Source organism: Cydia amplana, chromosome 12, assembly GCF_948474715.1.
Source record: "Cydia amplana chromosome 12, ilCydAmpl1.1, whole genome shotgun sequence".
NCBI lineage: Eukaryota > Metazoa > Arthropoda > Insecta > Lepidoptera > Tortricidae > Cydia > Cydia amplana.
In genome coordinates, this window is record NC_086080.1 from 15,127,408 (window position 1) to 15,544,750 (window position 417,343).

A 417,343-nucleotide genomic window follows, 5' to 3' on the forward strand; every position below is an offset into this window, starting at 1 on the left:
TATTACAAGAACGACAACCTTCGTTTTACAACTCACGTGCTTCTCATAATTGTTTTAGACGGAGCTGTTATTACAATCTTTTAAAATATAACTTAGACTACTTAGCGTAAATGTAGGTATATTGTTTGTTTTTTTAACCAAAAAAAAACAATATACATTTATATTGATATTTGAGTGATACTTATACAAAATTCGACACTCTTGGTTGTCATACTAGCTAGCTACATATTCTACATCTAATTTAATCTATGTCGATGGTTTCATATTTGCATATAACCCTAGACCTTACACAATACCTATATTTTGAAAATTAATATAATGTAGTCGGTTGCCGAACATAAATATCCACTTTTCTATACAATTAGTATGGCGACGTGTGTCTGTACTTAAGTTGGGGCACGCAATGGGCACCCATCGATGCCATTAAAATCGATTTTCTTGAACTCCTAAAGTTGATTTGTTCCGATTCACGCTGCCCCCAGCGTCTTTTCCCAACATTGGCGTCTCAGCAGCTGACCGTAGCTCAGCTCCCAAGATCTATATTCTGACACCCCTAACGGCTCCGCATTCCCGTTTAAGCCGCTGTCAGCATCTTTTCCTAACATTGGACCTGTAGCTGACCGTGGCTCCCAAGACCGATTTTCAACCACTGATAATATCGGGTCTGGCATCTGGTTTAACCTTTTGGACGCCAATGACCGATATATCCGCACCGTAGGTTCAACGCCAAAGACCGTTTAATCGGTCGCATATCACAGAGCAACATAGACCTACGTACATATGTATAAAGTTCAATTTCAGTTTTGACACTTCGGTGACGTGGCGTCAGCGTGACAGCTTTTGTGTTTGATACGTCGTCGAAAAGGTTAAACAGTCATGTTGCTGTATTCTTGATGGGTCGTCATCGCTACGCATTCAATTTCTGGATTAATTATCTGGCTTCGACTGCCGCTTTGTACTCTTGGCAGTTGACCATTATTTTCCGAGTTGCATATATACATTTTGCAAACGCAGTAGACCAGCACTACTAGTACCTGGAAAGATAAGAAAATAATGTAATAAAAACCGGACAAGTGCGAGTCGGACTCGCCCACCGAAGGTTCCGTAGGCTTTTTAGTACGAGTATTTGTTGTTATAGCGGCAACAGAAATACAGGGTGGAACGTCACGAAAGACCTTCTCGGAAATATAGCGTCGTTTAAGTGATATAGAATAGATTAGTAACGGCCAGAATCATGAATTAAATAAAAATTAAAAATAACAACTTCACTACTTTTTAACTGTGGTGATAACCCTGTACCATAGTGTGGTTAGATTAAAGGAATCGCTGTCGGGATAACTCGGCGATTATCAACGTTTATTTCCGAGCGTTGACGTAATCAACGAATGCATTAAATAAAGGCATTTTGATATGATTTTGATCGAATATGACATTAGATAAGGTTAATGACAATTACATTCTAAATAGTGTTGATTTTCAAACACGCAAAGAGGTTCGTTAAATGAAATGGAATATTTCATATTTCTCATGCACGTTTTAAACCAAAATAATAATCAAACACAATTATTAGGTACATGAAAAACCGGCCAAGTGCGAGTCGGACTCGCGCACGGAGGGTTCCGCACCATCAACAAAAAATAGAGCAAAACAAGCAAAAAAATGGTGACCCATCCAAGTACTGACCCCGCCCGACATTGTACCTATAACTTCGGTCAAAAATCACGTTTGTTGTATGGGAGCCCCACTTAAATCTTTATTTTATTCTGTTTTTAGTATTTTGTTGTTATAGCGGCAACAGAAATAGATCATCTGTGAAAATTTCAACTGTCTAGCTATAGTAACTATCACGGTTCGTGAGATACAGCCTGGTGACAGACGGACGGACGGACGGACGAACAGCGGAGTCTTAGTAATAGGGTCCCGTTTTTACCCTTTGGGTACGGAACCCTAAAAATTGATAAAGCATTAGTTAAAACGTTAAAACAAATTATACGAGCTCTAAGAGGGATTTATCTATTAATTAGTTGCTAGTTAAGAGTTTCCCCATCCACTTTCTGAATCCATGATCGATCAACTTGATGGTAGGTACAGTCACCTGCAATAATATGTTAGGGTGACAGTTCAGTATACTTAGTATAAAAAAATTAGTTCCAGTGAAATTTTTTGTTGAAATTTGTTGGCATTTTGGGTGTTGTTATTGGGTGCCTATTTCGCCTATAGGAAGCGTGTATGAACTATAGGGGGCAGCTAGGGTTGCCAGATCGAAAGGCGCTATTATCGGGAAAAAATATCAAAATTTCGGGATTTTGGGCCTTAATTCGGGAAAAAACCCATTCAAATTAAATTAATTGTATTAAAAACAACGATATTTTACATTATTGGCACTACGTCATCGTCAGCTGCTCTGCCCAATCTCGCCACGCGTCCCCTTCGCGCGCGCTGACGGGTTCGATGCAGGTCGCTCGACGACAGTTCGGAACTTGAAATTATTGTTTTATAACGTGATGCTGTTTTTCGGGACGATTTTCACTTTGTCGGGAATCGGGAACATATGCTAAAAATCGGGAGAATCCCGCCGAATCCCGACCATCTGGCAACCCTAGGGGCAGCATAGGACGGAGGCGTAAATGTGAAGTTTATGCCTCCGATGTAGCCCGCAAGATAGCAGAACCTACTAAGCACAAGAGAACGTACCTTCAGAATCTTCATAAGTAGGTTCTACTATAATTTGTGGATGTTAAACTTGACTTTCTTCCACGGTAACCATTGGAGCGGCAGCCGGCTCGTTGTTAGGTTGATTCACTTGGTTCTCGTCTTCGCTGCTCGCGAGTTTCGCAGCGCAGCAACATAACAGAAGTAATGCCTGTTGGTAGAAATAATACATTAAAGAAAGCCTTTTGGTAGAATCCAAGATGTCAAGGAGGTGCGGACGCAAAAATGCCAATAATCGCTTGCGCTCCGTAGCGATCGAAACGCAACTCTGTCAAAGAGCGAGAGACACAAAACAAAGCGTTTCGCCGTCGAAGCGATAGCGATTGTCAGCTTGGCTAGGCAGCTCGTTTACAAGTCCGTTCAGCAGGAGCGAAAATTGACATTTTTGCGTCCGCACCTTTTGATTTAACCGGTCACAGATGGTAAAAGAAAGACAATGTCAATGTTGCGTCCTCCTTTTGGCAGCCGGACCTAAATAGTCCGTAAAGACGCTAACTCACACGCCAAATAAATAAACAATTGATTAAAAGTTTAGGGATTGCAAATAGTGATATCGATATTCACAATGGGGTTGGCAACTGTCGAAGGTTTGCATAGATGGCGCCATCATAGCTTCCCCCTTTTTTGGGTTCCGTACCTCAAAAGGAAAAAACGGAACCCTTATAGGATCACTCGTGCGTCTTTCTGTCCGTCTGTCACAGCCTATTTTCTCCGAAACTACTGGATCAATTTAGTGTAAATTTAGTACACATATGTAAGTTTGTGACCCAAAGACGGACGTGTAACGTAAACAAATTAATTTTAAATATGGAGGCCACTTTTGGGGGGTAAATGAGCAAATTAAAAAGTAAAGTTTTTCAAACTATATCGTGTTACATATCAAATCAAAGAGCTCATTGTAAGAATCTCAAATATATTTTTTTATACTTTTAAGATAAATAGTTTAGTATAGTTATTCAAGAAAATAAAATAGGCAAAAAAATGACCATTTCCCCCCTTTATCTCCGAAACTACTGGGTCTAAAATTTTGAAGAAAATACGCAAAATAGTTCTTTATCTATAGATGACAGGAAAACCTATTAGAAATGTGCAGTCAAGCGTGAGTCGGACTTAGTTTTTGATCCGACCCCTACAGGTTTTTAATAGACATTTCTCACGTTTCACATAACAAACACATTGTTAAAAATTGTGTAATGTACGGAACCCTTGGAACGCGAGTCCGACTCGCACCTGTTTATAAGATGCCAGCCCTTTATTATATCTCATAAGATTTGGCTTAAAGAGCTGGCATCCAGGGCATTAAAAAAACACAATTCTAGAGTTTGACAGGACATTAAGCTATGATGGCGCCATCTGCTAAATACTTCGACCGCGGCCAACCCCATTTATATGGTAAATATTGTTGGTAAACATTGTCACTTACGATCACCATAATGATTATTGATGGAGCGACCCCCATGTCCGTCATTAGTCTCCCCAAGCCCACACCGGTGCCCCTCCCCACTCCTCTCACCACTGCTCTCACTACAGATCTTCCTCCTTTGCCCATGTCCAAAGAAAGTTGACACACTTCATATAAGTAGGTACTTGAAGTTTTTTTTCTAAACTAGGCCACTGTTTAACATTTAAAACTTTCGCGTTTTGAACACCAATAAGTCAAAATTTGTATCGCGAATTTATTTTGTTTACTTTCATTTTCGACCTTTCGGCGAAGGTCAGATACCTACTGGATGATTGGTAAACGGGAAATCAAGGCGAATAAAATGAATTTGCGTATTTTGCATTACAAATATATCACTGTTTACCGTTGGACTATATCACTTAACTTTAATTTTCTGGTGTAGAAGGTCGGTTTAAAATAGTGTCTCCTTGAGGCAATAAGACGATATTTTTGATTGAAAACTGCACAAATGTTTACTTATATATGTATATTTTTATTAAACAACTGGAACTGCAAGACCGTGTACACTTATGAGAAAAAAAACACATTCTACCAATGCAAACAGATAATTTACGCTTTATCGTAGATTGTCTACTTTGTTTTTAACTTTTAAGCGAGACGACGCCTCAAGGCCAGACCGACTTCCGAATGCATGCAGAGCGCCTACCGCGAACCACGTTCGACGTGTTGCCTATCTGTCGCACTTGTAAATTCGTACGTAAGTGTGACAGGGAGGTAACACGTCGAACGTGGTTCGCGGTAGGCCCTCAGGGCTATACCGCGAAGATCGAAGTTCGCAAATGCGGGCATCTTTCTCTGTCACTCTAATTACTTACGCCTTCATTGGACTGGAGTAAAAGAAAAAGTTCCCCACTATTTGCGAATTTCGGTTTTCGCGGTAGGCCCCCAGGCGCACGCGCAAACAGGTATAGATAGGTACTATAGGTTATTCCATATGGACTTTAAAAAGCAGTTTAGACTCTCGCGCGAGCCACGAGACGAGCCGCGAGCCGCGCCACGAGACGCGAGTCCACCGCTTACACTCGCGTTCGGCTTGTCATTCGGTTATAAACCTTATGCCGTGCCGTTAGTGTTTAAATTATATTAGCTCGACGAGCTTGCGAGCCACGAGACGAGCCGCGAGCCCACCGCTTACACTCGCGTCTCGTGGCGCGGCTCGCGGCTCGTCTCGTGGCTCGCGCGAGAGTCTAATCCGCCTATAAAGAATGGAAACAAAAATATGTGAGCCGCTCGGCCGGGCAGTGACCTAAATCATTTTACATCTATGGAATTACGTCACGAACTGAATCACTAAGTCTCGTTGTTCTTTTTTTGTTTAGATTAGTAATTTTTAAGATCCATATGGGCGGCGCACAGAGAACATCGAAGCTCGCAAATTTCTGGTGCAGCTTTTGCTTTTAGTTAAATAAAGGCGTAATAAGAGTAACAGAGACAGTTGCTCGAAATTTTGGAACTTCGATTTTTGCAGTTATAGCCAAGAGAGTTTGGGAAATGTACTTTGTAGGTCACACGAGGCCAATGACTGACTGAGGCTCGTGTAGTGATGCGTGTGCAGTTGTGTGCAATTCTGGATCAGCAACAAGTAGGTATTTGTATGTATAGATATGCATCTATACATACAAATACCTACTTGTTGTCATGCGAACCTGTAGAGGGCAGCACAGGAGCCTCCTTTTATTGGCGCGAAGTATAAATGTAAAGTATAATCTTTCAATAATAGCCTACAAGATGGCAGAACCTACAATGCACAAGAAAACGTAAGTGAACTGTAGAGGGCAGCCCTTGCTTTGGCGTGAAGTGTCAATGTACAGTTTATTCGCTAGGTGCACGACTGGTGCTGCCCTCATCTTGTCGGATTTTCTACGGGAGTAAAATTAGTTCAAGCGGCTAGTACTAATGTCAACATTCCATAAGATTCTTCTTCTTGTTAGGGGCTATATAAGGCTCCAAAGCCTATGTATCACTGCGACCATCGCTGATCTATTGTGATCTTCCATAAGATTACCTGTGTTTGTGACGATCAGCGCCACTTCCCCCTCCACCGACTTCGCACCTTGCCAATTACCGATTCATGCATTCATTCACCCTCCAACGCGCACCGCCCCTAAGGCTTTCGTCTCATATTTATTTGTCACTTGGGGTTTGACGCAGAAGCGTTCACCAAGCACGGTTGCCAGCCAACCATAGTGCGTGATTATTTTATAAGTGCGCTTCGATTGATTCAAAACAGATCGGCTTTTTTCGAACCAATGACAAGCGAGATCTTATGTAATAAAGCTTCATTCAGTTTTGACCGGGCACCTTTAGTTACATCAGATAATACTCTTCGAAGTAACCTGTTTTTTTTGTAGCAAAAAATAAGTACCACCATACCACCACCACCACCACCACCACCACCATACTTTTAGCATATAAATATACTTTCAGGAAATATTTTGGGAATATATTAAAAATGCAGTTTCAAATACATTGATTTAATAACGTCACATATTATAAAACATGAATAAACATTACAAAAGGTAACAAAATATACATCATAGCTTACACTACTTATACTTATGTATATGCAAATATGGTTTACAGTGAGGTAGCATTTTAATTAATAAACTGTGATCGCGAAACGATCCACGTTTAGGTACCCTAAGGTCCGTCTGTGGATAATGAATGTACCACTCACGCCTAGCCAAGTGACAATTGTTTATAGAACACTTCAATTAAAAGTTAAATAGTTTATGGGTGACTTCGCATCCGTCAAACCATTTTACTTTATGATTTTTTTAGCCAAAACTCCACTCTCAAAGTGTGCTCCGCGGAGCCCCCATAGAGGCCCTAGGGCTCCGAGAATACTAGAAAAGAGTTCCGTCACCAAAAAAGTTTGAAAATCGCTGATCTATAGTGTTCCGTGGGTCCCACTCAGTAACTACTTAGGCCCAACTTTTCGATTGTAAAAATGTCAACATTGTCATATTGGCTATGGCCTCCGGTTCTAATGGACAATTCAACAGTTGAAGGGATGTTTACAAAAACAGCATAACTGCTTAGAGCGGTTGACACTCTTTTAAGAACATTGTTAATCGTTCAAGGGGTCAACCAGTGTAGTCGATTATGTTGTTTTTGTAAACATCCCATTCAGTTATATTAGGGCTCATTTAGACGGTGCGAGAACTCGCATGCGAGTTTCATTACATTGCGTTATTTGATCGGTCAGCTGAATTGTTGTAACTTGTATAGTTTGTAGCTTTCTAATAGAGCCCGAAGGCTAATCCTATTGTCTATTGTTAAGTAAAACCGCTCGTGCCACGTGCCACAACCACCTGCATAAAAAATCGGTACTTCGGTTACTGAGTGCCGGCGAGTCGAACGCTACAGAACCAGTCTAAAATGTGTCATCGAGATGCGTAACAAAGGCGTGTTATCGGAGAGCGCACCTACACTGGTTTTTTGAGCGTTGGACTAGCCCGCGCTCAGGTGCCAAATAGAATAATTAGGACCCTTTTTTGCAGGTAAGTAGCATGTGCGGTTTTACTGAACAATAGACAATAGGATAAGCCTTCGGGCTACAAACTATAACCTCAATGGTCCGCAATGTAACTAAAATCGCATGCGAGTTCGCGCGCCGTCTAAATGAGCCCTTACAGTCCTTACACGATCATTTCACAATACAGGTCGACCCCGTGTAGAATGGTTAACGTCCCATTTTGCTCTTGGCCAGTGCTTTTATTCTTCAGGACAAACTGTGGAGATATTTTAGTAGGTATGTCTATTACTCGGTATTGTCCAATAGCGAGGCGGCGAATATCTGCTGCATGATATGTGGTAACGACGCGACGTCCATACACACGTGGGCGTGACCTACTGGCAGCTTGCGTAAAAGGCTGAAACATGGATAGGTTTATTTAATAAACAAAAAAAAAGTCATTGTTTTACAGTCTTATGTATGTATGTTTGTAAGCATGATCGATACTTAGGTACTTTATAAGTTGTGTATCCAATTGTTACTTTTGTGTATTTTCCTATTAATAGGCATAACCGAACTTGCCCTGTTTCTACTTATTACCAATATCATTATTTTATACTTAATGGAACTATAGGTCTTATTGTATATCTACAAGTTTAAACATATTTGTATGTGACTGTTTGTTTCCTAAATAAAAAAAAATATATTTTACATAATTGAAGTCAAGTCAAAAATCTTGTGTTTTTTAGAAAGTGTGTTACTTACGAGTTAGCCTCGTCGCCGAGACTGCCGATAAATATAACGTGCGCCTGCACTTTGGGTTCCGACATCAAGATGGCGCCCAGGTGCTCGGGCGGAATGCCGTACCTGCAACACCAGAAATCAAACCAAATGTAAATAGGTTCAAACCAGCCAAGTGCGAGTCGGACTCGCGCACGAAGGGTTTCGTACCATTACGCAAAAAAAAATCACGTTTGTTGTATGGGCACTTAAATATTAATTTTATTCTATTTTTAGTATTTGTAGCGGTAACAGAAATAAATCATCTGTGTACATTTCAACTGTTCTAGCACGGTTGACAGACAGACAGACAATGGAGTCTTAGAAATAGGGTCCCGTTTTTACCCTTTGGGTACGGAACCCTAAAAACCTGCACAATATCGTTCCAACTGTCAGGAACCCAAAAAAGTTGGTCTGCGCGTAATGTTTTTTTTTTTAAGTACTTAGGTACGTATTTTAATTTTAATTTTTAAACTGGGTCAATAGCGGCTCACAAAATACACGTACGAGTATGTTTCAAATAATGTCTATAACATAAAGAAACAGAAGGACGGATGTCCGTCCGGACATGGCAAAATTATAAAGCTTCCGTTTTGCCGTTGTGGGTTCCTAAAAACCTGGAATAAAATCCCACCTCCTCAGATTAGCGTCCGAAAGTATGAGCACGACGGAGTCCTCCTCATTATTTTCAGCCGCAAGTGTAGTTATGGCGTGCTGCGCTCCGGGCAGGGTATTGTCGCCCGACCAGCAGAACTGCGCGTGCGCGTGCATCGTCCTTATGATCTGTGGAATAAGGTTTATTTTAGAATGCTTTTTAGACAAAGGTTTTGTTGCTTTTGAGATTTGCGGTTTACTAGGTAAAACCACGAAAACATACCTGCAATTACTGCAACTCGTTCTCAGGCCAGCGGCAACTCTAAAAATATCAGCACAGAGAATAAAAAACCATATGCCTGCAAGCAATGTTCCTCCTTCTCAGGTGGGCGGTAAACTCTCGCAAACCATATACCTGCAATACTGTTTGTCGTTAACAAACATCTTTTTATAACAGGTGTCACAGACAGTCCCCTATGCCGTGGATGCATGGAGAAGGAAGAAACAGCCTCTCACGTGGTGCTGGAATGCAGCGGAGTGGCCCCATACATGTCTATCTTTGTCTTTTGTTTGTATTATATTAATTTTGTTGTTATATTCATGTTACCTGTCGTGATTGTTTCACCGGATGGTCTCAACGGAAGATCAGCGCTGGAAGTCGCCAGTAACATGCTGAGGTGAGACCATTTCGTGGCACCTTCTCCTTTTTTATGTTTCTCTGCTTGTGTAATTTTCTTTTTTGTGTTTGTTTCACGAATAAAAATATTTCTATTCTATTCTATTCTATTGTATACAGGGCAAAACATCTCGCATCCCCGAGAGACCTCCCCGAGGTCCTACTCAACATCACAGATTTGATAGGATTCCCCGAGGAGCTGGGCTGGCAGGACTAGCCCACCCCCCATCACGCAAAATAGGCGCAAGACGTCGAGTTGCGAAAAATCGCCCGAACTACAATACAATACTGTTTGTCGTTCTCAGCACGAAGACTAAAAACCATATACCTGCAAACGCTGTTTCTTGTTCTCAGGTGGACGGTCCACTCTAACTAGTTCCAGCGCTTTTTCTTCACCAGAGTGCGCGTATACCTATCTGATCGCGTATCTGATGCGCGTCTCGTAGCCCTTCATGGCCTCGATTAGGAGTACTACGGAATCCATGAAAAAAACCATATACCTGCAGGCGCTGTTTCTCGTTCTCAGGCGGACGGTCCACTGACTAGTTCCAGTGCTTTTTCTTCACCAGAGTGCGCGTATATATCTCATCGGATGCGCGTCTCGTAGCCCATCATGGCTTCAGTTAGGAGTACTACGGCCTCCATGAAAAAAAAAAACCATATACCTGCAAGCGCTGTTTCTCGTTCTCGGGTGAACGGTCCGCTCTGACTAGTTCCAGAGCTTTTTCTTCACCAGAGTGCGCGTATAAATCGTATCGGATGCGCGTCTCGTAGACCTTCATGGCCCCAGTTAAGAGCACTACGGTCTCCATAGAAAAAAACCATGTACCTGCAAGCGCTGTTTCTCGTTCTCAGGCGGACGGTCCACTCTGACTAGTTCCAGTGCTTTTTCTTCACTAGAGTGCGCATATATATCGTATCGGATGCGCGACTCGTAGCCCTTCATGGCTTCAGTTAGGAGTACTACGGCCTCCATAGAAAAAAACCATATACCTGCAACGCTGTTTCTCGTTCTCAGGCGGACGGTCCACTCTGACTAGTTCCAGAGCTTTTTCTTCACCAGAGTGCGCGTATATATCGTATCGGATGCGCGTCTCGTAGACCTTCATGGCCCCAGTTAAGAGCACTACGGCCTCCATGAAAAAAACATATACCTGCAAGCGCTGTTTCTCGTTCTCGGGCGGACGGTCCACTCTGACTAGTTCCAGAGCTTTTTCTTCACCAGAGTGCGCATATATATCGTATCGGATGCGCGTCTCGTAGCCTTTCATGGCCTCGGTTAGGAGTACTACGGCCTCCATGGAACGTTCTAGACGCCCGTCGTACGAGTTGAACCTGGAAAAAATACGATAAAATGAGATGAAATCCACCTACACTATCCCAAATAGCCCAATGGTTTTTAAAATAGCTCTAGGTTAGGTCAATGTGGCTAATTCCGTCATAGGGACTATTCCGTCCACGAGCGTATATTTCTTTGATTTTCAATTGTAGGAAAAGAGCAATGCTTTGTCGATGAAATTATCAATTTTGTTCGTTATTCGAGAAAAACGCTAGTAGACGGAATAGCATGCAATGCATGGAATGGTTTTTAAGGCAATTAAAATCAAGCTTTACCACGCACAGCCTGTTATTCTTAATGGCATGACTCTAGCATATGTGGACAAGTTTAAATATCTTGGTCATATTATCACCAATGATCTCAAGGATGACCAGGATATTGAACGAGAACGCAGGGCATTGGCAGTTCGGGGAAATATGTTGGCCCGCAGGTTTGCTCGATGCTCCAGTAATGTCAAGGTAACGCTCTTTAGAGCCTATTGCCAATCCTTTTACTCGAGCGGCCTGTGGGTTAACTATACGAAACGAGCCTACAATGCATTAAAAGTGCAGAACAACAATGCATTCAGAATGCTGTTGGGCTTACCTAGTAGATGTAGTGCATCTGGCATGTTTTGCGAAGCTAGAACAGATGGTTTTCCGGCAATCATGCGCAAGAAAATAGTATCTCTGCTAGGTCGAGTGAGAAGCAGTCCCAACAGTATTCTGAATGTTATTGCTGACAAATATGATAGCCCAATTCTCGCCTATTGGATTGGGCAAATTAAAGGGGTAGCAACTAGCCCTTATTAAATATTAAATGTGTATGTACCTACTTATAACTAATACTAACCCTTAGCTTTAAGTTTAATTTATTTGTTTTAATTTTACTGTTTGTTACTAACAACTATGAAGTCTGTTCTTCGAAATAAAGATATTTTATTTATTTATTTATAGCCCCTATGGCGGAATTAGCCACATTGATCTTACTCGTAATTTTAGTACCTATTGTGTCAAAAACATCACTTTTAGGTTTAAAATGCATTGAACTTATGAACACTGACAGCAATGGGCAAGAATAATGGGCAGGTAAGATTATTTTATACAGACTTGAATTTCTAGAGTTATCTCTATTCCACAGCTATCTATAACAATTAATCTTGTGAACGACACGTCTATTAACTATAACGCGCCATAATAAACCTTATGCATGGAATGCATAAAGTCTATTTTACTGTAACATTGCGCGTCAGTTGACGCCTTTGGCGGTCAAAGGGTTAAAACCTGTTAGTTTACCTATACATGCTTCCAGAGACATCTAGAACCAATCGCAGACGCTTTGGCTGATCCGGCGGGGCGCCCGGCGGGGGGTCTTGTTCCGTGCGCCGCCGATAGATGGCGCGCTCGCCTGTTAGGCCTGCAAAATCATTGTATAATTATAGCTCCTATCCTATCTCCTATCCTAGTTCTTGTGGCCCGAGGTTAAATCGTGAGGAAAACGGAGTAATTGCGATAAGATCTATTTTCCCCCTTGGATTGGCAGGTCAGAAATAGCAGCCGCTTCCGTAAGTACTAGTGCTTGCGCTTATTTGACATTAAGATGATACTTCACACACACAACAACAATTTAATTTGTTATTTGGTAGGTATAGGGTTCATCTACACTCACGTTGTATAAAAAAACACATTTAACTGGATTTGCAAGACCGAAGTGTTCCAATACGTGTTCCGTGAACAAAGTTTTGTCCCAGCACCAGGGGGGTGTCACTCCGCAGTTTAGGTACATTTGGCCGGCGCGCCCATCAGACAGGCGTATGGCAGTGGGCTGCCGCTCGGCGCGCACGATAGTCGTGTCTCGCGGCGCTCACGCAAAATTGAAAATACACAATGGCTTCGAAACTTACTTCCGTGAGAATCAGACATACTATCTCCGGATAAAAAATGTATGTTTACATAATCAACGTTTGTAATTCCTACATATTTATCTTAAAAATAATAAATCAGTGGGTATAAAGTCTATTTTTTTATTCGGTAGACTAATGACATTTCATAGTATGAAATCATGAAATGACACATGATGTTCATACTATGAAATGTAATTTTAGTCTACCGAATATAGACTAGGTATAAAAACTTGTCAAGTGATAACCCCGTGCCGACACTTACAGCTCGGTCATAACACTGCGGCGCGCAAAGGAGATTCACGGTTCGTGCGCGGTTATAAGTTTCAATTTTGCTTGCAGGCGGCGATATAGGTGTAATTTTATACCTAAACCTGACTTTTGTGAAGGAGTGAATTTTCTGTACGGTAGTACTATTAGTTATTCTGTGCCAGCGCTTGTTTCTAAAGTCCTACCCTCTATGATTTTCCCATCGTCCAGTTCCCCGCTGGTCTGGTGCCGGCTCCACTGCCGTTCCTTCTTCTTCGCCTGCAACTCGGCCAACACTCCGCGGAGAGCGCCAATCTGTAAGAGCAGACCAGCTTGTTAGGACTTAAACTAAATTGCTAAGGGACGGAGTTATGCGATTTATGTAGCTCCGTCCTGTTTAGGTCCTAAACAGAATCGCAATAAGACATCATGGTAAGGCCCCTGATATAAAATGACATTTTCACCACACCAACTGGTAAAGGCACTCTTGATTGTTCAAAAACGGATAGCAAGGTTGCATTCTATTCACATGTGAGACAAAGTAGTCAAATGCAAATTTTGAGTTGTTTGCTTATGTTTGCTGGTAGAATTGACTTTTAAATGATCATTTTTGAAACATAAATATTTAATAACATTTATTGGGATTTGATTTTGTTTGATATCTTACAGTTAATATTTTCTTCTGGTCGGAGTGGTGAACATTTTGTGTTTCACTCGGGGGAAACTTTGTTTAACCCTCATGCTTTGAATCTAATTTTCGAGATTAAAATTTTCGAATTTTGGATTCTTTTGCTTGCTCGGGTATCAATATTAGCACGAGCGGTTAAACAACAATTTTGCCCACTTGTAAAACAAATAACAATAACTATTGTCTGGCAACGCGCGGCAACCCCGGCCGCCAATAAGGTGCATGAACGAAGGTTTTATACTTGCTCACAGCAATAAAGTAAAAATTATATAAAGAAGCAAAATCGGGGGTTATCGAGAACCAGGGGAGGCTTTGGCCATCCCCCAAAATCGCTAAACAAAAAATTGGCTGTTCCATTTTCTATGGGAGGGTAATTTTTTTTGCGACATCGGTGTTGGTCCCATAGTAAAAGTTGCTCAGTATAATTCCAAAACCTCCCTGGCAGCGGGAATGCAGTTATTTTTTAGCCACCGTGTATAATTTTACCTGAGGTTGCACAGCTTTGTAGAACTGCTCGTACAGTTTAGCATCATATTCGCTGATGTTAATCTCCTTCAGACGTTCCTCGAAAGCTTTCCTGTTCATTTCGCGGGCCGCCTGCTTCACGTGCTCCGGCACGTCGTCTTTCTCCGCGTCTGATAGCTGGAAATGTACATTACATAGATAATAGGGAGTATTACTGCAATGTCTTGCCGCTAGAGTGCAGCACTAGCGACTTAAGTATACCATAGAGTAACTTATATATACTGTACCTTAAACTGTTTTTTGATAAGTTTTCACAGACAATCAAATATCACATTGATACATCAAGGCGGTTTGATTACAAAGGGCCTACCGCGAAACCCGAAATCGAAACTCTGCTATCTGCTTCTTTATCGCTCGAATATTCAAGAGTGATGGAGAGGTTAGATAACAAAATTTCGACTCTCTCGTCTGCGGTAGACCCTTAGATTGTGACTTATTGTGGAAGTGGCTCCCCCTACGCAGACATTCGCGTAATATTCCCTATTAGCAAATAAAAATAAAAGGAAAAAAATAACGGGTTTTTTCAGAAAACCATTAAGTATAACGGCAAAACAATGAAAAGCCCAGCCCGCCCGAGCCGCCCGCCCAAGTGTTCCCGCCCACGTGGGGCTTGTTGTCCGGTTCCTCTTTGCCGTGCTTCGGCGATGGTGTGTCTTTGTTGCCACTGGTCTAGAATGTTGTAGTATACCTGGTGTACATCATGTCCCTTGTCGAGTCGGTACGGGCCGCCCTTGCCGCCCAGGCCGGCCGTGTCGCGCCCGCCCGAGCCGCCCGCCCAAGTGTTCCCGCCCACGTGGGGCTTGTTGTCTGGATCCTCTTTGCCGTGCTTCGGCGATGATGTGTCTTTGTTGCCACTGGTCTAGAATCTATGTTGTAGTATACCTGGTGTACATCATGTCCCTTGTCGAGTCGGTACGGGCCGCCCTTGCCGCCCAGGCCGGCCGTGTCGCGCCCGCCCGAGCCGCCCGCCCAAGTGTTCCCGCCCACGTGGGGCTTGTTGTCCGGATCCTCTTTGCCGTGCTTCGGCGATGATGTGTCTTTGCTGAAATACATAATTCATATAGTCTATCAAACGAAATCGTCCGTAAAAGTCGCAATATTCCAAATTTTAAGATCGACCCTACGCACCAGCATTTTTAAATTTGTCGTTTTTATGGTTCCGTGCCCAAAGGGTTCTTGTTAGAAGAGTAGTTTTCCACGGGATGTTCCCCGTTAGAGGGAAGTCCACTAGCATGTTGTAGTCCTTGTAGTATCAAAAGAAAACCACACAAATATTTTTTAAAGAATTATCGCCATTTTTATACACAATGGACTTACTTACACACTCTTCCTCTCTATAGTCATCTGAATCTTCTTTAGCGCCTCTTTAGAACACCCTTCCAGCCTTGGAGGATATAATCAAACGGAGACGCCATGTCTGTAATTTTCTGTACAAAACAGTCTGCCGATTTTTGCGGGGGAGGGGAACGTCAAATGTATGCGTAACGTAAAAATAGCCATGTCAGATAAACGTCAGTCCATACATTGTGTATGACCGTTGGCCGCCTATTTTCGACAGAGGGGGAAGCCTGTTAATGGCTACTCCGTTTAGTTGTATCCTCCAAGCTTCCAGCACCCCTTCGGTGGGGAGACCGCTGGCGTGAAGAACTTCGAGACGGGTCTCCACTATTTACTTCACTTTACTAAAGGGAGTTCGCTAATTCTAGTTACAAGTAACTTACCCACTCGTCCTCTCTATGGTCATCTGTATCTTCTTTAGGGCTTCTTTAGAGCGCCCTTCCAGCACCCCTTCGGTGGGGAGACCGCTGGCGTGAAGGACTTCGAGACGGGTCTCCACTATTTACTTCACTTTACTAAAGGGAGTTCGCTAATTCTAGTTACGAGTAACTTACCCACTCGTCCTCTCTATGGTCATCTGTATCTTCTTTAGGGCTTCTTTAGAGCGCCCTTCCAGCACCCCTTCGGTGGGGAGACCGCTGGCGTGAAGGACTTCGAGACGGGTCTCCACTATTTACTTCACTTTACTAAAGGGGGTTCGCTAATTCTAGTTACAAGTAACTTACCCACTCGTCCTCTCTATGGTCATCTGTATCTTCTTTAAGCGCCTCTTTAGAACGCCCTTCCAGCACCCCTTCGGTGGGAAGACCGCTGGCGTGAAGAACTTCGAGACGGGTCTCCACTATTTACTTCACTTTACTAAAGGGAGTTCGCTAATTCTAGTTACAAGTAACTTACCCACTCGTCCTCTCTATGGTCATCTGTATCTTCTTTAGGGCTTCTTTAGAGCGCCCTTCCAGCACCCCTTCGGTGGGGAGTCCGCTGGCGTGAAGAACATCGAGAAAGGTGTCCGCCATTTCTATTTACTTCACTTTACTAAAGGGAGTTCGCTAATTCTAGTTACAAATAACTTACCCACTCGTCCTCTCTATGGTCATCTGTATCTTCTTTAGGGCTTCTTTAGAGCGCCCTTCCAGCACCCCTTCGGTGGGGAGACCGCTGGCGTGAAGAACATCGAGAAAGGTGTCCGCCATTTCTATTTAATTCACTTTACTAAAGGGGGTTCGCGAATTATAGTTCCAAATAACTTACCCACTCGTCCTCTCTATTGTCATCTGTATCTTCTTTAGCGCCTCTTTAGAACACCCTTCCAGCACCCCTTCGGTGGGGAGACCGCTGGCGTGAAGGACTTCGAGACGGGTCTCCACTATTTACTTCACTTTACTAAAGGGAGAGTTCGCTAATTCTAGTTACAAGTAACTTACCCACTCGTCCTCTCTATGGTCATCTGTATCTTCTTTAGGGCTTCTTTAGAACGCCCTTCCAGCACCCCTTCGGTGGGAAGACCGCTGGCGTGAAGGACTTCGAGACGGGTCTCCACTATTTACTTCACTTTACTAAAGGGAGTTCGCTAATTCTAGTTACAAGTAACTTACCCACTCGTCCTCTCTACGGTCATCTGTATCTTCTTTAGCGCCTCTTTAGAACGCCCTTCCAGCACCCCTTCGGTGGGAAGACCGCTGGCGTGAAGGACTTCGAGACGGGTCTCCACTATTTACTTCACTTTACTAAAGGGAGTTCGCTAATTCTAGTTACAAGTAACTTACCCACTCGTCCTCTCTATGGTCATCTGTATCTTCTTTAGGGCTTCTTTAGAACGCCCTTCCAGCACCCCTTCGGTGGGAAGACCGCTGGCGTGAAGGACTTCGAGACGGGTCTCCACTATTTACTTCACTTTACTAAAGGGAGTTCGCTAATTCTAGTTACAAGTAACTTACCCACTCGTCCTCTCTATGGTCATCTGTATCTTCTTTAGGGCTTCTTTAGAGCGCCCTTCCAGCACCCCTTCGGTGGGGAGACCGCTGGCGTGAAGGACTTCTAGAAGGGTGTCCGCCATTTCTTTGCTGTAGCGATCGAAGTCGAACACATTGCTTATGGCGCTTGCCAGGTCTTCTGATGGATATTTCTGAATAAAAATTGTACATGTCAAATTATCAATCATATTGTTATTCTTGTTGTTGTTGTTATTGCATGAAGGTAAGCTTTAAAGCAGCGGTCGGCAACCTTTTAGCAGCCAAGGGCCGCATAGTAGTTTACGAAGTTGACGCGGGCCGTACTTTGTTAATATTTATGACTTTATCAGACATTGTCGTTTGTCAATATTACATACAAAATAGCCAGGGAGGCTCGCGGGCCGCAAGTGACAGGTTCACGGGCCGCATGCGGCCCGCGGGCCGCGGGTTGCCGACCGCTGCTTTAAAGGATCGTTCGTTAGTAAATATGGACAATTGGACATAGTTTAGCCAACGGCAACCGACCCTACAAACAAACATTTTGAAAATCGAACCTTAGTGTTAACACACGAGGTAAAAATTTTAATGGAGATTTCGTGTTGGGTTGATGCCTGTTTGCAGAATTTCATCCATTTATTAAGATGGATACAAAGGAACCAGATGACAGTCTGATCACTGATATGGTGTAAATCTACATGAGAGCAGAGCTTGGGTATGCTGACTGTGAGCTTCGACTCCTTGCAAAGTCATCGTTGCTTGCCCATTTCGGTGCGGCTAGTGCAGGGTTAGCCTCAAACATACCTCTAGTCTAAAGCACGGACCTTTATGATTTAATAATATTTCACTGGTGCTGTAACCGTCCCAAAATCACGACAGATGATTCTTGAAAAATGTACCTGCAGATGCTTGACAATGTTGACAAGCTCTCTGGTCGAATAAGGATAAGTCAGCTGCCCTTGGTCCGCCATGTTCCTCAGAACAGCGAAGGCTTGCACCAGCTTGTTCATCACGTCGTGGGGAACGTCAGGGCCGTAGGAGCGGAGAAGTTCCAGCTCGGATTCCACTGAGGCGTTGTCCTAGACCCTTACCTGCAGATGCTTGACAATGTTGACAAGCTCTCTGGTCGAATAAGGATAAGTCAGCTGTCCTTGGTCCGCCATGTTCCTCAGAACAGCGAAGGCTTGCACCAGCTTGTTCATCACGTCGTGGGGAACGTCAGGGCCGTAGGAGCGGAGCAGTTCCAGCTCGGACTCCACCGAGGGGTTGCCCTAGACCCTTACCTGCAGATGCTTGACAATGTTGACAAGCTCTCTGGTCGAATAAGGATAAGTCAGTTGCCCTTGGTCCGCCATGTTCCTCAGAACAGCGAAGGCTTGCACCAGCTTGTTCTTCACGTAGTGAGGAACGAGGAGTTCCAGCTCGGATTCCATTGAGGAGTTGTCCTAAACCTTTACCTGCAGATGCTTGATAATGTTGACAAGCTCTCTGGTCGAATAAGGATAAGTCAGCTGTCCTTGGTCCGCCATGTTCCTCAGAACAGCGAAGGCTTGCACCAGCTTGTTCATCACGTCGTGAGGAACGTCAGGGCCGTAGGAGCGGAGAAGTTCCAGCTCGGACTCCACTGAGGGGTTGCCCTATACCCTTACCTGCAGGTGCTTGATAATGTTGACAAGCTCTCTAGTCGAATAAGGATAAGTCAGCTGTCCCTGGTCAGCCATGTTCCTCAGAACAGCGAAGGCTTGCACCAGCTTGTTCTTCACGTCGTGAGGAACGAGGAGTTCCAGCTCGGACTCCACTGAGGGGTTGTCCTAGACCCTTACCTGCAGATGCTTGATAATGTTGACAAGCTCTCTAGTCGAATAAGGATAAGTCAGCTGCCCTTGGTCCGCCATGTTCCTCAGAACAGCGAAGGCTTGCACCAGCTTGTTCATCACGTCGTGAGGAACGTCAGGGCCGTAGGAGCGGAGCAGTTCCAGCTCGGATTCCACTGAGGGGTTGTCCTAGACCCTTACCTGCAGATGCTTGACAATGTTGACAAGCTCTCTGGTCGAATAAGGATAAGTCAGCTGCCCTTGGTCCGCCATGTTCCTCAGAACAGCGAAGGCTTGCACCAGCTTGTTCATCACGTCGTGGGGAACGAGGAGTTCCTGCTCGGATTCCACTGAGGAATTGTCCTAGACCCTTACCTGCAGATGCTTGACAATGTTGACAAGCTCTCTGGTCGAATAAGGATAAGTCAGCTGTCCTTGGTCCGCCATGTTCCTCAGAACAGCGAAGGCTTGCACCAGCTTGTTCATCACGTCGTGGGGAACGTCAGGGCCGTAGGAGCGGAGCAGTTCCAGCTCGGACTCCACTGAGGGGTTGTCCTATACCCTTACCTGCAGATGCTTGACAATGTTGACAAGCTCTCTGGTCGAATAAGGATAAGTCAGCTGTCCTTGGTCCGCCATGTTCCTCAGAACAGCGAAGGCTTGCACCAGCTTGTTCATCACGTCGTGGGGAACGTCAGGGCCGTAGGAGCGGAGCAGTTCCAGCTCGGACTCCACTGAGGGGTTGTCCTAGACCCTTACCTGCAGATGCTTGACAATGTTGACAAGCTCTCTAGTCGAATAAGGATAAGTCAGCTGCCCTTGGTCCGCCATGTTCCTCAGAACAGCGAAGGCTTGCACCAGCTTGTTCTTCACGTCGTGAGGAACGAGGAGTTCCAGCTCGGATTCCACTGAGGGGTTGTCCTAGACCCTTACCTGCAGATGCTTGATAATGTTGACAAGCTCTCTGGTCGAATAAGGATAAGTCAGCTGTCCTTGGTCCGCCATGTTCCTCAGAACAGCGAAGGCTTGCACCAGCTTGTTCATCACGTCGTGAGGAACGTCAGGGCCGTAGGAGCGGAGCAGTTCCAGCTCGGACTCCACTGAGGGGTTATCCACGGCGTGACAGGAGAACAGGTCGCCTGGGTAGACAATAGTTGTGTTACAAGTAGAATTGTTGAAAGTAAGTAAGTAAAATCAATGTGGCGAAGAACGTCTATCAGGTAATACCGTCTACAAGCGCTTTCGTCGGTTCTATCTTTTGTGTTTGTACATATACTCCACTTACAAAAGTCGGAGCAGAAGGAGCAAAGTTATTTCTCTCTGACTGTGTCTGAGCGAAGTACGTACAAATACGGTAGTTCTTGCCTTACCAACCAAAAATTTTATATTCCGGTCTTCTCCAGATTTACCTTAAATTTTATTGTGCACCAATAAGTAAAATAAAAAGTTACAATGGGATTAAGCATTAAAACTAGAATTGTGTAGTAAAGGACAGTCTTATCGCTTAGAAGCGTATATTATTTATGGTTATAGGGAAAAATAAGACGACTTATTAAAGGTTAAAATAAGGAAACATCAAACTCACCTAATGCAGCAAAGAAGTCGTTCCCCAAGAATGGGAAACCAGGTCGATTGGCCAACACTATCATTCTAAAATCATCGTGCACCGGAATGAAACTCGCCGCATCCCCTCCAGAACTTTCCATCATATCCTTCGGCACTATCCTCCTCCCATCACTCAGTATCATCTCGCCATTTTCAACTAGAGTTTTAAGAATACACGTCACATGTGTGGGCGCTTTATCCGCCTCGTCGACAACTAAAACGTGCCCATGTTTGACAGCCTTTACTAACGGCGAATCCTCGTACACAACGACGCCATCTTGAACCGTCGGTTGAACTGTCAAAGATTGCACTGTCGTATCTCTATGTAACTGTATGTACTCTCTAGGCCTGTTTAACAACTGTAGCAGCCTATCGGCGATTTTATTTTTACCAACGCCTTGATTGCCCACTAATAACAAATGGTTTCCGAGTAGAAAATCTTGTAGGAGCCATTCGAGTAGTCTCACATGTTGGGGTACGTCGTAAAAAAGTATATCAGGTACTTTGGTTAGCGCGTTCGTTTTGAAGACTTCTGTGCTAGTGTTTCCAATAGTTACGACGCCATTTTTGACGGAGCAGCGGACTTTTTTCTCTGTGCCGCCGAATAACCCAAACTTTCTTGGTGGATCGATACCGATTTTTGTGCAAGCGCCATCTAGCGCTCGTCTAGCTAAGTTAGGTAGGAATTTCGCTAAGAATGTTCTTTGCACAGTTTCGTAAGCGGAGTCAGTAGGGTATGAAGCCATGCGGCTGGCGATGCGTAGCAACTGCCGGGTAGAGAGGGATGAAGAAAGGTTTTTGAGGGTAGCGTCATTAGAAGATCGGAGTTCGTCGGCGAGGTTGATGATGGAATGTAGAGGTTGGGAGATGTCGCCATACTGAAACAATAAGATTGAGTTAAGTACCTAGTAAATTCTAATATGAATTATTAGTCAGTCAATTCATATTTTTTATTACATACCGATTTCATTATATTATTAAATTCTCTCATTCTTATTCTACAATGATCACTAATTATATTATATTTAGGAACTCGCAATAGTATCATAAGAGCAATTTCATCGAAAAACACCAGAAAATCAGAACACGAAAATATATTAGATTGAGACAACTACTCGATTGCACTGTTGCAACGTATTCAGTGATTAATGTACAAATACCTTAGATATAAGAATACTAACGTAGAGAATAAGTTAGAGAGCTATTTATTATGTTACTAACTATGTATTATGAATCTTTGTTATATGAAATAAATGATTATTGATTGATTGATTAAGTTTTGTTCTAAAAAAAATAAAGTTTGTAGTGTACATTTCATCTTATCAAAGCCGCAATGAAATACATTGACATTATATCCGCGGATCCGGATCCAGATCCGGATAATTTCATACATTTCGGATCCGGATTGCAAACCCTAATTCATACTTTTAATGCAATATAATTTACTCACCAATGAGTTTATAATGAAAATCTCTTCATTTTTGCTCAAGTTTCTCATCTCGTGGAAAATGAACAAGCTCAGTATCTCAGGGGAGAGCCAGTGCGGTCCGCGGCCGAGCGTCGGTGGTTCTGCTAACGCTACTATTCTGGAAATTAGATAATTATAAGTTCTTAGTCAGAATCAGAACTACACATGATCATAGACATGATGGAGTACCAAGACTTAAATAATTGACTATTCGGACAGTCGCCCACTTAACTAGATGTCGATAGTCGATACTGCAAAAACAATCTAAAGTTTCATTATGGTTCGCCAATACACATTTGACACCCTCGATAGAGTTTCACGAAATTAAGGCCTTGCACCATTCCACTAACGCGGGGTTAACCGGTTAAACCTGACATTGACACTAGGTTAACGATTTAACCGCTTAACCCCGGGTTAGTGGGATGGTGCAGTGCAAGTGGGCCTAAAGTGCCGCAATAACGATAAAATCTGCAGAAAGCTCACCTAAAAGCAGGGTGTATCCTTAAAACCCCACTCTCCTCTAACTCTTGCTGCGTTATCCCTGAAGCGATGAGATCATCGTATCGGTCGTGACGCAGTAATCGTTTACCGTCGTGCAGTTGAAGTTCCCTGTCGTGTACCAGTCTGAAACGAACAATTTTATTTTATTTAGCGCCATTTGCACCATCCCACTAACCCGGGGTTAACCGGTTAAACCGTTAACTCAGTGTCAAAATGTACTGGTAACCATGGTAACTCCTGGTTTAACTGGTTAACCCCGGGTTAGTGGGATCGTGCAAGTGGCCCTTATACATTTTTAATTTTGTTTTCGTCCGCATTCGTGTTTAAACTGTTCCTCTTAGTACTCCTGTACTCTCATTCATCCTCCCTTTTTAGGGTTCCGTACCTCAAAAGGAAAAAACGGAACCCTTATAGGATCACTCGTGCGTCTGTCTGTGTCCCCCCCCCCCCGCTCCGAGAAACAAAACTACGAGGTCTAAACTTTTGAAAAAAAAAAACATAAAATAGTTACACTAAATCTCGTGATGTCATGTACTATTAGAATAGACTCTATTGTGACGACTTTATAGGCGACTATTGCTTGAGGATATCTTACCTGTGTAAAACAGCTAGTTGCATGTATCCTATGCAGACCATCCAACACAGCTAGATGTCCCTTTAGGGCCGCATCAACCAACGCCGAGTTTCTCCATACAGTGTCCCCGCTGTCTAATGTAGTACGCTGTTGTATCTCGTGATGTCATGTACTATTAGAATAGACTCTATTGTGAGGAATATAAAGGCGACTATTGCTTAAGGATATCTTACCTGTGTAGTACAGCTAGAGTACTTGCATGTATCCTATGCAGACCATCTAACACAGCTAGATGTCCCTTCAGGGCTGCATCAACCAACGCCGAGTTTCTCCATACAGTGTCCCCGCTGTCTAATGTAGTGCGCTGTTGCACTAAATCTCGTGCTGTCATGTCTTGGTATAGGACTATGGGCTCTATTGTGTACCCCAGTAGGGAGGATAGTTGCGTGACGAGAAGGCTCTTGCCGCAGCCTTTTGGTCCTGGAAGTATGTCAAGTGTCATGTAAGAATGTTTCTAGAAAAAAGTGAAGGAGTGAAACTATTGCACATAATCCGCGATTTGTTTACATCTTGGTTAGTTTTTAGATATCTGTGTCTAAAAACTGAAATTTTACACGAATTGAAGTAAGTGAGAGTTAGTTTTTAGTATACAAAAATATCAAAGTTATATATACGAATACGCTAGTCTGCATAAGACGAGAGGTATGTTATTATTTAAATAGGGTATTTGACGGTATTTAAAATAAATTCGACGGTTCTAAAAAACAAACTGATTTGACCAGTAGGACCCTATTGGACATTTTGACCCAGACTCAAATATTTATTTGAAATTTTGATGAAATTATATAAAGAAAATTAAATAAATAGTAAAAGTTGAAAATATAAACTCTTTGATACATACCTACTATACAAAAATCTCCAACACTATGGCTCAAAAGCAGCTCATTCAGCAGCTCACTCTGAAAAGCAGTCTTCACCACCCCCTTCTCTTCTCTCCCCTTCTTCCCCTCCCCGCACGGCACGGCAAACTGACTCGTCTCCCCATTGATCTCCATAGCCAACAAGGCGTTTCCCTTGTACTGTATATCTTTGAGGGATACGCTCCATCGGGGTGCGGTGTCTATTTTGAGGTTGAGTAGTACTGCCTCGGCGTTTTTTATGTGTTCTTTAGTTAGGAAGGTTTTGTAGGGGTAGAGTAGGTAGATTAACTTGTGGATCGGAATGCTGGGGTTTTTCTCCTGAAAACACAAACAGTAGTCAGCGTTATCATTCTACTAAGACTCTAGTGCCGTTAAGATAGAACATTCTTACTGTAGAGTTCTCCCTAAGGCGTATAAACAAAATGAAGGAATGGAAAAAATCGCACGCTTCTGGTATGCATCGGTAGCTGGTTTGGTTAAGAGCAATTGGACCGGTGTAGCAGTTCAGAACGCATCCTATGTAACGTCACGGACGGCCGATTGCGTCCGAAATTCGAAGATCGGCAACGATCGGATGCGTATATAACGTCCGCCGACAGTAGCCAATGGCAATCTTCCAAAATACATTGAACGACAAACTCTAGTTGTACTGTATTAATTTAATTTACAAAATAAATCTTTGTACACAAGTTTAATTAACAAGTCTTCATTGCATTCCTGCACTACCTAGAAAGGAGCCTAGGCCCCAACAGTAACAAAGGTAAAGTTTATGAAATGTATAATTCGTAAATTTGTCTATAAGGTATCTGTAATATGGGCAGTGTTGTCTGATTAATTTTTTCTACCAAAACAAATTAAATAGGTAACACGCGCAAGCCAAGAAAGTTTAATGCAAACTGATTAAGGCCAAAACCTAGCCAATTTTCTTCCAACCCTGAACATTGCCCATTGTTTGACAATGGACTTGAAACCAAGTTCAGATCTGATGACAGAATCGCGTGAAGACATGACGTCACAGGGATTTTGTTCTCAGAACAAAAAGAGTTCATTTAAACTGACGAATATATGTTGAATCTTGTGGAAGCAGTTACAGGGTTGATAATACCTCTTAACTATGATTGCAGTCAAAAGTTTCTGTTTCGTTAGTCAATGTCTAGTTTCAAGGATAATTTGTTAACCAACATAAACTGGTCGTTAATAATTTTACGTGCATGTTAAAGTAGCTGCTCCAATTTAGCCTGGTCTACTTTTGGGGCTTCGGAATAATACCCTTACCAGTATAAGAGCAGCAGCATGCAGGCTATCCACGGAGAAGTCAGGCAGACTGACTTGCTGGAGCTCCGGACTGATGAGGGCGTACGCGGCTGACAGTAGCTGCTCCAATTTAGCCCGGTCTACTTTTGGGGCTTCAGAATAATAGCCTTACCAGTATAAGAGCAGCAGCATGCAGGCTATCCACGGGGAAGTCAGGCAGACTGACTTGCTGGAGCTCTGGACTGATGAGGGCGTACGCGGCTGACAGTAGCTGCTCCAATTTAGTCTGGTCTACTTTTGGGGCCTCGTCTTTCAATGTGTTGAGGTGCTCCTGGAAAGAAGACATATTTTTAATTAAAACCATTTGATACGTCAAATGTAAAAGTCGCAGTTACAATTATGGTCGGTGGTGAGACTGGTGAGCGTCCAGCAAAGCGTTCTTCACGGCTTGAGAGAGTTATTAGCACCAAGTGTCGTGTTTTTTTAACAGGGTGCAATGAGGCCGCTTGTATTTGTTTAACATGGACGCCTCACCGGACGCCGATCGTAGAAACCACCATATCATGAAATTCCTAGACATACTTACCTATATATCATGAAACGCTGCACGCTCCTACCGTGAGGCTACCAGCGCTTACAAAGAATAAGCTATTAAGTTGAACTAAATATGTCAAGTTATTAAGTTAAGGAAGCACAGTTTGTCCATATAACAGATTGTTTATTACAAGCCAATTAAATAAGCTCCTGAATGACAGAAAAGATAATTAAATGCCTTCAAACTTAAATTAACAAATCAAACAAAACGTAATATTATCAACCGAAAACCTGAAGATTAACGCTGTAAACTTTGGCAATTAAAACTTGGATAACAGGGAATTGGCACAGCACGCAATTTGGTATTTAAACAAATGACTGTCGTCCTCAATGTTTTTTGTAAGTTTGTAACTTAACATTTTTTATTGTTTATTTCGTGTGAGTACCGTACTATTAATAACACAGCATACCGAATTTTAACTCCTTTTCTGTGTTACAATAATAAATATTAAAGGTTCTAACGAAATAAGAACCTCCTCCTTTTTTTAAGTTGATCAGTAAAATAATTATAAATCCAAGTTTCTTTGCGCTAAGTGACTTAGGTCTCAAACAGTGAGGTGGTCATAAGTGGTTGGCCCTACGTAACTCGATACGCTCTAATAAGAAGAAATCTTGCTAATTGTAAGTCGATTTTAATGAAATACCAACGTTCCACTGACTCTACGACACAAAAAAATACGAAAAATAGTGTGTGTTTCGCCAGTTAATTTCCCTGTGTCATTTTTTCGACGTTTATCGCGTGTTCAAAACCCGGCAACCGGCAACCCATAAATTCCCACAGGCCAGGAACCTGTCGACAGAGCTGTGATTAACCCGGTACGCCATTATTTTTGTCAAATATAAAATTTGACTTGCCTGAGAATAGTATAGAGTAGAACGATTTATGACTTACTAGCGACCCGCCCCGGCTTCGCACGGGTTAACAAATTATACATAAACCTTCCTTATGAATCACTATCTATTTAAAAAAAAACCGCATTAAAATCCGTTGCGCAGTTTTAAAGATCTAAGCATACATAGGGACAGACAGCGGGAAGCGGCTTTGTTTTATACTACGAGGGGCGTTCAAAATATTCTCGGTATTGATATCTTACGACCTCTTCTAAAATTTCTTTCGTTACTGGCCGCTAAGGTTTATTCATTGACATTAAAAAAAAGTATAATTCGAACCGAGATAGTCTTTTGTTTTTCTGCAATTGCTGAACAAACATGAACATCCTGTGCGAATTGACAATGTTAACTAAATTAGAACATCGATGCGTGATAAAATTCTTGACAAAACAGGGTAAAAATCAAAAAACCATAAAAGAGGAAATGGATTGTGTTTACCGTGAGTCTGCTCCTTCTTTATCTACCATTCAAAAGTGGTCAAGCGAGTTTAAACGCGGAAGGGAGAGTATTGAAGATGACCCTAGACCTGGCCGGCCTGTAGTAGCTACTTCACAAGAAAATATTGATAAAGTGGAAAAACTTATATTGGAAGATGGTCGAGTGAAGGTAAAATCTATAGCACAAGTAACCAATCTCTCTATTGGTACCGTACATGATATTATACATGACCATCTTAATATGTCAAAAGTAAGTGCAAGATGGGTTCCGCGAATGCTGACTCGGCTTCAAAAAGACATGCGTGTAGCTTGTTGTTCCGATTTTATTGACCTGTGCGGTGAAAATCCTGATGAGGTGCTGCAAAGAATAGTTACTGGAGATGAAACCTGGGTTCATCATTATGACCCAGAGAGTAAACAAGAGTCCATGCAGTGGCACATTAAGGGTTCAGCTCATCCCAAGAAGTTGAAGGTCATCCCTTCAGCTGGCAAGGTCATGGCCACGATATTTTGGGATTGTGAAGGAGTATTACTAATCGATTATAAAGAAAAAGGTGTAAATATCACAGGACAGTACTACGCTAACATTCTACGTCAATTAAAGGATGTAATTAAAGAAAAGAGGCGAGGAAAGTTAACCAAAGGTATTCTGCTTCTGCATGACAACGCCCCCGTCCATACTGCTCATATTGCCAAGGCAGCTATTGTTGAACGTGGGTTTAAAACTGTTACTCACCCACCGTATAGTCCGGACTTAGCCCCCAGCGACTTCTTTTTGCTCCCCAATCTTAAAAAGGATCTGCGTGGAAATAAATTTTCTGACGATGAAGCATTGAAGGCGGCAGTGGAGGAGCATTTTTACACGAAAGATAAAAAATATTTTTACGAGGGATTAAAAAAAATAATTGATCGATCTTTTAAGTGTATGAACATAGGGGGGGAGTATATTGAAAAATAAAAATATCAAACTTTTCGTACTTGTTTGTTTTCATTCTCATACCGAGAATATTTTGAATACCCCTCGTATGTAGTAATGACTAAATGTTGTTTATTTATACTTTGCTTTATTGACTAAAACTCATAAAACAGTTGTTCCACATTCACCCCCTCATTAGCATGTCATGCCACGGAACCATTAGCGCCACACGTAAACAATTTGCGATTAATTCTGACAATGGCGCCCTCTGACAACTTATTAGTGGTAATCGTTGGACAAATAACACACCTACTTATACATGGTTTAATAAAGTCTATACACGATGATTTTTAATCGGTGATCAGGAACATTTTTTTGTAACTCAGTAATTGATGTAGATCACGTTGAAGTGGTAATTACATGGAAACAAACTTATTTTTTTTTATCATAATTTTAATTTTGAGATAAATTTTATCCTAAAATCCTTGTCACTCTAGTAATCGGTATCTATGAGTTGTATATAGCCTCTTTACAAATTTAATGGCAATTGATAATTTATGAGTAATAACTTGTCATGTCATTGTCATATGCATAAACAAAGTCATAGATCCCGCCATATCGATGGCACTTGACGTATCGTAGTTACTTCATGTAGGATAACATGTATTTAGTGGTTATTAGTTTTAATTATGTTTTAACGTTTAATTAATTAAACAATGAGATAATTGCGTGAGACCTAGCCTAATAAGTTTAATTTGGGCTAGATATTAATATTTTTACACTCCTGATCACCGATTAAAAATCATCGTGTATATGGCGTTATTAATAAACGGCTGCTAACTTAATCAGTTGATGATCGTCGTTTGTCCCTATCTGTCGTTATGCCATAGGGACAAACGATGATCATCAGCTGATTAACTTTAGCAGACGTTTATGAATAACGCCATATAGATATATTATGGAATACAGTACGTGTATAGGTATTTCTATTCTTTCTCTAAGTTTGCACTGACTTGGCAGTGACAATGTATAAACAGCAACACTCTTAACTGTCCTTATTACAAACGGCATAAAGTCCACCTATGGACAGTTAAGTATAGCATTAAGAAAACAATTTTTGTGCAACACTTGTGAACATATAGTCAAAGAATTTAATTTCCGACTTATTTTGTACCCTGCTTGTCACAGTGACAATAGAATAGAATAGTACGAGGTCTCTAGCGACTTTCATGTTGATTGTCACTGTGAAAAGGTACGAAATGGGTCAGAAATTAAATTCTTTGGCTGTATGTTCACCAGTGTTGCGCAAAAATTGTTTACTTAATTCTTTGTTACATAAAAGATTTTTTTAATTAAGTGGGATTTTTTTTAAACTGTAAACGCAAACTCACGTACACGAGCAAATTAAATTCTTTGCCTGTACATAAAACACTGCAACACATAGTTTCATAGTTTTAGTTTCAACCACGTTAGCACTAAATCTCTGTCCGTGGTAATAAAGCATGGCGTGCAAACAATTCCACCGTAATTACACAGGCAGCTTGCATTAGTAATTGCAGGTTGTTTAGACTAAATTGATTCATATTGGTTTAACCCTTCCCATTTGATATTTCACTTTTAACTTGCATTTAGCTCAGCCTTCTAAGCTCTTCCTCGCGACCAGATAAAGAAAGAAGCGTGCTAAACAGACTTCTGAAGAGTAGATACACGATTAAATAATAGGTTTAGGCAATATCCATAATCAAACGTATTGCCTTGCCACGTGTAGATATATCCAAGGGATTGATTCTTGATATCAAAGAACGGAAATGCAGGTATTGAAGACTTTAAAAAAATGCTTTTCCCAAAGCTGAGGTCTGTAGATCTTAAGTTACCAAAAGGGGTCATGTCATGTTCAAGTTTACGGCAGGCCTATTCGTGGGGCGGGGTATAAAACGCAGCGGCATATACATTTCCGTTGCTGACACATAAAATAGGAGACTTAAGGCGACATGGCGGCTTATTCTGATGTAAGGTATAGGTAAAGATCGGTTTTCCTAGGATAGCGGTGCCGTCATATAGCGGCCATCTCCATACTAAATAATACGGCTAAATATGGATGTCTTAGTATTTGTATGGAGACGGCTGCTATATGACGGCACCGCTTTCGGAGGAAACCAAAGCATAACTGTAGAATAACGAAAGGAGAACTTTTAAACAGAATTTCTGATACCAGTAAGTATAGCCTATATCTATTGGCGCCACGATCACATTTGAATATCGCCGCAACTATTCAGGATTTCACAATTCACTGTCACCCTCCATTTTAATTCTTGCGGTGAAGTTTCACATAATACAGATTTAGACTTCCGGTTCGAGCGCCATCTTGATAGTTAGCCTCATGATTTATTCCTTTGTGTTTTGCTCATTAATATTATTATATTTAAAGTGTAATACCGATAGCTTATTATACAGTAAACTAATGTGGTGGTGTGCAGTGAATGGAGGATTAATCTTGAAGCGCGTTTAACCACCATTTTGGAGTCAACGGCCGGTAGTCAACGTGCTTCTTGTAAAGGCCAGCTATTGCTTTACAAGAGCGAATAAAATCACCGTACGCTATCTTGTACTAACCGTAAAATTTTAGTCGTATTACGTTGCTCCTAATACCTTGATACTGGCGAAATGGTCTCACTGGACTGAAGCCATAATTTTAAAAGAATGAATGAATAAAGTTTCGTTTCTCGAATAGGCAGTAACCCAGTGAGTGCCGGCGGCGCCGCTATCACATTTGAATATCGCCGCAACTATTCTGGGCTTCACAGTTCACTGTCACTATACATTTTACTTTTTGAAGTGAACTTTTATCACACAGTGCGGTCTTGATAGAAATTAGTTACGAGTACCTACTGAGTAACATTGTGGACTAAAATTATTGCAATACTTTAGTTAACTATGCTGTTATATACTATGGCGTTATTCATAAACGTCTGCTAAGTTAATCAGCTGATGATCTTCGTTTGTCCCTCTCTATGGCATAACGACAAATAGGGACAAACGACGATCATCAACTGATTAAGTTAGCAGCCGTTTATTAATAACGCCATTATTAGTTAAACCTCCTTAGTCATGATATACATCTATGAAGTAGATCATCTAGACATAGAGATAGACATCTTTACAACGTAGGTATATTGAATTTGAGACTGTTTCACTAAAATATACGTAGATGTTCCTACAATGGCATTATTTTAGACGAATTTTCAAACAAGTACCTGTACCAACAATTCAGAAGTCCCTAAATAGCCATGTTTTGTTTTCAAAGCTGTAGCTCTAATCACCATAAAAAAAACAATTACCTCCTAAGCTAACAAAGTGTGAACCGACAGCGAACTTGCAAACACAATTGTGCATCCGATCCGATATAACTTTCCTGAAACTTCACCCGGTTCTATTTCCACTCTAATTTAGGCAAAGTTTCTAAATATACAGCGAGATACCATCAGTCCATTAACGGTCCAAGTTACTTCGGAAACTACTTATTTGCACCAACTTACCCGTACCCCAAACAACGACGCCACACGTAATACTAAAGTAGACGTAACTATAATACAGTATGCATTGGAGGTCTTACTGTAATAAACTTAAGGACTATTATCGTTTGTATTTCAATTTGTATTGTATATAGGTAATGCTATTTCAAGATATGACCGCAGAAATAACTTTGTGTTAGTATTAGTAAAGGATAACCTTTCGTGCTAAATAACAGTTTACATTCGATGCTTTGATTATACAAAATGACTGCCGAATTTATAATTTGCAGTATATTTGGGGATTTGAAATTTTGCATAGTAATTTATAGGTTTGTATTTAGGTTATATTCTAGACTATTGCGATTACACGAACAGGGTTAAACCGTATGCTTGTTATAACGTATAGCAATAACGTGGTAAAAGGCATTTTTAATATCAAGCAACTATTAAAATTCTCTGGCATCTTATATCCCGATTAAATTCTTTGAATTTGTAAGAAAATCATTTTATAAAACTGTTTTGATAAAAATGAAATAGGTTAAACAGTATCACTACTTATACAACGTTATTAATAATTTTTAAGAAAAAAAAACCGACTTCTATGCGGCCCGGTGAAAGATTATTGTAGATGGTGTGCTATGTAGAAAAGGAAGCATTTCGTTTCTGTAAGGCTCGCAGTTCTAACCTAACCTAACCCACTTTTGTTCGGTTCTGTGAGGATAGCAGTTCAAACCTAACCTAACCCACTTAACGGCGCATGCGGTGCGGTGTACGGGGGTTTGAGCGGGAGGGGTTTGGCCTCATCATACTTTATACCTACATTTTATGGTAGGTAATCATAGTGGTTTATTTAGTTTAGGTATCATAGTGGTTTTCCGGGTCAAGGTCCGGGTCTGTGTCCGAGTCCGGGTCCGAGTCCGGGTCTAGTCCAGGTCCGAGTCCGAATCCGAGTCCAGGTCCGGGTCCGGGTCCGAACCGGATCCGGGTACGAGTCCGGATCTGGATCCGAGTCCGGGTCCCAGTCCAAGTCAAAGTCGAAATTCGAAATCACCAAACATGTAACTATGCGTCGTTGAAGAGTTCTGTTCTGATCATCATCAGCAGTTCCAGTTCATCAAATGCGACAGTTTTTAATGTTAATGTATTATTTTATGATGAAAATACAGAAAATTCTATACGTGTGCCTTTAAGATTTGAGGAGTTCCCTCGATTTCTCATGGATCCCATGTTCAGAACTTGAGCTTGACATAAATATGGCTTAAAAACCTAACTTGCTTAACAAACATAACGAAAAGAAAAAATCGCCAAACGCGAGCTATGCGTCGTTAAAGAGTTTCGTTCTGGTCATCATCAGCAGTTACACTTCCTCAAATGTTACTTTTTAAATGTATATACTTGATTTGTTGATTCAATTCAATTCAATTCAATATTTTTATTTCGAATAAAAAAATCCATATTATTGATTAAAACACAACAATCACTATATGTATGCCTTTAAGATTTGAGGAGTTCCCTCGATTCCTTATGGATCTCATCATCAGAACTCGAGCTTGACAGAAATGTGGCTTAAAAACTAAACTTGCTTAACATACATAACGAAGAGGACAAATCGCCAAACGTGAACTATGGGTCCTTGAAGAGTTCTGTTCTGATATCATCAGCAGTTCCACTTCATCAAATGCGACAGTTTTTAATAAAAATGCTTGATTTTCTGATGAAAATACAAAAATCTCTATACGCACACCTTTAAGATTTGAGGAGTTCCCTCGATTCCTCATGGATCCCATCATCAGAACTCGAGCTTGACAAAAATGTGACTTAAAAACTTAACTTGCTTAACAAACATAACGAAGAGGACAAATCGCCAAACGTGAACTATGCGTCGTTGAAGAGTTCTGTTCTGATCATCATCAGCAGTTCCACTTCATCAAATGTCACGTTTCTGAATGTATATGCTTGATTTGTTGATAAAAACACAAAAATCACTATATGTATGCCTTTAAGATTTGAGGAGTTCCCTCGATTCCTCATGGATCCCATCATCAGAACTGGGTTTTGACAAAAACGGGACCAATCTGTATGCATATACATACAATCAAAAAAAGAATTTTCAAAATCGGTCCAGTAATGACGGAGATATGGAGTAACAAACATAAAAAAAAATAAAAAAAATAAAAAAAAAATAAAAAAAAACATACAACCGAATTGATAACCTCCTCCTTTTAGATTTGGAAGTCGGTTAAAAAAGTGCATCGTAAGGTGCAATGGAATAAGAATATAATCTGTAGATATTTCGCTAGTATTTAACCAGACCGTGGCCATATTTATGACATTCACATCATCCGAAATAAAATTGCAGCAAAGTTTATATTGAACTAATTACTTCATCAATTTATAATTTTCTACAAAAAACTAAAAATTCAGCAGCAGTAAAAAGGCAGGTTGACAAATTAGAGAAAGCCCGAGCCGCGGATAATGTACCAACTTGGCACGCCAACCATCGAGCACCATTTTGTGCCTAAGGGCGCGTATACATGGTGTCAGAATCACTTCGGATACTACTCGTTATTATATTAAAAAAAAAACAGTAAGCATAAAAACCTTTCTGTGAGGGCATCTATTTACATTGTTTCTTCTTTTGCGTTGGCTAAAACAGTTATGAATGAAAGAATGAATGATTTATTCACTTGAATACATGTACAGCGCATGCACTTATATACTATATTATTGTTATTTTTGCAATGCTCCGTGAATCGACGAATACAGTCATGTAAACTTGTTAACTACTATGTACTTAATAGTTTGTGTTAGGACGCAAGACTTGGCCGAACATTAATATGTCAATGCTCCAATCATTTTATAGACCGCCATGGTATAGTGAAACGAATTATTTTCTACTCGTCGACTGCAATGCTTGAATTAAGACTTCGTATACCAAAGTGAAATCGCATACTTTTTCCACTATGGGACCCTAACTCAACTATAGTATTTATTTCGATACAGTTTAGTCAACTATAACATTCATTTCGATACAGTTTAGTCAACTATAATATTCATTTCGATACAGTTTAGTCAACTATAATGAAATTGACCAATCGAAAGCGCGGATCAAGTGCCAGGGCCTCATGAGTTACGAGAAGGTGTCGTTGACCAACCGGCCGGGGGCGCGGGGCGCGGGGGCCGGGTCGCGTACGAGTATGAAGGTATCGCGGCTGCTCGCGCATCTTAGCTGTTTACTTTTGGTTTTTTTACCTACATATATGATTCTTCTACTAGTTTTAAGTATTTTTTTGTTGACTTGTAGAAAAGTCAGTCGGCAGTCGAGACTCGAATTGCACCAGCCACTTCTACGTAGAGGGGATGATTATCGTAACTCGGATAACTTTTGAAGTGACTCCGATATTACGGTGACGGTGTGATGGAACTGGAACTTAATTCGCAAAAGGACAACACTAGCGTGACCGAGCCCTAGCCCGGGGGTAAAACCTCCGATCGGTCGCCCCACGGCAGTCACACACAACTGTGAATTCGCGAGGTCGTCACGTCACGACATCCACCGAACCACAATAATACCGCAACGAAAACAAAACACCAAAAAAGGAAAACAAACGTGAAACTTCAGTATCCAACTTTAAAAAAAATACAATCATATTTTTGGTTGCTAGGATGGATACACGAGATCATTGACTCAATAAAAACAAAAGGCGACAGAAACAAGTGAAAACTAGGTCTAGAAAAATATATAGGGAAAAGGCGATTGTTTTAGCTACGGCTGAAGTGAGACTAAATGATCGATGTTTGTGGTGAATGGATGAAATACTACGAGCGTATAGATCTACGGGCTAATACGACGTAGGCGACGCAGCACTGAGTGATGGGATTTATATATTTGAAAAAGGTAGGTGGTTTTCAGTACCTAAATACACGTTGTTTTATTGTGTTGAATTTTATAATAAAATATAAGACAAGAAATTCTCGAAAATGTTGCAAAGTTGTTAATATAAAACAAATGGATAAAGCTACAATCAATTGTCCCTATTCACTTTTGCCCGCGACTTAGTCTGCGTGGAATTAGTTCCAGCAGTTAGAGTACCTAAGTATAGCGCTTGGATAAAATCGAATGGCAATAATTTTGAGCGTAATAAATTTAACAGGCAATTCATTAATTTTCCCATTTCCACACCCCTTTTCACCCTTTTTAGGGATGCCTTCTGACATAAAAACTATCGTATGTCCTTCCCCAGGACTCAAACCATCTTAATGCTTAATTTAAACGAAATCCGTTCAGCTGTTTAAGCGTGAAGAGGTAACAGACCGACAGACACACTTTCGCATTGAGAATATTAGTATGGATGTAAAATACTGAACGTTGTTATTTACTGAACCAATGGACCAAGCTGAAATATTCTGACGTATCAGCTCAGCTGTGGCTTAGTATAAATTAATCACTAACATAAAGTAATAGATGCCACATAGCTTGTTTTCAATTCGCAAATGCGTCGACGTTGAATGGGCTCGTTACCCTCTTGCCTTATTACTTCACAATGCTAGGGTACGTGCTACAGTACGTGTACTTGCAGACTTTACACTTCATACAAGCGCGGAAGATTGTCGGAAGTCGGAAGACCGGGATAAGAGAGGGATATAAAAATAACACCTACTTACACTTCAATTGACTAGAAATAAGACACTTCTAGTAGCGCTGTTACACTTCATCATATCATCATCATATCAGCCTTTTATCGCCCACTACCATAGGCCTCTCTTCGAGTACGCCACATATCCCGGTCCTGAGCCAACCTCATCCAGAAGTGACCCGCAATCTTCCGAATGCTGTCCGCCCAACGAGCCAACGGACGCCAGGCAATCCTCTCGTGTAGCTTAGATAGACTATAGCTAAAAGTAATTAGAATTTGTAGCCCTTTGGAGACATATAATTTTCAAGTGTCACAATATCTTACTGACAATAAGTTCGAAAGTAGGTTTTTTTCCTTTCCTTTTTAAATTTCCTTTCCCCGACCTTAAACTATCCCCATTCCAAAATCTAAATAAGTTCAACGGCTTAAGCCTGAAGAGGTAACAGACAGATAGAATTACTTTTGTATTTATAATAGCTCCGTGTTTAAGCTGAAGCACTGTAGGTTACAAGCTACACTATGTGAAACGTAGAAATGATTAATCGTTTAGCGAAAGAGCGGTGCGTGACACAACGTTTTTATATAACTTCGGCCCTTTCAATTGTCCTATTCGGTTTTTCGTAAAAAATCTGCCATTCATGATTCTACAATACTTTCATAACTTAAGTGACTTGTTACCGAGTCGGTTCCTCGACATACAGTTTAATACACAAACATATATAGAATATTATAATGGAATTTCAGTCAAGGTATTACTTTTGTTATAAAACGATTACAACAATACGAATACACCAATATAATAGAAAGTTTGATTTTTAGTTTTGGCATCGTTTGTCTTTATGTTGATCGCCATAATCGATGGCAATCATTAGACATTGGTAAGATACGCAAAACAATAATTTACCAAAACGACTTTATACGTTAGCTTTCCTGTCGTGTATTCCATTTGCTCAACGTGCACAGGTGAGTCGACTGCTCGATTCAACCAGTGGGATTGTGGCCTCCACGTCAATAACGATTATGATTGATCTTATGTATGCGCTTAAACTGGTCTTCTGACCGCTCGAGTCGTCTGTGTAATATAGGCATTTGGAATAAGACCCTGCACCAAATAGATTTCACGGCGGCTTATTCCCCCCTTTCGCGGGAACACGAACGTTTTTATTGACTCAGCCATTTCAGTTTCAGGAGCATCGATAATCAATTATGGGCCCAAGTTCAAACACGCACATCCCGTGTGTGTAACCGGGAGCGTGACATGCCCCGCTGGCAGTCTTCGCAGCGGCCTATGTACGTCCGCACGGTCTGGGTCGACGGTTTCCGACACGCGATTCTCACCCCTGACGACCCTTACTACACCAAAGTCAAGAGGCGACCACACTCATCCGCCAGCACGAAATACTCAAGGAATTCTAGACTGACTGTCAGAGACGAAGGAGAGAGGAAACTGAGCCTTGTCATCAGAAGCGATAAGTCGAAAATCGTAAGCAAGCAACGCCCGAAAAGCCACGAACCGATAGAGCTGCTGAACTTGGAAGCTTTAGAACTAGAATCGGAAGACGAATTTTTGATAAAAGCGAATCCGCAACCGATCTACGAGTACGACACCGGCCGCTCCAACTACGATTTGTCTGCAAACATGAGGGCTTTTAAAAGCAATAGAACAGCTAGAAACGAGTGCAAGGAAAACACAGATCTATCCGACAGAGTCTTACAATGGCTAGATCTAGCCGGCAAGATAGATTTGCTGGCTCCAAACGCGGAACGCATGGCGCAACCGCGACACAGCTGGCCAGAAATACAGAAGCGCAACTGTTTAACCAAATCCAAAACAACCGTAGACATAAGGATTAAAGAAGAGGTTAAAACGCCGAAGGATTCGGCGAGGACTCAAGGTATCGATCGCGATTACCAAGTCCCGCCGTCGGCGGCCACCATCGAAACGTACGCGCGACTGTCACGGCACAAAAACACGCCACGCGATGCAAAAAAGGACAAAACGAAAAGAGACATACGGGCCAATGTCCTGGAGACACGGCAGAAGGTAGTGACGGAGAGGAACGCGGTGGAAAAACAGTACGCGGAGTTAGTTAGCAAGAAATTGATACCGGATTTGGGTAAAGGGAAAAAGCAGGTGCATATTTTTATGCCGGAAATGATTAAGAAGAATTGTAATAGTAGGACGGAGAGTCTTCTGTCTCAGGTGTCGTGATTTGAATAAATTATAAAATTGAGGTGTCGGTTTTGTTTTAAATCATGTCTTTATACGAAAGGCCTAAGTTCTATACTTCTATCTTGACGTGTCTTTTTATTGAAAAACACTTTTGAGAAATAAGCAGAGATCGGACAGATGGGCGTCATTGCTCGCAGTAATGTGGACAAGACTCCGACATTGATTAAATAATTAAGCATTTAATTATTTTAATTATTTTTTTACTTGAGATTTAATTTTGTTCCCTCGTCAATAAATAGCACTTAAATATATTATTGATATAAAAAAACGAGTACCTACAGAAAATTTGGAAAACATACTGATTAATTTCTTTAATAAATTTACATTATAAGAAATCTTTGTGTTTTTTATTGATTAGGAATCAAAATTAAACCCCAGGTAAGAAATTAATTAAATGATTAATTATTTAATCAATTTTGGAGTCATGTCCACATTATTGCGAGCAATGTCGCAAATTTGTCCGATCTCTGGAAATAAGTCATAGAAACAATTATAAATCATATACGATCATTTACATTCTTTTGCATTCATAAGTAGGTATAAAATATAAAATATAGTGTATCAAAGGACTGTCTCATTTCAAACATAGACAGAGAGAATCATACTATTTTTATCTTACACTAGTACTAGAACCCAAAAGAAAGGGACGAAAGAAAGGGTATTACTCAAGGACAAAGGCCTATATTGTTCCCGCGGGAGTTATGGATTCTGAAAAAAAAAGCTATAACTCACGAGTGAGTTATAGTTTTTTTTTTAAATTATGTTACTAAATCATACGAACCAAGTAGTTTTAAATGGGTTTTACATTGAAAATACTGACGTTTATAAATTATATTTTATGTGTATGTTTAAAAATATTTATTTTGATTAATTTAATAGCCGTTTAAATTATTTTTTACACAATTTTCAATTATGGCTGAATCCGGATGGGTCTGTGCCTCCGAATCCTAACCTGCCAAAACAAGACAATATGGCGGACGAATGTTTGAAATGTCACCGTATTTAAGAATTATTTCGCTTAAAATTTAGTTTATTCTTCGCAAGTGTGATGAAAAACATTGTGTGTAACTCCGGGGGTAAAAATATATTATTACTCGAGTCTTTAATTCACTCCAGCCTGCGGCTGTCGTGAATATATACAGGGTGCTTCCTGTAACAGGAGCAATAAATTAAACTAAATGCTGTACTCCTCAAACTGACCAACATTTGTTCAGCAACTTTTAAAAATTATGAGTCCTTTAGACTTCCTCTTTTTCATACAAAATAAATATTGCCTTCAATGTACGCTGACATCAGTGTGTTTGACGTTGCTTGTCACGCTTTAAACATAACAAAATTTGCGATACATTGCGTCTTAGAATAAACTTAAAAGTGTAATGAAAATCAAAACATGAGTTATTTTCGAAAGTTGCTGAACAGATGTTGGTCAGTTTGAAGAGTACAGCCTTTAGTTTAATTTATTGCTCCTGTTACAGGAAGCACCCTGTATATAGACTCTCGTACAATATTTCACTTGCCCCCCACGTCGCACAATGTACTATATCTTTGTCTTACACTAATAATACCCAACAGAAAAGGATGGGTATAGTTTTCCTGGTTCTTACTGACTGAAAAATTGGTTTGACCAACTATATGTTGTTCTTTCTTATAGCATTTACCAAAGAGTAATCAAATGGCCTTGCTAGGCCTTGCTAGGAAATTCTGAAACTACGTATTTTCAAATCGACTTCAAGATTTTGAAGGAATTTATTAATTAGTCGGGATCAGCTGGGCTGATTCGTTTTTTTGTTGTTGTTTAAAAGCATCAAAGTCAACCGGGTTAAATGCCACTATGGGGTCACTACGTCTATATGATAATAAATTGCCCCATAGTTGCAGTTGTCCCGATTGACCTGCTAATGCTAACCTACACTAGAGATGCGCAAAACGCTTCACTGAGTTGAAAAGATTAATTCATATCTTTCGCTCGCGGTGATATTCATTTCGCTCACTTCGCTCAGTGGATCTGTAGACTATATTGTTCAAGAGTGAGTAGCGGGAAATGTCAATCAGATACATATTACATACAGCCATAAGTGCGACCAAGATGGCGATAATCACGCGATACGATCCCGCCATGTTTTCCCGACACCCTCCGAATTCTTCCGAACCGCTCCGAAACCTATGAATTCGCGTTGTTTCACACGCTCGTCACGCTCGGCCGGCTCATTCGAAACATGAGTGGAAAGGGCGCGCAAGGAGCACTGAGATAGATGAGCGACTGAGCGAGTTGAAGAGTAAGCGAGTTCAATCAAAAGATAGGTACCTATAGGTAGTTCATTTAAATCACTCACTCGTGAACGACACATGTAGAAAGAACCGAAAGAACTGGTCACTCTACAATCTAAATAGTAGTACGATGCGGCTAAACGTAGGCCGCCTTATTGAAGAACATATCGCAATGACAATCCGGCTAACCAATGTAATACGGCGGATTATACGATCTGACTACGACATCTATAACCTACAGTAGGTCTCATTTTCACTAAATCAGACTCTGATAATGACATCCTGGCGAATTATTACACGAGCAGGCAGACCTATATTTTGATTGACTGATTTTGGTAGGATTTTGTATAGTAACTGGTGCTTTGCACCATATGCTACAGCGTTTTATTCTAGTAAGTTATAATTAATATTGTCTTATGGGAAAGATAAGAGGTATCAACACTAACAATTTTACAACAAAGGAGGAAGCAAATGTTAACGTCATCAATAAAGTTCTTGATGAAGAATATAAGAAATTACTTCTATTCATTTTTTCTGCTGAACTAAAATAAATGTTTTCTAAAGTAAAAAAAAATATTTAAAAAAAAACTAATTTGCGTGGCAACATTGCAGTGTCGTCCCGTTTTCTTAGATTGATTTGAAAGAGACGACACCACAATGTTGCCACTTTTTAATTTCTACAATTCCTTGTCGGACTGTAATTTTCATTTGCACACATGAATTGATTTTTCTGTTGGTTATGTACCTACTTGTTTTGAGCAATACAGTAATTTATTATTCTTTATGTGTTTTAATTGTTGCGATTTAATTTATAAAATTAATATAAATTAAGTTATTAGGTACCATATATTTAAAACTGTAATTTAACACCAAACGCTTAAATGAGCCGCATAATACTATGTTAACTGTGCAAAGGTCGATGTATGTAACATCGGCTTGATTCGAACTTGAGATTTAATAAAATACGCTTCCCTCACCGTGGAATCGAACGGCTAAAATAAAAAATAAACAACATCCTATATACTTTTATGGCAATGGCACCAACCATTTAGGTTACTTATGCACACGCAGTTATATCGCATCTAATAAAGAGTCTACATTACAAAAACTACATAGTTAGGATATTTATAATTTCCTTATCTAAATACCTAGTTCTTGAATTACGACAAAGATAATTCATTGTGAAATATTAACAAGTAATCCGATTGATCCTTGAGTAAAATTGCATTATCTTGTTTTTCAAGCTTATCCTGTTATTTAATTTACCATGTTTATAAGAGTGATTCGATCCTTATGATTGTCTTATTGATTTGTGCTATAAAAGTACAGAATTTTTTTATCCGATTCGATTTCTGGTGAGGTAAGCGTTTTTTTTTTTAAATCTTTGAATGCAGTTTTGTTTCTTTTCCAAAATAAAGGAATGTTTCTTTTGAGTGAAATTTGCTATCTCTATTATTTAGAGTACTTTCCCTCCAGGTGGTATTAGAAAATTCCACCCTGTGTAATATATCACCCGTGGCGATAATGACAACTTTCGTGGACAAACTTTCATACTTGACCTATGTGAACTGTCAAATAATGTGTCACGAATAAAAATAACGAGTGTAACGACCCGAAAAGCAATTTGCGTATGGTATGCACATACAAACGTTTACTATATACGTACCTATGTGAGCGTAAATTATAAATACAATTGAATAAGTAGGTAACTCACAGGCCAATTCGAACGTACATTGGCATCAGAATTATATTTAAATCATATCATTTAGTTATCGCGCGTCTTCCTCGCACCAATATACATATTATATAGACAAGTATGAGCGAAATGCATGATAAGTTGATAACTGAATGGTATCAGTTAGATTAGCTGGATAGAAATGGCCGCTGAGTCTCAGATTAGACGATCTTGAGTACGAGTCGGTCGTGTCTGTTTCCGGCTAAATATAGTGAATCTTTCTTCACAAATGGATGTGCGGAAATGTAACTGGATTGTATTAGTGACAGTTTTCGTTGTTGTTTTTATTCCGATAAGGTGAGTATCTATATGATAATCTGTGTTTATAGAACGCTTTTGCTATTTTCGTAATTTTGATTTCTTGACTAGTGTGTAACAATTTTGTTTTCTTTGAAACTAAGTACATTGTATGTTTTGGAGTTACATTTTTTTATTTACAGGACAGTAAAAAGATAATCTATTTATCTATAAATTATCAATTCTTGTTTATTTATTTATACAGTGTGGAAAAATAAGTCGGGCCCTGGAGGGAAACTACCTTAAATCTTTAAGTTGGCTCATTTTACTTAAAGGAGACATTCCTTTATTTTTAAAAAGAAACAAAACTGCATTCAAAGATTTTCTAAAACTCGCTTGCCCGGCCCGGGACTCCAACTAAAATAAAAAAAAAACAAACACTCGCTATTTTATTATACTAATCGATAGGATTATTATTCAGGATAAAATTTCTCTAACAAACATTTGGTCTTACTCTCGTCTGTCGTACAAGATATCCATGAAGAATACCTATTTGGTACACAAGTTCTTTAATGAACATTACCTAGTACTTACTGTTCACTTTCAACAAGTAAAAAACACGTAACAAATTGATAATAAAATAAAGTTAATGTTAGATTTTACGATCAATTTTATTTTTAAGACCAAATGTTTGTTAGAGATTTTTTTATTACCTCCAGGGCCCGACTTATTTTTCCACACTGTATATATATTTCGGGGATCTCGGAAACGGCTCTAACGATTTCTATGAAATAAAATTATCACTGTTTAAACTTTGATTATATTTAAATCAGACTCTAGCAATATTAAAGTTACTTTATTTGCATTTTGTTTACATATTATGTTGTTAACCAGAATAACTTCTTAACATAAACATACACTTGACCTAAGTAAGTACCTATACCTATAGAGGTTATCCTTTTACAATGCTCCCACAGTAGGAGACGTATTCTGATTGTAATTACAGGTTATGAATTTGATCTGTTACCGATACTGTATGTTACCGATATCATATGTCAGTGTTAAATACGCCATTTCTCCAACAACGTCACTTTTAAAACTGGCATATCATATCCACAACACATCCAGAAAAATCAGAATACGCATCCTTGTATGTAGCGTCATGTATCAAAATTCCTTTGTACGATATTCCTAAAAATACGCACTATGACTTTCGAAATCTTCATAATAATGTTGACACGTGTTTTGAAATTGTATATTTTGTGTTGCTAAATTAGAAAAGATATAATTGTCTTTAGGGGTCATCCATTAATTACGTCACACGAATTTCTAGGTTTTTTGATCCCTCCCCCCTCCTTGTCACACTTGTTCACATTTGGCAAACCCCTCCCCCCTAGTGTGACGTCCCATTTTTTCTACGAAATCGCCAAATCGAATTAAGTAAGTACCTAAGTATTATTAATATTATATCAAAATATTTTTGACAATATAAATATTAGTAATTTTATAACCCAAAACTGCTTAGGAAAGAAAATTAAACAAATAAAACGATTATCGTTTAAAAAACTTGTTATTTAAATGTACAGCGAATAAAATAATTTTAATAAATTTTTGGTTACTGATGAAGTTAAAGTGACGTCACAAAGTTTGTGACTCCTCCCTCCCCCATGTCACAATATGTCACATTTTCTTGACCCCCTCCCTCCCCCTAAACGTGTGATGTATTAAAGGATGACCCCTTAGTACCTACTACACTACACTTCCGTACAGGGATGTTGCGAACATCCGCATCCGCAACCGCGGAACTTCCGCATTGTTTTCAACATCCGCATCTGCATCCGCATCCGCATAAAATCGATGCGGAGCTTATGCGGATGCGAATGTCTAACAAGTCGGTACAGGAACGTCTTAGCGCTAGGTAATTTCGTCATTACCTATAACGAAAACGTCTAGCTAGATCCAGAAAAGTCGGCCAAGTTACTGTTTATTAAATATAAGTAATATAACGCACCTATATTCTTGCTCAAATACTAAACGTGTCGTTTTTTTAAATAAAAAATACTAAAAATGTAATATTTGACGTTTTCTAAGTACCTAATCTTGACATCCGCATCCGCATCCGCATCCGCGGATGTGAGCCTTTAAATATCCGCATCCGCATCCGCATCCGCGGATGTGAGCCTTTAAATATCCGCATCCGCATCCGCATCCGCGGATGTCAAAAAATCTGCATCCGCAACATCCCTGCTTCCGTATTACATGTTAATTTGAATTTTCTAAAACGAAGTATATAGTCGTCCGATTTGTGTTGTGAACGGCTTATCCTTTGTCTATTGTTTATTTCAGGGTGTTTCATTTGTCCGAATTTTCGATTTTCATCTGACTTTGCTCGAATTCTGGTTCTTCCTGATTAAAAAATATTATCTACCAAAAAAAATTTAAAATCGGTGCATATTTAGAGGTTGCACAACATCAACAAAGTTTTCTCAAATAACCAACGACTCTACATCGGAGGGTAGAAAATGGTTTAAGCGGCTACCATTAAAGCGGTGAGTAGTGTGATACTGAACCTTCTACATATAAATCCATTTTAAAATTAGTAGTTAACATGGATTTTGGTTACTCGATAAATGTTCTAATTAAGATTTTTTTAGTTTTTCCACATGTTTCCAAAGGAAAAGTTTTATCGTGTTTTAGACGCAAAAATCAGTTTTTTCATTAGATTTTAGTATCAGTTCATTATATTTTGTTATTAAAAAAAATAGTTAATTTTCACGCAATGTATGGGGTTCTCCCTCTACATTTTTAATTTGTCAAACCTTTAAACGTTACCGATTATTATGAAAATTGAAATAGATAGTTTTTAGAGTGGGGAGACCCGATTAGTGAGCAAAGTCAGGAAAAATATCACAACGTTTTATTTCTCCATACAAAAGTGAAACATCCTACGTATACGAGTTTTTGGTGTGATAACTAGTGATAATGATATTGCTTCTTATCAAATGACAGATGGGAATCAAGAACCAGAGTAGTTTTGCTAATACTTAAAAATAGATAATATAATACAAGACTAATACCTACACTTATCTTATCTTTTGCTTACATAAGATAAATGTCATCGTTACCGAGGCTAAAACGATAATCGTTGTTGCTACCGATCAAGAGCTGGCATCTAACTACACCTATTAGAACGTGTTACATAATAAAATATTATCTAGTTATGATCCCTTCACACGATAAGAAGAATAAAATACTTATAAAAAAACAGTAGTTTCGTTCAGGGAATCCCCGTTCATTCATACACTTTATGGTGTCATACAAATTAAACACAGATACATATATGTACTTAGAACATACAATGTTGCTAGTTTAATAGTTTTCTGCTAATACATATATGTAGTGTGTATGCCGTGTTAACGTCAACTTTCTTTAATAATGTACTTTTTTAGACGTATGATGCAAATTATTTGTGTCTAAGGGCGTCCGCTAGCGTGGGTGGGTGCACGGAGCTGGCGCATGCATGGCATAATATGTTATAATACGAGTAATAAGTAGTACTATAGGTACAGAAGATTCACTCTCTAACAAAACGCGTCTATTACGACAGATACTCGCTAGGTGGCGCAAGCGCGAGCAGGCGTCCGTTCCGTAGCGGTGCGCGGTGCGCGGCAACTACTATGGCTAGACACCAAAATTGGTGTGGGCTGCATGTAGGTACTTGTAGCCACGCCTGACGCGGAAGCCATTTTAGGTAAAATCCGTCCAAAAGCGTCGCCAGTTGAAGGGGGGGTAGTATGGGGGGAGTTGATATGGTCATTTCAGTTATGTTAATTTAGTACAGTGTTTATTATTTCAGCACTAGTAATGACGACAGCAATGATAATGGTCCTACAAGCAAACTAATAATAGACCACGACGGGGGCGCAGACGACGCTATGGCTATATTTATGGCTCTTCTTTATGAAAAATACTTTGATGGGTAAGTCTTTCCTTAAAGAGGAAAGTGGACAACTGCTTCTCCTTACAAACGTAGTCCCCATTTTCCTCCCTGGACATTGACATTATGGAAATTATAAATATTTGCGAGGAATTTATTTTCGCTCCTAACTCTAATGTATATAAATTAATGATTTCCATTGTTCCCCTAACAATCAATACTCATTAAGTAAGTAGGTACATACCATTTGTTATCTAAACAGGGATACTGTCGAATAGGGAAACAGCACGAGGGGCAAGAAAAGGGGTAGCCCCTTAAATCTTATTGGAAATAATACATAGTACATACATAAAATTATGTAGAATAGAACACTTAGGCCCACTTGCACCATTTCACTAACCCGGGGTTAACCGGTTAAACCTGGAGTTACAATGGTTACCAGTACAATTTGATACTAGGTTAACGGTTTAACCGCTTAACCCCGGGTTAGTGGGATGGTGCAAGTGGGCCTTAGCCACAGAATAAGTAATAGTATTATCATACCTTAGCCGCGTAAAAAGGTATTACATAATATCTTTATACGCGTTTTTAGGGTTCCGTAGCCAAATGGCAAAAAACGGAACCCTTATGGATTCGTCATGTCTGTCTGTCCGTCTGTCCGTCTGTCCGTCTGTCTGTCCGTCCGTATGTCACAGCCACTTTTCTCCGAAACTATAAGAACTATACTATTGAAACTTGGTAAGTAGATGTATTCTGTGAACCGCATTAAGATTTTCACACAAAAATAGAAAAAAAACAATAAATTTTTGGGGTTCCCCATACTGAAACTCAAAAATTTTTTTTTCATCAAACCCATACGTGTGGGGTATCTATGGATAGGTCTTCAAAAATGATATTGAGGTTTCTAATATCATTTTTTTCTAAACTGAATAGTTTGCGCGAGAGACACTTCCAAAGTGGTAAAATGTGTGTCCCCCCCCCCTGTAACTTCTAAAATAAGAGAATGATAATACTAAAAAAAATATATGATGTACATTACCATGTAAACTTCCACCGAAAATTGGTTTGAACGAGATCTAGTAAGTAGTTTTTTTTTTATACGTCTTAAATCGCCTAAATACGGAACCCTTCATGGGCGAGTCCGACTCGCACTTGGCCGCTTTTTTATTATTTCAGGCCAACACTCATAGCACTAACAAGTACTCATGGGAACGTGAATGAAAGCCAGGCTTTCCTCAACACACAAAGGATATTAGACATAGCGGGGAGGCGTGATGTAACTATTTTTTATGTTTTACTGTCCGAAAGAAAGCGAAGATTCCATTTCAGTCGAGGCAAAAATGCTTGTATGTCCGGCTCTCCGGTTGTTCTCATCTACAGGAGCTCGTTTCTCAAAAGCTTGTAACTTGTAATACAAGCGGATGTCACTTACAGAGCTGGTTTCTACACTAGGGGCTTGACTTTATGACAGCTTTTGTTAGAAAGGGACTTCCACTTGTGTTACAAGTTACAAGCTTTTGAGAAACGGGCCCCAGGTCGCATTTTAAAACCGATTCTCATAAAATTTGGTGAGGGTTAGATAATTATGTAGATTTTTTTGGCGGTTCAGTTTTTCGTGACTTTTAAAAATGGCGGAGCCATGGCGGTTTGCCAGGTAGTCTAAATCTATTATATCTAAATTAATGAACTAAATTTAATGTTAAAAGGAAAGTACAATCAGCTATAAAAAAGGGTTGTATATTTTTTTTTGTCAAAAAACTAAACAGTTGAAATGTCTCAGGTCCCAATATACCGTGGCAGCACCACCTCCCTAGTGATCTCAATACCTGCCGAAGACTGGTTCGGCGTAGACGGTCTGGGCGACAACGAAAACCAGCCGATTCAGCCCATTGAAGCCGAATCGATTCATGCGGCTTTGGGGATCATTGAGCTGGTTAATAAGCACCCAGGTAATTTTTAGTACATAAGGCGTTGACATAATTTCGTTAGGGTCAAACCTAAATACAGTATACCTATTTGTATAAATCCCCCTATTAACATTCTCATTAGAAACTATAAGAAATGATAAACAAGACCAAGTGTGAGTACTTAGTTCGAAAAACTCGCGCGGCTAGAAGATGATGTCAACTTTAGCCAGTCTTCTCCGAGACCACGGCGACAACGCCGTCCTAGAAACGGAGGTAAATCTTAAAACTTGGATACGCGATTAAGTCCCGTTGTGCAATTTAATAACTAAGAAATGGCTGTTAACAATATATGTAGAGACATTCACCCATACAACAACATATAAGTTAGCCGCGTAAGCTGAACACGCCGGTTCGTAAGAGGCTTTCGCCAATTTTTCGCTTAGGCACTTTTCATCAATTTCGCTTTATAACATAGAGCCTGTTTTATTTATTTGTTCAGGTGAAGTAACACTAGCTGCGATCGGATCACTAACGAATATTGCGTTGGCGATGCGACTAGAGCCACAATTGGTTAGTAGGCTCTCGCATCTGTATGTGGGCGCGGGGCACGTTTACAGTAAGTATACAATGCCACCAAAATCATCTCATGTAAAATTAGTGTGTCTGTTACTTTATTACCTTCTTCTCAATGCGGAATATTACGCGAAACTCTGCGTAGGGGCACAGAATAAATAATAGTACTAGGTACAGAAGACTCACTCTCTAACAAAACGCGTCTGTTACGATCAGGACAGATATGGCCGCTAGGTGGCGACAGCGCCACGCGCGGCTTATGGCTAGCCACCAAAATTGGTGTGGAACGGATGTTCTTGTGCAAAGCGCAAAGCGTTGCAAAGCGGAGAAATCGCGGAGTGAGCCACGCCTGGTAGGGGGCGCTACTTCCACAATTCGTCACAATCTAAGGATCTACCGCAAACGAGAGAGTCGAAATTTTCTATCTTTACTATTAATTTCAGGTGAATCTGAACCAACTCCAGAGTTTAACGCAGAACAAGATGCAGAAGCATATCATGTAATCATGCGAAACGCTAACCCGGATAAAGTGACAATTCTACCCTTCTCGCAAGTTGGAACTAAAAATATAACCCGAGTAAGCTCTGAACAAAATGTTTATACGTTCACAAACCTGTTTTATCAAATAGCAAGAAACCACGCTAATAATCTTTGTCAGCGAACAGGTTCTCGATATCGCTATTTAAATGACAATCGCTATAGGTAATTAGGTAGGTATACCCGCAGTTATATCTACAACCAACACAATTTAAGGTCACATTCCGACTGTGACTACAGCAGCGTTGCTGTTGCACCGTTGCTGCAGCAACGAAAATAGCAGCCTGTTTCCGGCGGGGCGTCCCTTCACTACATTTACATCTTATTATTCTAGTTCGTTGAGCGAACGACTCTGCCAGTACCAACGACTAAGGGGCAGATTTTTTTAATTTCGATCGCTCGACTTCGTCACTCGAAAATCTGGAAATGGAAAACGGCGAAATGCTATTTTTGAAATACGGGCAATAGAAATTGAGAATGTAGTGGTATTGACCACGCGTTTACAATTATTTTAGTTGTATTTAAATGCCTAGTAGTTAATTAAAGGGATACCGAGTGCTCGAAATTCAAAAATCGGCCCCCAAGTCCGACAGACGTTTTGTGGCCCTTCGGCAAAAGTAACTAAATGTATATACGAGTAAGTATATTGTGTTTTATTACAGCAATGGCGCGAGCAAGTACTAGGAGCCATACCAACTAAAATAATAACATCTCTAAACAGCTTTGAAAGGATTTCTATAACGTATTCAGATTATTGGTCCCTATTGGACCCAATTGTTTTGGGCGTGGTACTAAATGATACTATAGTAGGAGATGTCAAGTATTCCCAAAATGACATTATTTTATGCGGTAAGTTGACACACAATTTTCAAATAAAATATTTCGGTAAGAATTATAAAAATAGGAAAGTTGTATACAAACGTTACTAGTAGACATTAGTAGTACCTAGCAGTAGTAAGTACATAGTAGTTTGTTTTTTGTTTCTCTTTTTATCTGTTTTTTTGCCACGAATAAACAATTTCTATTTCTAAAAACTTGTCAGATTCGTAATAGAAACATACATGATGTATCTAAAGTGGTCACCGTAGACATAATTTACGAATCAATCGAATCAAATTGTGTCAAATGCTCGAGTTGCATATGCGTATGTAGACGAATTAAAGTGTGTCACGTGAAACATGATATCATCATATCAGTATAAAAACCGGCCAAGTGCGAGTCGGACTCGCGCACGGAGGGTTCCGCACCATCAACAAAAAATAGTGCAAAACAAGCAAAAAGACGGTCACCCATCCAAGTACTGACCCCGCCCGACGTTGCTTAACTTCGGTCAAAAATCACGTTTGTTGTATGAGAGCCCCACTTAAATCTTTATTTTATTCTGTTTTTAGTATTTGTTGTTATAGCGGCAACTGAAATACATCATCTGTGAAAATTTCAACTGTCTAGCTATCACGGTTCGTGAGATACAGCCTGGTGACAGACGGACGGACGGACGGACGGACGGACAGCGGAGTCTTAGTAATAGGGTGTTTACCCTTTGGGTACGGAACCCTAAAAACGACAATATACAATTACAAGGAAGTGAATTGAACTGAGCACGTAGTTAGTGACGTCACCGAGTCTTTTTTTGAAAAATTCATTGTTGCGAAATTCTTTTCACGTTTGTTAACCTTTTGAACGCCAAGAACAAAATCGTCGCCACTAGTCGTGCCCACACTCCCATGGCGCCAGAGACAACTATTAAGGCCCACTTGCACCATTCCACTACCCCGGGGTTAACCGGTTAAACCTGGAGTTACCATGGTTACCAATACAATTTGACACTGGGTTAACGGTTTAACTAAAACGTAGTGATTATATTCTCTTTGGGTTTAACCGCTTAACGCCGGGTTAGTGGGATGGTGCAAGTGTGCCTAAGTATTATGGCGGACGCTGTCAAAGTAACCTTCACACTTTCAATTAAGGTTTACATTAGCTCGCTTGCGCCCGGAACTTAGGCGTGTCTGTGAGGTTTTTTTTATGACATACAGCGTTCAATTCAAAATTTTAAAAACACTATTTTGAATTGCTTAAACATGACTTATATTTTCAGGTGAACAAAGAGGTATTAACACTAATAATTTTACAACAATAGAGGAAGCGAACGTGAAAATCATCAACCAAATTATCCAGGAAGAACTGAAGGAATTACTTCTAACCATTTTTTCTGCTGAACTATAGAATAAACATGCGTAGTTGTAGTAAGGATTTTAGACTGTGATTATAAATTATAACAACATGAACAAAATGTGTGTTTTTTCTATATCGTCCTAAGGCTAGGTTCACACGGCGTTATATTTTTCCATATACCGTTACCGTATACGAGATTTTATCGAATATGGTAGTGACAGCTAAATCTGTAAGTATGGTAAGTAATTTTAAAAATCGTTCACGGTTTTCTCTCGAACACTAAATTTTCCCGCCTAGGCGCCGTGCTTAGAACATTTAGTAATAGGAGACGCCTTGCCTGTCATTTTCTGTACAAAACCGTCTGCCGATAACGTACAAATATTAGTCATTTCAGATAAGGGGAAAGCTCTTAAAGGCGATTCCAAGGGACCTTATTGTCGATGGCGCTTACGCCGCACAGCGTAGCGCGGCATTGTATTTATATCGGAGTATCGTTAATAATGGCGTAAGCGCCATCGACAATAAGGTCCCTTTTCATAGATAACGTTACATTTGTGCAACAAGAGAGCAAACAAAATTTTCTGTAATAGAATCAGGAGCGTAGCAAGTGATTCTAATTCAGATTTCCAAGAGCCCAAGAAACTCACCCCAAAACCGATGGTGACGACGTCCCTCGCTTGGAACCGCGAGCGTAGCGGAGGGTCCAAAGGCTGCCCGCTGTACCGCGGCACTGGCAAGCCTAGTGCTATCACGCGGAAGTTCTCATCGACACGTACTAGGCGCCATTTTGATAGTTCTTCTTCACCGTGCTCCTAGTACGCAAAAAAACAATCATTATTAATACATGGCTAATTTGGTATAACCTCGTAATGCCCACCATACAACATTTTATTATTATTAATTTGAACCTTGTTGCATAAGTACCTAAATTGGGATGAATTTTATTTGTTTGAAAAAAACAAGAAAAGTTCAAATTAAATTGCAACAAATACGTACATTGTAATGTACAGTCCGCTAAACTATTAGATTAGCACCCCTGCATATAAAAATTACGCAGAGGGGTGCTAAGCTAATATGTACTTTTGCTCTCACCCAAGACAGTAATGTTTCCACTTTAATATGTATAAAATTGTAAATATATAAGTATGCAAGACCTCAAATTTCAAAATTTAAGTATTTTTCCTTTACTTCCAAAATAAAAAAAACTCCATACTAATATTATAAATGCGAAAGTGTGTCTGTATGTTGCCTCTTAACGCTTAAATCGCTGAACAGGCTTAGTTTAAATTTGGCATAGAGACAGTTTGAGTACCGGGGAAGGACATAGGATAGTTTTTATGTCGGAAGTCATCCCTAAAGACATCTTTAGACAATAAATACTCTTTAAACCGAAAGAAGGGTGAAAAGAAGGATGGAAATGAGAAAAATAATGAGTTCCCAGTTAATTGGTGTAAGCAATTAAGCATATTATGCTCAAAATTATTGCCATTAGATTTAATTCAGGCGCCTATACTTATGCTAACTGCTGGAATTCCATGCAGAGAAAGTCGCAGGAAACGCATATAATAATTCGTAAGACTCTATGTATCGTTCTTTCTGAATTTTGTATTGTTTTAATGCAATGTGTCCCATATAGACATATGATCCTCAAAACAAACCGGATCGACTAATATCATTAAAAAATTGACAACTAGTCTATTGAATGAGTTTTCAAATGGCTGTTACGACGCTGTTTCTTGTGGTAGCGCAGAATTATTGTTCGGAGGTATCCAATGATGGCACCCATTGATGCAATGATCGTAGCAATCGTTTCTCGGTTCTCGGTGCCATGTTGTCACCATAATTAAGCGATTCACATGCCGTATTAAATCGTTTACAACTTCATACACTTAAACGAAAGCTGCAACGAGTTCATGGCAAAGTAGCGAAATGAAACTGCCTGATGTCGGCAGACCTGTGAAGATAGATTCAGGACGTACTAACAGCTAATGATTTAACGTTTCGATAGATGGCGCTAGCTCCGTGCGAGCCGCGCGGCTAGCTCGCGCCGTTAGCATTTTTCCTGCGATATAGGGGTCGGAACGATGCTACAATATATTTGGAGCAGCCCCGTCGTTGAAGTAGTACCGATGAACTTATTTTTGTCACCCTAAGCACTTTTTGCACATGGGTTGTATTTCAAAGAAATTAATATTTTGTTAAAGCATTTGACGTAAGGTCAATGTGACTAATTCCGTCTTAGGGACTATTCCGTCTAGCGTTTCTAATCGCCGAACAAAATTCAAAAATTCAATTTTCATCGACAAACAGTGTTGTGAATAACGCTTATTTTTAGGCTTAAAGACTCGAGCCCTCAAGACTCGTAAGTCTTGAAGACTCGACTATATTTGAAAATTTTATTTATTTATTTTACGCGTATGGATGTAAGAAATCGCCTTTGCCGCCTTTGAGGCGTTAAGCCTTGAGAGTCTTAAGGGTTCGAGTCTTTAAGCCTCGAAATGAGCGTTATTCACAACACTATCGACAAAGCAGCGATTGCTTTTAGTTTCAGCAATGAAAATTAGATGGTTTGTTTTTCCTACGATTGAACATCAAAGAAATGAGCAACATATGAACTTACCTTTAATAACTTGTCATATCTGGCTGCGGGCACCAAAAATCTGCCATCTTCAAGGTGCATCTCCCTGTTCTCCAGCAAGTTATTTAGCACAGGCAACACATTGCGCTCTGCTTTCTCTATGCCTTCGAGTACTAGCACGCGACCTTCGACTGCTGCTCGGACGGCACTCTAAAAAAAACAACGGGTTGCACTCCGGGAGTGCCGACAGAAGTGAAAACTCAATGACTAGTCCAAAATGTCTGCAGCACTATGTATAATTGACCCATCCTCCTTTCTATTAAAAAACTTTAGTTCCGAAATTGCTGGTCATTGAGCTTGTTTAAAATTAGAAATTCAAATAGCGTTAATTGTTTAAAATTCGAATAGAAATTGTAAAGTTACCTTGCAGACCTCGCATCTAAATATATTTGGTCATGATATTTTGAGTTTTATTCACCAGTACTAGAGTTCACTTTTATTAGCGATTTCATCAAGATGTAGCTTTATTGAATTATATTTGAGTGATATAAAGTTAGTATGTAACTGTGAGATCCTCGTATTTCAGCCCGTACAAGATTAGAACCTTTTTCATGTAATGTCATTGAGTTTTTTTTTATTGATTTCAATGCCATCTAAATGAGTGGCCATCTAAACCTTACGGTCACGTGATCGCCTTACGCTGTCTCGAGTTTATCATTTTTTCCCCACCTCAAAAAGTGCCCAGCGCCGCTAAAGAAGTTTTCACTTCAAAAACAGAGTCAAGCCCCTCTTGAATGTGTGTCTTGAAACCGGTTTTCACATTGCCAAGGCATTGGGGTTGGCCGGTTGAAGTATTTAACAGACGGCGCCATCATAGCTTGCCCTCTCAATCCCTAGAATTGTGTCAATCAATTGTACTATGTCTATAAAGGAATGTCGAAATGAGCAGAAATTGGTGTGTCGAAATAATAGTATATTCATGGAATTTTCATAAAATTATAAACAGGATTAGATGGCGACTGGACAATTGAACCCATAATGCGCGATGCCACTGCGACACAAGTACACAACCAGCCCTCATAGGGGATTTATTATTAAACAGTGTGTGGGACAGGGAACCTGCAAGGAAAGCGTTCTTTGACATTCGCATAGTAAATGCTGACGCTTCCTGTTACAGCAACCTCACCTGGCAATAAACTACACAGAAACACAGCCGAGAGAAACATCTACAACACGACAGAGCAACAGAGGACCTAAGAAAGGGTGACCATATCCAAATTTGGAATTTCCTGACAAAATTCCTGACTCGTATCGGCGGGCGACGGGGGGGTCTAGCCGTATGCGATATCTATGTATGCTTCATAAGTAAATTTGAATAATGTACCTACCTTTTTAGGCACATATAGTTAATTCACTAAAATTCCTGACATTTTCGTATTCCGGCCGCATTCCTGACAAACGGCCAAAATTCCTGACATGTCAGGAAAATTCCTGACGTCTGGTAACCCAAACCTAAGAGCCTCCTTTACACCACTAGCACAGAATAAATAATGGTACTAGGTACAGAAGACTCACTCTCTAATAAAACGCGTCTGTTACGATCAGGACAGATATGGCCGCTAGGTGGCGACAGCGCCACGCGCGGCTTATGGCTAGCCACCAAAATTGGTGTGGAACGGATGTACTTTTAGCTACCTGTAGCAAAGCGACGAAATCGCGGAGTGAGCCACGTCTGCCACTAGTCATTTCATGCGACATCTTAGAAAAACTAGCCGTCTTTGACCAACTTTAAGGGCGAACAGTACATACGCGCTTGCGCCTCCTATACGAATCCCTTATGGTTAAAGCTAATGGTAAATTTAACAAAATTTAGTATAAAACAATACCTGATCAAAGTATTTAGCAGTTGACTGTTGTATTTCTCTTCTCTGCTTTAAGTCTGCCTCAGTTGTATCTCGAGACAGTGCCACATACTCAAGCTCTCTCTGAGTCAGCTCCAAATATTGAAGGGCTACTTTTCTCCTATAAAATAATAATAATAATATCTTGAGAGACTCTCGCTAGGTGGTTGGATCAAGGGTCTGATGCAGAAGGCGGTGACCTTGGACACGGCGCGGATAGTCCGCCGGTTCCTCTCTCTGCAGCCCTGACCACCGGTAGCTTGGGCCTTGCCGCTGCCGGTGGCATCCTAGGTTAGGTTTTTTATAATGTGTTTATATGTATTTTTTATTGTTTTGTAAGTGTTTTTATATTTTACTTTTATATTCATATTATAAATAACCTAATCTATGAAATTAAATGAATAAAGAATAATAATATAAAAATAACAATAAAAAAATAAAAATAGTTGCCAAGCGGACCCCAGGCTCCCATGAGCCGTGGCAAAATGCCGGGACAACGCGAGGAAGATGATGATGAATAAAAAAATAATAAATTATTTAATTTGTCAGAGTAATAAATAACAAATTCGACAATATAATAATTTTCGCAACCTATAACACAGTTTTTTATCTCTCACGGTTTTTGCGTGAATGCTAATAAAACAAAGTTATAAAGATAATGTTTATTAATATTTTACACAACAGATAAGTTTGTCTGCACTTCAGAGAGATATTAAATATTGTAAACAATATTCATAGGTTTTCAATAAAAAAAATATGCTTATAACTATTGAATATTGATTAATTCTATTTTTACTACAAACTGTAGAAATAAACTACTGTCACAATGATCTGCAGGTTTAAAAAGCCAGCTTATTTATTAACACATTCATTAAATTGCCACCCAGCCAAACAAGACATCCGCGCCAGGCCACAAAAATGTCGTCATATAACGCTGTAGTACCACGATCCCGACTATGTGGTTGTCCGGCCTAGGTCCGAAATCTTAAAATAGGTAGACGGGTATTCGGCACTGAATGTGTTAACTCAGTCAAAGCGACTAATGACAAAAAGTCTACAGTTAATTGGGGCTTATGTACTACATGTAGGATGCCAGTTGTCAGGAGTTTATAATCATTGTGAAGCAGTCATATTTAAGACATATTTAATACTTACCGACTAGGTCCAGGCCTGCCTAACAAAAACATGTCCTGCCCAAGTGAATCTTTCTGCATCATCCATCTTAAATTTCTTAAGCTACTCTGAGACAAATACTTGAATTCAGAGTTCTCCACTGCCACTGAAATGGTAATAACACCAATAACATATAGTTTGTCAAAGGACTGTCTCATTTCAAATATACACAGAAAGAATCATACTATCTTTGTCTTACAGTAGTACTAGTACCCAAAAGAAAAGGATGAGTATAGTTTTCCTGGTTCTTACTGACTGACAAATTGGTTTGACCAACTATATCATACTTCTTGCAATTCTTGCATCATACTCTTATTAATATTGAAGTGAAGCCATATCGTTATCTGCCTATACGATTTAAAAAAATGAGGCGTATTAAATTAATGCTTAACGCCCGAGGGATACCAATTTGAAAGAGTTAAAGGAACTTTACAAAACTTTTATAGGTTATAACAACACGGAAATGAACTATCAACTTACAATATTTCCTTGGCACATATTCGATCTTCTTAGGAGTTTTAATCTCCTTACTAACATCTCCAATTGTTACTTTTCCTTCACTAGAATAGGCTCGGACAGGATTTGCTCTTAAAATCGCATTGCGACCGCTCAAAATACGAATCAAAACATCGATTCGCCTAACAGTTACTGCAGGATTGTACATGGTTATTTTGAAAAGAGGCCAACACAATTAAATAGACTGATATTTATATGTATTACGCTACGCCATGGCAGCAGAGAATGGACTTTGTTTAATATAAATATTAAATATAATTCGCCATAAAATCTGCGAGTCCAAAGTCTCTAAGTAGGTCACGTCACTTCAAATCAAAGTGACATTGTTGACATTTCACAGCTGATTGGAAAACTGTTCCGTACATTGTTTTTCACACCGGAAAGTTTATAAAAATATTCAATTTTAAATTCGTGTTGCATTGCATATATATAGCTGGTCAACCAAATCTTGTCAGTAAATAGGAACCAAAAAAACTATACTCATCCTTGTCTTTTGGGTGCTAGTACTAGTGTAAGATAAAGATAGTATGAATATCTCTATGTTTAAAATCGAACAGTCCTTTGACACACTATTTCTATATACTCTGGCACATCCACTTTTTCAGTATTTTTTTAAAAAGGCGGACAATTTAATATATGTAGGCGCGATGATTTAAATTAGAATTTCGCGCTGTTTCCTATTGGCAATGGGTGTTTTGAGTAGTAGTGATTATATTCTCATAAGTTATTTATTTGCGAAATATAGGGTATATGGTATACAATACATAGGGGATGTTACATTTCATAGTTAAGTGAGCCAAGCTACCTCTCTTTGGTACCTATAATATTTTGGGGACTGAAGGCCTAGCACATGATTGGTGCGACAGTATCTCGTGGCGAGATAGACTACCCGTCTTTTTCTAACTATAATAATAAAAGAGGGACTACCCCTATCTCGCCGCGAGATACTGTCGCGCCAGTTAGGTATGTGCTAGCCCAAGGAAGGAAGTTTTTTTCAGTATAACCGTTCGTCATGCAGACCATGGTCAAATATTGAAAAACACCCTGTATAAAAATACAGGGTGTTTTTCAATATTTGACCATGGTCTGCATGACGAACGGTTATACTGAAAAAGTTTCATTACCATTTTATTGGCTTTGCTGACGACCATGAAATTGTATCTCCGTATTCAGCCTTCCGCTATATAAGGTGATACATATAATATATATTATACTCTGTATATGTAAGATTTATGTATCAACGACATCTACGTCCTGAGGAACGACAGACAAGAGGGATGTACAGATGGGTGTGGTTAATTTTGTAGCTTTAATAAAACCAGTAATATTATAATATAAAGGAGGATATAATGTTGCTTCTTTATCTGTAATACTATCAATTAACCAGATAAACAAATCAAATAGGTACTGAGAAACATCAGATTAGAATAACACTAATTACACTTCTAACTATAATTTAAAAATGCATCTAACCAAATTTATAAACTATAACAAATATAAAATATAAAACTGTTTATAAAAGAACACTAGAAATAATTGAGATATAGGGTCATTGCGCTAGTTTTCGTCCACTTGACGAAAATGAATACTTATTAAAGTTATAAACTTACATTCGTGCACAAGTTTGGACTTATTACAATCCTTAATGTCTAAACAATATATCTATCTAGATAAAAATGATATTTTGCAAGAAGCAAATTCAAAATGAAATAATTTACTTATTTGCTAATCCGTCAAGTGGACGCAAAACTAGAGCATGGGCGGAAACTAGCGCAAAGACCATAATGCTTAAATAAATGTAATCCAAAATATACAGTACAACCTGCACAACAACAAGATACCAACAACATTTATTATACATACATAGATACTTAAGTCCTAAACTCATACCTTACCTACCTGACCTTCCCTCAACTCCTTCGTCCTTTAACCTCCTGGTTATAATATGTTCGAACATATACTTGGTCAACCAGATCTTGACAGTAGAAAAAGGCGGCAAATTTGAAAAATGTAGGCGCGACGGGAAATCGTCCCATAGAAAATTTGAATTTCGCGCCTTTTTTACTGACAAGATTTGGTTGACCAGCTATATATTATGTATAAGTATCTTTAACCTTGTTAAAGGCCCACCATACAACATTTTCCTATTTTTAATTTAACCTTGTAAAGTGTCATTCTGTGGAACTTGCTAACTTGTTGCTAACTATGTAAACAAAACTCACTAGTAAATTCATATTTTTTGACAGTTTCAACGTGTGACGGTTTAATAAGTTCCATAGAATGACACTTTATAAGTGGAATAAATTTCGTTTGTTTGAGAAAGAATTGAAACAAATAATGCAACTTTATTTGATTAATGAAAGTTTCTAAGTTCTAACTACATAGATTGAAACGAAGTGTACCTACAGTCGCCATCAGATATATCAGCGCGGCGGATATATCTCTATTGTCAAGGCGCTACAGTGCATGTTCAGATAATTTTGAGCACCTCGGCCGCTCCGATATATCTGATGGTGACTGTACCTTACGAGGATATTATTTTATTTTATTTATTCCGATGCTTCTTCGTCCATCGGCTCAATTTTAACGCTAACAAAATCAGTCGGCTCCAATTCATCTGGGTCTTTCTTTTCAGTTTTTATAATCACTGTACTTATTTCTTCCGGCACATTTTCATTCTCATTATCATCAGAATCTTTGCCATCATTATCATCTTCATCATTCGTATCATCATCATCATCATTATTTGTATTTTGATTACCAGTTAATTTATCAGTGAGTGTAACAAAATCGCCCATTAGTATATCGTTCATGGTTTTTTTAGGTGGTCCGAATATTTTGGTCATAGCCTCGTCGTCTAGACCTAGATTGCAGTCTCGGGGGTCTATGCGTTTGAAGTAGTCTTTGATGTTTATGTCTGTGCCCTTCAGGCCGTGGCGTTTTCTGAGGTGTTTGACGACTGAACGCTTCACGGCGTAGGATTTAGGGCAACATTTACACTGGAAGTAAAAATTAATGATATAAGAGTAGGTACGTTAAGTACGGTAAGGTAAGGAACAAATACTATAGCGAAACCATGATACACATCGACCTGGGGCCCGTTTCTCAAAAGCTTGTAACTTGTATTACAAGCTGATGTCACTTTTTGACAGCTTTTGTTAGAAAGGGACTTCCAATTGTATTACAAGTTACAAGCTTTTGAGAAACGGGCCCCTGGCTTCATGTTTTAAGTCTAATGAGGTAGACCATGACATAAAGTTTGCCAAAACTCTATACCACCAGACCAGACACCACCAGACACCAGACTACATCCTTAAAGTAATATGAACTAATCATCAATGGTGAATAACAATTTTACTGCAGTAGAGTAATAAATGTCTTTGCCTCGGCCGACAATTCCACGTGATCTGGGGCCCGTTTCTCAAAAGCTTGTAACTTGTGTACAAGCGGATTTCACAAGTTACAAGCTATTGAGAAACAGGTTACAAGTTGTGTTACAAGTTACAAGCTATTGAGAAACAGGCCCCAGAGGCTTTCTTATTTACTGGCCGAGTTGTATACTTTTCTGACGGAGCCGGAAAGCGGCAACTTCGCTTAGCGCTGCGTACAGAAAAATAAAACAACGGCCGCAGAATCGATATTCACACAGCGTACGTGAGCAGCCTGTAGCTTAATGTAAAGTATAGAGTTTACATAGGTAAAGGGTACAAGGACGAGATTAAATTATGCTTACCCGGAAAGTATTAAGGCCACCGTGAGTGACCACGTGGTGCCGCAAACCGGCCATGCTGGTCAAATTCTTGTCACACAGCGGACAAGGGAATGAAGTACTAGTGTGTGAAGTGCGACCATGAAGTAGCAATGATGTAAGTTAAAGTAAACTCATTGTAGAGGCAATAAGAGTCAGATTCGAGTATCCTTACCCGGAAAGTATTAAGGCCACCGTGTGTGACCGCGTGGTGCCGCAAACCGGCCTTGCTGGTCAAATTCTTGTCACACAGCGGACAAGGGAATGAAGTACTAGTGTGTGAAGTGCGACCATGAAGTAGCAATGATGTAAGTTAAAGTAAACTCATTGTAGAGGCAATAAGAGTCAGATTCGAGTATCCTTACCCGGAAAGTATTAAGGCCACCGTGAGTGACCACGTGGTGCCGCAAACCGGCCATGCTGGTCAAATTCGTGTCACACAGCGGACAAGGGAATGAAGTACTAGTGTGTGAAGTGCGACCACGAAGTAGCAATGATGTAAGTTAAGGTAAACTCATTGTAGAGGCAATAAGAGTCAGATTCGAGTATCCTTACCCGGAAAGTATTAAGGCCACCGTGAGTGACCACGTGGTGCCGCAAACCGGCCATGCTGGTCAAATTCGTGTCACACAGCGGACAAGGGAATGAAGTACTAGTGTGTGAAGTGCGACCATGAAGTAGCAATGATGTACGTTAAAGTAAACTCATTGTAGAGGCAATAAGAGTCAGATTCGAGTATCCTTACCCGGAAAGTATTAAGGCCACCGTGAGTGACCACGTGGTGCCGCAAACCGGCCATGCTGGTCAAATTCGTGTCACACAGCGGACAAGGGAATGAAGTACTAGTGTGTGAAGTGCGACCATGAAGTAGTAATGCGACCATGAAGATGTAAGTTAATGTAAACTCATTGTAGAGGCAATAAGAGTCAGATTCGAGTATCCTTACCCGGAAAGTATTGAGGCCACCGTGTGTGACCACGTGGTGCCGCAAACCGGCCATGCTGGTCAAATTCTTGTCACACAGCGGACAAGGGAATGAAGTACTAGTGTGTGAAGTGCGGAGGTGACGCAGCATGTAACGCTCATCTTGGTATTTCCTTTCTGTAATAAAAGAAGTGTCTTGTAATTCGAGATGTCAGAGACCTTGCCAAGACGACAATGGTTTGCGCTGCGAACTCGAAACGCTATCTGTCTCTCTATTGCACGAATATGGAAAATAGATAGAGAGACAGAAAGTGTTTCGTTGTCGTAGCGCAAACGATTATCATCTTGGCTAGCCTCCAGAACCCTTTAGACGCATAAAACCACAAACGCGAAATACCAATCCCAGGTTTTTTGGTATTTTGCGGACTTCTAAAAAATATTACGCAAAACGCCAACTACGCATAATACCACAAACGCGAAATACCAACCTGACGTGTTGTGGTGTTTGGCGATTTTATTTATTACGCAATATACCGAACACTTACAATACCACAAACGCGAAATACCAACTGGAACTTGTAAAATATAATATTTACAATCGAAGTATAATACCTTTTATCAACAACAGCCATTCGTTATCTAAAGAGGTTTCATTTTATAAGGACCTACTTGTCTAGATAATTAAAACTAATGTCAAAGCTATAACTATAAATAGTTTTAATACATAAGATTTCGAACCTATGGTTTCCAAAACGGCCGACTTATTTTGAAACTGTAGCCTACAGACGGCAAGGCGGACATGCATCTAGTTGGTATTTCGCGTATCGTGTTAGTTGGCATTTCCTGTGATAGGTGGTATTCCGCATACATGGTATTTAGCGTGATTTGTGTTTTGCGTAATTTCATGTTGGCGTTATGCGTAGTTGGTGTTTTGCGTAGTTGGTGTTTCGCTTAAGTGGTTTTTTGCGTAGAGTTGGTGATTCGCGTTTGTGGTTTTATGCGTCTAAAGGTCCAGAACAGTTGTAAGGCGACGAAAAAACGTTCCAAGTGATATCGCTCGTAACATGCCGGTAGAGTGAAAGTTAATTCTGCATACACTTTGCAATGACAAAGTGTGGATATGTCAGCATAAGAGTACGAAAATAAAACGTATGTTATGGCACTGCCACACTTCGTTGGGTCAAAAAAAATCATTAATTTCGGACGATTCAATCCATAGTTAAAGTCAGTGCAAAGTTAGCTTGGTCTGACTACATCTGTGAAAAACGAACGTGGTCGACTTCGCGCAATATCGCTCTGGGCGTTTTTTTCGTGCCCTTATAAGAAAACAATAGTTTTAGAATCAGCGAGAATAACGTAACATTCAGAAAAGTGAAATAAAAAATATATGGGGCATTATCTTTGAAAAGGGACCTTATTGTCGATGGCGCTTACGCCACACAGCGGCGTGCGGCGTTGTATTTATATCGGAGCATCGTTAATAATGGCGTAAGCGCCATCGACAATAAGGTCCCATATGTTAACCTTTAAATGCATAGTGATACATTTATACACACAACATAAACATCAAATGTTATGCATTATTAAACAAATTCTATTTGTTCTTGTATATTATTTCAATAGTAAAACTAATAAATTTTCCGAATTATTACATAAATTTACGCAGTATTTTAATTTATAAAAGTTACATTTGTTTATAGACGAAATGTCGGAAAACTTGGAAAAACCTGGAAGTTGATGATTTTTAGTATGTGATTTTGGGCAGATTTTTCGGGGTTTGTAATTATTTTATATTTACAAATTTTATCATAGGAACATCACAAATAGTGTACCTTTCTGTTGGCAGTTAAGATTTTTCCTATACCCCTTACTAATAGCTATATATTTCCAAAAATATGATTTAGACTATGCAACTTTTAACACTGATTTCTCAGTGAAAATCGATGATATAATTTTTTCTACTATTTTTCCTAGAAACGGCAAACAATTATGTGATATATATATTAATTTCGGGCAAAACGAAAAAATCATGTATTTAAGGGTTAAGAAACCTACGTACCACAGAGAGGGCACTGAACCGCTCCTTTCTTCTTGGCCTCGTGTATTTTCATGTGCTCGCGTAAGGAACAAGCGCTAGTGAACAGTTTCGAACAGATGGTACACGTCTCCAAGTCTGTAATAAATCATTTACACTTTACTTTTAAGGGCACCCCACACTAGCGTCTTTTGAGCGTCGGCGTCTAGTCAGCGCTGTGGAAAATGGCGTCGCTGCGCAGTTGCGCCAACGTTGCGTCGTGCAGCAGCGATAGAGTAGACTAGACGCCGACGCTCGGGGGACGCTAGTGTGGGGCCTGTATGTTTTTAAATTTAATTAATAATCAAATTTGAATATTCTTAATAAAATCATAAAATTGTTGGTGTATGTGATGTTACACATTACGATTTACGAGTATGGGCGAAAAAAACATTTTTTTATCTATATTTTAATTGATTCCATTGTGTTGTCAAAATTAGTCAACCTTTCCAATATAATTTTGGTAACACAATGGAATTAATAATATCCAACAAATTTGGTATTCACTCTAATATTATTAATTTATTATACCACTTACTTTCCCCAGTATGTTTTCTTATGTGATAGGTGAGCTTAGACTTCTGAACGAACGTCTGTCCGCAATAGATGCAAGCGTATGACGTATCCTTGGAATGTGTCCTGTAATAGACAAACGTTATAAACTTTTTTGTCTAAAAAATTACAGAAATTTCACCTATAAGACAACTTATAAATAGATAACTTAAAGTAATTACAAGTTACGCAATAAGCAATTACTTATGACAGTGTTTAACAATAAACAGTTGCATTTGGATTTAAAGTAATGATTAAAACACAAGAAGAACTAAGAATCGACCCTAATGGTCTTAGCATAAGGTTTGTATCTGAAATTCCAACAGGGCTTAGTAGTAAATAGGTACAGTCAGCAGCAGAAGTTGCTAAGCGGGCGAGGCGTTCATAATTACCGTGACGCGCTCTTATTCTCTTAACAGTAAAGTCGCGCTCGCGTCTGGATGATTTTGAACACTGCTGCTGCTGACTGTACCTAGTCTTACCTAGAGTGTGAGTTACAAGCCCCCTTATCCGAGAACGTTCTCGGGCAATGTTGGCACGCGTACGGTCTCTCCCCTGTGTGTCTCCGCTCGTGTCGGAGCATGTTCGAACGTTGCACGAAACGCATGGGGCAGTAGGAGCAGGCATGACGGGGGCCTTCGTGGATCTGCAGGTGCTCGCGGAAGGAGTCACGTTTCTAGATACAGTTTTATAAACGTAAGTTACCAATTTTATCTTTTTGTTAATGGGATCCGTAATAAAAAAAAAAGCCTATAAAATGATCCAGTTAAAATATTTCTTGGTATGGTATGGCCGAAGCACAAAGCCATTACAGAAAACTGCAACTAAGATCGGTCGATCAATTTTGGAAATCGAAACACCAATAAGCTAACAATATAAATGGTAAAAAGGAATGGTCCTAGAAATGACCCTTGGGGCACTCTGCACAGTAAGAATAGAACTGAAGACTGTTGTTATAACATTTCCGTCGCGTAGTTTGAATCATTGAGGGTGTCCAGTTAGGTAACTTCTAAACGAGGAATTCAGATATTGTATGTGACAGTCGTAAAATGCCAGTTTGGACTATAAAAGCATAGTGTTGATAGTATCAAAGGCTTTGGAGAAATCTAGGAGTACCAGCATTACGATGGTTGTCCGTATCATCGTCCACACTGTTAACTGTCCAAGTGTAAACCCTATTACTAAGAAATAAGGTTCGAAATTGTAGCTGTATATTTACCGCAAATACTTTAGAGCAGTAGGTGCAAGTAAAGCTCTGCTTGATGGGGGAATGTTCTTGCTTGTGCATGTATAGAGATGACTTGTATTGGAACGATTTGCCACATTCTGCGCATTCGAATGGATGGCGGCCGGGATGACGGATCAGGTAGTGCAGTTTTCTGAGGACAAATATTTTATTTGTTAATCACGGGCGTTAGAACGACTGATGTTTTCAGGTCAATCAGGTCTTTATTAAACTTTCTCTATTATCTTTTCGCATAAGATTACGAATATCGGTAGACAACGACTGAAAAAGGAGATACTGGCTTTCTCCATATCCTCCGTCAAAATAGCCGACGCAAAAATTCTTACAAGGTTTTCACTGGTTTAATATTTCGGATTCCTTTGATATTACTGAGACACCTTTACCAGTCAAGGCATCATGAAATTCTAAAGACACTTCGTCAAAAACGTGTCCAAAGAAGCTATGGGAAGCAAAACGTATTAAAGGTAAAAAAAGCGGCCAAGTGCGAGTCGGACTCGCCCATGAAGGGTTCCGTATTTAGGCGATTTATGACGTATATAAAAAAACTACTTACTAGATCTCGTTCAAACCAATTTTCGGTGGAAGTTTACATGGTAATGTACATCATATATTTTTTTTAGTTTTATCATTCTGTTATTTTAGAAGTTACGGGGGGGGGGACACACATTTTACCACTTTGGAAGTGTCTCTCGCGCAAACTATTCAGTTTAGAAAAAAATGATATTAGAAACCTCAATATCATTTTTGAAGACCTATCCATAGATACCCCACACGTATGGGTTTGATGAAAAAAAAAATTTTGAGTTTCAGTTCGAAGTATGGGGAACCCCAAAAATTTATTGTTTTTTTTCTATTTTTGTGTGAAAATCTTAATGCGGTTCACAGAATACATCTACTTACCAAGTTTCAACAGTATAGTTCTTATAGTTTCGGAGAAAAGTGGCTGTGACATACGGACGGACAGACAGACGGACAGACGGACAGACAGACAGACAGACATGACGAATCTATAAGGGTTCCGTTTTTTGCCATTTGGCTACGGAACCCTAAAAAGTGAAGATGTATGCGAAAAATGTTTTATTTTGTCCTTTTGGAAAATTATATTTTTCTGCAAATATACAATCGTATGTGTGCATAGAGTCGAGTTTAGCTCACCTCTCATCCAGCGTATGCATGACCAGTCAGTCAGTTTACTCTTGAACCTGCCTGGGTCATATTCAAGCGCCACCTATATCTATGTTATGAATTTAACTCGTCCAAGAACATGCCATCTTAAACCTGAGTCAAACCATTCTCGACCTTCTTTATAAGACATAGAGTTTGAGTTAAACAGCGTATGATTGCCCGGACGCAAGGATAATGTTGCGTCATATGACTATAGACTCTATCACTACGATATACAGTCTAGTTTAGTTTAGGCCTACCATTATAGGCCTTATTTATATTTTTAGAGTCGATATAAGCTCACCTCTCGTCCAGCGTGTGCATGACCTCCCTGCACAGTTTGCACTTGAACTTGCCCGGGCCATGGACTTGCGCCATATGACTATAGATAGAGTCTATCTCTACGGTATAGAGTCGAGTTTAGCTCACCTCTCATCCAGCGTGTGCATGACCTCCCTGCACAGTTTGCACTTGAACTTGCCCGGGCCATGGACCTGCGCCATATGGGCGCCGAGGGCGCGAGTGCTAACAAAGTCGCGCTCGCAAATAGTGCAGGTGGCGGGGCGCTGCGGCCGCGCTGTGGGGTCGTGGACCGACTGCGGATAGAAATAAGGGCGAGTTTCGTTTAAGCATGTAGTACGTATATTTGTATAAGTTCATTGACCATAGAAAAAAATACGTGACACAGTTACAGATAACACAGATACTATTATAGTTTTACAAGAAGAGCTAATTAGTATATCTCTATATGCAAAACATAAAACGATTAGACTGCCAGATACTTTTATAGTGTAGAAAACTAGTAGAGGGTGCCAGATTTTATTGGCGCTTTGTTTTATCATCGACTAATGGATCCTGACTACAAAAGAGACAGAACATTAAAATAAATTAAACGGCACAAACAATTCGTAATACATTTAATTGTATAAACTTACCCTCAAATGAAATTTGAACGACTTTCTGTGACTCAGCGGGCGGTACTGGCAAGAATCCAATGAACAGAAGACCTTCCTCGCGTCCGGATGTTTGTCCTCAAAGTGTGTCCTCATCTCCTCAATACTGGGACGGACGATGCAGCACACACTGCACTTTAGCATGTATGTGGGGGAGTCGGGGCTGTGGTGCTTTTCCATGTAGTGGTGGATGTAGAAAACCTGCAATATAAAGTTTTGTACAGGTGCCTTATCAGAACAAGCATGGTGCTCAAAAATATCTAATTCTAAACATCCACTTAAAATTTTTAATAATAGAGGTTTTGTTCAAATATTTGTGGACACCTTGGCTATTCCAAAATATCTGATGGTTACTGTAAAAGTGGACTTGAGATGTTTCGGAAAACAGAACTATGTGATAGTAACACAATCAAGATAAAGTGTGTACAAAAATCGAATGATTTTTGCAGTCGGGGTACATTTATGTTATGTTTATGTTATCATGGACCTTGTCCATGATAGTACTAAAACTGCTGATCTTTTTCTAATATAATACTTAAGGATAGAATAGAATCGAATATAATACATTTATTCGTAAGCACACAAACGAGACAATACATAATATAAAAGAAAACATAAAATAAGATTGAAGTGCCACGATATGGCCTCATCTCAGCATGTTGCTGGTGGCTTCCAGCGCTGATCTTCCGATGAGACGTACTTTAATTTGTCGCCCAGATAACTAGGCCACATTTTCAACCAACTTAAAGCTGGGATTCAAAATATATATATATTTTACTTGTCATACTCTAGTTTAGTTGATATTTTACACATATAGTAAAGCAAAAAGTATACAATGATTGAATTGATACGAAAAATAAAAAAAGAGTCATTTTATTTTTATTAAGCAGTGTCAGTATAAAATATTTACTAAATACCTTGTCACTGAATGTTTCCGAGCAATCCTCGCATTTGTAAAACTGATCCGTATACTGATTGAAATGTGTACGAACTTCATGCGTCTCTCTATCAGTCTCATTCCAGAACAGCGTTGAACAATACTTGCATTTGAAGCCCAAATGCGGACTAAAACAGTTGTCAAACTCCATTGACTCCCAGTGTTCATTTAGATGTTTCCTTGTGTCTTCTCTATTGTCAAATTCTTTGTCACAAAACTGACAGATCCACAGATCCTCAAAATCACCTAGCTCCTCAGTTACATGACTGTCCAACTCCATCTGGCTTTCAAATGTAGCTGTGCACACCCTGCATGAAAATATTGGTGCTACCTTCATAAAATGATTTTTAATCATGTGAGTCATAAAAGCCTGCATATTATCATACTTATTCTTACAAAGTGAGCAGATTATATCACTTGGAAGATCAGGTTTTGCTGTAGCATAGTCTATGTCAGAAACTTCAGGAACCAAATTGGAGTTTATGTCATTTAAAGTTCGGTTTACATATTCAAAGTAGCATTTTTGTAAGATTATTAGCTCTGTTAACGTAATATCAAAGTCTTCGTCACCTTTATAAACATTTCCAATGTCGTTCGCATCTCTGACTTTCTTTATCTTTCCTTTAGGCTTTTCTTCGCTAGGTGTTTCCGTTTCCTCCGTTTCACTAATGGCTTCCTGTTTTATTTCTGGTATGAGCACTTTAAATAGATCTGACTCATTGTCACTATGATCTTCATTGATATTTTCATCGGTATTTTTCTGTAGGTCTACGTAACCAACTCTACTTTGATCTTTAAGTTGGTCATCAATGAACTGCGGACTAACATCAGCTCCGCTTATAACAAAAGGTAGATCTCTACCGGAGAGTATGCTACTTAGACATTTGAGAGTGTAATGGTGGTAGCCCATGTAATGATTAAAGAACATTGTGCTTAGATTGTTTGATTTAGAGCACAGTAAGCAAAGGAATTTGTTACTGCCTTCATACTCAAATTCCCAAAGTGTGTCCTCATCTTTGCAAGACAAGTTGGAGACACTGTGCTTCTGTATCAAGTGTGTGTTGTACTGGTCATCATCAGGTACTCGGAAATGGCACAGTCGGCAGTGGACCAGGTTGTGCTCCGCACTGAAGTGCTGACGAAGCTCGACTTCGGTATCAAAGTTCTTTACACACTGTGAGCAGGGCCAGGGCACATGGAACTTGAGGTGGGCCTGCCAGGCTTCTCTGTCTGGTACAAAATATCTGTAAATTCAGATATAACTATTATTTTAAAAGTATCAAAACTATGGTAATTATGAAAAAACCTTATTAAATGTATATTTCTATTATTTCTGTTCACAGTTACAAACTATAAAACTTTTAGAGTATTATTAGATTCTGTTTACATTGGCTATGGGCACAGATTATATAATAGTTCTTACGAACAGATACTTATCTCTCAAAGAAAACGCAAATACCTACCGTTTTAATACCTACACTAAAATACAATGGAATGACCTTCAACGCGCCGCCGCGCACCGCGCAACGCTAGGGTTGCCGACGCTTAGAAATGATTTACTAATATAAGATACCTACCTACTTAGGTAGGTACAAATATAAGTTTTAATTGTCAAACTAACATTAGAACTGGTCATATAAAAGCATAGCGTAAAATAACCATGAGCAAGATAAGTTGCAATAAATATTCCGTTTATGTGTTTCATTCCGACGAGTGACTGTGAGACATTTTAAAAGGTCATATCTCCCTGCAGTAAACGCAGTGTTTACGCCGTTTTATAAACCGCGCAATGAATCAATAATCCAATACCACCTAAGTAGCTTGTAGCTTGCAACCACAATTGAAACTATCGTAAAAATAAAACCAAAAGTACTTGTATTGAGAATGTCTACCTACTTTTCCTATCTATCGGAAGGGCAAAAACGGTATTTTTTATTAGTTTTGTTGTTTCTGCATTCATCCACACTACAAGTAGTGTTATTTATTCATTGGTTCAAGACATTTCTTTCGCATACATTTAAGCATATTCGAGCGCGCGGCGACGCGACGTGCGTGCGTGAGCGCGCGTGGCAACCAACTGGCTTGCTTTTCTACCGTGGACGGGAACGAATTCGTAGGTATAAAAACGAACCGCGCGGAGAGCTCCATAGGCCTGCTATGGGCTTGTTGAGAAAATCTGAACAGATATGGGGGGGACACATCAATTGTCATATAACTTACCTGCATATGCCACAATAGTCTTTCTTATGATTCAATACATAGTGTAAAATCATTTTGCCTCTATTTATAAACCAATCCGGGCAAAGCAAACAACTGTATGGTCCGGTTGGATTAAGATCTTTTAAATATAGCCAGACATCCATAGGCCTTTCCACGACCGGTGGGGAGATCACAGCCTTCAGAGCACGGTTGATCTTAATCGTCATAGCATTCATTTTCTTTTGAGGAAAGGTTTTCTTCTTCTTTTTCTTGGCCGGTTCGTCTTTGCAGAGTTCAATTGTAACTTCGGAATATTTCTCCGGATTTAGCTTTTTAGCAGCCGCTATACTGGCGAGTGGCTCATCATCGGACTCGTCTGAAGCCATGGCTTAAGTTGATAAGTTAACTTGTGACGAAAACCGTGGGTAAACTACAATAAACATAAACAAGAACAGTATAATTTAGAATAGGATTTTCTGTGATTCGATTTCTGCAGTCAAATTGACGTGTTGACACTGTTGACATTTGTAGGGATGCATCTCAAAAAAAATATCGATAATTCCAAAGCCGGTCTACACTTTCATCAACAGATACAGAATTCAAAATGATTTTAAATTATTCGCACTAAATGAAATTAAAAAATGCGCAGTTTATTAACAATCAAGTTAGTTCATATTAATCATTAAAATCACAACTGAAATTGTTATTTTGCACTATAAACATGATAGTGTACTAAATGTATCTGTGCCTTATAAATAGACAAGAAATATCATTTTTTTTATTATCACATTCCGTTTCTCAGAATATTTTAATTAATTAAATTGTACAAGCTTAAAAAACCTGTAAGTTTCTAATTGTTCTATGATGATTATGAGAGATTAAATTGTTTTGTTGCGATTAAATAGATGGAAATATGGATACACAATACTTACATACATATGTTTCAATTGTTTACAATAAATATTGTGCGTGTAACGAAAAAATTTAAAGAAATCGGACCGTGGCAGCCATTTTATAGAAAAAACATTGTCTATGGACAAGAGCCAAAGAAAGGCGAAGCTAAACAAAAGGGTAGCATGTATATAGCGTTTACTAAATTATTAGTAAAATATGCAGTAATATTGACTTAAAAGACTTGTTTTTATCATACAATCAAGTGAACATTTCAGTTACGATGCCAGTGTATCATTTAAGCTCGTAAAATGAGGTTCAAAGCATCGTGTAATGGTGGCCATTAGGAGCAATAATTATGTATATTGGCATACTTACTGTTTTACGGACCATCAAATTTACGTTCAAAATGGAACTGTGAATCGTGTTGCAAAAGTTTTATCTGAACGGGATGTAATCGGACATTAATCAGTGAACTGTGAATGGGGTAAGAGCGAGGAGTGTAAATATTGTGTGCCGCGCGAATCATGGCCCAGAACCAGGGGGAGGTTCAAGTCGGTACAGCGAACCAACCCGTGAAGGATAAGGATATTTACGCGTGCTTGCCTGATATGCGAGTGCATGGCCCGCTGGGCCCAGACGAACCCTGTCCTGGCGGCGAAGAGCTTCGATGGCTGCCTGCGCAGTCCACTGATCGTGATCTGGTGATGTACTTGAGAGCTGCTCGGTCTATGGCAGCGTTCGCTGGTATGTGCGACGGCGGCTCTCCCGACGACGGCTGTGTGGCAGCCAGCAGAGACGATACCACTATTAATGCCCTCGACGTTCTCCACGACTCTGGTTATGATCCTAGTCGCGCGTTACAAGCCCTAGTGAAGTGCCCAGTGCCCAAGGGAATCGAAAAAAAGTGGTCGGAAGAAGAGACAAAGAGATTTGTGAAAGGTATTCGCCAATTTGGCAAAAACTTTTTCAAAATAAAGAAGGACCTTTTACCCCATAAAGACACTGCCGAGTTAGTTGAGTTTTACTATTTGTGGAAAAAGACTCCTGGTGCTAGTAGTAACAGGCCTCATAGGAGAAGAGTTCGCCAGTGTTCACTGCGGAGGGTGCGTAATACCAGAAATTCTCGTGCTGGGACTCCTAAAGAGCAAGCCCCTGAAGTGGCTCCTACAGTCCCAGATACTAACGGTTCTAGGCCATCTCCTAATACTAAAGAAGGAGGCGAGATGAGTTCAGTAACAGAAGATGAAAATTCAGAAGAGGACAGTGATTCCCGCGATGCTGGAGATTTGGCTAAAGCTGACAATGGCAGAACTGAGAATCCTGATGAATCACCCAGCAGAATGAGAACTAGGAATAAGTCCAAAGAACAGACAACACCAAATGGTAAGAAAGGACAAGATGAGAGTGACAATGACACTAAATCCAAGAAGGCCAAACCTAACACCCAAAGTACAAACAACAATGTTCCAGACAAAGTTCCTTCCTCTCCTGTTAGCAAAGAAACTAAAAAGAAACCTGTGGCTAATGGTAAAGTTGATGCATCTAAAGTCAAGAAGCGTCTTCCAGATGATTCATCAAAATTAGAAAGTATATTGGATGGTGATGTACAAATGAAAAAGAAAAAGGCTGCCGATCCACCTGAGAGTCCATCTGAGAGCCTCACTAATGACAGTTTCTCAGCCATGGATGAGACTGAAAATGTGGAACCAGAGCCTGAAGCTTGCGACTTTAGTTTCCATAAGACTGATAAGGAAAATACTGAACAAAATAAGGAAATTTTGCCTGAACAACCACCAAAGCCAGCTGACTCACAAGTTAAAACTGAAGTTAAAAGTGAGGAACATGCTATTAAAGCTGAAAAAGATCCTCTACCACCTGTGTTCAAACCTGCTGAAAAAGAAGCAATGAAAGAAGCTCTGGATCTTAAAACTGATACTAACATTCCAAAGGAACCAGACACAATGGAGATGAAACCTCTTCCTCTGCAAGGTGCAATGTTCCCTAAGACAGAGCTAATTATACCAAAAGTCACACCAATGACAACTGAAGCTATGGATAAAATTAAAATTAAGGAGGAAATTGATACAGAGGAACAACCTCATAACTTACAGAAGGAAGAATTCCAGAAGGATCCTCTTCCACATAACTTTCCTGGTCATCCTGTCAGCCAGCCAAACAAGCCTCTCAATTTGGAAAACACAAACTTCTTTGTCAAAGACAGCCATATTTACAATCCAAAGATTGCACATAACATCAAGATTGAAGGTGTGCCAAGCAATATATTTAATCCTATGAACATTACAAAAGACAGTTCTATTATAAGGAGTGCCAAGGACTTCTCCACAGGTATGCCACCCTTTTATCCTCCAGGTATCAACTATGCCAGTGATCCTAACAAGCATAATCCTCATCTTAATCCATTAAAGACTGTCATAAAGTTAGAACCGAGGGATGAAGCAAATGAACTGAAAAACCAGAACACCCCTGAAATATTTACAGCAACAATATCTAGTGGGAGTAAGGTGGACTCGCCTAATGCACCTAGGCTTGATTCTCTTCAACAAATAAGTCCATCCCCAACACATGCGCGCGGTTCGTCACCACCGCCTATGGAACATCCTACAACAACCAACACAGAGCCAATTTCTCCAGCAAATTCACAAGAAAACAAAGAATCTGATATTGATGACAAACAACCTACTGATTTGAAAACGCAACCAAAGCATGATAGTCAAATGGCTGGACTAAGACCTCCAATATTCCCACCACCAGCCCGTCCTGAGAATCTTGGAGTCAGGCCAACAGAACCACCAAGCACTCCAGTATCAGGGCAGAGTATGCCTCCACCACTGAGTCAACCATCAATAACTGGTTTGTTACCTCCTGGACCATTAATCTCAGTTGGAAGTGGATCAAATGTAGGCCCTTATGGCTTCATGCCTACCCCATTATATGGACACCCTGGACATCCAGGTCACCCAGGACACCCAGGCCACCTAGGTCTTCCTGGACACCCAGGACATCCTGGTTTAGACAAGCCAGGTTCCATGCCACCTTTGATACAACCTGTGCCATCACATGGAATCCCTGGAAGCATTATACCACCACCGACAAATAATCCTAATGATCCATCAATGCCACAGGACTTGAAAATTAAGCAGGAAGTTCCAGACAACATGCCAGCTAATTTGTCTACGCAGGGTGTTTCTGATCCTCTTCAGTCACTCAAAGACGTAAAGGTGCCAGGTTATCCAATTGGAAGTGCCATTGCACAGCATTTAAGCTCGGAGAGAGACAGAGAATCTATCTCAAGTGTAGAAAACAACAGTAGACCTCCCAGCCAGCCTGCAAATGAAAGCTCAAATCTTTCAAGTGGGTTCCTTGGACCCAGAATAGAAAGTATAAAGAAGGAACCAGATTTTTTACATCAACCACATCTGCCACCTGTGACTGCAAGCCAAAGCAGTGGTCCAGATTCAGCAAATGCTCTACCGCCAGTAAAAAGCCCGCATACTCCTACGCCCATCAAAAGCCAACCTGGTCACAATGGTACCCCAGGACATCCTCATCCATCTTCGACTACGTCGCCGTTCTCCAGGCACATGACGAGTCCATCGCAACCGAGACAGATTTCTGCTTCACCAGTGCAACCTCACACCCCAGTGTCACATTCGGCGTTGAACCTTATGAACCCAACGCCGTTGTCAATTCCGTCGACGATGCCCGGCCCGATTATGCACTCGGGTCACCAAGGGGGTCCACCGCATCCATTCGCTTCTCCCTTACATCATCCTCATCACCCCTTGCTACATACTTCTATTTTCCAGCTGTCTGCTGCGGCAGCGGCCCACGCTATGCATCCTTATTATCCTCACCCACATCCTGGCTACTCAATGCCATATCCATATCCTTATGGACCCTTGGCTCAACCTCACCCAATCCCGCCAATGCATCCTGCAGTCAGCGCCCCAGGCAGGCATGACCCAGTAAAACCTTCAACAATAGAATCTACGACAATGCTAAGTTCACATCATAGCACCAGTTCATCAGTTACAACAAGATCTCTGAGAGAAATATCAGAAAGTACGGAGGACCCTAGAAATCCAAATGCAACTACAGAGAGGCATCAATTGCACGAAACTACCATGACACAGCATCATTCTACAAGTCATCACAGTGCTGTGCACACGAGTACTGAAAAACAGCCGAATCACGCTGGAGGTGGCTTGAACCATACGTTATCTATATCACATTCTACATCAAGTAGCTCATCTCAGTCTATACAACACAAAATCAACACACAACAGAAACCGAGCTCACATTCAAGCTCTCCTCACCACCTCTCGGCCAGCGTTTCCCAATCTACCAGTTCGTCGTCAAGCTTGAATGTGTCAAATAATCACACCCATCACCATTCACATCACTTGGCGCAGCACCATCCCGAGCGGCTATCTCCGGCGGACTCTATGTTACTACGGCATCATCCAAAAATGCTTCCAGGTAATCCCAATCACCTTATGATTCAACCACCTTCCATGGGCCATCCCATGGGACTAGGATTACCTCCAGGACCGGGCCCTAGCTCCATCGAGAGCTTACGACTTCATGCCCAAGCTGCGGCCGGTCTGCAAGTGGGCCACGGCAGAGCGGGATCTCCGCATCAACTGCCACATGGCCACCCACATTTACGCGGCCCACCAAGGCCCATGCCTGATGAGAACCCAGAGCTGAAACTCGAAACACAATCCCAACCAGAAGACGAAGAAATACCGAGTCCTGCGCTTATACGTGAGGGCCCAACTCCCGACCCGAAGATTGAAGACACCGAGTGTCACAGGTCACAATCGGCCATATTCTTGAGACATTGGAACAGAGGAGATTACAACTCTTGCACAAGAACTGATTTAATATTTAAACCAGTGCCAGAATCGAAGTTGGCCAGGAAACGCGAAGAAAGGCTGAGAAAGCAAGCCGAGAGAGATCGAGAGGAAAGAGAAAAGATTGCTCAACAGGCGCATAGGAAGATAGCGACGCCGGAGAAACCCGATACGAAACCTCCTTCTAGAGGTGCCATTGAAACTATAACTTCCCCTTACGACCGCTTCCCGCGACCACCCGGATACCCGGACACGCCCGCGCTCAGGCAGCTGTCGGAGTACGCCCGTCCACACGCCGGTTTCAGCCCAGGGAACCCCCTGCCGCGACACTGCATGGATCCGATGCTGCAGTACCAGCTCAGCTCGATCTACAGTGCCGCCGGAGCGAGGGAGCGGCTAGAGTTAGAACACCTCGAAAGAGAAAAACGGGATCGAGAGATACGAGAGTTGAGGGAGCGCGAACTGAACGACAGACTGAAGGAGGAATTGCTCAAAAACAACGTCGGGCCGAGAGGACTCGACCCGCACTGGCTGGAGATGCACAGGCGATACGGGATGCCGCCGCCGCCGCCGCAGGGCGCGATACCGGTCCAGTTCGGGCTGTACCCGCCGGGGCACGGGCCGGGCGCGCTGTCGCAGCTGGAGCGCGAGCGGCTGGAGCGGCTCGGCATCCCGCCGGCCGGGGCGCCCGGCGCGCCGCAGGCCGTGCCCGTGTCCGGCGCGCCGCCGCACCACCCGCACCACCCGCATCCCGGCGTCGCGGCCGCGCAGCTGGAGGCGGCCGAGCGCCTGGCGCTGGCCGCCGACCCCATGGTGCGGCTGCAGATGGCCGGCATCAACCCCGAGTACCACGCGCACACGCACGCCCACACGCACGCGCACTCCCACACGCACCTGCACCTGCACCCGGGGCAGCAGGCAGCGCAGGCGCAGCAGGAGGCGATGGGGCTGGGGCCGTACCGGCCGCTGCCGCACCCGGACCTGCTGGGGCGGCCGTACGCGGAGCAGCTGGCGCAGCAGGCGGCGGCGCACGAGCAGCTGCAGCGGCAGCTGCTGATGGAGCGCGAGCGCGGCTTCCTGCACCCCGCGCACCACGAGGACTTCATGCGCCAGCAGCGCGAGCGCGAGCTGAAGGTGCGCGCGCTCGAGGAGGCGGCGAGAGCCTCGCGCCCGTAGGACGCCGCGCCGCGCCTCAGGCGCGACGACGCCGTAGTCTTGGTTGAGTGAAGTGCGGTGACCCTCGTTAAGTGCGCTAGTGGTGATTAAGTATAATGTAAATTACTATTGTTGCGAAGTGTTCACGTGGTAGTTTTATCGAGAACATAAATTAAATACGAGCGAGTTTTTCATGTAATGTGTGACGATACTTGTAATTGAACTAATAATAATTATGTAACTTAAGTATTTAAGTTTTTATAATATTTTTATAGATGCATGGTCATGTAGTACGCTTATTTTCCATGCTCAAATTATTTCTTAACTACTAGTCATAATTAAAATTTTATTCATGGAAGACTATCAATGAGTCAACACTTTTTTTACATAGATGACCTTATTTTCTAGTTTAAATTATTGTTTTATAATACATTTTAATAATGGTACAGATTCACCGAGGGTGCTGGCTAGCATTCATGTGTATGGTAATTACATTTGATGTAAATTACATTATTTTATAATTATGACGTTATACATTAATAATAAATGGTAATATTTAAATTATGACAGAGTAGGGACTGTGACTTGCCTTTCAAATCAACTTGCCTTTTTAAGTAATTGACCTGTAGAGAAGTTATCTTTCTTACTCTGTTAAATCCTAAGACTAAACGTAGTCTCTATCGCCCTTAAATTATTTACAATATTTTTATCCTATACATAAATTATTATTTCATGTAAGAATTGTAACTAGCTCTCAATAAAGATGTAAGTAATAAGTAAATGTAAGTCCGTAAAAAGCGCAATCTATCTGCACAAAAGGACAGTAAGCAGCATGCAGTCAGTATAAAACTTACTCACATCACATATCAATTATAAGGTTGAAATTCTCTTGAAAGAAATTGTAAATAATTGATATGAAGCCTTCAATTGTTGAAAATGTCCAAATCGATTGCAATATTTCTATAAATATGACTAATGAACAGTTGTTTAAAAGATATTTAGTGTTCATATTTGCAAATAATGTTTCTCTTACTTAATTGTGATAGATATATACTTCTATCATATTTTGATAGAGAAATCTATTGAGTGATTATTTCCTTTATTGGTATAATCGCTCAGCGCATAAATGCCCAATGTAATATTTTAATTATACAGTCGTATCATGTCTATAGTTCATACATCCTGTTTTGTTGATCCACACATATTTTTCTAACTTATTGATATAAAACATATTCTGTTTGCTAAAAGTTCATTAATTAAAAATAAACTGTTTGGTTCTTTAAATTTTAGTTCCAAAAAGAAGTACAAATATATTTTCTAAAAGTAATATTTATTGTAATTAGTGCATATAATTTGTACGAATTGCAAAGTCTCAACATTCACTTTAACCTTTTAACCGCCAGCAATTTTTGATCAAGCGTGCTCGTGTCGCCACCGACAGTAATTGTACCACGCAGAGTAAGGTTGGCATAGTTACGGGAGTTATAAATGTGCTGTAAAAACCAAATCAGATCTTTGTCTTATTTATCAGACTGTGGCGAAATGAGCTGGATATGTAATGTCTTATATATCAGACTCTGGCGGTTAAAGGGTTAATACGATGTAAACTATCATTAATTTTGCATGTAGTTGCTTTGGAATCAATAATGTTAAGAATTAAAAATCATACATTAAGAATCGTAAGTTTCACCCAATGTACACATTTAGTGACTATTGCACTAAAATTGTAAAATAAATTCCCTTTGTAATAAATAGACCCTGTTAGTGAGGTAAATTGAAATTAATGGCATATTCTAGAGTTTTCAATTCACGATGTCGCTTGGTAGCTATTATTTTGGTAATGCCATAGTAACATTCTGATGTTGAAAAGATGAAAAATGAGTATTATTTTTAGAGACAAATTATATCTTAATTAATTTAAGAGGTTGAGTGTCGGTTTAAAAACTTCATTTATTTAGACAATAAGGTTAAATGGATGTCTTAGTGCTTTTGTGTAAATTTTTTTGAATAATATATGTGAAAAAATTCAATTTCGTTTTTGATTTTTATGTAGCTGTATCCTCGGGCGTAACGATGAAAATACCTTCATACACGAAGTTAACTGGCCTTTAAAACTTATTGCAATGAATAAATGGTTAGTTAGTTAGTACCTTGTCTGTTAAGATAAGGAGCACTTTGGTAATTAAACTCTGAGATTAAGAGGCATAATTGGCAACTTCAACGTTATTTTAAAGCAGGAGTCGTGACTTTCGTTTACTTTCGTTCAAAAGGGTCTTTAGTACGTTTATAGCCAATAATTGGGTAGTTTACCCTACACGCGTGACCACCGGACCAACATGCTTTTATGGGACATTAGATTATACGAGGGGTATTCAAAATATTCTCGGTATGAGAATGAAAACAAACAAGTACGAAAAGTTTGATATTTTTATTTTTCAATGTACTCCCCCCCTATGTTCATACACTTAAAAGATCGATCAATTATTTTTTTTAATCCTGCATAAAAATATTTTTTATCTTTGGTGTAAAAATGCTCCTCCACTGCCGCCTTCAATGCTTCATCATCGGAAAATTTATTTCCACGCAGATCCTTTTTAAGATTGGGGAACAAAAAGAAGTCGCTGGGGGCTAAGTCCGGACTATACGGTGGGTGAGTAACAGTTTCAAACCCACATTCAACAATAGCTGCCTTGGCAATATGAGCAGTATGGACGGGGGCGTTGTCATGCAGAAGCATAACACCTTTGGTTAACTTTCCTCGCCTCTTTTCTTTGATTGCATCCTTTAATTGACGTAGAATGTTAGCGTAGTACTGTCCTGTGATATTTACACCTTTTTCTTTATAATCGATCAGTAATACTCCTTCACAATCCCAAAATATCGTGGCCATGACCTTGCCAGCTGAAGGGATGACCTTGAACTTCTTGGGATGAGCTGAACCCTTAATGTGCCACTGCATGGACTCTTGTTTACTCTCTGGGTCATAATGATGAACCCAGGTTTCATCTCCAGTAACTATTCTTTGCAGCACCTCATCAGGATTTTCACCGCACAGGTCAATAAAATCGGAACAACAAGCTACACGCATGTCTTTTTGAAGCCGAGTCAGCATTCGCGGAACCCATCTTGCACTTACTTTTGACATATTAAGATGGTCATGGATAATATCATGTACGGTACCAATAGAGAGATTGGTTACTTGTGCTATAGATTTTACCTTCACTCGACCATCTTCCAATATAAGTTTTTCCACTTTATCAATATTTTCTTGTGAAGTAGCTACTACAGGCCGGCCAGGTCTAGGGTCGTCTTCAACACTCTCCCTTCCACGTTTAAACTCGCTTGACCACTTTTGAATGGTAGATAAAGAAGGAGCAGACTCACGGTAAACACAATCCATTTCCTCTTTTATGGTTTTTTGATTTTTACCATGTTTTGTCAAGAATTTTATCACGCATCGATGTTCTAATTTAGTTAACATTGTCAATTCCCACATGATGTTCATGTTTGTTCAGCAATTGCAGAAAAACAAAAGAACATCTCGGTTCGAATTATACTTTTTTTTAATGTCAATGAATAAACCTTAGCGGCCAGTAACGAAAGAAATTTTAGAAGAGGTTGTAAGATATCAATACCGAGAATATTTTGAACGCCCCTCGTAGAAGCAGATGTTTTAAAATCTTAATAAGAATAATAACACTTACATAAAATATACCCTAAGCCCTAAGCTACAAGTTTATCTATATATATAAATGCAAGTGTCCTGACTGACTGACTGACTGACTGACTGACTGACTGACTGATTCATCAACGCAGAGCCGAAACTACAAAAGCTAGAAAGTTGAAATTTGCACACTAGGTTGAATTTATAAAGTGTACAAGAGATAAGAAGCGATTTTGAAAAATTCAACCCCTAAGGGGGTTAATAAGGGGATGAAAGGTTGTATGGGGTTCAAGTTTTAGTTTAAGCTAGGAATTGGAAACTTTGTGAAAATGTATTATATTAAAAAACAAGAAAACTAATTTCAGCGTTTTAGAAAATTCATCCCCCAAGGTGGTGAAAAAGGGGTTGAAAGTTTGTATGGAGATCAAATATTTCTGTGAGCGTGGAACTTGAAACTTTGTATATGGGTATATTATTATAAGACAGGAAAAGTAATTTCAGCGTTTTTGAAAATTCATCCCCTAACAGGGTTAAAAAGGGGCTGAAAGTTTGAATCCATTACAAATGCTTTGAAACTTTTTAGAAAGGCATAATAGCCGATTACAAAAAAAAGTAATTGCGACGTTTTAGGAAATTCAACCCCTAAGGGGGTAAAAAAGGGGATGAAACTTTGTCTTAGGGTGCAAATTTTATTTTAAGCTAGGACCTTGAAACTTTGCAAAAAGGTATTAAATTAAAAAATAAGAAAACTAATTTCAGCGTTTTTAAAAATTCATCCCCTGAGGTGGTGAAAAAGGGGTTGAAAGTTTATAGGGAGATCAAATATTATTGAGAGTGCGGGGCTTGAGTCTTTGTATAAAGCCATATTATTAAAACTTAAGAATAGTAATTTCAGCGTTTTTAAAAATTCATCCCTAAAAAGGGTTAAAAAGGGGATGAAAGGTTGTATGGGGTTCAAGATTTATTTTAAGCTAGGAATTTGAAACTTTGTGAAAATGTATTATATTAAAAAATAAGAAAACTTATTTCAGCGTTTTCGAAAATTCATCCTCCAAGGTGGTGAAAAAGGGGTTGAAAATTTGTATGGAGATCAAATATTTTTGTGAGTGTGTGACTTTAAACTTTGTATATGGGTATATTATTATAAGACAGGAAAAGTAATTTCAGCGTTTTTAAAAATTCATCCCCTAACAGGGTTAAAAAGGGGTTGAAAGTTTGAATCCATTACAAATGCTTTGAAACTTTTTAGAAAGGCATAATAGCCGATTGCAAAAAAAAGGAATTGGGACGTTTTAGGAAATTCAACCCCTAAGGGGGTAAAAAAGGGGATGAAACTATGTTTTGGACTGCAAATTTTATTTTAAGCTAGGACCTTGAAACTTCGCAAATAGGTATTAAATTAAAAAACAACAAAACAAATTTCAGTGTTTTTAAAAATTCATCCCCCGAGGTGGTGAAAAAGGGGTTGAAAGTTTGTACGGGGATCAAATATTTTTTAGAGTGCGGGACTTGAATCTTTGTATAAAGCCATATTATTAATTCTCAATGAAAGTAATTTCAGCGTTTTCAAAAATTCATCCCTTAAAAGGGTTAAAAAGGGGTTGAAAGATTGTATAGGGTTTAAATTTTATTTTAAGCTACGAATTTGTAACTTCGTAAAAAGTTATTACATTAAAAGAGAAGAAAACTAATGTTAGCGTTTTTCAAAATTCAACATTTAAGGTGGTGAAAAAGGGGTTGAAAATTTGTATGGAGGTCAATATTTTTTGTAAGTACGGGACTTGAATCTTTGTATAATGACATATTATTAGAATACGAGAAAAGTAATTCCAGCGTTTTTAAAAATTCATACCCTATAAGGGTCCAAAAGGGGTTGAAAGTTTGTATAGGGTTCAAATTTTATTTAAAGCTAGGAACTTAAAACTTCGTAAAAAGGTATTTTATTAAAAAACAAAAAACCTATTCAGCGTTTTTAAAAATTCATCCCCCGAGGAGGTGAAAAAGGGGTTGAAAGTTTGTATGGAGATCAAATATTTTTGAGAGTGCGAGACTTAAATCTTTGTATAAAGCCATAGTATTAGAACACAAGAAAACTTATTTCAGCGTTTTTAAAAATTCATCCCATAACAGGGTTAAAAAGGGGTTGAAAGATTGTATAGGTTATAATTTTATTTAAAGCTATGAACTTGAAGCTTCGTAAAAAGGTATTTTATTAAGAGAAAAGAAAACTAATTTCAGAGTCTTTGATAATTCATCCCCCAAGGTGGTGAAGGGGGTCGAAAATTTGTATGGAACCCAAATATTTATTGGAGTGCGGGACTTGAATCGTTGTATAAAGGCATATTATTACAATACAAGAAAAGTAATTTCAGCGTTTTTAAAAATTCATCCTCTAAAAGTTTAAACAGGGGTTGAGAGTTGGTAGAGGGTTCAAATTTTATTTAAAGCTAGGAACTTCAAACTTCGTAAATAGGTAGTTAGGTAGTAGGTTTTATTAAATAGTGGACTTGAAAATCTTCTGGGGGTTGAGAGAGATTATATCGAGATTATCGAGAACAATTTTATTCAGTTAGGGGCTTGAAACTTCGTAGCCAGGTTGTGAAAGACAAATCTCATGCGTTGTATAATAATTAACAAATGATTAACCGTCCCTACTGCTATCTTTTGCTGCATAATGTTCTAAGCTAATGTAACCACCAATATACAAATCCACGCGTACGAAGTCGCGGGCAACAGCTAGTAGAAAATAAAATTATATTCAATTGTTTCTCGTGCTCGTGGCAAAACCTTGGCTGAAGCTATTTATTGTGAACAAGAAAAATCGTGCGAATATTGCATCTTTTTCAACTCGGTAGTAATTAGATTTTATGGTTCAATCTCAAGTACTAGGCACTAAATACCTAGTCGGTAATCGTATCTGCTCATAAATGCACATGGTTTCACATTCACGATCGTCGTTAATCAAGTAGACCTGGATCATAAAATGCTGTGCATTTTGCCATCACCATAAATTTTATTTTAATGGCTGAAACTATCACGCCATCGGCCGATTGGTCTCTTATGCAATCAAAACTGAGCCTTATTACGTTGGCTATAGAACTCATATTGGAATAATGAACTTGGAACTATTTCTGTCAGTGTAAAATTATTTCAATGTTTTGACAAGCTACGTTTTTTTAGAAGATACTAAGAAGGTAGGTACTATAATTACAAATGCTTTTTCCTGTTTGTATTCAAGACTTTTCCCTAAGATTTCTTCATATAAAATAAATTATTCTGGCAGCTGTCTCATTAATTTTCGGATCACATCGGTCTTGCAAATCAGTTAAGTAATTGTGTTTTTTTTTTTAATTTATGATGTGTTTTTATTGGTCTATGTGGGCCCCCTTTTTCCCCCTTTTTAGGCCTTTTTATTCCCATAGGTAGAAGTTTAGATTCTTCAACCGATCAAGCAATAGTCTGTTCGGAAAGAGAAGAGTCGTAGAATGTATTGGGCCACATACATTCCACGACTCTTCTCTTTCCGCACAGACTCTTGCAAACTCAAGACCTGCAAACAAACTTCTGCATCCCATAACCAAAAACTGAACTGACCTAAAACGAATTAGAAAACTTTTACATAACGTAACTAAGTGATATTTACCTAGTGTTTGATCGATATATATGAAACTACAAATTTAGACAGGGCTCAGACGTGCATGGTTCATTGACATGAAGAAATGGGGCTGCTGAGCAACACTGGGTTACTGGCATCTGTGCCGCAGAAGTCTACAGAAGCTTCTAGAAATACACAGCAGGTTGGTATAGATAGATTTTGAGTGTTTAATGTGAAATTCAAACTGAAGTGAAGTGTTGTGCCTCGCTTGGCCCTAAAAAACCGGCCAAGTGCGAGTCGGACTCACGCACGGAGGGTTCCGCACCATCAACAAAAAATAGAGCAAAAATATCGTGTTTGTTGTATGGGAGCCCCCCTTAAATATTTATTTTATTTTTAGTATTTGTTGTTATAGCGGCAACAGAGATACATCATTTGTGAAAATTTCAACTGTCTAGCTATCGCGGTTCATGAGATACAGCCTGGTGACAGACGGACGGACGGACAGCGAAGGTCTTAGTAATAGGGTCCCGTTTTTTACCCTTTGGGTACGGAACCCTAAAAAGGTTTTAACGGCCTAAGAATATAAATGTTACTAAGTAAGTATAGGTAGTAGGTATTTACCTAAACTTGAATTAGTACAATTTAATATCGACCGACTAGTTAATATTTTAGTGCCTTGTCGGCCTTGTCGTTGCGTTTTGTTATGAAATCTTAGGTAAGTACCTAATACCTAAGTAGGTATAGATATTATATCCTGATCCTAACCTAATCCAACTTAATTTTCACAAAGTCGCTGCGACATACCTAGGATCGATTTCTTAAGTAAAATCATTGACGCAGCAGATGTGATTATATAGAAAGTTTCATAGTAAACCGCTGCGGCGCGCCGAGTGACGTTGATCAGTCTGTCAAGTGCGGATGATGCAACTCGCACTGTGTCCTCTAAATATCCAGCGTAGAGGACAACCGCTAATGTTCATATTATCGCCTTCCAGAGTCCAGTTGAGCTAAGATGCTCAGTGACGCCGGCGCCGTTCATGCTTCGGCCGTACGCGGGGCTTTACAACCCCTTCTCGCACGGCTGCTCCGTGCTGTGCAACCACCCGGCTGATACTGAAGCCAAAGAGTTTGTGAGGCGCGCTAAAGACTCCTGGGTAAGTGTAGATCTAGCTGGCTTTGTCTTTTACACCATATATCATGCTTCGACCGTACGCGGGGCTCTACAACCCCTTCTCGCACGGCTGCTCCGTGCTGTGCAACCACCCGGCTGATACCGAAGCCAAGGAGTTTGTGAGGCGCGCTAAAGACTCCTGGGTAAGTGTAGATCTAGCTGGCTTTGTCTTTTACACCATATATCATGCTTCGGCCGTACGCGGGGCTCTACAACCCCTTCTCGCACGGCTGCTCTGTGCTGTGCAACCACCCGGCTGATACTGAAGCCAAAGAGTTTGTGAGGCGCGCTAAAGACTCCTGGGTAAGTGGAGATCTAGCTGTCTTTGTCTTTTAGACCATATTATATCATGCTTCGGCCGTACGCGGGGCTCTACAACCCCTTCTCTCACGGCTGCTCTGTGCTGTGCAACCACCCGGCTGATACTGAAGCCAAAGAGTTTGTGAGGCGCGCTAAAGACTCCTGGGTAAGTCTAGCTGTCTTTTAGACAAAGACAGCTACAACATGACAACCCGGGGAAAAATAACGCGGGTACCTGGGAATTTTATGATTTTTATGGTCACCAAATGACAAAAGTCAAAGTCAAAAGGGTAGGTATACCTAGACATATTTCCACGCAGATTAGTACGTAGACCTAAAAAATTAAGCCACCACAACAAATGTTAGGTACATCTGTAGGTACCAATGCAAATAAAGATCTATATCTCTCTTCTCTAATACTTTAGGAGTTTTATTAATTTGATCGTCTGTTTACAGCTATTGGATGGTAAAACTCATTGCTTCGGTGAGGACCTGAGCAAGATACAAGATTTGAATGGCCCGGATAAAGATAAGATCCGAACTCCTCATGACATCGTTACAGAGGACATGTTTAGAAGGTAAGTCATAGAGCCTTAGATGTCTCTACCTTTAGTCTATAAATACTGGGTCTTTTTAGTCCTACTTCAAAACAGAGAAAGACTCCAAGTACCTAGTTTTTAATAGACATTTAACGAAAATGACAGTCTATCTGTGCTGTGTGTTCTCTGAAGTGTGCCGAATGTGATTCTGTTCCGCTCATTTTACATGAAAAAATATTGATTTCAGATATACTGAAACAGACTCGCGACCACTGACGCCCGCTCCGACCCTCGCCAGCGGCAAGTCCAGAGGTTCCCGAAGATGCCTCACCCCCGACCAGCCGCACCACAGAACCACCATCGTTCTAGACCTAAGAAGAAGTCACAGCCAGGTACTATTAAATCTTAAACCTTATTGCAATGGACGTAAGATCTACCTTTGCCGATTGAAGACGTGGTTGTACGTTGATTGCAGTCCGTTTGTCATATTTACTGCTTGGAATTAAAATATTGAAGGTGTCCAGACAGTGTCCAGTACTGGGACATTACGTTACTACTGAGCAGCGCGATAATCGTTGCACACAGAAAAAAAAATAGTTTATTATAAAACTTAGTATTACCTACTTTTAAGGTTAGGTGCCTATATTAGATTCATCTCCTCGAAATGAACTAAAGGAATCGAATATAAACTGTTGTGAGACATAGTTTAGACTCACTTGTTTGAACTAAAGGAGGCACCAGTGATTTTATCTTGCAACAGGCTAACATGCGACCAAACTTCCTTCTTCCTTCTAGGAAACGCTGTACTACCACGGCTACACAACCTCGGACATGACAGCAGGCCACGGAACGAGCGCCACCAACGACCGCTCGCTGCCATCCCTGATTCTCTCAGAAGGCGCTCACAGCCGCCTTATCAAAGGCCAGTGCGAGCAGCTGCCGCCGCTGGCGTCGCCACTTGTGCTGTCCAAGAGGGCGCCTGTCATTAAGGAGAGTGATACTAGTCGGGAAAATAAAAAGGTACAAATTCAAGACACGATTGGGCGCGCTCTATCCCCATCAAGGAAACCAGAGGTAGCTACACCAATTCAGATTATGACAGCAGGCGTCAAGAGTGCCACCATCGACCGCTCGCTGCCATCCCTGAGTCTTTCAGAGAGGGCGCTTACAGTCGCTTCATCAAGGGCCAGTGCCAGCAACTGCCACCGCTATAGCTTCGCCTCTTCTGCTGTCCAAGCGGACGCCTCGCGCTCTTAGGTGGCCTTACCTACGGGGTAAAAATTTTGGTAGTGCGACTAAGCGGCGCATTCTGTCACAACTCAGATTGGTAAAAAAGATTTCCGAAGCTGAGATTAACTATGAATGAACGTCGTTCAAGTGCTGAGAATAAACTACTTACTTCTAACAGAACCAGCCATTTGTTCTGTGCTTTATCCCAAGAAATAGGTAGTACGTATTTATATTTAATTTCCAAGATAATCATAGGGCCAGTTGGCATTAAATAGTACCTTAGTAAGAACAACACGGGAGCCAACTAAAAGGATTAAATAGATAAAAGTCAACAAGAATTATAGATAGTTCAGGCACTTTTATAAATGTCAATGCCACGTGTTATTAAACAAGGTGAATAGGTAGATATCGCGGTACTAAACATTGACGTAAATGTGTGGGTTATTTTCCATCCTCTTCAAAAATTACTAGAGCGTACATTTCGCTGATAAGAACGTATAATCAATACAGTCTCTTTTCCTATCACTTTGCTACAAACCACACGGTCAAACAGTCCTACTAACGCCTCTCTTTACGTTCATTATAATGCTGCCCTTTCTGATATCGAAAACGAAATTGCTACCTTTGAGAAAGGAAAAACCAAAGGAAAAAAATCAGAAGCCAAGTCTTGCAATCGCACAACCAAGTAAGAAGGAAAAGAGTTTCTTTATAACCGGTGATAATTTATACACAGCCATTACAGCCAAGCAGAGGCGCGTAAAACGAAGACCATTACTGCCTTCTTCGACCCCATCTTGTGACTGTAACCTATTGCATTTGACTAGGATAGTCATAAATTATGCTCCTAAAAGTAGGAAGAGAATCGCGTCCAATATAGTGCTGTCTATGACCGCTTGGGGCGCCACTGGGCAAAGGAAGAGGATGAAGCTACCGAGTGTGTTATTGCCTAGGAAGGTGAAGAAAGAGAAACCTTTGAATCATGATAGTGACGAGTTCTTTAAGAAACTTGAGGTAACGAAGATGGTTTAGCAGTTTTGTGTTCATAAAGTTGTGTCTTAGATAAGTTAGATAGTCTGTCTAGTCCAACAAATGCCCACGCGCCGCGTGTTTGCTTTAGATTGCGCGCCTAATTTGCGCAATTCACGCAAAGCTCATATGAAGCGCTCAATCTATAGCAAAATGCGTGGACACTTGCATCTGGACGTACCTTTAGAACCAGAGCTGACAAAGACAAAAGGGTACCTACCTACCTACACTCGTCACTTTCTAAGTTTTGCGAAGTTTTTTGCTAATCATTTTGTAAAATTCATGTACTTATGTCCTCCGGCTGCTTGTATCCTATTTTCAGGAAGCACCTCAAAGTCCTGAAGATCTCTAAAGATTCAATATCCATTTTCGCGTTTCCAGAATCAGCTGAAAGCCCTAAAGCTGGGAAAGGTGATCAAGACCAAGAATAAAGCTGACGCTGCCCCTGCGTCGCAGCGCTCCAAGTCGGAGAAGGATACTGATCGGAGCGAAACTCTTCGAGGCACTTTAGATGGCTCTGGAGGTAAATATTTCCTTTCATCTTAGTACTTTTCCTGGAGCCTATATTTGGCAACCAGGCCCAGTAGACAACATGCCAATCGCTGACGCTCCGTAGCGAACGAAACGCAACTGTCGATATGGAAGAGTGATACAGAGACACAAACAAAGCGATTCGATGGCGAAGCGCAAGCGATTGTCAATATGTCACCTTGGCTAGGCCGCCTGATCTCTTAAGATTAGGTTAGTTTTTGAATTTACGTAACTTAGAATTTTAGTGGAGATACGACAACGACATTTTCTTAAGTGATGAAAACCTGGAACGATGAACAACTGAAAATACAATCGCCATGTGTAAAATAAATATTACGCATCGGGCGTCTTGATGTTCGCGGTAAATGCCCTGAGCAATCGACGTATAGTAGAGTCCAGACGAGCTGGGCAAATCGACCGATTTGATCAGGAAAATAATTGGCGCCAATCTCATGTAGCGTCCACACGTACACAATTTAATCACCAAATTGCATTCCATAGATACTAAAAATGACAAGATTTTTGTGTCCGCACCTGCTGATTTGATCGGGGAATCAAATTGGCGTTTGCGTCCGCACGGCCTGATTCGATCGGACAATTTCATCAGATTGGCGAAAAATTGTCTCGTCTGGACTCCACTTATGGCGAGTGATGATGATGTTTGTTTGTCTTCAGACGGTGAAATCCGCAGGCGTGGCAAGAAGCACCGCAAGCGACCCACCGGCAGCGACCGCCTCACTTCCGCAGGTCTCGCCGCGCAATCGCAACAGGATCCGGAAACACAAGTGAATTACATTATACCTTGTTTAGCAACTAGTAGCGTATCAGTTTTGTTTTTACTTTCTTTCGGGTCACAGTTGCACCATCAATTCCAACAAACTGCATCGCGTGTTAACATCCATCATTTATATGCTTTTGGTGCCACCAGCCCTTATTTTCCTCTTGATCTCTTTCATACGAGTGAATTATTTGTTGACTAAGAACATGGGGTATGATCTAACTAGAAACAAAACTACGGGTCTACTCCGTAATAATGAGTCAACCAAATCCAGAATTCAAAAGGGAGAATAGCAACGTTTTCAACTAACATTAGTATGTACTTCGAACCGGATCAGGTATTGGTTTGGTCATGTATGGCGGCCAAAAGGTTAATTAAACTCGTCGTCGTCGCTCCTAGACATTTTCGGCCACAGTAAGAATAATTTATTGAAAAATAAATTATAATAATTGCTAATGCCTTATTGCTAATGTTACATTGACTGCTTCCTAACTGCTGAGAATGAAACTTTATTGCCCAAAGCAAAGGGCCAAACAGAAAAATTGTATGGTGGTAAGAACTGGTTAGGAACAGTCAGCAGCAGAAGTTGCTAAGCGGGCGAGGTGTTCAAAATGACCTTGACACGCTCTTATTCTCTTATCAATAAACGCGTCAAGATCATTTTGAACACCTCGCCCGCTTAGCAACTTCTACTTATTGTAGATCACTTAATTGTTACGTCTATTAGACAAATCTTTTTTTTAATTACCTAGATCGCTGGCATCGGCACAGACTCCCAAAACCCCAGTTCCCGCGGCTCCATAGCTCCGGTCGACGATGACGTCATAGTTCTACCTGTGATCAAACAGACTGCAACTAAGAAGACAGACTCCTTCTTAGATGATGAAATACTGAAGTATCTACACAGGGAGGTGGATGAAGAGGCCATTGAAACTGAATTTGATGCTAAGGTAATTATTATTTTTATATTACGACACCAGGTGCTATAATAAGCACATTACGTAACTACTTCGAAAATTTAAAGGGCCATATGTACTGTAAAACGTTGTATGATACACGTGCGAATAGGAAATTTCCTATTTTTCGCACTTGTAACATAAATAACTATTACAACCCCATGATCAAGCTACAGCTAAGAAAACAGACACCATCTTAGATATTGAACTATCTCCACTGGAAAGTAGGTAAATAAGTAGGCTATGAAACACATTTTTTTCTGTGACAGGTAGGCCTCAAGGGTTCTTTCACAAATCAATACAATAACTGAGTTTGATATCTATAGTAATTAATTAGGTACGATTTTTAACAATCCCATCCATCCCAGTTGTCCCAATTTTTTTAAATAAACAAAGTAAACAAACAACAGTAAGAAAACCGACTTGTATTTAATTGATAAAAGTTTTACTAAAACGCTTAATTTCCAGCGCCGTTACGTCCTAGAGGAAGCCCTACGCACCCGACCAGAGCGGCGGCCGGGGCAGGAGATGCAGACCCTGCTCCGAGAGCTGAAGGTCTCCGCCGTCAGCCTTGGCGACTGGCTGCACATTCCGAGGGTCTTCTCTCGGCAGAGTGCGCAGTTCTCGCTGCCCATCGACTCTAATGAGCTGGAGAGTAAGTGAAATAATCTGTTAGAGCAGGATAGCTGTATTGACCCGGTTCCGATGGCTGAAGGTCTCCGCTGTCAGCCTGGGCGACTGCTTACACATTCCGAGGGTCTTCTACCGGCAGAGCGCGCAGTTCTCGCTGCCCATCGACTCTAATGAGCTGGAGAGTGAGTGAAATAATCTGTTATAACAGGACAGCTGTGTAGACCCGGTTCCGATGGCTGAAGGTCTCCGCTGTCAGCCTGGGCGACTGCTTACACATTCCGAGGGTCTTCTACCGGCAGAGCGCGCAGTTCTCGCTGCCCATCGACTCTAATGAGCTGGAGAGTGAGTGAAATAATCTGTTAGAGCAGGACAGCTGTGTAGACCCGGTTCCGATGGCTGAAGGTCTCCGCTGTCAGCCTGGGCGACTGCTTACACATTCCGAGGGTCTTCTACCGGCAGAGCGCGCAGTTCTCGCTGCCCATCGACTCTAATGAGCTGGAGAGTGAGTGAAATAATCTGTTAGAGTAGGACAGCTGTATTGACCCGGTTCCGATGGCTGAAGGTCTCCGCCGTCAGCCTGGGAGACTGGTTGCACATTCCGAGGGTCTTCTCCCGGCAGAGTGCGCAGTTCTCGCTGCCCATCGACTCTAATGAGCTGGAGAGTGAGTGAGACAATCTGTTAAAGAGGGTAGTTGCAAACGCTATACTCCGAAACCTGAAAGTCCACGCCGTCAGCCTGGGCGACTGGTTACACATTCCGAGGGTCTTCACCCGCCGGCAGAGGCGCAACTCTCGCTGCCATCGACTCTAATGAGCTGGAGAATGAGTTAGATAATGTATCTTGTAGTCCAAGAGCTGACCGTGCTCTCCGTCAGTCAGCCTGGGCTGGGCGATTGGCTACACATGCCTAGGGTTTTCTCTCGTTAGATCTTTATATTATGTTCATTACCAAATTATGACTATATTGTTGCAGTTAACCTAGCGCCCCCTATTGCGTTTCAGACATAACTCCAATGCAGTACGCGGCGCGTTTCGTGACCCTGAAAAAGTCCAAGCAGTTGTTGTACCTGACGGTTCTGAGGAGGTTTAGACCCGATAGCTATAGGATGCCAATACAGGTAAAGTATGTTCATGCCTAGGCGCCTATTATGTGTCGTTAAAGGTCAAAACTTAAACGGAAGGTACAAATGATTTTTATTGACTTACCGATTAACCTAGCTTGACTAGCTTCGTAACTTTAAATACCTTAAAATAAAAATAAACAAGCAAGACCCCGGGGGTTCCAAAATAACTGCCGTCGGGCGAGATCGGGTCCGCGAGCTCTTCATTTTGGCTGCGATAAGGCAACAGGAGAACCAATTAACACCATACAATTAGGCTTGTGAAAACAAAGTCGAGGGTCCGAATAAGGCCTCTGATTGTGGCACTCGGGTCAAAAAGTTTGGAGAACCCTGTGAGCTAGACCAACTGTAAATCTAGTTTTTCTGACAAAATAACATGTTGTTACAGATGTAGTGCATACTTATGTAAGGGTATTTTTACTGTGCCATCAGCTTCCTTAAATTTCCAGGACATTGAAGCAGGCCTGACGCTCATGATGGGCGGCATCCTCAGCACGGCGCAGGTGGAACAGTTCCGCTCCATAATGCAGTGGCCAGGATACGAGGAGGAGGATATCCCAGACGAGATCAAACTCACTCTAGAGGGATATAGAGAACGAAGGGCCTCCAAGGATAGTGAAAAGGTTAGTACCTATTCACTACAAACTCTGACCCTCAGGCAAAGAGTAGTATAATATATTCAGGGGAACAATTACGCTATAGGTGCCTAGATAGAGGTGACAAGTGGTGAGAGCTTTGAGTATATAGCCTAAGGAGATGTGATAACGTAAACTCTTCGAACAAATTTTTTCACCACTTTTAGCGGGGGGCAAGGTAAACACCTACAGCACACCACCAAAATATAAGTAACTCAACAGACACATATTTTGCTGTTGCGACAAACGCACACTACAATAAAATTCAACACATCAAAAATTACACGCACAGACACATAGACAGAATATAATAGTGATGGGTCACATCTGAAGAATGAGTCAAATCAGTTTGATGAATGAACTGAATTGTCTTATACTATTTATTATAAAATTGTAAAAGTGAAAATTCTGTACATTGAAGATATTAGGTAGCCAATAAAATGATTGTTTGTATGTATGGTTGTCTGTATTTATGTGTCTTTGTGTCTTAGCCCGCACGCACAGCTAAACTGTGGAATGAACTGTCGCCCGCGGGTTTTCCGGGTTTATAGAAAACTAGCTTTTGCCCGCGGCTTCGCACGCGCAGGAGAGTTTTTTTAAATTTTGGACCCCCATTTCACGCCTTTAGGGGATGAATTTTGAAAAATCCTTTCTTAGTGGACCCCTAGACCTTATAAGGAACCTACTTGCCAAATTTGGACTTTCTAGTCCCAGCGGTTTGGGCTGGGCGTTGATTTAAGTCAGTCAGTCAGGTCTTTCACGTTTATATATATAGATTTGAATTTCGCGCCTTTTTTTTTACTGACATTATTTGCTTGATCAGCTATATTAGTTAGAAATATTATTAGTTAGAAATGTTATAGAAGTATTAGTTAGAAAGTGCAATTTAGAAAATTTTGAAAATGTATAAGAATGATAATAATTAGTAAGAAGTAATAATAAGCAAACTGTGATATTGTGAACTACCTAATTTTTGCTACACCCTTTCCAGGGTCCATGTATGTAACATCTAAAAATGGTATGCAAATAAAGATCTCTATCTCTCTATCTATCTCTATTAAACAAACTGCAGTGATTGAATGAATGAATGATTCATTCAATCATTCAAATGTTGAGTCGCTTTTTTGACTTTGTCACATCCCTTAAGACCGATTCGTCCCCGTACCACTGTATTCATGTTTACATTTTTCTGTCGTTTATGTATCGCAACGGTTTTTTCTATAAATGGAGATTGTACTTCAATATACATTTAATCGTTAGTATAAATACTTATTTATGATAGGAAACGCAATCTTGTTGCGAATTTGAGCTATCAGATCACCTTTTACACGATAATACTGAACAAGTCACCATTTTTTAAGAGAAACGTCTCGCGACACGGAACGATGCAAAATGGCGGTGAAGCGACTTCAAGTAGTTTTATATAACGTGTTTGAACAGTTGACCAATGTACTTTGCCGGAGGGGGTCGCCCGTGTATCACATCTCCTTAGGCTATATACTCAAAGGGTGAGAGGGAGATAACCGAACGAGATGGTTATATCTTATACCTTTAAACGAGCAATTCTTGTATATTTATTTATATCTATATATATTTCGGGGATCTCGGAAACGGCTCTAACGATTTCGATAAAATTTGGTATATGGGGGTTTTCGGGGGCGAAAAATCGATCTAGCTAGGTCTTATCTCTGGGAAAACGCGCATTTTCGAGTTTTTATATGTTTTCCGAGCGAAGCTCGGTCACCCAGATATTGGAACTTTAAGTGTTAGCAAAGAGAATAGAGTGTATAGAGAGTTACTGTCATTGTAAATTATGAGCCACAGTCAATTTACTGCCATCTTTGGACAGAAGATTAAAACTGTTAGAACGCCATTTGACTTTGATCCTTATTCTTTCACTGATGTGTCAATTTGTTAAATGTCCATAATTAACGCCATCTACTCGACAGTAGGCCAAAGGTATGGCGCCATCGCTCGAAAAGATTGCACCATACCTTTGGCCTAGCTAGTCTCGAGTAGAGGCGTTAGTTTTTGACATTTAACAAATTGACACATATCAGTGAAAGAACAAGGATCAAAGTCAAATGGCGTTCTAAGTTTTAATCTTCTGTCGAAAGATGGCAGTAACATATCTGTGGCTAAGTCATTTACTTTGACAATTCGCCTCTATTTCAAATTCTCTATGGTGGTAGTAACATAGCACAAGTCCACAGACTTATTATTATTATTGTGCGCTGTGACTTTAGCTGTGCTGTGAGCTTCGGCTATTGAGGGGCGCAGTTTAAACAGCTTATCACTACTTGTTTGTAAATGATGTTATTTCAACAGGCAGATATCAACACGCTGAAGTACCGCACGTGGTGCGGCCTGTGCGCTATTTGCGAGCGCATGTATGGCAGGTTCCCGCCGAGAGACAAGGACCCACCGGACGGGGTGAGGATTTCATAGGATATGATATAAGATAGATCTTATGCTATTGCAATAAGGTTCACGTGGATAGATCAACGGTTAGTTAAGAAAATAGCGGCCGACTTCTCTATACAAACGCGTTCCCAAAATAAAATATTTTACACAAAATGATTTGAGAAACGGTAGTCCGCTTTCATCTATTTTGTTGCTGTACCTATAGTTCGTTTTTTTTTTACCATTAGAAAGAACTTGCAAGAAGGTAAGCGATCTTGACATGTCTTTTAATTGAAAAACGCTTTTTAATAATCAAAAACTATTACTTATGAAAGCAGAAGAATATAAATGATCGTATTAGATTCATAATTGTTACATATTTGCCGTAACTTATTTTTAAAACGTGTTTTTCAATTAAAGACACATCAAGATTGTTTACCTTATTTATAATGCTAAAAAAACGAACTATAGTCATTTATTAACCCTATACCAGCAAAGAGAATAGAGTGTATAGAGAGTTACTGTCATGATAAAAAAATTATGTAGCCACACTGCCACAGTACATTTACTGCCATCTTTCGACAGAAGATTAAAACTATTAGAACGCCATTTGACTTTGATAATTCTTATTCTTTCACTGATGTGTTAATTTGGTTATATTGAAATTCACGCCATCTACCCGATAGTAGGCCAAAGGTTATGGCGCCATCGCTCGAAAAGATTGCACCATACCTTTGGCCTACCTAAATCGTTCAGTACTTAAAAATTAAAAAAAAAACCATGTTTATTATCACATTTTAAAGTATAATGTGTACTTCTTTTTACAGATGGAACTAAGCGATTTCACTATGGTGGAGACAAAGTTAGCCATGTTGAAAGTCAACGCTGGGTTGATAGAAGTTCTAAATACTATCAGGGTGCGATAAAGTGTTGTGTACATTTCTTACAAATAACAGCTTTGTAAATATATTATATTTTATAGGCTAACTTATCTATTTTTATACAAAAATAAATTTCTGAGTAATTCATGATTTTTTTTTAAATACCTAACAAAACTTCCGTGAAACTTTTTTTTTGTCTACATACCTACATCGGCCAAGGGGGCCCATTGTAAACGAACTCTATAAGCAACCACTATTTTCTAACGGGTATTTCCCAGTTATTAAATACCACTGTAATAACTATTGGTTTCATTCATGTTATAAGATCCATGAATACCCCTTTGTAGCAAACAGGATAAACTACTGAAATCAATTGAAATGAAACCAAAACTTGATTAAATTGAGTTTAATATCAATAAAATAAGAAAATTATTTACACAAATTTTATCAAAATACAAAAATAAAACACTGTCACATACATATTAGCTTTCACGACTTGAGGTTCTAATAATACACATTAGTCTTAAATAAATGTGTCGCAGCACAGCTGTCAGTGTTCAAAACACGTCGAGTTTGGGAAACCAAATCAATGTCAGATAACCTAACATTTAGTTTGATATAAACAGAGTTATTCGGTAGAGATCATTTCCCCGTAAATATGAGCAATGTATAGAAATAATAAGGGCCAATCCACACCGTATGCCACATCGCTTACTTTGCATGGCTTAAGATCGGTTTTCCTAGGATAGCGGTGCCGTCATATAGCGGCCGTCTCCATACTAAATAATACGGCTAAATATGGATGTCGTAGTATTTGTATGGAGACGGCCGCTATATGACGGCACCGCTTTCGGAGGAAACCAAAGCTTTACGCATTCGTTAAGAGTAGGTACGGTAGGTACGCAAGCCAAGAACTAAGTACAGTTAGACCACACCTCGGACACTGGCGATCAAATGTATGAAACAAACGCGTTCCTACGCACACAGCCTAAGCTCGTGTAGGTGAACGCGTACCATGCTTGTGTGAGTGAGATAAGACATTGTAGGGTAACTTTGAGGTATGGGCGGCACTTTCAACGGGAGGCAGGGAGTGTCCATACTGTACGCTAGTACTCTTTATTATACTGTGGTTAGACGGAGCTGTGCTGGATTATGCATGCGGTGTGTTTAGGCCTTAAGCCGCTGTGCGCCTAGACAAATTATATAAAGCTACATTCAGTTATGGTTTTACGAGTAAAACTCATATCCGGCAAGATCTGTCAAGGGCATAGACATAGGGCTACTAAGATTACTTTTGTTAATGCAATATTGTTAACTTATATAGTCTGCACTTGGAAACTTAGTAACCGAATAACGTACGTGGCCGTAATGGTTTTAAATCGTATAATTTAAGCTTTATAGAATCGGTGGTCATAAGAGTAGCTAGGTAAGGTACCTAGTTATAACTGCTAAAAAAACTTGTTTTTGTTATTAATTATATTTTTAAATATTTTTTCCACTCCCGTACTTTTATTTGTCATTTAAAGGGTCGTGTTGTCAAGACAAGTCTTTAGTCTATTCCCCAAAAAAGAATTTGTGCATACACGCAGTATCTTTTTGGCGATTTTACGATACTTCGTGTAATGACCACTTAAAAAATATTGAATGAAATACAGTGTTGCCAACCTTATTTTAAATGTCATCTCTGAGAAATAAGTGAACCATAACATATTTTTTTAAATTTCATTCATTCATTCATTCTTTTCCCGCCCGTACCCTCCATTTTTGCTAATTCTTGAATTGAAAATATTTGTTAAATTTACAATTTTATTTAAAAGTAAGTTCTTGGTCGTAGAAAAAGTATTGTATGCTGTTGTTTAACTGAGTCAAAAAATACTCGTGGCGTCTTTATGAACAATTTTCGGCTTTTTTTGACCTCTCTTAAACAACGGTTGCATAAAATACTATTAACCGCTCTTTATTACCTACTTAGCGAGGCACCCGACGGCTCATCTTTGCAACACTATTAGGGCCACTTGCGCGGTTCAGAGTTCGCTAACTCTCTGCGTTAACTATTTATACAGGGTTAAACTGTACTGTATAAACGGTTAACTCCGAGTTAGTTGCCTAACCCTGGAACTCGCAAGTCACCCTTAGACCCACCTTAGCACCATTCCACTAAACTGGGGTTAGCCGGTTAAACATGGAGTTACCATGGTTACCGGAACAATTTGACACAAGGTTAACGGTTTAACCGCTTAATCCCGGGTTAGTGGGATGGTGCAAGAGACATTCAACCATAACATTGAATAACTCTGTTCAAACAAACTAAAATGTAAATTAATACTTTACCTTCTTAAAAACAAAACACCATGTATTCCTTTACCACTCTAACTGCATTTGACTAACCTACCGTTTGGACTTTCTCGAGGTACTATTTATTCCCTTGGACATAAAAATCTTTTAAAACCCATTTGTAATAACTAATTTGTAACTATTATACAGTACGGTTTCAAACAATTCAATTACATATATAATTTAAGTACGCACCGTCAAAAATGCTAGCCAATATAAAATTTATTTTTACTCGATTTCGACCACCACAATCGGCCACTCAAGAGCAAGGAAAAAATTTTATTTTGTAAGAACATATTCATACAAGATGACCCGTATTCGATGCTCTTGAGTTTTACATTTTTGCGGTAAGGTCCGCCCAGCAAACCGTAAAATACAAAGCAATAGAAGATATACAAATACATCTGGGTTTCTTCAAAACAATAATTAGTTATTACTGTACCAGCAGCTACGAGTACAACTATGGCCCTGTCATCATATCCCACGGTATACGATAAGACCTAAATCAGTTAATAATCAATTTGAGAAAATCTATCTCTTTTTTTTATCTAACAACACAAGAACCCATTTCAATACTTTTCGTAAAAGCTTTTAGGAATCACGATTCGCTGAACAGAGTTAGTGACCTTGTGGTGGTCAGAGTTTACACAAGAATCCTATGTAGGTTCGGAAAACTGCATGTTTTGCTAGCTATACGAACACGAAATAGGTTTCTTCATCCATTTGTCAACCACAGGCCAAAATAATATGGCAGTGTAAGGCTCAATTCTATCTCTGACTCTTGAAAAACGACGTTCTCATAAAAAAGTTACTATTTTGTCAGTCAAAAAGGAAGGTTGCCACATAGTGGTACCTTTTGCTTGGACGCGCGAGACAACTGATAACAATAATGAAATCTACAAGAAAACACTCAATATGAGTTATGAGTTTACTCTGATGAGTTTCATATTTTACGAAATGGATGAAGGAATCCTATCAGTGAATGTGATATAAATAAATGAAAATCGGAATGTTGTCTCTATAATACAAAGTCTGTTAATATGAAATTAATGATCCTTTTCCAAGTATAGGCCGTTCACAATCTAAGCAATGCTTGGCAATAATTTACACACGCTACACACTAAAGGCAGCCGTATAGGAAACGTGATTTGTCATAATCATAAAATCACGTTGAGTATGCAGCGACCTTAACACATCTGATATGTTTAGGAAAAAAACAGGTTACTGGCACCGAATAAATAAGGAAGAAACAGTGATTATGATCAAACATAGTTATTCACAAATGCTATTACACATTCTATACAAAATTATTCTTAGTACTGTTTTACGTTGCAGGATATTTACATACTTAATCTTAATAAATTATAAGACATACGGTTTCTGTACAATATGTAGATACGCAAAAGTGACCCTAACGCATCAAATTCTTCTTACCAAAGTTGAGATAATACAATTAGAAGAGATATAAGGATTTCAAGCATTAAAGTCACTTTTCCTATAAAGTAACCACACACCAAGCAGTCCCAAATCAAGCTGTACTCAGTAATAATTTCCTAAAGAATTGTAGCAGTACTTTTTAGAGTGTCAGCCTATTTGAGTCTGCTCGAATTGTAGAAAGTTATTACATAAATATATGATATTATGTACACAAACAATAATCTCGGCCACCGATGTGACATTTTGATTACATTTACGTGTAGATATACAATTTACCTAGCTATAGCGCACGTGATATTAAGATACATATCGTAAGAAGAAAATATGTTTGTATATGAATTCTCTATTATAAAAATCTAAGTATTGCGTTATAAGGACGAAAAATTTGAAAATCGAGATCATTGAGAACATTTTATCCTTTCTTAGAAAACACGTATAACCTTTCATAGTTGGTTAAAAGGTTTACGGTGTTTAATTCTTAGTGTGACCTTTTTACATGAATATTTAGGTCTTATTTATTTAAATCATGTTTAGTCCTCAGAGCGATTTAAGTTGTATCGAACAAATACACATAAGAGGAGAGGTTTTGATAGGTGCCATCTTAATACAGTCTTATAAAACAATTGTAATCAGAACTTTCAGTATCAAACGATTAACACCTAAGTCGGTAGTTAAAATTTAATTTTAACGTCATCGCATAAAATAGTCAATATCTGTTGTTACACTAAGATTTTGACTTTAAGAATACTTTCTTTACAATAGCATGCTGTGTGTACTTATATATTTATATAAGCTCTGTCAATAATTAAAATGAAAAGGTGTAAAGCGTTGTTGGTTATGAAATATAAATTCAGTATAATTGTGGGATGCGCCAGCGCTGCTTTTGTTGACCTAAATAAATCATCTAACAAAAAACTAAATGACAATTTATATGCGATAATGGATCTATCTGTGGCAGTGTTTGCATTTAACAGACCACAAACTAAACTATGAATAATTTGTATACGTTGTTATCGCACAGTTGCGGACTCGAATACCGCTCTGATGTGTAAGGGAGACAGCGCTATGCACTGATATAGCGATGTCCCGCTCGCACACCGAAGCGGCGTGCAATGTGCAGACCGCCTTACAATTTGGTGCCGTGAACAGGATTTTTATTCAGTGAGGATATTCAATATTTAATTATATTAATGTGTTGGTCATTTAATATCTTTTAAAGCAAGTGTAATATAATACTACTAAGTGATATAGTCACGGGCCACACGATCATAACTGCCACAGATAATCTACGAAAAATGAAGTTTCCAGTAACAGATTGCGCGCTAAGCTATGTGTCTACGGAATATTTGGCACATACATTACCAGAGTCAATCTTTTACTTCTTTACGTGTATCATGTGTCAGTGCTATGTGATTGTGGATTCCTAGTGTTACGTATAAGTGCTACATCAATACTAAGTTTTGTAGTTTGTGTCAAACATTTGTACGGTCGCTGAGCCATAGAAGTAACAGATCGAGTCTGTACGAATTCTTAACTCGGTGCGCTCACACCGAGTTAGAAACTAAGAAAATTGAAGCAGTAACAAATCAGTCAATTCCGCAACCACGTGTCTCCTTGGCGTACTCGTACATTAAACCTTAAGGAAAAACATACAACAGCTCAACGAAATCTTATTTTTTATAAATATATTTTATACAGAGTAATCGAGACACACAAATTGTCGATACAATTTCTATATACTTCTATAATTGTCATCTCGGAATCACAACACTGGGGGGGACTATGTACACGCTCTGTCAACAAAGTTAAATATAATTCAACTATACAAATCGCTCACAAATATACATACATATAAAATTCTAATTACACCTCACGAGCAATAACCCGAGTCTTACGTTTAATCGCTATTGACTATATAGTAACGTTACACAATCACTCCTCACCGCGCACCTACTCTACGGAGGATACAAAATGCTGACCGGCGGCCTGATATTCTCCGATAAGTTCAAATTCGAATATCTAAATTTAAAAGTAGGTTTTCTATGTTTCCCATGGTCAATGTCAGTGATCATTGTGCGTTACAACATTAAACAAAAAAATAACAAACACGTTCTTTGGAATCACACGCGGGCCGCACTCGGGGCACTAGACGGACCGAACGCCCGATACCGCGGGGGTCGAGGACGTAAAACCGAGGCGAATCGTCCCACGCTAAGGTAACATCGGAACGTCGAACACGGAACGTCTCTCTAAAAGTTCGGGCACAAAATAGATACAGTACAGAAGTCAATCACATGTATGTACTTCACTTTTCATACCTACGCGCGGCGGTCGCTCTAGGGTTGTCAACTATGATTTATGCACAAAAAACTATCGTGGTAGTGGCACTCGTATCTAGTAGTGGCCGGGCGGGGTGCTTACCTACCTACCTAACTGTTCTGTTTAACGTTAAAACGAACCATCGAAATACAAGCAGATACCTACTTACCTCTCTGAAACCACTGGTAGCTTAAAAAACGACAATTCACCGTTTAATGTTGAATTTAAACAACCGTCCACTGAACAGTTATAATAACTTTTTTTTTTGTTTCTCCATAATTGCACAAAAAAGTTCACAGACGCGTGTCTCAAGCGGTTGACACTCGCGCTCGCACTGGTCCCAACCGGTCCGAGATATCGTGTCCGTGAGGAGTGTCTATGTGTGCGTTGCTCGAGCGCACTTTGTATGTAGATTGATTTCCATACCCCGGCCGGCGAGAGCAAAAATGCGTTGACAGCTTAATAGTGCGAGGACACACACTTTGGTCGATGTCGATAAAAACAACAGGATGTACTGGACCACCGTTATGATATGCAGAAGTATTAATTATTGTTGTAAACAAAATTAAAACCAAGTGTTTGTATTTATTCAGTTTAAAATTGTTTTAGGGTTATTCTTAGAAACGCGTGGAGGTATCAAGTTGAAATAAATAACAAATACTAATGGCTCAGTTTAAAAAAAAATGTGCTTAATTAAAAGTCGACTATTCTATCGACATCCAAATGTCGATAGAATAGTCGATATTTAATTAAGCACTAGGAGCAGACGCATTTTTGCTCTCGCCAGCCGGGGTATGTTGATTTCTGTACTGTATCTATTTTGTGGTCGAACACAGAACGTCTCTCTAAAAGTTCGGTATCATCTTGGGTGGTCCCATTAGTTTTTCGTCAAGTTCTTAAATTAGTCCTATTCTGCTTTCGTCACTCATTCTACATTGAAAGCCACCGACGATTGTGACGAATGTAGAATGAGTGACGAAAGCAGAATAGGACTAATTTAAGAACTTGACGAAAAACGAATGGGACGACCCAAGATGATACCAAAAGTTCGGGCGTCTCAAACGGATATCTCGTAGTTGCAGTCGTAGACGGATGCGCGGTCGGGGGGGTCGGCGGGGACGGCGCGCTCTTGGTGCAGCTGGTCCTGCACCTCGAGCGCGCGCACGAAGGACAGAGGGCGCTGCGGCGCGGGCGCGGCGCCCGGCGGCCTGCGGCGCGGCAGCGGGGACGGCGCGGCGCCCGGCGGGTACACGGCAACCCCGCCGCGCGGGGGCGCCCGCTCCGCCCACAGATAGTTCCCGCGCTGCGGGGACGCGGCCAGCTCGCGGATGTCGGCCGCGGGCCGGTCGCGCAGCAGCTCGCCCTCGGACAGGAAGCGCCGCTGCGGGGAGGCGGCGCGGCCGACGCCGATGAAGTCCGGCCGGCGCGGCGCGGTCGGCGTGCCCGGGTTGGACCTGTGCGCCGCAGCGTCAGGGGTTTAATCGCGCGAGCTCGTCGGAGCTATCGTTATCGTACGGCCTACGGACAGAGGAAAAGGGAGCTGCGGGACGAAGCGTTTGCACGTGCGAGCGCGCGACCCGCCCCGCCGCCGGACCCCGCCCGAGTTCAGAATTTACACAGTTTCGGTTCGACTGGTGTTTCCAATGTGGAGTTGCAATATTGTCATGTGATTCATTCGATCTGTATATTTTACAAAACTTCTGAAATGCTTTTGAAATATGATAATATACAAAACAGTTTTTTAGCTGGCATTTGAATCATTTGTAAACTAAATGTGATTAAGATTATCCTCAACTATGTACTTCTAAATAGATTTTTTCAAAGAAATGACAAAATATTACAATGCCTAGTCTTCATTATTTTATTCACTCTTGAGTTGTTTAAGATATTCATGACGGAATTTAAACACTCAAAAACTTTTTGCAACTCCAATGTGTAAACACCTTAAAATTATAGTTTTAAATCAAACTACATATCATGGTCTATCTCTAAACGGCATTAGTATATCTTGCAACGGTGTCCTGGCTCCGACATCACAGTATACACTAAGGCCCTTCCTCTTATAAATGTAAATGTAAACCGCGTCAAAAACATCTGAACAGTGGAACCGGTCCGTCGGCGGCGGCCGCTACTGCGGGGAGCATGCCAACGCCACATGCCTCAATGTACAGTTATACACTATCATACACTACACTACTGCAAGCTACGCGCCTTCCTGATGAAACGTTGAACAATCTATTTCTTATTTGTGATGTACCATGTCTTGTGGGATGGTTTTTATATCTTTTTAAATATCAATGATCGGTAAATATATAGCACTTTAAACTCTCGCGTTTTGTACACATATTTAATTACACAAACGGGTCTACCGCGATATAGAAAACTATATCGAAACTTTTAGTTATGAAACTATATTGCGGTAGACCCGTTTGTGTAATTAAATATCGGTAAATATAGTCACCGCGAGAATGGAAATTCGAAATTGCGTTAGCTGCGTGACTTTTCTTTCTATCGCTCTTTAATAATCGAGCGATAGACAAGCAAATAGACGAACGAACGAAGTGGTTCGCAGTAGGCTTGTGTATTTTAAAGGTTGAACTAAGATAAATTATTATGGAATTACTTCGGGCTTGCAAATCGATTAAATGCGTTTTTTACTACACATGTAATGAAAATTAACAATTCATTTTTATTATATCTTGCTGATTCGACATCCTTTTTCCGTGCGTAGGTATGCAAAATGAGAGCAGTAATATTAACTTCTATTTCCCAATAGGTAACTCTTCTGGAAAAAACTTTATAATTTTAACTACTTCTTATATTTACATAGGTATAATTATGCTTAAGAAATAAACTGTCAAGAATTAAAAAATAAAAATTATCATGTATACAACCCCTTAGAATACTGTTATGTAGTAAAAAAATATTATTGTCATGTATACAACCCCTAAAAAATAGTTTCATCAGAAAAGCACGACCCGCGAACGGCAGTACAACGACCATAAAATGGCTGAAATGTTCGTAAGATCCACATTCACCTAGAAATAGATCCAAATATGTACAAGATCCGAGCTGAACATACCAAGCATATCTGTACAATCACAAAGTAGATTTATTTTAAATTACAAAATGAAAAGATAGATCGTGAATAGCACTGTGCTTTAAATGAAACTTGCATGAAAATATTGAGCGTTAAAAATGGATGAAAAACATGAACGACAATAACTTTAGGACAATAAGAATGACAAACACTGAATACCCATTACCATAGATTCATGTGGTCTATCATAATTCGACCATCGACAAGAGATGGTAGCCGTTATCAGCCATAGTATAGTGCGTCACACGCCTGCGGTCCTTTTTGTCACAACAGCTTGCAAATAAAAACGAAATTTTACTTTTAGTATACTTAAGGTACATTTTAAGTTCTGCCATAGAAAAAAAATACATAGATTGCTCACTCCATACATCAGTTTTAGTACCAAAAAGACTATTAGCATCTAGCATCGAGTAGCGGAACTATCAGTACTGCTACTTGAAAATAGATGTAGCACCGACCGGAAAGTCTTATGCTGTTAAGATAAGACTTTCCGGTCGGTGCTACATCTATTGTCAAGTAGCAGTACTGATAGTTCCGCTACTCGATGCTCGATGTAGACACTGAAATTAATAGTCTAACTGATGTATGGAGTGAGCACTCTTGTCTTACTATATTTCTCTATGGTTCTGCCTAAAAATACTAAGACTTAGAAATAAAATAAAAAGAATTTGAAAATGTAAGCAGAAACGACAGAACTCAAAAAGTTCCTAATTGAAATAAAAATTAGTGTAAAAAAATTGCACACACTCGTCACACAACATGCTATAAAAATTACAAAACAAAATAAGGATGCAATGCTGTTTGTACTTAAACCAAATGGAATATACAAAGGGGATAAGTGCAATATACAAAAGGCACAAAAAGCATTGGATTCCCTGTATCGAGTTTTTATTTTTATAGTAGGTAATTTTTTATAAATACATACCTATAAATAGCCAATTGAATTTTTAAACTAATTACCAACCTGTCATATAGGTTTTTTAAATCTATATCGATTAGCGAATACCCAAAATAAGAAGTGCACTCGCGAATATATATTTACAATTCAGAAGGAATTCTTATAAGTATAAGACAAGCACTAGTTGGTAGGAATAAACTTAAAAAATACCAGTTAAGGAAAATGAGGTTATGTCTCTTATCAGAATTCCACCTTAGCCTTGCTTCACTAGAGTACAAGAATGTTTTTACTAATATGAACTGTACGGTTACCATCAGTTTGTCACTGACATAAACGCCGTCGAGAACGTAATTTACTTTCTATACATTCCGTTTGCACGAATATGCGAGTGCGAGCGAGATGTATAGAAAGTAAATTACGTTCTCGACGGCGTTTATGTCAGTGACAAACTGATGGTAACCGTACTGGTAATATTTTCCACTAAACTTAGAGTAACCGTTAACAATATTTGAGACCAAATGACAGCAATAAGCATTTACAACGTTTGTGCCATTGTCTTATATGATGAAACAAGTGTATAAAGTAATTTGAACCCTAGTAAATTAAGACAAGGTTGGCAATTGAGTGTCCTTTGTGCGGCTAAAACACATCTTCATAGGCTATACTCCAAATCTTACTAACGGTAGTAACAGTAACTCATCAACACACTGATATCGCCAGTTTATAACTAAAAAAACATCATTTGTACAGCAAATCAAGGCTAACTTCATAGAAACCATCTAACTGACCAAAAAGGACCTTACACCATTACAATAAGGTCCACTAATGGCCAGTCAGCGTCAACATAATAAGATCATCAACACACAAAACACAAGAACGAGTTACCGTCGACACGTCGGCGATATGCGTTAGGTCCACCTGCCGCGCGTAAGCGGTAAACGTACAGATTTCATTACGTTTGCGACATTGCTTTCTTAGTCGGCGCTGTTCGAAATTGAACTTTAAATTAAGGGTTATTAAGTTGCGTAATGTTTGGAACCGACAGTGAAAGCAATGTTAACAAACTATATAGTTCAGATAGGGGGTTAAGTTACAGGTTGGGAGGCAACAGTTAATTTAATTTGGAAGAGCGGGGTCAGAATGGAAATTTGGCTATCAAAAACTGAGCTTAACATGAATTTTTAAAAGATAACCTCTACGAATCCACAATACGAGATTTTTTTGTTGGAATTTGAATCAATGGTGTTAGAAAATAGAGTTGAATTTTTTTTTTATCGAGCGGAATAAGCCTAATGGAACTCTATTATATTAATTTATGATTTAAATTTCATTGTTGGTAATTAGTACTTAGTACTAGTATTAGGACCGTAGGACGCTATAGAAGTTAAGACTCAGGAATTAACCAGAACCAACGGCTACTAAAAAACACAGTTATGTCAATTTAAATTTTATAAGTTTTGTTTAAATACTACTTGATATAATAGCAAATATCTAAGGAATTTGTTAAAATATCGAAAGCACTATAGCAAAAATGCGTAGCAAATACATTTATATTCTCTAGGGTAGGCTATTTATAAACTCTATTATATTTACACATAAATACAATTTTTACATGTTTTGCTCAGTTTTTAAATATATTTTAGAACAGTTCATATTCATATAACATATATTACATTATACACATATATTAATAGATTTAAATATCATTCTAAATGTAACATGACATCAAGGTTTGCTCAAATTTGGCCCTTAAATTAATTAATTTACATTTCAAAATTTTTCGTCTTACGCCTTAGCTGTCAATGAGGAACGATTTCTAAAGACCTTACTATGCCTATAGCTCCTTATTGACAGCCATTAAAAGTTCCTTTTGTCTGAATCGTACAAATTTTTCCAAACACGGCTAAAATGGAGCCAACCCTTCAAACATAAACGAAGCAATGTACACCAGTGACACATTAATAAAAAAGTGTACCCAAATATTATTCACTGCTAAACATGTGAGAATGCAAACCAATTTGTACATGCAAATTATAACATCTAATCCATTTAAATGAAAAACAAAGCGATGCAGTTCAAAGTCGACTGGGGGATTTAGTATCAAAGACATTTTAGTATAGTCATGGACGAATAAAGGGTCCCACTGATTATCAGTCCGCCGGACGATATCAGTCTGTCAGTTGTTCGGAACTGTCAACTTTTTGTTCAAACTGACAGGCAGTGGGCCACTTAAAACAAGAAAGGTAACATTCGGATGTATTACTGTTGCGATATTACTAATTCCTTGTTAAAATGAGTGACAGATATAGTGGCGGGATCAATAACATCGATAAATGTAGACATCCGAATATCGTCCGAAGACGTCTAAACAAAATATTGTCCCTCCAAAACTGACGTTAGATGTCGTCACTGCAGCAGCACCCCTAGCACATGATTGGCGCGACAGTATCTCGCGGCGAGATAGACTACCCGTCTTTTTCTAACTATATTAATTAAAGAGGGACGGGTAGTCTATCTCGCCGCGAGATACTGTCGCGCCAATCATGTGTTAGCCCGGCTGGTCTCAGTTCTATCCATTGTGTTTAGCGCTTGGGCCTGCGGTCATAATTCGACTTCTTTTCAATAGATGGCTCTGAATTGGAGGAATACTACTTTGTACGGACAGACAGTATTGTTTTATTCGCCCATGGTAACAAAGACAAGTGAATAACGCTATCCCATACAAAGCTGCGTTTGTCATAAGTATAACTGAACATCGGTGGACATGAAGTTAGCGCGATTTAGTACGTTATTAGTACCGTCTACTTATTACGCCATCTAGTGAAAATACTGGGAAACTTTTATACTTGCAGGGGATTTTCAATATTATTCACTTGGTCTTTTATATGGTTAACGTTTATGGGAAAAGGCCATGATATAATGAGAACTCATAATAAATACCTATTTATTTTTAACAATTCTTCAATAATATATTGAGTAATTCTCATTTTAGTGCATTTTAATGCACCGGGAATAATTTGGATCACAATAATAGTCACGGAAGCACATTAGGAGTATGTAGAATTTCTTAATAACATTTGAGCCGAAATTTAAAGAAACGCCCATGTAAACTAAACATTCTAAACATGTTATTTGGTAAAGTGACGTATAAAAAATTTAAAATATTCAGTTTAAGATATTTAGTAAAATCAAAAAGAAAAAACCCAGTTCTTTAAGAGAGTAACTGAGTTGTCAAATTTGAGGCAATAATTATTCTTAAGCTTTACAACTCTTGAAATATCTGTCTTTGGCAAAGAGTGCAATTTCTCTTTCTGTCTTTTAATTATCGCACTTATGTAAATTTATCTTCATAAACTTTAAATTCCAGCTCAAATATCTACATACCTCCGCACAGGACTGCTGACAACGAGCGGCGTTGCCATTCCGAGCGACTTGATGCGCTGTTGTATGGTGGCTGGCTCCATCTTAGCGGAGAGGCTGCATCACTACGCCTTTTAAACTCCAGTTCGACTGTCTACATACTTCCGTAAGCGACTGTTCACGGCGAGCGGCGTTGCCACTCCGAGCAACTTGATGCGCTGTTGCAAGGTGGCTGGCTCCATCGTAGCGGAGAGGCTCTATCGCTACGCAGAGGTTTAAACTCCAGCTCAACTATCTACATACCTCCGAACGGGACTGCTTACGGCGAGCGGCGTTGCCACTCCGAGCGACTTGATGCGCTGTTGCATGGTGGCTGGCTCCATCGTAGCGGAAAGGCTCTATCGGCACGCGGACTGTTAAACTCCAGCTCAACTATCTACATACCTCCGCACAGGACTGCTGACGGCGAGCGGCGTTGCCACTCCGAGCGACTTGATGCGCTGTTGCATGGCGGCTCGCTCCATCGTAGCGGAGATGCTCTATCGCCACGCAGACTCTTAAACTCCACCTCAACTATCTACATACCTCCGCACAGGACTGCTGACGGCGAGCGGCGTTGCCACTCCGAGCGACTTGATGCGCTGTTGCATGGTCGCTGGCTCCATCGTAGCGGACAGGCTCTATCGCCACGCGGACTGTTAAACTCCACCTCAACTATCTACATACCTCCGCACAGGACTGCTGACGGCGAGCGGCGTTGCCACTCCGAGCGACTTGATGCGCTGTTGCATGTTGGCTGGCTCCATCGTAGCGGAGAGGCTCTATCGCCACGCGGAACTTTAAACTCCAGCTCAACTATCTACATACCTCCGCACAGGACTGCTGACGGCGAGCGGCGTTGCCACTCCGAGCGACTTGATGCGCTGTTGCATGGTCGCTGGCTCCATCGTAGCGGACAGGCTCTATCGCCACGCGGACTGTTAAACCCACCTCAACTATCTACATACCTCCGCACAGGACTGCTGACGGCGAGCGGCGTTGCCACTCCGAGCGACTTGATGCGCTGTTGCATGGTCGCTGGCTCCATCGTAGCGGAGAGGCTCTATCGCCAAGCGGACTGTTAAACCCACCTCAACTATCTACATACCTCCGCACAGGACTGCTGACGGCGAGCGGCGTTGCCACTCCGAGCGACTTGATGCGCTGTTGCATGGTCGCTGGCTCCATCGTAGCGGACAGGCTCTATCGCCACGCGGACTGTTAAACTCCACCTCAACTATCTACATACCTCCGCACAGGACTGCTGACGGCGAGCGGCGTTGCCACTCCGAGCGACTTGATGCGCTGTTGCATGGTCGGCGAAGGCCGCGCGCCGTTCGCGCCGCCGTCGTATCGAAGAGGTTCCATTACTACGCGGTAGCCGGTGGTTGTGTTGCCATGGCTGAAATGGGATTTAGAATGTTATTGTCATCACAATAAAGTTACACAGCCCGGCTGAAGCCCCGAAACATCAGTTAACATGAGCATCGGGCATGAGTGTGAACCAGGGATGTTGCGAATATCCGCATCCGCATCCGCATAAAATCGATGCGGAGTTTAATGCGAATGCGGATGTGGAACAGGTCGGTACAGGAACGTCTTAGCATCAGCGTAAGTGCTAGACTGCTAGGTAATTTAGTCATTAGCCAAAAAAACCTATTAGAAATGCGTGAGTCGGACTTAATGTACGGAACCCTTGAAACGCGGGTCCGACTCGCACTTGGCCCGTTTTTTAAAATAAAAATTACTAAAATGTAATATTTGACGTTTTTTATGTACCTATCTTGACATCCGCATCAGCGGATGTGAGCCTTTAAAAATCCGCATCGCATCCGCGGATGTCAAAAAATCAACATCCGCAACATCCCTGGACTGTGAACACATGAATAAGAGGAACAAACTGGAAACTGGCCTGCATATATAAAAATGCCTACTACTCTCTCAACCTTACATTACGCCGCCGCCCTAAAATAAGTAAGTGGTCGGCGCCCTTGTCTTATAATAGAAATAGGTAGCTAAGCCTTGGCTATTCCAATGCTAACCCGATCGACGACATTCTTTGGATCTGTTTCCTCTCAGTTCCTCAGTTCACGCCGTGGCCACGGCGCTGCATCGGCGGCGGCGTGGCTCGCAGTCGGCGTGTCCGTCTCACACTCACCTAGTGTTCCTAGAGAGCGGGCTGAGCCGCGGGTAGTGATGTCGCGGCGGCAGGTGGTGGTCGGCGGGCGGGAACAGGTTCGCGCCGGAGCCGCGGCGCTGCATCGGCGGCGGCGTGGGCTCGCAGTCGGCGTGTCCGTCTCACACTCACCTAGTGTTCCTAGAGAGCGGGCTGAGCCGCGGGTAGTGATGTCGCGGCGGCAGGTGGTGGTCGGCGGGCGGGAACAGGTTCGCGCCGGAGCCGCGGCGCTGCATCGGCGGCGGCGTGGGCTCGCAGTCGGCGTGTCCGTCTCACACTCACCTAGTGTTCCTAGAGAGCGGGCTGAGCCGCGGGTAGTGATGTCGCGGCGGCAGGTGATGGTCGGCGGGCGGGAACAGATTCGCGCCGGAGCCGCGGCGCTGCATCGGCGGCGGCGTGGGCTCGCAGTCGGCGTGTCCGTCTCACACTCACCTAGTGTTCCTAGAGAGCGGGCTGAGCCGCGGGTAGTGATGTCGCGGCGGCAGGTGATGGTCGGCGGGCGGGAACAGATTCGCGCCGGAGCCGCGGCGCTGCATCGGCGGCGGCGTGGGCTCGCAGTCGGCGGACTGGGAGGCGCCCGGGCCTTCCATCTCGCAGGAGGGCTCCTCGCGGCCGGGGGACAGCTGGTAGGGCTTGGACGGTTAGTGACGGAGTTACGTGGCTAGCACGAATTGTTTATAAAAAAAAATTGAAGAGTGCTTAAGTAAAGGAAGAGGTGCCTTTTGTGTAACGATAAACGAGATCATCATTAATATGATTTGTATGGTAATTTTTATTTTATTTTACATTACCGAATTTTAGTCTGCCTTACAATGTCTTAACTTGTGTCTCTTATTTCAGTTCGTTTAGTTCAATAAAAGAATAGATTTAAACTAGTTAAAAAAGACTTACATCGACCGATATATGGACCGTGATTACCTTTTGTATTGTACAGCAACGAAATATCGGGAGCTCGAAAACAATACAAAAGGTAATCACAGTCTATATTCTAGTCGATACGTCTGGTGAAACTAACCGTGAATCATCCAAAACTGTTATAATTAAAAAAGAAGTGTTAATTAGTAGGTATGGAAATAAATTACATGTAACAGCCTGAAGTATTAATTGTATGAAAGCGAAGTTGACATGATCAACAAGTGGTAAATCACTTATTTACCATTTACCAAAACTAAAACGATCCCAATCTGTATTCTACAAATATAATATAACTTAAAATATAAATTCAGTAAAATATAACAAATCACCTGGTCCCAGAAGCATTAAAGAAATGTTAGACAGTAGAGAGCCAGACATACCCATGTCTTCAATTCACGAAAAACGTAAAAGTGCAAGTGCAAAAACGACCTTATATGGTGAATTGAAGGTATGTTATAGTTTGCTCTAAAAGCATGATAACTAAACAGTCTATTTAGCTCTAGGATGTAATAAAAGGAAAAGAAGATGAACTCTATACAGTGAAATAAAGAATGGAAATGTTCCAGAGTTTCAGAAGCAATGTTTTTTTTTTCTGTATTTGGGCGTTTTTTTTTGTTGTCCCCTACACTTTTTTTTTCAAATTTGGGATGTTTTATGTTACTTCTACTCAGAATCACGAGCTCTTTCTATCCTAATAGGAGAAAAAAAGTGTCCTAAGGTTTTTATGTCCATTCCGTCACCATTTTTCATAGACTTTGTATGGCGGTCGCGTAATGGAAAGATCGAAAAATGTATGGAAATTTTGGGACACTTTTTTTCTCCTATTAGGATAGAAAGAGCTCGTGATTCTGAGTAGAAATAACACAAAAAATCCCAAATTTGAAAAAAAAGTGTAGGGGACAACAAAAAAAACGCTCATTTACAATCTATTCCCATTTGCAAACTTAAAAGAATGTTAAACAAACCAACCCACGTGACTCAGTCATTTAGTCAATGAGATACAACTTTTTGTATCTGCGGCATGATATCATTGGCTGAGTAGTGCGTCATGGTATGGTTCATATACACAATACATTATACATTTTTTCCATTTAAATGTAGCTATTTATTTATTTTATTTCTTATTTATTTATAAGAACAACAATATCTAGAGTATCTACACATTGACTGTCGTATCTACTTACACACAACTTTATTTACATTCGTCGTATGAAGATTTTTCTATGAAGTCATCTTATTTTTCATTTTATATGGTACCTATGTTATCTATCATGGCATATGAGCGAAATTCCATGATGAGAACCTTAATGGCCTAATTGAAATGGTACTAAGATGAACATTTAGTGATTTTGTATGTAGTTTGATTAGTATTAGGAACGATACTAATGAAATAGTTAGAATACATGCAATATTTAACAAAAATAAAGTTACATAAGTATATTTAGACAATTTCTAGAGTATTAACCGTATTAATTGTAAGTATAGTAAAGGATACGCTATTCGATGAAATAGTTATAATCCATGCAATGTTTAACCAAAATTAAGTTATAAGAAAATGAATTTAAAATGAAGGATATAGATTAATTAAAGGAGTGAAACTTTATTTATTTAATTGAGTAGTATTTGTATTACTTGTATATTGCAGATGTTCCATGAGAACCAATTTCACTCTTGAACAAACGATTCTCTAGTAATAAGATCCACAAAACTTTATATTTCTGAACCTAATTCTCAAAAGTACTTATAATATACTCGTAAGTACCTATATTCTTTATTTAATATCGTGAGACCCAAAATCAAATGTTTTGTTTTTGAATCTGCGACCTTCCCTATTATTCAATCAAATTGTCAGTAAATTTTGTAATATGTACATAATTGTGTACATAGGGCCTCACAAGAGCCCGTACCATGAGTCACTGACAGTGGCAAAACTGACATGTACGTTATCGAGAATGTAATTTACTTTCTCATCTCGCTCGCACTAATATGTGAGTACGAGCGAGATGCATAATAGAAAGTAAATTTAATTACGTTCTCAAAGCCGAGCCGATAATGTATTATCATATGTATAAAGGCATATACTAAGAGATATGCATGCAAAAAGTGTTTAAAATCTTGATAAAGTTATTAAAAATTCTATAGATTTCGATTGTGAAAAATTCCCCATACGTTGAAAAAAAATCTGAGTGTTCCTCTTGGTATGTTTCGTAATTTTGTAAACTTTTTGTCGGCATATCAGTAGTTTAAATACATGAAAGCGCGCTCCAATATGGCGTGAATATTACCGTGAATTCCGCAGCGGTTTCGGATCATTCCAGGGAGTAAGTTCTAATACTCAATATTTGTCATTTTTCAAACTATGTTTTATAAAAAAGGAATGCGCTTTCGTGTAAGGTTTTAGACTTGGCCACACACACAGACGCACGACGTGACGAATCCGCTACGCAATAGGGAGTATTACTGCAATGTTTTGCCGCTAGAGTGCAGCACTAGCGCCTTTAGTAAACCACAGAGTAACTTATACATACTGTACCGTAAACAGTTTTTTGACAAGTTTTCACAGACAATAATTATGACATTGATAGATCGAAGCGGTTTGTTTACAAAGGGCCTACCGGGAAACGCGAAATCGAAACTCAGCTATCTGCCTCTTTATCGCTCGAATATGCAAGAGTAATATAGAGATTAGATAACAAAATTTGGACTTTCTCATTTGCGGTAGACCCTTAGATTGTGACTGATTGTAGGAGTGGCGCTGGCGCCCCCTACGCAGACTTTCGCGTAACATTCCCTATGAAATGCGTCGCGCTGCGTCCGTAGACACACGACCGAGTGCCTGATGCAAACGTGCTATATAACCGCACGCTCGCGAGCATCAATGCGTGGGTACATAAAGTGTGACCAAGCCTTAGGGCCAATTTAGACGATGCGAGAACTCGCATGCGAGTTTCATTACATTGCAGTATATGATCGGTCGGCTGAATTGTTGTAACCTCAATGGCCCGCAATGTAACTAGCATGCGAGTTCGCGCGCCGTCTAAATCAGCCCTTATTCTAGCTTATACCCTAGCAACAGCACCAAGCGTCTGGCTCTCACCTTGTTATAGTGCGCGTGCGCGCCGACCACGCGGTGCGCCGCCCCGTTGTCGGCCGTGTACGTCTTTACCTGGTGGTCGGTCGCGATCGTCGATATGCCCGAATCGGAGGGCGGCCGAAGCTCGCGGCGCTTCTTGCCCTTGTACACGTATTTCGATGGCCTGACCAGGCTGGAAGGAGGGAGAAGGGTTTAGTGTTTAAAAAACTCTAATGACGTTATTCATAAACGGCTGCTAAGTGCTGATGATCTTCGTTTGTTCCTCTCTATGACATAACGACAGATAGGGACAAACGAGGATCATCATCTGATTAACTTAGCAGACGTTTATGAATAAGGGGGTATTAACTATAACGGCGTTATTCATAAACGTCTGCTAAGTTAATCAGCTGATGATCAACGTTTGTTCCTCTCTATGACATAACGACAGTTAGGGACAAACGAGGATCATCAACTGATAAAGTTAGCAGCCGTTTATAAATAACGCCATAAGACATTAAATATACAGGTAGTTTTTCAATTTTCCGTCATACCCTACGGAGGTATTAACGACTAACTCCAAAATTGTGAAAAACCAAAATTGACTAATCCACGTAAAACTTTGAAACCAAAAGGATCAAAATGATTTTGGGATTGGTTCTTTAAATTAAATATTGACTTTGAAGATTATAGCTAAGCACCGATGGAAAATAAAAAAAAATTATATGCTGTCTCCGATATAACTCAAAAATACACTCAATAGTTACCACTCTTCGTTGGAAATTATACAATGTAATAACAATACTACCAACATTCATACATACATTTTTGACTCCTAAAACTAACAAAGAAAGGATTCTCCTTTTTGGTTGTACTATATTTTCGGTAATAAAATTTCTCTCACAATAAATATAGAAAGAATTACGCTCAGTAAGAACCTCTAAAGCAGTGGTTCCTAACCTTTTCAGTCCGGTCACCCCTATGACTAACTACGGAACCTGATTTTACCCCTCCTCCCAATGGTAATAAAAAATAAAACGTGTATGTTTGTTGTATTGTTAAATTAGGTTAGCTTATTACCCCCGTAAAATACCAGTTTAACCCCCACGGGGGTAATTACCCCCAGGTAGGGATTGCAATCCGGTCCGGCGGATCTGGTAATCCGGCCGGATCCGGTACATTTTTAAGCTACCGGATCCGGCAAATTTCACTGGATCCGGTCCCGGATCCGGTAAAAGAAATAAAAGCGCTAAAATATAAAATAACAGCTTAAAACACTGCTAAAATTTAAAAGTTCTCGCCAATATTCGAACGTGATTCTATTTTAATGCTCCCCTCCCCGCGTTCCCGCTCGCAAACAGCAACACAACAACTTGTTTGTTAGTTGAAGCCAGTCTTCTACCGACGAAATATGTGTCGTCGTAGAGTTGGTTGAGAATTGAGATTCCCGTGCACCGTAAGTAAGTACTGAATTGTTTTATATTTAATTACTTGTGTTGTTACATGATAATATAACGTACATGTTGTTTCGTTTAATTTAGTACAAACCATTATAGCCCAGTTATAATAAGTGTTAACTGCATTTAAAATAGAATGAAGAAATATTTATAAGACTTCATTCAGCAGTCAAGTTAAATGTTTTGTCGAATTTAAAGTAAATAGAATATGTTATTTTGTTATTATTATGCTGCTAAATAAAGCGAAGAATTGAAAGCACCTTTTTGTGGGAATTGTGGGGCTATAGATATTTTAAGAGAAAAAAAAGAAGATTTTAATTTGTGAGACTGATTATTGTAATAAGACTTAGTGGTTACGTAATAAAAACGTTGATTTTTGAAACCTCAAACTGTCGTTTTATTAATCTATTAGAAAAATATCCTTAAATGCGCATATAACGCTAAAAAACATAATAAAATACGTGACTGGACGAATTTTTCATCCGCAATACCAATCCGGCCGGATCCGGCCGGATCGAGGCCAAAATCCGGCCGGATCCGGCCGGATTCAAAACTAGACCGGATTGCAATCCCTACCCCCAGGTTAGGAACTACTGCTCTAAAGCTTAAGAGTCTAAGCCGTATTTTCTGCATTTTCCCCGTTTGTGGGTGCCGAACGGCGATTTAGTTTCCTGAAATTGAATCGAATCGGTGCGCGGAAATGAGTATTACCGTGAACTGTATCGAATAGTAATATTTCCTTTATTATTTCTTATAAATCTCTATCTTCAATTGGTTGAGGTCTATCTATTAAATAAGAACATAACACGAAGAATACAACAGACTCTCAAAATAAACTTAATTTTTCCGAGATAATGAATTCGATACTTGATCACGCATCATTATCAGGAAAGAATATTCAACTCAATCCCAATTGTAACTCCAGACGCATTCGTTAGTTGAACTAGAATTAAATTACGATACGAAGCCGCAGGGAACGTACTCGACGATAATAATTGAGAGACATAAACATGTTACTGAACTTACGACAGAACAGTACCGTGAGAAAAACTAATTTTCCACACGACGGAGTTTGCACTTATTTTGTTTCGTTTGTTATTTCTTTGGAGATACAGTGAAATGGTTTCTTTTCAAATATAGTTTAGAAATAGGATAACACAAATACCTACTATACAGGGTTATTTTTGGACCGTTAGCCATATTGTGCGAGGTGATTAAGTAGGCCATACTGAACAACTTTTTCTATGGGACCAACTCCGAATCACATAATTTTTTTGACCGTTTCATATATTTTGGTCGAGTGGATATCGACGTTTTCTATGGGAAGGCCAAATTTTTTTTGGGATTTCGGGGTTGGTCCCATAGAAAAAGTTGTTCAGTATGACCTACCTAATTAGTAATTACCTTGCACAATATGGCTAACGGTCAAAAAATGACCCTGTATATCCACTCGTGGTCAAAATAGTATCTTGAATGTATAAAACTCCAACAAGAGGCAATAGTAGTTACATGTATGGAGTGAATCAACTTCTAAACTAGGTACCTCACAAAATACACCTACGTTCCAAATTACATTAAAATATATCTTATAGTTTCCGAGCAAAATGATTGACATACGGACAGAGAGACGGACACGACGAAATTACAAGGGTTCCGTTTTTGACATTTTGGCTACAGATCCCTAAAAATTAGAAAAGCGGACTCTGAAACAGGAGATGACAGAAAATGATGAGAGATGAACGTGCCCTGAGGTTTTTATGACCACGTAAAGTGTGTGACACATCACTTATCTCACTGAAGAAATAATATGATTTTATGTTGTACAGAAATCAATAGGTACAGAAGTTCTATTGTAATCCCCGCCGACCTTTGCCTTCACTCAACCGAATCGTCTTGATAAATTGAAAACGACTGGAAGGCACATATGTGACGTTATCTATGAAAAGGGGCGCTTCCGCCATTATTAACGATGCTCCGATATAAATACAATGCCGCGCAACGCTGTGCGGCGTAAGCGCCATCGACAATAAGGTCCCTTTTCATAGAGAATGCCCCATATACCTTCTAAAAATGCCATTCTTTTCAAGTCAGTTTATTCTTCTTTTATTGAAGAAAGCATAATTGGGAAAATGCTATATTTGAAGACGTTACACAGGGGGCCGATTTTTTAATTTCGAGCGCTCGATTTCGTCACTCGCAAATCTGGTATAGGTAGACAACTCGTTTTCAATTCTATTAGTAGAATTTAAATGCCCAGTCGAAATATGTATAATTGAACGAAATACACGAAATCGAGCGGTCGAAATTCAAAAATAGGCCCCCAGATCGACCTACTAGAACGAAACAAAGCTTGTACTGGGTACTAGGCGATAAATTAATATTCAATTTTGTCTAGATTGCATTCATGATTGCCAGATAATTTTTCGCCGTTTCAAATATGTTTTACTATGTGTTCAAAACGCAAAAGTTTTAAATATTTATGTTTCATCGTTTTTATTGAAGCTATTTCACTTTATGAACGGAATTCATTCATAAAGTGAGTATGTACCTACTTTTGCTGCCTGCACATAAGCTGGCTGTGTGTTTCAAGGATAGTGATAATCAACACCATTTCACTGGTATGTCATTAGTATGTGTACGGTGGAAAATCGATTCCTTTAATATTATAGTAGCCACAACAAGGCTGTGGGTACTGACGAACATAAATAGTAGACGGTGCACAATGTGATTGAATAGTGCATTAACTTGATGCTATAAAAGCGTGATATGCGTAGGCAGACTTATGGTATTTTCGAAACGATTTTTGTAGAGCAAAGTTTATACTATACCTAATCAAAAAGAATTTGAAATAGAGGCGGATTGTAGGCCAAAGGTATGATGCAATCTTTTCGAGCGATGGCGCCATAACCCTTGGCCTACACTCGGGTAGATGGCGTTAATTTCAATATTTAACAAATTAACACATATCAGTGAAAGAATAAGGGTCAAACACGGTCATGACAGTAACTCTCTATTCACTCTATTCTCTTTGCTATAATGTAACGGTTTAGTTATGTAAAGAAAGGCCGTTTATTGTTGTTAGTTTTGGAATTCAAACAGTGGCATACCTTGGTGGTTTACTCGATTAACTCTAATAGGTAGGTACCTACTTACTAGGTATCCATCCGATAAATCCCATCCAAAGTGACGTTGTAAGTTACTCGTGTACTATGTCCTTCACTACTGAGAATTAATACATAACTACATAGGTACATAGTAATTGATAATATCATTCTGTATTATAATCATACTTCTGAGGAACGTAAATATGTAAGTATGTACCTATGTATAATATACCACTAGTGATGGTGTCTTTACCCTACCTATGTCTGTCACTGAACTATTAGTCACTAGTACATGAAAACAAAATACTATTACCATGAAGAAAAAAATGAAGAAACATTTAAGAAAATGATACGTAACGATAAAATGGGAACTTTAACTGTATGGTACCGACTAAGTGAAATAAGCATACTTCTCTTCAGTAAAGATGCGAAAAGAACGTGGAGGTAATTTTTATCGCCTGTCACTATGCCCGTGACTTTCGCACTTACTTGTTAGAACGTGACAGGCATGGTGACAAGCGATAATAATGCGACCGTGCTACCGCCGCAGATTTATAGGATACTGGTGGCTTTACCATGTCTGCCACTGAACTGTTTACATGAGAAATAGTGTCAACGAAAAACATAATACCCCGCACATTCGACGAGTGGCATGGGAAGTAGCGAGGAAAGTAGCAGAGGCATAGTGCGGGCACGTTACTGTCGTTACTCGTCATTCCCAGGTGGGACTATTTAGTCGGTTTATTGCATAGATGGTAGGATCCTACAGATGTGCTATACGTGTGCGTCCGTGAGGGACAAAACATACGCAATGCGGCACTATGATTGGTCGAATTTATTTGTTGCCCACCATAATCCATACTAAATATACGGTGGGGAATAAAAATAAAGTGAGACTGCGCTTTCGCTGCTACTCCTACTGAAAGATACATAAGATTATCCCGTTCGGTCATTTCCCCCACCCCTCATCCTGATCGAGTTATACTAGATTCATGGTTTTTTGGCACGAGTCAACCTGCAATATGAAGTGCGCAGCGACGCGATTAAATACGCGAGTGGAGCAGTGTATGGCCAGAGGGCCACATCGCGGCAGCGCGAGGAGTGTAGTGTGACGAGGTTATAATGCAATTTCTAATACGATAATTTCAACGTTTTATGTACTTCAACGCTAAAGATGGACACTTTATGGTACCGACTGACTAAATGAAATAAACATACATTTCATCAACTAAGGGTAATTTTACTTCCTTCTTATTGTAACGGCGGGCGATAAGTCGTTTTCTTTGGCGACAAAAAGCTTGCATGAACTTGGTTTGGGGTTCAACCAATTGGCTGAAACAAGTTATTAATGCGTGTTTAAAAAAATACAAAATAAAACGTGGATCTGATCGTTGATCCTACTGCCTGAGATTTTTTGACAAAAAGAAACTAAATAATATTTTTTGAAAAAAACTGACTTCACAAAAAGGTTTGAATTATTTACAACCATAGTGCATCTCACAACAAGTATAATTAGCTTCAAGCCTTAGCCTCTTGTCTTAGAAGAGTTCCATTCTGGTTTTGAGCAGTTCCGTTTCACCAAATATCACTATTTAAATGGCGGGTGGATTCAGAAGTTGCCGTTGACTGCTTCTAAGCCATGATCCATCTAAACCAGCGGTCGGCATCAGGCGGCCCGCGGGCCACATCGTGAACCTCCCTGGTTATTTTGTATGTAATATTGACAAATGACAATGTCTTAGCCCGTACCATGAGTCACTGACAGTGTCAAAACTGACATTTACGCTATCGAGAACGTATTTTACTTTCTATACATCTCGTTTGCACTAATATGCGAGTACGAGCGAGATGTAAAGAAAGTAAATTACGTTCTCGACGGCGTTTATGTCAGTGACAAACTGATGGTAGCCGTACTTATAGTCACAATGTGCAACTTTTTTAACTACTATGTGGCCCTTGGCTGCTAAAAGGTTGCCGACCGCTGATCTAAACTATTCAGCGATCCGTAAAACTGGACAATAAGCATTTTCCGCCCGTCACAAAAAAGATACGTCATCCCCACCCCACCAAGGATTAATTAACCTAATTGCCAAAGAAATCTCGGGTTGGCGTCTAATTGTGTTAAATTAAAAATAGAGCCAGCCATTTTGTTTTCTTCGTGAGAAAATTGTTCTAACCTTTATGAAAAGGGTCATTTAATATGAGAGATTAAATTTTCAGCGTTGCAGAGGCGGGAAATAATACAAAATGGAATCTGAGTTTCCATTAAAAACTATAAATAGACGGAAGCGGCGTTATTGTTTGAAGTGACGTGCTTATAGTTTTTGTTTGTCTTTTCTTTATTATGGACCTTTTAATCTTTTGTTTAAGTCGACCTCAAGTGTCAGAGTAACGGGGTCTAGTGCAGTCTCGTAAAAAATGAGTCGACTTCTGCAAATTTAGGGTCTCCCCACACCTATTATCGCCACGGAATTGGCAATAGCCGAGTGCTGAGACCTTTAGAATCGAGTGGAGTCGTGTAATCTACTAATATCGTCGCTGCGCTTGTAAATTTGCGATAAAAAAATCTACGCAAAGTTGTCAAAATTTGAAAGGTCACATGGCGGAATTTGTAAGCGCAACGACGATATATACATATCTTAGACGTCGATCTTATCTTATAAATATTTACTTTTTATACGCCACACGCGGTATTGGTGTCTCTTTCAGCGTGGTCTAGCATTTTTCTAAAGTATACATCTCAGACTTCCCAATGATAAGCACAAAATCTTTGTATCACATTACTTAATTCCTTATTTCCTTGTATTTATCTACTAACTCCGTTTTCTATCGTTATTATAATAGCATTATCACTCAGCTAGGATATTGCTGGCCAAGCTGCCCCAAGCAGTTATCTAGAAAGGGTTGGAACCGCCAGTGAATTTGCCCTTAACTAATTCATTTTGTACTTAAGTATCAGTACTCAACTTACCTTAATTGTACCGGGATTTCCTCAAGATTCGTCCTCTCTTTCCACCTCATCTCAAGGTCCACCGATGGACAGTAGAGTGTTACTGTTTGTACCGTCAGGTGTCATACCACAGAATAAATAATAGTACTAGGTACAGAAGATTCACTCTCTAACAAAACTTACAAAACGCGTCTATTACGACAGATATGCCCGCTGGCGCAAGCGCGAGCAGGCGTCCGTTCCGTAGCGCGGCAACTACTATGGCTATAGACACCGAAATTGGTGTGGGCCGTACTTGTAGCGACGGAGTGAGCCACGCCTGGTCTTACCTAGGATATTGCGGTCCGAACTGCGTATAGCAGCAGTTGCTAGGTGGCGCAAACGCGAGCAGGCGTCCGTTCCGTAGCGCGGGAACTACTATGGCTAGACACCGAAATTGGTGTACTTGTAACGATGCGACGAGTTCACGGAGTGAGCCACGCCTGGTCAGTGGTCTTACCTAGGATATTGCGGGCCGAACTGCGTATAGCAGCAGTTGTACCAGCAGCCCTTCGAGAAGGGGTTGTAGCCGCCGGTAAACTTGCCGGTGACCTGTTCGTTGGTGGTGCGGCCTCGCGAGACCAGCACCATGTGGAACCCCGTCAGCCCGAATATCGGGATGGCTAGGAGGGCTATTACGCCCATTATCACCATTCTGACCGTGCGTTAAGGTTTTAACTGGATCATTGATTTTTGTATTTTATTTTCTTGAGTAGGAGCATAACAGAAAAAGCAAGGGCAAACCGCCTAGCGTGGTACGGGCATGTGATGCGGAGGGATGAACGCCATGTGACGAGAAAGGTATTAGGTACGAATGAATGGGGAGGGAAGTACGAGAGGAAAACCGAGGAAAAGGATGGACTGTGTGGGAGATATGAAACGAACGTACGTACGTATGGAAGAAAAAGACACGCTGCGCCGACCCCAAGTGAATGGGACAAGGGCAAGAGAATGATGATGAGTAGGAAAGCGGACCCTGGCGCTAAACCGGGAAAACGCTAGGTTGAAGAAGATACTTATCATATTTGAGAAACAAGTGACCACTCAGAACAATTCAAAATGCCATTCAAATCATTAGGACGTCATCTACGAGGGGCGTTCAATATATAATGAGAATGAGATGCAAACTCTTTAAATATTAGGAAAGTAAATACTGGCCGGTAAAGCTAATCTACCTAGCTGATTGCCATGAAAAAAAAAACTAACTGTTTTTTGTTTAAAAAAAATGCGGCGATTTCTTTGCGATGCTGTTGAGTACGTTAGCGAAAATGGAGAAAATTGAACTGCGCGCCGTTATTAAATACTTGTGTTTGAAAAATTTTTCTACGGACCAAGTCAATTTAGATTTACGGGACACTTTAAGGTCTAATGCTCCTCCGTATTCGACAGTCGCACATTGGTGCGCCGAATTTAGACGTGGAAGAACATCGACCATGGATGACCCCCGCTCCGGACGCCCTACTACAGCAGTAACTGAAGAAATTGTGAAAAAAGTTGAACACTTAGTTTTGGCGGATCGTCGTGTCACGGTTCGTTTTATTGCTGAAAATGTAAAGATTTCAACGGGGAGCGTGCATAATATTTTACATGAACGCTTGGGTATGAAAAAGGTATCAGCGCGTTGGGTACCCAGAACGCTTACTGACACGCAAAAACAAACTAGAGTCGAGATTTGTCAAGAAGCTTTGGACCTGATACAGCAAGACCGGGAACTTTTTTTGGCGCGATTTATAACAATGGACGAAACAAGGCTCCATCATTACGACCCTGAAACGAAACTGCAGTCTATGACATGGAAAAGGCCATCATCTCCAACTCCGAAGAAATTCAACGTGGGCCCATCTGCCGGTAAGGTCATGGGCTCTGTTTTTTGGGATGGTAAAGGGGTCGTAATGATTGAGTATCTCGAGCATGGAGCCACTATTACGGGCTCTTTATATGCCAAACAAATAGCAACATTGCGCAATGATATCCGTGAAAAACGGCGAGGTAAACTCTCGAAAATTGTGTTGTTCCATCAGGACAATGCACCGGCACACAAGTCCGCCGTTGCAATGGCTGCAATACGTTATGCTGGGTTCAATATCCTTAAGCATCCTCCGTATTCACCAGACCTCGCCCCTAGTGATTTCTACCTATTTCCGAGATTGAAGGAATACCTAAGAGGCAAGAAATTTGAAGACGACGACGCGGTAGTCGCTGCAGTACAAGAATTTTTAAGTACTCAAGATGAAACCTTTTTTAGAAATGGAATATTAAGTTTAGAAAAAAGATATACTAAGTGTATTATGCTAAAAGGTGACTATGTCGAAAAATAAAATAACATTTAATAAAAGTTGTATATAACATACTCATTCTCACTTTTTATTGAACGCCCCTCGTAGCTAAAAATAAACATCCTTAAAAGTTTGTCATTGAAATAAATGAATATGTTTTTAAGGAAAGTTGAAATTTTATTGACAAATTAATGTGTAAAAATACCTAAACCAGTAAAGTGACTACATGAGAATAAGAATTGTTTATTTAAAAGAAAAAAACCTTATTAACATTTGTCAATGCCCTGTGTAACATTATTTTGAGTGTCTTTGATTTTTGACTTTGACCTAATGACAATGTAACATACTTTAGTCAAATAATGATTTTATATGTATTACAACTTTGTATAATATCATAATGTACCTACTATGACGTGTAAATAACTATTTACCAATAAATCATTATTCATTATTATTCATTATAATATTTCGGGAAATCAGGAACCATAGTGATTATAGTTGGTCAAACCAATTTGTCAGTAAATAAGAACCAAAAAAACTATACTCATCCTTTTCTTTTGGGTGCTAGTACTATAGTTCGTTTTTTTTTAGAATTAGAAAGAACTTGAAAGAAGGTAAGCGATTTTAACATGTCTTTTAATTGAAAAACACTTTTTAAAAATCAATAACTATTACTTATGAAAGCAGAAGACTATAAAAGATCGTATTATATTATATCTCATAGGTTTAGTTAGATATACGAACTTTCGTTTTTTTTTTTGGAAGGGTTTCCACGGAAGACCAGCGTCAAGGTATTCATAAGATACCTTGACATCAAGCTGAGTGGAAACCTTTTCAGTGACGTTTTAAACCGTTTTTGTGACATGTTTTTGTAAAATGTTGTTGTATAAGCGTCCTGAATAAATTTTATTCTATTCTATTCTATTCTTCTATTAGATTCATAATTGTTACATATTTACCGTAACTTATTTTTAAAATGTGTTTTTCAATTAAAAGACACATCCTACCTTATAGTTTACCTTATTTCTAATGCTCAAAAAAAACGAACTATAGTGCAAGTCAAATATAATATGATTATCTGTCTATGTTTGAAATGAGAAAGTCCTTTGACAAACTAATATACCTATGACATTTATGACACTCTTCTTGCTGCAAAATTTGATGTCTATTTATAGGTATATTTACCTTTTAAGCCATATACAGGCCATTTTATTTAAAGTTGTCCCCTACACAATTTTTTATATTGTCAATTTATGTTAATTCTACTCAGAATCACGAGCTCTTTCTATCCTAATAGGAGAAAAAAAAGTGTCCCAAGGTTTTTTTCCCATTCCGTTACCATTTTTTCATAGACTTTGTATGGCGGTTTCGGAATGGGAAGATCGAAAAATGTATGGAAATCTTGGGACACTTTTTTTCTCCTATTAGGATCAAAGGAGCTCATGATTCTGAGTAGAAATAACATACGAGGGGTATTCAAAATATTCTCGGTATGAGAATGAAAACAAACAAGTACGAAAAGTTTGATATTTTTATTTTTCAATATACTCCCCCCCTATGTTCATACACTTAAAAGATCGATCAATTATTTTTTTTAATCCCTCGTAAAAATATTTTTTATCTTTCGTGTAAAAATGCTCCTCCACTGCCGCCTTCAATGCTTCATCGTCAGAAAATTTATTTCCACGCAGATCCTTTTTAAGATTGGGGAGCAAAAAGAAGTCGCTGAGGGCTAAGTCCGGACTATACGGTGGGTGAGTAACAGTTTTAAACCCACATTCAACAATAGCTGCCTTGGCAATATGAGCAGTATGGACGGGGGCGTTGTCATGCAGAAGCAGAATACCTTTGGTTAACTTTCCTCGCCTCTTTTCTTTAATTACATCCTTTAATTGACGTAGAATGTTAGCGTAGTACTGTCCTGTGATATTTACACCTTTTTCTTTATAATCGATTAGTAATACTCCTTCACAATCCCAAAATATCGTGGCCATGACCTTGCCAGCTGAAGGGATGACCTTGAACTTCTTGGGATGAGCTGAACCCTTAATGTGCCACTGCATGGACTCTTGTTTACTCTCTGGGTCATAATGATGAACCCAGGTTTCATCTCCAGTAACTATTCTTTGCAGCACCTCATCAGGATTTTCACCGCACAGGTCAATAAAATCGGAACAACAAGCTACACGCATGTCTTTTTGAAGCCGAGTCAGCATTCGCGGAACCCATCTTGCACTTACTTTTGACATATTAAGATGGTCATGTATAATATCATGTACGGTACCAATAGAGAGATTGGTTACTTGTGCTATAGATTTTACCTTCACTCGACCATCTTCCAATATAAGTTTTTCCACTTTATCAATATTTTCTTGTGAAGTAGCTACTACAGGCCGGCCAGGTCTAGGGTCATCTTCAATACTCTCCCTTCCGCGTTTAAACTCGCTTGACCACTTTTGAATGGTAGATAAAGAAGGAGCAGACTCACGGTAAACACAATCCATTTCCTCTTTTATGGTTTTTTGATTTTTACCCTGTTTTGTCAAGAATTTTATCACGCATCGATGTTCTAATTTAGTTAACATTGTCAATTCGCACATGATGTTCATGTTTGTTCAGCAATTGCAGAAAAACAAAAGACCATCTCGGTTCGAATTATACTTTTTTTTAATGTCAATGAATAAACCTTAGCGGCAAGTAACGAAAGAAATTTTAGAAGAGGTCGTAAGATATCAATACCGAGAATATTTTGAACGCCCCTCGTAAAAAAATGCCAATTTTGAAAAAAAAGTGTAGGGGACAACTTTAAATAAAATGGCCCATATACACACCACACAACTTCAAAAAGGATACGACACAATAGGCTCGACTTCTGTCAAAGTCCGGCCGTTATTGTTCATGATAAAGTAGAGACTGAGTCCGAATATGCTCAGCATGTGTATGGAGAGCGATATTAGGAAGAAGAAGAAGAACCTATAGTTACGCCGCCCTATGCAGTTGTTCACCCAAGGGCAGTGGTGGTCAAATGTCTGTGGACAAAGAGAAAAATGTAATACTACTTTATATAACCTCCTAAGTGTAAGGCCTGAGTGGACGCTACAGTTGGGCGTGCGGCGTGCATGTTAAACAAATGCAAACGTATAGGAGCGGCCTTAGTGCACGCTGCTCAAATCACTTGTGAGCCCGACGCCACGCTGCACGCCCCGCCGAACGCTCCGCTTCGAGCGTCCACTCAGGCCTTACACTAAGACCCTGCGTACAAATGTTTGTACATATATTCCAAAAATTTTTGAACTTTCATTGAGTAACTAAGGGTTCTAATTCAAAAACAAAACAAATGCTTCTGGGTCTCAGGAGGACTAGACTAACTTAAGTAAATACTTGAGTGAAAATAGTTTATAGACAGTTATAGTTTGTCGTGGGAGGCACCAGAGCCCCAGGAAGCATCAAGTTATGAATATATTCCGGATTTGTTATGGATATGATCTCTAATATAACAAATCCAGATCAAATTCATAATAAATTTTCTATTACAATCAGAATATGCCTCCAGTTTCCAGTTTCATGTAAGTGTGGTTGTCTGGAAGAGATCGCTTCTTAGCGATAAGACCGCCTGTTGTACATAGCTGTAACTTTGAACTGTATTTCATTTTCTGTGTAATTTTAACTGTATGGTGCACAATAAAGAATATTTATTATTTTTAGTCATATGCAGTTTATGAAAGTTATAATAAAATTAAGCATAGGTTAAAAGTCAAAGTTTACCGTATAGTCTACATACGCGACACAAAACATTTACTCTACAAATATCATATACACTATAACATAGCTTAGAACAACAATTTACAACATAGTTTATTGAAAAATGAACTGTATATCAAGCATACAAAGTTGTTTTTACTACTATAAGAACACGCAAGCTCCAATGGACGTGACTTTTAGCTTAAAGCAACTCGAAGCTTATTGTAAAATAAACTCTATTCTTAAAGGGCAAGGTTGAGTTTGCAATGATACAATAGTAGTTCAATGTAACTACGAGTGGACGTAAGATATATGGCTTTTCTATTTTAACACGTCGTTTGTATTGGAGATGTATTGTGCAAGTTGGAATAAGTTCACGGAACAATGCTCACGTAATAATGAACTTGACGTTAACGCATTCACTGCCAGCAACCCGCCAGGCGGGTGCACTATCCGTAGTCGCTTTTCGCTACTTACGGTTTTCCCGTGTTATCGGCTACGCTCGTAGCGCGTAGCAACCGCTGGCACTGAAGTTGTTAAGGCTATAAATTAACACATTGAATGCCGAGAACCCGCTCGGCGGGACTCTGTTCGTAGTCTCTTTCTTCTACAAAGCGGGAAAACGCTAGAATCGGCTACGAGTGTAGCGCTACGAAAACGTTGGCAATGAATGCGTTAAGAGTAAAGTGTCATTCTATGGAACTTGCTAACTATGTAAACAAACCGCCATATTGAAATTGTCTCTGATTGATGAATTTACTAAAATCTATTTTTTTATTCGGTAGACTGACATGACAGTTCATAGTATCATATAGTATGAACATAAAATGTCATTTCATACTAAGAAATGTCATTTTAGTCTACCGAATTAAAAAATAAACTTTAGTGACTTTTGTTTACATAGTTAGCAAGTTCCATAGAATGACATTTTAACGCTAATGGGTAAAATGGGGCTTAGAAGCTTCTAGATATTTCTCGAAAACTACAGAAGAGTTGCTTGACGATATTTTCTTTTCATCAGGGGCCTTACCATGGTGTCCTTATTGCGATTCTGTTTAGAACCTAAACTGAATTGCTAAAGGACGGAGCTATGCGACTTATACATATGTGACATTCGACGAGAAAACGTACCTTACGACGGTCGGCGCTTACGCTGTTGCTTACGTCACTCCATTACTAATGCGCGACGTAGGTGCCAGCCGCCATTAGGGACCTTTTCCCGTGGGACGTCACATATAGCTCCGTCCTTTAGCGATTCAGTTTAGGTCCTAAACAGAATCGCAAGGATGTCATGGTAACAATGATATTATATAACCATAGATAGGTTATACTCATACTTGAGGAGCACAAAAAATACTTCCATATTTATTTCTGTGCCTACGAAGAAATCTGTTATTTTTGATTAATTTTCTCATTCCATCCATCTTTGTTACACTCGTTGTTAAACATAAGGTCGTCTCTTTATCTTTCGGTGTGTGGGAGCTCGTTAGAACGTGCACATTTCTCGCTTGTCCAGCCACGACTAAAGGCAACTTGTCCAATTTGTCACAAGGTAAGCGCTTCAATTTTGGAACGCCTATAACCTATCTTGAGTTATAAATCATTGCATGGTAAGGCCCCTGTTCATTAATTTCTTTCGATAGTAAAAATCGATTTAACCTTTCATTGCTCCGAGTAAAAACTTATTATTTTAACTCGATATTTTATTTCTCCACTGTGCCACGTCGAGAAAAAAATATTCTGAAAGCATTAATAATAAAAAGGCTTTTTATTTATGCTGCTAAGAAACGTCATAGGGCAGCAGCAGCTGATACGGCAGGTGCTTATGCGATTATGCATATGATATGGAACGAACCGACATCGAGTCATGACAAAATATAGTTTTATTGGTACAGCTAACCTAAGTGTAAGGCCTGAGTGGACGCTCGAAGCGGAGCGTTCGGCGGGGCGTGCAGCGTGGCGTCGGGCTCACAAGTAATTTGAGCAGCGTGCACTAGGGCCGCTCCTATAGCTCCAAGCGCATTTGTTTAACATGCACGCCGCACGCCCCGCCCCGCTGTACGCCCAACTCGAGCGTCCACTCAAGCCTTACACTAACACAAAATACACGGTGGCTAAAAAATAACTGCATTCCCGTTTCTAGGGAACTTTTGAGATTATACTGAGCAACTTTTAATATGGGGCCAACCCCGAAATCGCGAAAAAAACGAGAATGCAGTTAGTTTTTAGCCACCCTGTATACAAAATATACAAAAATGTATATCTATCTACAGTTCTACACTACAGATAGGCCGGTAAGTTTTTAAATGTGTGTTTGTAAAAACAACCGATTCCATTATAGAGATACATAGTCTCTAATGGAACGCCGACGCCACAAATTGTCTTTACGTTGAAAGGGGTAACCAAGTTTACAAAATTTTACCTACTACAAAATGATCAGTACAAAGATTTTACTTGATACTGAAAAAACTTCGTTTCTTCTATAATGCTACCGTATTTTATCCTTATTATCTATGGAATAAGGTCTGCTCTAATTCCAAGCTTTTTTATGAGAAAATCCCGAGAAACACGAAGACATCAACCGTGAATAATTTATTTAACTAACCTTTTCAGAGCAACCGACTACCAAGACCGCGACTCACTGTAAAACCGACTTTATCTTCATAACTTTAAGCTCTAAATTGCGTCGGAAATAGTAGTTATAGATATATAGTTATATATAGTTGTTAGGTAATCCCTTTTAGTGCTCTCATACTAATGACAAGCTGAAATCTGATTAGAGCTCACACATGACCTAACTAGCAACTTAGTTGACTGTAGCTGGAGCTGGTTAGTTAAAAGGCATATGGTTGAATCAACTTTTTCTTGTCACTCGTTGCCACTGAGGTCCGGGGTGCGATTTTATTATCGCAGTGCGCGCGGGGCCATACAACTCCGTATGCTGCAATTCACTTTGCGACAATCGCGTCGCGAGTAGTCGCGCAAAAATGTGACAAATCACAATTTTAAAATCGTTGCGATTATTTTGTCGCATATGCGCGCACTGGCATATAAACACATACGTTGAATTTCTGCGACAAAACAATCGCGCGACAAAAAATCGTGGTGCGCGCTTGGCCTTAGGGCTTCGTCACTCCAGAGGTATCTGGGACGCCCAGACGGACGTTTTCCGCCCGGGTGCCCCACATACGCTCTTCTCACAGCAGGATCCTCTCCCATCCTCTCCATGTGACCGAGCCAGCGGAGTCGTGTGGCTTTGATCTCGCCAATTATTAAGAGGCCGGTATTGATTTTAGGCAATGAAGTTGTACACCTTTTGTTACGTAATAGAAATAACAAGTACTCGTATCTATTAGCACGTCTTCTTATCTCCCACTTGTACAGATCAATTTTTTGAAAACAGACTCACTAAGTTAGTAATGATTGTTTTTCTGATGGACGTTTAGGTAAACGCGCGTTAAGCACAGATTTAGTCGATCTTATTTGTGAATTTCGTAAAGTTTGGACTGCTAAAAATGGTAATTTTGTATTACACATATCCTGTACTTCAACTGTCGTAGACTACATTTTTGTTTTTATGACTTTGAAATAGTGTAAATGAAGGTTAGACGAAATCAATTTTCTCCAGAAATTACCTCAAAACAAGTGGCAATTTCTCCGAAAATCTACTTATATTCGACGTAGTTTTCATACTCAAATAATCTGCAACGTTTACTTAAACTGTTGTGATACATAATTTTATATAAATTGCAACTTTTATTTTTTGACGAATTTTTAAAAACTGCTCTCTTTATTCGTATATAACCAGTGACGCGCGCTCGCGGACTCATTCGCTCGCCAGAGCTTATAGAGGCAGGACGTGTGCTGATCGGCTCCGCACGTTGCATCGACGATCGCGAAGTTATTTATCGTTGTGTGCGTGCGCGCCGTGTAAAATATTATATCTGTTTGCGTCTTTGGCTGTTATGGTATGCGTGTATACTACGACCAGGAACTTTAATCCTTGGTTGTAAGTACTTCTTTATTTTCTTGTATAGTTTATAGTATTATCATCTATTATTGGTTAGATCGTGTTTAGGCTTGATTGATTCGTCTCAAAAAGATATTCGACACAATGTGGTATTCAGGGTCTGATGATGAAGCCGACAGGTACTCAAGCGTACTCATCAAGCAGGTCGTGAAACCACGTCGTGTTTGGGCTTGTTTAATTCGTCTCAACAAGATCTTTGACACGAGATGGTATTCAGGGTCTGGTGATGAAGCCGACAGGTGCTCAAGAGTCCTCATCAACCAGGACGTGAAACCACTTCGCGTTGGGGCTCGTTTAATTCGCCTCAACAAGATCTTTGACAAGAGATGGTACTCAAGAGTCTGACGATGAAGCCGACAGGGGCTCAAGAGTACTCATCAACCAGGTCGTGAAACCACGTCGTGTTTGGGCTCGTTTGATTCGTCTCAACAAGATCTGAATGCCATCTAGTGAGTTTCGCTCTAACTGGTAGGTATTAATATAACTCAAGTACTAACAGTGAGGGGTTTCAAGTAATGCGACGAAATAACGCTAGATGGCGTTAACCTCAATTATACATAGTGCATTTTGCACTAGTCTTTGAGTTTTCACTTCTGCCGGCACTCCCTGAGTGCAACCCGTTGTTTTTTTTAAATAAAAGCGTGTTACACCTTTTTTATTCCTCTTGCTGCCAAAATGTAACACGATTTTATTTATAAACGGTTAGTAGTAGCTTATATATATATATATATATATATACAGGGTGGATTTTCTTTTTGGGTCAGTGAGGGCAGCTACCAGATCCCGTGGTGCTACGAGAAAATGGTCTTAGAAGACCTTCCCTCGATTTAAAATCAATGAAGATTGGCTTTTACAGATTTTGGACAAAACATATACAGGGTGCGAGAAAAAGGTAATTTTTGACAAACTTTTTATTTGATGCTAATCAATCCCATTTCTATTGAGAATCAAAACCTTGTATGGAAGCAAAAAAAAATTTCCGGCTAGAAAAGCCACAAATCGAGGAAAACATTTCCCATACAATTTGTATGAAAATGAAAACTTTTATTTTTCACATGATATTTTTATATGCCAATCGATCCCATTCCTATGCAGTATCAATAGTTTCCTAGGGGTCAACTTACGGTAATGTACTAAAATGCCACAAATTAATAAAAACTTTCTCCATAAGTAATCAATTTGATGCCAATCGATCCCATTTCTATTGAGGATCAAAACCTTGTATGGAAGCAAAAAAAAAATTCCGGCTAGAAAAGCCACATATCGAGGAAAACTTTTCCCATACAATTTGTATGAAAATGAAAACTTTTATTTTTCACATGATATTTTTATATGCCAATTGATCCCATTCCTATCCAGTATCAATAGTTTCCTAGGGGTCAACTTACGGTAATGTACTAAAAAGCCACAAATTAATAAAAACTTTCTCCATAAGTAATCATTTATTGTCAGATTGTGAATGTCAGTTTACAGATGTTACAAAATTATGTATCATACAACGTTTTACAGTAGGTACATATGGCCATTTTAATATTCGACATAGTTACGTAATGTGCTAATTATCGCACTAGTGCCGTAAAGTAGCACCATCTGTATTGTAAAATGTATTAATAAAATGGTAGGTATATTTTTTATCAAAATTTAATTATTTTAGCATTATTTTAAGCTTTTTAGTTTTTGTTAAGTATTAACAAATAAAAAATCTTATATTCATATATATTTTTTTGAACTTTTTAGCTTCATCAAATCATCATCAAACTCTTTAGGACCAAAGTACTCGCCAAGACGAATCAAACGAGCCCAAACTCGATGGGATTGAGTTGTTTTATTACGGAGTTCCTATGGCCACTGTCACGTTTTGGATCTAAACTACTTTCTAGAAGAGAGAAATGAGTAATCTAGATTCGTGCAAAAGAAAATTTAATCAATCTAAAAAAAAAACTAAATGGCCAAGTGGGTCGTAGGTTTGGTTTTATAAATCCACACAATATCCTCTCTACTCTGCGGTTAGGTACTCTCGCCTGGGTGTGCGCGGGCGCTGAAACTGTGGCCGACTGTACTCAGGGCAGCCCGGTGCTCGAGACGGGGTGGTCTTCCGACTGGCGAGAGTGGCGTTGGTGTAGGTGTGGCTGCGGCGGTGGATCCTCCACGCCAAGTTAACAGCCCGAACTTTGGACCCTGGAACGCGTCATCCAAACGCATGAGAATACAGTCCGGCTACGTAATTTGTGAGCATCCCCGGCAAGCGGCAGGAAAAGAAAGCACCTAAAATGTAGCAGTGATGCCGTGGATGTTCACAATCAGAGTCGGAGATTACAATTTGTAAAGATGATGCAATATTTTATATTTTCAAAATGAGGGTGGAAATAATTTCTGATGCAATATCGTAACAGCAGCATGATCGAGCAAAATCATTATACACTAAAGTATTTAATTGTGAAATGGTTTGATGAGGCAAAGTAAAAGCACTAAAATTATCTTAATATCTAATTAGCAAGTAAAATCTACATTTGCGTTAATAAGATTACCACTTACCCAATTTGGGGTTTACTTTCACTCGCGATACATTTTTAACGTATTACGACGTTAGTGAAAAACACATTCGAGGAACGTAAGGGACGACAACGAAAAATATATCGGTTACATTTTTATAAATTGATGTACGTATCAGAGACCGATGATCTATGTGACGTGCGTTCTATCTCGAATGAAGATCGGGAATGGTCGACGGGCGATCCGCTAATGCAACTGACCACAGGACAAACAAAAGAACTTGTTTCCGTGAGCTCTAAAATGTTGCATTCAATCGATCGGAGCGCTAAGACGGCGTCGATGAATACTTGTTGCACTTTTTTATGTTTTAATATAGTTTTAATTGTAAATATTAGCTCGTAAAATTAGTTTTAAGTGGTATTTTTATTTATTTTTGTATTTTATTTTAATAATAATAGTTCGTGTAACGTATAACGTTACACCACCTCCCAGCTCCATTATCAAACCCTGGAAACTATCGAGAGACCAAGTACTCGTCAAGACGAATCGTACTAGCCCAAACTCGATGGGGTTATAGCGTTTTATTACGGAGTTCCTATGGCAACTGTTCAGCACCATCATCAGACCCCGGATACCATCTAAAGACAAAGTACTCGTCAAGACGAATCAAACGAGCCCAAACTCGATAGAGTTGCGACGTTCCATTCCAGAGTTCCTATGGCTACCTTCCAACTTCATCATCAGATTAGCTCCATATCATCATAATATTGCATTGTCACCTAAAATTTTCATTTACTAAAAGGGTAACATATAATATATGTTACCGTAAAATTGCACTAAGGTTATATATATATATTATAACCTTATGCAATCATCATCACCATGCAATATAATTTTCACCTCAGCAGCTCGAACAAGGGTACTTTGCTACTTAAAAACAGTGAGCAATATCGCATTTTGCTCACTGAGTGAGACAAAATGAGCAAAATGCGATTTTGCTCACTGTTTTTAAGTAGCAAAGTACCCTTGTTCGAGCTGCTGAGGTGAAAACTTAATTGTTGGTATATCTTAAGAAAACATGAGTGAATAGGTAAGTGATGAAGAAGGAATACATTTTTCGGGTTCTCTAATATGTTCTCACTGCTGAGGTGAAAACTTTTGTGAACTACACGAGATCAAAGTTATTTACATCTCGTGCGCTTTTGAGTCCCTTACTACGCTCAAGATTCTAAATTAGATTCACTCGCTACGCTCGTGAATCTATTATAGAATCTTTCGCTTGCACGGGACTCAAAATAAGCACTCGAAGAAATATCAAACTTTGATCTCTTGTTGTACAAATAACTATTATATGAATACATGGTTGGTAAGTATAATAAACGAATATATCAAATTTACCGAAAGTTTTATTTTAACCCAACTAAAGTTCTAAAGTTACGCATATTTTGTTGCGAAAGTATCAATACTGTTTAAGACGGTCGCGTTGTTTCAAGCAGGGGCCGGCGTTCGGTTACTGTGTAAATGTCGTATCTTCGCGCGTTTTCAAATCGACTACGGCCTCTTAACACTCATAACGTACGTTAAAACACATTTATTATTTGAACAGTATTAGCAGCGCGGCGGCCTGTAGAACTTGCACGTGACGCACCATTTCATTCGTACAGTTATGCCATTTATTATTATTTACTATTTGAACTTACCTCTATGCAATGATTGCACACAGAACAGTGCGAGCAGCGCGGCGGCCTGTAGAACTTACACGTGACGCACCATTTCATTCGCATAGTTATGCCATTTATTATTATTTACTATTTGAACTTACCTCTATGCAATGATTGCACACAGAACAGTGCGAGCAGCGCGGCGGCCTGTAGAATTTGCACGTGACGCACCATTTCATTCGTACAGTTATGCCATTTATTATTATTTATTATTTGAACTTACCTCTATGCAATGATTGCACACAGAACAGTGCGACCAGCGCGGCGGCCTGTAGAACTTGCACGTGACGCACCATTTCATTCGTACAGTTATGCCATTTATTATTATATATTATTTGAACTTACCTCTATGCGGTGATTGCACACAAAACAGCGCGAGTGGCGCGGCGGCCTGTAGAACTTGCACGTGACGCACCACTTCATTCGTACAGTTATGTCATTTATTATTATTTATTATTTGAACTTACCTCTATGCAATGATTGCACACAGAACAGTGCGAGCAGCGCGGCGGCCTGTAGAACTTGCACGTGACTCGTGACGCACCATTTCATTCGTACAGTTATGCCATTTATTATTATTTACTAATTGAACTTACCTCTATGCAATGATTGCACACAGAACAGTATGAGCAGCGCGGCGGCCTGTAGAACTTGCACGTGACGCACCATTTAATTCGCATAGTTATGCCATTTATTATTATTTATTATTTGAACTTACCTCTATGCAATGATTGCACACAGAACAGTGCGAGCAGCGCGGCGGCCTGTAGAACTTGCACGTGACGCACCATTTCATTCGCACAGTTATGCCATTTATTATTATTTATTATTTGAACTTACCTCTATGCAATGATTGCACACAGAACAGTGCGAGCAGCGCGGCGGCCTGTAGAACTTGCACGTGACGCACCATTTCATTCGTACAGTTATGCCATTTATTATTATATATTATTTGAACTTACCTCTATGCAATGATTGCACACAGAACAGTGCGAGCAGCGCGGCGGCCTGTAGAACTTGCACGTGACGCACCATTTCATTCGCACAGTTATGCCATTTATTTCCACGCTGCGATATAGAGGAGCTCGGAAGTCGTCTTCGCGGTCCTCGTCAGGTGGAGCTGGTGGAGAGAGACAGACAGTTAATTATGAGAGAAAATAGGCTATTGAAAATCTATTAGTACCTAAAGTGTCATTCTATGGAACTTGCTAACTATGTAAACAAAGGTCACTAGTAAATTCATCATTCAGAGACAATTTCAATATGGCGGTTTGTTTGCATAGTTAGCAAGTTCCATAGGATGACAATTTAGCTAAAAGATCAGGTCCCTACGCCAATATGACAATAGTTGATAGAAAACGCTAATCAAAAATTAAATAATGTATGGAAATAGTCACGTGACATTTTGTAGCGTCTGTAGCATTTTGATAGTTAATAGCTATAAATGAATTGTCTGATAAACATATTTTCCAACGAATCATGCAAATGCACGCTCAGTACGCTCATTTGTTTTGCGCCCATTAAATTATCCCGCATAATAGCGTTATTCTTGTTAACAATTGTAAATTTGCTGGGCAGCGTACAACCTTATAATTATGATGAAATAATGTCAACATGCTCTGCTATAACAAAACATTACTTTGTCTCTCTATTTAACCTAATAAAATTGCTATTCAGTGACTCAAAATCTATGTATTTTATTCCGCAACTCTACAATTTTCGGTAAGCTTGCGGATACTGACGTTTCAGTTTCAACATAAAAATCATGGCTAGATAAAACCCAACCTTCGGTTTCGGTTAAATATTCAGTTTCGGCCGGAGACTATAATTTCCACATAATCTAGTAGCACTGTTGCACGTATCTCGTTAATTTTTGCGCGGCGTCGAATCTTTATAAATTTTTGCGGGTTACAGTTCATCTCTCGTGTACATAATACCAGCCTTTGTCTTATGAAAGGCGTCATCGTGTGGTGAATTAGGCTTGAGCGTGTGAAAGGCAAAGTGTCAACGGAGACCCAATTTAAAGTTTACTTCGTTAGGGAGTTACCAAATTGATTTACTAGTTTATTTGCCCTTTATCGGTGGCGCGAAAGTGAAGCGAAAGAGAATTGGAAAATTAAATTTCAGAAGTCATAAATGAATTCAATTATAAGTTTATAAGTTTGGTAATACAGTGAGCAGCAGAAGTTGCTAAGCGGGTGAGGTGTTCAAAATTACCTTGACGCGCTCTTATTCTCTTAAAAGTCGCGTCAAGATCATTTTGAACACCTCGCCCGCTTAGCTACTTCTGCTGCTGGCTGTACCTACAGTTGGCAAGAGGAATTGTCAAAAGTGACTTGCTTGACACTAGTTTTAGGAATGATTGTAAGCCGGCCAAATGCGTGTCGAACCACGTATAATGAATGTTACGTATAATGTGTGTTATGTGTGTCGTCCCCACTTTACGTTAAGGGGATGTACTACTACGTCCATCCCGTTAGCTGCCAATTCCTAGGTAAATAATTTATTGCAAAGACACGCCCCCAATGGTCAGTCAGGATTGTTTAAGCTCTTTTCAGACGATAGACGTATATAATTTTTTTTGGAATAATTGTGAGTCAATACTCTAAAATTATTATAAATGTCATTTACCTACTACTAACTATACAAATAATTATATTACAATTATTTAAATCACAATACTTTCTAACGCGGATATAAAACTAAACACCTCCTTAGTCATTCTTATCATTAGTTGGCAATGTTGCACAATATCTTGTTTACTAATTGTTACCGCCCTTACATAAACTAGGTAACTATGACACCTATGACGCTAGCGTCTACTATAATAACTTTGCCTCAAAATAAAACCTTGGCAATGAAGAAATAAAGATGATTTTGCAATGATTCGGTCAGATACTCTAGCAACATGAAGTTGGAACCAAATAGAACCTAAACAAATAATAAACAAGGTTGATTTTGCATTGAATCGACAAGTTAATTTACCGATAACTTCAGTTTTTAACTTAAACCGAATTTGAACTTAAACAATGATCAGATAAGGTTGGTTTTGCATTGATTAGGCTGGTGTATTAGAAATGCGACCTTTGGTAACGAAGTGACTGTATAATTTGTTGGTTAAACAGTGTTTACTTGTTTACGAACCGGTTCCCAATCAGTGTCAATTGGGTGCTGTAGTAATGACGGTCAAGTTAGGGATATGTAAATTGGTTAAGTGTAAAGTGCGAATAGTTAGGGCTTGGGATTCATCAAACGGCACTTTTTTGAATGCAAATGCTTGCTGTGATGTGTGCTTGCTTGGTACAGTCAGCAACATAAGTTGCTAAGCGGGTGAGGTGTTCAAAATTACCTTGGCACGCTCTTATTCTCTTAACAATAAAGTCGCGTCAAGATCTTTTTGAACACCTAGCCCGCTTAGCAACTTTTGCTGCTGACTGTGCAAAAACTAACCACTTCGCGCCCATTATCGAAATGATGTCATTCGGCACACCCTCTAGTGATCAGTCGGGTGTCAACAATAGCTAACAAGTGTAGAAGTTAGATTTTCAAATTACGCGCCTAAAAGGAACTACATAGATAGCGTTTAACCCATCGTATGTCTAAGCACTGATCAGTGCGCACGAATTTAAGTCCATTGTTTAATACAAAAGGTTTAAATTCGTTCGCAGCACTGATCAGTGCTAATACATACGAAGGGTTAAGGGATTTCGAGCCTTATATTTTCTGGATAAAGTCAAAGATAGAGAGGGCATGAGAGATTACAATAAAGATATTCAAGTCAAGTCTATTAGAGTTCATATTAGAGTCCATGTGTTGATATTTTTGAGCACTTTTGCCGCTCCGATATATCTGATGGCGCCTGTATTTAAATTTATGATTATGATTACACATACATAAATAAATGTGTATTTTAGCACTTCATTACTTAATATTAACTATGATAAGATAAGTTATGTTTAGATATTTATGATAACCCCATTAGTCATTCGTGACTGCCCGAAATAAGATAACTAGATAAAGCAATGTTTACATTAAATGAAGATGTAAGTTGCAGTGATTGTAGCTATTTATGTTATCTAGTAAACCCATATAAACATTCTCAACCAAAAGGGTACTTATTGTCGGTTGTTAATAAGGCGCTATTTCCATATAGCTTCAATTTGAAATCAACCTTATCGACAAGCGACAATATGGTGTCTTTTGGTTTAAAACGTCACTTATAGTGTAGATGAGGGTAGGGCTAACAGCCTGACATACAGTCACCACACGGGATTGTTACGCCATTTAGAGTCCTGGCTAAATTGGTTCAATTGGTTGTTCCATACTTACGCTATGGAATGTCCAATTTAGCTAGAACCCTAAATGGCGTAACAATCACGGAGCGTGACTGTACGTCAGGATTTCCCGTGACGTGTCAGGAATTTTCATCCTCTGCCAGGGTTGCTTCACGAGCGTGTCAAAGTTTTTAGTTTTACTAACCACTTTACATTTTAGGCATTACAAACTGAAGTAAGTTATAAAAGTTTTATACTACAGGCTCGCGTAATAGCGTAAGTAGCTAAGTAGTAAGAGTGTCAAGGTCACGAGGTCAATGCCAACATGGAAGTCGTATAAAATATAAACTGTTTGCTTCCGCTACTTTTATTTCATCAATTAAGGCAAGGTAAGGGTGGTATTCCACCTGTCCAATTCTTGAGCCAATGTACATTGAGTCTCACTCTCTGATTAAGCAAAATGCGAGACGCAAATACACATTGGACCAACATGTGGGATACCAAGGTCACCTGGGGCCCGTTTCTCAATTGCTTGTAACTTGTAATACAAGTGGACCCCTTTCTAAGAAAAGCTGTCAAAAAGTGACATCCACTTGTATTACGAGTTACAAGCTTTTGAGAAACGGGCCCCTGACCGTTGGGATCTTGGTCGCCAGTCATGTCGTACGGGCTTTACAAGCAAAGAACAAGACACAAACCTTTTGGTATAACTCCCGGGTCCATGAAAGTGGCCAGTGTAAAATTGGCCAAAACAAAAAACGTTATGACACCTTGATACGCCGGGACCCATGGGTGCCTTTGTAGGTAGTACTGGCATCTGTAAGAAAAAAAAGAGGTTTATAACTTAGCTTAGACCATGTTCGGAGAGGTGAAGAGATGTGAACATATTGTCATATAGAAAAAACTGTTAATACATGGCGAACCGCATACAACAGTGAAATTTTCAGGTCCTGTCTTGGTACAATATAAGTTATTTCTTATAAATTCTTATCAACTACCCCTTTTTTTTTTAACCCTTAAATGCATGGTGTACGATGCAGCGTACACAACATAAACATCAAATTTTATGCATAATTAGGCAAATTCTATTTGTTCCTGTATAATATTTCAATATTCTAATAAATTTTCTGAATTTTTACTTAAATGTACGCAATATTTTAATTTATAAAAATTACATTTGTGTTAAGACAAAATGTGGGAAAACTTGGAAAAACCGGAAGTTGATGATTTTTAGTGTGTGATTTAGGGCCGATTTTTCGGGGTTTGTAATTATTTTATATTTAAAAACTTTATCATAGGAATATCACAAATAGTGTACCTTTCTGATGGTAGTAAGATTTTTCCTATATATCTTACTAATAATTATATATTTACATAAATATGATTTAGCCTATGCAACTTCTAACACTGATTTCGCAGCGAAAATCAATGTTATATTTTTTTTACTATTTTTCCTAGAACCAGCAAAGAATTATATGATATATATATTAATTTCGGGCAAAAAGAAAAAATCATGCATTTAAGGGTTAACGTCCATAATATACCGCACCTGATGGCATTATAAACAGTTTTGACTGAGGTACAGTCACGCTCCGTGATTGTTGAGCCATTTGGGATTCTAGCCAAACTGGATATTCCATAGCGCAATTGACAACCAATTTAGCTAGGACCCGAAATGGCATAACAATCGCGGAGCGTGATAGTACTTCAATATCCACGATGGGTATGGGCTGTATGGGTTCTAAGCCAAAAAAAATATAGACTGTGCCAAAGAAAATGTCAACATCTGATCAAGTGATCAGCAATTTCAAAACATTTAATTGGAAATCAGAAAGGATCAATATAGGCATTGTAGTAGTAGTAGTAGTAGTAATCACTTTATTGTACACAACACAGGTTTACACTGTCAATTCCATACCTAGATAACATACATACAGTAAACAATTATAAGAAAGTTATTTATTTATAACAAATAGTGAAGGTAACATATTGTGGAGATGAGATAACTTACAGTGAATATTCATTATTCATTAGAATTTAAGATTAGAGAAATTTTTATTAGAATATTTCAATTATAAAACATAACAATAAGCTTTGCTTATACATCACAGTAATGATAATATTTTTTTTTCTGCCATAATATAACATGTTCCTTACAACAGTGAACGAAGCTGTTACCCAGTTTGTACCTCAAATCAAAGCAAAATCTGGTACCGTTGATAAGCCGTGGATTACCAGAGAGATGAAGGATTTGATAAGGCAAAAAGCAGCTCTCTGGGACAAGTATCAGCTAACTGGGTCAGAAAAATCTTACAAAGACTACCGAAAAATAAATAATAAAATAACCAATAGTACTAGAGCAAGTCGTATTAACTATGAAACTGAATTATTAACAACTGGGCCGAAAAAGTTTTATTCTTATATACGCCAGCAATTAACGTCAAAGGTCAGTATACCCACAGTTCTAAATAATGGACAAGGACACTCGGTAACGAGCGCGCCCGAAATAGCTGAAGCTTTTGCTGACCAGTTTGCAAGTGTCTTCCAAGTGGAGCCACAGGGTCAATTGCCGTGTCTGGAACCAGCCTGTAGAATTGATGACTGTATTTCGGATATAACATTCTCTGTAGACAAAATTCAACGGGCTATCAAAGAAATGAAACGCGATTCTTCACCGGGTCCGGACGGCATACCTGTCATACTTCTACAAAAATGTGACGCAGCTGCTGATCCATTATCCATAATGATGCAGCTATCGTACAATACTGGTATCTTACCGGAACAATGGAAAACGGCTAACGTGACCCCGATTTTTAAGAAAGGGAACAAATTGGAACCGTCAAATTATAGACCAATAAGCCTTACCAGTGTAGTCTGCAAGGTCATGGAAAAATTAATAGTGAAACATATTAGAAGCTTCCTTACCCAGCACACTATTATAGGTGACCAGCAACATGGATTTTGTCCGCACCGCTCGACTGTCTCCAATTTACTATCCTGCCTTTCCTCGTGGACAAATAGCTTTAATGTAAGAGAGCCTACCGATGTCATCTACTTAGATTATGAAAAAGCTTTCGACAAGGTTCCCATAACAAGGCTTCTTTTCAAACTGGAACACCTGGGCATTAGAGGAAAGCTATTAAATTGGATCGAGGCGTTTTTGCGTCATAGAACACTCAAAGTGAGAGTGGGTGATTCAATGTCAATGCAACGAGACATGCAGCGGAGTGCCACAGGGGTCAGTATTGGGCCCTATTCTGTACATCATATACACCTTTGACTTGCCTCACTGCTTAAACTGCAACATCAGTACCTTTGCAGATGACACTAAATTATTTGCCAACCCATTACTAAACTATAACATGCTACAAGACGACCTGAACAAAGTATGGAACTGGTCTAAAGAATGGCTCATAAACCTGAATTCTACAAAATGTACTGTTCTGCACATAGGTAAAAATAACCCTCATTACACATATAATTTGGACAACACTCCCGTAAACGCTGTCAAGGTACAGACCGATCTGGGCGTCAAAATCACTGAGGACCTAAAATGGGAAGAACATATAACTACAATCGTTAAGAAAGCAAAGAGCCTTATCTACCTCATAAGAAAAGCTTTTGGGATTCTGACGCCAGATATGATGCTAAAAATTCACAAAACCTATGTTAGGCCTATATTGGAGTACGCATTTCAAGTGTGGAGCCCTTATTTTATCAAGGATATTGACATGTTGGAGAAGGTTCAACGTAGTTTCACCAAAAAACCGAAGAAACTCAAAAACATGTCCTATGAAGAAAGACTACACTTCCTAAAGCTCACAACCTTGAAGGAGCGTAGAGAGCGTGGAGATCTGATCGAGACATATAAAATACTAACCCAACACTATGATCTCAAAGACTTCCATAAGATGCTAGAACGCAATAATAACAACCGTCTGAGAGGTCATCAGTATAAGCTGGTGTCTCGCAGGTCCTACAATAATCCTCATAGACACTTCTTTAGCAACAGAGTGGTCAAAGCTTGGAACAAACTCCCAGAAGACGTAGTATCAGCCCAAAGTGTCAATGAGTTCAAGAACAAATTAGATAAGCACAACGCAAATTCTACTCAGCACGGAAAACTCTGTTGATGACTCTGGATACAGGCATTATCAGTTATTTCAACTGCCTGCCTGCTTTATAAATAATAATAATAATAATAATAATTATAAGGCAACAAAGTGCGCGCGTTCAACGCCTGGGTAATGCCCCTACTCACATACTCCTTTGGCATACTAAGGTGGACTCAGACCGAGCTGGACGCCCTGGATCGGAGGGTCCGATCACTGCTCACCGCACATCGCATGCTACACCCACGCTCGTCGGTTATGAGATTGTACATCCCACGGAAATGTGGAGGCCGAGGCTTCCTAAACGCCAAGGATCTCCACAACCGCGAGGTGTACAATCTCAGGAATTATTTCCTTAACAACGAGTGTGGGATGCATCGTGATGTGGTGGCAGTAGACAGGAACCTCACGCCGCTCTCCTTGGCAAACGAGAACTGGCGCAAACCTTTGGTACTAAGTACTGCGGATCGCAAGGCGGCATGGGAGAGTAAGGTGCTACACGGGCGGTTCTACAAGGCCCTCACGGGACCCGATGTGGACCTGCTCGCGTCGGTGAACTGGTTACGATTCGGGGACCTCTTCGGAGAAACCGAGGGTTTTGCCTGTGCAATTGCGGACGAAGTAATGATGACGAACAACTATCGGAAATATATCCTGAGGGACGGTACGGTCGACATTTGTCGGGCATGCCGCCGTCCCGGAGAGTCACTCAGGCATATCATTTCCGGTTGTTCTCATCTTGCTAACGGCGAGTACTTGCACAGACATAATCTCGTAGCCAGGATTATTCACCAGCAGCTTGCTCTTCTATACGGTCTTGTGGACCGCGAAGTACCGTACTACAAGTATTCACCTGTGCCGGTTCTCGAGAATGGCCGTGCCACGCTCTATTGGGATCGATCTATTATCACTGACAGGACTATTGTAGCCAATAAGCCTGACATTGTGATAATAGATCGAGCGCAACGCCGGGCCGTGCTCGTTGACATCACCATCCCCCATGATGAGAATCTCGTGAAAGCCGAGAAGGACAAGTCCAGTAAGTACCTAGACTTGGCTCACGAGATAACCGCCATGTGGGATGTTGATTCGACGATCATTGTCCCGATAGTTGTATCAGCGAACGGTCTAATAGCGAAGAGTCTCGACCAACATCTTGAGAGACTCTCGCTAGGTGGTTGGATCAAGGGTCAGATGCAGAAGGCGGTGATCTTGGACACGGCGCGGATAGTCCGTCGGTTCCTCTCTCTGCAGCCCTGACCACCGGCAGCTTGGGCCTTGCCCCGCTGCTGGCGGCACCCTAGGTTAGGTTTTTTTATAATATGTTTATAAGTATTTTGTATTGTTTTTGTAAGTGTTTTTGTATTTTATTTTTATATCCATATTATAAATTAACCTAACTTAAGATGATAAATAAATAAAGAGAATAATAATAATAATGAGAATTTTATTCAATTCCAATAATGTACCTTTGATATATGGAATTGTACCTATGCAATCCATACTATAATATAAATGCGAATGTGTGTCTGTCTGTTAGCTATTCATGCTGAACTGATTGGGACAAAATTTGGTATGGAGATTATTTGGGTCCCGAGAAAGGACATAGGACATCATTCCAGACAAAGTTTCGGGCAGAATCTAGTTTTACAATAAATGGTTAGTGGTGGATATTGGTTCTATTTTACATATTAATGTTTCAGATTTATTTGTTTCAATTAGCATAATTTTTAATTCTCTATCAAGTTTTTAGAAGGGTGAAAAATAAACCTAAAGGCCTAAATCTTCTATCCATTGTCTAACAAAAAATTGTCATACAACTTAATTAGCATTTATTATAGAATACATTTACATACAAAAAATTGTTACCAAATTTGGGATAATACCGTGGTATAGTTTTTAAACAGTATGTCTATAAGAGAAAAAACAAAGTTACAAGACGCACTAACCCAAGCCCTCAAATTAAAATGGCGTTGGGCAGGACATATCGCACGGTATAAAGATAATAGATGGACAAGATTGGCAACGAAATGGAGAGGCCCTATTGGCAAAAGGAAAGTGGGAAAGCCATATAAACTATGGCTAGATGATATAAAAGAAACTGCAGGGAAAGACTGGCTAAATGAAGCGGAAGACAGGCAAAAATGGAGAGAGTTGGAGGAGGCCTACACTCTTAGAGGGGTCCAAATTAAATAAACAAATAGGAAATACATACATATATACATAAACTTAACACTAACTACTAGCTATAAGAAACTTACTAACCAATACGCAGAAACTTCTAATGAAAAATAGGGAAATTTGGAAATAAAGGCTTTTTTATTTTATTTATTTATTTATAGTTTTTAAATCTACTATGGTGTCAAGCTAAGAATTAAATATTTTCATACGTTATAACAAAATATTTGATGCATAAGTAAGATAAAAATAACTATAGCTACTAATGTGCATGAATGAATAACATTTTTAGTTATGTATTAGAGACTCCAAAAACTTTATAAACAACATGAAATGTCTAACTGTTTTTTTCTGGTTTTCTTAAGTGTTAAGTATGAATATTGTCAACTACACATCATGCACTGTTTAGTATGCTTTGCCAGTAATTTGTAACGAGATTATAGCATTTTAATTAATCAAATAATCTGATGTTATATATGAATGAATAGACTTTTAACTATAATAAAATATGAGACTTTATTCAAGATATTTTTATCGGACCGGGACATGAGAATAGCTACTAAGCAGTAGCTTTTTTTCTCGTAATTTAGACTTGTCATCACAGGAATCAAGTTGACTCATTTCTAAGTAACTCACTTTATTTAAGTTTACCAACTTTATAAATACACATTTATAATAGTAAGTAAAAAAGCGTCTTATAGGAACGTGGAGAGGTGCGTGCAGATAGAATTTAATTATATACAAATGACACTAATTACTCTGGCATGGCCTAGCTCAGAGTTCGAGGTTCGATACTCGTTATTGACAAACCCTATGCCCTTTCTGGTGAAACATATACAACAAGTTGACGCTACACATGGCAAAGATCGAATGCAAAGATATTAATAGCTCCAATTTCCACGATCCGTGTGAAAGTTGTCAAACCAAAAATGAGATTTGTACTAGATCGACATGAATGTATACTCACGGAAAATAAAAAAATAGTGACGTCGTGCCCAAAAGCAATGTCCAGGCGAAGGTCGCGGGGATGTATCTCGTTTTGAGGTCGCATTTGGGCATATTGTGTCAATTTTTATTCCCTAAAAGCAAAATAATTCTATTTTATTCGCTACAGATCAACATGGCCGCACCTATTAATCTGACAGCAGCGTTAATGGGTTGCTATAGAAAAGAACACTGTTCCCTACAAAAAGTTTAAAGGTCAAAATTATCGGAGAATCGTTTACAAAAATCATGTTTTATGAAGTATTTCTTAATTTTACAAATAATCCTTCTGTCCGAAAACTAGTATGTCATAAAATGGTTGCTCTTTTGGTTAACATTTATGTACTATTGGAATTATGTTGAAGACTATTGGGAAATTAAAATGAATTTCCCAAGTTGATTTCCCGTGGATGACTAATTTTTTTTTATAATGGCAACCATGGCAGTTTTGCTAGGGATTTCAAAAACCCATCTTAACCGATTTTGGTGTCAGTGTTATTCTATGGTTATTCTCCAATTTAAATATTGCTTGTTATGCAGCTATCTTATAATGTGCTTGGGGTTTTTTATCTATTAACAATGACGCAAAACGTAAATTAATAGCCATCAAAATTGTTATTACAACAATAATGTTCAAACCGTAACTGAATCGGAAATGCGGTGTAACATTTACTTTAAACACTATCGGCTCGTTAAATTGAAAAATGCTGTCATTGGTCCTTAATGTGAAAAAAAGAGATAAGCGAAATTTTCGGTTTTTCCCATTGGTCTATTCTGTACACTGACAGTTTTATCCATGTTTTATCACTCAGTTATTGGTCGAAAAGAAGAGTAACGTTCAGTCTCGCGGATAAAAATGGCCGTAGTGTTGTCTTCGGTGTGCTTTGCTTGAATAATTTCTCGTAAAACTTTGAAAGCATTTAATTAACAAACTTTTGTAAGCTATTGTGTATTTAAGGAAAGTGTTTTTTTGTTTAAGTGAGTGTCAATAGTTTTACGCGACTGTGAAAAATGTCTGACAGCACAAGCCCAAGTGTGCTAAGTTACTTGAGACAGTATAGGTTTCAGAAAAAACCGAATGGCGATGGCAGTAACAGCATTGTTACTATGTCTGCCCCCTCGGCGACTGCCCGTGAGTATATTTCTTAACTTTGTTGCAATGTAGAACACGTGTTTCGGTCATGCTATTGGGACTTGTGATGTGTCCAGTGACCCTCGTTTTCAAGGTCTTTTTTTGTAAGCCGGTAGATTTTATATCTCGGCAAAATCCAGAAGTTAGATTGATTGCTGTCATTGCTATAGTGCCATTGGCACAAGTCTACATTATGCAATTTGATGAAATGGTAAAAGCTTTTTGTACTCATTAGTATGTTAAAATTAACAGCTGATCGTTGAATATAATTATAATATAATACATAAGTGCAATTATACATATCATAACGTACTATCTATGATTGAAGTGGCTACTCTCCATTTCACAGTAACACATTCTGTTTCCTTTATATTTACATGACACAGCACTCAAATTACAATAGGTCATTAAAGTGTTTTATATTATGATTAGACAAAATAATAATTAAAAATAACAATACAATAATTTACAGCATGTTATTTTCCCATAATATGCCTCCAAATCAACAGAAGCATGAGAATTCTTCTGTTCTTGACAAGGATAGCATGCATTGTACTTATATTTTTTTCTTTGGTATAGGTATTGTGCCTTTTTTTTTATTGGGAATGTGATTTTTATCTAATAATTTAATGGACATAACTACTGTAAAATAGAGAAAATGTTGAATTTAGATGCAAGGATTCAATCAATACTTTTAGGTTATAATACTTTAACATTCTAATTTAAAGGATATTATAAATTTGTATCTGGATAATAATAATAAATCTTGAATTAGTGTAAAAAGACAATTTATGAAGGTTAAATATACAAGTATATTTTGATGTGATATCATTCCTTTGTTAGTTAGCATATTCTATTGCTATCAATTATCTGTTTAATCATCTTAAATACTGGAAAAACATGCACAAAAATATTGATCAGCTGTTTTTCTGCACACTTAACTTTGCTTCTGCTGAAATAATGTTAGTCTTATTTTCAACCTTATAGTCATAGACATAAGGCTACATGGTGAAGTTACAAAGTGAATGACTAACTTTGCTGGGTTGTGACTGGAGGGAATAAGAAAATGGAAACTGAAGGGAAGTTTAAGTAAATCAATATTTAAGTGTTTTTAAAACAAGAACTCTGAACAGTTAAATAGTATGAAATTAATTTACACGCTTAATAATTCCAAAAAAATATCTTCAATTTCAACATATAGCGGGCCACTCATACACCTGCCGCAGGGGCAAAATTGGAATTGGACCCTTAATTGCCTCCTTAATTGTGATGTGTGTAGAGAAGCAGCAGGGCAATTTTTAGATTGGGCGCTGCGCAAGACCTTCCTAGCTCCCTAGATTGTATCTACCCCCCTGCTAGGTTGTTACATGTGTAGTCAGTTCATTGGCGACTACCGAACCTTTGATAACACAGGAGCCATTCTCGTCAACGTGCGTTCAGCGGGACTATCACTTACACACTGAGTGGCAGGCTAGTGTGTAGAAAACAGCCTAAAATTGCTCCGACCGCCGACAAGTATTGCCCCTGCGGCAGGTGTGTGAGTGGCTCGCTTAAAATGTTAACTTGGGTTTTCATTAGACAGATCCAGAAGTCGGTATTTTTTTGCTACTCTAACCCAACTGTAAGTCTAACGGTCGGTTGCACCAAACCGCCTGTCACCGATGACACCGACGTTAAAGCGTTTGCTAAATTTTATTGTATTGTATTTTCATAGTTCTCTGCCGAGTGATGTTAATCAGTCTGTCATTTTTCATTGTGGCCCTAAATTTTTCATTTGAACATATAAAATGGTCTTACAGGCAGGTTCACATAGAACGAGCTTTCTCACAAAGTGACTCGTTCTGTGCAGATGATCAACCTATTTGATCTTAACATTCTTAACCTCGAGCCACCCAGAGACCCCTATAAAAAGGTCCTAATTCCTCCTGTTCCATTGTAATTTAAACCTTTGTTTTGCATTTTTACTGTCAAGTTTTGATGTCTGGGCAGCTACACGTCAAACTTGCTCTGATCTGAACACTACATATTTTATGTCTTATTCTAGAACCTCAAAGCAGAATGCCAGCCCCCAGCACCATAAACAGAAACGGGCCTGTGGTATACAAACGCATCAGGGTGCCCGACTCTGACTCCGATGATCCAGCAACACCAACCAAGAAAATCATCGTTACCAGCCCGGTGGTAGTGACGTCACAGCCAACCAGCCAGCAGGCTCAACAGCAGCCCTTAACTACGGCCATCAGAGAGAAACGGTTTAGGAACATGCTGGAAATGTTTCCGGAAGTTTCTCCTATGGTAAGTGAAGTGTTACAAATCATTGGTCTTAGCGTCTATTGCAGACGATTTATGGTGTAAGACATTACACCGCCTGGGGCGGAATTAAGGAAACGCAGGGATGCCCAGCACCTGCATTACCCTCTGGCTTCATTGTCTTACCCCACAGAAAAGGCGAGCCAATACGTGTGGAGATAGGTCGGCTGCAGGAATCTGCCGCTTATTTCAGATGTAGGTGGTGGCTTATTTTGTAGTGTTACAAATACGAGATTCGAAATCATATGTTTGAATAGGCGAGTCCACAGACAAGTTGTCTCGTGCAAGCAAGGCTATAATGGCTTTAAGTAATAGAAAAAGCCTTTTCAAGCTATGCAATTGAGCAAGGTTTACAGGTGCTCAAAAATTCACCATTTATAACATCCTACACCTAGAATATGAGTTATTTCTGGACTGTAATTGAGATCTATTCTGATTCTCGATAATAAGTATACTTGTAAACCACTATGGTAACTTGAATTACGAGTGTAGGGCGGTTTTATCAGTCCTGCAGCTGCACATTGACATCTTCCCCCAAATTCTAAGATTTTGTAAATTAGAATTTTTGTTTCAGTTCATAAAGAACACTCTCGTAAAACACGGCTGGAACGAAGAACGCTCAAGGGACGAGCTCCTCAAACACGACCCTGAAAGCAACGACCGCACGCCAGCATCCTCCTACCAGGGCTCCCGTCCCGGCTTCTCCGGACAGCGGCCGAACGGCTCCAACATGGGTGTCGTCCGCGTGACCAGTACACCCGCTGGTGGCGCTGGTACTGGTGCTACCACGGTGGTGGTTAGGAAACCACTGGCGGCGCAGGGCGGGCGGGCCAGGAGAGGCAGCAGCGGCAGTGAGGATGATGACTATGGGGTCAGGAAGGGGAAGGATGATCGGGTGTATGATAGGTAAGATATAATAGTACATTACTGCAGACGCCGGGAAAGAAGGGCTTGCCGGGTGAGTAGGTATAGACGGATAGTGATACGAAGTCGGCAAGACCTTTTCACGGCTAGGCATGTATAGTGCTTTTCTCAAACATATGCAATGAAATAAAAAAAATCACCACTCAAAAAAACAAATTATAATTAAATAGCTACACGACAAAAGTTTTTTAATTTTCCTTCCAATCCTGCCATAATGACTTTTTTTTTACGGAAGTCGTCCGTATTTCGCGTGTGTAGTGTTCGAATAGACCCTATTAGGGCCATTATACACAACCTGATAATAAGAATTTCAATAAATAAAATAAATGCAGAGGATTTTAAATATTGTCTATGGTCTCTGGTGACTTACGTATAGACAAGATTTTAAATTTATTCATCAACACATTGAATCATACAGATTGGTATTCTTAATATCAGTACGTTCGTGTATAACAGGCGTTAACACGGATATTTTGGTTCGATAACCATTCATTCACTAAAAATTAAAAATATAATTCGGCTGTTTAGCCTGTTCATGGACACAGACCCCATGTTTACATTAGAATTTAAAAAACAATTACTTCCCGGCCTAGGCCTTCAATTTCGTATGAAATTCCTTTACAGTTCTCTGGAGTTGCTCCGCCCTAAACGTGATACTTCGAAGCCTGATATAACGCCCGGAGCGACGACATTTCATTGCATGTTTGAGAAAATCATGTTACAACCTTACACTTAAATTATAATTTATTCATTAAGATAGGTACACCAAAATACATGTCAAACCTTAAAATCTAAAACAAAACGCAAGAATACTAGCGGCATTCCCGCGCTGGACACACACTGTTGCTGGCTGGCTGGATTACACTTAAAGTCGTAACTTCCTTGTTCACAGACAGAAGAATATTACTGATATTACATAACCCATAATTTTCCTGAACAACTGTGGTTCTAAGGTTTCATTTCTCACTGACTTTGTCTCCTTCATTGGATGCTGACTGCTACTGCAGTTTGCCAAGTGCTTTCTTGGAATAATTGGCGCAGATTTTTAAGCCATGATATTCTTACTCAGAAACCTTTCTCGCTTTTAACCTTTTCCACGCCGTGTCAAACACAAAAGCTGTCACTCAGACGCCACATCATTGAAATGTCAAAACTGAAGTTGAACTTTATGTATATGCACGTAGGTCGATGTTGCTCTGTGGTCTGTGACCGATTAATCGGTCTTTGGCGTTGAACCTACGGTGCGGATATATCGGTCATTGGCGTCCAAAAGGTTAATCTTCCTTCCTTTCCCTGTGCTCATTGACCTAACTGATTGCATGTAATTTGCCACAGTGACGATTCAGACAACGAAGTGACAGACGATCTGGTCGGTGACAAGCGGAAAGTGTTCGAGTTCCTCAACAAAAGCAGTCTCAGCGAGTTGTCGCTGCTCAGCGGGTGCTCACAGAAGAAGGCAGAGGCGATTATCGCGCAGAGACCGTTCAAAGGCTGGTTAGATATGGTAAGTGAGACCATGTAGATGTAGCACAGGGACGCAATTGTACAAAAGATCTATCTGTGGGTTGGAATGTATCCACAAGAGCCCCCCAACAACATAAGATAAAGATAAGATAAGCACAGGGACACCCGGCCGGAAACAGGCGGACATTCGAAAATCATCCATCACTGCAAACTTCCCACACATAAGGCATTTTGATGCCTGAGGCCACACACATGGACCCTAATTCTAGTATCACTTATATAAGCCATCAAGCTATAGTTCGTTTTTTTTAGCAGTAGAAAGAAGGTAAGCGATCTTGACATGTCTTTTTATTAAAAATCACCATTGAAAAATAAGTCACAGTTAATATGTTACAATGATAAATCACATACGATCTTTTACATTCTTTTGCTTTCTTAAGTAATATAAACTAATTTTTTTAAGCGTTGTTCATTCTTTCTTAATAAAAAGACACATCAAGATTGTTTACCTTCTTTCTAATGCTAAAAAAAACTATAGGCAAGCTAGCACTTAAACATCTTTCAACTTACAGTGTAACTCTCCGTACAATTTGTACCTACCAATATATAGATTAAGAAACTAGTATAAGTAACGAAGCTGGGTCCTGTAACACAGGGTTTCCTAGATCAGGACACAGGGACGTGATTTACTGTATGTATAAATCAGGGATGTTGCGGATGCCGATTTTTTGACATCCGCGGATGCGGATGCGGATGCGGATTTTTAAAGGCTCACATCCGCGGATGCGGATGCGGATGCGGATGTCAAGATAGTACCATAAAAAACGTCAAATATTACATTTTAGTAATTTTTATTTCAAAAAACCGGCCAAGTGCGAGTCGGACTCGCGTTCCAAGGGTTCCGTACATTAAGTCCTACTCACGCTTGACTGCTCATTTCTAATAGGTTTTTTGGGTAATGACTAAATTACCTAGCAGTCTAGCACTTACGCCGATGCTAAGACGTTCCTGTACCGACCTGTTCCACATCCGCATCCGCATTAAATCCGCATCGATTTTATGCGGATGCGGATGCGGATGTTGAAAATAATGCGGAAGATCCGCGGTTGCGGATGCGGATGCGGATATTCGCAACATCCCTGGTATAAATTTATACAATAAACTTACAGGTAGAAAAATTCAACAGCATCAAGATGCTGAGTACAGAGCTCCTCAACTCAACCCAAGTGCTGCTCACCACCAGGAACAACATTCAGAGGCTGATGAAGAAATGCGTGGGATTGGCGCAGCAGTTGGAAGCTGCCGTGGCGGCGGGAGCGGGCAGACTCCAACAACCCGCAATCATGGACTCCAGGTCATTTGTTTTCTTTATTCACATACATGATAAAGATAAGATAAAGATAAAAGATAGTTTATTCAAGTAGGCATAATTACAATGCGCTTATGAACGTCAAATAAAGCTAGGTAGACCGGCTCCAACCCTACACCTCTGCCCCGAGAAGATTTAAATCCCCCAATTGGAGGAGGGTATCCCATTATGGGACCGGCAACAAACTCGGCGGGACACATCTTTTCAAAAATAATTACATCTTATAATTAACATGCATTACGAGAAAATAAGGAAAAAAAATACAATTTAAATCACTATAGAATTCATGCAATTATACACATAAGGTGTAATAGAAATTTGATTTAGAAAATATACATATGTACATGGAATCATACAAATTCATAGCTCTTTCAGAAAACATATCAAATTCTTACAAAAGGAAAAGAAAATAAAGTTATTAAAAGAAATGGGAAAACATATTATATAAATCTGATTGATTATTATGAATTACCAACATATAATATTTGATGTGTTTTCCTGCTTACCTGAGCTGTGTCACCTATAACTCTATACAAAATACAATGTTTTTAATTGCTACTACTTTTTATTAGTTTCTGGTTTGTCACGTCATGGAAAACCATTTGTGACGTTCCACGGCAAAAGGTACCTTAAGGCACTTGGCACTTACGTCGCATAGCGCCGCAATAATAATAGCGCGCGGCGGCGGAGCGGCGTTAATAATAGCGTAAGCGCCAACGGCCATAAGGTACCTTTACCCGTGGGACGTCACATTTTCACATGTCTTATGGCAGAACATTTTAAGGGTCAAAAATGTAAATTTTATAACATTTCAGTTTATTTATTTTCCACATATAAGCTGACAGTATTTCACCAAAATGCTTACACATCTACTGTACTGTACCACATAATCATAATCATAATCATAATCATAATATTTTTATTCAAAATAGATTCTTACAGAACACTTTTTGAAGGTCAAAAATTGTAGAGAATAATTTACATAGAATATACATGTGTATTAAAATTATAACTTAATATATGCCACGCTTGATTGTAGATAAGGTATCCGACCATACGTGTGTGTCTATTAAATAATCGTCTACTCTATAATAGCCTTTCTTTATTTCATGTTCTTGTGAATAAACTTTTATTCATTTATTTTACCAATGTGAAAAACTACCAATGTCAGAAACTTTGGACTAGATAGACCAGACACGCTCATATAATTACGTTTGGTAACCTGTGTACAATTAAACAATTTAATACCAATTTTGTACTTTGTCACAGTGACAATAGTATGAGGTCTCTAGCAACTTTCATATTAATTGTTACTGTGTCACGAAATAAATAATAAAATTGATGGGTCGAATTAAATAATTCTTTGACTGTACAAGGCCTCAAATTTCTATTTTATTTTATTTTCTTTATTGGAGAAACAACAGAAGTAAGTACAGTAAAAGTTAATGATAAGATATACAGTTCAGAAGATGTGCACCTACCTCCTAAAACGCTCTCACTAAGAACTATGCATAATATAGGTAAGGTAATGCTACAGTAAACTTAACTAAACTTAACGCACACTAATAGCGACTAGATAGCAAGGAAAAAGCTATACAAAGAAATTAAGTTGTCTCAGCTAGACTTTCAAGGATTTGTTTTTGGAAACGTGCTCTGTTTGTGCTGAAAATGTCTACGGCCGTGAATAGCTTATTGTAAGTATTGCACAGTCGGCGCAAAGGTGCGCGGACTCGAGCGTTGGTTGAGCAAGTCGGGGACGGCGAATAAGGCATTAGAGCGGGCAGTACTTCGTGAGGGGACCCTAAAGCGGATGTTGTCAAGCAGCTCTTCTAGATTTTCTTTATGACATGGTTCTGTAAGCCCTGTCTTTTCAAGCCTATTTTTAGGCTAGGTAGGTTACAGACAAAGAAGGTGATGAAACTATAGCTATAACTTGATATAATTTGACATAACATTGACTTTGACTGGTAGAGAATGGTTTATAGCATTAATTTCGCCTAGGATGTGTTTTCGTTTGTGCAATAAAGATTAATAAATAAATTTTATTGTTTATTTTCTTCCAGTTTAACTTTAGCCCCATACCAGCTGGTCGGTCTCAACTGGCTAGCAGTGCTACACAAGCAAGGTGTCTCCGGAATCCTAGCCGATGAGATGGGACTTGGCAAGACTGTGCAAGTCATAGCGTTCCTGGCACATTTGAAGGAGACCGGACAAGCCAAGGGAACTCATCTGATTGTGGTGCCGGCTTCAACTCTTGGTAAGTTGAAGTCAATTAATTTTTACCCGATTATGACTAAATGAACAGGAAGTGAAAGGGTTGTGATATTATCAGTTTATGTTTGTTAGTAAGTACACTTGTGGAAAATTTAAGCATAAGAAAGTAATTTTCGTTTTAGTGTGTTTTCGCCTTTAGATTCTATAGTCAAACAGCGCATTTAAGCATAAGAAAGTAATGCGCTGACTATAGAATCTAAAGGCGAAAACACAATTATACCATGTACGCAACGTATGCAATGCATTATGACAATCTGAACCCTGAAAGTTGTATGCTTAGAACCATACTTTTCATGCGTTGCGTTGCGTATGACAAGTATGTTTCTAAGCATACAAATTTCAGGGTTCAGATGTCATATGTAATGGGGTTCTCAGTTTCATTTTAAGTTTTTTTTTGTGCTCACTAATTCAAGGGGCCAGGGGCCCGTTTCTCAAAAGCTTGTAACTTGTAATACAAGCGGATGTCAATTTTTGACAGCGTTTGTTAGACAGGGACTTAATATTAAGTTACTTGCTTTTGAGAGACCGGCCTCAGTTACGGGGTTGTCACCTTGATCCGCATTCCGCTCAGTACGGATATGATGGTGGTTCTTGTCTACGTGACAGCATGATAAAACGGTGTCCGTCACTTTCTATCCCACGGTGTTAAACAGTGACAGTTATTTTATCACGTGGATAAAGATGGATAAAGCTATCCATAATAGGCCGGCAGGTTTGTGAGCGAGATAGCAGGTAACAACGACAGCTCGTTCGCACACCGGATTATAGCCCTTGCTACACGGTCGCCGACAAGCCCCTCAGACTGCGTGGCCTTGGTTTGGACGGACCGTGTAGACAGTTGTTTCCAACAAAATTTGACCAAAACTGACCAAGGTCAGACGGTTAGAAGGCTTGTCGGCGACCGTGTAGCGAGGGCTTATGTAGGAGTTTCCTGACTTTTGGAATTGTAATACTTGTTACAGACAACTGGAGCGGCGAGCTATCCCGCTGGTGCCCCGCCATACGCGTGAGCAAGTACTACGGGCATCCCGAGGAGCGGCGTCAGCTGCGGATACAGTACGCGCGCGGCATGGAGGATATTGACGTCATACTTACCACGTAAGTACTTAACCAATAAACAATATCCCCATATACGATTATCCAATAGGGATTACTGCAATGTTCTGCCGTCAGAGTGCAGCACTAGCACCCATCGTAAACCATAGAGTAACTTATACATACTGTGCCTTAAACAGATTTTTTGACAAGTTTTGAGACAATAAAATATGACATTGATACGTAAAGGCCTTGTTTACAAAGGGCCTACCGGGAAACGCGAACATCGAAAGTCAGCTATCTGCCTCATTATCGCTCGAATATGCAAGAGTGATCGATAGGTTAGATAACAAAATGTCGACTCTCTCGTTTGCGGTAGACCCCCAGATTGTGAGTAATTGTTGTAGTGGCGCCCCCTACGCAGAGTTTCGCGTAATATTCCCTATTGGTCAAAAGATTATAACTCTAATTACGGTTATTTCATGTCACCATCTACATACCCAGTAATACCCACTGTATTCTGGCAAATATTCTGTATTCTGGTATGTGTATGTGTGTATTTTTATTCTTTGTCCAGGTACACAATGGTGAGCAGTTGCCCGGAAGAACGCAAGATGTTCCGCATAACGCCGCTGCATTACGTCATCTACGACGAAGCGCACATGTTGAAAAACATGTCTACCCAGCGATATGACAATTTGCTTAAAATTAAGGTTAGTACGCTTTGCTGACTAACAACCCATGTCTTTGTCCAAATTTGCTACAATTTGAGCACTGTTTGTTCTACGGCGGTGGGTACTGACTTCGATCAACACGGGCTTCCGACAGGTCGGAAGGGATAGGCCCAAGCGATATCTTGACATTCAAATCATTCTGCCATTTTTCGCGGGGGGGAACGTGCACACAGTCGCACTTCTCACACACTTACATACAAAATCCAATCTGTAATGACGACACAAATACATAGAAAATGACACCCTACACAGACAAATCTTGCACACCTCGATCTGTTTTTGTGTACGGACGAGTCACAAGTGTCACAACACGCACACTAACACATTTTCGTCAAGAGATGAGAAGTCGGATTTGTCGCTCGACCGATCCGCAATTTGTACTGGGCGAGAAAAATCGATAAATCTAACAATTACATGCAACTAAAATATAATAATTGTGTTTAAATGTAATTAAACGTATCATATGTAAAAAAAATATTGTACATGTGAAATGTAATACCTTTTTTTTGTAAATTTGATGTCGTCGACCTCTTTTTACAACAAACCGAGCAATTGGCATTTTTTCTGCTGCTGTGTTCACTAGCGCTGGACTCGGTCTAGTTTAAAATCCGAGCGCAACTAGTTTTATTACCCGCGCTAGATCAGTAGATCTTGTACCTAGGCAGAGGGGAAATAGTGCGAATGCCGCGTCCCTTCCGTGTTGGTCGAAGGGTACTGACAACAACATTTAACTGACCTGACCATAAGTAGTCCTTATCTCGTTGCAATAACGTCCAGGAATAATCAGTTAGCAGGGATGACCTTGATCAGGGGGGTGTCACTCCGCAGTTTAGGTACATTTGGCCGGCGCGCCCATCGGACAGGCGTACGGCAGTGGGCTGCCGCTCGGCGTGCACGATAGTCGTGTCACGTGGCGCTCGCGCAAAATTGAAAATACACAATGGCTTCGAAACTTACTTCCGTGAGAATCAGATGTACTATCTCCGGATAAAAAATGTATGTTTACATAATCAACGTTTGTAATTCCTACATATTTATCTTAAAAATAATAAATCAGTGGGTATAGGTATAAAAACTTGCAAGTGATAACCCCGTGCCGACACTCACAGCTCGGTCATAAAACTGCGGCGCGCAAAGGAGATTCACGGTTCGTGCGCGGTTATCAGTTTCAATTTTGTTTGCAGGCGGCGATATAGGTGTCATTTTATACCGTAAATCTGACTTTTGTGAAGGAGTGAATTTTCTGTACGGTAGTACTATTAGTTATTCTGTGCCTTGATACACAATGATAAGTGTGACCTGGAGGAGAGCAAGATGTTTTGCATAGCGCTGCTCGTCTTACGCCGTTTTACTGTCACGGTTTAAAATAATCAGATTATACTATACTGAACTTTAAAGGGGCCCACTGATTACCAGTCCGCCGGACGATATCGGCCTGTCAGTTGTTCGGAACTGTTAGTTAGTGCTTCTGGGCATTTTCCGCAAATCGACAACCATTGTGCCTATTTTGCGTGAATTGTTCAGAACTGTCAATTTTTTGTTCTAACTGACAGGCCGATATCGTCCGGCGGATTGTTAATGAGTGGGCCCCTTAAAGTTCCACGACGTAAAGTTAATTGACTCTGCTAACCCAGCTGTATAACTATATTCTAGAATCTAGAGCTTATATAACTTTTTAACCGACGAAAAACGGAGGAGGTTCTCAAGTCGACGCGTATATTTTTTTTTTATGTACACGCTTAAGTTTTTACAGAGTAGTTAGATTTTGACCTAGCATAACTAAAAATGGAAAAATAAAAACTTTTACAAAAAAAAGAAAACCGACTTCAAAAGGGATAAAATAAAATATTATCAGTTTTTCAGTATATGCGTTACCAATTGTTATGTTTGAAGTCGGTGCCAAGACAAATAGTAACAATACCGGTCATTATCGAATCGCCCTAAAATCATGGTTAGCTTCAAATTTGGCTTGGCACCGACTTAAACATATCAATTGGTTGAAGAACGGATAATATTTTATTTTATCCTTTTTGAAGTCGGTTTTCTTTTTTTTGTAATGTGTAAACAGATCCTAATGCCACACGAGTTAAAGTTGATTTTTCTCCGCAGTCGAAACACCGTCTCCTGTTAACGGGCACGCCGCTCCAGAACAACCTCCTCGAACTGATGTCGCTGCTCTGCTTCGTGATGCCGCACATGTTCTCCGGGAAAACGGATGACCTCAAGAGCTTGTTCCAGAAGAATGCTGTAAGCTACTCTCATACCTAATTAATTAATTATATCCTCCCAATGATTTATAACTCAAGATAGGTTATAGGCGTTCCAAAATTGAAGCGCTTACCTTGTGACAAATTGGACAAGTTGCCTTTAGTCGTGGCTGGACAAGCGAGAAATGTGCACGTGCTAATGAGCTCCCGCACACCGAAAGACAAAGAGACGACCTTATGTTTAACAATGAGTGTGACAAAGATGGATGGAATGAGAAAATTGATCAAAAATAACAGATTTCTTCGTAGGCACAGAAATAAATATGGAAGTATTTTTTGTGCTCCTCAAGTATGAGTATAACCTATCTATGTTTATATAATATCATTGTATCCTCCTACCTAATTAACAAATATAAGAGCCTCGGTAGAGAGTACTATTTTGTACCATTTGGAGTTGAAACTAGGTCCACGGGGTCCCAGCGCGCAAAAGTTGTTCGTAGAAATCGCGAAGCCTCTGGTTGACGTAACTGGTGACCGAAGAGCTGGCGGCTACCTCGCACAACGTATCAGCATTGCGATACAGCGAGGAAATGTCGCCAGCATCCTTGGTACAATGCCTCAATGGCCTATTTTAGATTTAAACTAGTTTTTAATTTCTTTTAGTAATACCATTATACCACTGTATATATCTTGTTTGTAAATAAATGATTTTACTCATTATATCCTCCAGTCATACAAATTCAAAACCCAAAATTTGCTACTGAAATTTTAACCTACAGTGCAGGGAATAGAGTTGATTTTTATTTGTTTGAAAATATAACGAAACAAAAGAAATGCAACTCTGTTCCAATTGAATATTGTTTAAATTTCATCGGACTGAAGAAGTACTACAAGATAGGACCTTGGGCCTTAGGAGGATATAAAAACAGATAATTAAACCATCCTAGCTGCATTAACATAGTAGAAGTTTTTCATCTTACTTTTCAGTAAAGCAGAGACGCTTTCCACATAGATTTTCGTACGTCGAACCGTCTGTTGATATCTCTATTGCACGCGCATAATAATATTGCTGTCCCGCTCATGATGCCGGTTGTCGATGTCCCTGTGCGAGCTTGATTGCAATCATAGATGGTAGGATCCTATAGATGTGCTATACGCGTGCGTCCGTGAGGGACAAAACAAAACATTTGTTGGCCAAATCCATACTACATTTACGGCGGGGAATAAAAAAAAATGTCAGACTGACAAGGACATTATTATTATTATTATTGGGGTGGTATCGGGCCTTTGAGTGTCACGTCGACCAAGTATTGATCTATTGTGACGGCCCTTTAAAGTTCATTACTAATGCCCGTTGCATCCAGAAAATTACAGATGCTTTGGGCCGTAACGTTCTGTACCTCATAGGCTTGCAATACATGCCGCCCTAAGTAGGTACTTCTTTTTGACATTAGTGGTCCACAGGAACAGAGAATGTGCATTGCAGTCTCCTCTGACTCCTGGCAGAACCTGCATGTCGCATCTTGTTTCTTCACATACAATAATAGCGCTTTTGCTGCTACTCCTACTGAAAGATACATAATACTATCCTGTTCGGTCATTTCCCCCCACTCCTCATGCCTGATCCAGTTAAAATACTAGATTCATGACAGCAATATAATTATGCGCGTGCAATAGAGATAGCAACATGGGTCAAGGTACGAATATCTATCTGGAAATCGTCTCTTTAGTAAGTAACTAGTTTATCCACAAATAAGTAGGATCCCATCAAAAACATTACATGTAAAAAGGTACAAGTCTCGCAACGCTTTTACTACAAAAAAGTTTTGAGATGTAATATGAAACCAAATCGGTTATTTTAGTCAGTGCCGTTAAAACCGTATCAATTAGATATCTTTAATTTGTAGTACAGTCAGCCCCAGAAGTTCCTAACCGGGCGAGGTGTTCAAAATTACCTTGACGCGCTCTTATTCTCTACGCAATAAAGTCGCGTCAAGATCATTTTGAACACCTGGCCCGCTTAGCAACTTCTGCTGCTGACTGTACATATAAAGACAGATATAATTGAAACTTTTTTTGTTAGAAATCTCTCAAAACTACAAAGAAGGGCGACGGCACTAAAGAAGACGACGCTCCCCCGTTCGAACAAAGCCAGATCACGCAAGCCAAACGCATCATGAAACCTTTCGTGCTGCGTCGGTTAAAGCGAGACGTACTACAAGACTTGCCTAAGAAGACCAATCACACGGAGTTGTGCGCCATGTCGGATCGACAGGAGAAGTTGTATAAACATCTGATTGCTGGGTTCGCCGCTAAAGATGGAACGGTAAGAAATATGTATATTTGAAAGTTTTGAAACATTAGACATTTAGGAACATTTGCTGCGCTTCAAACGCATCATGAAACCTTTCGTGCTGCGTCGGTTAAAGCGAGACGTACTCCAAGACTTGCCTAAGAAGACCAATCACAAGGAGTTGTGCGCCATGTTGGATCGACAGGAGAAGTTGTATAAACATCTGATTGCTGCGTTCGCGGCTAAAGATGGAATAGTAAGAATTTTTTTAATATTAGAGACGTGATTATATGTTTAGGACCATATGCTGGATTTTTCTAAACAATGTCAAGCTGATATCCTGATATCAGGAGCATAAAATAGTTTGTAGAAGGACACCATTTTTGGCAGAAATCCAAAATTCAATTTTATATCCTGTAAGCAAAGACTAACATCTATTGAAAAAAAAAATTGAAGAAAGCAAGGCAGTAAAAACTACTTTTAATTTTTTACATGATTGTCATTTTATCCCAAAACTTTTTAAATAGCTGGCTGTAAGTTTGTCTTCATTGGCATTGATATGGGCTTTAAATATATTTACTTACTCGTAAAATCCATTTATTCGCTATCCGTAAAAGCCAGTAATATTCTTAAACTTATGAATTTTAAATACCTTTTTCTCTGACCAGATCCACGCAACAATGGAGCAAAGCGGCATTTCCATGATGATGGACATGCGAAAACTTGCCAACCACCCCTGCCTCCTCCGTTACTTCTACGAGGCAGACACAGTTCGGACGATAGCGCAGCGCCTCGCCAAGGACCCCACATATAAGGAGAAGAATGAACAATACGCGTTCGAGGATCTCATGTGTCTGTCGGACTTTCAGATTCACCAGCTCACTCAAACCCATAATGTGAGTATTGTTACATACACTAGCCAACACCCCTGCCTCCTGCGTTACTTCTACGAGGCAGACACAGTTCGGACGATAGCGCAGCGCCTCGCCAAGGACCTCACATATAAGGAGAAGAATGAACAATACGCGTTCGAGGATATCATGTGTCTGTCCGACTTTCAGATACACCAGCTCACTCAAACCCATAATGTGAGTATTGTTACATACACTAGCCAACACCCCTGCCTCCTGCGTTACTTCTACGAGGCAGACACAGTTCGGACGATAGCGCAGCGCCTCGCCAAGGACCCCACATATAAGGAGAAGAATGAACAATACGCGTTCGAGGATATCATGTGTCTGTCGGACTTTCAGATACACCAGCTCACTCAAACCCATAATGTGAGTATTGTTACATACACTAGCCAACCACCCCTGCCTCCTCCGTTACTTCTACGAGGCAGACACAGTTCGGACGATAGCGCAGCGCCTCGCCAAGGACCCCACATATAAGGAGAAGAATGAACAATACGCGTTCGAGGATATCATGTGTCTGTCCGACTTTCAGATACACCAGCTCACTCAAACCCATAATGTGAGTATTGTTACATACACTAGCCAACACCCCTGCCTCCTCCGTTACTTCTACGAGGCAGACACAGTTCGGACGATAGCGCAGCGCCTCGCCAAGGACCCCACATATAAAGAGAAGAATGAACAATACGCGTTCGAGGATATCATGTGTCTGTCGGACTTTCAGATACACCAGCTCACTCAAACCCATAATGTGAGTATTGTTACATACACTAGCCAACACCCCTGCCTCCTGCGTTACTTCTACGAGGCAGACACAGTTCGGACGATAGCGCAGCGCCTCGCCAAGGACCCCACATATAAGGAGAAGAATGAACAATACGCGTTCGAGGATATCATGTGTCTGTCGGACTTTCAGATACACCAGCTCACTCAAACCCATAATGTGAGTACCCTTATGCTGCTGACTGTACTTAAGTAAATCTTAGGCTGCAGCCAATGACACTTGCCTTTTATGACTTATTTTAACTACTTACATCTATTGTATATGGTACTATTTTGTAATCCATCAAAAAACCTTCAGATTTCTTGAACTTATAAACTCAAAAAAAGTGACGAAGCCCTCTAGTGGTGAAGGCCGGATTCAAACCGGCGTCTTTAGCAACCCGAGCTAACGCCTTGAACCCCTTGGCCACCCCGCCACGGCGGAACCGGTCCCAATTTCTCGACTATATGCCATCTTACTAAGACTTAGTGATGGGTAGGACATCAATTTAAAATGAGTTTGTATGAGTAACTCATTTTCTAAAATGAGGTGTTACAATGTCTTACTTCAAATGAGGTGAGGTAAAGGATTACTGTTTCTAAGCAATATTCGTAAATGCCTGTCTGAGAGCGCGTACCGCGAACCAAGTTCGTCATGTGGCGTCCCTGTCACACTTACCTACGAGTTTACAAGTGCGACAGAGAAGCAACACATCGAACTTCCTTTTAGTGACTGATTTCTCGCGCCATTTTGACAAGTAAGTTAGGATCAAAAAGGCGTAGGATGTATGAAAGCTTGCAGCGCTTACGCTTGTTGTCTTTCGTGTTTAATTGTTAACGTATTTTCGGTAGTGACGCGAAGCGATATTGAAGTACGTCGCGTGTCTGTCTCACTCCCTCTTTGGGTATTTCTAATTCATTGTTTCATTTTGAAAGGATTTTTGAGGGGTTCATGTCACAGAGAGGCGGTGAGTGGTACAAACTCAAGGCATTTCTCGGTGAACCTTTTGTCGTTGCAATAAGGTTTGTAGTTCGGCAGTTGACAGTGTGGACCATTACTCGTTTCTTCATTTGAGACATTTGAGTTTTGAGTGTCGGCGAGCAGGCGAGCACCAAACGCCTCGCGCGATCCAGGGACTGGCAGGGACTCCCTTGCGAGTTTTGAGGACTGTATGAGTTTTGAGGGTCGCGAGACTCGCGAGTGAATTTGAACGGATAAGCGTTTTTTGAAATTTGAAGTGTGTTAATTATTTGTGTGACAAGAGGTGTTTGTGATGCGCGCGAGTAAATGAGTAAAATGAATAGAGGAGTGAAGTAAGACATTTTTGCGGTACGAAGTCCTGCGACAAATTAACAAAATGAGTGGTACAAATGAGGTGCCTCACGAGTGAGCGACTCAACACTACTAAGACTAGGCGTCTTTGACCAACTCTGTCTATTTCAGTTTATAATTTATATATGTGTGACTACTTAAAAAACACAAATCAAAATATTTAATAAAATAATTTGATTTGTTCCCAAAGTTGGCCATCAAAGAAAATTCAGCTGTCTATAACTTCCTCATTTCTCTTTCAGAGTATAAGCCAATTCGCGCTCCCAATAAGCCTCATCCTAGACTCCGGGAAGTTCCTCAAGCTGGACGAGATGCTGCCCAAGCTGAAGGAGGATGGGCACAGGGTGCTGGTGTTCAGCCAGTTCACCATGATGCTGGACGTCATAGAACCGTATCTCATTCACCGCCAGTACCGGTATCTGAGGCTGGACGGACAGACCGCCGTCACAGACAGGTCAGTTTACAAATATCGCTCACACCACACTTCTCCACAAGCAGTCAGATACATCGGAGCGGCCGAGGTGCTTAAAAATATCCGAGCATGTACTTTTACATCAATATAATATAATTAACCCTGATAGAGATAGCACTACTGCTCGCGCTCTAATCGCTAGCTTTGCTCAGATATTTGTGAACACTTTGGTCGCTCCGATATATCTGATGACGACTGTATCACGAGTATTTGTTCACTCACGCCACTCACACTTAAAAACGTAAAAACCATTGTCTGAACAGTGTCTAAAGTGACTTTATAGGGTTTAAAAAAAAGGAGTGTTCTAGTTTTATCTACACACATGTCATTAGTGCTCTACAGGTAATGCGTTCAGAAACCGTAGGAAATGACAAGCTTTATTACAACCAATTTTACTATGAGAACTTTCTTATCTGTGGTAGTAGGAAAATTTATACTTTAATGTACGAGTACATAGGTAACGTTATAGATTTTTGTAAGGTTATGAGTTTAAATTTGGAACAGCAGTCAAAACTCAAGTGGGTCTCTATTCTAGTATCCATAGATATTAAAACAGTTATCAATACGAAACGTCAATTTAGTATGTTTTTTTTTTAATATAAACCGCACGATATTTGATCTCGAGTGACATGAGAATAGGGACTTCATTCTTTTGTCTAGGAATTAAAAAAAACTGCGGATGTGTGACATGCGTGAAAAAAGTTTTCATTCACCGCCATTTGACGTACAGTTTATCTTGTAGTTACTTTTAAGTATGTGTTTAGATAAAGTAGTGTATGTAACTGTACATAATTAGGCATTATGTAGCAGTCACATAAACTACTATTCTGTTACCGATACCATGTTAGGATGGTATTCTATCGGTACAATTTCTTGGTCCAATGTGTATTAGCGTAGCACATTTTGCTTAATTATAGAATGAGACACAATACCACCCTACCACACACACACACACATTTTAAAAGGTCGCTAATCTTGTAATTGTATCCACAGACAAGATCTAATAGATCAATATAATGCTGAGGACATATTCGTGTTCCTACTGTCGACGCGCGCCGGCGGGCTTGGCATCAACCTCACCGCCGCCGACACGGTCATCATACACGACATCGACTTCAACCCGTACAACGACAAGCAGGCCGAGGACAGGTAACTAGCGGCGACGACACGCGTGCGTCACTGATGCGGGCTCGACAACCTCACCGCCGCCGACACGGTCATCATACACGACATCGACTTCAACCCGTACAACGACAAGCAGGCCGAGGACAGGTAACTAGCGGCGACGACACGTGTGCGTCACTGATGCGGGCTCGACAACCTCACCGCCGCAGACACGGTCATCATACACGACATCGACTTCAACCCGTACAACGACAAGCAGGCCGAGGACAGGTAACTAGCGGCGACGACACGTGTGCGTCACTGATGCGGGCTCGACAACCTCACCGCCGCCGACACCGTCATCATACACGACATCGACTTCAACCCGTACAACGACAAGCAGGCCGAGGACAGGTAACTAGCGGCGACGACACGTGTGCGTCACTGATGCGGGCTCGACAACCTCACCGCCGCAGACACGGTCATCATACACGACATCGACTTCAACCCGTACAACGACAAGCAGGCCGAGGACAGGTAACTAGCGGCGACGACACGTGTGCGTCACTGATGCGGGCTCGACATCGACCTTCATACACGACATGAACTTCAACGCCGCCCGTACAACGACAAGCAGGCCGAGGACAGGTAACTAGCGCCGACAACGACACGTGTGCGTCACTGATGCGGGCTCGACAACCTCACCGCCGCAGACACGGTCATCATACACGACATCGACTTCAACCCGTACAACGACAAGCAGGCCGAGGACAGGTAACTAGCGCCGACAACGACACGTGTGCGTCACTGATGCGGGCTCGACAACCTCACCGCCGCCGACACGGTCATCATACACGACATCGACTTCAACCCGTACAACGACAAGCAGGCCGAGGACAGGTAACTAGCGGCGACGACACGTGTGCGTCACTGATGCGGGCTCGACAACCTCACCGCCGCAGACACGGTCATCATACACGACATCGACTTCAACCCGTACAACGACAAGCAGGCCGAGGACAGGTAACTAGCGGCGACGACACGTGTGCGTCACTGATGCGGGCTCGACAACCTCACCGCCGCCGACACCGTCATCATACACGACATCGACTTCAACCCGTACAACGACAAGCAGGCCGAGGACAGGTAACTAGCGGCGACGACACGTGTGCGTCACTGATGCGGGCTCGACAACCTCACCGCCGCAGACACGGTCATCATACACGACATCGACTTCAACCCGTACAACGACAAGCAGGCCGAGGACAGGTAACTAGCGGCGACGACACGTGTGCGTCACTGATGCGGGCTCGACATCGACCTTCATACACGACATGAACTTCAACGCCGCCCGTACAACGACAAGCAGGCCGAGGACAGGTAACTAGCGCCGACAACGACACGTGTGCGTCACTGATGCGGGCTCGACAACCTCACCGCCGCCGACACGGTCATCATACACGACATCGACTTCAACCCGTACAACGACAAGCAGGCCGAGGACAGGTAACTAGCGGCGACGACACGTGTGCGTCACTGATGCGGGCTCGACAACCTCACCGCCGCCGACACCGTCATCATACACGACATCGACTTCAACCCGTACAACGACAAGCAGGCCGAGGACAGGTAACTAGCGGCGACGACACGTGTGCGTCACTGATGCGGGCTCGACAACCTCACCGCCGCCGACACGGTCATCATACACGACATCGACTTCAACCCGTACAACGACAAGCAGGTCGAGGACAGGTAACTAGCGGCGACGACACGTGTGCGTCACTGATGCGGGCTCGACAACCTCACCGCCGCCGACACGGTCATCATACACGACATCGACTTCAACCCGTACAACGACAAGCAGGCCGAGGACAGGTAACTAGCGGCGACGACACGTGTGCGTCACTGATGCGGGCTCGACAACCTCACCGCCGCCGACACGGTCATCATACACGACATCGACTTCAACCCGTACAACGACAAGCAGGCCGAGGACAGGTAACTAGCGGCGACGACACGTGTGCGTCACTGATGCGGGCTCGACAACCTCACCGCCGCCGACACGGTCATCATACACGACATCGACTTCAACCCGTACAACGACAAGCAGGCCGAGGACAGGTAACTAGCGGCGACGACACGTGTGCGTCACTGATGCGGGCTCGACATCGACCTTCATACACGACATGAACTTCAACGCCGCCCGTACAAATACAAGCAGGCCGAGGACAAGTAACTAACACCCACATCGACACGTGTGCGTGACTGACGCGCGCTGACACAGTAACAAACTCATTGTACACGATATCGATCTTCAACCTGTATAACGAGAAAGGGAATTCGCCCTCTTCAAGAAACAAGTTATTTTCACCAACATGACCAACATGTTTTATATTCCAGATGTCATCGAATGGGCCAAACGCGACCAGTGACCATCTACCGACTGCTGAGCTCGGGCACCATCGAGGAGGGCATCTACCAGGTCGCACAAGAGAAGCTCAATCTAGAGAAGGAGGTCACCGGCGCTGACGGTAACTATATATCTCTCTCTCTTATCTTAGCGTTTATTATCGAATGGGTCAAACGCGACCAGTGACCATCTACAGATTGCTGAGCTCGGGCACCATCGAGGAGGGCATCTACCAGGTCGCACAAGAGAAGCTCAATCTAGAGAAGGAGTTCACCGGCGCTGACGGTAACTATATATATATATCTCTCTCTCTCTCTCTCTTATCGTTTATCATCGAATGGGTCAAACGCGACCAGTGACCATCTACAGACTGCTGAGCTCGGGCACCATCGAGGAAGGCATCTACCAGGTCGCACAAGAGAAGCTCAATCTAGAGAAGGAGGTCACCGGCGCTGACGGTAACTCTCTCTCTTTCTTATCGTTTATCATCGAATGGGTCAAACGCGACCAGTGACCATCTACAGACTGCTGAGCTCCGGTACCATCGAGGAAGGCATCTACCAGGTCGCACAAGAGAAGCTCAATCTAGAGAAGGAGGTCACCGGCGCTGACGATAACTATATATATATATCTCTCTCTCTCTCTCTCTTATCGTTTATCATCGAATGGGTCAAACGCGACCAGTGACTATCTACAGACTGCTGAGCTCGGGTACTATCGAGGAGGGCATCTACCAGGTCGCACAAGAGAAGCTCAATCTAGAGAAGGAGGTCACCGGCGCTGACGGTAATTATCTCTCTCTCTCTCTCTCTCTCTCTCTCTCTCTCTCTCTCTTATCGTTTATCATCGAATGGGTCAAACGCGACCAGTGACCATCTACAGACTGCTGAGCTCGGGCACCATCGAGGAAGGCATCTACCAGGTCGCACAAGAGAAGCTCAATCTAGAGAAGGAGGTCACCGGCGCTGACGGTAACTCTCTCTCTTTCTTTCTTATCGTTTATCATCGAATGGGTCAAACGCGACCAGTGACCATCTACAGACTGCTGAGCTCCGGTACCATCGAGGAAGGCATCTACCAGGTCGCACAAGAGAAGCTCAATCTAGAGAAGGAGGTCACCGGCGCTGACGGTAACTATACCTCTCTCTCTTTCTTATCATTTATCATCGAATGGGCCAAACGCGACCAGTGACCATCTACTGACTGCTGAGCTCCGGCACCATCGAGGAGGGCATCTACCAGGTCGCACAAGAGAAGCTCAATCTAGAGAAGGAGGTGATCGGCGCTGACGGTAACTATACCTCTCTCTCTTTCTTATCATTTATCATCGAATGGGCCAAACGCGACCAGTGACCATCTACAGACTGCTGAGCTCGGGCACCATCGAGGAGGGCATCTACCAGGTCGCACAAGAGAAGCTCAATCTCGAGAAGGAGGTCACCGGCGCTGACGGTAACTATATATATCTCTCTCTCTCTCTCTCTCTCTGTCTCTCCCTCTCATCGTTTATCATCGAATGAGCCACGCCCAGTGACATTCTAATCTAACGTGCGGACTAGACGCACGCGGCGAGCGGTAGTTCACGCGACTCTGATCAAAATTTATAGACTTGAACACAGACTAAATAGAATGAATAAATAATAGGGAGAACCATTTTGGACGCCGTACCGAGTGGTCGTGCCCAGAGCGACCAAATAAGCCTCATAAACGCCCAGCGAAACAATAGCACCCATCGCCAGATGGTCGAACTCTTGCCGCGTTAACACCTAAGAGCCGTCTCGCGCTAACCATAGCTTTCGCGACGCTTGCTTACTCAATTCCAGCATTCCGTGAAAGTGTTTATAGTTTCGTTTATCAGTGCATCCCAATTATATAATATTTAAGTGAAGTGCGTTAATCTGTGTGCCGTCCGTGCCTACGCAAGCCAACCGCGACAATCGTACGATCGCTGCTGCATCAGCGGTCCAACGTCGCGACGCGGTGACTGTCGTCCCAGCCTACACCACGCCCAAATAACACTCTCTAAAAAACGCGTCTATTACGACAGATATGACCGCTACGTGGCGCAAGCGTGAGCAGGCGTCCGTTCCGTAGCTGTGCGCGGCAACTACTATGGCTAGACACCAAAATTGGTGTGGGCCGCATGTACTTGTAGCGACGCGACGAAACCGCGGAGTGAACCACGCCTGACTTGAATGAAATTGTTTTAGACGACGACTGCGGCCGCAGTCCACCGACCCCGCCACTGGTCGCGTGCGTCCAATTTGACTTAAATAATAATTAATAGCAGCAGGTCACAACTTTTGCTTAGAAGGACTCTATAAAAGAATCTGTTGTATATGCATGCATAGGTATTAAGTACGTACGGTGGCTGCGCCCACCGCGTTATAATCCCGGTAACGGGTTAAATAAACCAGTTCGCTAACAGCTACGTTGTGTGTCACTTGTGCGCCTTCCCGTCCCAATATCTATCAGTGGCGACGATTCGATAATTACCTCACGTGTTAATCGCCGTGTACCTATCATGGCAACTTCAAACTCGGTCGGCTTATTTTCAAGTTTTAACCATCAACAACAAGAGTGGCTTACGTATAAAAATAGGCTTGAACAGTGGTTCATCGCGAACAACATCGACGAGGCAAGCGACAAAGCGGGTGTAAGAAGGCGCGCCATCTTGCTAAGTGCACTTAACGAAAGCACCTATCAATTAGCAAGTAACCTTGCACTGCCCGGTGTTCTTGAAAACAAGAGTTACAGTGAAGTGGTAAAGTTATTGGATGCACATTTTACTCCAAAGCGCTGCGTTTTTGCGGAGCGGTATCACTTCCATTCTGCAATGCAGAAGGTAGGCGAAACTTCGGCGCAGTGGGCCGCGCGACTGCGCGGGCTTGCCGCGCATTGCCAGTTTAAGAACATCGAGGAGGCGCTTTTAGACAGATTTATCATGGGCATGCAGTCTGGTAAAGAGCGCGAAAAATTGTTTTCGAAGGAGCTTAGCGAACTCACCCTAGCGAAAGCAATAGAAATAGCTGAAAGCGTGCGGTGCGCTCGCGCCGCAGCCAGCGCGACCTTGGCTTCCACCGCGACGGCGGTGGTGCCCGGCGCTGAGAGCGTGTTGAAGATCGGCGAGACTACAGGGGGTCGCGGGAATAAGTGTTCTGTGTGCGGTCTAAGTAGTCATAAAACGGAGAACTGTCGTTACGTAAATTACAAGTGCAAAAAGTGTAAAAAGAAGGGTCACTTACGTAAGATGTGTAACCTTAAGTACGTTGAGTCAGAGGAGGTGAGCGAGGATGATGATGGTAAGTTTTTTAATATCCGTTCGGTTAAGGGTGAACCCATGATAGAAACAGTTATTATTAACGGGCTATCGGTAGAATGTGAGATAGATACGGGCTCCGCCATAACCGCCATATCACAAAAAACTTACGAATCTCTGTTTAAAGAAGTGCCGTTATTGCCTAGTAACAAGAGGTTTACCGGTTATAATGGTTTTCCGATCATAAGCACGGGTTTCGCCAAATTACCGGTCACGTATCTAGGCAAGACCATTATTCTCGATGTGCACGTCATTCCCCAAGGGGGTCCCGTGATCCTAGGGAGAAATTTCACGTCCAAATTCGAATTGGAGCTCGCGCCTATCCTCTATTGCTCGAAAACGGAATCCGAATCTGACGATGTGAGCTATTTGATGGCTCGGTATCCAGAATTATTTTCGGATAAACTAGGTCGGTTCAAAAAATATAGAATAAAATTAACGCTTAAGGCCGACGCCAAACCAGTTTTTTACAAACCCCGGCCCGTGGCATTTGCTCTGAAAGATAAGGTCGATAGTGAAATCAAACGTTTAGTACGGCTAGGTATTCTCGAACAGATCGAATATTCCAACTACGCGTCGCCCATTGTGCCAGTGCTTAAACGCGACGGGTCAGTTAGGATCTGTGCCGATTACTCTCAAACAATAAATAAACAATTATTGATTGAGAAATATCCGCTGCCAACTATCGAAGAACTTTTCTCGAAATTACACGGAGGGGTTGAGTTTACAAAGCTGGATATGTCCATGGCATATAATCAGTTTGAGATTGACGACCCCGATAATATTACTTGTATTAACACAAATCGGGGGTTGTTCAAATATCGGCGTTTAATTTTTGGGTTGTCAAGTGCCCCAGCGGTCTTCCAACGTGGTCTAAATAATATTCTTGCCGATTTAGAGGGAGTATTGTGCTTCCTGGATGACGTGCTCATCACGGGCCGGAATAGGGAGGAGCATGTCGCGCGCCTGCACCAGGTACTACAGCGTTTTAGAGACGCGGGGCTGACGCTTCAGAAGGAAAAGTGTTCTTTTTTCCAGAATGAAATAACGTACCTAGGCCACGTTATTAACAAAGATGGTATAAGCAAATCTAAATCTAAAGTCAAAGCAATAGTCGAGGCACCGGTTCCTAAAAACATAAATCAACTACAGTCATTCCTGGGGTTGATCAATTACTATAGGAACTTTGTGCCTAGGGCTTCTGCCATCTTAAGTCCACTGTACGATCTTTTAAAAAAAGATACAAGGTGGGAGTGGAAAACAGAGCACGAAAAAGCATTCACAGAGATAAAGACCAGGTTAGCATCAGACCAAGTCCTTGCGCATTATAATCCAGATGCTAAACTGATTTTGACTTGTGATGCGTCACCCCAAGGCCTCGGTGCAATTTTATCCCAAATTCAGCCAGACGGGTCCGAACGTCCCATTTCTTTTGCTTCCCGTACTCTAAATGCCGCAGAAAAGAAATATGCGCAAATACAAAAAGAAGCTACAAGTTTAATTTTCGGCGTAAAAAAATATCATCAATATTTATATGCACGTGCGGAACCATTCATTCTGCGCACCGATCACCAACCGCTGTTATCTATCTTCGGTCCGCACCGAGGAATACCGGAGATAACAGCGAACAGACTGCAACGGTATGCAATATTTTTATCGGCATATAATTATGTAATAGAATATGTACGTAGTGCGAATAACTGCGCCGATTTCTTATCTCGGGCATCATTACCGGACGAGCCGGTAACACGCGCGGGGGGTGCGGGAGCGGAGGACACCGCTGCATATGTACATTTTGTTTTAGAGGGCAGTTGTTTACCAATTACTATAGATCGGTTGCAGCAAGAGACGCATAATGATGCGACTCTAAAAAAGGTAATTAATTTCGTTCAAAATGGTTGGCCTCGCAAAACTAATGATAACGACATTAAGCCTTACCATCCATGTAGATTTCAGCTATCGGTTGAAAAGGGGGTTTTAATGAGAGGCCATAAGGTCGTTATTCCATTGGCGTTACAAAGTCAGGTTCTTTCAGAGCTACACGACTCACATTTAGGTATTGTGAAGAGTAAAGCTGAGGCGCGTTCGCGGGTTTGGTTCCCGGGCATTGATGCCGCCATTGAGAACCTGATCGGGGCCTGTGAGATTTGCACTCGGTTGCGACCGACACCTCCGCGCGTCCCGCTCGCACCATGGAAAATTCCAACACATGTGTTCCAAAGAATACATTTGGATTTTCTCGGGCCTATAAACGAACACTGGTACTTAGTCATTGTCGACGCCTATAGTAAATGGGTGGAATGCTATGATATGAAAACAAATTCGTCGTCGATTAACGTGGTTGATAAATTGTACGAGTTCATGTCTAGGTACGGTATTCCGTGTACGATAGTCAGCGATAATGGCACTTCTTTTGTCAGTCAGTACTTCGCAGACTTTTGCGCTTTAAATGGCATACAACATTTAACGTCACCGGTGTATCACCCGTCTAGTAATGGCATGGCGGAGTCGTATGTTAAAGTAATAAAAAAGGGCCTTAAGGCTGCGCTCTTGTCAAACTCCAAAAGTAAAAATATAAATAATCAATTACTGAAATATTTATTCCATTATCGAAATTCAAAACACACTACTACCGGGGAATCACCAGCACAGCTGGTATTCGGTAGACAATTAAGATCGCGATTAGATTTACTGCGTGTTACGTCACAAGGGTCATCAACCTCGCTCACCGCACTCGACTCTTTTGTTAAAAATAAACAGTGCTCGCAGATTAAACATTACCGTGGAGTAAACAGATGTCCTTTCATAACGGACGAGTTAGTTTTATATAAAAACTTTACAAATAAAAATCATTTCACTTGGACCCTGGGAACTATAATAAAAAACTTAGGTCGTGTGCTTTATCTTATAAAGGACAACAAAACAAACAAAACAGTGAAAAGACATATTAACCAAGTTGTTAAATATAAGGGCCAAGTCACACCGACAGCCGTGAGTCATCCTGAGCCAAACAAAACACTGGAAGCCTCCAGCGAGTCATCATCTCCTGACGCACCTCCCGTTTTTGATGTCGGCGGGCCACAGCCCACCGTACCAGCTACTACTGGGGTGCCTAACATATTACCTGGTGGACCGGAAGCAATGACTAGGCAATCCCCGTCACACGAGCCCGTAGGCCTGAATAACGAAGATGAACTGACGATGGGGGAGGAGGAAGATGCGAGGCCTCTTGACACAGCGTCTGTGGCCGCGCCGCCAAGCCCGGCTTCTGTGCCTGCGCCGGCAACTGCCGCCGGCCGCGCGCCGCCGCCGCCGCCGCCCGGCGCCGCAGCGCACGGCGCGCCTCCCGAGTCCGCGGACCCACCGGCCGCGTCCTCACGGCTCAAGCGGGATCGCCCGCGTTTTGATTATAAACAGTACTTCTAAGCGTCAGACTGTGCTAGTTTTAAGTTAGTGTAAGATACTATGGGAAAGGGATTGTTGTATATGCATGCATAGGTATTAAGTACGTACGGTGGCTGCGCCCACCGCGTTATAATCCAGATAACGGGTTAAATAAACCAGTTCGCTAACAGCTACGTTGTGTGTCACTTGTGCGCCTTCCCGTCCCAATATCTATCAGAATCCAAAAACGATCGGATCCATTTATTATTTATTTCTTACTTTTATTTTCAGAAAACGATACTCAAGAACAAAAGAACGTAGTGCGACTCCTGTCCGCCGCGCTCGGCCTCACCGCGAACAAATGATATTCGGCCGAGCCAGTGCTACCTGCAACACAGTGACTTTACACATATAGTGCGTCAAGCAAAGCTTGTCAGTAGCAATGTACTGCAAATTAAAGTAGGGTAACACCATGTAACACTCAAAGAGCAGAATTGCGCTAAGAAAAGCAGCAATGTACATCGAACCAAAACGTGTTTCTTTTTCCGCCCTTCATACGTCAGTTCGAGTGAATTATCATAACCTCCAATTTTAGTTATGTTTACCGTCAACGAGTATGATTGTACATTGTAGGCACCTTAGCTTTGCTTGAGGTCATGCATAATCTTGGTATTTAATGGTGATGCAGAAATTTCTCTTGAAATAGAAACGATTCAGAATGTAAACAAAATGATGGCTGTCATTCACGATCCTTATTCCACAGATAACACACATATGACACGCGATTTTGGAATTATTCGAACACAGTGTTGCTAACCCGCGATTTTTCAAATTTGCCGCCTTTTACTACTGACAAGATTTGGTTGATCCAGTATATATAGGTTAGTACCTAAACAATGGGGTGATTGCTGACTGTTGGTGAACCTTATTGCAATGTGTTAAGGACTATATATGGTTAGTTAAGTGTTGTACTGATCGGAACTTCTGACCGAGTTTTTAATATATAACAAGCTGAATTTAATTCTAAAAAAGACCATTAGACGAACTATATTCACAATTGCCCTTTATGTGAGAAAAACGGCAGTTAAAAAAAGCCCTGTGATATCAAATCCATTTTGCATTGACACTTTCTTTTGAATGACAAACAATAATTAAATGTTTAAAAACGCTTTTAACCTTTTCGATGCCAACGACGGATTAATTCGTCACAGACCACAGAGCAACATAGACCTACGTGCATATGCATAAAGCTCAATTTCAGGTTTGACACTTCGGTGACGTGGCGTCTGAGTGACAGCTTTTGTGTTTGACACAGCGTCGAAAAGGTTAAGCATCTTTGATCTTTATTTTAAGCACACGAAGGTCCAAATAAAACTGAGAGACATTTAGGTCAAATGTGTTGTATTAGACGCATAATGACCTATATTACGAACGCAAAATGTCTCAAACGTAAAAAGACCTAAACGAAAATTGCCCTAAACGTAAAATGCCCTAAACGCAAAATGTCCTATAACGCAAAATGCCCTAAACGCAAAACGCCCTAAACGCAAAATGTTTTAGAAACCGTGCAGACATAATGCATTCTATGATTCTATGAATTATGTGTACTATATAATGCTATCCTATGAAGTATTCACAGGTTATATTTTGGCCATTATGTAATAAAACACTGGGTTGTAGAAAAAGATAGTCTGTCAGAAATTCCGATCTGTGCCTCTTAGTAGTTCCATGGAACTGAAACTCATTGCCCGAATATGAACTCTATTACTTAAGTGTTAAGAGCCAGTTCCATGAAACAAATGGGAAATACCCAATTTTGTATTTGCATTTGAAATTATTTGATCAATTTGAATGGTTGCTGTGAATAACGATTGTAAATTGTATTTAATATTATTTCTATGTTATTGAATTTGTTATTAATCTTCCGGTATTGTAGACTTCGTTTTGTCTTTTTATTCGCATCTAAATTAAGACGACCAACATTTGTTTTATAAAGCTTGACCATAAATACAGATGTAGTGTATAATTATGTATTTTCCATCGTATTTTCACGGAAACGGACGAACGTGTCTTGCTATTTCAGTCAGTCTCGGTACAAAAACTACTGAGGTTGACTGAAGTAGCATGACAATACGAACGCTTCCGAGAAAATACGATGGAAAACAATTATTCACTACATCTGTTAATACTTACGACAAGTATGTTTTTTAATTATAAGTTGTTAAACGTACAGTACCGTGCAAAAGTGTCCCAACAGTATTGTTTCACCTTTGTTTTAAACCTCACCTAAATAGCATTTAGTATCCCAGAGTAAAACCACCAAAGTGATTATTTGCTACAATATGGGTTGTTTAAATGTATGGGTAAAGTATCAAATACTAAAGGCCTGTGCACACCGGCTTGCGTGTGCGTGACGTGCACGTGCGCGTGCGCTAAATTGTTGGAGCCGCACACGCACACGTCACGCAAGCGGTGTGCCGTCTCCCATAAGGATCTGTACACTACAACGCTGCACGCGCACGTGCACGTCACGCATACGCAGCCGGTGTACACAGGCCTTTACTGTATTCAAGCCGAGTGGATTTCGTACCTTGTCACAGTGACAATAGTATGAGGTTTCTTGCTACTTTCATATTGATTTTCACTGTGACAAGGTACGAAATCGGTCGGAAATTAAATTATTTGACTGTACATACAGACAGTAAAGTTGTTCTTAATACTTGAAGCCCAAAATTGTACAGTCAGCAGCAGAGGTGTTCAAAATAACCGCACACAAATTCCCTCAACAAAAAAGTTTTGTTCGGACACCTTGTTTGCTAAGCAACTTCTGTTGCTGAATGTGCGAGTAGTGTCGGGTACCTTCATATAGTTTGGCCCAGGACTGTTTCTTCAAACATAGGCAGAGAGAATCATACTGTCTTTGTCTTACGCTAGTACTAACACCCAAAAGAATGGGATGAGTAGAGTTTTCCTGGTTCTTACTGACAACGATTCAGTTCACAATCTTCATATTGTAGCAGAATATTCAAATTATTTTGTATTATTTATGTTAATTTTTTAGATTATTTTCGTTGTAAGTAGTTAATTTTCATTGTTCGTTTTAGACATTCCGTGGTAAATGTTATTTAGACAATCTCACTATTTTATTTTATCAATTTAAGTGTAATTATGTCATTGTTAATAAGTATGATTTTATCTATTGACTTGTTGCTTTTTGTCTTTGCGAAAACTCTAAATATTATTTACATTGGATAAATGTTAATATGCAGCAAGCAGGCAGAAAAGCATGTAAAAAAAATTCAAAACAGCATTGTCTTTAAACGACGCGTAAATTATGTACTTAGTCACAGGGCGGACACGCCATACATCAAAAATCATTTGCGTTTATGTGTGCGCGGCACGTCTGTACACGCGTCATTGTGTATGTATGGGTAAGTCACTTTACTGAGAGCACGCCAAAAGTCCGTCAGATTCATGTCGCGACAAGTCGCGGGGCGAGGTAATGCGAGTCGGGGCGGGGCGGTGCGTGGCCGTTCTGTATGATACATAATACTATTACTTATTCAGTGACTTACAAGGAAGGGTACCCAACTGTCCGACTCCGATTTGATTTATTTTGATATATGTTATAGAGTAGTCTAAAATAACGGACACGTATTTGGAGAACATGAAAAAATAATCCAACATATATTCAAACAAGTAATTAACTAGCAATTTTCTTGAACTTAACTCTCTATAGAAGTTAGTGCGTTTTGTCACTTTTCAGTACTTTGGAGGCCAATTTCTCCCAGAAAGTTGAGTATGGGCAGCTAAAAAAATTACGTGTCCGTTATTTTAGACTACTCTATAACATATATCAAAATAAATCAAATCGGAGTCGGACAGTTGGGTACCCTTCCTTGTTAGCCTCTTTTTCGGGCCGATACAGACTGGGATGGGAACTGTACATACAAATTGCAGTTGTGATGCTGTCCGTCTGTACCAGCCTTTATGGAACGACACCTATTTAATTCACCATATAAATTACTCGTTCTCTACCGTGCCTGCCTAAAAAAACCATAGATTAATAATAATTACCCCATAATTTTAATAATTAAAGGCATCTGATTAACAATGTACATTATTAGTTGTAAGTTATTATTGTAACAATTGCTGGCAAATTGAATTATTACTGAAAATATAATATATGCTGTATAATTTCAACGTTTAAAACTTTAAAATATATTACGGTGAAACAAAACATATTTGCATCAAAAAATGTTTTTTTTTTGCCCTATATATATCAATCAGTAGGGAAAACCATGTATAAAAATTAAACTGGAACTTAGTACTTTTTCGCAGATTTATATGAAGGAAAAATAGTTGCAAGAAACAGATTTTATTCTTTATTTCCGAAAAAAAATTATTTTTTTTCTTCGAATTTGTGACGTATGTATTCAGATTCACTTATAAATAAGAAAATTAAGAAAAGCATAAGTGGTTTGCTACATAACGAATTATAACTATGACTGTATCTCGTGAACCTATAAATTAAATAAAAAGTGAGATTATATTACTTCACACAAACGGAAAAGTGACGTAGTTGTAAAGTAGTGTAAAGTGTAGACGTAAGATGTCGCTGCTTGACACACGCAATCAAAAACGAACCTTAGGCATACGCTATAAGGTTCATTTTTAAAGTAACTGACGCGTCGCTGTATTAGCAACGAGAGAGAGCAATATTTTTGTCTCGCTCTATCGTAGCGCGGAGACCTCTGCGTCGGCAATGAATTATAAACCTTAATTTGGTGTATTTAAAGATTAATTTTGGATAGTTTGGTGTGTCAAGCAGCAGTAATGTATGACTTGGCTAGCTGTATAAGATACGATAAGTTTATTTTGTTATGTGGAAAAGAAATTGTTGAATAGGCGCAGTGGTTTTATTAGCTCCTCATTAATCCCATTTCTTCACCCTTGGAATATAGGTACAGTCACCACACGGGATTGTTACGCCATTTAGGGTCCTAGCTAAATTGGTTGTTCCATACTTACGCTATGGAAAGTCCAATTTAGCTAGAACCGTAACAATCACGGAGCGTGACTGTACCTTCATAAGGTTCATTTGTTCAAACCTTACTCTAAGTATAGAAAGAAAGAAATAAGATCTAAAATTTGTTTAGTCGTTAAAATATAATTGAGAGAGTATTTTATTTCTAATTTTATTAGGTTACCAAGCTCGAGAATTTATGACAGTAGGAAGGTTATCGATTTATCACATTGATGCAGATCCAACGCAAGAAGATCAGACGCAATTACTTTCTACATGTAATAGAAATTATTTGTTGAAATTACATTTTGTAATTGCAATCGTTAATTCATAATTTAATTACTTTTTGCCCAACACTGCTCCATATATGTACATCAGTTTTGGTACCTACCAAAAGGACTATTATTTTTATAGTCTACATCGAGTAGCGGAATTATCGGTACTGCTACTTGACAACAGATGTAGCGCCGACCGGAAAGTGTAATGCTCAACAACATCAAGACTTTCCGGTCGGTGCTACATCTATTGTTAAGTAGCAGCACTGATAATTCCGCAACTCGATGCTAGATGTCGACTATGAAAATAATAGTCTTTTTGGTACCAAAACTGATGTATGGAGTGAGCACTCTTGTCTTACTATATTTCTCTATGGTTGGAAGTGGAACAAAATAGCATTTTGGATAGTTGCCGGCTAATAAGGAATTCAATCGAGCGATCAAATGCCGCAGTGCCCGCAGTGTATTTAAATTCGCATGCTATTATTATCGTTTGTAAGGCTGGTTTTAGTGTCACGCGGACCGTCCGTGCGGATGGCCAAATTGTATGAGAAAGCTATCTGCGCGGACGGTCGTCCGCGCGGACCACTCTAAAATGCTCCCTGAACTTAATACATATCGGTCCGGTGCGGAGCGATCCGCACGAACGGTCCGCATGACACTAAAACCAGCCTTATGCTTTGGTTTCCTCCGATAGCGGTGCCGTCATATAGCGGCCGTCTCCATACAAATACTACGACACCCATATTTAGCCGTATTATTTAGTATGGAGACGGCCGCTATATGACGGCACCGCTATCGGAGGAAACCAAAGCTTTAAGTTCAGGGAGCGTTTTAGAATGGTCCGCGCGGACAGCTTTCTCATATAATTTAGCGGTACGGAGCGATCCGCACGGACGGTCCGCGTGACACTAAAACCAGCCTAAACTGCCTAAAGGTTAAATAGCGTGAGGTTTTATAACAGCGTAAAAGTAAAAAGTCCGCATCCGTATTATTCAGCAAATACCTACCTACTCCAAGACTAAAGTCAAGGTATCCATTTGCTATATTAACACTGCAAGAAGAACAAACGATGATTCATATGGCCACAATGTTTTCCTTCTAATAGGACACTGTGTCGAAAACTTTAGTTTTCGAATGCCACGACTATTTATTTTATTTAATGTACCTAGGTAATTATTTCAGTTAAAAATGCAAAACAAAACAATTTGTTGTCACGTTATCTACTTACGAATAAAAATTACATAAAATTTATCGATCTAAAGCGTGTTCAGACTTTTCCAACCTTTTCCCAGTTTCCAATTAACGGTGACTAAAACCAGTAACTACTGACCTGCGAATAAGTGTAGAAGTCACGTAATTCCCTGTACAAATAACTCTTTCTAAATTTTAGGAAAAATTAAATTGGTAATATAATTTTCTTGTGATAACGCTTTCAAAAGTTTCAAACTTTCCGAGACGATAGCGACAAAGCATTACGAACACAGCGCCAATAGAAATAGACACAGTGTTCGTTCGGTTGGCAGCACGCGCCCGCGCATCGCCAGTCGGCAATCCGCCCGGGCGGGCGCCACACACACGACCGGAGTCTGCGCGCGCGATCAGCGGTATCAAAATATATCAAAGTGCACCAATACGAATACCAACGACCGAAAGGATTTGCGAGCGCGATTCTGGTAAGTCCAGTGAGAAAATACGATACTTCACCGCAGTGATTGATCTGAATGATTCCGGTCGGGCTAAATTTAGTGCGTTATGTCGGAAGCTGCGGCGCGCTTTCAGCCGCGAAAATTCGTTTGAAACACGAGATTTTCTACAAATTACGAGCAAAGTTGCAAGCTAAGTGAAAACCAAAGCCGCGCAACGCTGCATTCTGAGCTAACGGATTTCTATAATCAGTAGCACGATGAAGAATAGATTTTCTTGTTCCCAATAGGCTGGCCGGACGGCCTGGCCCAAATAGCTGAAGATTAATTCGTACGCCACCTGTCTGTAATGTACTGCCGACTACGAACGACACGACAGTATGAATGGAAATCGTAACACGTAATAAAAAAACAAGTTTAATTGTTATCTTAAACTCCTACTCTATTAGTAAACAGCTAAAACACGTGTTGAACTATTTTAGTTCTAATCGGATGCATAAACTTGTGTCTAACGTGAAACTACTGAAAAGTTTCGTGCGTTAAAAATACTTACTAGTTCAAGTTTCATTGCATCCACGCGGAACAAACGGGCTTACCAAACTGTAAAGTGCATTTTTAGCGTTAGTTAGGTAACTGAGATACCTTACCTACCTAGTCAACGGACATAGGCTATTGAGTAGGGTCACTCACCCCTGAAAGTTACCTCTAGCAATCGCTTGGATTATATTTTTTGTTACCTAACTTATTAATACGTTGTGATTGAGGTGGTAAAGCGATGAACGGCAAAAAAGTTAATGTATTGGAAACAACAGAATACAAGATACTTTAGTACATTATATACCTACCTAGGGAGCAACTAGGGAGGTGAATTCGTGAATGCTGAGGATCGCAGGTGAATATGCGATCTGGGACTTTACGAATTACCGCCCGTGGGTTGTCTAAAGTTTTACGCGGTCTTGCCTTGGCCGGGAAGTGAGATTTTCTCCTCGTGTAGCGGGGAGAAAATCCCACTTACGGGCCTAGGGTGACGTAAAAGTATTTCTTTTATTGCACAGTTCTACAATGGTGTTATTGGTAATATATACTTATAATAAGTAAGTAAGAAACACAGGTCAATATAGGTAAAGCCTTGTTGGCCTATGTGGTCGGCGTTCCAGATTTTTTCAAAAAAGTTCTAAATTATCTAAAAACACATTACCTAAACAACAGTAATAACACTAATAACATGAGGCAACAATTAGTCCAGTATTAACACTTTCGTTGCTTAATTACCTCCAAGGATTCTTTTTAAATATGAATTAATTAAATCCGTTAACGTAGGCGAATGCACTTTCGATTTCAATGTGGACGACCTGCCGAATTAAGAATGAAGCTCGATTTCTTACGCTAATTAAGATTACCTACTTAATTGTCTTTTGTTTTAAAGATTTGTTGTATCATTGTTTAATATTTTAAATAACAAACAAGCAACAAATAATGATGTCTAATCTAATCCTGTTTTTTGTCTAACCAGATAGTCGCATCAAATTTCTATGAAAAAGAAAATAGTGGCATCATGCCACTTCAGCAGTTTTCACGGTGAACTTGCTTGGTGCAAACTTAACTTGTTCCAACTAGGTATACCTATTATGCATATACTAAAACAAGTATACATATATATATGGGCTCTGTGAGGACTGTGAGATGTAGACATGGCTTCGCCATTTTGATAAATTTCTGAAATTCGAAGAAAAAGTCTGTATAGTTATCGAATCCGCTCACATTTCACTAGAATCGGTCGAGACCTGTAAAGGGGAACATCCTAAATTTTTGCGCAAGCTGAAATGGAGGCCTTCGCTTCGCTCGGTCAATGACAGTTCAATTGGCCAGTCTACTGCTGACTAACTAACTACAGTAACTACCCATTCTGTCTGATTTTGCACTAAAATAGCAGTTGGATTGGGTAGTGAATTGACCCCTCGATCTATTTTTTCGTATAGAGCCTGCATTCGGATAGATTGTCTAGACCGCCTTTGATTATTATATAAAATCGATTCTCGAAAGTAAAATATGGATTGTGTCAGTTACGTACCTACTGCAGTCGTGGGCGGCTCCTGTGGGCGGCAAAAAAGGCGCGAAACGCGGCCCTGACGGCTCAATGCAGTCCACCTTTATTGTTGATATAGATTTATTAATTTCTACTGCATGCATGTGTGTCTGCAGAAGAAATATATAAATCAGTTTGAGTTTAACCTTTTCCACGCCGTGTCAAACACAAAAGCTGTCACTCAGACGCCACATCATTGAAGTGTCAAAACTGAAGTTGAACTTTATGTATATGCACGTAGGTCGATGTTGCTCTGTGGTCTGTGACCGATTAATCGGTCTTTGGCGTTGAACCTACGGTGTGGATGTATCGGTCATTGGCGTCCAAAAGGTTAAGTCATTAAGTGAACCAAGAGTCGCTTTTTGCTTTAGCTCACCCGCCTAGAGTGCTGCTGTGTGTCAAAAATTTCACGAGAAGGAAGGAAATAGGAAAGACAGAATAGTCAGTCATTCGGTCTTCGTTGTCTAAAGAAACGTTTTCAGCACTTACCTATAAACTTACTTACAAAAGGCGCAGCGACCCAAAATGAGTCGTGGCCGACACGAGTACACGCCAGTTGTCTCGATCTGGTGCCATCTCCAGCCAGTTATCGGCAGCATCTCCCCAGCAATACCTCGTCCAATCGGCCTCCGCCCTACCGAGCATCCTAGGTAATCTAAGGACCTAGATAGAGGATAGGAATTAGATCTTAGGAGGATCGCGGCGCTAAAATAGATCTAGGATCTAGATTTTACCTAGCTAGGACGATCTAGATTACTAAATCTATTTTAGCGCGCGATCCTCCTCCATTCTCAAAACGCGCTGCTAAAATCTACAGTTTCAACCATATGTTTGGCTCACTGGCGTTTGATATCGTGTCTATAAAGATGATTGACGGTGCATCTCGCCATGGCCAGCGGAGCGGACGGTGGCTGATGTGAATAACAATTGGATTACGGACCAATCTAACTGCAAATCGTTTACAGCTAATATACAGCGGACAACCTACTGATGTCAGTTTTTTTTTTTTTTTTTTTTTTTTTTTTTAATGGCGTTTATTACAGTAGCCAGTGTCATGTCGATATGTATATAAATCGAAAATTTAGGAATTATAATGAGATAATTAATAATAGTTGCTGATTTCAAAAATGGTATATATCAAAGTTTCAATTTATTAAGTTCACAGAAAGAAGCTAGAGCTAAAAATATAAATTTGTCTTTGGATTTAATCAATTGTATAATAGAAGTAGGTAAGGAAACTTTAAGGTGAAAAAGATCCGCATAAAGATAATCATGATTATATAAAGGGCATGCAAGAAAAATGTGATTTAAGTCACCTTCCTCCTGCCCACATTCGCACAGCGAGGAGTCTCGACTATGGATTTTTTTCAGATGGACAGGAGAACAGCAATGGCCCAGTCTCATTCGAATAATTATGGAACAGAACTGTTTTGGGATAAAAATCCTTGAGAACCAAGGTTTTCTTGGTACATCAGGTTGTACAAGGTAATAAGATTTGGTTCGGGATCGATTAGCGGCAGTCCACTTGGCCGACCAGGCTTGGAAAAGCCAACTAGAGGCCAGAGGGACTAAATCATAACAGTAGTTCCTGAAAGGCGTTTTGTCACCGCAAACCACGGCTTCCTTAGCTACCCGATCAGCTCGTTCATTCCCTGAGACCCCTGAGTGGCCCGGAACCCAGATCAAGGCAACCTCAAACCCCCTTTTTTTACAAATTAGAAGATTCTCCTTAATTTGGAGGATAATTGGGTTGTGGAATTTGGACGAAAACGGGTTAGATAGTAGTGCTTGTAGACAACTACGGGAATCTGAAAAGATGATAGCTTTCTTAAGTTTGAAAAGAATAATAAACTTCACACTCTCCAAAATGCCAATACATTCTCCAGTATATACAGACGTTTCAGGAGGGCATTTAATTTTTTGTACTATGTTATATTGAGAGTGGAAAACTCCTACTCCCACACAGCCAGTTGGTGATAATTTAGATGCATCACAGAATATAGTGTTCCAGTCATGCCATTCGCGCGTAAGGATCTGGCGGAGGTACTCATCTGCATGAGGATCATTATGACAAATGTCGAAGTTTAGAATAACGCGGGGCTGGTAAATGATAATCGCGTAGTTAAATTCATACAAAGGTAGTCGGCGGGTATGGTAAACTGGATCTTTGAGAGTTTGAAACTTTCTTAGGCTATTCACAAGACAGGGTAGGTCAAGACGATTAGGGGCAGACACTGCTTTAAGGTCATATAAACGGTGAATGATAGGATGATACGAGAATTGTAGCAATCGGAAAAAATAACTATCCGCTAAGAATTGACGGCGCAAAGCGAGGGGAGGCTCAACACACTCTACCTGCATAGCCTTGATTGGGCTAGACCTCATTGCACCCAAAATAATTCTTAGGGCTTTCGATTGGATTAGATCAAGTTTTTTCAATCCAGCTTTATTCCCTGGTACCAAGAGATGGGAGCCATAATCTAATATGCTTCGAACAGTAGCATTATAAATTAGTTTCAGGGAAGTAGGATGAGAACCCCACCAAACTCCCGCTAGGCATCTGAGAGTGTTAAGTCCACGTTCACATTTTTTAACTAAATATTCAAAGTGTAGGTCCCCGGTTAGTTTAGAATCTAAATTAATTCCTAAAAATTTGTAGGAGGGACGGAAGGGAATATTAGAATCGTTGATCGAAACATTCAAATTAGGCAGGGCTCTTTTACGAGAAAAAACGACTGCACAGCATTTAGAAGGAGACAGGGACAGACCATTAATAGAGAGCCAGTTATTTAAAGACTGAAGTGACATGTTGATAGACTCACTGGCAGAAACTAGGTTTTTATTTGAAGAGTAAATTAAAAGATCATCTGCATATTGGAGTACTTGGCAGTCAGAAATAGACCGCTCCAGGTCATGAGTGTAAAAATTGTACAGTAGAGGGCTCAGGACAGATCCCTGTGGTAATCCGCGCCAAACCAGTCTAGAAGGGTTGATGTGAGGGTCTTTGCCCCGGAATGTAACTTGCCTTTCGGAAAGTAGGTTACCCACAAGACAGGACAGTCTCGCAGGTATTCTCAAATTACGGAGCTTTTCTCGGAGAATGGAAAGTTGAACATTGTCGTAGGCAGCCTCGACGTCCAAGAATACCGCAAGAACCGAAGCTTGTTTTGAAAAAGCTAGTCTTATATCCGTTGTGAAAATAGCCAAGCTATCAATTGTACTTTTACCTTTTCTAAAGCCATATTGAGATTTTCCTAACAATTCGTGGTTTTCAAGAAACCATTCCAATCTGTTCTTGATAAGATGCTCTAAAATCTTAGTTAGAACGGACGATAAGGCTATAGGTCGGTATGATTGTGGGTCATTTGGGTCCTTACCTGGTTTAAGAATGGGCATTATCAGTTGAGATTTCCAGGACCGAGGGGGCCGGCCCGAAAGCAAAATAGAGTTAATTAGGCCAAGGAAGTAATTAAGGAATCGGTCACCAGCTTTAGCAATAAACGAATAGGGAATACCATCATGTCCTGGGGCAGAGTCTTTTACCGCTCCCAACACATTCCTGAGCTCCACAAGTGAGAACAACTGATCTAGGGGGTCAGATGAATGGTTATTCAGCAAACCTATAGTGGAGTCAAGAACCCCAGGAACATATGGAGGAGCTATTTTGGTTAGAAAAGATTCAGCCCATTGTAAAGAATTTGGGTAAGGGCATTTACAAGGGTTATATGATCTTCTAAATTTTCTGATATTATTCCAAACAATTGTATCCGGGGTAGAGGGACTTAAAGAGGAACAGAATGATTTCCACCCTTCAGACTTCTTATTCTTAAGCAAGATTTTGGTATCCGACATGGTTTTTTTCAGTGAATCAAAATTCTCATTTGACATATTTACAGCATACTCCCGCTCTGCTCTTTTTCTAGCCCTGATAGCCTTAGAGCAGTCACTGTCCCACCACGGGGGAGAAGCCAGTTTGCCAACAACTGTGTTTTTAAGGGGAAAGACCTTATCCGCAGACGACTTAATGGCTGCAATTAAGGCGTCGGAACAAAGCTCTATAGAGTGTGGAGTGATGGGAGGAAGATGTAACGTCTCATACTCTAGACGTTTTTTGTAACTATCCCAGTCGGCGTTGTTGATATTATATATTAGAAGGGGATAGGTTATTGAGGGTCTTTTAGAGGAACCAAAAGGAAGACACAGTAAAATAGGGAAATGATCGCTTCCATAAGTGCTGTCCAGGACTTCCCAGGAAATTCGAGATGCAAGAGAAGGAGAGCAAAGGGATAAGTCAACTGCACTAGCTGATTGATTAGGCAGAGAGCGTCGGGTGGGTGAACCCGAGTTTAGTAGGCATAAGTTGCATTTGTCCAATATATCTAGTAGAAACTGTTCTCCTAGAGCGTCATCTTTTTTCTCACAACCCCATAAAGCATGGTGGATATTAAAATCCCCAAGAACAATAATAGGTTGGGGGAGGGGTTCTATTAACTTCCTAAGAGACTTTAGGATGTTAGAAGAAGGATCAGGAATATAAAGGGATAAAAATGTAATGCCTTCCACACGAGCACAAGCTGCGTGGAAATTAGGACTATTATTAGGCAGTGAAATAGGTAAGTAGGAAATATGGTCTCTAATGAAAAGGGCACTTCCAGCACAGCCATCAGCCCGGCAATCCATTAGAGAACAGTAACTGGGGATTTTGAAATTGGAGTTTTGCTTTAGCCATATTTCTGATATGGCCAAGATAGCTGGATTGTATTTATTGATAAGGTAAAGTAACTCTTGTTTTTTATTGTTGATACTGCGACTGTTCCACTGAAGTATTACTTGATCCATTATGCTTTAACAGAGATGAAATAAAAGGCGCTACGTGGGAAATCAAAGAAGGGTTAGCCAAAGGGCTGGCGGGAGAAAAAAATTTTACGAAGGAAGAAATCAACTTTATAATTTCTGAAACTATGAATTGTTCCTTAGGGGGTGGTTGATTAGGGAAGACCGGTCTGGATTCGACAACCGGGGCCCTTGTCAAAGCATCATGAGCTCTTTTATCATACCCTTTTTCGAGGTGAGGAGGCGTGCGGGGTTGACGGAAAATAGTTTTTCTATAAGACTGCGGTTGGGGAGAAGAAGAGCAAGAGGCCGCAACATTGGCGTAAGATTTGTGAGAGACTTTAGCATGACGATTTGAGGCTTCAATGTAGGAGATATTCTCCTCCCCCATGGTTTTTTTAATGTTTGCTTGTCTAACAAATTCCGGGCAAGATTTGCTGTTGGCTGTGTGACCTGCCCCCAACCCCTGAGGGCAGATACAACAGAATGGTTGAGGTTCACCATCGCCGTTACAATTGTCCCCCTGATGAGCACCTCCGCAGCGGAAGCATCTAGGGAGAGACCTACATTTATCTTTCGAATGACCATACCGGCAGCATTTGTAGCATTGGATAGTAGGGAGTTGATATTGTTCGACCACTAGAGAGTTCAGACATAAAAATACCCTCTTAGGGAGAGTTTGGCCGTCAAAAGTGACAATAACAGTTTCGGATGGAAGCCACGAGTAAGTGCCGTCTTGTTTGGTTTTTTTAAAATTGAGGCGTCTAATTTTAATGGGGACGGGGCCTCCCGAGTTTAAGGGGACCTTAAGATTTTCGAGCACCTCCTCAGGGGACCAGTCAGCAGGAATTCCTCGCACCAGTCCCAGTCTTGAGACATTAAAAGATGGCACAAAAGCCTTGTAGTGACTGTGTGTTAAAGTGGAAGATTCTAGGAAGTGATTGGCATCTTCAGCGGAGTGGAAGCAGATTGATACCCGATTTCGCCCAATTCTTTTAACCGACCCCTCAACAATATTGGGAAATTCCCTTTTTCGCGTTTGCAGGAAACGCCCAAAGGTCACTGGGTGTAGAGTAGTTCCCGAATCTAAAGCCGCTTCTATTTTTTGAACGTATATCAAAAAAGGACCTTGATCATTGGTTGTGTATTTAGTGCGTCCAATTGGGGTAAGAGGGGAGGAAGGGGACTGAGAGGGAGTTTTATTTTCTTGCGAGTCTATTAAATGAGCCGGCGGAGTAAACACTGAAGACTGCGCCATCGATAGTTGTCCTGGCGGGATTTGACTCTCCTCTGAGCTGCAGTGGGGCTGATTAAAATCCATACTCGAAACATCCGACCATCTATCAGGGGGGCTGCCGGACCTGGAGCGGGCCCCTTTATCTTTATTTGACATTTTGTCGTTACGATCCCTTTCATGAAGCTCGTTACGCTTCTCCCTTTCGCGCCTATGAATTCGTTCCAAAACGGGAGTAGAAGACTCAGACAGATGTGAATTCTCGAAATTCTCATGATGAGCTAAGCTAAAAGATAAAGAACGATTGGGTTCTCCATCTCTCGGACGGTTTAAAGTAACGTCCTCGTTCATGAGGTGTTACTATGGTTGCCATGGGCAACCACCCTACAAGATAAAAAAGAAAATTATATCGCTTTTTATGCACTAACTAATACGTCTTACCACAAGAATTGGAATAGCAACATATAATTAGTTAAATTTAGCACTTATTTCACCAGCTGGGTATAAAGATAACGCCAGAGATTTAAAATATTTTAAAATTCAAATCAACCGCGATCGACACTCAACTGACAACCCCACCAGCTTTTTTTTCACCTCCAACCTGATGTCAGTTAACTACTTTAATATAATTATTATATTTGACTAATGTCAAACATGCGTATTCTGAGTTTAAAAACAATATCTGGGAGAAAACGTATAAAAACTAAAAAATGCGCGTTATTTCAGAGATAAGACCTAGCTAGAATAGCTAGCTCGATTTTTCGCCCCCGAAACCCCCATAGCCTGATAGTCAGAGAACATCTGAGGCGTACTTGTTGGCTTGCTGAAAAGTCGGTATACGAGTATATAGTCCGTCTATAGGTCTAAAGTTAACTTTGTACCGACTTGAACAGAACAAAGTGAGATAGTAACATTAGTAACTATAGTCATTATAAAAGTGAGATTTGGATTTTTTCATTGAAAACGCCATGCAGAGTTACTTGGTCTGACTCTACCAGATAGAGTACGACCAAGCTTGTCGGTCAGGATCTAACTAACGGAACCATTTTAATACCTAGGACCTAGGTATTCCGTTCGTTCCGTTATAGTTAGATCCATCAGCAAATAAACGCGTTATACTCAGTCAAGTTCGATGAGGACATAAAGTGCGCAGTTGGAGCCACCGTGACTCATCCTCGAGCAAAAACTGACTATAAAAACCTGTAGACACGATAGTTTTGCGGCAATTTTACTAAAGGCTCCTACAGATCTTGCAACAAATGGTATGCGATTTTAGATAATTGATTGATTTTGGAGTGGCCATTATGCCGTGATTAAAATGAAAAGTTTGACAACCTGCATGACTAGCATGGGACATCATGACTGTTTGTCGCGCGAGACAAAAATGATATGCTGTCTGTTTTGCACAGAGGGGGGTTTATATTCTTTGCTTGAGTCACTCAGTAAGAAAATCTATACAGTAGCGGGTAGGTTTATGTCAACGGCGTCCTTTTTGGGACTACAAATAAAAAGAGTTGAGGATGAGGACCACCTCCATTTTAATTTTCAAGACCGATAAAAACTGGCGGAATCTGTGTTTTTATTACTTAGTTTTTATTAATAATTAAAAACCTTGCTGCGTAGCTAAGATTATACTGCTAGAATCAATGCTCCCTATTATTTATCGATTAGTCTGTAATAAATCCCCTGGGGATCTTTTATTTTTACCGGGCATTACATTAGAAATAACGGTTCTTATTCTGCAATAGGTTACAAGTCTCAAGGACACTTTCTAGGAATTGAAGAGTTAATAGAGCGTTTTTGCAATAGGATACCACAAGTCGACAAAAACGTCGTGAAGGAACTTGATATAGGATGTACCTACGATCATAATAGCCGTTTATACTTTACAACAGCACTGTAATTCTAACCTGCTTACCGGATAAAGTCACTCCGAATGTCGTTTGGCCTTTTTTGTTACGATGGGAAAATGCCTTTACGCATCCCATCTCAAGGTAACCAAGATGCGAATGACGGACTATGGGACGAAAATATCTACTACCGTCTAAAACCCAATGAGTGCCACAGGATCTCACATACCCTCGAGGAACGAAAATATTATTTGTTTATTTAAACTTTATTGCCCACAGATATTATGATGATATAAATATTTCATATTTTCTATGGCCAGTTATAGCTCCGTTAGTTTTTCTGGGGTCCGTTAGGTCCGTAGCGTTCGCGTGTTCAGAGTAGCTACATGTATGTGCAATTGGCGGAATCAATGCCAAAAGGCATTCTCTACCAGTCAACCATAGGGCCAAAGAGAAACACTAAAAGATGGAAACGAACAATCCAGGAAAACAATCTCTATATGGATATTAAATAATTTTACGGTTTAGACTCACTTGTTTTAAGTCGCTCTTAAGATTATTCAATGTTAGTACGAGTATGTCTCACTACAGTCACAGAATAAATAATAGTACTAAGTACAGAAGACTCACTCCCTAACAAAACGCGTCTGTTACGATCAGGACAGATATGGCCGCTAGGTGGCGACAGCGCCATGCGCGGCTTATGGCTTTCCCCAAAATTGGGGCCGAACGGATACTGCACTTTTAGCTACCTGTAGCAAAGCGAAATCGCGCCTGCTACAGTTTAAATTGGGTCTATAGAGATATCTGTCTGCCTATTGTAGTGTTGTTTAACCTCTTCTTTTGTGTGTTATTTGTATTGTTTTCTGTAATGAGGTGTGCAATATAGAGTATTTGTATTGTATATTATATCTACTACCGTCTAACTAAAACGAGTGCCACCGCCGCTTATGAGGAGGCGCAGAATCACGGTGAGCATTCAACTGCGACAAAGCTCCAGTGGGTAGCACCGCGATGGGCTGCAGACTCTATCTGGCACACTAAATAATCTAAATATACCATCTTAAATCAGTCAGATCGCTAGCATTAGCATAGAACCGAGTCGAAGTCAACTGCAACTTTTCGATTAGTCGAATGAAGAAATAAAAACAAAAGAGAATCAGTCTGATCTTCTCGACTCTGGTTAAAGAGCGCGAGTGCAAATCTGGAAGCTGAATTCTTGTAATTCATTCTTGTTAACTCAATTCATGCGTGATTCAGAATTCGTCTTGAGTCACAGGTTAAAATTTACATTTCAAAAGATACACGTAACTTATCCACAAATCATCTGATATTTTTATGTTTTTGAAATGATGTAAGCTAATTGTTATAATAGATTTTTTTGCATTTAGCGATAAATAATACTATCATAAATATTTGATATCCGTTTTGAAAAACTTGGACGTAGCCGTACTCAATGAGACAGCATACTTATATGGAATATGGATATATTGCAAAGTTATTCAATGCATCTTGCTTACTGATGTAGCTACAGTAAAATGTTTCTAGTTTGGTACATATTTACTTACCGCGTATCTACCTTACTATTTTTACTTTAAGGGAAGATTTGGAAGGAATATAACAATGGCGATTCTCTCATTGCCCTAATTCCCAAAATATATTCCGCACCATCTACAAAACGTACGACGTACGTCGTATCTACAAAATAAACGAAGCAAGTAGGTGGTAGGTGGCTCCATGACATCATGTTTGCTCTGACACACCCGCTATACTGTCAACGTCAAATAAATGTAAACACTTTTCGCCTTATTGCAATGGCGTAAAGCGCAAATGTGTCTAGATATCTTTGACTTCTACGGTATAAATTGTTTAACTCGTCTTCTTTTAAATTTGCGCTCTATTACGATCATTTAAGATAGATAATAGATTGACGGGAGCTATATGTCTTAAGACATTGTGCTTAACATATGTGTTCATAATGCATGTATGGCTCTAGGCCACTGCGATTGTCTTTGGCACGTTACGCCGATTATATTGATTACTTGTGTATTGATATTCAAAATACCATATTATGTAATCATTACGAAATAATGTCGTAGCGATCGTAGCATATGTATGATATGTATATTCGCTTTTTTGAATTTGTGGTACAGCTACGCAGAAATCACAACAGATATAATTATAATGTATGTAAGACAAAACAATACTAACTCTACATTCTCCAAGAATAGGAAAAATAAAGACTAGATGTTGCCTAAAATTGCACAATCTTCAGAAAGACCTTTTCTTTCTTGGAACTTTTTTAATCTGAGAGTGAATAGAAACTTTTAGTTAAGCATGTACCATCCTAGACTGCATCGGCACTTACCATTCAGGTGAGATTGTGGTCAAATGCTTACCTGTTCTGTTTCCAATAAAAATACCATTTTAAAACAAACAAATTCAGATCACCATCAGGGAATAGAGTTTGCAAAATCGTACGTAACAAAAGTTACAAAACCATCAAATAGATACTTTTCTAAACATCGATCTATTCGGACCTTATTCGGACTATTGTACCTATAATTGACCAGCTTTTCGAGGTTGGTTAAAAAGGAACATGAATTAAGCTTCGATATGGATTTAAGCAGTAAAGATCAGAATTCACCTGCATTCAATAAAACTAAAACTTGTAATTTGCTAAAACTGCAATTCTGTTTATAGGCACTTGCTAAATATGGCCTCGCTTATCTGTTTGTTTAGTATTTTAGCAGCTGGATTCTAGGTTTTGTAAACATCGTTAGCATTGGCTGTGTGGCTGTAGAGACAGCCGTCTAAAGTGCAGTTATTTCGCAAAATAACTTAAGACAAAAGTTAGCCACGTTAGTCAGTACATGTAAATGTAAAACGTACATAACGCGTACATATGCATAGTCGTTAAAGTTATAAAAACGACCTGTTTATAATTTAGTAACTTTAGGTTTAGGTACACTCGGTGGGAACTATTAGAAAAGTTTAGTACATTTCGCACGTAGATCTTGTTGAAAGTTAAATGATTTCAATGATCTTCCTACACGCACAGAAATGGATACCTTCTCCAATTCTGTATATATATTTTTATGTATTTACTTATAATAAATTAGGCAAACAAGATTTTCCTATCACTCATCCCTGTTTTTAGGAACAACACCACTGAGAAGCGACTCTTGCCAAACTATATTAAATTATATAATTCAATGTACGAAATAATGATATTTAGTTTTAGTTGTTATTTTTAGGTTTTATGTAAATATTGTTTCATTTGTACCTTCATGTATTGCAGAGTTCAATGTACGAAAAAAAATACTAATTACTATCGTCACTCGTCGCTACAACACAATTAATGCTGACATAATTAACGCCTTTCTTTTTTGTTGCAGTGAATCAAATACGAGTAAAGTGAACGAGTCTCGAGTGCAGAGCAAACGACAGACGCCGCACCACGAGAGAGCGGTGAGTCACTGCATTAGTGCATTTTATCACCATTATCACTTCGAAACCCAACACTAGAGTATGTGCGGAAAGAGAAGAGCCGTGGATTGTATTGGGCCCCATACATCCCACGGCTCTTCTTTGTCCGCACAGATTCTAACGTCTTTTGAGCGTCGGTGTCTAGTCAGCGTTATAGAAAATGGTATTGATGCCCAGTTTCGCTAACGTTGCACCATGGCCGTTTGCGTTCGCAACTCCTTTATCGCTTATTGCCATAGCGTTCATGGCTGTCATGATATGACAAGTAAAAGTAACCAAGTCATAACCAAGTGCAAAAAGTGACACATGACAGGATAGACGATAAAAATTTAAGAGGGATGCAAGGCTAATATGGTCGTCTTTTTATCATCTGTCACCATGCAAGTATGAAAGTGCGAAAGTAACGCATGACATGGCAGGTGATAAAAATGCGACCATGATATCCGGCTGGAGGGTTTTTGGTTTTGCTGAGATTTCTAAAAAAACCCTGACACTCGCCAAGTTCTCCCGCAATCCTAACAAATAACCAAAGATACTGACATGTCAGGGGAGAACAAATGGAGAACACGAAATTACATGTGAGGGTAAAATTTATGGAATTGAATGAGCCTGTTTTGGACAACAGCGGCGGCGGCCCATCGCGGCGGAGTATAAAGAGATGATCATATTTTTCATTTTCAATTTATAGACCCGTTAGCTCCACGCCGGTGTGACACAATATATGACTTCATGATACATCGAACGAGGTGATGTTTCTAAACATCCAATCTAACAGTACAATACCGCTGTGTAATAGCCAACTTCCCACTGTCATTAAACACAACGTACCTACGTCTACTTGTACTACTCTCAATATTAAACATGACTGACGCTATAATATAACCAATCAAAATTTGATCTGAGATTATGTTTGACCGCTTGGGACTTACGGTTCAAAATATACTAGTCTTACTCGTCGAGTGTGATTCAGTAAGAATAGAGCTTCCACTTTAGTGTGGCATGTGGCCTACCGTACATACCAGAATAATTGGCGGTTTCCTTTTTTCGTTCCATGCAGTGATGTGTAATTTAGGTACCTAATGGAACTGGTTTGAGATGCGGCGTGCCCGAGACTCAAGTGCCTAGTAAATTGCATAAGTACAGTCGACATCAAAGATATGTTTAGTAAACGTTTTTTTACATTTTTCGCCTTATTAAAAAGGAGTAAAAGTGTAAACATATCTTTCACGTCGACTGTACATAGTACGTGTTTCTGTGATATAGATTTTCTCAAATTGATTGGAAGGCTAAACGTTATTAAATTGTACAACGGGACTTAATCGTGTATTTAAGTTTCTTCTCCGAGACCACGGGGACAACGCCGTCCTCGAAACGTCGGAGGTAAATGTTAAATACGCGATTAAGTCCCGTTGTACAATTTAATAATGTGTAAAAATCGTGAAAGTTTAAATCAGTGTTTAGGCTAAAGGTCAGTTATGGCTAGACCGATGACTGATAAATACGGTTTAGAAAGTTAACTAACTACTTAAAGGATATATATTAACTAATATAAGAAAATGAACTGAAGGAAAGTTGAGTAGCTAAATAATCAAAAGCAAAGAAGTGACTCATAGAGTTGGGTGTACGTTCGTACAGTCAGCAGCAGAAATGGCTAAAGAAACCAAAGCGAAACTCGACAACTTTTTTGTCCAAAGAATAAGCGTATCTATCTGGATTATTTTAATTAAATCGCGTGCTGTAGGTATTTAAGACAAGTGACTGAAGTGACTATTATTTATCACAGAGATAAAACCATCTTGTACACGGACGATATGTCTACTATTAACCGAGAATATGTAAACTTGATAAATCAACCAATTTCCCATTAATTACTTATTTGTTTTTTCTTTTGTTACAGATTATAGGGTTCAAAGAGCCCACGACGAAACGATTCGAGACGCAACCGTCGAAGCATTCGCGGTTACTCGAAATACTGAAAATCGCTCGGTGACGGGTCAGGCACCTCACGCTGCACTGCTCTTATCTTAGTCGTATCAAAACGAAAACTCGAATAACGCCTCTATCTGTGGCCACGATAGAGGTGTACTTGTTTATATATGCATATATAAAACGGAGAAAACTGATCTCTAACGTGACGTCACAAATTTGTGATCATTATTATTGTTAAAGCTTGTATTCGCATTTTCGACGTGTATAGTTAGTTTTTTGTACGTATTTATTGATGTTGTAAATAAAGAAAATTATATAACCAAAATAAGTGTGACATTGCGTTAATATAACTATAATACTAGTCATTCATCTAGTGTATCTATTTATTTAAATATTTTGAGTCTTGTCTGTAGAATAATAATAAAAACTTGAAAAATAAAAGTGAATACCAGAGCTTACATTAGCTACCAAAGAATTGGAAAACACGCGGCAAACCGACAAAAGTTTGATAACTAAATAGGCGGGAAATCACGACCACATAAGACACGTACCACAGAATAAATATATCCGGCCGACAACCTAACCATTCGTAACCACAGAATATAAAAAGAGAGGCAATAAGTCCGGCAAAAAGTCACAGATAAAAAAGTGGTGGTCATAAGACATATTTTTTTAAATCAGTCGAACACAGAGATAATCAAAATGAGCAACGAGATGCAAACACAGATAGGCAGTGGGCTGCAGAGGAGCTACAGGATGCAGGACTTTGCGTCGCCTGGCGTCATCATGAGGGAGCGCAGTTTCATTCGCCCTCAGTCGCACCATAATATGCATCATAATCAGGTACTTAAGCTAACCTAAGCTATTTTTTAACCAATATTGACAGTGTATGATCAGTATACCAACCAATAAATAAATCTATCCATCTATCTATTTATAAACCTGTTAAGTTAACTGGCAAGCAAGGTGGCAAGTGGCCATTCGTAAATCTTTCAAGCAAAATCGTATTTTGTAAAAATCTAAGAAAATCAGATTAATTTAAAATAAACATTGCATTATTTAAATAAATTTAAAGTAAGACCAAAATTTATATTTTTATTAAAAATACAAATTTTGAAAGATCCCATGTGAAATTATGGGAGGGGAAGGGGAAAGGGAGGGTTGTTTTTTGCCTCTATCGCTCGAATATGGCTCATCGCGGTAGGGCTTCGTGCCGGTGGTACTTGAGCCAAAAAGTTTGGAGACCATACGATACGACGGCAATTTATGGTAGAACTTGCGTTTTCACTTATATGTACTTCTACTTACCTGTACACTTTTAAATATTCATATCCAGATTCCTCAAGCCAAATAGTTAACTTTAGTGCTCATTAACACTCGAATGATTCATAATATCTATTATTCAATAACCATAAACTAATTATGCAGCGATTGTGAAGTCGATTACGTTGTATGCGTAGGCGCACGATCTAATCACCCACACGTATGCCACCTTGTCGGCCTTTAGGTTGTTGAAATTGCATTCCTCATTAGGATTTTAGGCTTTTTGTCCTGTCCTTAGTGTAAATGTCACCTTCTTATTTCATTAAAAGAGACACCTATAAACTATAGCCTAGCATTTCAATTTGTTACGGCAAATTAGAAAAATCTAAGCGCAAATTACACTTTTTTTTCTTATGTATAAAACCGAGCCAATCAGACTGTTGGACGTTGGTATCACTAGCGACATCTACCGTAAGAGTATGTATGTGTTACGAAAAATAATTTTCCTATTTTAAGACTTTGACAATCATTTTTACCACGCCACAAGTCCACACTATTAGGTTGCATTGCATCAGAGCCGCTAATAAAACATTAGGTCATTGGATGGCAGCCTAGGATATTGATAAATATTTGAACAGACACACTATATTTGCTCATGACTACATTGACTACATCGACATCAATTATTCAAGAATGCTTTCAAGTAATATCAACTAAAGTTTCCTCCTTCATCATCATCTTATCTTCTAGCCGATTTCGGCCACAGCGACTGCATTCTACTGCTGAGAGCGTCCCTGGTGCGCTCTCAGGTGACAACATAGCCAATTTTTGCAGTGAATATACAAATAATAAAAACTAGAATATAACTAGCTTCGATAATAATACCTTGTCAACAAAAACACCCAAATCCACACCACTAATAGTGCCAAAATTAATTTTCATGCCCCGGGCATCGAAATGTAATGTAATGCATAGCAATATTTTGCATATTTATGTAACTGTTTGCTATTTGAAATATTTACTTAGCTTAAGACTTTTAAAGAATAACATAATTTCAGATCGGTCGATAATGCAGAGCAGATATATTCCATCCGAAATCTAGTGCTAAAAATAAAACGTGACAATCCATTACTAATGAATAATTCTGGCATATTTTTCACAGTTTCCACATAACGGAAAGCGGCGGAGCATGATTCTGACCAACGCCAAGGGCAAACCCACGCTGGAGATATACAGACCCCCAGGTCCGTTCATGTTCATATAGACAAAATAATTTATAGTCTATTCCATTGGCACATTAAAAGAACGTAAACAAACCAAACAATGAGATACAACTTTTTGTATCTGTGGAATTATTATTATTATCCTTGGCTGAGTCACCCTACGACATGGTATTATTTGTTCGCATTTTTAAGTCCTAGTGGAATAGAGTATAGAGTTAAACCATGCTAACTATGCACAGTCTTTGCAGTCCGGTACCGTCACGATGAGAGTGACAAACATGTAACCATTACGTGAAACTACCATGATAATATAATTCATGGTAGGTACTTATGTAGTTTATTACATTTAAAGTCTCTTTGTCATTAAGCCTCTGGAGTTGCAGGCGTCCATAGGCTACGGTGACTGCTTACTATCAGGCGGGCCGTATGCTTGTTTGCCACCGATGTGGTATAAAAAAGTCTATGCAGAGTTAACTTAGACTTAATTATTAGTGCAAAATATTGTAGCTGCAATTTTTGATAATATCTGAGCACAATCAGCTTCAGTTGTCATCTTTGCAGTTCCAATATTTTGCAGTCTTCTACGTTTTGCAAGGTTCCTTTTGTCTGTGCTTCTGCCTTAAACAAGATTGTTCCAACAACTACAAAAGTCCAAAGTTCGATTATCTGTATCTAATCAGGCCTTATGTTTTAAACAAAACTGGTAAAGGGCGCTGGTAAAGTCGGTATGCTTTTTTGTAGATTATCTGTACAAAGATAAATGTCATTCGTTCATTTCAGTCATTTGGGCGGGAGTATTTATTGACGTGGTTATGTTATCAACGTGATATAATATAACCATGGTATAACAACATGTTAGAGCAAACATAACTTTTTGACACCGCTCGACAGAAAGAGACAGACGCTTATCCTCTCATCTCCACGTAAATAATCGGGCTCAACATAAGCCCACATCTTTGATGATTCGGTGTGTAGTTTTCAAAACAAATCGAGCGTGAGTCGTAAGTGCGTAACCATCAACAACTCGTTAGAATAGTTCGGCGCGATTTATTGAATAAGGTTGGTCAACTGTCAAAATACGATAGATAAGTACTTGGCTGGCTGACAAACGTCACCGGCCGAAATTGGCGCCAGAATTAAAAATAAACAAACAATCATATTTGGAACGTCTCGACAGTCTAATGTTTAGTGCGCTGTCAAACGCATGTGCGTTTCCTCGATGTTTTTAGTGAAATAAGATTATAATTGTGTGTAAGTGAATTGATGTCGAGGTGTATAATGAAGCAGTCGTTGGCTCAGCCGATGACGCCCGTCGCGCCGGTAGCAGAGCCGGTAGCCGTCCCGGTATCGGTGCCGGCCGTGCCCGTGACCGTGACCGCGCCTGTGCCGGAGCCGGCAGCCGTACCGGTATCAGTGGCGCCGGCGGTAGCCACGGTGACCGTCGCCGTGGCTTCTCCGACACCGACCGAACCTAAAACCACAGCCACCACAGGTTCGTTACGATATTAGTTGATAAATAAAGCAAATCTATTTGTAGTATGTTATAAATGGAAATCAGATTTGTGTTTCGTGCACAAATTTCACAACGGCAAACAGTGATCGATTTATGTCTTAGAAAATACAATTAGCACGCGACAGGGGCACGCTCGATTTGCCGTAATAATATATGTGTAGAATAGTAGATATGAATCTGTTAGCTAAACTGCGTGTTAATTACAAATTACAAATCTAGGATCAGTTAGTTAGAAAGTTAGTAGTTCATGCGTGGCGCCGCGCATGGCCAACCGGGTTACCCGATTACGTACAGATAATTTATTTGTATTGTTTATGGCATCACACTCAATCGATTCCTGCCAAGCATGTGGCGATCGAATATCGAGTCGAAATACCCCATCCGGATAAGCTAAGATTCTTGTTGATGTGTTCATGTTTAATTTGCTTTAGGTACCTATATTAAGCATTTAACTTCAAAACGCGTGTTCGCGATTTTACACCAATTTGAGGTTAAGAAATTTGTTTACAAAAGCTTATTGTTAATGTTACCACAACAAATTATAAAGTAAAGAAAAAATAGTGTTCCTCATGGGTCGTTTCGATACGAATAGATTTCATAGTGTAATTAATAGCTTAGACTTTAGTGTTATTCGTTTCATTTTCACGACTTTTCTGTCCTTTTCCAGCTTCCTTCTCATAATATCAGTAATGTGGCGAAAATTATAAATATTCTAACAATAAATTAGAATGTTATTTTATAACATCGACCTACCTAAAAATGATTTACATGTTATTTTTATGAATTTACGCCACATCACTTAGCCAGGGGTGGAATTGGCAATTAGACTAAAAGATAATAATTTTCAACCCCACTGACGCTCAACGATGGGTCTTAATGTTACCTACTTAAAATAGTCATATATGAGTGATGTTATGACTAACCTTTAACTAGCTTGTGAATACATTTTTCCTCAGCCACCCGTTGACCACGAACGCTGTAAAGGTTTCGAAATGCCGGGATGTATTTTAAATTCATTATACGCGATATAGTCCATCTAAACAGTTTTATTTAATCAATAACTATCGCGGTAACGGAAGACAACTTTAAAATACATTGCAAATATTAGTCAGTTGTGTCGCGACGACGGTGCGTCATTTGCGTTGAAAATAAATTTGAAACAGGATTTTAACCCTTTCGGTCCTGGTCTATGTTTACCTACTTGTTAAATTTTGATATAGTTCAAGTTCAAGTTCTTTATTTGGCCAAGTAACAAAAAAACGTTACATCTAGCGAGTCAAATACAGGTCATTGCTAAAACTAATCATGCAATGTCTTAAGTCGGTACCGTAATAGCTTGAGAAATGCCCTTCGTCTGTGTAGTTATATGAACGTTCAAATTTGAATCATCAGTTCAGTTCCTATTTGTATTCTAACCTAAGACACATTAGGCATTCTTACAAAGACCAGGGGCGCTTCTTAATTTATTGTACTTTAAATAGGGTTGCCAGGCCTCAAAACTTCTCACCCTGACTTAAGGTGCTAATATTTTGATCAAACGCTACATAACATTTTTGTGCACGTAAAAGTTTGACTAGCCTGGGCCTTAAAATGCCGGGTAATCTCTCTCACCCGGCAACCCTACAAATCCACCCCGTATCGCACTAACTATCCACCTCCCTAACTCTTTCTCCTGTCTCTTCTCTTGACGCCAACGTTGACCGCCAGGTGTCCGCACAGACGCACCAGCCTCCACCAACAAGCTTAATGTCCACGCCAAGGAGTTCACCATGGCCAAGCCCTCCGATCAGCAGAATCGGTGAGTTTATTGAACTTTACCATAGAGAAATAAAGACAAGAGTGCTGACTCCATACATCAGTTCAGACTATTAATTTCAGTGTCTACATCTAGCATCGAGTGGCGGAACTATCAGTACTGCAACTTATCTCAACAGCATAAGACTTTCCGGTCGGTGCTACATCTATTGTCAAGTAGCAGTACTGATAGTTCCGCTACTCGATGCTAGATGCTAATAGTCTTTTTGGTACTAAAACTGATGTATGGAGTGAGCACTCTGTATTTTTTTTTCTATGACTTTACATACCAGTAGACCTACCGTAAACGTCTGAAATTGCAATGGGGAAGGTAATTATCAAAGGTTATTAATAATATAAATGGCGACCCGCCCCGGCTTCGCACGGGTTAACAAATTATGCATAAACCTTCCTCTTGAATCACTCTATCTATTAAAAGGCGCATGAAAATCCGTTGCGTAGTTTTAAAGGTCTAAGCATACATAGGGACAGACAGACAGCGGGAAGCGGCTTTGTTTTATACTATGTAATGTAATGTACCTAGTGATAATTGGCGCGAGCTTAATGCTGTTTTCCCTATTTCTAGTTTTGTTATATGAGATTTTGTCGTCCCTCATTTCTTTTTTAATTTTATGTCTTATTTATTATTTCCATGATTTTTTTAGTTATTATTTTAACTCGTCTCTAGGTCTCTACATGTATTAGGCATATCCAGATATATGATATGACAGATGAATGACAAAACCCAGCCGGCTGTAACGTTATCCGCAGATTCAACCCGTTCCAATCCTGCGACCATAATATCGATTGGCATTGACAAAATTATTTATACCTTCGTGTTTAGGATGTAAGTGTATTAATTATCCTATCACGATAATAATATGATATAGGCCCAATTTACACATTGATTAGTGTTAAGTGCGAGTTCATATATTTGTTAGACTCATACCACACTAACTTTGCATAAGCTTGGCACTCTTGGCAGTAACAATACAGCTCCATACTTGACGTAGCACTTTGCATTAAAACATAGCGTGGCCGACTCTACTTGCGTTTACCACTAAACTTTGTTTGAATATTTCAATTTGTCTAACTGTAGATCTAACTGTCATTGTAGTCCACCAAAATTGGTACGAAAGCAGGATGATTCGGCAATAAATTGGCCAAACGAATCGTCATTATTAGCAGAGAGTAGATTAATTGAAATTGTATCAACCCTGCCTTATACCTAGGGCTTGCAATTCGAATATTCGAATATTCGAATTTGTCGAATATTCGACCTGTTTTGATATTCGAATATTCGGCCGCTCAGGTTTCGAATATTCGAATATTTTTTATTACTATAAAAAATCTATGTCATCCGCTGTAGTTACAGTTTCTGTGTGTTTTACGGGTATTTACAGTGAATGAGGAACGGTAGGTACCCAAATACGAAGGATATAATATTTTTACTGTATTCCTCTCGATAGACTTCGTGAATACAGTGAAACCTAACTCAATTTAAAAGAAAACGAAATCAAAAAGTATGTTATTTTTACGGTGCGTAAGTTTTAAGTTAAAGGGTCATTCTGTTTATTCAGTACAAGCGTACGTTAAGCGAATTTTTGAAGTCTAAACCTTGCCATTTATCGCAATTCTCAAAATTAATCATACCAAACCTGCCCAACTTGGTAATCTAACCATGCACCTTTAGCTGACGAATAATCCACCCAGTGCTCAACTAACTTTTTCCCTTAAATATTCCAATATTATATAATTAACCGACCATTAGGAATAATAACTTGCCAAAACAAATAAAGTCAATAAAGATTCAAAATACAATGAAATTAAAGGCCTTTTTACAGGCCTCTGAGTGATTACAAGTTAATTTAAATCGGAAAATAATTACCTACTAAAAAAAATATCTTACATACCTAGGTGTTTGGATGGTTAGTTATATTATTTCACGCAACGACGCATTTATAATAAGTTTTATCTAGAAATATTAAATACGTTTAATTTTGGCGTTTTACTTGTTTTTATACATAAATGTGGGCATCTTATAAATAGTAGGATGATAAAATCTAGTCAATTAAGTGGATTTCTGCCAAATATCCTTAGTTTTAGCAATATGTGAAAAAAGCTTTTGAATAAAACGATAATAAATCGATTTCTCGTTCCTTTTCTCATTTTTTATAATATTCGAATAATTATTCGAATATTCGAATACGTCGTCAGAAAAAGTCGAATATTCGAATATCTGAAAGTTTCGAATATTTGCAAGCCCTACTTATACCAATGTAGGAAGAAACTAAATATCGGACCCAGTCGACATTCAAACTGTGCCACAAACCACAATCCTCCTAAAACATATATCATACTTGATGAATATACTATGTCTCTCTGACACAGTGAGTAATTTCGTAATATGTCTTGTTCTGTATCAGGAATCTCATTACAACCCTTCTCTACCTACTTGGCAGATAACTCTACCAGAAACGTGTACACGATTAGAACAACGTCCCTTTGACGTATGCTGACGTAATGCCGTGCAATGAGTTATGTCACTCTCATCAACGACTCGACGTCAACATTGGCACGATTTGTGGCATATATCAGTCTTTCCATCTCGACTATTTAGCCCCGAGATTGTATGATAGGAAATGGCGAGTTAAGAGGTCGTTGGCTTAAGTTATTATTTCCTTTTTGTGTTAAATCTTAAATGGTAAGAAAGTCGACGCGTAATCGTATAGTTTTTGAGCAGTAAAAACAGTGAGAGAGTTTGATATAGTACCTATAGCTCAATGTGTACGGGGTGCAATTGGTGCTGCACTGGATTGTTTTACTGTAAGGGTCTCCCCAGACCAGATATATAGACGCGGAATTGGCATAAGCCGATAGGAAAAAGCTTTATGTCTACGCAAAAAGATGCGAGTCGATCCTAACGACGACTTTTTTGCTCTTATTGCGCAGACAAAGCTTTTTCCTATCGGCTTATGCCGATTCTGCGTCGATATATGTAGAAAGATCCTAAGAATCCTAATCTAATAGTACCAAATACGTTCCCATGAAAATTGTCCCAGGCATCAAAATTGCCTGAGCGCTAATTTACTGCGACCTTGCAGCGATAGTTTGTTTTTCGTCAAGCCAAAGCGGTAGTAATCCAGTTCGTTGGCGCCGCTCCAAAGCAGGCAAAACACCGCGCGTCTGCTTACCTATCAGTAGTAGTTTTTGTTATCACTTTGTTTCGCGCCGCGCTCACGACCGCGCGCGCCCGTGGCCGATCCGCGTCCGCGCCGCCCAGACCACGCACGCCCGCCTTCCCGACCGAACACGACCTACGAACGACCGAAACTTGAACTCTACGACCTTCATCTTTGGAGCTGGATTACCGAAACAAGCTCTCAGGGAAGCGTATAAGCTCTTTCCGTTTATTTAGACTAGATTCTAATAATAAAGTCGAAGTGTAGTGAAATGAAACGTAATTTCTGTGCGACAGATTGCCAAGTTTGCACAGGGATTGACGCTAATTCTGTGATAAATTTTATTGTGATTCGGGTAAACAAGTGAAGACTTTGACTTTGTTTTGTGACTGAAGAGTGAGTGGAAAAAATTGAAAATGGTGCGCGGGAGGTTTTCTACTTCGGATGTGTGAGTAATGTTTGTAATTTGAATGACTCTTGGTGGTGTATTATGAATTTTTAATGAGTAAGATACTTTTTCGTATACTCTAGTACATTGACCCGATTAATGTTTTTTTATTTAGGACTTATTTCAAAACATAACAAAGAAAAGTAACCACGAAACTTCTGAAAAGGGTTAATACTTCATAGGACGCAATTTTGCTGACTTTACGTGATCGTTTATGGGCTTCTCTGATCTGACAGATGCAAATTACCTTTTAATAATGTCAACCTATGACATTCATACAGAGTAATCTTCACCCATCATCAATTCATCACCTCCATTACTGATTATGATATGGATATTCATCACATCGTGGTTACATCTAGCAAGTGTGTTGTTAACCCATATACATGTGCACAAAAAGACTTTAAAAACAGTAGGATATAATTCTCGCTCAGAAGGAGCTCTCCCGCGAACTCAACCATAATTTCTCCTGTAAATAAACAGCTGGACACCACATTAGCATTTAGCCACATGCTGTTCTGAGAAGTTTTGCTGCGGTTTATAAAATTGTCTATAACGACATGCGATTTCATTTCCTATTATAAATTTTGTTCCAATTTCGATAATCTTAACACGTACCACACTTGAGAATGCGGTAGGCCTGAAACTTCACAAATCCCTAAGAATATTATAAATTCTAATGTAACTTTGTCTGTTACCTTTTCGCCCTAAGACCGTAAGAAACAATTTAGATGATATTTGGTATAGAGGCTAACTGGGTCCCGGGGATGGACATTGGACATAGGTTTTATCACGGAAATCAAGATTTTACGCAGAGTTGCAGACGGAGTCGCGGGTAGAACCTAGTAAATAAATTATTTACACTCGGCTGTTTCGTTATCGTTGTAATTTAAAGGTTTTAAGTACTAAGATTACTTACTTTGAACACTGTAATTGTCTCGTGTTTACCTACACTTAAACACAATGCCACAAAGTACTTGCCTTTGCAAAGTAAATTTCTACAGAGGTAACACGTTCAGTCTAGCAAGGTCTATAAATGTCGAATATACTTATGTATAATGCCTAACAACAATTTAATTGAAGTTGCTGGTCCTAAAGTGTTAATTACGTGGGTAGTTAAAAAATCACGACGTAAAATTTATTGCAGGAATTCATATTACTTAAAAAATGTTTCCATACCGTTTTCCGTCTTCGAGCGAGCGAGGCGAAAAATAGACGAACGAATGAACGAATTCGCTGTAGGCCTTCTGCTACTTTTCACTAGGTTTTACTGTTTAGTGACATTAGCTCACTCTATCGCTGCACTTGCAGTAGTTGCACTCTTGGCTGCCCACCAAAATATTGTCAACAACTGGACTTAACGAAACTCATTCAGAACCAAGCCCATTCATAGTTTGAGCCACCTGAACATAAACATACTGGTCTACAGCATACTTGTATATGTACATACTAATATTGTATAATTTGCTGGGACTAAGGTATACGGACATTTGAGTTCAGATTGCTAGGAAATTAGAAGCCACAAGAACAAAGTTGACGTTTTTGAAGTTAGAATCTGTTACAACAATCATTCTTATTTATACCATACTCCGTACCAGCTTTTGCCCGCGACTTCGCCTGCATACGATGGTGATGATGATTAATAAAATAATAAATATCTTAAGGTGACGGTAGAGGTGGGTAAATTTTCAGATTCTGTCAATTTACCCCATTTCACACACAAGCGCACTTCACGCACACTACCTCACTTTACTGGGACAGGTCATTGACCCATCAAGTTTTTTTAAGATAGCGTTTTGAGTTTAGTGTTAACCACTGACCTCTTTTGAGGAACAGAAACTGTAAAAACGTTCCATTGAAAGAAGAAAGAGAAACAATACATTAAATCTTGCTCTCCTTGTCTGTTCATGTCACACGTGACGTATTTAAATTCTAATTTAATTCATTTGATTGTTAACTATTTTCTGCATATTATGGCTTTGTCGAGATACGCGTTTTGTAAAGTTAAACCGAATAAACCCAGATGTCATTAAGTCAGATGTAAAATGTTATTTACTACTCTATACGGTTATTCATAAGGCGAAAAATCAATTCAATTAAAAATTTAAATAAATAAAGTTTCGGCAGGGTGGAAATTTAATTAAGGCCGACAAAATAAAATTTAATAATATATGTCGGCTGATGTACCCCTAAGATCTTTACAGATTTACTTGTACGAGTATCGTATATTCGCTATTTATTTTGCTATTAAATTTATAAAATTAAAATAAATAATTAAATATTATACTGGCATTCCACCGCTATTATTTCAGTGCTGAACTGATTATCTTCGATCGTAGCCTTGATGATGTAGTTGTACTTACACTTACGGTGGTAGGAGCGGCAATGAACCCCGCGCAGCGTAGAACGAGAGGTGCGTAGGGATAAGTGCATATACATATAATTCTTCGTGCGTCTGTCTGTCTGTCCGTCCGTCTGTCACAGTCTATTTTCTCCGAAACTACTGGACCAATTCAGTTGAAATTTGGCACACATATGTAAATTTGGCACACAAATGTAAATTTGTGACCCAAAGATGGACGTGTAACGTAAATAAAATGTATTTTAGAGAATTTGAAATACGGTAGCCATTTTTGGGGGGGGGGTAAATGAAAAAATTAAAAAATATGTTTTTTAAACTATATAGTGTTACATATCAAATAAAAGAGCTCATTGTAAGAATCTCAAAGATATATTTTTTTTATAATTTTAGGATTAATAGTTCAGCAGTTATTCATGAAAATAGGCAAAAAATGATCATTCTCCGCCCACTTTCTCCGAAACAACTGGATCTAAAATTTTGAAAAAAATACACAAAGTAGTTCTTTATAGTGATGGGTAGGACATCAATTTAAAATGAGTTTGTATGAGTACCTCATTTTCTAAAATGAGGTGTTACAATGTCTTACATCAAATGAGGTGAGGTACTAGCATATTTTCAGCGTCGACTATTCCATTAATTCCAACGGCGACAAAAATATTTAATGTATATACATATTTATGTATTCATCACTTCCTTTATTAATAAATAAATAGTAACATTTAATTTGGAGTGCAATTCTGGAGGTTAAGAATAGAACTTTTAGGAGAAAGATAATTTTAGAATCAAGTAAAATGAATAGAGGAGTGAAGTAAGACATTTTTGCGGTACGAAGTACTGCGACAAATTAACAAAATGAGTGGTACAAATGAGGTGCCTCACGAGTGAGCGACTCGACACTAGTTCTTTACCTATATATGTCAGGAAAATCTATAAGAAATGTGCAGTCAAGCGTGAGACGGACTTAATATACGGAACCCTTAGAATGCGAGTCCGACTCGCACTTGTTTTTGTTTAGCTCTTATTAGGTTTAAAGAGTTTTATGAGTGAAAAAAGAAGTTTTTTGTTTTATGTGCCCGCGTTATTGCCGATCAATTGTGTTTTAAACGATAATTAGACAAAAAAACTTGTTTTTCACCCAACGAATATAGATCCCCATGACACATCTTCCAAGTCGCCTTTGGATAGGCTTGATTTTAAAAATAATTGAAATAATGTTCTATATCATTCATACTTGCAAAAAAAGACTAAAAATAATTTACGTGACCAATGCTTATTATTAGTAAATATCTTACAATTTAATATCTGATATATCACACGATACAAAAAAATGGCCGCAAAGTTAAAAGTTTATTTATTTACGTTACTAGTCCATCTTTGGATCACCGACTCTTTGTCATATGTGAAAAATGTGTACCAAATTTCAATTGAATTAGTCTATTAGGGGCAGACACACGAGTGATCTTAAAAGGGATTTTTTTCTTGAATGATTTGTATGTACTTACCCCAACGCACCTCACGTTCCACGCGGCGCAGCGTAATCAGTAAGTACCTAATAATTAGTGTCCGACCGAAACACAAATTCCTGTATATATAAATATTGTTGTCCTACTTGCTCCCCAACTTTTGGTCTTTGTCACATAGTTTAGTTTCATAATACGAAGTACTATTTCGTATGTTTCGGCCAGGCCGAAAGATTCGGCCGTTTTTTGGCCGAAACCGAAACTACGGCCGAAACATGATTTTATGGCCGAAACTGGCCGAAACCGAAACCGAAACCGAATCTTCGGTCGGAAACTACGAATAATCACAATGGTCTTAAGTACCACAGACCCTACTGTCGCTTAAGTCCTTTATGACAATCTCTGCCTATTAGAACTTATAAAAAAAAAGAAACCGAGTAATTATATCCAACTACCGAACCTGCTTACAAATTTTCTCGAGATATTTGAGAAATGTGATATGCAAAGGAGAACATTCGAACAAACGAAAGTATTTTTGCCCAAGCTGAAACGGAGACCTTCGCCTACGCTCGGTCAGTGATGGTTTAGGTACAGTCAGCTGCAGGTCACCCCTGCATAGAAGATTGTATGCAGGGGTGGTACCTTTTCTCTGCAGCTGACTGTACACCTATAAAAATTGTTGTACCTGCTGCAATTTTATACCGGTACCGTACTTTATATTTCAACAGGTATAGTACCTTCAAAACGAAGCGGTATTGATAAATAATAACGGTACCGTACCGCCTATAAATAATAATAATAATTCAGCCTATATACAGGGTGGTCCAAACCTTGACGTCCAAAAATTTTTTTTTAGATTCCTCACGTCGTGGGCTATCAGAATATACCCCATGTATGTTAGCCGATTTTTCGTAGTTATCGAGTTATGATTTTTTTTTACTTTTAACTTTTCATATGAAATTCCGGGGTTCCCATACAGAGTGGCTAAAAAATAACTGCATTTCCGTTGCCAGGGAGGTTTTGGGATTATACTGAGCAACTTTTACAATGGGGCCAACCCCGAAACCGCGAAAAAAAATTACCCTTCCATAAAAAAAGGAATAGCCAAAATGTATAAAAAGCCAATTTTTTTTTCGCGATTTCGGGGTTGGTCCCATAATAAAAGTTGCTCAGTATAATCCCAACACCTCCCTGGCAACGGAATGCAGTTATTCTTCAGCCACTCTGTATGGGAACCCCGGAATTTCATAGGAATAAGAATAAGAATAGAATAAGAATAAGAATTGTTTATTGCCACATACATGAACATAAAATAGAGTTAGAATTACTTACATAATAAAATAAAACAGTTGTTATCATATACAAAACAAAAGTGAGAAGATCTTTGTATTAGGCAAAGGGTTCCAGTCTCAGCGTGTGCCGGGCCTAGGTGCCCGGCGCTGGTTTTCAGACCGGTCGGTCCCAGACTAAGGACGGTCGGAGAATATTACCTACATAGGAAAAGTTAAAAGCTTAAAAAATCATAACTTGAAAAGTACGAAAAATCGGCTAACATACATATGGGGTACATTATGATAGCCCACGATTTTTGGACGTCACGGTTTGGACCACCCTGTATAGACAATAATCTCAACGCTAGCCCAATGCGGATTGGGGACTTCACACACAGCTTTGAATTTCTTCGCAAATGTATGCACTACGAGTATGCAGGTTTCCTCACGATGTTTCCTCCTTCACCGAAAAGCTAGTGGTAAATATCAAATGATATTTCGTACATAAGTTCCGAAAAACTCATTGGTACGAGCCAGGATACCAATGAGTTTTTCCTTACCGCTTATACCGTAAAGAAATAATGCAGTCTCTGCTTTGCACGATTATTGTGTGGACATAATTCTTATAATCACCGAAACATACATACCTCTACGCACAGAATGTCATTGAAATAAAACATTGTTTTTTATAGTAAATTAATATAACATTCGATTTATACACATAACAATAAGCAGGCCAGGCCGCAGCGATATTGGCCTGTAAGCTTCATCTCGGTCTCCAAATCCGCAAAACTCGCTGGTACTAAATGCTGGTCTTGCCGTTATTAATTATCTTGATTCTTGAAGATTATCAGAACAGCACGTTACGTAATCGCATACATAGACGGAACGAACGTCAACAAAGTAGGTGTAGACACTGCAAGTCTTTAGGTATTAAACGAATTACGCTTCGTATTAATAGATGAGTAATATTTAAATGAACATATAATATTCTCTAACATAAATACAAGATTACAATTAATTGACATCAAAAGTCATTGACGTACAGAAGTCATATACATTTTTATAATGACGCAAAATTGATACCAGCATAATGAAAATCAATCCCAATCAGTAAAACGAGTCTTTAAACTTTTTTCATTTTAAGCGGGTTTTGAAGGAACAAGTTACTTAAATTCGATTGTAATCGTATTGTTTTAGGATAATTTACTGCTGTTTTCGACCGTTACGACCCGTAAATAACAACAACTCACATTTAAAATTTGACTGGAGCTCGACGTGATTATATTTATTTACCCTATTTTATGAAATACAATTTATCTACTGGTATACATTTTCGTATGCGTATATGATGAAATGTCTTTATTAATGTCAAAAACGAGCTATGACGACGTACAGGTCTGCTTCGATGCAAGGCCAACGGCCATCTGACTCGAAGAAGAGTTTTGAGTGATGTCGTCAATGTATGGAAATTATACGAAAGTTTACATTTGGGATTGAATTTCTGTGTTGTATTTGTGAGTAAAAATATAAGTAGATAATAATCTGGTAGTTTAGTTATCTAGCCTTCAAAATCCCACAACAACTCAATTACTGTCAAAGACAAAACTGTAATGCGTCTTGCTCAAACGGAACTCCATATTTTGATTTTTGGACACTTTTAGTGTCGATTTGTAGAGAATTACAGGAAATAAAAAAAAATATGGCGTGAAGAGCCGGTACACGGCTTCTTCGTGAACATATTTACGTATAATTTAATGCAGTTATTAATCATTCATTGAACAAATTGATTGCACAAAGTGAGGTCTAAATCGAAAACGTCATATACCGTCCCCTTAATGACCTTCCTCGGGTCTCAACCTATCTCGATACCAATTATCAAATCGGTTCAGCGGTTTGAGCCTGAAGAGGTTACTTTTGCATTTATTAGTTGGAATAATCTAAACCTATTGGTTCACCGTCACACAGCACCGTCCCCAAATCTCATGTAGCTTTTGCCACCTACATATATTCTATAGATAAGTAGTTACACTTAGGGCTACCATCACGGCACTGGGACCCATCTGTGGGGTTGCAGCCAAAAAATATACATGACTCTCCCCAAAACAGCTCATTAATATAGGAGACAGTTGTTGTAGCTCAATTCCGAAACATAAACCCGTTTTGGCAACTTTGCTACCGGACATTAGAAAACATATCTAAGTCAAACGGTCTCTGAGAAAAACACATTTACCGATTTGCATGGCAAGACCGGAGTGATCCCATAAGTGTTCCGCGAACAAAGTACAAAACACTAAAAAGCCTAATAGATATCAAAAGCAGCCCGCCTTCTCCTTGAAACGATTACCCAGTTATTTCAGTTCCACATTTGTCCATAGTTTTAAATTGGTACCAACAGTCATGCGTCATGTTCACTAATCACTCCTATGATGTTCGCTGTCGTTATCCTACACCAAGGCCGTTTCGCCAGACCGAAGTCAGCCGATTGTCTGTAACAATGACTTATTTATTTGCATGTGAAATTAATGATTTTGTTTACTTAATGAAACTACGTGCTACCTAAAAGTGTGAGCCGATCCATTGAATTCAGCAGATACATATTTTGAATCGGACATAGTAGGTATTGAACAGGTATTTTCGTCCGACGCTTTGCGTTTAGATGCGATATGATACCTATACACCGTGTTTTTATTGAATTCCGTTAACTTCGGGGTATTGTTAAGTACGTTTAAGAGAACTAAACGGCATAGTTGATTTAAAAAAAAATGTTTTTGCTTTTTTTACAAAAAAATAACAAGTTTAAAAAATAATTAAATGTAGCATATAGCGTTGTTGTAACACGGGCATTACATTTAACTCAACCAAACAATTGAAATCTGTGACATATCAATGTCATTTGGAACGTCGATCGACCGAGATTGTACTTAAGTTTAGTAGCAAATGTATGAACTCATTCTAAACACTAATCAATATGTAAACCAGCCCTAAGGCAAGTGTACACGCTTGTAGAGGCCTTATAGGAAAAAAATAAATTATTGATTATCTCCGAAATGGAGTTAATTAGAATATCGGTGTCTTTGCGAAAGTTACTTGATTTAAGCTCAGGAATGCACCCTTGAAATTAACGGAAATCAAAAAAACACGGTGTATATTATGGACGAAGCTATGCTATCAAAATATTTTCCTGTATAACAGGTTTTTAATGTAGGTACTTATTCGGATAGATGATCTGCAAGAATGTTACAGGCGGTTTCAGTATACTGAATTTCATGTTTTAGTTAATGACAAGCAGTCGGCAACAGCATCCTAATTTGTCTTCCGCGATGTCCAAAACGCAGTCATATTTAGTTGCATACAGTTCCTTAATGTATCTCGTCTATAAAACGAAATTAGCGAGACGATGCGATGTCGAAAAGTACCTAATCTTCAAAAACTGTGGAATGAACCTGCGGAAATGCCTGCGGTAGTTCCGGACTGATACGACCTTCAAGAAAAGAGAGAACTCCCATCTTAAAGGCCGGCAACGCAGTTACAACCCAGTGATCCGTCTGCTCGTTTGCCTCCTATATCATAAAAAAGGCATTTTCAGCAGAATTTGCACGTTAAAGTATCAAGGACTGTTTCGTACAGAGTACAGATATGCTTGGGTGCATGCGAGTATGAATTTTTATGCTTGAATACGTATCTTCTCTTTGCGAAGCCTTTATATCGGTTTATTGCATGTCGCTATGCGTTCACGAAATGAGCCAAATACGGGTTTCATGAACCCGCTTTTTTCAAGTTTGATAGGCAGGCAGATTTCACGTTTTACTGTTAGGTTTTAACATATTAACAGCGCCGATATAGCTTTGTGACATGTAACGCAACGCCAAACCACAAAAGCAATTGAGATAAGTGCGTAATGTTTAAATAAAAACACGACTTATTTTCCTCCTACATATTTTAATGTATATTTTACTACACCTCTACGTTCTTGTGTATCTTTATCGTCATGAAAATTCACACACACTACATGGGGCTTTAGTCCTAAAGGGCAGAAAACGATATTTCACCTTCTCTATCGCTCGAATATGCAAGAGCGATAGAGAAGCAGATAACGAAATTTTGATTTTCGATGTTCGCAGCAGGTATACTGCCTCTTGACTCAAAGTTCCTCAGTATATGTAAACCTAAAATAATTCACCGCCAACGAAAAGGATTCGTCCTTTGCATCCACTAGCACAGAATAAATAATAGTACCTACTAGCCACTAGGTTGCTATGACGTAGACTCAGTGGCGGATTTCCCATAAGGCACAGTAGGCTCGAGCCTAGGGCGGCGAGATATTAGGGGCGGCAAATTGTGGCAAAAAATCGCTGATGATAACAAGAAATAACACAAAATTATTCATATATAGGCAACGAATTCTCAAAAAAAGGTATAGAGAGAAATGCTTGGAACACAATTTTTGACTTCGTAACTTTGTTTGAACTACTTAGGAGGTGAACATATCAAAAGTCCCCGGCCGTAGCTAATGAGCCGGGGAAAGAGGGAGATTTGAAGGTCCCATTTTTCGCTTATACTTATCTCGGAAACTATGCGTTCTAACGACTGATCATTGTACAAAATGAAAGCTGATTAGATTTGCTACAAGTTTTATTTAGTACAGTTTTTCGATATCATAAGCATCAGCAATCATTGCCGTAGATAAATTACAGTTAAGTCGATCAGCTGATGCTTTTCAGACATCTTGGCGCGAACTAAACTGCGAAATTACCGAGAACTTTGCGAGTGTGGAGTCATACGTCAACGTCGCGATATATTCGCTCAGCGAAGTCGAGCCGCGATTCACGCGCAATAGTCTGAAGGGGGGCTTGTATAGGGCCCTCCACACTCGTGCACGAAGCCGCGAACGCGAGTGTGGAGTCAATTTCGCAGATCTGCTACACTGTTAAAATCTTTCGGGTTCCTTTCCTCGTGAGCACTGTGAATATTATTGATGGAAATTTAATGCAAAATTATAGACATTCAAGAGCGGCTTTCTCAAAAACTAAACAAGATACCTATCGAAAAACTCGACTGTATAAAACTTGTAGCAAATTTAATCAGCTTTCATTTTGTATAATGATCATGTCACAAGGACGCATAGTTTCTAAGATATTATAAGCGAAAAACCGAAAAATGGGACCTTTAAATCAAACCCCCCACCCCCGCTCAAGGGCTACGGCCGGCGACTTTTGATATTTTCACCTCCTAACGAGTCCAAACAAAGTTACTTAGTAAAAAATGTGTCCAAGCATTTCCCTCTATACCTTTTCGTTGCCTGACCTAAATGCAGTCAGTATGATGGGTGCTGATACTGAAAAAGGGGCGGCTACAGGGTCTGAGCCTAGGGCGGCAAAGACTGCAAATCCGCCACTGCGTAGACTGTAGCGCCACTTATCACTTATAGAATTATAGAGCTACAGTCACCTATATTGTTTGCTTTAGTCGTGTTTTGCGGACTAAGCATACTAAGAAATTCCATTTCTTGTTTCGCTGAGCTATGCTTCAAAAATAAAAGACTACGTACTAACAAAACGAACTGTACGTCTATATGAGACTGTTTATCACATTCATCACAAGAGCACGTCATAAAACATACCTATCTACTATATTTACCCATTAGCACAACGTCTTTTAATATAGGTAACTAGGTAACGTGTAATCTGCAGCCTCGTTTACTATTCTGTTTACCGAACGTCTGTTGCTACCTACTTGAGATTTTATTTCGATTCGTCTTTGAGTCGATTAGGCGGACATAAAATTGGAGGCGATTTGGTTTGGCAACCGATCGTAATATTAGTAATAAATATAAATAACATCCGATATAAGCCAGGGTGGTCTAAATTTGGGCGATATTTACTTGGGTTTAATTTTAACACCGATTACTTCATATACTCATGGGCTTTTTTTGTCCTTTTTGGTCGTTCCTTCGATAGCATCGTGTACATATCTGTTTGCCAAACCTGCGGTCGCTGCTCGTAGGAGCTAGATTTTGCCGCCTGGACCGCCTAGTAGAGTGCGCATCGGTTTTGAAGTTCTGGTCTGACGGTTGGAGACGAGCCTGAGGGGTAGGGTAGTACATCAAAGAGAAAAATAGGTTTTTGTACTACTTCGTGGATGTTATTGACATACTTGTTGGCCACGGAGTTTAAACGATCTCAAACAATATACAAACTCTTGTCGAACAACGCCAAGCAAGACGACCGCGAAGCTTGTATTACAAACAAGTACTTACTCAAATGCTACTTGAGTTGAGTGGTCATATTTCTTGTCATATAGCTAACTAAGAGGTTTAATCATACCTAACAAGGTAACGAGTGAGTGGCACAAAGCAGGCCCTCGGATACAGGCCCACAGACAGGACACGCCACTTGTGCCCATTTCACGCGGGACTCTATGCAGGGCTTTAGTTACCGCATGAAAGCATAAATAATATTTTTTGTGCCAAAAACGAAAATCAAAATTTCGTTACCTGTATGCCCCTCTATTGCTACGCTCACGCCTATTTCCCAATACCTGTCTATTTTCCAATCAATACCTCTACCGTCTAATTTCAGTTACTTTTAATTCCGTATTGCATTCGATTAACTAATTTAGTCATCATTTGCCTACCGCTATCACGTCCCCACACTCCATAACAGGTGCTATAACTTTTTAAAAGGCGTTGCAACATTAGATAACCGTTGGTTATACGTCCTTTCTGTTACCATCGCAGACATCGCAGTGTCCATTATTATTTATGAGGGCACCAAAAGACGAGCATTGTGACAATAGTCGTCATCGCACTGTTATTTGTTGCCCGGTTAAATTGAGCTGTTAGGTTCGGTTGATGAATAAAATGACGTGTCAATTTTGTCAGTAGAGTCGGGCCTAAGCTTACTCTGCACAGGCTGTAATAGTGTGGAAGAATCATTAGGACATTATGACATTTATAATAGCAGTTCTGTACTTTGACATGTCTAAGTCGGCGCAAAGTTAGCTGACGGGCCTTGTTTACATTGATGTTTTTCACGACGAAATTAAATTCGATTCAATTCAAATTATTTATATATTTATAAGTAGGAACTTCTTAGATACCTATCATTATCGTTCAGCTTTGGCTCACACTATTAGGCATTGCCTATCCCGTAGGTAACCAAAACAAAAGATAATTAATTACCGACAGCCTTCACTTATATGCATTTGTTTCACATCAAAATGCATTCCTGGGTATGGATATGATACTACATACAAGGAAAAGCTATAGGTATTTAAAATCAGTTTAAATCTTATAATTATTTGCGTAACAGAATAAAAATCTTATTAATTATAATATTAAACTACGTCGAGTCGCGGGAATTGTGTAGATACTTTCACTTTCCTTCGGTTAGGTCATCAGATAAGCCAAAAAAATTGATGACAAGAAATGCTTTTGTTTTAGTTGTAATGAGTTTAAATTATAAGTACATAGTAGTTGTTTTGTGTGTGTATAGGTAAAATGGAACTATTGCGATCTAGTTATCTTGTTGAGTACAGTCGACTTCAATATATGTTTACGTTTTTCGCCTTATTGCAAAGAAGTAAGGTGCAAAAGTGTAAACATATCTCTGACGTCAACTATACATTCTTCCCCGGACCCTCTTCCAGCCGGCTTTTCTGAATGTCTGTAGTGATTTATAAATTCAGATATACAATGTCCATGACCATAGAGGATTTTCCATACAAAAAGAAAGGTGCCATTGACAATACATACGGTTTTTGTGACGTACATAGGATTAGTTTAAAGTGAAATTGAAACCAAAAATTCTTCGGAGGAATTTCTTCTACCCACGGCCACGCAAGGATTTGTCTGTTTTTTATCGTAGGGTAAGTCAAACGTACAGTTTCTAAGCAAAATGTACCTACCTTACTTTTATTGGTTCAGTAAAGTTATACTATGAAGCGTCTATTAATTGCCACCCTTATATCTATCTACTAGCTGTTGCCCGCGACTTCGTACGCGTGGATTTGTATATTCATAATCATATTCATATTCATATTTTATTTATAACGTTAATTACATGTTAGGAGTAAGTACATAAAATAAAATTACATTTCACTAAATGTAAACATACTTAACAACAAATAAAAGCAGAACAGAAATACATATGTCGTGTCGATCATAATTATAAACTTAAAACTAAAATAATTCCATGTTTCGTTAAATAATTTTAAATAGTTACATTAAGGCTTTCTAATAATCCATATTAAAATATCTAAATTAAAAATAACATTTTACAGTGACAGTAATGTCCCATCATGGTCCCATCGAAACAGTGATTTAGACTTTCACATTGTGTGTATGGATCAATGACACCCTGTCGAAGAATTCGTCGATCGTGTACCTAGCAGGCCATCTCCAATAACATTTTTTTAATCTTTCTAGTAAATGTGACATCACTAAGGACATCTCTGATTTCAGCAGGTAACGTGTTGAACAGTCTGACGCCTAAAACACCAAGGGATTTCTTAGCTTTAGCGGTAGTATGGGCCGGTACCAGAATGAGACTTCCACCGCGCGTGCTTCTACCCGACTGCTGCTCACGGGTTTTATAAGAGCTTAGATTGCTTCTTACGTACTTACACGTACTTATTGTTACGTACTTATTGGTGGTTATAAATTCTACCTTAGCTTAGAACATTATGCAGCAAAAGATAGCAGTAGGGACGGTTAATCATTTGTTAATTATTATACAACGCATGAGATTTGTCTTTCACAACCTGGCTACGAAGTTTCAAGCCCCTAACTGAATAAAATTGTTCTCAATATAGTCCACTATTTAATAAAACCTACTACCTAACTACCTATTTACGAAGTTTGAAGTTCCTAGCTTTAAATAAAATTTGAACCCTCTACCAACTCTCAACCCCTGTTTAAACTTTTAGGGGATGAATTTTTAAAAACGCTGAAATTACTTTTCTTGTATTGTAATAATATGTCATTATACAAAGATTCAAGTCCCGTACTTACAAAAAATGTTGACCTTCATACAAATTTTCAACCCCTTTTTCACCTCCTCGGGGGATGAATTTTTAAAAACGCTGAATAGGTTTTTTTGTTTTTTTAATAAAATACCTTTTTACGAAGTTTCAAGTTCCTAGATTTAAATAAAATTTGAACCCTATACAAACTTTCAACCCCTTTTGGACCCTTATAGGGGATGAATTTTTAAAAACGCTGAAATTACTTTTCTCGTATTCTAATAATATGTCATTATACAAAGATTCAAGTCCCGTACTTACAAAAAATGTTGACCTCCATACAAATTTTCAACCCCTTTTTCACCACCTTAAATATTGAATTTTGAAAAACGCTGACAATAGTTTTCTTCTCTTTTAATGAAATAACTTTTTACGTAGTTACAAATTCGTAGCTTAAAATAAAGTTTAAACCCTATACAATCTTTTAACCCCTTTTTAACCATTTTAAGGGATGAATCTTTGAAAACGCTGAAATTACTTTTCTTGAGATCTAATAATATGGCTTTATACAAAGATTCAAGTCCCGCACTCTAAAAAATATTTGATCTTCGTACAAACTTTCAACCCCCTTTTCACCACCTTGGGGGATGAATTTTAAAAAACACTGAAATTAGTTTTGTTGTTGTTTAATTTAATACCTTTTTGCGAAGTTTCAAGGTCCTAGATTAAAATAAAATTTGCACCCCAAGACAAAGTTTCATCCCCTTTTTTACCCCCTTAGGGGTTGAATTTCCTAAAACGTCGCAATTCCTTTTTTTTGTAATCGGCTATTATGCCTATCTAAAAAGTTTCAAAGCATTTGTAATGGATTCAAACTTTCAACCCCTTTTTAACCCTGTTAGGGGATGAATTATTAAAAACACTGAAATTACTTTTCTTATCTTATAATAATATACCCATATACAAAGTTTCAAGTCCCACACTCACAAAAATATTTGATCTCCATACAAACTTTCAACCCCTTTTTCACCACCTTGGGGGATGAATTTTCGAAAACGCTGAAATTAGTTTTCTTATTTTTTTATATAATACATTTTTACAAAGTTTCAAATTCCTAGCTTAAAATAAATCTTGAACCCCATACAACCTTTCATCCCCTTTTTAACCCTTTTAAGGGATGAATTTTTAAAAACGCTGAAATTACTTTTCTTGAGTTCTAATAATATGGCTTTTTACAAAGACTCAAGTCCTGCACTCTCAATCATATTTGATCTCCGTACAAACTTTCAACCCCTTTTTCACCACCTCGGGGGATGAATTTTTAAAAACGCTGAAATAAGTTTTCTTGTTTTTTAATTTAATACTTTTGTGCAAATTTTCAAGGTCCTAGCTTAAAATAAAATTTGCACCCCAAGACAAAGTTTCATCCCCTTTTTTACCCCCTTAGGGGTTGAATTTCCTAAAACGTCGCAATTACTTTATTTTGTAATCGGCTATTATGCCTTTCTAAGAAGTTTCAAAGCATTTGTAATGGATTCAAACTTTCAACCCCTTTTTAACCCTGTTAGGGGATGAAGTTTCAAAAACGCTGAAATTACTTTTCCTGTCTTATAATAATATACCCATATGCAAAGTTTCAAGTCCCACACTCACAAAAATATTTGATCTCTATACAAACATTCAACCCCTTTTTCACCACCTTGGGGGATGAATTTTCGAAAACGCTGAAATTAGTTTTCTTATTTTTTTATATAATATATTTTCACAAAGGTACAAATTCCTAGCTTAAAATAAATCTTGAACCCCATACAACCTTTCATCCCCTTTTTAACCCTTTTAAGGGATGAATTTTTAAAAACGCTGAAATTACTTTTCTTGAGTTCTAATAATATGGCTTTATACAAAGACTCAAGTCCCGCACCCTCAATAATATTTGATCTCCGTACAAACTTTCAACCCCTTTTTCACCACCTCGGGGGATGAATTTTTAAAAACGCTGAAATTAGTTTTCTTGTTTTTTAATTTAATACCTTTTTGCAAAGTTTCAAGGTCCTAGCTTAAAACAAAATTTGCACCCCAAGACCAAGTTTCATCCCCTTTTTTACCCCCTTAGGGGTTGAATTTCCTAAAACGTCGCAATTACTTTGTTTTGTAATCGGCTATTATGCCTTTCTAAGAAGTTTCAACGCATTTGTAATGGATTCTAACTTTCAACCCCTTTTTAACCCTGTTAGGGGATGAATTTTCAAAAACACTGAAATTACTTTTCCTGTCTTATAATAATATACCCACATACAAAGTTTCAAGTCCCACACTCACAAAAATATTTGATCTCCATACAAACTTTCAACCCCTTTTTCACCACCTTGGGGGATGAATTTTCGAAAACGCTGAAATTAGTTTTCTTGTTTTTTAATATAATACATTTTCACAAAGTTTCAAATTCGTAGCTTAAACTAAAACTTGAACCCCATACAACCTTTCATCCCCTTTTTAACCCCCTTAGGGGTTGAATTTTTCAAAATCGCTTCTTATCTCTTGTACACTTTACAAATGCAACCTAGTGTGCAAATTTCAACTTTCTAGCTTTTGTAGTTTCGGCTCTGCGTTGATGAATCAGTCAGTCAGTCAGTCAGTCAGTCAGTCAGTCAGTCAGTCAGTCAGGACACTTGCATTTATATATATAGAAGATATATATAAATGCAAGTGTCCTGACTGACTGACTGACTGATTCATCAACGCAGAGCCGAAACTACAAAAGCTAGAAAGTTGAAATTTGCACACTAGGTTGCATTTATAAAGTGTACAAGAGATAAGAAGCGATTTTGAAAAATTCAACCCCTAAGGGGGTTAAAAAGGGGATGAAAGGTTGTATGGGGTACAAGTTTTATTTTAAGCTAGGAATTTGAAACTTTGTAAAAATTTATTATATTAAAAAACAAGAAAACTAATTTCAGCGTTTTTGAAAATTCATCCCCCAAGGTGGTGAAAAAGGGGTTGAAAATTTGTATGGAGATCAAATATTTTTGTGAGTATGGGACTTGAAACTTTGTATATGGGGATATTATTATAAGACAGGAAAAGTAATTTCAGCGTTTTTGAAAATTCATCCCCTAACAGGGTTAAAAAGGGGTTGAAAGTTTGAATCCATTACAAATGCCTTGAAACTTCTTAGAAAGGCATAGTAACCGATTACAAAATAAAGTAATTGCGACGTTTTTGGAAATTCAACCCCTAAGGGGGTTAAAAAGGGGATGAAAGTTCGTCTTGGGGTGCAAATTTCATTTTAAGCTAGGAACTTGAAACTTTGCAAATAGATATTAAATTTAAATACAAGAAAACTAATTTCAGCGTTTTTGAAAATTCATCCCCTAAGGTGATGAAAAAAGAGTTGAAAGTTTGTATGGATAACAAACATTTTTTCGAGCGCGGGACTTGAATCTTTGTATTTGGGGATATTATTAGAAGACAATACAAGTAATTTCAGCGTTTTGTAAAATTCATCCCCTAACAGGTTTAAAAAGGGGTTGAAAGTTTGTACGGGGTTCAAATTTTATTTTAAGCTAGGAACTTGAAAATTCATAAAAAGGTATTATTTTAAAACGGAAAAAAAATAATTTCAGCGTTTTTGAAAATTTATATCTCAAGGTGGTGGTTTGTATGGAGTTCAAACATTTTTGTGAGAACGGGGCTTGAATCTTTGTACAGAGGCATATTATTAGAATACAAGAAAAGCCATTTCAGCGTTTTTAAAAATTCATCCCCTAAAATGGTTAAAAAGTTCAAATTTTATTTACTTCAAACTTCGTAAATAGGTAGTAGGTTTTATTGAATAGAGGACATGAAAATCTTCTAAGGGGGTTGAGAGGGATTATGTCGAGAACAATTTTATTTAGTTAGGGGCTAGAAACTTCGTAGGTTGTGAAAGACAAGTCTCATGCGTTGTATAATATTAATAATTAACAAATGATTAACCGTCCTACTGCAATATTTTGCTGCATAATGTTCTAAGCTAATGTAGAATAACCACCAATATACAAATCCACGCGTACGAAGTCGCGGGCAACAGCTAGTTATTTTATACCTAAGTACTGCCTAAAACCTCCACACCTCCACCACTACCTCACAAACAGTCTAAAACTTTATTCTTTATAAATTAATAGGTATATACTCTATTTTGATATAAATGTTATAGTTAATGTACTACCTACTCACAAATTGTACCGATAATTCAATAAAAACTTCGGGAATGTTAAAAAACAATCCACGTGGTAATTACATAGCAGGAAGCAGGAATTTCATTATTTATGTTAAATAATTATTTATGTTTACACGTGGTTTACACTAATAGGCGGAAAATGTTATTATCAAGGAAGTTTTTCATGTATTAAACTTACTAGAAAATGTTTACTGGAAAAAATAGTACTGTTTCCAGTCATTGCCAAAAAAATGATTTAATTGATGTTACATATTATTTGATATACTATTATTGAGACGCAGAGTACCTATCAAAGTTTTAAATATAAGTAATTCCATTACTTCTTAGGTTCCCAACGATTCGTGCTTCAATTCGCCTTACGTTTTTTGCTAAACGTGCTACCTGCCCAGTGCCCACTCACGACTGTCCTACGCAAGTATCGCACGGCCAGCAATTTCCAACGTGTCATTCGTGCGTAGCTTCGCCGAAGACAGTATTAGATTCATACTCATAGTTTCATTTGAGGAGGGTAGAAAAAAATGAGGTTAGTGCACTCTACGTGTTTCTCAAACGGTTCTTATAGAACGTTTATGTGTGTTACAGGCCAGCAATGGGCGTGACCTTCGGAGGAGGGCTGCAGCACTCCCGCTCGGCCGTGCTGTCAGCGCAGGTGCCCCCGCACTACCGGCCCGTGATGCCCGTGCACGCGCTGCTCAACAGCGCGTCCAGCGGGCACGTGGCGCAGGTAGGTCCTATAATTAGTTGATGACCTTAAAACTAACATGCGTTTGAAGTCTTTCGTTAACAGCATCACTCTTTACACGGTGCGAGAACTCGCATACATAGCGTTATTTGATCGGTCGGCTGAGTTGTTGGAACCTCAATGGTCCGCAATGTAACTAAAATCACATGCGAGTTCGCGCGCCGTGTAAATGAGCCCTTTGCTGTTGTAGGTATTTGATTGAAAATAATTTCTCTTCTGGCTGCTAAACGACGTGCGTGGTTTGATCGAGGAAATGATAGTTGATTTGAAAGTACCTAGTCTTATTTATGAATCCAATGATTGGTGTAATTGGTGTTATGGAGTGTCGCTTCTAAATATGTAGCTGGTAATATTAGTTTAATTAAAACTTCATACATTTGCACGGATTTAATAATTGCGTGTTTAGTACATTTGTTAGCATTTAGTTGTCACGCATTTGTTATCAGCGAGATGCTAAAATGTAGGCCTAACGTTATTTGTATTTACTTAACGATTCATCACAAAGCCGGTTTCATCTTGATTTCTCGAGACGAAATGAGACTATTATTTTATTTGCCGTTTTCTGTTGTTCATGTGACCGATGTTTTTTATGGACTTGCGTTTGAAGAGTCTGATATAGTATCTGTTTACCTATTAAGTAGGTATGTTTGGCCCTATGGTGGTCTGGTCGATAATGCTATTTGTTATTAAGTCTTCCATTTTACATTGTTGTATTTTGTGCAATACGGGATCAATGCGAGTATAGTTAAATTGCAGAATATTGAGGTTACATACAATCCCGCCGATCGATCAAATACCGCAATGTAATGATACTCGCAAGCGAGTTTTCTAAATTATAGTCCTAATAAATAAGTATATAAGGCTCACGTATTGCTTGCACCATTCCAGGGTCCACGTGTCCAATTCAAACTGCAGCCACAGCAGAACTTCCCAGAGAAGAAGAAGTCCCCTCCCTCCTCCCTTACCAACGGGAATGGGAAGAGCATCCGTCCGCAGTTCATGCCGGGCCTGAAGCGCTCCAAGTCGCTCACGTCGGCTGATGCTCTAGCGAGTGGCATGGCTGCGTTAGGACTGGCTGCTGATGCAGGGGATCTGGGCAACTTCCCGCAGGAGATACAGGAGTGCATCGATAAGGCGCTCGAAGGTAAACGTCTACAGCTAGTTTCAGAGAAATATTCCCCTCCCTTTCCAACGGAAAGAGCATACGTCCGCAGTTTGTCCCCGGCCTGCAGCGCTCCAAGTCGCTCACGTCGGCTGATGCCCTAGCGAGTGGCATGGCGGCGTTAGGACTGGCTGCTGATGCAGGGGATCTGGGCAACTTCCCGCAGGAGATACAGGAGTGTATCGATAAGGCGCTCGAAGGTAAATGTCTACAGCTAGTTCTAGTAAAGAAGTCCCTTCTCTTCTCGCTTTCCAACGGGAACGGGAAGAGTATTCGTCCGCAGTTCATGCCGGGCCTGAAGCGCTCCAAGTCGCTCACGTCGGCTGATGCCCTAGCGAGTGGCATGGCGGCGTTAGGACTGGCTGCTGATGCAGGGGATCTGGGCAACTTCCCGCAGGAGATACAGGAGTGCATCGACAAGGCGCTCGAAGGTAAATGTCTACGGCTAGTTCCAGAGAAATATTCCCCTCCCTTTACAACGGATGTCTACAGCTAGTTCTAGTAAAGAAGTCCCTTCTCTCCCTCGCTTTCCATCGGGAACGGCAAGAGCATCCGTCCGCAGTTCGTCCCCGCCCCGGGCTAAAGCGCTCCAAGTCGTCATCGTCAAGTGCATCGCTCGTAATCATAAGGCGCTCGAAGGTTAAAATCTACAGCTGGTTCACTAGCCGGTGGCAGCTCAGCCCCATCAGTAGTAGTACTGACCTCGGCTGGTGCTTTGGCCAGTGCAAAGGCTGCGCTGGGGCTGCTGGCTGACGCTGGAGTATTGCATCGATAGGCACTCATCGCAGCTATCAGCTCACTCAGCCCACCACATTCTATGACGGAAACATGCAGGCGCTAGTTAGTTAGTGTTTCTGGGCATTTTCCGCAAATCGACAACTATTGTGCCTATTTTGCGTGAAACGAGGTGGCGCTACTCTAACCACCCCAGCTCCTCCATGAAACCTAGCAGTGTTTTCAGGTTGCTGACTGCCTCTTTTAGTGTGCTCGGAGTTCCTAGGTATTTGTTCCTGTATGTTTCTACCTGTTTGCAGTCTAGGAGTATGTGTTTTGTTGTTTCCTCTTCTTCCATGCATGCTCTGCACATAACTATGTTTAAATCTTGTAATGTTTGTTATCATTGTTGTACAGACCCTAACTCGGTATGCGCGCGAACCCTGATGGACGCGGTCGGTCACCTGGTGTCGCGCGCGGTGGAGTCCCCGCGCTACGCGCTGCCGGCCGCGCGCCGCTGCATCGCCGTGGTGGAGCGCGAGCAGACCGAGACCTTCCTCGAGTCGCTGCTCAACACCTGCCAGCAGTGGTACCAGGACCGGGAGAAGGTGAGGAGCTTTTAATATCGTGCCTGATGGGGAAATCTACTGGCGATTATCACGCTCGGGGTGATAAAATGTGAAGTGTTAACATTCATTGCCACCCAGCCAAACAAGACATCCGCGCCAGGCCACAAAAATTTCTTCATATGAAGGTGTAGTACCACGATCCCGACTATCGGATCGTCCGGCCTGGGAGCGGAATCATAAAATACCCAATAGTCGGGACGCTCACAATTTCATTATGCATTTGACATTTGCGAACTGTGTATAGGCCACATAGAACGACCGTCTTATGAGAGCATTGACATGCCTCGCTCGAGTCGAACGAACTCGGTCGTGGCACACGTATTGAACTGTTTTGCGCGGCAATTTCCGCGCGAGGCGGTTCATTCTGTGTGAATACTGTGAATCCGTCTAACTCGCTTGATCTGTGTTCAGTACGTCCCATAGCTGCCAGGCGGGCGCCAATATTACATTTACAAATGCAATGGTCTGGACGTACATTTCCTTTACGATGTAAAAACGTACGACTCTCCAATTAACGCATTCACTGCCAGGGGGTGTGGCCTAGGAACAAACTTGTATGACGGTGGACGCACATGTGCGTCGGGGGCAGTGAATGTGTTAGTCATTTAGTCATTTATTCAATATTGCATTGTCATGTACATAATAAGGTGTTACAATTTAAGAGGCCAGTTCATGACACCCTGTAAGGGCACACAATAGTAGGTACTTATATTTACAGTTATATAGGACTTTATACGATTCTATCAGGTTATATAATATAATCATTTAAAGTTACCAATTATTTAATAAAATAGCATCTACATAGCAATTAATTCAGGATTATAATGTCAATAAATAAATTGGAATATTAAATAGTTAATGGAATTATTTTGTCAAAATATAGTATAGTTTATTTTCCGGACGTCTTTTCTAATCGTATAGGTAATAGTAGATTTATTGTTGGTACTAGTAGGTCAAGCTATGATTGAAAAAAAAAATCCTAAATTAATTCAATGTCATACTTATTATCTAGCGTATTATCTTCGAGAAACGATTTGACTGTGTAATAACAATTTTCTATTAACAGGGTTTTTAGTCTAGTGTTAAACATTTTGTCATCTGGTTCGGCTTTGATAGCATTAGGGATATTATTAAAAATTCTTATACATTTGTACTGCGGTCCTTTTTTATACATAGCTAAGGTAGATCTTGGCACATAACTTTCGTGTAATTGGAGCATTATCTTTTTCCCTTCCGGCCACGTTACCAATCTTCTCCCAACAAGAGCAGTCGCTGGTCACAAGGTCGACCAAACTGCATACTAATTAAAAAAAAAAAAGCATTATCTTTTTGATTTTCAGTACAAAAGTTGAAATTTAAAGTTTTTTTTTTTTTCTAAAACTAAAAAATTTTTTTTAATGAAATAAATAAATTAACAGGTAAATGTACATTCATCAATAAATAAACTAACTTAACTAAATAAAACTAAATTAAAACTAAAAACTAATACTATATAAAATTAAAATAAATCTAAAAAGTTGGACCCCTTTGGCATGGTGCCGAAGACGCTGGCAGCATTTCCCCGCTGTATAGGGTAAAGTTAAATTCTGATATTTGCAATTACCAGCTGTTGGGCACAATCGTGGGCGGAGGCCGGCCGCGGCTGATGGCGTTCCTGTCGTTCCTGCTGGAGATGTACTGCCAGCTGCGCCGGAGGGCGGTACAGCGGCGCGGCGCGTCGGCGCAGCCCGGCCAGGTGCTGCTCACGCTCATCTGCAAGTGCTGCGAGGACTGTATCCGGCAGCCCGTGCCTTCCGCCGGAGACGTGAGTTTTGCTAAGATAAAATATTTTTATTCGTGACGACAAAATATGAATGAATGAATGAAATCGTTTATTTCAGGCAACTAGTGGCCCATACATAAATACCTTAAAACTAGCATACATATTATAAAAATATAACTAAACACTAAAAAACACATTATGATTGCGATGCATTACGCAACCCCGCAGTGTCAGGGAACCGGCCGCGGAACCGCCGAAACTTGACACCCTTCGGCCAAAACTCCTTCTTGGTGAAGGTCGCTAGATGTTCAGTCGGAACGGTACGGTCACCACAAACGAAATATATACGATGTACAGACGACAACAACAGCAAGAAAAGACGAAGAAGAAGAGGTTTATTGGTTTTAGTTGTCCATTTGCATAGTAGATGGCGCTGTTCTTAACCTTTTGGACGCCAATGACCGATATATCCGCACCGTAGGTTCAACGCCAAAGACCGATTAATCGGTCACAGACCACAGAGCAACATCGACCTACGTGCGTATACATAAAGTTCAACTTCAGTTTTGACACTTCAATGATGTGGCGTCTGAGTGACAGCTTTTGTGTTTGACACGGCGTGGAAAAGGTTAAGGCTAATGTTTTAAACCCAGTTCCACCAATCGAGAAACGACTCAAAATATGCATCAAACTATTTTCTCCGCTCTGTTGATAAAATGCAATTTTCTCATCAGTTTTTTGAAGAATAAAGAGAGCCTTTACGAGCTGGTATGATAAAAAAAACTGTGATAATTTTGAATGCTAAATATTTAATAACGTCCATTTGGATTTGACTCGTAATGTTTTACAGAAATTACTCGTAGTGATGTTGTAAAAAAATTGTTTGTCGCGGTATCGAAGTTTAACTCTCGTACATTGAAACCCTGTGCAACGCTGAAGATCCTTTTGAACCACTCGCTACGATCGTGTACCAATAACTATAGCTGGTCAATCTGATCTTGTCAGTAGAAAAAGGCGGCAAATTTGAAAAATGTAGGCGCGAAGGGTATTGTCCCATAGAAAATTTGAATTTCGCGCCTTTTTTTACTGACAAGATTTGCTTGACGAGCTATATTAATAATAGGCTACATGACTAAATTTTTTTATGGTATCAATCGATCGGGTTTGTTTTTAGGATCAAATGTTTATATGGGACCCATTGCATTAAAGTAACACAAAAGTCAGAAATTGTAGTCAAAGTCCGACAGTCGCACTTCACTCGCGAAACGCTCTATACAAAACGAATAGAGGCCGTGACGTCATCGCCCATCTGGACCGCATCGCCCGTATGGACAAAACAAGAAAATTGTGTTTTTGTCGGTGAAATATTGCGTTTATCTATATAGTTGGTATACAATGTGTAAGGAATTGAATGGTACCCTTACTTTTATCGTTTTTGGAAGTTAAAAAAAACTTAAATTTTGAAACTTTCTGGTCCTGTAATTTTGTAATTTTTCAATATTTTATTTTAATATCCACATTATTGTACAAATTGCTCGTTTGCTATTTTACTAGATTTTGTTATAAAATTCAACATGTGTCATCATCGAATTTAAACTGTTGCGAGACATGCTAACATTGAATAATTTTACGGTTTAGACTCACTTGTTTTAAGTCACTCGCGCGACACGTTTCGGAGAGCCTAGGTCTCCTTTCTCAAGCACTAACAGTGCGAGCAGCGTTCACGACGGCCGTGTATCGCGTAAAACAAGCGAGTCTAAACCGTAAAATTATTCAATGTGTCACCATCCCTATTCCAGACGGAGAACCTGTTCTTCGTGCTGAAAAAACTTAAATTTTGAAACTTTCTAAAGTCTATTTTTTTATTCGGTAGACTGAAATGACAGTTAATAGTATGAACATGAAATGTCATTCCATACTATTAACTGTCATTTCAGTCTACCGAATAAAAGAATAGACTTTAGTCCTGTAATTTTGTAATTTTTCAATATTTTATTTTAATATCCACATTATTGTGATAAATTGCTCGTTTGCTATCTATTTTACTAGATTTTGTTATAAAATTCAACATGTGTCATCATCCCTGTATACTATTATGAAATAAAGAATTTTGAATTTTTTTAATTTTGAATCCCTATTCCAGACGGAGAACCTGTTCTTCGTGCTGACGTACATCGGTCGCGACCTGGAGCAGGCGCTGCCTGGCGACCTGGAGCGGCTGCTGGCGGCCGTGCGCGACGCCTTCCTCAACACGCACGCCGCGCCCTCCACGCGCCGCACGCTGCTGCAGCTCATCGAGCTGCACGCCAGCCGCTGGCAGCTGCCGGGCTGCGCCGTGCTCTACTACTACCCCTCCTCCAAGTAGGGGGGGGCACGATCTGCGTGGATGACTGAGGTAGCGTCGGAAACTTTCAGTTCTCAGGCAACTGCCAAGTAGACATGGGCGAAATGTGTCAGTAGAGGGAAAAGATTGATATATATCTTTTTATCACTGGGATATGTATCATTCTTTTATATCCGTGTGTATCAGTTGCCCCGCTCACAACTGTATCGGCACTTGCTGACTTTGCGTCATCTTATGAATGAGAGAGAGACAGACTTCTCGTTCCCGCGGAATAGCGAAGCGAATGACGCGTCCGAAACTCCGAATCCGCCCGAACGACCGCTGTCGCTCGTTCATGTTACTTCGGTCGACGCGCGAATCGCTTATCGCTTTAGCTTTAGTAAATCGTTGCCGAGGGAGTGAGAGGTACGGATATACTGATACATTCGGATTCGTAAAGACAAGAAGAGTGATTCATGAAACGAGAAAGATATATATCTTTTTTATCTATCACTCCTGAGTTACCCATGTGTAGTTCTCAGGCAGTTGCCTGCGACTGCAACTGCAAGCGACTGCAAGTCGGCGGCGGGAGCGGGCGCGGGCGCGGCGGTCGCCTCCTTGCGGCTCAGCAGCGCCTTTCGTAGCCTGGCTCGACACCGCATCTACACAGACCATGTGGGCTTATCAACAATAGTCCCTGTCACAAGTTATACAATATATTCCACGCTGAAAACAAACCGTTCTTGCAGTGGTACACCTGAGGACGACATTTAAATCCCCTAGATTGGTTTGTACAACTGTACGGGAATCGAAATTTTCCATTACCAGAATTAGTTTCCTGTGAAATATTCCAGAAATTTTAAGGACTTCTTGGAAAGTTTCAGCGACTTGCACGTCTGCTTAGATACATTGGGAAGTAGATACGATGCCGCGCGCGTAAGTTTAGCTGCGTTACATTTACATCCTTGTGGTATTAAGATAAATTTTGACAGTCCGACGGTGCTCGCGAAATACCGCACAAGGTTTTCGGTCTCAGTTATGTTGTTACCGGACAAAAATACCACTTTAGCACGACTTTAGAAAGGTTTTCAGATACACATAATCTGATGCCTCTTGTTGTATGTACTGCAGGCATGAAACTGCTGCGAGCTCAGATCGAGTGCCTTTTAAATTTATTAAGCATTTTCAGCACTTTCAAGATATTAAACACAAGTTTCCAACGGAAACATGTATGAAATTTCTTTAAGTGCGGAAGTGAGCTGTATAATATTTTAAATTAGCTCTAGGTGGATTATTATGTAAAGGAGACGAAGATATATGCCTTAAAAGTATTAAAAAGTACGTTTAACATAGTTAGTTGACAAAACGGTGTACACTACTGTACGGTCCCCGCATAGTATTTGGTGCATTGCATCCTTTGTCGTTTGTTTATTTTCTAACTCTAGGTACCTATTGCCATCTCTGTAGTATGCCTCTCGCTTTTGTATACTTGTGCCGTATATAGCCTTTTTTAGTCAATACCTAATAATAGCTGTCTTGAAAATTTTACTAGGGCTACTAGACACCGGTTAAACAATTAATAACAGTTAGTATTTCAAGATAAGCGCGGATAATTTAATATACTGCGGATAACTAAATGATAAGTAGTTCAGCCAGCTTATAAAATAAGCAATCTTATTTTCTTTTAACCATTTTCTTTCAATTTACGTTTGACTGAGATTAGCGCGAGAAATTCAATGTAATGATGCTTGTGATATTATTTAAACTTAAGTTACTGTAGGGTCTGTTTATTTCTGTCCTAACCAAAGACTGTAATAGCGTTGATGTCTTAATTAACAAGGATTAATCAAAATAGTTGTTGAAGCTGGACCAAAATTTGTTTTATGTATTTTACCACACTCAGACTTGTTTAGAGATAAGTGATACCATAGTACTTTTAAGTTCACATTTACATTCAGTTAACAAGCACAATTTAAAGGCATTTATTTGATTGTAACATTGATATCATGTCAAATACAAAGCAAACTCAAAAGTGGATGTAACGATTATATAAGTTTTTGGCAAAAATTTCATTTTTGGTACACACTTTTATCGCTGACTGTACTTTTCTTACGACAGACAACTAATACTTATCGAGACAATTCTAAAAACCCCTAACACAATTGTTAATTAATTAGGTTAATAGGCCCTAATTAGGTTGTGTTGTTTCATCACAGAGTTCCTATCGCCACCTCCTGTCTCCATCATCAGATCAGCTCGATGGTACCATAATATTGCATTGTCACCCAACTTACATGTGTATGCAAAATTTCAGCTCAATCGGAAACCGGGAGGTGAATCAAATTTAACTTGCAAGATTCCATTACATAGTTACATACAGGTCGACCTAATAAAAGCGTGTTAAAAACAAAACAAACCCATCTAAAAAAATAAATGTTTGATAAGTGGGTGGTTCATTAAAAAAAGTTTTACTCCAAGAGGTTCACAACTGAATTTGTGTTGATACTTGATTTGTTATCAATGTTACTCTATTGTTGTGGTGATTCCACAATAAAAATCGGCCAGCATAATTATCTAGAAATGTATTCGATTGTTTAATATGTGTAAAATAATTTATAAACCTTGTGAAGCAGTGTCAACTTTTAAGTATTACTGTAACACTTTGTTATAATGTGTGGGACTTGTATAAGTCTTTAGTGAATGTTGTAAATTCATATTAGTTGATTCACAATGTATATTATATGTTAGATTAACATATAAAACACAAAAGACCATAACTGTTCATTACATATTATTATGCATTCTTACTATTCTTAGCAGGTTAAGGTAATGATTTATATAAAAAAAAATATATAAAATTGTAAAAAAATGGTGCTAACATATTGGTATAGTAGTTTGTTTCTGGGGTTCGGACAATAACCTGTTTCCGATATCTCTAATTTTGTACCTAGGTAAACCAATAAAAATATTTACATAAATTTGTATTACTTGTTTTATTTACTACATTGCATTCACTGCCCGCACCCGCCTGGCGGGTGCACTATCCATAGTTGCTTTTAGCTACATACGCTTTTTCCCATGTTATTGACTACGCTCATAGTGTGTAGCAGCGCTGGCACTGAATGTGTTAACCTTTTCCACGCCGTGTCAAACACAAAAGCTGTCTCAGACGCCACGTCACCGAAGTGTCAAAACTGAAATTGAACTTTAAGCATATGCACCTAGGTCTGTTGCTCTGTGGTCTATGACCGATTAATACGTCTTTGGCGTTGGACCTGCGGTGCGTGTATATTGGTCATTGGCGTCCAAAAGGTTAAGGGATGAACATAAGACCACAAAAAAAATATACTGTTATGGTAGGGTAAGCTACCAAATGATTAGCATTCATTGGTAGCAGTCATCTATTTCTAGGAAAGTCACGCCAAGAACAAGTTGCCTAAAGTCGTCATTACTAGTCTTGCCGACATGACAGCCCCAAGGACAATTATAGGTGATACGGTGGACGCTGTCAAAGTACTGCGCAAAGTAAAGCTTGCTTGCGCCCGGGACCTTGGCGTTTGAGCGGTTTGAGTGATGTTAGTGTTCATGATAAAGCGTTCAAAGGGTTAACCCCTCGTATGCTGCCTGTCAAATTTGATCATTGAAAAAGTGACCTTGACATTTACAACAATACAATAGATTAAAATTCCCACGCACGGATCCGTGTCTAAGCATACGAGGGGTTAAGGGAGCTATTAACAAAAGAGTAACTAAATAAGTGCAATTAGAGCTTCAGCAGTGGCAGATTATTTCATCGTGGTATAAAATGAACGATAAACTTACGATCTGCCACCTGCCTACTTGAATTTTTATACACAGTGCAGTGTTTTTTTTTTGTTTTGCTCCATGTTTGCTCCGGACCTCCGGTAGTAGTTGACATTGACAGTGTTGACACTGACAGTTTACAAATGGTGACAGAAGAAATGTTGCCACATTAAAAATATCGTCAGACGATATATTTAAAATCTAAAATAATCGATGAATTTAAGATAGACAATTTTTTTTAACAAATATAGTCTGTGCGGAAAGAGAAGAGTTGTGAAATGTATGGGATCCAATTCATTATACAACTCTTCTCTTTCCGCACAGACTGTAAAAAATACGATTTTCACATCACATACTCGGAAAAGGGCTTGTTCTTCTTTGCTAGAACGGATCAGAGTGGCACTTTTCTTCCTTGCTAGGAGGGCTCACGGTGGCACTTTTCTGTTCTAGGACACTATTTTTGTTTTATTTTGCATTTGTACTATTTTTTCATGTTAAATAATATTTTGAAACATAATAATTTCCTTATAGAGGATGTGAAAAGCAGTACTATTCCCCCTTGGGCATTAATTCTTGAATCCCTAATACGCTTGGGATTCTATTTTAGAATTTTAAAATTCTTCGCTTCATTCAGGATTCAATTTTCGCCCTCGCCGTACCTAAATAAATTATTTTGATCCCTTGTTACTCAATCTGCTACTAAATAGCTATGGTCAAAAGGTGGATTTTTCTGATCTTCTCTCTTTTTCTTTCGCCCCCCCCCCCCCCCCCGCCCCTACTACGCTACGCTACTGACCTACCTACACGTATTACAGGGCACAAAAGCTTAAATTAAAATATTTTTTACGTTTAAATTTACATTTATATTCCTCGCGGTGACTGACCAGCTGGTTTTTACATTTAAATTACTACTACATTATCGCATTGAGCAACTGTTATGATATACCTACTCAGGCACAGCCGCTTTGTCAGTAGAAAAAGGCGGCAAATTTAAAATATCTAGGCGTGAAGGGTTGATCTGCCATAGAAAATATCAATTTCGCGCCTTTTTCTGCACACAAGTTGGGTGTGTTTGAGTACTTTGAGTATAGCTTATAGGACATTCACTAGGGCTAATTTTTAGTTTTATCTTACTTGTAATCTATTGTTCCAAATATTTATAAAGAAAAAAAAATATTCTCATGCCTTTTTTTGGTGCTAGTACTAGCGTAAGACAACATCAGCATGATTATCTATATTTATGTTTCAAAAAGGCAGTATTTTTAACTCTTATTTTATTCCCTCTACTGCTTTGTTTTTATCGATTAGGAGATTTAGGAGTCGATAAAATTTAATCGAATTTAATATTTTTGTACACAGGCAATACAAGAAAAAGGATCGTTCATAAACCTAAAACTATTAGAATCCATTTTCATTACAATACAATGCACAATGAAAGAATATGTTTCATGTATATGAATAAAATCTGTGATATATAAAGAAATAAGAATTTTTGTTGTTAAATAAAAAATACGGTGAAGTTTACGTATAAATTATGTTTTCAAGAATTAAAGATATAAGGTATCTGAGCGTACTTTCATGTTTGTCGAATAACTGTCAATCCATTGTCAATGTTTTGCCGCTAACTTCATGGCATTGACTACAATCGCCGTGTCGTGCTCGCCTCGTCCCACGGTACAAGGAACTCTGCTTGGCTTTCGTTGCAGTTTGTTGAACAACGTCGGCTCGATCGCCGCTCGGTGTGATGTGACTTGTTGATTTATTAAATCAGTGTTTTAGTGCTGTTGTCTGTGATAAAAATGACCTGATGCATGGAATATGTGTTTAATGTTTTGCAAGTGTTCAGTGTAAAATGGGTTTGATTACATCGCGAGAGCAAACAATGTTGGACGGGCCGGCAGTAGGGCCGGCCAAGAGTCACCATGTGCGGCAGGCGTCGACTAGGAACCGCACCAAGCCGCCGATGCCAGACAGGGATGAGCTGGAGAACCGTTTCGTTAAAGTTCTGGTAAGTTTTAAACAGAAAAATGGCGATAATTCGCCGGTGGCTTGTTTACAAACAGTATTGTTTACTGTTAAGGATTACTTTGTTACGTGCGCGTTGCGCGGGGCTTCGTCGATAAACTTGATTCATTGCTATCGGTTATTTATAATGCATTCTCGTTGTAGCTTTAATTGAAGATATCAGTTAAACCTGTTTAGGTTTGCTGGCGACTAGTTTCTGCCGTAGTTATTCAAGCTAAACTCATTCGCTGAATCATTCAACGTTTACGATCGTAAAAACGGTAGATATTTTATTACATGTATCATGATTAAGTTGCTCATATACAAACTATTAGTAATACAAGATATATTTTGTAAACATTAAACAGCTGTGGGACTTATAAGAGGTCCTTGTACAAAAGAATATCATTGTTTAAATAGAATAACATCAATAACATTTAGGGACAAAATACATTGATATTACAACAACCATGTATGCTTGCTATATAAAACATATGTTGTTTCTACATTGGTAATAAAAACTTTTTTTTTAATTGGACTTATCAGAATACCATAACACTAAACATTTTACAAATAAACATATTTATGACATGTTATCGTTTAACTTGTCCGATCCCGCGACCCGAAAACTAATTTTGTCGTTGTCTCCCAGTATGGCTCACATTTGAGCCGTGGGAGTTGAAATTTTGAATATCGTGGGAAATCTGAAAAATTTATTTACGGCTCCTATTTGAGCCCTTGGGATATGACAGGTTAAAAGTTGCATAAGGTGTGGTTGAAATGAAAAATGATTGATATATGTAAAGGTTTGTTTTTATTATTAAAACACAAAATATAATGTTTTACAACAACAACAACAACATATACCTACATAACAAAACAAAACTGTATAATGTTAACTTGTTTTATGATTTAGATTAATTATAATTGATAATTAATTATAATTATGATTTATTTAATAATATGAATTAATGAACAATGTGGTACCAAATATCTATACATAACCCTTCTTGGCCTTCTTGAGCTTACTGTGGGACTTAGTCAATCTGTGTAAGAATGTCCTATAATATTTAATATCTGGGAGACCAAGCTTTGCTCGGAAAACATAAAAACTCAAAAATGCGCGTTTTACCAGAGATAACTAGATACCTAGCTAGATCGATTTTCGATTTTTCGCCCCACAAAACCCCCATATAGCAAATTTCATCGAAATCTTTAGAGCCGTTTCCGAGATCCCCGAAATATATATATAAATAAATAAATAAATATACAAGAATTGCTCGTTTAAAGGTATAAAATATTTATATTTTTCAACTTGAAGTTCTTGTCTTATGCTTCAATTATTTTGGACCATCCTGTGTAGCACAGATTGTAATAAACATATACAACAAATAGATAAAATGCAACATCCCACTGTTTCCCGTTTCAAAATCTCCTGTAACATTTATCTACTCGCTTGTCACTCTGTTTCGTAATTACTCTATTCCGTGTCAACACAAAATAACTCTTATTACATGAATAATAAAGTTCAATGTGTTCTGCAGTGTTCAGTCCGTTGCATGTGATAAGACACCAAATGTTTCATTTCCTGTTTTTATCTATTGTGTTTGCTGCAGTGCAGCATACATTTGTGTTTAAAACTTATTTATTGTACAACTTTAACACTGTCCTTGAGACAAAGTGCACTTCAAGTTTTTATTATGTTGTTCCATTGTTGCATTGTAGTCAGGAAAAAACTTATATGACCGCATAAATTTGTGGGTATAATAAAATGAAAATCCTGTTTATAATCATTAACAATTTATTTTTACACAACTTATCATGAACAGTTTTGAATGATTCACGGTTAGTACAAAAGGTATTCATGGTTCATATCCCGGTTGATGTAAGTCAACTTTTCATTAATTTGAATTAATCACTTCAGCCCCTGCTTTTTCAAGTTTACCAATTTATATAAAGCTGTTTATATTTGCTGATTGCCTGTAAGCCCAGTTTGTATCTGTAGTAACCCCGCTTTATGAAGGTGATAGTCCTAGGTTTGATTCCTGGTCAGGGCATTTATTTGTGTGTCAGGCACAACTTTTTGTTTCTTGATTTTTTGTACTATACAAATATTACTATCTCATTGATTTTATTGTGGAACATTGATAATACGAATATGTTTACATGGCTGCCATCTCAAAAAATCCTCTAAAACCCCTCACATAATTAATGAACGCTTATTACCTATCTAATCAAGTACGAAAAAACTATTCCTATGAAACTTGATTTAATCAAGCTCCATCTCATTTTAATTCATACCTAATTAAACTCCATTGGCAACTACTAACTTACCTTAAGGTAAATTAAACTCAAGGTCCCCACAACATGAATAAATCAATTGTCTCCTCTATTTGTTCCATTGTTTCAACATTTGGTGTGAATGGTATGGATGCCATGATGAACCATGGTATTGAATAACCTCCGAAATTCCAGAATCGTTTTTTGGAGTTTTGAATTTGGAACCTTCTTTTATTCCATTATACTTAGTTCAAAATTTGATTTAATATGGGCCTTTTAAAAGGACATCGGGACCTAGGAGGTAAAGTAAAACCACTTTAAAAAAATACTACTTCCTGATTTGGTAATTGGGTTTGTACATAAGGATAAATCAACTGTGAATATTATTAATGTGATTTTGTGTTTGTCCATAATTTTATTTAGTTAAAGGGTATTTATTTAAACAATACTTATAATAATCTTTATCAGGAGTTATGGAAACCCAGGGGAAAGGTCATTGACCAGCAGTGGGACACTCAAATGGGCTAAAGAAAAGAAATCTTCATAGAATATTATACGTATAATAGCAAAGTAGGCATAAAAATATCTATGAACCGCATCACTAAGGAATGCTTGGTATTCCACCAGGTGGTGCGCAGGATTAAAGTTGTCAGTAAATCTAAATAAACAACTGCCACTAGTTTTTACAAGAGTCTATTTATTTCTAGACCAGTTTGTTTATTCATTCAATGTAGTCTAGAACTTTTTTCTTACAATGCTACAATACCTACTCACCGTAAAACTCAGGCATTAAAAAGATCGTAACAGCATGAAAACATTTGAATTTTCAACCGTATTATATCGAATTAAAGGCAAAGTAAGAACTACTCGTATTTTACTGTAGATAGGTCGTAATGCCTCCAATATTTGCCTTCAATGCGGCTAAAGTGTAAATGTAAAATGACTTAGCAACAGTTTGGTAGTTCGTGAGAAATAATAAGCAACTTGTATTTAATTTGGACATACCCACATATTTATAAGAATATACTTATACAACTTCACTATAAGCATGTTCGTGTATCTATTTTTATATGTAATGTCTCGTAAATGACACGTTCTAGTTTTAATTAGTTATTTGTTATTAATTAATTTGTTAATAACCTGCATGCTCACTCATATTTTATGATTTATCTTGTATTTTCTCTATTTAAGTGAAATGTTAAATTTCTTTTTGAGAAAATAAAGTTTCTTTAACCACAATATTTTGGCTAGCCAAAATGGTCCTTACTTCCTTAGTATCAACGTTACGTGGTTACGTCGCAAAGCGTCCGCGGCAATTTAACTAAGTCCACTTTCTTATAACAAGTATAACATCTTACGCCCTTTCGTATCCATTGAGGGCAGGACGTGTAATGTGGCCATAAGGGCACAGAGGCCCATTGATGAGTTATTTTTACACTTATCTCTCAGCGCCAATAACAAGGGTTATTCAATGCCTAGTTGATGTTGATACTTGGACAGATTTGTTGTATGAACTAAAGGTTTATAATGTATAAATTTTTGTACAGTTCATTGGCGTTGTGGTAAAACTATATCCATCAGTTCGCCTTTAACACAAATAACCGTTCACCATGATCCTATCCGAACTCGAACCTCCTGTAGGTCGGTTCTGCTCACACCGGAGTCTACATAGATTTTTGACAGCTGTAATCACCCCAGCCCGCCATTCCTCACATATTTGCGCGTTTTTAAAACAATTTGGCGCCTAGAGCTGCCACTCCATCTCCACTCTTGGAGGATATAATCAAACGGAGACGCCATGTCTGTAATTTTCTGTACAAAACAGTCTGCCGATTTTTGCGGGGGAGGGGAACGTCAAATGTATGCGTAACGTAAAAATAGCCATGTCAGATAAACGTCAGTCCATACATTGTGTATGACCGTTGGCCGCCTATTTTCGACAGAGGGGAAATCCTGTTAATGGCTACTCCGTTTAGTTGTATCCTCCAAGTCTCCACTCGCTCTACTACCTCTACCCCGAGTTCTTGAAGGTACTAAAACAAATAAATGTAATTAGAGGCCTTGTTTGGGCCCACTTTGGGCCTGTGGTTATGATTTGTTTTGTTATGTTATGTTACTTGGTTGTTCTGTTTAAATTTGTGTCTAACTAATGTAGTCTATCAAAAAAGGGCAACTGATAAAAGGACCCCAATTCGTTTTGTTAAGCGTTCGTGTGGTTGGGTTATCAATAACATGTTTTGGCTGTGTTGTACGCTTATCGGAATAAATACATTTTTTCAATGCCAATAACATATATTAATTATGGAAGTAACACGGGAATCATATAATATAAATCAATATATATAATATGACATTCTTACACAGATTGACTAAGTCCCACAATAAGCTCAAGAAGGTTTGTGTTGTCGGTACTCAGACAACGATATATATAATATACAAATACATAAATACATAGAAAACACCCAACTCATGAACAAATATCTGTGCACATCACACAAATAGGTAAATGCCCTTACCGGGATTCGAACCCAGGACCGCGGCTTCACAGGCAGGGTCACTACCCACTAGGCCAGACCAGTCGTCATATAAAATACGGTAATACTGTAGTCGTCGTCATATTGTGTTGTTATTTGTATTTTTTTCCGGGAGTTGATACATTGGTCAATAATTTCCGTACTGTAGAAAAATACCTACTATAAATTCCTTATTCAAGCAAGTAAATTATTATTTTATACTTTGAATTCCGTGTTCTTAATACCCATAAAATTGATTTTTCATTTCTCGAAAGCACGAATAATTACTTTGAAATACAAATGAAAAAAAAACAAGCAACAACGGTTGCACTCCGGGAGTGCCGATAGAAGTGAAAACTCACCTCACTATGTTACCGACGCCCGGTAACACGATACATATACGTTTAGCGGAGGTATTCTATTTATTTATTATATATTATTATCATTCTCAAATAAGATCACACTTTTTCATTGACATGTTTATTTACATACTGCCATGACAACGTCAAATTATTTGAACATAGGTAAAGAGTCTTGAAAAGGAGTCCGCAACATAAATGTCAAATAACATTAACATTATGAGTGGCCATCTAAACCTTACGCCCCTTACGGTCACGTGATCGCCTTACGCTGTCTCGAGTTTATCATTTTTTCCCCACCTCAAAAAGTGCCCAGGGGGCCGATTTTTGAATCTCGACCATTCGATTTCGTCACTCGAAAATCAGTGAAAAACGATGAAATGCTATTTTTGAAATTCTACTGATAGAATTTGAGAATCGAGTGGTATTTGACCACTCGTATTCAATTCTATCAGTAGAAAGTAGGAATCCACAATTTTAGTCACATATTTGTATTATATGCCGCCAATAAAAAAATATCTTAAAGGAATTAATTTATTACATTTTATGTGTTTATTAGACTAGCTAGTTTTTGATTGAAATATAAATATTTTTTAAGTTCTTACCATCGAAAGTCAATCACTACACGGTCGAATGGTGACTTTCAAAAATAGGTATTATTAGGATCATGCGAAAAAAATCGTGACAAATTTTCGTATACGAGTATTTTCGACCACTCGCTTTTAAATTCGAACGTTCGAAATTCAAAAATCGGCCCCCTGCGCCGCTAAAGAAGTTTTCACTTCAAAAAAGAAATTAATAGCGTGCATTAACCCCGACCCGACGTAATCGATTTAATAATGTGGGACGGCTAATACCTAGGTACCAATTTACTATACCTATCCAAACGTATCTAGATTCGCGTGTACGATTTAAAAAATGCGATTTGTTATATTTACGAATTGCGCGAATTCATTCGCGATTCGCGTGAACTACGTTTGTTATATTTATAACAAATTGTAATCTATTGAAATCCTACACGCGAACCGAAACACGAAAGCGTAGACAGTGCAGCCAGACAGACAGTATTGACTCTTGAAACTTATATTAACAAATAAGACTTGCGTCAGTGAGGGTGGAATTTAAAGATACTTACTACATTGTTCGATTTTGCTATGATCACTATAAATTAAAATATATGATAATCAATAGCTCAGAACATATTTATTGTATTTTGTTAAAGTAGCATCTACTAATTATTAATAGATATAGCCGACATAGGTATCCAAAATACAGCCGAAACTATTGGATCATTTTATAGAGCTTCATTTTATCATTTACTGTTTCAGTTCCACAACATGGACAATCGTACCGTCATTTTAGTATATTGGGAATAAAAACAAGACTTAGACTTTAATCAAGCGCATTGGTGTTTGAATTGACAGTAAAAAAAAATAATCGCCTTTACTCCAATCATAAACTACTTTAAATTGCGTAATTTTCCAACCGTCGCGTATTTAGTTTGCGATTAATTCTATTCCTGGCTTCTAGTCACCACTAATAGGCTCCTGACAAAAGAAACACGCCAAGGACCTCTTTAACAGGCAAATTGCACGAAACATGAGTCGTGAGTCATCGGACCCGTGATGCGGGTCAAATGGGGGCCTTGACTGATCATGGTGATTGATGGTTGCGAATGCGACATAGCTTATCATTATCAATTGATGTAAATAAATAAACAGCTGTGAAGGCCGGTGGTAATATGTAAACATTGGAGTTCTCTGTAGTATCAGGCGTGTCACACAATGTTATATAGTTCAACAAGTTTCTATTTGCCTTAATTTCTATCTATAGCCCTTTTATCCTGAGTCAGAGACTAGAGCATATCTCTTAAGTCTTAACTTGGCGAAGGCCTCTTCTAGCTCTTTCCATTTGATTGTAGTATGTCATGGGATGGGCCACACTACTCTATTTAGAGTCTGTCGTTAAAGTTAATCCTCCCATTTACGCGAATAAAACGCATGCTTTATCCTCATTTCCATAGCAAGTGTAACACGAGTAATTAGGTCAGAGACCCCAGAGTTGAACTCTCATTGGTGATAATGAGGTATTTGCGCATCTCATCAAATTGGCGTTGGCGCGTTAACATCTAACTCCTAATACGTACCATTCAAATTGTTTGACAATTTGTATACCTTATTGCGGAGACATAAGGTCGAATGATGGTCAAGTGTTGCTGTTACGGGTATAACACCTACGGTTTCAATGTTACGAAAGAAACGTCTAACGGTTATGTTCCTGGTTATATTCCAAATATTAGGTAAATGGGTCTTATACACAAAACAGACATGGAAAATGTTTGAATATGCGTTAGTTAAATCACAACTTGTTTCATATTGCGTTTTCCTCTGCCTTTGTAGTGTACGGTACCTTTTTTACATAATTTTCTAGGTTTTCATTCGGATAATTCACAAATATACACATACACTAAGGGCTCATTTAGACGGCGCTCGAAAACGCAAGCAATTTTAGTTCTAGTTTAGCAAGCAACTAATTCAGCCTACCGATCAAATACCTACCGCAATGTAATGAAAACCGCATGCAAGGTTTCGCACCGTCTAAATGAGCCCTGACCGAGGTATTTTCCACGTAGCTACTAATAAGTAATTACGACCACAGAGTCAGAGACTGACTCTACAATAACACAGGTGGCACCTCCACACCGGTAAGTATGTGTGTAATTATCCTCTCCCTACTGAGATCTTAATATTGACTCATACTCATAATTTATTGGCAAGTAATTACATGTCAACATTGTCAACACAGTTTGCTCTTGTAGTCTTCAATTTTCTTCCGCTGTTCCGACATTAATGTTTTTTTTCCATAACAGTTTGTGTTGGTATCTTGGAAGGTGTCGTATATGGGAAGACCGTAATCCTAGTATCCCGCCACGCGTTACAGGTTTTCTATTAATCATTCGAGCGAGCGCGCAGCGCGCCCGGCTGCATTCCTCAACACCTATGGCATGGCGGTGCATCGCCGTGTTAATACCAAAACGCATTATGTAAGGATTTAATAAGAATTGCGATCTCAGCGTACAAAAAATTACTTGCATGCTCTGTTCTGAACTCTTTCAATTAAATCTATCTATATTTTTTTGAAGGTAAATAATAATAGGAATGACCTGTCTTCTCGCTTAGACACAGACCAACTGGGGCCCGTTTCTCAAAAGCTTGTAACTTGTAATACAATTGGAAGTCCCTTTCTAACAAAAGCTGTCAAAAAGTGACATCCGCTTGTATTACAAGTTACAAGCTTGAGGGAAACGGATAGATAGATAGATAAATCGTTTATTTGTCGGGCCCCTGGTCTGATTGTTGGTCTGGTTGGTAATTACTACTAATACGTGGGACGTTACTAAGGACGTTTAACCACGTTTGTAATTTATTTATTTAAATCAGATAACAAGGCCCATACTACAAATACCTGACAGACTAACATGTTCATATATGAATTTTATAAACTTAAAACTAAACACTATTTAGGCGACAAAACGGCGTGGCTCCGTTGAAACTTCTGGTCTGTGTCTCTGTGTCTACTAGAGGAAGTTTGTTATTAACTTATTACAAAAAGTCGCTTACAACCTTTAGTATCCTACAATATTATATTCCTTAACCCCACCGTAAGCACAAGAAAACGGTGTATGGTTTTTTAAACGCTCTGAAGGCCAGCAATGTGCAAATGGGATCCTAGTAGTTGAGAAAATTAGATTCTTGCGCGTTTTGCAGTTTAATTAAATTGGTAAATGCTGTCGCATATTGCTGGCGCGGGCGCGGGTACGGCATTTCGTGATAATCCAGCAGGATATTCATTTTATCATACATATACTTCTGTGTGTAATCAAATATTATTTATTCTCATATTACTAAGGCCCATGGATACATGCCTTACAGACTAAGATATGTACTTACATTATTTAAAAACTAAACATTATTTTGTATAACTACCTTAATAGATAGGAAACTTAGTCTGCACAACTTACTACGTTTAAGTAAGCTTTCGCGTAAGTAACTTAGTAAATTGAAAACTAAACAACTTCTACTACATACAGGGATATTTATCACACTTTTGATAGGTATATGCTGTTTGAAAGTTCCGTTTGTGTACGTGTAATACGTGAAGTGAAGCATATAAGTGTCATAGTGGCGACTAACTGGTTTTCACAATAACTTATGCACTACAAAAACAACTCTGACTGATCAGGTTTTTCAGCCAATAATTACTGTTTATACAACACTACTTCACTTGTTGGAAGAACAGAAGTATGAAGATTATGCATTAAGTAACTGTTTAAGTATTTATTTCTTTACACACACCTTAAGTTTATAGCACACATAACATTGTATTAACGTTCGAACGTGCATGACGAGCAAAAAGCAGAAGCGATATATTATTGTCACGTAGATACGTGCTCTATGATAGACGTAGCGGAACGTATGGGCAATTTACTATCATTAGCGATTTAAACTAATATGGACTATTGTCGACAAGTAGGTATGACGTGTGTATGTTAAATATTCTACGCAAGTATACCTATTTATTGTAAATGTAACTTCGCAGCAGCAGCCTTATAATTGTATAAACAGTTTTGGCTTCCTTTGAAATGATGCCTTTCACCCGAGTTAAACACTCTCCTTTCCATTTCGAATACGAGGAAAGTATATTCCAAGTATAATTTATTATAGTATTTCTTGAGGGTACTTTCAATAACTAAATTTAGGCAAAAGTCAACAAATCTATTTAATCCCAAATTTCAATTGTTAATCGTAAAAAAATTAAAAAAATCGTACTTGGACCGCAAAATGCTCTAGTGACGAAACGTATCATTTTCTGCACACCTTTTAGAACAACAATTACCCTCTTTCAGAGCAAGAGCAATTAAAAACTATCAGTGAAAACACCTTCCTTGATTGAATTGTGCTATTGGCAAATATTAACCAACTTTATATTTGTGTGCAAGTACCAAACCTGTTGATTCGCTTCAAATTGATTGCCAGCGGGCGGACAAGCCTCAGCCACCTAGAACCTGACCCGACTAGTAAAACTAAATAGTTAATTCGTAATTACAACTCCGGCGAAGATATGCCTTAGGCTGCTTTTCATTAGCGGAACACAATTTATCTTATAATCGCAACGTGTTTTTTTTTCATTCATAAAGGGGCCCACTGATTACCAGTCCGCCGGACAATATCGGCCTGTCAGTTAAACGCAAAAGATGACAGTTCCGAACAACTGACAGGCCGATATCGTTCGGCGTACTGGTAATCTGTGGGCCCCTTGAGGTAACAAGTAATTTATAGACATGGGTGGTATAAAGTAGTAAATTACTAAACAGTTTTATTTGTAAGCTGACTCAGATGAATACGAAAAAAAGTGACCTAGTTGTCTGTTGTCTGGAAGAGATCGCTCTTTAGCGATAAGGCCGCCTGTTGTTTACCTATGTCTTCATGTATTATTTGTGTTTCCATGTACATTGATTTGTATTGTATTTTATTGTGCCCAGGGCTGGAATCGAACCAGTGTCTTCAGCATTCACGTTAAAAGCCACGGCATAATTACTAGTGGGTTATACTCTTGTATAATATGCAACATTTTTGGAGAATGTGTCTTTATTAAAAGTGGTCAGCGAACGCCCCAGCTTTAGGGTATCGGATTACGAAATCGATATACATATTCCGTTTTACATTCCAGTCTCCCTTTTTGCGATGGTTTACACTGATAACTGCGTTTTTTACGACAGTAATCCCGAATACCTAACCTTGGTCTGGATTAAATTGACGTAAGGTCTTACAATATTTAAATTACGAGTAAATTAAGACCAGTACATAGGGATGTGTCAGTATAAAGAATTGAATAGATAATTTTGTTGTGGCTTTCACAAAAGTATGTAGAATTTGTACTTATTTTTACATACATTTAAGGTAGCTTCTTTAATGACAAGATGATCAGGCGTTCATGCAACCAAGCTGAAGTGGAAACCCGCTAACGCCCACGCTCGTGACAAACCACGCATAAGATGGAAACACTTCCAGCAACACAGAAAACCGCCTAGCGGTTGGTCTGTGTCCAGCAAGCAGCCGAAAATTGGATGCAGATGGCAATAATAGATCTCTAGGCGTAGAGGAATGGAAAGGCCTAATCGCTTATGTTCAAAGATGGGCACTTTAAAGACTACTATTTACTCATTATCTATATATGAGCAGTAGATAGCACAATATGATTAAAGCCTACATCCACAGACAATGGAGTGTAGCCAACTGTGTCGCCCGATTGATCGCAGGATCTACGCTAATGCCTCCATACTCAGTCACACTAACAGGACAATTGAATTATTGGCCGCTACACAATACATGTAACAAATGTGTTTAAATTAAGAGAACTGATATAAAACGAGCACATCTGGAGAAAATGTCTAGTGAAACTAAAATGGATACAAATATACTCAAATTGAACAGTTTAACCGATAACTTTACATATGTTGTTAGGGGTTATAACTGATGCAACAAAACGGTAGAAATACCCATAGAGTTCATGGGCTTTTGACCGCCTTTCATTATCTATGAGAGCTTTCCAGATGTTGCTACAAATAAAATGGTTCTGGCTTAATTTCCATAAAAACAGTGAAATATGATTTGCAGCAGACAGCATGTAAAGCTGGATGTGGTATTTCGTAACAGAGTAAAATAGTTATTAATTCTCAAGCTTCAATGCAAGAGATAGGATCAAACATTCGTATTGTAACATTTGTTTTGTAACCACAGACCTAGTTCAACCGAATCCAATCCAACTTATAAACATATTTCACACTAGCTTCAATACAATGTTGCTGTACATTGGTGGCAATAAATGTGATGTATTCAACTAAAAGGTAACACATTGTAGGTCGCCGATAAGGTTAATTTCAAATTGAAGCTTTATGGAAATAGCGCCTTGATAACCGACAAGAAGTACCCTTTTGGTTGAAAATTGCACAAATACAGTACTTATACATCCCAATCCCATACACTCCTTGCTCCGGAACTAGAGGTTATGCAATTAAAATAATGACATGAATGACGTTGTACTTTTTAACCGACTTCCAAATCTCAAAGAAGGAGGTTATCAATTCGGTTGTATGTTTTTTTTTATTTTTATTTTTTTTTATGTTTGTTACTCCATATCTCCGTCATTACTGGACCGATTTTGAAAATTCTTTTTTTAATTGTATGTATATGCATACAGATTGGTCCCGTTTTGGTCAAAACCCAGTTCTGATGATGGGATCCATCAGGAATCGAGGGAACTCCTCAAATCTTAAAGGCATACATATAGTGATTTTTGTGTTTTTATCAACAAATCAAGCATATACATTCAGAAACGTGACATTTGATGAAGTGGAACTGCTGATGATGATCAGAACAGAACTCTTCAACGACGCATAGTTCACGTTTGGCGATTTGTCCTCTTCGTTATGTTTGTTAAGCAAGTTAAGTTTTTAAGCCACATTTTTGTCAAGCTCGAGTTCTGATGATGGGATCCATGAGGAATCGAGGGAACTCCTCAAATCTTAAAGGCGTGCGTATAGAGATTTTTGTATTTTCATCAGAAAATCAAGCATTTTTATTAAAAACTGTCGCATTTGATGAAATGGAACTGCTGATGATGATCAGAACAGAACTCTTCAACGACCCATAGTTCACGTTTGGCGATTTGTCCTCTTCGTTATGTTTGTTAAGCAAGTTTAGTTTTTAAGCCACATTTCTGTCAAGCTCGAGTTCTGATGATGAGATCCATAAGGAATCGAGGGAACTCCTCAAATCTTAAAGGCATACATATAGTGATTGTTGTGTTTTAATCAACAAATTAAGCATATACATTTAAAAAGTAACATTTGAGGAAGTGTAACTGCTGATGATGACCAGAACGAAACTCTTTAACGACGCATAGCTCGCGTTTGGCGATTTTTCCTTTTCGTTATGTTTGTTAAGCAAGTTAGGTTTTTAAGCCATATTTATGTCAAGCTCAAGTTCTGAACATGGGATCCATGAGAAATCGAGGGAACTCCTCAAATCTTAAAGGCACACGTATAGAATTTTCTGTATTTTCATCATAAAATAAAGCATTAACATTAAAAACTGTCGCATTTGATGAACTGGAACTGCTGATGATGATCAGAACAGAACTCTTCAACGACGCATAGTACATGTTTGGTGATTTCGAATTTCGACTTTGACTTGGACTGGGACCCGGACTCGGATCCAGATCCGGCCTCGTACCCGGATCCGGTTCGGACCCGGAACTGGACTCGGACTCGGACCTGGACTAGACCCGGACTCGGACACAGACCTTGACCCGGAAAACCACTATGATACCTAAACTAAACAAACTACTATGATTACCTACCATAAAATGTAGGTATTTATTTATTTATTTATTTATTTAAACTTTATTGCACAAAAGAAAAACTTATCGTACAAAAGGCGGACTTAATGCCAAAAGCATTCTCTACCAGTCAACCTTAAGGCAAAGCAGAGAGATTGTGGGCGGTGCAACTGCTACTACTACTAACAAAATTTAATATAAACCGCAAAGCTAATTTAAAAAATTTTACACACATAATATACACGATACATATAATATAAATACATATACCTAACAATTTAAATATATACAATAAAATATATAAATTATATAACTAAAACTAGGAATCCTTCATTCTAGCAGCAAAGAAAGCACGTACCGATTTCTTAAAAGCGAACTTGTTTGGGGCATTTTTAATACTAAGGGGGAGTCGGTTCCAAAGGCGCGCTACCTGCACGCAGAACGAATCTGACATGAAGCCAGTACGATGTGGAGGGATGGATAAAGACATATTGCCAGAAGAGCGAAGCTGACGGTCGCGAGAAACGCCGTAGTATTGAAAGAGGGACTTGAGGTATACAGGAGAGAGTGGATCGTTTAGGACAGAGTATAGAGAGCAAAGCATGCGAACACTGCGTCGTTGACGGATGGGAAGCCAGCCAAGCTGGGAGCGGTACGCAGAGACATGATCGTACTTACGCAGGCAAAAAATGAAACGAATGCAGTTATTGAGAAGGCGATCCAACTTATTGAGAAGTTCTTCAGATAGGTCCGGATAACACACATCACCATAATCAATTATAGGTAGAATTAGAGTGTTTATAAGGAGAATTTTAGTCTTAATGGGCAAAAAGTGCTTTAGCTTGTTTAGTGAATGAAGAGAACCCATAACTTTTCGGCTGACCTCAGAAACCTGCGCTCTCCAATCCAACGAACTGTCGAGCATAATGCCTAGGTATAAAGTATGATGAGGCCAAACCCCTCCCGCTCAAACCCCCGTACATCGCACCGCATGCGCCGTTAAGTGGGTTAGGTTAGGTTTGAACTGCTATCCTCACAGAACCGAACAAAAGTGGGTTAGGTTAGGTTAGAACTGCGAGCCTTACAGAAACGAAATGCTACTAGAAAAGTGGGTGGTTTTACCTCCTTTTCTACATAGCGCACCATCTACAATAATCTTTCACCGGGCCGCATAGAAGTCGGTTTTTTTTTCTTAAAAATTATGTAAGTTCAAGAACGTGTCACCCTTGACATTATCTTCCGAATAATATTTTTATAATTATTGTCGGAAGTAGTAACCATGCATAGAAGGTACATGTGAAGTCATGCTAGCTACTAGCTTCAAAAAGAATATATTTATATAACATTCAAGGTGTCTTATGAATCTTATGACATACAGGTATTCGTCTTTTGCCGCTAAAAAAATCTTTGAACTGTTCACCGTAATCAATCAATCATCAATCATTCGTCTGTTCATTTCAAAAAGTACAAGCTTTCCACATTCACCCAATTACTTTACCAACAAAACTCTGCTAACTTACTATTTGTAACCAAGCTATCGAGGCCAGAAAATGACGTAACCGAATCGAATAAGGACATAATCGTAATAGCCTTAAATCCACCAGTACAAGGTTACCGTAATCATGTAGCTTGTACAGCTTGTATACAATCGTAGTGCGTGTATCGAATGTCAACACGTATGAATCACTGGCGAGTGCTTGTACACGTGTGTCACGGCGATTGCTTCTGAGGTAACAAACAACTGTCTAGTTTTTTTACTCGTCATTTTCGGTTTAAATGGTCGTGTATGGGTTTTGTAAAAGCCCCAGCCTGGAATAGAAAATGTTAAATACTTAAGTATCCAATTATCCTGATTGTTTTCGTAAAGGGCATTAAATTTACATTAATCATGAACCTTACTGAACTGCATATTATATACTTACTTATTGCAAAGATATAAGGTATATCTCTAGTCAAGCGTTTGTTAGTAGTGTGAGTGGGTACTGAACTAAGTGACGAAGTGTCGTCACGGTGTAATGAGCCGGCTCTAATACCCAGTTAGGGCAGTTAGCGCATGGATTCCGAGCTAATGCGTTAATACACATTACACAGAGAGCCTAGAGTTTTTCTATTCGCTCCGAGCATGACTGTGGCGCCGTCCTGCGGTTGTAGCATGGTCGCATTTTTATCGCCTGTCACCATCACCATGCCTGTCACTTTCTAACAAGTATGTAAGTGCGAAAGTGACAGGCATACTGACAAGTGATAATAATTCTACCATGCTAAAGCCGCTGGTAGCTTTAGTGGAAAGGCAGCTTTACATATGCTCTGGGAATTTACTTTTTTATAGATCGGGCGGCAAATCCTTGGCCTCTATTGTCACTGTAAGTAGGTAGATACATTTAAATTGGTTTACCTTACGAGTAAACTGACGTATACACCACGTCAGCAAACCGCAGTGACTACTCAGGTGTTTCCCGCACGCCGTATCACCGTATTTGATGTGTTCATTTCTCATAGCCATGTGGTGATGATAGTTAGCCGATTCAGCCGTGACGGCCTAAGCCTCCTAAGTCCCAGCCAAACAAGAAAAAAAATCCTTTGTTGTCACTAACTTAACCCAGACGTCGACAAACTGCAGCTTTTAAATAATAAATCACTGAAAGAGACTATATTTAGAGTATTTAGACCACAAAATACTGCAATTCTTAGACATTCCTAATAAAACTAACCATTTCTACAGCGGTTGGTCCTCTTTTCAAAAGTTTTCCGGCCCCTGACCTAACATATTGTCGTCAGCATCGTACGGATCGTACCTATTCGTTGTCACTGTCACGTCGTTTCTCACATTCATCAGGCGATGACTGGCGACAGTTAGCGGAGCGAGCCGTGACGGCCTAGGCCGCGCGAAGGTCGTGCATATGTCATTGTAACTTCAGCGGGCAATTTGTCTTACTCTAGGTCTTTCTCACACTATTCAATGTTTCTCTATTCATGCGTTTTTTTTTTTACAACCAACATACGTAATCTATCATAATCAGCTGTAGGCACCAAGCGATCAGTACCTACGACCCAGTCAATTCTAAATAAATACAAGATTAGCGTTGGTCGCTCTGAATCTAATAAGAATCATCATTCAGGCTATTTCTCACCCAGGAACTTAAACAAAACTAAGCACGTTCGATCTAAATTATTATAGACTTTACCAATTGATTGACCAATCAACCGTCAATAAAAAGAAAGCCGAACAGAATAAACGAACGCACAGAGGGCAGTTTCCACGGTTCTAATGTTACTAATCTTACGCATTTAGTTCTTATAGCCCCCCATGCGCGACCAACTGAGGTTTCACTGCGTAAACGTGTCATTTCCTTAACGATTCCAATAGCAAATCGACGTAAGTTCATAGGGACTACATGGCGGTTACGCCCTTTTAAAGTTATAAAGATAGTGTTGCATGGGTGTTGGTCGGAGCGTGAAGCAGTGAAATGACCACAGTGTTTTCTTTAGAACGATTTGATACGAAAGTTGTAATCTCATTGATGGCAAAAAGATTAATTTCATATTGCGATTGACAAGAAATGTGATGAAAGCGAAACGCTCTCGCTTCATTGTCAAAGATTATTATAATATAATTTTAATAAGACGATAGCAAGTAAGCCTGAAAATCAGAGCTTAAAAATCCCAACCCGCTTCCTCGCTATGAACATACGGGAACCACCGAATATGTTTTTGAAATTCGTCGATCTCCATCTGTCACTCAACTATTGCAACAGCAAAATTGATGAAGAAAACAGACGAGAAATGAGTTTGTGGTTTTAGTTTCATAACAAGGAATATAATCTAGACACAGAAACTACTTACAGTGTTGTGTTATCCCCGTTCCGGCTTCTGTATGTCTGTTGTGGCCAGTGTTGCATCTGTTAGGATGCTTCAGAGCAAGATAATATGCACTCTGCCTTAATACCAAAACAAAACAAGCTTGAAGATTATATCATGACAAAATGTGGCACAATCTTCAAGATATCAACTTCCCATTACAAAGGACCTTTGAAAGAAATCGCTGCGTCACGCCTCCTATTACCGAGGGGAAGCGTAATATCGCATAAAAGTATATTTTGCCATTTTTTATGGTTAAACGCACATTCGTGTCGATTGTCGCAAATGCCAAATGGAGTGTTTGCCTTTTCACGGAATAGGATATCGTTCGTAAATACGAGTGTAAGGGGATCAGAATTGGTTTTGAAGCATCTGGGTAAACATACATTATAATCTTCACGCAGAGTTGTACTGGGATTGGATAAAGAGGACTTTATTTTACATGAGTAGAGAATGTAGAGATTGAGATACATTCTTTACGTTTTGCTGCAAAATGTGTAGAATACATACTTTATTTTGTCTCTCTTTACCAAAGTCGGAGAACTTTAGAGATTTTTTCTAAATGACAAGACCTTCTCTTTCGTTGTATTAATTAATCATTCCAGTTAATAAAATGTGTAATTAGCAGAAATGAATTTGAATTTTGTTAATGAATTCTTATTGGCTACAAAATTTGGATGTCTTTCTGAGCTTAATAGCTTTTAGGCAATTGTAATATCCTTGTCATCATCGTTGTTTTTAATCAAAAATTCTTCCCTTTTTGTCACAAAGACAATATCTAAACAAAAACATTTCAACTACAAAGGAATTCATTGACTTTTTCCGTCGTCAGGCCTGCATATGAACAGGAAACAAAACGAAAAGGTCGCGGCCTGGCCACCACATGTGCCGCCTGACGTCAATGCCCAGTCAGCTGTGTACTGCATCTAGACACAGAGGGAACTCAATATTTCGTTATCTGCCTCTCCATCGCAGGAATATGCAAGAGCGATAGAGATGCAGATAAAGAAATTTCAATTTCCGATGTTCGCGGTAAGACATCAGTTGAATAGCTACTGCCGGTTATCAGATACCAATCTTATACTAGTTGTTGAGGCGATGCGCTTGGAATATAATTGAGCTCTTTCAATACATATTAGAATCATAGTGTTGTGATACTTGTGATCATAGTGCTGTTACCGCGTGCTTGTTGACGTTAACTCTTTGAAGTTTTGCAAGACAAGAATGCTAATATAGCTGGTCAACCAAATCTTGTCAGTAAAAAAAGGCGCGAAATTCAAATTTTCTGTGGGACGATATCCCTTCGCGCCTACATTTTTCAAATTTGCCGCCTTTTTCTACTGTCAAGATCTGGTTGACCAAGTATAAGTTAAGTAATAACACTAATAACATAACTATAGTCTAGTTGCTTCCCATGACAGCATAGGACCGCGAGTGCTGGGTGTTAAATGATGGACTACTAACGTAGTCTGTAACTGTTCTTAGTTAATAAGAAACTCAAAAATATCTTTATCAAGTTTAAATAGACCAATCAAACTTGTACTACGAACTACGAAGTTGAACTATTGGGGGTGCTTAGCTATTTCGGAAAATCTTGTTATTACACGTGACTGCACACCTATTAAATTCAAAAGCTTAATAGCAGTGCAACGTGTAAGGGTCTATGCACTGAGTGCAAGGGTAACATGAGTGGCTTGTCAAATGCACCGAGCGCAAAGCACTTTGCCATTTAATACCTAAAAGACAGTTTACGTTAAAGTATGGAGCAGGTTTAGGCTATTTTAGTTCTAGCGATGATAAGATAAGATAAGATAAAAGATAGTTTATTCAAGTAGGCATAATTACAATGCGCTTATGAACGTCAAATAAAGCTAGGTAGACCGGCTCCAACCCTACACCTCTGCCCCGAGAAGATTTAAATCCCCCCTCAATTGGAGGAGGGTATCCCAATATGGGACCGGCAACAAACTCGGCGGGACACATCTTTTCAAAAATAATTACATCTTATAATTAACATGCATTACGAGAAAATAAGGGAAAAAATACAATTTAAATTACTATAGAATTCATGCAATTATACACATAAGGTGTAATAGAAATTTGATTTAGAAAATATACATATGTACATGGAATCATACAAAATCGTAGCTCTTTCAGAAAACATATCAAATTCTTACAAAAGGAAAAGAAAATAAAGTTATTAAAAGAAATGGGAAAACATATTATATAAATCTGATTGATTATTATTAATTACCAACATATAATATTTGATGTGCTTTCCTGCTTACCTGAGCTGTGTCACCTATAACTCTATACATAATACAATGTTTTTAATTGCTACTACTTTTTATTAGTTAGTTTCTGGTTTGGACCATGCATGTTTGTCTGTCAAGTAGTCCTCGACTCTGTAATAAGCTTTTAACATCAATGACTTTTTTAAGTAATTCTTAAGAGCTGGAAAGGGTAATCTTAAAGCATTCTCAGGTAACTTGTTATAAAAATGAATGCATTGCCCAACGAATGACTTTTGTACTTTACGGACACGAAACTTTCTGATAGCAAGCTTATTTCTATTTCTAGTGTTAAAGTTATGGACATCAGAATTCTTAGTGAAGGAGTCTAGATTCTTAATAACATAAATAATACTATCATATATGTATTGGGAAGCTACAGTTAAAATATTAATTTCCCTGAAAAGTTCTCTTAATGATTCACGCGCTCTTAAGTTATATATAGAACGAATGGCTCTCTTTTGTAAGACAAATATAGTCTGTATGTCAGCTGCTTTGCCCCAAACCAGAATACCATATGACATTACACTATGAAAATAACTATAATAAACAAGGCGAGCTGTTTCAACATTAGTCAGTTGTCTAATTCTCCTCACGGCGTAAGCGGCCGAACTTAATTTGTTAGCTAGTGTTCCGATATGAGGACTCCATTGTAGATTTTTGTCCAATGTTAAACCAAGAAACAGAGCTTTATCTACCATCTCTAAGCATTCATTATTCAAAAGTATTTTAGTATCGACTGGTTTAACATTCGGCAAAGAAAATCTAATACATTTGGTTTTCTTAGCATTAAGAAGCAAATTGTTCATAGTAAACCAGTTAAGTACATTAACGAGTGTGCTGTTAATTACACTATAATCGGTAGATTTCCGATCAACCTTAAAAAGTAATGATGTGTCATCAGCAAAAAGAACTATTTCACAAAGATTTTCTACTATACATGGCAAATCATTTATATAAACCAAAAACAGGAATGGACCCAAAATAGAACCTTGCGGCACTCCTAATTGGACTACAGCTCCGCTAGACTGGGTTTTGTTTACAACAACTGTTTGTGTTCTATTGCTAAGGTAAGAAGACATAAAGTTTAGGGCATTTTCTGACAGACCATAGTGTTCTAATTTCAAAATGAGCGTTCCATGATCCACACAATCAAATGCTTTAGAAAGATCACAAAATATGCCAATTGCATCACAAGAATTTTCCCAAATATTATAATAGTAGTTTATGCAACAGTGATATAATAAGGGTTCTTAAAATTCAAGGGTCGAAGTTACAAAACGAGACGTAGTCGAGTTTTGTAAAAAAAGACCCGAGAATTTTAAGAACCAATTATGAGCTGTTGCATACATTACTTTTTCTATGACAGCTGCAGCAAAAAAAAAAAAAAAAAAGATTATTAAAAAAAAATTATTATTTAAAAAAAAATGAGTTATTATTAAAAAAAAAAGAGTTATTATTTAAAAAAAAAAGAGTTATTATTTAAAAAAAAAAGAGTTATTATTTAAAAAAAAAGAGTTATTATTGTAAATGAAAACATACCTCTTTCAATCAAGATGATCGGAACTTGTATCTTTAAAAAAAATAAAGCAGTTGTATTATACTCATAAGATGACTGCTAGCAGTCATCTTATGAGCCTATAGACAAAGCATTCAAATGACATTGCTTTAGATATCACTGTCAGTCATTTAATTGACACATTTAAGTGCTGGAGTAGAAAAATATGTTTAATGAGTACCGAAGCAGCATCGGTCGTGGAACGGCCCTTTGTGAAACCAAACTGATTGCTTGTAAGTAAAGTATGTCTGTTGAAGTGACCCAGTAGATCATTTAACATTAATTTTTCAAAAACTTTACTTAGTACAGGAAGTATTGATATTGGTCGGAAATTAGCCATATTACTCGAGTCACCAGATTTAAAAAGAGGAATGACTTTACTATATTTCATAAGATCTGGAAAGACGCCTTGTGAAATTGAAATATTATAAATTACGGCTAAGTAAGGCGCTATTACGTCTATGACATGACTAATGACTCGAACTGATGTTCCCCATAAATCTTCCGTTTTCTTTAAATTGAGTGACTTGAATGTTTTAACAATATTTGCTGAATCTACTTGACTAAACTCAAAGTTAATATTACATTTCTTAACATTAGCGCAAAGTAAGGAATGAGCTCGAGACGAAGATGAATGTAGACATTTCGTGGTATTAATAGCTATTTTAGAAAAATAATCTTCGAATGCCGAGGCAACATCGTTGTTTGACATGGTAAGTTGTTTATCCGAGACAATGTTGACTTGACAATCGCGTGATTTACATTTACCAGCTTCCCTATTGATGATTTGAAGAAGCTATTATAGGCGGATGGAAATACCCTTATCGACCCATTCACTACTTGTTTAGAGTATAAACATCGTACATACTTTTGAATAGCGTTCGAAGCGCATATGAGGAGCAATTTAGTTACCAAGAGTGCAAAATCCCAGGTTCGAAACCCGGTAAGGGCAATTATGCTTGCTATGAGTGCAAATATATCTTACTGAGAAATTTGTCGTTGCTATAGTAAAATTTAGTTCCAAATATTAGGTCCTTACATATGAAATTGGCGTTTGGCGAACTGGCAACTTTGGTTCAAAATATGTGGCGTTCGGCTAGGAATTCCAAATTCAAATTTATTTCAAATTTAAGACCATGTATTTCTGTGTTCGAATTACGAAATTTATTTGTTATCGCGTCATTTGTTTTTCTTTCACATCGTTCTGTTCACAATATGGAGAACTTAAAATATCGCTATATTTACGAATATGAGTTTCACCTCGGCACTAGTGCTGCAGAAACGGCTCGTAGGATTAACAATGCGTATGGGGAAGCTACTGCAAAAGAAAATACGGTACGTTATTGGTTCCAACGTTTCCGTTCTGGAAATTTTGACCTACAGAACAAGCCCCGTGGACGGCCGGAGACAGAAGTTGATAACGAAGAATTAAAAGCAATTGTGGAAGCAGATCCATCGCAAACCACGTCAGAGTTAGCGGCAGGCTTCGGTGTGAGTGATAAAACCATTTTGATTCACTTGAAACAAATTGGAAAAGTGAAAAAACTTGAAAAATGGGTACCGCATGAATTGAGCGACGCAAACAAAGAAACACGCGTCGAGTGTTGCGTTTCACTTCTCAACCGGCACAATAATGAAGGCATTTTGAATCGTATCGTTACTTGTGATGAAAAATGGATCCTGTACGATAACCGGAAACGTTCTTCACAATGGCTGAACCCAGGTGAACCAGCCAAATTCTGCCCGAAACGAAAGTTGACTCAGAAAAAGGTACTGGTAAGTGTCTGGTGGACTAGTGCCGGTGTCATCCATTACAGTTTCTTAAGATCTGGGCAAACAATCACGGCTGATGTGTATTGTCAACAATTGCAAACGATGATGGAAAAGCTAGCCATTAAATAACCCAGACTGGTCAATCGATCTAGCCCACTGCTGCTTCAGGACAATGCTCGACCACATACGGCACGTTTGACGGCCGCAAAACTAAGGGAGCTGCGACTGGAATGTCTTCGACACCCACCATACTCCCCGGACCTTGCTCCAACTGATTACCATTTTTTTCGGAAGTTGGACAACTTCATGCAAGGAAAAAAATTCAATTCTCACGAGGCTGTCCAAACGGCCTTCAAAGATTTTATTGATTCTCGCTCACACACTTTTTTTAGTAAAGGAATCAATGAACTACCTTCGAGATGGCAAAAGTGCATAGATAGCCATGGTACATACTTTGACTAAATAAAAAAATAGTTTCATAAAAAAAAATCGTTTTCATTTCTGCCATATGAAACGCCAATTTCATATGTAAGGACCTAATAGTTCCGATTGCCGGGTAAGAGTCTCCCCATACTTATCGACGCGGATTCGGCGAAAGCCGATAGTAAACAGCATAAACAGGTAAGGTAAGGTTCGGTTCGGCTCCGTTCGGCCGTCGACGGCCGACGCGTCGGCGTCTTTTTCGCTCTTATTGCGTGGACATAAAGTTTCATTTCTATTGGCATTGCCGATTCCGCGTCGATAAGTTTGGGGAGACCCTAATAGGGATGATGACACATGTTGAATTTTATAACAAAATCTAGTAAAATAGATAGCAAGCGAGCAATTTATCACAATAATGTGGATATTAAAATAAAATATTGAAAAGTTGCAAAATTACAGGAACTGAAAGTTTCAAAATTTAAGTTTTTTTTTTAACTTCCAAAAACGATAAAAGTAAGGGTACCATTCGATTCCTTACATTTCATCCAAAAAAATATATGTATAGCAACTATATACATAAACGCAATATTTCACCGACAAAAACGCAATTTTCTTGTTTTGTCCATACTACAAGATGGGCGATGATGTCACGGCCTCTGGTCGTTTTGTATAGGGCGTTTCGCGAGTGAAGTGCGACTGTCGGACTTTGACTACAATTTCTGACTTTTGTGTTACTTTAATGCAATGGGTCCCATATAGACATTTGATCCTAAAAACAAACCCGATCGATTGATACCATAAAAAAAAATTAGTCATGTAGCCTATTCCGAGAATGGAGTTTAATGTGATGAAATTATGTAATTATTCAAAATTGTCCGACATTTTGAAACTAAGCGAAATCCGAATACAACTTTACCCGGTTACCCGCATCAGCACAATCACAAGCCAAGACTAATGAGTCTCCTGTGGTCCTGGTCCAGTTTTATTACTTATTAGTGTAAACAATAACTAGTGTCCGACCGAAACATGTTTTTTTGCCGTAACCGAAACCGAATGTTCGGCTTTGGCTCTAGTTTCGGTTTAAACCGAAACTTTTGTAGACTTGTTAAAATCGTTGAAAAAATGTAATAAAACCGCTTTTACACACATATTATGGGGCCGTCAACACCCAATGTCCTTGAAATTGATGTTACTTAAGCAGTTTTTTATGAAAATTACTAGAGTTAGACCAAGATAATTCTGCAACGATTTTGATAAGTTGATAACACACGCAGTGCAAGTGTTATTTTAAACGTCAAAACTTCTATGAAATTATGACGTATAAATAACATTTGCACTAGTTGCACTGCGTATGCTATCAAAATCATTGCAGAATTTTCTTGGTCTAACTCTATTCATTCACCAGTCAAGCTAACATGTAGACACAGGGTCAACCAAAAACGCGAGCTCAGCGAGCGCGAAATTTTTTGTTAACAATATCGCAAGGCCGGGTACTGATCTTCACCTGGGCCGAAAAGTCCGAAGTGCCCCGTTGAGGCGAACTTTCATGCGAAGTCAAAGCCCTAGCCGTGCTTAAGACTTCAGGATAAGTAGTTGAGCACAGACTCCAACCAATGTCCATTGGATTCAAAAGCGAGACCGCAGGCCGAGCGTGGCGCAGCGAGGCCAAAGGCTAAGCTGAAGTAGAGGACATGTGGAACACAAACCAATGGTAAATTGAGGTAAAAAGTGAGGCTAGTTTTCTTATTATTATCTTGCCCAGGGCCCAGTAACATGCGACAGTGCTATCTCATTCACTTATGTATTGACAGCCTCTTAAGACTGCGTCAACCGTCCAGTGGCGCCCTCATTAGTGGAACTGTGTTTTATAATAAAACAATTAATGTCTGTACCTAATATACATGAATCAGTATATGTAGGTATTAATATTGTTGTCCTACTTATTCCCCAACTTTTGGTCTTTGTCCGAAGTACCATTTCGTAAGTTTCGGCCCGGCCGAAAGGTTCGGCCGTTTTTTGGCCGAAACCGAAACTACAGCCGAAACATGATTTTTTGGCCGAAACTGGCCGAAACCGAAACCGAACCTTCGGTCGGACACTAACAATAACTGCCGAATGATATATGTAGCTACAAATATAATCCAATATCCAACTGATATCTGTTCTCTGTACTCAGTTAAATTGAAATCTTGTCCACTGCGTCCCCTATCCCCAACCAATCTGTACGTCTTTTTGCTCAATTGTACAGCGGACTTGCTTCAAATTGGATTTTCCCTTGATATGTAGCAGATGTGTGCTGGTCGTTAAAATGTCTTTAGCTGTCGCTTTCAAACTTTCGAGTAATGACGTCTGATTGCTCTGTTAAACAGTGGCACTGGTTTTCTTTTAGCTGGAACGTTAAATAAGTCATTAAGTCATTATCTCTCAGTGACGACGCTTTAAACATATTTATAAACAAGTCAAGAGTTAATTTCGCTTTCCTTTTCGTCAGAAGTGCCCAACTATCTGAAAGATATGGAAACCAAACCAAATCGAAAGTGAATGGTCATTTCTTAGGTAAGCCAACCATCCTAGACTGCAATGCATTGGCACTTAGGTATATACCATCAGGTGAGATGGTGGTCAAATGCTTTCCTTTCTTCAATAAAAAAAACCCGGACGCTCCACCACTATTATCTCTGCATTTTCTATTATAGCTATTTAGAATTTTGGTTATTTTGTATATCCTAGAGTCGTCAGAAGACTATGTAAAACAGAGAACAGAATTTCAAAGCCGCGGGTTTGAACCTCGTCTGAGTCATTATATTAAGGAATACAAGGGTCTCAATAAATATGTTCTTTAAATTCAATGCTATTCGTTCGCACAAAAAAATCCTTCACAAAGGTAATTTTTCGAAATGAAGTAGACCACTACCCGGTTTACGTAAGTAGGTATCATTATTTGTGACAACAAAACGCTTGTTACCCATAATGCGTCAAACCGTCAGAATTTCCTCAAAAACTGCAATCATTACGACATACTATGATTTAACCGTATTATTACAATACAACACAATAGTAAACAATGGTCTACTCTATAGCGTGACGATTGCTGATGACATATGGCATCTGAATAGGCATTTTGCAATCTCTATTTAGTGCGCAGTGTCATACAGCCACAGAGCTGAGCCCTTTTAGTATCGTTCGATTTTTGACCTTAAAACTGAAACTGTTAAGTCGTTTTTCGCGTGTATATGCTTTAACAATTTGGTGTTTTTACACTAAACCGAATATGATTTTTGTAGTTATTTCGTTATGTTATTATGGTATGGCACTGGCACGCGAGTTTACCTTGCTGTTGTGAAATGGAGAGTGGATCTGATAGCGAAGTGATGATTCTTAGTTTCTAGAGCGTGTATAAGTATTATTGCTCTTCAGATTGTCTACTTTTGTAACAATTTGAGATTGACTTTAGGTTTACGATATTCATTTAATCGGCTTAAAAAACATCGGGTTCTAAGTTTGGTTTTGTTTTATGTAGGTTTTCCGATTTCTGAGGATCTGATGGATACTGGGAAAGAGATCGAAGGAACTCTTCGAATATTATAGGCACTTATATAATTATTTGGGTATTTTTTATACTAATTGACCGAATTGCTCACGAGACAATCAATATTAAATGATGTTGTTGGTATGGTAGACTGTTTTATGGAATCGGGTCTTTATTACTTAGAGGTTAATATAGGTATTACCATTATGTATACCATTTTAACGGACGTCTGATTAGCTTAATCTAAGTGCCTCCATTCTTGTAACAAAATTCTGCAGTAAATCAAGTACACTCAAGGCCAATAAAAACGGGAGCACAATTTCCACTGCCCCTAAGATTATACCCATATAAGCCATATAACGTTGCGTATACCGCAAGCTCTCGTATTGGCCCTAAGCAGGATGTTGTCGTAGGTCGCTGACAGCGACAAGGTCTTAACTAGCTCCCATATTTGGCCAGATGCAACTGTGTCGCAGTATGTTATTGAAATAGGTTACCGTTGTTTGCTCGTTGATTGACGTATCTGAGTATTCCAAAGCAATTAAAATGAGTATTTATATTATAGGTAAGTACCTACTTATTGCAAAATTGTGTTATATTAAAAAGTTTTTTGGACAAGTATGTATATTAGTAAAAAAAAACATAGTCTTGTAGTAGGTTTGAGTAATGACAATGGAAAACCCAAAGTTTCGCAATGATTGTCAATAAGTGTAACAAATGTCATTACCTATAGGCACAGTCAGCAGCAGAAGTTGCTAAGCGGGCTAGGTGTTCAAAATAAACTTGACACTCTCTTATTCTCTTAACAAAGTCGCGTCAAGATCATTTTGAACACCTGGCCCGCTTAGCAACTTCTGCTGCTGACTGTATAAGTCATAAACAAAACTAACACCAAAACTCCCTCTTATCATGTAGGTATTGTAGGTATCAAAATGTATGCAATATATCAGTCCAAACTCATGCTTCCGTCGATTAGTGATGAATTATGAAACCGATGACTTTCGAACTTGAATCACTGCCGGGGTCAATTCGTGCGAAATTCATCATTCATTTAATTGCTAATTGAGTCACAAATAGAGCTAATGAACGATTGGACATCGTACCGTTTACAGTCGCCATCAGATATATCGAAACGGCCAAAGAAATCAAATTCCTTGACCATAGGCACCTAAACATTATTATTTAGATTTTAGACGGTTCAATGAACTTGCATGCAATTTTCGTTACATTTCGGTATACTCTGTAGTTAACAATGTTGCATGCAAGTTTTTGAACCGTCTTAATAGATTTTTTTTATTTTACATAAAAAATCTTTTAGACCTATTTACTATTTACCTACTTACTAAAGTTTATTGTTTACATAGGAACTAGTTAGTTACTTTGTTCTCTAGTTATCACGACTCATTGCCGCGTAGGCGTAGAGCTGATTACAGGACTTATTTTGAAACCCCTATACAGACTGATTGACTATTTATATCGCTTTGATATAATCCTGTAAGCATAATTCATTTTATGTGTTCCCGGTAAAAATCGAGTGTTAGTAGAATCAGTACCGATTCATCGGCACTCGATGGCGTATGGCCACACGTGTCTCTTAATCGCTCACTTCCTAGATCTATGAGTCGGTCAGGAATAATATATAGATATCGATGGAGATCTATAGCACTCGATTATGGTGAGCCGAAAGGAGCGTAACGTTCTATTTTGATTTTACCATCACTACATAGTATAAAACAAAGTCGCTTCCCGCTGTCTGTCCCTATGTATGCTTAGATCTTTAAAAATACGCAACGGATTTGATGCGTTTTTTTTTAAGTAGAGTGATTCAAGTTGGAGGTTTATGTATAATTTGTTAACCCGTGCGAAGCCGGGGCGGGTCGCTAGTATTCAGTAAAGTCAATACGGGTTTCCTACTTGCGTTTAGTCGCAAATACATGAACTCGCACTTAACGCTAATCAATGTGTAAACTTACGCAAACAAATGTGGACCACCTGTGTTGTCTGAATAAAGAAATTATTTCCTGCTAAAGTTTTTACAATGATTAGGTACTCGTTTTACTCTAAATGGCCCCTACTATTTCTAGATTACGAATACAATAGATCTTTAATACTATTTACTTTGAAATAAATTACAAATAAAACACGGAAAAAAGGTGAATTCCTGTCAGGAAATCCCTGGTATGCACTTTGATTAAAAGTTCATTCTATTACGCCTCATGTAAAGAGTTAGTTGCATCCTATTTTAACTTTATTACCCTGCTAAGTTTCTCATTAAGCTATTTCGAGAGTTGACTCACATGTTTATACGTACTTACTTGTAGTTGTGTTGATAACTTTATGTCCTGTGCACAAGCTCACAAATAAGTCTGAGTCAGCTGTTGCAAAATGAACGTACTTGGTTGTTACCCCTTCTATTGTAATCCAATCGCATAAGGCTTCGTCACACAGGCGCGTTTTCCGGGCGGGACGTGAGCGGGGCGCGCCGCTTTTACATATTAAATGCTCACGCCCCGTAGTAAATTGGACGGATAACCGTTTTATCCGGATATCCGGATTACAAGCCCTATCTAGATTATCTCTGTTTTTAAACTCAACACAAAAGCGACAAAACAGCCCAAACTAAATGACAGATAAAAACAATTTTCAACTCAATTTCATCGTATTGATGGAATAAAATCTTCGAATAGCGGATTGTATTTTATCTCATCGAGATCGACACTAGAAATTGCTTGTTCAGGGTTCGAGGTTCGCAAGAATCGCGACAAATGAGGAATAAGATCGATTCGATATGTCGCGAACATGCTCATGTCAGATGTTTCCAATAAGGGACCTTATTCAGAAACAACTTTACGGGTTCTTGCCATTGAACTTTACTAAATATAATGTACCTTATGGCTAGAAATGAGGTTCTTATTTATCAACACAAAGAATAAAGAGCTAAAGAATAATAATTAATAATCATTCAATATATAGCACTTTCTCATTTCAAATTTTTGAAATGCATGAATGCCTCATACATACTAGAATTGGTTGAGTAAGACCGTAAAATTATAATGTTGATACCAATGCACCTAGTAGTAAGTGCATAGTCAACCATAATATGTAAATTAATTATTAAAACTGAATTAAGTGGTATTTGTTTATAGCTATACGTTTTGATTATAATTTAGATATGTGTAATGCATCCTCGTGAATAGCTTGTGGGTTTGGCTTCGCACCTGGGTAATATTAACATTCAATGAATACACCAAGTAGCTTAGCGCATTTGCTTCGTCTAGGCATTTTATCTCGTTGCATAATTTCAATCTTGCGCCGCGTAACGTGTGAAATAATATATAAGCATTTCTATCTTATATTTCCTTACAATGTATGTTAATCTGAATCGAAATAATTATAACATGGTGTATGTTATGCATTAGCATCTAAGCCATTAGGTACTAGATTTTATTGATTGAAAATGTGATACAATTATGCCTCCTGCAAAGTTTGAATACTGCCAGTGCTAGTAGTAAGCAATTGTTTATTGTAACCAGTTGTTTATTGTATCACTGAATCAACAATAACATTACATTTACTGGATCTGTCTTCTTACATCATCTTCATTCAACATAATCCAATACTATAGTCCACTCCTTACTATTATCTAACTGACAATGCACAAATTTATGCAATGATATAAGCAATGACATAAATTGTTGATGGATAGTATTAAACTGACGAACGGGGTAGTAAAACTTCTCATCCACACTTGCATTGGTAGTCGTAGCAGGAGCGAAAGAGATGATATTAAATGATCTCAATCTTCATTTTGGTTTACGGACAGTACAACAGTAGTATGTACCCTTTATATATTGGCCATCGATATGCCTTATGTCTTTGCAATAAGGTTTACAAAGTGTAATTTGAGAATGTTACTGTTAGTGGTGGGTACTCGGTAAGTATTTCGTTTTCTGCATCCGACCACCGGCGTGGTGACTATTATTCAAACGGCGGCGCCTCCCACACTTGGCTCTCGTGCTCGGGAACATGACTTGTTTTGATCTTAGATTATATTCTATGGAAGGTGTGACATAGGTAGTATGTTTAGTAAATATACAAACTAAACAATTCAAACCTTTGTCCCTTTTGTTCTGAAGATCGTAAATAGCTTGATCGCTTAATTTAATTTCTTGCTGTCAACTATTGTTGGTTCCATCCAACCTTACTCTTACTGCTTATACTAATATAGTGATAACCTAAAATACTACTCTACGCCAAACTAAGACTTGACTACCAATTATGCAAGGTCACTTTTTAACACCACGTGATTGGAAGGGATGGACTCTTTATCAAACTGTCACGTAGAATACGATCATGACAACCATAATCCGTACATCAATCGGTCTGGAGAATCCTAAGTTTAGACCAGTCGTTATCTACAAAAAGATACACACATCACTATCAGGTAAAAACAAATGACTATACTATGTATGCGTACTTGAGGAAAACTAATACTTGATATTACAAACGCATATTCATTGACGTTATCTATCACGGACATGACGGTGATATCTTTGTCAATGAAATTCGTAGTATTCCATTGTTTTTTAACACTTTCTACGTTATTCAATGTGTGATGTGTCAGATCAAATAACCTGACAATGTGTGGACTTCTGGATTCTTCATATGATATATTAAAAATTAAAATATATCTTTGGCAGCTTATTTTGGAAATATGGTAGGTTTGTTTGTTACACTTGTTACACACTACACATACATACATTATTTATACTATGTAAAAACACAAATCTTTTGATACAAAAAACGTCTCGTCTACGATTAGCCGTACGTCCAAATCGTATTTCGTCCATTCGTCTACCACGCAGTTCGTGCATAATATGATGCGTCCATTTTGCTGGACAAAGACTGACTATTTATCTAGCGATTCTATCGTGTCTGTCCATGACCACATTGTTCAGTCGAGCGAACGTTAAAATTAGTATTAAATTGGTATGACATTACATTAGTATTGATTTTTTGTGTCTGAATAAGACCCTTGAACTGTTTACGCTGAGATAATATCTTGTCTTGTTTACAAGCACTCATAAATGTATTTCAACGAGAATGACACTATTTTAAATTGATATAGATGCCATTTATTTTAATGGTCGTGATAAACTTGAAATGCAAATTATAGGTAACCTACATTAACTGGCTTTTAATCAGGAGTAATTGTTAGGCGCTGAATACGAATTGAAAACTCGTTTAGTAATTAATGTAATTATTGGTTATATATAACGAGCTCAACTACCAGTTTCGATTTTGTGATAATGTGTAAACGAAAGTGTGTCATTGTCAACATAAAATTTGCATTCGTCTCTTTCTGACACCCCTGGATAGAAAGACCAGTTTTTACAGAAAGGTCGTTCGTTAAAATTTGGTCTCCCTCTCCCTCTAATAAACCCAAAGTTTGACTGGAATGTCCTCCATTGCATTATTTTGCCATGCATAGCCAATAATACCATTCGAGTGAGCGTCCCGAGAGTCAAACTTAGAAGCAGGGATCGGAACCGGTTTTTTGCAAAAACTTAGAAGTAACCATATTTTTCGAATTATTTTATACTCGAAATGTAGGACTCGGTTGTGTTTTTAGGTTACGACTTCGTATTATTAGATTGCCCAATTAGAAATGAAGTAATTAGCAAAGAACGAAAAAATACCGTTTCCGTTCCCATACAAAAAATACCGGTATCCGATCCCTGCTTAGAAGTAGCGAAGTGAAACGGAACTCTTTCTAACTTTCTAAGGAATATTATATTAATGCAGTCTATACTTGCAAGTTTCAACTCTCTATCGTACACCGCATGTCCCTCGGGTATAAACAAAAGGGTTTCCAACAGTTTCGCCGGCGCGCGGGTTCGATTCCCAGAAGACTTTGTTGCTATTCGACCGTATACCTAAATGTCGTTATTAGTAGCCGAGTCGAATGTTCGAGCGAACCAATACAACTAGGGCTTGCAATTCGAATATTCGAATTTGTCGAATATTCGACCTGTTTTGATATTCGAATATTCGGCCGCTCAGGTTTCGAATATTCGAATATTTTTTATTACTATAAAAAAATCTATGTCATCCGCTGTAGTTACAGTTTCTGTGTGTTTTACGGGTATTTACAGTGAATGAGGAACGGTAGGTACCCAAATACGAAGGAAATAATATTTTTACTGTATTCCTCTCGATAGACTTCGTGAATATTCAGTGAAACCTAACTCAATTTAAAAGAAAACGAAATCAAAAAGTATGTTATTTTTACGGTGAGTAAGTTTTAAGTTAAAGGGTCATTCTGTTTATTCAGTACAAGCGTACGTTAAGCGAATTTTTGAAGTCTAAACCTTGCCACTTATCGCAATTCTCAAATTTAATTATACCAAACCTGCCCAACTTGGTAATCTAACCATGCACCTTTAGCTGACGAATAATCCACCCAGTACTCAACTAACTTTTTCCCTTAAATATTCCAATATTATATAATTAGCCGACCATTAGGAATAATAACTTGCCAAAACAAATAAAGTCAATAAAGATTCAAAATACAATGAAATTAAAGGCCTTTTTACAGGCCTCTGAGTGATTACAAGTTAATTTAAATCGGAAAATAATTACCTACTAAAAAAATATCTTACATACCTAGGTGTTTGGATGGTTAAAGTTATATTATTTCACGCAACGACGCATTTATAATAAGTTATATCTAGAAATATTAAATACGTCTAATTTTGGCGTTTTACTTGTTTTTATAACTGTGGGCATCTTATAAATAGTAGGATGATAAAATCTAGTAAATTAAGTGGATTTCTGCCAACTATCCTTAGTTTTAGCAATATGTGAAAAAAGCTTTTGAATAAAACGATAATAAACCGATTTCTCGTTCCTTTTCTTATTTTTTATAATATTCGAATAATTATTCGAATATTCGAATACGTCGTCAGAAAAAGTCGAATATTCGAATATCTAAAAGTTTCGAATATTTGCAAGCCCTAAATACAACTCAATGTGATCTTAATTTTGAGGGTATATTGCACATTTTGATGTACAGTCGACGTCAAAGATATATTTACAATTGAAAGTTACAAAAAAATCTTTACATTAAAATAAGTTGCCATGTAATGTGGCAAGTACTTGTTTACGTGATATATTACAGTTTTATATTTTCACACAATGTGCCCAAAATATGTTTACACTATTTAATCCATGTAGTTTGCCCCTTTTTCTGACGTATGTTCATTTACATGACAAGTTACAGAATAATATTTACACTCAATGTGTCAAACGTGATACACGTCAAGAGCAACATTTCTGTTTTTACGTTTCATGATGCATAAAAACTTTTACGCATTCTGCTACAAAAACATATTTACACAATTCACCTGTTTATTTACTAATTTCTTTATAATTCACCTATTTCATTCTGGCCTACTTTTTATTTATGAAACCTCCTTGCTATAATTTTCTTTACCTTCTTACTTATTTTTATTAATTCATATTAAGAATATTCATATTAGCTTTTGCGTTTGATATGGCGCCGAAAAGGGTTAACTTATAATTCTTCAGTATCTATGCATTTACAAAATAACCGGCCAAGGGCGAGTCGGATTCGTCCATTAAGGGTTCTGTACAATTGGCAAAAAATCAATGGGAGCTCCACTTAAATATTTATTTTATTCTGATTTCAGTATTTGTTATTAAACTTAACGGCACAGAAATACATCGTCTGAAAGTTTTAACTATTTGTGAGATAGATGCAGTCTGGTGACAGACAGACAGACGAACGGACAGTAGAGGTTTAGTAATTGGGTCGGTTTTAACCTTTGGGTACGAAACCCTGAAAATCAAAAATACTGAAAATGGTTTAAATGTAAACATCGGAATTACATACTCGACATAGCATTGACGTCATCTAAACGAACGAGACAAACAGACCATTTGACAGTATGGTACTCTTTTCGACGATTGTCATTATTTGAAATTAGAATGCAGCTTTCAAATGTTTGTAAAGATATTTATTTAGCAGGAGGTATAAAACTGTTTATGTATGGTTGATTGTATATATTACATTAGATCTTTACATGCAATTTAATTTGGTACATTAAGAGTAAATATTATTCTGTAACTTGTCATGTAAACGAACATACGTCATAAAAAGGGGCAAACTACACGGATTAAATAGTGTAAACATATTTTGGGCACATTGTGTGAAAATATAAAACTGTAATATGTTACGTAAACAAGTACTTGTCACATTACATGGCAACTTATTTTAATGTAAAGATTTTTTTGTAACTTTCAATTGTAAATATATCTTTGACGTCGACTGTACGTACGGTTTTTGGCGTAGAAACGACTTAGTTTTACGGGTTTTAGTCAATCGCGAAGCTCCTTTTAGACGTCGGAGTCATTTATTTATTTATTTATTGATCATATAAGTAACACAGCATTACAGTATAAAACCAAGGCACTGTGAAACTACAAAATATAAAGATACAAAGAAAAACAATATACATAAAAATGAAATTAACTAAATATTAGATTTGGGCGAATGCGTCATGAATCTTCTACACCTAAACATTTTTGTCAAGAATAAATTGCCTGATGTGGTCACAGGTTTTTTCTCTAATGGAGACTTATTCTTAAATGTCCTTATGGTCAGGGATCGGATACCGGTATTTTTTGTATGGGAACGGAAACGGTATTTTTTCGTTCTTTGCTAATTACTTCATTTCTAATTGGGCAATCTAATAATACGAAGTCGTAACCTAAAAACACAACTGAGTCCTACATTTCGAGTATAAAATTATTCGAAAAATATGGTTATTTCTATGTTTTTGCAAAAAACCGGTTCCGATCCCTGCTTATGGTCAAGTATGACTGTCATTGGTTGTCTTTACCGTCCGACGCTAAACGCCGCGACGTGGAGAACATAGGGCTGGAATGGAATGGAAGGAAAAGGATTATAATACTGGCTGAGTGAATCCCTAACTCTACGGTCCCCGGACGGTAAAGAGAATAAGTGTAAGAGCGTCCGACTCATCTTCAGTAGTGGGGAATACAATACTGGAAGGAAGTGGGCGGCGTGATGCGACTGCAGTGAGCTGCGTATGCGTACGCGCCATTGATATTCACAAGTGCACGCATGCGTTAAATTAAAACAGTTGGTCTGGTTTATTGGGCTTTTATTGGTATTTAGGGGTGATTAAAGGATTGATATATTGTTTTTGGATATTGTAAATCTTTACTTGTTTATGTTGCAACTGCTAGGAGTTTTAACTAACTGTTTACACTAAAGTGTTTACATTTACTGAGTAATACACACTTATATAATACTTGTAACATGCCCTAATAGACTAATAACAATAAGATATCATGGCCAATTTTCATTGCCGTTCTTTCTTAAATTATATTGACCTACGAATCTCTAAATCAGGAGTAGGTAACATGGACAATTGAGAGACATGACACATGACACATTCGCTATTGTAGAATAAGATGCCCTATTAAATAAGACTAGGTTATGTCATGTCATATGATCAATTTCTTGAGAAACATAATACAATCATTAAATAACAGAACCTTCCAAGCCTTAGAAGTATATACGGATCTTTACATAATCTTACTCCTGAGGACAAAGGCCTTGATTCCTCAGAACGTCTTTGCCCAACGTCATGTCTCCACCCTTGACTGCAGGGCTTTCATTCACAACGCTCGCAAACTACTACAGGACTAGCCACTATAAGCCTGACTCTTGACTCCACATACACTTTACTAATCATAGGACCTAGCTACACTGGAGACATGCTACAAACAATTTTAACTCACCATATTAGATCTTTTGTCTTTTCAATAAGGTTCATGAATCGTCAGTGACTGTGGTACGAGAACAGGTCGGCAAACAGCCTTGGGCCGAGAGCCCCGACGTGCTCAAGTAACTCAAGTTAACGCGTTGCGGCATAATGATACACTTGGGCTACCAGCGGTATCTGTCGATTAGAGATTTATCTGATTTACAAGTTTAAAAAGCGCGAAAGCCGTCAATATTAATATTGTTAAGAATCTGAAGATTTGGGAGGTGTAAAACAATGTTGCCAAGTTATAATTCTAAGGGGTAATGTCTTCACTAAATTTATTGTTACGTCAAAATCACTTAGCGAATTTATGCATCTTCTTTAAGTTAAATAACTTAGATTCGGATTAGCCTACCTTTTATTAGAAATAAGTAGGAAATAAAAATATAAAACTGTTTACTTTCTTTTCATCGTTCTTAAATTTTCAGAAGTTTTTATTAAGTACTTTTTATTAGTTAGTACCCATTTTATTTTATTTTATTTTAGTATCTAACACTATTGTTATATCGGTTAACATTAAACATTTTTCAAGATTATCGTAACGTGTAAATGTAGTTATATATTTTATTTATATGTACATAGCTACTGAAAGTCTAGACGTTTTTGAAATCGTCGGCGTTGATACGAAACTTAAACGAAAGAAAGCTCTTAAAGTCTGCTTCAAATTGAATGAAAAGTAAATAGTCGCTTTAAGAACTAAAGTACCATTATACTATTTTCCATTCGTTCCTATCGCTCCAAAACAATAAAAAAGTTCGTTATTCGGAAAAGCTTTTAATACGCTCGATATGGCTTGTTATTCCAACTTTAACTGCTCCATCAATTCTCCTAAAACAAACAATCTAAGAAAAACACTTTTATTATCACTCGATGTAATTCTTGTCTCAGATTACTTAGATATTTAACGAATGTCTCGACTCGCTCTGCATTGCCATTTGTGGGTGACCCGGTTTCCCAAATCGTTATCATTTACTTTTTATTTTGCTTTACATGTTTTATTTCGATCTTATCAGCGTCGGTATGACCAATTTACGGTCATTGGTTGTCAACGTGTTTGGTCGAACTTTTTGATTTCGAAATGATTGTAAATGTAAGTATTGTAATGCCGCCGGCTGGCAAAAAGGGTTTATTGATTGATGCAAATTTGGCGATACCCGTTATATTTTAGCACTCATAAAAGCATACAATGTGACACATTTACAGGTATGAGTGCTATGGATGTACGAATGGAATTTCTTAAGTTTTGGAAGGAGAAACTCAAAGTTCTTTATCCGCTTGATTTTCAGAAGACCTCTTGCTAAATTGAATGGAGAGGAAAGAGGCTGTTAAATATATTGATACTTATACATATAGAATAACTTTTGTAAATGTACTGTAGTAGCAAATAAAGTTAGCTATTTGATCAGTACACGGACAGCTTTGTTATATCTCTCTCTTAAGTTTTGCTTTATTTTATATTTTTTATGTGTATTTAAATTGGTTGCCCTGAAAACCAGCGCCATGGCTAAGGACATTAGTCATCGGCATATGCTGAGTGGCATCCATTTTGGTGTCTTGTACTAGCTAGAATAAGATGTATTATAAGTTAAGCATGTATTTCAACACCAAATAAACCATATCTATTCTATTCTATTCTATTCTATTTTTTGCAATGAAACTCGCAAGTATAAAATAAAGATCTACAAATAATAGAATCGAACTAGTCTTGTTCAAAGAAAGCCTGCAAGGCTAACCACAGCCATTGCTATTTTGATATATGCCCAGATTGCCATGGAGTCCCTTCCACATGATACTAAATCCAATTAATGATGCGGAAACTTGCTCACTAAACTGCTTGTTATGCGTAATGGGGGTTTTGCTGACTCCCCTTGTATCACATAGATATATCGCTCCTACTTAGCATGCTGACATTTTTATTCATAATCTTGTACTTGTCTTTGTCGAGGATGTTTTAATGAGATTGTTATACTTATTTATGGTGTTTATTTCATTTTGATTTTCGGGGTGATAAAAACCAACAAACTATAATAAATAAACTGCATTAATTACTTACCTTCGGATAATGTATACCTTACAAGATCAAGGTTGTGAGGCATCATGTTTCATTCGATCATATGATTTTATACGCTATTTATATGTAATATTGGATATTGGACATAGCACTGTCAGTTATGTTAGTACTCTCAAATAATGTCTAGAACTCAGACCCAACTATACTGTCAAGTTTTAAACATGTTTTTCGTGAAACAACGTAAAACAACAATATATGATATATCAATCGTAGTAAAGTAAATAATCATTGTCAAATTGTTATATAGTTTTTGTACCACTCGCAATTTATACTTATAAATATTGTTAATATGTCACTTAGGCACTCCTAAATGTTCTTCGACATACTTAATTTAATTTGATGCAAGCTTTCCGGGAAATTGATTCATATTTACAAAATACCACGCCTTGCTAACTGTATGGCATAGAAAGTTGAGTCCTGTCACTATTCAGCCGGGTTTTCAGCTGCCGTGCCCACTTCACAGGCCGTTAACCCCGCTAGGGTTGCCTTCACTGTCCGGCGCAGTTCTAAAGATAGGAGCGTTTATAATTGGCGCCCAACGTGGGACCTTCTCTTATAGCGTTTTTCTGGGGAATGTAAACAACACAGGGTGTTAAAGTAAGGTCAAGTCAGTATTCAGCCAGGTTTTCAGTTGCCGTGCCCACTTCACATGCCGTTAACCCGGCTAGGGTTGCCTTGACTGCCCGACGCAGTTGTAAAGATACGAGCGTTTACAGCTAGCGCCCAACGTGGGACTTTCTTTTCTAGCGTTTTCCTGCTAAGGCAATGCTAAGCTAATAAAGGTAATATTATTTGGTGGGTTCAGCAACTTGAGTTTCTGAAAAGTTGTGGCGCTTTTTTAGATCGCAAAACGGTTGCTAAAAATATGAATGATAACCTTGAGGCCTCACTCTAGTAACTAAGATACGAAACCTAATTAAACAACTATCGCTCGATAGAAAAAAATGATGATTTCAAACTACGCCAATGTGACATATGCATACATTGTACCAAGGTGACAACATGAAAATATTTAAAATAGACGTATTAATAGCGTTTACATTATAGCAATTATACCTAAACGTGAAATGATTAACGTAGGTGATAAAAATAATTAGTTTTTTAGTTTGTTACTCACTACATTGTTTTTAAATTGGCATCACAAACACATCTATTATACTTATTAGAATAATACTTTGAATTCGTCGGTAGATCGTGACTTTTGACGTTTAGGTATTTGGAGCTTTGAAAAAGTTAAAAAAACCGAGACCTCTTAAGTCATCAAAAATAGGTATTTATATCAAACACAAGTTTATCGCTCATATCTCAACCCTTGCCACGCTGGGGCAGCCCGTCGGACTTGACGAATCAATTGTTTCAGACATCTATACCTAGCTATTTCGATACCTGTGGGTGGTCTCAACGCTTTAAAACGATACGTACCTTCGTTCACACTGTTCACTGACAATTTGTAGATCTTATTGCAAAGAAATAAGGTTCACCGAAGGTCAGTTATTGAGTATTGCTATTACACCCATGGGAACTAAACAGTCTCATTTAATTGCTCGCGCCAGGGCTCTTGAAAATTTAACGCGCTCCTTTTCTTTAGGAGCGTATAATTGTGCTTTTGAAAGTAGTATTTCGTTCTTTGTTTCAGTTTTAAAATATTCGACAGGTTTTTAATGGGTTTGTCGTGTTTTATTAGGCTGTATAAAGCATTTTTTCATTAATTTTATTAGAAAGTGTCTGGCTCGTTTGCAAAATTGGCTTGTAGAATTCTTTCTTCTTTACTACTGCAATTAATTCTCTAAATGTGTTACGAGTACTCTCTTGCGTCTCCAAAAGATTAACAGTTTCTATCATTTTCTCCAGCTCAGGCATTTCATCCTCCGCTCTTAGCCACGTGAAATTCTCTCTGCACCTCTCATACTGTCCTTTTGTCGCAAGCCAGCTAGGAGATTCTGGCGAAGAATATGGAGCAAAGGGCCGTTAGCTGGTAGCTGATGAGGGATCCGGTGAAATGGACGAATAGGACGCTGAAGATCTGGGCAAGGACTGTAGATGTGAGGAACCCGCCGCGGTAGCGCGGGCTGGAGCACTCGCCGATGTACACGGAGCGGAGCGGCAAGAACATGCCGAACGACAAGCCTTGAATCATGAATTCATGATCCCCAGTAGGAGCACCTGAAAAGAATAACAACATGTTGAGTGTTGAGAGAATCTCAAGGCACGAGACGCAGTATAATTTGAATGGGGGCCTAGGCCTAGCCAAAACGACAATTCGTACATCGTCAAACGCCAAACGAAAATACGTTTGTAAACTGAGAGTTGGTAGTAGGTACATACAATTCCACTCAGGGTAAATTTGTTCAGGGTTCCCCCAGTCCCGCTACCAAGTTTTATGGAAATTGTTTTTACTATACCTAATCGTACCTATGCGCAATACAATATTATTAATTAAATATTTTATTTCTTGTTTTAAGCCGAAAAACATTGCAAAACGGTATGATAAAATATTAATTTTTCTACTTCATTAGCATTCATTTAATAGTCCTATTGGTATTTCTTAATAGATTCTATACCTACTATAATATTTGTCTATTATCATAAGCACACGTTTCAATAGGTATTTGTAAAGGGCCTTTCTAGTTTGACTAGACGTATTTACGATTGATCACGTTCTGTAGTTGTCTACAATAGGCTGTTTCAAAACAATAGGCCTATATCATCAGGTGTTTAGATTATTGAGTAATAGGTGTATACAATATTTCTAACCGACGAAGCGAAGGAAAATGGGACGTTGTCAAGTTTTCATAAATCTATTATTCTATATGACTTTTATTCAAAATGGAGGTTTTTCTATATTTGTATTGGAACTATTCTAGCTAAATTCTGTTTCAAAACAATAGGCCTACTTATATCGTCAGTTGTTCGGAATATTTGGTAATGGGTATATTACATATTTTTAACCAGCGAAAGAAAAATTAAGGAGATAATCAAGATTTTGTAAAAATGATTAAAAAATGATTTTATTATTGGAATGGTTATTTATTATACTCTCCTAATTAGCTCCCCATGGACTTGTAGGTTCATTGTTCGCAGTACAGGCATATTAACCTAATTAGTCGGATAAGGGTTAGGTTTTATGAAGCTTAATTGTTGCATGATCTACATAAATGTATATTATAGTTCGTTTTTTTTTGCATTAGAAATAAGGTGAACAATCTTGATGTGTCTTTTAATTGAAAAACACATTTTAAAAATAAGTAACAGCAAATATGTAACAATTATGAATCTAATACGATCATTTATATTCTTCTGCATTCATAAGTAATAGTTTTTCAATTAAAAGACATGTCAAGATCGCTTACCTTCTTTCAAGTTGTTTCTAATGCTAAAAAAAACGAACTATAGGATATTTAACATTTAAAAACCTAGTAAATTAGCATGCGCGCTGGAAGCAGTTTTGCGTTTTTTACAGAATACGAAAATAAAAGTAGGAAACTATCTTTTAGTTTTTAAAGCAGGTCATCGTCTTCGACATAAAGTATCCACCCGAACCGTTTTTGCCATTTTGACGACGGACCCCTGTCAAACTTGCAAAAGGTATTGGACTGTATCATTAAAATTAACAATACCTACCTAGTCACATAACATCTTTAAAAATGTCTAATTTGCAAGACAAGACTTTTCAAAATCTTAGTATCTTAATATTATTATAACAGGGAACAAAGTAAAAGCAACGTGTTAAATTATATTAAACCGGTTTAATATAATTTTCACGGCAACCTCAGCTGATATAGTTATAAAATTCCTACTTTATGTGACGTTAACTCAATTTTGCAAGTAACCGCCATGAATAGACGAGGGACCTTTTGGTCGGTTTCATATTCTATGTGTAGCAATATTCTAAGATTTTATATGAACATTAAAATAAAGGTTTACAAATAAGTAACTTCTAGGGGTTTATTTCTTGAGAGAAATTTCTTATTGTCATTATGGTTTGTATTCTTGTCGGCCGACACAGGGATTGCCTACCTCGTTTTATTAAACGATCTCTTTAACGCCCGTCTGTTTATATTACACTCAGCCGGCTCTTTATTACCTCTGTTAATTCCTAGCTTTTGTATTCTACTGTTTTGTCACTTATTCTAAGTATTGCCTTCTTTTGTTTCAGGTACGTTTCGATCGAGAGACAAAACGTCCGCATCAGGAAATAACCGAGTAACCTGGTTCTGTGGCGATCAATATTTTTTTAACCTTTCGGTTAACCGACAAAAGGCTCTTGCTACCGTTGCTTTTTTTGTCAAGTAGCGTTTTATCTGAACATTCACTGTTAGAGATACTAGAGATAGAGACGCTTAGTAAAATGTAGAGACATGAGTTGCAGGTACTTTGTTTATAACTTCGACTACGTTACAAACGTCAAATATAATCAGTATGTATGATATAATAATTGACAATATGTATAAATTCCAGTAGTTCCCGAGATCTTCACAAATAGTACACGTGGCCGGAAATTTTAACAACATTATAGGTAGGTACTGAAAATTTATCCTGTTTACTTCATTGTTAATATGAATCACATTTGCTATTCGATGTAGAGCATTCCCTATATATTGTACTTTTTACACCTAGGTACTAAATTTAAAAGTGGAAAAATTACTGTCTTGGGTGAGACTTGAACTCACGGCCTCTGGATCCGTCTCAGAGGCCGTGAGTTCAAGTCTCACCCAAGACAGTAATTTTTCCACTTTTAAATTTATTCTAAGCTTAATAGCATCGTTCGCAGACGTTTCTGCTTGTTAAAAATTAAAACCTAGGTACTATTTTTTATTTTTTTTTAACAAGCAGAAACGTCTGCGATCGATACTTATAACTAACCTAGGTACTAATAATGTCGTTCACGATATATCTGAGACGACCGAGGAGTAATTATTATAGTGTAGCAAAGTCAAAACCCCACGGCACGACCCCATACTTGAGAGGAGAACCTAATTTTCTTTTTACAAGACACGAGGATAGGCTCATCTGATGAATTTGCCACGAGCCTTAGTTAAGTTTTTGCGTGTTGAGATTACATTATTTCATATGCCTGCGCAGCCTGAAAGCTTTGCAAAGGCATTTCACAAGAATGCCACATACGAAATGCTTTTGACGTGTATGACATGTACCACATTCAAATGAGTAAAGCTCGAAAATATATAATATTGCAAACTAGTTTTTTTTATTTTATTATTCAGGTAATTACAACACAGTATCTAAACTTAATTACAAAAGTATCGGTAAACCTGTAAGGTTTGTCTCGATACTCCATCCGCGGTAGATTTTATACAACAATAGAATGTCTTTTAACAACAACTTAAGAAACTACTTACATTCATAACATGCTCAATTTAATCTATTATTTAAATTATAACAACCGACACCACTGCACTGAGATAAGTGATGAAGCCTAAATCGCTTTCTTAGCATTTTCAGAAGAATACTTAAGAATGCCATATTTTCTTTTTAATTACTTATTTTGGTATCCATACTCTACTACGAATCTGAAAATTTCTCCGCTCAATCACTGAGCCATTGACGTATCGAGGCAGTGGGCGTCTAACGGGTACACTGTACACTCGCCATTATGTCCATACTCGGGCCGGGCGTCGAACTCGCACCCACTGCGTTGACAACGCACACGAGATCTAGTCTGGATCAGAGCTTTCGCTAATTTGGTCACCCACTCGCTGCTACTGGTTAGAATGCAAATAGGAAGTGTAGCAGGCCAATTCGAACGTACTATACGTCTACGCCTGTAGTCTGCAGGTCTCGCCATTTAGAGAGCGGCGACGGCACTTACACAAATAGGCAATAAAAAGTATGAAGATGAGAATTTAAAATGACATGACATGACACTAACCGTGTCACGACCATATACGGGAAATTGTTATTTACTAGCAAACACTCTGTAAATGCCCACTTTTTCTTACAATACCTAAATTACGGGTCTTTTCAGATTAAACGCAAAATTTTCAGCATTGTGTATCAGTATAGCAGCAGGCCATGTTATTTGAGTTTTAAATGCTTGAAGGTTTTAAAGCGAATGCCATTTATGTACAGAATATCATATACCGTTTTATGTACAATTTTACACTTATGTTTGTAGTTATTTCTATTGTATAATTGCTTTATATCTTTCTAATTCTTTCCAATTTTTAGTGTATTTTCCCCATTCCTTTTTGTGTAATATATGTATGTTTATCCTATTCATTTTGTATGTATTTATATCCTTTATCTTTCTGGTACCTTGTTGTACATTTTGCTGCATTTGTCACCCGCTTTTCACTTTCTCCTCTCATCTACTCAAAGTTTAACTGGAAGAGTTCCGTCAAAGGGATAAGTTCGCCTTTGTACTTCTTACTAATTGTATTTTATTTTTAATATGTCTTTTTGTACAATAAAGAGTTTACTACTACTACTACTACTACATTGATTCGAAAGGATTATTTATTTATGTAGCTCCCGTGTCACTAGATCGTAGTTTTAATGCTTATTTGACATGCTCTCTCCGGGCGCCGAACTCACACCCACAATATTGACATTGCTTTGCTGCATACGAAATATAGTCTACAAACTCAAAAGCCAAACAAGTAACTTTATGTATAATTTCTATACAAACTGACCTGTTTTCATAGCTCATTTTAAGTCAGAACAAATGTAAGTGTTAGCCTTAGCGATCAAGTCCAGTTTCTTTAAGTTAAAATAATCTGCGAAAATCTTGAAATAGCTACACGTCGTAAACATCTGTAATTGGGAGAAACTATATTCCAAAGCATGCATCATCACTACCTATCAGCTGCGTCGACATAAGATCAAAGCGACTGACGTACTATTCTCTCATTCTCTCAACTCTCAATTGAATGAACACTAGTCCTACATTACTAATGTAGGACTGTAATGTAACATTAGTAATTTAATTGAGCGTAAGGTCACATATCATTAATTTGACACCACTTGAGACCCTCCTCGGAGCGTTGCGACACTGAAGATAAAGAAAAGTGAAGTTGCTTTCATGTCCCATATCTAATCAAGTAATCAGAAAGGTTATGCTTTATGTGTCATGTTTTATTGATTTCTGAACAAGCGCCTAGTATTATTTATATATAATTCACACTCAAGATTAAAACAGGACTGACGGCACATAACACACTTATCTATTAGTTGGGCAAGCCGGAGTTTTTTTGGCTTTCTTTTTCCTCGAGACTTGTGGAATAAGTTTCTCAGATACTCCGAAACAGACATGCCGGTGGGAAATCGAATTTTATGGAAATACCGTAATGACTACAAACCTTTCTTTGTTTTTTCAGATATTATGAAATGATCTGGTTGTCTTTGTCCTTCATGTTTAGAAAAACGGTGACAATGAAATGACTGTAATAGTTTATAGTAAGGTTAATAGGTTATAGTAGGGAGTGCTCCCAGTACTGGTTTTCTATACAAATACAATACCGGAACCGGTTCTCGCCATACAAATTCAGTAACGTAAGCATTCCCTAGTTTTCAGTGGCGAACTATGTATCATAGAAGTTGACTAAAGATCAGCTGGGTGCTGCATTAAGTAGCATGAACGCTTAATAACACTGGATTTGTTTGCCCCTATCACTAAACATTCTCGCCTCAAACTGGAACTGAAAGCAAAACATGACACAAGACTCGTGATGTCATCACAACTCCACCTTTTCATAAGAAAAAGGCTGAACAGCCTTAGCCTTTCAATCGTTCGTAAGTCCTTTTAGTCAGTAGTAATGCAGCTATGTCAAACAATCGAGCCATTACTGTGCATGCGGACATCGAACTTGTGAGACATATGCTGCGCTTCCGGCGCTACGCTACCCTTCTTTAAGAAGGTCCTATCTACAGATACTCGCCGTTTTACATACGCCCCCTTTGAAATGGGACGTGATGAAAACGATTCCCATAGTGCACGTTGTTAAAGTGCATCTTAGTTGTGATAAGAGATATCAAAATGTCTGCTGCTGCGCCTGGTCTCATTATAAATCAAAAATAATATGAACCTTACCTATGCGGAAGACTGTCGTTCTAATATTGAATTTGCTATTCATTTATAGTCGCTCTAATGCGAGGTGAGGATCTTGATTATATATTATTCTTATGTAACTACAGTTGATTGTAAATTGCTGAGTATGGAATTATTTATTGTTAATTCTGATTTTATATCTACCACTAGTTGTTTTGATACTTTAGTGTCAATAAAACTTTAGAATGTAAGTGAACAGAGTTAAATAATCAAATGATCTGACCTACTGAACCCCATAATTTCTTTTCACACCGCATAATTATATGTGCTAGGGCCTTCAAGGCAAATGAGCACAAATCCGGCGCGCAGGCAGCCAAGCGGACAAACCATGCCATGGCGATGGCAAATCAAACTAATTGCAATACAAAAACTTCTCTGCTTTGGAAAAGCAATCTAACCTAAAGGATTCTGCTTTATTCCCTGTCTTAGTTCCTATAAAAGATGCAAAGGAATGCAGAGGATCGTTTTGATGCCATAATCATCCGCCAGATTCCTGAGATTGTTCTGTTTCCTTAGATGCTCTCTTTAGTATTTGCAACTGCTTACTTTACTTATTTTTTTCTCTGTCTGTATAGAGGTATGATAGTCGATCTGTTTATTCACCATGCTATCATCATTTGCTTACCCTTTTCCCATCACTTGGGATCCGCAAAGCAAGTCCTTTTCCTCTATACCTCTCTGTTGTTCGTTGTCTTAATTAATTCACCTGCTCTCTTTTCATATTATCTCCCACACATCCATACATATTATGCTTTATACGACCCTGTAGGCGTCTTCTTTCTAAATTCAATGAATACCAGCCAGTCCCAGTGTTATCAACCCAATAACTAGGAATACCACAGTCAAGGAAGGAAACGAGTAACAACTTGGAATAACCCAAAATTACGAGAAATGAGATCGTTTACAGGCAACCTCGAATATGTTCAGTATTCATGCCGCATTTGTAATGATTTGGACATAAAATTGCGTAATTCATAAGCAAAGTACCCAATATACTCTATTGTTACAGTGTTATTATACTTGAAACATAAAATTATGCTTCCATTCCATCAATTTCCATCCATCATAGCAGTAGGAGGAAGTAAACAACTCTATTCAATAGGGATGATGACACATGTTGAATTTTATAACAAAATCTAGTAAAATAGATATCAAACGAGCAATTTATCACAATAATGTGGATATTAAAATAAAATATTGAAAAATTACAAAAATACAGGACCTGAAAGTTTCAAAATTTAAGTTTTTTTTAACTTCCAAAAACGATAAAAGTAAGGGTACCATTCGATTCTTTACATTTCATCCAAAAAAAATATTGTATAGCAACTATATACATAAACGCAATATTTCACCGACAAAAACGCAATTTTCTTGTTTTGTCCATACTACAAGATGGACTGCCAGAGACCTTGACGTCACGTTCCCTTACCGTTTTGTTTAGGTCGTTTCGCGAGTGAAGTGCGACTGTCGGCCTTTGACTACAATTTCTGACTTTTGTGTTACTTTAATGCAATGGGTCCCATATAGACATTTGATCCTTAAAACAAACCCGATCGATTGATACCATAAATGAAAATTAGTCATGTAGCCTATTAGCTGGATGGATGCATATGAATAACTCTGAATCCGTAATCACTAATATAAACATTGTTTTCAATGTTTTCATATTGATTAGTAGTAATCAGAACGTATTTGTATGTAATAATAACTTATTTATCATTAGTATAATGACGTTAGGTTATACCTTTTGGGTGGGGCTATTTGCGTTTCACACGTAGTTGGCCTATGGAAATTATAAAAATTTCATAGGATAAATTCCAGTAGGTAAACAAACTACTTTGGCAATCTGTCGTGATCTAATTGAAGGCTTGAATAAAGTAAAAGTTAGTTAAATAACTTGTAAAGAAATATATATTGTGTGACACACGCACATTCACACTGTCATTCAATTACTCGTTCCATTCATGCCAGCTTTGGTACATTCAGAGATAGCTGACCCTCTGCATAGAAGTTTATTAGCAGGGTCAATTATCTGCAGCTAATTGTACAATGTAAATACCTACCTGTATATCGATCTTTAACTTTCTTCTTCATACCTATCATATAATTTACGATTCTCACCAATTCATTACCAAATCGATTACTTAAACGTGATTAATGATAAAAGGTCAACGATACAAGCTTTTCGTTTCCACATTTATCAAATATCTATAATTAATGAATGTGGGAATGTGTGGTGCACTCGTTAGAGCGATAATGACTCTGTTTAATGTTCTATCCGGGGAAATAAATCTGTCGTTATATCATCGTTGTTGTATCTGTTGCAAGTTAAAGCAGGAACTGAAACCAAACATTCGACAAATGTACCTACAGATGTAGTGCCTAATTATTTTCCATCGTGTTTCCACGGAAACGTACGAACGTATAGATGGCTATTTTAGTCAGTCTCGGTACAAAATGTACTGAGGTTGACTGAAGTAACATGACCAATATGAACGTTTATGACAAAATACGATGGAAAACAATTATACACTACATCTGTATGTATGTACGTACGCTCTATACCTAATTACTCCAATAAATTGTAGAGGAGTGAGGGGGTCTCACTTGCTACCGTACCATTTTTATTCACGGAGCTCGTTAAAACTGTATAATTACTGACTAACTAGAGACTTGTACGCGAACTTAGAAATAGATTCTTATTTGATTGTCTTTATATACAACGACAACTAAGGAAGCTGACCGAGCACATGACTCTATATCCATATCTGGGCTTCTTCCCAGGAAACAAAAGAAGATGCTTGCTGTCTGCTGTTATGAAACAAAATTAGAAATAATTTAAAAATACTTTTTGTCTCCGTCTACGCTGCGCTAAACGAATAAAATATTACACACACACCTCGGCCAGTAAATAAGAAGCCTCAGATCACACGTTTGTCCACCTCAGCTTCGCCTCGGCCAACAATTATAACAACAAACTGCGCGGGAACTAGATTAGATCACGAGCGCGTGCCATGCTACTCTCATCTTAGGGGCTACCGCCAAAACCGAATTCGCAAATTAAGGGGATCTTTCTCTTTTACTCCAATGAAGGCGTACCTAATTTGAGTGACAGGGAAAAATGCCCGCAATTTGCGAACTTCGATTTTCGCGGTTATAGCAATATAGCCCTTGTCCTGCATTCCCTTCCATTTGCATACGTGCAAAATCTTTGCCTTTGATCTTGAGCAAACTTGAAGGTGAAACGTCCCCTTTTGTAATCCAACAATCTCACATGTTATTATCCACTTACTGCATGTATGCAGCGAGTGGTGTGTGTCTGGCATTTTATCTGTCTCGCCACCTGCTCATCCGTATTCAGTTGTAGTGGGTAAATCGGGCTGAAGTGGGTCACCTGCCAAACCCATTATTTCAAGGCTTTTTTTAATCAATGAACGTGCCTAACCCGTGGTCTACGTAATATTAAAACTACACGGCGCTATACGGGAAATATATGGTGTGAGACAAATGCACACTGCAAAACTGTAAATATAACAGTATGACAACTGTAAACTGCGACGCCAGTCATTAGCAATATTTGAAATATCAACAAAGTCTGATCCGATTCGCCTCGCCTATAAGAAAATTTACCTACTCTACATTTTCTAGGCTGCAGTCCTAAGTATGCCGTTCTTCGTTGCATACATACGCAAATTGTCCGAGCTCGGTCTTATCAAATAAAATCATCTGCCCAAGTTCACCTGTACGGATTTCATCCATATTCAATTGTACCGCGATAATTGGGTCTGTAGGTCACCCGCCAAACCCGGCCATTCTTTTCCACGCAGCCATTGTTTTTTTGTCAATTAATCAACGTGACTAATTTACATACGCTACCCTCAGTGGCGCAGTATGACGTCACTAATAGGGTTACCAGACATTATATTTGCCAAAAAAATACACAGAAAAGGAATGGTAAGAATTTTATTATGTGCTGATATATTTACGCTGAGTTGGCTGCATTCATATGGTGGCAAACACAAAACATTACCATCTTTTTCAGCCACTGGTCTGCGGGTTACGATTGCAGAGTTTGCAACTTTGCATCAGATTTGGCTTAAGTACGCATTTTATGACAAAATATTTGTATTGCTTATGCCACTGTCTTTAATCGGACTGTACTTTCTTACCCTATTTACGAAAATTAAAATCTGCTGTAAAAAAATTAGCAGTCATGCCAAATATATTACAATGTTATTATGAAAATTCACTTAATCAAAAAATTTGTTTTCTACTGTTAACCCTAATCAGTGGTCACTGTCGGAGCTGAGAATTGCCTTTTGTTGTCTGCTGCCAACGGCCATGATGTATATATAACCTTCAAGCACGTTGGGGCCCAAAGGCTCAAAATTGCTACCTATTTATTGCACTGCACATTACCCGCTTCCTGTAATTGCCATATTTTTGTACTGATATGCGTACTCGTAATGCGGATGTTTTACACAATAAGTTATTTTTATAACCGGTTTTACAAACACGTAAAGATCGTATCTGTATGATGGACAAGATTCCGCTCTTATATTATGCAAATTCTTGCAGTTGGTCTGTGGCTTTATGCAGTAAAGAAAATTAGCAATTTCAACATAATCATTGAACTTTTTGTGATAAACCTTCGTATTTTTGGCGAGATTTGATCGGTAATATAAAATTCTGCTACTATTCTGTGCGAAAGTCCAGTGGTTACTTCTGCGTATGGGATGCCCCTGATCTTACTTAAACATTCCTCTTTCCAGTCAATGATATGACTATGACAAACAATTGGCAATCTAAACTTGTTCCGCTTCCGGTTGCATATCAGAATTTATGCATTCTTCTTCTTCTTTCTTTCCCCTAGACCGGTAGTCCCATTTACTTGGGGTCGGCCCTCCTCGTCCGCATCCTCCACTGAGCACGATTCCGTGCGGCGTTGGTGTCGATTTGAGCTTCTTTGAGGTCTCTCTCGACCGTCGTCAGCCAGGTGGAGGGTGGTCTTCCACTGCCGCGTGACTGAGTTACAGGCAGGTTCAAGGCCAGCTTTACTGGGTGGTCTTCTTCGCGTCTTTGGACGTGGCCGTACCATCTAAGGCGTTTTTCTTTGGCTTTATCGATTATTGGTGCGACTCCGAAACTTCCCCTAATGTACTCGTTCCGGATCTTATCTAAGAGTGTGACACCAGCTGACCATCGTAGCATACGCATTTCGGTAGTGTGTAGCTTGTTAAGATGGCATTTGTTTGCAGCCCAGCACTCCGATCCGTACAAAACCGCGGGTCTTATTGCTGTTTTGTACAGTATTCCTTTGGTCTTGAGTGGCATTTTCTTATCGCACATGACTCCTGTGAGCTGTCTCCATTTCATCCAGCCCGTAGTGATCCGGTGAGTTACATCGCTATCAATTTTGCCGTTGTTGGACACTATCGAACCTAAATATTTAAATTCCGACACTCTGGGTATTGGCGTGTCTCCTATCGTGATGTTGATAGTTTTAGGATCTGTTAAACCGTCAAAGATACAGGATATATATTCGGTTTTCTTCCTACTTATCTTCATACCGTTGGCTTCGAGCGCTTCTACCCAGGTGTTTAAGTCTTGTTGTAGGTGGTCGACGTTGTCCGAGATTAAAACCACATCATCTGCATATAGTAAGTTCCACGGTAGTGGCTTTTGACAGTGTTTCGTCAAGTAGTCCATAGTAGTGTTAAAGAGTATTGGGCTCAGTGTAGAACCTTGATGAACTCCTACTTCTATTTCAAATCTGTCGCCTTTACCTGCTGGGCTAACAACTTGGGTGGTGATCGCGTCGTACATGTCCTGTACCAGGTAAATGTAGTATTCGGGTACTTTTTGCTGCCTGAGTGATTCCCATATGAGATCTCGGGGGACATGATCAAACGCTTTTTCCAAGTCTATGAATATCATATGCATGTTTCGCTTGTTTGTTTTTGCCTTTTCTAGCAGAATACGTACAGTTTGAATTGCATCTGATGTGCCTCTTCCGGAAACGAAGCCACATTGGTTTGGCATAAGATTTATGAGGTGTTGTAGTCTGTTATTAATTACCCGCTCCCAGATTTTTAACGTGTGCGGCATCAATTTTATAGTTACTACAATCTCTAATGTCTCCTTTGCCCTTGTAGAACGGTATCAGGTGACTGTTTCGCCACGCGATGGGCATTGGTTGTCCTTGAATGAGCTTATTTAATAATTGATGTAGCCAAGCCTGACCCTGAATGTCCAGATGCTTCCAGACTTCCGTTGGTATTTCGTCTGGCCCTGGTGACCTGTTGTTCTTCATTTGCCTTATGGCTTTTCTTATTTCTTCTAGGGTTACCTCAGGGATTGGGCCTCGCACTGGTTCAGGTTGTGTGTAATTTCTATGTCTGGGATGTGATATGTTTAATAAATCTTTATAGTACTCGGTCCATCTGCTGTTTATGTCTCTATCTTGTGTTAAAAGTTTTGAATTTTGGTCATTTATATATTTAATTGTTCGTATATCTTTAGTGTTATTGTGCCGAGTTTTAGCAATTTTGTGTATGTCTAATTCAGATTTCGCCGATTCTAAATCGTTATAAAATTTTTGGTTCGATTGTGCAATTGCGATGGCAACTAGTCTCTTGGTAACTTTTTTCTGCTGTTTATACTGCTCGAAGCCTGTTTGGTCTTTTGTACGTTGCCATGCTTTGAATAACTCTCTTTTACGTGATACTGCCTCTTTCACTTCGGCGTTCCACCAAACTGTTTCTTTATTCGGGCCCTTCTTACATCTTGTACGACCTAGGTGTTGCTCAGCCTTGGCTATACAGACTCCTTCAAAGTTCTCCCACATTTCATTTGGTGTCATGTTTGTGGCATCTGTGGAACTAAGATGATCTTTTAGTTCTTGTATAAAAGATTGACCGACCAGCTGACCTAGTGATTTCCATTTTATTTTTGGTGTCAGTTTTCTACTAATCTTAATAGGTCTAGGGAGTCTATAAACCGCGACCAGTAATCTGTGTTGAGTAGTGAGCTGTTCTCCTGGGATGACTTTGCAGTCTTTATAGTTGCCTAAATGCGTGCGTCTTGCCATGAAGTAATCTATTTGGGTGGAGTGGCCTCCGCTTTGGTATGTGATTTGATGCACCGCCCTCTTCTTGAAGAAAGTGTTGATTATTGCCATGTCGCTGCTGGAAGCGAATTGGACAATAGTGCCCCCATCACTGTTTTGCGTACCATAGCCGAAACCGCCGTGCCACCTTTCTGCGTTAATGTTACTTGCGCCTACATGGCCGTTTAGGTCTCCACCGATGTGTATGGTCTCTTCAGGTGGGATGCTCCGTACTAATGCATTTAGTTCATCCCAGAATGCTTCTTTTTCATTGTTTGTCGTACCGGTTTGTGGCGCATACGCTGATATGATGTTCAAACACGGCTGGTTATCTAGCGCAAGTTTTATTGTAATGAGTCTGTCGCTAGTCCTCTCGACGTTTATCAGCCTGTTGGTTAGTTTTTCGGAAAGCACAATCCCCACGCCGTTTTTACCGGATGTAATCCCGTTGTAAATAAGCTTGAACCCGTTGCCTATAACCCTGGATTTGGCACCCTTCCACTTAGTCTCCTGTAAACAGCATGCATCTATTTGTCTTTTATGCAGAGTGTCGGCAAGTTCTGCACATCTGCCCGTCAAGGAACCTAAGTTCCATGTCGCAAATCGCAAGTGAGTGCATGTGCTGCTTCGACCGTCGCTTAAGGGGTACGCCCTAGCCTTTTGTGTGCCTTGATCGTCGCTTAAGGGGGACGCCCTAGCTTTTATACTCTTCCTTTTTGTGCTCATTTTCATATTGTGGACGAGGAGAATTTAGTGGCTATGACTTTTTTTTACGGCCGGTTGCCACCTGACGCCAAGACACTAGTCCAGCTTACTAGGACCGTGAGCGCTGCCGTTGAACCTTAAAGGTTTCTTCCGCCACCTGCTCTTTTTGCACCACCGTGCCTGGTGTTGCAACTCCAAAATGACCCTTGCACCCTATTATTTAGAGTTGGCTCAATGTTGGGCTTTGCCACTTCCGCCTGTTCCGCCGTTCTGATGGATTCCATCTCCGCCTTTGCAGCCGTTGTGGTCTTCACCCGTAACCCTGGGCATGGGTTTCGCGTTATACCCCGCGACACTGGGTCCCTGTCTGAACTTCGCCACCTACCCCATCCGGCCTACTGGATTGGGAGGTGCCCACCCCCGCGACGTGGACGCGCCAGACCGGTGTTGCAACAGTGAGAGATAGAGAAGGTGACTCTTTCTCCCCTGAAGCCGAGTTAATGGTCTCGTATGTAACCAAGGCCAAGGGCTAATTTATGCATTCTACGCCAAAGATTATGTGTCTATACAAAAACTGCAGATATACCTAACAGTTCGCTTGCCACCAACACAGACACAGGACACTGTCACCTCTGAACCTCAGTCACGGCGATCTTTATGCGCGCCGCACGACGCCACCCGCGGTGTCATGCGATCCCGGCCTGGTATGCACCACCGTCCACACTGACAATATACAAACCTTATTGCAATAGACATAAGGTCTGACATTGGTCAGCCAAGAGTGTTGCTGTTAGTAAGAAGCTTAAGACCGAACAACATATTTGTCTTTGAAATTCTTATGGATATAGGACTTTGTGTCAGCATGACAGCGTTGCAATGGTGGTCCGGTTATGAATGTGGCTTTCATTATTTATTGTCGTTTGCTTGTAGCTTTTAAATATGGAAGTATACTAAGTAAATGGAGGTAGAGCGGGCAAAATGGGTGCAGGACTGCAGCAGTCGTGAATTAAGGAGTAACGAGCATCCAAAAACTTGATCCCAATACAATTCTAGAAAAGAAAAAGCAAGGAAAATATGATCTTGCTTTTACTGATATATATGCGCCTTTACTGAGAAACCTGGCATTTTTCATGATGATACCCTAAATTTGGTACAATCATTTCAAGATAGTGAGTTTAAACCTCAATGATCCTCAATAGTCCTTATAATGGTTCCAATTAGAAAAAAAATATAAAAGAAAGTCAAATGCTATATATGTTCATCAGGATGAAATAAACATTCCCAAATTAAGGATTAAAGTCATCCTCCTGATAAAAGAAAATGGTCCAACACCGAAAGACCAATATCAACACAAGACCTGAAGAAACAAGCTAATTAAATATCACTAGACATTGAAAGTTAGTTCCGCTGATGATTCGAAACCATAGCGTGATTTTTTACATCAACAACAATGTTTTAAAGTGTTAATATTTAAACAATGAAATGATTAACATTCCCAATCGACACTTAGCATTGCGTTTCTTTAGACAATCTGAAGCGAGCACGCGACATTGGATGCTTAAGTTGTTAAGAATACGTTTAGCATGTTTAGTGATGCGTAAAACCTTTAGTTAAATATTACACATTACCTGTGGTTTAAAGACTCGCTGGATGGCAATAGTTCACCGTTGTATGGACAATGTGCACTTTCAGAGAATCACGCCTGTTGTTGTGTTGTTTGCTGACGCCAGTTACTGACACGAAAAGGAATAAAGACTATTCCGTGCCAGTGACAGCTAAAATGTTCACTGTCACACCTCTAGTTACACATAGAATAGAACTATTATAATACGATACACAAACTCACTTCAGTATGGTCTCAATGAGCCTATCAGTCACAGCATCACCTGTCCCGTTAAAGTTCGCATTCAATACGGATACGATACGACATTATGATAGATTGAACAGATAATGAGGTACACATTTTTTTGTAGGTGGCAATAATGACAATGAAATTGTGAACGGTAAACGTATTGATGCACTAAATAAGTGATGTGACACCAACGCGCTATTTTAGGTAAGATGTTTTTAATTAAAGGTAGTTTAAAGGCAACTCTGCACCAACTTGGCAGCGACAAAGTGTGGTCGGGCCACTAAAAGCGTCGTATTTTTGATGATTTTTGCGTAATTTTGCGTATAGATGGAGTTAGCAGGCTATTCGGCGAAAGCTTATGATATGACGGTTCCTAATTCCTATGCTGGCTTGCCACCATCTTGTTACTATACCTTCATTAAGACATCTTTGTCGTTGTTCGGTATATCTGCAGTCTTTACGTGATATTACACTAGATGGAATACATCACTAGTGTCTGCAAAGTAAGCACGCAATGTCGAAACATAAATGAGTCGTGAAATAACTCGTTTGATTAATTCGCCGATTGTTCTGAAGATGCCTTAATTGGTGTAAAGGAAGGTATATAATTGTGAAACTAAATGCCAAGTTTGTTTAGACTACAGAGTGTTGCAGTGTTATGTATCGTAGGACAGCGAGTGTGAAAATTATACGCTTCCTTGGACAGAAAATGGAAACTCGGTTTGAATACTTTGAATGTCAACTTTTTAATGTCTTTTTTTATTAAAAATATGTTGTTAAACCTTTGGTAAGTTGGAGGTTTTTGTGTTGACTTAGCGAGAGCGAAGGTCTGCCTTTTTTGAAAATACCTATAAATCGTTGTAATTTTACCTTGACCAAAAATAATTTCGTATGTCTGTTTGACTGTCGAGATGTTATCCTCTTCCTCTACACTACAGGACAAATAATATTCGATTAATATTATTATAGATTTTTTTTTTTACGGAACTGTTATTATTTTATTTTAGAGCGATGGAGGTTCGCAAGGCCTGCAGCCTGCAGCTGACAGAACCACTACTTAATTATTTATTTTGTTAAATAACTGGCGAGTAGGTACGTAATTTAATACCTTGATGAAATCACTGACAATTCTCACAGAACTTATCGTAATCGTAGTTCGTAACTATGGTAAGACTAAAGCATCAATAAATACCTACATTACATAAATACCTTTCCCAGAAAACACCCGTAATAGTTCAAAATACACCGCCATTCATCCTGAACCAAAACGTGTATTGTTTATAGTTCCGTGAACTCACGTTTCGTTATGTTCGATCGTTGTAATTTGGTCTTGACTCCGGTTGAAGGTCACGTATGCGAGCCATGCTACGAATTTAACTTTTTATTCGGCTGACTCATTAAGATTGAGAATGTGCTTAGGAGTTAGGGCTGTGCGGTAAAAATATCGATATTTTATACCACTAATTTTTTATCAGTCAATTAGTACCTTACCTATAGGCGATAATTGCTTAGCGTGCATTTAACAACATTTTGTTTTTTAATAATCAACTAATTATTATCCAACTAAAAAAGTTCAGTACGGATATGGTCGTTCTTGTCTACGTGACAGCGTGATAAAACGGTATCCGTCGCTTTCAATCGCGCTCTGTTAAAAAGTGACGGATATTTTTTCACGTGGATAAAGCCATCCATAATAGGCAATGTGTATTGCGTGATTTTTATCGTATTTCGATTGAAACATAGTTCAATATATTTTCAACTAAAAGATAATATAAATATCGCGACGACGCCGACGTCTGCTGATACTAACGCAGTGAATTAAATTACTCGTACTCTTATAAACTGATTTAAATTACTCCCGAGTCTATATCACCCGAACCAGAGTCTATTCAGCAAACTCAAATTCAAATAAACAAATTTGAAATCCAGGACGAGACACATAAAGTGATTAAACAGATAGACTTGCTATCTGCCGACTAAAATAATTGCTTCCGTCTAATATCGATTTTCCCATCGCTGCAGATAGGATTAATGTCTGTTTGGTTCCATTTCTTAAAATAGAGAACTATTTACTTATTTAGCGTTCCCACGCTTAATGGATTCGCTAACGATGAACTATTAACGTTATAATGGCTTAATGATGTTAACGGCAGTTGCGTTTAGAAATGCAACGTAAAGCTAATCGCTTGGCAGTTCGGGATCGGGAATAGTAACAAACAAAAGTGTTTTTTGTCACTAAACTCTTTAGAGTTAGAGTTTGGATTGAAGTTGTCTGGAAAAGATGACTTTTTGGTGAGAATACCGTTTGTTGTCTGCCTGTGTCTCTATAATTAATCTATTGTTTGTTCCTTAAAGGCTTCTTTAATTGAAGAGCGCAATAAATATTCGCTAAGCGAATATGTCAGTGTCAAAGTGGTGATAGCTTGGTCCTTTAGGCCTGACATACACTTGTAAGTTTTACTTACGAAAGTAGGGACACAGCTATACTACAGAACGAGAGATGAATATCATTATCTCATTCTAACAAATAGGAAGGTAAAAAATCGACTTACGGTAGTCACAACCCTCAGAATGATGACTTAAATGAAATCCACACCGGGTGCGTGATGGACTCGATGTTTATTCTTATCACAATATCGATGTGACTGTGATATGTTTATATCGATTAGTGGTAAAAATAATACAATGAAACAATGACTCAATGGCCGCAGTGGCTTCAATGGACATTACGGATATTTCGCACGCCATGCCCCCGACATTGTTTGAGTACAAATAAACTTATGCTTATGTGATTCTGATTTCAATTAATATATATACACATTCACTTATGGTAGCGGATGTAGCGGCGTTATTGAACACTTTAAATGTTTACCTTTTATTTCGTCAATTGATAAAGTTATGCCCTTTGGCCTACGTAGTGGTGCATACTGCATGTAAAATGGATGATGATAGATAAAAAAAAAACAAGGCGCTCAAAATGCAATGTTAGTGTATTTTGTCACCAGGCGGACTGACGGTCTAAGTGCACCTTATATTGTGACAAAAATTGAAGAAAATCTAAATCCAAAAGGAGGCTGTTTCTTGAAATTTGTGGACATTGAATATTTTCCAAAACAAAGGTAATTTTTCAAGAAAACGTGAACAATGATCGTACCTATAGGTGCACAAAAAAAAGTTACTCCATTATACTTCTATTCGTTTGACACGAATGTATCATTTGTTTTAAAGCAGGATAAAGTATATGAAACGTACAGTTCCAATTGGAAGCACAGAAATAAACACAATCATTATTCTTGAGAACTGTTCAGTTAAATAAAGCAACTACAATGTAAGACATACTTACTTGTTATAAGCAAAAACACTGGTGGTTAAACTAATGTCTGACAAGGACAATCTATAAGCGATAAATGCGATAATACGTATTACGTATTCACGCTTGTACTTTGCAAACCCAACACAACTATCTTCAACAACACAATTAATTGACTTTTCGTAAACCTTATTCCACAGAAACAAGATCTTTTATTGAGTAGTTATATCTTCGTCTAAACTAATAGCATGATGCCAAAGATTATTAACTGTCCATTTGTAGATCTTATGTAGTTGAAATAAGGTTTAGGTATACCATTTCCAGTGTCGAAGGTAGGTACATAGTCAGTCAGTGGAGCAGTCCTCATTACCATTCGTTCCGCGGGCCGTTTCCTCATTGTTTTTTATGGGTGATTCATAAGACGATGTAAAATTGCAACAACTTGTCAGACTGTGTCTGCTTTATGACGAATGTTTTAAAATAAACATGTGTGTGTCTGGTCGAGTCGCAATATTCTTGCAATAACTTGTGAAGATACTTAACCTATATAAATACCTGCTTGCTAGCTATTGAGTCAGAAAAAATATCTCGTAGAAACCAGCCTACTCGTAATAATTATGCATTAGATTCACCCTTTGGGATGGAAGTGTAAATTGGATGACAGACATTTTTTAATTAATGCCCGTGTGAAAAAATTATATTCAGAAAAAAACCGTTATTAGAAAAGCAACTTTAGTATGATATCAGGATCCAAGATGTTTTTAGAAAACCACACCAAAGACACCTCCTCATTCATACATACATCCATTTAGGACTTGTGCTAAGTATTATAGTTGATACAAATCAATATTCTATGTATGCGGGTCGGCTATAAAACGCAGACATAATTGATTTTCATGCACATACAATATAGATACCATCGACGTATGAATTATCGATAAGATCGACAATCACGAAAAGGGAGCGGCACTAATGCGCTAAATATAGTTTTTTCTTGTTTACACAAGATGCATTCACAGTCAAGCCTAAAATAAAAACTCGGCCGTGACTCAGCTGGATAGCTTTTTTTCTAGATTCCATTGTTCCTGAACTAATCTTGGTGTTTAAGTGTTTTGCTTCAAATGTAATCATGTGTATTGTACGCGTGGGACGGTGTTGTTATTAACTGCTAATTTACAAAACATTAGCGTTTACTCTGAGCTTTCCAGTATAACTTGGCAGATACTTTAGTTAGGTACTGTTGTATGTTATCAGATATCACACTTGATCAGTTAAGCTGTTCGTCCTGAGACTCGTTAAGCATTGTGAATATCATCCCTGACGTAAATGCCTTATGGTATGCTGAGGTTTTCAAAATAAACGCATAACATGTCAATGATATCAATGTAGGTATTTTCTATCCAAAGCTTGGAGGCAGTATTGATGGTTCAGCCTAGTAAGTACTAGTAGGTTATTGCGGAAATGATAGTCAGTTTAGTCAAAGATATTGCCTGCGGTATTTCCGGACCGATACGACCTTCAAACCTTCAAGAAAAGAGACTCCCATCCCATCTTAAAGGCAATTCACTTACAAGTCTTACAACCCCTATGGTGTTGGTGGTGTCCATGTGGGCGGCGGTAATCGTAATCGCTTACCATCAGGCGATCCGTCTACTCGTTTTTCTCCTATACTTAATCATTAAAAAAAAAAGATTCTCGTTCGCTCCGTCGTTTGATGAGACTTGTCTGGCCAACCATAATTATACTGTACAAATTGATCGATCCCTCATCAGTCAACTGATTAGTTTGGTATTGTACACCCTTCTTACTAAATTCACTTTTAAGGCCTTCCAGCACATGTTAAATAATGTTTTGTAAATCTTTATTGATTACTTCTCTCAAATCCGATCGTTGTTCTTTGTCATCTCATCCCACATCATTAGATCATTACAAAAGTATCTTTATACTTCTAATACATAAGAATTATCGATTAGTTCGACCCGTAGTCAATCCCCTGATGTGATCCAATATAATAATGTTCCATCCAAGTGCCATCGTAAACTTTGTGGCGGCTCGTAAGATAGGTAACGACTGAGGCGCAGTTTTAAGTCCGAATGGTCGCCGTATCGATTCGAAATCAATCTTGTTTACTGCTAATGATGCGTGTTGGGTGTTTTGTCGGCGGTTAATGGGAATGATGGATCTTTTACAGCCCAATGTCCAATGTTGATGTCGATGTTTGATCAATGGGTACAACAAACTTTTGCGCCAGTAAATGCCAGTATCATTTACCGCTCATTATGCGGAAGTAAAACCTGAATCCAGACAGGGTAAAATTTTGTAGGTTACCACGCTGTCGACGATGATAAAGCTTTTTTTATTTTTTATACTAAATACGTCGGTCGCAATTGAGCATGCGCCCCATTTGAAGATAGACAATCTAGACTTGAGAAAACCGACGGAGGTCTTTTCACAGCTGTAACGTTGGTTGAAGGAAAATCCCCTGAAAGCCCAAAGAGCGCGTCACGTTGCTGAAGTGAGCTTCATCTCATAAAGAATCAAAGTCGGCGAGTCCTAAGGTACTAAGTAGGTATTACTATTGTCCTGTCGCGCATTCCTGGCATGGCCCTCGCGTTTTCCGCTCCGGAAGCTACCGCGTTATGTGGCATGTCATGCATGTCCCTCTTTTGCCTGGGGAGATACGAAAAAGTGGATCAAGGCCTGTGGGTTACGGATTTGGAATTTGGCTATATCTTTATCATTTTAGCAGAGGCGATATAGATTTGACAAACGGATTCAGTTCTATACCTTTTTTCAGCCATAATGATATACGCTGTTACGACGTCGCCTAAATACATAATCTGTATTTTTCGTGTGTTTGTATTTTTAATTTGTTTTGTAGTTCGCAGTGCCTTAGTAGTTATACTGTAATGCTGTGTTAGCTGTGTAACTATTTTGTATAACAAAAAAAAGTATAAATATATGAAGGTCATGGGAGGAGCTGGCTTAGATAAACTCTTGACAATACTCGTGTTGATGATAGTTTTCATTTATGATATGATATATGTAACTGATTTTGAATCATAACCACAACATCTAAAACAATAACATTACAACACCACTTTAACATTTCAATACATATATGTTGACCTTTAAGAGACCTATTAAAAACACGCCCTGTCGCACGTCTTGTCACGCGCACATGTCAAGTGTCAGATCTGTCGATGACACGTGTCGATTTTGTCACTTTGACACGCGACGAGCGCCGTGTCTTGACGATTTTTGAACATTTTTAACTACTCTACACATCTGTACAGGGGCCCGTTTCTCAAAAGCTTGTAACTTGTAATACAAGCGGATGTCACTTTTTGGCAGCTTTTGTTAGAAAAGGGGCCCGTTTCTCAAAAGCTTGTAACTTGTAATACATTTGGAAGTCCCTTTCTAACAAAAGCTGTCAAAAAGTGACATCCGCTTGTATTACAATTTACAAGCTTTTGAGTTGAGAAACGGGCCCCAGTGTGTTACCCTCAGATCATAGAAATAACTTCTTTTTCTACTCCAGCACTTAAATGTGTCAATTAAATGACTGACAGTGATATCTAAAGCAATGTCATTTGAATGCTTTGTCTATAGGCTCATAAGATGACTGCTAGCAGTCATCTTATGAGTATAATACAACTGCTTTATTTTTTTTAAAGATACAAGTTCCGATCATCTTGATTGAAAGAGGTATGTTTTCATTTACAATAATAACTCTTTTTTTTTTAAATAATAACTCAATTTTTTTTAAATAATAACTCAATTTTTTTTAAATAATAACTCTTTTTTTTAATAATAACTCTTTTTTTTTAATAATAACTCTTTTTTTTTTTTTTTGCTGCAGCTGTCATAGAAAAAGTAATGTATGCAACAGCTCATAATTGGTTCTTAAAATTCTCGGGTCTTTTTTTACAAAACTCGACTACGTCTCGTTTTGTAACTTCGACCCTTGAATTTTAAGAACCCTTATTATATCACTGTTGCATAAACTACTATTTTATGAGCTGAGGTGTTACCTTACCTACGAGTATATGCTACGCATGTCTACACTCGGGCCAATAAGATAACATAGCAAAGACTTTGCAGTGCCGTCAGAGCATGGAAGTAAAAATTCTTATAAAAATATGGAGTTTATAGGGTGGAGAACTTAGCTTTGATAGAATTTTATTGCTCTGCGCTATATCCTCCTAAGTCCCAGAAGCTTTAGTTTATGAATTTAATAATAGTTAAAAATAAATTGCGGAATAAGTCCTTTATAAGGGCCTCTAGGACTCAGAAGGAGCGCGGTGTCCGTGTGTGAATGGCCTATTAACAGTGCCTCTGATTCAGAGGGCGTGTCGCAACCTATCAGTCCTATCTAGAAATGCAAATGCCTGCGTGAATGGTCCGCCTTATGCCACAAAGATCACTTTATAATAAAGACTGGCACGTTTTATAAAAGTTTGCTTACTTCGTCATTGTTATAGATGGCGTTATTTTAGTGTGGTTCAGTTATCCGTCATTTTAGCAGGCTACATTGTGTTGAGTTGAGAGTGTATTGTATGTATGTATGTATGTATTTTTATTCATTTATATGAGCCTCTAAAGTGTCCCACTGCTGAGCAAAGGCCTCCCTCCTCCCTTTCCACGTATCCCGGGCTTGACCCGTCTCCCACCAGTGCCTATCAAAGGCGTCAAGGTCATCTCGCCAACGCCGTCGAGGTTTGCCGCGACCTCGGGTTTTATATGGGACCCAAAAGGTTGTTATGCAAGTCTTTATAATTTACTCGTCTGTGTAGGTTCAAACATTACCTACGCCGGCCCAGGGACGATCGATAAATATCTAATTAGAAAGTAGAATGTAATTATTCACGGTTAGAGGCTGGTTTATAATTAAACGTTTGACTTCACGCAGGTAACAGTTTTCACAAATGTGCGGAAATACTGATTGCTGGCCCCTAGGGTTAAACTCAAGTCGTATTTATATTTTTCTATCATCCGTGTGGAAAGTGTCACTGTCAACTTTCGGCACGCTGCACTAAATGAAGTAATCCCCATTTATATTAAGTGTACCCAAGGCGATAGCCATAAAAGATAATTTATAAGTATGTTACGATTCATAAGTGCTTGTTGCTAGGCCTACATGAATAAAGATATTTTTGACTTTGACTTTGACTTTGACTTTGAAAAAAAAAAGTGTACCCAAGCCCAAGGAGTCCAAGGACCCCAAGATTAAGAACACAGTTTAAAAGAAAAGCTGAAAAGTCATATGATTATTTCCGCTCCTCGAGTTTTCTTTCCCGGGGAGTAAGTAAATACTAATTACCTAATATATATTTTAATAAATATCAACAAGACTTATAATTCTGATAACTCGTTGACCGGTTACGAGCATCTTGCCGACTGTATCGCCAAGCTTAGCCAAAACACTTATCATTATGCAGGTCGTTCGCCCGAAGCGCAAACATAATTGAAATTAATAATTGATCTTGTCGAAGAGACTTGAGATAACCGATAAAAACTAAATGTAAGTGTTCAATATTCAGATGATTCATATCACACGGATACACTACATTCACAACGCAATTTTTAAATGGCACTAATGATATTTAACTTATTTAGTAAAATAGAATAGATGTGAATAAATGTAAAGTTAAATTATAAAGTATATAATGCACACCTTAAAAAATAGATGAGAATACTGATTCACAATATAATTTTCCACGGATTATTCTTTCGTCTTATTTCATAGTAGACTTACCAGCCTTAATAACGAGGGAGAATAATATTCTGACTTCATTATCTTATTAAGCCCTGCAATATTTCTCCACCCAAAACATTCTTAATTTACGTCTGCAGTAAAAAATACTCAAAAAGCTTATGATTAAAGCAGAATCATAAAAAGCGTAGGTGTTAGCACGCTCATAATTGGACAGCACTTTATGCTAATACCGGCTTTAAAACAAACTCCTATTTGCATACCAAATGAAGAAATGCAAATCAAAACAAACCTTGTTACTTAAGTTATAAGAGTAAACAGTGTTATCTACAGCATCAATAATAAGATGGTAGCAATAGATGCGTGCCATGAGTCACTGATGACTCCAATTTCGATTAGAAATGATACTTGCAAGTAAATTGTTGTTAATTGCGTTCGTAAGGTATGACTATTAAACACGTGGTTTAATGGGGTTAAAATGTCAGAATAAATCAAGATACGTTACCTCGTAGAAATAGTCAACTATACCTACTAGTAATTGAATAGGGTTCCATAGTTACCCGTCCCGTCCGACACAGTTAATATTAAATTTATCAAGAAATGGTCGTTGAAGACTCCTATTCGTTTTGGAAGACCTATCCAACGACACCCCACAAAATAGGGTTTAAACGAAAAAAATACGTGTTAATGATATTCTAGTTTTTATTTTACTACTTCCATACTTCCATGTCGTCATCCATTGATCAGAGTCGTCATCTCATCATTCACTTGCGTTCGTTTCATATTATCTGTCACAAAGTCCATCCGCCTTTTCCTCTAAGTATATACCTATCGAAAAAGGTGTGTTTGTAGTTTGAAGATTATGAACCCGCAGTAGTCTGTATTAAACTGATAGTTACTCTGAATTATTTGAGGCTGAAGTTGCCGGTAAAGTTCTGTTTAGTCCCAAAGAGCTTAAAACTCATAAAATACAGCTAAAGCGTGTTGTAGAAGTTACTCGATAGTACCAGGCACCACTGGCACCAGTTGACATTTGGTACATTTATAGACATCGTCAAGGTGTTGAAATTTAGTACCTAGTGATTGTATTTCATTGTACACTTATGGAGTACCTAAGAAAGTGACAATCTTTTCAGACCATTACAGATTCACATCTCGTTTCAGAGTTGTACAAAAAATACGGGAACAATTAAACATAATCAATAAGGTTTCGTTGTTTTATTACAGAGGTCATACGACGGAACTCAATAATTTCGTAAAGTAGCAGCTCGTAAGTGCCGTAAATTTTTGAGCGGACATAACTGACAAAAGTTCATTCATAATTTTTATTTATTTATTAAAAAAAAATACTCTAGTTATATATAAGAAATCCGCAACGCAGGCTTCGCCCGGTGGCCACAAATGCAAATCAGCAACATGCTTCGTCCCACACATACCAATGATGATATCCGCAACAGGCTTCGTAAATTTCGTAATTGAAGTTATCAGTCCGACCACAGAAGAAAATTACAACTCTTTCTATGTTTAGTCCATGTAATATTGCCCTTTGTTCTCAGATTAACTCCTTATTTACTTGGTCTGATGTCAATCAGGGATGTTGCGGATGCAGATTTTTCGACATCCGCGGATGCGGATGCGGATGCGGATGTCAAGATTAGGTACTTAAAAAACGTCAAATGTTACATTATTAGTATTTTTTTATTAAAAAAAAACGAGACGTTTAGTATTTGAGCAAGAATATAGGTGCGTTATATTTAATAAACGGTAACTTGGCCGACTTATTTAGATCTAGACGATTTCGTTATAGGTAATGACGAAATTACCTAGCACTTGCGCCGCCGCTAAGACGTTCCTGTACCGACTTGTCCGACATCCGCATCCGCATAAGCTCCGCATCGATTTTATGCGGATGCGGATGCAGATGCGGATGTTGAAAATAATGCGGAAGTTCCGCGGTTGCGGATGCGGATGCGGATGTTCGCAACATCCCTGATGTCAATACCTAAAACTGCTTAGTAATAATAGTACATTATTGCAGAGGCCGGGAAAGGGCAATTCGTGGATGAGTTTCGATTTTGTCGGACGACGCGAAGCGGAGTCCGACAAAGAAGACGAATCCACGAATTGCTATTCCTGCCGAGGCATATATAGTGCTTTTCTCCAAACATGCGAGGAAATAAGGTAAAATAATAATTATTTAAGCATCAAGCATGACTCAAATCGAACCTTCACATCAAAAATGTCAAAAACAATTTCCCTCTAAAATTAATTTTTAAAAGTTAAGGGCACAAAGTTATTCTGCCATTCAGTACCATTCAATATTCGTTCATTCAATATAATTGTGCAATATAGTTGGTCAAACCAATTTGTCAGTCAGTAAGAACCAGGAAAACTATACCCATCCTTTTCTTTTGGGTACTAGTACTAGTGTAAGACAAAGATAGTATGATTCTCTCTGTCTATGTTTGAAATGAGAAAGTCCTTTGACAAACTATATTAACTTTATGTACACGGATGAGATCCTTAAAAAAATATAAAAATAATCTTTGATTTTATAAGCAGTATTCGCACGATCATACACGAGCACAACGGTCTTGTAAGAACGAGACAAGTAAGGTCGTTTATCTTACTATCTCACTCTATCCTATAGCTTGAAATGATAGCTGATCGGGTCGTGTAGACGCGGCTCGCGGTTTTAATAATTGGCTGTTTGCGTTTTTAATTTTTAAAAAGTAAAAAACACTACAGTAATAAGTTATTACTGTAGTGTTTTTTTCATTCCCGTCCGCTAGAACAGGACAGCGATAGTTTGATTTTTTTAAATTAGAGTTTGACAATAACGTAGAACTTCCTGTACTATTTTTGCTACAATAAGGTGAACATTTCCGAGCATATTGGAGAAAACATATATTATATCATTGGGTGCAAATTCGCACAGAAACTCGTAAACCGTTACTAGACGGAAGGTAAGTTCCGTTCGAAACATTACCTTAAGTAGTGCTGTACAAGGTAAGCAAATTGCTAGCTTAAAAGCTTCTTTAGCTCTCGTAAATTTTAGAAGTTTATTTCATAATTATATCACGAGTACCTAACGAAGACATTATGATTTACATATGTAAAACAGTTCCGTTACTTAGGTAGTTACTGACAGATCTAGGAAGAGAAAGTAGGACTTTAAAATTTAAAACATATGTGCTCCAAACGTAGTGGAACTCAACTAATGAAGGATTATTTGAAATTAAAATTTATATTATTTTTCTATTAAATGCTTCTTCTATGATTTAGGTTAAATTGACGCATATGGAGCTACATTAATAACCTGTATTATATACCGTTCATTATATCCCAAATATCGGCTTTTGGCTATTAATAACGCTATTATTAGAAGAAGCAATTGTGAGTTAGGAGCAATTTGTTTGTGGTCTTCATGCAGGCGCTCAAGTGGGTTGTGTACTTTCATCACCTGGCACTACTTTTTCCCCAAATAAAACGCCTGGCATTGTTATATTTGAATTAAATACATAATTAGCTATAATATCACACCAAACACAGAGCTCTATAAATTGCACACCTTCAATTGATTTTACAACCCCTTTGTTGCCCATCCACTGTCACACCCACCGCTGAACAGCTGCCAGGCGCCTGGATTAATTAATAATGATAGTATGGCACACTAACTAGAGGAGTTTAGTTGCTCTATAAATTGCATACATATTTCCGTAACTAGCTCTCCGGTTATACCCAAAAGCATCCACCATAAAGATCCAGAAGCATCACAATTTTGATAGGCCAGTGGGCTCTCTGCAGCCTAGATGTGTTGGTAGTCGGTCTGTCTGTGTTGCCGCTGTTGCCCTACGGCAGCTTCCTGACTTGCCGGTGCACGGTGCTGTATCGGTGCGCTGATAATATCCGTGCAGATTATATGTTGCACTTATCTAAGCCGCATCAAACTCGTCACGATGTAGACAGCCTAGGGGGTATTTTATAAGAACATCAGCCTCTGTTCGTGATTTCGTTCGCATGAAAATAGTTAAATAGTATTTTAGACTTACAGAGACATTCCACAAAAAGGTCTTCATGTATCGCGTATGACAACCTTAACTACCTGTAGAAATGTATATTATAAATATATCGTTGAATTTTATGCCATGCCATATATCGGCATCTTAGCTTTATCAGAAGTGTTAAAAATAGCGCTACAAGTGCTGTCGTCTTCCATAAACGCTTCCTTTGGCTATAAAATCTAAACATTCCGAAGCCAACTTGCTCCTACTGGTTTTACGAACTTCCCAGTTCATTCCTCTCCTATTTGAGGAACAATGCCGCCAATTTGCCACCGCAACGGACCAATTAGATCCTTCGCGTGTAAGTGGCTTGTCCTTAGCCGAGCTAGGAGACAAATTTTGATCTGGCACGGGCACGTGAATTATATTATTGTATAGGGTTGGCTAAATACATAATATATGTGACGTTTTCAACCAGAAGGTACAACATTGTCGGTTGTTGATAAGGTTCATTTCAAATTTAAGGTACCTATATGAAAAGAGCGCCGTATTGAAAACCGACATTAAGTACGCTTTTGGTTGAAAAAACGTGCCTCGGAAATCAAGAAAAGGTCATTCGGATAGATGGCGCACACACCTTTGGCCTATGCTCGGCTAGATGGCGTTGACGACACCGTTTGATATTTAACAATTTTAACATATGGGTATCAGTGAGAAAGAACATGGGTCAAAATGATATAAAAATAATAAAATCATTTATTCATATTGTATACATTTTTTTGATAGTTTTATAAATTTTCGTTTTGAGATTTAATATCGTGTGTCGATATATGGCAGTAAATTTACGGTGACTACAACATTTATTATGACAGGACTCTATACTATCTATTCTCTTTGGTCTCTTTGGTCTCTAAACAATATAACTGATCATGATCAACGATGTATAATTTATTCTACAAAGTGCTTAATGTCATTAATTATGATTCATCATTTAAGTATGTTGACGTAGAGCAAACTATGTACAATAGAGCAGAGCTATCATAACACAATCATCAATACAGGTCCACCTTTCATTGCGCAGTATGTTATTGCTATTGCTTAATTTAATACATTTCTTACCAGTCTTTTCTCAGAATGCCTAGCACTAAAATATTACAACGTCACACCAGTTTTAATATGTATTTTCGAGGAGAAATACTTGACATATGTTTATTTACCTCTCCGTCATTTCGACAATTTCTCGTAAGTATAAATATTAAATCTGACAAAAAATATAAATAACTCTAAACCTATCTAGTATTATTAATCTAAGTATGTTGCGGATATCATCATTGGATGTTTGGGACGAAGCATGTTCCTGATTGCATTAATAACCACCGGACGAAGCCTGCGTTGCGGATTTCTTATGTATAAATTAGATAACTATATTTAAAGTTTTTTTTCGGTTATTGTAAAATAAATATTAATTTGCGTTATACCAAAGGAGATATTTGCAAATGTCTGGTACTCTGGTACAACCCTAGAAGCCCGAACCATACCGTTAGTGACAATATCTCGGAAACTGGTCCAATGCTACGATTCTCGTTTAGATACGCTGCGGGCTCGTGTTTGAACACCACACTGTCAATAATGAGCTATTGAGTAGCCAAACATCGCCAGTCAAGCGTTTTTAGTTTAGTAGAGTATTCTCAAGTAAACTATGCACATTATCAGCACTCATCCGGTCATGGGACCCTGGTACCTATGTCCGGACATTCTTGTGAGTCGCGCTATTTGAATTTTAGTTGTGATCTTATAATTGGAACCCTCGTCAATGCTCCGCTGTCACTTTATACCCTTTTGAGCATGATTCCATGTTTGACTTTGGTGGAACGGAATTGTACGAGGTACAAAAATAACACCACACTGTATAAAACCACCACTTTATTTACTATTTACAACTACTACACACTATATATAACACTCACTGCTTGATTTGAATTTTGAATTGACCTATTGTTCCTCGGACCCTATATTAAACCCAGAAAAATCTTAACACCGCGTTGTAGAAAGTACGCGTTGGGATTGGGAACAAAGTGCCATCTTTTGACGTATTTGGTAATTAATTTTCTTTAACAACAAATAGCTAAATTGTGACTTTAAATGCAAAATATTACATACACGTTATTCGAAATAATTTTACAAATATTTTAGTGTTAATTGCCATCAAAAATAACCATAATAAATTTCCAAAATCGCTACTACTAACGCCATCTATTGGTGAATTAAGTCAAACTGTGAAGTACTAGAGAAATTCATAAGATTAAAATATACGGTTTCAACAGGAATCGTTATTTTTAACGATCCAAAATCACTCCTGTTGATATTAGGAGAGATACGAGGTGGGATATTTCTTGGCTGACAATAACATAATATATATTTGTAGGTTGTAACCAACATATATATTGACGGAATGATCAACATAACTCGGCAGTGCAGTGAGTTCACATGCATCTTCCCACATATACTTTTTGACGATGACAGACGATTTGACGCAACCGACCCTAACTCTATAAAATAGGTCAATTGAATAAATGATTGAATATAAAACATATTGAAGATTATATTTATTTATACGAAAATGAATTCTGAAACCTAAAAGGCAACGCGGATAAAACAAAAAGGTACAAAAATAGTTCAAATATAAACAATGTAAAATGTCGACCCATATGTAATAAATTTTACGGCTCGCTGTCAATCATGGCTTATCTTTTTATGGACTGCAGGCGAACAGAAATACTCCACCCTTCCGAGTTAAAAATACACCTTCAGATCCTTGGGCCGAAAGTAGACTCGCTCATTCATAACGTTATTGCTTTGTTTCGTTAACTTCTTACAGCTAAAGTAAAACTTGTAATAATAACATAATCTTGTTAAATATCAGGACTTGCTGTATCCTCGAGATTTGTGAGGGAGGGTTTAGGTCGGGTTTTTACGCATTAAAATGCAGGAAATTGTTATTTTCTGTTTACTTCAATATTTACAAATAACAGATTTTATTTTGCTTAAACGTTACCTAACATACAAAACTAATAACCTCGTGCAGCATCGAAAAACAAAATGAGGTGTATCTCTATATGTAAAACAATTGATTGACTGTGATAGTGTCAGATAATTTTTAATGCGAACATAGATACTACGATTGATGCTAATCTACAACCTTTCTAAAGGCTATTAGTATTGGTGCCAACACGGCTTATAGGATCCAGTGCTAAAACAACTTTTTCTTGTTGCAGGCCTCAATGGACCTGCCACCCGACAAGGCGAAACTGCTCCGCAACTACGACTTGGAGAAGAAATGGGAGATCATCTGCGACCAGGACATGGTACAGGCCAAGGATTCGCCCACGCACTACCTCAACAAGCTCAGGACGTACCTCGACCCGAAGGCCTCCAGGAGTCACAGGGTATGTAGTCCCGGATAAAAACTATTTATTTGTTCAAACTGTCGAAAATCAAAGGCGAATCATGCCTACGCTGCTCGGATCTTTTAAAGAAGTAAGTAATTGGTCCATTTTTGGAAACATATAGGAATCTACTGTTAGGTAGGTGATAGCGAGAAAAAACAACACATTTAAGACGAGGAAAATCAGCATGGATGGATATAAATGTTTTAAACAATATAAAATTATATCTAACGTTTTATAGTTCGTTCTGGGGCCTGAAAACGCGATGAACAGAATTTATACATATATACAGAACGTAAGGGCTCATTACATCAATCCAGCTGACCGATCAAATAACGCAATGTAATGAAACTCGCATGCGAGTTCTCGCACCGTCTAATTGAGCCCTAATCCCTATGATATTTTCTCGTAGCCATACGTCGGGCGTGATACCAATACGCGCAATTGAGCATTACTGTTAAAATTTGTTACAGAAACAGTTAGGTACTCATAGTTGTATGTACGTAAAATTTAAGGAGCGACCAGCTTTCTGGCACGTATCGTTTTGCTCAATAAATCATAAAGGAATGCCATAACGCTACAAAGGATGCCGTTACTCAGACAATGAGGCATAAATCAGTAAGGTTGCCCGCAATCTACGGAGACAATCGGTAATAAGGTAGCGAAGGTAATTACGGTCCCGGTGCCTAGGGCTAGGCTTTCTTTCCGATGCTAGGGTTACCGGTTACCGGACACACAGTTCTAGTCCTGGATTAATTTCTGATTTTCTGCAGATATGAAATGTTTGTGTGTTTCTACCAGAGATGTGCGAGGGTGCGTAGCGAGGGATGTGTTTGTTAAGAACCGAAAGAAAATTGCTGACTAGAGCTGCGCTGAGCGAGGATTGGTAAATGAAGTGATTCTATTAGCTCATACAAACACATCCCTCGCATTCTCGCACATATCTGGTGGAAACGTAACCTAGACTTTTTCGTTAAAGATGGTTGAAACTGTTGAAAGCTACTCGAAGATTTTTAGCTGGCTCAATTTTATGTGGACTGATTAATTCTAATTTATTGAAAGTTCGTAAGATGCTGAACAGCTTTTTCCAGAACGACATTTTAGTTATCATAATCGTTAAGAGCCTATAGCTTTATTTTTTCTAATATTGTTTTAAGCTGCACCGCACCGTATCAGATACGGTGTTTCTAAAAGTTATCAATTACTCATTATTGACCCTAGGAGACCATGTGACTATGTGACCCTAGGAGATTTCGGTCGCTAGGCGATCTAGTACTCGCTGCCGTCTAAATTACCTTAGCAAGTTTTGATACTAAGTAATAAGGGCTATATTTCTAAGGACACAACTATACAGGGGACTTGGACGATAACGTTAGGTGTACATGTAACGGGGTGTAATCTTTGTAAAAATCTCTTCCCGTTTCATATGGAAGTCACGAAGTAATCTGTTTACGGATCTAAGAATTAGTACGAGCTGCTTTGAGGTTTTGGAATTCCTTCTCGTGTATTTAGCTTTTTTTGCTTGTAACGACAACGACACACAATGCTTTTTAGTTTTTATACATAAATTCTTATCTTGCGAAAAGTAATATCACAATATTATATAAATTACATTACAAGTATCAGTTGTATAAAATATTGACTCGTATGATTGTAGAAAACTAATGGATAAAAAAAATTAACTTTAAAAAACAAGAAAAACCGACTCCGAAATGGAAAAAAATAAAATATTATCCCTTTTATATGCGCTAGTCGAAAAAAAAAGAGTTGTCTACTTTCTTTTTTTTGAAGTCTGTTAAAAATTGATCTGTCAAGCAAAAACTTACTTTACAATAGCTTCAATAACATTTCATCGTTTAGGTACCTACTGATCAACATACATTGGGGTTTATGGTGCGGGAATGAGTTCGTGTATTTAGGTACATATAACTCGGCGCGGCGGCTAACGGCAGTTTTGTAATGCGCAAGTAAAGAGTAATTATTATGTGAAGATTTTTAGAAGCGCCAATCTACTCTTTAATATCTGATGTTGCTAGGCAGAGTGATGGCAGGTGGACTAAAATGTTAACAGAATGGTGGCCGCTTTCGAATGAAAGAAGCGCCTGGCGTCCGTTGGCTCGTTGGGTGGACGACATCCGGAAGATTACGGGTCACTTCTGGATGAGATTAGGCCAGGACCGGGACTAGTGGCGTACTAGAAGAGAGGCCTATGCTCAGCAGTGGGCGATATAGGGCTGATATGATGATGATGATGATGATTTATCATAGTGACTGGCTGGAGAGTCAATACCGATATGTCAAGATGAATACTGGGTACTATGGGTTACCTTCGCAAAATTGACACGACTCTGATATATATGATATATTGATATGGGCTATGGCTCATCTTCACTGCTCGCTCCCGTGCAAGCACATCATGGCCAAGCCCTTACTTGTTCGCCCAAGCGATCAAGGGCCCGTTTCTCACAAGCTTGTAACTTGTATTACAAGTGGAAATCCCTTTCTAACAATAGCTGTCAAAAAGTGACATCCGCTTGTATTACAAGTGACAAGCTTTTGAGAAACGGACCCCAAGTCGTCCGCGCTCGCCAAGCAATAGGAATGACACTCGTGTGTTTCCGAATGGTTGCCGATTAGATATTTATGAAAAATAACGCCGGTCAGAGGTCTCCGGGCATAAATACGCCATCAGCGTACTGTATGGGAAGTGGGACGAGTCTTGTTTAGCGTTTGTAAGATTAATTGAATCATTTGTTGAAGTAGTTGTTAACTGTTGTTTATAGATTGTTCTCGTATTGTTTATTTGTTGATAAATATAGAATTCTATAATATAACTTAGTTGACTAGGGCCCAATTATTCTATTATTAGTTATAAGTAGAGACACGACTATGTAAATTATGCAAAGTGACCAAGTTGACCAGCTCTGCCCTCTTCTGCTCTGGGCATTGGAAGTCTTGGTAATTTTTCACCTTCTGCCCAAAAAGGGGGGTGTTATAAATTTTACCGCTATGTGTGTGTCTGTCTGTCGTACCTCTTAAACGGGTGAACCGATTTGTATTCGGTTTTTTATTTAAAAGCAGATTTTCTAGCGGTGGTTCCTAGGTATACATGTCTTATCAAAATCGATTGTGTGTTGGTTTTTTTTATTTAATGTTTCTGTCGTAAAATATGTATATAGGTACCTATGGCTTATGGTATTTCTTATGCAGAAGTACAAATTGTATGTAAGAATCATATTCTTATGCAGAAGTACAATAAGAGTCATAATTTACTTGATTTTCGACACATGGCCATCACCTCACCTTACCAACTCTCTGGCCCAAAAACATATCTTTAACCCTTCGTATGTCTAAGCACTGTTCAGTGCGCATGAATTTAAAATCATTGTTTAATTACAATAGGTTTTTTATTCGCACTGATCAATGCTTAGACATACGAAGGGTTAAGGGAATTTAAAACATAAACATAACCGTACACTTAAACTACCATGTTAATTGTCTAACAATTTCCCCTTATTTAACTTTCCATAATTACCCCTCATTTAGTGAAATGGACCCATAAAATTGCGTAGTAATTATGGTAATTTGGTACCTGTTGAATAACCTGAGGTCATAAACAGCGTGGTTTAGGTCAACATTAACTTCCAGTAATAAGCATAATTATACTTATTGAGAGCCCAGAAGATACAACTCGTACAAGCTAATGGTTTTTAACAAAATGTATGCTTGTGACGCATACATTTTGCATGCATGTCAATACGATAATAGAACCGCAATCATCTTATCCTTACTCATTTGCGTTAAATAATCAGTTTTTCAATGTAGTTGGTGCAATCGGGCTTCAAAATTTCAATCTTAAATACCTATACATAAAAAAATTGTTCCGATTAAACCGGGGTACTAAGTCATCCTTTTTACTATTTGTGATATTTCGTGCTAATTACATATAGATATTTGCCACATTACAAGCGGCTTAAAAATCGAATACAGCCCCCGTTGACTTCTTACCTGGCGTCTTACCATAGGATAGGTCTTTAGAAATTCTTTTATCGCTTTTGTCACTCGCTGGCGCCACTACGGTTTATACTTTATACAATGCTTTTGAATGCTAATTTGTTTGTTTGTGTTCGTAATTTGTTTTGGTAAACAACCTTTTTTATATTATTTCTGTAGTACTGGTCATAAATACTTAGTAAGGGTTGAAAGCGACTCGTTGTAGCCGACGAGGTATTTCGGTGTTCGAACTAGGAGAGAACGTTAATAGTTTGAGGGTTATTTATTTAATCGTATGGCGTAACATTTTAGGCAGTATTATAACTACATTCTACAGAGGTCCTCCGGGTATATTTTTTTTTAGTTTATCATTTTCGTCCAGAGGAATACGTGAAAACTTGTCAAGATTTGGGCTATGCTTGGCCATCAATTTTTTTGCGCTATATATATTTGCTTCCAGTAAGCAACCACTTGACCGCAGCTTGTTATTCATTAAAGATAGTAACACTAGTAGCACATGGAATAGGTACTTTAAAAGCAGTTAGACGGCGCCTGTCTCTGAATCATTAACTGCAAGTGCCATTTAATGGGCACACTGTTCTAAACCATCGTATCGTATATGGATTTAAAGGGACCCAACCCAACACACAAAATGGTGGAGACAGTGTGTGCCTGGCGATATGTGAATGAAGAGTGACAGAAGAGCCTACAAAAGACAAATAGCTTTATCGCTATCCTATTTACTTGACATTTCTGCCAAGAATTTGGCAGTCAATTCTGCTCCTATTGAGCAGCCCAGTATGAACATGGAATTGGTTCCAGTCATAACCAATGATTTAAACTAGCTGTTAAGACAAAAGATTCTGTCTCTGGCAATTTAGTTTTAAATAAATATAATGAAAAATACTGCAAACATGGAAAGTATATCCACCTGCTGCATCAAAATATTCAATGTATTAGAGGTAAAGATTTACAGATTGAACTTTTTTTGAATGATTTTAATATTGATATTTTATGTATTACTGAACATTGGTTAAATAATAATGAATTAATGCCTCAATTTAATAATCACCAGGCGGGAAGTTCGTTCACCAGACTTAGTTCCATACATGGTGGGTCATTAATTATATTAAATAGTCAGTTAAAATTTAAGGAACGTAAGGACATTGTATCCATGTCTGTTGAACGGACTATAGAACTAAGTGCAGTAGAATTGGAGCAATTTATTGTTGTCTGTGTGTATAGGCCGCCATTAAGTAATTTTGAACTATTTGAAAGCATAATGGAATCTGCCCTACTTAAAATATCATCTTCTAGTAAGAAATTGCTTATATGCGGCGACTTTAATGTAAATATTTTGGAAAATTCAACAATGTCTTGTAGATTATTGAATCTTTTCAAATCTTGTAATCTCAACCACATGTTTATGGAGCCCACTAGAGTGACTGCCTCTAGTGCAACCTGTATTGATAATATTTTCACTGATATTTTTCCTATTACTAAAAAAGTTATCAGCAATTTAGAATCAGACCACTTAGGTCAATTAATGGTATTTGAGGCATTAAGGAAAAATACTATGAGAAAACAAATAACTTTTGTACCAGTAACCTCGGACCGCGTGGAAAGAATGAAGCAAAGTTTAGTTCAGGCGCTACCCTTTTTGTCTTCCGATATGAGTCCTAATAGTATGTATAATTCATTCTTTCACACTTTTATGGAACATTATAATGCGATATTCACCTCAAAATCGGTCGTAGTTAATGGTGCATCAGTTTTTAGTGAGTGGGCTACTGCGGACTTACATCAACGAAGACGTGAACTGTATGCCTTGTATGAGGAACGGCGGTTTAATCAGAGTGATGAATTTAAAGAACATGTCAAGGAATATTCGAAGAAGTTTAAAGTAGATTGTCATATAGCTAAGCGAAATTATCTAAGTCATAAAATAAAAAGTAGTTCCGACATTATTAAAGCAACCTGGAAAGTAATAAATGTGGAGACTGGTCGCTCGAAACACACAATTAAAGAACTTAAACTAAATATTGATAACAAAATTATAGATTCCAATTTAGAAGTAGCTACAGAATTTGAAAAATTTTTCACCGAGGTACCAGTATCCACAACTAAGGATTTAAATTCATCACCCTCATCTGCTGTTACATTATTAAAACATAACGCTCCAGAGTGTTGTGGAGACCTTCATTTTGAACATGTTTCTACCTCAGATGTAATAAAGGCGTTTAAATCAATTAATGTCAAAAAAACTAATGACCTCTGGGGAGTCTCTGTCCATGCTGTCAAATCCTTAGTAGAAATTGTAGCGCCTGACTTGGTAGTTATATTTAACAACAGTGTTGATTGCGGCGAGTTTCCTGATTTAATGAAACATAGTAAAGTAACTCCTTTATTTAAATCTGGTAGCAGCTCTGACCCCACTAACTTTAGACCGATATCTGTGCTACCAACATTTAGCAAGATTTTTGAAAAATTAGTTCTTTCTCAATTAGTACGACATTTTAACGTTAATAATTTAATGCATAATAAGCAGTTTGGTTTTACGCGGGGTCGCTCAACAACCGATGCTGGTGTTGAGCTAATTAAGCATATTTTCGATGCCTGGGAGGAGTCACGAGATGCTTTAGGTATCTTCTGTGATTTGTCTAAGGCCTTCGACTGCGTTTGTCATGAAACATTAATCAGGAAACTTCATTATTATGGAGTTAGAGGATCGGCACTGAATTTACTTAAGTCCTACTTAAATGGTAGAATACAAAGGGTCGATGTGAGTGGACAGCGATCACCGGGGTCATTGGTCTCTATGGGTGTACCGCAGGGGTCAATATTGGGGCCTTTCCTGTTCCTTATCTACATAAATGACTTGCCATTCCTTGTAAAGACCCACCATGATATAGTGTTGTTTGCAGACGACACCTCACTTATTTTCAAAGTCAAACGACAGCAACAAGCTTACAATGATGTAAACGATGCTATTTCAAAAGTAGTAAATTGGTTCAATGTTAATAATTTATTGTTAAATGAGAAAAAGACTAAATGTATTAAGTTTGTCACTAGTAGTAACGTTAGGCATGTGCAAACAAGTGTCATTGTGAAGGATGAGGAATTGGAATTAGTTGATAGTACAGTTTTTCTTGGTATAACTTTAGATTCTAAACTCCAGTGGGGTCCCCATATTGCTACTCTTTCGAATAGACTGAGTTCTGCAGCTTTTGCAGTGAGCAAAATCCGTCAGTTAACTGATGTGAAAACAGCTCGATTAGTATATTTTAGTTACTTCCATAGCATTATGGCATATGGTATTTTACTATGGGGTGGTGCTTCAGAGATAAATACCATTTTTGTTCTGCAGAAGAGGGCTATTCGAGCAATATACAAAATGAACCATAGAGACTCACTTAGAGATAAATTTAAGGAAATTGACATAATGACAGTGCACTGTCAATACATTTATGAGAATATTCTGTATGTACATAAAAATATTGTAAATTTTAGAAAAAATTGTGAAATTCATAATATTAATACTAGAAATAAACATAAGCTCGCAGTGCCCTTCACTCGGCTCCATAAAATTAAAAAATCATTCATGGGTAATTGTGTGAGATTTTATAATAAACTTCCAAACCATATTACTGAATTATCTATTAGTAAATTTAAGAATTATGTAAAGCGTAAACTTATATCTAAAGCGTATTATACCACACAAGACTACATGAATGATAAAACAACGTGGGATTAATTGTTATTCGAAATGATTATTTATATATTAGGTATATTTGATTAATGATGAGGAAATTGATATTCCGAATATTCCGATGTTTGTACTTCTTTTGTGTTTTTTATTTATTTATTTGACATTTAGATTTTATTCTAGAAACATTCTAGACTAGTATTTTTTATACAATTTTTTTTTCATGTTTGACGATCCTTTTGTGAAATTCTTAAATTTGTGTTAAATTTGATTTGTATAATAATCCAATATTATTATGGAATAATAACATCAATAAATTGCTCTGATAATTAGCTTAAGATAATTTATAAGTATGTTACGATTCATAAGTGCTTGTTGCTAGGCCTACATGAATAAAGATATTTTTTGACTTTGACTTTGACTTTGACTAAGGGCTAAGACATTGTTTAGCTTCCAGTTGTTAGGCCACCCGGCCGGTTCCGCAGTTTTCATTGGTTCCATGTTCCGCATGTATATAATATGTATATCAAAGACAATTCCTTATAGCGAAATTATTGGGATAAGATTTTGTCAAATTTGTACATGTGTAATTAGACTGACCCAATCCCAACTTGGATTTCAAAAATTGCATGAATTCTTCTGGTGCAAATTTCGCGGACGCATACAAAACGCGCTCCAATGCAAATGACGATGACGCTTCGCCCACTTATGCTGACGCGGCCGTATCGTTAATTCTTAAACACGCAGAGCCGGCAAAATATCTGTTCCACTGTAACAAATCATATTCACCTGCCAAATGTCATTGACCTTATATCATACTCGTAGGTACCACACCTCGATACAAAACAGGAACACAATCTGACCGAAAGCAAACCTTATGTCGACGCACTATGGTTTATTTACGATCAGTGAATGGTAGAAACGTGGTGAAAGACTACATATAAGGAGTTCTTATCCAACTTATTTGTATGGTATAGATACGTCGATGGCAGAACAATGAATTCCCATTGCCTCAGGTCACGAGTCTAATTTGCAAATGGAATCTGATGTTCGGATCTATTTGATGTTTCCTTGGTCCATTGACATTACAATACACGTGTAGTATTAAGTCTAATACCATTCGAGAAATGGGTTCACGGTTTCATTTGACTTTTACATATTGGTATCAGCTATCAGATAAAACTGAGTGGAATTGTTACCATTTTTTTAGTGAACCAAAATTTGTACAATTAGGGTGGTACAATAGATCTGGTTTTTCTTTTGTACAAGGTTTATGTAAGCTTACCAATATTAATCAGAGAAACATTCACTTACTTATTGTTAGTACTCGTAGTCTTATCGTGTTATCAAATATGAAAAGGAAAATAATTAAATGTAGTTTTATTTTTTACAGAAGCGAAAAATGGTCGGTGACTCCACATCCACACAAGTTCTTAGAGATTTGGAAATATCACTCCGAACCAATCACATAGAGTAAGTGCATTTTATTTTATTTTTAATATTTTTTCTAAACTATAACTTGTCAATATTATAAAAGCGTCCAGAACTCCAAATAGGGCCCGTTTCTCAAAAGCTTTGTAATTAGGGTTTGCACGACGGATCCGAAATGTATGGGAAGATCCGCGGATCCGGATCCAGATCCGGATAATTTCATACATTTCGGATCCGGATTGCAAACCCTATTTGTAATACAAGCGGATGTCACTTTTTGACAGCTTTTGTTAGAAAGAGACTTCCACTTGTATCACAAGTTACAAGCTTTTGAGAAACGGGCCCATGGTAGCATTCGCGAATCACTATTGAAACGATATTCGCCAGATCTGGACGCACCTGACTGTTACAGCAAACAAATATTTTTATTTATATTTGTCGTGTTCCAGATGGGTTCGGGAGTTCCTGAACGAACAGAACCAGGGTTTGGACGTGCTGATCGACTACCTCAGCTTCCGGCTCAGCATGATGCGGCACGAGCAGAGGATAGCTCTCGCTCGGAGCCAGTCCAGCGACGGGATCAACCAAGGTCAGTATCATAGGTACGAGTATATGATAAACTGGTGACCAGATGGGTTCGGGAGTTCCTGAACGAACAGAACCAGGGTCTGGATGTGCTGATCGACTACCTCAGCTTCCGGCTCAGCATGATGCGGCACGAGCAGAGGATAGCCCTCGCTCGGAGCCAGTCCAGCGACGGGATCAACCAAGGTCAGTATCATAGGTACGAGTATATGATAAATTAGTGACCCGCCCCGGCTTCGCAAGGGTTAACAAATTATACACAAACCTTCCTCTTGAATCACTCTATCTATTAAATCCGCATCAAAATCCGTTGCGTAGTTTTAAAGATCTAAGCATACATAGGGATAGGGACAGACAGACAGCGGGAAGCGTCTTTGTTTTATACTAGTGCAGTGATGATGAGCGGTCTGAATTAGCCAAATGTTCCAAGAAAGGTTACTGGTCTACAACATTTTCTGCTTTTACTGTGGTTTTACTGGTATCATTACAACAAATAAGACAGGTGAAAGTGCACAGTGCACCTCCACCAATGATAGACCGCTCGGTCTCAATCCTGAATATCAGACGCTGGTCTGACGAGGTTTCCAAAGAGTTAAATCTGACCTGCTAGCATGAGTTGCGTTCTCGCGCGTGACTCCACGTCTGGCGCGACTTCAAGTATGAACTCGCGCGCGAGGACGCAACTTATGCTAGCCGGTCTGATATCACTGGTTCTCCATCAAGCTGAAAGCAACAAGTGTAAAAGCCTGTAACGATGTTTTCCGTATTACCCTTCTTATTCTTATCAGACGTAGGTTCACTATCCAAGCCTTTATGTGTATTTCGCTTTGGCGTAATTCATCTCTGACATACGCTAGTAGCCTGGACCTACACCTTTCTATATCCGAATATCTTTTTAATATCTTACTCTCTTACTGCGTTGCTTATTTTTCCATGCACATTTTGTTAGATATTTCTTACATTATCTAATCCTCCTTTGCAAACCTTGTATAATGGATTGATCCCGGCTAACCTACTTTCCCGCATCTCCTTAATTTATCACGTCTTGGCCATAAATCAACTATATTATCGTCTGGGTAAGTACGTGAAGGGAATTTACAAACGCTCACTTTACAATTTAAGAGAATAGAACCGGCATACCTACAGAACACGACGTTTAAATGATAAGTGCTTTGCGAATTACTTGTATATTAAATAGTTATTTGTACAACAAGTGATCAAAGTTTGATATTTCTTCGAGTGCTTATTTTGAGTCCCGTGCAAGCGAAAGATTCTATAATAGATTCACGAGCGTAGCGAGTGAATCTAATTTAGAATCTTGAGCGTAGTAAGGGACTCAAAAGCGCACGAGATGTAAATAACTTTGATCTCGTGTAGTACACAACATTTTTCACCTCAGCGCAGTGAGAACATACCTATTAGACAACTTGAAAAATGTAATCCTTCTTCATCACTTAATACCTGCACTCATGTTTTCTTAAGATATACAAACAATTAAGTTTAATTACCGCAATGGAACACAAAAACAAAACGTAATAATAAATTCCAGTAAAATAATATAGAAATAACAAACATTAACTGACACTTCAATCGACCATTTTTTTTTGTAAAAAAAATCTTTGTAAGATACGGTCCGAATTGCGGATACGTACTATTTGTCAACTATGGTAGAAATTCTTAAAAGTAAAATAATTAATTTTGCGTGATGATCTGTGTATTTTTTGAGTTCGTTATTTTAATTGTACAATAAAATACCTAAAATATCGTATTTTATCAGTTTTTATCAAATCTTAAACTTTATTTTTATTTATTAATTATTAAGAATTCATACTCGTACGTGGTTTGGAACGATGCGGTCTGAAGTTTTTCGGGGGTCTATTATAAACCGTGAATATACTGTTGAATGTCGTTTTAACTTTTTTTGTCTGTTTCTTTTTGCTAACAGTGTGAAAGGGACAGAGATAATAGAACCCAAGTATTTCGATCTTTTATTAGACCCCGCATGTTGAAATGACATTTGACTATAGGTCACTTGAATGTCATTTTGTCTCACTCAGTGAGCAAAATCGCATTTTGCTCACTGTTTTTAAGAATCAAAGTACCCTTGTTCGAGCTGCTGAGGTGAAAATTGTATTGTCATATCTTTTTCTTTGAAACATTGAATTAGAAAATGGGGGTTTGACGCTACTGTTTTGTGGCTATCCATGGATCGGCAAACGCTTAAAGATAAGTGCCTACCGCAGTAGGAATCATCAGTTTTAAGACTAAACAGGAGCTGAGATTTAAATATTTTAGGTAAATATACCCGTCTCGCTAACGGAAGCGGCTCCTAAAACTAGTGCGATAAGGACAAGGCGAAAAACCCTGCGTAAAAATCTCAAAAATCGAGGTTTCGTACTCGACTGTTTCCTCCTCCAAAACTTAACCAATCGTAACCAAATTTGGAAATCTAAATGATTATGAAATTATCTGTGTCGGACCGTTTTGATTTTTTGACTAATTAATATCAGTTTTGAATACCACGCCTCTCAATGCGGCATAGTTAATTAGGCCATTTTGGCCATTTTTGAAGGGCTCTAGCGCCTTAAAAAACAAAAATATCAAAAAAAACAAAACGGTCCGACACAGATATTGACAATATTAATCTGTTTTGAAAAAATCATTGCTCTAGCTTCAAAACCCACGGAGGAAACAGTCGAGTACGTTTGTATGGAGAAATGACCACTCCTGTTGCCTCTTAAGAATCTCAAAGAGCCATAAAACTTGAGTGGTCTGCTTTGGGTGTCTTGGGGAGCCGTTATTGCAACTCCAAAAAGTCGCGTGCATCGTGGTTTGTCGACCCCAGGGCTAAACTACCGCAGGTTTAGCTGTCTTTAACGACTGACGAAAAATTAAACTTTTCTAGGTGCAAACACAACGACCTCCGACTGCAGCGCGCCGACCGACAACAGCTCCACGCTGAACGCGTCGTGGCGGCGGCGCGCGCGCTCCACCGACGCCGAGTGCGAGGGCGCCGCCAGCCCGGCCGTCGCGCGCCGCCGCACGAGGCATGCCGCGCGCCTCAACATGGGCGCCTCCACCGACGATATACACGTGTGCATCATGTGCATGCGGGCTATCATGAACAATAAGGTATGGAATCATCCAGAGAGGGTTTCTTTTTATTAAGGCCCACTGCAAAGGCCTCTCCCCTTGATCTCCACAACTCCCGTTGTTGATTTTTTTATTTAGAAATTTAATTCAGGCAACAAGGCCCATATTACAAATACCTTACAGACAAACATGTATTTTATAAATTTAAAACTAAACACTAGTTATTTAGTCGATAAAACGGCGTGGCTCCGTTGCATCGGCTGCTCCTGTGTCGGATTCGGCAGTTTGCCCCGGAACCTCCGAAACACGACACCCTTCGGCCAGAAGTCGGCGCACTCGATGGTCCCCTGCAGCGGTCGCGGCACGCGCACCACAAAAGAGTTGAAGTGCACGTAGTGGCGCGATCGAAGCCGGAACACCCTCAGCGTGTAACCGGTCTTCTGGTGTACATACTCCACCACTTCAGCAGCCGTGGCGGTGTAATGCAAGCGCGATACGTCTTTTTCCGGCTAGTTGCTGATGAAGGTGTCTAAGGCGTCCCGCCATCTCTGTCTGGGCCTGCCACGTCCGTGGAGATCAAGAGGCCTTTGCCCAGGAGTAGGACTAAAACGGGCTAATAAAAAAAAATAGGCCCACGATTCCCCTCGTCCCGCTCTTGAGCAATCTCTGGCAAGTTTTCGAGAGTGTTCAGGTCGTCTCACCATCATCCATCTATGCCTACCACCATTCCTTAGTTCATTTAGCCCTTTATGAGTGGATATGGTAGACGTACCCTGCCAATCCCATTTATAACTGAAAAGGGAAATGAACCAACTATCTGTTTGAATTAATCTTAGCCATCTATTTGCCACCAAGTGCTTTCAAGGGATGATGAAAGATAAGTCTTAACTTATCATTATTGTCACAATCACTACATGGCTTCGTAATAGTTAAATATACTGTAAACTATGAATTAAGTAGCTGAATAACCCGGAATCGACTTTACCTCAAAGGCCTGTAAATCGTCAGTCTAAATTAATTTCGGTTTCCCATTGAGATAAAACTAAAAACAACCTTATTTTTAATCCAAGAAGTCTCTTTTTCTAAACACTTCCTTTTCATTCCAGTACGGCTTCAACATGGTAATCCAGCACCGGGAAGCCATCAACAGCATAGCTCTCTCCCTGGTCCACCATTCGCTACGCACCAAAGCGCTAGTGCTGGAACTCCTGGCCGCCATATGCCTCGTGAAAGGTGGACACCAGATCATATTGTCGGCGTTCGACAACTTCAAAGAAATAGCCGGCGAGCCGAGGAGGTTCCACACTTTGATGGACTACTTTATGAACTACGAACACTTCCATATTGAATTTATGGTGAGTTTATATTCTTCCTGGTTTTTAGGGTTCTGTACCCAAAGGGTAAAAACGGGACCCTATTACTAAGACTCCGCTGTCCGTCCGTCCGTCCGTCCGTCCGTCCGTCCGTCCGTCTGTTTTTGGTTTCTACTTTTCACTGTATGGCAGTTGTCCATGTCCGACCGCCGAAGACAAAACGACTAGTGATCGACTATCTCCGATCTCCTAATTTTAAATAAAACATAATTGTAAAAAATATTTTTCACCTCAGCAGCTCGAACAAGGGTACTTTGCTACTTAAAAACAGTGAGCAATGCGATTTTGCTCACTGTTTTTAAGTAGCATAGTACCCTTGTTCGAGCTGCTGAGGTGAAAATTTAATTGTTGGTATATCTTAAGAAAACATGAGTGAATAGAGGTAAGTGATGAAGAAGGAATACATTTTTCGGGTTCTCTAATATGTTCTCACTGCTGAGGTGAAAAATGTTGTGTACTACACGAGATCAAAGTTATTTACATCTCGTGCGCTTTTGAGTCCCTTACTACGCTCAAGATTCTAAATTAGATTCACTCGCTACGCTCGTGAATTTATTATAGAATCTTTCGCTTGCACGGGACTCAAAATAAGCACTCGAAGAAATATCAAACTTTGATCTCTTGTTGTACAAATAACTATTTCACCTCAGCAGCTCGAACAAGGGTACTTTGCTACTTAAAAACAGTGAGCAAAATCGCATTTTGCTCACTGAGTGAGCAAAATCGGATTTTGCTCATTTTGTCTCACTCAGTGAGCAAAATGCGATTTTGCTCACTGTTTTTAAGTAGCAAAGTACCCTTGTTCGAGCTGCTGAGGTGAAAAATATTTTTTACAATTATGTTTTATTTAAAATTAGGAGATCGGAGATAGTCGATCACTAGTCGTTTTTGATCGTTGACAAATTGAGCAAAATGCGATTTTGCTCACTGTTTTTAAGTCTTAAAGTACCCTTGTTCGAGCTGCTGAGATGAAAATTTAATTGTTGGTATATCTTAAGAAAACATGAGTGAATAGAGGTAAGTGATGAAGAAGGAATACATTTTTCGGGTTCTCTAATATGTTCTCACTGCTGAGGTGAAAAGTTTTGTGAACTACACGAGATCAAAGTTATTTACATCTCGTGCGCTTTTGAGTCCCGTACTACGATCAAGAATCTTTCGCTTGCACGGGACTCAAAATAAGCACTCGAAGTAATATCAAACTTTGATCTCTTGTTGTACAAATAACTATAGAATGACTTTCGTTTCAGGTGGCGTGCATGCAGTTCGTGAACATCATAGTGCACTCGGTGGAGGACATGAACTTTAGAGTGCACTTACAATACGAGTTCACCTCGCTCAAGCTAGACGACTATTTGGAAAGGCTACGGATGTGCGAGAGCGAGGATCTGCAGGTATAATATACTATTACTACTTTATTACTCTGATTTTAAAGGCGATATTCGCATAATGCACCATTACAAAGTCAGCTGACCTTCGAAATATCGGCCAAGCTAAAGAACAATATCTCAATTAGGACGCAAGATTATCTAATTCTAAGACCTCAAAGACAAATTCTTGCTTCGAATTTGACAGCTAAAGTAGGTGGCACTGAATGTCTCATGCGATACCTAACTGTGGTTGTCAAAAGTTGCAGTTTTGATTCTCCTACACTTTTACTCCTAGATAACTTATTAAAAAAAATTATCGAGCGAGTATTCTTGACGTTTGTACAACCTGGCTCGTGGACTAATCTAACTGTCAATTTTTATTCGAAGGGAAACATTATTTGCGCTCTTAGCCTTTTTGCTTTGTATTTTTATCCCTGTCGATATAAGTCTAGTTTCTGAGAAGAGTATGTAAATTATTACTTTTAAACCTAACAAACTTTTCAGGTCCAAATATCGGCGTACCTCGACAACGTTTTTGACGTTGCGGCCCTTATGGAAGACAGCGAGACCAAAACGGCGGCGCTTGAAAAGGTCAACGAACTGGAGGATGAGTTGGGACACGTATGTATACTTATTTTTCTCTTAATTGTAAGTATTATAACATCTTGTAAAATCAGCAGAAAATTGAAAATAATTAAGAATTTTTTACCTTCTTTTATATGTACCTAAACATGGACCTCAGAATGCACGAACGTCACGTCGCTAAGTCAGGACTGTGATTTCTAAATACGACGTTTTCGTTCGTACGCACACATATTCACTTATCGGATCTGATCCAATCATCGATCAGCCTTCGACTCGCGAATGTGAGCCTATCGCATGTTAATGCGGAGTGTTAACTAATCATAGTTTGATATAAGGGACGTGACGTCCTTATTTTTTAGGTCCATGTATATATCTAATAATGTTTTCAGGCCCACGAGCGCCTGGCAGCGCTCGAGCGCGAGGCGATAGCGAAATTGGCCACGCTAGAATCGGAACTGGCCAGCGTACGCCAGGAGCGCGACCAGCTGGCCGAGGCGCGCCGGCAAGTAGTGGAAGAGGTCGGTATTTGTACTCGCTAGGTGCACGACTGGTGCTGCCCTCATTTTGGCGGACTTTCTACGTTAAATCTTATGGAGTAAAATTAGTTCAAGCGGCTGCCGCTAGTACTAATGGCGGACATTCCATAAGATTACCTGTGTTTGTGACGATCAGCGCCACTTCCCCCTCCACCGACTTCGCACCTTGCCAATAGTGAGCTGCATAATAGGGATGTTGACATGAATCGCGAATATATAATATGTTATGTTTTTACCATAGCAGGGAATATTAGAAGGCGGAAAAATCATATTTTGCAAGTGTAAATATGCATAATAAATTAATTAAAAATAATCAAAAGTATTTAAAATAATGCCCAGTATCACGTGACTGCAAACGCCAATCGGAGCGCGTGACGTAATCACAGTGGAATTACCAAAGACAAGTTATAAAACCTGCCTAAGTGTCCACAGATTATCGTACCGAAACGCGATCTTGGTGCGGTGCGGCGCACGAATCGATAGTGTGTAAGGTGGTGCGTTAAGGACGCAGCTATAAGTTAGAGCGAGAAAGATGATGCGGTAGTGTGTTAAGGCTTTAAAAAAAATTGTCAGTTGCCATATAAAGAATTAAAAAAATTACTGACAGCAGTTTGTTTAAAACGCCGTTACGTCATCAAGGTCACCTGACAGTTTGGAGCGTTTAGGCGCGAAATTTAAACACGAAACTTATTATACATGTTTTTTTATTCAAAATTAATGAATATATTTTTTTAATATTTTTTCTGTAATGATTACGTGTCTATCTACAAAATGAAACCAGTTCCAAAAAATTGTCAACATCCCTATTGCATGGAGAAATGACGAATTCATTGATGAAAGTCGCCATGCACTTTTGCGGCTGATGGTACCAGTCCTAAACATGTGAAGGCTTCAGAGTGTTCGTAGGTGTGCACGTGTGCGTGTACGTTGCAATATACGGGTGAATCAACTTTTTCATGTCACTCGTTGCCATGGTTACGTTCTCCTGGGTAACTCTTTAAAACCCGATTCTTAGGCATTTAAATTCACCAAACACGCTTTTTTGTGATACTTATAAACCCTTTCCATAGAGGGTCGTCTACCAAGCGTGTCAGAAGAAGGTGGTGTACAATGTCTTCTAACAAACTATGCTACTATTGTCTCTTGGCTGACCGGACAGAATAACAACAAGAAATAGTTGATCCACCCATACAGATACTCTTAGAGACGGTACAACGCTTGAGTGACGTGTGCGTGCACGGCTCCAGCATTTCAGCGCACGCGCGCGTCTAGGCACACGCACATTCAAAAATGGGGCATTATCTATGAAAAGGGACCTTATTGTCGATGTAGCTTACGCCGCACAGCGTCGCGCGGCATTGTATTTATATCGGAGCATCGTTAATAATGGCGTAAGCGCCATCGACAATAAGGTCCCTTTTTATTGATAACGTCACAAATATAGTTCTATACATGCTTACATCTTTAAATTGCAAAGCTTCTAACTGTATTGCGTTTTACAGGTGTCAACGCTAAGACGGGCGCAACAGGACTCTAGAAACAGGCAGTCCATGCTGGAGTCCAAGGTTCAGGAGCTGGAATCCTTGACCAAGTCACTGCCCAGAGGAGCGTCCAGTAAGTTCCAATTGTCTTACGTATAATATCATTGATAGGGTTTTCTATTTTTAAAATTCAAGATTTCGAAGGAAAGCATGGATGCTGGTGAAATCGAAGGAATCTTGAACATTTGGCACCTTCTGTGATTTAGGATAGTAACTCGTACATTTTCTCCCGGAAAAGCAATATTCGGTGAAGTGGAACTGCTGATAAAAAAAAAATCTTTAATTCAGAATATTAAAAATTCCATACAATATTGTTAGTACCATAATACATAATACAATAAAACTACTACTACTACTGATGAAGGCAATAAAATGATAACATACCTATTGTGTTGTGGAGTAGATTATTTCTAGTCGATTCTTTTATAGATTTTCTTTTGAATGTGACAATAAGCTTTATTTTCCAGTGGGCGCCATTTCTTCCCACGCCCTCTGCAACGGTACCAACGGCACCAGCGGAACCACAAACGGCACCCACACCCCCAACGGCCCCTCTTCCCCCCTCCCGAACGGCTTCACCAAGCCCGTCCCCCCTCCCCCCGCCCCTAAACCCCCTCCAGCCCCCGTAGCACCCCCCCCACCTCCGCCACCCCCCCTAGTACCGTTTGCTCCACCACCCCCACCTGCACCTGGGTTAATGATGCCCCCGCAACATACGGACGCCATGACGATAAAGAGGAAGGTGGACACCAAGTATAAGCTGCCTACGTTAAACTGGATAGCTTTGAAGCCTAACCAGGTAAGTGAGAAAAAGAACGTATGTTTTAGAGAGGGACAGCAGTGATTCTGCACATAGTAATGGCCTCCGCAGCATACAGATGCCATGACAATAAAAAGGAAGTTATACCAAATATAAGCCGTCTACGATGAATTAGATCGCTTTAAAGCTCAATCGGGTAAGTGAGAAAGAGCGTCTGGGACTATATGATTTGTGCAATCACAGTGACGAAGCACGTAGTACTATTTAATACATACTTTGGGCTCTGGGGAAGGTGGACACAAAGTATACAGATATACCTACTTACCATAGTCGTGAATAGTTCCCGATATTTTATTATAAATTTCACTATACATATATGTATAATAGCAGTTTTGTCTTGATTATTTCAGGTTCGAGGCACAATATTCAACGAGCTAGACGAAGAGCGGCCTAGAAACAGGATAAACTTCGCAGAGTTCGAGGAGAAATTCCGCATCGGCGGCCCCTGCGGCCTCGGAGTGGACTCCTGCGACAACGACACGCTGGCGTCCTTCCCGAGCAAGAGGTTCAGGAGGCCTGACACTGTGTCGCTGCTGGAACACACGCGGTTAAGGAACATAGGTAAATTCCTTTTTTCTCCTTGCACCAATTTTACATGTCTCTGTTTGGCCCGATGGTTGACTGGTAGAGAATGCCATTAGGCATTAAGTCCCCCATTTGTACATTATTTTTGTGTTTTGTGCAATAAAGTTTAAATAAATAAATAGGTTAGTTAAATATAACATATACTTACAATTTGGTGGCCCATGAGGGGAACTGTATTCGCTAGCCTCTTACTTGACTCACAATCAGGCATATGATTAAACTTAACCCTATATTTGAGCTAGAGATTTTTTTAATTGTTTTGTATGTGTCTGCTCTAACATCATTAATGGTAATATGAAACAATGAAGAATCTCTGCGACCACAACCAAGGCTTTTTTGCGACTCACCCGTTATCCCTTGTACTGTAATCAAGCTGCTGGCCTATAAGGTGTTTTTTTATATTATATAATCTTTTAACTAAGTACGTAGACAATGTTAACTAATTACATATTACTTTGTTACAGCAATATCCCGAAGAAAACTCGACATACCCGTCGAGAAAGTAATCCTAGCGGTCAACAACCTCGACCTCAAACAACTCCCCCTAGAAAGCGTCGAAATCCTCCAACGGATGGTGCCTACCGAAGCCGAACAGAAGGCCTACAAAGAATACTTAGCTGAGAAGAAAAATATCAGTTTATTAACCGAGGAAGATAAATTCCTAATGCAACTAGCGAAAGTAGAAAGGATTTCCGCTAAATTGTCCATAATGAGTTACATGGGAAATTTCTTCGATAACATCCATCTAATAACGCCTCAAATCCATGCGATAATCTCAGGGTCATCCTCAGTCAAATCCTCACAGAAACTAAGAAATGTCCTGGAGATTATCCTCGCTTTTGGTAACTACTTGAACAGTAGCAAGCGAGGCCCGGCCTACGGGTTCAAGTTGCAGTCTTTGGACACGCTCATGGATACGAAGTCTACGGATAAGAGGGTATCGTTGCTGCATTATATTGTGGGGACCATTAGGCAGAACTTCCCGGAGCTGATGAGCTTTGATTCAGAGTTGATGTATATTGACAAGGCTGCTCAAGGTAATAACATTTTTAAATGATTTACTTATAAAATGCCGTTGGGTGATTTTTCAATGAAGTATTTATCGTTATGTGAGGTTGGTATTCCACCTGTCCAATTTCTTGGTCCAATGTGCATTGCGTCTCACTCTTTCATTAAGCAAAATGTGAGACGAAAATACACATTAGACAAAGATATTAGACGGATGGAATACCACCCTAGCGTAAATATTTTTATTTTAACGTTTGATGTAAGATTGTCTTGAGTTACGGCGATAGTTATTCTGGAATGGAACGATTTAAACGGATTATATCGTGTATAGTAAATTTAGCTATTTTTCTTTTAGTATTTGTTAATACTGATGCTTGTTTTTGCCGGTCGCTATGCTTGTAGAGATAAAGTTTAAGTTTTCAAAAATTACGACGTTTGACGGTTATTAGTTTTTAATTTTAAGGCTCTAGCTCAGCGCTACTCAACCTTTTTTAGGGTTCCGTACCCAAAGGGTAAAAACGGGACCCTATTACTAAGACTCCGCTGTCCGTCCGTCCGTCCGTCCGTCTGTCACCAGGCTGTATCTTACAAACCGTGATAGCTAGATAGTTGAAATTTTCACAGATGATGTATTTCTGTTGCCGCTATAACAACAAATACTAAAAACAGAATAAAATAAAGATTTAAGTGGGGCTCCCATACAACAAACGTGATTTTTGACCGAAGTTAAGCAACGTCGGGCGGGGTCAGTACTTTGATGGGTGACCGTTTTTTTGCTTGTTTTGCTCTATTTTTTGTTGATGGTGCGGAACCCTCCGTGCGCGAGTCCGACTCGCACTTGGCCGGTTTTTTATGAGGGCCACGAAGACGGTTAATCCCGCTGTAGCTCGGGCCTAAAGATGAATTTGCTTAAAGGTGACGTTCGGGTAAAAAGGCCAGCGGGCTGCCCTAGCTTGAATGGTTTGTGTTTGTCTTAACGAATGTGTGTGTGTTCAGTGTCCCTGGAGAACGTGGTGTCGGACGTGTCGGAGCTGGAGCGCGGCATGGAGGCCGTGCGGCGCGAGTGCGAGGCGCGCGAGGCGCACCGCGCCGCCGCGCCGCACGTGCGCGACTTCCTCAACAACGCGCACGACAAGCTGCGCCGCACGCGCACAGAGGCCAAGCTGGCGCAGGTACACTACCAGGGGGGTGTCACTCCGCAGTTTAGGTACATTTGGCCGGCGCGCCCATCGGACAGGCGTATAGCAGTGGGCTGCCACTTGGCGCGCACGATAGTCGTGTCACGTGGCGCTCGCGCAAAATTGAAAATACACAATGGCTTCGAAACTTACTTCCGCGAGAATCAGAGGGCCTACCGCGAACCACGTTCGACGTGTTGCCTCTCTGTCGCACTTGTAAATTCGAACGTAAGTGTGACAGGGAGGCAACACGTTGAACGTGGTTCGCGGTAGGCCCTCAGACATGCTATCTTCGGATAAAAAAAAATATGTTTACATAATCAACGTTTGTAATTCCTACATATTTATCTTAAAAACAATAAATCAGTGGGTATAGGTATAAAAACTTGTCAAGTGATAACCCCGTGCCGACACTCACAGCTCGGTCATAAAACTGCGGCGCGCAAAGGAGATTCACGGTTCGTGCGCGGTTATAAGTTTAAATTTTGCTTGCAGGCGGCGATATAGGTGTAATTTTTATACCTAAACCTGACTTTTGTGAAGGAGTAAATTTTCTGTACGGTAGTACTATTAGTTATTCTGTGACACTACACCAGACCCTTTAGTACACATTTCCTTATGTGATGTTCGTGTTCGGCGTATATTAACGAAACTGCAGCAAGGAGTCGCATAGAGGCTGTACTGTCTCTACCCGAGTGGGGTCTCCGCCTCCATTGCAGTCGGCTGCAAAACGAGCCGTATATTATACAACATAGATTATCATTGTCGTGCCGCAAACGCTGGCGTTTACACAATCCGATAATCTCGAGATTAAAAACTTCGAACCTAAAACTGGATATTTAGTACAATGCTTTAACCTCCTAAGGCCCAAGATCCTACCCATAGTACTTACTAACTTTGTTATTCAGACCCAGCTCCTTCAACAATTGTGTAGTCATAGCGAACCACGGTCCTACCAGTAGGACTTAATAGAAAACCCACCATTTTGTTTTTAAATTACGCGCTTTTAAATTACGAACTTCTAAAGGACTGTTTTGTTTTGTCTGTGAGCCCTTTAACAACATCGCAAAAAAAAACAAAGTGCTGTAGTAGGTGCTGTATAAAATACAATAACATTAAAAAAAGTCTTCTAAGTACTTGGGTCTGAATGAGTATAAAACAATAGTACTACTGGTAGGACTACGGGCCGTACTGACTACATACTCAATTTTTCGTTGGGCCTTAGGAGGCTAAAGCTAGCCAGGAACCATAATTAATCAAATCAACTTTAGGATTACACTTACCTATGTTTCTAAGGGCCACTTGCACCATTAATACTAACTCGGAGTGAACCGGTTAAAACTGAAGTTACCATGGTTACCAGTACAATTTGACACTGTGTTAACGGTTTAACCGGTTAACCCCGGGTTAATGGGTTCGTGCAAGTGGCGATAAGCATCCAACTGTGTGCAATGTTCCACATAAGAATTTCAAACATATTGTTTCATGTTGTCAGGACGCGTTTGCGGCGTGCGTGGAGTACTTCGGCGAGGCGCCGCGCGGCGTCGACGCGAACGCTTTCTTCTCGCTGCTCGTGCGATTCACGAGGGCGTTCAAGGTAAAATACCATAGATCGCAAACATTTTCTAAAAAAAAACTACGGGTTCCACTCAGGAAATGCCGGCAGAAGTGAAAACTCAATCACTATCGCAAAATGTCTGCAGCACTATGTATAATTGAGGTTAACGCTATCTAGCGTTATTTCGTCGCATTACTTGAAACCCCTAAGCACATCACTGTTCACATCAGCGAAACTCACTACATGGCATTTACTTAAATCAATAAAGAAAAACTCAATGACATTACATGTAACAGTTTTCCGATCAGGTCACGTGTTCGTCACAACAAGTGATCGTCTTACGCTCACGTGATCGTCTTACGCTATCTCGAGTTTAACATTTTTTCCCCACCTCGAAAAGTGCACAGCGCCGCTAAAGAAGTTTTCACTTCAAAAACTGCGAATTTAACTTATATTTCCACCATTTTTGTGAAAACTATATACTATGTTATACTTGGAGGATACAACTAAACGGAGTAGCCATTAACAAGCTTTCCCCTCTGTCGAAAATAGGCGGCCAACGGTCATACACAATGTATGGACTGACGTTTATCTGACATGGCTATTTTGACGTTACGAATACATTTGACGTTCCCCTCCCCCGCAAAAATCGGCAGACTGTTTTGTACAGAAAATTACAGACATGGCGTCTCCGTTTGATTATATCCTCTAAGATGTTATAACGTCGTTTTCAGCAAGCGGACACAGAGAACGAACAACGCCGGCGGCTAGAACAAGCCGCCCAACAAGCCGACTACGTGGACCCTGCCAAGACCAGGCAGGCGCAGAAGAAACAACAGGTAACTTTACTGACCTGTGTTGGACCTTATATCCTTGCAATAAGGTTTACTACCGGCAGTTCACTGTGGCGCACCATGTATACTTTATAGGCTTTATAAAATCATATGAACATGAGGTGTAGCGTCATATTGTGGTCTTTATCGCTTGATGGGAACTAAATAAAACATCCGTTAGGTGCATTGGGGTAACTTCGAAAGCGGGATTGTTTTGAATATGGCAAATATCTACTAAACAAGGACTTTCTAATGTGCAACAACTATACGCAAGATGCCTAGATAAGCGTTGCAATAGCGTAAGTGTTGCTAAAGCGTGATATGCTTCTGATTTTATATATATTTACCATTTTCAAATTTTGTAAAATTGCACATACCGTTCAGTGATTCACATAATTTGAAATTATGAAATTATAGTCAGTTGATAAATAAAGTTGAGAGGGTGAATCAACTTTTTCTTGTCAGTCGTTGCCATGGTTACGTTCTCCTGGGTCACTCTTTTAAACCTGATTTTTAGGCATTTAAATTCACCAAACACGCTTTTTTGTGATACTTATAAACCCTTTCCATTGAGAGTCGTCTACCAAGCGTGTGAGAAGAACGTGGTGTACAATGTCTTCTAACAAACTATGCTAATATTTTCTCTTGGCTGACCGGACAGAATAACAACAAGAAATAGTTGATCCACCCGAGAAATAAATAATCGTAATTAAATATTATGTACCAAAATGAACACTTAAAACATTTAAAATTCTTTTGTTTATCCATTAAACTCTAAAATTTTATATGATGACTTAACAGAGTACGTTAAGTAATCTACATAATGTCAAAGAACAGCACTAAATAATAAGAGTTTTATATCCAACTAAAAGTACAGTTCTATTTTTTTTAAAGTAGGATGGCGTTCGAATACTTTTTCGTGTGTAATTTATTAGCAGCCAATAATGTTATATTTAACTTGCTTTGTGAATAGCAGAAATGTTTAAATGTCAAATACACACTTTACTCAGCTTTTTGCCGCAAGCCGCGGCAGAATGCTGAATAAGGGCTCATTTAGACGGCGGGCGAACTCGTATACGATTTTAGTTACATTGCGCACCATTGAGGTTACATCAATTCGGCCGACCAAACAAACGCCGCAATGTAATCAAACTCGCATGCGAGTTCTCGCCCTGTCTAAGGGCTCATTTAAACGGAGCGAGAACTCGCATGCGAGTTTCATTACATTGCGGGTTTTGGTCGGTCGGTTGAATTGGACGTAACCAACAGTCCGCAATGTAACTAAAATCGCATGCGAGTTCGCCCGCCGTCTAAATCAGCCCTAAGTTTACAATATAAACTAATCTCTTGTAAATACTCGATGTTGCATTGACCGTGGTAGTTTGTGCGCTTGAATTCTGTGCATTGCTTCGACGGAATGAAGATTGCGCAGTTTTACTTTTGCATTACTTTTATTTTAATGTTTAATCAGTAGAAAACATGACTCGATTGTTTTTTTTCTATACTTACATTTCTACTAATGTACCGATTTTTTTAGCGATTTTCTACGAGTGTTTCGCTCGTTTAACTTAGTGGAAATTCTTGTTATAAATATTTTATTATTTTATTTCTAATAGTTCGTTTTTTTAGCATTAGAAAGAACTTGAAAGAAGGTAAGCGATCTTGACATGTCTTTTAATTGAAAAACGCTTTTTAAAAATCAGTAACTATTACTTATGAAAGCAGAAGAATATAAATGATCGTATGTATTAGATTCATAATTGTTACATATTTGCCGTATTAAAATGTGTTTTTCAATTAAAAGATACATCAAGATTGTTTACCTTATTTCTAATGCTAAAAAAACGAACTATAGTTTAAGGTGGTGGGGTAGAAAACAAAAATGAAATAGAAAACCATTTCGTTTTTGGTGAAGGAATTTCACTCCTTTCGTTTTTACGCTTTTATGAATTTTAAATATGGCAACTTTAGAATCAATAAAAATACTCAGATAGATGCCGGCTAGCTGTTTAGATATTTTTGTTTACTTAAGTGTAACATAATATGAATATATAATAACGATAATTATGTTTCTCCAGATGATTCTTGTGTCTATCAATAACCATAAAAAATCTTTTTATTCTACATATCTTTTTTTCTTAAACTAAAAGTAAACAAATCTTGCTAGGACTAGGGATTTCATTGTTTTGGGTCCAATTCTTTCCGTTACACGAAACTTAAACAATTATGAAAACAATACCATAAATAAAAACAATTATTTTTTAGTATTTTTTTTTTTGTCACAGCCATGTAGTATTCCGACCAACGATTGCAATCACGGAAAAGGCGGAAATGATTTATTTATTTATATGTAACGAAAAGAATTAGACTTAAAAGTGTTGCCATATTTAAAATACCGGCACACAAGCGGTGATGGTAACACCATGCAATTTCTACAGCGGTTTAACTACGCGGCCGTCAGCGCAGGCCTTTTGCAGCAGCACTTGTCTGAGATGAGGCACAGCCTAGACCCCTAGGCGGCCTAGGGCTTAGGCCGGCGATAGTAAGTCGGACACGGGGCGTTTGTGTGTGTTCAGTACTAACATTGTGTGTGAGTTGGTGTATAATTAGTTGGATGGGTGGGGTATAGAAAAATACTACATATTTTATGAAAATTATTGCTGATTTCATAGTTTATGGTCTAAATTAGGGAAGTAAATTTTACTCTAGGCCTAGCACATGATTGGCGCGACAGTATCTCGCAGCCAGATAAACTACTCGTCTTTTTCTAACTATGTTAATTAAAGAGGGACGGATAACCTGTCTCGCCGCGAGATACTGTCGCGACAATCATGTGCTAGCCCGGCTGCTATTGACTACAGGTTAGAAAAAATCATTTCATCTGGGACGAAATAATCAGCGTCTTAATTTTTAGGGGGGATTTTCTTTAACGATAGTCTCCTTTGAATAATAAAACAATTTTTCCTACATAATTACTTCCAGTTGAATGGGCACAGCATTGATGAATATTAATCGGCACTCAGCAAAATTAACATGTTATTGTCAATCAATTCTTATTAGAAACGCAAAATGCAAATTACTATGTCACTTGCAATTTTGAAAATAATATTTAAAAATACAATCTTGTAACTTTTCTAATTATACACCAATGGGGTATCGGGGAACTGGAATAGAGCATGAGTTTTGGACCTTACGGGGATTCGAATAAGGGTTAAATTCCCCGGTTTGAGGCTGAATAGAAATAACCTCACGGCTTCGAGAAGCATGCGGTGCACTTCACAAGTTCACAGTCACGGTTCATTTCAAAATTTCCTAATATGCCCTGTTAAAATGGACCTTGAGATCTTTAGCGATTCTCTTAGCATTGTACCTACGTCCTACGCATATAAATAAATTCCAATGCACTTGCCAATACAAAATCGTAATTATTTTGACCTTATTAATAAGTAATTAGTATAGCTTTATTGACAAAGATTTATCTTCTAGTTCAAAAAGCGACTTTGAATTGACAATGTTGTTTAGGTCATCTTTTTTTTTAATTTTAATGTTACTTTGTTTAATTTTGATATGCGTCTGGACTGGACAGGAGTGTAGGAACAATGCTAAAAATAGATGATGGAATAAATAAAATAAAAAATCATCCATGACATCAGAAACAAAGAATTTGACAACTAAGCATGAACCCCGAGTGAGTAGATTATAGTCGAGGTCCCAGATAGTTAAAGTATAAAATAAACTGTATATTTCATCTCACGGCATAATCCTCCTATAGATAGATAGCAGCGGCGGTAGCACGGTCGCATTTTTATCGCTTGTCACCATGCCTGTCACGTTCTAATAACAAGTATGTAAGTGCAAAAGTGACAGTGATAAAAATGGGGTATCAGCGTAATTCGTCCCATTCGTTTTTCGTTCATTTCTTATGTCCGTCTCATTCTGTGTTCACTCGATCGCTATATGTCCCTATCGTCTTAAGTACAATTATGTAACCTGTCTCTTTCTTAACAAGTCTTTTTCGTTTTTCGTCACGGTCTTCCTAGGACTATGTCTTTGTTTGTGTCTCTCTTTTTTGGTATCATTCGCACTTTATCTTTAGTCACTTTCGTTATTCGTCTCACTCTTTTTTTGTCTTTAATGGTAACTCGTTCCGTTCTTTTTTGGGCACGTTCGCTAATCGTCCCGTACTAGTAGGTCTTAGTTGCTATTTAAACGAATTACTACGAAATTACATGAAATTATGACGATCACTCGGTCAATAAGATATAATTTAAAAAAAATAAGATTGACGGAAAAAGATAGTTACAAATAGTGACCGAGACGCAAAACGAATGTAACGAACTTAGAATTAGACTGAAAATGAATGAGACTAATCACGAATGTGACTAATAACGAATGCATGAAAAAAAATGAGACGAATAAGTGAATGAGACAAAAATCGAAAGGGAATAAGAAAGAATGAGTCCTAGGAAGACCGTGACGAAAAACGAAAAAGACTTGTTAAGAAAGAGACAGGTTACATAATTGTACTTAAGACGATAGGGACATATAGCGATCGAGACGAATAAAGAATGAGTGACGAACACAGAATGAGACGGACATAAGAAATGAACGAAAAACGAATGGGACGAATTACGCTGATACCAAAAATGGAACCATGATGCTTGAACAGGACACGAAAATATATAAGTACCTACCCTAAAGTTTATCACGCAAGATATGATCATGACATATAAGACACATACATAACTTAGTGATATGGACGTGTCTATAGGTATTTTTTATTATGGTTTATATAAAGTATGTTATAAAAATAAAAATATCATTAAGTATGTAATTTATTTATCAAAAGCGATGAAAACGGGTGACCTCTGTATGTTAATTTACTCCTTAGAAAGTGCCCGATTTCATTGCAAATCATCTATCAAGTTGGGTTGCTGGATGGTATTATGCACACCTTCATTATTTTACATTATTACATTAATTATAAGTTATATATTGTTTTATTTTTTCAATCTGTAGCTAAGATATAGTATATAAGGTGTTATACTTATGTATTGTATGTATATAATAGGGTCCGTTTTCTCCCTACGCTGCACTTGCATGGAATCCTAACAGGGAATGTCTTCTTTACTTACAACATTAATTTTGCGGTAATCTATGGCTTTTTAAACCTTTTGTGTCGAGTAATCTATCACCTATTATAATTAAGTTAAGCTATAAAAGTAGGTATTTATAATTAAGTTTCTGTAGAAATTCATTAGGTCTTGTCAACATAGGTAAATCATTAAATAAGGAACGAACCTATTGCGGTATCCATTTTTAGTAACGCAACCGTTTTCCTGGCCACTTACAAGTTTTATCAGTAGGTAGCCTTATCACTATCAGTGTCAAACGTCTGCCGCGTTTGTGTAAGTTACTTTCTATACATCTCCCTCGCACTAATATGCAAGTACGAGCGGGCATATAAAGTAAGTTACTCACACGCTAGCGAATATGTTAGTGTCAAGCTTGTAAGGCTACAGGTGCCGTTGCAATTGAACGTTTTGTTTTCAAAAGAAAAAACCTACTTAAATTGTAATAAAGTGTACAATAGAACAATATTGCAAGCACCTCGTATACATTGCTAGTGTAGAAAATTTGACTGTAACAAACAGCGCTTTTATAATAGGTACTTTTTTAAAATTTTAGGTGTTGTATCAATAAAATTTTTCATATGCCTTATATTATTTGCTAATTATATACATTATCACAATCAACGAGACTGTGTGATCAAACTATGTTTAATTATATCCAATCCTAAAAAAATTATGTTGGAAATACAAATATGCAAAACTAAAAACAGAACAAACCTAGCCTAAATAATTGGCTACACATATGTGAAATACGGTACAAGGGTATCGTCTTGGGTCGTCCCATTCGTTTTTCGTCAAGTTCTTAAATTTGTCCTATTCTGCTTTCGTCACGCATTCTACATTGAAAGCCGCCGACGATTGTAACGAATGTAGAATGGGTGACGAAAGCTGAATAGGACTAATTTAAGAACTTGACGAAAAACGAATGGGACGACCCAAGACGATACCGGTACAAGTACCTATTCAACATTCTCGCTGGTTGGTCTAACGCTAAAATTGTATCTTGCATGACATTGTATTGTCTGTGCTAATGTACTGTATTGTTGTATTGTGCATGTAGTCATGTCCCCATAATTATTATCTACGAAACATTTTGGCTGTGTTACATTTGGTTAGAAGTTGTGTAATACCTGAATGAATATCAATCTTAGCATGGTATTGCAATGTAGGAAAGTACAGTCGCGATCAGATTTATAGAAACGTCCAAGGTGTTCATAAGTTTGTATATGTATAACTTATACATACTTATTTAATATTGACCCTTCCTACAAATCTGATCCACCATTTAACGTAGTAACTCAGTAGTATATACAACATCGCTTACTCCACCACAATGATCTAGAAAAAAACCCAGATGCTAAGACTCTAAATTTTCCCAGGAGGCTGTAATCAACGAACTGAAAACGAAATCGCAAGCCGTCGGGGAGAAGAAACTTCTACACCAAGACGAAGTATACAACGGGGCGTTAGAAGACATTCTACACGGGCTTCGAAGCGAGCCCTACAGGCGGGCAGACGCCGTGCGAAGGTCGCACCGGCGGCGCATCAACTCGCACAGACTCTCTAAAGGACTAGAGGAACTAGACGTATGATACGAACCAACCTCCAGTCAACAACTGGAAAACGCCTCTGTCCTAGACGCTGTCAGATCTATAAACGCGCGCTGCGACGATAAGTTCAAGAAAAAGAGAAAAGATTTAGAAATGGTGCATAAGAAACAAACAATAGCCATCTATAATATAGACGATGACTTCTCCGATTTTACCACCAACACAGTTCGGAAACACAAATCGTCCCCGTACAGAGTCGCCCCGGCCGAGTGCGAGGTCGAGGAGCGGTGCGATCTTATCAAATCGACGTATGACGCCATCTCGAAATATACGCGAGCGATGTTCGACAAGCAAAACGAAACGGTCGTCTAAACGTGCCTAATAGTTAATAAAGTTCGTCTAAACTCTTTGCACTTGGCATAGAACAGAGTGTGGATACGCCAGCATAAAAATCAAATTCTTAAGTACGATTCCTACCTAGCGGGCGGCTGCTCGCGGATGCGACCGGCTCCGGACGGACGCTATCGCTTCTGCCATACACAGTGTTGGCCGAAAGTTAATGCAAATTGAAAATGCTGGCCATTAACCATTATAAATTGAATCGTAAACTATAATCGTCCGATACGGTTTAAGGTTCAATTTATAATGGTTAATGGCCAACATTTTCAATTCGCATTAACTTTCGGCCAACACTGGCCATACATAATGTTTACTGTATATGCACATTGAAAATGCGCTCCGGCGCGGCCCGACTCCAGCCGGTCGCTGGGAATCATTAACCCTTTGAATGCTACGCTTATCGTTCGCGGCGCGTCATTGTGAACCTTGTCAGCATGCACGAAGGTTGATATTGGGCTGTAGTTGCGCGCGTCATTTGACGTCTTTGGCGGTCAAAAAGTTAATGAATGACGCTTATAACGCGTGCCACATTTTGTTACTGCCAACTTAGCTTATACGGACTATACCCCCGCTTGCACTCGCGACAGTGTTACAAGCCTTAAAAAAATAACCCTATTTATTTTATCGTTGGTAAAACCACTTTTTAATAATAGTTAGCGGAGCTAACGAAAATCTATCGCGAGTGCAATTAGGGTTCATTTGATACGCCTGAATTTCATTCCATTGCTACTAAGTATTTTGCTACGGACAATTTACAGTTTATTTTGATACACACGCTTAGCTTTAGACATTTTTCTAGCGCCCGGCTCTAGTGCTATTTCTCGCACGCACAATACAAAAAAGAGAGACGGCATCATAGACCAAATGGGCACCTTAGTACCGCTAGTTAAAGGCCTTCAAAAATTTTACTCACATTTTTGTAAGCGTATTTTGAAAGGATGTAATTTCTACTATTTATAATCGTATAAGTAATATTACAGTGTCCTTAATATGTATTAACAATATATAAATAATACATATATATTTAACGCAAGGTATCCTTCGTATAAACGAATTAGTATACATTTTACTATATATTCATAGCATTTGTACGTAACAATATTGTGATAGTTCAAAATATGTAGCATTTACTCATTGAATTTTCATAACATCAACTGGTTTGAGTGTAGAAAATACATTTTAATTTAATTGTTTAGTTTAGGTGTACTTCTTATATTTTTATAATGGTAGTCCACAACAGATATGGATCTTAGCTAAAAACCCTAAATAAGATACAGTCAGCTGCATACTCTTTGAACGAAACACCTGTTAAATACAACGCGCCATTGTAAACCTTATCGGAATGCATGAAAGTTGATATTACACTGTAATCGAGCGCGTCAGCTGACGTCTTTGGCAGACAAAGGCTTACATTTGAGCAATGTATAGGATTTTCATGTTAAGTATTGCGTATTTATGAGACATGACATAGATTGTAATTATTTATAGGTTTCGATTCCAATTAGATTAAGTTTAATATAAAAATGAGAATTATGTTCAATATGCCTCTAATTTTGAATGATTATAATTTGGTATATCCGAAAGTAAATTTTAATTCGACGTTACGATCTGAATTGCATCTCGAATAAGTTAATTTTAATTAATTTATATATTTTGTGTAAATATTTGTTTTATTATTGCAATAGTACCAAGTTTTATAACATTTTATTGTAAATATAGTATTTTCGTATAAATATTGGTTGAAACCGAAATAGATTTGAGTTTACGCACTTTAATATAAGTATAAATTATATGTTATTAAGAATAAACAAGTTGGTACTTTTGCAAAGTAATTATAATTCTTATTGATATTTTATGAATATAATTTAATATATCACGCACTAAATTTTACGCTGGGTACCTACACAATAGTTGCAAGTTGATTGCTATCAGCAGTAGGTAAACATGTTGGCTAGTCATATAATAAACTATGACATTATGTAATCATAGACATATCTATGGGAAACAAATTCAAAACTACTCTATTCGTAATTGTTAACAGACTAAGAAAATCTTTTCCAATAGAACCACTCTAAATGTGCTCCTGGATTGACATTTAGTTTGGATGGAACCAGTGGCGTAGCTAGGCCTCACATTTAGGGGGGCCTCGCAAAAGGGGGCCTTAGGGGGCCTTGGGGAAACACATTGAAAAGGGCCTCGCAGATGTGGTTGCCGTCCACGGCTAGATTGGTTCACTCACGCTACGCCACAGGATGGAACTATTACTATAGTATTACTGTTTAATGTTTCTCCTTTTTATCTCAAATAGGTATGTTCAATCTTTAAACGTTACAAATGTTTTGGTAGCAATCAACATGCACTGAACGGTATAAAAGGTGCTTTACGCACAACTATTCTGTCTTACATTCAAAACTTAACGGCTTAGTCAAAATGTTAAAACAAAGACGCAAACACACACATTCACTACCGGCGCGAGCTACGCGCTAATATACGGGTAAAACTGTATGTAGCAAAAAGCGCCTACGCACAGAGAACCCGCTTAGCGGGTCGGTGGCAGTGAATGGGTTAAAAATATAAATTGAATACAGGGTTAGTATCGGATGACGCACATATATGTTGACGGTTTAAGGATATCAGAAACCACCTATTTGAGTAATTATTAATTACTATTAAGTAATCATTAATTAATTACGATTTTGTGTCAAGTTATGTTTATAGCGGCCCTTTTTATTGCAGATGTGGTAAATACTTCTGTTTTCATTTCACTTTGAAATTTTAAAGTTAAATAACGTTGCTACTCTTTTGGACGTCAACATAAAATAGGTACATAGGTACAACATTTTGTTCTATTCTTTTATCAATATTATGAAACCAGCCAATTTAAAATATAATAATGTAAACTGTGTCCATCGTCAAGGCAACAGTTTTCTGTTTACCAAATTTTTATCAAAATCCCTTTAGTAGTTGGTCTTGGGAAGTTTATCCACACCTGCAGTAAAAAGTGAGCAGTTTTGGTAGAAGTTTATAATAATGTTTTCTGTATAGTTATATTCGTATGTGATGTATACCTGAGAGTTTTAATCGGTTCTTCATAGTTTGTATCGCATGTACGCTAGTGTTAGAAACAGTATTCAGTGATGCAATAAAACATACATTTACAGTAACTTTTGTTTTATTTTGTGAATTTTTAAAATAAATAAACGTGTTAGGTATCATAAGCATAAATAAAATCTATAGGTTCATATTATACAGATAGTAAACAATAGGCATCAAATTTAATTTTGGGTGACGTAAATGGGACTAGTTGTTTTTGTTACATTTTATAATAAAAGTATGCCACTTTTATTCATAAATCTTATGTAACTCAAACATTAGTGTTGGGAAAAATTTACATCACCAAATAAGTAAGATCTGAAGAGACAACAGGAACAGGTCGGACAAAAGGTGGCCAAAATATGAATGGGTCCAAATTATCTTGAGAGCATGACACTGTCCCATTAGAAGTCGCAAATAAACTTAAAACATATTGATATTGGTCTGTCAAACACTTGAATGTTCATTTTGATTCATTGAGAAATTCATAAATATTCCAAAAAGCTAAGAGTGACGGCAGGTGGGCCAAAATAGTAACGGAGTGGTGGCTGCTTTCAGACGAAAGGAGTGCTTGGTGTCCGTTGGCTCGTTGGGTGGACGATATTCGGAAGATTGCAGGTCACTTCTGGATGAGATTGGCTCAGAACAGTACTCGAAGAGAGGCCTATTCTCAGCAGTGCACGATAAAAGGCTGATATGATGATGACGATGATTCCAAAAAGATAGCCTTGCGTTAACAATTCTCAAAGTTGAAAATTAAACTACCAATAGTAATTATTTTCTAGTAATCACCTTAAAACTAGTCAACAATTACAACAAATAAATTAAATATAACAATGTTTAAAATACTTCATTTAGAGAAACTTTTACAAGCTATCTTTCTAATCTCCTCAACAATAGTCTGCACCTCAGCCATCGCACCAATCCCTGTATCTCCACACATCATTGTTTTACTGATCGGGTGTATCTGTATATGGCCCCACTCACTCAGTACCTGGACTTGTTTGGCCGTGATAGGATGCTCCCACATTCGCGTGTTCATTGCAGGACAGAAGAGGAGGGGCTTGGACATGTCCCATGCTCGAGTTGTACATGTGAGTAAGTTGTCACAGATACCCTAGAAAAAATAATGAAGTCATATAAGAAAAAGTTATTGATTGAGTATAATGCCATTATGCAGCATATAACAATGGAATTATGTTATTAATTTCATTTGCCTGGGATTTATGTAGCTGCTTTTGTTACAACTAATTTGAGTAACTTAAACCATAGCATAATAAAGACTACAACAAGACATTTCACAAAAACAGTCAAACAATTTTGTACCTGTGCCATTTTTGCTAATGTATTAGCATCCAAAGGAGCTATGACCATCATGTCGGCCCACTTGCCAAGTTCTATGTGCAGCACCGGGTCCCCCCTCTGCTTCCAGGCCTGCCATTCACAGTTGTCGTCAAATAATAACACTTCAGGAGGCAACTCAGAGGTTGCAAAGAAGTGTTTCGCGTGTTCTGTCACTATTAAACGTATCTGCAAGTAAATAACGTAAATCTTATTATAGATTTTTGGTGCTCTGCATTATTATTTACAAACACAGTGTGTGTCATTATGATTGATTGTAATGTTTTTGTTTACTGATAAGAACATAACCTCAAATTTATAGCGGCTCTCGTTTTCGTTTAATTCCAATAAGGTTCTCACTAGAATGGGTATTTTCAGTGCAGCGACACTTCCAGTTGCAGCGACCAGCACTTTATAAACATTTTTCTCCATTATAAAATTAAATAAACTGATAAACCAATTATTTACGAACGAATACAAAAATATGACTTTTTTTTAAATAGTTTGGCCTGGATGCGAGTTCTTTAATCCAAAAGAAAAGAAAAGATGACGATTTTTTTTTTAAACAGTTATGGCGAAAAGATGACGTTTTTGAGACGTTTTTAATGTCGGCAACCAACAGCACCATTGGTACCAATACAACAAGTCGTGTAAATCACGTATTTCTAGAAAGTGAACCTTTATATTTATTTCCAATGGCAACAGCGAAATCCTACTGTCAAAATTAATTATCACAATCAAAATAACAAAAATAAACGTCAGTCAGTTGATTACGCTGCGCGTGTGGGGTAGGTTCGTTGCTCGTGCGGATTAAAGTACACTTTTTATTTACGTTTACAAAATCGTGTTAGTGTGTCAAACTGATTAGGATGTTAGTTTTTCTGTATCGTACGTTGTTAATATAGTGTAGTAAGCGTAATGTGTTGATCGTGAAGTGTCGAAATTTTAAATTTAGTGGTTTACGATGGATGCGAACTCGAAGTATTACGAGGGCTGTGGGCAGGAAGGGCCTATACGTTGCATATTTCTGTGTGAATTCCACCCGACGGCCGGCCCCAAGATAACCTGCCAAGTGCCAGAGAATTATATTTCGAAAGACATTTTTGATACGGTCAGCCACTACATCATTCCAAAAGTTCAATTGCAGCGCTGCACTTTGACTGTGTAAGTTTGGACCTTTCTTAAAGTAAATAAGAATCACGTGTATTAGTTATAGCGGCGTTATCTTGTTCGTTGTATTGAAGTAGATATTCCAGTTCCAATACGACTTTATTATGGTCAATTAGTTCACTTTCAAGTTTCGAATTAGTCACCCCACTTGACTGGAATCGAAATTACCATTCCGTTTCAAATGCGATATGTGATTTGATTAAGATAAAAAATGACCTGTGTTTGATTATATGATGTTATTTATTATACCTACTTTCTTTAGTTCACAGTTTTATTAGTAGAAAATAACAATAAACTTAGTTTATATTATAAGTGAAACCCCTGAAACACTTTTGAAGCAATTATATTCTCATTAATATAATTAAGAATTACTTAGGTAAAAACATTTTGCATATAATTGTGTGAGCTAATTAAGTTATATTAACAAAGTTATAACATTATCCTGAAAGCTTAGAAAGGTTTATTGATAATTATCTATTAATTACTTATACTGTTATCAGTTATACATTTTAATCAAGGTTCACTACTGCCATGAGCTTGATAACATGATAAGAGGCATGTTAGACACACATGCTCTATTGCTGTGGACTTAATATATATCTATTGTATGTACATTACATATACTTTCTCCTATCAATCTCTGATAATTTTATATTCTCTTTTTAAACTAACCACATGAATATGACTACAAAAATGTATCACACCACTACTCAGTTTCATAAGGTTTTTCTGTAGGTACAAAAATAAACTAAAATGGTATTCAACAGTGTAACACACCCTGAATAGGCTGAATATTAAAATAATTGCAATAAAAAATATTATCCCTTTTCTCAACATTGTATTAAAGTTGTTTCCAATGTTTTAAGCTGAGCTTGTGCAGTAGTACCTAATGGAACAAAATTATGATTTTATTAGAATATAAGAGTAGGGTTTTAAAATGTATATATTTTTCAGCACTCTCCTCGGATCAAAAATCCTGGGCTTCCCAGTGAGGATAGACAATAAGAAATATGCCCGCAACGCTTTCTACTTCAACCTGTGCTTTGTTTGCGACGCCTGGGCCCGGACAGTGCACCTGGAGCCCCTAGTCAAGAAGCTGACGGAATATCTTGTAAGTAGTTATAAACACTGATTTAAACTTTCACGATTTTTGCACATTATTAAATTGTACAACGGGACTTAATCGCGTATCTAAGTTTTAAGATTTAGCTCAGACGTTTCGAGGACGGCGTTGTCTTAAAACTTAGATACGCGATTAAGTCCCGTTGTACAATTTAGTACATAGTTATAAAGACTGTTCGGAAAGAGAAGAGTCAATGTATGGGATCCAATACATTCTGCGACTATTCTCTTTCCGCACAGACCAGTGTACGATCATTGGTATTAATACCTAAATAACAACTTGTAGATATAAAAAAACCGGCCAAGTGCGAGTCGGACTCGCGCACGGAGGGTTCCGCACCATCAACAAAAAATAGAGCAAAACAAGCAAAAAAACGGTCACCCATCCAAGTACTGACCCCGCCCGACGTTGCTTAACTTCGGTCAAAAATCACGTTTGTTGTATGGGAGCCCCACTTAAATCTTTATTTTATTCTGTTTTTAGTGTTTGTTGTTATAGCGGCAACAGAAATACATCATCTGTGAAAATTTCAACTGTCTATCACGGTTCGTGAGATACAGCCTGGTGACAGACGGACGGACGGACGGACGGATAGCGGAGTCTTAATAGGGTCCCGTTTTTACCCTTTGGGTACGGAACCCTAAAAACTACCTCTACTACAACTTATAGAAACATTTTTATTTACCTACTATAATTAACGTCCGAGATAGTCAATATTGCGTTGTATCCTAGATACCATAGTAAAGACGGCTTTCAAAACTTATTTTTTAAGGAATTGATTTCAATTTCAATGAGTATTTAAAAAAAACACTACAATACCAGATAGGTACCTACCTCTCTGTATACAAAGGTACCTACTCCTTATAGGTTTCAACTTAGCAATTAAGATCGCTATTACTCGAACATCCGGTACAGTTTCCAATTTAAAAGATAATACGGCGATTTATATTTAAATGTGTTTTAGTTTAGCTAGTTTGGCCGGTACAGGCCTACCTGCCTATAAACAGAATCATGTTTTCCTTAAATTTGGAATAGGTATATACGTTATGTTATGTACGAACGAAATAAATACCCGCCGAACATAACAACAACAACTAATTGGCAACGATGTTATTTGAAAACTTATGTTGTTAACGGCGTAAACTTTACGCCACCTACTTAAAATTAAATACGCGATACGCGGTATAGGTACATATATACATATACCGGATCCTAACATTCCCAACCCAGTATTTAGTGACCTGTTGTACAAATTATAGAGTGAACCTTCTTTCCCTTTTGCTGTTTAGGGGTTAAGGGCCCGTTTTTTGGAACGCTATTTGGCATATGAGAATACGGAATAATAAGTCTAGAACTGGCCCTGGACCGAGACGGGTACAAGACACAAGATATTTATTTATTCATAAAAAATGTAAATTTTATTTGAATATAGTTGATATTGTTACTACTGGATTACGGGATGAAGGCGGCCCCAAAAGCCCCTACTAGCTAGGGTTACCAGATGACAGGAATTTTCCTGACATGTCAGGAATTTTGGTCTTTTGTCAGGAATGGGGACGGAACACGAAAATGTCAGGAATTTTTTGAATTGATAGACTTTATTATAAAGTACCTTTTTATTTACTTAAATTAATCAATTAATCAAAAACATTGTAAAAAAATATAGTGAAAAATATGAACGTCAGGAAAAATATTCGGAAATCAGGAATTTTGTCAGGAAATTCTAAATTTGTATCTGGTAATCCTACTACTAGCACAATTATATCAGAGGGGTGCTATACCTGCAGCAAGTGTGACCGCTTATTCGCTGCATAAATTGGTTACGTCAGTCACCTGAGAGCGCACCAGCGACGCTCTCTGATATATCTGATGGCCACTGTACTTACCTACATCCTAGACAATAACCGTCCGTTTAACAGATATTTTACGTGACGTTAATTATTATAAATGTCTCTATTTTAAGGCTCATACAACTATAAAGTCACAGTAAATTAACATTACTTAATAGCGCGCACGCCATTTGACGTGGCGCCAAAATAATAAGATAAACTATCAAGAAAACCGCTTCGTGTTTAACACCTCGAAATAGCCCTATTATTACGTAATTATTATCGTGCAAAGACTCTTGCATTCAGTACGAGTATGATGCCTCATTGACATAAATATTACGTGATAAAACAGTCACGAATCGCAAAGCTTGTTTGTAACTGCATTCATGGTTTTGTTTATTGATTAAACGATTAGCTAAAGTCGTGCGCGATTTTGTTGTATGTAAATATGAACGTACTTTGTATGCGAGAATTTTAAATAAAGAAATGAGTGTTGCCGTCCTACGGTACCCCATTGGTACAGAGGGCATTCGTGAGACTTCACGTGGACGTCACCGTCACCATCCGTACCCGTCCTGTGCCTCACGCGTCCCTCCTAATCAGTCCGGCTGCCCGCAGCTCGTATTAACCTTTTGGAAGCCAGTCGCCAATGACCGATATACATATACGCACCGCAGGTCCAACGCCAAAGACGTATTAATCGGTCATAGACCACAGAGCAACATAAACCTAGGTGCATATGCATAAAGTTCAATTTCAGTTTTGACACTTCGGTGACGCTATGACGTGGCGCCTGAGAGACAGCTTTTGTGTTTGACACGGCGTCGAAAAGGTTAAAGAAATAGCGACTTCTTTTATGAATTTACTATTCCGTCACACTTGGCAGAACCTTAGTACCTAGGTAGTGTCGTATTACATATTAAAAGTACTAAAATAAAATCCCCTTTTCTTGCCTTAATTTAATTATAATTATGTCCTCTTCATTATCATTAGTAGCTTAGATAAATAACAATTGCTAGGTATCGATATGTACAATGTAACATTTCATATATATTTAATTCCTAGTTCCTACGCATAGTCATATAGTAAAACCCGGTATATGACTTTTCGCTTTGTTATCGACGAATCACTTTATTTTATAAAATACGTTAATTATTCATCATTATTTTCAACATAAACCCAGTTAAAAAAACCTTGTTAGTAGGAAGGTACCTAAATATACCTATACATAGTTACAAGTTAAAATCTATTAAGTATTTGGCTAGACATCGCTCTGTTTCTTATAATATCTGTGTTATAATGTCTCTGTTTCTATAACGAATAAATAATATGTAAGTTAACTGATATCTATTAGGTACCTACAGTGTACAGTATAATACATATTATTTAACATGCTAAACTAGTTTTAGTATAACCAATGAAGTCAATCGCACGTACTTTGCCCACGCGCAGGCGCCGATCATCAAAAATGAAGATCGAGCCACGACCGGCATTCGATAATTAAATAGTCTGTCATGGTCACTAGGGCGCCGAATCGGCGTGGCCTTATACCCAAGGACACGATCACGAGCACGGCACTAAAGGGAAGGGCTCGTCCCTTCGCGTGACGTAACTAAAATTGTGCCGTTCTCGAGAACGTTGTCCATATATGGGAAATTTTCTCGAACGAGAACGTTTCTCATATAAAACGGAAAACGTTCTCGAGAATGGCACAACTCTATGTGTAACTAACAACTAGAGTCAAGCGAACTCTGCATGGCTTTTGCAATGCCAGTGTGGCAATCTCAACATTATTATCAAATTTCTATGGAAATATGACGTTTATAATGACACTGCTTTACTTTGTTCTATTCAAGTCGGTGCAAAATTCACTTAGACGGTCTCTCTACTGTGCTTTATAAAAAAATGGTTATAAATTCTGTTGTAGTCTACCTACAGGTGTTTAACAATTCAAGATTATATTCTGGGTGAAATATGTTGTATTCATAACGGTTGAAAGTTTATTTTAGCTTATTTAGACTAACAGGTGTATCAATATTTGGTGTGAAAATTTGAGGTCGCGAGTTGTAGAGGTATCATTCGCATACATGTGTAAATAGCGTGAACTGTTGCTATGTAGGTATTCTGAAAATCTACAAAAAATCTTGTAAGTATAAATGTCGATATTAAACTTTCGTGAGACATATTTTAAACTGTTTATTCGCTCCGTGCAAAGCGGGTGGTAGGGGAAGCCGAAACGATCGCAGCGCTTGATGTGGCCAATACTGACAAGTTTGGTAACTTTGTTTCTGTCAATTCTCATACTTCTCAGTTATTTTAGCTTTATAATCACACTTACGATAAAAATGGGTCGCGATAGCTATTGTGTGGTAAACTGCAATAATACTGGACGAAACAGTAATATTAAATTTTATATATTTTCAACGCCGAGCTAGATATTAGCCTTTTATATCATATAGTACTATTCCAGGCTTAACAACGTAATGGCTAAACATTTTATCTAGTCTATGTCAACACAGAGTTTTTCTTGTATGTTAATAAAATAGTATGGCTAATACAGTGTACCAACATTAAGTGAATGTAATATTAGTTATTGAAAGCCCGTCAAAAGCACACTTTTGGCACGTAGGGTTATCTGTCGTCTGTCATAAGTGTCACAACAGACATTGTGCCGAAAGCGGGAGAACTTACATTTTTAACACAAAATATGTTGATTAAAACCTGTGAAAAAGGTCAAAGTTTTTATAATTGCAAGCATCGTACATATCCCCAGGAAGAGGATCACTAAGTAAGTCATCAAAACATAGTGAAACATACATTTTTTCATTGAATTTGTAACGAAACAACAACGAAGAAAATTGACCGAATAATATAAAATACACAGATAATTCTTACTGTTTTCACTAAAGAAAAAACCAAGTGTATTTAACATGAAATAGGAATAGATTCCGCACATTGTTAAGTACATTATAGTAAATATTTTTAAGGAATAATCTTTATTTTTTTGCGCTCGTTATTTGACAGCGCCGACCACGTTGCGAACGCTAGGCGGCGCTGCCATCGTGCACGGTCCCAATACGACAACGGTTTCACTCACTTGAATTTTTAGTCGCTATTGGCGACATGTTTCGGGCCCTTCGGGGGTCCATCTTCAGGCTCGAGTGCTCGCGGCGACTGCAACTCGTGCACTGATGAGCGCGCACTCGAGCCTGAAGATGGACCCCCGAAGGGCCCGAACATGTCGCCAATAGCGACTAAAAATTCAAGTGAGTGAAACCGTTGTCGTATAAACAGTTTAAGTATAAATGTGTTTGGCTAAACTAAAATCGTATTTTAAGATGTTAAGTTCCGAAATAACATTACCTACTTTATTTTTTTCAAATTTACTTCTTTATTCTTTGGCTAAAAAGAACATTCGACAAATCCACTCTCCGACATAATATATTTCTAGCAGTACAAATCATCCTAAACCCGAACAAATGTAACGAGAAATTAGAGTAAAATCTCGATTGTTTCGGTGGCGTGCTAGTCGATCTTGTGCCGCAGTTACTTTATTTAGGATTCTTTCCCGATTATCTAGTTATCTACCCCAACTGACATTAACATATTTTTGTTTGAAAATGATCATAATTTAACGAAAGGTTTGTTCCCCAGTTGTCGATGGAGCTAGAAACCGAATGGCTGTCAAAGCAGTCAGTGTCGGGCGAGGCGGGCGCACTAGCGGCGCTGATGCGGCAAGTTATGCAGGACATCAATAGCAAACGAATGTGCACACTCACTGGTAAGTAACATATTTTTAGGGTTCCGTACCTCAAAAGGAAAAAACGGAACCCTTATTTATAGGATCACTCGTGCGTCTGTCTGTCCGACCCCCCCCCCTCCCCCGCCTTTATCTAAACTACTAGGTAAAATTTTGGAAAAAATACACTAAATGGTTCTTTGAATTGCGAATGTCGATTCTTATTGGCACATTTCTAGTTTGCCTTTTGAACATTTTTAGTTGGCTAGATTTATTTGAACGATTACTCCACCGACAAGAGCATAGCTCTTAAATATTGATGATGAGATTTATTTGAAATTATTTTGTTTCGAATTTTGTAACGTATCGTGTTTTTAGCATCCCACATTCACCATTTTTAAATTGTCAGACACGCCCCTTTTAAATCGGTCAAGGACAAGCTACAGAGGGTACGAATAAATAAATACGAAGAGTGAAAAATTCAGGGACCGCAAATGTCGGCGTTGGGACCCTGCCTTTGGCCTCGACCTAGTTAGGCACCGAATTTGCGCCCCTTCCGGGTCTAAATGTCTTCTGTTCAGCGGCCATACCTATATGCTCGTACGTACGTACGTAGTTCTATTTCACGTAGCCAAGCATTTTGCCGTATTTGCGTCAAATATTTTGCCAATATAATATTTTATTATAATGAATAGTATATAATACGCATACTTCTTTTAACCTGCTATTAGATGAGCTTCTTATTTATTTTACAAAATTACTTCATATTCCAAATTTCTTTCTCGAATATTTGAATAGATTTCGTCTGATCTTAAGTCCTTGGCAACTCTAGATGTACACTGTACAGATACTTCGACTTCGTAATTTCTTTTCATAATTTTTGGAACAATACGCCTACGCTGCCTTCCAAACTTATTATGTGAAATAATTATGAATATTGGCGATATTGACAACTGTTAACGATGTTCAATTCAATGTTGATGAGCGATTTAAAATTCTAAATAGAAACTACACCCACGGATGATAAGTTTCACTGCTAATTAGTACCCAATCCGGTTGTGATAAAAACTATAATGGCTTAACTGGGTGCTAATTATTCAGCCAAGAATTCACAGTTGACTCTCAAACGCTTGTTACCAAGCGTACCAAAGCCAGTATAAGTGTACAATATTCACACAAAAATAATTCTTATGGGTATAATAGTAAGGGTTGGTTGAACTGCGTATGTAGCGTGGTAGTTGTGTGCAACAATAGGCGTATGAAACGGTAATTGTTGTGATGTTAATTGACTATGAAAGCAAACACAGCAAATACTCTTCACCACTGCCACTGCACAAAAGTACGTTTCCTTCCATTTTATATACCTATAGTATACAGGAACGGTAACTTCATTATCATTATCACTACCTACATATTTATAAGAATATGAATATTATCGCGTGACAAAATATACATAATATGTATACAGAATATCACTCTAGCAACTACGAGTTCAACTTACAATTAAATTAGAACCTCAAAAACAACTAACAAATGGTCCACTCAATTATGTAGGTACCTTAAATGTGTAATAAATAACCCGTTTAGAATAAAACTACGATAACAACAATCCGCTCATTGCTAACCTCGAAATTTACATACGAAACGACCATTAGTTGGCCTGCTGCCTTCATTAAATAATGCAAACAGGAAAAATCACTTTGTTCTATAAATAAATAGCATACTAGTAAGATAGTTTAGATATGAGAATTGTTCAATATGGCTGTTAATCTTAAAGTAATCGTACATTCGCCACATTATTTTTTGTTTTTGTAAATGATCCACGAACAACGTGCAATTAAAATAATACGCGCTATCAGCTCGTAATTTATTGCCAATTAAGTACCTGGAAATTTATTATCATTGGAGGTTCATTAACCTACGGCAAAACGGTAATTGAGATCTACCAGCTACCAGCCTGGCAATTACGAGTTTATGTTCAACTTGTCCCACCTAACTCCTCTCTTGTCTGTTGTGACACTTGTGACTTCTTTTCCAGTTTTTGTTTTTAATTCTGTTTTTGTTTTTAATTATGTATTTATATGTAGGTACTAACAGCTAGTTTCTAAGTTTCGATGTAAGTAGACTTATCACAATATGGATGTAAAAGTCTGAAATAAACAAATTTTATTTTATTCTATCTATTTAAATCAAATCTGTTTTCTGTTGTTATTGAAAATTTCTCGAGGTATCCTGCCATTGTTATTGTTTAAAAACCAATAAAACGATCAAATATCGTTTTATGAAAGGTTTAATATACTTTAAATAGGTACGAGTGTATATCAGGAATTATCCTCGGAAGATCCAATACGGACCTTACGTGGACAATATATATGCAGTTATCAGATTAATGATCATATTTGCGCCTCAACATCCTGTTTTTTTACTTCAACTTTACATGCCGGTAGTCAAGCAAAGCAAGATCTAAACAAAACTGAACAGCACGCGCTTTTAAATATCCAAACATGACAGACCTCTTATTTTAACAATCAAAAAAATCATTACACACGCCCCTGCTTAAATATTGTGTAAACAGTTTTTTGGTGATGGAGTTGGGTCTAAGTTTTAGGTAAATAGTTTCATCCTCACCTATTAAGGGGCCCACTGATTACCAGTCCGCCGAACGATATCGGCCTGCCAGTTGTTCGGAACTGTCTACTTTTTGCTCTAACTGACAGGCCGATATCGTCCGGCGGAGTGGTAATTAGTGGGCCCCATTAGAGTCTGCGCGGAAAGAGAAGAGTCGTAGAATGTATGGGACATACATTTCACGACTCTTCGTTTTCCGCACACTCTACTTACTGCATTTTATTCACGCTCACACTTCACACTGATACTTAAATAATATAGAAAAGTCATATACCACGTTTTACTTTTCGTCATGACTATGCTTATTCCGGCCCGGTCTAATAGACAGAAAGATTTTTTTTAATTAGTTATGGGACGGAATACACACAAATAATCTGTATTGACACAAAGAAAACGGGGCTCTATTAATATCAACATGTTAGACACTCGAGTGAACAAATGATAAGCGGTGATAATAGGCCAGACAGGCTAAATTACCTACTTACCTACGACTCCTACGAGATAGCTGAGTTGTGCCTAGCAACCGACATACTGACACTGATACACACACTACCCTATTATACATATATGTACATCAATCCCTACTACAGTCGAACCTAGATAACACGAATCTGAAGGCAAACGCTAAAGTTCGTATTAATGAGTTTTCGTCTTATTGAGTGTCAATGACCTAGCAGCTTAAATAAACACGTCGACGTAAATTTACTTAAGGTGTCCCACAGGTGCGTTTTCCGGGCGGGGCGTGAGCGGCGCGTGACTCGCGTGAGCGTTTTATATGTAAAAGCGACGCGCCCCGCTCACGCTCCGCTCGGAAAACGCGCCTGTGTGACGGAATCTTTACTGTATCGTGTCAAATCGGACACTAATGAGTTTTTAAATGCTAGTGATCACTTATAAATCACCAGTTAATCTGCACTTACTGTTATATAAAGTGGCTATCAGCTACTTTACGTGATATCTAAATCTAACGCACTTTTTATTTGTTTTATACCGATAAATGATAATAACATTAATCACTACCAAATAAATGGTTGCGGTTTTTGTAAAATGGAGTAGAAAGTTTCAGGCATTTTAGTAGCGCCAGAAATTTACTTTTGGAAGGAAACTTTTCTCATGGTTTTCTGATTTTGTTTTCCTTAATGTGAAATTGTATAGGTACGCTAGATGCGGAAAGTACGGAATAAACAACGATTCTTGTGAAAAAAACAAAGTTGTTCTAACAAGGCCCGAGGCGAGGGTGTCCACACCAGTCCAAATGGCAGATGAGAATTAAAACCAATATTATTTCTTTGTCATTCAGAGACATTAATCAAAATAATTCAATTAGGAAAATAGAAAACGAGATTTCTTCCTAATATCCAACAAATTGGCATTAATTAATTAATTTGAATAACAAATCTTCCTAGAGACGATTTTAAGTCGAAGATTGCTCGACATGTTTCGCTCCATAAGAAAGAAAGAAAGAAAATACATTTATTTACGTCTAACCAAACGAGGTTCTTCAACGGGAGCAGGGCTATACCGCGAAAATGGAAGTACGCAAATTGCGGGCATCTGTCTCTGTTTCTCTAATTACGCCTTCATTGGAGTAAAAGAGAAAGATCCTCGCAATTTGCGAATTTCTGTTTTCCCGGTAGTCCCTCAGGCATTCTCCCTAACCTACGGCGAATGCAAAATTTAATAAGCTTCAAGTGCAAATGTTTGCTTGTTATGTTTAAAATAAGTCACGCGAATCGCACTTTTGATACATTTTTTTTAAGTTACGCGTAGTATAACAGGCACGAGTGACCGTAGAATAATAAATTAGAATTTTTGATGGTCTTTAAACATGCTACATTAACTGTGTGTTCAATTGCAATTACACTGAGATTGACTTACATTACAGAGCGTTTTCCAAAAAAAATGTACATTTCATTCATGTCTTCAAAATATTGACTTCTTGTGCTCATTTTACTCAGAATCATTTGTACATTCACGCCTCATACATGAAAAAATGTGTTTTGTATGAAAAAATATTTTTCCAGTGCGTTACGTTCATACAAATGAAAAAATTATTCATAGAAAAATGTGACGATCTGGAAAGGAAATCTTGGGACACATTTTTTCATGTATGAGGCGTGAATGTACAGATTATTCTGAGTAAAATGAGCCCAAGAAGTCAATATTTTGAAGACATGAATGAAATGTACACTTTTTTGGAAAACGCTCTACAAGTGAATTATTACTTATTAGCGTATTCGAGTGACGGTATAATACCAATTAAATTTTTCGGAACTTATACGATTATATTACATGTGGCTTTCCATCGCAGGAGGTACCTTATGCTTCAAGGTATATTACATTACAATACACATATACGGCAATAAGATAAAGAATGTCTTAGATTACAGCTTTTGACGTAAGAGCCAATAAACGATCCGAGGCTATCTTTACATATTTATAAAGTAAGGGATATATGTTTTTTGAAGTTGAAAATAAACGCCCTGACCTATCGAGATACGGTCAAGTATTATGGGATAACCAAGGCAGTGCCTGAAAAACCACTTAGAAGTTATAAATAGTACAGTCAAGGTACCTATTAAATGTCGACACGGACAAAGTACCAAAAAAATATGTATATATACGACCTTATTGCTCACTCATAACGTTGTGGCGTACATATTTTTGGCACTTTATCCGTTATTTCATACATATTCATATAGTGTACCTATACATGGGATCATTTGAGAAATGAAAAGTATACTTTCCCGTTCCGTGCGTAAATTCAAACTGTATGTATATAATAACGTGGATTGTTGTTACAGTGGGCACAACAACGACACACCTCACCGTCGTGAGGGTAAACAGCGACCCGTCGCCCGTGAAGGACCATCAGGTGCCCGTGTTCCTGTACAGCAGGCAGAGCTTCGTGGCGGACCAGTGGGACCTCACCACCAATCAGGTCAGAATACTTTGTTACAGTACAACAACGACACACCTCACCGTCGTGAGGGGAGCTTCGTGGCGGACCAGTGGGACCTCACCACCAATTATATAAGACTTGAGAGGCTAATTTATTAGTTTTTCCGAATTTTAGAGCCTTTTTGTTTGTGAGCGACAAGTTTAAGGGCCGCACCAACCACTATTGACAGACTGATCAACGCCACTCAGCAGTGAACTATGAAACTTCCCGTACAAATATAGCGATCACTTTAACGGTGGCAGACGGTTTGGTGTGCAAACAACCCTTAATCTCACTCCAAAGCACCCTTGCGGCCATTTTAGTGTATAACTTCAGTTGCGGATTTGCGGAAATTTCTGCTTAAAGTGCAGTAGGTTCAGCCGGCAGAGTTTTTCAAAAATTGTAGCGTTTTTAGATCATGATACGATTGCCAAAAAAATATTAGCAACTTGAGGCCTTTCTCTAGTAACTTCATCGATTCGAAACCTGATTTCTTGACTTTCGCTCGATAGATGAAAAAATAAGAACCTAGGTCTAAAGCGCACCTTAACAATTTTTACACAAAGACTAAAAATATGAAAATTGCTTCTTAAAATGCGCAATTTTATTTTTGATGGAACTCTGGAAGTACTTTTTTTTGTTAAAAATTGCAAAAAATTTAAATTCTAAAACATGATATCTGGGATCCCGGGCACGCACAACGATCTCGCTCACGCTTACGCATTTACGCATTTTACCGTGACGCAGAAAGCGTTATAAATTTACTTTTACTCTTTTAATGGCACAAGTATTGTTTACTTAAATGAAGGTTCCTGTTTTGGTTCTAGTTAAGACCTATTGTGTAACCAATAAATCATTTTTCATTTTACTCGTCTTCGTGTTTATTAAACCAATGATTGTCGTTTGTCGCGTTTTGCGGAAGAATTATAACGATGCGTGGAAGACGCATAGATCTAACGCCGAGAAATACGTCAGAAGAACAAAAGAAAATAACGAGTGCCTCTCTGTGTAAGGAGTTGCTATGCTGGCAGCTATGTATTAATTTCAGAATTTAAGTTACTGGACTTTAAGTACACTGAAAAAAAAGCCGAACTCATTGAGTAATTAAAAAAATAAATGAACTTTAGTCATAAAAAAATAAATATTGGTCTATATCGTAAACCCGATTTTGTTGTAACAAACAAACCTGACTTACTAGACACGCTAGCCCTGTAAGTAGTACCGAGCTACAAACAATGGCGATGTATGCAGCTCGGGTGCGCGTTGCATACATCGCACAAAAAAACTGTTTTATTTATAATATATTAGTAGGATTTTTAGAGTCGTCCAATCCAACCAACGCAACGCGCCATAAAACTAATAAAAATGGACGTCTCAAAATACATTTTGTAGTCCAATTGGCCTCCGTGATTTTGTTTCGCTATTTAATAATAGGTAGTCGTCGTGCCAAGCTTCGGTTCATTGCACTGTGGCTGTTCCTGGAGCATGGGAATATATCTTTTATCATGTGTGTGGAATTTTAAAATATATGAAGCTAGGGACAGTTTCACGAATGCCAGTAATTTTTCATGCTACAAAGATTTATTCCTTAGGGGCCAAAGATTTATTCCTTAGGGGCCAGCTTAAAAGCTAACGACTATAATACCATTGATTAAAATTACTGCTTACTTTTCTTGTACTACCGATAGAGCAGGGGTCACCAATTAAGCAAGAAAATAAAATAGGTCGGCGGTCCGGATGCGGACCGCGGTCCGCCATTTGGTGACCCCTGCGCTAGAGGACCATGATATTAAAAAACCGGACAAGTGCGAGTCCGATTCGCCCACCGAGGGTTCCGTACTTCTTAGTATTTGTTGTTATAGCGGCAACAGAAATACAGAAATGCATCATCTGTGAAAATTTCAACTGTCTACAGCCTGGTGAGGTGACAGACAGACGGACAGAGGAGTCTCAGTAATAGGGTCCCGTTTTTACCCTTTGGTTAAGGAACCCTTTAAATAAGTAGATGTTCATTGTCCATATGTCGAGGTGAACATCTTGATTCTTGATTCCATAGTTTAACAAACTTTCAACCTCATCACGTACAAACGTTACAATGTAATTGAATGATATTAATCATTCAACAACACAACAAACAAACATTACGTAAGGAAACCTGACTCAAATTAGCTGTCACGTACGTCAGCTTAAGGTAGGTCCGTGCGTTTTTGTGCCAGTGTCACAAAAAACTGAGAAACGTTAGCTTTTTCGTGCATACGTAATGAATTAGTCATGTAAAGAGGTCTTCCCATGTGCATTATAATGCATTGCATGCGATTGTTTGTGGAACCGAGGAATTTACCCAAATTGTATTCGTTGCTTTTTGTTTATGACAATATAATTATGTATGTTACAAACTTCTCTAAATGCTATTAGTTATGATTATGCGCCTTTATGAGTCATACAGTAAATTGAAAAAAAAAACTAACTAAACTAGTTAACACATAAAATTTTCATTTCTCATACTCATACTCATACTCATTCTTTATTGGTAATAGGTGATTACATGTCAACTTACATAGCTAGTACAAATAACATAATAAAGTCAAAAAATATAAAGTATTCTAAATATTCAAGTTGATTCGCTACTTGCGTAGTTTTATATTTTCATTCATTTAAGTACATTAATATTTCGCAGTCAGAAATTCTTCTATATTATAGAACGACCGCTCAACAAGCCAAGTTTTAAGTTTGTTCTTAAAGAGTAACAAACTAGGTGCGTCTGTTATTGATGCTGGCAGGTTATTATACACGGAGGGGCCCATGACGTGTATAGTTTTTGCTCGTTTTCGTAGTAACTTTCCTCTATAAAGCGGGAAAACGCTGGGATCTGCTACGAGCGTAGCGCTACGAAAACGTAGGCAGTTAATGTGCTAGAAAAGGGAGAGATGGCAGAAGGTGCCCTGATTTAAACTATTAAATATATTTAAATGTTTCACTGACGTATTAAAAGTCGCAAATTGTTCGACATGTTTCGACGACACGCTCAATAACAAGAAACTTTACGGAGAAGCATTCTCGGGCCGACGCAGACTGTAAAAAATCATTCCTTAAAACTAATTGACTCAAACTACGAAACTAGGTCATATACATACATACATATATATAATCACACCTATTTCCCGGAGGGGTAGGCAGAGACCACGGATTTCCACTTGCTACGATCCTGACATAACACTTTCGCTTCAGTTACTTTCATAACATTCCTCATACACGCTCGCCGGTTTAGGGTGCTCTTGACCTGGCCTTTTTTTGAATTTTTAACTCTTTATCAACATGAGAATCAAATATAAGTCTAGCAATTTTTGAAACCCGGTCGTCAGGCTATAATAGTATTATATACTATCTACTATGTACTAACCTTAGTAATAAATAATGTAATTTAGTTTAAGGTACTAACGTTTAAAATGAACGCATCAATTCGCCGTTAAACGTAAGTTTGGCGAACCTAATATAAGTGTTAAATGTACCATACTTACTGAAAATAAATTAAAAAAAATATATTTGTGGGAAAGGTGTTAATTCCAACTTGATTAATAGCTTCTAACAGACCCACACGTGTGCTCATAACACATAATCCAGTACACGCGTTTCCACTCAAGCTTAATTCACAATTCACTCTATTTAGTAATCATCCCTTTGAGGAAGTTCCCAGCCGTATTGTCTGTTTAACCCGTAATAATTACGATGTATTAACTAGAAGTTGTCTATTGTCTGTTCGTAATATCGGGATTAAATAGATTAATTGGATTAGTCGCGGAATTTCATGTTATTTGGTCGCTCGCTAACTACGTTACTGAAAACGCTTGACCCGAACCGACACGCTCCAAGAAATATCTGATTAAGTAACAAAATATGGATCTCTCTGATATAAGCAATTTTTTTTAAATATTGTGACGGTTTTTCGTGTCTGAAGCAATCCTTAGGAACAACAGGTAATTGAAAAAATAATTTATAACCGGTAGGGTAGTAATTTTGTAGAAAAGTAAAGAAACTGAAAAATGACTAAAATAAAATCGCAAAATATGTAAAAAAAAAACGGGGTTCCTTTGTTTCCCATAAAGTTTTAAGTCATAATGTATTGTTTGTCATATTATCATTAGTCATACAATTGAAACCATTATCTTTTCAGGATTTTCATAAGGTTATCCTATAGATAGGTTAGGTTAATTAGGTTTGTTTTATGGCAATCCTGAAAAGTGACGCGTTTCTGAACCAAATTAATTATGACTAACGAGAATGCGCGTATCCGCGTTTGTATATTTTCGCGTCGTTCTGCGTCTAATGGAATCCATTTGCATTCTTACAACGATCTGGTATATGGGACGTGTCTTGTTTATATCATTCTATTTTAATAATACATTTATTTGTCTGTGAGATACTAACATATTTTTTTGTTAAAGTGGCCGTTTTATATTCCGGGTATTTTTAATCTTGCTGGACTATATTATAAAGTATAAACTGTGAAACGAATAGCCTTATTTTAAAATTGGGTTAAGTAGATGAAAATATCTGGGTGCCTAGCTAAGATGCCAATCGTTTGCGCCGTAGCGAACGATACGGTAATTTATTTCTGTCGCACTTATACGTATTTATGGAAGAGTGATACGCAAATGAAGGAAAGACATGAAAAGATTTTGTGATGTGTGATATGCCTATAACCGTTGACAATAAAATAAAAAAATTATTGTCTATCGACCCATTTTTTTCTCATCACTACAAAAGTCCACTTTTTGCAATCATCAGTAAGTAATTAAGATTATGATGTATGATTATGATCGTTGTTGTCTCGATGTTGAAGTGAGAGCCGACAACAGAAGTTTGCCACTTATACACATTTTATAGCTCAATTTAATCCCATCAATATCGTGATAAAAATACTGTGCAATAAATCGTAATTGAATAAGGTGATGGCGTAATAATCTTCTGTTTACATAGTCGTTCGTTAACCTCGCATGTAATAGCAACGAGCATGAAAAGTGCACGAAAATAAAATAAATTGTATTTACTACATTTTCCGGTAAAATAAATTTTATTTCGTCGTAATAAAGTTGAGATTCCAAAAGCTAGCGTAGGAAGAGCGCGCAAATAAAATATTGGTTGCGGCGGTCGCTACTGATAGAAATTGTTTCGAGATTGTTGAAATATTTGAAAGCCGAATTCCAGAAGAAATATGCGCCAGCCGTAACATAGGCAAACACAATTTTTTTTTGTCATTTACATATATTTAGTCTAGTAAACTACGCGTATGAGTGGGTGGATGAGGGTGACGCACAGAGAAACAAAACATCTCAATCTTTGGTTGTGATATATTAATAAACACTTTTTAACTTTCATTTAAGGAGCAGGAAAAATAGGCCTTAATCTGCGTACAGACAGATGTAGTACATAATTATTTTTCATCGTATTTTCACGGAAACGTACGAACGTGTCTTGCTATTTCAGTCAGTCTCGGTACAAAAAATACTGAGGTTGACTGAAGTAGCATGACAAATGCAAACGTTTCCGAAAAAACAAATAAAATCTCAGTTGATACGAAGTGACCATGACGTGAGATTATAGTTTGATCTAGTTTGTCAAATTAATCAGATTACAGATGCATCTAACGGACGGATTTAACAATCCGTGAACAAGATGCATGTTACTGCGTCGATATATCGGGAGCTCGAAAACATTACAAAAGGTACTTAATCACGGTTCATATCCCGGTCGATATAAGTCCAGATTAATATATGATATACGTTTAATTGGTTATGTAATGTAATAGTTTTCTAGCCTAGTCTGTAGGAACCCTACCTACAAAGTTGGAGGTCCTGGGTTCGATCCCGTTAAGGAGAACACGATCTAAGTATTAGTAGATGGGGTGATGAATGCTGCTGCTAAGACAACTAGTGTTGCCAGTTTACCCTTTAAATAGTTCAATTTTCGTTTTAACTTAGACAAAATTGCTTTCATATGTTCGGATCTTACCTCTGCAGATGGTATTATTCTATTATTCAACCGATTTTCGTGAAATTTTGTGAGCAGCTTCGGTAGTTAGATAGATTTTTCTATCGTTTCGTTTTTTGGAAAATATTCAAAAATTGTGGAAACTGGCATAAAGGACTTGGTGCCTTGTACATTATTTAGTTTGTTATTATTACGTTAAGCTTGATAAATACTGCTTAGTATTATTTATTATTATCCGGCCGCCTAATTTAATGATTAATTAATATAATATTTTATAGCATATTTATTGGGCCATCACAAAATGTCATATAATGCAAAAAAGTGACCAAATCCTCCAGTGGCAGACGCCGGATACACTTGAATATTCGTAGTAAATATGATAAAATAAAATATCATGATCTTTAGTTTAGTCTAGTCTTCGCCTATCGTGCAACTTAGCAGCTTTCCACCAACGAATTATTCACCGCGGTGGTGCACAGATTATTCAGCGGCATGAATAAACCAAAGTGTCTGGCGTCTACTTGACACGTGTCAGACGTGTCTGCTATTTGTTTATATTATTATCTATAGCTTTTGCCCGCGACTTCGTCTGCGTGGAATCATTAATTTGGGTATCTTAGTTATTAATTTAATCTGCTTTTTATTGAATCCTCATACAATAATTGCAAAAAAACTGCTAATTGGTCAAAAATGACAAAAAATGCGTGAGTAGCGTTTGCCATACGTTAGGATTTCCCCTGACATATCAGGATTTTAGGTGGTGAGGCTTGTCAATAATATAAGTTTTAAATGTCCTACCTATCCTACGCACAGCGAATTAGTATCGCTAATATACAGCGAGGAAATGCGGCCAGCCTTCTGGGCACCCTGCCCGTTGACGGCGATTTAGGCCAAATTTTTTACCTGTAGCATAAGTACAGTCAGCAGCAGAAGTTGCTAAGTCCAAAATGATCTTGACGCGACGTTATTGTTAAGAGAATAAGAGCGTGTCAAGGTCATTTTGAACACCTCGCCCGCTTAGCAACTTCTGCTTCTGTAAGTTAGTGTAGGTTTAGTAAGTTTTATTATGTTGTTTTTATGTTATTATTTACTGAACATATATTATTGCCTTGATACTCTATTATCGGCGGTGTCTCGACGAGGCCTGTTGACCTCTTTGCCAGCGATAAGGTGCAGTTTCGGATTGATTGCAGCCGCACATTGTGTCGCTATTGGAAAATTCCTGTTATTACATGTAGTTACGCCATTTTATTTAAAGTAGTATTACACTACCTAATTATTTTATTTTTTACAAGCGACTCGCCGCGGCCTCGCTCGGGTTAACAAATTATACATAAACCTTCCTCTTGAATCACTCTATCTATTAAAATAACCGCATCAAAATCCGTTGCGTAGTTTTAAAGATCTAAGCATACATACAGACAGACAGAGGGAAGCGACTTTGTTTTATACTATGTATAGTGATTTGTATGATATTTCTATTCTTTCACATGCTCTTTAGATCCTAACTGGAGAAAAAAAGTGTCCCAATATATTTCCATAATTTTTTTCGGTTCTTCCATTCCGTTACCGTGGATAAAATGCAACTTTCTCATCAGTTATTGAAGAATAATATTGAAGAGAGCCTTTATGAGCTTGTGTGGAAAAATAAATTAACGGGTATGACTTATAAATACCACTCATTTACATTAAAAATACTTTCAACTACAAAAGAAAATTTAACAACATGCTTAATATATTCATATCGTATTGTTGCCAATGTTGTTTAGCCAGTAGGTATAATACAAATATTATCGAGTTACGGGTTCAGTGACCTCTCCGCTTGAACGCACCTATCATTTAATTTTATCTGAAGATAACGAAAACAACGTAACGGCGATTCGTATGCTGTAATTAATTTGTGGATAAAGGTTAAGAGGAAAGGGGACGGCCGTTTCTCCATACAAACGTAGTCCCCATTTTCCTCTCAGGTCATTGATATAATGGAAAATATTTTTACATAATTGGATGTATGATCTATATTAACCATAGCTATGCCCCTAAGTTTGATTTCTTTTTTGTGTCATATAAATATATGTATTTTACAAGTTAGTCAAGTCAATAAAATCCATAGTTTACTAGCGAATTCAGATATAAATGTCATAATGAATGAGTGTAGGAGTGAATTAACATACCTATTACATATTTATATATTCCGCAAGCGTTAACGAAGTGACGGCGGAGCGAGCACCCGTCCAAAGACATTATAATATTAGTTTGCAAACCTATTTAAGCAGTTATACCTACCTACACCCTACACATAGTACTATTATTTATTATGTGGTTATACTTACTGATCAGAAGACATAAGTGTACCTATTGAAATAAGAGTGAATGAAAAAATAAGATATTTAATTTTGCTTATCTTAGTTTAGTAAGGTTTCAATGATTAATGATTAGAAGTTTAGACATTACACAATTACCTGCAATGATACTATTGTGATGGCCCCTTGTGGCCCCTCATATCTCGAGTCCAATTCCAATCCGAGGTCCCGTCAGGACAGGAATTTACTACCCAACATGTGTAGGTAGATACTTTTATTAAGACCAGTACCTACTTAATAAAAGTAGTACGCGTCGAATGATGTATCATGGTCCCTGTGACAGTTAATTTTTATATCGAGTAGCCGTCTACTCAAGTTTCATCATCATTGGCCACAGCATCTTTGCAGATGATAGTTGCAGCGACTAAAGAGGTATTTTGAGGAAGTAATCCAGAGCCTACATCGACTGCGATGACTATATATATCAATGGCTGATCGGCATTTCTTGCCGCTTACATACATTAATTTTGAATCCATTTAACTAATAAAAATACTGTCAAAACATATTTCTTCAATATTTTTTTAATAGTAAGCCTAACCAATGGGACTTGAAGAAACTGTCAAAGGGACCATCATGCATGCATGATAAGTAATAATAAATTAATAACCCATCCAAGAGCCTATTTCCCCGATGTTTTTCGAAAAATTATATACATTTGTCGAAATAAACGTTTACCTTAGCGGGCACATCCACATTTCATCGCCCCGTACGATCGCCTGCAGTTAACTATCCCACTTCACAGATCCCTAAATGGCAGTGTCACTTATGGTGGCAATTTAAGTTGCCATGCCACACGACTGGGGGCGAAATGTGCCAATCAAAATGACATATGAACACATCCTTCTTTAGTGAGTTAGGCCTTTTGGACTCGGAGCGGTCTCTGATGGCCCTATTATGCTGTTATGATTGGAATTCATATGGAAGGATCTGGTTCCAGATGTTTTAGGTCAAGGTCTACTGGATAAGAATCCAGAATGATTTTAGTAGACCTAGAGTAGTTTTGGGTACAGAAAACTCGCTTAAGACAATTCTGAAGTTGAAAACGCGTCTTGATGGACGTGAAAAAAAGCGTATTATAAAATAAAAGCGTAATTAATCGTGTTGTAATGCATGAAAACAAGTAGCAGGGACCAGTGCAAAATGGCGTATTATGCGTAGAATCGTAATAAACTGATTCTACTATTATGTTGGGCTTTATTGACATGATACAATCGAATAGAACTACGAGTACCAACTCGTCTCATCTCTAGTAGCACCCACTTATTATAAGGTCGGATTGGAGTACGTGCCACACCTTTGATTGATATATGTTTATTTATTATACCATATCGGTACATATTTATCTGCTAAATGCGTGGGATTATAATAGCGTTATAGTGATTCCTAATACATCACTTTGTGTTGCTTGCGACCTCCTTTTTCATGATCAAATTTATGCGGTGTCTCTCCACAAATGTTGGCGCGGTTTTCAAAATCAACCTTGAGACAGAACGCTTAAGGTTTAATTTCCAAGTAAACTGGTCAAATTACAAGTTCTGTAAGGTAACTGTGCCGAACAGATTTGGCGCGTCTCTATAATATATGGTAGGCTCGGGTTTAAGCGATAATTCGTATGATAAACGCACCGTTCGCCGCATTAACCAGTCTGACAACTAAATGGCTGAATGGCCTATTGTGTTACTTTTTTTTTATCGGATTATCATTTATTTTCAAATAAGATATATACAGTTGTATTACTAAAATAAATTAAAAACTAGCTTAAATCTAAAATAGGCCCTTGAGGCATTGTACCAAGGATGCTGGCGACATTAAATTTACGAAGTCTGTAACTAACCTCAATTGCTCAAAGGTTAACTGAAAGAGATCCCTTAAAGGGGCCCTCCCTTTAAGTGTAAGACTGTAAGTAGTGTTTTAAGTCGACATGAGTTGCGAATTACCTATTCGCACATGTATCGTACCATTGAATTTTCGACATATGTAGTTGCGTAATAAATGTGCTAATTTTCGCACTAGTGCTGTAAAGTAGCTCCATAATTCCATATGTACTGTAAAATATTTTCTATAATGTTACTATCCGGAGACTACAGAGAGTAAAATGGGGATTACGTTAGTAAGGAAAGCGGCAGTCCCCTTTCCTCTTAATATTGATTTTGGATTGAAACCATTGACATGAAATATTCGTAAAATGCTTTTTAAATTTCGCAGAAGCCGCTTTTGAATGTACTTTTCCGATATATTACAATTCATCTGGCAATAAAGGTATATTTAGTTACAGGTAGACAAAAGTAACATTGCTCGTTCCAAACATAACCTATTTGGATCGGAGTCCTTGAGTTTTGGCGCCACACTATACAAGCAAGCATACCTCATTGTATGCATAATCAGTATTAAGTATTAATCATCAGTTTGCCTTCCGACTGTACCAAATAATTTACTTGTCGGGCATCGAATAGACGTCGCATATATTCGCGTAGTTGGGAAGGGGAATAGAGTGGACATTTCCCTACTGAGACATTGGTCCCTTTTACATGTAAGTTGTATGTATTACTGAAATATGTAGTTATATTTTTTAGTGTAAAGTAGTGTAAACTAACAATTTTTAAGTATTGTATAGGTACCTATAGTACAGGCTCATGCGTATTTCTATTATCGTTATTGTAGTCAGTTATAGTTACCAGGGATGTTGTGGATGCCGATTTTTTGACATCCGCGAATGCGGATGCGGATGTCATGATTAGGTACTTAGAAAACGTCAAATATATACATTTTTAGTATTTTTTTATTAAAAAAAACGAAACGTTTAGTATTTGAGCAAGAATATAGGTGCGTTATATTTAATAAACAGTATCTTGGCCGACTTTTCTGGATCTAGACGATTTCGTTATAGGTAATGACGAAATTACCTAGCACTTACGCCGCCGCTAAGACGTTCCTGTACCGACTTGTTCGACATCCGCATCCGCATAAGCTCCGCATCGATTTTATGCGGATGCGGATGCAGATGCGGATGTTGAAAATAATGCGGACCTTCCGCGGTTGCGGATGCGGATGCGGATGTTCGCAACATCCCTGATAGTTACTTCATTAATTCTAACCACTAGCACGGTGATTGCAATTCGCCTTGAAATTGAAGTGTTCGATAATTCATTCTATTTGTTTAACATGCACTTTACGTTAACAGGACACTTACTACATCCTTAGTTGCGCCTAGCGGCTGTTTATATAGTAGTTATGGATACTTAATTAACTGTATTATAGCCAAGCAGACTTATTATTATAGCCATATACTTATGCTGAGTTATCAAATCAGGCGCAACCAGAAGATTCATGTAACTATAATGTGGTATTGCATTAGTATGACATACTCGTATGATTGGGAACAAACGACAAACGAAAAGATAAAATATGTCGAGATCAGTGACGTGAGTGACGTGACTGTTTCCATGCCATTTAAATTTAAGTTCCGGTTGTCATCTTGGGTAGGCATCTTGACAGAAAACCTATCGTTTTAAACGAGCTTTATGTTAATGATCTGTTTTTGAAAACGACCAATGGCAAAATCTAAGCTCTTTTCATAATTATTTATTTATTGAGTATTGACTGCGCTAAATGGCGCCAATGAGTCACCTCCACGTTTTTGTACTAGTGATAGAATGATAGAACCCACGACCAAGGAAGTTAAAGCGTATACTACCGTATATAGAGACAACAATTCCGTGTCCCTGAGCCGTATGGTCTCGCGGAACAATACATTTTTGTACTTGAATAAGACATTTTCAAATTTTTTTTTGAAGTTTTTTTTTTTTTCAAAAATCTCGATTGCCCGCGGCTTACACCGTTACACCACAAGATATCGTTTTATTGAATGAGCTAATGGCGCTAACTAGTGAAATCATCGTTTTCATGCTATTGTTAGAATCCACGGCCAATGAAATCGTAAATACTACCGCGCGAAGCAGGTCAGCTCTTATCACACATTTATATTTATATGTTCCATTCCATTAAGGAAGAAGGTGATTTGATTTAATTTTACACGTTCTACACTCTTTATTTTTTAAACCAAAAATGCACTTTGACACGTGCACTTATTTTTATTATGAAATTATCATTATGTATGACACCCCTGGCATCTCGCACGTGTGACGTTAGACATCACGCTCTTTTGGTCGCAGTTTGCTTGCGTTATAGTACCTAATAGGCCGCGAGCCACGAACAGATTTCCATGACCAATGGCCTCCCGGGCGATAACTCGTATAATGGTTTACAGCTAAGTATGTATTATGAACCCTCGTGGACGTCAGCTGCCGCTCCGTTGGTGGGTTGAGGAATGGCAGCTAGGTACCGAAAAACGTAACGACTATTTTTTTAATTCATTATAGCATCTAAATTATAATCCGACAAAGTATCAGCCGGGAGGCGATGACTGACGATATATATGCTCCTGGCCCGCGGTCTATATTAAGTAACAAAAGTTGGCGCGATAGAAGTGCACGTGATAAAAGTATCCTTTCTAATTTTTAATAATTAAGATGTTTTGATTGTACAGTGGAGATATGAGATAATGGTAAAAAGTCTTTAGGTATGCAATTATTCAGAGAATCAATATGACGCATTCTGTGTCATGTCAAAGTGTATAGATGCAATGCAGTTTTAAGCAAGGGATCGCCTGACTGAACAATGCAAACAGGTTTATAAGGTCGTTGCTCCCTTAAGGGTTCCACCTGAGCGGATATCCCGATTGCAATTCAATCTGAATCAATATCCCGTTAACTTGGAATAACGTTTTTTTTCTGAATTTGATTTTTTTTTACACACCAGCTTTCCAAAGCGCTACGCGATGTTTGTTATGTGTTTATGATGTTTATTTCGGCGATGTTTTGAACGAGGGCACGTGTCGGTAAGAACGGATTTATCGACACGTGCCTCTATCTACTCATCTATTAATATCCCATTGCTTCCTAATTCAATTTTTTTTAATTTGCATATAAACTCAATAGCTTCTGCCCGCTACTTCCTAGTTTCGACTCCAATAGTAAAAGTTGCTCAGTATATGACCTATATGGCGGGTGGAATAGAACGAAGGACTTTTACGCAAACGGGAAATTGTTAAGGCTACGCACTTTATTTTTCACTTATTAATCACCTTAATATTTCTAACCGTTTTTGAGATACCTACAGTTTGTTAAACATTAATGCAAAAATATGTATATTTCAACCCTAGCAAATATATCCTACTGAATGACATGACATGTGTCAATTTAAAATGTAAGTAACTTTGTAGGGTTTGTCACTGATATAAAAATATTTCATTTTAACATTGATATAGTATAAAGAACTGGATACCCAATCAGCCGCCAAAAATGGCCCCACAAAAGTGATGTCAAAACAGATCATGCATTACTTTTTCGTTTAGTCTTGTTTGAAACGCTCAAATGTGAAGTTGTCAACAATTACGAAATGTGCCGTTAAAATATGTAAAAATAACAATTATAAAACTAGGAAAAAGGATGGAATGTATTTCTTTCGGTTAGTTCTTTGGATAGCATTACATAATTTATGTAATCTGGTGGTAATTTTATGGTTTTGAATAAATTAATTTGTTAGTACCAAAGAAGGGATGTTAAGGAACAAAAATCTAATGAGTCGATGTGAGGTCAATATTTTTTTATATTTTTATATGGAATTCATAAGAAATAATATTATGTTTAAATTCAAGATTTCCAAGAAAACCTATGCGACGTGCAAAGTGGACTGCTATTTAATTATAGCAAGAGATAGGGGTGATGCAGTTTTAAACAAGGCAAAACGGCACTTGTGTGTTCTGTGTTCGGCCCATTTCCCTGTTTCCGACATATACACCACCAATAAGGGCTTATATCGACTAACTGTAAATGCTAAACCTGTCGGAACACAGTGACAACCACAGGATTTTTTTTATAAAGTATAGGTAGACTTTATAAAAAAAAAGCGGCCAAGTGCGAGTCGGACTCGCCCATGAAGGGTTCCGTATTTAGGCGATTTATGACGTATAAAAAAAACTACTTACTAGATCTCGTTCAAACCAATTTTCGGTGGAAGTTTACATGGTAATGTACATCATATATTTTTTTTAGTATTATCATTCTCTTATTTTAGAAGTTACAGGGGGGGGGGGGGGACACATTTTACCACTTTGGAAGTGTCTCTCGCGCAAACTATTCAGTTAAGAAAAAAATGATATTAGAAACCTCAATATCATTTTTGAAGACCTATCCATAGATACCCCACACGTATGGGATTGATGAAAAAAAAAATTTGAGTTTCAGTTCGAAGTATGGGGAACCCCAAAAATTTATTGTTTTTTTTTCTATTTTTGTGTGAAAATCTTAATGCGGTTCACAGAATACATCTACTTACCAAGTTTCAACAGTATAGTTCTTATAGTTTCGGAGAAAAGTGGCTGTGACATACGGACGGACAGACAGACGGACAGACGGACAGACAGACAGACATGACGAATCTATAAGGGTTCCGTTTTTTGCCATTTGGCTACGGAACCCTAAAAATCCAATCAGTATCTAAATGTCCCCGTGCACCCGCGCTATGAGTAAATGTAGATCTTAAGGTGACGGTAGAGGTGGGTAAATTTTCAGATTCTGTCAATTTACCCCATTTCACACACAAGCGCACTTCACGCACACTACCTCACTTTACTGGGACAGGTCACTGACCCATCAAGTTTTTTTTTAAGATAGCGTTTTGAGTTTAGTGGCCTCCTTTTAGGAAAAGTGTTCCATTGAAAGAAGAAAGAGAAACAATACATTTAATCTTGCTTTCCTTGTCTGTTCATGTCACACGTATGTACGTACGTATTTAAATTCTAATAATTCATTTGGTTGTTGACAATTTTCTACATTATGGCTTTGTCGAGATACGCGTTTTCTAAAGTTAAACCGAATAAAACCAGATGTCATTAAGTCAGATGTAAAATTTTATTTACTACTCTATACGACTTTTCATAAGGCTCAAAATCAATTAAATGAGAATTTAAATAAATAAAGTTCCGGCAGGGTGCAAAATTTAATTAAGGCGGACAAAATAAAATTTGAAAATATATAGAAACAGTGTTGGCTAATGTACCCCTAATATCTTTACCGATTTACTTTTATGTGGTATATTCGCCTTTTGTTTCACTATTAAATTAATACAATTAAAATAAAAAATATTATACCGGTATTCCACCGGTATTATTTCAGTGCTGAAGCGATTATCTTCGATCGTAGCCTTGATAATGTAGGTGTTGATAGTTACTTACGGCGGTAGGAGCGGCAATGAACCCCGTGCAGAGTAGAACGTGAGGTGCGTTGGGATAAGTGCATATATCTACTTATAATTCTTTGGCTGGTTGGTAACCCTCTATATTTTATTTTTTGTTTTACTGTTATTAGGTTAAGGGAGTTTAAGGGAGTGAAAAAAAAATGATTTTCGTTTTATGCGCTAGCGTGATTGCCGATGGATTATAATTAGACAAAAGAACTTGTTTTCCACGCATCGAATGTAGATCCCTATGACACTTCCTCCAAGTCTTCTCCAATAATGTTTATACCGTATTTTAATTACCTACCTTAAATGTTACATTTCTAAATATTTTTTTTGTGCTATACATACTTCAAAAAAATCGCTGGAGGCCTAGCGGTAAGAGCGTGCGAATTGCAATTCCGGCTCGTACCAATGAGTTTTTCGGAACTTATGTACGAAATGTCATTTGATATTTACCAGTCGCTTTTCGGTGAAGGAAAACATCGTGAGAAAACCGGACTAATCCCAATAAGAGCCTAGTTTACCCCCTATGGGTTGGAAGGTCAGATGGCAGTCGCTTTCATAAAAATTAGTGCCCACGCCAATTTATGGGATTAATTGCCAAGCGGACCCCAGGCTTCCATGAGCCGTGTCAAAATGCCGGGACAACGCGAGGAAGATGATGATGATGTGACACATACTTCCAAAAAAATCTACAAATATTTTACGTGACAACTGCTTATAAGTAAATATTGTGTAGGTACACTTATAAAGTATAAAGTAGAAAATATCTTATAGGTACATAATATAAAAACCAATCATGTACGAGTAGGATTCACTATGGGTTCCACAGTTACACATTTTTATTGCATATTTTTTGTTTAAGACCAACTCACCTATTATAGGACATAGGTCTTCCATTAATCTTTTGGCGTTGAACTATTTTTTGTATATGTATTTATGTGATACAATTCTGAGTTAGGTTATGGTACATTTTTGCTCACCTACTTATAATTATGTATTATATCTGATATGTCACATGATACCAAAAATCGCCGCAAAGTTAAAAGTTTTTATTTACGTTACTCATCTTCGGATCACCGACTTACTACTTCCTTACTTGACATATGTGTACTAAATTTCAATTGAACTAGTCCAGTAGTTACGGTGAAAATTGGCTTTAACAAAATGGCAGACACACGAGTGATCTTATAAGGGAGATTATTTTCCTTGAGTGAATGGTATGCATTTACCCCAATGCACCTCACGTTCCACGCGGCGCGGCGTAATCTGGCCCCTATTTCACCACGGTGACAGGTACGACAAAAACATCACTGTTATTGACGCCATAGGCATCCATGGACTACAGTTACCGCTAACACTGATTTAAACTTTCACGATTTTTACACATTATTAAATTGTACAACGGAACCGCAAAACGTTCAAGCGGATAAACAAGACCAAGTGCGGGTAGTTCGAAAAACTCGCGCGGTTAGAAGATGCTGATGTCAACTTAAGCCAGTCTTCTCCGAGACCACGGGGACAACGCCGTCCTCGAAACGTCGGAGGTAAATCTTAAAACTTAGATACGCGATTAAGTCCCGTTGTACAATTTAATAATACAGTTACCGCTTACCATCGGGCGGGCCGTATTCGTGTTTGCCACCGTCATTGTACCTATTATTAAAAAAAAACTTTATTATATCGGATAAAACAGACATTTCTCTCGCAAAAAAATCTTGTGACAATTGTCACAAGATTTTTCAAAGAATTTTCGGTAAGTCTTGACAGGAAATGAGTTCTGTGTCGCAATTTCGATACAGTTGCCGTGTTTCTTGTGACAATTGTCATTAGCTTCGCAAAATAAGAATTTTTTAGTGGCAATATAATGGAGTTAGAGAACGGAGAAACAAGCACATCGCCCGTCCGATGGTAAGCGGTTACCGTAGCCTATGGAGGCCTGTGACGTCAGCAACAGTGATGTCGACGACTGTCGCACCTGTCACCGTGGTCGTGGTGAAATAGGGGCCAGTAAGTACCTAATAATCGCAGTGGTCTTAAGTGTCACAGACCCTACTGGCGCTTAAGTCCTTTATGACAATTTCTGCCTATTTTAAATTGTTCAAAAAAAAAAGAAACCGAATAATTATATCGGACTACCGAATCTTCACGAGAATCAGTTGAGAAATGTGATATGCAAAGGAGAAGAATTCGGACATACGAAAGCATTTTTGCCCAAGTTGAAACGGAGACCTTCGCCAACGCTCGGTCAATGATGGTTTAGGTAGAGCTAGCTGCAGAGAAAAGGTACCACCCCTGCATACAATTATCTATCTGGTCGTACCTTTTCTCTGCAGCTGACGAAAATGGTTGTCCCTGCTGTAATTTTATACCGGTACCGTACTTTGTATTTCAACCGGTATAGTTTTACCTTCAAAACGAACCGGTATTGATAAATAATAACGGTACCATACCGCTTATACCGTAAAGAAAGCATGATGCAGTCTCTGCTTTGCACAATTTTATTATTGTGTGGACAAAATTCTTATAATCACCGAAACATACATACCTACGCACATAATGTCATTGAAATAAAACATTGTTATTTTATAGTAAATTTATATAATACTCGATATATACACATAACAATAACCAGACCGCAGCGGTATTAGCCTGTAAGCTTCATCTCTTGTCTCCAAATCCGCAAAAACTAGTTAGTACTAAAACCAAAACAAAACCGTTACAGCTATCTCCGTTCGGTTAGGTCCTCCCAGAATTTTCTTCTTTCTGTCCCGTCATCCTCGTCTAAATTCTATACTAATTCTTTCACTTTCCAATCTGTTCGACTATGGAATTCTCTGCCTGCAGACGTAAGGTGCGCCCAGTCTCCTAATTCTTTCAAGAGACTCGTTAAACTTCACTTTTTATCTGCTTCGTAATACTTTTACCTGTTTCCTTTTCCCTATAGCTGGCATATTTACACATATATTTATATATATATGTATGTATTTGTGTATGTATATGTGTATGTATATGTGTATGTATATGTATCTTATTTTATTTTATTTTTATTTGTGTTATACTGTTTTTGTATTGTGTTTTTCTGTGCTAAAATTCTTATATTGAATATGAAACACCTACTGACATGACATAAATTTATTAATTTCCGCTACCTAAAGGTTGTCTGGAAGAGATCGCTTTTTAGCGATAAGACCGCCTGTTGTTTAACCTCTTCTTCCTGTATTATCCGTATTGTTTTCTGTAATGAGGTGTGCAATAAAGAGTATTTGTATTGTATTGTACTAAATGCTGGTCTTGCTGTTATTTTATTCTTGAAGATTATGGCTTGTTTCTTGATTATTGAGAACAGCACGTAATCGCACACATATAGACGGAACGAACGGCAACAAAGTAGGTGTAGACACTAAGACTTTCAGGTATTAAACGAATTACGCTTCGTATTAATAGGTAAGTAATATTTAAATGAATATATAATCTCTCTAACGTAAATACAAGATTACAATTGACATCAAATGTCAATGACGTACAGAAGTCATATACTTTTTTTTAATGACGCAAAATTGATACCAGCATAATGAAAATCAATCCCAATCAGTAAAACGAGTCTTTAAACTTTTTTCATTTTAAGCGGGTTTTGAAGGAACAAGTTACTTAAATTCAATTGTAATCGTATTGTTTTAGGATAGTTTACTGCTGTTTTCGATCGTTACGACCTGTAAATAACAACAAATCAAATTTTAAATAAATTAATTTACCCTATTTTTTGAAATACAATTTATCTACTGGTATACATTTTCGTATGCGTATATGATGAAATGTCTAAATAATGTCAAAAACGAGCTACGACGAAGTACACGTCTGCTTCGATCCAAGGCCAGCGGCCATCTGACTCGAAGAAGAATTTTGAGTGATGTCGTCAATGTATGGAAATTGTACGAAAGTTTACATTTGGGATTGAATTTCTGTGTTGTATTTGTGAGTAAAAATATAAGTAGATAATAATTTGTTAGTTTAGTTATCTAGCTTTCAAAATCACACAACAACTCAATTACTGTTAAAGGCAAAACTGTAATGCGTGTTGCTCAAACGGAACTCCATATTTTGATTTTTGGATACTTTTAGTGTCGATTTGTAGAGAATTACAGCAAATAAAAAATATTATGCCATGAAGAGCCGGTACATGGCTTCTTCGTGAACAAATGTACGTATAATTTAATGCAGTTATCAAACATTTCTTGAACAAATTGATTGCACAAAGTGAGCTCTAAATCGAAAACGTCATATACCGTCCCCTTAAATACACAGTTATTTAATAAGTAGAATTTATTTCAAGGAAATTAGTATTTAAAGACGTATACTTACGAATTAAAAATTTGATTTGTTTGAATTTGAACCACGAATTAATTTTATTTGAGCTCCCGATTAAATTAAATTTGTTTTATTTATTACTTCAATTGGTTTTCCTGTACAGTAATACATATTAAAGTGTACCAAAGTGACTCCATTCGTTCATTATTCTCGTTTGACGTTGTTTGACGTAAATACGTTACGTTTAGTGCCATCGGACTAAATTTTTTTACAGTGTTGGTACTTATGTTTGCAAATTTGACACTTAATGCTTACGACATTAAGCTCTTTTCTGTACGAAACATTTATCTTGACTCAAAATTTACGTAAGCGTTTTTATCATCAATGCAAATGGTGCGAAACGTCATTGGGATCCATATTTCTTGACGTTTTTGTTCTGCTTTGTGTGTCTATTTCTTTTATATTAAGTCAGTGCATTTTAATGATTTTGTTTTACTTTTTAATCCGTAAAGCTGGATAATAATAACTCGATTGTAGATCACTTAGATAACACTATCCTTCAGCTCAGACTCATGTTCCACCTTGTATACATATTCACATCGTAAAATATTGCTGGTTATTAAAAAAGCGGCCAAGTGCGAGTCGGACTCGCCCATGAAGGGTTCCGTATTTAGGCGATTTAAGACGTATAAAAAAAAACTACTTACTAGATCTCGTTCAAACCAATTTTCGGTGGAAGTTTACATGGTAATGTACATCATATATTTTTTTTAGTTTTATCATTCTCTTATTTTAGGAGTTACAGGGGGGGGGGACACACATTTTACCACTTTGGAAGTGTCTCTCGCGCAAACTATTCAGTTTAGAAAAAAATTATATTAGAAACCTCAATATCATTTTTGAAGACCTATCCATAGATACCCCACACGTATGGGTTTGATGAAAAAAAAATTTTTGAGTTTCAGTTCGAAGTATGGGGAACCCCAAAAATTATTGATTTTTTTCTATTTTTGTGTGAAAATCTTAATGCGGTTCACAGAATACATCTACTTACCAAGTTTCAACAGTATAGTTCTTATAGTTTCGGAGAAAAGTGAGTGTGACATACGGACGGACAGACCGACGGACAGACGGACAGACGGACAGACAGACAGACAGACATGACGAATCTATAAGGGTTCCGTTTTTTGCCATTTGGCTACGGAACCCTAAAAACAGACTGTATATTAAAATATTTTCACAGGGTATGATGTCATTTCTACTGTTCTGCATCGCATTTGTGTTTAGAACTCGTAGGTACGAGTACCTACGTTGAATTAGGCAATGAGGCCCCTTAGGTCATTGTTCCATTTATTCACCCAGCGTCCTTGGCTTCCAATTGATGTTCTTGTTATGTGTATGGACCATAAGGACAGGACTATGCTTTATCCACGCATTATGGCTAGGATTTCACTACGACTACGAGTTTGAACTTCTATGCATTTATGCAGAATTTCGCTATGTTAAGTATATTCGCCAAATCGAATGATACAAACATAAATATAGTGATGTCATTGATGTCTTAGGAAGATATGTTAGTTTAGAAAATATATTTACTGGGGCACAGTTCAAGTATATATTAGATCAGCTGCGAAGCCCGCCAGACAGGCACCAAAGCAAATAATATATTGTTATTGCCTTAGTAAGGACTAAGTACCTATACCTACACATTTTATTTTTCTGATGTCACTGGTTGCAAACCATGTTTTAAGCCTCGTATGTACAGCGAGCAGCAAAAGTGCTTACCCATTTTATGAATTATATCCTTTCATAAAGTGGGTACGTACGTACTTTTGCAGTTGTGTGTACAGTCTAAAATTTTAATTTATGCCCCATTTTGTACTTAGTCACAGTGACAATAGTATGAGGTCTCTAGCGACTTTCATATTAATTGTCACTGTGACAAGATACGAAATGGGTCATAAATTAATACTTTTGACCGCACCTACCGGAGGGCTTAGCCAAGATGACAATAAGAAAATGGCAATAGTCACGTGGCTTTTCGTAACATCTGTCGTCCCGATACATTTTTCGCTTGACGGTTGACGAAGTACGATTGGCTTAGTTGACTAGGTCCAGGTCTTATAACTCTGCTAATGTTGCGAATTAGTGACCCATGCCCATAGATTTATCTAATGATAAAAAAATATAGACTTTATATTAATATTTCGAATTTTAACTGTGCAAATGTTATTTCCACAATATTATATTTTTATTTGTTATATTTACCAACAAAGCATGTGTAGTTAATATTTTTTTCGTTTTCAGGTATGTACGCAGCTTCCATGTTTGATATAATGTTTCTGGTGAGTACCTAATCCACCGTTAAGGAACACTTAAATGAAAAACAGTGTATGCAAAACTAAATTCAATAGCATGATTATGATTTTATGACTGCATTTCAGCCATAGCTGCACAATTAGGTACTAACTCGACATAGTATGACTAGTATGTAATATACAAATGATTATATATATTATGGAAATTTATTTTACAGTACAGTATTTTACCGGCCTAGTGCGGTAATTACTACAATACATACCTATGTCAAAAATTTAAAGGGCCCTTCGGTCGTGTTTCAATTTATCGTCACTCGTTGCGAATTTCCTACTTTTCACACTTGTATCGTAATGTACTATCAAAGAAATGCAGCACCTATTTAATACGTAACACGTAATGTCGTGTATCACCTCAGCCGTGTATGGTGTTGATTGCCCACACGTGTACACCGGTTACGTTAGAGCCGAGCTGGCTGACTCACCAGAACAGTTATTTAAATTGATGTTGTTGTTTACATGCCCTAACATAGATTTTTCAGAATGTCTAGTCTATTTTGTTTATTCTAAACACTAACACTAAGTGCTTATGAGTACATGAAATTTAATTATACTTATTTATACTTAGTATTTAGAATAGAATAGAATAGAAATAATTTTATTCGTGAGCACAAACACAAAATACTACAGCAGCTATTACTACAGCAGCACCATTATTAGACAACTAGACACATACATATATATATTTTGGTCGTCTTGGCCTGTATAAATGCTCATCACCCGTCCACTTCATTTAATTTAAACCATTGCTAGTGGAACTGTCCCCGTTTTGCCAGATTAAATATGTTTATTATAACTTACTTGGCTGGCACGATGACCCAAAATGAGTCGTGGCCTCCAACACAAGAGCACGCCACTTTGGTCGGTTCAGAGCGGTATCACGCCAGCTTTCGCCGACGCCGAGCTCACGGAGATCTGCCTCCACTCTGTCCGCCCAACGATATTTAGGATGACCAACAGGACGGCGTCCCGTTGGTCGACCCAAGTAAGCCCTTTTGGCTGCCCGATCTTCACCCATCCTTTCGAGGTGGCGAGGTGGCGGTGGGTGGTGGTGGTGGTATTTATTATAACCTGAATTCTTTTGATCATTTAATAAGCGAATATAAGCCTCCAAGGCTTTCGCTGGTTACGCGTTTTAATGATGCCCTTACAGAAAGTTTCTATGTATCTAATTTAAAAGTAGATAATACCTTTAGGAACGTAATGAACATAGAATAAACGCATAAATAGGGATTTCAGTTAAATAATGGTTCACTCCTACAATTTCAATCCTCATGCTTAAGAAATAAGGTCGAGTTTTGCACACAGACCAATGCCAATTTTACCTTGATTTACCTCAAAAACATCCGAGTCGATCTTCATCTTCAGTCTATTGAACGTATCTTGATTGACAATATAGACGACTCGACGCAAAAAGAAAATAAGCTAAGTATATTATTGGTAAAAGTAATGCGACATTGATGAAACCACTTTTACATAATATTTTCTTTTATCTGATTTATTTCGACTTGTTCAGTATTCATCTTTTGAGAAGAAAAAGCGATTTCATTGGAAAACACGAGTTTTGGAAAGTACAAAGAGCCGCTAATGTTGTTTTCAAAGGGCTTACCTCAGTTCGCAAATTGCGGGCATCTTTCTCCGTCACTCTAGTTACGCCTTAATTGGAGTAAAAGAGAAAGATGCCCGTAATTTGGGAACTACAGTGTTCGAGTTGGTCTAAAAACTTAATTGCTATTTTTTTTAATCTCTTGATAAGTCGCAATAGTACCTCCACATAACAAAATTCGGCTTGCCGACCCCTGCGCTAGTTTATTTAGAAGCCACTAATTAGTAGTAAAGCAAAGAGACATTCCCGTAATGACCCGTATAGCTAAGCGTGTGAATGTGATTGCGATGGCCATATAAATGCCCTTTAAGCAGTATCCGACAAGAACCTGGCTTCAAAAGGTCGGGTGATGAAAATGCTGCCTGTTGCTTGCCTGCAGTGCCTGCCTCCCGTTTTTTTTTCAGTAGTTCCTATAACACGGTTGATTACTTTATGGCGTTATTCATTAACGACTGCTAAATTAATCAGTTGATGATCGCCGTTTGTTCCTATCTGTCGTTATGTCGATCATCATCTGATTAACTTAGCAGAAGTCAATGAATAACGCCGTTACTGTTTAAGTAGAGTTTCCACCCAATAGAATTCTGATATCACGCTCTTCAATTCTCCCTATTGTCTGCCAACCATCATGTTTTTATTTAAGCTCGTCCTAATTAGTCTTATGGATTGCCTTATTAGCTACCGTCAAAGTATAAAACTCTGCCATTTAACATAACTTGGCCCACCACGTCACAGTTCAGTAAAAGCGAAATAACTTAAGAGTAGTTACAGATACATTTCTTCACTCTCTTCAGAAAGATGCCCGCCGTTGTGACGATGGGCAAAGTTTTATACTTTTACGGTACTATCACGAAGAATTTGAAACAGTTAAGCCAGAAACTACTACATATGCTGTGTAAACGATCCATCTCTTTAATGCTAAAAGCAATAACAGCCAATACAGGCATGTTCTCTTGAAAGGTTTTTAGTGTTATTTTCTCAACTTCGCAGCGTGACCTTTATAAGATTTATAGTCCTATTAAAACCGTGTCTTATCTTGTAAATATCGCAGGACGTTTTCTTATGCTGTAAAAGTGTAGGTAGTAGGTATCTATTGTCTAGGTATCAGTACATTATGAACTTATTGTTAACGATGATAATGAGATGATGAGACACGTGTTTGTGGGTGTTAGTATCCAAAATTTAGACGGTAAACGATCTGAAGTGCATAAAGTCCGGCGGATACCTTCGGTGTCCGCGGTAGGCCCTCAGCAAGTCAGCAGCTCAGCATGCAACCGGGACAAACGCTAAAATGTAAAAAAAAAAGTTATTAAACAGTGTTTTATTTTTTATTACAGATGTTCTTGAAAGGTCACTGACCTCGTGAAATATCAGACTCGATTCCTTAAGCCTGTCTTATGAACTTTAATGTTCACGTACGCTTTGCCACCCTGATAATGATTTGATAACGTATTCAATGCATGTGACACTGATATGTAATGATAACATATGGACCGCAAAGATATTCATTTTAGGGTTCCGTACCCAAAGGGTAAAAACGGGACCCTATTACTAAGACTCCACTGCCCGTCTGTCAGTCTGTCTATCACCAGGTTGTATCTCATGAACCGTGTTAGCTAGACAGTTGAAATTTTCACAGATCATGTATTTATGTTGCCGCTATAACAAGTCAACATATACCTACTAAAAACAGAATAAAATAGATTTTTAAAAAACGTGATTTCTTGCTATTTTTTTGCGTAATAGTACGGAACCCTTCGTGCGCGAGTCCGGATCGTACTTGGCCGGTTTTTTAAATCTTACTCTACTGCTTATAGAGGCTAGCACAATAACCCTTGACTCACCACAAATAAGGAAAGGTATTAGGGGTTGTCTCTGTTACCAAAATTTTTGAATCCTAGATAATTTCTGGTTTCTAAATTAGGTATGTCGGCTCAGACTGCTGTAAAGGGTAATCAATACCGCTTTAAATCCACTACCAGGTGGCTTTGGGTTCGATGACGGTGCCGCCTTCCCACACACCGATTGAAACTTGAAACCCCTATTCTACCCTAAAATGTTCAATGTAATATTTGCCTATTAATGTTCAATGTATTATTATTATTGCATTGAATAATTTTACAAAATTATTCAATGTTAAGTAGGTAGTATGTCTCACAACAGTTTAATTTCTCTGAGTAAATTCTAAATTGTAAACTAGTTAGTTGCAAATTGTAAACTAGTGAGTAACTTATATAATCACGCCTATTTCCCGGAGGGGTAGGCAGAGACCACGGATTTCCACTTGCTACGATCCTGACATACCTCTTTCGCTTCCGTTACTTTCATAACATTCCTCATACACTAGCATACTATACTTGTAACTTGTTTTGAAACAAGTGAGTCTAAACCGTAAAATTATTCAATGTTAGCATGTCTCACAACGGTTTAAATTCGATTATTATTATTGCTTAAATAAAGAGAATAAAATGAAGGGTACCTAATCAATATTATCTACCTTATACCGTGTTGAAATGAAATGAAATATTTATTGTGTGAATTCATAATTATGTGTTAATCAACATACTAACGAAGGGCAATGTACCATTAGTTAGGTACATGTTTATGTAATATATATACCAACTTCCGCGAAAATGTAATGTTTGTAGGGTCGACTACAAAGAGATGTATCCACTGTAGGTACAACGTTGTGATAATTTTGTGATACCTACTCCATTATAAAACTCAAGGCTAACTCCAATTGTTATTGCCAACTTGGATATTTTCAAGGTTTGTTTGTAAGAAAATGGATACCTATGTCACGGATATTACTTCATGTTAACGAATTCTGGCAAATCGCAGTAACAAAATTAAACAAGTGTTTTTTTGTTTGATGATATTTTAACGCCTTTTGTACCATCCCACTAACCCGGGGTTAACCGGTTAAACCGTTAACCCAGTGTCAGATTGTACTGGTAACCATGGCAACTCCAAGTTTAACCAGTTAACCCCGGGTTAGTGAATGGTGCAAGTGGCCCTTAGTGTGTAGGTTATCTGTTCAAAATACTACCTATACATGTGTCTATACATGCAGATTTGTCTCCCCCCACACCCCCGGCCCGCGCGGTCCTCTAATTAGTTGACACCTACAGACAGACGAAATAAGACATGCACCTAAACGCCTGTGTGGTGCTCCGCGAACATTGTGAATTTCGGATACCTGGAAGAATCCTGTGCCCTGGCCGAGTCCTCTGTGCGGATCACAAGCCCTGGAGAAAGGTTAGTGCTGTCTGGACAAACTGACAAATAATTATTTATCCCAAAATTGTGTACCTACTTGTCCCGTTCTCAAACATTTTGGTAGCAGAGCGTGGTTAGATCCCCTCTTTAAATAATTTTTACGCCCCTTGCTATAAACAACTACAATTCCCCCTTTCTTAACTTTATTCCCCCGTTCAGTGAATTACCTATAGTTTTAAATCGTAAAATTGCATTCTGGAATTGGTTACATAACTTTATAACGGTATCCTGCAATCAACTCGTCTTTAGATTAACCCGATCGCCGTATGGTAATTAGTACCTTATTTCAAGGGCCGACGGCTCAATATCGCTTGCAAGTTTTAATAACTAACACGTGGATTTAAAATTTACATTCAATAAAATCAATGCTATATAATCGTTCCCCTTAAAAGAAATTCGTTTAACTAGTATTCTTTAAACCCCCTTTAGTATTCTGACTGCAAAATAGAATTGTTAATTTTTACGTAAAATAATTGTTGTTGTTAGGCAAACCATCGCGCTTCCCAATTAGACCCTTATCTGCAAGTGCATACGTTTCAATTTAAAGTGTCTTTACGATTAATATTCAATTTTCCTGTTGCTAAGTGGTGTTTATCGTTTGAGTTATAATGGGTGAGGACGGAAATAATGATACAATTAGATCGACATTATTCACGGAAACTGCTGATTATAGAAAGTCAATCGGGACTTTAAGATTAACCAGTGAGTGGATTTCGAATGCGCACTCACAAATTAATACCGCGGACCGCGCCCGACTTATGGTTTATGTAAATGACCTTGAAGAACAATACAAGGAGTTTCGGGAGGCTAGTGCCCAACTCCTTGGCGGTTTAGACCAGGCGATAGATGTGGAGGAATATACCTATGTTCAAGGCCTCGTTCGCACAGTGCGCGACCAAGTTGTCGATATTAAAGTTAAACGTAACGAGATAGTCGCCCCTATCTCCGCGAGTACTCCAATGCGTTCGGTGCCCGACCGGGCTACTATTGTTGCCGCTGATTTTGACCTCCCGCGTCCCCAAAAATTACCTGATCTTCCAATCCCACGGTTTAATGGGCGATCGGACGCTTGGATTAGCTTTATTGATCAATTTGACAGCGTCGTTGATACCCGAAGTGATTTATTACCCACCCATAAAATGCATTATTTAATGAGTGCTTTATCTGACGAACCAAAACGTTTGGTACAACATTTGAAAGTCGAAGCCGGTAATTATTGTGTAGCCCGTGACCTTCTTAAAAGAAGGTATCATAATACGCGCGTCCTGGCCGATACCTACATTGCCCAAATAATATCCCTGCCGGATATTAGTCCTCGGTTGACTGGACTACGCGCCAGTTTCCTCAATCCTTTACTTACTGCCTATCGTTGTTTAGAACGACTCGAGTTACCAGTGAAACACTGGTCTTATATACTTGTTCATATTTGTTTTGGAAAGCTTCCCGCGGACTTGAGGTCACGTTTTGAACGCCGCCACGGGGACGGCCAAAAGGATTTGCCTACCTTTGATAAGCTTATAGATTTCTTAGAAGAAGAATGCCGGCACCACGATAACGTTGGAAATACCTCTCTGGTGGATGCCGCGCCTTCCTACTCCAAAACCGGTACGGTACCGCGAGTCCCACGTGACCCACGTCATGCGTTGGTTGTCGAATCCAATGGCCGTTCCTCGAAGTGCCCTATGTGTTCGAGCCAAGCTCATTACCTACGCGAGTGCAGAGATTTTTTGGATATGAGTCCCCGCGATCGCTCGAATTTCGTAAAATCAAATGGCCTGTGTTATAGATGTTTAGATAAACACTCAATCGCATCGTGTACGCGCGATTATCGTTGTAGTACTTGCCGCCGTCCTACCCATCACACACTTTTGTGTTTTAATGACCCGCGTAACCCGGTATACCCCCGTGAAAACCCGCAGAATCGATCGGTTGCCTTTCGTCGCTCTCCTGAACCAAACAGACCTAGCTCCCCCCACCCTCGCACGGGCGGGGGTGCTCGCTATTACGTCATGAACCGCTCTTCACCCCGTCCTACTTCACCGACCTCACCCCGTGCATCCCCCCCTCCATCTTCTTCTAGATCATGGCGCCGCTCTCCGAACCACTCTCCTACACGGTACTCTTCCCCACCCCCTCGTCGTGATGTGCGTTCCCCTACCCCTACGACTAGTAGAGATAGGCGTGCAGCGTCTCCACGCCCTTCTCGGCCTGAAACTTATAAGGGCTCTCACCGCGAGAGTCCACAATAACTAGACAGCCCCCCTCCCCCGCTCCCTTCTCGTGCTTCAATAATTATAAACCCAGATCTGGTCGTACTCGCTACTGCTGTTATTCATATGAAAACCTCTAACGGATATTACGTTGAAGCACGGGCTCTGATTGATAATGGTGCTCAAGGCTGTATGATTACTTGTAATTTAGCGGTAACCCGGCTCAATGTGCATTTAACCCCTCCCCCCTCATCTCCAATGGTACTTTATGGCATTGGAAATATTCCCGCCTTGACAATACGCGATTGTATCCCTGTCACGTTCAAGCCTGTTCACTCCTCCTCACCAGTTACTACGGTTACCTCAACTATGGTCGTAGATACAATTGCCGGTATCCACCCGGATGTGGAACTGCCCCTATCGGTCCGATCAGCAACACGATCACTGCACCTCGCCGATCCCTTATTTTATAAACCCGGCCAAATAGATGTTTTATTAGGAGCTGACGTTTTTGGATCCTTTTTACAACCCGACGTAATTCAGCTACAACCCTGCGGTCTAACAGCTATATCAACTAATTTTGGTTACATCATATCTGGGCCAGTTACGAATCTCCCTAGTTTAAAGCCCCCTATGACAGCCCTTTCTTTAACTCAAGTCGTTGAGCGATTCTGGAAAATAGAGGAACCCCCTGAGCCACCTCAACCCAACCCTTTAGATATTGAATGTGAGACATTTTTTAAGACCACCACTACTAGAAACTCTGATGGTACCTTCGTGACAAGATTGCCTTTCCTAAGTGATCGTCCCTCCCTCGGTGAGACCCGCGGTATAGCTGAAAAAAGATTCCTTAACTTAGAAAAGCGGTTACAAATGAACCCACGGCTAAAATCTAAATATATTGAATTCATGCGCGAGTATCAGAGGTTAAATCACATGTCAATATCCTCCGTAGATTTGCGTTCGGTAGAGCATTATTTTGTACCCCACCACGGAGTATTTAAAGCTTCTGACAGTGAAAAGCTTCGCGTAGTCTTTGACGGCAGCAGTAAAAGCTCAAACGGAATATCTCTTAATGAGTGTTTACACACAGGCCCTAAGTTACAGCGGGATATTACCCATATACTTCTAAATTTTCGTAGGCATGCAATTGTATTTGTTACTGATATCCGTATGATGTTTCGAATGTCGTGGATACATCCCGAGGATAGGCGGTTTCAGTTACTGTTATGGCGCGAGTCCCCTTCGGAACCTCTCCTTACCTATGAACTTAATACCAATACTTATGGCTTGCGATCAAGCCCCTACATTGCGATCCGCGTACTTTTTGAACTGGCGGAACAAGAACGCTCCAAGTACCCTCGTGCAGCGGCGGTAATTGAATCCGACGTGTATGTTGACGATTGCCTGACAGGAGCCTCAACCCTTGAAGAAGCTCGTGACCTTAAAAATGAATTAGAATCTTTAATGCGTGCCGGCGGTTATGAATTGCGGAAATGGCTTTCAAACAAGCCAGAACTGTTAGATGATCTCCCCCCTGATTACCTCCAACCGCTTCATACAATCCGAGATGTTGAAAACCCCCAAACAGTAGCGGTCCTTGGAGTCCAGTTTAACCCCGTGACTGACGCATTCACATATACGACGCGAGTAGACTGTGATAAATATCCTACTAAACGGAAGGTGCTATCTCTGATAGCTCGTACCTTTGATCCCAGCGGTTGGATTTCACCCATCGTGTTTAAGGCCAAGGTCTTTATCCAGCGGCTTTGGCTTTCGGGCCTTGATTGGGATGCCCCACTTACTCCAGAACTAACGACCGAATGGTTAACATTTACTGAGGAGCTGATGAATACCATAAAACAGATTTCAATACCTAGATGTATTTTTCCCCCGAAACCTCAGACTTATACTTTACATGGTTTTAGTGACGCCTCAGAGGCTGGATTCGCTGCCGTAATCTACCTTCGCGCTGTAGATCAACAAAATAATTGCTCCGTTCATTTGTTAATGTCCAAAACAAAGGTCTCCCCAGTTCGGACCCGTCTCACAATTCCAAAACTGGAATTGCAGGGAGCTGCGCTCCTTTCAAAATTAGTCCAACACGTTGCCTCCTGTCTGCAGAAGTCAATAGTGTTAGACGCCATCTATGCTTGGACGGATAGTCAAATTACTCTTGCCTGGCTTAATACTTCACCACATGAACTTCAAACTTTTGAAGCTAATCGTGTATCTCAGATTAAAAATGCTGAAATCCCATCTATATGGAGACATGTTCCCGGCAGTCTCAACCCTGCTGACTGCGCCTCCCGGGGCTTATCCCCTCGTGCGCTTCTAAATCACCCTCTCTGGTGGTGCCCGAAGTGGCTACAACAGCCACCATCTAGTTGGCCATCTGACAAATTATGTCCGATCGCACAACTTCCTGGACTACGTTGTCTCTTAGTCACCAGTGCAAGTTGCATTCCAAGTCCTGACTTTCTGCTAGAACGCTTCAGCTCATTCCAAAAACTAATCGGCGTAACCGGTTTTATTCTTAGATTTTATAAAAATGCTCGCTCACCTAATCATCGTGAAACTTCCCCTTTCCTGACTGTAACTGAAAGAAAAAATGCTCTTGTCTTCCTCATTAGGCTTGTACAAATGACCTCCTTCCCCACAGAAATTGATCTCCTCAAACGTGGATTAACAGTTCGTTCCCCTAACATTCAAAAATTAAGCCCATTTCTTGACACAACCGGTTTAATCAGAGTAGGTGGCCGCATACGGCACGCTGATATACCATTCGATGCGCGTCATCCTTTACTTCTCCCAAACACTGGTAATTTCGTGAAAATTCTTATCTTGCACTACCATAAAGAAAACTCGCATGCCCCACCTGGCGCGTTACATAGTATACTAGCCCGTGAATTTTGGATCCTGTCAGTTCGACGACTAATAAATAATATTGTGTTTAAATGTCTGCCTTGTTATCGTTTAAATGCCATCGCGAAACAACCTTTCATGGGTGACCTCCCAAAAGACCGTGTAACAGCCGCACGTGCATTTAAAGGAGTTGGTACAGACTTTGCTGGCCCATTTTATACGAAAGTACAAGCGGTGCGTAATAGGAAACTCGTAAAAACCTATCTGTGTATATTCGTGTGTCTTGCGACTAAAGCGGTCCACCTCGAGGTAGTCTCGGACCTAACTACAGAAGCCTTTCTCGCAGCACTTACACGTTTTGCCTCTCGACGCGGTTCACCCTCTCTTATACGATCAGACTGTGGACGAAACTATGTAGGCGCGGACAATCATCTTATTGAAGTTCATAATTTCCTAAACCTTAATAAATATACAATAGGCTCAGAGATGGCAAAACGAAATATTACCTGGATTTTTGATCCCCCGACCACCCCTCACTGGGGCGGCCTATTCGAAGCGGCCGTAAAATCGGCAAAGGCCCATTTAAAACGAGTAGTCGGAGATACCCCACTCACATATGAAGAACTTACGACGGTTTTCACGAAAATTGAAGGGGCCCTTAATTCTCGGCCGTTGTGCCCCCTATCGCCAGACCCTAACGATCTTCAGATTCTGACACCGGGACACCTTATTATTGGAGAACCCCTTACTGCCATTCCTGAATATCCGCTACAGGATATTAAAACTAATAAACTCACCCGATTCCAGCTGGTGCAACAGATGTTTCAACATTTCTGGTCACGGTGGCAAACAGAATATCTATGTACCTTGCAGACAAGGCCTAAATGGGCATCCTATACAGACCCCCCCGCCGTTGGGGACTTAGTACTCCTCAGGGAAGATAATGTTCCTCCGTTAGAATGGCGACGCGGTCGCATCATATCAATCCATCCTGGGAAGGATGGCGTTGTGCGCGTTGTACAGGTCCGGACGGCTACCGGCGTTCTGACCAGACCCACCAATAGAATTATTCGTTTACCCGTTTACAAACCTGTCAATTAACCTATTCCATTCCAGAATGCAACAAATTACTAGAAGTATATATAATTTTTTTTTCTCGTAAACATGGTGATGTTTAGGGCGGGGGTATGTTCAAAATACTACCTATACATGTGTCTATACATGCAGATTTGTCTCCCCCCACACCCCCGGCCCGCGCGGTCCTCTAATTAGTTGACACCTACAGACAGACGAAATAAGACATGCACCTAAACGCCTGTGTGGTGCTCCGCGAACATTGTGAATTTCGGATACCTGGAAGAATCCTGTGCCCTGGCCGAGTCCTCTGTGCGGATCACAAGCCCTGGAGAAAGGTTAGTGCTGTCTGGACAAACTGACAAATAATTATTTATCCCAAAATTGTGTACCTACTTGTCCCGTTCTCAAACATTATCTATTTACATAAAAACTATCAGATCCTACGCATAATTATTGTTACCTAACTACTGTTTTGACCGGTCTGGCCTAGTGGGTAGCGACCCTGCATATGAAAACGATGGTCCTGGGTTCGAATTTCTTTAAGGGCATTAATTTGTGTGATAAGCACGGACATTTTTCCGGAGTCGTGGGTGTTTTCTATGTATTTAAGTATTTATATCGCTGTCTGAGTATTAGGTATAGTATAAAAATGTTCACCGATATTAACTCCTTGTGCAGAGAATATTGTAAGTACATAATGCACATGTCATGATAATGTGCCTTTATCAATTGGTCTGCCTGTTGAAATACGTGACCTCGATTGCCACCCACTCTCTGGCGACGATAACACGAACGTGCAAAATTGGCGTAATTGTTAGACCAATAATCGACAGCTTACTGCTATGCTATCACTTTAGTTGTGCGAGCAGTGGGGGGAGACACTCCTCCTTTCGGGGAAACTTGGCTCCATTCGGCTAATTGCTCCGAGCAATTACCACCACTTGACGTAATTACCATTACTTGAGAAGGTAAGCGGTCTTGACGTGTCTTTTAATTGAAAAACGCTTTTTAAAAATCAAAAACTATTACTTATGAAAGCAGAAGAATATAAATGATCGTATTAGATTCATAATTGTTACATATTTGCCGTAACTTATTTTTAAAATGTGATTTTCAATTAAAAGACACATCAATATTGTTTACCTTATTTCTAATACTAAAAAAACGAACTATAGTTTATTTCACACATGGCGCCTGAGATAAATCCGTGTCATCATCAAATCCAGAATTAGATCGTCCGTGACAGTTTGTGTGTCGCAATCACGGTACTTATCATTCAGTTGTGCTATGAACTATTTTCGGAATCTGCCATCAAAACATTGTGTAAGGCATAATGGACGTGACCGAGTTTCTAATGTCAGAAAACTTTATTTTCATTCAAGTAGATGGATGGGAGCGGGTGTCCAAAGGTAAGGGCACTTCCCGTTCGGTCACAGATGTAGGTAACTTAATGAAGATATAGCGGCTTCCGTGTGGTGATCCAGATGTATTCTAACATAAAGTGTTAGCCAAAAACGTTACAAATAGTGCAGGCATTATAATCCAGCATAATTTATTTCTTATTTAACATACAGATGTAAGTATTTGTCCAAATATGACTTTATACTCTTTATAGATCGTTAGTTTAGAATAGAAATGTGTGTAAAAAATTCTTTGATTTGCTATTACGCTGATGTAATAATTATATAGGTATCAAAAACGGTTCAAAAAGACTAACCTTAAGCTGACCTGTCTAATAAGGCAAAGAAAAAGAAAATAAGGAATTCGTATCCCACAAAAAGGCTGATCCCACAGTCAGATGGTAATAACAATTGCCAAGGAGAGAGATCACTCAGTTTGCATCTATTACCGATTCGTTCCGGTTTTATAAAAGTAAAAAGTGCCGGCACTCCGGCGCACGCACGTTGATCGCGATTATTTGTAAGTATGGCTACGTGCCCCGTTTACTGAGGAGTTACTTATTTGTAAACATTGCGGTGTTGATCAACATATGGTTCGTTAATAATTTAGGTGGGTGGATTATTTTGATGAAAGTATGAATTTGAGAGTAATGGAACAGAAACAAATGATTATGGGGTCTAGCTAAGGTGACAATCGTTGACAGAAAACGCCAATCGGAACTTAATTAATGTGTGGAAATAGTCACGTACCTTTCCGTAGCATTTATCATCTTGATCTATCTTGGCTAGGCCCCCAGGAATCTTCAAATTGCGTTTGTTTGTAAACAACTCTCGAACTAGCATTTATAATTTATTTTTACCATGGGAACGAGTGTCACCGAAAAGTTGATTCACTTCACCCATATACTTTTACGCGTAGCCTCATCCGCTACTATTGATGTCGATTGCTGACTGTAATTAGATTACTTTCGAACTATGAGTCTGTTAAAGATTGAATTATCGGAAAACGATAAACAACAACACTCAGAACTCTCAGTAGCCCCAAAATCCCCAAATTAATCGCGGCCGTATCGAATTTAGAAAATCGTGATTCCACGTAAATTTCTCCTTTGATAATTTACAATTATAATGCCACAATTGTTAGATTAAATTGTTTGCTATTTTTCGAATAGGTACTGTTAGCAGCAAATGTGGCTACACAGAAAACAATGCTTATTACGATATGAACGGACGGAATAATAGTGTCTGTAATTGTAATTTGTAACCTTAAAACGCCAGGGGCCCGTTTCTCAAAAGCCTGTAGCTTGTAATACAAGCGGATGTCACTTTTTGACAGCTTTTGTTAGAAAGGGACTTCCACATGTATTACAAATTACAAGCTTTTGAGAAACGGGCCCCAGATCTCCCAAAATCGTATTGAGATGATACCAGCTGTCAACGTACCCTTCGTTTTTTAGAGTTCCGTACCCAAAGGGTAAAAACGGGCCTATTACTAAGACTCCGCTGTCCGTCCGTCCGTCTGTCACCAGGCTGTATCTCACGAACCGTGATAGCTAGACAGTTGAAATTTTCACAGATGATGTATTTCTGTTGCCGCTATAACAACAAATACTAAAAACAGAATAAAATAAAGTTTTAAGTGGGGCTCCCATACAACAAACGTGATTTTTGACCGAAGTTAAGCAACGTCGGGCGGGGTCAGTACTTGGATGGGTGACCGTTTTTTTGCTTGTTTTGCTCTATTTTTTGTTGATGGTGCGGAACCCTGCGTTGGTGGAACCCTGGAACTTGGCCGGTTTTTAGGGTTCCGTAGCCAAATGGCAAAAAACGGAACCCTTATAGATTCGTCATGTCTGTCTGTCTGTCTGTCCGTCTGTCTGTCCGTCCGTATGTCACAGCCACTTTTCTCCGAAACTATAAGAACTATACTGTTGAAACTTGGTAAGTAGATGTATTCTGTGAACCGCATTAAGATTTTCAGACAAAAATAGAAAAAAAACAATAAATTTTTGGGGTTCCCCATACTTCGAACTGAAACTCAAAATTTTTTTTTTCATCAAACCCATACGTGTGGGGTATCTATGGATAGGTCTTCAAAAATGATATTGAGGTTTCTAATATCATTTTTTTCTAAACTGAATAGTTTGCGCGAGAGACACTTCCAAAGTGGTAAAATGTGTGTCCCCCCCCCCTGTAACTTCTAAAATAAGAGAATGATAAAACTAAAAAAAATATATGATGTACATTACCATGTAAACTTCCACCGAAAATTGGTTTGAACGAGATTTAGTAAGTAGTTTTTTTTAATACGTCATAAATCGCTTAAATACGGAACCCTTCATGGGCGAGTCCGACTCGCACTTGGCCGCTTTTTTTGAAAAATACTATAGCGTCCGCGTTCAAAAGTTATACTTATCTCACAGTCTGATCGTTCTACGAGAGACATGTATTTTTGTTAACTTATTAGATAGTTAATGGTAGATAATTTTGACGCGTAGTCTAATCCGCTCATTTTGATGCTGATTGTACCGTACCTAACCTACATAAAATGATTCGGGCACTCCGTCCGCTTAGCAACTTCTGCGGCTGACTGATGTATAAACAAGAACAAAGTATTCTGTCAAAGAAACACCTGTAATAATAGGTGTAAATGAAAAACAATAAAATTCGAAAGGCAAAGCGCCTTTGAAGCCGTAAGTTAGTTGGAGTTGACATTGAATTTATTATTGTGTTGCTGTTTTTAAGCAGAGTTAGGATCGCTTACGTATCATTGAAGTGCCGAATCGAGAGCCATTACTGATTTCGCTACAAAAAAATCGCACTCGATGAAGAATTTGATTAAAAAATTGCAAAGAATATATTTTATTTTAAATCAAATTCCCTATCGATTGCGACTTTTTTGTAGCGAAATAAGTAATGCACTTTAATTATAGGTACACCGTACTTTGTGTTTTGTTAAATAATTAAAAAATAAAATAAAAAATTCTCGATTTGGGACCACAGTGAGTATGCTGTGCTCTGTGCTTTTTTATCCCAATACCGAACTAAATTGACAATTTGATTGACCAATTTACTACCCAATTATCCTGCCTTTGTACCATTTTAGCAGATCGGTTGGATAAACTGACATTTTGTTATCTGGGCGGTTATAATGTTGCTCTCGAATTTTTTCTTATTCAGATTTCGATAAAAGTTGTTGGATACATAAAGTTCCCTATTTTGTACAATTTAAGCGAAATTATACAGTATGCCTTAAAAAAAACCTTCCTCTAAGTTACGAAAATACTATTATTGTTTATTATTCAAAAAGAATTGTAATTACAGCGTTTATGAATACGAGTAACTACGACTAGTACGAGTTACGAAATTGCATACCTACATTTTTTTCGTCACAACTGTCACAAGTTGTGATTTCTTATTTATTCTGCCGAAAATGGAAGCTCTTCAAACCAGCAAAAATGTTATGCAAATATAACGAAGCACAAAATTCGACAAAAAATATAAATCTGCCCATCTGGTATATATAAAAAAAAACAAAGTTTACCTACCTATAGTAAACCGAGTGTGCGGGGCCTTGGCATACACGTGTACCTATAATTGTAATGTAGCTTTACATCACAGAAGGGTCCTTATCCTTCAAGTGCAATAAGGGCGTTTCCATCTGAAATTCCAATATAAATTCTGATAAAAATGTTCTTATTGCAGATGAATCATAAGGACCCTTCTCTTATGGAAAGCCTCAATTAATCTGCTGTCTCTGGGGCTTTCGCCGTTGACCTTGGCGATGGCGAACACGTGTCGATACTGCCGTTGCAACGTCTTGAGAATGCATCGTCAACATTGTTTATGTACTTACATGTATTCTGACAATAACTGTAATGTATCTGCTGTAGAGTCTCCGGGGCTTTCGCTGTCGACCTTGGCGTACACGTGTCGATGCAACGTCTTGCATCGGCATCATTGTTTATCTTATCTGCGTATAACAACTACCTACGATGGTCACTTAGCTTGTTTACTGTACGTGGATAAGTTTAACATTTGATACTCAAGGATGATTCGGTATTTATTCAAAGCTAAACACTTGAGAAACAGCCGTTATCAAGTCTCAGTCTGTTCGTATAAAAAATTGTATACAACTTTGTATTAATATATAGTTTGTTGACACACAAAAAAAACGTGCTTTAGTTAGAGTCATTATACAATAGATTCAGCCAGTCATAGGTTGAAATAACTGAGTCATGTCGGCTTGTTTATATTCTCTTAAATACCTACAGGGTGTAACAAAAATAGTGGTGATCCGTTTAAGGGTATATCGTATTCTGAATAGCAAAAAATAGAAGAAACATTTTTTTGATACGAAAATATACTTGTTTTTTATGGGGCAGGTCGTTCAAGTCAGCCAACCCTAGATCTACTTTTTCCTGATCAAAACACAATACCGATTATACCACTATTTTTGTTACACCTTGTATAAGAACAGACCAGGCATAGCGTGTTAAAAAATGGACGAATCAACTATCTGACCGACACATACTTACATCTGTCCACGACATTTAAACTTTAATCGAAACTTCCCAATTTTACGTAACAACAACAAGCGATTTGCTCTCTGATAAACCTAAAATTTAGACAAATATTAAATTAGGAACGTGATTTATTTTTTTAAATAAAGCCACTTTTGATAACGACGAAAAAAATATCGGTCTAAAAGTTGATTTGCCCAAAAGCAAACGTTGTGGTTGGTCCGATTTAACCATAAAGTCTTAAATTCGGAAGGAAAGGTCTTAATAAGTATAGAGCTTTATAGGTGTCTTAAAACCATTATTTTTACCCTATGCGTAATAAAACTACTTGGCTACACGTTCAGTAAATCATTTACAACCTCATTCCATTTGCTTTGTCAGCTATAGCCGCTATAACAATGAAATATAAACTATTGGCGTAGAAGCATTATTAGCCCACTTTCCCATAATAATATCTCGTCTTGACACCTAAGTATCTAATTTCACGATAAATAATCGTTCGACCTTGCCTTCAGCACGTGTTTGGACTCTAGCATTGTATACAATACTAATGTACATCATTGTAAATAGTGCTTATAATCTGTTTGTACACGTGGAACAATGTGGATGTATTTATAGCTGATTTGTGCAACGGCCGGGTCGCAAGGCGCTCAAGTATCATAAGTTTTTCGATGAACATTTGTAAAATTCCAACGATAAGAGCGTGTGACTTTCAATTCGGAGGTCGCGGATATAAACCCAGGCTATAGTATCAATGAGTATTTCAGAAAGTATGTACGATACATCATTTGATATTTAACAGCCACTTTAGGGTCAAGGAAAACATCGTGTGAAAATTTTGGACTCCAATATATAGGGCCTTATCGACGCTTGTTTAAACTTCTATAGTTAAACATCTTTAAACTTCGTTACCTTATCCATACGTACGATCAGCCAGCTTGTAATCAGTAAATTAGAGAATGTGGTGATCTCTTGATATGGATTGTGATCAGCCAGCATCCAAGACACATGTTCGGCGCCGTGCCAAGCCGTGCATTGCCATTGCAGTCTGAGTCCGGGCAATCAGAGTGATGGTAATACAAGATGTACAGTTGTATATAATGGGAGAGAACAGCTATTACTGGTTGTTCGGCGCTCGGCAAGCAATGGAACAATTCCCCACCTAATTTACCCCTATCTCACTTATATATGAATGTTAAAAGAATTAATTAGATTATATGGAAACGACGAAAAGCATGTGACCAACGCTCTCCCTCGACGACATAACCTACCCCGCCTACCTTCCGGCTGATTATAACTAAGTATCCAATCCCTTTCCCATCCCAGAGCATGTCACTCTCCATAAAATTACGTCCCCTGGTGTGCCGGCTAGTCCGGAGCAGGCATATATGTTCCTGGCTGGGTGTGGCGTTTCTTGTCTCGCCTTGTCAATTTAATGAAAACATTCCTTACTCGTTTTGTGAAGTCTGCTAAAAGGTAGGTAAATTGGCATTCAGGTGCCCATTTAGAAAAAAACTGTCATCAGCTGTCTACATTAATGAAGTCTCTTTGCTCTTGTAAAAAGGCAGCAGAATACAATCCGACCTGACGTTACTCAAAAAGATGACAAAGAAGGAGGTATTTAATGTAATGTTTATTCGTCGTATTATTCGCATGAAGAGGATTTTTGTTGAGTAAGGAAAATTGTTTTTAGAAATAAGAATTAATTTTTAATTTTACATTTCACCAGGTGGTGGTAAAATGTTCCCTTTTATTTGAGGCCATTATAAGTATGTAATTAACATTTTAAGATATAATGATCCTAACTAATACTATTTAGAGTCATGGGTAGAGTCAATTTTGAAACGTTTATAATTTTCACGAATTGTCTTGAATTATTTTTTATGATAGGTACATATTTCGATTTGAGAGTTAATCAGAAATTTAATAAAAATGTGGAGACATTTCGTAAACAAATCCTTAAATAAATAAGACGATCGAAAGGCGTTAATGATCCTTAATCTCACAAGAAATTTCTGAAATCAATCAAAATAGGTAATGGCGAAATTTAATTTTGACGCGGAGTAAATAACCACTTGTGAAGTTTACAATTTGAGTAATCGAATATTGGAACCAGGTGCTAAGTATTTTCAACCGTTATTATTGGACTTCTTGAATAATTACGATACTAAACTAATAACAATGTTGAACGCTACAAATTAGGAGGTCTCCCGAAGTTAGTTAGAAGAAGATTAAATTGAATATAAATCAATTGGCTCGTCTTCTCTTATCCGTATTTATACGCATTTTACAGTTTATAAACAACATTTATAAATTAAGGTAACGTTCGGATTCAGATTGCACCTGCATTACTGCTGCAGAATTGTAGTGCGACATTAGTGCCGCAAAAGTCAAAAATCCGGGGATTTACTAGGTATCTATTTAGTTGACGGTTTTTCGTCAAATTTCGGAAAATTTAATCTATGTATTTAGAGTTCCCTATCCTGTATAATATAAGCAGTGATCACCTTACGTCCTTATGTCACAATGTTCCTTTGATCCGAGTTACAAATCGTATGGAATTCCCGTAACTCAACGGGAATATACATATTATAATATGTATTTTTTTTTCTCAAAGGGTTTTCGTGGTTATTCCGTTGTATAAGAAGTAGGGAGCTTTTCAATTCATCCACCCATGCTTATCTTTACACTGTATAGCCCGAGACTGGGTATTAAGAAACTGGGATATTAAATCAGGTAGCCGCTCCATGTAATTATTAAGCCTAGTTTATCATGACATACCTAATTTGAAGAGAGTCTAGTCAAAGTTAATGGATTAAATGTCCCTTACGTCTGTGACCGGCCGCATTATCCCCAAAACATGACACAAACACTTACCGAAATGATGTACAGTTCGCACGAATTCTCGCAGCCTGAGTAGGCAAGCGAATTATTATAGTATGGGGCAAGGTAAGAGTATCCATTATGCGATGTGAATGCTCATTAAATAGATATATTATAGAAATTAGTATACCAACCGGTGAAAATATTTAAACGATCTACATTACTTACCTCGCGTTAACGAGTACTGGAAACACTTGTATATAAGTTACATAAAAGTAACCTTAAGTAAAGCAGGTACCTACCTATAAATAAATAAATAAATATTATGGGACATCTTACACAGATTAAGCTAGCCGCTAGCCCCAAACTAAGCAAAGCTTGTAATATGGGTGCTAGACGACGCTATATATACTTATATAGAAAAATACATACTTATATACATAGAAAACACCCATATATATATGACCCAGGAACAAATATAAATGACGTGACTAATCTGCCAGATAAATTGGTTTGAACGAACCCCTGAAACTCTTTAAAATAAAACTTATGTAAACGGATTATATTGCGTGTAGGTAATGAATTTTAAATAAGTAGGTACATCCCGCCGTTTCCGATAACTTATTTTTATTTCATGAGTACCTAACTATCGCGGGAACTGAACACAATCTACCTATTAAATTTTTTTTAACTTAATTTACATCCAAACACAAACTGCCGTTGAGTGTATGTCCGTTGCAACACTCATAGTACAAAAAGCTGCGTTGCAAAACTAATAGTACGACACATATAATATTATACTTCTGATGATATTTACCTGATAAAATGGCTGCTGACTGTACTAACAATAACAAACTGAATACTTGAAACTTGAAATCGACACGACCCCATCAAATCAGCGGTGTTTGTCCATCGGCGCTAATATATTGGATTAAGGCCAAAGGGCCTACGTTAACATCGCAAAACGATATCTGCTTCTTTATCGTTCTCGCGTATGCGAGCGACAGAGAGGTAGATAAGATTACCTTTTTCGGCCTTTCAATATGTTTGCAGTAGGAATGATTGTTTACAGCGGCCCTCACCATTCCATCAACATTCCATGTCCAAGCTTCTGACTTAATGGGATGGTCAGATGGCGGGCGACATATAGTTGGTAAATCAAATTTGTCAGTAAATAAGAACAAAAAAAACTATACTCATCCTTTTCTTTTGGGTGCTAGTACTAGTGTACGACAAAGATAGTACGATTCTCTCTGTCTATGTTTAAAATGAGACAGTCCTTTGACAAACTATATGTACCTACAAATAAGAAATATGTTCCTAATAAATGCGCATAATCATTTATTCTATACAATCGTACCTACTTAATTGGAAATTGTTCCATGATTTGTCAACATAATTTTTCTGTGTAATCGCTTTCGCATTCAAACATAAAAGACGTAATCGTACTTGTGTGGCGAACGCTTGATAATAAATATATTTATATAGGGCGTTCTTATTGGCGAATAAAAGGAAATATAATATTCTGCGAATACATATAAGAGCTAGGCTCACAATGGGCATAGCATTGATGTCACAGGGCGAAGCGTAGGTGTCCTTAGACACCATTCTTTCCACTACCGTTTTAATTTACTAGACAAATCTGCTGACTATATATAACTATTCATTTACTGATTCTAACTTTCATGATTTGCGTAATTTATTTAATGGAGCGGGACTCTACACGGACTACACGCTTACACTTTCTGTATATTTATTTGTTAGTAGTTCACCAAATCCCCAGAACTCAGATTCGGGGGACTTTTGTATCATGTATTTTGAAATTCAAATTGAGCGCGTCTAGGATAAAATGTCCCAAATCTTATTCACGCATTCTATATTGTTCATGATTTAAGTCTCATACACGTGCATGGACAATAAAACCGGAAATAGGATGAATATTGTACATGTAGCTTTTTTATTTATTTATAAATATACTCGTATGTACCTACTTTAAAGGTTTTGAGCCTTGATTGTGCTGATATTAAGACTCAGTTTCCTATGTTATCTGTAAAATAATGCACGAGTAAGCATTTTCTCTTCGCAATTATTCGTGAACGTGCAAGAAATGTTGAGCAGTCATCGTATTATCGCAGCGCGCGCTCAGCTGTCGCAGAACTGTTGCTAACTGCATCACGCACGAGTTTAGAGAAACGTTAAGCATTTACGACTGTAGTATAAACCAGGCATCATTAACGTTTTATAATGTTTTTATTTTACGATAAAATTTTAGGTCCGCTATCCGCTTTACGATACAATACAATAGTAGTATATGTGACTGCTACATAATGAGAGGCGTTAAAATACGAGTGTGGGTTTAAGAAACGAACGTCAGTGAGTTTCTTAATAGGATCACACGAGTGTTTTAATCCACACCTCACACCTCACCTCATTTACACCTCACACCTCATTATAGAAAACAATACAAATAATACAGAAAAGAAGAGGTTAAACAACAGGCGGTCTTATCGCTTTCTATTTCAATCAAAGTTATTTTATTACTCGTGCTCTGCTTTCCTTTTTAACCCCCAACCTAAACGAAGGGTGTTACAAGAACTACAGTTTCACCTTCACCACTATGTGTGTACTGTGTATGCACAGGCAGTTTTTTTTGTCCTCCTTCCATCATTTGTTATACGCACTAAGGTTTTATCAAGTCAGTATAATCTTGTATGTTATCGTTATCGTATACCATTCAGAGGACCATTAAATCTTGAAAAAAATCTTTACTTTCAGATCCTCCCGTACATCGACGGGTTCAACCACGTGTCGAAGATCGCAGCTCTGACGGACGTGGAAATCAGCTTGGTGCGCGCGTGTGTCCAGAACCTCGTCTACTACGGTGTGGTTACTCTAGTGCCCATCTTCCAGTACTGTGCTGTAAGTACACCTTTACCAAAGGTTACAACCACCCTTTATTCCTTGACTGCCTGTATTCCTTGACCTAATCCAAGAAGCAATGGTGCCGTAAAATCATTATGCATCGGATAAGTCCGACTTACCGGTATTTCAGAAGGACGCAGTTATAGTGCAATGACATAGAACACTTTGTCGTCTAAGCCCTATAATTGTATGTAGCTTAACATTAGAATCGTTCTTGGTTTCTAGGTGTACAGTGCGACGCCCAAGTTAAGACAGCTGACGAGATGCGCAGGCCTACAGAGGCAGTGTGTAGAATTTTGCGCGAGATCATGTAAGTACCTACCTCCTTTATGGGGCATACGTTCTGTTAGTCTTCGAAGTAGCTTGTAATTCTAGCCGGTCGACGCTTTTGAGATTATAATTAAAACTTTACTTAAATCTGAAATTGGGGTTCATCATTCGCCACCCAAAGTATCGCTGCTGTTGTTTCACACGTCTTGAGTCATCTTTGACAGTTAAACGGAATTCGCTCGAAGAGTCTTTTAGTGGCTGAGGTGCATGACTTAATTGACTTACTTACTTATTGTTTTTTTTTTGTATGTTACAGCACGCCAACTCCCAAAAGTGTCAGACCTTTTCCGCATGTACGCTGGTATGACGTACGGAAGCACCGTGCGAGACCTGTGCCGGCGCGTGCGGCCGCAGGAGCTGGCCGTGGACGAGCGCAGGCTCGTGCTGTTTGGTGTGCTGGAGGGGCTGATCCGGCGCGTCTACAAGGTACCTACATATCTCTACATTACAGCGAGCTGCCAATAGTGTCAGACCTTCGCATGTACGCTGGTATGACGTACGGGAGCACCGTGCGAGACCTGTGCCGGCGCGTGCGGACACAAGAGATAGCGAAGACTTGTGCTGTTCGGAGTTCTGGAGTGGCTATAATCCCATGCGTTTATATACCTTCTTTTGTTGCTAACTTCATATCAAATAAATTTAAAAATGTCGTTTCTCACTGGGGTCGTTAACAACGTCGTCGCCAGTTCAAACTGTACAGGACGTAACTACAAAACTACTTGGATCCCTTTAAATATTGACCTGCACTGCTGTGCAGATAACTATGTATTGTTGTGTAAAACGCTTCACACACATTATTTAATTCAATAACTGACGACAGGAAGGATGCAACAATAAGTATATAGAGGTCAATGTATAGCTGCGTCCTTTGTAGTCAGTCACTGAATTAAGTAAGGTTTGTGAAGCGTTTAAGCTGGTGCAACATGTTGCAGGAGTATTGACTAGAAGTTATCCTTTGTAGCATGCTACAAAGGATAACTTCTAGTCAATACTCCTCAATAACATAAAATACGATTTTTTTAACAAGCAGAAACGTCTGCGAACGCCAGACCAGAGTCCCGGTTCAAGTCTCACCCAGGCAATCATTTTTCCACTTTTAAATTTATTCTATGCTTAACATAAAACACCGTACATTCATTATTTTAAAATATAATTCCCATACTAATAAACCCTATAAAAAGCGCCGGTGGCCTAGCGGTAAGAGCGTGCGACTTGCAATCCGGAGGTTGCGGGTTCGAACCCCGGCTCGTACCAATGAGTTTTTCGGAACTTATGTACGAAATATCATTTGATATTTACCAGTCGCTTTTCGGTGAAGGAAAACATCGTGAGGAAACCGGACTAATCCCAATACGGGCCTAGTTTACCCTCTGGGTTGGGAGGTCAGATGGCAGTCGCTTTCGTAAAAACTAGTGCCCACGCCAATTACTGGGATTAGTTGCCAAGCGGACCCCAGGCTCCCATGAGCCGTGGCAAAATGCCGGGACAACGCGAGGAAGATGACTAATAAACCCTATTATTTCTCGACAGTACCCAATCACAATGCACGACGACGCGTCGTCCCTGGCCAGTGAACACAGCCAACCGCTCGTGCGCACCTACAACGGACTAGTCTGTCTCGACGAGCTGTGTTGCCAGGGCGGGCTCACCGCGCAACAGTTGGAAGAACAATTAGAAAGGGATACTAATGTTGTGTTCATTGTCAAGTGATCTATACAGCGGCTGTTTCTGAACTGTGTTAACAACTTAACCTTTTGGACGCCAATGACCGATTAATCGGTCACAGACCACAGAGCAACATCGACCTACGTGCATATACATATAATCAGCTTCAGTTTTGACACTTCAATGATGTGGCGTTTGAGTGACAGCTTTTGTGTTTGACACGGCGTGGAAAAACGTTAAAAGAGGCACAGAGTTGTGTTCGACAAGTGATCTCATAGGTGAGGACTTGGACTAAGGACCAATGAAAACGCCAGCGCTGATTTGCCAGATAATTTTATTTTTATTGAAGTACGTATTGTAACAGGGGTGTAACCGATGTAAATAAAGGTTAGGTTAGGTAGGTATATAGTGTGATCGAGCTTGGTAAAGTTCCCACAGGGACTATAATATGATAGATAAGTTTGTAATCTGGCAACACCTATGACAAATGCCAAGCATTTGTTACCAGAGTTGCCACTGTTGCCAGTATCTCCTAAAATGTAACATCGAAGAAAATCCTTAGATATATGGAAAGTGGAAGAATGCTGTGAACCCTTAAAAAAATTTAAATATAATAAGAATGTATATTCGTATCTTCAACGTATGATTTGTTTATCCGATGTTTATTCAAGTTTTCAGAGGTTTTCCACGAAGCTGTTTACCTAATAGTTATACATAAAATTATATTTTTGAGTGTTCATATTTTACATTGAAATATTTACTGTATAACTTATTAAATTTGTATTTTATAACTTACCTGTACAGTTCAAAAATCTGCTCAATCTTAGCTATATAGAATATTTTTAATGCATAAATATTATAATTAAAAGTACATAGTTGTTGTTCATAAAGGTGCTACATAACTTGTTTATAAGATTTGTGTAAGTTAAACGTTAAGCACATGACGTCCCACCGAGTTTCTATATAAATCTTTTATTCTTAAGAGCATTTTAATACGACTATGTGGTACATAATATTATGTAAGTTTTGTACCTACTTTAATGATAGAAATTGCCAAATATTTAGTGGACTGTATGATGTAATATGTAGAGTGGGGTAGTTATTTCAATCAAAATCATTGTTGTAAAATGCAGCTGGAGTGAGCGAAAGCTTGAATTACGAGATTTTTTTAATTAACAACTATCTTTTTCGGTTATCCATTAAACAAAAGTACCTACGTAAATATGATTATAAATAATCGCATTAACAAGGTTTGCTCTACTCTTTGCTGGGTGTTCATTTGACCCATACTTCACAAAAGTTGGAAAGTATATGAGGTATAAGCCGTCGCAGATATACTCGCTCCTTCAAGCTGCAGCGCGTATGCGTGGTCTAGTCAGACGCACGTCTACCGTTTTGTTTAGATTTCTCGACTAGTCAACGTTTCTTTGTGCCTTATTTCCTGTATATTTTCTTAAATCATTTAATTTACTTGTTAGGTATCGGATTATTGGGCTATCACGTGAAAACATACCGAGACCATTTAATCTGTCAGCTCCCACGGCTCATATATGAGCCAGAACGCTTATGGTGACGTCATATCGTGGGATTTGACAGGATATCAGTTTTAGCGTTAATAAAAATTTGCCCTGGAAGATATTAGTGATATTTCAATTCGGTTCCATATTCCAGATTGTTTAAAATTGACTCAATATATTTTCACGTGATGTCGTCCTGTTTTCGCGACATGTTTAGTCTCATTATTTTTTAAAGTTGTTATATTTTGGAGAACGCATAATTGTTGATTTTAATTAAGAGATTATAATGACGTAGTCATTGGTTGTATTGACGCCGCGTAAGGTGTATCGATGTTAATATTTGTTAAAAATGTTTATTTGCCGACGACTCATTAAATATATTGATTTTTAATTGGTGTTGTTTATGACCTAATTAAACTCAAATGTGACCCTTTAATAACTGACAGGTGGGTGCGTAAAATGTAGTGGGTAGTTTGCTTCTAGGATACTTCTAGGCTTCGAGATAACAGAGCCTACAATGCGCAGTTCCTATGCGCAAGAAATTAACAAATGGAATTCGTTCAACCATCAAACCTTCTTAGCTGGCCGGTTCAGGCCACCGCCTTACCCGGTAACAAAAATACTATGAGAAAAGATAGCTTGATATATGCAAAACTGGCCAGAAATGAGAAAAAATTAATTGAATGTGTCTGACTCGGTGGTAGACTAATAGCGGGTGAGTGGATTAACATCGGGTTGAGACCTAATACATGTCGTAAAAATAAAACAAGAGAAATGGCTTCAAAGACAGTACCGTTTTAATACATTCTAATATAACATCATATAAGTTACAAAATACATAAACAGTTTATATAGGTAACAAAACTCGTGACTAGCGTTTGAGAAATACAGTATGTTGTGGACTGTGAAACCTTTTCAAGTACATAGATGCCCACAAAAGTCAGAAATTGTAGTCAAAGGCCGACAGTCGCACTTCACTCGCGAAACGCCATAAACAAAACGTTAAGGGAACGTGACGTCAAGGTCTCTGGGAGCCCATCTTGTAGTATGGACAAAACAAGAAAATTGCGTTTTTGTCGGTGAAATATTGCGTTTATGTATATAGTTGCTATACAATATTTTTTTGGATGAAATGTAAGGAATCGAATGGTACCCTTACTTTTATCGTTTTTGGAAGTTAAAAAAAAACTTGAATTTTGAAACTTTCAGGTCCTGTATTTTTGTAATTTTTCAATATTTTATTTTAATATCCACATTATTGTGATAAATTGCTCGTTTGCAATTTATCACAATAATGTGGATATATTTGTGATAAATCCACAATAATGTGGATGTGGGAATATTTTACTAGATTTTGTTATAAAATTCAACATATGTCATCATCTCTATTTTATGACCGCTTATAATATCGACTATTATCTGAATTTTGGTGTAGTCGGTGCGTGGGTTTTTCAGTTGCATAAAAGTACTATCTTTTTGGATACCGACACCTAAAAGTGGCGGGTGAACAAAATGTCGAACCAACCAACGCGTTTTTAAACTTTTTAGTAGGTAGTAGGTATCATTTTTTCAAATGTACGGCGACCAAAAAGTTGCCGACCGTAAAGAAATATGGAATCAAAAATACAAAATCAAGACATCAGCTTTTTACAAAAATTTGTTCCCGATATTATAATACAACCAGATATAGGTAGTGGAAGGGTCCGCACGAAATAAACCCGGTGGTAGGTACATTTGGCACGGCTTCAGTAGAAAATTAGAACGCTTCTATATAATACTTATGTAAAAAATAAATAATCCTATTTTTGTAACATCTTAATCAGTATTCGACCATAGTAACATATCCGACCATTAAAAACTTTAAGTGGGTCTTTAAAAATGACACAAATGGCGTAGGACTTTGTATCCCTCAATACTATTTAATCCCTACTCTTGGTTTTTCCGTAACACAATTTATAAGTGGCATGTATCAAGAAACGTAAAAAAAAACTATTCACCCTGTATGAATCTAAAAAAATATATCCTTGAGCGCATAAAGAAAACTGTAAATTAACCATAGATTACTATGATCGAATAAATAATTATTACAAAATTAAATTATTTTACATCGACGCTCCATTTACAGATAA

At 38.8% G+C, this 417,343-nt stretch overlaps 14 protein-coding genes and 1 long non-coding RNA gene across 19 annotated transcripts; 10 read left to right on the forward strand and 5 right to left on the reverse strand.

Moving 5' to 3' along the window:
• Positions 1 to 7,910: 7,910 nt before the first annotated feature.
• LOC134653111 (von Willebrand factor A domain-containing protein 8) lies at positions 7,911 to 58,856 on the reverse strand. Its single transcript, XM_063508418.1, has 21 exons — positions 58,503 to 58,856; positions 58,005 to 58,128; positions 56,835 to 56,970; positions 54,991 to 55,158; positions 53,018 to 53,182; positions 25,957 to 26,115; positions 24,512 to 24,848; positions 23,844 to 24,090; positions 23,019 to 23,159; positions 22,518 to 22,653; positions 21,048 to 21,945; positions 20,396 to 20,601; positions 17,637 to 17,824; positions 15,244 to 15,403; positions 14,323 to 14,478; positions 13,355 to 13,463; positions 12,295 to 12,415; positions 10,836 to 11,016; positions 9,046 to 9,194; positions 8,397 to 8,498; positions 7,911 to 8,049 (listed from the first exon to the last, which is right to left on the reverse strand). The coding sequence occupies exons 1-21, from the start codon at positions 58,684 to 58,686 to the stop codon at positions 7,938 to 7,940; spliced, it is 4,179 nt and encodes a 1,392-aa protein (XP_063364488.1). The 5' UTR covers positions 58,687 to 58,856; the 3' UTR covers positions 7,911 to 7,937.
• LOC134653106 (uncharacterized) lies at positions 36,004 to 39,005 on the forward strand. The gene is made up of 2 exons (XM_063508409.1): positions 36,004 to 36,032; positions 37,960 to 39,005. Exon 2 carries the CDS (start codon positions 38,030 to 38,032, stop codon positions 38,981 to 38,983), a length of 954 nt encoding a protein of 317 aa, XP_063364479.1. The 5' UTR covers positions 36,004 to 36,032; positions 37,960 to 38,029; the 3' UTR covers positions 38,984 to 39,005.
• On the forward strand, positions 43,208 to 52,454 carry LOC134653105 (inosine-uridine preferring nucleoside hydrolase-like). Of its 2 annotated transcripts, none has more exons than XM_063508407.1 (8): positions 43,208 to 43,304; positions 47,086 to 47,223; positions 48,358 to 48,457; positions 48,962 to 49,130; positions 49,588 to 49,704; positions 50,105 to 50,238; positions 50,861 to 51,047; positions 52,294 to 52,454. In XM_063508407.1, exons 1-8 carry the CDS (start codon positions 43,237 to 43,239, stop codon positions 52,419 to 52,421), a joined length of 1,041 nt encoding a protein of 346 aa, XP_063364477.1. In that variant the 5' UTR covers positions 43,208 to 43,236; the 3' UTR covers positions 52,422 to 52,454. The 2 variants fall into 2 exon arrangements, with proteins under 2 accessions (XP_063364477.1, XP_063364478.1); XM_063508408.1 differs by having other exon boundaries at positions 47,101 to 47,223.
• Positions 58,857 to 61,054: 2,198 nt separating the features above from the next.
• On the reverse strand, positions 61,055 to 72,793 carry LOC134653096 (zinc finger protein 761-like). Its single transcript, XM_063508395.1, has 10 exons — positions 72,357 to 72,793; positions 70,117 to 71,380; positions 69,182 to 69,400; positions 68,676 to 68,842; positions 67,056 to 67,215; positions 66,319 to 66,512; positions 65,823 to 65,923; positions 65,270 to 65,383; positions 63,233 to 63,387; positions 61,055 to 61,537 (listed from the first exon to the last, which is right to left on the reverse strand). Exons 1-10 carry the CDS (start codon positions 72,719 to 72,721, stop codon positions 61,088 to 61,090), a joined length of 3,189 nt encoding a protein of 1,062 aa, XP_063364465.1. The 5' UTR covers positions 72,722 to 72,793; the 3' UTR covers positions 61,055 to 61,087.
• Positions 72,794 to 73,366: 573 nt separating this feature from the next.
• LOC134653097 (arginine-glutamic acid dipeptide repeats protein-like) lies at positions 73,367 to 80,098 on the forward strand. Its single transcript, XM_063508396.1, has one exon. It carries the CDS (start codon positions 73,754 to 73,756, stop codon positions 79,280 to 79,282), a length of 5,529 nt encoding a protein of 1,842 aa, XP_063364466.1. The 5' UTR covers positions 73,367 to 73,753; the 3' UTR covers positions 79,283 to 80,098.
• A 6,508-nt stretch (positions 80,099 to 86,606) lies between these two features.
• LOC134652632 (uncharacterized) lies at positions 86,607 to 98,782 on the forward strand. Its single transcript, XM_063507792.1, has 13 exons — positions 86,607 to 86,722; positions 87,519 to 87,677; positions 88,451 to 88,572; positions 88,781 to 88,925; positions 89,329 to 89,553; positions 91,171 to 91,312; positions 91,996 to 92,105; positions 92,851 to 93,048; positions 93,523 to 93,709; positions 94,690 to 94,805; positions 95,258 to 95,431; positions 97,772 to 97,876; positions 98,674 to 98,782. Exons 1-13 carry the CDS (start codon positions 86,645 to 86,647, stop codon positions 98,770 to 98,772), a joined length of 1,860 nt encoding a protein of 619 aa, XP_063363862.1. The 5' UTR covers positions 86,607 to 86,644; the 3' UTR covers positions 98,773 to 98,782.
• A 5,375-nt stretch (positions 98,783 to 104,157) lies between these two features.
• Positions 104,158 to 151,918, reverse strand: LOC134653175 (palmitoyltransferase ZDHHC8). The gene is made up of 10 exons (XM_063508523.1): positions 151,721 to 151,918; positions 145,162 to 145,280; positions 141,152 to 141,309; positions 131,058 to 131,233; positions 126,389 to 126,583; positions 118,403 to 118,571; positions 114,823 to 115,013; positions 113,464 to 113,616; positions 105,852 to 106,271; positions 104,158 to 104,741 (listed from the first exon to the last, which is right to left on the reverse strand). Exons 1-9 carry the CDS (start codon positions 151,810 to 151,812, stop codon positions 105,875 to 105,877), a joined length of 1,650 nt encoding a protein of 549 aa, XP_063364593.1. The 5' UTR covers positions 151,813 to 151,918; the 3' UTR covers positions 104,158 to 104,741; positions 105,852 to 105,874.
• A 623-nt stretch (positions 151,919 to 152,541) lies between these two features.
• Positions 152,542 to 181,576, forward strand: LOC134653120 (SWI/SNF-related matrix-associated actin-dependent regulator of chromatin subfamily A containing DEAD/H box 1 homolog). The gene is made up of 15 exons (XM_063508426.1): positions 152,542 to 152,869; positions 154,914 to 155,164; positions 155,754 to 156,085; positions 157,439 to 157,607; positions 158,737 to 158,921; positions 161,000 to 161,193; positions 162,173 to 162,308; positions 162,823 to 162,958; positions 165,089 to 165,226; positions 167,270 to 167,512; positions 168,148 to 168,364; positions 170,726 to 170,942; positions 171,954 to 172,109; positions 174,465 to 174,595; positions 181,469 to 181,576. Exons 1-15 carry the CDS (start codon positions 152,749 to 152,751, stop codon positions 181,540 to 181,542), a joined length of 2,700 nt encoding a protein of 899 aa, XP_063364496.1. The 5' UTR covers positions 152,542 to 152,748; the 3' UTR covers positions 181,543 to 181,576.
• On the reverse strand, positions 171,949 to 172,476 carry LOC134653121 (uncharacterized). The gene is made up of 2 exons (XR_010097236.1): positions 172,405 to 172,476; positions 171,949 to 172,035 (listed from the first exon to the last, which is right to left on the reverse strand). It is a non-coding gene; the product is annotated as an uncharacterized LOC134653121 (long non-coding RNA).
• LOC134653119 (uncharacterized) lies at positions 176,810 to 180,861 on the forward strand. The gene is made up of 2 exons (XM_063508425.1): positions 176,810 to 177,776; positions 180,554 to 180,861. The coding sequence occupies exons 1-2, from the start codon at positions 176,999 to 177,001 to the stop codon at positions 180,565 to 180,567; spliced, it is 792 nt and encodes a 263-aa protein (XP_063364495.1). The 5' UTR covers positions 176,810 to 176,998; the 3' UTR covers positions 180,568 to 180,861.
• A 2,856-nt stretch (positions 181,577 to 184,432) lies between the features above and the next one.
• On the forward strand, positions 184,433 to 203,609 carry LOC134652758 (uncharacterized). Its single transcript, XM_063507919.1, has 4 exons — positions 184,433 to 184,465; positions 187,937 to 188,154; positions 201,526 to 201,598; positions 203,514 to 203,609. Exons 1-4 carry the CDS (start codon positions 184,433 to 184,435, stop codon positions 203,604 to 203,606), a joined length of 417 nt encoding a protein of 138 aa, XP_063363989.1. The 3' UTR covers positions 203,607 to 203,609.
• Positions 203,610 to 204,183: 574 nt separating this feature from the next.
• Positions 204,184 to 238,622, forward strand: LOC134653151 (CBP80/20-dependent translation initiation factor). 3 transcript variants are annotated; one of them, XM_063508485.1, is made up of 8 exons: positions 204,184 to 204,388; positions 205,971 to 206,052; positions 209,252 to 209,342; positions 231,827 to 231,968; positions 232,875 to 233,130; positions 234,280 to 234,470; positions 236,098 to 236,295; positions 238,397 to 238,622. In XM_063508485.1, the coding sequence occupies exons 1-8, from the start codon at positions 204,248 to 204,250 to the stop codon at positions 238,616 to 238,618; spliced, it is 1,323 nt and encodes a 440-aa protein (XP_063364555.1). In that variant the 5' UTR covers positions 204,184 to 204,247; the 3' UTR covers positions 238,619 to 238,622. The 3 variants fall into 3 exon arrangements, with proteins under 3 accessions (XP_063364555.1, XP_063364556.1, XP_063364557.1); XM_063508486.1 differs by having other exon boundaries at positions 209,264 to 209,342; XM_063508487.1 differs by lacking the exons at positions 204,184 to 204,388; positions 205,971 to 206,052; positions 209,252 to 209,342 and adding an exon at positions 212,453 to 212,968.
• A 5,411-nt stretch (positions 238,623 to 244,033) lies between these two features.
• Positions 244,034 to 348,525, forward strand: LOC134653139 (formin-like protein). Of its 2 annotated transcripts, XM_063508449.1 has the most exons (18): positions 244,034 to 244,388; positions 317,353 to 317,523; positions 326,616 to 326,695; positions 327,103 to 327,242; positions 330,144 to 330,370; positions 331,438 to 331,686; positions 332,955 to 333,098; positions 333,579 to 333,695; positions 334,049 to 334,177; positions 335,698 to 335,809; positions 336,204 to 336,535; positions 336,907 to 337,117; positions 337,606 to 338,178; positions 339,146 to 339,321; positions 340,823 to 340,924; positions 341,620 to 341,724; positions 344,157 to 344,260; positions 348,230 to 348,368. In XM_063508449.1, the coding sequence occupies exons 1-17, from the start codon at positions 244,233 to 244,235 to the stop codon at positions 344,232 to 344,234; spliced, it is 3,102 nt and encodes a 1,033-aa protein (XP_063364519.1). In that variant the 5' UTR covers positions 244,034 to 244,232; the 3' UTR covers positions 344,235 to 344,260; positions 348,230 to 348,368. The 2 variants fall into 2 exon arrangements, with proteins under 2 accessions (XP_063364519.1, XP_063364518.1); XM_063508448.1 differs by lacking the exon at positions 344,157 to 344,260 and having other exon boundaries at positions 244,036 to 244,388; positions 348,230 to 348,525.
• Positions 348,526 to 352,665: 4,140 nt separating this feature from the next.
• LOC134652633 (phosphopantothenoylcysteine decarboxylase) lies at positions 352,666 to 353,684 on the reverse strand. Its single transcript, XM_063507793.1, has 3 exons — positions 353,543 to 353,684; positions 353,219 to 353,422; positions 352,666 to 353,009 (listed from the first exon to the last, which is right to left on the reverse strand). The coding sequence occupies exons 1-3, from the start codon at positions 353,663 to 353,665 to the stop codon at positions 352,743 to 352,745; spliced, it is 594 nt and encodes a 197-aa protein (XP_063363863.1). The 5' UTR covers positions 353,666 to 353,684; the 3' UTR covers positions 352,666 to 352,742.
• Positions 353,685 to 354,016: 332 nt separating this feature from the next.
• LOC134653154 (GATOR complex protein NPRL2) lies at positions 354,017 to 413,774 on the forward strand. The gene is made up of 8 exons (XM_063508490.1): positions 354,017 to 354,397; positions 355,358 to 355,514; positions 361,010 to 361,136; positions 366,527 to 366,663; positions 411,556 to 411,699; positions 411,928 to 412,012; positions 412,289 to 412,458; positions 413,563 to 413,774. The coding sequence occupies exons 1-8, from the start codon at positions 354,198 to 354,200 to the stop codon at positions 413,740 to 413,742; spliced, it is 1,200 nt and encodes a 399-aa protein (XP_063364560.1). The 5' UTR covers positions 354,017 to 354,197; the 3' UTR covers positions 413,743 to 413,774.
• Positions 413,775 to 417,343: the final 3,569 nt, after the last annotated feature.

Bases quoted from the DNA above. Each gene is read 5' to 3' on its own strand.
- LOC134653119 (XM_063508425.1), top strand. From the start codon at position 176,999: ATGGCAACTTCAAACTCGGTCGGCTTATTTTCAAGTTTTAACCATCAA.
- LOC134653139 (XM_063508448.1), top strand. From the start codon at position 244,233: ATGGGTTTGATTACATCGCGAGAGCAAACAATGTTGGACGGGCCGGCA. The intron at 338,179-339,145 runs GTAATAACATTT...GTGTGTGTTCAG, and splicing joins TATTGACAAGGCTGCTCAAG to TGTCCCTGGAGAACGTGGTG. The intron at 341,725-348,229 runs GTAACTTTACTG...AAATTTTCCCAG, and splicing joins AGGCGCAGAAGAAACAACAG to GAGGCTGTAATCAACGAACT.
- LOC134652633 (XM_063507793.1), bottom strand. From the start codon at position 353,665: ATGGAGAAAAATGTTTATAAAGTGCTGGTCGCTGCAACTGGAAGTGTC. The intron at 353,423-353,542 runs GTTATGTTCTTA...ATTTACTTGCAG, and splicing joins AGAGCCGCTATAAATTTGAG to ATACGTTTAATAGTGACAGA. The intron at 353,010-353,218 runs GTACAAAATTGT...TATTTTTTCTAG, and splicing joins CATTAGCAAAAATGGCACAG to GGTATCTGTGACAACTTACT.
- LOC134652758 (XM_063507919.1), top strand. From the start codon at position 184,433: ATGTTAATATGCAGCAAGCAGGCAGAAAAGCAT. The intron at 184,466-187,936 runs GTAAAAAAAATT...AAACTTTCCGAG, and splicing joins GCAAGCAGGCAGAAAAGCAT to ACGATAGCGACAAAGCATTA. The intron at 201,599-203,513 runs GTGAGTCACTGC...CTTTTGTTACAG, and splicing joins CGCCGCACCACGAGAGAGCG to ATTATAGGGTTCAAAGAGCC.
- LOC134653120 (XM_063508426.1), top strand. From the start codon at position 152,749: ATGTCTGACAGCACAAGCCCAAGTGTGCTAAGTTACTTGAGACAGTAT. The intron at 155,165-155,753 runs GTAAGTGAAGTG...TTTTTGTTTCAG, and splicing joins TTCCGGAAGTTTCTCCTATG to TTCATAAAGAACACTCTCGT. The intron at 168,365-170,725 runs AAACCCATAATG...CCTCATTTCTCT, and splicing joins TCAGATTCACCAGCTCACTC to TTCAGAGTATAAGCCAATTC.
- LOC134653096 (XM_063508395.1), bottom strand. From the start codon at position 72,721: ATGGCTTCAGACGAGTCCGATGATGAGCCACTCGCCAGTATAGCGGCT. The intron at 71,381-72,356 runs GTAAGTTATATG...CTGAATTTACAG, and splicing joins GACTATTGTGGCATATGCAG to ATATTTTGTACCAGACAGAG. The intron at 66,513-67,055 runs GTAAATATACAG...AACTGTATCTAG, and splicing joins ACTGCTCTAAAGTATTTGCG to AAACGTGACTCCTTCCGCGA.
- LOC134653175 (XM_063508523.1), bottom strand. From the start codon at position 151,812: ATGCCCAAATGCGACCTCAAAACGAGATACATCCCCGCGACCTTCGCC. The intron at 141,310-145,161 runs GTTTGTGTCTTG...TCTCTCCACCAG, and splicing joins CCCGGGAGTTATACCAAAAG to CTCCACCTGACGAGGACCGC. The intron at 106,272-113,463 runs GTATGTAGATAG...TGCGGCGCACAG, and splicing joins GTCAGCAGTCCTGTGCGGAG to GTCCAACCCGGGCACGCCGA.
- LOC134653097 (XM_063508396.1), top strand. From the start codon at position 73,754: ATGGCCCAGAACCAGGGGGAGGTTCAAGTCGGTACAGCGAACCAACCC.
- LOC134652632 (XM_063507792.1), top strand. From the start codon at position 86,645: ATGGGGCTGCTGAGCAACACTGGGTTACTGGCATCTGTGCCGCAGAAG. The intron at 88,926-89,328 runs GTACTATTAAAT...TCTTCCTTCTAG, and splicing joins TAAGAAGAAGTCACAGCCAG to GAAACGCTGTACTACCACGG. The intron at 92,106-92,850 runs GTGAATTACATT...TTAATTACCTAG, and splicing joins AACAGGATCCGGAAACACAA to ATCGCTGGCATCGGCACAGA.
- LOC134653151 (XM_063508485.1), top strand. From the start codon at position 204,248: ATGAGCAACGAGATGCAAACACAGATAGGCAGTGGGCTGCAGAGGAGC. The intron at 231,969-232,874 runs GTAGGTCCTATA...GCACCATTCCAG, and splicing joins CCAGCGGGCACGTGGCGCAG to GGTCCACGTGTCCAATTCAA. The intron at 233,131-234,279 runs GTAAACGTCTAC...ATTGTTGTACAG, and splicing joins CATCGATAAGGCGCTCGAAG to ACCCTAACTCGGTATGCGCG.
- LOC134653106 (XM_063508409.1), top strand. From the start codon at position 38,030: ATGCCCCGCTGGCAGTCTTCGCAGCGGCCTATGTACGTCCGCACGGTC.
- LOC134653154 (XM_063508490.1), top strand. From the start codon at position 354,198: ATGGATGCGAACTCGAAGTATTACGAGGGCTGTGGGCAGGAAGGGCCT. The intron at 412,013-412,288 runs GTAAGTACCTAC...TGTATGTTACAG, and splicing joins AGAATTTTGCGCGAGATCAT to CACGCCAACTCCCAAAAGTG. The intron at 412,459-413,562 runs GTACCTACATAT...ATTTCTCGACAG, and splicing joins TGATCCGGCGCGTCTACAAG to TACCCAATCACAATGCACGA.
- LOC134653105 (XM_063508407.1), top strand. From the start codon at position 43,237: ATGGATGTGCGGAAATGTAACTGGATTGTATTAGTGACAGTTTTCGTT. The intron at 43,305-47,085 runs GTGAGTATCTAT...AATTTAGTACAG, and splicing joins GTTGTTTTTATTCCGATAAG to TGTTTATTATTTCAGCACTA. The intron at 51,048-52,293 runs GTAAGTTGACAC...TTATATTTTCAG, and splicing joins AAATGACATTATTTTATGCG to GTGAACAAAGAGGTATTAAC.
- LOC134653111 (XM_063508418.1), bottom strand. From the start codon at position 58,686: ATGTACAATCCTGCAGTAACTGTTAGGCGAATCGATGTTTTGATTCGT. The intron at 23,160-23,843 runs GTAAGATATCCT...TGTTCGTTTCAG, and splicing joins ACTCTAGCTGTACTACACAG to ACTGGTACACGACAGGGAAC. The intron at 14,479-15,243 runs GTATACTACAAC...GTACATTTCCAG, and splicing joins AGGGACATGATGTACACCAG to CTATCAGACGCGGAGAAAGA.